The 529366-nt window shown below is 39.8% G+C and overlaps 2 protein-coding genes and 1 pseudogene across 3 annotated transcripts; 1 reads left to right on the top strand and 2 right to left on the bottom strand.

The window, feature by feature from the left end:
- Positions 1-153899: 153899 nt before the first annotated feature.
- Positions 153900-442268, bottom strand: PLD1 (phospholipase D1). 2 transcript variants are annotated; one of them, XM_055127575.1, is made up of 28 exons: positions 442122-442268; positions 402428-402545; positions 336002-336193; positions 335632-335759; positions 331376-331521; positions 331067-331172; positions 329492-329557; positions 321306-321364; positions 319921-320013; positions 307022-307174; positions 301952-302101; positions 301019-301102; positions 274797-274878; positions 266578-266688; positions 256339-256542; positions 253709-253922; positions 253033-253146; positions 242256-242384; positions 241172-241290; positions 239061-239174; positions 228604-228714; positions 225424-225512; positions 210679-210792; positions 207828-207877; positions 186174-186308; positions 171531-171684; positions 158867-158984; positions 153900-157218 (listed from the first exon to the last, which is right to left on the bottom strand). In XM_055127575.1, exons 3-28 carry the CDS (start codon positions 336159-336161, stop codon positions 156994-156996), a joined length of 3228 nt encoding a protein of 1075 aa, XP_054983550.1. In that variant the 5' UTR covers positions 336162-336193; positions 402428-402545; positions 442122-442268; the 3' UTR covers positions 153900-156993. The 2 variants fall into 2 exon arrangements, with proteins under 2 accessions (XP_054983550.1, XP_054983551.1); XM_055127576.1 differs by lacking the exons at positions 253033-253146; positions 402428-402545; positions 442122-442268 and adding an exon at positions 386906-386994 and having other exon boundaries at positions 153901-157218.
- LOC129401872 (60S ribosomal protein L17-like) lies at positions 413603-414143 on the bottom strand (annotated as a pseudogene).
- A 55634-nt stretch (positions 442269-497902) lies between the features above and the next one.
- On the top strand, positions 497903-519907 carry TMEM212 (transmembrane protein 212). The gene is made up of 4 exons (XM_055129684.1): positions 497903-498061; positions 506834-506893; positions 508800-509123; positions 519752-519907. Exons 1-4 carry the CDS (start codon positions 497903-497905, stop codon positions 519770-519772), a joined length of 564 nt encoding a protein of 187 aa, XP_054985659.1. The 3' UTR covers positions 519773-519907.
- The last annotated feature ends 9459 nt before the right edge of the window (positions 519908-529366 follow it).

Genomic DNA, 529366 nt, shown 5'->3' with positions numbered 1-529366 from the left:
TTATTGTTAACAAAGCAAAATGTGTTTAAAATAGATATTTTATCCTCAGAGAGATTATACAGACTCTTATCTTCATAACCAATCAGAATATTTTGAAAGAAAACCAGATAAATAACTAATTAAGAGCACATTGAAATTTAAAAATACATAAATTGAAGGACTGGAACTGTAGCACACATATGAAACCCTAGGTTTAATCCAAGGTGTTGCAAAATAAAGTGATTAATGAAGATAATATAATGCATCAATTCACGTGTATCACTTGTATCAATTCTTATCCCATTGTTCATCAGTTTGCTCGAGTGGGTGCCAGTAACATCTCCATTTATCCCTGTCGAGAGCTAGTGTAGCCCAATGGCATCTGCTCGCTCCAGGAACACAAAGAGCCGCAAACAGTTCATTCAGGGTCTTGACGAAGAAGTCTGACCATCTCGTAGGTGGATGGCCACATGTTCTTTTGACATCTTGTGGAATCCAGTCTGTAACGACTCTAGTCCAGTGGTCATCTCTAAATCGTAATTACGTATCCAGCATCAATTAAAAATATGTAATCCTAACTTTTAGTCTTATGATTGTATGTTGTAACACTGTAACACTGTCATCCCATTGTTCATCGATTAGCTTGAATGGGCACCAGTAAAGTCTCCATTGTGAGACTTGCTGTTACTGTTTTTGGCATATTGAATATTCCATGGGGAGCTTGCCAGGCTCTGCCTTGCAGGCAGGATACTCTCGGTAGCTTGCCGGGCTCTCTGAGAGGGATGGAGGAATTGAACACAGGTCAGTTGCGTGCAAGGCAAATGCTCTACCCACTGTGCTAGCACAGTTAATATTTATAATCCTATAAAGTAGGCAATATTAATTTTATAAATAGATAAATGAAAGAATTATTTATTATTCAATTTAACATAAAAAGTTTGAACAACACTTGAACTTATGTGATGTTCTAATCACTCTGCTATACTGTCACAGACTGAACCTAAAAGTCAATTTATACCTCGAGAATTGGCCCCAGTTACCTGCTACATTGTAAGAGAAATGACAAGAGAATTGATGACAATTTAACGAATACAGTTGATAAATCCGGACTTTTAAATAATTACCTAAGAGGAGTTCTAAAGAATGAATGAAGGGCAAGACTCAAATAAACACCAACAAGAGCAAAAAAGCATTTCCATTGTCCTGAGGCTAAAGGCTCTATTTATTGCACAAGTACAAAGTATCACCGTAAACACAGAAAAGAATTTCAGAAGCTCTAAAAAGAATTTTTTCTTTTTAATGTTAACAGGGAGCCTAATTCTAGTCAGCAACAATGGATGCTCCTGTATAAAGTAACAAAATCTCCAAAGGCAGTATGTATTTTTGGTTTTGTGGGGTGGGGGAGAAGAGTAACACCTAACACATTGCTCAGGGGGTCCCCAGGAACTCAAAGGTTAGACCCAGTTCTTCCCACATGTAAACATGTGCTCCCGTCCTTTGAGCCATCTCCTTTACCCTAAGGGAATATATTTTGATTTAGAATTTTTTTTTGTTTGCTTTTTGTCTTCGGGCCACCCCCCGCAGTGCTCAGGGCATACTCAAGGCTCTGCACTCAGGAATCACCCCTGGTTGGGCTGAGGGACCACAAAGGGGTACTGGGTAGCAAACCGAGATAAGTAATAATAGTGGGCTGCACTCCACCCACTTTAGTGTTTTTCCAGCCCTAATCCACAAAATAACATTTTGGGGATATTATTTTGGGGGTCACAACCAGCAGTGCTCAGGGATTATTCCTGGCTCTGTGCTCAGGGATCACTACTAGCAGGCTCAGGGGACCATATGGGGTGCTGTGGATCAAACCCAAGTTGGCTCTGTGCAAGGCAAGTGACCTACCTGCTCCAGCCCTAACAAAACTAACTTAAGAAAGCAAAAAAAAAAAAAAAAAGTGACAAATATTTTCAGACACATATAATTTAAGTGTTTCATCATCTCTTAAACTTAAATTATTAAAATATTTATTCTACTAAAGAGAAAACAAATCGAGTTTCTTAGTTTTCCCCATGTTCAAGTTTTGTGACTATTTGTGGTGGACGTATAGATTCCCGATTACTTGATAAAAGATCTGTTAGGTTGTTAGTACCAGTGGCTAATAATACTACATGAGCTGTTCAAATCATTTTCCTATTGTGCAATGTTGCTTAAGTATGTCCCCCGCCCCCAAATTGACAGCCAGTTCCCTGTTTAAGTTCCCTGCTTAAGTTAACTGACATGTGAGAGTAGAGTTTGTGAAGTAGGAATGCTCCTCCCTCTTACTCCCAATATAAGACATATATGAAACAAATTGTTCACACGAACACATGAGTATACAAGTAGTTTGGGGTTTAGAGGTTAGAGAGATGTGATGTGGGGTCAGCAGCTGGGACAGAGTTCACGCCCTTTGTGGGTTAAAGGGATGCGGTATGGAGCCAGCACCATGAAAACCCCATGAAATCAGGTCTGCAAAAGAAATAGGGATGCATGCTTCTGTTCTTGGTGCACAACTTATCCCCTTAATTTTATGGGGTCACCCATATCCCAACTTAAGATGTGTAATTCTTTTACCTGATGGAACTTTCTCCTCTATTGAGAAATGTACATAATCTCTCTAGAAAATATTTCCTTTGCCCTTCTCACTCCTAGCTCGTTTTCTAAAAAGCAAACTATTTTACTTCATTTTAAATAAAACTGCAGAGAGTCTCTTGCCCCCATGCCTGGCTGTCTTCCCAGTGCCCTTTGAAGGGGGTAGACCTCAGCTTCCCTCCCCACCCCAGCAGAGCTCCCTCGGCTGAAGACTTCCAGAGCCTAGTCATAGCCATGCTCAAGGCCCCTCTCCACATGTTCGGATGAGCCTCAGGCATGAAGGAACTGGCAGAGGAACCCAGGTGTGTAGGACCCAGGGCTGAGATCTCCAAGATCTGAGATCTCTGCTCAGATCGGGACCAGGCCTCTTCCGCCCAGATTCCCCATTTGCCAGTAGCTAGGTAGTCACACCCAGGGACTGCCCCCGGCGCTGAGTAATCCCACCAACAGCTAACATCCAGGGACTAAAACACCAAGCTTAGCGACACCTCTTTTAGTCTAGTTCTTTCTCTGGGAGAACCTAGCAAGCTACCAAGAGTTTCCTGCCCACATGGGAGAGCCTCACAAACTCCCTGTGGCATATTTATATGCCAAAACCAGTAACAATGATGGGTCTTATTGCACTATTGGAAAGGATGTGTAAAGAGAAGCTTCTAAAATCTCAGGGCTAGGACGAATGGAGATGTTACTGAGACTGCTCGAGGAATTTGATGACCAATGGGATGATAATGATGATGATGATGATGATGATGATTAAAGAAAACTATTTTACTTCATTGTCTACGTTCTCTGGAAGTACTTTTCCACAACTACAGACAACAACACTGGAAACCTGGTTACATACAGCACCATAAAGATGTTCACACCAGTTGTTATGAGTTCTGACCTCTCTAAGCACTTCCCCTGCAAGGTCCAGGTGGGTCAGGTGGGTCAGTATTATTATACTTTGAATTGTATCTTCCCACACACAATTGGCAACAGAACCATGAACCACACATCCCCAGAATTTCTGTTCCCTGGAAATCCCTAGAGTATACTTAAAGTTTTATAATCTTTGTTTATAATCTTTAAGTTTTATACTCTATGCTACTTAGTTTGTTAGAGAAAGGTATAACATGGAAGAAAGGCACAAAGAAATATCACACCAACAGCTTTGAAATGAATGAAGTGAATAACTGCATCCTCTACAAGGTAGAAGACAAGGAAACAGATTCTTTCCTAGGAAAGAAATGATGTCTTATGGATCCTTGGATTTTCACCCATTAAGATTATAGATTTCTGGCTTGCAGAACACTGAAATAATAAATTTCTGTGTTTTTAAGTCATAATAGTAACGATTTGTCACAGTAGCAGGAAGAAAGTAGTACCATTCTGTTGTACAAGAAGGGAGACATCCACGACAGCGGCAACTATCGCCCAATCTGCCTGCTGTCTGTCATCTACAAGGTATTCACTTGAGTCATCCTGAATAGGATTGGCAGAACACTAGACGAAGGACAACCATGTGAGCAAGCCGGGTTCTGAAAAGGATTCAGCATGATCAACCATATCCACACAGTGACCAAACTCATTGAAGTTTCTCAAGAGTTCAAGATGCCGCTCCTTGATTTAAAGGAGGCCTTTGATTCTGTTGAGACAGAAGGGATCATAGAAGCCCTAGACAAACAGAGCATTCAGACTCAGTAGATCAAGATCCTCTGCAAACTGTATTATGGATTCACCACCAGGATTTCACCATTCTAAAAAGTGATCTTCGACGTAGAGAAGGGTTCGGCACGGTGACACCATTTCACCGAAACTCTTCAGTACCACCCTTGAGAACATCATGTGATGATTGGAATGGGAAGGAATGGGAATGAAGATAGACAGCCGGCAACTATACTACCTCTGCTTTGCTGATGACATCGTTCTCATAACACAAAATATCAGCCAAGTGGCATGAATGCTGGCCAACTTTGACCATTAAGTGTGGAAAGGTCAGACTGCAGCTGAATCTCACCAAGATAATGTTCATGAAAACTGAACTTGAGCCTGACATGCCATTTGCTCTCAATGGAATGAACATCTCCAAATGCAGCAGTTATGTGTACCTAGGTCGAGAACTTAACATGACAAATGACCTGGCACCTGAACTGCGCAGGAGGAAGAGAGCAATGTGGAACGCCTTCAAGAGCGTTGAAGAAGTGGCTAAGAGGATGAAGAATCTCCGGCTCCGGGCACATCTTTTTGACTCCACCATTCTTCCTGTACTAACATAAGCCTCAGAGACCTGGGCCCTACAAAAACAGGTTGAGAATGCTATTAGGGTATCCCAAAGAGGAATCAAAAGAGCTATGCTTGGAGTATCATGTTTCACTCAAGTGAGAGAAGGAATCCGAAGGTCTGACCTCAAGAATCAGGGATGCTGTCTGATTTGCTAAGTCATCGAAAATCATAATGACCAGACATGTAATGCGATTTAGAGAGGACCGCTAGACTAAAGCTATTACGGAGTAGATTCCACAGGACGTCAAAAGACCACATGGCCACCCACCTACAAGATGGTCAGACTTCTTTGTCAAAACCCTGAATGAACGGTTTCAGGCTCTTTGTGTTCCTGGAACAAGCAGATGCCATTGGGCTACTCTAGCATGCAACAAGCATGAATGGAAATTTTACTGGCGCCCACTCAAACAAATCGAAGATCAACAAGATGACAAGTGATACAAGTGATGGCATGAGCATATACTTCTCAGTATAGTATGTATATTCAAATTTCTTTGTTTAAAAAACAGAAGCTCTCAAAGTGTATTAAAACAAAACAAAACAAACCCAATATACTAAATATATATATATATATATGCTTTTCACATCTGCTATAATAAATTGACAGAATTTGACTAGGCGATATGATAAAATTTGATCATTTCTAAGAGGCAGCCATATTCTAAGATTACATGACTAAGTGATATCAATATTGCTTGCACAGATTCATCTTTATATATAATTTGCTATTCCTTGACATTCTTTACTTGACCTCAGTCTGTCACTCTGATCAGACACTCTCAGATATCCAGTCAGAAATGTATCACCATCTAAACACATCTTTCTGTTTGTTTTACATAGGAAAAACATAATTCTCATTTTTCATAGTCTAGTTATGCCCACTGACCTTCTAGCTTTCTTGTAGCCTTCACTAATATCATCAATGTTCTCAATTTCACAGAAAATCCATTTTGGGCTCTTGATACTTTTTTTTTTAATTTTATTGAATCACTATGAGATAGTTACAAGCTTTCATGTTTATGTTACAATCACACAACGATCAAACACTCATTCCTCCACCACCTGAACAGACCTATCACCATCAAGGAAATTGAAATGGTAATAAAAAGTCTCCCCAAGCACAAAAGCCCTGGCCCAGATGGATTCACTAGTGAACTCTTCCAAATCTTTAAGGAGAACTTACTCCCAATTCTCTTTAAGCTTTTCCAGGAAATTGAAGTACCTTGATACATTCTTTACTCTTTTTCAGCTGACTTTTCCCTCCTACCCTTTTTTTATACTGGTCTTGTGTGTATTTAGAAATCTAAAATGCAATATATTGTATTGTAGATAGCCTCGAGAACAGTCTCCTAGTGGTTGAATTATCTGAAATCCAATTCTAGAATTGAAAGAGAATTCAAACAGCTTTTAAAAAAATTACTTTCACTGCTTATTTCAGAAGAATTGGTTGGTTGGTAGATAGATAGAAAGATAGATAGATAGATAGATAGATAGATAGATAGATAGATAGATGTAAAAAGAAAAATGTTTAATCTTGTTACTCTTAGAATAATAGTGCCATGTGATTACATCTCTTTTGTATTAAATAGGTTTATATCAGTTTTACTGATTAGCTTTAAACTTATTTTTAAATTTAAAAATCAAACAGAACAGTTAATCTCAAATACCAGTACTAAACTTCCTCCAAACATAAAAAACTGTTTTTACTAAAAATTTAGCTAGCCTTTTCAAAACAGTACTTTCTATTTAATAATTATTTGAGAAACACCTAACAATAAATATGTATAAAATTAAACATGCATCTGTAATCCTTCAATATTTATTATAAAAGTTGAATTGTTTATACAGTTTTAGGAAGTTGCTAATCTCTTTAAATCCTAAAGCAGATATAAGTTTAATTATATGCTGGTCAAATAATGTTGTTTAAGTTCACTTTTCCCTCAATATTTTGAGGATTTAACTAGTGTCTTGCAACAGTAAACATTCCATACATGTCTGTAATAGAAATGATGAAAGAACATTGATTCTGACCACCAGGCCTGTCAAAAGCCTGGGTGCTTTGTTCCCTGTTGGTTATCTCAGTTTTCCACATGACTTTTCTACAACACTGTTCCCTGCTTAATTTTAGATTTCATGCTCCTCTACCATGTACCAAATAAAATTTTTACTTTATTTCATGTCTCAATATTCAAGTGGCATCACCCCACAAATTAGTCAGACTTGGAAGAAGGGAGGAGTAGCCCAGATATAATGACATAAAGTCATTGAGTAAATAACAAGGTTTTATCTGACTTAAAAAGTTGAAAGGAAACTTAGTGATAACATAATGCAACCAACCTTCTCATTTTACAGAATAGGAAATCAAGGTCCAGAAACACTGTGACTCATTCAATGTCACAGAATTAACAGAAGAAAGGGTTTGGAGTACTGAAGGTTTTTTTTGCAATAACAAAGGGGGAAAAAAATGTTGCACTACCTTTAACGTGATTGTTGTTTCTACCCAGACTCCCAATCCACTGCTCCCTCTTCTAGAGCATATTGCATATCAAGCATTTTAAGTACTTATCCACTTGGGTTGTGCTTTTTGTCTTTAAGGAAACTGTAAAATATACAACGGATCTTATTTCCTTTAACGTGTGGGCTGCCTGCGAGCACAAGTTAAATGAGTGGGTTTTCCATGTCTGGTACTGGCTGGAGTGTGGGAGTAAGTGCCAGACCTGGAGCCAACATGCTCCTCTGAGTGGGGATTTTTAAGCCAGAGATCCCAAGCAATAAAATGTGGAATGGAAGTTTGGGTAAATCAATCAGCCAAAGAAAGTAAAGACCAAACCTCTCCACAGATTTAATACATTTTCTTCTTATAATTACATGACTAACTTGCAAACCCTACTCTGGAAGTGCTTAATCTTTTCTCTAGCACTGGACTATATTGTCACTGATGTTAGTTCTCTTTTCTACCAAAACCATAGTTTCTTGGTCAGCTCTTCTCTAATGCCTAACATAATGGCTGCCACATAATGGTGATCACTACAATCACTCAGTTAATGTAGAGATGAAGCTGATAAAGCTGGACAGCACTAGCCACATTGAAGACTGAATATTTTGGTAATTTTTAAAGCACTGTTGATACTTTTATATCTCTCATGGTTTTTCATGGCTAGTTGATTCTGACTAAGCAGACTCACACGCTAAGATTTCATCAAAGGTGGTAATAAAGATCATCTGTAGATTCATGTTTCTCATACAGTCAAAGTGTAAACTCATTCACTCGGTGTATTAATTCATCAAAAGCATATATTGAATGTAATGACCATCAAGATTGTTCCTGGGTTTGTAATATAGGCAGTATTTGCAAGTTTTTTATATTATAAAAATGACCTAACATGGGGTATTATATCAAGGTGGCGGCTTATATCAAGGTGGGGGTTGTCATATCAAGGAAGGGTGACTCATTATTGGAATAAAACATAGACTCCCAAAAAACTAATGTGGTGAAAATCTCAGGAGATCTTCCTCCTCTCGCAGATGAGGAACACTGCGATCAGCCCCCTGCCCCCTACTCTCTGCACAGTGAGCACTGGCCATCTATTCGAATTCTCTGCCAGTCTATGGGAAGACCTGCCTTAAGACTCTTGTCACTCAGAAGCACCACCACCTCCCACCTCCAGGTCCCCTAAGCAAAATTGTCTTTCTGGCTTTCCCAAAGCTCACCTATGTTAGCTGCTGCAAGATACTTCCCTCCCCCGTAGCTCACAGGGAACAAATACTGAACTCTTACACTGAACTCAGTCTGGAGTGATTTGGCTGGCCCCAACCACACCATACTAACATCTAATTTAATCTTAGCTCCAATCATTTATTCCCACAAAAACTCGCAAAGATAGCTATGGTAGTACAAATATCATAGAATCCATAAATTACTATTATTTAGTTGTAGTACCGATGATATTAGAGCCTTCCTGGACTCCATGTGAAATTCTAAATAATCAATAATAACAAATTTAGCTCAGATAGTTCAACAGGGAAAGAAGAGACACCCAACTGGTTCCCCAAGAAAGCTAACAGGCGGGGGTTGGGGGTGAGAGGATTGTGAGTAGTAAATTATAATTACTTGCCACCAGACTGCAATAGGTGCATGGGAAAGAGCATAGAATACCACCATGGTTATGAGTGGAAATAGTAGCCTATAAGTCTCAATCTGCATTAGCCATCTCTAAAACCTCTCAGATAAGTATATTAAAAAAACTTATTGAAGATGTTCAGTTAACTTAAGGAGCTTGATACATATAGTCAAGAAAGCATGAGATCAGAAATGATAAAAAAGTATGGTCAGAAGTGACATGACTAAAGGATTTGATAGGTGAAACAAAAAATTCAGTGAAAGGCCTGGGTAATGGAGTAACAGCAGCTGAAGATAAAATTAATGAACTCGAAGACGAGATTCTCCCAGAAACCTCTAAAAACAACAGAATATGGAAAACATGCTCTAAATAAATGGGTAGTTTGTGAGAGAATTATGGGATGAGTTCAAAAGGAATAACATAAGAATTAATGGAATCCCTGAGAAACAGGGAGGCAATTCTCATAAAGAATAATTAATCAAAGAAATCATTGCTGAGAAGTCCTTAGAACTGAGAAGCGTATGCACTTAGGCACCTAGACTCAAGATATCAAAATAAAATACTTCAAAACACATCATAATAGTAATGATAAAAGCTAAAGATAGAATATTGAAAGCAATAAGAACAAAGAAGGAAAAATCTGGACTTTCCAGATCTGTGAGCCTCATCCTTGGGGATCAATGTGCACAACTCCAGGGGCATAATTTGCATAGACTGTATGCTAAGAAGGGTGGACCTGCTGTCTGTTTCTCTCAGGAATGTAAAGGAGGCCACCAAGTTTCTTAGAAAATGATTTCAAGGTGATTCTATGTGCGGAGACTGCAAGACTGGGGAAGATAAGAGGGTATACACTGGGATAAACAAGAGAGCAAGCTGCAATACTCAGTGAAGTCTGGACGGGGAAGGATGGGGGAAAGTAGTTCAGGAGGAATTATTTTTGTTCTGAATAAGTTAAGGGGCAAAGTGCCTCTGAGAAGAGCAAGAAGAAAGCTGGGAATTCTATGAGGTGGCAGACTGCAGACTCCAGCAGAACAAAGCCACAAACCTCCTTGCATGCCTTGCAGTTTCACCAAGGACTGTGTCTGAAATGCTTTTCCTAAGGATGGTGGGGTAGGAAAGAAGATAGTTTTGTGATTGGTATTTTCTTTAAAAAAGAAATACTCAGGAAGTTCCAATGACAGCAATAAAAGTGATATTGTTTCTAAAGTATGAAACAGACATACAAAGGGAAATTTCTTTTTTAAATGATTTAGTTTTTAACTGCTTGATTTTTCAAAAAGAACATTTAAAAAGAGGGGCATTTTTTCATATTTGAAAAGAGATATATCAATTATGAAGGACATTATTTCGACCCCAAAGTCAGCAACAATAGATTTCTCATTGCTTTTTGATACCTATGCTGTGAATGTTTTAGCATATTGCTGTTCACTCTGCTACCCCCATGTCTTGTGATTCACAAGTATTCTTATTATGTGGTACTCAAATATCCTGGTTGCAGTGTTCATGCTTCCTTAGTTGCAGTCCTTGATGGAGAAGTCACACTCTGTTTTGTGTGGCAGGGCCCCATATAGCCAAGGAGCTGAGACAGAACTTGGCACATGTGAGTTATATCAGTGACTGAACTCAAGGAAAGGGATTTGCAGGACAGGGACGTATAGCCACTACATTTTCCCTAGAGGCTCTTAAAAGTTATTTCCAAACTGCATTATGATTAACAAATACCATTTTATTGGCTTCATTGTGTAACAAGGATTAAGTATTTGTATGTATCTCAAAATGATCACCAAATAAGCTTAGCTAAAATCTTCACCATAAATAATTACATACTTCAAATAATTTCTTTTGTGATGACAACTTTTAAGATTTACTGTTTTAGCAATGTTCAAATATGAGTATTAAAAACTATAGTCATCATGCTATGTATTAAAATCTCATGATATTTGTTTTATAACTAAAAATGTGTCACTTACTTTTTATTAATACAGTATTTATTGTCTTCCACCTGTCAAACCTTGAGTGAACCATTTTTCATAAGTTTCCTGGGAAGTACAAGAAGAGGAATATAGGACAGGAGGGCTAGTACAGTGGGTTGGACATTTGCCTTGCACACAGCTGATCCCCTGCATCCCACCAGTTTCCCCTGCACCACCAGAAGTAATTCCCGAGTGCAGAGCCAGGAGTATCCCCTGAGCATTGTCAGGTGTGACTCAAGAAGCCAAAAAGAAAAACAAAAAAGAAAAGGAGTATGCAGGGAAAACTAGGCATGGGAGAAATAACTACAGGAGATAGTAACTTCCTCCACAGGAGAATGAGAGAGACTATCAGAGTCCCAGGACCTCAGAGAGGTCAAAGGTCAGAGCAATTTAATAGAAAACTCATTGCTTAAAGGAACAGCTTCTAGCAAAACAATAATGAGACTCCCAACACAGACCCCCAAAATATGGAACCTTCATAAATGTGCCCGTTATCCTTGCACTAAGGCCATGCTAATTGCCATTGTATTAATGCATCTTTAGTATATGTGCTGCCAAAGTGAGCACAGGAATTCACAAATTTTGACCCAAGCGACTCATCCCCACACTCTGTCTGTTTTCTGTACTCTTGAGTTTGGCTTATTGTTTGTTTGAGATCTCATGGGAACATATGACATTTGTCTTTCTTTGTGTGACTTATTTCACTTAGTTTTTTTTTTTTAATTTTATTTATTTTTAATTAGAGAATCACCGTGAGGGTACAGTTACAGATTTATACACTTTTGTGCTTATACTTCCCTCATACAAAGTTCGGGAACCCATCCCTTCACCAGTGCCCATTCTCCACCACCCGTAAACCCAGCGTCCCTCCCACCCTCCCCAATCCCATCTCCCCCCCACCCCACCCTGCCACTGTGGCAAGGCATTCCCTTCTGTTCTCTCTCTCTAATTAGCTGTTGTGGTTTGCAATAAAGGTGTTCAGTGGCCGCTGTGCTCAGTCTCTAGCCCTCATTCAGCCCGCAACTCCCTTCCCCCACATGGCCTTCGACTACAATGTAGTTGGTGATCGCTTCTCTGAGTTGACCTTTCCCCGGAACGTGAGGCCAGCCTCGAAGCCATGGAGTCAACCTCCTGGTACTTATTTCTACAGTTCTTGGGTGATAGTCTCCCACTCTGTTATTCTATATACCATAGATGAGTGCAATCTTTCTATGTCTGTCTCTCTCTTTCTGACTCATTTCACTCAGCATGAAACTTTTCATGCCCATCCACTTAACTACAAAATTCTTGACCTCCTTTTTTCTAACAGCTGCATAGTATTCCATTGTATAGATGTTCCAAAGTTTCCTCAACCAGTCATCCGTTCTGGGGCATTCGGGTTTTTTCCAGATTCTGGCTATTGTAAACAGTGCTGCGATGAACATACATGTGCAGATGTTGTTTCGATTGTACTTTTTTGCCTCTCTGGGATATATTCCCAGCAGTGGTATTGCTGGGTCAAATGGGAATTCAATATCTAATTTTTTGAGAGTCGTCCAAATTGTTTTCCAGAAGGGCTGAACCAGTCGGCATTCCCACCAGCAGTGAAGAAGGGTCCCTTTCTCCCCACATCCTCTCCAACAGCGGTTGCTTTTGTTCTTTTGGATGTGTGCTAGTCTCTGTGGTGTGAGGTGGTATCTCATGGTTGTTTTGATCTGCATCTCTCTGATGATTAGTGATGCAGAGCACTTTTTTATGTGCCTTTTGGCCATTCGTATTTCTTCCTTGGTAAAGTTTCTGTTCATTTCTTCGCCCCATTTTTTGATGGGGTTGGATGTTTTCTTCTTGTAGAGTTCAACCAGTGCTTTATATACCATTGATATCAACCCCTTATCTGATGGGTATTGTGTAAATATCCTTTCCCATTCTGTGGATAGTCTTTGGATTCTGGTCAATGTATTTCTTGCGGTGCAGAAGCTTTTTAGTTTAATGTAGTCCCATTTGTTGATCTCTGTTTTTACTAGATTGCTTAGTTCCGTGCCACCTTTGAAGATACCTTTATCTTCAATATCGTGGAGGGTTTCGCCGACATTGTCTTCAATGTACCTTATGGTTTGTGGTCTAATGTTGAGGTCTTTAATCCATTTTGATCTGACTTTTGTGCATGGTGTCAGGTCAAGGTCTAAACCCATTTTTTTGCATGTGGTTGTCCAGTTGTGCCAGCACCATTTGTTAAAGAGGCTTTCCTTGCTCCACTTCACATCTCTTGCTCCCTTATCAAAGATTAGATGGTCATACATTTGGGGTTGTATTTCACTTAGTTTTAATACCTTCAAGGCAATGTTCATTTATGTCGTTGCAAAAGAAGCATTAAAGTTTTTCTTTTAGCTGAATGACACTATGATATACATGTGCATATACATATGTTTGTAGCATGTAGACACATACCCATTCCTCTATCAAGATATGCTTCTGTTCCTTAACTTCAGTACTGTAAATAATGCTGCAATAAACATGTGTGTGCAATTATCTCTCCAGCCCTTAGTTTTGCTTCTTTTAGATAAAAACTCAGATTTAGAATTGCAAAATTTTACCTTAGTTATATTTTTAATATTTTGAGGAACATCTTAATTTTTTTCCATAGTGGTTATACCAATTCATATTCCCACAAACAGTGCTCATGTGTTCCCTTTTCACTACATCAGCTCCAATATTTGCAACTTTTTAAAATGTTGGCTGTGGTCACAGTGATGGATGATTCCTCATTGCAGTTTTGATTTGCTTTCCTGATAACTTGTGATGTTGAGTATCTTTTTTTATGTTTTCACATTGGCCATCTGCATTTCTTTGAAAAAACATCTGTCCAAAACCTTAGCCCGTTTATTTATTTATTTGTTCATTTAATTTAATTCACATGCACGGTGTTCAGGGCTTATTTCTGACTGAACTCAGAGATACTCCTGACAGTCTCAGGGGACAACATATGGTGCCAGGATTGAATCCAGTGTTTCAACTTAACAGTAGGTTTAAGGTATGTAGCACTATTAGAAGTTGAGCAAGCTCTGTACTTCCCATGCCCAGTCTGGGATATTTGCTTTGCAGAAGCCTTGGACCTCAGGCCACATAAGTTTGTTTAGTCAGATTTTAGAGATTAGAAGTTATGGAAAAGAGAAAGTAGGAAGGTGGGTCTAAAACCACTCCTATGGAGACCTTTCAGTTAATGTGGCTAGAAGAAGGTGAATAAAGGCACTCGCCTCCCACACTTGCTTGGGACAGTTCTGGGCCCTAGGCTACTCTATTCTTAAGAAAATCCAGTGCAGGGATTGGAGTTTGGGATGGAAACATTCCAAATTTGGTGATGGGAAGATGTAATCGTGGTGGGATTGGTGTTTGAATATTGAAAGTAATCAAACATTGTGAACTAACTTATGCACTGTAGCACTGTCATCCATTGTTCATCGATTTGCTCAAGCGAGCACCAGTAACATCTTCATTGTGAGACTTGTTACTGTTTTTGGCATATTGAATATGCTACAGCTAGCTTGCCAGGATCTGCCGTGAACTAACTTATAAAATTAAAAAATCTTTTAAAAAAAGTAATGTGGAGTTCACGCCCAATTCAATCAGCTTAATCAATGGTTGAATAAATAGCAGTGCTCCTACATTGTATAAAAAAAGAAAAGAAAGAAAAAGAAAATCCAGTGGGAGTGAGGCACAATTGCTCATAACAGAGACCCATTTTTGAACAACTTTGTTTTCAATGGTAAAATTGTGTGTTCCATTAGATTTGTTCAAAACAGTTTTCTGAATCTTATCTTTTTTACTGAAATAATAACCAAATTATCATATGGAACACGAGTGGACACTAGAAATTGGGGTTTCCGTGTTGGCAAGTTCTTCACATGAAGAAATGTTTGGGGACCAGGAAGTGGAACCGTCTCTTGCTCTAAGTACCAGTTGCATTCACAAATTTTCAGGGCTTTATTATTATCCCTTCTTTGATTTGTGGTATTCTAGTTTGTTTTGCTGGCCATGAGCATTTCACAACTCCCTTGCCTATGTATTCACAAATCTGCATTCCTCCCACTTAAACCATTTTTGGCAGCTCTCTCTCTACCCTCTCTCCACTCAGTATTGTTATTCCCAATCTCCATTCTGCCCAAAATGCCACCTTTTGCTAAGCCGAGAAATGACATGATTTTTTATTTATTTATTTATTTTATGAATCATCGTGAGGTACAGTTACAGACTTACAAACTTTTGTGCTTACATTTCAATCATACAATGATCAAGTACCCATCCCGCCACCAGTGCCCATTCTCCACCACAAGTGATCCCAGTATCCCTCCCACCATCCTCACCCCGTCCCAACCCCATCCCCCACCCCAAGCCTCTGTGGCAGACACATTCCTTTTTGACAGAATTGTTTAAGGCAGAACAGAACAGTAGCACGAAAGTTATAAATCTTGACTTTCAGACCCATCACAGCTGATTCCTCATCTTGGTACATTGGCAACTCTTAAGTACTTTAACTCCATTTTTCACTTTTTATTTTTTGAGTGGGAGACAGGGGCTCCCAACCAGTGCTGAGGAGGTAACTTCCTGTAATACTTGGCCAGTCTAACCCAAGAATCCAATGTCTAGCCTGAGAATACAGACTCAGACCCTGCTCTGTGGAATCAGGGAAAACCAGAGTCATTCCCTCATGGTATAATACCAGGGATTGAATAAGCAACTCAAGCATACCAAGTTGTTCTAATGACTCTTTTGCTATTTCCCAGTTTTCATATTTCTCCCTTTATTATTATTAAGATATTAAGATTATTCAACATTTTAGAACATGGAAAATTTGAGAAGTACAGAAGTTTCCCATGAACTCCTTGACCCAGATATGCATAATCCTTCCCATTATCAGCATCTCCCACATGATTTTTTTGGTTGCAGTTGAGATCAAACATTGACACATTAGAATCAAGTTAGGTCTGTAGCTTGTATTTTAGCTCTTTCTTGGTGTTTTGCACTCTTTGGTACTGGGCAAATATACAATGATATGCACCCAATATTAAATATAATTTTCACTGCCCTAGTACATTCTCATCTTAAATATCAATTTGGAATTGCTAACATGATCAATTCCAAATCCTCATAGGGCTTGAGAAAGTAGAGTGCTTACTGAGAAATAAAGGTGGAAGAGAGCTCTGTGTGGTGCTTTGAGAGTGAAACAATACAATGGAATGCAACCTGCATAAACACCCAAATATAGTCAAATGAATTGAAATCATGAAATCAACATGAATCTTTGCAAAAAATAAAAATTATGTTGACAAGTCATTTGTTAGATATTTATGTTATGTAGTACATAATTATGTTAGATAATACAGAGGGTAAAGTGCTTGTGTTGCTGCAGGTGACCCGGATTTGATCCCCAGCACCACATATAGTTCCCTGGGTCTGACTGGGAATAATGCCTGAAAACAAAGCCAGGGATAAGCCCTAAACACAGATGGTCGTGAGCCCAACCTTCCCTCCTCCTGCCAAATTATGGTAGGTGGTCCAGAGATAACTCAGTGGCAATGACATCTCCCTTACAAGCATGAGGGGACAAGTTTAATACCCATTACTCCCTACATGCATGCTAGGAGCAATCGTGGCAGCATTGCCATTTGGAATTCCCAGTCTTACAGCAAAGTGCATAATCTCTAGTCCACCACAACCAAGTGTATTCGAGCAACCCAACAGGTGTGTATGACCCTTAGTGAGAATCAAAATTATGATGCATGAATACTGTAAACAAATCTTCAACCCCTGAGTACACATAGCCAAAATATTCATGAAGATCACAACTAAATAGTGTGATCTGGGCAAGAGTATATGGGAACACCATAGCTGAGTATTCAAACGCCATGAATAAGTGAGTGAGCTCCAACAAACACCATGTCCAGGTGTGGGTGAGACCTACAACAAGGAGAGGGAAAGAATACATAACTTTTTTAAAACAAATTTAAAAAATAAAAGTAATGTTAGCAAAGTAGTCCAAAGCATTTGACTTTTCATGAGAAAAAGTGCAGGACATTATGGACAGACAGGTGGATATTATGTGGAACCAGGGGAGATGGGAATGAGGTACTACTGTTTAACGGGTTTAGAGTTTCTATTTAAACTGTTTCAGGATGATGAGGGAAAAAATCTGGGAAAAAGTGATGGGGATAGCTGCCTCACACTGGGTTTGTACTAAATTGGACACTGAAATATGGTTTCAATGGTCAACTTTATGTCATGTTTATTCTTACTACAATAGCAATAATAACAAAAGAAAGGTAGCTTGAAGTTTGCAGACATTCTTAGTGAGGTCAAAAACAATTCCTTAGAGGAAACCCTCCAGCACCCGGTTTCCGCTACTAGGCTTCCCTGCTCGAAGCCTTAACTCCGCCCTTCCCCAATTAGGTGCCTGGGACCGCCCTCAGCCCTGCCCACCCGGTCCTGCGGAGCTGTCCCCCAGGTCCCACCCGCTGTCTCAAAGCACCCAGGTTTCTGGCCTGCTTTCCCAATTGATCGATGGGTGGGGGCATGTCCTCTACGTCAGGGGCTCATGAACTCGAAAGGGGCGTGGCCTCCTGTGGGGCAGTAGGCCACAGCTACTTTTTTCTTCTTTGCATGAGGACTTAGGTCACAATCTGTATAACCTATTTCTTTGAAGAACACCCTGGTCATCTTAATCACTATATGCCAATAGTCCATTAGCCTATCCTAATTTCACAAAAACTGTCAGTGAACACAAGAAGCTGCACAAAGACCTTCATAAAGAGATCATAATCTCAAGTCTTCACTAAAGGCCTTATATAAACTAGGAAGAGTGCCTGAGAGTAAAGGAAGTATTCTAGAAGGGGAAAAAGTCTACCGTCATCGACTAAGATCATCCAGAATCCCCTCTTGTAGCAAGAGGGAATAGGGATAGAGAACTGGAAGGTTCCACCTCTACGGTCCCATAACATGAAGAAACAGTGAAAATCCCCACCAGGAGGAGAGGATGAAGAAAAGATTTCAGAAGCCTCAACAGGGGCTACCCACAAATACGACCTCTCAGATAAAGAATTCAGGGAGGAAATCTTGAAGATGATCAACGAACTCAAAGCAACCATGGAACAGACATCCAATAAATTAAGGGAGGATATGGATGCAGCATTAAAAAGGTCCACCAAGAAAATACAGGAAGAAATGAGAGCAGAAATTTCAAAGCTATGAACAGAAGTGATACAAATAAAGGAATCGGTAGATGAAAATAAAAAAACTCAGTAGATGCCCTCAACATTACAGCCGAAGACAGAATCAGTGAGCTCAAAGATGTGCTGCAAAAAACTTACAGGACAAAAAATAATGGCAAAAGACCTCAAAATGGTCCTAAGGCAAATCAGAGTCCTAGGGGATGACCTGAAGAGGAACAACATAAGAATCACTGGAGTACCAGAAGCACAGGGACCTAATACCAATGAAAAAAACACAGTCAAAGAGACATCATTGCTAAGAAATCCCCAGAGCTGGAGAATGCAGGCATCCAGATCCAAGGAGCTTGAAGGGTGTCAGCTAAAAGAGACCCTAATTAAAAAAACTCCAAGGCACATCATAGTCAGAATGATGGATGCTGTGGGTAGAGACACAATACTGCAAGCAGCAAGGTCAAAGAAGGAAATCACATACAAAGGAGAACCCCTTAGATTTACAGCAGACCTATCAGATGAAGCCCTCCAAGCCCAAAGACAATGGTGGGACATGGTGAAAAAAGTCAACAAAATGAACGCCTCACCAAGAATACTTTATCAGGCTAAACTCTCACTTAAACTTGAAGGAACCATACACTGTTTCATGGATAAACAACAGCTCAGGAACTTCATAGACTCAAAACCAAACTTAAAAGAAGGACTAAAGAGGCTACTGTAAGACAAGGAAAAACCCTACAAGAACAACAAGCCCTACTGAAAGATGGCACAAAACCCCATGATAATAATCTCTCTCAATGTCAATAGTCTAAATGCACCAATCAAGAGACACAGCATGGCAAAATGGATTCAGAAGCTAAACCCAACTTTCTGCTGCCTACAAAAAACACACCTGAACAGTCAGACCAAACACAGGCTCCAAGTCAAAGAATGGAAAACAATCCTGCAAGCAAACAACTCCCTCAAAAAAACTGGGGTGGCCATACTAGTATCCAACAGAGATTTCAGCTTGAGAAAGATTAGAAGGGAAGGCGAAGGTCATTTTCTGTTTATCAAGAGATATGTACAACAGGAATAAATCACACTCCTAAATGTATACGCACCTAATGAGCGACCAGATAAGCACTTAAACATCTCCTAACAGACTTTAAGAAGGACATCCTAGCACCACAAAAGTAGTCTGAAACTTCAACAGCGCCTTATTGTTACTATAACTATTTAAATGGATTACTAGCTGAGAAAGGAAGAAAGGGACACACCCTGACACACCCTTGTTTGAACCCCACCCTTGAACGGATCTCCTAGTAATCTCCTTAGATGAGATTTTGTTAATATCCTTGAGAAATGGTCCTACCCTTCTTTGTTGATTTGTTAATGTTCAACCCACCTTTGTGTTACCACCCTATGTAATTGCTATATAAACTAAGACTGTAACAGACAGGGAGAAGACACACGAGAGGACATGGAAGAACAGAGAAGACACAGAAGCAGGGCAGAAGACACAGGGAGACAACACAACAGAAGACACAGAAGACACATGGGAAGACACAGAAGCGAAGGAGACAACACAGACAGAAGAAAACACAGAAGCAGAGACAGAGAGAGGTCGGAAGAGACCAGAGGAGAGACTACAGAGACAGAGACAGAGAGACAGACAAAAGAGAGCAAAGCGGCACACACAGAAGCAGAGCACAAGGAGGAGCCGTCCCGATCCGGTCCTTACTCAGCGGCTGGAGAACACCGAACGTGAGCGGCATGTGCGAGAGAGAACTGCCCTGAGTGCCCTCAGACAACAGAACAACACATCATTGCATCTCCCCCTCCCATGTGTGCCACCTCTGTACCTTTTTACAATCAGGGACAAGACAAGGATGCCCATTCTCACCACTTCTGTTCAATATAGTACTGGAAGTACTTGCAATAGAGGTTAGGCAAGAAATAGATATTTAGGGCATCCAGATAGGAAAGGAAGAAATCAAGCTCTCACTATTCATAGATGATATGATACTATATCTAAAGAATCCTAAAGCCTCTACCAAGAAACTCTTAGAAACAATAGTACAGTAAAGTCGCAGGCTATAAAGTCAATACCTAAAAGTCCATGGACTTTCTATACGCAAATAATGAGACAGAGAAAAGCGACATGAAAAAAGCAATCTCGTTCACAATTGTGCCCCAGAAAATCAAGTACCTCGGAATCAGCTTAACTAACGATGTAAAGGACCTCTACAAAGAAAACTATAAAACACTACTCCACGAAATAAAAGAGAACATGAGGAAATGGGAACATATCCCCTGCTCATGGATAGGGAGAATCAACACTGTCAAAATGGCAATACTCCCCAAAGCATTATACAGATTTAATGCAATCCCTATAAAGATACCCATGAAATTCTTCAAAGAAATGGATCAAGCAATCATGAAATTCATATGGAACAACAAACGACCACAAATACCTAAAGCAACTCTTGGAAAAAAGATGATGGGGGGTATCACCCTCCCCAACCTTAAACTCTACTATAAAGCAGTAACAATTAAAACAGCATGGTACTGGAACAAAGGCAGAGCTGCAGATCAATGGAACAGGTGGAATATCTCTACACACAACCCCAAATATATGATCATCTGATCTTTGATAAGGGAGCAAGAAATGTGAAGTGGAGCAAGGGAAGCCTCTTTAACAAATGGTGCTGGCACAACTGGACAACCACATGCAAAAGAATGGGCTTAGACCTCGACCTAACATCATGCACAGAAGTCAGATCAAAATGGATTAAAGACCTCAACATCAGACCACAACCCATAAGGTACATTGAAGACAAGGTCAGCAAAACCCACCACGATATTGAAGCTAATGGTATCTTCAAAAATGACACGCAACTGATCAACCAAGTTGAAACAGATAAACAAATGGGACTACATTAAACTAAGAAGCTTTTGCACACAAAAGATACAGTGACCAGAAAACAAAGACAATCTACAGAATGGGAAAGGATATTCACCCAATACTTATCTGATAAGGGGTTGATATCAAGAGCATATAAGGCACTGGTTGAACTCTAAAGAAAAAAACATCCAACTCCATCAGAAAATGGGGCGAAGGAATGCACAGAAACTTTTTCAAGGAAGAAATACAAATGGCCAAAAGGCACATGAAAAAATGATCTTCATCATTAATCATCAGAAAGATGCAGATCAAAATAACTATGAGATACCACCTCACACCACAGAGACAAGCCCACATCCAAAAGAACAAAAACAACCAGTGTTGGTGTGGATGTGGGGAGAAAGGGACCCTCCTACACTGCTGGTGGGAATGCCGACTGGTTCAGCCCTTTTGGAAAACAATATGGTTTCTTCTCAAAAAATTAGAAATTGAGGTTCCATTTGACCCAGCAATACCAATGCTGGGAATATATCCCAGAGAGGCAAAAAAGTATAGTCCAAATGATATCTGCACTTTTATGTTCATTGCAGCACTGTTTACAATAGCCAGAATTTGGAAAAAACCCGAGTGTCCAAGAACAGATGACTGGTTAAAGAAACATTGGTATATCTACATAATGGAGCTGTTAGAAAAGATGAAGTCATGACCTTTGCATATAAGTGGATCAACATGGAAAGTATTATGCTTAGTGAAATGAGTCAGAAACAAAGAGACAGACATAGAAGAATTGCACTCATCTGTGGAATATAAAACAACAGAATGGGAAACTAACACCCAAGAATAGTAGAAATAAGTACCAGGAGGTTGGCTCCATGGCTTGGAAGCAGGCCTCACATGCTGGGGAAAAAGGCAGCTCAGATAGAGAAGGGAACACCAAGTAAAGTGTGGTTGGAGGACCCACTCAGGATGGGAGAGGAGTGCTGAAAGTAGACGATAGATTGAACATGATGGCCACCCAATACCTCTATTGCAAACTACAACACCCAAAAGGAGAGAGAGAACAAAAGGGAATGCCCTGCCACAGAGGCGGGGTGGGGTGGGGGGAGATAGGATGGGTGGGTGGCAGAGACACTGGGTCCATCGGTGGTGGAGAATGGGCACTGGTGGAGGGATGGGTACTCGAGCATTGTATGACTGAAACACAAGCACGAAAATGTGTAAATCTGTAACTGTACCTGCACGGTGATTCATTAATAAAAAAAAATAATAAATTAAAGAAACCAATTCTCTAGATACATTCATGTGTCAACAAATTGCATGACTTCATCATTTTTATGACTTAGTAGTAATCCATTATGTATGTCTACCATAGCTTCTTTATCCAATAATCTGTTCTTTGGTACTTGGATTGTTTCCAGATTTTGGCTATAGTGGCTAGTGCTGCAATTAACATAGGAGTACAGAAGTCTTTCCTTTCTTACATTGGGCTTTTTGAGCCCTTGGGATATATTTTCAACAGTGGAGTTGCTGGATTGTATAGAATCTCAACTACTAATTTTTTGAGCACTACACATATTGTCTTCCAAAATGACTGGACCAGTCAACATTCCCACTTTCAGTGAATATGTGTCCCATTTCCCCCACATCCAGCCAAAACTGCTTGCTTTTCTTTTTGATGAATGACAGTCAGAGGGAGAGTGACAGACACAGGATTATCTCACCAATATGTGGAGTTTTAAGAAACATAGTAGGAAAATAACTAAAGCCCAAAGGCAATACAAAGAACAGGAGATCTGGTCCTTACTAGGAAGCATGCCACTGGAATTAGAGGGGAGGTTAGAAAGGTCAGGGAAGGGATCACTGCAACAATGATAGAAGGAAGACGTCACTCTGGACCAGGACTAAGTGCAGAAAGGAGGCAAAGTGACATGCCCACACATTTTTAGTTACAGTATTATGAATAAGTGCTTTAAAGGAGGTGAGAGGAAGGAAAAAAGGAAAACAAATGACTGCCATAGAAGCAGGCTGGTGGGCGGAAGGGGAACTAGGAACATTGGTGTAGGGAAGTGTACAATGGTGAAGGGATTAGTATCGGAACAGTGTATGCCTGAAATTCAATCGTGAATAACTTTGTAACTTCATAATTCAGTGATTCAATAAATATTATATAAATTCTCAAAGAGGCAGTTGTGGTAGCTGAGTTTGCTATTGCTATAATGGTCAGGAGCATGCATTTGAATATTCTATTAAAGTGAAATTCAACACATAAAGAAAAATATTTGATTTTAAAATACATAGTTTCAGAATTTTAAAAATCTATTTACACCTGTATCTATCCATACCTAACCCTGCATACCTGAATTTTCTACATCTTCTATGATGACTAGTTATTACCTCTTCTCCCCAAAGGTTATTAAACAACATGAAGCACTTCATAAATCATAAGGCATTTTAATTTTTATATAAGGGCTTTTCAAAACCCATCTCCGAAAGTGACACATACAGTGCTAAATTGATTTGCAAGCAGAAAAAAAGATTATATGTGCAAAGTTCAAAAGTGATGGACTACAAGGCTCATTTGAGACCTTGACATAGTTCACTGTGTTTAGAGCCATATGTCTATCATGTGTAAGACCGAGAGCAAAGGGCTTTGCTATGGAGGTAGGCAGGTAAGAAAGAGACAGTTGGCCAAATTAAAGTTGGACTTTATCCTAAGGACATCAGCAAATCACTAATGGGTTTTTGCCAGTAATATAATTATGTTTGCATATTAGAAAGATTATGGTGTTCTCATCATACAAATAGATTAAGAGAGGAGCAAGATTGGAGACAGAGAGGTTGATGGGAGGCTCTGCAATCAGCCAGGCCATCTGGACAATATGGTTATGTGAGAATAAAGTGTGTGGGTCTGAGAACTTCTTTGAGCCTGTGAAAAACACTAAGCTCTGCCTTGGCCCTTTGAGTGCCTTTGCAACTGAGCGTCCAAAAGAAAGAAAATTCAGAAGAGGCGTCCAGAGTCATCAGAACATGTCAGACAGCTAAAGCTTTGAGAGTAAATAATATATCTCAGGAAGAGGGTGTAGAGAAGATTCTAGTCCTAGGGATAAATAATGAAAATTTGATAGATGTGATAGATGTTTTCAGCAAAAAATATCTTCACAGAACCCAGACTTTCATTATTTTGTTATTTGTTTTGTTTGGTCACCCACTTGCTTGAAGTAACTTCTCGCTTGGTGTTAGGGAACTTTTGGGTGCTGAGGAGGGTACTCCCAATAGTGGGGGGGGCATGATGTAACAGGAATTAAGCCTGGGGCTGCCATATGCAAAGCATTCACAGCAGTCTTTTGAACCATGTCTCTGACATTAAATAAATCAGCGGGTGACCCAGGTTAGATTCCCAGAATAATACGTAGTCCCATGAGCATTGACAAGAGGGATAGCTGAGAGCAGAGTCAGGAGTAAGCCCTGAGCATCCCATGAGCCCTTCCTTTTTGTTTTATTCCTCCATCCAAAAGCAACCAAACAAAAACTTTGTTTTGTTTTGTTTGGATGAGTTGTGTTTATCTAGAATAACCTGTTGTGAGTCAATAATTTTACAGACGAATAATAATATGATAAGTTTGTGAAAAAAGAACAATGAGACATGCCCAATACATTACAAAAAGTATAGATCAAAGATAGAAGTGTGGGCAACTTTTCTTTGTTATTTCTTCACTTCCCTTTCCTTTGTTGTTATCAGTAGTGCTATGCACTGACAGAAGGGAGGTTGCTGGGCCTGCACACTTGGTTGTGGCACATCAGGTATTGTACACTTTTTTGTGATACTGGGGATCCTAACAGGTTGTGACACCAAAACTGTACACTTGGCATGTGGGGTTGTGCCAGGAATCAAACTCGGGAACCACATGTATGCAAGGCTGGTGCTCTGCCACTTAGATCACCAGGTGATACCCAGATCACCAGGGCAACTTATTATTTATAAAAGGGGAGAAGGATAAACGACTAGAAGAGAATGCATTGAGATGGAAAGATAGCACTTTGTTATCAAATGAGTTTCCGGACTCAATAAATAGGGACTGAGATCATCTGTAAGAATAGTGGTATGATTGTAACCCAAACATGATAGCTTGTAACTATCTCACAGTGGTTCAATAAAAATTTTTTAATTTTTTTTTAAAAATAACAGTGGACAGAGGCAAAGATGTGTGAAATAGCCACAGTGGAGATTTGATGTCAGAGCAGGGAGGGATCAGACATGTATTTTGGTATGGATTAAAAATTATCTTTTGATTTCAGAAATCCTCAGAATAACTGAGACAATTATTTCAGGACTTTGTATATTTGAGAAGAATCCTGATCAGAAAAGATAAGAATTGGCTGTTTAGTGATAGAAGTGGAATCAAAGCTATACAGAATAAAAAGGATAGATAAGAAATGCTATAAAGGAAGAATGAAAATATCTTGGGGGGATTAAAATTACCAAAGTATGTGTAACTTCAGCCAATCTCTGTGTTGATTCCATTTTTAAAGGATTTTTGTTTTTATTTTTGCTGTTACTAAAAATCATGGTAACACTGTGCTATAGTTTTATCATGAAAACTTTTCCACTATTAAAGTGAAAAGAACTCATTTAAAGGGACTTGGCACAGTTTAGTGGCAGAAGCTGTGAAATTGGGGCTGGAGATTGGGGCAAAAAGCTGCAAATTCAATCCCTGGCACTGTTGCACATGTCAGAGTGTGGTCCTGGCAGCACTATTGGTCCCTGGCACCACAATAAAGTTTGTGATCTCTAGTGGTCTGCAACTAAGTATATATGAGCACCATAACTAAGTGTTTGCAAATCCTGGTCATCACAACAAGGGAAAAAAAATGTAGGGTATAAACTCATTTGAAATCAAATTCCTTGCCTGCCATAGTAAAGGTAGCAGTACATTCATTTGTCTTTTGAATATAAGACCAGCATTATCCTGTAAAATATGCCTTTCTCTCCAAGTCTCAGCACCCATAACTCAAAACTTATATTGATTTACAAAGTCTTTGGACCAGGTGATCATCTTGGATAGTCTTAGACGCTTATCGGTGTTGTTATATGTAAAGCATTGCAGTTGTAGAGATAATTATCCTTACTCTTAGAAACTAGTTGCTGATATATATTGAAGTGAATTTTTGACTTATCTGCAGGTTATTTTCAAATAACTGAAAAAATTATTTGTGTGACAAGGCAAATAAAGTAAATTCTAGATGCTATATCTAAATGGTTCAATACGAGAATGAAACATAATTTTACTTCCTAAGATATATTGGTGAAATTCTGGATGCCACAGGTAAAGATGATAGCTGGAAAGACAATATTTTCTTATCAAATGAGTTTCTGGACTCAATGAATAGGAAATGTGATCATCTGTAAGAATGGTGGACAGAAGCAAGGATGTGTAAAATTACATGTTGTAAGAAGAAGCCATGAATGCTGCTAGACATCATATAATGATGGAGCTGTCAGAGAGGTAGTACAGGAGGAAAGATACTTACCTTGCTTACAGCCAATTCCAGTTCAATCCCTGGAACTGCACGTGATTTTCTGCTTACCACCAGGAGTAACCACTTAGCCCAAAGCCAGAAATAGCTCCTAAGCACTGACATTTATAGTCTTTAGTTAATTAAACATAATAGTGTGAACAATATAGATCCCCATGGCAAAAGTTTACTCAGACCCAAATGTCTTAGGACTGAGGTTATAAAACCCAGTATTGTGGCTCAAGTGGTAGAGCACATGCTTTGTATATGCACGCCCTTTGTTTCAATCCCTTGCACTACAGATGGTGTGCTCAGCAATGCCAGGCCATAGCACTTTTGGATGTGAAGATATAGTGTATTACATGCAATACACATTATCATTGTATCACTGTATCACCGTCGTCCCATTGTTCATCGGTTTGCTCGAGCGGGCGCCAGTAACGTCTCCATTTGTCCCTGTCATGTTCAGGGTCAGGGGAATAAGGCCCATTATTGTTAATATTATTGGCATATTGAATACGCCATGGGGAGCTTGCCAGGTTCTGCCATATGAGATTCTGTGTTGCTTTATTCTGGGAACTTTGTTTTATAGTCTCTGGATCTTGGCGGTTGATGATATTACATGGCACTGGGGGCAGTTTGTGGGTATGACTGTTAAGCTACTGGAAAACAGGGGATCTGGGTGGCGGAGGCCCAGTCTCAATCTGAGCAGGATTGGAGATCTCAGCCACGGGTCCTGCATACTGGGTTCCTTTGCTGTTTCCTTCATGGATGAGGTGCATCCGAGCATGTGGAGAGAGGCCCTGAGCATGACTGTGGCTGGGTTCTGGAGGTTTTTGGCTTCTGGGGCTCTGCTTGGGGCGGGGAGGGAGACTCAAGCCTCCCTCCGATACACATTATATAATATATTATAAATAATTATTGTTACAGGAATCTTATTCTGGATACTGATAGATATGTAGATAATCCTGGTTCTAGTGTTTTAAACTTCCAAAATATTTGAAAATTTTTATTGAACAAACTTTAAAATGAAAACTAAAATATAAGAAAATATAAGATGACTTATCTTTTCCAAGTAATCAATAATTTTTTAAAGTTGTAATTGAATGTAGGACACTGTTTCAAGTATGGCTTGGTGATGTTCTTGCAAAACATAACTTCTAGGCAAATGAATGGAAATGATTCTTCATTTTCCTTTAGTTATTTAAAACTTAAAAAATACTATCCTCATTCTATACTTGAATATCTGTTTAATATGTTTTCATAAAAATGAGGCAAAATGGAGTATGTGAACATTTGTAAATCATATTCTATGGTCAGGCAGAGCCCTGGACACTTTGTGTATATATTTTTTGAGTGCACAATCAGCTGAAAAGGCTCTGATCTTACTTGTATCATGCAAGCACTAATTAGATGTGCTGCTTTAATTATTCATTGTCCACTCGGCAAAGATTTTTTGGGTACCTTATATGTTCTAAGATACTCTGCTTGGCCTTGGGAATAAAGAACAAAGTACACACCTTGACTTCAGTAAGCATACCGACTTAGGGGAAACAGAAAGCATAAGAATGAGCAATGTGAATGACCATTCTTGGAGAGTTGCACAGAGGTTTCTCTTGAAGCACAGAGATGGACAACCAACCCAGAAAATACTTCTCAAACCTGCAATATTGAAGAGCCAGCCAGTTCAAAGATACTGGTCAAGAACAGAGTAGGAAGGTTGAGACAAGTCCAGCAGGCCTTCGAAAGAAAGGAAACTCTGTAGTAAATACCTATAAGTGAGAATGAGAGTGAAACGTCAGAGTGGTTCACCAACTTGAGTACACAGGGCAGTAGTCAAAAGAGTTGGCAAAACAACTTGCCAAATTCCACTCCCATGGGGTTTGGTTTATAGATTTGGGTGATGCCCAAGAATTTGTACAATTTTAACTGCTAATAAGTTCCCAGGGATCACACCTTGTGAGCCGAAGGGGGGGAAAATGTGAATAGTTGGAATAGGGTTGGAACTTGGAAAAGACAGAACAGTGACCAAAATTAAGAGTGTAAAGTAAATTCTGCATTCAATAAGAAGCTACTGAAGTGCTTTAACTCTTAGAGCTTTTGTGCTTAATTTCTCAACCCATTTTTCTTCATCTATAACACACAAGACCTAATAAATTGAATCAGGGATGTGGTTCAACAGGACAGCATGTGCCTCACATGTGTGAGGCCTCAGGTTTGACTTCTGGCACCACAAACAAAACTAAAACGAATAAATTAGCAAACTATCTTTTAATTTTTTTAATTAGTGAAACAAAATAGTTTTATGGAAGTACATTTACTTAGAGAAGGCAGAGAAGAAAGAGAGAGACAGATACATGTTCAAAAGAGAACATGGACTTTTTCAGAGATTCAGAACTCTTCAGAATTCTTCCAGAATTCTTTAGAGCAATTTCAAGAAGTATTATACGTGTGAAATTTAGCTTATTGCCTAAGTATTAGAGATAATTATTAAAATTAACTCATTAGGTTAAAATATATCTTTTCAGGTAAGAAAACTGCCATTTGTAGTGGACACAAATGGCACCTGATTGCTGATGAGCACTGCTGCATGACCCTGCTCTTCTCTGGCCCTAAAAAAGCCTTAGAAAGCCCTTTCCGGGATCCTAAATCTATTCCTCTCTTAGGGTCATTTTCACTTCCTCTTTTTTTTTTTTTAGATGATATGCTTGCATAGTTGCCGATGTCGTGGATGTCTCCCTTCTTGTACAACAGAATGGTCCTACTGGTTTTCCACTGAGATGGAACCTTGAATTCAGACAGGTAGTGTGTGACGAGTCTAGCCAGTGTATTGATGAGTACTGGCGGCAGATTCTTCAGGTGTTCCGGTCTGACCTTGTCTGGACCAGGTGCTGTACTCATCTTTACCAACAAAATGGCGTGTCAGATTTCAGAAGGGAGAACGTTGGGAAAGACATACCCAACCTGCGGAATTTGGTATGTGGGTAGATGGACATGGCTGTCAAAGAGATCTGAGTAGAAGTCGTGAATAATCCTCTCCATTGCCTTTCTCGAGGATGTGATAGATCCATCGGGACGTTGGAGGACAGTCATCTTGGTCTTGTCGTTGGCGAAGGACAGGTGAGCATTGCGAATACTTTTCCTGGCTTCTGCTGCACTGGCCAACACTGCTGCTCCTCTCTCTTTGAGGTCTTCCTTTATTGCATCTCTGCACAGCTTTGTGAGCTCGGATGTTAGATTGTGGTTGCCTGAGGCTTGTGCCAAACCACGCTGACGAATGAGCTCGAGAGGTTCTGAAGATAGGCATCTGTTTGTGGCTTCTCTCGGCATTCTTTGCACAGACTTGGAGGTGCTGAACCAGTCGATCATATTCCTCATCGATGTTGTCAAGGATGGCATCTTCCCATGTTGCTGCAATAGTGCCAAAGAGCTCCCAGTTGGTGGTCATTCTGGGAGTTGCCTTCTTAGACTTAAATTTTGCAGATTTTTCTCCCCACTCTGTGAAGTAGGATTTTTCACGAAGGAGACGGTGATTTGATCCCGTTTGGAATTTTGGGACAACAGCGACATCGGTCAGGCAAAACCTTCAGTTGAATATGATGTGGTCAATTTCATTGTGGAACTGTCCACCGGGAGACTCCCATGTTCAGCATTTAGATTTGGCCTTCTGGAACTGTGAGTTACCATGGATGGTCTTGGTCAACATGATAAATTCAGACAGTCTCTCACCCTAATCGTTCCATTCTAGGCCATGTGTCCCAATGTGGAGTTCTTCGGGCAACCTTCTTGGACCTATTTTGGCATTAAAATCACCAACAATGATCTTGTAGAAGGTGTGGTCTTTATAGAACTTCTCTAGTTCCATGTAGAACCTCTCAATTTCTTCTTCATCGTAGTTGGAAGTTGGTGCATAGACGATGAAGATAGAAACTGCAGGCAGTGAGCCACATCTATTCAAGCATAATCATCCAATTCGGATTGTTAGGCATGGAATGAATCGATGCTCATGGCCAAGTTCATGTTGACAAGGACACCAACACCACCAACACCTCTGTTGTTGCATGTTCCAAGGAACAATTCTTCTCCAGTGTTGAAAACGGCGTGATGTGATTGATGTCTCCTCTCGTTTCGGTCAGACCAATGATGCCCTACTTGATCTTCTGCATTTACACCATCAGGTCTTGATGGATGCTTCGAGAAGGGAGACATCCACGACATCGGCAACTATTGCTTGCCCAATCTTCCTGCTGTCTGTCATCTACAAGTTGTTCACTCATGTCATCCTAGATAGAATAGGCAGAACACTAGACGAAGGACAACCATGCAAGCAAGCCGGGTTCCGAAGGGGATTCAGCATGAAAGACTATATCCACACAGTGAACAAACTCATTGAAGTTTCGCAAGAGTTCAAGACGCTGCTCTGTCTAACATTCACTGACTTAAAGAAGGCCTTTAATTTGGTTGAGCTTGAGGCAGTCATCGAAGCCCTAGCCAAACAGGACGTTCAAACTCAGTACATCAGAATCCTCCACGAGCTGTACTGTGGATTCACCACCAAGATCTCACCATTCTACAAGGAAGTGATCATTGATGTAAAGAGAGGTGTTCAGCAGGGTGACAGCATTTCACCAAAACTCTTCAGTGCCGCCCTCCAGAACATCAGGCGATGACTGGAATGGGAAGGAATGGGAGTGAAGATAGACGGTCGGCAATTACACCACCTCTGCTTCGCTGATGACATCGTTCTCATAACACCAAACATTAGCCAAGCTGCATAAATGCTGGCCGACTTTGACCATGAGTGTGGAAAGGTCGGATTGCATCTAAATCTCAACAAGATGACGTTCATGAAAAACGACCTGGTCCTTGAAGCTCCATTTGCTCTCAATGGAACGAACATCTCCGAATGCAACAGCTATGTGTACCTGAGTCGAGAAATCAACATGAGGAACACTTGGTGCCAGAACTGCACAGGAGGAAGAGAGCAGCGTGGAATGCATTCAAGAGCACTGAAGAAGTGGTTAAGAGAATGAAGAACCTCCGACTCCAGGCACATCTTCTCGATTCCACCGTTCTTCCTGCACTAACATATGCCTCAGAGACCTGGGCCCTGTGCAAACAGGATGAGAATGCTATTAGGGTATCCCAAAGAGGAATCAAAAGAGCTATGCTAGGAATATTGTGTCTCACTCAAGTGAGAGAAGGAATCCGGTGTTCTGACCTCTGTCGACGGTCAAAAATCAGGGATGCTGTCTCGTTTGCCAAGCCATCAAAAATCAGATAGGCCGGTCATGTAATGTGATTCAGAGACAACCGCTGGACTAGAGCTGTCATGGACTGGATTCCACTGGACGTCAGAAGACCTCTTGGCCGCCCACCAATGAGATGGTCAGATTTCTTCATCAAATCCCTGAATGAACGATTTGAGGATCTTCCTGTTCCTGGAGCAAGCAGATATCATTGGGCTGCACTAGCTCGAGACAGGGACAAATGGAAACTTTACTGGCACCCGCTCTAGCAAATCAAAGATCAATGGGACTACAAGTGATACAAGTGATGCTTGCATATAAATTTATTGAAAACCATTGAATACTGGATTAAATTAATATAAACTTTAGTCCTTATATATGAAGAAGGTTAAGAGTTAAATGCTTATAACTTTCCACATGGTGAATTAATAAAAGAATTTTAAAAAAATGGAAAAAAAATAAAAGACAAATTCAGAAAAAAAGAGTTAAATGCTTAAAAATATTCTTGTAAAAGATAAACATGACACAAAACCCATTTAAGATAAAATCTCTAGTGTAAGATATCCCTGCATATGAAAACTCTATACCTATATACATAACTAATTTTAAAAAAATTTTTATTAGAGAATCACTGTGATGTACAGTTACAAACTTAAGAACTTTCGTGTTTGCATTTTTCTCATACAGTGATCGTTCACCCATCCCTCCACCAGTGCCCATTCATCTCCACCAATGATCCCAGTATCCCTCTAACCACCCCCACCCTATCCCCCACCACCCCACTCTGCCTCTGTGGCAGGGCATTCCCCTTTGTTCTCTCTCCTTTTGGGTGTTGTAGTTTGCAGTAGAGGTATTGAGTAGCCATCATGTTCGGTCTATAGTCTACTTTCAGCTTGCAGGCTCACTTCCTCTTGACCATAACCCACTGAATGAGGTAAACGGCAAGACTGATTGTTACAGTTTGGAGTCTTCTAGAATGACTCATTGAGAAATTTAATATCTAATCCAGTTGAGTTGAACTTGCTTTTTTATCCACTAGACCAAACTTGAGGTCCAAGAACAGGGTGGGGTGTTTTTTAGCCAAGGGCAAGCTAAGCCCCAGACCACTCAATAGTCTCAATAGGCAACTCAATTAGGTTCATGGTATGACCCAACCTCGATGATGATGATGTTAATTTGTTAATTACTCTCCATTAAGGAGAGTGAGAGAGAGAGAGAGAGAGAGAGAGAGAGAGAAAGGTTCCATTCAAAAGGTGAATAAAATGGCTTAGGAAGTTGCAATTTGGATTTGCTTTCACTTTCTCTTATTTAACACTGATGGACAGAATTACCTTTCTATTTTACCTATAAGAGATCCAATGATTTGGTAAGAAAGGCGCACCCACCAGGTCTTCACATTTCAAATCTTTTCCACTATACTCCATATAGAAAATCTACATGCATACGACAATTGTTTTCAGCAAACCAGATACTTGTGTGTGTGTACATACATGCACAGCTTTATATGTTGTTGTTTTCTCATTTTTTTAGCAATACTATGAAAAATTTAATCTACTTAAAAATTAGTTTTGTTCATTTTCCAGGGGATGGGCTCAGTAGCAAGGTTCAATTTCCAGGGTGACCTGGGTATTCTGACACCATAGGGTCAAAACAGTAACTTTTAATAAAGCATGGAGTAGCTCTCAAGCCCCCAATCCTCCTACCCCCACCTCGGACACAGCTTGGGAGCACCCCCATGTCGATATAAGTTAAAAAGAATTCTCAGTGAGTCACAGCATCTATAATAATTTTTTCTTTAATAAATGAATGATTCTGGAACCTCTAAAACATGTTCACAAAAAAAAAGTTCACTAGGACTTTGGCAAGGACACTCAGAAGGCTAGAGGAATATGATGGGGGAGAGTAATCTGGTTCAATAAATCTGGTTCACAAGAATAGTCTGGTTCAATAAACTGATAAGAGCCTTGGGATAGGGTGGAGATTGCAACTCAAATTCAGCACAGCACTAGAAGCAGTCTCTCCTAACAGTGGAGGTTGGAATGGGTGAAGGCCCATATGTTAGAATCATTTCCTTCTGAATCACATCTACAAACAGGTAGGACTCTTTCTGACCATTTGTTTTACACTTAAAAATAAGCCGGCCTCCCATGCCACCCCAGGAGGGGAAAGGTTTTTCTTTCTCCGCTTTTCCTGTGGGGAGGGGCGTGGAGACCTCCATCTTATAAGGACCACTAAAGAGAGGTACGAGCTTGCAATGATACGATTTCTTGCAGAAATTTCCCTGGACTTAGTTACTAAAATACTAAAATACAGAAATCCAAAACCAAAATCCAATCCAAATCCAAAACTTATATCTCTTCATTCTCAGCAATGGAAAACGAATTATCAAATGCTGCCTTTTCATCAGGTCTGATTTTGGGGGGGGAAACTCCAAACAATAATGGTGACTTTTTCGTTGAAATGTTGAATGTAATCAAAATAAAGAGAAAGTAAAGTGGAAATTATCAGGTACACAGGCGGGGGGTGCGGGTGGGGTGGGAGGTATACTGGGGTTCTTGGTGGTGGAACATGTGCACTGGTGAAGGGATGGGTGTTCGATCATTGTATAACTGAGACTTAAGCCAGAAAGCTTTGTAACTTTCCACATGGTGATTCATTTAAAAAGAAAAAGTAGGAGGCAAAAAAAAGAAAAAAAAAGCTGGTCTAACATGCTGGGGAAAAAGGCAGCTCAGATAGAGAAGGGAACACCAACTGAAGTGTGGTTGGAGGACCTGCTCGGGATGGGAGAGGCGTGCTGAAAGCAGACTATAGATTGAACACAATGGCCACGCAATACCTCCATTGCAAACCACAACACCCAAAGGAGAGAGAGAACAAAAGGGAATGCCCTGCCACAGAGGCGGAATGGGGTAGGGGGATGGGATGGGGGTGGGAGGGATGCTGGGGTCATCAGTGGAGGAGAATGGGCACTGGTGGAGGGATGGATACTCAAGCATTGTATGACTGAAACATAAGCACGAGAATATGTAAATCTGTAACTGTACCTGCATGGTGATTCACTAATAAAAAAAAATTGTACATGGGTAAGGTCTTTTAGTTTGTTGTTGTTGATCTTTGTGATCAACAAAAAAATCTATGCTGGATCTCATTTCAGGCTTTTATCTAATGTAATGAATGCGGTAATGTGGGAGAGTGGTAAAGATATATATCTAACAGACCCAACAATACTGAAAATATGAAATCTAAGCTGCTACCATCAAACTTTGAAATTTTCCTGTCAAGGTGACAGATGGGGGGTGGAGAGGGGAGAGAACTTGAGAACACTGGTAGAGAAAAGTTGACATTGGTGGTGGGATTGGTGTTAGAATATTATATGCTAAAACTAAACAATCAACAACGTTGTAAATCATCATTCTTTAAATAAAAAAAAACACTTCAAGATGGCTCAACAAAAAAGAAAAAATAAAATTATATATGGAGGAAGTTATGCAAAATACTTGGGCTTAACAGAGTGTCTGGCTTGCTCAAATTCAGGTGATCCATTTAATTTTGGATTTGAAAAGAAAATATTTTCAGGGCTAAAGAGGTTTGCCTTGCATGTAGCTGACTCTGGTTCTGTGTCGGACAGGAGTAGATCCCCTGAATACAGAGCCAGAAATAAGGCATGAGTACAGCCACGTGTGGTCTAACCAACATCCCTCCCTGAAACCCTTATCATTCCCAGTTCCCCCTGTCCCCTGACACATGCAACTTTTCAAACAAACAAACAAACAAACAAACAAACAAACAAGGATTAGAGCTCTTTCTGGGAGACAAAAACGGATTTTTGGACAGAATATGCTATCAAGTAGGTGAAGACTGAATGATTCATTCACTCAGTAAGCCAAGGGGAACCCTGGCTTTCTGGCTTCATGTTTCTGTGCTCTTGCCATGCTTCTCAAGAAATATAGGAGACTGACAAGAATCAAAAGAAAGACTGAATGGCATGTTGAAATATTTGCAATGCATCATTGTATAAAGAAAGCATTTGCCACTATAGGAATAATGTGAGACAATTTTTTGGAGCGTCGGGGACAAAGAGCATACGGATATCAGGTATGAAAAGACTGGAGATGCAACTTTGGATGGGGCTCATTGATGAAGGCCTTGCATGAGAGAGGTCTTGGATTTGATCCCTGACACCATCAACATTGAAAGTTCACCTACAGCAGTATCCCTCAGAGTCACCACCACCACCAGAACAAAAAGACTGGGAATTTTTTTTTTTTTTTGCTTTTTGGGTCACACCTGGCGATGCACAGGGGTTACTCCTGGCTCTGCACTCAGGAATTACCCCTGGCTGTGCTCAGGGGACCATATGGGATGCTGGGATTTGAAGCCGGGTCGGCCGCGTGCAAGGCAAATGCCCTACCAGCTGTGCTATCTCTCCAGCCCCAAGACTGGGAAATTTTAGCAGCACTTGTTAGGTGGAACAATGGGAAGAAAATTTTCTTTCCTCTGTCGAATTTATGTATTTGTCAGATTCATGTAATAAAAAAATAATGTTTCAATGTAGGATAACATAGCCTCAGGTAGTTTAGGTTTATTGGGTTTACTCCTGTTACAGTGCTCCTATTCCTCTTTGTTTATTTGTAGCTTCTTTCTTAGTGTTTTGTTGACTCGTAAATAATGTTTTTCTCTTCTCCTTGAGTCCTTTGCATAGTTTATTCAGAGCAAGTCCTTTTTGTATGGACACAGGAAGACTTAACAAATGTTATGCTTTTGTAACCTGGGAGTCATTTGACTCTATATGATATTTTCCTCCTGAGCATCTGTTATCTAGACCTAAGCCTCAGCTGCCCTTGCTTCCTAGCACCCCCAAAATCAGGGTCCCGACGAGGGACGAGACGGACCCAGGGCAAGTGGTGAGTTGTGTGCTACCCTGGCATCGAGATGGGCCTGGCCAAAGTGCCTAATGCTTAACTATAAGTTAAGAGCTTGATCATGGACAAATGTTGTCATGATCCAAACAGTGATAACTAGATTTGGACCCTGCCAGGGTGAGGAATGATTAATCTGGCCTGAGTGCTGTGGTCTGAGCTTGTGGCAAGATGTTTCCAGGAGAGCTGCCTTGCAAGCCTCAATGTGTCTCTTGCTATGTCCATGCAAAAATAACTAGTATTAAGATGTTAATGAGTGTTTGGAATGGGGAGAAGAGAAAAAATCCTTAAGAGGTATTTTGCCTACTGGCAGTCAGGAAGGGCTTTGGAATTCCCCTAGGTTGTGTTCCCTTTGAACATGATTGCCCTCAGGAAGGGCTTTATTATGTTGATTTTGCTACCTGGCTGGGTGTAACCTAGAGGCAAGGGTGAGAGAGCAAAAAGGGAGGAGAGAGATGGAAAGAGGCTGCAGTTGATCCAGAGAGAGGACAGAGCTGGGAGTGCGGGAGAGGAGAAAGATGGAAGATTGAATAAACGGTAACTAATCAGCAACCAGCTTGGTCCTCGTTCTTCCTTTGCCTTTCCTTGACCACCGGCCGTCCTGATCCAGTCCATACACAGTGGTTCCAGAGCACCGAACGCGGGCAGTGAGACAGCCGCCTGGAGAGCCCTCGAGTGCACTTGCCCCTCTGCGAGCTTTAGTTTTTTACAAAACAAATGATTGCTAGCACCCTGGTAAGGTCAGGCAGACGTATATTAGAAGTATAGAGCAATAAGCATTAGTTTGATTTTTTAATTTGTGTTAAAAAAGCTTCTCCTCGCAGTGCTCAGGGATGCAGACAGTGCTAGGGATCAAGCCCCAGTACCGGGGCTTCTTGTGTGCTCCAATTTTTGAAGTGATGGAACTTTATCTTTTAAAGTATCTTTAGAAGTAGATTATTTGTTCAGGGCAGAACTTCAAGAAAGGGTGAGTATTAGAGTCAATGTAGAGTATTTTAAGGATGAGTGTTAGAGTCAATGTGTGGGTCTCAAGACCAACACTGAAAATGAGACCCTCGTACAGTCATGGGAACCTCTCTGACTAGGGGAAAGCATTCACTTCCTTCTTCTCACTGCTCTTAGTGAGTGATTGAGAAATATGAATATATGAACCCCTGTCTTCACTTTCTTAGAGACATAAAATCTCTCTGGAACAGATACATTTTGAAGGAAGCTGATTCTTTTGCCGTGAGATCACTTTTAGGTTCTCCATTTCTTCTTATTTTGACTGAGTAGCTAATACTCTGTTTTATTAAAGAGCAGAAGGAAATAAAAATAAACAGAAGGCTAGCTGCATGAGTATGGATGGATGAATGGATGTGCAGATGGATGGATAAATGGGTGGATATATGGATGAATGGATGGATGATAAATAACTTTCATGTATAGAGTATCTTGATATTTAATTCCAAGAACCTAATTTATGTGCTTAGTGATTTCTAATCCCCGCCATTGCTGCTTATCTTTGAATTATCTCAAGCTTCAATAGAAATGCTATATTAATCCCATTTTATGATGAAAAAGCGTAGGCAGAAAGAGGTTGAGTTATCAAAAAGTGTCCAATTAGAACTTAGGCCTCCTGTGTGATTTTTTTTTTCCTTTTGTGTCACACCTGGCGATGCAACGGTGTTATTCCTGGCTCATGCACTCAGGAATTACTCCTGGCGGTGCTCAGGGGACCATATGAGATGCTGGGAATTGAACCCAATTGGTTTCATGCAACGCAAATGCCCTACCCACTGTGCTATCGCTCCAGTCCCAGACCTGTATGATTTTAAATCCAGTATTCCTTCAAAGACCTTGGTCTTCTTTTCAACCTGCCCTGAGCCTTTTCAGTGTAACCAAGAGACTAAACTCAAGGTAACAAGCAATGGATTAGGAGTCTAGGGTAAGATTCAGAGTCTATACCTGGATGAATCTCAGGAATGAACAGTTATCTCCATGATCTCCAACTGGCCCATATTTAACTTTCACCTTCATGCTGTTTGCCCATATAATACATTCATGCCATAGTTGTTTTGGTTTGTTCTTCATTGTGTTGACTCTATTCACCCCAGGGAGACAGAAAATCTCCTGTTTAAATGAGAAAAGTTGGAACTCAAAACAAAGTCTGTATTGTAAACAGGTTTTAATAGAGGAAATAAATGACCGGGTGGGTTTTCTGAAAAGTAAATCTAAAATGGCATTGCCCTTGCTCTTGAATTTTATTTCCTTTTTATTTAATTTTGCCATCTAATAAATATGCATCTGTCTTCTGTGAACCAATTATTGTAAATGACTCAGAGAACCTCAGACAACTTCCTTGGGACTTTTTACAAGAGGACCAGCCCTATTGTGGTTTCTGACTAGGTTAGCTGTGAGGCTCTTGTGAAAGTAAACAACTTGACCTTGATACAAGTCAAGGTTTGTGGAAAGTTTGTGATTGGGATGGGGGTTGAAGTTGGAGAAGAGGAGAAGCAGACTTAAGGAAAACTTTATGTAAAAGATTACTCTTAAAAAGAGAAAATAAAGGTGGTGGAGAGATAGTACAGCATTTAGAGCCCTTGCCTTGTATGCAGTCCATCTGGGTTTGATCCTTGGCATACCCTGTGCTTTTCTGAGCCCACTAGAAGTATGAGCACAGAACCAGGAGTAACCCATGAACATCACTGGGTGAGGCCCCTACACAAAAGCAAAATAAAAAGAGAGAAAATTAAGTCTTGGCTATAGTTGCTTTCTGATGCGTTAGTTTGACCAACTTTTAAGCGCCCTTCCTTAGCATCTAGCCTCAGCTTTGGCCTGTTACCTGGGAGGGTGATGTAAGACTGACTCATGTCTACTTCCTGTAGGAAGATCACTAAGAAGATGGTTCACTAAACCACATGCAAAATCCTCTTAGGGCCGTCCTTCTGCTGGGAACAGGCATATATTTTTTCTTATGAGTGTAAGGTATTTTGTAGCTAGCTTTATTTTTGTTTGCTAGGAGGAAGCTGATAGTCAAATTTGGGATCAACTTTTTGTAGCATGTTGGACTTCATGGCATAATTTGGAGAGTAAACCTTATGTTATCTGATTCTGCCTATGATTTCCTTCCGTTGTATTAGATCTTTTCATTCAAAATGTAAAAACCCATTTTTACATGGTTGTGTCTTTGTAAATTATCCTGAAATAAATAAATATAACTATTTCATCACACAGTGTTTTGGAGTGTCAGTCCAAACTACAATAGCAACCCTCACTTATAAGAACTGCTGAGAGGGCAGGCGATAGTGTGAGGTTTTGGACACATGTGTAGCATACTTACAACACCAGTCTGATTCTGTATTCCGCATTGTCCCCCAAGCACCAACAGGTGCACCCTGGAGGCTCCAGAACACCACTGGGCTCCCCCAGCAGGTAACTACCAGCATTGCAGAATCTGAGAATTGGGTTCTCAGACCACTGTATTAAATTGCCAGCTTCGCTGGCTGAACATCTCAGGCAGGGTTCCAAGACCTCCTGAACACTGCTTGGGAGTCACTGGTCTTAATAAATAAATAACTAATGATCCATCCTACTACTTGATCTATTATTTGCTCCAGGTGCTCCAGTCTGTCTGGGAAACTTGACTGAATTTGAGGTAGGTATCTGATTCAAGTAGACTATGAATAAGTCCTTTCCTTCAGAAGTTGAGAATTGGCTTTTGACAAAATGTGCTAGACCCGTCCATGACCCTAGACACTATACAGCATTGATTCTCAATATAGTATGCCCCATAGATAGTGCCAGGGGACTCTATTTAAAAGTTTTGAAAAATTCCAGCCTATCAAAACAGGTGAAGTCACATACATACCATAGCCCATAAATTCTGCTCTTGGAAATACTGATTGGACATACTAGTTAGATTTATACAGTGTCATTTATCTAAAGAGTTTGTTATTGGAAAATATGAGACCAAACCCACTAATGTGTCCACTTCTCATGAAATTGTTCCAAAGGAAGCATAAAAAACTGAAGCACTTTCTACTTATTTGTAAGTCTTTACCATCTGTGTGAACAGAAAGCATTTTTAATGAATTGAATCCATTATCATTGGATTTTATTTTCTGACTGCTCTACTAGATTTTACTTCCTCATACAAATTTATTTCACTTGCATTTGTTGAACACAACCTTTGTTTGAGGCACTCTGTTGGGTGCTGTGGGAAAGGTAATGGGGAAGGGAAAAGAAGCGGGTTCCACAGTGACAAATGACAAGGAATATGGCAAAGTAACAGTGCTCACCTCTCAGGATATAGCAATGTGAAGACACCAGAAACTTGCTCCAGGCATTACTAGTGGGTTCTGTTTATCTTGTTATTTATTGTAATCTATTATTCTTTCCATATTTGGAAAATAATCAAAGACCGGCTAAAGTGACATTCAGCTTATGCCCTGGAAGAGACTAGATGCAACCAGACTCCAAGAACAGTCTCATTTGAATTTAGATAAAACCTATCAGATATTCTGCATATTGCAATTCCCATTTGAATTCTTTGCTCACATCAATTTTCTCAGTTGGCCTTTGTTGCCTTTTATTTTTATTGTTTATCTACCTATGAAAATAACAAAGAAGTAGAGTGTGGAATGCAAAATATTCTGTTGGAAAAAAATCACCTTCCTAAATGTGATCTCAATGAATTCCATACTACAGAATTTCTAAAAGTGTTCTGATATCCCCACTAGCTAGGGTAACTAACAGTTTTAAGTTGGAAAAAAGTTCATACTTAATATCTTGAATACATGTATACCAGATTATTCTGCATTGATGCAATATCCTTTAATACTCAGAGAAACCTTTGAGTAATTCTGTCTTTTCCATGTTAAAGAAGAACAAATAGAGACTCATAGAGGTAAAGAATGTGACTAAGGTCATGAGGTCATTAGTGATGGAGAATTAATCAGTATTCAAGTCTGCAACTAGAACATGAGGATTTGTATTTTATTACTGACTCTATGTGTAGCCCTTTAAGCAATACCAGACACTTGGGAGACATTCAATAAATATTTGCTGAATGAGTGAATAAGCTAATGACTATCTGGCTACATAAGCAAATCTTTAGCAAGTGGACAGGAAGAAACACTCAGCTATTCAGTAAAGCTTCAACACTATGGATTTGGGTTCCATCTGGCACAGAGGTTCCCTCTTTCAGAAACGAGTTGTGAAACTGAAACAGTATTTTTTGATCCAGAAGATCTAGACACCAAATTGGCCCTTCTGTTATGTGATATTCAGGGCAGCATCTCCATAACTCTCAGTTTCATGTGACTTTTCTGCAAAGTGAGGCCCCTAAGAGTTCCTCTGAGTTCTATCAGCTAAATTCACAGGAATTTTACCCTAAAGAAATTGATCTTGGGGATTATTCACTCCAAGAATGACCCCAGTGGTTTCAAAAAATTTACGAAGAGAAAGTTGCCTACTTTCGGTTCTGTATTTAGTACCACCTACTCTGTACTCTTAGGTTCTCTGCTAGTATGCTGCACTTTTTGATTTTTCTTTTTCTTTCTTTTATGGATTTTTTTTGTTTTTCAACTAAAGGCTACAAAATAGCATCTAGAATTCCTGATATCCATCATCTAATTTCTCCAATTGTTTATACATTTTATGGCATCAGTAAAATGATAAAAATTATTTTAGTTAACATCAACAAAATTTAAAAATTAGCATTAGAAAAATACTGTTGTTTGATGTACATTTCCCAGGTGCACCATTGACTTCATGAATCTTTTTTTTCTAATCAGAATTACGTTCAGGTTCATATGTTGTATGTAATTTCTTTGGTTACTCTTCCTTAATGTGAAACAGATTCTCAATATGTCTTTGTCTTTTGTATTCTTGACATATTTGGAGAGTAATGCCTCAAGTAATCTTTGGGCCTCAACTTTGAACTCATCTGAATGAATTGAGTCTATGTGTTCATTTTTAGCAGAATATCTCAACAGTGATTCAGTTTCCATAAGAGTACTTCTTAGGAGCTTCATAGTGTCAATTTGTTGTTAGATTTATTATCCATGCACTAAATTTTATTACTTGCTGTACTTTTTAATATTCTAGGCATTTTATAATTGTAAAAAAGTAATTGAGTTTTCATATGACTCAGAAGTTCCACATCTTGACATCAAGCCAAAAAGAAAAACTATGTCAAAAAGACATTTAGATTTCTATGTTCATTGCAATGATATTTATAATAGCCTATATCTTGAAACAACAAGATTTCTAAGAAGAGATGTTTAAGTAAAGAAATTGTGTTATTCATGTACCATGGAATTCTACTCAACTACAGGAAAAGTGAAATTATGTAATTTTCCAATTACATGCATGAAACTAGAGAATCACATGTTGATTGATGTAAGTCAGATGAAGAAAGACAGAATGATCTCTCTCATTTTGGGGTAACAAATAAATGCGGTAAGATTATAGCAAAGGATGAAAGGGATCAAGCTCTGAGAATCTCCCTACAGATATGAGTCTAACATGGGTATGAAGGTAGGTGGCAAGGAACCTTAAGATATTGATGACATATTCTTGTAGTAAAATGTGTGCTGTTGTAACATTGATTGTATGAAACTTTGCTATTTACCACATTGCAAATCATGCTGCATAAACAAAATTTAAAAGTAGGGAGAGGCTAACAGTATAAGCCTCACCAGGTTGTTATAAGGAGTAAATGGGGAATTTTTAAAATAAAGCACCTAATCAATTCTAAGTACATAAAAGAAACTTATTATTATTACTTTTACTATTATTTTTTATTTTGTGATCAGCCTTGTTTGTAGAGTTCACTTCCTGACGCACCTGGTTGTCTGTGGGAAACAGGAATGACATATGTGTTATCAGGGACCAAACTCAGAGCCTTGCCCTTGCCGGGCACATGCTTCACCACTCTAACTATCTCCACGCCCCAACAGAATCAGTCTTCCTTTTGATTTGCTTTTTTTTCTTTTTGTTTCTCATTTCTTTTGGTCCAGTGATGTCTATCAAACAATTAAGGAATTGCTTAGATATAATTGGGTGTTGCTGATGGTGATGGACTTGGGACATCTGTAGCATACATTATGCTTTTGCTTCTGCTTCTGCTTCTACAGCTGTGCCCCAAGAAGTCAGGTGAATTCCAGCAGCCCAGAAGGATCGCACCCTCAATGTTCCTCAGTAAAGGCAGCAAATATAAGGAAAGTGTCATCTGACTGTCTGGTTATAGTAAACACAGTGGCAGGGGCCATGTCTATTTAGTCCTGTATCTGTACTACAAGATGTCAGTTAACCTTTTCAACACTATGAGATTTTAATAGCCTTCAAAATAAAGTTTCTAGGTGCTATGTTTTTGCCTGAGTGAAACATACAATTAAGGTATAAATCTGTGTTTTACAATAGAGGCCTGCATAAAGTATTCAACTAACTACAGACTGGTTGACATGTAGACATTCTGCAATATCCTGTTAGTCTGTGAATAGGTAGTTTAATGAATTATTTATTGAGCTAACACATGTTGGTCTTTTTAAGAAGAACATTTTCTATTGGAAATTTGTTCTAGCAAAGTCAATTAACCTTCCCCTGTCCAGATCTCTCTTGAAGAATAAATCATCAAACCCCAAAGCAGCATTTGCTTGCTTGTGCATGGGAATGGATCATGGATGTTTAAAATTTTCTTTTCCTCAGTTTTCCCCTAACGTGGGATTACGTTACCAAGTAAATGAAAAAGAATATGATGCACAACTACCCAGTTGTTCTACTTTTCTATAATTGAGCCAAAAATCTCTGAAGCAAAGAGAAAAGATGATGGGTCCCTTCTTTCTGAAAGATTCCAGCTTTATAACCTAAAGTTAAACCAGTGTTGGAAGGAATGGGGAGAAGAGGGATAGTAAGAGTTGTTGAACCAATATGCACTCTATTTTCTCTCTTCCATTGATTCATGACACACACTCTCTCTCTGGTACCCTTATCACCTCTCTTTTCCTCCCTGAAATGGTATGATGGTAGTTCAAATGAGACATGATGGTGGTCTGCACCGGCATTTGAGGAGAAGGTAATATATAGCAGGGGCAGACTTAGATATAAACTTGGAAGTTAGAGCTGGCAGGACTTCTATTAATAGACTGGCTGACGGAAGAGTAAAAGAGAGGTTAAAAATAACTGCAGGTTTTTGGACTGATCAACTGGATGGGTGCTAGTTATTTACTGAGGTAGAAAACCTAGAGAGAGGAGCAAAATATGCTTGAGGTGCCTATTGTTAAACTAAAGCTAGGTGACAAATAAGATGTTTGAATATACAACTTGGAAATGAAGGGAAAGTAGTGAAAGTAACATGGGACTTTACATGATACATTTAAATTGACATTCATGATGTTGTTAATATAATTAAACTCCCTGTATCTCAGTTACTTTCTTTTTTAATTGTAAATAAGCACTGCCCATATTTCATTTATATATTGCCTAATAACAATCAATCAAAAATACTGTAGCTTAAAATACCAATTATTTATTTTTTTATGATTCTGTGTACTGGGACTTAACAGTGATAATGCAGTGTTTACTAAAATATTTTGTTTCTATGTGTGTAATACTGTCGATGGAACCCAGGGTCTCATATAGGCAAAACATGTGCTTTACCACTGAACCAATTGACCACATCCTTGGATCACTTGTCTGTCTTATGTCACTTCAGTCAGCAGTGAGCTCTGTTGTGTCTATAATACTATTTGATGGCCCTTTATCCTCCACACCCCTTTACTACATGGTCTGTAATCATTTAGTAATTTAACCTGAGATTGCATAGATGTTAAAAGGGCAAATCTTGTGTTTAAGCAACTGTCCAGTCTCTTGTATCATACTTACTAAAAAAAAAAATAATGATCAAGGCAAGTTACCAAGTTTAGAGTAAATAGGGGAAGGAAATGCATAAAGGTGTAAATACTGAGAGGTGCCATTTATTAGAAATCATAAAACCAGACGAATCAGCTATATATACACTCCCATTGTGGTCCCTAATATAAACTAAAAGTTCACTTTCTATGGTTTCTGCAAAGCAATGTCATAGTAACAAATTTTAAACTGCAATAAGGAAAAACAACATATATTAAAAAATAATTTGTAATTTATATCACTGTCATTGTGATCCCATTGCTCATTGATTTGTTCAAGTGGGCACCAATAATTTATAAATTTTATAAAATAATCATGCAATACTATTAAGTGAGTTTTTTTTTTTTTAAATACAAAGCTTTCAGGTTTAAGTCACAGTCAAATTCTGATTAAACCACCATCCCTTCACCAGTGCACCCGTTCCACCACCAAGAACCCCAATACACTCCCCTCCCACCCCTCCCCCCATCTAAGTAGCTGATGATATTCCCATTATTCTCTCTATATATAGAGTACATTTCATATTTCCATACAGAACTCACTATTGTTGATTGGAAATTTTCCCCAACAATCAGGCCTGCTGAATAAGCATCATCTAATAATTTCTCTTCCTTGGTAAAGGTGAAGACTTTGAGTCCGCGCGGCCGCAATTGCGGCCGCGCGGTTTTGGGTTTCTAATATTTTAGCTCAGTTCACAGTCAAAATGGATGGCTGCAAGAATCTGCTCTGGTGCCAAAATGGGTTAGGAGACCTCAGGATCACAGTCAGTAGGCGGGAGGCTCTGCTTCTCGTGCCGCGGCTCTTGGTTCATCTCTGGGCGGAAGGCGCGCCGGGAACACCTCCCCTCCCAGGATCACCTACAGGCTACGTCACTAAAGAAAGTCCTACCTCCTGGTGTAGGGGTCTTAGAGGGTGGCTCTCACCGCGTGGCTGCTGCCGCTGCCGCCATTTTCGCTCAGAAAAATGGGGTGGAGAGGGAAAAAAATCCCTTCCCGGGCCGCACGAGGTTGTAGTTCAGTTCGCAGTCAAAATTAAGTGAGTTTTGAGCCGAGTTGAAATAAAATTCATTTGTCCATATTGTATCTCATTGAAAATAGCTTTAAAACAAAAATTAAAATCTGAAAATCACATTTTTCCAAGAATAAAAGTTCAATTTATTTTTTATTTTAATCTAAGTACATCCTTAATTCCTTATTTTTAACTATAAATCCATACTATTTCATTGATATTTAATATTTTCCTTATATCAGTCACATGGAAGGCTCTATAAATATTTCAACAGTAGAATGACAAAAATTCCTTGTGCTTTTCCCGTATCTCATCTCCACTAAAAATACAAAAAGCAATGTTTAGCAGAGACAAAGGTAGTATGGGGATAAAGATAGTATATATGTGTGTGACTTATCCCATTTGGATACCCAAATCTTTATTTTTTTTAAGTTTTTATTTTATTGAATCACCGTGAAAAAATACAAAGCTTTCAGGTTTAAGTGTCAGTCATATAATGATTGAACCCCCATCCCTTCACCAGTGCACATGCTACACCACCAAGAACCCCAAAATACCCCCCTCCCACCCAGCCCCCACCTAAGTAGCTAATGATCTTCACTTTATTCTCTCTATACTTTGAATACATTCAATATTTCAATAAAGAACTCACTATTATTGTTTGGAATTTTCCCCCAACAATCAGGCCTGCCAAAAAGGCATCATTTAATAATTTCTTTTCATTGATGAGAATGAAGACTCTATGAACTTTTCATATTTCTGATATTTTAGCTCTGTTCACAATCTAGATGCATTTCTGTAAGAAGCCGCTCTGGATGCCAAAATGGGTTAGAAGACCTCTGGGATCATAGTCTTTAGGAGCAGAGGATCCGTTTTGTGTTCTTTTGTGTTCGGCAGCTCCGGATCTTATCTGGGCCGAGAGCGTGCCAGTAATGCCCGCTTCCTATGATCGCCTGTGAGCCACAAAACTGCAAAATTCATACCTCTGGGTTGGGAGTCATAGAGGGTGGCTCTCGCCATGTGGGTGTTGCTGCCGCCGAACGCGAAACGGACCCTCTGCTCTTAAAGACTATGATCCCAGAGGTCTTCTAACCCATTTTGGCACCCAGAGTGGCTTCTTACAGAAATGCATCTAGACTGTGAGTGGTGCTACAACTCCGTGCCACCCAGGGATGGATTTTTCCTCCCCACCCTGTTTTTCTGCTCAGAAAATGGATACCCAAATCTTGAACTCTAATGGTCATGTAAAAAACCCACACATGGGGCTGGAGGAATAGCATAGCGGGTAGGGCATTTGCCTTGCACGCGGCTAACCCGGGTTTGATTCCCAGCATCCCATATGGTCCCCTGAGCACCAACAGGGGTGATTCCTGAGTGCAGAGCCAGGAGTAACCCCTGTGCATCACCAGATGTAACCCAAAAGAGAAAACAAAACATAACAAAAACACATGCTCAGAAATTTCTATGCAATACTACCCAGGGATTCTGAAATTTGACACTTTTAAAAGATGAAAAGTTATTTTTGAGAACGGTAGTATTTAGACTAGGAATACATATAAATGGAAATGTATACATACAGAGCACATATCATCTAAAGCATTTTAGGTACAATTAAAAAATATATCAGGTAGGAGACTTCCATTATGATATTGTGGGATGAAAATGCTTAGCCAGCATTTCTTATCTTCTTGCATTTCTGTGAATTTCCGTTTAATTCTGGCACCAAATCTCAGGCCTACTTGTTCTAAGAGGTCACATCTTGAGGTCTTGATATTTCCATAACACATTTCTGCTTTGCTCTCCAACATGATTTTCAAAATGTTATCTCTTTGTTGTGCTTGTGAATCTGTTTCCCTGCCACTGTAGTTCTAGCTGATCTTCTGCGTCCTGTGTGTATTTCTGCTTGTCTGGCCTTGGGAGATATTGCTTACTTTCTTTCCTTTCGCAAGAAAAGTAACTTTCTGTTTGGAATACAACACAATATACCCTATTCTTTGGGAGGTGGCAGTTTAATTGTCATAATATGTCCTTTATGATGCCTCTAACCCCTTTTCCTCATCAAAGCACCAAATGTCAATAAGGGGTGGTCCTGTCAAATCACAATGCATATGATACTGTCTGTGAGGCAGTAACAAACACAGAACTAATTAGATATAGATTAATTTAAATCACAGAATTGACTTCCCTTTCTTACTGAATTTTGATGTCACTTCCATGGCAAACTATTGTTTAAATTATTCACTTTTAAAATTTTATGTGAATTAAATAATTTTCCACCACACTTTATTTATATAGACACATTAGGAAATTATTTTCAAATGGACTTGTCATCGGTCATGAAGTCTATGCTTTTCTTTGCCCCAGGATCTTGCCTACTAATAATTTATGTATTTTCCCTAAATTTTTTATCAGTACACATAAATTGATCTCTATGAATCAAGATTATCTCAATTATATTGCAAGAAAACAAGCCCTAGATTTCAGTGATTAAAGCAGGATTATTTCTCACTTAGGTTACCTTCCTATATGGGATGGCTGCGAACCCCTGGTCTCTGAAGACCACTCAGAAGCCCAGGATGGCACAGTTTCATCTCAGCTCCCACATACATGACTGTCTAGGCCGGAAATATGAAATGTGGCAAATTGCGTACCGCATCTCTAAGCTGCTTGTCATAAGTGACATATTGCTTCACTGGCTCCAGCAAGCTATGTGATGAAATCTATATCCAGAGGGCAAGAACTCCAAGCCTACTCTACTCCCAGAGGGAGATAAACGGACTAAGTGTGAGGAGCTCCTGCAACTCTTATTGAATTAAAGGAAGAATCAACTTCAAAAACCAATGTAGTTTAAAACATCGGAGAAAATAACAAAATCAAACTTCAGTGCTGCCAAATAGTAAGAGATAGTTCAAATTATGTGATTTTAAAAGTATTTTTATTTGAGGCACTGCGATTTACTATACTGTCCATGATAGTGTTTCATGCATTTCTAAAAATAGTGATTTAAATATCTATCAAGAGTTTTAAACATGATCTTTTAGTTTTGCAGCTTACAGATATTGTCAGAGTCTAACTTTATTAGAATAAAAGTTTGAAACCTTTTTAAAATTTTTGAGTTTTATTGAATAATCATTGTGAGATAGTTACAAACTTTCATGTTTGGGTTACAATCTCACAATGATCAAACACCCATCCTTCCACCAGTGCACATTTCCCACCACCAATATCTCTGGTAACCCCCTTTCCCACCCTCCCCCTGCCTCTATGGTAGACAATATTCCCCATACTCTCTCTCAACTTTTGGGCATAATAGCTTGCAACACAGACACTGAGAGGTCATCATGATAAACCTCTAGCAAGACTCACAAAAAAAGGAGAGAGAAAACCCTAATAAACTGAATTAGAAATGAAAAGGGGGACATTACAACAGAAAATACAGAAATTCAAAGGATCTTCAGAGATTACTTTGAGAATATTTATGCCATGAAACATGAAAACCTCGAGGAAATGGATAAATTCCTAGACTCCTATAGCCTTCCAAGGCTGAACCAAGAAGACCTTGAATACCTGAAAAGTTTGAAACTTTTAAAAACATTTAAATGCCTACCAAAGGAAAGTAATATGTATATATACATACATGTGTGTATATATATGCATACTTAGGTACATTTTGTTTTAGGGACCACCCTTAGTCATGTTTGAGAGTTACTTCCAGTGCAGTGCTGGGGGACCATGCAGTTCCAGGGACTGATCCCAGACTCTTCCACCTGATCTCCAGTCCTCCGAGCCTTCTTACCAACCTTTAAACTATATTGTTTTAAACAATTTATGAAACCCTGAAATGCTCAATATTTAATGCTAAGTGAAAACTATTGGAGTGTGATATTGTGTTTTTAGTAATAACTCATAAAAAAGAAACCTTCGCTGTTGGGATTAAGGTTTTTGCCTTCAAAGTTTTATACTCAGTTTACTTTCTAAAATCAGTAAGTAAGGTCCCAGAGAGAGGGAAAGACAGTGATTTCAACTGGCTAAGCTTGTGCTTTGCCTACAGGAGACCCAGGTTTAATTTTTGGCACCTCATAATATTCTGAGCACGACTGGGCAAGAAAGAAGGAAGGAAGGTGAGAGAAAAAGAAAGGGAGAGAGGGAGAAAAAAAAAGGCAGGAAGGGAGGAAGGCAGGAAGGAAGGCAGGAAAAACGGAAGGAAGGAAGGAAGGAAGGAAGGAAGGAAGGAAGGAAGGAAGGAAGGAAGGAAGGAAGGAAGGAAGGAAGGAAGGGAGGGAGGGAGGGAGGGAGAACAAAAAAGAGAGAACAAGAAAGAAAGAAAGAAAGAAAGAAAGAAAGAAAGAAAGAAAGAAAGAAAGAAAGAAAGAAAGAAAGAAAGAAAGAAAGGAAGGAAGGAAGGAAGGAAGGAAGGAAGGAAGGAAGGAAGGAAGGAAGGAAGGAAGGAAGGGAGGGAGGGAGGGAGGGAGGAAAAAAGAAAGAGAAAGAAAGAGAGAAAAAGAAAGAAAGAAAGAAGAAAGAAAGAAAGAAAGAAAGAAAGAAAGAAAGAAAGAAAGAAAGAAAGAAAGAAAGAAAGAAAGAAAGAAAGAGAAAGGAAGGAAGGAAGGAAGGAAGGAAGGAAGGAAGGAAGGAAGGAAGGAAGGAAGGAAGGAAGGAAGGAAGGAAGGAAGGAAGGAAGGAAGAAAGGATATAACAACTTAGAAAAAGGATCAATATTTTTGTTCATAGCTTTCAGTGTTGTCATTTACACTCCTAAATATGCACCCACTTAAAGTGGGCAATTACAAGAGATTTAGAATATGAATATAATCAAAATTTAGAATACCTCCAATACTTTCAAAATTTTCTTCATGGGACATGGAGGGGTTCAGTGGTCAGAACACCTATTTTGCAAGCCTGAGATCAAGGCTCCATGCTGCCATCTGCATCTAGCATGATTTCAGGAGCTCTGCCCTTTGAGTCTGGCAGCTCTGCAGTCTGCAAGTGATTTCTGGCCCATGAGCAGTCGTCTGTGTGTGTGTGTATGTGTGTGTGTGTGTGTGTGTGTGTGTGTGTGTGTGTGTGTGGTTGCAAAAGACTAGGACCAAGGGGGAAATGCTACAAAGGAGTAGACTCCCACCCCTCCACAGTGAGTGGAATCCTTTCTGGGGTCACCGAGTTTCATTAAAAGATTCATGAACTAGTACGGGGGTAAAGTACTAGTCTTACAGGTGCTGATCCTGATTTTATTCCCAGCATCACATACAGTCCTCTTATGCACTGCCAGAACTGATTCCGGAGCACAAAGCTAGGAGCAGCCCTAAAGACAGCTGGGTGTGGCCTAATTCCCCCCAACCTCAATACAAACACACAAAAGAAAACAACAGGTGGGGATAGAAGAGAGTACAATGGATAAAGCACCTGCTGATCTGGGTTTGATCCCAGTCACCACCAGAGCCAAAACAAGAAATAAACCAGAGTACAGTCTGGTATTTCTTCACCAAATAAAAGCCTAAAAATATGTGAGCACCAATGGTCAAAAATCGTAACTCCAGGCAAGACATGTAGAAGCTTTACATTTAAAGGAGTGCAATCTTAATTGAGCACCAAGGTTAACTGTGCAAGTACTATAAGCTGTTGTGTACTGGTGAGCACCACTGTTAAAGTTTTGGAGCATCTCAGGTGTGCAAGACGCCAGTCATTACGACAATGGGGGTAACAAGGGTAAAAGGTACCCACATGTTCCACTGTGGTCTATCACTCTCACAGACCCGCTCAACTGCATCCTCTCAGTCTGTTTTCTGCTGCTGCATAGTTTTGCTTTGAGTAAAGATTTCAGATGATCATACTAGTGCATATTTAGACTCTATGTAATGACTGTCATATTGTTATATGCATCAACAGCTATTTCCATGTGTCCATCTATAATATGGATACAGCATAATTTGCTTATCCATTCACAAGTTGGTGAACATTTAAATTGTTTCAAGATTTACCCATTATTATTAATACTGCCATGAACATTTGCTTTCAAATCATTAGAAGCACATACACATTTAGTTTTCTTTGGTAAATAATAAAAGTGGAATTTCTTGGTTATGTGGATGTGTGAATTTATATTTCAAACGAACATCTACATGTTTTTCCAAGAGGCTGTAGCACTTTGCATGACCATTTGCAGTGAAAGTTCAAGTCTCCTCATATTCTTGCCACAGCTTGAAATTGTGAGTCTTTTAAATTTTTAGTTATTACTATAGGAGGATAAAAATGTACAGCACTTGTACAATTAAGTCATATGCATTCAGTTAGCAGTCAGTGTGATCTGAGTTCCACACACATAGTAGCTGACAATGGGTTTTGAGTTTCCATGATTACAGAACTCCAGTTAAGTAATCAAAGGTATGGTTTATTTTCATCATTTTCCATGTTTTGTTCCTTGTTACTATAGACTTAGGCTGACTAAATTTCTTACAGTAACATCGCATATGTTACTCAACCCACATGCAAAATTACTAGAATAGATATTTGTGTTTCTTGAAATGTGTGTGTTGGGGGAGTGTAGATGGAGTTTTGTTGTGAATTTTTCCCTTTAGCATTAAAATTAATCAGGGAACAGTTGTATCAATGAATTTTTCTTTCTCTCTTTTTCTTTTTGCTTTGACAAGACAAAATATGGCCTGTTTATAATTATTTTTTATGTTTTATTGAATCACCATAAGAAACACAGTTACAAAGTTTCTCATGATTGGGTTTTAGCCATACAATGTTGTAGCACTCATCCTTTCACCAGTGTACATTTCCCACCACCAATGTCTCCAATTTCCCTCCCGCAAACACCTGTCCTACCCAACTAAAGCCTGCCTGTATGGCAGGGGCCTTTTCTCTCTCTCTCTCTTTCTTTCTCTCTCTCTCTCTCTCACTCTCTTTCTCTCCCTTTATTTTCAGTCATTATGGTTTGCAATCCAGGCTCTGAAAGGTTATCATGTTTGTCTCTTTACCTACTTTCAATACTCAGTTCTTGATAACTAAGGACATATCCTTCAGCCACTTCGTGTAACTGGACAGCACATAGCTAGTGCTCCGGTGGTCCCACTTATAATTATTTCTTAACAACACAAAGAACAAAAAGCAACTGCTACATACAGTATTTACAGAATCTTTTACTCAAAAATGGGATAATTATGTTTAAGAAAGTAAAGAAAAATATGTGCATAAAATTTATTTTCAGTAAATGGGGAGATGTGTTATGATATTGTTGGTAAGCGGTGTTCCATTGTTCTAGTATAAAAATTTTCTAAGTTCAAATTTAGGTCTTCCACTTATCAGCTGCATGACCTTAAATGAGTCATTTAGTATCTCTCATTTCCTCATCTGCAAAGTTGTATAATAATATCTGACCTACCTACGGCACAGCAACTGGAATACAAGCAGCATTATAGAATATCAGCACTTTCCTTGGAACTATTTGTCTTTAGTGCATTTGTATTTTTTGTTTCATCTTTTATCATATACATTTACGAAATAACAGAAAAATAGAAAATGTTAGCTAAAACATCCATATATAGATAAATTACAAGAATAACTGGATAGAAATCAGGGATTTTATTGGCAAGAAAATGACTTCAGTGAAGAAGCAGGCTTATCAGTATTGACTATAGACGACATTCCAAAAAGAGGAAATGGGAAGAAGTGGTCTGTTTTTTCTTTTTAATTTTTATTGAATTACCGTGAGATAGAATCAGGAGTGTGGTTTTTAATGTGGGAATGAGGAGAAATTTAAATGTGGGAATGAGAAGAAAAGTAACTGCAGGTGGAGAAGGCTCCATGGTGCAGCCTTAGCTGGCCAGAATCAAGCAACTTGGGCTGGTGGGTCATTGTCAGTGCAAAGGCATTGTTAAGTCCCTCTAGGGGCCCAGGCAAAGGCCAACAGAATGCCACTATGTGGTTAATCCTAGAGAAAGTTTGTCACATTCTCCGATCATAAGCAGTCTGTGGACCAGCAGACTGTGGGCCAATCTGTCTGTGTTCTCTTAACTCCGAGTCCAAATTTTGGATGGGAAAGAGAAAGGTCACAATGTTGTCTACACTGCCACTCAGAGAGTGTGAAACACCACAATAAATTTACTTTAAAAGAAAGACTTTGAATCCCTGTCCATTTGATTGTTCCCTGGTGCTCTAATTCTTTTATGTTGTGTTATAATTTTTTAATTGTTTTTTATAGGGACAGGAGCTGAACTTAAAGATTTACACATATAAACCTTAACTCTACTGCCAAGCTACACCTCTAACTATGTCATAATTCTCAGTGGTTTTAACTGGAATATGGCTAGACTCAATTAATTATGTATTGTCTATGGCTGCTTTTGTGCTTCAAGGGCAGGGATGAGTCACTGCAAGAGACACCATATGGCCTACAGGGCATAAAACATTTACTATGTGGTCTTTAAGAAAATGTTTGTTAATCTCTACTTTAACTGCCTTTTGTACATATTAACTCATTCAATCTTCCTAACAACCCTATGAAGCATATTATATTAGAGTTTACACTTGTAGTTGAGGTCATAAAATGGTAGAGTAACTAGATCAAGGAAAGCAGCAACTTAATAAGGGACCTAAGGTTTGACCATGGCTAATCTTGGTCTTAATTTTATGCCAATGCTCTTAATTTTATCTTGTGCATTCTTTGAACGGTATTTCATTCCATCAATAATGTCAATTGAGCAACAATTAATTTTCAGACACCATTTAGGGAAAGGGGATAGTCAGGAATCTGTCTTCATACACTCACATTCCAACTGGGCAGAAAGACCAAACCCAATTAGCCAATTAAGTGAACAAGAATTGTTGCCGTGAGTGATGAAAGCTGTGAAAAAAAAATAGGTCAGACTGACAAGGACAAACCAGTGGGCAAAAGAGGAAGAAAGTTGCCAGAAGCTAGCCGCATATGTTGAACATATTTTGGCTGCAATTTTCCCCAGGACAAGGCCTTTTGTATTCTTTGTCTCCCCAGTCCATGGTGCAGTGTCAGCATTAAAAACCACATGACCATATATCCATCTTCCACTTTCCATTCCACTGTCCTTTGCCCCTTTGTTTAGCTTCAGAATGGAATACTTAGAGATTATAAGTGTCTGATGGTCTTAATCTCTGCATCTAAGCCCCACCTACTGACACCAGTCAAATGTAGAGGACAACCCTCAAGAATAACTTATAAGTAATGTTAAAAACTCAATCTAAGTAGGAATTTTTAAAAATAACCAAGTGCTGGGGCTGGAGCCATAGCACAGCGGGTAGGACATTTACAATGCACATGGCTGACCTGGGTTCAATTCCCAGCATTCCATATGGTCCCCAGAGCACCGCCAGGAGTAATTCCTGAGTGAAGAGCCAGGAGTAACCCCTGGGCAATGCCTGTGTGACCCAAAAGGCAAAAACAAACAAACCAACAAACCTATGTGGATGTTTTAGTGGCTCTACATGTGGGAATAGTTTTTGTTTGCTCTCTCTCTCTCTCTCTCTCTCTCTCTCTCTCTCTCTCTCTCTCTCTCTCTCTCTCTCTCTCTCTCTCTCTCTCTCTCTCTCTCTCTCCCCCTCTCTCTTGTCCTAGGTAAGAGGCATGGAGCCACACAGGCTCTCGCAATTGCACTTCAGGCCCTACTCCTCCATGCATCTGTGTGAAAGACCTGGGGACACTTCCGTGCTGCTGCTTCTCCGTTTTCCTGGCCCTGGGCCCCGGAGAGGTCAGACTACTCAAGGAGCTTCCCACTTTCATGGAGGGGAAGAGAGAATCCCGTAAAACATAAAGATGGAATGATACACTCAGTAATGGCTGATTAAAGGTTGATTCTGGATCAATTCAGTAAACACAGAAAACAGCTTTCCAGGAATTTGACGTACAAATTCCATCTACCTAGTGCCAAATTAGCTCTCTGCAAGCATAAGCAAAACCAGCGCGCCTGTGATGTAGAATGCAAGGATGATGAACTACCTGATGGGAACCTGACCTTGTCGATTCCAATCTTGGCCTCTGGCCTGACATTGTGTGACTTCGTAACTGTCCCAGGTAGGCTGGCTTTACAATACCTGTTCTCTGTAGCATCTGTCAATGCCAAAATCCACCAGGCTCCAGCTGGATGGAAGCCAGCTCTGCCAAACTCTGCCTGCATGCACCCTGCCATTGCCCACATCTGCTCTTTGGGTTTACCTTTTGCCTATTTTCTTTACTATGTCATCTTACTTGTCCCTTTTATGCCCTCTCCTTATTTCTGTAACCACTTATTTTCACATATTTGAGTCTGTTTTGTGGCCTAAAGACATTTGAAGAGGAATCTTTATTTTTTTTCTGCAAAAAAGGATGAGAACAAATCCTGGAGACTAGAATAAATGCTATTCAAATACATTTTGGTTTTCTAGGATTGCCATAAAAAATCACCACAACTGGGCTGGGGAGATAGGGCAGCGGGAAGATCACACAGCCAACCTGGGTTCAATCCCTGGCATCCCACATGATCCCCGAGCACCGAGTGCTGCCATCTGATTTGGAGATAGCATATTATAAATCTGTGGGTTGGGTGAAATGGCAAGAACCCCCAAAGTGAAACTTCTCCTGACACCTTCCTGACAGCTGCAAATAGTTGGTTTGCTCCATATGTCCTTTTCTGCACAGACTACATAGAATTCCACCTTCCCAGAAATTGGGCCTCTTTTTTGAAATGTGCCCATCTTCATCTTTCATTTATTGAACATCTGTTCTAAAGCAGACTTGATGAAGGTATTTTGTCCTTGAAAATGCTGAAAAGTCTTGTATTGCTACCTATCCGATGATAAATCTTTGGATGAGAAAGATTAAGTAACCTGCCCAAGACACAGAGGACAAACGTCATGACTGAGCACTGAACTCAATGGCCTTAGTCTCTTTACACCATTTTCTATGGTTCAAAAATTCATTTATGTATTCACTGGACTAACAACCACCTTTGTGTTAGACCTTGATGAGAAGGTAAGGAACCAGACAAACATGACCCTGAGTACACTTTCATGAGGGGGAAATCTGGGGGATACAAAGAAAACATGCCTAAAATTTATTGCCTAAAATACCAGGACAGAAGCATCCCACAACCTCTCCTAATAGGGAAAAGCTGAAATATTGCCATTTTTAGCATGAGTAATAGGGCCTACTTTGTCATTTTGGTACTCCTTAAAAGTCAGTGAAAGGAATTTATCCTAAGTGGGTAAAAACTTACTTTAAAAAGTTTGGTGTTTCAAGCCTCATCACATCCAGTGGCTTGGTATTAATCACCAGTTGCTAGCCTTTCTTTGGTTAAGTGCCTGAGACTGTACAACAAAGAGGGAATCCCCCAAGTAAATTCAATAGCTGTTCAGAGAATACATTGAGAGAATACTGAAAATTTTAAAATGGATATGATCAGGCCATGAATATAAGCACTTGGCTTGAATGTGAGGTTTAATATTTATAGTTCACAAATGTAAGAGATTGTTAGTGATGTTCATTTTCTTATCAAGATATTTCCAAAAGAGAGAAATAGTTAAAAATTAGCAGGGGTTTGCAAACATTATACTTCATTAAGAACGGTGTAAATTTTATTCGTGAGAGGTCTTAGTCTTGAGCTGGTTTCTGCTGGTTTGGCACTTGGAGTGGGTGTAGGTACCACACAAAAGAGCAGAGGACACAGAGAAATGAGGAAGGAGCCCTAGTGGGAAAGCTTGCCACTCTATATCATTTCCTTTTGCTGAATAAATAGGTTCCCCCTTACTGACAAGAACCCAGGGCCTAAACTGAATTTTCCCCAATCCTCTAAATGGGTTGCTGTTTTGTCTGGTGGTGTCATTTCCGACCTCACAAACTTTTGAGAGTGTCTTATGAAATAGAGACTCTTAGTCCAAGTATTCCCAGCTGCCTTCAAAATCCTTCCACAACCTGGTTCTATGTTCTACTCAGCTCAGTCTCCTATTCCATTCTCTCCTTCAGCTTCATTTGAATCATAGCTGTTAGTCTGTGCCCTTCTGATTAGGTCGATGCGGTCCTACCTCCCAACTCTGCTGAACTGCTTCCTTCTGCCCAGGTGTTGGATTGTAAAAATGGTTGCAGTGATTTTCCCCACTTTAGCCACACCCTTTGACACACTCTTTATCCAGAGTTTTTCCCTCCTAGAATCTGGGTTGGAACTGTGACTTGCTTTGGTCACAGTTCTACACTTCAGGTTACAACCAAAGTGATGTAACGCATTTTCTGAGGCCTTAAAACGCTTTGAATGCTTTTGCTCACTCATTTAAAACTATACTGTCATCATGGGAACAAGCCCTGACTGGCCCACTAGATGATAAGACGCATGTGAGACAGTCACCCTGTCCTTCAACCTGACAGCATTCAACTACAAACAAAACCACCGTGGAATTGCAGGTGCTTGAGTGAGTGATGGCTGTAGACTCTGGAATCAACCAGGCCTGACCTGAAGCAGTACAGCTACCTGTCTCAGAAGCCAACAGTGAAGAAAAAACAATTTTTCCAGTTTTACAATAATTAACAATTGACTTATAGCATTACATAAGTAGTAATAAAATTATTTGACTTCCATATATCTTGAAATGCTTACTATAATAAGTTAGCATCCATTGTCCCACAGTTAAACTGAAACTCAAACATGAAAGCTTTGTAACTGTATCTCACAGTGATTCAATGAAAAAATAGTAAAAAATTATTTCCTCTGATAGAAATTCATAGAAAAAACTTTTATCAGCTTTCTTATTTCTTAAAGCTCTCTTATCAGCTTTCATAAATACCAGACCTTGATATTAACTACGCTACACCAATCTTGTTGTCCCTTATATGCCTAATACTTAATAATTATATAAATAGAAGCTTGTATCTTTCATTTACATTTATTCAGTTTCTCATCCAATCTCCAGGCCCTGTTTCAAGCCTCTTTTCTTATGTTGTTTGCTGTTTGTCATTTTAAGTTTCTATGTATAAATAAATTCATATAGTATTTGTCTTGTTTCACTTACCATAACACCTGCACAATAACACAAATTTCATTTTATGTTAACAATATTCTATTGCATATGTGTATCTCATGTTTTAGGTCTTCATTACTTGAAGTATTGATGAACATTTATATTGCTTCTAAATCTTGGCTATTTGAGTTTGCTACCATGAGCATGGGGTTCCATATAACTCTTTAACACAGTGTTTTAATTTTTCTTGCATATATACCCAGAAGTAGAATTGCTGGATGCTATCATATGATAGTTTTATTTTTAACTTCTGAGAATCTTCATACTGTTTTCATAGTGATGGTAAAAATGGTTGCTTTATGTCACTATATTTGGAGGCAGATTAATATGCATCAAATTTAAACATTTTGCGGTTTTCTTTCCATTCACTTAACAAGCACTAAAAGCCTGCCATGTGACTTGATCTGTGGAGGTATCAGGGGATTAAATTAAACATAAAACATCTCAAAAGACTTTCCAGGTGGTGGCACCGGCCCCTCCTGCCACCGAGATGTGATCCCGGGGGCTGCACGTGTGTGCGGCCTCTCTGCCGCTGCACTAGCGTGAATCCAGACCCAGCTAAACTACTTTTGGCATGGGCAGCTCCTCGCAGAATGTCTCCAGCCTGAGAACTAAGCTTCGGCCCCATGCCCGCCCAGGAGGGGAAAGGTATTTCTCTCTCGCACCTCTTCCTTTCTGGGGATGAAGGGCATGGTGACCGCCATATTATGACGACCACAGATGAGGTTTATAAGCTTGCAATGATCCAATATCTGGAAGAAATCTCCCTGGACTTAGTTGTTAAAGTACAGAAATCCAAAACCGCGACCTTATGTCTCCTCACGGCAGGTCTAACTCTAGTGGGGTACTCCTAACAATAATAGTGAGGTTTGTGTTGAAATATTGGATGTAACCAAAGTAAACAGAAAGTAAAGTGAAACTTATCAGTTACAAGGCGGGGGGGGGGTGCGGGGGGGCGGGGGCCGGATGGGAGGTGTACTGTGTGGATTTTTTTTTTTTGGTGGTGGGATATGGGCACTGGTGAAGGGATGGTTGTTTCAGCATTGCATAACTGAGACTTAAGCCTGAAAGCATTGTAATTTTCCACATGGTGATTCAATAAAATAAAATTCTTATTAAAAAAAAAACTTTCCATCTCCATTTTCCTTTGACCTTTGAAATACAGTTCTTTCAGGGAAGGCAAGTCCTGCTTCTGAGGTATCTTCTCAGATCTCCCCAAGTCAGAATTTATCTCTTCCTTTCTCAATCCCAGTTGACCATTCCTATATATGTATTTTTTTAAGAAAAAAAAACCTTTTTTCAGGATCCTTTCTCACTGACTGGTGCAAAAACTGTCTAATGGGCTTTTGCATCTAGCCTGTATTTGAATCCAGCCTCCTGAACATAGATTAAGATTTCTGAACACAAACACGTTGCACGCCTCTCTTAGTCTCCTCAGGGTTTTCAGTCAGTCTTGTAATAAATCCCCTGTGATTAGTGGACAGGGTCATAAGTCCAAAATACACCTTTGTGCCTTGACTCCTATGCTCTTCTCCAGCATAATTTTCTAGACTTCTCAGCTCACACTTTTTGATCTCACTGAAAACAGGAAGCTTGCTTTCTCCAGTTCTCTCTTCCCAGAATATTCTCTGAATTTAGTCTTTCTGATATGTGACATATTACTTTTGCTTCTTTGTGTTTTTTTTTTGGGGGGGAATAACACCCTATAGTAACCAGGGCTTACTACTGGCTCTGCACTCAGGGATCATTTTTGGTGGGCTTGGGGAATAGTATGGGGTGTCAAGGACTGAGCCCAGCACATGCAAGACAAATGGACTCCTCGTTGTACTACCCCTCTGGCCTTAATATGTAGTTTTTAAATAGTCTTAAAATCAACTGTCAGAATTAACCCTCCTCCTAATCCACCTTCTGAAAGGTAGAATCATTGCTTCCCACCTCAGTGCCTAACAATAATATTAATGAGTTCTATTGTAATTTCTTTGATATTCATGTCTTGGATCAAGTATTTGTTAATTCTAGTTCTGGGCATTGCTTTTAGCTGTACATTTGCTATTATTAAAAAAACCCTTCCACTTAGAAGATAATCAATTTATATATATGTATGTGTGTGTGTGTGTGTGTGTGTGTGTGTGTGTGTTCCAGAGGTCAGAGAGAGAGTACAGTGGATAGGGTGTTTGCCTTGCATGTGGCTCACCCAGGTTCAATCTGCAGTGCTCATTATCTCTCGAGTCCTTAAAGTACTAATCCCTGAGAGCAGATCCAGGAGTGAACACTGCTGAGTATGACCCCAATTCCAAACACATATATAAATTTTAATGAAGGTACAAATGAAGACTGATAGTTTAGTTCCCCAAGCTTCACCATTAAAACAACATTTTTCAAGCACTTATATGCTCTCTTTGTACAGAGTTTTTTTCTATTTCATACATGCACATTATGGTGAGGAAAGAAAGGAGATGAATTAGGTGTCATGGAAAAAACTTGAAGAAATCTCAAATCTCAGTAGTAGTGGGAGATCAGTGGTCTGATAGTTCAACACCATCTATTGTACAGGTGTAATGGGGTTTTGTGAATCCTGGATTATGAGGTCCTGTTGTCTTCTATTCTCACTTGGTATGATCTGTCTTGTTTCCCCAGTCCAAGGGATATTAGACTAGGGAAATATCCAAGGATATTTTGCTGGGCTATGAAAAAATAAGAAAAGTATGCCGTTTCATTTTAAATGAAAAATGAAAGCTGTCTTTTGGTTGACTGTGAACTATTCTGGGACTTCCCTTTCTTTAATAAAATAATTGTGATAGAAAATTATTATTTAATATTCTTTTCCTTACCCACCTCCTTTTCTTCCCTTGCACCTGCCTGCATCTCTGGGCAGCACCTGGGGCATCTGCGGCCTCAGGTTGATCTCCTTGAGGTTGATGGAATGCGCCCGAAGGATATTTCGCACTACAGGACCCTCAGTCATGTAGTGACTTAAACTTGTCCACAGATGTTACAAGACTGAGAAGCACCACAATACACGTTCTGGGGGAGCCACACCCAAAGTATAGTTTGATCCTGAGAGTGACAGTGTCTGGCGAGCAAGAATCAACTGACTTCAGAAGTGTAGCTATAAATGATGAGGGGGCAAAGGAAACCAACGAAAGATGGGTGCTGGAATGTACCCATCTGCAGGTGGCTCCAGGGAGGGAGCAGAGAACTGTAGGTCTGAGCTCAAGCACTCACATCCACAGATTTCTGGAATACTCAGGGGAACAAATACACAGTGTGACCATTGGGTCTGGCACTAAAACAGACAAAGCATGAAGCTACCATGCCTTTCTTTTCTCCTGGAACTTCCTACTGTTTATCAGAGAAAAGTACTAAGTGTGTTATACAGGGAGACATGACCTTTGAACTAACAGAAGTGACACGAATGCCAACTGATATGTTTGGATATGTTAATTCAGCGTAGTGAACACTTGACTCCCAGTAGATAATTAGTCAATGTGTAGTGATGTTTTCATACAACCCATAAAGTAAACATTTTTTAAAGTGCCCGATGAGGAGTTTTTACTTTAGTCACAAAGTTACAAGCCTCACCATTATCTAATGCCATAGAATTAAGGTTCCTTAATTTCACAGGAATAATGCCTCCTGTGTCTGGAGACCTCTCCTGATGACATGTGTTTTGGCTGAAGAATTCAGTATTTGGGCCTGGCTATGGGTGCTGCCTGGATTAACAATGCTGGGGATCATCAGGGCCATGTCTGGGGATGCTCATGGGCCACCTAAGCACTAACAAGTGTAGTGCTGGGATCGAACTTATAGTCTCTGAATGTCAGGAAGAAACCCTAGTCCTTTGAGCCATCTCTACCACTCCCAATGCCATAATTTTTTTACATCAAAACAAGATCTATTGGCAGCCACACTCATTAGGGGGCTCCTTTCTTCTTATTCTCAGGAAACCACTAACCTTCCTTTATCTGTGAATTTGTCTATCCTGAACATTTCGTGTGAAAGGATGAAAACAATGTGTATTTCTACTTGACTTCTTTCACTCAGCATTGTGTTTTCAAGATCCATTCATATTGTAATCTGCATCAGTTATTTATTATGATGATGAATACTTTTTTTTACCAAGTCACATTCAACCCTATCAGTATTCTGCATTATGTTTATCCATTCATCAGTTGATGATCACTTGGATTGTTTGCATGGTCAGGCTATTATAAACATTTATATACAAATTATTGTTGGGTGTATATTTATAAGTCACTTGTATAGAAAAGAGAGGGGCATAGGAGCAGTAATTTTAGGTGGCATGGTAACTCTATATTTAACTTTTCAAGAAACTGCCAAAAGCTGTGTCAAATAAAACAGTTTAGTCAATAACTTTCCATTTTTTCTTATTCCATATGCCTTACTCTGTATATATTTCTGAGAAGCCTGAGATGACCCTTGCTGCTATACTGACTTATCTTTTTAGCCACAAACATAGAGATTTTATGTCTAGCCCTCGCAATCAAATTTTTGGCAAATAATAGGTCTTTGTAGTGTTTAAAACTCAATATAGGGGTTGGAATGATAGCACAGTGATTAGGGCATTTGCCTTGCATGCAGCTGACCCGGGTTCGAATCCCAGCATCCGGTATGGTCCCCTGAGCACCACCAGGAGTAATTCCTGAGTGCAGAGCCAGGAGTAACCCCTGTGCATCACCGGGTGTGACCCAAAAAGAAAAAAAAAACTCAATATAGCCTGAATAAACTTGTTAAAATAGCATTGAGGGGCCATAAAGTCTAGAACTGTAAATTATGAATGAAGTAAAATTAGTTTCTGAAATGTTCTTTAGTTGATTTAGGGGTAGGCATACCTGGCAGTGCTCAGGGGCGTTTCCTAGCTTAGTGCTCAGGGATCATTCTCAATGATTCTTAGGGAACATTATGCACTCCTTGGGGTCAAATCCGGGTCCTCCACAGATGAAACATGTGCTCTAGTTATTTTCTCTCTGTCTCTGTTTCTATATCTCTTTCTGTCTCTCTCTCTCTCTTTCCCCTAGAAATTTCTTTCTCCAATCATTGAAAAGAATGTGTTTTTAGATATTGGAGAGGTATTTTAAGTGCCAGGATTTAAGTGCCCTAAATTCAACCCTCATTGTCACGTGATCTCCCAGTACTGTTTGATAGCGTCTGGGTGACCCTCCTCAGAGCTGTGCCCGAACTGCACTGCATCTCCAGACATGCTTGTTGAATTGTCACACCTGGTTGTCTACATATGACTTTGAAGGCTTGAGGTTCCCGGTGAGATCTCTAGTACCACATCATATGCCAAAGGTGATCCAGTATCAATGCTGCTGTGACACCAAGACCACTACAAAATACTGATCTCTGAGCATCACAACCAAGTGTGTAGTAGCATGACAACCAAAAGTGCAGCCCCCAGCTAGCACTGCAATCAAAAGAGTGACCTCTGGCTATAGCAATAACCGTGCGTGTTTGTCAGTGTGCAGATCATTACAACATGGCAGTCTACCAAAAGCTGACATTCGGTAGACTGGGAACACCTGTAAAGGCAATTAGAGGCCACCCCAAAAGTCTTCGTCCCTCTTGGAGAGCCTGGCAAGCTACCGAGAGTATCCCACCTGCACAGCAGAGCCTGGTAAGCTACCCGTGTGGCGTACTCGATATGCCAAAAACAGTGACAACAATGATCCTCATTCCCCTGATCCTGAGAGAGCCACCAGGTTACACTAGCACGCGACAGGGGTGAATGGAGATGTTACTGGCACCTGCTTGAGCAAATGGATGAACAACGGGGTGACAGTGATACAGTATACAGTGATACATGATTGAGGGAAATATTTGGTGGACCACGAGGAAATTTTCTCAGACTGGCACTGGTCTACAGACCCCCTATAGAGAATCTGCTCATATTAAATATCTTAAAGTCAAAGTTGAGTGGGGTGAAATGAAATGGAGAAGTAGGATCCTCCAGGACCCTGACGGGATGTTTTCGAGTGTGTTAAGTATTTCTATGCAATAGTGGTTTCCCTTCATGGGAAAAAATGAGTGTTTCCTGAACTCAAAACTTGTTCAAAGTTCCAGAAAAACCTTTGAAAGTGAATGAACTTTCATAGATCTTCTGGTACAAACTCTCAGTGGCTGCCAGGCTCATATCTAGAATTTTCTGTGCTTATACCTATTAAATATTAATCTTTGTATATCTTCGCAAGAGGTTTTGTTCTTTTACATGTGCACAGCCTTTATTTTTAACCAACTTTTGGAGAGGTGCATGCATTTCTTCTCAAAGTCCACCATTTATTTAATACTTTATCATTAAAAAATATAATCACATATTCTGTTTTGTTTCTATACAAATACTAGGTGCAAGGCATTGTTACCTCTATTTTTCAGAAAGCTGAGTTGCAAGGACAGGGAAGGCCTCAACAATGCCACATTGCTGGGACCTAGCATTGAATCATCTGGCCAAGGTTGGAGTATCACAGGAAGTTGCCTTGTGCTCCCAAAGCAATACTTGGGTGGTTCACAAACTGAAGCAAACAAACAAAAAAGTCCAGAAAGGCATTAAAGGAATTCCCTAGGGTTCAGGACTAGGAGTCAAACTCCTAACTTCTAATTCCAAGTCCAATGTTGCTTTCACATGAAATTGCAGTACTCCAGATCTTTGAGAGGATGAGAGGATAAAGACCATGAATTTGTACCATTTTTAAAATAATGTCTGGATAAATACTATCTTAGCCAATTAATTTCTTTTTCTCAGACAATTTTCCTAAATAGAATGAGCAGAGTAAAATCCAGGAAGAGTTGGATTTGAACTAGACCTCAATTGCCTATCAGGTAATTGAACATGGGCAAATAACTTCACCTTACAAACTCTAATTCTTTCATTTATAACATGATCTGCTATAAGTTTCAATACTTGTGTTATATTTCCTAGTTTACAAGTATGGTCCTTTAATGAGTCCTACCTCTTCCTTTTTGGGAAGGGGGTGCACCCAGTAGTGCTCAGGGGTTTCTCCTCACTTTGTGATCAGGGAGCTACAGGGACCATATGGAATGCTGGAGATTGAACCTGGTTTAGCTACATGAAAGGCAAGCACCTTACCTGCTGTACTATTTCTCTGGCCTTAATGCTGCAGCTTCTTATCTTATCTATACCTTGAAGCTGGGGTGGTCCTATGACTCACTTTTGTCTAATAGAATTGGTGACTGTGAAAATATAACTGCTGAAGCTAGATCACCAGACACATTTCAGTTTCCAATTTGTTTCCTGGTAAATCTTCAATGAATGGAGAATAAGCTGCCATGGCAGAACTTTTTCTTGTCTGAGGTGGCCAAGAGTTGAGAACTACCAAAGATGGGAAAGACCTAGAAGAGCAGAGGGACTCTTTTGGGCCCTTTTGTTTCCTGGAATCCCAGCAATCCCTGCTAAGGAGGTTGACATGAATAAAACCATTGCAACTGCTCACACTTGAGTCTTCACACTGGATGTCTCCAGCAACAGACACTTCTTGGAGCCTCCACATAAAACCTAATTGAGTACAACACAGCAAAGCTGTGTTGTTTAACTCACAAAACCATGAGGGAAAATAATTTAAAAAAAATTTAAGTTACTATGTTTTATGTTGGTTGAATAGCAGTAGACTGGCACAAAGTATGAGGATGGTAATTATATTTACTATTCAGAAACGGGGTACATATTATCTGAGATTAAATATTTAAGTACCTAGCAAATAGCACCCTGAAAAAATGATTATTATTGTTGTTCATGTTAATTCTGAGCCTCACTGAAGTTTTGTTTAAGGTAGTTAATTTGCGCATTTGTTCCACTGATGTTCATTTGCAGCCAGAATGTGTTTGTTCTGTGGGAGGTGAATGTACTTTGTCCAAATACCCTAAGAGGTTTGATTATTCTAACCTTTGTTTTAAGTTTTTCTTATTTATATCGGGTTTGGTTAGGCAGGTCTCTACCCCTTCCCATTTCAAACTGTGACTAGGATCTTATCTGGTGTTTATAGTGCTCCTTTGACACACCAACATAAACTACTTAAAATTAATTGCCATACACATCCCTGCTTAGTTGTCTGTTGGCATAAATTCCTGCTTTTAGTCTTGCTCTTTTTCCAAAGTATAAAAAATTAAAAATAGATTGATGTTACCAAATACATTCATTAATCAAAGAACCAGAAGTCTTATTTTATAATATTTCAACTCTAATGTAATCTAAGCAAGTATATTCCAATACTTTTAAGCTCAAGCAAATATATAATCATAAATTTACCCTGGCATGATGTTCGACACATCCAATATAGATGAAGTATGAGAAGGTAACAAGACTCACAAATTTAAGAGAAAAAATTGGATCTAGATGAACTAATGGAGCATATAGCTACTAAATCCAAAACAATGTTGTAGAGGACACCAACTTAATGGTCATATGGGTTAATTTTGATACTCGTGCTGTAAACTTTTGTAGTCATTTCCATTTTCAGTTGGCTGTCCTATTTAAATCTCAAATTTGCCTTGGAAGAAAATTAGATTGAAATTTTAATCTCCATTTTCCAGATGAAGAACCAAGGTTTAGGGAGGTTAAGTGGTTTCTTTCAAGATTTCCTCCTCGAATTCTAAGATTGACTCGATGACAATAAAATGACTTTTCTGAAGTCATCATACAAGTTTCAAATGAGGGAGAAAGAAATAAAATTAATGAACATAGAAAAGGAACAGTTTTCACTGACTTATCAACAGACTTATGGCATTTACACTTCAAGTCTTTATATCTGAGGTTATATGGGCTTTGAGATTTAACATATATCAGATACACATGCACTCACAACACATACTCTAGTGTAATCTAAGAAAGTGTATTCCATTACTTTTGAGCTCAAGTATATTAAAATGTGTGTGTATAAACACACATACACATACATATACCACATACTCCAGGAAGGAATACCTGTAATTAAGCATATTAAATTTTTTGGCAGCACAATATCTATATGTATATGCTATTATTATATCACTGTATCACTGTCATCCTGTTGTTCATCGATGTATTCGAGCGGGTACCAGTAACGTCTCTATTCCTCTCAGCCCTGAGATTTTAGCAGCCTCTCCTTACTCATCTTTCCCAACGATTGGAGGCTCTTTCAGGGTCAGGGGAATGAAACCTATCGTTACTATTTTTGGCATATCGAATACACCATGGGTAGCTTGCCGGGCTCTCTGGAGAGGTATGTATATATTGTCATCCCATTGATCAACGATCTGCTCGTGTGGGCCCAGTAATGTCTCCATTCATCCTAGCTCTGAGATTTTAGCAGCCTCTCTTTACTCGTTCTTCCCAACAGTGCACATTAGAGACACTTCAGGGTCAGGGGAATGAGACCCATCATTGTTACTGTATTTGACATATGAATATGCCACAGGGAGCTTGCCAGAATCTCCCGTGTGGGCAGTAAACTCTCGGTGGCTTGCCAGGTTCTTCAAGAGGGAGAACTAGGCTATCAGATATTGAGTGGCCATATCGCAGCTGTCAGCTTCCAGGAGCTTGGTTTGATAGTTTCTGGATGTTGGCCGTTGATGGGATTACATGGCGTTGGGGGCAGTTTCTGGGTGTGACTGCCTAGCTACTGGAAAAATGGGGAATCTGGGTGAAAGAGGCCTAGTCCCGATCCGAGCAGCCTTGGAGATCTTGGCCCCAGGTCCTGCACACCTGGGTTCCTCTACCGGGTCATTCATGCTTGAGGTTAGTTCGAACGTGTGCATATATGCTAAAGAAGATAAAAATTATAAATAGTTTTTGCCACTCCATGACCAATTTTATCATTATACAAGCTTGCTACAGATTTATAAACAAGACAGAACTGTTGTTTTTTAAAGTAATTTTTACTCCCAAATGTGGAAGATGTATTGTTGAATTGTATTCAAACTATTAAAAGGATCATTTTCTTGGTGATTTCTGCTGCAGAGAATATCTCTAGTTGGCCTAATGGGGCTTGTTCTTTAGCTTTCTGCAGGAAAGCTGACTGGAACAAACAGTTTGCACCTGCTTACTTGTCTCCCATAGCTGGCATGCTCTCAAAGGAAGGGCCTCGGCTAACTATGAAGTATAGTTCCAGACTTTGGAGAGACAAGCCAGTGAACTCAGTTAATAAACTCATTTATCCAAAATCCCTAAGGGTGAGAGGAGAAAAGAAAAAGAAATTAAAATAGAATCTCAGCCTGCTTTCAATGCCATAAGAACTGATCGTCTGATGAAGCCAGAGGTACCTCATCAAGAGTGTTCAACTCTGATGAAGCAGTTTCTTTCTGCTAGTTTTAGCCTAGTCAGACCACCAAAGAGCCCATTATAAGGTCATCAAGATAAACTCATAGAAGTGGAATCCATACTTTAAAGGCAGTAATCATTTTTTGAAGCACTTTTTGTTTTGCTTTATATATTTATTTATTTTTTAGTTGGATTACTGTGAGGTATAAAGCTACAAAGTTGTTCGTGAGTGGGTTTCAGTGATACAATATTCGAACACACGTCCATTTACTAGCGTATGTTTCCCACCACCAATGTACCCAGTTTCCAGTTTCCCTCCCACCTCCCTCCCTCTCCTGCATGCCTGCCACAAAATCAGGCACTTTTCTTCTCTCTCTCTCTCTCTCTCTCTCTCTCTCTCTCTCTCTCTCTCTCTCTCTCTCTCTCTTCTTTTGGACATTACGGTTTGCAGTCTGTACTTTCTTATGGAAAGGTCATTGTGCCATTGTGCCTATCCCCTTACCAACTTTCAGGACTCATTTCTTTTCCAGATTAATCATTTCTAACTATTATTGTCATAGTGATCCCTTCTCTATCCTAACTGCCCTCCGCACCCCACATACTTGTGGTAAGCTTCCAACCATGGACCAGTCCTCCTTCCCCACATTTTTTCTGTCCTTGGATATTAGTCTCATACTATTTTTTTATATATATCACACAAATGAATGCAGTTATTCTATGCCTGTCCCCGTCCCTCTGACTCGTTTCACTCAGCAGGATACTTTCCATGTCCATCCCTTATAATCTCTTATAATAAGAAAATTTCATGACTTAATTTTTCCTTGTGGCTGCATAGTATTCCAATGTATAGATAAAAAAGTTTCTTTATCCAGTCATCTCTTCTCAGGATCTTGGTTAATTCCAGATTCAGGCTATTGTGAATAGTGCTGCAATTAACATAGAAGTGCAGATGGCATTTCTGCTGTGTGTTTTTAAACCCCCCAATATCACAATATACATTCCCAGAAGTGATTTTGTTGGATAATAAGGAAGCTCAATTTGTTTTTCTGATGTATGTTCATATTTTTACCAAAAATGCTGGAACATTGGCATTTCCACCAACAATGAATAAGAGTACCTTTCTGCCCACATCCGTGCCAGCATTGGTTATTTTTGTCCTTTTTGATGTGTGTCAATCTCTTTGGTGTGGGATGATATCTCATTGTTGTTTTGATTTGCATCTCCCTGAGTATTAGTAATGCAGAGCATTTTCTCATGTGCTTTTTGGCCATTTGAATTTCTTCTGGGACTTTCTGTTCATTTTCTTTCCCCATTTTTTGAAGGCATTGGATGATATTCTTACAAAGTTCTACCAGTTAATATCTTTGATGGGTATTGGGTAAATAATCTTTCTCACTCCGTGATCTGTCTGTATTTTGGTCACCATTATTTTTCTTGCTTATTTTTTTTTTTTGATCACACCCGGGGATGCACAGGGGTTACTCCTGGCTCTGCACTCAAGGATTACCCCTGGCAGTGCTCAGGGGACCATATGGGAAGCTGGGAATTGAACCCAGGTCGGCCGCGTGCAAGGCAAATGCCCTACCCGTTGTGCTATTGCTCCAGCCCCTGGTCACCATTATTTTTTGTGACCAAGGTACAGAATCTTCTTAGCTTAAGATAGTTCAAATTGCTTATCTTTGCTTTCACTTACTTGACCAGTTGTGTTTCATCTTTGAAGATAAGGCACTGATAATTTAATGCCACTTCCCATTTCAGTTTCTGACCATGAGAAGGTTAGGGCCAAGAAATGACAGAGAAAACTTTTATTTAATTTTTTAAATTATTGCTATGGCTAGGTAATATGATTATAAATAGTGTTCATGTTTTTGGTTTTGATGTACAGTTACTGAATTCTACTGTATTCCACCAAAGTGTCCAAGGCTGCCCACCATTGTCCTTATGATACTTCTGGTCTACCTCCTCCTTCCACATCCCATTCCTCCATTACTTCTTGGTAATCTTAGTTTTGTGATCCAAGATCAAGTATTGAGATTGAGAACATTTCTTAAGGACACAGGACATGCTGTGTTTTCATGAGTGAGCATCTTAACATCCTTCAAATTGAGTCAGTATCCATTTTACTTCTGTTCAACCCCAGTGATCACATATGTTGAACATCCTTTTATGTGTAAGGTGGCATGCTCACTGGGAGAGTAGAAATGTTTGGTAGGTAGGTAAATAAATGACATGGGATGGGGGATCATCCTGGTTCCCACTCAGGCCCCCTCCTCCAGGCTCTCCTCCTGGGCTAATGTGCAGGATGGTGACTGTGGGTGCTGACTCAATATTTTCTGGGGTGTGGGTGCTGACTCAATGTTTACTGGGGTTTTTGAGCAACTGCCTAGCAAGCAACAAGAGGGAAAGTGGTCATCTCTGATAATGGAGAAAGGAAGTATGTTCTGAACAAGGAGGTGTGGCTTTTTTTAACGCTTCTGACATTCATTTCTGTTTGACTTCATACACACTGATCTCTGAAATAGAATCAGCTATTTGATGTTTTCCTTGTTATGAAGAAAATATATCAGCTTTCAGTGTTCAATAAGTGCTAACTTTTTTTGCAAAGCGATTTTCTTATCTCTCAGTGCACCTGACTCAATTAAACCTTTGAAGACTGTTTTATTTATTTTTTTTTTAGTGCTTCCTGTGTGCACAAAACTCTGATCTTCTAGGTAACGGAGATTGAATTCTATATCTACTGCTCACTAAAGGTGAAAATCTGAAAATCTGGACGTTACCTTACCCTCAAGAGGTGCAATTTCCTCAGTAGTAACATGGTAATAACTCAGGAGAAGTTGCTTGTAAGAATCAAATGCATGTGTAAGGAGAGTGTGAGCTATATAACAGACATTCCAGAATATTCCAGTTTCATGGTTATTAGATGCTAAGGGAAATATAAAGGTGAATAAAACACAACATTACATTGTGCAGGAAAAACAGATAAAAATTTTAAAACATGGTTTGAGAGCTCAAAGAGGAATTCAATAAATTTTAATTCTGAAATGGAGGAATGTGCATTGGATATGAGTCTGGACATAGTTAGAGGGTATAACAGAAGAAGAAATGAGAGCAGTGATACCAAGACATAAAAATGCATCTCTGCAGACAGAAAAATGGAAAGACCTGTGAATTGGCAGTTAGAGCTTAAAACTCATTTGTTGTTGTTGTTATTATTCAGATGGAAAATGTTATCTCTCTATTTCATAGCAATTATTGTTTCATTTGTAAAAGCAAGTATTCTGATTTGGGTTTCAAGAATGAACCCTCTTATATTTGTTGTAGCACCATAATACAGACACCACATGTGAAATTAGGTGGGAGTAGAGTGGGAAGTTAGACTCTTGAGATAGGAAGGTGCCCCAAAAGATTGACAAGAGTCTCTGGCAGAGGGCACTCACAGGTTGCTCGATGGGATACATGAATCTGGACAGTTGATCCACATAAGTGCAGGAGAAGCAGAGAGGGAGACCAAGAACAAGGCAAGGAACACACTGTAGCTGAGGTGGGGGGAGTGCAGATCAGACCATTTTTCAGATACAAAACTTAAAAACATGACTTCATAGCCCAAGAGTTACTGGTCATATCTTTTATGAGACTCAGCTATTCATCTCTAGCAACAGTGCTCTGCCTTTGCAGTACCTGAACAGTGCCTGCTACACATGGCTTGCTCTAGATTCCCCTGCCAGACTACTCTCCACAAAAATAGAGTTTAGAGTCAGTACAGGTAGCACTGGTCTTTAATTCATTTCTGTATTTTCTGGCATTTTTCCTTTCCCGCAGGATGGAAGATCAAGTTTTGAGAGATAGCACAGAGGGTAAGGTGCTTACATTGCAATTCAAACAAAAAGATGAGACTAGCACACTCTTTAATTATATTATGGGTTTCAAGAAAATAAAGAAATATTGCTAACTAAAATTGGTTTGAAAGGAGCTACAATAAGACAGGAATTTATCTTTTTTAAAATTTTATTTATTGAATATTCACAAGATAGACCAATACAAAGCTGTTTATGATTTTGTTTCAGTCACACAATATGCCAATACCCATTCCTCCACCAGTGCACATTTCCCACCACCAATGTTCCCTGTTTCCCACACACCATCCCCCCTTCCATATACCGCAGTCTGCCTCTATGGTGGAAACTTTTCTTCTTTCTCTCTCTTCTTTTGTACATTACGGTTTGAAATACAGGTACTAAGAGGTTATTGTATTTGTTCAGGACATTCAGTATTTTTATCAGATAGGTAAGGTTGAAGTAGCTTTTTAACTAGATGGCAGCATTAGGGAGTGGACGTGTTTGCCAAGACTTCCAGAAGTATAGGGAGGTGGGGGAGGTAGCCCGTCCCGATCCTGAGAAAGCCTGGAGATTTCCTCCACAAAACCCGCATACCCGAATTTCTAGCAGACTATATCTCAGGGATATCCGTCCTGAGATGGTGGAGTCTGGCTGGGGGATGGCAGCAATATTGGTTTGTGGAAGCAAGCTGTGCCAGGGCTCTGCTTCGACAAGCACCAGGCTGATCTGCTCTCCTCTGATTTACTCTGGTCTCTTCAGCCTTATGCAGGCCCAAGAATAACTGCAGCCTTTGATCTATTTTGAGATTTATTGATGTGGGGATTTGTGGGCGGGGGGTCACTAGTGTTTCCATAAATGTAGGTAAGTGAGGGAAGTTGGCCCATCTCAACTCTGAAAAAGCCTGGTGAGTTCAGTCACAAACCCTGCATATCCAAATTTTTCAACAGGTTAATATCACAGTGAGGTCTGAACCAAGACGGTGGAGTGCAGCTGGGGAATACGGTGGAGATTTTGGATTGTGGGAGCAAGCAGCTTCCAGAACTCTGTAGTTGGGCAGACACCAGTCTGACCCAGCCCCCTTCGGTATAAAAATTTTTTCTCTCTCTCTCCCTTTTGTGCATTGCAGTCTATTTAACACTGGTCTGTTCAGCCTTGCAAGGGTCGGAGATTAACTGCAGCTTTTGATCCCCTTTAAGATTTATTTGTGGGTCTCTGAAGCAAAGCCAATAAATGAGCTTGTATAGCTGAGCCAGAGGTGGTTTGTGGGTGTGGCTCCCACATACCTAACTTTTGGTCATTTAATTTCTCGGGAAACTTGGTTCTGAGTTGTTGGGGTCAGCCAGAGGCACAGAGGCAATTTGAGGGATCAAGAAACCTGAAGCCATGATGAGGCCACTAATGCACTGGCCCCACAGGCATAGGTTGACCTGCTGGTGGCACTGCACTCTCAAAGACAGGCAATCAAAGGCCTTACTAATAGCTAATCATTTCAGGGAGAAGAATCTCCTCAGCCTTCTATTTCCCCCAGTTTGAACAAAAAGGGTTTTCTATGGAACTGATCAAGCAAAATGTTTCTAAATTCATACATGTGGGAACTCCTATATCTTTTTCTCTCCTAAGCTTATTTTTCTCTAGAGAAACAACTCTGCTTTTCTCCACTCTGAAGGTTAGTTTTGAGTGGGAAACTGAATTTGCCTACAGCTCTGCTACAACACCTTGAAGCATCTCCAGAAAGGTAATTACCTTCAGGGGGCTGGAGCGATAGCACAGCGTGTAGGGAATTTGCCTTGCATGCGGCTGACCCATGTTCGATTCCCAGCATCCCATATGGTCCCCCAAGTACCGCCAGGAGTAATTCCTGAGTGAAGAGCCTGGAATGACCCCTGTGCATTGCCAGGTGTGACCCAAATATCAAAAAAAAAAAAGTGAATACCTTTAGCTCAGGCTTTCTCTTCAGTGATATCATTAGAGACATGAGGCCCAATGGGGAAAGGAGCTCTGAGCATTTGACCACTAAGCAAACCTTACACTGAGATGATAACTCTCAAGCTAATAGCTTCTCCTACGGATAACCATTAAAGAAACTTTAGTACATCTACACAATGGAATACTATGCAGCTGTTAGGAGAGATTAAGTCATAAAGTTTGCTTAGAAGTGGATAGACATGGAGAGTATCAGGCTATGTGAAATGAGTCAAAAAAAGGGGGACAGATATAGAAGGACTGTACTCATTTGTGGAGTATAAAATAATATAACACAAGACTGACACCCAAATACAGTAGATAGAAGGGTCAGGAAGGTTGCTCCATAGTTGGAAGCCTGCCTCATGAGCAGGCAGGGAGAGGGCAGCTGGAATAGAGAAGGGGTCACTAAGAAAATGATGGTTGGAGGATGGGAGATGTGCGCCTAAAGTAGATAATGGACAAAACATGATGATCTCTCAGTATCTGCATTGCAAACCATAATGCCCCAAAGTAGAGAGAGTATGGGGAATATTGTCTGCCATGGAGGCAGGGGGAGGGTGGGAAAGGTAGGGGTATACTGGGGATATTGGTGATGGGGAATGTGCACTGGTGGAGGGATGGGTGTTTGATCATTGTGTGATTGTAATTGAGACATGAACGCTTGTAACTATATCTCACGGTATATCAAAAAATTAAAAAAGAAAAGGATAACCATACACATACCTGAGTCCATGTGATCACCCTCATCTCTATACTCTGGGCTTGGCAAGGGCTGGTGGCCCAACATATGTTTTCTGGGCTAGTTCTTGAGAGAATTCTATCAGGGAAGAATTTTACACAAGGTGCTGAGGTAAGTGGCTGAAATACGCGGCAATAGACAAAAGTCTTTTGTGCCTACAGCTGTTCCACACCCGCAGACATGCACACACGCAGGCTTCAATACCAGCCCATGCCTTACCCCAGCACATCTTCTTGCTTCCTGCTCCCAGCACTCTCACTCAACTTTCCAACTGCCTTTCTTTGCTTCAAAAGCCTCTTCAACCTACCATGTCCTCTTTGCTCCACATTTTATGACTTGAAAACTCAAGAGGCAAAAAAAGCAGAAAGAGAGATGAAGGGAAAAAGAAAGAAAAAGCAAAAAGAAAGGAAGAAGACATGAAGGAAGGAAGGAGCGAAGGAAGAAGGAAAGAAAGAAGCTTCAATTTGGCATTTAATGTGCGATTAATATACTCTTTCATATCTGCCTTTTATTTTCCTACTCAACATGTTTGTGATACACACACATGCACACACACTGTAAATATATAGGTATATATATGTACATATATATACATATATATCAGTATGATTTTTATTGCTAGCTAGTATTTCTCTTGATGGGCACATTCTATATTAACTCGAGCTACCGCAATGCTCTTCTGATAGAAAGTTACCAGTGTTACACACAGCCCCTATGGCTTAAAGGCAAAGTCCTCCACAAGACCATTCTCACTTCAGATGCCAACTGCACTTTGGGCATTCTCAGACCACTTGCACTCCTGATTAGCTATTAACTAGTTAAAAGTTAAGTCTTTCCGTGACCTCTCCTGGCTCAAATTCACCAAAGCAACTCAAAGAACTTACTGAAGTTCTCTGCTTATAATTATATTTTGATAGAAAGGATGCACATGCACATAGGAAAGTGTATGAAGAGAAAAACAGAGCTTCATTGCCCTTCTCATGGTGAGCAAATGTCACTCACATTGTACATCCATGTGTTCACTACCTATGAAGTTCCAATGGGCTTTGGTGTCCATAGGCACGGTTAATTTGGTCATTGACCACATGATGACCAATCTCTAGATTACACACTCCCCTTCCTTCCCCACAGGTTAAGTTGGGTCAGATTCCCCATGTTCTAATTATGTGACTGTCCTTTCCTGTCACCAGGCCCTTCCCACAGCTTTCCAGTGACACACACACCTCAGTGTCTCATTAAGATAACAAAGACACCCCTATTACTCATAGAATTCTGAGGGGTTTTGAAGCTCTGTGATAGAAATCATAGACAAACCCAGGTAGATCTTTTAACACATCATAAACATTTGGGTAATTTATAGTGTTTGGTTTTTATGACTAATGCTGTTACAACAGTCTCATACTGGACTGTCTGTGGATCTATATTTCATTTTTCTTGGGTAAATAGCTAGAAAAATAATTGCTAAGTTCAATGCTGTTTCTTGGAGAATCATTATCTACCTGTACCCTGCCCCCAAGAGATTTCAAAAGCCCTAGTTATGCCTCGTGTGTCAGAACATTTTTTTTAATTTTTATTTTTTAATTAGTGAGTCACCGTGAGGGTACAGTTACAGATTTACACATTTTAGTGTTTGTGTTTTCCTCATTCAGCATTCGGGAGCCCATCCCTCCATCAGTGTCCATTCTCCACCACCAATGAACCCAGTATCTTTCCCACCCCCCAATCCGATCCCCCCCACCCCACCCCGCCTCTGTGGCAGGGCATTCCATTTTGTTCTCTCTCTCCTTTGGGGTGTTGTGGTTTGCAATGGGTGAACAAAATGGGTGGCCGTGTTCAGTCGCTAGTCTATTTTCAGCATGTATCTCCCTTCCCGCCCGGGCTCTCCAATCACATTTTACTTTACCGTTCTATATCTGGGCTGCCTTTCCCACAGCATGTGAGGCCAGCTTCCAAGCCATGGAGCCAACTTCCTGGTATTATATACTACTATTCTTGGGTGTAAGTCTTTTACTCTGTTATTTTATATTCCACAGATGAGTGCAATATTTCTATGTCTATCCCTCTCTTTCTGACTTATTTCACTTAGCATGATAATTTCCATGTTGATCCACTTGCATGCAAAATTCATGAATTCATCTTTTCTAACAGCTGCATAGTATTCCATTGTATAGATGTACCAACGTTTCTTTAGCCAGCAATCCGAGAACAGACAACAGTGAGTACTTCTTAAAGAAATGGGTACAGGAAGGGTTTTTTTTGTTTTTTGTTTTGTTTTGCTTTTTGGGGTCACACTCAGCGATGCACAGGGGTTACTCCTGGCATATGCACTCAGGAGTTACTCCTTGCGGTGCTGGGGGGACCATATGGGATGCTGGGAATTGAACCCGGGTTAGCCGCATGCAAGGCAAACGCCCTACCTGCTGTGCTTTTGCTCCAGCCCTGGTACAGGAAGTTTCTGTTCATCTATTCTCCCCATTTTTAAGTAGGGTTAGTTTATTTTTTTAATTCTTATAGAGTTCTATCAGCGCTTTATATATTTTGGGTATTAACCCTTTATCAGATGAGTCGTGGGCAAAGTTTTTTCTAATCTGTGGGCTGTCTTGCTATCATTTCTTTTGAGGTTCAAATCTTCTTAATTTAATGTAGCCCCTTTTGTTTATCACTGCTTCTACTTGCTTGGATAGACATTTCATCCTGATTGGTGCCTCTTGGTTTTAAGTTGTAGAAAGTTCTGCCAATATTTTCCTCTGTGTAACTAATGGAGTATAGTCTGGTATTGAGGTCTTTAGTACTTTTGATTTGACTTTTGTGAGCAATATTAGAAACTTATCACATAAGATGACATTAGGTCGCAGCGGCCGCGTGAACTAATGTCATCTTAGCATCAGCAATATGTAATGGTTCCTTCTTAATGGGTCGGACTTTTGTGGGAGATCCTAACAAGAATAGTAAGTCTTTTGCTGAAATATTGAAGGCAATCAAAGTGGTAGCCATCTCTCTAGACTGAACTAAGCCATATCCCCACGCTGGCTGAGAAGAAATATCCTTCTTTCTCGGGAAGAAACGCGGCGTGGCGTCAACCATAGTGTGATGTCCATTAAGCAAACAGACCTGGTGGCGTGGGAATGGGATATAAGGGGAAAAATTATGTACATGGAACAGCGGGACGCTGGTGGAATCTCGAGCCGGAGCCAATACCAGCGCAAGACCTTTGGTTCCAGAAACTGCTTGCAGACACTCTACTAGACTATCAACTAAGCCGGAGCCCCACACGGGCTGATGACAGGAAATAACCATCCTCTTCGGTTTTTTTTTCCCTTTGTCAGACAGCGTGGCGATTACTAAACAGGCGTGAACTCGGTGGCACAGGGCAAGGGGGAAAAAGAAAAGTTATGTAACAAACAGCGGGACTTAATATCTCTATATTCTTAGCAATGGAGAACTATCAAATGCTTCCTTGGCAATAGGACTGTCTTTTTCTTTTTGGGGGGAAACCCCAGCAATGGTAGTGAGTTGTGTGTTGAAACATGGAATGTAATCGAGATAAAGCGTAAACGAAGTGAAACTTATCACGTACAAGGGTGGGGACTGGGGAGGTGGGAGGGGGCGGCAGATATATTGGGGGGGGTGGTGATGGAAGATGGGCACTGGTGAAGGGAAGGGTGTTTGAGTATTGTATAACTGACATAATCCTGAGAACTATGTAACCCTCCACTTGGTGATTCAATAAAAAATTTTAAAAAAATAAAAAATAAAAAATAAATAAAAATTTTTGTAGGGGGTTAGGAGTTCCAAGCAGGGCTATGGGAGAGCAGGGATCACTCATGGAAGATATTTAGCTGTGATGCCAGAAAGCCTAATGCTTAGGCCTAAGCTGCTGGGGTCCACCCACCAGGGCTACAGCCAGTGATACTCAGGGGAACACGTGGCACCCAAGATTAAACTCTGCATGTGACATCTATGTTAACCCATTGAACTACCTCCCCAGTCCTCTGCACACATTTTTAAAGTATTTTTATACCCATGCTTTATTTCAGAAATTTATGTTCTTAAGTCCTTATGTTCATTACTTTTTTTTATAAATTAAATTCCTTTATTTTTGAGATAATAAGGCATGCAGCTATAAGAAACAACATAGAAAGATTCCATATGCCATGTACCCAGTTCTCTGAAATCAAAACCAGTTTCCCCAAGAGTCAAATACAGTCAAATAACACAGTATTATACTATGGTACAACATCATCATCAGAATACAAACATCAATTCAGTCAGTCAAAAAATAGTTTCATCATACAATCAAATTGTCTACAGTTTTTTTTTGGACAAAGGAGATATAGCAAATACACAGATGATACTGTCCAATCACTAAAAGACCAAAGAGGATGGGAGGTAACTGAAAGAACTAGTGCATGGACTTTGCATGGGAAGGACCCTGGTTGGATCCATGACACCATAACATGGCCCAAACACTACCAGGCATGACTACCACAGTGACGAAGCCAGGAGTAACCCCTGAGTATCTGAAATGTGACTCAGAAACTCAAACCAAACAGAGACAATGAAATATTGCCACTGGTGACAAAATGCATGGACCTTAAAGGATTTGTATTAAGTGAAATAAATTAGAGAAAGAAAGATAAGTACCATTTGATTTGCCTTATATGTGTAATACAAAAAATAAATCAAAGGAAGCAAAACAAAATCAAGCTCAAAGATAAAGGGAAGACATTAGTGGCTGCCAAGGGGGTGTGTGTTGGGAGGGAACAATTGAGTAGAATTGTACGATAGGCATCAGAGATGAAGAGGAACAAAGTTCAATCTTTAAAATAAGTTATGAGTATATAAAAAGCATGGGGACTCTAACCAATAATAATGCAAAAAACACATTGTGATTTATTAGTTTGGTCACAATTGCAGAAAATAAGAATGTGTTTAATGTCATTAGCAGTAGTAGTAAAAATGATGCATTTTGTATTATACTTTCCACAGTATAATAAAATAATTTTTATTTGCTTTTGGGGGCCACACCTGGCGTTGCTCAGGGCTTACTCTTGGCTATGCACTCAGGGATAACTCCTGGCAGGACTCAGGGTACCATATGAGGTGCCAGACATCACACCAAGTCAGTCAGGTACAATGCAGGTGCTCTTTATGGCCCCCCTGTTCATTACTCTTTTTAAAAAATTTTTACAGTATCTTATCCATGGTTAATTCTACTCAATATGTTTTTATTTAAAATACTGCATTTTACATCATGTGCCATTCTCTTGGATCTTATATCTTCAGTTCCTCTTTGCATTCATGAGCACCTGGAGCATCATCACATCATCATCATCATCATCCCATTGATCATAGATTTTCTCAAATGGTCTCAGTAACATTTCCATTCGTCCTAGCTTGAGATTTTAGAAGCTTCTCTTTACTCATCCTTCCCAACAGTGCCACATTGGAGGCTCTTTCAGGGTCAGGAAAAAGAGACCCATCACTGTTATTGTTTTTGGCATATCGAATACAACACAGGGAGCTTGCCAGGCTCTCCCATGCGGGCAGGAAAATCTTGGTAGCTTGCCAGGTTCTCTAAGAGGGAGAACTAGGCTATAAGAGCTTGGTTTTATAGTCTCTGGATGTTGGCCATTGATGGGATTACATGGCGCTGGGGGCAGTTTCTGGATGTGACCACCTAGCTACTCAAAATGGGGGATCTAGGTAAAAGAGGCCCAGTCCCGATCTAGGCAGGTTTAGAGATCTCAGCCCCGGGTCCTGTACACCTGGGTTCCTCTGCTGGTTCCTCCATGTGTGAGGCTCATCCGAACTGGTCAGAGTCTCTTGCCTTCGCACCTGGCTGTCTTCACTGGGGCCCCTCAGAGGGGGTGGGTTGAGAGCCCCGGCAGCAGAAGAAATGGCAGCTAAAGCAATGTCAAATATAACAGCAAAAACATGCTAATACAAAAGTACTCAGGGCCACAGTACAGTTAAAAGGGCTGGACTGCAGCATGCTTTGCATTCAAAGGTCAAGTTTAATCCTCAGTACCACATGGGCTGGCCAGCACCTCTGGGAACCACCCCTGCAGGGTGTAACCCCTAAGTACAGCGAGGTATGGCCGAAAATCAAACAAATAAGATGAAAGCACTCCCGATATGCCAAAACCAATTTAAAAACTAAAAGAAACAACAGCTGGAAAGATAGGTTAGCATAAGGCACTTTCCTTACATGTGGTGGACCTGGGTTACACCAGCATCACATTTGGTCCCCCAATGCCAGCACTTCCAGGACTAATTCCTGAGTGCAGAGCCAGGAGCAACCATGGTATCACTGGATATGGCCCCCCAAAACAACAACAATAAAAAGAACAAGGCACTCAGGTAGGTTTTCTCCTCCTCAAAATATCATTTTTAAAAACACTTTAAAAACTGAAGTGCTGCAATTTACAATGTTTTAACTATGCTTCTACGTGTACATAATTCTAACACTATACCCACCTATCACCAGTGAACCCACCTCATGCATTTCATAAGACAAAAGCACAAGTCATTATTCAGTCAAGGATTAAAAGGGGCCCATCTGCAAATCGCCACTGCTGTTGACATTTTCCTCATTTCTGGTACTCTGTCCACTAATGTTATTGCTGTACCCTCCCTGCAAACTGATCTCTATCTTCTCATTTTAGTGGCACTGTTGCTTTCTGCTGGAGTTTCTTCTTGAGTCTGAGAACTGCCTCTAGGCAGTCACTGGGGTAATCACAGGGAGAGTGAATGCCATGTGTTCCCATTTTCTCAAAGATTATAGTTTTGCTTTGCCTTCTGTCCAAAGTCTGCAAACAGTTTTTAATATATTGTGTCTGGATTTCTAGTTGTTTATATCATGGTGAGCAATTCCAACTGTAGTTAATAATTTATGGACAGAATTCAAAACCTATTTAATGTTTTAAGGCATTAACTACAAATTTTCAAATTGACTTTTTAGTGTCTTTATCAAAATTTTCAAGATCATTATATGAGACAATTATGGTGTGTGTAAATGAGTTTAATATATAATTATCCCAACTTTGTGGAATTATATGTAATCTCTGAGGCCCTTATTTGAGGTATACAAATTTTTGACAGAGCACTTGAATATTAAGGGGATATGTTGTTGTCTGTATCAATTTGATTCTTTTAAGTAGTATTAGAGTTGAGAGAGAAGAAGGGAGATTAAAATTTTTAAAAAATGATCAGATAACACAAAAAGTTTAATATGAAGACATTATTGAGATGTTTTGGGGCCAAGATACAGGGGAACCAATAAAACTAACACTGATGGGAAGCAATTACTATCCTTATATCTAAAGGGATGAGGAGAAAGAACAGGCTACCTACCATAACAACTGAAATTGTAAAAGAGGAGCCACATAAATTTGGACATATCCAGCTCTGAGGTTATCAGGTTCTGGGGTAGCGGATGTTAGAGAAGATAGTGGGTCTCTAGAAGCAGACCCTGAGACAAGTATCCACAAACAAGTAAATTACTATGATGTACTCTCCTGAGATACATGTGAAGAATGGGGAAAACCAAGTTGGGAGTTAGAAAAAAGACTTACAAATGCAAGTGTCGTCCCCTCCCTAAACACCTAGACAAACCACACAAGTTTTGTATATGAATTCATAATCTAGAATTTTCCAACCTATAACTTAACATACCATAAGCCATGGGATCCAGGTTTTCAATTAGAAACTAGAGGGTATAGCCAACTTGAAACAAGATGGCAAGGCACATCAGGGCCTAACCATCAGTATATGGGACATTGGCAAGGCAACGGAGGCTAGGAAATGAATCTAGAGAACCAAGACTGGAGTGGTCAGCCTAGAGTTTTATATATCCATTTCTATCTGATCCTAATGTTATAAAATAGTAGTAGTTTGAAAAGAAAGAGTTACTAAGTGTGTGTACATAAGGGTAATTGATAATTACTATATTAATAACTGCTACCAATAGCATGATTATTTCTGTGACTGTGACCATCTCTTTGGGTCTAATTCCCATAAAACATAAACCTTCAAAATATTCTATTTTGTTTTTTCAGCAGGAAACAGTTATAACAAATAGCCTGCCAAATTACTTAAATGAAAAAAAGCTCTGAATTTTGCTCCACTATTGAAAATATCTCACTCCTTTTAATGTTGTCTTTCCAGGGACTAATTAGATCAAAATTAAAAGGTACCCAGATCGTTTCTTTAAGGAGTTTATAACCTATAAAAATCGTTGATGCTTGTGATCTTGAAAACATTGACAAAAAAAATCATCCTTGGCCTGCTTTTTGATCATTTCGCATACATTTTATTTTCTCTCTGATATCTGGCAGTAGGCTCTGCAGCAAAATAGAACTACTGGTATAAGCCAAGATTCCAAAGACCCATATGAGTAAGAAGTTTGAACTTGGAGGAACTGGGCCAGGCATCAAGATTTGTGTGATGTAATGTTCCTATAAATAATCATATCCATTGCTCTGAAATGGAAAGGTTATGTGCTATAAAGCATTAAACCTTTTTCTCAGTATTGCTCTTTCTCAAACCTCCTGATAAGCAATAATGATGTATATAAAATCTTCACCCTGTATTAATCATCTTCCTACATGTGTTTCATATTGGCTTATTGTAGGCAAGTTCAATGTCTTCTCTGAATTATTATTTTGGTATTTTATTTGTGGGGTTGGATGTGTGGATGTATGTGCTAGTAATAAAAAAATCTTAGCTCATAGTAGTTTGGGCATAAATGGGATATTTACTAGTTTCATAACCTGCATAAGAAAGTGATTGAGGAGCTGCTAGGGCTTCAGGGTGTCTAAACCTGGGACTTTTCTTCATTGAGTCTCTAGATTCAGTCTTTATCTTCACGTTATTCTCTCTGTCTTTCTCATCTCTAGAGAAGCAACACCTGGCTCCCATCTCTCTGCTTTACCATTACCCAGGGTCTAAAAGCTCTGGTGCTGGACAAAATAAAATCCCAAAGAGGGACTTGATTCATTTAATTTGAATCAGTCTTTAATTTAACCAAACAATATGGCCAAGAACAGAGGCTATTCTGAGTGGCTCTCATTGGGTCATATACTTATCTGATAGAATACTCTGTTTAGCCCTCTTTGGGTCAACCTTTAGCTAATCAATGGAATCAGGCAATTTGATGAAAGCAGCCTGCTTTGAATCTTGTGTTAGAGTCAGAGGGAAGAACAAAGAATAGGCCTATAATCACGATCATGATCACGATAGCCCGTTAATCACCGATTTCTCGGGCGGGCCCAGTAACATCTCATTTCATCCTTTCCCTTCGATCTTAGAAGTCCATCTGGACTTGTCCCTCCCAACGATGTTGCACTGGGGGCTCTTCAGGGTCATGGGAATGAGATCTAGCTTGTTACTGGATTTTGCATACTAATACACCATGGGAAGCTTACAAGGCTGTCCCATTGGAGCAGGAAACTCTCAGAAGACTGCCAGTTTCTCCCAAAGGGAGAAGCAGGCTAAAGATATTGCGAGGCTGCTTGCGGCCGCGTGCTTCTGAGAGCTTGCTTTTAAGTCTCTCTGGATGTTGGCCATTGATGAGATTACACATACCTGGGTTCCTCTGCCGGTACCTTCATGCATGAGGCCTGTCCAAACATGTGGAGAGGGGCCTCCAGCATGGCTGTAGCTAAGTTCCGGTGGTCCTCGGCCTCCAGGAGCTCTGTTCGGTGTGGGGAGGGAAGCTGGAGCCCATCCCCTCCGAGGGGCCCTGGGGAAGACAGCCAGCCATGCGGGCAAGAGACTCTCTGCGTCACTCTTCTGAGAGCTTGCTTTTAAGTTTCTCTGGATGTTGGCCATTGATGGGATTATACACGCGGCCTATAATACACCCTGCAAAATGGAAAATACCATCGTCATTTAAAGATGTGATAACCAAGTCTCAGATCAAAGATACACTTACAGCTACAGAGGCAATAAGTAGCAAGGTTGTGATTGATGAAAGGCAATGTGTTAGAGGGATTAAGAGCTCAAATCCTAGCACTGGAAAGTTTTGAGATCAGATCCCAACACTGCTACTTTAACAGTGCAGCCTGAGATGAATTACTGTACTTCTCTGACTTTGGTTTATCAGGCTCAATATTGGTATCATTATAGCACTTCCTTCATTAAGATAATTGTGAGCATTAAATGAGATAACACGTGAAATATGCTTAGCATAGGTCCAGGCATCCTACAACCATGGCTTATGTAGCACTATAGCACTGTCATCCCGTTGTTTATTGGTTTACTCGAGCGGGCATCAGTAATGTCTCCATTGTGAGGCATGTTGTTACTGGTTTTAGCATATCAAATATGCCATGGGTAGCTTGCCAGGCTCTCTGAGAGGAACAGGGGGAATTGAACTGGCCACTACCCTACCCGCTCTGATGGCTTAAGTACTTACTATTATTATGATGATTGTTACTGGTTTTTGCCAAACCCTGCAGTGTTCAACACATTGCTAGGAATTGTTTCCTTTGGTTCTCAGGAGACCATGAGGTGCAGGAGATTCTTACTATTAACATTGGCTGGGTTTGAACTAGGTATCCCAAAGAGGAATCGAAAGAGCTATACTTGGTGTATCACGTTTCACTCAAGTGAGAGAAGGAATCTGGAGTTCCGACCTCTATTGATGATCAAGAATCAGGGACACTGTCTCATTTGCCAAGGTGTCGAAAATCAGATGGGCTGGAAACATAATGCGATTTAGGGATGACCACTGGACTAGAGCTGTTACCGAGTGGATTCCACGGGACGACAAAAGACCTCGTGGCCACCCACCTATGAGATGGTCAGACTTCTTTGTCAAAACCCTGAATGAATGTTTCGAGGCTCTTTGTGTCCCTGGAGTGAGCAGATACCATTGGGCCACACTAGCACACGACAGGGACAAATGAAGACATTACTGGCGTCCACTTGAGCAAATCAAAGATCAATGGGATGACAAGTGATACAAGTGATACAAGGTTTGAACTTAATAATATCTATTTCACAGTAGTACTTAGATGGTTTCTAAGTCTCTAAGGACTCATTTCATTATTTTTTAAAAACTACTAAATTTGAAGTTTTTAACTATGATCCACAAGTAAATGAATTGATTAGGAACACACTGAGATGTGAGACCCACAAGTCACAGCTCAGAAATACACAATTCAGGTAGGTTCTATTCCCAGATATTTTTCTGTCTAAAGCCTAACAAGCCACTGTAGTCTTCCAACTCATGTGCCAACATTGGCCATGGCCCAAATTAGACTCAGGCAAGTGCAGCGTCCTTCCATCTATTGCCAAATGTTTGTTAAGCATTTCTACATGTGGACCCTCAACATTGAAGGTGTTTTGATGTACACATAAAAAGAGTTTTCTAGTTAGACAACCAGAAGGGCATTGTATCCTTGGATGGTGGATCATTATATGCTATATCTTACAAGATTCCCTATACAAACAAACTTGAGAAAATTTGAAAAAGTTATTAAGAGAAATAAAATGACAGCTGTGTGTCATTGATAGAAACCCATGATGTACAAAACAAATAATGATATATTGTTATGTTTGGGGTGGTGCTTGGGGGATACTATCAGCTTAATGGTAGGTACCATGCAATGCCAGAGATCTAACCTAAACTTTCTGATGCAAAACATGTGGTCAAGTCCTTTGGGGGATCTCCCTGTCCCTCAATAACAAATTCTTGAAAGCATGAAATGAACCTTTTCTTAGGACAAAACTCTTGAACAAATTAAGAAGAGACTACTTCTGATAAATGAGATGATGCTTAAAATACTCATGTGAAAGATGTTTCACCTTGATAACCTGTGACAAACGTCCATTATTCTTAATCACAGTTTATTGATGGGTATTCATTAATTATAATAATGTTTTATAGGGCTATGGATCCTTTCATCCCTAATTTTCAAAGTGCTTTACAACTAGTAATTAATTCCTCCAACATTCCAAGGACAAATTTAAAGGTAACTTCCAGCAAAATTTACACTGATGTTCAGAATACCTTACTCAGAAATTTATCACCCAGACCATGGTTTCATTGGCTGAATTCTTTAAATAAAGAAAACACAGTTTTCAAATTGTACCTCAAAACCCAATAGAAAGAAACTCTTTAGATGCTGTCAAGGGAAGATATTCAGGGTGTGGGAAAATTTATAAAAGGTAGCAACATTACAACTGGCATGACCTGTTGGGTGAACCCATGTAGAATTATAGAAGAAAGTTTGTGGGGCCCCACAATATACTCATCAACTTTCATCATAGGAGAGAAGTGTTCTTTACAGAGATCTAGCCCCAGCCAATGTTCATGCTAAGAGGAGCATGGTAAGGTGGGGAATATGGCTCAAAAGTATGGGGGCTAATCCTGGCTCAACCACTTTCAGCAAGTTACTCCACTTTCTAAGCTTCTCATATACAATTTAATTTAAATTAACTTGTAACACTACCTCATAAGTAGGTCATTTGTATTTTTATGACAATAATCACTAAAACCCAGAATGTTCTTCTTTTTCTTTATTTTTCCTTGTCTTCTATGAAGGGAGAGGGCAGAGCCAGTGGTGTTCTGGGCTTTCTCCTGGCTTTGCACTCAGGAATCAATCCTGGAGGGCTCAGGAGACAATATGTGATGCTGGGAACTTAACCTAGGTGGGCTGCAGCAAGACAAAGCCTACAGACTTTACTATCTATTTGGCCCCCAAAGCCATGATTTCTTTAGGCCTACAATGTTATTTAAAATGTGTGGGCTTCTGGTTTGTCTGAGTCCTTACCATTTTTATTATCTATACTCAATCTTCCTTCTTCTTTTATGTCATTTTCTTGGAGCAAATAGACACCTGAGTTTGGACATTTCTGAGCAAGATGATATTTTGGGTTTTTTTCAATATTTATATCAATAGATCTAGAAAACAAGTTTATGTGAACACTGTTATATCAGGTCATCCGATTTCAGGGTTCGTAAGTGTCTAAGGATTGGTTAAGTTTTTTGTTGCATTAAGAGTTGTCGAATTAAGAGTTGTCTCCGCTGTGTGGTTCAGACATTTCCAGATCAAATGGTCTCGGCCAAAGAGACAACAAGGTGGCAGACATGGGTGTTGGGTGGGGCTGCTGGGGTTTCTGGATGTATGGGGGCGTGGAGGAGAGGCTGCCCACCCTGACTCTAAAAATAACCCTAGAGTTCTCAGTCTGAGCACTGGTACCTGAAATTATTCAGAGATTGATGTCTCTGCAGAGAATACTCGTGAGCCCTTGGCATAGCTGTATGAGAGGATGAGTGCTGCTATAGGAGCCTTCATTTGGTGGGTACTCGGCCACCTGCCTCCCGTGGGCGCTCCGGGGATTTCAGTAGCGGATTCTGGCAATTCCAGGAGGTTTAGCTGCTCAGCGTGCATCTCCTGGGAGATTTAGTCCAGATCCGGTGGAGCAGGGTCTGTGAGTGAGTTCACATGGTGGCAGACAAGAATGGTGGGCACCAGCAAGATCTTTGATATAATTTCTAACCCTGAGCCCCAGACAAGCTAAGTTCCAGTCGTTTGCTAAGCATTAGAATTCAAGTTGGAAAGAAATCAAGGACTGTGATGCTTTGGAGATCTGTTTTGTTCTTTTTTAAAAAACTACTTTCAATGTCAGAACCTTCTAGGTTTCTTCCAAAAAAATCCCTAAAACTGAAACTCTCCATGACACTCGCAGTATGTGCCACTTGTAGTTCACAGAAATTGATAGCATCTAGCTTACATGAATTATTTTCTGAATCTCTCTTGGTTCTTGATGGCCAACTGAGTGACACAATCTTCAGAGCGAAGAAGCTCTTGTCAAAAGGAAGGCTGGAATCAATGACAGGAGGCAGAGGGGAGGGAAGGAAATGGAAAGTATTCTGGGGAGCTGCTCCGTGTGTGTGCCAGGTGGGGGGAGGGAGCACACACAGAGAGATTTAAGACATAAAGGCATCTTGAAGGCAGAGTAGCCATATTTAGGATTTCAGGATTATCTCCTATGGACTCCCGAAATCCTTGATTTATTTGGTAACTCTCACCCTTAATGTGTGTGTGGTTTGAGAAGGTTTCATTTCGCTCTCTGCAAGGCTTCCTCTCTGCAGGGAATTTGTTCTTGTTGACCTGGGGGCACACAGCTGCCGGGGACCTCCAGGACACAGGCTCTCTGTACAATACAAGCCTGTATTGTGGAAACTTCCCCACATATGTCTGCACACAGGCGTCCTGTCATTAACACGGTCTTGGTCACGGGATGGAATGCACAAGGGTGGGGGAATTACTCTTTCTCAAAAGCTGCCTTTTTATGAACTTGGCCTCTTGACAATTTGGGATTTTCTTTTGTAGCTGAAAAAATATATATTTCTTTTAAACACAGTTGTGTGTCTGCAAGTGTCAGCTGGCTAAACAGATAAGTGAGACAGGATCCAAGTGTACCTGACTATGAAATAAAAACGAGGAGCTGATTCCTTGGACCATAATTACAGTATGAGTCAACAATTAACTTCTCTTTCTTAAATGGAGAATTTTATTCTGGATGATAAAAGTCAATTATATACACTGAAAAATACTGGGTCTAAATAATAACCACCAATACCCTAATTAGCCCAAAATTTCTTCTTAATACATTTCTTTCTGGAAATGTTTTCCTATACATGGGAATATGGTTTCAAATATAATTGAGATCATACCAGTTTTATCTTTTAAAGTTACTTTCTTTTTCAAGAAACTATTAAGTCACTCCAAGGAAGATATAGGTCCTATGATATTTAATTAATTTGTAGCAGTACCTAAAATAGTATTTCTTTTTATTACATTTACTTGACTTTTTATTTGTGGGAGAAATGAAGACATTGATCTAGTCATTGAGAGTTTAAATTCTTTCTACAGAGAGAATGTCTCTTATGCAAGTTATTAACAAAAGTCCAATGGCAACATAAAGAATTAATTCTTAAAATTATGTTGTGGGTTGGAGCTTTGGAGGGGGGAGTCTTGGGGTTGTTGGGAGAGGGAGAGGTTAGTTACAATGAGGAGGAGTGTGGTGTTGAAATGAGGGTCATGAGAAACCATTATTAATAGCTTTGTAAACCACATAATCTCAATTAAAAATACATTTTAAAAAAGTGCCACAGATTATAGTCTTATTAGACATAAATTTTTAGACCAAAATCTCAAGTTATTTTCTACATAAATGTTAGATAATAAGTCCCATCTAGCTCTTCAGATTGCTCTAATAATAAAAGTACTTGGGAGCTGGAGAGAGATGTCAAGAATCTGAAGCACATGCCATGTACAGGGTGATGTGTTCAGTCTCCGGCACTCTATGGTCCTCTAAGTACTTCTGAATGTGTTCTTGGTGACTGGGTTATCCTGGTGGACTCCAGCACAACTGTATTTCAAGCAGCAATGAGTGGTGGGTTCCTAAGTTTTAATTATTAAGTCCAGATTACCAAGTATTGCAGGGAGTCTTGTCTAATTTCCCGGATCTAATTGTAAGGCTCTCCCCCCCCACACACACACACCAAACTAACTAAATTAGAGTACCTGGGAATATAACTGTATTTTTTTCTATTCCTGTTCTTATGGCCTAACAATACCTCTGAATCTGACTTGTAATCATGAGTTTTTAAAGAAGCCTTCTGAGAGTCTCTGATATGCCCCACATTTCAATAATTTATGTCTTAGAACTATAAACAAGGAGTGTTTATTAGTGGGAACGAGAAGTTTCACGAAGAGGTAAAAAGCCATCATGGATTTGATATTGAAAATCAATGAAAAAGAAGTTTGTGCCAAATGACCATAAATGTTCATCTTCAAGGTTTAAGCACAAGAATTTAGACAAATGAATTTTTCACAAAATAATCCGACAAATTTGCATAAGAAATCAACTATCCTATGTGCCCATTTCTCCATTACATCTACTTTCAGGATTAACAAAAAAAATGGAACCATAATAGAGGAATACAGAACAGTGACAATGGGAATAGTAGAAGTATAGAACACTGCCCCAGACAATCCCAGGTGCAGAATGTAGAAACGTGAGCTTCCTACCAGTCTAGCTCAATGGTATCTCTTAAAATTCTTGAACCTATTTTACCTCATGGGCTGGAGTGATAGCACAGTGGTAGGGCATTTGCCTTGCACACTGCTGACCCGGGTTAGATTCCTCTGCCCCTCTTGAAGAGCCCGGCAAGCTACCGAGAGTATCCCGTCCACACGACAGAGCCTGGCAAACTACCCCTGGTGTATTCAGTATGCCAAAAACAGTAACAAGTCTCAAAATGCTCACTCGAGCAAATTTATGAGCAACAGGATGACAGTGACAGTGACAGTGATTTTTTAGCTCATTCTTGGAAAACAGATTTGCCTGAAACTGGGCATTTACTAAGTGAACACAATTAAGTGCGGGAATTAGTTTTTAGAAGATTTGATAAAATGTGGACTTAACACATTTCCCATAGTAATGTGAACATAGAATGAAGACAGGAGGCTCTTAGTTGGCTCTTAGGAGGTTACTTTTTACCCAATTGTTCAGACTGGGACCATTTCTGCTATATAGTTTTGATAGCAAGATATGATTGAAGCAGAAAGTGCACTTGCCTGTCTGGGTCCTGGGTATCCTCACTTTGCTGCCATCTGTGGGAAAGAAGCAGGGCCTTCCCTGCCTCACAGATGGACAAGGGACACCGCCTTGCTTACCTGCTCACATTACTAGGAGCAGAGCATGACGCTGTCTCCTAAATCCCTGAGTATCCAAATCCAAGGATTCTTCTGGAAGCTTCCTTCCCCACCCCACTGAGGATGGGGAAATTTCTTATTGTTGCAAAAGTGTATTCAGATAGTTGAAAATACTTTTACTTGTCTTTTCTTATCACCAAAACAAAAATATGTGCATTGTATAACATTTGTAAAATAAAAATATCCACCAGGAATAAAAACAAAAGATACAAACACAATCTCTTATTATTGTTCACACTCAATGTCTAATCTTTTATATTTATTTGTGTGTGAGAACACATAATGTCCATTACTTTTTAAGTTATATGATATATGGGGCCATTTTTTATGACATTGAGTAGTTACTTCTTCATCTACGTTTGTTTTGGAAGTGCTAGAAAGCTAAATACCTTACTTTAACACAGATTGCCCATTTAAAATCTTACCTTGACATACAAAAAAATCTCTCAAACATTCTCCTAAGAAGAGATGTCTTAGCAGACTAGCACCCATAGAACACATATTTATCAATAGATAGAAAACAGACATAAGAAATTGACCTGCTTCTTAGAATTTTCATGCATCAGGAAGCAAAGAAAGGGAAAGCTCCCAGAAGCTCAAAATCACCACTTTTGATAAAGAAAAATAGTATGAAGGCTGAGACTGAGTGGGGCGCTTCCTTGCTGGGAGTCCTCATGGAAAGTGAAGCTTAGAAAGATTAGAGAAAAGTCATTTTTGGCTCTGGAAGATGCTAGGCAGGCTCCACCCAGAAATAGGAGCCTGAAAAAAACAAATCACATCTTCACTGGGATTCTCAGGAAAAGGCAAAAGTGTTAGAATCATGACTGTCCCTGAAGAATAACAGAAATTTCTCCTCTTGGGAGGTGGGGTGGATACTTTATGGCATATGGGGAGCACTCCAGACTCTGCTTGGGGATCACAGCCTGCAGGAGTGATGGGAAATATGCAGAACCAGAAATTGTACAGGGCCTTCTATGTGCAAATTGAGCTGTCTCTCTGGTTCCTAAGTTTCTGTGTTCTTGCCTTCCTCCTTTCCTTTATTCTTTATTCTTCCTTCCTTCCTTTCTTCCTTTCCTCCTTTCCTTCCCTCCTTCCTTCCTCCCTTCCTTCCTCCCTTCCTTCCTCCCTTCCTTCCTTCCTCCCTTCCTCCCTCCCTCCCTTCCTTCCTCCCTCCCTTCCTCCCTCCCTCCCTCCCTTCCTTTCTTCCTTCCTTCCTTCCTTCCTTCCTTCCTTCCTTCCTTCCTTCCTTCCTTCCTTCCTTCCTTCCTTCCTTCCTTCCTTCCTTCCTTCCTTCCTGTTTTTGGGCCACACCCAGTTCTTCATCTTATTCCTGACTTTGTGCTCAGGGATCACTCTTAGGGGTGTTTAGAGAACCATCTGCAGTGCTGGGAGTCCAACCACATTGTGCTGCATGCAAGTCAAGTGACTTAATTCTTATACTATCTCTTTGCCCTCAGATGTAGCCTTTTCATTGTTATTGATACTCCCATTGAAAAGTAAACCTAAGAGTGAGGATTGTTTTTTTTGCTCCAATTTCCAATCAATGCTTAACATAGAGTGGCTCGAGTGCTTATCCATGACCAAGGACCTGAAAAATGTCTGTTGGTCGGTCATCTTTTTAAAACACATGTGAGGGAATGTCATCAATTAATGGAAATGTCAAGATAGAACTGAATATTTTGCTATCTACATGGTAAATTTTGTCAGAGCATAAGGCCTATTTTCCAACTTGTGTATAAAGCCAGACCAGCAACTATAACTGGAGATTTCCAAGTTCCCATCAACTGTTTATTTGAGAATTATTTCTGCTTCATTCTTACTTTACTTAGCAAGAAAAACAGCTGTGTTTTACTGTCCATTATGCTATTCAAGGTGAAAGTTAGTAACAAAATTTGTAACTCTGTCATCTTATATTGTTGCCTAAGCCAGAGATATCGTGGGAACAATCTGGTTCTACTAACATTGTAATAATCCCTGATAACTTTGTTGTATAATTTGTACTTTCAAATTGGCCCAGTTTTGAGAGGAAATAAAATGGACAATACTTTGTTAGGAAAATGACCTAATAATAGCCCTGATTCTTGAAAGGTGTTTTTAGAAAATTAAAGATGAATCTAGAGGCTGGAGCAATAGCACAGTGGGTAGGGCGTTTGCCTTGCACGTGGCCGACCAGGGTTTGATTCCCAGCATACCATATGGTCCCTGAGCACAGCCAAGAGTAACCCCTGTGCAATTCTGGGTGTGACCAAAAAAAAAAATTAATCTAACACTCATTCATTTTATTCAGTGACCATATGTTAAGCTATTCCATGGTGCTGGGTACTTAGGAGATGCAAAGATAAAAAGAGTTTCAGTATGAAAAAGAAACATGTACACAAGCAAGCAGTGTCAGAAAAGAAGTGAACATCATTTCTACAAGAGATCATGAAATGGAAGGACGTAGTTAAAAAGGTGAAGAAGTCTTAATGGAATAAGTGACTTCAGCTGGTCCTTAGAAGATATATTGGACTGTGTGGGAGGTAATTCCAAGCATAGTAAAAGACATAAAAATTAAAGGTGTATTTTGGAGGACCTTGAATTTCAATTTAAAGAATTGAGATAGTATTCCAACTGTTACTTGATATCTTCCAAGTAGGGAGGCAATGTACTATCATCATAGTGTGATATGAACTTGAAGAAAGTGAGGCATGAGGGAGAGGAAATTATTAAATAATTGTAAGTTTACTGTCTTCATTCACATAGGAGCTAACAGGGCCCAAACTAAGGCAAAGACCAACTAGACAAAGGATTCACAGAGCTTAGCAACTTAGTGACAATGGGACTCAAGATTAGGAGATTTGCTAATAATGTCCTATAGATCACTAATTTCCAAGCTTCCACACATCAAAACTACAGGCGAAGTTTATTAAGAAATTTATTGTAGGCCCCTCATAATCTTATTATACACCTTGGATGGCACCCAAGATACTGCATTTCTAGCAAAATGTCAGAAGATACTAGTTTACTAGTCTAGGGACCATGCATGGAGGTTCCTTGTAAATTATTTGTGGGCTAATATGGAAGTATTTTTAAAGAAAAGGAAGGCAGTACTTAGAGACAGTACAAATGAATTGGATATTTTGTTTTGTTCATACAAACAGCATCGGTATCAGGAACAGAAATGCTGACTGTGTAGAAAGGCACCTGCAGTAACCTGTAAACTGAAACACAGAAGGACACTTATATAGGGCCAGAGAATTTTATTTTCTTTTTAAAATATACTTTCAGTTTATGGGAAATAATCTCCAAATGTAAAATTGTGATTGGTAAACCTGAGTTCAACTTCTGACCTTCCATTCTGCCAATAATTTCTCGGTTTGGTCTACATTATATTACAACTTGGAAAACATTGTCCAGTCATAATGCTATGAAAAATATCTATTGAACAATAAAAATCACTCATCTACGCCTGACACATGGTGGAAACTTGGGTCTCCACACAACTCTGACATTCCAGGTATGAATAAAATAAATTAAATATCACCCCATAGCATCCTTAAAAATCCAGAATGTGAAACTCTCAAGGATTATGGGAAAGTCCATTTGTCAAGTATTTTCAGTCTGCTGAGATATCTCTGGGAAGGACTGGCGATGTATCATGAATGTGATATGGAAAGAGAGAAGGTGGGGTGGAGAGATATCTACAGAGAGAGATGTCTAGTGAGAAAGATGTCTCAGGAATGAAAGGTTCTGTCTCCTGTCTCTCTCTCACCAGTTTTAGGACCTTATTATCCTTAGAATGACTCTCAAAGTGCTCAGATGAAGAAGTGTCTGTAAGCATTTTTCTGTTTAGGTCACTGCATCTGATGTCATAGCATCCTCTTACCAGAAAGCAGAACGCAGAGTTGGCCATTGGTCTCAGAGAAAGAGCTCACAGATTATGCCTTTGTTCTGGGAACTTGGTGGCAGGCAAAGCGCTGCCTCCACTGATCCTGGGACAAAGTGGTTTAGGAGTCAAGCATCCCCGTGATTTCAACTAGATGAAATGAGGATAAGTGAAAGAGACCAGGCTGGTGGGACGGGCAGTGACCTAGCAGTAGTTCTCCTGCTCTGGCCCAATACCTAGGGGCGAGGTTACAAGAAAGCTTAGGACCCTCTTTGGGGAAGAGCGGAGTAAGAATGGGACTGCACTAAATGCCTCCCACAGTTTCCACCCAACACATCTTTGAGTGTGTATCATCAGAACTGATACTCCTGTTACAGCGGGAGTGGATGGGTGGAGAAGCAGGTGAACTGGTTAATTTAGTTAGCTAGTCACTTTAAATCTTGTCCATCAAGAACTTATCCAAATCAAAATAGGTAATGAGATGGCTGGGGAGATGGCAGCAGATGAAAGAAAGTCCCCCAGCCACACCCAGCCCTTGCACTCTCTCTCTCTATCTCTCTCTCTCTTCTCTCTTTGTTTCTCTCTCTACCCACTCCCCTCCACCTTCCCCTCTTCACTCTCTCCTTTCCTCCCCTTTCCTCCCCTCTCCACATATCTCAAATATGCCCAGGCAAACTACAGGATCAGATATGCCACTCCACCTGGACAGGCGGTAGTTTCAGGCAGGAAAACTGCAAGGGTACAGTTCCAGAGAGGCCCAGTGCAGGTAGAGAGCACAGGACTCTCACCCATGAGCACATAGAAGTGGAAGACTTATGGAAAGGTCACGACAGGGTGACCGGGAACCTCCGGGGTACAGTCTGAAAAAGAGGTCCAGTGACAGAGTTTAGATTAGGAAAGCATTCACTAAGTAGAGAACAGCATATGGATTAGACCAGGCCATCATTTTCTGGAGATGTGCAGATAGAGAGGTACAGGACTCAGAAAGTCATATCGAGGACAGGGCAGTACAGGAAAGGATGAGTGATGTGTAGGTAAAAGAAAGACTTGGGTATTAGGGGAGGGACCCAGAACCATCTACTCGACTGATACAATAAACTAACTTCTTAACCTTCTGAGTTTGTATGTAAATCTTTCATACAATTCTTAAGAACCCACCAGCTCAGGAAAATCCACTTTTTTGGTAACGACTCCAAATATTGATCAAATCTCCCCTGAAGTAGTTTCCACTGATTTCAGATCCTCTAGGTCCTTATTTGTAAATTTATATCCTTCGGTGTAAGGTATTTGCCTTGCACACAGCCGACCCAGGTTCGATTTCTTCGAGCCCGGCAAGCTACCGAGAGTATCTCACCCCCACAGCAGAGCCTGGCAAGCTACCTGTGGCGTATTCGATATGCCAAAAACAGTAACAACAAGTCTCACAATGAAAACGTTACTGGTGCCCGCTCGAGCAAATCGATGAGCAACGGGATGACAGTAATACAGTAATATCCTCCGGTTATTTCCATAAATTAATTTGCTTCTTTTGATTAGACCCAGCTGTGTTTTGGGGTTACTCTTGGCTTTGTGCTCAGAAATTATTCGTGGCAGAATTTGGGGGGCCATATATAGTACTACTGATCAAATGCTAATCAGCAACACACAAGATAAGTTTCTTAAATGCTGTGTTATCTCTCTGGGTCCTTTTTTTTTAACTTATTTATCCACTTCCAAGTTAGATCTAGAATAGATATAAAAGAATATTATACAACTGAAATATGTGCCTTTGCATATTATTTAATGACAAGGAAGGGTCATAAAAACGTGACTAGCTTTAAAAATAGATGCCCTGGACAGAGAGAGAGTGAGAGAGTACAGGGCTTAAAATACTTGCCTTGCATAGTGCTAACTTTCAGGCACTGTATATAGTCCCTAGTACCGGAAGTGATCCCTGAGCACAGAGCCAGGAGTAACCCCTGAGCATAGCCAGGTGTGGTTCCCCCCAACATATATATATGTATATATGTGTGTGTATATTCCCCCTATATATACGTATATATGTAGCACTGTTGCACTGTCATCCCGTTGTTCATCGATTTGCTCAAGTGGGCACCAGTAACATCTCCATTGTGAGACTTGTTGTTACTATTTTTGGCATATTGAATACACCATGGGTAGCTTGTAGGCTCTTTTGTGAGCGCAGGATACTCTCAGTAGCTTGCCAGGCTCTCCAAGAGGGATGGAAGAATCAAACCTGGGTCATATATACATATGTATATGTATGTATACACACACACACACACACACACACACACTAACGTTTCACTATAGCCAAACTACAGGTGTTGTACTGGATCAATAGTACAGCAAATAGGGTGCTTGCTTTGCATGCAGCTGACCAGGGTTGAATCTCCAGCACCCCATATATTCCCACCAGGACTGATTCCTGGGTGCTAAACAAGGAGTAAGTCCTGAGCGCTGCCAGATGACCCCAAAACACAAATGAAACAAAACAAAAAGACAATGACAGGAAAAAACAATTTATAGAATTTTTTATATCTAGGTTTTTGAGCTGGAGCAATAGCACAGCAGTTGGGCGTTCATCTTTCACTCAGCGGACCCGAGTTTGATTCCTCCGCCCTTCTCAGAGAGCCCGGCAAGCTACCGAGAGTATCGAGCCCACTCGGCAGAGCCTGGCAAGCTACCCGTGCGTATTGGTTATTCCAAAAACAGTAACAATAAGTCTCCAATGAGAGATGTTACTGGTGCCCGCTTGAACAAATCAATGAGCAACAGAATGACAGTGACAGTGACAGGGTTTTGAGAATATTTACTTCTGAAGTAAAAAAAGATGAAACTTATTTTAAAATAGTTTTTAAATTATCAATTTTAAAACTGCTCCTAAGTAATTTTTAAGTTTTATATTTACCAATATTAGAATATTATCAATAAGCAATTACCTCTGAAATAAGAAAAGATAAAAATAATTAAAAATACATTATTTCTAGTTGCTTTTTTATTAGATATCAGTATAAATGATATACAATTTTGTTGCCTACATTTAATTTTCTCTAAAAACTCCCTAATTTTAAAAAAAGCACTACCTGTTGTTACATCATAGAAATATAATCTCCTCACCCCCTCTCTCACATACACCCTATGACCAGAGAACAAGAATTAAACACTTGTGTTGCATTCATCATCACTGGTTCAATATCCAACACCACATGTGGTTCCCCGAACACCACCAGTGTGACCCCTGAGCACAGACCTGGAAGCAGTCCCTGAGCATGCCAAGGTATGGCTCAAGCCCCTCCTCCTCCCTACCACGCATACAATAATCTCCAGTTGTACACTATTGTCTACAACATCTTATTATTAAAATAATTTTGTAATAGCTCATTCATTTTCCCATAGGATTCTTTGAGGAATAGTCACCTCAAACATTTAGAAAACTCCTAATTGCTTTGGAAGAATTGACTCTTTCTCCATAGTTATATAAACTGCATTTTCATTATTCCCCCTCATTCTGTGAAGGTCTTTTTCTTTTTTGGTTAAACAAGTTCTCATACAAAGATTTTCTTGCTAGATTGTTAGGCATTCAAATTGCCCCAATAACTGCTAATCAGAGATTAGAATCTTTAGCTGGGGGTGTGGCTCAGTGGTAGAGCACTTACCTAGCACACGTGAGGCCTTGGATAGTTCAATTCCTGGGACAAAGATAAATAAAAAATCAACTAAAATTCAGGCACTAGAATTTTAAAGCTCATTCTGTCCTGTCTCCCCTACAAGAAAGTCACTAAGGGTGCAGTGAAGTGAACCAAGCAAGACTGGTTGCTTGGCTAATAAACAAATGAGCTAGAGGAGCAAATTCATGAATCTTTTCCTGGACAGAAAACTTTGTAGGAGGATCATGAAGTGTTCAGTAATGATAGAATAAATGATAGAACATGGAATGAAAGAAGACTCCATGCTAAGGTGGCCTGAGAAAGGGGTGCTTGATTAAGTAGAAGGAGGGAGAGAGAGAACTGTGAGCTAGGACAACCATGTAAAAGTAAAAGTTAAGTGAGAACATTAGTATGTTGAATCTTTTATGACTAGGAACCAACGGGCACCTGGTGCCTGCACTGTAGGCTTTTTTACAGCAACCTTTCCTTCTCACCACTAGATTTCAGCAATAATAGCACCCCAGTTGAAACCATGAAAAGTGGGAAATATTTTAGGGTCCTTTGGGACCCTAAATGGCAAGTCGAATGCATGTTGCCATTGGGCATTGGCAAGAATGAGGCTGCAAGTCTAAGTAAAGTCCTCAACACTGCACCCCTCAGGCCCAGTGGGATCCCCAACTCAGAGCCACAGCCAAGAGATGACTACCCCAGTCACCCTCACCACAACATCCACATCAAAAAACCACAAAATGGCAAAGAAAGGGGAATTTTTCCTTTAAAGTTCAGACACTAACAAATATCCTTTTTAGGCTGAGTGAGAAGTTAAGAAAAAAGGTCCCAGCACTATAAACCTGTAGTACCCCTTTCCATCTTGCTGCTAAAAGGAAAATGTCTCCTGAAAGAACAATGGAAAGTATAACATTTGGTCAGTTTATGAAGTGTCCCAAAGGGCTATCCTGAAAGCAAAGCAGAGAAATAATTAAATAAAGCCCATTTTTCAGATAAAGAAAACAAGACAGGAAATATATCATTTGCTTTAGGTACTCAGCTGACTCAAAGAGAAACAAGCAAGAAAAACATGAACTTAGACTCTGACCTTTAAGAAAGAAGAAAAACAATTTTATCAGACACCCTGTGATGTTGTGATTTATAAAAAAAATGCATTTGGTTGTTTTGATGAAGGAAATAGAAATATATTTCTCAGATTAGTTTAGTTTTCCCCTGAAGTTTCTGGCTCATATTTCCCCAAATCTTCAGAATTTCCTGGGTGGAGAGTAATATAGGGGCCCCTTGTTATGTTAATGGAGTGGCTTTTGGGGAGGTGACTTTAAGGTGGAGAGAGAGTGGTTGCTATTGGTGTCAATTAAGTGTTTTGAGACCTCCAGAGAGGAGAGAGAGGCTGGAGATTGATTTCAACACCAAAGGCCAGTGAGTTTAGTCAATCATGGTTCTGCAACAAAGCATCACTGAAACTTTGAAAAAGAAGGGCTTTGGAGAGGCTTCCAGGTTGGAGGACCTCATGGAGATTTGGGAAAGGTATGGGGTCTAGCCTGTCCATTGTCCCTTGCCCTAAGCCCCACTTGATTTGACTGTTGATTCTGTTCTTTGGTGCCTATTATAATGTACTGTGATCTGTTGGTTAAGGGCTTCTTCTTTGTTCTGTAAACTAATCCTAAAAACTGACCCATAGCTTAGAATCTGGCCTCACATGCTGGGGGAAAAGGCAGCTCAGAGAGAGCAGGGACCACCAAGTAAAGGGTGCTAGGAGGACCCGCTCGGGATGGGAGATGCGTGCTGAAAGTAGACTTAGACCAAGTGTGATGGCCACTTAATACCTCTAATTGCAAACCACAACACCCAAAAGGAGAGAGAGAGCAAAATGGAATGCCCTGCCACAGAGGTGGGGTGTGGGGGGCAAGGTGGGGGTGGTGGGAGGGATACTCGGACCATTGGTGGTGGAAAATGGGCATTGGTGGAGGGATGGTTACTCTATCATCATATGACTGAAAGACAAGCACAAAGTTTGTAAGTCTGTAACTGTATCTCACAGTGATTCACTAATTTAAAAAAATTTTTAAAAAAAGAACTGATTTAAAGTGAGCAGGGGTGGTGGGAAACTGATTGGTGAATAGCCATTTGATCAGATGCACAGGGGCCCTGGGAACGGAGGAGTCTGAAGTAAAAGACACTGCTGGAAAACGGAGTTTCTAGCCTGTGGAAGCAGTTAAGCTCCAGGTGCAGTGTCAGAATTGAGCTGAATTCAGCAGACTCCTTGGACTACCCACTGCTCTCATAGAATTATTTATTGGTCTGGGGATGGTGTTGCATATACTCTTGCTGGAAATGAGGTGTCCAGAGATTTTTTCCACACCCCTCTCTTTTTTAATCCAGAACTCTAAAGCTCTCCATAAATAAAAGCTGGAAAACCCTGCTTGCCTGAGAAGTTAACCCTTCTCCAGATGAAAACTTGGGGTGAAGGGGAAGTGTTCAGTAGTGAGGTTATGTGCAACGTCTTACACTAGAGATGAAGTCAAGATTTCAAACCAGGTGACCTGACTCTCAAGGCAGGGCTGCAACCTCATGGTACCTGCTGCTAAACTGTCAACATAGCCTGCTTCTGCCAGCTGTCAGTATCAGATGGGAGTCTTCCCCCTGAAACTCCCCAATCACTCACCAGGACTGCGTGCCCAATGTTGTAACGGCGTACTCATGGAGTTTCATGTAACTGAGTTGGTCAGGACTCATCCACAGTCAAACAGTACAAGGAAAAATCTTCCAGATACCACCGAAGTTATGATTAAGAGTCCAGGCCGGGGTCCCCAGTGCCTTTTTCTGGCTCCCTCTCACAGAACCCCAAAGGCTAACTTTCCTTTCCAGTTTTCTGAATCATAGCTGTGATTGGTCTACTGCAATCCTGGCATACTGTTCTTTTGGTCCCTATCTTTCACAAATAACTCCCCAGGGTACCACACTCAGACTTATCTTTTGAAACTCTACTGTACAGCAGCTTTTATGTTCACAGACAAAATAAACAGAAAATATAGAGATTTTCTATGAACTACCGTGATCTCTCCCATACATAACCTCCTCCACCCCCTTGTCAACATCCTCAATGAGTCTGATGCCTTTGTTACCATGGACACTGACCCACTCTGATCACCAAAAGGGTATGACTTCCCATTAGAGGTCACTCTTGGCAATGACTTCTTTTTATTAAAAAAAAAACTCATTTTTAAAATGGGAACTCCTTTGAAAATGTACTTTGAAAAAAGGCTTCTACAGAATTTTATTTTTAATTATTTATTTTGTATTGAATCACCATGAGATACAGTTACAAAGCTTTTGTGATTGGATTTTAGTCATACAATGTTTCATCATCCATCCACCACTCCACCACTGTACATTTTCTACCACCAATATCCCCCATTTCCTCCTGCCACCCCCGCCCCCCAGTCTGACTCTACTGCAGACACTTTTTTTTTTGTCTCTCTCTCTCTACTTTTGGGCATTATGGTCTGCAGTACAGTTAGAGAAGCCATTGTGTTTGGTCTTTTACTCACTTTCAGCACACATCTCCTACCAAGAGCGACAATGACAATAACAAAGATGATAACGATGGTTGGAAGGGATCTTTCTGGACAGGATTATATCTTATTTATTTATTTTTTGCATCACACCAGTGATGCACAGGGGTTACTCCTGGCTATGCACTCAGGAATTACCCCTAGCGGTGCTCGGGGGACCACATGGGATACTGGGGATCGAACCCGGGTTGGCTGCATGCAAGGCAAATGCCCTACCCACTATGTTATCACTCTAGCCCCTGGACAGGATTATATTGTAAGAGCTAGTTTGTTTCTATCAAAGGGAGGGCTTCAGGATGAAAATGCTATTTCTTAAACCTTTACTGTCACATAAAATTTCCTGAGTTATTGGAATATGTACTGCCGATGCCAGACACCTCCCTTCTCCCAAATGATAGGCAGTTATAATAATAACTAACAGCATGATTTGCTGACTCGATCCGTGCACTTCTTTCCATGCACTCAGACTTTTATACAAGAAGATATTGGTGTAAAAAATCATTCAGTTACTTGTCTGAAGTCTCATGAGAAAGAAGTGTAAAATTTAAACCAAATAGCAGTGGAAATCTTAGTATTATTAAAAAAGATTTCTGCTTTCCTTACAAGCTGCATATAAACAGTTCTGAGAGTCAGCTTTGCTTCCTTCCACCAATATTTGTTGAAACCCAACCAGGAGCCATTCAACTGTCTGGAGCAAGATTAGAAATTCCAGTCTTTGATTTCAGCACTGGATAGAGGCATGCAATGCCCTAACACAGACCTGAGGCAGGGAGATTTCTCAAAGGGCTGGATCTAGGCTGGAGCGATAGAACAGCTATCAGGGCACTTGCTTAAAGGAGTAAGCCCTGAGCACTGCTATGCAGCTGTGTGTGACCAAAAGCACAACAGGTAGGGCATTTTGCCTTGTACATGGCCGAAAATTTGCCTTGCGAGCTGGGTTCGATTCCCAGCATCCCATATGGTCCCCCGAGCAATGCCAGGAGTAATTCCTGAGTACATGAGCCAGGAATAACCCCTGTGCAATGTCAGGTGTGACCCAAAATGCAAAAAAAAAAAAAACCCAAAAACAAAAACCAAAAATCCAGTGGTGGTTGGGGAGTGAGGTGGGGGAAGAGGCTGAGAGGCTGGGGATATGTAGGCCTGGCCCCAAGCATTGTGTGAGGGAGTCTCAAGTTTGATCCCTGGTAATTTGTGATCTCTTGAGCACAAATGTGGACCATAAGCCAACTAAAATACACAAATAAATAAATCTTTTCGTGTGAAGATCTCTCTCCTGTTTGTTTCATGATACCATGGGGGCAGCCATCCTCTCATTTTTCTCTCTTACGCGCAGACAGAGCGAGTTCCAACACCTGCTATGTGTCCGTCCACTTAACGAGGACTTCTCTCGCACTCTATAACATGCTTCCCAAGCTCAATGGTGTTTCTTCTGAAGATCAGGGCCATGAACATGCCTTGTCCTCATCCTACCCATCCTCTTCGCAGCACTGACATCCTGTAGCTTCCTCTCCTTTGGCATTCTCTTTTCTCCAAACCCTGCTGGCTTCCTGAGGCCACCTTTCTCCAGGTTCCGCCTACTCCTCTCCTGCCTTCCCAGAGTCTCTTTTGTTCTCATTAATTGCAAAACGTGGAAGTTGAATCTGCTTTTTATACAATGCACTTACATTGCTTTTGATTCCGGCATTGTCATGCTTTATATTATGGGGGGCTCAGGAGGGGTGGGATGGAAATCCAGGCATGAAGGCCCACAGCAGGCCCTGAGTGGGCTGGAAACGCAATAAGCAGCCGGCTCCTCAGCGCTATGGCAGCCGTGGATTCGACTGTGTATCTCCCTGGCATTCACCACCAACCTTCAAAGCAGGAACCTGCTCATTGTTTATCGTGAACTATATTTAGGAGAGACAAAGCTGCCGGGCGAGGACAGACTGCAGCTTTGGGCAGAGGCCCGGGCCCACAGGCCCAGACCTGCGAACAGCACATATTTCCCTGGGTGTGAATTTTAAATCTGCATTTTCTAACAATAGGGTCCCCGCTTCTGCTGGCCCTAAAGGGTTACAAATTTCCCTCCTGGTGACAGATTGCACAGCTACATCCCAGAAGACATAAAACTCCTTCCAGTCATCTCAGAATTAGGTCCATAGATTTCCAGTTATAGAAGAGAGCCATTCTGGGTAACTCAGCAGATGTAAATTGTGTGTCTGAATTGATTCTGCATTAATTTCTTGTAGGCTATTTCCATGCTGCTTAAATACCACTTTTTAAAGCTTTTATAGTATTGTTTCTACAAAGAAAGGGCTCCGGGAAGCAAAAACTATTTTTCAAGGCCTTCTTGTGGAAAAGTATTTTCACCAGTGAGGGATTATTGACAATGAAATGTCTCTGCACAATTCCTATGTACTTGTTCTCACACTACTTTTGTGTGATACCTTTTATTCAATACATCAAGGGGCACAAACTTTGACTTTCATGTTTCCTTGAAGTAACAGCCTTACAGTCTTGTTGGCCATTGAAACTGAGGAAAGAGCCAGTGGATGCCCACAGGAGTTCAGATGATGACTCTGGATCCTTGCCAAAGAGAATCTCTAGAATATTGATTCTCCTTTTTGAATTCAAACTTTTAGAAATTATCCAATGAAGAGCAAAGTCATCATCGCATCTATGGGCCCCGGTCATTCTTGAGTGAAAGAGGTTCTAGGTGTTGGATTCAGATTGGAGTCCTGAACGTGACCTAGAAGCTTGTATACAACTTTAAAAAAAATTGTATTAGTGAATCACTGTGAGATACAGTTACAAACTTATGAACTTTCATGGTTTGTATTTGGTTTACATCCCTCCACCAGTGCCCATTATCTTCCACCAATGTTCCCAGTATCCCTCTCACCACCCCCATCCCAACCTCCACCAACCCACCCTGCCTCTGCACAGGGCATTTCCTTTTTTTCTCTCTCCTGTTGGATGCTGTAGTTTGCAATAGAGGTATATTGAGTGACCATTATGTTCCGTCTATAGTCTACTTTTGGTACGCAGCTTTCAATCGAGTGGGTCTTTTGTTTTTGTGGCTTTTTGGGAGGGTCACACCTGGCAATGCACAGGGGTTACTCCTGGCTCTGCACTCAGGAATTACTGCTGGCTGTGCTCAGGGAACCATATGGCATGCTGGGAATCGAACCCGGGTCGACCGTGTGCAAGGCAAAAGCCCTACCCGCTGTGCTATTGCTCCAGCCCCTCGAGTGGGTCTTTTAAACCTTGAACTTTCTTCTGTCTGAAGCGCCACAGCATAGAGAAAAATGGCATTTCATCTTTTCCTTTTGCCAATACATGGACCCAATAAGTAGAGCCCTGTGATTCAATTTCTTTGTTGATGCGATGTATGGTTGACTGAGCTGGGCTTTATTTTTGAGGTATTTTGCAAATGGTTTGATGACCAACCCCTCCTTCATTCCTTACATGTGCAAAAGCACTGAACATATTGAAAATTAAGTCAAAAAGGTGTGCACAATTATGATGAAAACTAACGTTTTACTGAAAAAACAGATGAGTGTGGTTCAATCATGGAATAATTCCTCAGTGCAGGCCAGTAACCACAAAACCTGGAAAAGTGCAGCTGAGGATTTGTGAGTGGCTGGGGATTGGGCCTAAAGTCTAAGATTAATTCAGGAGAAACTTTTTGATTCCAAAAAAAAGTTGGGATGGGACTGGAGCCATAGCACAATGGGTAAGGCATTTGCCTTGCAGGCGGTCTACACAGGTTCGATTCCTCCGCCCCTCTCAGAGAGCCGGGCAAGCTACTGAGAGTATCTAGCCCACCTGCCAGAGCCTGGCAAGCTACCGGTGGCGTATTCGATATGCCAAAAACAGTAACAACAAGTCTCACAATGGAGACGTTACTGTGCCCGCTCGAGCAAATCGATGAACAACAGGATGACAGTGCTACATTGCAATTCTATTTTCAGTTTGTACTCAGAAAGGTTATTTTCTACAAAGCAGCAGTGTTTAGCAGAGGTGGGGTGTTCATTTTTGAATTCTAGCACCACCTAGAGGAGAGAATGAAATAACTTCCATCCACAGTTACAATTGCAGAAATCGTTTCATAAACTGTTTTTCAGTTTTCAAAACACTTTTCTTTTAATATCACATTTGGTATTCATGTAATTATCAATGGGGTACAAATTTCTTTTTGTTGTTGATATTTTTGTGCTACACAACTCGCTTTGCACTCAGGAATTAATCCTGGTGGTGTACCGGGGATACTGGGGATTGAATTGGATTGGCCGTGTACAAGGGAAGCACCCTTCCCACTGTATTATCTCTCCAGCCCCCAGAAAATTCTATCTTCATTACGTTGATGAAAATTTTTATGTTTCAGTAGTTTATTGTGCTAAGAATTAGACTAATTTTGAGTGTGATTGAAAATGTTATCCGTGAATCTATTCTTTTTGACGTCAATTTATGCAGGTTTAATTTACATAATGTAGAATTATATAATTCTCAATATCAATTGAGTAATTGTAGTAAATTTTCTGAATTATACAATCATCACCATGATGCAGTTCTAGAATGTTGCTTTGCAGTCAGTTCCAAAGTGAGGCTGTCACATTTTCTGTCTAATAGATTTGCCTTTTCCAGCATTCTACTTAAGAGGAATCGCCAAATATGTCCTTTCTTGCATCTGACTTCATTCACTGAATAGATGGTCTTAAGGTTTATGTTTTTGTAGGATCAGTTTTTAATTGATTATTATGATAGTAATGTTTCATTGAATTACTAGACCACATTTTATTTTGTTCACACAAAACATTGAGTGATTTCCAATTTCTCGTTATTAAAAATAATGTTACTAATATTTATGTAAAATGCATATTTCTAAGAAAGAAAATTTACTGAAAAGGGAATAAAATTCACATATATAATTTATGTGGTTACATAATTTGGGATAAAAATGAGTATAAACAAACTAGAGATGTCTAAAGGGAAGGTATTTGAGCCTCTATTCCTGGGAGTCAGGGACTCTTGGAACCATATTCTTCGTGAAACACAGAAATGTGAGGAAATAATCCAGAATTATCTTTAATATATTAGCAGGATTCATAAACAGTTCTTTGGGGCTGGAAAGTAGTTCAGCAGACTAAGGATACGTTTGCATGCAGGAGTCCTGGTTCGCTCGCGGATATTGTGTGGTTCCCTGAGCACCATTAGAGTGACAAGCACAGAGTCAGGAATTGCTCCAAATAGGAATCAAAGAGGCTTTTTTGTGGTAGTGGGAGGGCACCAGATGGTACTCAGAGACCACAACCCACAACCTGTGCAAAGCAAGTGCCATAACCCTGCCCTCTCTCTGGCCTCTTTTTTTTTTTTTTGGTTTTTGGGTCACACCCGGCGATGCACAGGGGTCACTCCTGGCTCTTCACTCAGGAATCACCCCTGGCGGTGCTCAGGGGACCATATGGGATGCTGGGATTTGAACCTGGGTCGGCCACGTGCAAGGCAAACGCCCTATCTGCTGTGCTATCGCTCCAGCCCCTCTCTCTGGCCTCTTGAGGAATGTATTCCTGTTAGTCAATGTTACCTGCAAAACTGGGTCTATCATCTTTGAACAGAAAACAAAGTACTGGAAACAAGAAACTGTTCATGGAGGAAGATTTTATTTCAGGCAAGGGAAGGGAAGGGAAGGGAAGGGGAGGGGAGGGGAGGGGAGGGGAGGGGAGGGGAGGGGAGAGGAAAGGGAATAGGATAAGGAAAGGAGAAAGGGAGAGGAAGGGGAGGTAAGGGAAGGGAAGGGAAGGGAAAGGGAAGGGAAGGGAAAGGGAAGGGAAGGGAAGGGAAGGGAAGGGAAGGGAAGGGAAGGGAAGGGAAGGGAAGGGAAGGGAAGGGAAGGGAAGGGAAGGGAAGGGGAGGGGAGGGAAGGGGAGGGGAGGAGAGGGGAGGGGAGGGGAGGGGAGGGGAGGGGAGGAGAGGGGAGGGGAGGGGAGGGGAGGGGAGAGGAAAGGGAATAGGATAAGGAAAGGAGAAAGGGAGAGGAAGGGGAGGTAAGGGGAGGGAGGAAGGAAAGAAAGAAAGGGAAGGAAAGGTGTGTGATCACCAGATGGCTAGGGAGACCTGGCAGCTCTCTCCCCGCCTCTATTCGGTGGTCTCGGGCCACTTCCCCACCTGGGACAGCCAATGTCATGGGCGGATGAAGGAGGAAACGGAGGCGCCAGGCTGGTTGCTGATAAGTTGCCATTTATTCCATTTTCCCCAAGTGCCTGTTCCAATCTGAGCTTCCCATTCTAGTCTGACACTGCCCCTCATTCCCGTCTCCTCCTGTCTCTCCTGCTTATCTCTCTGTGCTCCATCATGCAGCCTGGTCTCTCTCCTCTCTCACCAACTCTCACCCAGCTTGGGGGGGTAGCCATCACACCCCATCCTGTAGCACATTAAACATATCAAAAGCCCTTCCTGATCACAGATCAGGCTCAAAGGCAGAAATACCACCTAGGGGTGTTTCTCCTCTCCTTAGTCCAATAACATAATTAACATCTTAATTCTCCTTCTTAATATTAGTTATTTTGTATGGACTCAGTAAGAGATGCATTAAGCTTGTAGGGTGGCTCTCCTGGAGATATCTTGCTATAAATCTCAGACTAGTGCTCAGGCCAGATTAATATTTCCCACCCTGCAGGGTCCTAATCGAGCTATTACTTTTTGGATCATGAGAGAATTTGTCGATGACCATGCTCTTAACTTATAGTCAACTATTATGGCACTTTGGCCTGGCCCTTTTTGATGCCAGGGTAGCTCACAGCTTGCCCTGAGTCCATTCAGTCTCTAGTCGGGACCGTGCTTTTGGGGTGCTAGGAAGTAAGGGCATCTGAGGCTTAAGTCAAAAGAACAGGTGCCCAGGAGTGAATATCATTCGGAGTCAATTAACTCCCAATTTACAAAAGCCTAGCATTAACTGTCTTCTTGTGTCTATACAAAAAAGACATTGCTCTGAATTAACTATGCAAAGGACGTAAGGAGAAGAGAAAATCAATGTTTACAAGTTGATAGACTGATTAGGAAATAAAGGTAATTGACTGGCTGGAGAAGCAGAGCACAAAGAAAGAGGTTACAAATAAGCACAGAGGAATGGGAGCACTGTGATGGGAGTAACCCAATAAACCTAAACTCCCTGTGGCAAGGCAGAAAGGACAAACCAATGTTATCCTACAGAAAGGGAAAGAAAGTGGAGGGGAGGGACAGCAAGGGAAGGGAAGAGGGGTAGGGGAGGGGAAGGAAAGGAAGGAAAGGGAAGGGGGAGAAAAAATACACAGAACAAAACAAAAAATACAGCGTGATCCCTCAAGGGGACTTTAAGAGGTGTGAAGATTGTGGAGGTCCAGGTGTTTCTTTTCTTTCATGTTAGTTTGACTGATGGATTCACTCAGGTTTACTAGGGTCTCTTGAGTACAGCTGATCTCTGATGCTGTCAGCTCTATATTCCAGGAATAAAGTCTTGCATGTCAGACCACCTGGCGCCAGTAAATTGATACAGCTCAGAGTCTATACTCAGGAAAAGGTGAACCAGTTTAAAGAAGAAAGAGTGTGGCTTTCTCTAGATTCAGGCTAGGGGCAATAAAATGGACTTGCCATTTGGTGCTAGTTTGGGGATTTATTTAACATCAATGCAATAAGTAGCAGACATAAGTAGCAGTTGCAAACTTTGGTAAAACATCTGAAGTTGGAATCCTATTATTATCTAACCTCATCATAGAAATACAGGCCTAGGGACCTGTTCAAAGTTAAGAATAAACAACATTTATTCTTGAATGGTGACTGATGCATCTGAATTAGCATACAGATTCTCATTATATAAAGTCTTGGTTGATCAATTTCCTCATCTCTATCCTCGAAGGCAGTGGCACCTACCTCAAGGAATCTTAAGAGGGCTCATTAAGGTGGGATTACAAATTCCTTAGCTTATGCCCCCAAACACGGGAGAGGCATTTTTCTCTTTTTGTAGAATTGGAAACTGCCTTAGATATCCAGAAATAATGATATTGACCTCTGTTTATTCTTGAAAACACTTTACATTTTTTGTTGAATGCTTTTGACCTGGCATCTTAGCAATCACAGGTATAATTTCCATTGGAGGTGATTCTATGTTTGTGGAAGTAGAACCTCATAGAAAAAATATTGCTTATCATCCAGAATGCCTGAGGCTGGAAGGAAGATTTAGTGCAAATCTGAAGGGAGCTGTAAAGACTTAGGGGGATAAACAACAGAACAATTAGCATGATAAGCTAGCAACTCATTTTGCATATAAAAATGTTGCTAGGACTCTACATTGTTTTTTCTATTTATAGAAGCCAGTCAGAGGTCCTTGGGTTTAATCAAAATTTAATACCCTGTGAGAGGAAATATGAAGAATACAAATTCCCAGTAATAGGCAATATGTCAAGTGCAATAATTGCCAGTTTAAAATAGTCCTTGCTGCCATTCCCCTCCTTAACAGCCTTTGCACCTCTATGTAGTGAGGGAAACATGGCCAGCACCATATTCATTATCTGATGAGAACAAATGGGCAACTACATCCGAAGTTGCAGGAAAATACAGCAAAGACTCAAGCAAACCATGCTACTTAAAATAATATATTCAAAAATATTTAAACCAAGGAAAGGATATTTGAGTGTTTCACGAGTTGTTCAAGCCTTTGTATTTTAAGAGGCTGAGGTAGCCCTACATTCCACATATCTGTTGAGAAAAGTCAAAATAGGAGGAGGAAAAATATTTACTGAATATATATATATATTTGTCACCAGAAGAATGTGTTTTAGTCCAATGAAGGGAGAAGTGCTAATGTGTTTCAAGAGCTAGAAGTATTTATTTAAGAAGAAACATAGAGAATTGAGTTTATGATATATACTATACATATAGGGACTAGCAATTGTATTTCATATTTGTACTTTGACTTGTTGGCTTCAATTTTGATAAACTTGGGTCTACAGCCTGAATCATATAACTGGCTCTTCCTCCTACCAGAAATATGGATGTTGGTTGGGAACACGTGTCAGGGGAGTATGGGCAGAGTGACTACTTTCAGGTTAGTTTACAGTAGGCATTTGTACACTTGTGTGTTTCCAGTGACCCTCTGATGCTCTGGTCATTATCATGAAAAAAAAAGTGTTCTAGAACAGTGATCCAAAAAGGAACACAGATGTCTGAAGCAGATGTGGATACATGTGGAAGGGAAGGGTGAGGGGGAAACATCTACCTATCGGGGTCCTCTTCCAGACTAATTGAGCGCTAAAAATAACATCAAATTACTAGAAAAAAGGAGCACACCTAATTGCATATATACAAAGAATCTACATGTGCCTAGATTCTAAGTTCATGGGACACACACACACACACACACACACACACACCCCTCACAGAGGTATATCTATATATTTCAGTAATAGGATATGGGAAAGTGCTCTACTGCTGATATAATCCTTTCTGATTCAAAATTCATTTTCTTGTAACTAAAAAAAAATTCATGGTGATGACTTGCTTCTTTATAACAGCAATAGCAAGAGAATCTCTGACCTAAGAGAAAGCCTATCCTATCTTTAAAAGTTTCACTTGGTTATGCAAGGGTTATCTAGGATAAACTTCTTTTTACTAATTCAAAATTGACTTAATTGCTTCTGCAAAAAAAAATAACTTTGACTATCCTACTGACCTGAAGCAAGCCACAGGTCTCATCATATGCAAGATTGTAATGAGGAGATAATACAGTCAGTAAACACCTGAGATTGGGAATCATGGGATATTTTCTACAAAACCCCCTGCCATAAGAATCATCTCAAAATACAGTTGCTTGACAAAACCCATGATTCTGTGAGTCAGCAATGTGAGCCAGTTCAGCTGGGAAGTTCTTTTGTCGGTAGCCCCTGAAGTCACTCACATGACTGCAGGCAGCTGGCAGATTGGCTGGGAGCATATTATTATTCTCTGTGATCCTAACTAACCAGCTTTATCCTGTTTCGTGTGGTGTAATATTCACACGATCTCACGCGGTCTCACTCTCCATTGAAATGACCTGTGATGCCATAGTAGCACAAGCAGCCCCAATGAATATATTTATTTCAAGCTTTTATTTGCTGAAGTTCCATTGGCCAAAGTAAGTCAAACAACAAGATGTCAAAACAGACTTCAAGGAACTACCCAAAAGGCCAAAAGACTGGATATAAGGAAATGTTATCCACTGGGATAGATAAACTCATACAGGTTCAGATGAGGGCCCTATACATCTCCAGTGAAACAGAAATATTATGTAATGCACAAGGCCATACAACTGCTTCTCAAGACTAGGGGCCTATCTGTTCCCAGGTCCTCCGCACTGTCAAAATTTCTCTCTATAGTTGTCTAAATAGCCATAGATAGAGGGAGGATCCAGTATCATGAAAAAAGGATTCTCCACACATTAGCAAGTCAAGATTTAGAAATATTTCAGTCTGCTTTAGAAAAACAAAGTACAAAAAGACTGGGCAGTAACTTCCCACCAGCTAAGTATTTTTTATTGGGATTGTTTGGATCTGAACTCATAATATACTTTCCTTCACATCTCATATCATCCTCATCTCTGGAAACAACTTTTCACCTCTATTTTTTCAAATCACACCCAACAGTGCTCATGACTTACTCCTAGCTCTGCGCTCAGGAATCACTGTGAGTGGGAATCATATGTGGTGCCAAGGATCAAAACTGAGTCAGCTGCAAGCAAGGTTAAGTGCTTTATCTGCTGTACTATCTGTCCGGTCTTGGAAAAGCTTTCTTTAGCCTATTTTTACATTTTATCACTCCAACCGAATATATAATTCCATGGTAGACAAGGAACTTTATGCCAACACACAAACTCCTAATGGTATCAGCACCCTAGGCTAAAAAGAATGAAAGCTCATATTTAAAATAATAAATTATAAACAAAATAATGAAAACCTTCTAGGGAGATTCACTGTTTTCTGTATAAACCAGGGAGAAGAAGATATGAAAAGGAGGGAAAAAAATAAGATTAAAGCATGATACTCCGTCAATTATGACTTGGATTCAATTACAGGATAAAGGAAAAAAATTATCAAATAAGAATTACTTATATCAATCTGACCTTTCCTGACATGAGGTTTCATATAAATATATATTGGTAGTTTCACACCATTGAAGTTTCATGTCTTTTAAAACAAACAGCAAATACATCCTTAAATGTTTCACATGCAGTACTGAAAGATATTTGTATCATTTAACATAATTTTAAACCCTCTACTTTTGATTTTGAAACTTTGGAATGACAGAAAACTGAAAATGTGATCACCTCCCAGAGATTATCTTTATCATTTTAGTATTTTAAATTCTAACTTGTAATCTTTGGAACTATATATTGGTGGAAGCGAGGCGGTTTGTTGGGACACACTCAACGGTGCTCAGAGATCACTTCTGGGGGTGCCCAGGGACCACGGGTGGTGCTAGGATCAAACCAGTCAGATGTAAGCAAGAAAAGTATCTCTTCTCTGTGCAGTCTCTAGAGCCCGGAAAATACATATTTCTTAAACAAATTGGAAATTTAAGCAAAGAAAAGGCATTTCCTAAGGTTCATTTCCCAAATTGTATTTTATGAAATCTTAAAAGGGAAAGAGGTCAGTGACATAATGAGTTCAAAAGGCACCATGTATTACATCCCTCTCTTGAGATTAGTAATCTCATAATCATATTGAGGTTTATAAAAAGAAAAATTTTGAAACCAAAACTTTAGAATATGAATAATTTTTCCCCTGAGACTTTACTAAAATCTCATGGGCCTCTATAGAGTACTCAACTTGGAAACACTGGTTTAAGATTTCCTTTTCCAAATGTTTTTAAGATTTAGCTCTTCCTTTAACTTGACTAATGATTTACAAGTCCTTCTCATGTGTAAACTCAGCAATTTCTTTGAAATAGGGTAATTTCCTTCCGTCACTTCTTTTGTTTCTTCCCATTTCTCTTTTCTTACTCTTCCTCTTTTTCCTATTCCCACCCTGTTTCTTTTCTGTGACCTCTGCTCTGACATTTTCCAGAATTTCTGAAATAGCATTATTGAATTTCCTGAAAATATTCCATGCATCTCAACTTTATTTCTGCTACCTTTATTTAGTAGAATGTCTCACTAATTTTTTTCTACTTGACTAGTTTTTTCTACTTGACTACTTGACTAGTTCTACTTGACTAGTTATGTATAATTTTCAATTTTAGAAATACACATTTTATACTGTCTTAAATAGGTTGTTTAAGATGCAAACCACAATTTTACTTTCAAAATTTTGATTTAGAAATTAATATCTAAACATGTGTTATGTGTTATCAGGGATCAAATCCAGTTCTATGCAGACAAAAGAGTTTGCCTGTATCCCCACAACCCCCCCAAAAGACCTTTATATTAAAGCTTAATACTGTATTTAGAATTTTTCATTTCTGAATTAGAATAGGGATAAAAACCTAATTATCATAAAAATATTAAAACTCCACTACATGTTAGTGTCTTCGTAAATGAATAGAATAAATCTTGCTAAGGGGGCACTCCAAACAGTTCAGAATCTAATGGAAAAGAACAAACTCCTGTCTGGCATTTTCAAATATGGCTTCAAACAGTTATTACTATCATGTTCTTTTGCATATTATCCCCAATGTTAATTTAAATATATGTATAATAAATCCCACTGAGAAGCCTACCTAAGCATTAGTATTTTAAATATGAGATCCTGTAGGGACCCCACAATCAGCCTTCTCTACATATCTTGTAAGAATGTTTTGTAAGTGTGGCTTTGATAAGAGTGTCTCCTTTTTATTCCCTATTAGACAAGATTTTGCTTAGTTCTGCTGATTCATTTCTGTGAATCTCATGATCTCCTGGCCCAAGTTAATCTGCCTGTGTTGTTGTGTCTCTGTCTCGGGCCTGTATTAATCACAGGCTTTGTATCTCCAAGATACTTGAAGTTCAAGTGCTATTTTTATAATTTGATTTCAAGAGTAGCTTTTTTTAAAAAAAATGCAATCTACTCTATACAAGTTTCTGTTGTCAAGCCACTTATTACTCCAAAAATTCTATCTCTGTCTTATGAGAGATTTTTTGTATATCATCTTCCTCTAGTCTCTCATGATTGATCTTCACTGGTTGTGCTCTCTTCCACAACATGTTAATTCTGATAAGTGCTCAAGTCAAAACTTTGGTATAAGAAGTTTATTATTAATAAAGACCAAGCTAGAAAAGCAATTTCTTATGAATGGAACATTTCCAGCAAGTGTTAAAGGGATGATATTACCACATTTCAATGCCTCACAGGCATTGAAAATGCCATCTCATGGGAGAATGGACATGACTTTGCTGACAGGAAAAAAGACACAGCCTAATGTCATGCAAATTGATGCTAACACATTATTTCTCAAATATTGGAGTGTTGGCATTCATTTTCAAACTGCTTATGATCTTCAAAGAGTATAATATTTCAGAGTAAGGTTAAAAGTGTAGAGAGGAAAAATAGATTGCAATACTTAACTAATACAACCTCCAATGAGCTAAATATTTACTTCCATATTGATTTAATTATCTTTATTTATCTTCTGGTCTCTGTATACTCAGATGCCCTTCACAATTTTAGGCTTATGTGTTTTGTTTGGTTATAGGAAAGATGGTATGAAAAAATTACTATGTAAAACAAAAATACTGATCTCGTTGTGTATAAATAAATAACCCCCCCCCAAAAAAAAACCAAATCTGAGACTCTAACCCAGCCTTGTGATTAAAAATTTCCTGATAAAGAGAGAACTTTGGAAAACCAGTTTCTGTCAACAACTGGAGTAGGCTGAGTGGGTGGAAGCCTGACTCTAAGTCACTTTTTTTCCTCAGTAAACCCCAAATACATATAACTGAGTTGAGCTATGATACAGAGGCCAGGTTCAATCCCTGGCACCATATGACTCAAAAATCATGGCCGGGTGCAAGCCTGGAGGCCCCAAGCATTGCTGATGGGCTTAGTGGTAAATGGCATCGTGAGGTCAGGACAGCCTCCGCTCCGTAGGGCCTAGTATTGAATCTCAGGACCAGCTGACTAATGTTTCTGGGAGTAGCATCACGGGGACCCTGAGGACCCTGAGGAATCCCCAAGTGGAAACCTAGATAACTTACGTGACCCCTAGCTGAATAGATACTAGTGATACATGCAATGAATAAATAAGCATTTAAAAAGTGCCTGACATAGAGGCAGGCTGGCAGGGAGTGTAGGGGATTGAGGGGGAATGTGGGGGTAGGGGAAAACTTGGGACATTGGTGCTGGGTAACAGGCACTGGTGGAGGGATAGGTATTGGAATACTGTATGACTGAAACCTAATCATGAACAGCTTTATAAGGGACTATCACATAGTGATTCAATAAATCATTGAATCACTGTCATCTCATTGTTCATTGATTTACTTGAGCAGGCACCAGTAACATCTCCATTCGTCCCAACCCTGAGATTTTAGCAGCCTTTCCTTATTCATCTGTCCCAGTGTTTGGAGGCTCTTTCAGGGTAAGGGGAATGAGACCTGTTATTGTTACTGTTTTTGGCATATAGACTACGTCACAGGGAGCTTGCAAGGCTCTGCCTTGCAGGCAGTATACTCTCGGTAGCTTGCTGGGCTATCCGAGAGGCATATATATATTTCCCTCTATGATTTTATGGAAAATGGGCAGGGAGTGTCTTATGATGTGCCTCACGGTCCAGGAATATGTTCACTCATGAGTGTGTGGAAAGTGGCCTGGAGCATGGCGGCAGTTGGGTAGTGGAGGTCGGCTGCCAAGGCTGGGTCCCTTGGGGTGGGGAGGGCTCTCACTCCCCCCCTCTGGGGCGCCCCAAGTGGAAACAGGATCTGGTGCGGAGTCCAGTGGCATGGTTATGGGAGCCTAAATTTATGCTCCCTTCCAGGAGAAGCAGCCGTGAGTTCTGGAGGGTGGCTGATGAGGAGATTCTCTGGTGCCGGCAGGAGGTGGCTTATGGGTGTGACCCCTGGGTTGCTGGAGACTGGGGGAAGCAGGCAAAGGATCTCTGCTCCCGGGTTCTGTTGAGCCCAGAGTCCAAGACCACAAAGTTCCGCATTACCTGGGTTCCGTGGGACTTCACTCATGCTTGAGGCTCTGCCCGAGCGTGTGGAAAGTGGCCTGGAGCATGGCAGCGGTTGGGTAGTGGAGGTTGGCTACTGGGGCTGGGACCCTTATTGAATATTTATATTCAATAAATATATATATATATATTTTTTTAGGTTTTTGGGTCACACCTGGCGATGCACAGGGGTTATTCCTGGCTCTGCACTCAGGAATTACTCCCGGCGGTGCTCAGGGGACCATATGGGATGCTGGGATTTGAACTCGGGTTGGCCGCGTGCAAGGCAAACGCCCTACCCGCTGTGCTATCGCTCCAGCCCCTCAATAAATATATTTTTAAAAATAAAATAAATAATTTTACGTCCATATACACATAGGCAACATTAGCACAACCCCAGTTATGTGACTAATGCTCAACCCCTTATGCATATTCCTCCTGTTAGTTATATCAATCTTAAAATAACACTTACCTGTCAACATTCTCCCTTGAGATGGCTGCTCCAACTCCTCAAGTGATATGATCTCTTTAATTTATCTCTCTCCATCATCTATACTGCCTTGTTCTTGAATTCTTTCTCAAGTAGGCCCCACCTCTACATTTTTTAAAATTCCAGATTACAATTATTCTTTTGGTGGTATTTCTCAAATTGTCTTGGATTATGATTTAGTCTCCCAGATAAATTTATTTCTTTGGGCAGAAATTTCACCTTTTGGAATCAGCAGGGTAACTGTCCACACTGAGCAGCAACTCACCAAGATTTCCTTCAGGTTTAACCCCAGCCCCTTTATATATGGAGGTGAGCAGGTTTACACCTGGGTCCTCCCTTATCTGTGTGGTCTCTCTGAATAACAATGCTATTTGTTTTTAAGCTAAATTTGCCAGAGAAAGAACAAAATGACCAGCTGACTTTGAATTTCAAATACATAATGTTTAAGCTGGAGTGATAGCACAGAGGGTAGGGCATTTGCCTTCCATGCAGCTGGCCCGGGTTTGATTCTTCTGTCCCTCTAGGAGAGCCCAGCAAGCTACCAAGATTATCCCACCTGCACGGCAGAGCCTGGCAAGCTACCCATGGTGTATTTGATATGCCAAAAACAGTAACAACTCTCACAATGGATACGTTACTGGTGTCCGCTTGAGCAAATCGATGAGCAATGGGATGACAGTGAGAGTGACAATCTTTAATATAAGCAAGTCCTATAATGGAAGTATGCATGAGGAATACCAAATGTTGCCAGGATACTATCCACTGAGCAAGCTCCAGGAGCTGGTAGAATTGGTTTGTCAAAGACCTCTTCTTATAAGAAAGTTACTAAGTATTTTTCTTGGCTGGAGTCTAAAGGCCCCTTTGTTCTTCTTTAGATAGATGAGATAGACTTTATGGGGGGGTCTATTTTTGAATAAAACTTTTTTATAAGATAGTTTTGTTTCCAAACTGCCTCTCTTAATACACTTATACTAAAAATGTTACTAAGTTTGGCAAAATAAGTACAAAAATTAACAGATTAAAATGATCATAAAACTTAATATTATTAAGATGTAAATCCAGAAGAATAGTACAGGAGTTAAGGTTTTACCTTGCATAAATCCTACCCCAGTTACATACTAGACACAGTGTATGGTCCTCTAAGTGTCGCTGGGAGTGATGCTTAGGTACAAGGCCAAGAGCATTCACTGAGCACAGCTGGATTTGGTCTGAAAACAGAACAGCAATAACAAAACACACACAAATAAACCAACTCAGTGGAAATGCTCTCCAGAGTGCAATCCATATCAGATACTAAGACGGCTCTTTGTAGAAATTGACAAGGTGACTTTAAAACACATATGAACATACAAGGGACCCAGATTAGTAGAATAATATGAGGAAAGGAAAAATGGGGGCATATACATTTTCCCATTTCAAAATTTCTACAGCAGTAATAACAGAAATCTGGATTATGTAGTAACATTAATTTGGGTATGGAATAGGATAGATACATAGAATAATGATATATAATCAAAAGTCCAGAAATAAACATCTTTCGTGTCTTTGATAATGAATTTTGTACAAGGGTGTGAAGACCATTCAGTGGGGAAAGAATTATCTTTTTGATAATTGGCATTGAGACAATAAGATAACCACATGCAAAGAAGAAAGTTAGATTCTAGCCTAACCTAAAACCACATTTAAAAGTTAACTCTATAGGATAACACAATATAGGGCTGGAGCGATAGCACAGCGTGTAGGGTTTTTGCCTTGTATGCGGCTGACCTGGGTTCGATTCCTTCGCTCCTCTTAGAGAGCTTGGCAAGCTACCGAGAGTATCCTGCCTGCATGGCAGAACCTGGCAAGCTACCTATGGCATATTCAATATGTCAAAAACAGTAACAACAAGTCTCACAGTGGAGACATTACTGGTGCCCACTCGAGCAAATCGATGAGCAACGGGATGAGAGTGATACAGTGATGCAGTGATAGGATAACACTAACATTTCTTAAAGTTTGGGTGATGTGAGCTTTGAGATATATATATATATGAAAATATGTATCTATGCATGTGCATGTATATGTATATGTATATACATATATATGTGTGTGTATATATATATATATATATATATTTCCCTCTAAGATTTGTTGCCTAGTGCTCGAGCGATAGCAAAGCGGTAGGGCGTTCGCCTTTCACGTGGCCGACCCATGTTTGATTCCTCCGCCCCTCTAGGAGAGCCCGTCAAGCTACCGAGAGTATCGTGCCCACATGGCAGAGCCTGGTAAACTACCCGTGGCATACTGGATATGCCAAAAACAGTAACAATAAATCTCACAATGAGAGACGTTTCAGGTGCCCACTTGAATGAATCGATGACAACGGGATGACAGTGACAGTGACAGTGATGATTTGTTACCTACTGTCTGAATCCCATCAAATATGGTATGGCAATTATGGAGAATGGGTAGGGAGTGCCTTATGTTGTGTCACTTGGCCTCAAAAGTGGTCCAGGAATACATTTACTCATACGTGAGGCTCGGCCCGAGTCCTATAGGATGTCTTATTGGCTCCTGCCAAAATAGAATAATCTTCACACTATTTCCTATATAAACACTTTTCTGTAATCATGTTCAGAAATTCTCCATAGCAGACAATACAATATATATTCTTTTGGTTGTATTTTGGGGCAGAGATTGGGTTTGGGATGGAAATATCCTGAATTTGGTGGTGGGAAGGTGCAATGGTGGTGGGATTGGTGTTTGAATATTGAATGTAATCAAATATTGTGAACTAATTTATAAAATTTAAAAATTATTAAAAAATTTAAAAATAATTCAAAATGGATAAAAGACTTAAAGGTAAGAATTAAAACTAGAAAACTCTTAGAAAAATATATCAAAGTAAATCTTGTGACCTTGAATTTGGCAATAGATTCTCACAAAACCATAAAGAACACCAACCAAAAGGCAAATTGCATTTCATCAAATTTTACATCGGATACTATTAAGGAAAGTCAGATGACATATCATTAAGTGAAAGGTAATGTTTACAAATCATACATCTAGCAAAATTCCTATATGCTTATTGATATGTATATATACATATATTGATATGTATATAAACTCAATGATATAAATGAAACCAGTTTTAAAATATGCAAAATATTTGAATGTACAGCTCTTCAAACATGCAACATGAATAGATATGAACATATGAGCACATGGAAAGAAGCCTAATATCAATAGTGATAAGAATATGCAGATAGGGGGCCGAAGCGATAGCACAGCGGGTAGGGCGTTCGCCTTGCACGCGGCCGACCCGGGTTCGATCCTCGGCATCCCATATGGTCCCCCAAGCACCGCCAGGAGTAATTCCTGAGTGCAAAGCCAGGAGTAACCCCTGAGCATCGCTGGGTGTGACCCAAAAAGAAAAAAAAATTAAAAAAAAAAGAATATGCAGATAAATACTCCAACTTGATACTATTTCACACCCACTTGAATAACAATAATAAAACTAGTGGTAATAATAAGTGTTGGTAAGATCCAAAACCTTTGCTAACACTAATGGAAATGTACAACAGTACAGCCCCTTTGTAAAATGTTACAGCCCCTCAAAAAGTCTAGAACTCAGTTATTAGAATTTTATTTCTATGTACATACCTAAGTGGAAAAAAAACTGTGCACATAAAAACTTGTAAAAAAAAGTTTTTATAGTATTATTCATAATATCAAATATTATTGTCTCAATGTACTTCAAAAGTGAATGGGTAGAATATAATATACTAATAAAATGGAATCTTACTCCACCAAAAATACCAGGGTAGAACCCAAACCTTACTTATAGAGGACCTAGTTTTCATGCCTGGTATTACAAAAGTGAAAATCAGTGAAGTACTAAAACCTATGATTCAACATGGATGAACATGTGTTAAAAAAACTAGTCATCATTGAAGCCAAAGGTATCTTCAAAGCTGACACGCCACTGGCCAAGCAAGTGAAAACAGAGATAAATAAATGGGACTATCTCAAACTAAGAAGCTTCTGCACCTCAAGAGAAACAGTGACCAAAGTACAAAGACAATCTACAGAATGGGAAAGGATATTTACGCAGTACCCATCCGATAAAGGGTTGATAACAAGGGTATACAATGCACTGGTTGAACTCCACAAGAAGAAAACTGCCAACCCGATCAAAAAATGGGGTGATGAAATGAACAGAAACTTTCTTAAAGAAGAAATCGGAATGGCTCAGAGGCAAATGAGAAAATGTTCAACATCACTAATCATCAGGGAAATGCAGATCAAAACAACCATGAGATATCATCTCACACCACAGAGACTGGCCCACATCCCCAAAAACAAAAACAACTGGTGTTGGCGTGGATGCAGGGAGAAAGGGACTCTTCTTCACTGCTGGTGGGAATGCCGACTGGTTCAGCCCTTTTGGAAAACAATATGGACGATTCTCAAAAAATTAGAAATTGAGCTTCCATTTGACCCAGCAATACCACTCCTGGGATATATCCCGGAGAGGCAAAAAGGTATAGTAGAGATGGCATCTGTAGTTCTATGTTCATTGCAACACTGTTTACAATAGCCAGAATCTGGAAAAAACCAGAGTGCCCCCAAACAGATGACTCTTAAAGAAACCCTGGTACATCTACACAATGGAATACTATGTAGCTGTCAGAAAACATGAAGTCATGAAATTTGCATATAAATGGATCAACATGGAAAGTATCATGTTGAGTGAAATGAGTCAGAAAGAAAGAGACAGACATAGAAAGATTGCACTCATATGTGGAATACAATGTAACTGAGAAGTGGCAATGATGCAACTTCTGACAGATATCTCTCTGGACTTGGTTACTAAAATACTAAAATTCAGAAACCCGAAACGGAGAGGCCGCTAAGTGCGGTCACTGGACCTCATACCTCTTCATCCTCAGCAATGGAAAACAAATTATCTAATGATTCCTTTTCAGCAGGTCTGACTTTAGAGGGGAGACTCTCCAAACAATAATAGTGAGTTTTGTTGAAATATTGAATGCAATCAAAGTGAAAGTAAAGTGAAATTTATTAGTTACACAGGCGGGGGGGCTAAGGGTGGGGGGGCTAGGGGCGTTGGGGGGTAAGGGGTGTGGGGGTGCGGGGTGGAGCTATACTGGGATTCTTGGTGGTGGAATATGTGCACTGGTGAAGGGATGGGTATTCGAGCATTGTATAACTGAGATTTAAACCTGAAAACTTTGTAACTTTCCACATGGTGACTCAATAAAAAGTTTAAAATTTTAAAAAAAGAAATTAGTCATAAAAGATGATGTATAGTATGTGATTCCATGTATATGAAATATCCAGAACATTAGTAGAGCTAAAAATAAAATAATTATACCTAAGGTGAAGTTTGAGGAGTAACAGATGTTTTATTTGTTTTTGTTTTAGTTTCTTTTTTTTTTGGGGGGGGGGATTGAGGATCAAACTCAGTCATGCTCAGGACTTATTCCTGACTCGGTGCTCAGGGATCACTCCTGTTGAAGCACAGGTTACCAGATGCAGTGCTCGAAATCAAACCTGGGTCATCAGGCAGCATGCAAGGCAATTGATCCCTGTGCTATCTCTCCAGTCTCTAAGAGGCAGTTAAAAATGGGGTTTACTCTTTGATGTGATAAAGGTGTTCTGAGTTGGCTGTGGTGAATGCTATATATTCTGTGTGTACCAAATATCAGTTCAGTCAGTTCTAAAGTCTATGTGAATGAATTGTATGTACATGAGTTATATGTCAAGAAAACCTTTACAGAACATTGGTTGCTCTTGAAATTCAAATAGAACTGAGGTCCAGTCCTTTTAGGTGCCAAATCTGACTGTTATATTACTAAGAAAGAAATCCTAACTACCTCTTTAGGAGTAAAAATTCCCTTGTACTAAAAATGATTATTCTTTGGTCTTCACCACACACACACACACACACACACACACACACACACACACACACACACGCTCGCGCGCTTTGATCTCTGTCTTTCTGGTCAGAACAACTTTGCTAAACCATCCCTCTTTCAGGGTAGAGGACCGGTTTATATTCTGCTGCCAAAATAATGAAATTCTATTTACTCTATAACATTTTGGGGAGCTTCAGAACACACTGGCTGTGCTCAGGGATTACTCTTGGCTCTGCTCTCAGGAATCACTGCTGGCTGTGCTTGGGGGAGCATGTGGAATGCCAGGGATCAAACCCCGGTTATCATTGTACAAGGCAAACGCCAACCCATTGAACTATCTCTCCAGCACCTACTCTAGAACATTTCTAAATTTTTCAACTTGAGCAAAAAAAGTGTGAGCTTTGGGGAATATGAGTATATTTCTTTATTCAGACTCTTTAGAGAATGTCACATTAGCATTGTCCTGATCTGATCGAGAAATGTACATCCGCATTATAACACATTATAACATTGTAGCAGGAAATAAGTTAGAGATTCTTAGAGTTGGTACTCCAGGGTCCAGTGAAGAATCTTCACTCATCCAAGACAGGATATTTCCCTGGATTCTGGCATCTCTGCTGTGGCTTCCAGCCAATCCCGCTGGCTTGTCCAAACTCTCTCATTTCAGAATATGTTTATCCTTTGTATTCTTGCTACTTTGGATTCCTTTACGACCTTTAATACCTTGGTCAGTTGCCCCATGTCTCCCTCAGTGAGGTGCCCTTGGATTCTGAAGTGGTGTCTCTGATGTGCTGCTCTCCTGCCAGACCTCAGAGGCATGACTGGGAGTTGGGTAGTGGAGGAGGGATCATAGCATCACATTGCCAGAAGAAAAGAGGAGGGAGACAAAAGCAAATAAAATCTGAACCCATCCCAAATAACCTCACATAATTTGTGCTTCCTCCCAGAGAACACAGAGCCATGGAGAGCAAGGGAAATCCCTCAACTATCTAAACATCTATGGAAAGATTCTGTACCAGAGACTTAGAGGGCTCCATGGACCATCTCCTTCTGCCCTCAGTAGGAAGTTAGTGCCCAATGACAAGAGTCAGATCTCCCTCTTAGCTTTTCCCTGCTTTGGGTCACCACTTTGCTCCCAGTGTTCTGGGCATGTATTCCACTGCTCATTTTTGAAAAGGTGAGATAAGATGGCAGAGAAAGGACACAGACACGAAGGGAACACTCCAAAATGCAAAAATAAACAAATAAATTTGCACTGCAAACTTTTATAACCAAAAGTAGCTAGAAATGCTACCTCCTAGCACAGATATAATGCAGAAGGAGAAAGAGAGGAAGAGTGTACCCATCTCAGCCATACTGGCAGATACAGTCTAGATATAATTGACACACTTCTACTCTTGGTTCAGAAAACCATAGAGCTGCACCCTTTCTGGTGGCCACATTTTTTTCATTCCCAATAGAGAAGACTGTAAAAGTAATTTTACTTCACACATGAGCATATCCTCTCTCTTGTCTATAAGAAAGGAGGGCTATATTATATAAGAGGGCTATAATGTCTTTCCTGTCCTCTCTCATATAATCTAATATAAAGGAATGTTCCATTTTTGAGATTCCCAGAAAAAAAGTAGCACCCACTTATTAATCACATCAAGTTGACCAGATCTGGTGAGCAGAAAGTGATGTGTTCTCAGAATTGCTGATAGTAAGGGTATGAAAAAACTCTACCAAGATTGATAGAGTTTGTTATCCTTTAGAGATCCAGCAGTTTGGGCAAGGTCAACACATCCTCTTGGAAAAAATGAACACATGAGTACACGTACTTTGCAAAAAGAGAGTCTGGCTGTCAATGTGTTGCATAGAAAGTATTAGAAATGTGCTCTATTATTACAATGATTACTGTTAGAAATAAATGAGATCACAGACAAACTTTTGCCAAAATTCCTTAGTGTGTTCAATTCACATAGTGTGTTCAATAAACAGTACTGGGTGTAGATATAAATTATGTAATAAAATGTGAAATAATGGTTGTCAAAAACATACAGAAATTAATCATCACAAACTGACTTTTATTGATTTATATTCTAATAATCCCGTTTGCCATTCTTTAAAGGTATTTGGACCAAGTAATATGAAATAAATTTCCTACATACCTGTCAAGGAGTTGAGGGAATTCATTTATGACAGGGAAGATATAATGATTACCTGATTTGAGATTTGAATGCAAAATAAAATTTAATGCAATATGTTTTAGAAGCCAGAGTTGAAAACTTGGTTATATAAATGAGAATAGGCAGTATACTGTATTGTATGAAATGACTTAAATTTCCTATTTATAGAGACTAAAATCACATAAAATTAATCATTGCAAGTTAACTTTTGTTAATTTATCTTTTGACAGTTGCATTTGTCATTTCTTTAAGTTTTGTTGGAGCAAGCAAACAAAGTTACGAAAAAACAGCCTGCTAAGGGGGCAGGCTGGGAGGTGACAGTGACCCTGGGGAGGCTGGTGGTGGGACTGTTGCAACACTGCATGCCAGAAACTATTCAATTAAGGAAAAACTTGTAAATTACAATGTATTAATTAAAAACTAATTGATTAAAACACAAAATATTCCTGATTTGAGTAGGAGTGATGTAAGCATTGATAGATGAAAGACGGTGATGAAATATAAAAACAGACATTTTCCAAAGATTCCTAAAAATGCCCTCCAGAATAACATTTATTGTTTTGTTAATTCTAATGACCAATCAATCTTTTTTGTTTTTAGACTTTAGGACACACCTCTCAGTGCTCAGAGCTTACATTTATAGATCACTCTTGACTTTGCACTAAGATATCGCTCCTGGCCGGGTTTAGGGGACCATTTAGAGTGCCAGAGATCAATCCCTGGTCTGCCACATTCAAGTCAAGTTCCCTACCCAGTGGTCTATCACTCTGGCCCCTCAAATCAATAATCTTAATGCTTTATTTTTTTATAGATTTTCTTAACAGGTTTTTTATAGTAGTCTTTCTTTCAAATATAGAAAAGGGAATTAGAACCTCACACATAGTAGTGCTTAGTAAATATTTGTGTGATAAGTAAGGAAAACTGAGATTTAGGGTGATATTAGAGCTGGGATCTGACTCCAAGGATCTATGACATTGTTTGGGGCTAAAGAGATAGAACAGGCATTAAGGTGTTTGTCTTCATAGAGCTTGTTAAATTCCCATCATTACATATGGTTCCCCAAGCACCACACAAGCACCACACAAACAGAGAGCCAGGAGTGGCGCTAGAGCATGTACTGCCAACTGTAATCTCCAAAGCCAAATCTCCCATAAAATAAATGTTGCCCTTAGGTCAGGGATATAGCTCATGTTAGAGCACAAATCTATGTGAGGTCCTGAGTTGTTCCAACACCAAACTTATTATTTTTTTTTTTGCTGTACTAACTCTTAAACCCCTCTTTGTGAGATTTTATTTATTTATTAACTTTTTATTAAATCACCATGTGGAAAGTTACAAAGTTCTCAGGTTTATATGTCAGTTATACAATATTCAAACACCCATCCCTTCACCAGTGCCCATATTCCACCACCAGAAACCCCAGTATACCCCCCGCCCCCACCCCCTACCCCCTACTGTATAACTAATGAATTTCACTTCATTTTTTCTTTACCTTGATTACATTCCATAATTCAACACAAAACTCACTATAGTTGTTGGAGTTTCCACCCAAGAGAGACAGACCTACTACATTTGATAATTAGTTTTTCATTGCTGGAAATGAAGAGATATGTAGCCCCACTGCTACAAGTACATAACTCTCTCTCTTTTTTTTTCCTTTTTCCTTTCCCCCTTTTTTTTTCTCTTTTTCCCCCTCATCCCCCTTCCTGCGCCTCATAGTATGGTGTACGCCAGGCTGCGTCGGCCAGCGTGGGGCTTTTGCTTAGTTCACAGTCCAGAGAGGTGGCTGCTACATTAAAAACCTTCAATATTTCAACAAAAACTTACTGTTATTATTTGGAGTTTCCCCCCCAAGTCAGACCTGTTCAAAAGGAACCATTTCACATTGCTGACAATTATAAATGTTAAGTCGCGCGGATGCTGCCCTGCCGCGTCCGCGCGGTTTTGGATTTCTGTATTAAGTCCAGGGAAAATTCTGCCAGAAATTACATAGCCCAGCTCACAGTCCCAGTGCATTGCTGTAAGAAGTGTCTGAATTCAAAGTCTTTAGGCGCAGAGGGTCCGATTCGCGCTCAGCGGCTCCGGATTTATCTGGGCCGAGGGCGTGCCGGTTACGCCCCCTTCCCATGAGTTCCTGGGAGCCCCAAAAGTAAAAACCGAATACCTCTGGGTTTGGAGTCATAGAAGATGATGCCTGCCACGCCAACACCAAACTTATTTAACCAATTGATTTAATATCACTGTATCTCTGTGTCACTGTCATCCCGCTGTTCATTGATTTACTCTAGCGGGCACTAGTAATGTCTCTATTCCTCCCAGCCCTGAGATTTTAGCAGCCTCTCCTTACTCATCTTTCCCAAGTATTGGATGTGCTTTCAGGGTTAGGGGAATGAGACCTATCATTACTGTTTTTGGCATATCAAATACGCCACAAGTAGCTTGCCAGGCTCTGCCTGTGTGGGCGGGATACTCTCGGTAGCTTGCTGGACTCTCCGAGAGGTGTGTGTATATATACTCTATCATTACTGTCTATGATTTGTTGCCTACTATCTGAACTACATCAAATATGGTGTGGTAATTATGGAAAATGGGTAGGAAGTGTCATAATCTCTGCTTCCAGGCCCCATTGAGTCCAGAGTCCAAGATCACCAAGTTCCGCATTATCTGGGTTTCGTGGGACTTCATTCATGCGTGAGGCTCTGGCAGAGCATCCAGAAAGCAGCCTGGAGCATGGTGGAGATTGGGTAGTGGAGGTCTGCTGCTGGGGCTGGGCCCCTTGGGCGGGGACTTGGGGTGCCCCCAGTGAAAACAGCCTGGTGCGGGAGTCCAGGCTGTTAGTAATTACTAAATTAGTAAATTTAGTAATTTAGTAAATTAGTAAATTTAGTAATTTCCTGGGCTGGAGCGATAGCACAGTGGTTGGGCTTTCACCTTTCACACGGCTGACCCAAGTTTGATTCTTCCGGCCCTCTCGGAGAGCCCAGCAAGCTACTGAGAGTATCAATCCTGCGTGGCAGATCCTGGCAAGCTACCCGTGCGTATTGGGTATGCCAAAAACAGTAACAATAAGTCTCTCAAAATGAGAGACATTACTAATCCCTTGGAGAGCCTGCCTCAGCGCGGAGAAGTCCCCTCCCCGCCCCCTGCCCGCCACGGCTCGGGGCTTCTCCTGAAGCCCCTGCCTGGCACCTGTCCGCCGCCGCCGTCGGATCCTGACCAATCTCCATCCTGCAGGTAAACAGGCAATCCCTTGGAGAGCCTGCCTCAGCGCGGAGAAGTCCCCTCCCCGCCCCCTGCCCGCCACGGCTCGGGGCTTCTCCTGAAGCCCCTGCCTGGCACCTGTCCGCCGCCGCCGTCGGATCCTGACCAATCTCCATCCTGCAGGTAAACAGGCAATCCCTTGGAGAGCCTGCCTCAGCGCGGAGAAGTCCCCTCCCCGCCCCCTGCCCGCCACGGCTCGGGGCTTCTCCTGAAGCCCCTGCCTGGCACCTGTCCGCCGCCGCCGTCGGATCCTGACCAATCTCCATCCTGCAGGTAAACAGGCAATCCCTTGGAGAGCCTGCCTCAGCGCGGAGAAGTCCCCTCCCCGCCCCCTGCCCGCCGCGGCTCGGGGCTTCTCCTGAAGCCCCTGCCTGGCACCTGTCCGCCGCCGCCGTCGGATCCTGACCAATCTCCATCCTGCAGGTAAACAGGCAATCCCTTGGAGAGCCTGCCTCAGCGCGGAGAAGTCCCCTCCCCGCCCCCTGCCCGCCACGGCTCGGGGCTTCTCCTGAAGCCCCTGCCTGGCACCTGTCCGCCGCCGCCGTCGGATCCTGACCAATCTCCATCCTGCAGGTAAACAGGCAATCCCTTGGAGAGCCTGCCTCAGCGCGGAGAAGTCCCCTCCCCGCCCCCTGCCCGCCGCGGCTCGGGGCTTCTCCTGAAGCCCCTGCCTGGCACCTGTCCGCCGCCGCCGTCGGATCCTGACCAATCCCCACTCTGCTGCTTAGGGGCGTGTCCTCATCTCAGGGGGCGTGGCCTAAAAAGTGGGCGTGGCTTCTTTCCTGAGCACAGGCCGCTAACGCGGCCGCAGTTATTTTTTGCTACCTCAGCTCAATCCGTACTGTGTTTTCCTTTCAAAACTCACTTTTGCAATCTCAAACATTTACGCAAAATAGCCATTAGCTTAGGCTGACACTATAAAAGCTATCAGTGAATAAGGGAAGTTTAGCACAATCGGAGCCCCTTCTTCCCACAAAAAGGAAGAGGAATAAAGAACTACAAGGTTCCAACTCTGCACTTCCGTGACAATATGAAGAAACAGCGAAAATCCCCTCCACCAAGAGAGGGAGAACAAAAGATACTAGAAACCTCAAAAGAGTCTCCCAACATCTACGACCTCTCAGATAAACAATTCAGAGAGGAAATATGGAGGAGAGTCGACCTACTCCAAGCAAATATGGAACAGACATCCAATAAATTAAGGGAGGAGATGAATCAAGCGCTGGAACGGTCTACCAAGAAAATACAGGAAGAAATGAGAGCAGAAATGAGAGCAGAAATTTCAAACCTTCGAACCGAAGTCTCACAAATAAAGCAATCGGTAGATGAAATAAAAATCTCACTAGATGCCCTCAACAGCAGAATGACTACAGCCGAAGACAGAATCAGCGAGCTTGAGGATGAGCTGCAGAAAGCTTACAGACAGCAACAAATCATGGCCAAAGACCTCAAAATGGCTATAGAGCGAATCAGAGCCCTGGGGGATGACTTCAAGAGGAACAACATAAGAATCATTGGAGTACCAGAACCACAGGGAAGTAACCCCAATGAAAAAAACATAGTCAAAGACATCATCGCTAAGAAATTCCCAGAGCTGGAGAAGGCAGGCCTCCAGATACAAGAAGTCCGAAGAGTGCCAGCAAAAAGAGACCCAAATAAAAAGACTCCAAGGCATATCATAGTCAGAATGGCGGATGCTGTAGATAGAGACACAATTCTACAAGTAGCAAGGTCAAAGAGGGAAATCACATACAAAGGAGCACCCCTCAGATTTACGGCCGATCTGTCAGAAGAAACCCTCCGAGCCCGAAGACAATGGTGGGACATAGTGAAAAAACTCAACGAAATGAATGCCTCACCAAGAATACTTTATCCGGCTAAACTCTCACTCAAACTCGAAGGAACCATACACTACTTCTCGGATAAACAACAGCTCAGGTCCTTCATAGACTCAAAACCAATCTTGAAAGAAGGTCTAAAGGGGCTACTGTAAGGCAAGGAGGAGCCCCATAAGAACAACAAATCCCACAGAAAGATGACACAAAACCACATCACAATAATCTCTCTCAATGTCAATGGCCTAAATGCACCTATCAAGAGACACAGAGTAGCTAAATGGATCCGGAAATTAAACCCAACATTCTGTTGCCTGCAAGAAACACACCTGAACAAACAGAGTAAACATAGACTCAAAGTCAAAGGATGGAAAACAATCCTCCAAGCAAACAACCCCCTTAAAAAAGCTGGAGTGGCCATCCTGGTATCCGACAACATAGATTTCAGGATGAAAAAGATCAAAAGGGACAGCGAAGGTCATTTTCTGTTTATCAAGGGATATGTACAACAGGAAGAAATCACACTCTTAAACGTATATGCTCCTAACGAACGACCGGCTAAATATTTAAAACGACTCCTAACAGACTTCAAAGAGGACATCACTAACAGCACAATTGTAGTCGGAGACTTCAATACGGCCTTATCACCTCTAGATAGATCCACAAGAACAAAACTCAACAAGGAAACACTGACCCTGAATGAAGAAATTGAAGAGAGAGGCCTAATAGACCTATACAGGGCCTTACACCCCAAAAAGAAAGAATACACATTCTTTTCCAGTGCACATGGAACATTTTCAAAAATAGACCATGTACTGGGCCCCAGAACATACCTCAATAGAATCGGAAAAATAGAAATTGTATCAACCATCTTTTCAGACCACGATGCGCTGAAGATAGAAGCTAACCACCCACAAATACGGAAAATCAAATCAAACACCTGGAAATTAAACAATTCCATGTTGAACAATGAGTGGGTCAAGAAGGAAATCAAGGAAGAAATCAAAAGATACTTAGAAACAAATGAGAATGAAGACACGAGCTACCAAAACCTATGGGACGCAGCTAAAGCCGTGTTAAGGGGAAAATTTATAGCTCTCCAAGCATTCCTCAGGAAGGAAGAAAGGACCCACATAGATAGCTTGACTTTACGACTCAAGACCCTAGAAAAGGACCAGAAAAAGGACCCCAAACCAGACCGAAGGAAAGAAATAATAAAAATTAGAGCAGAAATTAATGACATCGAAACCAAAAAAACAATCCGAAAGATCAATGAAACAAAGAGTTGGTTCTTTGAGAAAATAAATAAGATTGATAAACCGCTAGCAAGTCTCACAAAGAAAGAAAGAGAGAAAACTCTAATAAATCGAATCAGAAATGAAAAGGGGGACATCATAACAGAAACCAGTGAGATTCAAAAGATCATTAGAGACTACTTTGAAAGTCTTTACGCCACAAAAAAGGAGAACCTAAAAGAAATGGATGGATTCCTTGATTCCTACAATCTCCCAAGACTGAAGAAAGAAGACCTGGAATACCTGAATAGACCCATCAATGTTAAGGAAATTGAAACGGTAATCAAAAACCTCCCCAAAAACAAAAGCCCAGGCCCAGATGGTTTCACTGGCGAATTCTTCCAAACATTTAAAGAAGACCTATTGCCTGTTTTCCTCAAACTTTTCCAGGAAATTGAAAAAACAGGAACTCTCCCAAACAGTTTCTATGAAGCACATATCTCCCTAATACCAAAGGCAAACAAAGACACCACTAAGAAAGAAAATTACAGACCAATTTCCCTGATGAACACCGATGCGAAGATCCTCAACAAAATACTAGCAAATAGGATCCAACAACTCATCAAAAAGATCATACACCACGACCAAGTGGGATTCATCCCAGGGATGCAAGGATGGTTTAACATTCGGAAATCAATCAACATAATCCAGCATATCAACAAAAGGAAAGATAAAAACCATATGATCATATCAATAGATGCAGAGAAAGCATTTGACAAGATCCAACATCCTTTCATGATGAAAACCCTCGCCAAAATGGGGTTTGGAGGAACTTTCCTCAAGATAGTCGAAGCCATCTATCACAAGCCTACGGCAAGCATTATCCTCAACGGGGAAAAACTAAGGGCCTTTCCTCTGAGATCAGGCACAAGACAAGGATGCCCACTCTCACCACTCCTCTTCAATATAGTACTGGAAGTACTTGCGATAGCTATTAGACAAGAAAAAGAGATTAAGGGCATCCAGATAGGAAGGGAAGAAATCAAACTCTCACTATTTGCAGACGACATGATACTATATCTAGAGAAGCCTAAAACCTCTACTAAGAAACTCTTAGAAACAATAGACTTATACAGTAAAGTTGCAGGCTACAAAATCAATACCCAAAAATCCATGGCCTTCATATATGCAAACAATGAGGCAGAGGAAAGGGACATGAAAAAAGCAATCCCATTCACAATCGTGCCCCAGAAAATCAGGTACCTCGGAATCAGCTTAACCAAGGAAGTAAAAGACCTTTACAAAGAAAACTACATAACGCTACTCCATGAAATCAAAGAGGACATGAGGAAATGGAAACATATACCCTGCTCGTGGATAGGGAGAATCAATGTTGTCAAAATGGCAATACTCCCTAAAGCATTATACAGATTCAATGCGATCCCTATAAATATACCCATGACATTCTTCAAAGAAATGGATCAAGCAATCCTAAAATTCATATGGAATAACAAACGTCCAAGGATAGCTAAAACAATTCTTGGGAAAAAGATGATGGGAGGCATCACCATCCCCAACCTCAAACTTTACTACAAAGCAGTAACAATTAAAACAGCATGGTACTGGAACAAAGGCAGAGCCGTAGACCAATGGAACAGGGTGGAATATCCCTACACACAACCCCAAATGTATGACCATCTAATCTTTGATAAGGGAGCAAAAGAAGTGAAGTGGAGCAAGGAAAGCCTCTTTAACAAATGGTGCTGGCACAACTGGACAACCACATGCAAAAAAATGGGTTTAGACCTTGACCTGACACCATGCACAAAAGTCAGATCAAAATGGATTAAAGACCTCAACATTAGACCACAAACCATAAGGTACATTGAAGACAAGGTCGGCGAAACCCTCCACGATATTGAAGATAAGGGTATCTTCAAAGGTGACACGGAACTAAGCAATCTAGTAAAAACAGAGATCAACAAATGGGACTACATTAAACTAAAAAGCTTCTGCACCGCAAGAGATACAGTGACCAGAGTACAAAGACTATCCACAGAATGGGAAAGGATATTTACACAATACCCATCAGATAAGGGGTTGATATCAATGGTATATAAAGCACTGGTTGAGCTCTACAAGAAGAAAACATCCAACCCCATCAAAAAATGGGGCAAAGAAATGAACAGAAACTTTACCAAGGAAGAAATACGAATGGCCAAAAGGCACATGAAAAAGTGCTCTACATCACTAATCATCAGAGAGATGCAGATCAAAACAACCATGAGATACCACCTCACACCACAGAGACTAGCACACATCCAAAAGAACAAAAGCAACCGCTGTTGGAGAGGATGTGGGGAGAAAGGGACCCTTCTTCACTGCTGGTGGGAATGCCGACTGGTTCAGCCCTTCTGGAAAACAATTTGGACGACTCTCAAAAAATTAGATATTGAATTCCCATTTGACCCAGCAATACCACTGCTGGGAATATATCCCAGAGAATCAAAAAAGTACAATCGAAACAACATCTGCACATGTATGTTCATCGCAGCACTGTTTACAATAGCCAGAATCTGGAAAAAACCCGAATGCCCCAGAACGGATGACTGGTTGAGGAAACTTTGGTACATCTATACAATGGAATACTATGCAGCTGTTAGAAAAAAGGAGGTCAAGAACTTTGTAGTTAAGTGGATGGGCATGAAAAGTTTCATGCTGAGTGAAATGAGTCAGAAAGAGAGAGACAGACATAGAAAGATTGCACTCATCTATGGTATATAGAATAACAGAGTGGGAGACTAACACCCAAGAACTGTAGAAATAAGTACCAGGAGGTTGACTCCATGGCTTCGAGGCTGGCCTCACGTTCCGGGGAAAGGTCAACTCAGAGAAGCGATCATCAACTACATTGCAGTCGAAGGCCATGTGGGGGAAGGGAGTTGCGGGCTGAATGAGGGCTAGAGACTGAGCACAGCGGCCACTCAACACCTTTGTTGCAAACCACAACAGCTAATTAGAGAGAGAAAGCAGAAGGGAATGCCTTGCCACAGTGGCAGGGTGGGGTGGGGGGGAGATGGGATTGGGGAGGGTGGGAGGGACACTGGGTTTACGGGTGGTGGAGAATGGGCACTGGTGAAGGGATGGGTTCCCAAACTTTGTATGAGGGAAGTGTGAGCACAGAAGTGTATAAATCTGTAACTGTACCCTCACGGTGATTCTCTAATTAAAAATAAATAAATTAAAAAAAAAAAAAAGAAACATAAAATAAAAAAAAAAAAAAATGAGAGACATTACTGGTGCCTACTCGAATAAATCGATGAGCAACAGGATAGGGCTTAGTAATTTACTAAATTACTCTAGTAAATATCAATTATTTTACTAAATTACTATATTTGCTGCTTTGATTCACTCTGCCAAAGGTCTGCGTCCAGACATTTCCCCCTTTGCCACCAGCCAGCACTTCATCTCATATATATGATCACAACCTGATGACTGGGTGTTGTGACCCCGACCCTTTAGCTCTCTTAGTCACTCTACTAAGTCCCAGCCTACCTTCCCTCCCCAGTTGTAAAAAATATACATGCGTGAGGAAGTGATGTTGGTGGGCCCCACTGGTGACTTACGTGAAGCGGGGAGGAGAAAGATGGTCACTTTCTCTCCAACTGCCTCTACCACGTAGGACCCAAGGTTAGTGGGTTCTTGTCTCACTCGCGGAAAAGAATTTCAGGAGTAGACAAGCAGTGAAGTAACAGATTTTATTTTAGAGGGTTTTTGAGGGAAGGAGGAAGGGATAAGAGGAAAAGAAAAAACAGCAGAAGTAACGTGCTCAGGAAAGAATGCGGGCTCCTGCGAGGATGGAGAGAGCCTTGAATGGACTATTGGTCTGGCTTTTATAGGTTCTTTGCAGCTCATCTCGATCCAGAATGTTCTGGAGTCTCCTTGGAGTTGGGTCACTGAAGTTAATCAGATTAAGGGAGAGGTCGAGGGAATTAAGGAACTTCATGGGGAGGGGTCCAACCTCCTCAGGGTTTGCTCTCTGAAGGTCTTATCAAGTCTGTTTTCTGTATCCACAGGGTGGGTCAGTCTCAGGATTCTCCTTCCCGAAGACTTTGATAATCTAAGTTTCATTGCCAAGGGTCTTTCCCTATCTACCTGCCTACATCAGAAGAGATGTGTGTTGTTCACCGGCTCTCCAAGGGTTTCACCCCCCCACCCTCTCTCTCTCTCTCTCTCTCTCTCTCTCTCTCTCTCTCTCTCTCTCTCTCTCTCTCTCTCTCTCTCTCTCTCTCTCTCTCTCTCTCTTCTCTCTCATCTCACCACCCACGTTTGGTGCTCTTAAGCTGCTGTGTATGGACTGGATTGGGATGGCTGTTGGCGATGGGCAGGCAAAGGAAGAACGAGGACCAAGCCAGTTGCTGATTAGTTGTTGTTTATTGAACCTCTCGTCTCTCCCGTCTCACACACACTTCCTTCCTATTCCCTCATTCCTAGATCCCAGATCCTAGGATTCTGACTCTGACTCTCTCTGACTTTCTGGATTCTGAGTCTTCTTTCCGTTCTCTGTTTCTTCTTTCCTGGATCCTGACTCTGACCCCCTGGATTCTGACTCTGACTGCTTCTCGCTCTGATGACTCCCTCTCTTTTTCTGCCTCCTCTGGCTGGATCTCCTTCTCTCCCTATCTCCTCCTTTGTGCTCTGCTTCTGTGTGCTGCTGTGCTCTCTTCTGTCTGTCTCTCTGTCTCTGATTTCTGTCTCTGTTGTTTCTCTCTGGTCCCTTCAATTTATTAATTGATTTAATAAATTAATATAATTGTCCTTGTCTTAGTCAATATATTTATGATTTACTCAATAATTATAATTGCATATTTTTTAATTTCCACAACTATTTTTTCCCCAAATACATTTACTCTAATGTGATTTGAGAACCTAATTGATCATTGGGATTTTTGAAAGTTGGATAGTAAAGGTTAGGGAAAGCTAGTGACACATTTATAATGGGGATGCACTTCATTATTTTTTAAAATCTTACCAGAAATAATAGAAATGGGAAGTAGAATAGAAACTACATACCCTTGTGGGATATGGGCTTAGCTCAGTCCTTCCAAACACCTGGTCCATGTGTTTCTTTCTCTGCCCTCTTTATTTAGATCTCGCCCATGTCATTCAATCTCTCAGTTCTCTGCTCCATCAAATGAAAATATAACAGCTGTTCTGAGCTGCCATGAGCAGCTATTTTGAGATCATATTTGGAATTGCTTGAAGTCCTTTGAAAAAGATGGATGCTTTGATGGTATGAAATCAGCTTTCTGTAGTCTGACCTGGTCAGTCTGATCTGTCATCTTCCTGGAACGCTCTCAGGAATGATTGTTCTAAAATGGTAAATGTAACAGCAACATAGACTCTGGAAAAATTATTCATACATATGTACTATATCATATAAGACCAAAACATTTTCTTGCCCTAATTCCTTGTTATCAAGTAGAACAGATATATTTTCTGGAAAAATCCAGGGTATTATTCGGGTCTAATGCACAGTCTCTGGAATTCCAAGACCCAGATGTTGGGGCTGGACTGAGCTATCAGGGCGAGCCCATATATACTGTACCATACTATGGACAGGAACATAGGGACCCATGAAAATGGGCGAGATTTCTCGTGTGTCCTGACTGGTTTGGATGAAGCTGAACATTTTCCCCCTTCAAGTTGCCTTCAGAAAAATCATTTTTTTTTTTTTTGCTTTTTGGGTCACACCCAGCGATGCTCAGGGGTTACTCCTGGCTTTGCACTCAGGAATTACTCCTGGCAGAGCTTGGGGGACCATATGGGATGCCGGGGATCGAACCTGGGTCGGGTGCGTGCAAGGCAAACACCCTACCCGCTGTGCTATTGCTCCGGCCCCCAGAAAAATAATTTCAGTATATTGAAAAGAGCAGTTTTTCTTCTCTCACAGAAGCCTGGCTGGTCTTTGACATGCAGATCTCCGGTGTTAGCCAGGCCTGACCTTTGATATTGTAAATTGTAGGCTCTGGCCCAGCCCAGTCTTTGGGATATAGATTTCAGGTGGGATGCAGTTTTGTCTTTGGGATGTAAATCCAAGTGCTTTTAGTCCAAGAAAGGTTTCAGTTTTGGTTTTATATCTTCTTTCCGGAGGCCAAGATTACTGGTCTGCAGATGCAAGGAACTAATGCATATTCCACTGTCTCAATGTTCTCCCTGTAACTTCTTTTGATGCCTTTGGTGACTTCACTGTATTGCGCCCTCTAAAGAGGTACCATGATCAATAAAAGGAGATCCACGAGGCCCTCTGCCTTTGCCAAGAGCCAGAGCGAGCCTTGGTCCTCCATGAGACATATTTCTTCTGTGTTCCTTATCTCAGCACCTCCGACCACACAAACATTCACACAACACCCAGAGAAGCAATACTAAAAGCTATTTCTGGTTTTAAGTGCATTTTTTATACTAACATGAATCTTACTAATCTTATGTGTACTTTATTTCTTGACTTATGTACAGATTACCATAAATCTTACCCTCAGTGATAAAGTCAGAAGCAAAATCAGAAAATCAGAATCTATAATAGATGTTTGATTACATTTATATGTTTTGAGTCTTCCTGATTTCTATGCCTCATTGCAAATCTCTATAGATAGCAAAGATTGATACAGAGACAGTGACATATATAAATGCATAAAACTGCTAGTATATATATATATATAAAAAGCCTATATATATATATATATATATATATATATATATACTATATACTAGCTTTACTGCCATCTTCAAAGGTGATAAATCAATGACCCCTTGGTTTGTTTCTGCCTCAAGTTAGGCATCAGTTGAGCAGCAGCAGATACCATTCTTACCCAAAGTTCAGTTTCCCAAAGTCTGTTAATAGTCTATTAACTGCTTACATTTAGGAGAGTAATTAGTAGTTCTTTGAAACCTTGAAATACTCTGAGCACTGAAAAATAAAGGGAATAATGGACTAAGATAAAAATTTCCCTGTAGGGCTGAAAAAATAGTAACATCGATAAGGCTTGCACACTGTCAACTTGGTTTGATCCCCAGTACCACATATGGTCCCTCAGCACTGCCAGGAATAATTCTTTAAGCAAAGAGGCAGGAGTAAGCCCTGAGCACTACTGGATGTGGCCCAACCGCCTCCCACATTCCCCCCCAAACCCATTTGGTTCTGTATTGGATTGTTATTATTCAGGATCTGTATTGTTTCATTTGATGTGTCCTTATCTACTCTTGTGAAAAACTCAAGGACACAGACTAGCAGAAATAAGAATTATTGTCATCTAAGCTTTCAATGCAGTTTTATTTCAGAGATACTATCATGGCTATTTTCTGTTTTATTAAAACATTCTTTTTTGCTTATTTCACTGTATCACTGACATCCATTGAATTACTCGAGCAGGCATCAGTAATGTCTTCATCCCAGCCCTGAGATTTTAGCAGCCTCTCCTTACTTGTTTTTCCCAATGATTGGAGGCTCTTTTCAGGGTCAAGGGAAAGAGACCTGCTATTGTTATTGTATTTGGTATATCGAATATGCCACGGGGAGCTTGCCAGGCTCTTCCGTGATCTTCCTTAGTACTACCAGGAGTAATCCCTGAGCACCACCCAAAATCCAAAACACACAGCAGGTAGGCCATCTGCCTTGCATATGGCTGACTGAGGTTCAATTCCTGGCATCCCGTGATTCCAGGTCTGGACCTGGCACATGATAAGGCTTTTCATCGCCTATACTGTGTGACCTGCAAATGTTATAAATATCCAAATGAGGGAGCTTGTGAGATAGCACAGCAGGCAACACCCTTGTCTTGTACGCAGTCAGTGCAAATTAAACCCCAGCACCCCATAGGGTCCCATAAGTCCCCAAGAGTGATCCCTAAGTGCAAAGCCAAGAGAAATCCCCAAGCACAGACAGGTGTGACCCAAAATTAAAACAGGGAATCGTAGAGAAAACATACACATTCTTGAGTCTTTACTTAAAATAATTTCTAGGGCATCAAAAGTTGCTAATTAATGTTATGTCTTATAGCTATAATTTCAAGAATTGAGCACTAGAAATAATTTTACCTGGGGACAGAGGGATAGTACAGCAGGTGGGGCACTTGCCTGGCACACAGCCAACCTGGGTTGGATCCCCAGCATCCCATGTGGTCTCCTGAGCACAACCAGCATTGATTCCTGAATGCAGAGCCAGGAGTAATCCCTAAGCATTGCTGGTGTGGCCAAAAAACCAAAATCAATCAATAAATAAAAGCAGCTTAAAAAAAGTTTTTCCTAATTATAATCTTGAGTTTCTGTAAGATAAAAAATGTCCATGCAATTTTGATATGTATGTTACATATTTTTATTTCAAAATTCTGTAATAAAAAGATTTCTGGAGCTGTCCAAAATTTAAAATACTGGGAAAATTAAATAGCTGCTTTAGGTCAGACGAAATAAATGGACATAATTTAATCTACAAAATTTGTCTAGACAAATTCTGACACATTGTAAGACTGACACATGGTAAGACTGTGACACATGGTGAGACTGACACAGTTTGGAGAAAATGGATTTTATGAGAGCAACTATAAATGCACAAATTCACACTGGTGACTTATTCCTCTCAAGATATTTGCTTATTTATTATTTTTAATTTTTTTCTAAAAGATCCATGATTTACAAAGTTACTGATAGTTGAGTTTTAGGCCTACATAATTCAACACCAACCCTATAATCAGTGTCAACTTCCTTTCACCAGTGTTCCCAGATTCCTACCCCATCCCAGCCCTGAGTCCACTCCCACCTATCACCTTGACAAGCACATTGCGAAGTTTCAGTGGCTGCTGCTTAGATATCATAAAATATATATTTTTGAAACTATGACTTCGTTGTATTTCCCTTCACCCTATCAAGTGCCAGAGAGAATATTTCTGCCTTCATTACTTCTTTTGGACTTTCACAAAAAGAATTATGTATCTCAATAATATGCATGTTGTATAAAACCCATTTAAAAAATTTAAAAGGATAGGGCCAAAGAGAGAGTATAGGGTCTAAGATCCATGCCTTGCATGCAGCTGACCTCAGTTTGATCCCTGGCACCAGCAAGCACTTCCGAGTGTGACTCTTGGAACTTCCAGTAATTCCAGGGTAGCTCTGGTAATCCAGAGCACCACAGGATCTGAACACCAATACATCCTCCGACCTCACATTGAACTGCCAGCCCAGTTGGTCAAGAATTTTGGGAAGGGGTCCCTGACCTTCTGAACACAACTTGGGAAGCCCACATCTAAAAGAAAAGGGAAGGTAAAACAAATCATACTATTTACAATTATAGAAAGAACAGTTGTTTTTTTTTTAATTAAGTTTTTATTTTATTGAATCACCATGAAAAAAATACAAGCTTTCAGGTTTAAGTCTCAGTCATATAATAATTAAACCCCCATCCCTTCACCAGTGCACATGTTCCACTACCAAGAACCCCAATATACCCCCTCCCACCCAGCCCCCACCTAAGTAGCTAATGATCTTCACTTTATTCTCTCTATACTATGAATACATTCAATATTTCAATAGAGAACTCACTATTATAGTTTGGAATTTTCCCCCAACAATCAGGCCTGCTGAAAAGGCATCATTTAATAATTTCTTTTCATTGCTAAGAATGAAGACTCTATGAGCTTGTGGCCACACGGTTTTGGATTTCTGATATGTTAGCTCAGTTCACAGATTAGATGCATTTCTGTAAGAAGCCGCTCTGGATGCCAAAATGGGTTAGAAGACATCTGGGATCATAGTCTTTAGGAGTAGAAGGTCCATTTCGTGTTTGGCAGCTCCGGAACTTATCTGCGCAGAGGGCGTGCTGGTAACGCCCCCTTCCCATGATCACCTACGAGCCACATCACTGCAAAATTCATACCTCTGAGTTGGGATTCTTAGGAGGTGGCTCTCGCCACGTGGATGTTGCTGCCGCCGCCATTTTCTGCGAAAGGAAAACAAGGTAGAGAGGGAAAATCCCTCCCCGGGCAGCACGGAGTTGTATCACAGCTCACAGTCTAGATGCATTTCTGTAAGAAGCCACTCTGGGTGCCAAAATGGGTTAGAAGACCTCTCGAATCATAGTCTTTCAGAACAGTTAGTTTTGACTTATAGGACAAACAATACAAATGGTTTTACCAAAATTCAGATTAATGAATACAAATGGCTTCTTCTTTTGTTATCAAAATATTCTTTTCCTATAAACATTTGATAATACTTAAAAATTTACATGATAGTACGAATATGAAGTATGCATATAAAAGTTAAAATTTCAAATTCTGCTGTTACATTTACCATATTAAAATGAGCATGAGTATACATAAGAAGGCCAAAAGCTTTGGAGTTTCAAAGAAATTTAATAATTCAAATTGTACTTTTTTCTTTCCCCTGTTTTTTTGTTTTGGGGACACACCCAGTCTGTTTATACGCAAGCCAAGTGCCCTACCTGCTGTACTATCTTTCAGACGCCAAAAGTATAGAGTTTTATATACCTTGGAATAAATTTAACCAAAGTGAAAAATCATACAAACACAGAAGATTATGTGATATTGTTAAAAGAAGTAGAAAAGTTAAAACATATATATATACAATGTGCCTGAGTTGAACAATTAATGTTATTAAAATGTCTGTTCTATCTGAATTAACATGCAGATTCAATGTAATCCTTAAATTCCAAGAACATTTTTAGCAGGAATAAAATAAAAGTAATAAGTTTATTTGAATCTACAAAAGACCTTAAATACTAATAAAGCAGCCTGCAAAAATTTGAAAAGAAAGGATGTTATGCTGGGTCAGAAAGATAATACAGCAGGGCCTTTTTCTTACATGTATCCCACCTGGTTTCAATCCCCATCACGTGATGTGGTCCCCTGAGTCCAGCCAGGACTGGTCCCTGAGCACAGAGAAAAGAGTAAGTCCTGAGCACCCCCAGATGTAACCCACAAAGAAATACATAAACACACAAAATAGAGAGGGTATTTGTGCTTTGTTTGTCTTGTAGAGTTCATTGATGAAGTCATCTTAGTAGTTTCTTTTTTGAAGTCACCTTGATTTTCAAATTTATTTGTAGTTGTGTCTCAGTCACACAACATTCCAACCCCAGTCCCATCACTAATGTTAATTTCCTTCGACCAGTGTCCCCAGTTTCCCCCCTACCACCAAGTCTGTCTTCTTGACAGGCACATTTTTCTGCTTGGGTGTTGATATTTGAATTTCATTCCTTAAGTTGTATTAGTTCTCTAGATCAACTATATAGATATACCACCAATGTGTCTGAAACCCCTGTCTGCCTTCTCTGTTATTTTCTAAACAACTGTTCTTACTCCCCACCTTGAATTCTTTCCTTATTTATCCTTGTCAGTTCTGTAATCTAGGAATCGGGATAATTTAGGAATACCCTTTGATACCTTCATACCCTTGTCCTGTATTCTATATATCACAGACAACTGAAATCATCCTGTATTTGTCTTTCTTCTTCTGACTTACTTTGCTTGACATGATATCCTCAAGCTTCATCCAAGTTAGAGGAAATTTCATTCTTTGAAGTTACATAGTATCCCACACCTTCATTATCCACTCATCTGTCACTGGACACCTAGGTTGATTCCATTACCTAGATACTGTGTTGAGTGCTGCAATAAATAATGGTTTGCATATGTCCTTTTGAATGAATGTTTCTGTGACCAGGGGTAGGTACACTGAGGTGGGGAATGCTGAGTTGTATGGGAGCACTATTCTTACTAATCTAAGAAATCTCCATATTCTAAGAAATTTTCCTTTTGGATTTAATTAGACAATATTCCCTTTAGCAGTGGATAAGAGTTCTTTTTTCATTGGTCTCTGTCAACACAGAATATTCTCAGAATTTTGGTACGTGCCATTCTCACTAGTATAAAATGATATCTCACTGTTGTCTTGATTTGGATTTCCCTGATAATCTTTTCATGTGCCTATTGGCTATCCATCTTCTTCAAAGAATGGTCTGTTCATTACTTTTTATCATCTTGATAGGGATTTCATATTTTCTGTTGCTTATGTTGTGAGTTATTTATATATCTTGGATATTAACCCTTCATCAGACATGTTTAGTGATAATATTTTTTCCCATTCAGTTGGGCATCTCTTAGTTTTAACCCATTTTTTTTTTTTGGCTATCAAGAAACTTTAATTTTATGTAGTCTCATTAGCCTATTTCTGACTTTTTACTTTGCCATTGAAATCATATCATTGAAAACACCTTTAGAAGTCCAAATATTGGAGCATTATACCTATATTTCTCTCAATGTATTTAATGGATTCTGGTCAGACCTCATTCTCTTTGAATTTACTTTTGTGTAATATGTGAGTTATGGAATCAGCTTATTTTTTTAGCATTTGGTTATCCAATTTACACAATACCATTTCTTGAAGAGGCTATTTTTACTCCAGTTCATGTACCCAACTTCTCTGTAGATAATTAGATTCCCATGGAGATGGGGACTTTTTTTGGGGGGTACTTGATTCTAACCCATTGATCAGAAAGCCTTTCCTAACCAAGATGGGGTATTTCCTGATATAGAAAACAACAAAGGAGTAGTTGAGTTAGGATCTGAAAATATTAATGAGGGTTAATGATGGTTAACAAAATCCCATTTTGGATGGGATTTACTGTTGCTTTTGAGGAGCCTAAGGAAAAAGCAAGTGGCTATACACAGTGCTTGGGTGTGCTTTTGGAGCTTTGTAGAAAGACATGAGCTACAAATGAGGACAAAGATGTTAGTGAAGTCAGTAGGATTACCTAAGTAGGAAGAATGAGAAAGTCAGTAAGAAAGCCAATAGAACTACCTAAATAGTCATGGAGTTCCAGCTAGAAACTACAGCGCTAAATGGAGAAGAGCAGCCCACAAAATTCTATAAAATGTGAAGACACTTAGAAGCTAAGGAAAGCATCCAATAGGTCATGAGAGATTTAAAAAACATTGTGTGTTTTTGTTGCGAAAGCCAGTGAGGTATACAAAAATAGGTAAACTATTATAGGCAGAGGTGACGAAAGAGGTGGTTTCTCTGGTGGTTTATAAAATGTTGAAGGTCAGCTGTCTCTTGCCTGGTATAAATAACTTAGGTAAAGTAAGAATAAGTTGTAGTAGAGGGAAAGTTCTACTACCTTCCTATTTGAGACACTTGTTTGACCCACATGGAGGGTGCTGGGGCTGGATTAATAATGTCTGCCATAAACACTGATCAATGTATTTGCAGCCCTCCAGTTCCATTGGGAAGCTGGCAAGCTATACCTAGAGTCCACTTGATCTTCACTCCTCAGTTTTCAGTGCTCTAATGTTGCAGGAGCACAATTGCATGTCTGTATAGGTACCCATTCCCAGGTTCTTTAGCAATTTCAAGAACAAAAGTATTAAGTAATAATATTTTATTATTATAATGAGCTCATACTCAGTTTAGAAAATATAAAAGTTTATTGGAAAGTTAAAGAGGTAGAAGCTCCATGACCTGGGGAATACTTAGTATAAGACTAAATATAAGACTAAGCTCATTTGTATGTGTGTGTGTGGGGGGGGTTATAGGAAAATTTGGTCTTTGTGTTACTTGTCAATTGATAAGAATGTTACAGAAAATGAGAGTATTTTATAGAGGTCTGGCTACTTTAAAACCTCTCAGGTTATCTACTTGACCACTTGCCTGGTGATTTCCTGTTATCTCTAAGTTTCCTGTGAGCCCAAGATCTGGTGCAGAATCTCTGATCTTGGGGAAGTGGGTGGGCCCGCATGGATGACTTATGTGAGGCAGAGGAGATGGAAATGGCCACCTTCTCCTGATCCACCTCTGTAACCCTGGGACCGGCTGGGAAGAATAGGATTGATAAAGTCTGTGATGAGCCCCTTCACGGCACGGACCTTGAGTCCTGCCAGCCCCACTAGGTAGCCATCAAGTCACACGGGACATCCACTTGTTCTGCTCAGCACAGGAGTTAATCCCCACCACCCAATTTCTTGGGGAGTCATGGACTCAGGCTGGAGCAAGGAATTGCTCTTTGCAGGGAAGGAAAACCATTCTTAGGCCTGACCCAGGCCTTCATGGTCCTTCTCTTTCTCTCATGGAAAAGAATTTCAGGGGTAAAAGTTTTTATCTAGAGGTTTTTTGAGGGAAAAGAACCATGTTCTTTATGAGATGTGATGTTTGGCCATTTCCTTGCCAGCAAGGTGATGCATGTCTAATTGTATCTCTTTTAACTGGTGCCCTTCTGACTCCCTGGGCGTGGCTGAAAGTATTCTCCAGCTCTGAAACTTCACAGCAATGATGTCTCTGACTATTGTTTCTTTTTTAAAAAAATTTTATTGAATTACTGTGAGATAGTTACACGCTTTCATGTTTGGATTACAATCTCACAATGATCAAACACCCATCCCTCCACCAGTGCTCATTCCCCACTACCAATATCCCCTGTATACCCCCCCTTTCCCACCCTCCCCCTGCCTCCATGGCAGACAATATGGCCCATACTCTCTCTCTCCTTTTGGGCATTATGGCTTGCAACACAGATACTGAGAGGTCATCATGTTTGGTCCATTATCTACATTCAGCACACATCTCACAACCTGACCGATTCCTTCAGCCATCGTTTTCTTAGTGATCCCTTCTCTATTCCATCTGCTTTCTCCCCTCAGCTCATGAAGCAGGCTTCCAACTATAGGGCAATCCTCCTGGCCCTTGTATCTACTTTCCTTGAGTGTCAGCCTCATGTGATACTGTTTCTTAATCAGAATTGTCTTCCTGGCCTTCTGGGACCCCCGTGATTCATAAGTTGTTCCTCTTGAATTTATCCCAAAGTTCTCTTGTCAGTAGTTCATTTATTTTGAGGCTTTCCCACCATGTGTCTGGAGGTTGCCTGCATCTCATCACTGGTTCTGTCCTCAGCAGCTGTTGTTACTCTACTAGTGAAGGTTTTCAGTGAGTTTTTCATTTTTGTCTACCAGGCTTTTCAATTCTGTCATTTCTGTTGTTTTCTCATTTCTGCTCTCTTGTATTTTATTGGCCATCGTGTCATTGTTTCTTTGAGCTTGTTAAGCATCCAAAGAATTTCCACTCTAAATTTCTTTTCAGAGAGATTAAATATGAGGTTGTTACTGATTGAGTCCTCAAGATTACAACCTTTGTCCGCTATCTGTGGTGGGGGTCTGCACTGCTTTACCATGGTCCATTTTGTAGTCAGGGAATGTCTTCTCCACTTCACTGTCAGTGTCCCTCCCACTGTCAGGGAGATTTCTGGGGGCGCTCCGTTTCTTGATGGAGTTCATGTTTGGGGAAAAAGCACTGCCTCCTGGCCTTTGGGTAGAGCCCGTTTCCTAAGAGCCTCTGCTCTGGTGACAGTGAACAGTGCGCCTCTCCCTGCACTTGGGGATCTGCTTCAGGGAAAGTCCTCATATTCTATAAGGCCTTATACATTGGTCATTGAAGTTTGGCTTTACTCATGCTAATCTCTCTGGGATCAATTTAACCAATTTCCAGACAACCTATAAGGGTGCCTAAAAGGTTGTTGATGGAGATTAGTTCCTTCCCCAGTAGCAGCATTTTACAAGTGCTTTATTCTTCTTGAGGCATAGGTTTGACAGTTAAATGTCATTGCTGCCACATTTTGTTAATTGAAGTATGTCGCAAACCCAGTTCTCATTTAACAACTGGAATGGTGGGGACTTAGGGATCAAACTGTCAGTGAAGGCATGTTACTAGATGGGACAATGTTGAGAAATTGATATAATGTGTGCATTACTACTAAGATGGAAAATTAAAATCCATGTAAAATTCCTCCATTTTTACATTAGGCAAATAGTTTTCAATGTTAAGTAATCTTATCTTAAATAATATTAGTGCAAAGTTATTTAACATTATTCAAAATGTTAAATAAAATAAACATACTTGTAGGCTAGATGTAGTCTGTAAGTTGTGAGCAGAAAATGAAATTTTGAATGAGAGAACCTCTTTTTCATCAGAAATTCACTCTCCTTGGCCTATGGGGCATCAGTGCTTGACCTTTGGTTTATTTCTTCTGGTGTAGGAGACCGACAATTTAAGCATAATAGAAATTTAAAGAGAGATACCTATTACTTTCCTTTGAGACTCCTCTGTCTCCCTCTTTATGCTCTTCCTGGAATCCAGTTATCACTGCCTAGTGTTCTGGAAGTATAAAAATAAGCACAGATCCTGGGTAACGAGGAATGTGTACCTTTCTGCCTAGGATGCTCTGGATCACTTTCAGAGTCAATGAAAGGCATCTGTTCGAGCCAACACTGGTTTGATGAAAAATGCTGAAGTGTGTGCACTGTTTTTACCCATGTTATGACCTTCATAACAAACATCTATATCATCTATTGGAAGAGTCCAGAGAGGTCCATTTATTCTTTATTCTCTATTTATTCCTTATTCTCTCTAGAGTAGAGGCTCTTAAATTTTCCTTTGTATTGAATTACCTAGAGCGCTTCTGAAATTCTTAATGCTTTTCGAGTAATATTTCTAATAACATGGTTGAGGGCTAGGCCACAACCATGACAATTACATCAGGACAGTTTCTGAGTGGGGCACCCAGGACTTCATATATTTCATCTGTTCAGGTGATTCCTATGTGCAATCAACTTTGAGATCCACTGCTCTTGCTGAGGGATTCTTAAATTTTTTTATGTGAACCCTTTATGCTTGACAATGAAATACAGATGAGCACTGCCAGAAATATCTTAGATTCATTACACAGTTGATTTTAAATTAAGTTTTGGTCATTGCACGCTCAGTAACTTTGCACTGTAGTCAGATCTTCTGTGAGTCTTTTGTGGGGTCATGAAACAGAGTTTTAGAAGATAGACTTTATTTATTTATTTATTTATTTTAAAGATTTGTTTATTTATTTGCTTTTTGGGTCACACCTGGCAATGCACAGGGGCTACTCCTGACTCTGCACTCAGGAATCACCCCTGGCTGTGCTCAGGGGACCATATGGGATGCTGGGATTTGAACCCGGGTCGGCCACGTGCAAGGCAAACGCCCTACCCACTGTGCTATCTCTCCAGCCCCAGAAGATAGACTTTAGAGGGTGAGCTAGCTTTTCTTACAGAAGCAAATATTTGGGGACTTAGGGATCAAACTGTCAGTGTAGGCAAGTAAATAAATGAACATGACTATATTAAAACAAAAACTTAGTGACTAAAACAGGAGGACCAGCCTTAGTTTATTAAATCTGCCCAAAAAGTGAAGTGAGGGATTTTGTTCAGATCAACTATTCTGAAAGGAGATTTATCACCAAGTAGTTGGCATATCAGGTACATATGAGCTTTAACTGCAGGACTTTAGTATGAACTTTTAGAGGTGTTTAACTGAGAAAAGATAAGGATGGAAGGTATACAAACAAACTGCTATGTATGAAACCTATTGGTAACAGTACTATAAACCACAGTGCCAAAAGTTATAAGAAAGTGCCTCTCATAAAGGCAGGTTGGTAGATGGGAGGGAAGTGCACCACATGGTCCCGTGAGCACCACTGGAAATAATTCCCAAGATTAGAGCCAGGAATAACCCCTGAGCATTGCTGAGTGTACACCTCTCTGAAAAAAGAGGATTTAGAAGCATACCAGTACCTTTGGTCCATGTTACACGATGGACCCAAGTGAATTATACAATAGGAGGACACGATTTTTTATTTCCTAACATCAAGCAGAATCAGATGATGTTCCCTAGGGAATTTATTCCTTAGGGAACTTATAGCTGCCTGGGAATAGAAAATAATTAATTAAAATAACAATTTGAAAATAGTTTAAAATGATATAAAGGAAAAATAAAATAATCTACAGAAAATTAAGCCCATTCTCTGGTTGAGGATATGATGTAGTATGACATTGTATCCCTAAAACATTAAGATATGGTAATAGTAGCACTGTATCACTGTTGTCCCGTTGTTCATAGATTTGCTTGAGCAGGCACCAGTAAAGTCTCCACTGTGAGACTTGTTGTTACTGTTTTTGGCATATCGAATATGCCAAGGGTAGCTTGCCAGGCTTTGCTGTGCGGGCAGGATACTCTTGGTAGCTTGCCGGGCTCTCCGAGAGGGACAGAGGAATCAAACCCGGGTTGGCCACATGCAATGCAAACGCCTTACCCACTATGCTATCGCTCCAGTCCATGGTAATAGTACCAAAATAAAAGTAAATTAAAAAACATAAGATGTCTGGTTCCATCAATGAATTCTTTGACTATAAGTCCAAGACAGTAAAATTTCTCGTGTTAATTAAACAGCATTAGGTTTCCTATTAGGGGCATGTCTCCATTAAAATACGTATCCATTCATTGTTAATCTGCAAGTCTTTGAAAGTTGCTAATACATTTTTTTCCAGTGAATTTCTAGATTCAATAATTTCTAAGCCCAGTGTCAGGGCAATACCTATTTCAAACTCTAACCAGTAATTGGCTTCAGAGGAACTTCGTAGGATCTAAAAATGTCTCTCTAAGCACACTTTAAATCCTTTAGAATTTACTCATTTTATATAAGAGAGAGTAGAGAGGGATGAGGAGACATCAAAGTTCCTCTTTCCGCTGATGGTGACAGGAATCTGAACATGCTCAAGTATCCAGAGATCAGGGACGTTAGCAAGAATGATTGTCTCGTTAAAAAAAGTATGCTGCCAGTCCCTTGGAACTGTAAATTAAACTAAAGAGTTGTTGTAGAGGTCTAATTTTGTTCTTTCATAAAGCATTTTTTCTTATTTTATAAAATGATTTGCATAATAAGGGGGTACTGTGGTTGGGGAAAGAAGTCGTAGGATTAAGGAATAAGAAGAATGGAAGGAAGGGCAAATTCTTCATGCTGCTTACAAAATCTGTTCTGCATGTGGTTTTACATCTTCAGTGAATTTTGGCTTGTTTTCATCCAGAAGACTGTTAACTCACAATATAGAGTTTCTAAATTATTAGATAAGAGGTTAAGAGGCCATGATTTTTTAACTGTGAACAATTTTCTCGAACTGCCGTTAAAATCAAATCAGGGGACAAAGGAGGTATTACAGCTCTAAGGTACTTGCTTTGCATGCTACTGACCTGTATTTGATTCTTGGCACTCCGTAAGTCCCCTGAGTCTACCAGGCATGATCCTTGAGCACAGAGCCAGGAGTAAGCCCTGAACAGCCAGGTGTGGTCCAAAAGATAAAAAACAAACAAACATAGATTGGAGGAGGGGAGACGGGTACAGGAGTACAGGGATTAGAGACTTTCCTTACTCCAAACTCAGTCTAATCACTGGCATCACATATGGTCCCCTGAGCACTTCCAGGAGTGATCTCTGAGCCAGGAATAAGGAATAAGGCCTGGGCACCACTGGGTATCCTGTATATAGTTTAGGAATAAAGACATCCGCCTTGCAATTGAGTTTGATGCTTGGTGCTACCAATCAGTGCTGAGCATTGACTCAGGCTCTACCATATGGAATTCCAAAGCTTCAAAAGATATGATCTCTCGAACACAGCAAGAAGTGTATGAATACCACAACCAAACACTTGCACTAAAGACGTGTGAGCACTGTGGACGTCTTTATTGTATATTACTCTTGGCGAGTACTATAATCAGAATATGAGTGAGCACCACAAACAAGCATGGGTGACCACTGGTCATATAAATAGGAGCAACAAAGGGAAGGGAAGGGGGAAAATATACTCAATAAAACCAATGTGTTTTTTTTTTTATAATTTGACACCCAATTATTTAATAATCGGCTTGCATCCCTCTCTGTAATGTATTACAGATCAGCATGAAGTACATCTCGCTGGTTCCCAGGATCCAGTTACCAGGATCCAAGAGAGCAAACGCTTGCACCAGGTCCATCAAGTCAATTAGCTGCCAGCCACTAAGCTTGACCATCTGCAAGTATGAGCACTCACTTTCTACCCTTCATTTCCTGTAATCACAGAACTTTTTCCATCTTGAAAACAAACATTATTATAGAGATTATTAGTGTGTCAGGTACAGCATTTATAGGCATTTCAAACAATTATAAGCAATTTGAATTTTGAACAGATTCATAATAGCTTTGATTCATTTGCATTTTAGAGTTTAAATCTGACATTATAATGTTAATTATAACTTATTTGAACATCTATTGGTATTAACAGTGTCAGAATGGCAAGTAATTAAAACAGACAGTACATCTTGTATCTTCCTGCCAGGTGGATTTTTCAGAATGCTGCACAATGTACACTGCTTTTGCAACAAGCATTTATTGCACCAAATTGTCCATTATATCCATACAGGCAATTCTTATAGCCTTTCATCTTTGTAAATGAGCATCGCCCCCTTAACAAGATGCAGTAGAAAAGAAAAATGCCCTAGAAATCGATGATTAGGTTTCCTATTTGGCTCCATGCTTTTACTATTTCTCAGATCTCTTTTAAATTTGCTTAAATTCATCCAGCAGGTAGGGAATGCCTCCTATGTGCCAAACACTGTTACAGGCTCTGAAAATACACTGTGAACAAAACACAGAACAGTCATAGCCCTCTGAGGCTGACATTCTGCAGGGGTAGAGGACTGGCACATGAATATGTAATATTTGAATGTATCAAACTAGCTTACAGATATCCTGCCTGAAGTCTATTCATTTAGAGCCTCCTTTCTGGCAAAGGAGAGGCAGTGGACAGCAGCAATTTTACTCATCCTCCTCCCATCATCTCTAAGTTTGGTGAGGTTATGTCATTCCTTTAACCAACCTGGGACTGAGTTTCCTCATTCATAACATGGGTGAGAGGTTGGATTAATAATTTTTTTTAAAGAAAAAGGATCTTTTCAGGCTTACGCTTTTCATGTTTTTATGGGAATATCTTGAACTAAATCAAGAGTCAGTTTGTTGACTGTTCTATGCCTTAAAACATCTCTATAAATAAGATAAAAAATATCCGTAGGTATTTCACATAAATGCAATACTTTAAATGCTAATCTAAGCCTTCATGTATACTAAACATCTTATTTGTAACTGTTATAGAATAGTCATTTTGTCATGAGAAATCATTTCACCTTTTATAAATAAGTGTGAACTCATTTCCATTGTCAGTGTTGTGGTCCCATGTCACTTGTGAAATGTTTCCTAGCTGTAACATACTCTAGTAGGTATGACATCATCTCTGTCTCCTGCTAGCCCAGATCATCAGCCTGGTGTCTTGTTTAACCTTTCCCTTTACCATAGCTCTGTGAAAAAAGGGTAGAGTCCTAGCTTGTTTGATGAACAACAAAAATTTAGATTCTGTACATACAATTTATAGATATGCAACCATTGTGTCTATACCATGTTTCATGGACACAGATATTCTGGGAACCCACATTAGCTCTTTAGGCTGTAAGAATACTTTATCTTAGAAAACTGGAGCTAATGTGTGTGAAGACGCAATATAGAAAGCACATTTCTAGAACAATTTACAGACAATAGGATAAAGTGAATTGATAAATATGCTCACCTTTTTAGAAGCTCTGGTGGAATGTTAATGTATACTAAATAATGCAAGTGAAGTAATGTGTATTCTGCAATCAGTTAAATTTTCTTGAAGATAATGTAGCTGGAGAGCTGAATGTCAAATAAGAGTAAGACTATTTATTAACTTGGTAGGAGTTACAAAGTCTGATTCTCTTGAAAGGCAAATTGCATTCACTGGTTTGATTTTGAAATGCAGAAACTCAAATTTCAATCAATCCAGCAAGTCAAAGAGACAGGAAATTTCACAAGACCATAGCAATCACCTTTTCTTATCTGCAACAGATCCCTAACAACACCATAGAGTTTTATCAGTTAATGCATAATAAAATATCACACATATTTTCAAATTTGATCAGCTGGGCCCTATCAAAAGGGCACATCTTGACAATGCCTTTGAAGGTAAAGTGAAATATCTGTCTCAATAACCGCATTTAATTTCTTCCTGTTGTGCCACGGTGTCATGATATACAGTGTTAATGTTATCCAAAGTGCCTATCATGTGTTTGTGTGGTGGGGGGTGGGGGGCATTCTGCTCACAAAACTCTAGCCCATTATTTCAGTCCCTGAAGAGCAATAATGCCCACACCTTCCTTGGGTAAACACTACTTCCTCAAGACAAGATGGGCAGAGGCATTCCATGTGACCTTGAAGAATCTTGAAACCACATCACAACATCGAAGTCAATAAACAGTACATAAAACAGTGCTTGTATAGACTATGACATGGGGGCAGGTTCAGCAGAAATCAGCTGTATGAATGAGGTCAGAGAAGAATGAGGAGGTTTAGATTTGGCAAATTATGTCTCAGTTACAGATCAATTCTTGTTAGCAGAGGAAATGCACTTTTATGTCCCTAAATCTCATACAAATTTGATATAGACATAACAATCAAAAATATGTTTAAGTTGTTGAATATATGCCCCAAATAAGAATGCAACTCCACCTTCACAAGGTTAGGAAGGAGGAATGATGAAGCCCTGCTGCTATGAAGTGACTTTTCTTCATCAAGGTCGCGACCCTTACTAATAAACCCAAAGGGTCAATGGTTCAGTTGCAAGAGTGCGCCAAGCTGGCTTGGGCTGTGAGGTCTCCAGAAAGTTACTGCACAGTGAACTCTCCACGATGGTAGGCCTGGCTTGCAAACAGATGTACTCTTAAGTCCAAACTTCAGTAGGCACCATGGCTTCTTTGGTTCCAACAGAAGGTAGTAGGTTTTCTTCAGACAAGAAATAAAAGGGAAATTGCACCAAAAACCCACGAATCTTTTTCAGTTCCTCCTCAGCTCTCATGGGATCTTCCTTTGCTAATATGGGCTTGTTTATAAAGTCTCTCAGCTGAATTAAATTGTGGACTTCATCATTGGGAAGGCACCGGAATACCTGATTAAAACATGAAGAGTAAATGGGTAAGTTTCAAAGAAAGCAGTTCCCCTTTTGGAAGCATATTTGTTCCGAGACAAAACTTAAGTTTTTTATGAAACATGTACTAGTTTCATGTCACTGAACAAACCTGATGGAAAAGTTATTTCTTTATTGCTACAAAGAGACTACTAGATTTAATTTGAAAAATCAAGTGTTTTTTTTTTATCTTATATACATAAGTCACTAACCCCCATTCCACCTCAGTTAATGTCAAAACTTTGGTAAGGAATTTTACTGATGTAACACCATATTAAATTAATTACTTGGATAATAATCATCTCTGACATGGGAGAATATAAGAGGAAATACATAATTTGTATTTTGTTTTAACTTTGAACAAATATACCTTTTCTATAGTTATCAACTATGTACTTATTTTGCTAATTAAGGTGCACTTGGACATCATCAAGCTTTATTTCTTAACACTTCAACATGTATTTCTTAAAATAATAGTGTGTGCCTATACAACTACAATGCCACTCTCATAGCCCAGATATGGTACATTAAAGATAAGGTACATGTTCAGACTTATATCATTGACCCTCAATGTTTCTTATATGTTACTCTCTAATCCAGGATGCAAAAAAGATTGTGTATTATATTTTTAAAATTGTATTTTAGAAGACATCATATAAATGATGTTTGATCATGGCTTTGAGTTCTCAATTTTAAATAATATATATATACATATATGTGTATATATGTATATGAAGTGACTTTTCTATGTATATGAATATATATGTAATAGTCATGATTCACTAGAAAGTAAGCATAATGTAAAGAACTCTGGAAACCAATATGAGATTACACCCAGTTTCTAAAAATGGTCAACATGTCTCAGTTGAGAATTTTCTTTTTTGTTTTTTTAAATTTTATTTTTTAAATATTTTTGAATCATCAGTTGAGAATTTTCTATGAGGAAAAGCTGCCTCCTTTATGACTTAAACTTTCTACTGTTAGACAATTCTTAATTCTTATATACTCTTTGTTATAACCAATGGATAGAACATAACAGATGGTGCATTTGGTAACCCTAATAAATACAGCTTGGTTTTAAGATGGCTTTCCAAAATTAGAGTTTCTCACCAAAAGGAGTGCTCATTATTAATAAGCTTCATTATAGGAACAGTCACTATTCACTGTTTTAACTATAGTTAGTGGATTATTCTTTATCCTTATAACTACCTAACAAAATTTACAGGAAAAGACAGCCAGGATCAGAAAACCAAGTCAACGAACACAAAATTATAGAGCCAGCAACTGGATGAGCCGTACTGAGCCCAGATTTCATTCACTTTTTTTATCATTTGCCTCTGTTCTCTTTGTCACAAAATATACAGGAAGGCTGAAGAATTACCTGCTTATTCTGGAACCCCATTCGGCACATCCTTAGCAAGAAAGATTGGAATCCACTAAAGCATCTTTTAATAAAGACCCATGATTTTTTTTTTACTTTCTGCTTTTTTAATTCAAGAAAGCTTTTCACTATAATGTGGAGCTTATTGACTTTTATATTCATTGAGAATATTCTGAACCAATAACTTGCAGAAGTAATGATGTGATTTTTGTGTTAGGGTTAAATTTAAAAGAAATACGTAAACCTTACCTTATCATAAATTGTAGCATTTCGAGCTGCTGTGGAAACCCACACTTCCTTGAAGAATTTTTCGCTTACTGGATCCTGAATATCCTCACTTGGGTCAGAAAGATAGCCAAGGACAAGCCTGAAATAAAATGCCCTCCAAACTGAGTGAGCAGTTTGCTACATGTATTGTTTTCAGTGCCTAACAAATCTAGACACTAAACAATACATCTTCCCTCACTCCTTTATTTATTTTTCTCTTTTTTTTTGGGGGGGGTCACACCCAGCGATGCTTAGGGATTACTCCTGGCTTTGCACTCAGGAATTACTTCTGGCAGTACTCAGGGGACCATATGGGATGTTGGGAATCAGACTCGGGTTGGCCACGTGCAAGGCAAATGCCCTACCCGCTGTACTATCGCTCCAGCCCCCCACTCCTTTATTTAAAAAAATCAAATTAAGTTACTGAAACTAAGTGTATGTGCATATATGAACATGGCACCCATGTGCACACCTAGGTCATATGTATGTAACTGAAGTTCCCAAACATACAAACACAAACCCCTATGTTTTTATGTGCTTGAAAACTACAGCCAACTATTGGACAGAGAAAGACACTCATTTTGTTCTAAGAGTGTCCTTGTAATATGGTCTTAGGTGGTGAAAATCTTGGCATGTAGGAATGAAAATGGACTGAATGTGACATAAGGACAGTGGTGGAGAGTTGTGGGGGGTGGGCATTTTGGTGGTGAGGGATGCAGTAATTTTGTATATCAATATCATAAATTTTAACACTTATGTAACCATGTTACCTAAAATATATTAAAACCACTTAAATAAATTTCACTGTTCAAGGTGCTAAAGCCCTTTCCAAGCACTTTCCCAGCAAGCCCTCAACAACCTTACAGAGACAGTTGTTACAGATAAGGGCACAAGAGCACAAGGAGATTGAGATCATACTCTGGGTAAAGCCTTAGTTCTGAAACTCTGCCTGGGGTCACCTGACTTCCAGACCAAGCTCTTAATTTTAACTTCTCCCTCCCTCCCTCCCTCCCTCCCTCCCTCCCTCCCTCCCTCCCTCCCTCCCTCCCTCCCTCCATTCTTTTCTCTCACTCTCCCTCCTGCCCTTCCCTACCATCTTTCCTTCTTTCCTCATTCTCCTCCCTTCCTCGCTTTCCTCCTAGCTTTTCTTTTCCCTCCCTCCTTTCAGCATGCTCAAGGGTCACTCTTGGCTCCACCGTCAGAAGTACTCCTGACCAGCTTGGGGGACCATATGGGTTGCCTGCTATTGAACCTGGGTTTGCTGCATGCAAAGCAAATGACCTACCATTATACTATCTCTCCAGCCCTGGAATTTAATTTTAAATCTGTTCAGCCATCTATTAAATATTCAAGTGGCAATGCTATGTAGGAAGTTGGATAAATGAATCTGGATTTTGAGAAAGTAGACTTAGCTGGAGGCAAAAATTTGCCAGTTACTTGTGTGTGTCTCTGTGTGTGTTCACAAAACCATTTCACTTAAACTGAGTAAGTATAAACAGAGACAGGACAAGGAGCACCTCAACATCAGTGGGGAGAGGAAGAGCCAGCAAGGCTGAAACTAAACTAGAGACTGTTCAGTCCTAGAATCATGAGAAGAAGTACACCAGAAACTGTGTCAAATTCAGAAGAGAATTGACCATTACTGAATTTAACAATGTGGAGGAGATTATATTGTTATCCTCATTATATTTAAATACATGTGTATTTGCACCATCATTTCTAATGGATGAATTCCCCATCATGCAAAAATTTAACCAATTATGTCCTTTCAGATGGTTCCTAGCTTTACATTAGTATGAACAATATTATATGACCAAACTATAATCATCTAATATGTATGAATTTTCTATGATTATCTCACTAAGGCAATTTAAAATTAAAATTTCTGTGTCAAAGTTCATGTAAAATTTACTTCAAGGAATATTATTTCAGCTTAGGTGTTATTAACTATGCCTCTCTCCCAGCATAGTTAATAAATACCTCCCAGCATTCTTAATAAACATCACTGATATTTATTATCCTGAAAAAATCTCCCAGCATCCTTAGTAAACATCACTGATATTTATTAAGTCCTGAAAAATCTCAGCCTGTTTTTTAGGGATAAAATGGTATTTCACATTCATGATTCTACATTGTTTCTACAAATTATTCTACATGTAAAAAAATGGCTCTGTACAAGGAGTTCATTATGATTGTTAGAGATTTTATATTTCAAAATCCTATTTCAACTTCAAATAGTGTCTCCTTCCAATGACATAGGAATAACTTTCAAAAGGATTTGAGGAATAATGTTTGCACACAAGTTTTATGCATAACATAGACACAAAGCAAAATTTTACAGCATCAAATTTGAAAGTTGGTGCAAATTATGACAATAAGTCAATTATAATATCTTTGATTTGGGTCAGGTCTAACAAACTGAATACCAAATAAAAAGAATATGTCTATGACATTGCTTTTAAATTAAAAGAGGAGGCAAGGAAAAGGATTTAAATAACTATACAAATAACATTTAGTAGTAAATTGTTTTCCATGAGGCTTTTTATACTAAGAAATTTATATTAAAATTCATAACAAAAATAATATGGAGGACTCTGAGTATTCTTTGGCAGACTAAGATGTAAGAGAAAACTACTTTGATTTCAGGTTGACCTGTAAAAACGGCAATTTATGTTTGTGTATTCCTGAGAGAGCAGGAAAGCTACAGATAATTATTTTTGTTCTTTCCATTCCTCATGTCTAGTGCCTTAAAGGATTCTAAGCTTGACTTGTGTAGATAATGGTCTCTGGTGAGTGATAGTTACATCTTTAAAGTTTGGATAATTTTCTAGGGTTTAATGAACTATTCAGCACATAGCTGTGGCAGTCAGTGCAGTACCCTGATGGCTGATTCCACTTAGAATTGACTTCACACTGAAATGTGTCTATTTCTATTCAGAAATAGCCCAGATGGAAAATGGATTGAAGCTGCATTTTTTAAGTGAGAAAATGGCTGTGCACTAAGCTGCAATATTTATCTTTGAGAACATTTCCAAATAAAAAGATCTAAAATCAACACAAGATTTTTGTGGTGCTTTTAGATATATTTTCTGCATTTGCATTGGGAGACAGAATGAAAATGATTGCTCAAAAACAATTGCTTTAAGGCAGTTTGAAAATTTCCAGGAAGCATAAGGGCACCTAGGAGTAAATTTAGCGTAAAATTCAGAGTCAGCACAAAAAATGAAACTAAAATTCTAGTGATAATTGAACAACCATCACAATTCCCAAATAATAAAAAAACAAATCTCTATTGAATGACAAATAAAATTTAAATAAATTGAAACTCACCCCTTGTTATTCAATAGAAAGTCTTCATACTACAAAGACAGTTTTTGAAAATATATTAATGACTCTAAGTCTGGTATAATTCCAATTTGAGAAAATGAAAACTATGAAGGGCCCAGAGAATGGCACAGTGCCTGTCTTGTGGGCATAGCAAGAGTTCAGTCCTTGGTGCCACCACATGCACTGGGTAGAATTTCAACACCTCTGCTGTTGTTTTTGGAAGTTTGCTGCCCAGGACCCCCATCAGTGCAGGTGTTTCAGTCACACTGCAGTCATGAGTGTGTGCCGCACAACTAAAGTAGCAGCCCCTGGCAAGCATTGCACCCCTGTGGGCGGCCCACAACCAAACATGCACACGAACTCTGCTCCACACAACAATGTCAGCAGGGAGAGGGAAAGAGGGGAAACAACAGAGCTTGAGTAAAGATTCTAAAGTTATAAGAATTACCTATGGAAAAACATTTACAAGCAGTCAAGAAGCCAGAGAGACGGGTTAATGTGCAGGGCTTGCACGTGGCTGACCCTGGCTCTATCCCTGGCACTGCACATGGTCCTCCCAGACAACACTGGGGGAGCATCACAAAGTATGTCCTGGGTTACCCAGGAAATCCCAGCACTTCAGGATAAGAGCAGCACTGTATCCTTAAGCCTTGAATTGCTGCCCAATTTGGTCAGTTTGGTCAAAAAAGTGATGACTTTTTCTTATTTTATACCATCATTGCTTCTTATTTCCTTTGCTTTCTACAGTTGAAAATTTTCTGGAGCGATAGCACAGTGGATAGGGCATTTGCCTTGCATGCAGCTGACCCAGGTTCGATTCCTTCGTCCCTCTCAGAGAGCCCAGCAAGCTACTGAGAGTATCCCGCCCTCATGGCAGAGCCTGACAAGCTACCCATGGCATATTCGATATGCCAGGAACAGTAACAACAAGTCCCACAATGGAGACGTTACTGGTGCCTGCTCGAGCAAATCGATGAACACTGGGACAACAGTGTTACAGTGCTGATAAAAGATTACCACTTAGAAAATCCTCAAGTTTCAAATATTAGAAAATTATTTACTTATTTCTAGCTTTTGTTTTATTATATATGTTGCAGTAAGCAAGTGATTCATTGATGAACAGGATACTAATTTTAAACTTGTCCCTGCTAAACTAAACAAATTGACAGTAGAAGCTAATTGAAATATCAATGGCTTGGTAAAAACTCTCACTGACAAAACAATTAGGAAAAAAGGAACTTAATAAAGGCATGAAAGCAGTGGGAAACCTGGGCAGACAGATTGGGGGATGGATTTGTGGAGCTCCTTCAGGAGAGAGAGCTGGAACAGCTCAAACACAGGACCTCAGTAACCATTGCACACTTTCAGCACCACCCGGACTCCCTCCTCCAGTGTGGACCTCACTGGCCAGTGACCCATTCCCCGAGCTCCCCCCAACCCAGAACCCAGATGGCAACACCTCCCACAGAACCTACAGTGTGCAGGGGGTGAGGCTTTCAGGGCAGCCACAGTTCTTTTCCCTTTTCCCAGCACTCTGGACTCACATCTCAATCTCCACTACCTAATTCTGTTGGTTTTTTTTTTTTTTCTTTTTGGGTCACACCCGGCAATGCACAGGGATCATTCCTGGCTCATGCACTCAGGAATTACCCCTGGCGGTGCTCAGGGGACCATATGGGATGCTGGGATTCGAACCCGGGTTGGCCGCGTGCAAGGCAAACGCCCTACCCACTGTGCTATCACTCCAGCCCCACCACTACCTAATTCTGTGGAGAACATCCTGGCTATCTCAAACACATTCGGCCAATACTCCACTAGCCTATTCCAATCTCACCCAAATAACAGTGAACACAAGAAGCTGTTCAAGTTCAATATAGAAGAACATATCCTCTGAAGCTTCACTAGAGACCTCACATAATTCACAGAGGAGCACCAAAGAGGAAGATAGTATTCTAGAAGGGGAAAAGGCGACCACCATTGACCGAGCTCATCTAGAATCCTTTCTCGAATAGAGAGGGGAATACTAGTAGTGAACTGGAGGGTTCCACCTCCATACTACCACAACAACATGAAGAAACAGTGCAAATCCCCACCATGAGGAGAGGATGAAGAAAAGAGTCCAGAAGTCTAAACAGGGAGTACCTATAAATACGATGTCTCCGATAAAGAATTCAGAGATGAGATGTTAAGGATATTCAATGAACTCAGAAACAGTGAAATAGACACCAAGTAAATTTAAGGAGAATATAAAAGAAACAGTGAAATGGACAGCCAAGAAAATATAGGAAGAAATGAGAGCAGAAGTAAGAAAGCTGTGAACAGAAGTGTCACTAATAAAGGATTCGGTAGATGAAATAAAAAACTCAGTGGGTTCCCTCAACAGTAGAATGACTACAGCTGAAGACAGAATCTGTGAGCTCGAAGATGAGTTGCAGGAAGCTTCCAGGCAACAACAAGGGAAAAGGACCTCAAAATAGCTATAAGGCAAGTCAGAGAGATAGGGGATGAACTCAAGAGGAACAACATAAGAATCATTAGAGTACCAGAAGGACAGGAAGGCAATTCCAATGAAATAGCAACATATAAAGATATCATTGCTTAGTAGTTCCCAGACCTAGAGGATGCAGGCATCCAGATCCAAAGAGCCCAAAGGGCACCAACTAAAAGAGACCCTAATAAAAAGACCCCAAGGCATCGTAATCAGAATGACAGATATCACAAATAGAGACACAATACTGCAAGAAGCAAGGTCAAAGAAGAAAATCACATACAAAGGAGCATCCCTTAGATTTACAGCAAACTCATCAGATAAAAACTCTCATTTAAACTCGAAAGAACAATACACTACTTCATGGATAAACAACAGCTCAGGAACTTCATAGACCAAAACCCAACCTTAAAAGGACTAAAGGGGCTACTATAAGACAAGAAAAATCCCTATAACCACAACAAACCTCAACAAACACAACAAACAGAAAGATGGCACAAAACCCCATGACAATAATCTCACTCAATGTCAATGGTCTAAATGTACCAATTAAAAGACACACAGTGGAAAAATGAATTTAAAAACTGAACCCAACATTCTGCTGCCTACAAGAAACACATATGAACAGTCAGAGCAAACACAGACTCAAGGTCAAAGGATGGAAAAAAATCCTGGAAGCAAAGAACGCCTTCAAAATAACTGTGGTGGCCATTCTAGTATCCAACAACATAGATTCCAGGCTGAAAAAGATTAGAAGGGACAGAGAGGCCATTTTTTAATAATCAAGGGATATGCACAGCAGAAAAAAATCACACTCCTAAACATACATACACCCAATGAGGGCCCATCTAAATATTGAAAACAACTGCTAATAGACTTTAAGGATGGCATTGGTAGCAATACGATAGTAGCTGGAGACTTCTAAAACCACCTGTACACCTCTGGATAGATCAACAAGATTAAAATTCAGCAAGGAAACACTGGATTTCAAGGAAGAAACAGAAGAGAGAGGGCTAATAGATGTATACAAGGATTTACATCCCCCCAAACCGAATATACATTCTGTTCCAGTGCACACAGAACATTTCTAAGATAGACCATGTGCTGGGTCACAAAACACATCTCAATAGATTCAGGAAGATAGAAATTGTATCAACTATCTTTTCAGACCATGATGCACTAACTATAGAAGTTAATCACACACAGACTCGGAGAACCAAATCAAACACCCAGAAATTAAACAACTCAATATTGAACAATAAATGGGTCATGGAAGAAATCAAGGAAGAAATCAAAAGATACCTGGAAACAAATGAGAATGAAGACACATGCTAACAGAACAAGTAGGATGCAGCTAAAGTCGTATTAAGGGGGAAATTTAAAGCTCTGCAAGCATTTCTCGGGAAGGAAGAAAGGGTCCACATAAATAACTTGACTGCACAGCTCAAGATCTTAGAAAGGACCAAGAAAAGGAGCCCAAACCTGGCAGAAGGAAAGAAATAATAAAACATAGAGCAGAAATTAATGACATGGAAACCCAAAAGACAATCCAAAAGATCAATGAAAGCAAGAGCTATTTCTTTGAGAAAATAAACAAGATTGATAAATAACTATCAAGACTCACAAAGAAAGAGAATTAGAACCCTAATAAACCAAATAAATGAAAAGTGAGACATCACAACAGAAACCAAAGAAATTCAAAAGATCGTCAGAGATTACTTTGAAAGTCTGTATGCCACAAAACAAGAGAACCTAGAAGAAATGGATAAATTCCTAGATTCCTATAATCTCCCAAGGCTGAATCAAGAAGATTTGGAATACCTGAATAGACCTATTATTATCAAGGAAATCAAAACTGTAATCAAAACTGTTCCCCAAAACAAAAGCCCAGATCCAGATGGATTCACTAGCAAATTCTTCCAAACATTTAAAGAGGGCCTATAGCCAGTTCTTCTCAAGCTTTTCCAGAAAATTGAAGAAACAGAAACCTCCCAAATCATTTCTATGAGGTACATATCTCCCTAATACCAAAAGGAGAGATTAAACACAAAAAGAAAATTACAGGCTGATATCCCTGATGAACATCGATGCAAAGATCTTTAACAAAATATTAGCAAGCAGAATTCAACAACTTATCAAAAAGATCATACACCATGACCAAGTGGGATTCATCACGGGGATGTAAGGATGGTTTAACATTTGCAAGTCAATCAACAAGTCAATAAAAGAAAGGACTAAAAACCATATGATCATACAAATAGATACAGTGGAAGAATTTGACAAGATCCAGCACCCATTTATGATGAAAACTCTCACCAAAATGGATTTTGAAGGAACATTCCTCAATATAGTCAAAGTCATCTATCACAAGTCTATGGCAAGCATTATTCTCAATGGGTAAAAACTAAGAGCTTTCTAAGATCAGGGACAAGACAAGTATGCCCACTCTAACCACTCCTATACAACATAGTACCTGAAGTACTTGCAACAGAAGGTAGGCAAAAAAAGATGTTAAAGCATCCAGATAGGAAAGGAAGAAATCAAGTTCTCCCTATTTGCAGATGATCTGATACTATAATTATAAAACCCTAAAGCCTCTACCAAGAAGGTCCTAGAAACAATAGACTTGTACAGTAAAGTTGCAGGCTATAAAATCAACATCCAAAAGTCCATGGCTTTCCTATACACAAATAATGAGAGAGAAGAAAGTGATATGAAAAAAGCAATCCCATTCACAATCATGCCTTAGAAAACCAAATACCTTGGAATCAGCTTAACTAATGAGATAAAGGACCTGTACAAAGAAAACTACAAAATGCTACTTCAAAAAATAGAAGAGTGCATGAAGAAATAGAAACACATACCCTGTTTATGGATTGGGAGAGTTAACATGATCAGAATGACAATACTACCCAAGGCATTATATAGATTCAATGCAATCCTTACAAGGATATCCATGACATTCTTCAAATAAACTGAAGAAAAACTCCTGAAATTCATATGGAACAAAAATCTCTCACGAGTAGCTAAAGCAGTTCTTGGGGGGGGGGGGAAAGCTGGGGGGCATCACTTCTCCCAACCTCAAACTCTACTACAAAGCAGTAATAATTAAAACAACATGGTATTAGAACAAAGGCAGATCCACAGACCAATGGAACAGTACTGAATATACTTACACACACCCTCAAATATATGATCATTGAATCATTGATAAGGGAGCAAGAAATGTGAAGTTGAGTAAGGAAAGCCTCTTTAACAAATGGTTCTGGCAAACTGGATATCTACATGCAAAAAAATGGGTTCAGACCTCTACCTAACACCATACACAAAAGTCAAATAAAAGTGGATTAAAGACCTCAACATCAGTCCAGATCCATGAGGTACATTGAAGAAAAGGTGGCAAAACCTTTTGCGACATCAAAGCTAAAGATATCTTCAAAGATGAAACGCCACTGACCGAGCAAGTGGAAACTGAGACAAACAAATGGGACTATCTTAAACTACGAAGCTTCTGCACTTTCAAAGAAACAGTAACCAGAATACAAGAGCAGTCTATAGAATGGGAAAGGATATTCACTTAGTACCCATCTGATAAGGGGTTGATATCAAGGATATACAAGGCACTGGTTGAACTTTACAGGAAGAAAACATCCAACCCCATCAGAAAATGGGGAGATGAGATGAACAGAAACTTTCTCAAAGAAGAAATCTGAATGGTCAAAAGGCACATGAAAAAAATGCTCTTCATCACTAATCATCAGGGAGATGCAGATCAAAACAACAATGAGATATCATCTCACACAATCGAGACTGGCACACATCCAAAAGAACATCAGTGAACTGGTGTTGGCACAAATGTGGGGTGAAAAGGACTCTTCTTCACTGCTGGTGGGAATGCTGACTGGTTCCGCCCTTTTGGAAAAAAATATGAACATTTCTCAAAAAATTAGAAGTTGAGCTCCCATTTGACCCAGCAATACCACTTCTGGGAATATATCCTGGAGAATCAAAAAAGTATAGTGAAAACGACATCTGCACTTGTATGTTTATTGCAGCACTGTTTATAATAGCCAGAACCTGGAAAAAAAAACGAGTGCCTGAGAACAGATGACTGGTTAAAGAAACTCTGGTACATCTACACAATGGAATACTACGCAGCTGTCAGAAAAGATGAAATTATGAAATGTGTATATAAATGGATCAACATGGAGAGTATAATGTAAGTGAAATGAGTCAGAGAGAGAGGAATAGACATAGAATGACTGCACTCATTTGTGGAATATAAAGTAAAACAATGGGAGACTAACACCCAAGGATATTAGAGATAAGAACCAGGAGGATTGATCCACGGCTTGGAAGCCGGCCTCACATGCTGGGGGAAAAGGCAGCTGAGATAGAGAAGGGACTACCAAGTAAAAGAAGTTTGGAGGATTCGCTCAGGATGGGAGATGCGCGCTGAAAGTAGACTATAGACTGAACATGATGGCCACGTAATACCTGTATTCCAACCCATAACACACAAAAAGAGAGAGAGAGAAAATAAAAAGGAATGTACTGGCTATAATGTACTGGCTACAGAGTCAAGGCGGGTGATGAGGGATAGTAGTGGGAGGGATACTGGGAACATTGGTGTTGGAGAATGGGCACTGGTGGAGTGATGAGTACTAGATCATTGTATGACTGAAACATAAGCACGAAAGTTTGTAAGTCTGTAACTGTACCTCATTGTGATTCATTAAAATTTTTTTTAAAAGAAACATGGCAATCACTGCACATTTCACCACCATTGCCATGCGAGCTCCTGCCCAGTTAAATATTCTGGATTTTCTGGACAACTTAAAACTCTTCAGTATACAAACATCCAAGTAGGAACACACCAGACTGGATGGGAATGCTACATAGAAGTCAACTAAACTTGGTTAAGAAAAACATTAACACTAAGAAAGCTCAACTAAACAACTAAACAAGATCTCAGTAAATCCTCAGACAAGGGGGTGGCTCCATGCAGGGAAATCCCACCCTACAAGCACAGTTATAGACTTAGAGCTGTGACCTTCTGTCAAAGCCCCGAGGTGCAAGATTTATGTGAGGATGGGGAGAGCGGGGAGGAATGGGGCTCAGCATATCTATTAGCACAGAGAAAAATGAAAAGTGAGGAAGAGAGGAGAGAGGAAAAACTGCAAAGTGAATGTAAGGAAGGATCTGAGTTAATTCTAGGAAGATCACATACTGCTGAGGAAGACTATAGGGGGTAGGAGCAAAGACAGTTATAATCCAGACCTAGAAAGTTCTCAGTCACAATGAACTGAATGAAGGGTGTGTTCAGGGACAGAGACTGCTTCTAGAGCAGTATTCTATCTGCTTGACCAAGGATTTATTTAAAATTCAGTTACTCTGCAGTGCTGGGAAGATACATGCAAGATCTGTTTGATCCCTGGCACCCCATGACCCTTCAATCACCATCTGATGTAGCCTTGGAGGTTCTCAAGTACCTATGGGCCACAGGCCCACTGGACATCACCAGAGTGGTCCCTGCTGGTTCTCAGCTTCACAGGGCCTGCAGAGCACAGGGTCCTTGGATCCTTACATAGAAATGCATAAGACTGGCCAAGAATCACCAGGATGGTCCCAAGCCCTATCAGCATTGCCAACAAATAAAAAGTAGAAACCCTTCACTGTAGATATCAGCAATCTTCTTTGTGCATCTCCTTTGACTATATAAAAGATGTACAGAATATGACTCTAATTAAACTATCCCTTCTGGAACAAAATGGATGGACCTTGAGGTGGTTATGTTAAATGAGATAACTATGGAAGAGAAAGAGAATTACTGGCTAATTTGATTCATATTGGATATCTATAACTAGGGTTAGTAAAAATGCAAAAAACCCCCAACAAGATAAAAACTTAGAATTAATGAATTATGGTGGATATTGGGATAAAACAGGGGAAAGCCAGGAAGAATACGTAGATAAGCTGTGTGTGTGTGTGTGTACACAACATGTGTGTGTGAGTTTGTGTGTAAGCATGCATGTGTGTGTGACTGTGTGTACAGATAGTGCTGGGGACAGAAGCCAGAGCTTCATACATGACTGGGGCTCAGTGGTATGTGGTTAACACTGTGTCACATTCCAGCCCGGAGAATCATTCTGATAGTAAGATGACACTAGAACTTTATAACTTTGTGATGGGTGTGGTGAGTCTATATACAAACAGATGTGTGAAATTATATCCTTAAAGTTTATAGTACCAAAAACAAATGATACACCTCTTGATTAAACTAATGATAAATAAGTTTTAGGATGAATTCACTGGGCGCATATGCTGCCCAAACCCATGTGCTGCTTGTGAGCATGTGGCTGAGCACATGTGGTGTGAGCACCTGTGTCGCTTGCATCTCCCTCTTGAGATGTGTCTTGGGTTCTGTTCATCCTTAGAGACACCTGTGCTCTTGCTTCTGAGTGTGTTACTCTTCCTCCCTTTCTCTCCCTTGTCCCCTTCCTCAAAGCCTCCAAATAAAATCTGTTTTTGCTTAAAAAAAAATCACTGTCGAAATCTTATAGACACTAGATGGTTTGACCTGGCCTGTTCCTAAACCAACAAATACATTTCAAATGCTAGTTTTTATTATTACATATGAAGATAATAGCATTTAAATAGAAAATGTATAGCTGCACCCCATTCAGCTCCCATCCTCCCCCCACCAAGGGCATGTTCCATGCTGCATTTTGGGAGACAGTTTGAGACCAAGGAGAGGCAGGACAAGACAGCATGTGCTAAGGGCTAGAAGCAGCTCTGGGACCCCAGCAGACACGGCTTCGCAAAGCCCACCTGAAGCACTGAAGCCGAAGACCCTGAGCGAAGCGGCCTGCTTGGTACTCTTCACCATCCATCACCGAGGGGACTGTCTCTGTGTCCTGCACAATGATGGCCATTTCGCTGTCACGCTTTCCCAACATGCTTCGATCATTGATGTTGGCAGAACCTAGAAAGATAAAAGTAAAAGAAAGTGATGATTTTCCCGAGTAGTTGATACTTATTTGCTCCCCCCATTCGATCTTTCTTGCTAACAAACCCTCACTTTGTTCATGCTGTCAAGAGAGTCTGTGCAAGGGCAGGCAGGGCCCCTCGTTCACCCAAGTGTAAAGTTTGATCTGTCTAAGTGAAGCATGATAATTTTATTATTTTTTGCCATTATTTTATTATTTTGGCTTAGGAATGGGAACGTGACATGATTCTAGCCAGGGAAACATAAAGGAAGAACTGCTCAAGATTTCTGAGAAAGTTTTTTTTTCCTTCTTATAAGTGAACACTAAAAGCAGTTTTTGCCTCAAAGGTTTTTGGGGTTTGAACCAAGAGCCGCGGCACGAGAAGCAGAGCCTCCCACCTACTGACTGTGATCCTGAGGTCTCCTAACCCATTTTGGCACCAGAGCAGATTCTTGCAGCCATCCATTTTGACTGTGAACTGAGCTAAAATATTAGAAACCCAAAACCGCGCGGCCGCTATCGCGGCCGTGCGGACTCAAAGTCTTCACTTTTACCAAGGAAGAGAAATTATTAGATGATGCTTATTCAGCAGGCCTGATTGTTGGGGAAAATTTCCAATCAACAATAGTGAGTTCTGTATGGAAATATGAAATGTACTCAATATATAGAGAGAATAATGGGAATATCATCAGCTACTTAGATGGGGGGTGGAGTGGGAGGGGGGTGTATTGGGGTTCTTGGTGGTGGAACGGGTGCACTGGTGAAGGGATGGTGGTTTAATCAGTATTTCACTGTGACTTAAACCTGAAAGCTTTGTATTTTTTTTGTTTTCACGGTGGTTCAATAAAATATTTCTTTAAAAAAAAAAAAGGTTTTTGGGGGTTTTTTTGTTGTTGTTTTTTTGTTTTTTTTGCTTTTTGGGTCACACCCAGTGATGCACAGGAGTTACTCCTGGCTTTGCATTCAGGAATTACTCCTGGCGGTGCTCAGAGGACCATATGGGATGCTGGGAATCGAACCTGGGTAGGCCTCGTGCAAAGCAAACACCCTACCTGCTATACTATAGTTCTAGCCCCTCAAAGTTTATTTTGGATATTTTGACTTGTAGGTTAGATGAGGATATGATTCCAGGAGCTTCTGTAGCCACTTTGTGACCACTGGGATCAGACAAGCTGAAGTTAGCAGAGCAGAAATGACTGTGAATTAGTCACTGAATTAGTAAAGTCTAGAATTTTCTTAACTTCTGCTTTTCATGTCTCTATTGGTTTAGACACCCTACTGCACAAATGATTTTGATTAAAGATCAATATACAAAAGAAAAAGATACACTGGTTCAACAACGAAGATGGATTTGTCTTTTTTTTTTTAAAGATTTAGAAAAAAAATAGACATGAACTCATAATAGAATTATAAGTGCCTAAAACCCAAGAGCCCCTTCATCCCAGCTCGGGCTATTCTCAAATACACATTATCAAACTGCTTTTGAGTGGTTGTCCATCCTCTGGCCTCACTTGTGTGGCCTGCCAAGAGCTTCTATATCAATTTACCTCCATTCTATTTTTAAATCCAAGTGAGCTAAGAATGTTGGAATGTGAAGGGCAAGTATTTTACTATTAGTCTAACCTGATCTTTCAATGCTCCTTGCCTTTGTAACCAGACACACATCGTGTTTTATGAATAGTCACTGGATTCCCATTTGTGAAGTTTTGAGGTGTCCAGTAGACTGCAGAAGGGGCTGGCTTGCTCCCCTATCCTGCTTGTTCCTCATGCCCTACGCACAATATTCCTCTGATAGGTGCATAGGAAGTAGAAGAGAGGGCTCAATGGGAGCGCTGGCTCCTCTCATGGGGATCGTCAGGGTAAAAGACAACAGGAGTCTGACTAGAGTCCACATGGTGAGTGTCTTGCAGAGAGAAAATTGCCTCCTTTGAAAAACTTTATGGCCACTTCCTGCAGTGATGCGGTGGACTTCGTTAACAAGACTCTGCTGTGGATGTGAGCACTGCCCCACAGGAGTTAGTCTGGGTAAGAGATAAAGGATGGAGAACTTGAAGAAATGCTGGGCTGCTCCTGAGGTGTGATGAGGTAGAGGCTATTCGGAAAACTTTGTTTTGTTGGCAAAAAATCACCCTTTATGCATGCACTCACATTATAATTATACTATAAAATTTATAGCCGCACCATGGGGTTTGACAGATGGTCTAGCACTAATGTAGACAAAGTCTTCTCATTTTTCTCAGCCTTAATTTGCTCTCTTATAAACGAAGATCATAATGTAGACCCTGAATTGTTGTGAGAGTTAAATAAGACCATATCACAGTACTTACTGATCTACAAACTGCTCTGCAAACATTAATTTTATGGACCTTATTGTCAGATATTTCCTGATCTTATAAAATCAGTACCAGAAAACACTGACACAAGAAGGGGCAATTTTCTGGCATACGGCATGTAGCACTTGTCTCAAAGAAGCCCCTGTTTGAGGGTAATCACTTCCTACCCAGGTACAGGAGCTAGCTCAAAGGATCAGAACAAATTTCTCCTATCTTCACTTTTGTGGTGTAGTACCTTAAGACCCCAGCAGAGGCCGCTCTTTGGAGAAGGCTACAGAATTGGGCAGATGACTAATTTTTTCACTCTCTCTCTCTCTCTCTCTGTGTGTGTGTGTGTGTTGTGTGTGTGTGTGTGTGTGTGTGTGTGTCTGTCTGTCTGTCTGTCTGTCTCTTTCTCCCGCCTCTCCCTCGATTCTCCTTCCCATGTTCCCATGAGTAGATCCCTCAAATCCAATGAAAGAAGAGCTGAAGTTCTTAGAGAGCTAAACTTGAGTAGCCTTGGTGTTTACTCTCAACTACATGGAGAGAGAGTAGGCAACTATTTATTAGGAATGTGAAGGAAAGAATGAGGCAATTTTAGAGGAATTTAATACCAAAAATTTGACATTGACTGTTATAAATGCTGCCACCATTCTTACCTGTTTCCATTTTCTGAAAATTTAAATTTATAATTTTATGACAAAGATACAGTGCTATTCTATTTCTCTATAATAGAGGAGGCAGAAGAGAGAAAGCGCAAAGTACCTACATAAATACACACTGAGCTATTAATAGTAGCAGGTGCTTTTTGATAAAGCAGTAGAGGACAATAGGAAATTTTTACTTGGACAACCTTACAGTTTGCTTGGTTTACAAATATGCCTTGGGTTTATAAAACTGTTTTTAGTTTAGTTTTGTTTGGGGGCCACACCCAATGATGGCCAGGGTTTACTCCTGGCTCTTTGCTCAGGAAATAACTCTGGGATGCAGGGATAGAACCTGGGCAAGCCCCCTACCCACTGTGCTATCTCTGCAGGCCCTATTTAACTGCTTTCCATAAAAGCTCAGTCCCTTATATTCCCCAATAATTTAAAACCACCAAAATTTTAGAAGATGACCTTTTCTAATACTGCCAATATTAGGAAATTTTTAACATGAAATAAAGTAAAATACAAAAATAGCATTTCAGAAGGCATATGGGTGATAACTCACAAACTGTTGAGACAGAGAGTCCTAAATTTATCACCCAGGACCAAAATCAGAAAACACTGATCTGGAAGCCCTGAGTGTCTGCATGCAAGCCCTAAGTTGGATCGCCAGGACTACATGGCCCCCAGAACTCTGCCAGTGGTGGTCCTGGTGAGCCCAAGCACTGACCCATGAGGACTACATTGCAGGCTGGGAATCACTGGGAATCGTTCCCAAATCACTGGAGCTTCACAGGGAGACCCTTATTAAAAATAAAAGGAACCAGAGAGATAGTAAAGGGGGTAAGGCGCTTGCTACTCAATGCAGCAGATCCCTTACACTATATATGGTCCCCTGAGTGACCACAAGGGTTCCTACCTAGGCAGGAACCAGGAATAGCTCTTGAGTATTTCTAGCTGTGAATCACACCAAATCACTGTATCACTATATCACTGTCATCTCGTTGCTCATTGATTTGCTTGAGCGGGCACCAGTAACATCTCCATTATGAGACTTGTTACTGTTTTTGGCATATCGAATATACCACAGGTAGCTTGCCAGGCTCTGCGCTGCCAGCGAGATACTCTCAGTAGCTTGTCAGGCTTTCTAAGAGGGGCAGAGGAATTGAATCCAGGTTGGCCGCATGCAAGGCAAATGCCCTACCTGCTGTGTTATCGCTCCAGCCCCACCAAATCCTTAAGTAAAAAAGAAAACAAGAGACCATTGGTGGGCATGGTGTTCAGTGTGGGCACTCTCTCCATGCAGATGACCCAGGAGGTAGAAACTTTCCTTGTGTGGGTGCTGTATAGAAGCTCTCCCTATTCGGATACACACAGGAAAGAACTTTTTTGTGAGCATGAGAGCAAGCCAGCGGGGTTCAAACACTCTGTGGCCCTAAATGCTGCTAATACTTGGCTCCTCCCACAGGTTACATCAGCTACAGGTGTGGTTTTTCTCCAAGCACCTTCCACTAATGTGGCTTCTTTATCTTCCCCTCCATATCTCATAAGATCCACATTTAAACTTTTCTACTGAACCTTCACCAGGGCAGCTGGCTATTCCAACCACAATAGGCTAATAGTCTATAAGGCCCTACTTCAATCAGTATCCCCCAAATTCAAAAAAGTAGTGGTGAGTGCAAGAAATAAGAGAAACTTAATCAAAGAGTAGCAGTAAATTCAGGCCAAAGAATGCATTCCCTGAATCATCACAAGAGGCTCCACACAATTACACAGGAGCACCAAATTGGAAGAAAATATCTTAGATGGCAAAACAAGAGACTACCACCCACTGAGTTCCCCCAGAGTACTCTTGGGCAGTACAGACAGTGTATTGGTAAGAATCACCTCCAGATTATCACAGGGATTATGGGGAAACAGTACAGAACCTTACCATGAAGAGTGGATGAAGTAGGATCCCTGAAGCCTCAACAAGGAATATCCACATACATAATCTCTTTGATAAAGAATTCAGAGAGAAAATGGTGATCAGGTTTAATGAGCTCAAATAAACACTGGAACAGATATCCAATAAAACACAAGAGGATATGGAATATGAGAGCACAAATAATAAAACTACAAGCAGAAATGTCAGAATTTAAAAAATTGGTAGTTGAAATAAAAAACTCAATGGAAACCCTCGACAGCGGAGTAACAGCAGCTAAAGAGAGAATCAGTGAGCTTGAAGATAAGGTGGAGAAGATAAGATCTAGGCAACAACAGAAGATTGAAAAAGACCTCAAAAAATCAACAGCAAACAAGAGAAATTTAGGGTGAATTCAAGAGGAACAACATAAGAATCACCAGAGTCCCAGAGGGACAGGAAGGCAACCCCAGTGAGGAAGTAACAGTCAAAGACATCATTGCTAAAAAGTTTCTAGAGCTGGAGAAAGCAGGCATCCAGATTGAGGAAGCCCAAAAGGTACAGCTAAAACAGACCCTAACAAAAAGACTCTAAGACATATCCCAATCAGAATGATGAGAACCATAGAAAGAGATACAATAATGAAAGCAGAAAGATCAAAGAAGGAAATTACATACAAAGGACTGCCCCTTTGTTTTACTGCAGATCTACTGAATGAGACCCTCCAAGCCAGATGGTGGTATAGTAAAAAACAAACAAAAAACAAACTAAAACTCAATGAAATAATGATGATGTCTCACCAAGAATATATTACCTAGTCAGACTGTCATTCAGATCTGAAGGAATGATATACAACTTCACTGATACACAACAGCTCAGCAACTCCATAGATTCAAAATCAATTTTGAAAGAACTTAAGGGCCACTTTAAGGCAAGACAAACCCCACAACATACCAAACTTATACAGAGAGATGGCACAAAAGCCCTCAAAGCCAATAGTATAAACACACCAAGTAAGAGACACAGTGGCAAAATGGATTTAAAAATTGAATTCAATATTCTGCTGCTCACAAGAAACACATCTGAATAGTAATAGCAAAAACAAACCCAAAGTCAAATTCTCTAAGCAAACAATTCTTCAAGCAAACAACTCCTTCAAGCTCCTTCTAGTAGCCATACTAGAATCTGACAACATACATTTCAGCTAAAAAAGGTTATAAGAGGCAGACATCTCCCATTATAAGTCATTGACTGATAATCAAAGTACATCAGTAAGAAATCAAACTCCTAAACACACATGCACCCAATGAGGGACCAGCAAAATACTTAAAACAACTGCTAATAGATTTCAAAGAGGACACTGATTGCAACAAAGTAGTAGCTGAAGAATTCATCACCACTTTGCCACCTCTTGATAGATCATCTAGACTAAACCTCAGCAAGGAAATATTGGCTTTGGACGAAGAAATGGAGGAGAGGGGACTTGTAGATATATACATGGTTTTTCATTCTCAAAAGGCAAATACATATTCTCGAGTGCATATGGGACATTCTCCAAGATAAACAACATACTGGGTTGCAAAACATACTTTAATAAAATCAAGAGGATAGAAATTGTATCAATGATATTCTCAGACTATGATACACTGAAAATAGCAGTTAATCACACACAGAAATGAAGAATCAAACCAAACATTTGGAAATTAGACGGCTCACTACTGAACAACCAGTGGGCCAGAGAAGAAATCAAAAGATTCCTGTAAACAAATGAGACATGGACTACCAGAATTTGTGGGACACAGCAAAAGCAGTGTTAAGAGGAAATTTTATAGCTCTGCAAGCATTCATCAGGAAGGAAGGAGTCCACATAAATAACTTGACTTCACAGCTTAAGATCTTGGAAAATGACTCCAAAAAAGCCAAAACCAGGCAGGAGGAAGGAAATAATAAAACTTAGAGCAGAAAATAATGAGCTGGGATCCTCCAAAAAAAATCCAAAAATTCAATAAAATCAAGAGCTGGTTCTTTAACAAAAATAAATAAACAAGATGGAGAAACAACTAACAAGATTCACAAAGAAAGAGAGAGAAAAAGAGAAAGAACCTTAATAAACCAAATCAGTAATGAAAGATAGGACGTCAAAATAGAAACCACAGAAATTCAAACGATCATTGGAGATTACTTTGATCATTCAAAGATTACTTTGGGAAACTTTATGCCACAAAATAGAAGAATTTAGAAGAAATGGGTAAAGTCTTAAATTGCTATAACCTCCTGAGACTAAACCAAGAAGTTTTCAATGATCTAAACAGACCTATTACTATCCAGCACATTGAAATGGTAATCAAAAGTCTTACCCAAAACAAAAGCTCAGGCCCCAAAGGATTCACTATTGAATTCTGTTGAACCTTTTTAAAAAAAATTATTGAAGCACTGTGAGATCCAGATACAAGGCTTTCACTATTGAGTTTCAGTCATACTAACACCCTTCCCTCCACCAATGCGCATTTTCCACTACCAATGTTCCTAGTATCTCTCCCACCACCCCTGCAGGCACCTTCTTTCTCTCTCTCCTTTTGGGTACTATGGTTTGCAATACAGATACCGAGAGGCCATCTTATTAGGTCCTTAGTCTACTTTCGGCAGACATCTCCCATCCTGGGCTATCCCTCCAATCATCATTGACTTAGTGGTCCCTTCTCCATCCCAACAGCCTTTTCCCCAAGCATGAGCCAGGCTTCCAAATCGCAAAGCCATCCTTTTGGCCCTTGTCTCTACTGTCTTTAGGTGTTAGTCTCATGTTACGTTCTTTTATATTCCAAAAATGAATGCAGTTATTTTATGTCTGTCCCTCTCTTTCTGACTCATTTCACTTAACATGATACTCTCCGTGTACATCAACTTATAAGCAAATTTCATAATTCTGTCAAACCTTTGAAGAGGACTTAATGCCAATCCTTTTCAAGCTTTTCCAGAAAACTCAAGAAACATAACCGCTCCCACAGTTTCTATGAAGTAAACATTACTGATACAAAAAGCAGACAGAGACACGACAAAAATAGAGAATTACAGGCCTATGTCCCTGTTGAACACAGACTCAAAGATCCACGGCAAAATACTAGCCAACAGAATCCAATAACTCGTGAAAAAATCATACACCATTTACCAAGTAAGATTCATGCTGGGGTTTCAAGGATGGTTTAACATTTGCAAGTCAATCAACATAACATACCACATCAATAAGAGAAAAAAATTAATGCCATATGATCATATGAGTAGATGCAGAGAAAGCATTTGACTAGATCCAAACCCTTTCATGATAAAATTTCTCAACAAAATAGGAACTGAAGGAGCCTTCCTAAATATTTTAAGGTCATTTACTACAACTTCACAGCAAGCATTAATTTCAATGGGAAAAGAAAAGTCTTTTTTCTAAAATCAGGCATAGGACAAGGTTGCTCACTTTCACTTAATAGAGTACTGGAAGTGCTGGCCATAGTAGTGAGACAAGATAAAAGATATCAAGGGCATCCAGATAAGAAAGGAATAAGTCAAGCTTTCATATTTGCAGATAACACGATATCCTATCTAGAAAATCCTAAGCACTCTACAAAAAGCTCCTACAAATAACAGATTTGTAAAGTGGCAAGTTACAGAATCAACATGCAAAAGTCCATGGCTTCCCTATATACAAATAATGAAAGAGATATCAATAAAACAATCCCAGCTACACATGTGCCTCAGAAAATCAAGTACCTTGGAATCACCTCAACTAAAGAGATTGAAAGACCTATGCAAAGAAAACTGCAGAACACTGCTTCAAGAAATAAAAGAGGACACAAGGAAATGTAGAAACATTTTCTGCTCATAGATTGGGAGAATTAGCATTACCAAAATAGCAATACTCCCCAAAGCATTGTACAAATTCAATGAAGTCCCCTTAAGTATCAGGGGATACTTATGACATTTTCAAATAAATAGATCAAATACTCCTGAAATTCATGTAAAAAAATAAACCCTCATGAATAGCTAAAGCAATCCTTGGGAAAAATAAGATGAGAAGCATAGTCTTCTTCAACTTCAAACTGTACTACAAAGAGGTTGTAATTAAAACAACACCGTAGTAGAATAAAGATAGATATTAAGATCAGAGGAATAGAATTTACTATCCTGACACAGACTCTCAAATATGTGATCATTTAATCCTCGATAAAAGAACAATAATATGAAGTGGAGAAAGGAAAGCCTCTTTAACAGTGGTGCTGGGAAACGTGGACAGTTACATGCAAGAAAATGAACTCAGACTTCTTTCTGATGCCATGCACAAAAGTCCAATAAAAACAGATTAAAGACCTCAATATCAGACATGATTTCATAAGTTATACAGAGGAACATGTAGGCAAAACTCTCCATGACATTGAAGCTACAGGCATTTTTAAAAAAATTTTATTGAATCACCGTGAGATAGTTACAAGCTTTCATGTTTGGGTTACAATCTCACAATGATAAAACACCCATCCCTCCACCAGTGCACATTGCCCACCACCAATATCCCGGGTGTACCCCCCTTCCCACCCTACCCCTGCCTCTAAGGCAGACAATATTCCCCATACTCTCTCTCTATCTTTGGGCATTATGGCTTGCAACACAGACACTGAGAAATCATCATGTTTGGTCCATTATCTACTTTCGGCATGCATGTCCCATCCCAACTGGTTCCTCCAGCCATCATTTTCTTAGTGATCCCTTCTCTATTCCATCTGCCTTCTCCCCTCCGCTCATGAAGCAGTCTTCCAGCTATGGGGCAATCCCCCTGGCCATTATTGTATCTATCGTCCTTGGGTGTCAGCCTCATATGATGCTACCCCACACTCCACAAATGAGTGCAGTCCCTCTATGTCTGTCCCTCTCTTTCTGACTCATTTCACTTAGCATGATACTCTCCATGTTTATCCATTTATAAGCAAATTTCATGATTTCATCTCTCCTAACAGCTGCATAGTATTCCATTGTGTAATATACTAAAGTTTCTTTAACCAGTCATCTGTTTTAGGGCACTCGGGTTGTTTCCAGATTTTGGCTATTTTGAACAGTGCTGCAATGAATATATAGGTACAGATGTCATTTCTACTGTGCTCTTTTGAATCCTCGGGATATATTCCCAGAAGTGGTATAGTGAGGTCATATGGAAGCTCAATTTCTAGTTTCTGAAGGACTGTCCATACTGTTTTCCAGAAAGGCTGGACCAGTCGGCAATCCCACCAACAGTGAAGGAGCGTCCCTTTTTCCCCACATCCATGCCAGCATTGGTTGCTTTTGTTCTTTTGAATGTGTGCCAGTCTCTGTGGTGTGAGATGATATCTCATTGTTGTTTTGATTTGCATCTCCCTGATGACTAGTGATGAAGAACATTTTTTTCATGTGCCTTTTGGCCATTTGTATTTCTTTTTTGAGGAAACTTCTGTTCATTTCTTCTCCCCATTTTTTGATGGGATTGGAGGTTTTTTTCTTATACAGTTCTACAAGTATCTTGTATATCCTGGATATTAGAAGCTACAGGCATTCTTAAAAGATGAAACACCATTGACCAAGCAAGTGGAAGCAAAGATAAACAAATGAAACTACATTATGCTAAAAAGCAACTGTAACTCAAAGGAAATAAATGATGACCAGGATGCAAATACGGTCCATGAAATGGGAAAAGTTATTTACCCAATACCCATGTATTAAGGAACTACTATCAAAGATATGTTAGTCACTGGTAGAACTTTACCAAAAAAAAAATCCAACCCCATCAAAAAAATAGGGAGAACTAATGAACAGAAACTTTCTCAAAGAAGAAATTCAAATAGACAAAGGCACATAAAAAGTACTCTACATCATTAGTCATCAGGGAAATGCAAATCAAAACAACAATGAGATACTATCTCAATCACAGAGAAAAGAACAAGAACAAAAAATGCTGGCACAGATGCAGGAAAAAAGGGACTCTCATTCATTGCAGGTGGAAATGCTGACTGGTACAAGCTTTTTTGAAAAAATGTTATGGGCATTCCTCACAAACTAGAAATTGAGCTTCTGTATAAACCAACAATACTGCCCTGGCGAATATACCTTAAGGACCCAAAACACAATGCAGAAAAGCCATTTGCACTTTGATTGCAACACTATTCAAAATAGCCAGAATCTGAATCTGCAAACAACCCAAGTGCCAAAGAACAGATGACTGGATAGAAAAACTATGGTACATCTACACAATAGGATACTACATAGCTGCTAGGGAAAAAAATGAAGTCTTTTTTTTTTTTTGTGGAATTTGGGATGTGGGAAGTATCATGCTGAGTGAAATAATCAGAGGGAGAGGAAAGTAGACATAAAATGATTGCAATCATTTGTGGAATATTAAAACATAGAAGAGACTAATACCCAAAACAGTAGCAATGAGGACCATGAGGGCTGATCCATGGGTGGAAACTTGCTGCAGTGGAAGTGGGGTGGGGACTTCAATTAGAACAGAGAAGGGACGACTATGATTATGACAGTTGGAAATGATAGCTGAAAATGTTCACTCTGGACAATAACTGAGTGCTGAAAGAAGGTAAAGGGATCGACATGTGATATCACCTTTCAATACCTGTATTGCAAATCACAATGAGGAGAGAGAGAGAGAGAGAGAGAGAGAGAGAGAGAGAGAGAGAGAGAGAGAGAGAGAGAGAGAGAGAGAAGAGAGAGAGAGGCAGGTGGTGGCAGGGGTGGCAGGAGGGAATCTGGGGACAAGGGTGGGTAAACTATGGCACGTGGTATAGGTTTGGGTGCTGGAATATTATATGAATGAAAGTCAATCACCAGCATCTTTGTAACTGTGGATCTCATGGTGATTCAATAAAAAGAGAATATAGAAAACAAGAAAGCTGTTTTACACGTTTAATCAGTTAATCAGTAGGCCTTAAATTCTACTCAAGAATATCTATGTTTCATTTAGAAAATCTAATAGATGTTCATTTTAAGTGCCAATATTAAAGTAGATCTGAAAGCTAGTTTACTCACAGATTCCATAATCATCAGGGTCATCTGGGGCAACAAACAAAGTTCTGCACAAAATGGGTCTTTAGTGTGAGAAACTGATCTTTTCTTGTGAGGAAAAAAGTCAAGATAAACAATTAGCAATTTTTAATGTCAATTATTAAATAATTTGACATGGATATATTTGCCATGTCAAGATATTCAATCACAGGCTAATTTATTTTTGTCCTCGAAATACTTGGATACCACTGGTATAATATTCTCAAACTAACTTCTCAAATTCCTCTCTGAGAATTTTAAACGCTTTTCTCTAGGTCATGAACTTAAGCAGAGCCAATACGAACGAGCAGCAGCAGCAAACCTGTTTCATTTTAGAGTGTTCACTGAGAAAGAAAAGTGCTTTTAGGTTTTTCTCCTGGGGTAATCTGTTTTGTCTCTGGGAAGAAGAAGAAGAAACCTAGCCTCTGAAGACCAAAGTAAACCTTCAAGGTCCCAAGGCCACACTTTGTTTCAAGAGAGTGGCTAAAGATCATGTGAAAATTTCACCAATTAATCCCAACTCAATACAGTTCACACTTGAGAGTTCAGAGACTTTTCTAGAAAATACATTAATTCAAAAATTTTACAAACCTATTTGACTGTTGGCTTGACATTTAAAACAATTTTGTATTTCTCAGTTGTAAAAAAAATGTTAGAAAGTCAAAAACACCTTTAAAAGGAGAATATTTACTTTTGCCCATTTCATTTCAAGAGTTCTGAAATCTTGCTGAAAATATCAAGTGAGTTTTATTTAGTTTTGTTTCCTTTTCCATTTCAGAAAACATCAATATTTCCCCTTCTTACTGTCATCACTAAATTTAATAAAATAATATTCTGAGTTTGGCTTAGGAAGATCAAGGCCAGGGAAGCCCTGGGGAAATAAGAGAAACCACGTTTAGTGGGAAATGTAAGAGAGGAAATAATCTTCTAAAGAGAGTTTAGAGAGTATGAGCTGAAGAAACAAAATATATTTCTTAAATGCATAGTAAATGGATGTGTGTGTCTGTGTGTGCGCGGTGTGTGTGCGCGCGCATGTGTGTTTGTTTGTGTGTCTTCATGTCTATGATGACATGGTTGTCTACACATTTTCTGTCTTCAGAATTGTTTTCATGTTTCTCAAATCATGCTCCAGTGCTCCAGATAAGGCAGTATCATTGCCCCTCTATATCAGATTTTTTAGTTCCTTTTTCAGCAAAGGATAAAAATGGAAAAAGCATATTTACTGCCAAAAAATATGTGAAAATATTCTGTGATTTTTATGTTCTTACAGACCAGAGAAGTACCTTATTATAGCTGAGAAGCTACACTTTACTTAAAAGGGACAAGTGAAATTCCCAGTAATGGACCAGCTCCCACCCTTGTAGATTCATTTATGTGGCTGATTATTAACCGTTTATTTCTCTCAGGACCTGGCATTCCAGGATATATAATAATATTAAAAGTCAATTTTTTTTTTTTGCTTTTTGGGTCACACCCAGCAATGCACAGGGGTTACTTCTGGATCTTCACTCAGGAATTACTCCTGGCAGGGCTCAGGGGACCATGTGGGTTGCTGGGAATTGAACCCAAGTTGGCTTCAATTGTGCAAGGCAAACGACCTAACCACTGTGCTATCACTCCAGCCCCATAAAAGACAAAACTTTTTAACAGTAGAAAAATGAAGCTTTCCATGTGTATTAAAACATTTTCCAAGTGCATAAACAACACCTCTTTGGTCAAATTAATTAATGTGGGCAGAATGTAAAATTAGCAATTCCATTAAATATATCAGTGGGTAGAGAACTGTGGATAATCTACTGTGTATCCTTGATTAAAAAAATGGCACATAGTAATCTAGGGCTATGTCATTATGTCATATGATGACTGTATAATTTCTATTTAACATCACACACATAGGGTCTGCTTTGCATCCTGATTAATACCATCCAAACTTCAAGGGAGTGAAGGATGGTAAATAAGCATTGAAACAGTAATACTACAGTATCTTTTCTATTTTTTTGTTTGTTTTGTTTTGGGGGCTACAGCTGGCAGTGCTCAGGGCTTACTCCTAGAGGTGTTCAGGAGACCACATGGGATGCTGAGGATCCAACCCGAGTTGGTCACATGCAAGGCGAGTGGCCTACCAGTGTATTATCACTCTGGCTGTACACGTCCCATTCTGACTCTTGCATAATTAAAGAGTTATAGATGGGATGCAAATTACCACAAGTTACTCATCACACCCTTCTCCCCTTTTCCAATTCCCCAAATCTAGGTGCTTGAATGAAAAATTAAAATGATAATATAACAAAGTAATTATGAGAACAATGCAGATTACTGTACAGCTAAGTAACTCGGCTACTGTAATTTGTATAGAATCCACTTAATAGCTTTACATCTCTATTTCTTTTATTTTTCATAGATGAAAATAGGAATTATAGGTTACATGCGAAAACAGATTGTCCCTGAAATGTTTAGATATTACGTTACTGTGCTTCTCAAAGCAAAGGAAGCTTTGGAGGAATAGAAGATTTTTTCACAAAGTAAACTAGCAAGAGCATAATTATAGATCATGTACTTACCAATAATAACTGTGTTGTCATCAGCAATTAGCAACTTGCTGTGGACATAGATAAGTTCAGTGACGAGGTTTCCTTCAAGCTCAGAATGTGTTCTAAGACCACAGAATGATATATAATTTATCCACTGATTGCCAACTGTAAATTTAAAAAGAAATTGCTGGAATCAATAAAACCAAGCCCAATATAGACACATTAAATTTTATTATAGTTTAAAATATTACTAAAACAGGTTCAGAATAGGTTGTATCTTTTGTGTACACATATGAATATCCCAAACTATGTCTGCTTATATGAAGACATATAAGCAGACATATATTTAATACTTTTAATATGGATTAGTATACATTAAAAACACTATCTAGGGGCTGGAGCGATAGCACAGCGGGTAGGGCGTTTGCCTTGCACGAGGCCGACCCGGGTTCTAATCCCAGCATCCCATATGGTCCCCTGAGCACCGCCAGGAGCAATTCCTGAGTGAAGAGCCAGGAATAACCCCTGTGCATCGCCAGGTGTGACCCAAAAACAAAAAATAAAATAAAATAAAATAAAAAAAAAATAAAAACACTATCTGATTCTATTCATGAATAAACTGAATACAACAAAATCAAACTTTTACACTATGAGACCAAATAATTGGTTGAGAAAGGTAAAAGAAAAGAAAATAGGTAAACTGGGTAAAAAGATTTCATTGTATAATGAAGAAAAGAAGTAGACTTTTAGTGATGAGCTTAATATAGTACAGAGAAGGGTTGATTCATAATGATAAACACCTGAAACATATAATGTTAAACGCAATGATACTTCAATAAAAATATTTAAAAAATAGAAAATCACAATGAAGTGCTTTTTATGTTTTCCTGTTTTTCTAGGCAAACAAAAGTATAGTCAAATGTCAGCATTTTATTTTAATATGACAAATAAGTATTGTTGTGATAAATAAATGAGACCCAGGGTAGACATCCCAGTCCTACACTGTGACATTTGTATTAATCTTGGTTGTCATCTGATGAAGTTTAAATCACAGGCATAATATGTGCCCAAGTACTTGATATATAGCTTATAATGCATTCAGGAGAAAGCACTAGTTCAGTTTTATGAAATAACCTGAGGTAAAGAAGAACACTTTCAATTAAATAACATTCCTGAGCTTGAGAAATAGTACAAGACCCTGCATGTGACCAACCCAGGTCCAATACTTGGCACTTCATAGGGTCGTCTGAGCACTGCCAGGAATGGTCCAAAGATGAGTCAACCAAATCAATCAATTTAAAAAATAAATATCACTCCTCCTCCAAAGTCATTAAAATTAGGTAATAAATGTATCTTGACAACACTTGACACTGGAGAATTTTCTTCAGAGAATTTTATTCTTCTGTTAACCAGGTTTACACTTTAAAATGTTGCCATCTCATCGTGTGAGGGCCACTTAAGTGACAAGAAGAAACAGATTTCATAAAGTCATTCCACTACCATTATCCTGGCATGTGTTAGTCACAAATATTATGGCCTCCCTCTCTCCCCCATAGCAGTTGTCCTAGATAAGCCAAGTCTGATACAAAGAATAAGTAGAGTGGAACAAAGCCATCACAAATTCTAATTGAATTTGTATTCATATAGATATTCATATAGTATTCATATAGATATTTTTTCTTTTTTAAGGGAATCTGTAGCATACTAATATAATGAATACTTAATTTAATCAAATTTCTATATGGTACTGATGTTTTCTATATTACTACTGATGCTAATCAGTGTTTGTATCAAATTTGTGCTTCTTGGAAAGAAGTTCATTCATAGGTTATATATAGATATAGATAAATATCCATTTATAGATAAAATTTCTCATATCTATAAGCAATATTATAGTCATACTAGACTAGAACTGATTCATCAGTGTAGTAGCAGATCAGTAAGAGATCAATTTGAAGAGCTTTGTGTAAGGATATTTCTCTTCAGACCAATGCCACTCTTAGCCATACTCAGCAATGTGGGTCAAAGTTAGGCTCCGAGGCAGTGTTACTCAGGCCTGGTGCTGTTTGTGACCACAAGGGTACATGCTGGAGTGCTGAGGCAATCCTGTGGTATGGGAGAATTAAACTCAGGCACTTGTACATGTTGGGCAGTTTTTTCCATTTGCTAGTAATGTCTTAGAAATATGCTACCTCTAAAGCATTATCACCACTTTATTGGTTTTTTATTTTGCGGGGGTGGGGGGTTGTGTCACACTTAGTGATGCACAGGGGTTACTCCTGGTTCATGCACTCAGGAATCACTCCTGGTGGTGCTCGGAGGACCATATGGTATGCTAGGAATCGAACCCGGGTTGGCTGCATGCAAGGCAAATGCCCTAGCCGCTGTACTATTGCTCCAGCCCTACATTATCACAACTTTAAAGTCTTCTCCGATCTAGAAAGAGGAGCATTAAACACTTCATCATCTCAATTAAACCTTGCATGCCCAAAATGATCCTGGAAAACATTTCTAATACAACCCCTAATTTATCATTTTTCAAAATATATATTTAATCCACCAGTTCTCTTACTGTTTTGTGTGTGTGGGGGGGGGGTTCTTAAAATATTTGCATCCTCTGATATCACTTTTAAGTGGTATTTAGAATAACTGGATCAGGGCAATGTTCTAAAGAGAGGTTACCCAGATCAACCTTGGCCCCAGTGTATAGAAAGGAAAAGGAAAGAAAGAGTAGAGGAGCAGGGGAGAAGAGACAGATGAGAAGCAACTGGAGGCCAGGTCAGGTGATTCAGGGACAAAGTTAGTGTTAAAGGATAATAGAGCCAAATACCCAAACCACAGAGGCAACAACACTGAAATCAAGAGACCCAAACTTTAACAACTGAACTCAGAAAGATGCCTGCCAAGAGAGTGGGCTGGAGGGCAGGTGGTTGTGTGAGATATGGGGGGGGGGGGAACATGGGGACATTGCTGGAGGGAGGATGACACTGGTGGTGGGATGGGTGCTGTAATATTGTGTGTTAAAAACTCAACTGAGTAACTTTATAAATCACAGTGCTTTAATAAATCTTTGCATCCTCAATCCTTGCATAGTTCCCTGCACACCCACCCTCGCCTCCCCCCACCAAATTAGAGAATGACTGAATGAATTAATGGGCAAAGACTCAGGTGGTAGGGGAGATTTTAGTTTTGGATTCTCTGTAATATCTACTTTCTTGCAACTGGCCACGATCTAAAATTTTAACACATAAAGAGGATTTTATTAAAAAACATTTTAATAAAATAAACTTTGGGGCAGTGACCTTCCTATTTAAAAAAGTCCACATTGAACAACACGATAAGATCAGTGGCTTCCAGCATTCATAAAGATCATCTCTGTGGGGACTTGTTAGAAGCAGAATCTGGGGATCCTACCTAGAGCTTCTGATTTAGTATAAATCTAAAACTTAGGTGCTTTAGGGGATATCATTCTTTGAACAACACTACATATACTCTTATTATTTATGATTTATTGTTGGCGGTACAACTTCAGAAAATATACACTATGAGCAGGGGAAATCTGTTCTCAGAGTACAAGTGTGCTTAATATGAGGAAATCCATTCATATAAAACGTGTTATTAATCAATATAGCTAGGTACATCTAATAACTTTCCCAACAGATGTAAAATATATACTTATGTCAGAGTATGTATACAGAGGATCTAAAGTAGTTATATCCCAGAACCAGTAATCATATCTAGTACCAAGATTCTGGTTTCTAAAAGTCAGTTTTCACTAAAAGAACCTATGTTCACGCAAGTTCTAGGAATGTATAGGATATGTCTGAAATACTCATGTCAATTAAAAGAAAGTTGATGGGAATATGACAAGCATATGTCAAATGCACAAGGGGCCCAGCTTAAAAAGGCCTGTGGGAGCCAAATCTGTGAGCCAAACCTGAACGTCAAAATTATAATCCATCGGGAAAATAAATAAATTATCAGGAGCTCATAAATCCACAGAAATATAAATAAATATCTGGGAAAGAAGGGAATATCTGGGAAATATCTGAAATTCTTACAGATTTCAAATCAAGAAATTGAGCACTATATAGAATCATTACATTAGAGAATAGTGTTTAATACCAAAAGAGAAAAATAAAAAAATAAAATTAAAAAAATAAAAATCCTGACATAATAATTAAGAGAAAATTTTATATAAAAAATTAAGATGAATGATAGCTAAATGTAACATATTGTGTGTGTTAGAATCTAAGTCAGGAAATAAAAATACTTTCCCCCTTTTATTATGAAGTACATTAATCACTGTCATCCCATTGCTCATCGATTTGCTCCAGTGGAAACCAGTAACGTCTCCATTGTGAGACTTGTTGTTACTGTTTGGTGCATATCGAATATGCCACGAATAGCTTGCCAGGCTCTGCCATTCGGGCAAGATACTCTTGGTAGCTTGCCAGGCTCTCCAAGAGGGGCGGAAGAATTGAACTCGGGTCAGCTGCGTGCAAGACAAACACCCTACCCACTGTGCTATTGCTCCAGCCCATTAATAAGATTTCCAGTACATTAATAAGATTTCCATAAGACCTATACAAATAAGATAAAAATATGTCAATGCTCAATTCACTTATTTTGGTAACTGAACTCTAGTGGGTTGAGTCGTATCTCTTTCCCCTGGAAACACAGAGCTATTTAATTAGAAACAAATGAACATTAGGTATGCAACTATTTCCCAAATTAGTTCAGAAGAGGAAAAACCAGTTAAATAATATCTATTAGAGAGAAGAATAAAGGGGAAAGGTTAACATTTAGAAATTATGATGAAAGTTATCATTTCTGAACTCTCTCCAAGAGTTAGAGATTGTTTCTCAGTAATGTTTAAGATGTGTGATCCTAGTTGTTAGCCACATGGTTTAAGACACATAACCATCTGCAGTTCTCTAAAAGCACAACTGGTGCCATTCCATAGCAGCACTGGAGAGTACCAGCTAGGGAGTTACCGGTTAATAACAGTTACAAGGCCTCAGGCCAGAAACAGAATGTTCTGGATGAATGAAAGAATTAAAGTGTGGCCCATCAAATAGATTAATGCTCCCACCTATGACAAGAAAGAACCGATCCAACACTCCATGTAAATAAAGAAAAAGTAAATTGAAAAAGGAAGAAAAGGATTTCAGTCACCACAAGGTGCTGTCAGGTTTCTCTATTCTAAAATTACTATTGTGTGGGAAAATATTTTAATCTGTGTAATTATCCACCTTCTTGCTCAAGATCCACCCCTGGATTTAACATGCAGGATGATTATTTGCTTTCCCTCACAGAAAACCCTGATCACAGGACAGTCAGGATTGTTTTCATGCTTGTATGGCACCAAGGAATAAGCTTAGGTGCTTTCTAAGCCATGGGGCCATCTCTGGGTCCAATTAATGATTGTTACCTGAACCCATTATTACTATATTACTATATTTGGCTAGCCTCCAAATGCTATCTCATTCTAATTCCACATTTTCTGTTCTATTTGCTTTATTTTGTAAAGAAAACTGGTTTAAGAAGCAAAGAAGACAAAGGACCAAACATCATGGCCTCTCAGTATCTGTATTGCAAATGATGATGACCAAAAGTAGGGAAAGTATAAGAAGGAAGGTGCCTGCCACAGAGGCTGGGGCTTGAGTGGGTGGGAATGGCAGGAAGTATAATGGGGACATTGGTGGTGGAAAATGTGCACCCGTAGAGGCATGGGTGTCCGATCATTGTATGACTGAAACTCAATCATAAAAGCTTCGTAACTGTATCTCATGGTGATTCAATCAAAAGAAGAAGAAGAAGCAAAGAGTACAAAGTGGATGATGTCAAGATGGGGGATCAAAATATAACTGAGAAGCAAGTGCCTTTTGAAGAAACTAGAAGAAAACCACATGTATTGTTATAAAACAATGTATGTTAGGATTATCAGGTATATCACCAAATTATCCAAGGTGAACAGGCACCTTGGAATAAAGAGATATTTTTTTAGAAGTACTTAAAGAGTTACCATAGACTTTTGTTACTTAACATTTTGTAGCATTTTGTACATGTACATTTCTAATCCTGATTTTGTTAAATTACACTAAATTGGTTGTTAAAATGCTATAATTTACAACAATTACAAAATGGTAAAGAAATGTTTTAAATTAAGCACCAAACCCCAAAGATTTGATTATCAGCTAATTATACACTAATGGCTAGTAGCTTTCTTTCCAGGAATTTTTAACATAGTCATAGGAACAGTTTTGTTATTTTTAAAGAATGGAAACCATAGAGAACTATAGTTCTCAATCCAATTACAGATTAGCTGGTTCATATATTTAAAACCCACTACAGTTGCAGAAACAAAACCAACAATACAACATTGTACCTCCAAGGGAGGCATTATATAATTAATTTGTTCTCCCAGGCTAAGAGTATCAACACTTCCCTCGTTGAGATGCCAACTTCTGACTTGTTCCCAGAGTACTTGAAAATATTTCAATAAATGACTTCTTGTATTAAAATCTATTTTTTTCTTTGAATAGGCAAGGGCAGAAAAAGGGTCGAAAACCAAAAAAATACTTTATTATAAACTCAGTGCATGGCAGGGGGATGGGTAGTAGTGAGAAACCAAATACTAGATTTGTTATGACTTTTCATCATATTTTAACCTCATATGGTATTTTTACCAGTCATTTTCAGTACAGAAAGGCTTTCCTGATATGTTCAATTCACATTTCATCTATAATCATTCACTGTATTTAAGTCATCAGAAAATAAAAATTTTTAAAAAATGTTCTAATTTTCCTTTGTCCTGGAGGCAATTAGATACAACTTTTGGAAGTATTGATTGAATAATGATTTTTGAAAATGTTTATTTATTGATGATGTGAATGTCATATGTTTAAAGTTGTATTTAATTTTTTTAGGGAGAGCAGACCATTAATGAAAAAGTACTGGAAATTAACACTTTCTCTCACACACAACTAAAGTGGTTTCTCACTATACTTTAAATATATGTATAAATATATCAGCATATATTTATATATACATTTATACATATATTTATACATATAGTTACATATACACTAATAACTCAATTGAAGCTTCCAAAACATAAAAAATATATACACTAAAATTTATATCTTAAAGAAAAACAATATGGTAAATTAATTTTCTTAGATTCAAACATGTTTGGCAATTCTTTTAATCAAACTGATACCACTATAATTTTATAGCTAATTGCAAGATCTCTCCTCTAAAATATTATCACTGATAATAAAATATTTAAAGAAGTCATTTCTACTTAACAATCTAATTGACTTTAGATTGGTTGTCCTCTTTTGCTAATGACCAAAGGTCTTTAACATAATGACCATATTATATCAAAAAGACATTTTAAGACTAGTGTTCTACCCCACTACCACAGCCATCGCAAGGACTCAACTCCACATCTTCAGGAATATTCTTTGCAGAGAAGCCAAACTGTGAATAATTCCAGGTATCTGGTGCTCAGGCTGAGAATACTGGTGTTTTCTTTGGAGTTGGGGTGGGCAGCCTCTCCCAAACACCCATTCCTCCTGAAGGCCCGGCAGCCACGCCCACCTCCCACAGACACTATCATATCCACTCACTGGCCCCTACCCTAGGTCCTGAAGTCTCTGGATTTGCAATACCTCCTAATTCCTCAATACTAAAATTCCAGTCTGAACATACCAAATTAGATGGAAAAGTAACATAGAAGCCAACTAAATTCAACAAACAAAAACAATAACACAGGTGGCTCTACTAGCAACATACAGCTTAATAAATTCTTAGACAAGGTCTTAACCCCACAATTAGATAGGACAATTTTCACACAAACTGATATTTAATATTTATTGATTTTAATGTTGGAACGTTGTTATCTAATAAATTTTACTCCTAGAATTGTATCAACAGTTATGGCTGTTCTCTATATTAAAATAAATAATTTTTTAAAAAAGACTAGTGTTCTACTCTTTTCTGTGTGAGGCAGGGGAGATCATGGCCAGTCAGGGACATCAGCTTTTCAACCTTTTCTTAAAGACACCAATAAAATGCTTTGATTATCCCCCCCAAACTAGTGCTCTTATTGATTAGAATATTCAAGTAAATGATCATATTTATACACTGCAGGAGGTAAACTTCATGTATCATGCTCTAAAAAGTGTATAAACCTCACCATGCACACCACCAAAATTCTAGTGCATTCCACACCCCACACCCCCTCTCTGCACATTCCCTCCACACTGTTTTGCTCACAGTCCCCCATAGTGGTTGCACTGAGGCTGGGTATTTCTTGCCATGTCTGAGTTGTGTATTTCATTGTTTTTAAAAAATTAAACACCACCATATACCAAGTTGTTTATGAAATAGTTGTTGCTGGGGCCGGAGTGATAGTACAGCAGGGAGAGCATTTGCCTTGCACAGGCCTGACCCGGGTTTGATCCTGGCATCCCACAGGGTTCCCCGAGCACCACCACCGCCAAGAGTGATCCCAGAGTGCAGAGCAAGGAGTAAGCCCTGAACATCACTGGATGTGACCCAAAAATCAAAAAAAAAAAAAAGGAAATAGTTGTTTCTCATCAATTCCACCTTCCATCCACCAGTACCCTCCACCTGTCCCCCCCCCCAGCCTTCCCCCTTAGCAGGCACAAAATAATTTACTTTATGTTGTGTGACTCTGCGCCAGGCTGTCTTCACTCAGGGTGCCCCAGAAGGGGGTGGGTGAGAATCCTTCCTGCCCCAAGGGACCCTGCCCGGGCATCCAACCTCTACTACCCAACCACCACCACACTCCAGGCCGCTTTCCAGACACTCCAGCTGATCCTCACACACGAATGAAGTCCCATAGAACCCAGAAAATGCGGAACTTTGTGACCTTGGACTCTGGACTCAATGGGACCCAGAAGCAGAGATCCTCTGTCTGCTATCCCCCAATCTCTGGTGACCCAGGGATCACACCCATAAACCACACCCTGCCACACCCTGCCGGCACCAGATAATCTCCTCATCAGCCACCCTCCAGATCTCAACGGCTGCTCCTCCTAGATGGGAGTATAAAATGAGGCCCCCATAGCCATGCCACCAGACTCCGAGGCTTTGCGGCCGCATGACACATTATAAGATAATTCCTACCCATTTTCCATAATTACCACACCATATTTGATGGAGTTCAGACAGTAGACAACAAATCATAGAGTGAGATACACACACACACACACACACACACACACACACACACACACACACACACCTCTCAGAGAGCCCGGCAAGCTACTGAGAGTATCCTGCCTGCATGGGCAGAGCCTGGCAAGCTACCCATGGTGTATTCGATATGCCAAAAACAGTAACGATAGGTCTCATTCCCCTGACCCTGAATGAGCCTCCAATCATTGAGAATGACAAGTAAGGAGAGGCTGCTAACAATCTCAGTGCTGGGAGGAATAGAAACATTACTGGTGCCCGTTCGAATAAATCCACGAACAACGAGATGACAGTGATACAGTGATTATATTTATATAAATGTATGGAATGTACCAGACATTAAAAAATATTTCACATCTGCAAAAATTTACTATTTTATTTATTTCTGAGTGAAATTATACAGTAATTATAAAATAGTCCAGCCAATGGCAGGATTTCATTTTTTATTAGCTAAGCAGGTTGTACATATGTACCTACATGCCACATCTTCTTTAGTAGTCTGTCAACAGGCACTTGGTTATATCCACTTCCAATAAATAAACAAAGGCATATACCTCTTTGAATTCATGTTTCTGTATCTTTTATAGAAAAATTCTTTTGTAGGACTGGACCTATAGTACAGAGAGTAAGGTGCTTGCCTTGCATACAGCTGATGTAATTTCAGTCTCTGACATCACACATGGTCTCCAGAGTGGTCAGGAAGGACCCCTGAGCACAGAGCCAGGAATAAGTACCAAGCACCACAAGGTATAATATAAACCAAAACAAAACAAACCTCTCAACATCCAAAAGTGGGTTATCTAGATACTATGGAATTTCTATTTTTATATTTTTAAGGAATCTCTACACTGCTTTCCATAATGACTGCACCAATTTACATTCCTACCTATGGTCACTGTCACTATCACTATCACTATCATTACAAGAGTCACTATCATCCCGTTGCTCATCCCATTGCTCATCATCACTATCATCTCGATTTGCTCGAGCGGGCACCAGTATTGTCTCCATTGTGAGACTTGTTGTTACTGTTTTTGGCATATCAAATACTCCAGGGGTAGTTTGCCAGGCTTTGCTGTGCGATCGGGATACTCTCGGTAGCTTGCCAGGCTCTTTGAGAGGGCCAGAGGAATCTAACCTGGGTTGGCCATGTGCAAGGCAAACATCTTACCCACTGTACTATTGCTCCAGCCCTTCCTATCTCACCTATGGTGTGCTACAAAAAGGTTCTCTTCTCTTCACATCCTAGTTCTGGTTCGTTTCCTCTTGGAGAATAGCAGTTCTCACAGGTGTGAAATAATACCAAGTTTCTTTGTTTGCATATCCCTAAAATAAAAGATGACTGACATATTTTCATATGCTATCCATAGGGATTTCTTCGAAGAAGTATTGGATTTCTTCTTTAGTATATCCACAAGCTGTAAATCATCACCAGTATCTATTTAAAACATTTTTATCATCCCTGAAGGAAATATCGTGGCTACTAGGATTCATTCCATATTCTACTATCTCCCAGACTATGGCAAAAATTAATTTACTTTCTGTTGTTATGATTTTCCTATTAGTAATAGTTCAGAAAACAATGGGATAATTAGGTATTTTTTTGTGCCTAATTTCTTCTAATTGAACATAGTATTTTCAAGATCCATCCATGTTTCAGCACAAATCAGTATATTCCTTATTAATTTATTCTATTTATTTTTGTGATGCCAGAGAATCAAACCCAGAATCTCACATATGTATTGAAAGTATTCTGTGGCTGAATCTAGGCAAGTACAATCCTTCTTACTTCTAAAGTATATTCTTTGTATGGGTCTACAATATACCCCAACCCATATTCAACAGTGACTGGAAATTTTGGTTGTTTCTTCTTATGTTGGATATTATAAGTAATGATACAACTAAAATACATGCAAAATTTTGTGAATATGTTTAAAATTCTCTTGTATTATGAGGTTTATATTTATAAGTTTAACTTCTGAGGGATTGCCGAGCTTCTTTCTGTGGAGCCAAGACCACTTTAAATTTAAAAGGCGGTATGTACCTCTTACTAGTTTACTGTCCAAGAGTCAACCATGTTTTAATCTTTTAATGTTACTGCAAATGGAATTACTTTCTAAATTTAATTTTGAGTTTATTCATTGCCAAACTTTAGAAGTTCCATTGACTTCTGTGTATCGATCTGCAGGATATTACAACATTGCTGGATTCACTTCTTAGTTCTGTCAATGGGGTGTGTGTGTGTGTGTGTGTGTGTGTGTGTGTGTGTGCATGCACATGTGTGCACTCATATATACATATATATACATATATACTTGCTTGGTTGGACTGGAGCGATAGCACAGCGGGTAGGGCATTTGTCTTGCACGCAGCCGACCTGGGTTCTATTCCTCTGTCCCTTTTGGAGAGTCCGGCAAGCTACTGAGAGTATCCCACCCGCATGGCAGAGCCTGCAAGCTACCTTTGGTGTATTCAATATGCCAAAAACAGTAACAAGTCTCACAATGAAGATGTTACTGGTGCCCGCTTGAGCAAATCGAAGAACAATGGGAATACAGTGTTGCAGTGCTACTTGCTTGATTAGTAGAGTTTTATCCGTGAAGAAGTTTTCAGTTTTGATATCATGGAAAGTTCTGCCTAAGATTTCTTCTATGTACCTATGGATTCAGGGATTGGAGCAATAGCACAGCAGGTAGGGCGTTTGCCTTGCATGCAGCCGACCCGGGTTCGATTCCTTCATCCCTCACGGAAAGCCCGGCAAGCTACCGAGAGTATCTCGCCCGCATGGCAGAGCCTAGTAAGCTACCCGTAACGTATTTGAGATGCCAAAAAACAGTAACAATTCTCACAATGAAGATGTTACTGGTGCCCGCTGGAGCAAACTGGTGAACAACGGGACAACAGTGCTAGATACATATGTGTATATATATTCACACATATGTGCACATATCCATATACAAGTGAAATTCTTAAGATTTTTTATTAAACAAGATCATGTCATTTATTAAAAAGAAAAAGTTTTAATCCTCCCTTCCCTATCTTTAATTTTTCTTGTTGAAATTTCCTACTAAAATCTCCAGTACAATTTTGACAAGAATGCATATCCTCACCCTGTTAGTAATGGTGGAGGCTTTCAAGTGATGCCTGCTATTTGTATTGATTGTTACCTTTTACAAGCTTGAGAAAGTTTTCTTCTCTTCCTAATTTGTTTAGTGTGTGTTATTAGGAAAGGGTTTGAGATTTTTATCAGGTCCTTTTTCTATGTCCAGCAAGATGATTGTGTGGCCTCTGCCCTTCATTCTATAAATTGGGTGCATTATGTTGATTGATTTCAGATATTAAACCAATCTTGTGTTCTTGGAATAAAACCCATTTGGTGATAATGCACAGTTATTTTTATATTGCTGAATTCAAGTTAAGAGTATTTCACTGAAGAATATGGTGTCTATATGCATAAGGGGTATTGGTCTAAAGTTTTCCTATCATCAACACACATTTAAAATTATTGCTTTATACAGCTGTCTCTTTAAAAAGTTTTATTGATTCACCATGAAATATAGTTACAAGCTTTCATGTCTGATTTACAATCACACAGTGATCAAACACCCATCCCTCCACCAGTGTACATTCCCCAACACCAATATCCCCCGTATCCACCCCCCCTTTCCCACCCTCCCACTGCCTCCATGGTAGACAGTATTCCCCATACTCTCTCTACTTTTGGGCATTATGGTTTGTAATGCAGACACTGAGAGATTATCATGTTTGGTCCGTTATCTACTTTCAGCACACATCTCCCATCACGACCGATTCCTCCAAACATCATTTTCTTAGTGATCCCTTCTCTATTCCAGCTGTCCTCTTCACCTGCTCATGAGGCAGGCTTCTAACTATGGAGCAATCTTCCTGACCCTTCTATCTACTGCCCTTGAATGTTGGTCTCCTGTTATGTTATTTTGTACTCCACAAATGAGTACAGTCCTTCTATATCTGTCCCTCTCTTTCTGACTCATTTCAAATAGCATGATACTTTCCATGTCTATCCACTTATAAGGAAATTTCATGACTTTATCTCTTCTAACAACTTACGCAGTTGTCTTTTAAGAAACATTGAAGAAAATAGGATCAGAAACAAAATATATGTATCATTCCTCTTTAAATTTACCTATGTAGTTAACACTATTGCTGTTCTTTATCTCTTTATAAAGACTCAAATTACTGTCCCTTACCTGCTCATTACTGCTAGAAGGATGCCCTTGGGTGCTAGCAATAAATTCTGTATCATAGAATGCCTTAATGTCTCCTTGACTTTGGGGGGAAAGTTATGCTAGAAGTGTAATTCTTGGTTAATAATCTTTCCTTTCCATCTTTTTCATTTATCATCATGCTGAAGTCTGAATTCCATGATTCTAAAAAAAAGTTGAATCTTAATCTTACTGAGGATCATTGGATCATTGCCATGTATTGGTTTGTTTCCTGCTCAATTTCAGATTCTTTGCTTTTGTCTTTTGATTACTCAATTATAATGAAAGTTGGTGTGGAACTCTCAGTTTATTTTATTTGAACTTCATCAAGCATTTTGAATGTAAAATTTTCCCATTAAATGTGGGAAGTTTTTAGTTATTAAATACGCTAACTGCATTTTCCTCTGTATGCCCTCTCTTGGGATTCCCATTCCGTGTGTATAAAACATATGCCAGGGTTAGTGCCCGGGTTAGGGGTTGGTCCTTGGCCGCTCGCCCAGCTGGGGCGGCCCAAGCCATGGGGCAGACGGAAAAGGAGACTAGGGCCAAGCTGGTTGATTGATCAGTTGCCGTTCATTCCATTCTCTCCACATGCCTGTTCCAATCTCTCTGAGCCCCCATTCTTGTCTCACACTGCCCCTCATTCCCGTCTCCTCCTGTCTCTCTGCACTTCATCTCGCACCCTGGCTCTCTCTCTCCTCTCAGGATTCTGGCTCTGACTGCTTTTCTTCCAAAGACTCCCTCACTCTCTCTTCCAACTCTCTCATCTCTCTCCCCCAGCACTCTTTCTTCCTGGTCCCTCATTCCTCAATCCCAGCTCTCCGGATTCTGCTTCTTTCCCACTTTGTTTCTCTCCACCTTGCCCTCTGGACCCACGCTACACACAGTCTGGTAGCAAAATCCACATAAGAAAGTCCTTCCAGAGGGCCCACCTGGTTCACAGGAAACACCACCTAGAGGTATTCCAAAGCCCTTCCTGACTGTCCACAGACAAAATACCTCTTAAGGTGTTTTACTCCTTTCCTCAGTACAAAAACTCACTCAACATCTAATACTAGCTATTTTTGTATGGACACAATAATAGATACATTGAGGCTTGTAGTGAAGCTCTCCTGGGAACATCTTGCTACAGACTCAGACTACAGCACTCAAGCCAGATTAATCATTCCTAACCCTAGCAGGGTCTAAATATAGTTATTACTTTTTGGTTCATGACAGCATTTGTCCATGACCAAACTTTTAACTTACTGTTAAGCATTAGGCACTTTGGCCAGGCCCATCTTGATGCCAGGGTAGCACATAGCTCACCGCTTGCCCTGGGTTCATCCTGTCTCTCATCGGGACCCTGCCTTTAGGAGTGCTAGGAAGTAAAAGCAGCTGAGGTCTAGAGACAGATGCCCAGGAGGAAAATATCATGTAGAGTCAAATGACTCCCAGGTTACAAAAGAATAGCATTTGCTACTGTCTTTCTGTGCCCATACAAAAGGACATGGCTCCAAATAAACTATGCAAAGGACTCAAAGAGAAAAGAAAAACAATATTTACAAGTCAACAGAGCACAAAGAAAGAAGTTACAAATAAACACAGAAAAAAGGGAGCACTGTAATGGGAACAACCCAGTAAAATGAAACTTTCTCTGGCAATGTTATCCTACACATGTGTATGGGTATGACATTTGATTTGACAATTTGTTGGTATGAAAAAAATATTGACATATTTCTGAGACATATTTCTTTTACTTCCCCATTGTTTTCTCTAACTGTTCCTTAGATTGGATAATCAACCCATATTGAAGATGTTTCTTGGGACTGGAGCAATAGTACAGCGGTAGGGCATTTGCCTTGCACCCAGTGGACCTGGGTCCGATTCACAGCATCCCATATGCTCCCTGAGCAGTGCCAGGAATAATTCCTGAGTGTATGAGCCAGGAGTAACCCCTGTGCAACACCAGGTGTGACTCAAAAAGCAAAAAAAAAAAAAAGTTTCTTCTTTCTGCAACAATCTGCTACTAAACCTTTCCAGTGAAAAGCATTTCATGTCAACTCCTATACTTCCCAGTTCTAGAATTTGTATTTTATCCATTTCTCAGGGAGCCATATTGGCAGTTCTCAAGGCATATTCCTAATTCCTAACACTTCTAGCAGGCTCAGAGGACCATATAAGGAATTCAGGATAGAACTGGGGACGATGGTATGCAAATTAAGCACCCTACCCCCTGTGCTATCACTCACTCTGGCACCATAATTCTTTTCATTTTAGATAGACAAATGATCTGTTATGGTCTGAGAACATCACTTAAGAGATAAAGCATATGACTTGGCTTACCGAAGTATGACCCCCAACCCCATGCTCTTCCCTCATGAACATGACTGGGTATAGATTTAGTGGCCCCTGAACATGCCTTTCCAAAAAAACAACTTTTTAGTTAAAAATTCTGTTTGGAAATATTTTCTGCTTGGATAGACATTGTAATTCTCCAGATATGGTTTCCATTAGCTCTCTAAACATAGCTAAATTGTTGTAAATTGCAAATTAGTTCATATTATGATCACTTGTACTTGTAGTCCCGTTGATCTTTGATTTGCTCAAGCGGGCGCCAGTAATGTCTCCATTTGTCCCTGTCGAGAGCTAGTGCAGCCCAATAATATCTGCTCGCTCCAGGAACAGGAAGAGCCTCAAATCGTTCATTCAGAGATTTGACGAAGAAATCTGACCATCTAGTTGGAGGATCTTCTGATGTCCCGTGGAATCTTGTCTTCTGACAAAGTCTTCTGACGTCCCGTGGAATCCAGTCTGTAACAGCTCTAGTCCAACAGTCGTCTCTGAATCGCATTACATGACAGGCCCATCTGATTTTTGATGACTTGGCAAACGAGACAGCATCCCTGATTTTTGACCGTTGACGGAGGTCAGAATTCCGGATTCCTTCTCTCACTTGAGTGGGACACAATATTCCTAGCATAGTTCTTTCGATTCCTCTATGGGATACCCTAATAGCGTTCTCATCCTGTTTGCGTAGGGCCCAGGTCTCTAAGGCATATGTTAGTGCAGGAAGAACAGTTGAATCGAAAAGATGTGCCCGGAGTCAGAGGTTCTTCATTCTCTTAACCACTTCTTTGACGCTCTTGAATGCATTCCACGCTGCTCTCTTCCTCCTGCACAGTTCTGGCACCAAGTCATTCCTCATGTTGATTTCTTAACCCAGGTACACATAGCTGCTGCATTCAGAGATGTTCATTCCATTGAGAGCAAATGGAGCTTCAGGGACCAGTTTTTCATGAACATCGTCTTGTTGAGATTCAGCTGCAATCCGACCTTTCCACACTCGTGGTTGAAGTCGGTCAGCATTTGTGCCACTTGGCTAATGTTTGGTGTTATGAGAACGATGTCATCAGCGAAGTGGAAGTGGTGTAATTGCCGACTGTCTATCTTCACTCCCATTCCTTCCCATTCCAGTTGTCGCATGATGGTCTGGAGGGTGGAACTGAAGAGTTTTGGTAAAATGGTATCACCCTGTCACACCCCTCTCTTTACATCAATGATCACTTCCTTGTAGAATGGTGAGATCCTGGTGGTGAATCCACAATACAGCTCGAGGAAGATTTTGATATATTGAGTTTGGACGCCCTGTTTGGCCAGGGCTTCGATGACTGCCTCAGTCTCAACAGAATCGAAGGCCTTCTTTAAGTCAATGAATGTCAGACAGAGCGGCATCTTGAACTCTTGTGAAACTTCAATGAGTTTGGTCACTGTGTGGATATGGTCTATCGTGCTGAATCCCCTTCGAAACCCGGCTTGCTCACATGGTTGTCCTTTGTCTAGTGTTCTGCCTATTCTATTTAGGATGACACAAGTGAACAACTTGTAGATGACAGACAGCAGGCAGATTGGGCTACAGTTGCCGATTTCGTGGATGTCTCCCTTCTTGTACAACAGAACGGTCCTACTGGTTTTCCATTGGAACATCCACTACCCAGCCACCGCCACCCTCCAGGTTGCTCTCTGGACACTTGGGCCAAACCTCATGCACGAGTGAAGCCCTGAAAAGTCAGGTAAGCAGAACTTTGCAACCTTAGCTCTAGGTTCAATGAGACCTGGAAACAAGATCCTCTGTCTGCCTCCTCCAATCTCCGGCATCTGAGGGAGGGGTCCAACCCAGACACCCCACCCTACCCAAGATAAATACCTCACTGGCCGACCCCCACTACATCCACTACCCCGCCACCATCACCCTCCAGGTTGCTCTCCGGCCGCACAACACACCATAAAACACTTAATACCTATTATTCCCACACCATATTTGATAAGGTTCAAATTTGGTGTGAACCATGGTAACACCTCTAAGGGCGATTGGAGGCCACCCTAAAAGCCTCTGTCCCTCTCGAAGAGCCAGGCAAGCTACCAAGAGTGTCTTGCCTGCACGGCAGAGCCTAGCAAGCTATCCATCTCGAATGCAATATGCCAACAACAATAACAATTGGCCTCATTCATCTGTCACCGAAAGAGCCCCCAATACAGCAGCTTTAAGAAAGATGAGCAAAGAGAGGCTGAAAAAAATTGGGAACGAACTAGACTGCCAAAACGAAGAAAGACTAAAATGGTCTGACCGAAACGAGGAGGCATCAATCACATCACGCCTTTTTCCACACTGGAGAAGAATTGTTCCTCGGAACATGCGACAACAAAGCCGTTGGTGGCATTGGTGTCCTTGTCAACAAAAACTTGGCCATGAGCATCAATTAATTCGAATGCCTAACAACCTGAGTTGGACGATTATGCTTGAATAGATGTGGCTCACTGCCTGCAGTTTCTATCTTCATCGTCTACGCACCAACTTCCAACTACGATGAAGAAGAAATTGAGAGGTTCTACATGGAACTGGAGAAGTTCTATAAAGAAGACCATACCTTCTATAAGATCATTGTTGGTGATTTTAATGCCAAGATAGGTTCGAGAATGTTGCCCGAAGAACTCCACATTGGGACACGTGGCCTAGAATGTAACGATCACGGTGAGAGACTGTCTGAATTCATCATGTCGACCAAGACTATCCATGCTAACTCACAGCTCCAGAAGGCCGAATCTAAACGCTGGACATGGGAGTCTCCCGGTGGACAGTTCCACAATGAAATTGACCACATCATATTCAACTGAAGGTTTTGCCTGACCAATGTCACTGTTGTCCCAAAATTCCAAACGGGATCAAATCACCGTCTCCTTCGTGTGAAATTCTACTTCACAGAGCAGGGAGAAAAGTCTGAAAAACTTAAGTCTAAGAAGACAACTCCCAGAATGACCACCAACTAGGAGCTCTTTGGCACTACTGCAGCAATATGGGAAGATGCCGTCCTTGACAACATTGACGAGGAATACGATGGACTGGTTCAGCACCTCCATGTCTGTGCTAAGAATGCCGAGAGTGAGAAAGCCACAAACAGACGCCTGTCTTCGAAAACTCTCGAGCTCATTCATCAACGTGGCTTGGCATGAGCCTCAGGCAACCACAAGCTAACGTCTGAACTCACAAAGCTGTGCAGAGATGCAATAAAGAAAGACCTCAAAGAGAGAAGAGCAGCAGTGTTGGCCAGGCAGCAGAAGCTGGGAAAAATACTCGCAATGCTCGTCTGTCCTTCACCAACTACAAGACTGCCCTCCAACATCCCAATGGCATCCTCCAGAAAGGCAATGGAGAAAATTATTCAGGACTTCTACTCGGATCTCTTTGACAGCCATGTCCACCTGCCCACATACCAAATTCCACAGGATGGATATGTCGTTCCCAACATTCTCCCTTCTGAAATCCAACACGTCATTTCGCTGGTAAAGACGCGAACAGCACCTGGTCTGGACAAGGTCAGACCCGAACACTTGAAGAATCTGCCGCCAGTACTCATCAATACACTGGCCCGACTCTTCACACGCTACCTGTCTGAATCATATTATGATACATTTCTAAAATTTGTTAGGGGACCAGACTATAAAACTAAGCCTGTCCCTTTCAGTCCCTGTTGGCTGCTAATTTTTCTATTTCTGGTTTTGCGGTGGTACTCAGGGACTCTGTGCCTCACCTGGCAGTGCTCAGGATACCAGTTTCAAACATGGGTCAGCAGGATACAAGGCAAGTGCCTTAACCCTTGTACTATCTCTACTTTTCACAGTTATTTAAAAATTATTGGTTTTTAAGGTAACTATGGAGTTGAGGAAGAGGATGGACATGTGCAAGTTAAAATACCACAAAACTCACTATGTTTTTTAAAGCCAAGATTACTTTGTTATAATATTGTTACTCCTTCCATTATTTAATCTCTAAAATTTTGAAAGTTGATTTAAATCATTTTTGTCAATGTTTTCTGTTTTGATAGAGAGGTAGGTTTTTGGAGGTAAGAACTTCCAAAAATGAAGTATTTTGGTATTCCCACAGATGCCTCATATTCCGTATTTTTAAGTCATACTTGGAAGATAGAATGTTTTCTCCCCACATTCTTAGACATCATCCAGTATATCTTCAGAAAACCACTAGTATAAAACCATATTTCATTCATAAATATCAATTTAGTTTTATGGAAGAACTGTAGAACATGTCACAGGACACTATGTGATTATGATGACTTTTTCGGCATTTCTAAACTCACTGGGGTAGCACCATTCTCCTGGTAGGTGTGTTAAAACTCTAAGAGTTATCTGACATTTTCCTTGCTCTTTTCCTCTTATATCCCCTAAAGCCTTTTTTCAGTCTTGTTCATATATAACCCTCCCTCCCTTTCATTCCCAATGCACCATTTTCTCTCCTCTGGCACCATTCTTATTTTCCATTACTACCCAGCTGCAAGTCAATATTCCTGTAAATATTACGTTGATGAGTTTGCTCCAGAGATCAGAAATTCCTAACAACCTGGTTTTATCTTAAACCTCATGTTTCAAATGTGGCCTTCCAATCTAGACCCAACCTAGAGAACAACTTGAGTACCTATTTACAATTAGTTTGGTTGCTTTTTATTTATTTATTTATTTGTTCTTTTATTGTTTGGGGCCATAACGGTAATACTCGGGCTGACTCCTGACTCTGCTTTCAGGGATAACTCTTGGTGGTGCTCAGGGCACCATATGGGTGCCAGGGATTCACCCTGGGGTGGTCTTGTGCAAAATAAGAGCACTTTCTACTGTACTCTTGCTTCTGTCCCATTTAGTTAATTCTTGTAGAATTTCCAATACCTAATGCACAGGCATGGGACATTTCTGAGCACTTACTATGTGCCAAACTTAGGGTTAGCTTCTCATTGACTTTAGAGCATCTATGACCTCAGCTTTGAGGTAAACACCTTTCCTGACTTTTCCCCAGGATAATAGAGAAAAATCACAGGAGAAAATACAAATACCACCCTTTGAAATACTTTAGAAATCCAAGCAATGACTATAAATAAATTAAAATTAATTATAAAGTCTCATTTTTATTTTTATTATTTTTTTTGCATTAGAAGGAAATAGATGTAATCTTTTAAATTATTGAATCACCGAGATATAATTGAAAAGCTTTCTTGATTGAGTTTCAGTCATACAATGATTGAACACCCATCCCTCCACCAGTTTTATTTTCCACCACCAATGTCCCCAGTATTCCGCCTACCACCCGCACCCCATCCCACCTCCTGTCTCTATGGCAGACAATTTCCTTCTTTCTCTCTACTTTTGGAAATATGGCTTACAATAAAGATACTGAGAGGCCATCATGTTTGGTCCTTTATCTACTTTCAGCACATATCTCCCATCCCAAGTGATCCCTCCATCCATCATTGACTTAGTGATCCCTTAAATATCCCAGTTGCATTCTGCCTCAGCTTTTATATTCCACAAATGAGTGCTGTCATTCTGTCTGTCCCTGTTTTCTTTTTTTTTTTTTTGGCTTTTTGGGTCACACCTTGCGATGCACAGAGGTTATTCCTGGCTCTGCACTCAGGAATTACCCCTGGCGGTGCTCAGGGGACCATTGTCCCTGTCTTCTTGTAAAGTCTCATTTTTAAAATGAGCTCTGCATCTCAAATTTGGTGGCTGCATTTGAACATTATTAGATTAGACAATTTAATGAGAATAAGAAACTTATATCTGTTCAATATATTTGGGCGATCATTGTGGAAACAAGCCTATAATCACACTTTAGTGATTATTTATTACCAATAACTACCATGGAGGAAGAGAAAAAGCAGTTACTTACGTTCTGCTTTTAACTGCCCAAGGATAGAATTTTCTCCTCTGCACATGGTTCTGAAAATAGGAAAAATTATTATAATCATAGAAGTTTCAAAAGAAGCAATCCCAACTGCAATATCCATGGAGTGCAATTGTTATCTAAGTGAAAATAGAGCAAGTGCTTTTATGAAAAGATGCTATATAGACTCTTAAGTGAAAAAAAACCACATCACTATCATTTTTGTAATATTACTGATGGGGAAAGGTAGTTGTTTTGAGATGCACAAATGGAAAAGTTAAAAAAAATGTCATATTTCAAAAGGAGATGTTATTTTTAGTCGATGGTTCTGAATGAATTTTTCTCCTTAGAAAACCTGGTGGCAGCAATATAAACTTAGAATGCCTCAACCAATCCACGTACTTGCAGAGTCACATTGCTTTAGATGTGAAAGGGCAAACACTTAGCAAAGTAATTTTGAATTAAATAAACTATTATACCTAGTCTGTCTCTGTAAAGTCAGCAAACCTCTTAAAAGTGAAAAATATGGTCTTGAATAGCTGACTCTGCTAATGACTTTGTTTCCCAAGACTCTTAAAATAGCCAATGAATTAGAAACACTGACAAAATAAAAAATTCTATGCTCCATCTGCTTGCTCTATGAAAGTAATTAAAAATACAGTTATGCCTGGGAACTGCTGATATTATTAAAGATGATGCGAACAAATAGAGATGTTTTTGCATAATAAAAGGTTATAGTTTTGGTTGCTGCACAAAAGCAGAACATGTTTTTTCATTCAGCTGGTTCAAACCCAAAAAAATAGTCATAGAAATAATTACAATTGACAATATTCCAAAAATAATATTAGAATGGAAAATGAAGCAGATAAAATCTAATTAAACATTATGTCAGTGCCTTAAATACTTGAAAAGCTTTGTTTGTCATGTTATAAATCATATAATATTAGAAATGGGAAAATCTTCAGTACAAATGTACGGACCAAAGCACAGTTAGAGCTCTGTTTAAGTGTAACCAGGCAAATCTGCCGGAAAAAGAAAGGGAAAAATAATTGCTTCCCTTGAAACTATGGCAGAAAGACAGCTTGAAAAGCCAGAAACAAGAAGGTGGAAAAACAAATAAACTTCCCACCATCAAGATGTGCTGTCATGTGCAGAGAGGACCACAGAGCTGGAGGAGGGGTGCCTCTGGGGGGGTGTGGGGGCAGCAGGAGGACATCCAACCACCTCCTCTTATTTAACCAAGGCACTGAGCGCTCCAGTCCTGCTCACCTACTTTAAACATGGGGTTGAGGGGGCTTGTGTAAGATCGAGACTCCACAGAGAGGTTGACTGCAAAGGTGAAAAATACACGTGGCTCTGCAAAGCAGTCAGTGAGAAAAGAAGCTATGCAGGGGGCTGGCCCCGTCCTGATTAGAGTGTGATTTAGAGTAAAGTACTTTTGGATCTCAGGTTACTGAGTTCCTAACTGACAGCTCTGATAGTCCTAGATTTGCCCACTTCCCTCCTACTCACTTTCCCAGCTACGTGACCAGGATAACCCTAAGGCTGCTGCCTTCCCAGCACTTTCTATACCACCTTTCTTTGCAGACTCACTACGCGATGACCCCTCAACTACTCATAATGCTTCACTTGCAAAAGACAGAAGTCTCTGTGCTTGATTTATTTATTTTAGGTGAATAAGGTAAGCATGTCATTTAGAGTATCAAGAACAAGAACACTTTACCTAAAATTTTAAATAGGTAAGACTAAAAAAACAATGAAAATTCTAGGAGATTAAAAAAAGAGAACCCTCACATATCATTTACAATAATTAGTACGAATCGTACAATTTTAAGCATTTTATTTGGGGTGAGGACACACTCTGTGGTCTTGGTGAAACAGGCAGTGCCAGGAACTGAACCAGGAACTTGTTCCTGCAAGGAATGTTTCCTCCCACTCAAAGCACATTACTAGTCCAGAGCAATATATATATATATATATATATGTATATATATGTATATATACATGTATATGCACACATATTTAAACATATATACTTTCAAATATATAAACACATGGATATAATCTCAAATATATAGTATATGAATATATATCAACTGATATGAATATATAAAGCAAAAAAACATATTTTCCTTTTCTCAACTTACAGGAAAAAATATGGAACAGTTAATAGCTATCTGGTGAGTTAAAGATACTTTAATACCTGGCAAGCTACCTGCGGCGTATTTGAAATGCAAAAAATACAAAAAACAGTAACAAGTCTCACAATGGAGGTACCTGATTGAGCAAATCAGTGAACAACGGAATGACAGTGCTACTATATAGAGAGAATTATTTTATAGTAATAATCTACATATACTATGTAGTAAAGATATGTATCTTAAAAAATGAGACAAGACACACACAAAGATGAGCAATGGAATAAGAGACTAATACTTTAGTTTCATATTCTTGTCAGGTAGTTATGGCCCACAATTAATGATTTTAGGTCCCATTTGAAATTTACCAGTCAGTAAACAAAGCCAAGATACAAAAGTACAATAAAGTATTCATTGATTCATCCATTCAATGTTTACTAGATCTATCTGGAGAAATATGTCCATTCCTTTCACCAGTTTGCCTGAATAGCTGATTAAAGCTGAGAGAAAAAAGACCCTTTTATTTTTTTTTGCTTTTTGGGTCACACCTGGCGATGCACAGGGGTTACTCCTGGTTCTGCACTCAGGAATTACTCCTGGCGGTGCTCTGGGGACCATATGGGATGCTGGGAATCGAACCCTGGTCGGCTGCATGCAAGACAAATGCCCTACCCGCTGTGTTATCGCTCCAGCCCCCCAAAGACCATTTTAGAACCTACCTGTAGTTGAAGTGCATTATTGCCTGTAGAGCATTTCCTCCACCAGTTGAAATGTCTCCTTCAAAACCTGGCAGGAGTGGTATCACAACATATACCCGGTATCTCTTGTTTTCCCTGCAAAAGTCAGATGCATAGCTATTCACTAAAATAAAAGATATATGGCAGTTTAAAGTGACAGCCAAGCAGTTCAACATGGACTTTGAGACTGAAGGAATTGTCTGCTTCAAGCATTCTATCACATTTCTTGGTTTGTGGGTGCCATGGGTTGGAGGACCAAAGCTATTATTTGGGTAACAGTTCATGAAAACTTAAAATACAAATTAAACTTGCCAGTAGAATGACAATTGTACCCCTGTCTCTAGAGCACATTCCTTCATTTTCTTTGCAAGAAAGAACTGCTTAGATCCCAGGAAGACTGGGCATTGAAGGTTTAACAAATTTTTGAAAAAAAAAACAGCATTTTCTTCAGGGATTGGAGTATGGGGGGAGTGGTCTCCTAAAAATGCTAAGGAGGCCCAAGGGCTCCTCCCATAGATTCTTGGCCAGCCAGGTTGATGGTTCACTGTGAGAGCCCAAAGATGCAGTGCTGAAATTACCTTGGCCACCCCAGCAATGTACTGGCAGTGCTCAGGGACCTTGTGGCGCTAAAGATCTAGCTGGGGTTAGCCACCTACACTATCTCTCTAGTCCACAAATACAGTATCTTAAGAGTTTATGTATAACAGGTTGTATCCACTAGTGCTTAGCTTAGATAGCTAACCATTGTTTAATTCTGCATCCCTGCAGTCTAGACTTCGGGGGCAAAAAGACACACTGGGCCCAGTATATTTCCAATGCAGAAATAACCTCTGTTAATATTTTTAATTTAGGTCTGAAAATTGTCATTCAGGTGAAACATCCTGGCTTCTATGAGGACTCTTAATGAGTCAGGCTGAGTTTTCAATTCTCTGCAAATAACACTGTATTTCTCATCTCAATCTTCCAGCTGATTGAGTCTCAAAATGAAAAGCCTTTGCATTGCCTTTGGTAGTCAGTGATGCAACAAAGAAGTGCAGATTCTTACCTTGATCTGCATTCAGAAGTTAAGAAATTATGAGAATATGCTCGACTATTAGGAAGTACATCTAATTGCTCTTCTCCATTTATAAGAAATATGGGGAGAAGGGAAAGGTTGGAAATGACTGCCTGTGGGCAAGGAATTGCATCCTTTTTTTGAGGGTCTATATTCATACAACGGTACTGCATTGGTTAATTTTTAAATATATCCTATTATAATTTTAATATATATTTTAATATATCCTAATATATTAAATATATTTAATATATTTAAATATATTAAATCTTCTATGGGCTGGAGTGATAGCACAGCGGGTAGGGCATTTGCCTTGCGCATGGCTGACCCAGGTTCAATTCCTCCATCCCTCTCGGAGAGCCCGGCAAGATACTGAGAATATCCCACCCGCACAGCAGAGCCTGGCAAGCTACCCGTGGCATATTCGATATGCCAAAAACAGTAACAAGTCTCACAATGGAGATGTTACTAGTGCCTGCTCAAGCAAATCGATGCACAATGGGAGGACAGTGCTACAACAATCTCTATAAAGTTCATTCTCTTCCTAATACCCCCCACTATGTAAATATTATCACTACTCTCTGAAAAGTTTATTTCTGATATTTCTGAATTCCAATGAAGGCAGCATGTTATATAGAACATGAGTTTGGGGACAGAGATGCCTGAGTGCGTGCATGCATGCAAGCCAACGGAATTAAGTGTGGCTGTCTATGTGCTTAACAGCAGAACTCAGACACAGGAATTTGGAGAAGACTGCTGTAATGACATGGATTAATCACTAGATGGCGAACACAGTTTGAGTTGGGGGGGAAAAATCACATAAGAAGTGAAAAGTATTTTCTCTGCTCGATAAGGGTAAAAGGCCCACATTAATATATGGTAAAGGAAACTGTGGAAAAGAAGAATGATTATGAAAGACATTTTTCTACAGTAAATGCTGTATTTTGTCTTTCAATAGTTTTTTTAGGGGGTTACCACTGGCAGTACTGGGACCTGGGTTTGCTAGATCAGAGATCAAACTCAGGTTTCCACGTATACGAGGCATGTGTTCTAATCCTCTCCACCTTCATATTCAATATTTTAAATGGACACTGATATATTGACACCTGGCCTCAATGGCTTTCCTAGAAGCAGCTTCAGTGTGATGCCCCCAGTGCCACTCTCAAGGGTAAGGGAGGAGTGCCCCATGCTCAGGCTCAACTCCCTACTAAGGAACGCTGGCTTCTCTGTCCTCCGAGCCTGACTGTCTTCTCCAGTTCCACTGGGCTAGAGTTCTACCTCTTTCTCCAGAGTAATTAACTGGCTCCTGCCAGGGTCATCCTGGACTTTCCCATCCAAACCAGCTGAACTTCTACTCCTGAGGTCTAATGCACATGGCTGGGGCGGGGGTTGGGGGCGTCTACTCAACACTCTTCTTCACATAATTATGTCTGCTTCACATAATAGTAACGCACACACTGGTTGCCTAGGCAATGTGGGAAGCTCTTCAGAAACACAAAACAGAACCTTGCATGCTTGTACTCAGTGCCATTTGCTCAGGAGGATGGGATTAAGTTGGAAGAATGTTTCTGGAAAGCTGTTGGTAGAAAAGAGGCTAAGGTTCATGGGGTATTGTATGCTAAATTAAATTATACCTTATTTGAATTGTACCTTATTTGAACATACTTACCATATTTTTATGGTAAAATATATCAACGCCAAAATGTTCATTTTAGCCACTTTTTTTTTTCATTTTAAACACTTTCAAATGTACCATTCATGGTATTAATTACACTAACATGATGTAAAAGTATCCTAAGATGTAATTTCAAAACATTTCTTCACCACAAACAAAAATCAATAATTAAATAACTCCTGACATTTCACTTAGGAAATATCATCAAGATTCATTCATATCAGGGGTGGGACTGATAGTTCAGTGGAGAGGTGCTCGCCTTACATTCACTGGTCCGAGTTCAGTCCCAAGCAGCACATAGAGTCCCTCAAGCTGCCAGAAATGATCCCTGAGTGCAGTCAGAAGTGATAACTGCGTACCATTCATTATCAAAATAAAGTAAAAGATTTATCCATGTCATAGCCTGTGTCAGAATTTTCTTCCTTCTTAGGAAGAATAATATTTCCTATATGCATACTATGTATTTTATTTATCCAATTATCTGCCAAAGGGCATGTTGGGTGTTTATTTCAGCTAGAGTGAATAATGAATATTGGTATACAGTATCTGTTTGGGATGCATACATAGAAAAACAACTCCAAGATCACATAGTGATTTTTATCTTAAACTTTTTGGCAAAACTGCAAATAAATAAGTTTTAATGGCTATAGTATGACATTTAAAAAGTAGATTATATGATAAAAAGTTTTACTTTTACTCTCTTGTCCTTCATCTCATTTTTCTTCTCTATTACTTGTCTCTTCAAAGCTCCTATAGAAATAGACTGTGACATGTATAAGCTTAGGTATATTCTTTTCTTCTATAAAAAATGTTTAAAATACTTTTATTATTTTATCATATACCAGGGTATCTTGCAATTCCTTAAACACAATGATAGTTGCTGTGACATTATTTAAAAATAGATTTAACACATTTTATTATATTTAATAAATAAAATATTAAATTTTAATATCTTTGTTCTCCTTCTTGTAGAACCTGACAAGCTACCAAGAGTCTATTGCCCACACAGGAAAGCCTTGCAAGCTCCCCATGGCGTATTCATACCCCAAATACAGTAAAAGATATACACATACCTCTCAGAGATATACACATATTCTTGGCAAGCTACCGAGAGTATTCTGCCCGCACGGCAGAGCCTGGGAAACTACCGGTTACATAATAGATATGCCAGAAACAGTAACAATGAGTCTCAGTCCCTTGGCCTTGAAAGAACCTCCAGTCGTTGGGAAAGATGAGTAAGGAGAGGCTGCTAAAATCTTGGGGCTGAGTGTTATAGTGATGTTACTGGTGCCCGCTCAAGTAAATCAATAAACAATGGGATGACAGTGACACAGTGATTATATTTAATATTTCACATGGAAACACATATAATAATATTTAAGCATGTTCTTGTTTTAAATCTAGGAGTACTGCCACTTATTCGACATTGATTAAGCTTATTGAATTGGGCATGAACTCCACATTACTTAAAAAATTTTTTTTAATGTTTTAATTGAATATCCATGAGATAGACCATTACAAAACTGTTCATAATTGGGTTTCAGTCATACAATCACTCAATCCTCCCACACCTGAGCCTCCCTTTATGGGAGGCACTTTCTTTCTTGCTCTCTCTCTCTCTCTCTCTCTCTCTCTCGCTCGCTCTCTCTCCTTTTCCTTCTGTGTATTATGGTTTGTAATGCAGGTGATAAGAGGTCATGGTGTTTGTTCAGGGCATTTGTATTTTTATCGGGACAGGAAGGCTGAAGTAGCTTTTCAATTGGGGGGCCACTTTGGGGTGTGGATGTGACTGCCGAGGCTTCTGGAAGTACAGAGAGGTGGGGGGAGGTAGCCCATCCTGACCCAGAGTAAACCTGGAGATTTCAGTCACAAAACCCACATACCCAAATTTTCAGCAGAGTATATCTTGGTGAGGCCCGTCCTGAGACGGTGGAGTTGGGCCAGAGATATGGCAGCGATTTCAGATTGTGAAAGCAGCTTCTGGGGTCTCTGCTTGGTTGGGCACCAGGTCTTCCCGCCCCCCTCCAATTTACCCCAATCTGTTCAGCCATTAGTAGGTCCAAGATTAACTGTGGCTTTTGATCTCTTTTGAAATTTACTTATGGGTCTCTCAAATAAGGCCAATAAATGGAATTGTATAGCTGAGCTGGAGGTGGTTTGTGGGCATGGCTCCCACACACCTAACTTTTGGCCATTTAATTTCTTGGTAAACTTGGCCCCAAGTTGTTGGGGTCTGACCAAAGGCACAGTGGCAATTTTGGGATATCAGGAAACCTGAAGACACCATCAGGCTGCTGATGCACTCGCCCCACAGGTACAGGTTGAACTGCTGGTGGCAACATACCCTCAAGCATGTTCTTTAAAGATATATATTCAAGCTATTTCTAATTTTTATATTTCATAATAAGTATGTGCTATGTATGCTGATCCAAACAAGTCATTGGTTTGTCACTTTTGTTAGAAAAATTGTAGAGGTGTTGCTGGTGTTGATCAAGTGTTCAAATATTTGTTCATAGAAGATGTACCTTACTTGGGGCTGGAGAGATAGTACCATAGGTGGGGCTCTTGCCTTGCATGCTTTGCAAGACACATACATAGTGCATATGGCAGACTTGGGTTCAATCCCCAGCATACCATATTGTCCCCTGATTCCTGCAAGGAGTGATTCCCAAGTGCAGAGGCATGAGTAAGCCCTGAGCACAGATAGATGTGGTCCAAAAGCAAAGAGAGAGGGAGAGGGAGTGAGAGAGAGGAAGGGAGGGAGAGAGAAAGAGAGAGAGAGAAAGAAAGAGAAACGGAAGGGAAAACTTTAGAATATATTATCCTTATGTATTGCAGAAGCAATACTTCAAAATGGAGAAGTGACACATAGGATACTGAAATCTTATCTAGTCAGAAAAACATTCCTGCAAATTTAATTTTCAGGAACCTGAACATTTACATAAAGTTTTGCATTCCTGGGACACCATAAATCCATAAATTACATATCAGGTATTTGATTTTTTTTTATTTTTTTTTTGCTTTTTGGGTCACACCCAGCGATGCTCAGGGGTTACTCCTGGCTTTGCACTCAGGAACTACTCCTGGCGGTGCTTGGGGGACCATATGGGATGCCGGGGATCGAACCCGGGTCGGCCGCGTGCAAGGCAAACGCCCTACCCGCTGTGCTATCGCTCCGGCCCCAGGTATTTGATTTTTGATGCGCAAACACGACTTGGGTTTTCACTGCTACAGAAAAAGAGGTTGGGGGTTTCAAACCACTACACTGTGAGTAAGTTTAAGTCAATGATGAAAATACTATACACCAGTCTGGCCAGTGTCCATTCTTGATCCAAAACACAAAAGACAAGCAGGCAGCTGCTGAGGATTCTATTCTGAAGTACTGCATCCTTTTAACATGGGTGTTGCATGTGAGAGCAATCATTTAGGGCAAGGATTTGAGCAGAATTACTGATGATCTTAAAAGCAAGATAAGAGCAAGCAGGCACTGAGCCATTACACAGGCAATCGCTCCATCCACTTAAGTTCAGAACGATTTGATCAAATCGCAATCTCAGGCTTTCTGTTAAAAATAAGTTTTTCCTTTAAAACTCACAAACTTGTCTTAGCAGTACTATGTATGGCAGCTAAAAATTGGAAATAAATGTTCAGTAATGGGGAAATGCTTAACTAAATTATCCTACTGCCACTCAATAGATAGATCACTTTTTTTCAATACAAAAAAATGACTAGCAAAATCCTTCTGGTACAATGTGAAAATGGCTCAAGTAAAGTTACTACTGCAATTACAGATATGGCCGATTGACACTGAATTGTTAAATCTTCCCCCCCCCCCCCACTCCCTGCCGCCCTCCAGCTTCCCACATCATCAATGTGGGAGTCCCACTCTTATCTGGGACAGGAGACACATATTGCTCCTGGGGGTGCATCCTCACACAGGAACCAATATACAAAGTGTCAGCATTTGAAATTTGGGAAGCTAGAGATTCCTTAAGCTGAAGGAGGAGTATAGAGGAGTAAGCAGGCTTTGGTGGAAGGACCTTATCCTTGGTCCTCAATCACAATTCCAGGGAGAATAGGACAGACCTCCTCCATCAACTTTAGGCATGGATAGGGGAACACAAGGAGACAGATTTATTTCCAGGGGAATCACAGGACAAAGCTGCATCAGGACAGCATAAGACGAGGTGAATATATCCCAAACAGAGATTCGACAACATGAGATAACATGAGATCTAAGCTGAGCCCACAGGAACTTTATAATGTGCCTGTGAGGGTGACAAGTTGGGGGTGGAAGGGACTATGGGTACACTGGTGTAGAGAAATTGACATGGTGGTGGAATCGGTATTAAAATATTGTATGCCTAAAACTCAACTATCAATAACCTTGTAAATCACAGTATTTAAATAAAGGAAAAAAGCACAATGATCTAAAAGAAGTTGAAGTCATAAGTTCCAGTAAATGGATCCCTGAGCAGACCCAAGACCAAGCAGTGCTATGGGGATTTTAGCATTCTCACAAAGATGTCATGGCAGCCAGAGAAATACAGAATATTGAATACAGACTAGCAATTAGGAGAAATTACTGAATTTGGCCGCCTGTATCAGAAAGTGAAAAAGTGAATTTTCCTTGTATTGTGTGGAAATGGGACTTGAGAGATTTGGGTGGAAGGAAATAAGTCACCATTGCAGAGAAAGTATACACAACATATTAATATGGACTAAGAGAAAATTGTAAAATAAAAGGTGACATTTTCAGGGGCAGGGAGTGTGTGGATCCTTTTAACCCCACATTTCAGTTGAATATTTCATTTTTATAATTGCCACACTGCCGCTGTGCTGAACTGCCATGGGTATAGCTCATGTCCCAGTCTTCTCTCTTGGCCCCTCCACTGCCACCCTCATCTTGGAGTGTAGGCAGAGGGGCGTAGTCTGCTCTCTCCAGAGTCTCAGGATATGCAGACAGCTTTAAAGGGGTTCCCCATACTTTTCTGGTTATTAAATGTCTTTTCTTTTTAAGAATCTGAGATTTATAGATCATATTTCATTGCCATAAACTTCAAGAGGGAGGATAAATCATTTCGTTGTAGATTTTGCAGCAGTAAATGCTGCCAGAAATGAGAGCAATGTTTGGGCCCTGTGCTTTGTACAGGTATATACCCCATTTGGGACATTTGGGATATATTTATTTGGCTGGAAATGGGCATGGACCCGTCCAGTCATTTGCAACACTCCATTTTTGTTTTGTTATTGATGAAACTTTCTAAATGCTGTATGTAAACTTTTCTCTAGTTTGCTCAACTGAAAACGGGAGTTGGTTATAATCCTTGTGAGCTCACTAGAAATTATAGATTTATCTAGGTATGATTGTATTATATGTGTGACTTTATAGGTAAGGAAAGTCTATTTTTTCATGCACGGATGCACATACTCACATAAATGTTTCTTTGGTAATCTTCTGAAAAGGGCTTCTTTTACAAGTGTGAATGTTAGCCCAGTGTGTCTGAGTCCAGCTTTCCTTTGGGATGATAGTCTTTGGCAGACAAGAACCCCAATGGCCCACAAAAAAAGATTTTACCAAACCTTTCATTAAACTGTTCACTTTATGACCCAGCTGTTTCCATTCTCATTTTTCAAAGTCTCTCTCTTCTTCTGTCTGCCAGGGCACATGCTCACACTCAAAATGATTACTGGCCTCTGCCCTGTGCTAATCTTTACATCTCACTCTTTGTGGGGATTACCATTTAAGCAATTTTTGGAACCAAATGAAAGCAATTAAGTGGTGTACATCAAAACTTCTCTTGCTATGATCTATTGGCCCAGTATAACCTCTTCTCTAGGAATTTAGAGATCTTGGAGGTTGTCCCACAAGGAAGAACTATGAAACCAACAATTGACATTATTTAATTGGAGTTTTCTCATTATCTTTATGATAACTGCAGCTAAGAGTTCTTTATGACAATGCTTCTGGAATGTACTAAATGCCTCCTTTTCAGCTCAGTACAGTTCAGGGATGTGGTAATTATAGGAAGCAGAACTTTCATTAAGCTATAGACATTTTAATCTCTTAGGCAATTACTAAAAAATAAAGTAAAACATAGATGACTTTTAAATTAAAAATGAAGGATTTCTCATAGGTTTCTGGGAGGCTTAACATCAGACCCTTTTTACTTCCCTTAAACTAAGTGAAGTTTTGTAGCTTGATATTTAAAAGCACAATTGGAAGACCCAAAGGCTGGTTTGAGCCCCATTTTCATCCATTACTAGCTGTCTGACTCAGACAAGTGACCTCATCTTTTGGATTCAGCTGCATCTGCTGTAGAATGAGGGTAATTTCGCATCCACTTAATATGGCTGATGTGAGGATTGAGAGAAACAATAAACTGTTGAAGCCCCTCAGAAGTGGAAAGATTCAAAAAACTACTTGGCAACATTATTATTCTATTACCAACCAGTGATTTCAATTAGAATGCATCAAAGGAAAATGCAGTAAACAGTATCTAAACTGAAAACAAAATGAAAACTGATCTTACAGCATGCTTCACAATACTGTTTGGTTTTTCATGTTAAAGGAGAGTGTTACCAACTCTATAAGGAGTAGTCCAAACACTGAGGAGCCCGCGGCAGGTCGCTGGCAGACCACATCTAGGCTTTAATAATGTGCCTATGGGTCCAAGGACATTATTGGACTCAGTAGTAAATCACTTGCCTTGTATGTGTGAGGCCCTGGGTTTAATTCCTGGCCTCACCACAATCTCCCCACCAAAAAATGTGTCTCACAGGACGAATAAGTGCCAGTGGTAGGAAAACATCTCTAATAAAAACACTTTGGTTGCTAACGTAAATATTAGTTCCGCAACATCTGGTTGAATGTTGTGTTTTAACCTTGCTCAAATGCACAGAGTTGGAAAGAACCTAGGTCTCTGAATCTCTGGCCCCCAGCTAATTGCAGAACCCCCACCCACCAACTGTATTTCCCATGAAGCTCTCATATGAGCAAACTTGAAGCATCATCTGGCTTGTTTTTCAGTTATGGAGAGCACCAAGAGTTTCTGCAGGTTTCAAAATTGTTAATTTTCCAATATACTGTAATATTAAAATCCAGGGGCATTAAATTAACTGCTTATTTTTATTATATTTGTAAAAATTTTTGGTGATATCTTTAAAATGCAGTCTCTTTCTGACTTTAAAAAATTAAGCAAGGCAGCAAAATCATACATAACAAGTTTCCATGAGCAAAACTGGCTTGCTCGGCATAAACCATCTATCCAGATCATCTGTTTTAATATATTTTCTGGGAGCCCGTGAATGTAGCTCGGTGGTAAAGCACAAATTGCTTATACATGGGGGGATTGATTCAAACCCCACTATCGCAAAAAAATCTTTAAAAGAAAGAAAATAAGATATACTATGTTTTCTATTTCAATCAATCTATCTGGTCTTCAACTATTTAATCAAAGCAGTTGATTTTTATACACAAATTGGGATTTCTTCTTGATTTTTGATCAGATTTTGAGCTGTGCTGGTTTCCATTTCATTGAGAGCTCGTCTCTACTCAGCACAGTGTTACTTATTAGAACAGACCTGGTGTTTCCTTCAGAGACAGCTACTCACGTTCGGCATGGGATGAATACTATCCTACGACTCTAGATCATGGATCCGGACACAGAGATTCTGCAACAGCCTGTTCCTGTAAAGAACTATGGCTGTTGATAAGGAACCAGGAGGAAAGGAGGCAAGTAGAGAAATTACTTCAGGGATTGAATGTGATGCAGGATTCCAGCACTGGCAGGATAATAAAGGCTCAACCCAATTAAGGGTGCTGGCAAATTAAAACTTCCCTTTCTCCATGGAAGAAGGACCTTCAAGGGAGCCCGTATTCTTTGCTCAGGCTGAACACTGACTGACATTTCCCTCCATCTACTTTGTGCTATAATTATTATTTTTCCATCAGCCAAAATTGTATTTGTTGCTAAACATGTAACTTCAGGAAAGTCTGTTTCAGTGGAGTGGAGAGCTAAGAAGCCAATGAAGGAAGGGAGAGGGGCAATCTTGAGTATGGCTTTTCCTGTTGCTCAATGGAAAGGAGTTCCCTGAAGGCAGCTTACAACAGGAGTTTCTTAATTTTTGCCTTTCCAAAGAATACCAGCTAGCAGATCTGAGATTACGACGTGAAACTATTTTACCATAGCACTAAACATAGATCATAATGTAAAGATGCAGAGGAGGGAAGCACAGAAAATATGTTTCTTGGATATATATGTATTATCTAAAAGTTTGAAGGCGAGATGTACCACTTTGAAAGATGTGGCTGTCAAAGAAAGTGAGACTGTTGAGAGATCAGAGCTGAATGGCACACAGTTCATTTGTAATTCTATGCTCTCCTTTCCCAATTTCAACATAAACAAGCTTGAAATTGCCAGTGTTAAATATGCTCTGTGAAGCTCCAAGGGTGAGATCATCTACAGCAGTTGCTACCTTATCATGCTCTCTGAACACGGCCCCGTCTGCTCTCAGGCACTTCATTGGATCACTTGGAAACGTTCAAACAAAAGACATTTTAAAGTTCCTTCCAGTCTTAAACTACTTTAATTTTTAAAGAAAATCAACGTACAAAAGAAAAATATTCTTTCAGACTTTGAAATATTTTAATTAATCTTACAGATACATATTAAACCTGGACTAAAGATAAATGAATAACTGGTATAGGTGCTGGGGTGAAGATTCAGACTATTCTGCTTACTAGCTAATCACAGTTCAAAGTACATGATTAGTGCCATCCCAATGAGCTCATTTGTCAAGTTACTGTATTTCTGCCACTTGTATCAATTACATTTAAAAACTTATTTTTCTTTGATCACATGTGCTGTATAGATAAATCAGACACCCCTCCATCAATGAAATATGAGTTGATAGAAAAACAATACAATTTTATAAATTCAACATAAATTGGTCCGTATAACTGGGAAATTGGCAAAGAAACAAGAAATTTGTGCTATATCTGTTTAACTTATAAATAAACTGCTCTTAGGTCATCTCAGAAATAGTTCCTCAGAAGACTTCAAAAAAATATATAAAAATGCAAAGGATAAAGGTTACCTATGGCATAGATAACGATATGACATGGGTATATATATTGCATGTGATGCAATCTTGGCTAAGTTCTGCAGTGAGCAGTGGAATATTATAAAATAAAGGTTCATGAGCCCTACGTCTAGATATTCTGACTAGGAGAGCTTCACTAAATCTAGCTCATATATTTTTGTAAAAGTCCAATGGTGATTTCTGTATGTTATAAAGGGTGAGAGCCCACATACCCCTCCTGGCTGTGTAGCTGCTGTGTAGCTCAGTGACCTCACGATGGGATGAAGACAATTTTTTGAATACTGAGTAAGCTGTCCAGTAACTTAACTAAGAGATGAGTCCATCTTAAAGAACTGATTTCCAGTGGTAATAAAGGAATCTTCCTCATCTAAGATCATGTCCATTCCCTGGAGTAAATCGGCAACCAATGACAAGTCACTGGGAGAAGGGCACAACAAAGGTTTAATCTATCTGCGCTTTTTGGGGATGACCTTGAGGGATCTTTCTTTCTTATAGGACAGGGTTTGTGTCACACCAGCTGTTCTCAGGGCTTACTCCTGATTCTGTGCTCAGGATTACTCCTAGCAGTGCAGCCACATGGAAGGCAAGTGCCTTAGCCCTGGATTCTTTCTGGCCCCAACCCTGAGGGATCTATAAGCCTAAACCTCAGTGAACTGGAGTTATATAGTATGGGTAAAGTATTGCATGGGAAATCCAAAGATTTTGGCTCAAAGCTATTTTTCTCAAATTTTTATTAGTGGTAACAACAAACTGTGCATCCTCTTAAAGATCAATTTATACCTCTAAAGATGGGAACAGCAACGGCAATCATAACAAAACCTAAATAATCTTCTTTTGAGAGTGTGAAGATTCAGTTAGTCTGTGGATATAAACTGAGTTGCAAAAATTCATAGTTTGTGTTATAAAATATTCTTACATCTAAAATTCCCCACATCTCATATAAAAATTAAGGTATCAAAGTAGCACATGGCAATGAAAGTTAAAAATATATTATAATCCCCAGATGTACTTAACTTCTATCTATATTTAATAAATTCAAAGAGAAAAATGTAAGTTTTGTGTATTTGTTTCTGTGCACAGAATTAAAATTAGCTATAAAAAGAATTAGTCCCTGATACCAAGACAATTTAGAAAGGGAAGAATAAATAGTGCTAGAAAAACTCTATATGTACATGTAAAAGTGCTGGATTCTACTTCATAACATAAAAATAATACAAGATAAATAAAAGACCAAAATTTCAGACATAAAATAATCAAATTCTTAGAATTCTTCAAACGCTAAATAGCAAATAATCCTGCCATTCCACTCTAAAATTAATGAAGACATGTCTGCATACAAACTAGCACAGCACTGAATGTATATAGCAGCATAATTCAAATAGTCAAAAGTGGAAGCAACCTAAGTATCTAACAACTGAAGAATGAATAAATAAAATGTGATATATTCAGATAATGGACTTGGTCATAAAAATGAATACATTTTATAGCATAGATGAACCTATAGCATAGATGAACCAGATTGGGACCGGGCCTCTTCCGCCCAGATTTCCCAATTTCCAGTGGCTAGGCGGTCACATCCAGAGACTGCCCCTCCCCAGCCCTCCCCCCCCCCCCAGTAATCCCATCAACGGCCAACATCCAAAGACTTAAAAGTAAGCTCCCAGAACCGAGTGGCCACTTGTTGGCTTTATAGCTTACTTCTCCCTCTGGGAGAACTAGCAGGCTACTGAGAGTTTCTTGCCCACATGGGAGAGCCTCACAAATTCCCCATGGTGTATTCATATGCCAAAACCAGTAACAATGATGGGTCTCATTCCCCTGACCCTGAAAGAGCCTCCAATGCGGCATTATTGGGATGGACAAGGAAGGAGAGGCTTCTAAAATCTCAGGGCTAGGATGAATGAAGACGTTACTGAGACCGCTCAAGAAATCTGATGATCAACGGGAAGATGATGATGATGATGATGATGATGATGATGATGATGATGATGAGATGAACCTATGTTACAGGTTCACATGCAACATGAAAGAAGTCTCCCAAAAGACCACTTAGTTTTGGATTACCTTTTTATAAACTGCCCAGACAAGGCAGATCCACAGAGAAAGAATCCAGAATCATGGTTTCCAGGCACTAAGGGGTGTGACTGAATAGTGACTGGCAACTTTTTACTTTCAGAGTAACAAAAATAGTCTCATATCAGCTAGTTCATGGTCAAACAAATCCGCATTTATATTAGAAATCACTGAATGTAGATTTTAAGTGATATGGAAATTATACCTTAATAAAATGTTATTAAAGAGGTAATCTCATGAGCTAAAGAAATAAAAGAGGGTAAAAAGAATTTAAATATAACCCATAAATATGATAACTATTTTGCTTTTATTTTTCCATGACCACAGCTCAGTATTGTCCAAAAATAAATCAAACCATAAATCTAGTGCATGGGAAAGGGGAAAAAATTACAGTGTCATGGAGGAATTCGAATTCCCTACAGAATGGACTAAAACATTCTTTACCAACAGACCCAGATTTAAAAAAATAATAACTGATGCTAACTCAACTAAAATCACACCTGCTAAGAAAAGAGAGTATTTTATATTTTTTTATTTTTATTTATTTATTTATTTTTTTGCTTTTTGGGTCACACCTGGCAATGCACAGGGGCCACTCCTGGCTCTGCACTCAGGAATCACCCCTGGCCGTACTCAGGGGACCATATGGGATGCTGGGATTTGAACCTGGGTCGGCCGAGTGCAAGGCAAACGCCCTACCCGCTGTGCTATCTCTCCAGCCCCAAGAGAGTATTTTAAAATGGGCTTTCAAAACCCTTTTTTCTGCATAATGCAAGGAACATCTGCAGTAGGAACTCCTACCAAAAGGCCAAAAGGTTACCTGTAAGCTTTCAGTATCCGTTGAGCAATGGCATCACCAACCTTGTTGAACACAACTTTGTCATCTGCGCAGCTTATGAAAAACTGGTTCTATGAGGAATAAATAAAATGATCATGTAAGTTGTTCTTATCTTAGCAGCTCTGTGTGTGTGTGTGTGTGTGTGTGTGTGTGTGTGTGTGTGTTGGAGAAAAAACACTATGTAGTTTTAAAACCATTATACAAAGCAGATATTCTTATTGCTAAAATCATTTCAGGAAAGTAAATGACACAGAATAAAAGCAGCTTCATCCCTCTAAATAATGCATTTCAGCTATTATCACATAATATCTCAGTCAAGTAAAATGTCAAACTACTATTTACCATATGGAATTTTTGAAAGTTTCTCTCTCCTAACTGTCAGAACACTTTAAACTTAATCAGTTAGGGAAATTATATTTTTTATCATATTCACATATTGTGGAAATACATATGATTAAAAGTACTACATTGGCAAGTACCTGTTACATGCTAGATTTACTCTTTTACCAAGGCAGGTGGCAGGATCCTGGTCTTATTTTATTCAATCTTTCTCCATTATCTCTTAGTATGTACTTTTGTCTTGTCTCATTTGTTTTGTTGTTATTATTTCTGAAATTCTACTTTTGTAGATTCACTCTTTTGTAAATATATAACACATATTAAAATATCTTTAACCTGTAATAAAATATTTTAGTTCTTTTTACATTGACTTCCACTATTCATATATTCATTAAAACTGTTACTAAAATGGTATAATTTTTATAATGTATATTAAGTTGTTTAATTTAATTGTTTAATTTAATTTCTGTATTGAGTGTTAAAATTATGTAGAAAATTGTAAGCTTAATATGTTCTATTTTCACAGATTATTATACTGTACCTTATATAAATTTATACCTTATGTACCTTATGTAAATTATAAGGTACTAGTCACTAATAAAGTAATATTTATTAGTCAATTTCAAGCTGACAGGTAAGAGCAATGATTCAAAATGTTTATCACTCATTTACAACATTGTTATGTTTACTGCTATATACACTTATATTTATATGTAAATATTTATTTATATATACATGTGAATATATAAATAAATATAAACATATTTATTTTTATATATGTACATATATACATACATACATACATATATACATATATATATGTACATTGCATACATTTGTAAACTGCATCCAGAAGAGAGTTACAGGAAGACATTACACAGAAGTTAGTTTGAGAATCTATTCCCTCTTTGGACACAGAACAATTAAAGTCTTAGTGGTAATTAAACCATGTTTGTTTCCCTGAATTCATATTACGGAGAAGCTTAACATTCCTCAGGAGTTATAAACACAGTCTGGCCACATGTTCTACAGTCTGGCCACACGTTCTGTCCTTCTGCCCTTGACTTCTTTGCAGAGGAGATCAGGGTGAAGGCTGGTGATTTAACTCAAGTTAAGCAGTCAAGAGGAATGCCAGACAGGCTTGTCCCTCAGCCATGTGACTCTACAAGGCAGTAATGATATCAAATAGTACTAGATAGCATCCAAAACATAAACAAATAAACAAAAAAATCAACTGAGTTAATACTACCAAAAACGGGCAAAGAATTCTGGATAATGGATGAACTAGCTATTAACATATTATATTATGGTATAATTGTTAACAATCACTGTATCACTGCCTTCCCATTGTTCATCAATTTGCTTGAGCAGGCACCAGTAATGTCTCTATTACACTCAGCCTTGAGATTTTAGCAGCATCTCTTTACTCGTCTTTCCCAACGATTGGAGGCTCTTTCAGGGTCAAGAAAATGAGACCTATCGTTACTGCTTTTGGCAGATAGAATACACCACGGGTAGCTTGCCAGGCTCTGCCGTTAATTGTTAACAATAGTAATATTAATAAATACATATGTTACGGCCTCACCCAGTGGTGCTCATGGTTTACTTCAGGCCCTTTGCTCAGGGGATCAAACTCAAGTCACTCACATGCAGCTTAAACTCCCTAACTACTGTATTATCTCTCTAATCTAGCCCACTAATAGCACTGTAGCACTGTTGCACTGTCTTCCCGTTGTTCATCGATTTGCTTGAGCGGGCATTGTGAGACTTGTTGTTACTGTTTTTAGCATATTGAATATGCCACGGGTAGCTTTCCAGGCTCTGCAGTGTAGGCAGGATACTCTCATTAGCTTGCCAGGCTCTCCGAGATGGACGGAGGAATCGAACCTGGGTCAGCCGAGTTCAAGGCAAACGCCCTACATGCTATGCTATTGCTCCAATCCTTAGCCCAAAAAGGAAAACAGGACAAGATGGGTTTCTTCCAGCTAACCCATCTCCTTGCATACAGTAAAGAAAATTCAATGGGGGAGGGGGAGAGGGAAAGATTAAGAATGGGAGATACGTTCTGATTTATTTTTATTACATTACAAATATTATGATTTTCTAAGTGTGCTCAACTAGATTTACCTACTTTTTTGGAGGGGGGGAGTGCATATAGAGGGCATGGCTTGAGCCTCACCCAGTACTGCTCAAGGTTATTCTTGATGGTCTGCGGGGGACTGATTCAGTACTGGAAATAGATCAAATACTTTCAAGTGCAATTAAGATTTTCAAACTAAACCCGGCCTCTTCAGATTTTCTCTCTTCTCGACACACCAACTCTGGGACCTGAAAAAAAGCTGTATAGTGGTGGTTTCCACAGGACTAAAGAAGGTGATACTTGCTCCCAGTAGTCCTGCATATTCCTTTGTATGTTTCCCTCCCTTCCATCTCTCTTCCACATCTCCCAACCCTCCCAGGCAGCAATGGCATCCAGCAGTCTCAATTTTAGCAACTTGCTCCTGGATATGGTCTCCTAAAACAGCAACTGTCTCACACTTATATCTTGCAACTCAAGCCAAATCAGGCTGCTCCTGACTATTAAAATCACAGTCAGTTGGTGCATTTTAACAAGAATTTGGGAGGCTCCTTTTAAGAGTTACGAGTTAATGAAAATGCAAAGGATTGTCAGGCATGTTGGAGAGGTCAGAATTCAGGAAATTTGAGATCTCATCACAAAACAAACTATGAATGTAGCAGATGCTGAATTGAAGGACTCTGCAGTCACTGTGTGATATTTATAGAAAGGCTCCATGTCTGCTATTTCTCACGAGCAGGACTTACTTCTATGTAGATGTAGTGTTTGCTGTTTTCTATCACATGCACATAAGCAGCATGGATGGATTCCTCATGATACTTTATGCCAGCAGACCAATCAGCAGCGGAGCGGAGCAACTACAAGGAAGAAATGAGAAAAGAAAAAAGGATGGAGACAATACCAGATACAATGAAGTCAATTCTTCCCCCCCCACCACCAATAACTTAACATTAGAGTGACCTTTAGGATCCTGTGTGGACCAAGAGAGTGTAGATGAACAGGCAACTGCTTCTTGGACATAATCTGTTACAAAACAACCCAGCTGGAAATTTAGTCTTAAGTATACTTAATCTTAAATCATCTTCCAAATATTATTCTCATTCAAGTTTGAACACCGCAAGGTATGAGGTCTACAAAGAGTATTTCAGAAGTATCTTAGATGACTATGAGTAGTGTGGAGCACTTTAGTTTTTCCATGATGAGACTGGTATATTTACAAATAGCATCACTCCATGTTTGATTTGAACCAGGAAACATGGTCACCTAGCTCAGATCTGATCATGTGATTGTTCCTTTCCAACCAAATAAATATTTTCAAATTGATAAGTCCCCAGAGAAACATTTATATATCTAACTAATCTTGATTCCACCTTGAATTAACTACTGATCCTTAGAGATTTCAATTCTCAACATTCTAAGTCTTTTCAAATTACCTCTAATTCAGCCTGAATTACATTATGAACTTCTAGCTCCAACACCTGAGTATGTGTTAATTACACTGATACAGAACAGTACCACCTAGATGCAAAGTGGAGCTTATCCATTTGCTACCTTTGAGGATGATCAGGTTTCTTATCATTGTACCTCATATTTTTGTTCTATGGAACTAAATCTCAACTTCATAGAGTTGTAAAGAGGATTACATGAATTACTGTGAAGTATGAAGAAGGAGACCTTCTGGAAGATGAGTGGCATATAAGTATTTGCTTTTATTAATGGAAACCTTAGAGGATACAATTGATGGATCATGTAAGAGGTGCTTCAGAGCAGATTACTACTTCAGAGTAGTGGTGCATGGGTGAAAAATAACATGGAATGAATGCTTTTTTCAACATTGGAAACCAATGGTTGTAACTTTTTTAGAAATCTGATTGTGTTACATCATTGCAATGCTGGGTATTTATTCGGTACTCAATAAAGGCCCCTTTACTGACTTTCCTTACACAATAGTACAATGTCACAGAAAATAACCATTAAAAAAGATTTGTTATTTCTGATTTAAAATAAATATTGAAATGATCCCTCATAAGGTCAACTGAAATTAAAAAGGAAAGAATGGCCATACTTACTAGGACTAAAGTGATCTAATACATAATTAATTTTGCATGTATAAAAAGTCTGTAAAGTGTCTAGCCCTAATCAATATCTTCAGTAATTGTATATATATACAGCTAGTGAAATTCAAATCAAGTACTTATTAAAATTGTTGACGAAATCATCTCTAAATGTTATTTTTTTAGAGATGTGCAATACAAAATAGCCCTCCTCAAAGCATTCAAATTTTATCAGATCATTATGTGAAATAAAATGGTGCAATTTTAATTTTAAAAATGAATATTAAAGTGTCTTCAAACAGAACCTACAAGAAAAATTAAAATGTGATTTCCACTGGAAAAAAATCCTGATTTCATATCACCTCTAAGGAGATGAATCATTCCTCAGTAGAAATAACAAAGGCTGATCAAGTAGAAGTTTCTGTTCCTGGCCCAATCAAATTTGTGCTGAATTTTATTGCTAAGTTCAAAGATTTTAAATGCAGGCTAGCATGAAAAGATTCCACTGAAGTTGAGTATGACCTAACCACGGAGGGCTGTGTTTCATGCTTGCCCTTTTTAGTCACCATAGCCCTAAGTCACTTCCCAACTCTCTTATTGCTTCTGATTCCGTAGAGCCTCCAACTATATTTTTCTCCCCTAAGACTTTTCTCCCCTAAAGTCTTATTCACACCAGGTCTACTAACCAATTTTGGCACCCAGTGACTTCTTATAGAAATGCATCTAGCCTGTGAATTGAGCTACAACCCCATGTCACCCAGGGAGGGGAAAGGATTTTCTCTCTCAACCCTCTTTCTACGGGGGAAATGGCAGCAGCGGCAGCAGTGGCGCCCACGTGGCGTCCGCTATCTTCTAGAACTCACAACCCAGAGGTATGAGTTTTCAGTGACGTGGTTCACAGGAGATCATGGGATAGGGGTGTTACCGGCACGCTCTCTGCCCAGATGAGATCCGGAGCAGCGGCTCGAGAAAACAGCCCCTCTGCTCCTTAAAGACTATGATCCGGGAGGTCTACCAACTTATTTTGGCACCCAGCAGCTTCTTATAGAAATGCATCTAGACTGTGAACTGAGCTAAGATATCATAAATCCAAAACCTCGCAGCTGTGTGAGTTCATATAATCTTCATTCTCAGCAATGGAAAACAAATTATCAAATGATGCCTTTTCAGCAGGTTTGATTGTTGGGGGAAAATTCCAAATAATAATAGTGAGTTCTCTGTTGAAATATTGAAAGTATTCAAAGTATAGAGAGAATAAAGTGAAGATCATTAGCCACTCAGGTGGAGGTGTGGATGTGGGAGGAGGGTTCTTGGTGGTGGAACATGTGCACTGGTGAAGGGATGGGGGTTTGATCATTATATAACTGAGACTTAAACCTGAAAGCTTTGTAGCTTTTTTCACGGTGATTCAATAAAATAAAAATAAAAATAAATAAGTAAAAATAAAGTCTTATTCACACCTACTGATATAATCTATATAAGTATGGAAACTATATAAAATTGCAGAGCATTCTGGAAAGACAAGAATTCTTGAGATCCATATTAGAGGATGGATCTAATTTTTGAGCTCTTTTACTATGAATGTCATGCTTACGTCATGGAATCTCCTTTTCCTCCACTTTATACTTAAGATCACTCTTTGTCTCTGTTTCTAGCTTTGTCTCTGTCTCTGCCTCTCTCCCTTGCCCTCTCTCTCTCTCTCTCTGTTTGTGTTGATGCCAATGTGTCTTATAGACTCAGAGCTTCTGGGAAGGAAAAATGTCACAATGAGTAAAAAGATTATGAAATAGAGTAGAAATAAAGATATAGTATGGCTACCTCTGGGAAAAGTTCTAGGAAGTTTAGGCACCACTTTTTTTTAGGCAGCACTCAGAGGCCAGAATTTATTGTTTTTTTTTTAAATTTTATTTTATTAGTGAATCACCGTGAGACAAAGCTACAGACTTACAGGTTTTCATGCTTACATTTCAGTCATACAATGATTGAGTGCCCATCCCTCCACCAGTGCCCATTTTCCACCACCAATGATCCCAACATCCCTCCCACCACCCCACCACCGCCACCCTGTCCCCTTCACCCCACCCTGCCTCTGTAGCTCTGTAGCAGGGCATTCCCATTTGCTCACTCTCTCTTTTTGGGTGTTGTGGTTTGCTACAGAGGTATTAAGTAGGCATCTTCTTTGGTCTATACTCTATTTTCAGCCTGTATCTCCCATTCCTAGTGGGCCTGCCTAGCACCCTTTGCTTGGTGATCCTTTCTCTATCAGAGCTGCTTCTTCACCTAGAATGTGATGTCAGTTTCCAAGCTGTGGAGTGCTCCTCTTGATATTTATCTCTACTATTCTTGGGTGTTAGTCTCCCATTCTGTTACTTTATATTCCACAAATGAGTGTAATCTTTCTATGTCTGTCCCTCTCTTTCTGACTCATTTTACTTAACATGATACTTTCCATGTTGATCCACTTATATGCAAATTTCATGACTTAATCTTTCCTAACAGCTGCATAGTATTCCATTGTGTAGATGTACCAAAGTTTCTTTAGCCAGTCATCTGTTCTCGGCACTCGGGTTTTTTCCAGATTCTGGCTATTGTGAACAGTGCTACAATGAACATATAGCTAGACACCACTTTTGATGACTTCTTACGTCTTCCTCTCAAATTCAGAAAATTGCATGATCTGTCTTTCCTTTAGCATTTTCAAATTTTTTTAATTCAAAGCCATAAAAATTCATTTGCAGAAGACATAAATTAAGAGTGTCAAGCTGGTCTCAGCTTGGAGGTAGAGTCTAATTGTTTTGAAGTAGAATACTGGACATCTTATGAAGGTGGGATTCTCAGAACTGGACAGGCTGGGCAAGAGATCTTGGGCGGATGACCACTGGCTGCCACCCTATGTCACCTAATTGCCCTTTTTCATGTAAAGGACATGGGACATGCTTCCCTTTCTAAAGATTTAAAATAAGTAAATTTGTAAGCCAAAAGAAGGACATTTTATTACCAGCTTGTGAGAAAACAGAAGAATAAGATCATAGAGTATGGAGTCACATACTATTATCTATTCCATAGACCAAATCAATATTGTTTTCTCAAAATAAAAATTATCTTAATTTAAAAAGTTACCATTTTTTATTAAATCTAAAGTTATTCTTAAGTATTTTTAAGTACTACTAGGGAGTATTATTCTAATTCTTTAAAACCTGTCGATTTCTACAAGGTAAGTTAAAATATGAATCTGCCTTTTGTCCTGACTCCTAAATCCCTGAAGTTATGAACAAATCAACTGAAAGGCCTTAAATACTCAACAAACTAGAAAGTTTGTGAACAGTAAAATAAATAGTACATATTAATTACTTCAGTTGGTTTTAAATTTAATATTTATTCTTAACTTCCCTGGCTAGCTTGTCTAACATTCCTGTTTTAACCTGATGAAACAGAGAGAAGCCTCAAGCTCCTCTTATACATGCAGGGATATTGCTTATCTTACTGCTCAAGAATACTGAGAATGAAATCTAACCCCGCACTTTCCAACCTCAAGTTTGAATGTATAATTCTAAAACACATAAAATGGCATATTTCTGATTTTATGTGTTAGCCTCAAAATTGTAACTGGAACCATTCATTTTCCCAACTAGTACATTCATTTCTAGTACTATGCCCTATTTTTTAAAACTTAAAAGAGAACATTCTCTTTATCCATAACCTAATCCTTTTACACAGAGTGGGCCAACTTAAATATATGAGCTGAAATACAGAGATCTCTTCTTGGGGAATATCTTTGAAAACATTCTTAGAATTTATCCAGATTATTTTCTTAAATTTCCTTGTAATATCAAGTTCTTTCTTATAATAGTTTTCTTTTATACTTAAGCATCCTCCATTCATTTCACATTGTGTGATTATTTGAACAAGACAATCCTTTTGCCTGAACAATAGGATAAAAAGAAAGTTAAGGCTGAAAAAAAAAAGGGAAAAAATGAGACTTTTCAAAGAATTGTGGAGAAAAGTCCAAGAGACAAAAGTTTAATTGGACGCTCTAAAGAACCAGAAAGAAACAATAGGAGAGTTGGGAAGGAATTTAGGGCTGTGGTGACTGAAAATGATACCAAAGCACAAGCATAAAATACAGCTTCCTTGATTAGGTCATACTCAGATTCACTGGAAACAGTCTAACAGTTTCAACCTCAAGTGCTGAAACAACACAGTTAACATTCCAACTATATTCCCACCACTTAAGTCTTGGTTTCCTCATCTACAGAGTACAATTGACAGATGAATGTTAAATAAGAATCACAAGAAGTTTAGTACAGTGTTGTGTATAGAACAGCCTCCCCTATTCATCGTGGTTTTGACTAGGTAACAGCTACAGTGGCATGCAGTGTTACTGCATGAAGAACTGGACTACTGATGAAAAGCACTCCAAGACAGAAACATCATTAGAAAGAAGTAAAGTGATGTTCTTCTCACACGCTCTCTTTTTTCTACTACAACACAAAACATTTAGTTGTCCATTGAAATCTACACTGAGTTTTACACTGGCTACCTTTAGAGTAATTTACACATTTTTCTTCAATTGTAAGAAAATCTTTTTGAGTTAGTATAATTTGAATATTGTTTGAAATTCCCCATGATATTCCCTCCGCCCCTCTCTCCCTCCCCCCTTCCTTCCTTCCATCCTTCCTCCTTCCCTCTCTCACTCCTTCCTGCCCTTCCCTTTTATTTCTGTTTTAGGCCCACACCAACTCTACTCAGAACTTACTCCTAGTCATGCTCAGGAATCATTCCTGTTGATAATCGGGGGTGGGGGTGGGGAGGCACATTTGAGCTGGGGATCAAAACAGGGTCAGCTGGTTTGAATAGTGCAAGTGCCTTCACTTCTGTCCAGCCCTTAATTTTCTCCTTTTTACTTTTCTTCTTCCCCTTCTTCCTTTTTCCCCCCACTAGACAAATATATCAAAGATATAGCTCTGGTAGAACTCCACAGCAATTATCATCTAAGGAATGGCTTTCTCCCAAGAGTTACACAATTTTTTCCTTTTTTTTTTTCTTTTTGGGTCACTCCTGGCAATGTTCAAAGGTTACTCCTGGCTCTGCACTCAGGAATTACTTCTGGTGGTGCTCAGGGGACCATATGGGATGCTGGGAATCAAACCCAGTTCGGCTGTGTGCAAGTCTTACCTGCTGTGCTATTACTCCAGCCCCTAAGAATTACACAATTTAATTTTAAAAAATAATTGTTCTACATATTGTGTCCTTATTATACTAATTTGGCATCCAACACTTTCTTTTACCTTAAGAGACCTGTCAAATGTCCTGCATCATGCTCACATGTCTTAAGTAATAATAATAGCATTTGAAACCTAGTTGGTTACTTTGAGGGAAAAATCAAGTTCTTACATTTACTCTTCATAAAGCAGTTTCAGAACCACCTCTGCTACAAGTCATGTTCTCACACCTCCTCCTGCTTCCACACTGAGCCTTCCTGGCAGGCTTCTGAGAATGCCCAGCAATGAAGGAAAACACCCAAGACAAGACTATTTTAAAAGTGATTACTGGAAGCTGTTGAAGTTGGCTTTCAAGTCCGAAGACTGTTTTAGAACCAGTGCTGGGGCCAGACACTGATTTATCAGCCACAGTTCCTATCTCCTGGGAGAGTTGTGTCCCCCTTCTCAACAGCTGAACATCGTGGCTGGTGTAAAATTACCAACACTACACGCCCAGGGATGACTAAACTTAACATATTTACATTAAAAAACTAGTAGCTGGGCTCCTTCCTACAGATGGCAGAACATTTATTTTAGCTATTAGTTGCTTTAAAATTTTAAAATGCTCCTTATCTCTATTTCAATAATTGTATAGTTTAAAGATTTTGCACCAAGAACTGGCCTGGGGACCCAGATAAAAGTCAACTACCTGGTGCAAATTTCCAAAAGACTAGAGAAAGTTTGGAGGTTGTGATTAATTTGAAACCAAACTATAGCATTTCTGTAAGTACTCTGCATAATATTAGCTTACGTGTACCATCACTGCAAACTTATGAGACAAATACTATGATTTCTGTTTTATAAAAGAAAGAAATACATACAAATAGGTGAAGAAATTTCCCCAAGCTTATGCAACTAGTGTGTGATTAAAATTAAGAATTAAACACAGTTTTGTTCTAGAATCTATGTCTTCCTTTTATATTATATATCTCTTCTACAACTCATTAAAATGTGATCTCAAAATTACATTATAAACAATACAAACATGTAGGAAACAATAAACCTAAAGAAAAAAATTTATTCATCAACCAAGAGCATGTAGCATTCATTTGACTATCACTATATGACATCACTATATGACTATCACTATATGACATGTAGCATTCATTTGACTATCACTATATGACAATCAGGAGTGAAAGATTTGAAAATAAGACAAGATGACAATAAGTTGTTAAAAATTAAGTAGCCTACCACAGAATTGAGTTCTATGTCTGAAAAACTAGGGACTGGACTACATTATTGCTTTTACCCTCCAAGAACTTGATGATTTGAAAATAACAATGTCTTAGAAAATACTAAGATTCAGTAGCCAATATACAATAAAGCAATACTCTGACCAGAATATTATAGAAAAGGAGAAATAAAAAAGGGTAATTTATTCTCTTTTTATCAGTTTCTGGTCATCTTAGACTTTCCTGTCTTCAGAATAATACAAGGCCAATTTGTGCTTCCTGTTTTTGTAACTGGTAGCTCTGAAAAATATCTACTGACAATTGGTAGGTTTCCAGATTTTGTGATGTCTAACACTTATAAAATGGGGGGCTCCTCTTTTAGAATAAGGTTTTACAAATAGAAAATTAGTGTATGTTAAAAGTTAGGATTAAAAGCCTAATGTCTTCTTATTTTTATTCTCTTACTTGGCTTAATTCTTCCTTTCTATAAAATTTCAGTCTCAAAGTGCATTGGCTCACAGAAACAGAAACAGATGTGCTTACAAAATGAAAGCACCTTCATTACTTGAGCTTGGGAAATGCTCATTGTATACTTACTATGAGAGAGATCATGGCATTCACTGGCAAAATAATTTAAAACTATGGGATCACTGTGAAAACTTAACTGTTCGCAAAAACCTTTCTGTTTGAAATAGTTAACAGCAATTGACAGTAAAATATAATTAGAAAATATAAAACAATTTGGGAAAGTATCATCTAGATTAATCTTCACAAAACATTCATGTACCATCTCAGATGTACAACAAAGTTCCAAATCCTATTAGGATCTTCAGCATCAGGTCAAAACTAATCAGGCCAGGACCACTGAAATAGTACAGTGACAGGCCAACCCAGGTTCAATCCTCAGTTTCAAAGGGTCCCCCAAGTCCTGACAGGAATAATCTCTAAGCAGAGTGAAGACTAAACCCTGAGAAGTGCCAGGTATGACCAAACGAAACTAAAAATACCCCCATCTACCCTTCTATCAACTTATCTTCATTGAACACCTCCTCAAAGCACGTGGCTTGCTAAAGCAATTGGCTCCATTATCTCTGAGCCATCATTGTTGCCATCATTTCCACTCCTTAGAAGGCACACTTCACCCCATCCCTCTTATTGGCTATTCCCACAGTATGTGGTCCCCATTTTCATATAGTCCTAGATCACACCTTGCACTTTGAATTGAATTATTTAACATTATAGTTTTTCTCTAGCGTAGTTAAGATTCCATTGACAGAGAACCCCTGTTCAGCTGTGTGTTCAGCAGTCAAATGTATGACGATATATCCTGTGTAAAGAGAAACTACTTCAGAAACGCACGTTAACTGAATAAATGAATTAGTGAGTGAGTGAGTCCTGGTAAAAGTTATTTCAAAAACACTAACTCTCCAGGCTCATGAGTCAAGACTGCTTGCATATACCAGGGGTAAATATATCAGAAGGAATTATTGGTGTAGCCCCCAACTCTAAGACAACCTCTAGTGAAGCAGAGGTAAATCAAAGGAAGCACTTAGTAGAGTGGAAATGCACAGTATCTGTCTCCTTACCAGGGCATGAGTATGGGAATCTAAAGCAGAGCTTTACTAACAGGTATCAAAAGATGATAAATACAACACCAGGATAAATTATTCTCTGCTGATGATAAAAATATGCTATTCCCAGCAATACATTTCCAACAGATGCTTAATTAGCATATTCTAACTTTGATAAGTTGATCAAAAAGTCAATTTAAATGCCATCTCAAATCTTAAATTCCCTTGTTTTCCTTATATTAGGCCTTCTATTTTACCTGACAGCATGGGCAATTTTTCCCTTCAAGTAGAATATAATTAAACAGGATCTTAAAATATTCATTAACTTACATATGAATGTATATCTATCTGTGCCTCTACACTTAAATTAGTTGTCTCTTGTAGCCTAGGATGATTGAGCATTTGCCATAGGCATTTCTCTCAAGTGGTATATCTTCTTAATTATTATCTGATCTAGGGTCTAAATTGTCTTTTTATTAGCAAACACCTTTGTTTGCACATAGTACCAAGAAACTAATTTAGGCATTTATCTTTCATACTCATATTCACAGGACATATACCATGTTTAAATTATGCAAATCTAAATTAGTGATTATTGGTAGCAGATGATTGCTTGTTTTCTTAAACAACACTTTAGTTGCTGATAGTAATCATTTTTGAACAAAGACAATGCTGCTAGTAGTCCTTCTGGTTCTACATGTGTATGGCAGCAAATAATTGAACTGGAGCTGTTAGAGGGACACAATGGGTAACGCTGGACTACACTAAAATTTCAAACTCTACTTCAGATAATGACCAATGAGGTGACCTTGGTATAGACTTATAGCCTCAATGGGTCCAAATTTTCTTGTTTTTAATTTGAGAACACTAGACTATTAGTGATAAAATTCTCTGATCCTATTAAACAAATTACTTGTACTATTGAAAGTGGCTCTAAAGGGCAGTTGGTTAATTAGCAACTAGCAATAGATTGAACTATAACTAGCTCATGAGATGGTACATTTCAACTCTACATTTTACAGGGTACATCAAGTTTATTTTGGAGTTTGGATTGAAATATTAGCACCCAGTGCAACAGGGGGTTGGTTCAATAAGAATAATTTAGCCAATAGGACTTTGAAACAAAGGTAATTTAGACTTACCTGCACTTTAGCATGGACAGATCCAGGCACTTGATATTTCAATTCATGGGCTGTTGTTTGAGACTTTGGAAGTAGAAAAGGATAAGAAAGGGATCGATATTTTGATTTCATAATCTAAAATAAATAAAATTAAAAAATCAATTAGAATGAAATCAGCTTTATTCCTTTCCTTTCTACTTTGTGATTATAAAAAGGAAAAAGAAAAGTAATAACCGTTGGTATTTAGGAGAAAACGGTATACATTTTATTTGTTTTTAGTTCTCTCTTACTTTTTTTGTGGTAAACGGTATTCCTTTGTTTTATTGTAGATATCTCATAAAAACAGTATAGCACTATACTTACTAAAGCTCTTACTAAAGTAAGTTCTGACTAAAGGACACTTTAGTTCTCAGTTTATTTTAGTTATTAGAGGAAACATCAAATGCATCAATTTATTAAATCACATTTTTACATACCTGAAATATATTTTCTAAGCTAACAGTTGAATACTTTTTAAAAGAAGTTTCTTGATATTTTATTAATTTATATTTCCAGGAACAGAGTACATGAGCACCCAAAATTCCAAAACCAATTGCAGGTATCAGTAATTTTTTTAATGTCTATCATAAATTATGCCTTTACTTGATAGCACGTTTGAAGTAAAATTCTTTTGTTTATTTACCAATGCCCCCTTCTGTTTAGCTAAAACATTTCTATTAATATGCAGTACACTCCAGGTGTGTGGGACCTGGGGCAGAGACCTCCAAGCCTGCTTGGATTGGGACTGGGCCTCTTCTACCCAGATTTCCCATTTTCCAGTAGCTAGGCAGTCACACCCAGGGACTGCCCCCGGCACCATGTAATCACACCAATGGCCAACATCCAGAGACTTAAAACCAAGCTTCCAGAAGCGTGCAGCTGCAAAGCGGCCACTCGATATCTTATTGCCTACTTCTCCCTCTGGGAGAGCCTGGCAAGCTACTGGGAGTTTCCTGCCCACATGGGAGAGCCTTGCAAACTCCCCATGACATATTCATATGCCAAAACCAGTAACAATGCTGGGTCTCATTCCCTTGACCCTGAAAGAGCCTTCCTCCTTGGGAAGAACAAGTAAAGGGAGGCTTCTAAAATCTCAGGGCTAGGACGAATGGAGACATTACTGAGACTGCTTGAGAAATTCGACAATCAACGGGATGATGATGATGGTGATGATGATGATGATGATGGTGATGATGATGATGCAGTACACTTGTGATAATTTTCTTTCTTTTTCACTCTTTTTTTTTCTTTTTGGGTCACACTCGCAATGCTCAGGGGTTACTTGAGCAAAGATTCCTTTTCCTGTCTAAAAACTCACTTGATAAAATGTGGTTGGAGGTCATGTGGGGGAAGGGTGATGCGGGCCGAATACAGACTAGAGACTGAACACAATGGCCACTCAACACCTTTATTGCAAACCACAACACCTAATCAGAAAGAGAGAACAAAAGGGAATTCCCTGCCATAGTGGCAGGGTGGGGTGGGGGGAGATGGGACTGGGGAGGGGGGGAGAGATATTGGGTTTACTGGTGGTGGAGAATGGGCACTGGTGAAGGGATGGGCTATCGAACTTTGTATGGGGGAAACATGAGCACAAAGATGTATGGATCTGTAACTGTACCCTCATGATGACTCTCTAATTAAAAATAAACTAATAAAAAAATACAAGAAAAAAAATAAATAAAAAAAAAAACTCACTTGAATCAACCATCTAGTAGAGCCAGAGCCCTGTACCCTAGAGTGTGTGGGGCTGGGCAGGACTCTGAAGCTTGTATGCTGTCCTCTAAACAAAGTTCCAACCTGCAGGGAACAGTCCTATATGACAGTCCAGGTCAGATGCATAATCAACACTTAGTTTCCCAGATGTGGAAAGGGTTAAACAAGTAGGCCCTGACAGCTGCACCTGACCTTTAGGACTCTCAATGGTTTGTGGTATAAGTTCAGGAAAGTTCACTTTTCTTCTGCCAGAGGACCAGGACACCCTGGATACCCCAGAGTTTATGGGTGAGGCCAATCAGAGCAGCCCTTTCCTGCCATCCAGAAGGATTCCCTTTCTCTCCATGAAATGGATCATGGTTAAACCATGCAGGTACCTTTGTGAAGTTCCAGCGCTGGATGAAGTGTCGAGCCACGTCCCGAGCAGCCTTCCCGTGCACTACGGAGCCAATGTCATGCCAGGGCATCCGGGGGGTGGAGTGTCTGTCAATAAAATCTGTCCGGGAGTGCCGGACAAGGATAGTCACCAACCTGTGTACCAGGGACAGAAACCACCTCCCAACACTGGCTCAAGCTTGACAGATAAAAGGAAATATGGTCATGTCTACCACATGCATATTTTTTGGATAGAGCAATACATTTATAACCAAAGTAAGCATAGTTCTCACACTAGGAAACACACTCCACCATGTAATGGCTCCAAATCTATTTCCATTCACTTAGTAATCAGTAGACAAAGCAAGAGTTGGTACAAATGATCCACAGTTGCTTACTTCATATTCCATTTTTTCCTTTTTATCTTGTTGAAATAACTGCAGACTATACACACTGAGACATTTGAATCTCCTCTCAGACAAATAAATACAGTGATCCTCCAAAATGTGCCTCCCAAAATTGGGAGATGCAAATGGAAAGCAGCAAAGGAGATGATCAAAGGGAAGGTATCATAGTTAGAGAATTACAGATTACTGCCCCCCAAATATGCCTCTGGGCTGGAGCGATAGCGCAGCGGATAGGGCATTTGCCTTGAACACAGCCGACCCGGGTTTGATTCCTCTGCCCCTCTCGGAGAGCCCAGCAAGCTACCGAGAGTATCTCGCCTGAATGGCAGAGCCTGGCAAGCTACCCAAGGCGTATTCAATATGCTAAACATAGTAACAACAAGTCTCACGATGGAGACATTACTGGTGCCCGCTCGAGCAAATCAATGAGCAATGGGATGACAATGACAGTGAAATATGCCTCCAGGGAGCATGGGCATTTCGAAGAAGTAAGGTCTAGTTCATGTTCTTCTCTTACCTTTACTACAAGAAAAAGTCTGAGAATGGGATTTAATCTTACTCTCCAATCTTTTCCTGATATTTAAATAAAACAATGCAGGAGTTATTAAACCATGCTTGTACCTAGTTGTTGAGATTATGGCACAAAATACAAGCAACTCCCCATTACCATGATACTCACCAGCAAAAGGTTTATCAAGTTGAACCCAGTCCTTGAAGACAAAATTGCAGTAGTCCTTCCCATGCCAGAATCTGGTTTCGCCATGCAGCTCTCCCACACCAGTCTGTAAGCTGCGAATAGAGCTGGTGTCTGCAAAACAGTAAAACCTACTCACACAGACGGTGGTGTTGGCGGACCGGGAGAAGGAGACCCAGATTTATGAAACAACTAAAAGCATATCGATGACTCGCTTCTATCAACCATTTTTATTTATTATTCCCAGACAGATGGGGCTACAGCTAGGTCACCAACAGACAATAAAATCTAACATCCTCGGGCTCTGAGCAGAGTATCCTCACTACACACCTTATCTGGAAGAAATAGATGCTAGGGTAACATGAATGTAGAACTCACGAGGAGGAACTGGGAGAGAGTGGTACAGCCCGTCAGGTGGAGAAGCATGAATGCAGAAGGAACAAAGATGTCAGGCAGTCTCCTCAGTAATGTACACCTAATACTGAATTCTTGTCTTTCAATTCTAAAAAAAACATAAAGCCCATGTTTCAGCCCTGGGGCTGACAAGACCAGCTAAGTGATATGGAACTTCACCTGCTTTAGGGTCAAAAATCTTTATTGTGTAAAGGGAAGAACTTGTCTAAAACCTTGGTCTAAGATCTTTTGGTTCTAATTACTTAGTTTCCTAAGAACATAAATAGCATTCATAAAAATGTCGTAACACAAAAGCTTATGACTATATAGGCGCAAAAGCAGCTAATGCAACATTTCCCAGAGCTTTGCCAGGAACATTTTAATCAAGGGTAAGTCCTTTGACTTAAATACATTGTACCTTCATAGGATATGCTGACAATAAACAACAAAGCAAGAAGACAAGCGGACCCACAAATCACAGATACAGGGCATGGCACAAAAAGATACTTTGTAAGTTGAAACTGGGCTGGAGCGATAGCGCAGCGGATAGGGCATTCACCTTGCACACAGCCGGCCCGGGTTTGATTCCTCTGCCCCTCTCAGAGAGCCCAGCAAGCTACCGAGAGTATCTCGCCTGAATGGCAGAGCCTGGCAAGCTACCCAAGGCGTATTCAAAAATACGCGTTGAAAGAAAGAACAGTATCACTTTCAGTGGGCAGTGAATGCATTGAACTGGTGGTTCAACCACCTCCCTCCCTTAGAACTGACATTTGGAAATGTAAATGCCTATAGAAAAGCATTGGAGATCATCTACTGCCAACTGGAGGTCAACCGTAGTATGAGGAAGGTTCTTCCCAAGTGAGTGCTCATCTTTCTGCCCTTATTTTTTAGGCTCCACACAATCCTAGGCCCTACAGGTGTCACATTTCATACCATATTTTGACAGGCTGGTCTATTGTGTATTTGGCACATAATTCCTTTTCCTGGCATATTGGTCCCATCCTCTAGGCATGATTTTCTCATCGACCATCATTGTCACACTAGTTGTTATCTACCTGCGCTAGAGCAACTCTCAACTCCCAAGAGTCTGCGGCCTCTAGCATACATTTAGGCTGCGAATGGCTGCTTCCCCGACACTTCTACCTCTGCGCCATGATTGTGGAAGAAAGCTCCACTCCCCAGCTCCTCGCTAGGCTAGAAAACCCCTAATGTGGACATTATATCCCTGAACTTCCTGGTGTTGTTCCTGGCATTCAGTTGTGACCATTGGTGGGGCAAAAGTTGTTTTTCATTTGGGGGAAGGCCTTATCAACAGTGTGTCTGAGGTTCTGGGGACCACTACCAAGAGTTCTGCTTGCACGCCTGCTAGTTCAGTGACCAGGTCCAGTGATGTTGGTGCCACCAGGGAAACAAATGAAAGCATCATGGAAGCCATGCAAAGCTTGGGCATCATGCAAGCAAGGCAGTGCGATACATCTAAGAGTTATCTCCTCAACCCAAAACATTTTAAATAATGTTAAAAATTACATTCTATTGGCTTCTCCTACTGACTTATTTTCTTGCTGTATTAGACTGTGAGATCAACCAGGTTTTTTTGTTTGTTAGTTTGAGAGCCATGCTTAGTGGTACACAGGACTCACTCCCTGCACTGCACTCAGGGTTCATTCCTGGAGGCTCTCGGGGAACCATATTGGATTCCAGGGATTGAATCTGGGCTGGTCACATGCAAGGCAAGAACCATCCTGCTGTACCATCTCTCCCGCCCTACAGAGGCCAACCTTTGCTCTGTCTGGTGGCTTACCAATTGGCTCTTTAGAGTAAGCACTGCATTTTGTTTAAGAGAAAAGGACAGGAAAAAAGGACAGAGAACAAGCTAGAAGGTCAATTTTTGTTAAAATGCATATAATTTGTTTTCATTACCTGTGAAACTCTATCCCACATACACTGGTTTACAATTAATGCTCATCTATCCACTGGTTATAGGAAAAACAAAACTAATTTCTTTGCCTCAGAAAATTATCTTGATTCTAATTGAATTCAACCTGCCCATAAATCAAACGTATTTTTATTCTCAGTCAATTATTTCAAATAAATCAGGATCCTTCTCAGAACAAGTGAAGCATTCAGGCTAAAGAACAAAACACTCCTGGTTACTGTGATGATGCTCAGAACTGTGTGAGCACCTGAGGCGGGGACTATGGACTCATCCTCAGGAACTGAATCTCAGCTGTTTCCTCATTGAGCCTGCCCTGCCTCTCAGCCCAGGTGTTTCATGGCAGTTTCCTCTAGTCCTCATTCATCAGTGGCCCATATTCTGGCAGCTGCATTTCTTGGAAGAGGTACCATTCAGAGCTTACCCAGTGTCTCTGGGCTTGCCACTTTCTCCTTTTCCCTCATCTCCTGGTTTCCAAGGTTCCATTCTTTCATTGATCCGACTTTCCCTTTGAATCTTGTACAATTCCTCCTTCTTTCCCCCAGCTTTCTCCTTGCACTCTGCCTTCTTTTAGGGGCTCCAGTTTTACAAACAGTTTCAATGTCTCACTTGACCTAGATTATCTGGTTGTCCCATCTGAATTTTAAAATCATTAGTAATAGATTAATAATTCCAAAAAAACTGGTCTCCCTTTGATATGTTTGTTCTCTATTCCTAGTTACTTAAGCTCAAATCTGGATATCACTTTCGACCCCTGTCCTGTCTTCATTATTTCCTCCTCTCACTTCTGCACACTGCTTCCCAAATCCTATTGAAATGTTGCTGATTTTCCTCCTTTGGAAAAATTCTCCATGCTCTCAATTATTGGGTCAGTACATACAGGCTAGTGATACTCCATTTATCTCTAATATAGCCTCCTAGAACAATATCCTTATTCCAGTCCACCATTGGCCAATTCCTCAAAATCCTTCTCCTATTCCCTCTTCCACTAGAGAACTCCATGAATGAGTGAGGTTAAATGGAGCCTGAATTCAAATTCCTCTGTATATTAGTATACATATACGTCACCAACCCAAGATATACTATTTAACTAACCCTTAACTATAACTCTAAAACATCAAAGCTCTAAAACTAAAGGTTTTTTTGCAGCTCATTTGTAAGCAAAACTGAACCTGAATTGAGAGACTATTATTTTGAGAGTTATTATTTTTATTTTTCCACCTAATATTGTCCAAATGTAAAGGACTTACTTATGAGATGATACTGAACCCTACTAGCTCTGTAATATAATTTAGGGTATAGGTCCATTATTACCTTTTAAAATCCTGCATCTTCAAATTTCTCAAGGACATCTGACTAAGATTCTGCATGAAAGCTAACCAATACCTATGTATGCACCACATTCCATACTCAGATCTGAGATGGAAAGTAGTATTTTCCATATTTGTGCCTTGTAACACATCTCCCTGGAATGCAAGTATCTCTCTCTCATATTAAAAACTAGTTACTGAACAGATCCTCAATGAATTATATTTTAAAAAATCTTTTAGCTTTCAAAACATTTTGAATTTTGTGACTGTGGATCAGTGTTTACACATATGGAGAAGACTTAGTACTCAGTACTCTTGCCAGTAGGAATATCTCTCTGATGAATTACCAAGATACTAGGTTAGTAAAATATTTAAAACTGATGCATACCCAATAGAGAACATGCTCCCCTGACATCAGAAAATAAGTCTGATCTAGCTAATTACTATCACATATCTGAGAATAGTTTAGATATGACTTAACATACTCTTTATTATTCCCTATGATGAAATATCTCAATATGAGAAAACTCTTTTCACTAAATTGCAAAACTATTCCTGCCCTCAGTCATCTATTTATGCTTGCTTAAAAAGAAAATATTAGCAGTTACCTGAATATAAAAGGAATAAAGTTCAACCTTAAAAAATAATACTAATCAGGGCTGGAGTGTTAGCACAGAGGGTAGGGCGTTTGCCTTGCATGTGGCTAACCCGGGTTTGATTCCCAGCATCCCATATGGTCCCCTGAGCACCACCAGGGGTAATTCCTGAATTCGGAGCCAGGAGTAACTCCTGTGTATCGCCAGGTGTGACCCAAAAAGCAAAAATAACAATAATAATAATAATAATAATAATAATAATAATAATAATCTAGTACCAATCCAAAAAAATGGCATTTGAAATTCACCCAAAGGCAACATAATTCTAAAAGGAAAAAAAGATACCTTGAAGATGGCTGAATGATTCTGAATCAGAATACAGGCTGCCTAAAATATGATTTATCACCTGTAAGATCAAGGGATTTTATTGGTATTTTTCTAAATGGAAACTTCTGGTGACTTTGTAAGCGTACTCTGTAATGACTTCCTCCCCTTACAGTAGGTTAACTAGCAGTTTGCCTCAACATTGAAGCTGCAGAGAGGTTTACCTCTTTCATATCCATAGGAAAGGGAGTTACTAACTCAAGCCAACATTTCAAACTCTAACAAAGAGTCACTCCATGCTAAATTGGGGTTTCAAGGCCTATAAGAGAATGGAAGTTTAAGTCACTAACTTTTAAGGATTCAAAGATAAGGCTGATGTCAGTAATCATCCTCTGTTAGTGGTGGTAGAACCAACACAGAGTCACAAGAAACATCAGCATATGAAAGAATATAAGGGGGTGGGTGTTGCCCAGTTGAAGCAGGTACCAACAGAGGTGGGATCCTCAAAGTCTGCGAAACCCCTGGATTCAGGAAGAATTTGCAAAGCACAACTCCAGAAAGCTCTAAACTACACAACTACCCAACTATTCTGTGACTTCTCTTTTCAAAGAATTTATTTTTGATATTGTTTCTTTATAATTTGACATAATTAATAGAGAATCATGTCTCTCATAGTCCATAGCAAGTGCATCAGCAACTGTTCTCTGCTCCATCCTTAAATATAATTGGCACCTGCTGGCTCACTCCATGCCACCCTGATAAACTCAAAAGAATGAGTCTGCAAAAACATACATCCCCCCTTGCCCATCCTGTGCCGAGGACCATCTGATGACTTTCAGTCTCACTCTATGTGAGAGCCAAATCCTTTGACGAGATAGAAGGGAAGTTAAGGTGCTTGTCATGCAGGCAGCCAACCAAGTATTAATTCTTGGCACCAGATATAGTGTTTCAAACACCACCTGAGCAGAGTCAGGGGTCACTCCAGAGCATAGTGCTTAGAAAACTCTCTAAGTATTCCTGAAGCTGAAGGAAAGAGCAGGGGGGATTAGGAGAGGGGAGAGGAGAGCAGGAGGAGGAAGAGCAGGAAGAGTAAGGGGCTGAGAGAAGAGCCAAATCCCTCAGAGCACTCCAGGGTCTTACCAAATCTTCCCGTACCTTCTGCTTTGCTCTGGCAGCCCACTCTGCGTCAGTCCTGTCCTCTTCCTGGCCTCTGCACTAGGAATCCTCCTAGCTGCAATTCCAGACCAACTTTCTCAGAGCAACTCTTACCCTCATTCCTTTCTTTCTTTTTCCCTTTGATCTCTATTAAAAACTCACCTAAGTAGTAGGAAAACACTGAAAGAGGAAGGAGCCTCAGTTTCCCCTTGCCAGATGCTTTGAGATTTCCCCCTTTTCACTCCCCCAATCCTCCATTTTTAACTTCTTGAGAATTCCTGGGCTCTTTCTGATAAACAGGAAGGTAACAATTGTCCAACATAAAATTTTGTCCCAGAGCTTAGGTTCACGGGGAAGCTGAGGTAATGGGCAGTGTCTAAGGCAAATGGCCAGACAAGGATGTGATTTACCCTTACATTCTCTGTAATATTCCTGTCAATTCATAAGAAATGCATTTTTGGAAAATGTCTAGTTTTCATTTAAAGGGGACTACACATAAAACTTACCTTTAAATTTCTGCATTCTATAACACAGAGAACCAGTGTTAAACTTTAATTCCTATTAGATTGGAGCAATACCACAGTGGGTAAGGCATTTGCCTTGCACACGGCTGACCCGGGTTCAATTCTTTCGTCCCTCTAAGAGAGCCCTGCAAGCTACCAAGAGTATCCCGCCCGCACGGCAAAGCCTGGCAAGCTACCTGTGGAGTATTCGATATGCCAAAATCAGTAACAACAAGTCTCACAATGGAGACCTTACTGGTGCCCACTCGAGCAAATCGATGAAAAACAGGATGACAGTGCTACAGTGCTACTACATTAAAATTTAAAAAAAACGCCAAAAAATGAGCTATAGTTAACTTAGTCCTATACAAAGTACCTCCCCACATGGGGAGTTTCTTTTCCTTTCTCTTCCACTTTCCAATAAAATGATCTAGCACTTAACTCTGAGTAAGAGCATCTATAATACTCAATATTTTCACCATTGAAAATGTTGAAGAACTAGGAATCCTGGAATCAGACTCGTTGTCACCACTCCTGCATCAGTATTCTCTAATCATCTGAAATAAAGGAATGATCCCTCCACCTTTCTCCCCTTCCTCTGCTTTGTTTTTCCCCATGATAATCTTTACCATTTAATATATTTTTAAGAATCTATACATACAATTTACAACCTTACCCTCTAACAAGTTAAATAACTTCATTAGTTGTTTTGTTTACTATATCCCTGATATCTAGAAGTGATTGGCATTTATGAAGCTCAGAAAATACTTATTTAATAAATATTTACTTTTAGCTCACTAAATAAATATATTTTTCAAAATTGGGGGGAGGTGGTTTGTTTGTTCTGTGTTTGGGGAACACATCCAGCATTGCTCTAGGGCTTCTTCTCACTCTTGGCTCTGTATTCAGACATCATTCCTGGGATTGCTTGTGGGAACAATGATTACCAGAATTAAACTGGGGTCAGCTGGCATGCAAAGCAAGCACCTTAATCCCTGTGCTCTATATCACAAATCATCCACCACCACCCCCCCCGCCACACACACACACCACACTAAGAATTTCTAATAAGACATGGAGAGATTGGTATAGGAATTAAGTAATTATGTTGCTGGTGACTCAAAAAGTCAGCAGGACTGATAAAGTTGGCCTTGAGCACCTATGTAGCATAGATCTTATATCTCATAAGCATCATGCAGCAGTTGTCAAATTAAATCTGGCCTTCGTGGGGTGCTGGAATTTAACTCCACCACCAATTTCTTGAGGAGTTAGTTGTGGCCACAGGCTAGAGTGAGGAATCTGCTCTTTGCAGGAAAAGAAAACCTATCCTACCTCTGCCCAGGTAGGATTTCTTCCTCATTTTGTTGCTCACCCTCACAAAAAAGAATCTCAGGAGTGAGATAGTGAAGCAAGATGTTTATTTAGCAAATAAAAAGGGAGAGAAAGTTAAGTACTCAAGAGAAAATGTGAGTATCTCCAGAGTGGAGAGAACAGAATGCAACGTCACTAGTAGAGCCCCGGGTGAATTCCCTGGATGGAAACTGTATTCCGTAAAGTAAAAACTGATTTATACATCTCAGGATGAGATGTGGGCAGCCACAGATTGGGGAAATGCATGCTTCTGCATCTAGAAAGCAAGCATGCATAGCATTTTCCAAACTGCCTCCATCCCAAAGTCTCTTGCTAAGGGCATCAAGGGGAAGGGCTTGGATTGGTTAATGGTTTTCTCTGATATTCTTAGCATGGCCTTTATTTGTAAAACTGCTCTTAGAGGCACACTCTGGGCCTAGAATTCTGCATCTCAAACATTTTCTGGGCTCCTCTGAAGGGGTCAGTATTTCTATGGCCTTCACATCTCTGGGCTGGCTTGGGTTCCAGATTGTGTCTTTCCCAATGTCGTTTCACCAGGGACAGATTAATCCCTGATACCTCAGGACCTTCGCAGCATCGCATCCTCAGACCCTTGCACTGAACAGCAGCCCCATAACAGTCCGTGATCCCCCTAAGCACTGCTTTGGAGGCCCAAACTACAAAGAATTTCAAATAGCTGCACAGTTACATAAAGGAAATGAACCACTCATATTATTCATCATTTGCTTTTTCTTAGATATTTAGATTATTTTCTAGTTCTTCTCAATAAACAGCATATGCACCCATCCAGTGTACAGAAAGAGATTATCCACATTCTCATCAATACCTCAAGAGCATTACTGATTATTGAATACTGCCAAGATTCAGTATTTCCTCTCTCAGACTGATGCTAACTTGAGTTACTTAATGTATTCAGCACCTGGCTTGCTTCTTCTTATCCATTTGCCACCAATCCTGTTGCCTGTAACACTTAACACTGTGATAACTCCGACCCCTCAACCCCATGGTTTGAAAACTTCTTTCTCCATCTTACTTTAAACTTTACTCTTTTTTAAAAAAAAAATTATTAGTGAATCACCATGAGGTATGGTTACAGACTTACAAATTGTTGTGCTTGCGTTTCAGTCATACAAGGGTCAAGTGTCCATCCCTCCACCAGTGCCCATTCTCCACCACCAATGGTCCCAGCATCTCTCCCACCACCCCAACCCCATCCCCTCTACCCCATCCTGCCTCTGTGGCAGGGTATTCCCTTTTGCTCTCTCTTTTTTTGGGTGTTGTGGTTTGCAATAGAGGTATTGAGTGGCCATCAAGTTTGGTCTACTTTCAGCCCGCATCAAGTCTACTTTCAGCCCGCATCTCCTATCCCGAGCTCATATAGAGAAGGTACCATCAAGTAAACTTTACTCTTAAAGCAGCAAAGGCACCCACTGAAATTACAATGCAACACCTGTATCCAACATTTTGTTTTTAATATCTGTGCCTGCAAGCTACCTGTGACATACTTGATATACCAAAAACAATAACAACGATGCTCCTCATTAACCTGACCCTGCAAGAACACTCAATACACCATTGGGCTACACTAGCACACAATAGGGACAAGTGGAGATATTACTGGCGCCCGCTTGAGCAAATCAATGAACAACGGATGACAGTGACAGTGACAGTGATTTGTATCTGCACTGATCCTTGTTCTGGCTCACTGAACTTCCCTGAAACCTTCAGCTTTTCTGTCTCAGGAATTTGCAACTGTACCAGGTGTAGGAATTACTATGAGTTGCCCCTGAATTGATAATATGCAGCAAATACTTGTTATGAGTCAATTATATATAAAATGACTCCCTATAACATAGTCTCTCTCTCTAAGTGAAATAAATGGAATCATGACTACAAGACAAACACTTGCTTTGACATTTTGTTGGAATTTTATTTTATTGTATATAGTTAATACGTACATTTTAAAGAACATAAAGTCCTCGTACTGAATATTGCTGGAAACTATGACTCAAGGTCCATCTTGAGTTACCAGTTTCCTTAGCTCCTGCCAGTCACAAGTGACTTGCCTCCAGCCCCATTAACAGTATTTTAACTCAGTTATTTCCTAAATAGTACACTAGAACCAAGGCCTTGGGAGTGTAGCCAAAACACTAGGATATATTAGTCTACATATCTGCTAGAACATAAATCTGAATCACAGACTTTACCAGGCTGAGATGCTGCTACTTCGCTGGGCATAGTCTGCATACGGAAACTGCTACCTGATAAATTTTTATTATGGTATTATTCATGATGATGATGATTTGTCTCTGTATCTAATCTGTTGTCAAGTTCCCCTTTATTCCCACCATTATAATTTAGGGATTAATTCACTTGTTCCTCATATATCTGCCTTTTCTTACAAAACCCTCTCAGATTTCAATTTCTAAAAGTCCACATTTAGAGCATGATTCTCTATTCAGAGATTCCTAACTACATAAAGTTCCAACTCATTTGAGTCCAATGTGACTGTTTATAACTTTCTGGTATTTTGCCAAACAGAAGGACTCAAAGAGCATTCCACAGCTGAATGAGGTATTTTCTAATATGGAGAAGTTCTTGGTATTTCCCAATCCAGTATCTTTTCTCATCTCACTTCCTCCACCTGCAATGTCTTACTATTGACCAATTCCAAACAAAAGATTATCAAACCTGGGGCTAGAGCAATAGCACAGAGGGTAGGGTGCTTGCCTTGCATGTGGCCAAGCCGGGTTTGATTCCCAGCATCCCATATAATCCCCCAAGCACCACCAGGAGTAATTTCTGAGTGCAGAGCCAAGAGTAACCTCTGAACATGGCTGGGTGTGACCCAAAAAGCAAAAAAAAAAATATATTATCAAACCTAACTCAGATATTGTCTTCTCAAGGAAGCTTTAATTGATTACGGTGTCCCACCGTCTCCAGCATTGTTTAGCACTGCAGCTGACTTGCATGCATCATTGAATAGCTGGCTATGCTGTACCTTTGTTGTTGCAAAGAATATTTTGGGGGAGTAGGAATCTTAAATACTAGCCAAAACTTTACTCCTAATACTACATGTGGCACAGAACATAGACAGCAACCCAGACATGCATTCACTAGGCTCATGCAGCAGAAGCTGAAGCCTAAGGCGAACCCCTTGCTTCACACATCACTTACCAGTATGAGCTCTAGTGAGCCTCTGCTCAGAGTTGCTAGAAGAGTGAAAGAGTTTCAAGTGGGGTTTGAAACCATGGATTAAATTCTGATGACTCCTACAGTGATTACAATAGTCTAGAGAAAGTTGAGAATTCTTTTTTTTAACAAAAAATATATTTATATCAAGTTTTCTAAGCTGAAAAGTAGGTTCAATCATTTTAAAAACTAGGCAAGGCTAAAGAATCAGTCACAAATTCTACACTACAGAAAATTGCAGGGCTTTAAGACAGATTTGAAAAGAAGAGCAAATTGACAATATATAGAAAATCTGCTGTTGAGGATAAAATTTGATGTATTTCTGGTTGAGAGGAGAAATGAAATTTCTTCTATGCCAAGTAGATAAAGTATATGTAATGCTTTTACCTTTATAATGTGGCATTATTTTAGAAATATGTAGTCACATTGCCACCATCAAAAGCCTAAATTATGGTCATTATGTTGACTTTGTATGAATAAAACAGTAAATCTTTTCTAAAATGAGGCAAAACCACTGAAATGCCATGACATTGAACAGGATGCTCAGGCAACCTTTGGGCAATGCTCTTTCATTCCATTGGAGAAAAACTGCTTTGTGAAGTAGGTACATGGTGCCCAGCTCTGGAGAAACAGACACATCCTCAGAAGGAGAGAGACTTACTGGAGGTGCTGTCGATGCTGCTGATGCTGTCGGCGTGGTGCAGCTGGTGTCTGTGCAGTTGCTTGTAGAGGCTGAATTTGGAGAACTTACTGGGCTTTCCTATTCCTTTCAGCTTTGAATCCGTATTATCAACACTCTTCAGCACAGGCGGACTCTTACTGGATTCTTTTTTGTCTTTGAGGCTTAGAGATTCCATGGACCCTATTGTTTCCATCTGAAAAAGTTATATTTTTTTAAAAGAAAGACTTTGTAAGATAAACAGCTGTGTAACCTGGAGAATAGGGATATCCCCCACAAATTTTGCAGGGATGTGACTCAGATCAAGTAGAGTCATGGCTGTGAAATTATTTTGTAGGTTACAAAGTGAGAGCCTGGCAAGCTACCCATGGCGTACTCGATATGCCAAAAATAGTAACAATGATGGTCCTCATTTCCCTGACCCTGAAAGAGCCCCCAGTGCACCATCAGCCTACACTGGCACGAGACAGGGACGAATGGAGACGTTACTGGTGCCCGCTCAAGCAAAGTGATGAACAACGGGATGACAGTGATACAGTGACAGTGATGCAAGATACACTGTATTATAATTCTTTGAGGGCAGGCTAAGATGTACCGATTACAGACACAGTGTGCTAGGTCAGCCCCACAGCAGTGGGACGTTGATGAGCTGTGAAAATAGCACCAAATGAATCCCAGGCATTCAACTGGATTTCCTCTCTCAGTGGGCCAAATTTATGAAATTTCATACCAATTAACCTTTTTCTCAAATTTAGTTACATGAGTTATATACACTGTTGAGCTGCTGAACATTTTCCTCTTGTAAACACTAAGCAATCTCTTTATGCCCATTGCTTTCACTGATATATATTCAATAAAAAAACAGTCTTTACTTACTAAATTTGGCTTTGAGGCTCTATGTGCCAGTGCTGATGGCTACCACCTTGCACTGTGCTCAGGGTTCACTCCTGGTGGTGCTCAGAGGACTAGGTGAACTACCAGGGATCAAACTCAAGTCAGCTGCATGAAAGGCAAGTGCCCTGTTCCTTGTACTATCATTTTAGCCACTATATAGCTGGTTTTTTTTTTTTTTTTCAAAAAAGTCACCACCAGATCCATGAGGCCAGACAGAGAGTACAGAGCCTTGATAGCACTTGCCTTGTATGCAGCCAAGGTCACTTTGATTCCCAGCACCACATAAGACCCGTGAGACTGACCTGGAGTAATCCCTGAACACTGCCAGGTGTCGCTAAGCAAAAAAGAAAGGAGGAAGACAGAGGAGGAGGAGGAGGAAGAGGAGAAGGAGGAGGAGGAAGAGAGGACAACGATGAGAAGGAGGAAGGTAGGAAGAAAGAGGAGGAAGAGGAGAAGAAGAAGAAGAAGAAGAAGAAGAAGAAGAAGAAGAAGAAGAAGAAGAAGAAGAAGAAGAAGAAGAAGAAGAAGAAGAAGAAGAAGAAGAAGAAGAAAGAAGAAGAAGAAGAAGAAGGAAGAAGAAGAAGAAGAAGAAGAAGAAGAAGAAGAAGAAGAAGAAGAAGAAGAAGAAGAAGAAGAAGAAGAAGAAGAAGAGGAAGAAGAAGGAGAGGAGGAGGAGGAGGAGGGGAGGAGGAGGAGAAGGAGGAGGAGGAGGAGGAGAAGGAGAAGGAGAAGGAGAAGGAGAAGGAGAAGGAGAAGGAGAAGGAGAAGAAGAAGAAGAAGAAGAAGAAGAAGAAGAAGAAGAAGAAGAAGAAGAAGAAGAAGAAGAAGAAGAAGAAGAAGAAGAAGAAGAAGAAGGAGAGGAGGAGGAGGAGGAGAAGGAGGAAAATAAATGTCTCCATCAGACACAGCAATATGGCCAGATGAAGTCCATCAAAATTTTAATAAGTGTATTGATATTTGGCAGCTATTTGAGTGGAAATAATCAGTACATGGATATAGGCATCCGGATAATTTCACAATTTATGACTTGAAAGCTCTTTTGAGAGAAGTTATTAACCTACTTTTTTCAAGCAAAATTCCATAAATAATCACAGATTGGCCTACCCTATTTCTGAATAATTTTAAGTAGAAAGATTCACAAGACTTTGATAGTTGTTCGTAATGACACTGCTTATTGTTTTTAATTTAAATTCCAATTGCCACAAATTTTTATTTTATGAACTTTTTTTCAAATGGGAAATAAATTCTGAATTTAAATACAAATCAATGTAGTTAATGATGAGATAGCAAATGCTTTATTGAATCTGTTTTCTGTTTTGCTTTTATTAATTATATTATAAAATTTATTTCTGTTTTTTTAAGGGTCACATGGGTTGTACTCAGGAATTACTCCTGACAGGGTTCTGGGGACCATATGGGGTGCCTGGGATCAAATCCAGGTCAAGTGCATGTGTCCAGAGCAAGCACCTTACTGGATACTATCGCTTGGGCTCAAGTTTCCTATTTTTCAAAGAAAAGAAAGGGAGATTAAGAAGCAAAGTCATAGCCTCGCCAGTGGTGAAGTAATATTTGAAAGCAGGTGTCTTTGATGCTTGAGTCAGAGTTACTTACCCCTCAGCCAGATGCTGGCTCTCATTCAATCCAGGAGCCATGCTGCTGAGACATTTCTACGTAAATTATGTCCATATTATGTAGTTTGTAGAGTGAGAGTTACTTACTGTTAGTAACTGGTTGGATCCCATGGAGGCATTGACACGTTTCACGCTACCCACATCCGTGAGTCTGTGCTCATTGTCATCCCACCTTCCATAGGCCAGGTCAATCCCACCAACAAAAGCCACTGACTGGTCAATAATAACGAGTTTCTCGTGATGAGCCCACAGATAGACAGTGGATGAAACATGGTCTGGGTGTCTCATCACCTTGAGGAGGAAAAAAAAGAAACAATGGTGGATTTTTTAGATAAACTATCATTTATTAGATGAAGGATAAAGAAGCCTGATTATTCCATTCATATGTAGATACAGAGAAGAAAAGTATGGTAATAGCAAAACCAATAAAATACAAACCTAGCAGAGTGATAGCACAGTGGGTAGGGCATTTGCCTTGTCACAGCCGACCTCGGTTTGATTCCTCCATCCTTCTTGGAGAGCCCTGCAAGCTACTGAGAGTATTCTGCCTGCACAGCAGAGCCTGGCAAGCTACCCATGGTGTATTCGATATGCCAAAAACAGTAACAACAAGTCTCACAATGGAGACATTACTGGCGCCAGCTCAAGCAAATTGATGAGCAATGGGATGGCAGTGACAGTGACACTGATATGAACTCTGAGCACAGAACTCTGGTTGCCAAAGAAGAAGGGGAAGAAGAGATAGAATGGAGAAGAGCTTCTAATGCACTACGGTGGAAGGATATTGATACTGTGGTGGTGGTGATTATGGCTTAGTAACATACTTTGAAGAGCTATAAAGTTTAATTAGTGTATACACACTCACTAATAATGTTATCTTAACAAAAAGAAAAGAGAGGCTGAAGAAATAGTACAGAGGGTAGGGTACTTGCCTTGCATCTGCAGCTGACCCAGATTTGATCTCCAGCAACACACATGGCCCCCCCAAGTCCTACTCAGGAGTGATCTCTGAGCGCAGAACCAGAGTAAGCTCTGGGCACACTCTGAGTGTGGCCCCCCATTCTCAATAAAAAGAAGAAGGAATGTGTCATGCAGATGGTGATGGGTCTGTTTTTTCCTCCTGAATAGCATTTTCCTATCAAATACTCACCCCAAACGTGTTCTGTATACACCCAAGAAAATATTCAAATTTGTTATTTTCTACTCAGTATTTAGCAGAAATAATTCTTAGCCATTTAGCATGCCTCACCTGTCCTCTACAGGAATGATCCCCTGACCACAGACCCAGGAGTAAGCCTGAGCACCAAATGATAAAATGCCAACATATGTTTGAACTACATTTTACTATGTATAGATTTCTTCTGCTGATGGAGGGTATGTTTTGTCATGTTTAAGTTCCTGCACATAATACTGCTGTAGGTATATTTGTCATGATTACAAATATATCTCTGAGATCCTACTTTTAATTCTCTGGCTATAAAACTAGAACTGGGTGATAATGTATTTCTGTTTTTAAATTTTCAGGAATTGATATAGGGCTCTTCACAGATGCCACACCATTTTATACTCCTTCTAAGGGTACACCAAGTTTCTAATTTTACAACACAACCAATATTTGTCACTTTCTTTTTCTTGTTTTATCATAGCTATCCTAATGGATCTGAGGAATCATTTTAATTGCACTGTACAATTCATTTCTTTTTTTCCCTTTTATTATCTATTGTTAGATAACATTGGGTTGTCATTGATCTTCCCGCTGAAAGCTTAGGTTTATTGAGTTACCCTCACAGCAATGCCCCTGAGGTACACCCAATTCCATCAGGCACTAATAATCCTATATTTCTTTTCTCTTTCCTTTCTGTCATTTGCATGGTTTAGCAATGTCCCTTTTGTATAGACACAGGAAGACAGTTGATGTTATGCTTTTGTAACATGGGAGTTAATTGATTCCGAAATAATATTTACTCCTGGGCTTCCATCAGATTTACCTGACTTAAGCCTCAATTGCCCTTTCTTCTTAACACCACCAAAAGGAGGGTCCCGACAACGGGACTGGATGGACCTAGGGAAAGCTGGGAGCTACCCTGGCATTGAAAGTGGACAGGTTAAGCATCATAAGTATAAGTTAAGAGAATGATCATGGAACAAACTCTGTCATGACACAAAAAGAAGTAACTGAATAAGGACACTGCTGGGGTTTGAAAAGACCAACCTGGCCTGAGAAATGTGGTCTGAGATATCCCCAGGAAGAGCCACCCTTTAAGCTTAATATATCTCTTACTTGGGGCCAGAGCAATAGCACAGCGGGTAGGGCGTTTGCCTTGCACGTGGCCGACCCGGGTTCAATCCCCGGCATCCCATATGGTCCCCCAAGCACTGCCAGGAGTAATTCCTGAGTGCAAAGTCAGGAGTAACCCCTGAGCATCGCTGGGTGTGACCCAAAAAGATATACATATATATATATATATATATCTTATTGCATTCATATAAAATGACTAGAAATATTGTAAGAAGTAAATTTACTATGCTTGGTTAAATGGATTACTAGTTGAGGAAAGGAGAAAATAATATACCCTGAATGGAGTCCTACGCTTGAGGGAATCTCCTAGTAAACTAGAGTGCTGAACCCTCAGATGAGATTTTGTTCTTCAGTTAATTCCCTAGAAATTCCCCTAAAGGAGTGGCTTTACCTCTGTTTGCTGTAATGACAATGTTCAACCCCACCTATGTGTCCCCCACCCTTCATGATTTCTATATAACTATGCTGTAAGGGGTGAGGGCTAGAGGACCTTGAGGTCTATGAGGAGACTAGGATGATGGAACTATGATGACTGGGACTACAACCAATTCTACGACCCTGATTGTGCTGTAAGAGATTGAACTACCTTGGGGAGGAGAGAGAGAAATAAACTGACAACAGACCAGCTTGGGACCCTGTTTCTCCGTTTCCCTGGTCCTTTGTCCATATGTCGCTGTGGGCCAGCCAATTGAGATGGCTCTCAGCCACGGGACGTTCAAGTCCCCCATGCACACCTCTGCAATTTTCCTTGAAACTTACAGCCTATATTTCTTTTGTGTGTGTCATGGACCAGAAAGTACTGCTATACCTACTGACACTATCCTTTTTATCTTTTTTCTTTTATAATGTTAGCACTCAGTAGTGTTAGATTTTGATCGATCTCTAGCTAATTTTTGTATATGGTACCAGGTAATGGCTCAACTCAATTCTTTTGTTTTGGATTTTGGTCTTCCCTATTTACTTCCTTTATAAGACTTCTTTCCCCAGTGAAATTTTGGCCTTGTCAAAAAATCAGGTGACTGGTGGGGGGGGCGTAGGGAAACTGGGGACATTGGGGGTGGTAAATATACACTGGTGGAGGGATGGGTCTTGGAACACTGTATTACTTAAGCCTGATTATGAACAGCTCTGTAATGTATCTCACAGTGGTTCAATAAACTTTAAAAAATTTATTAGAAAATAATTATCTTACAAAAGGAAAAAAATCAGGTGACCATTTATGATGATTTCTCTGTTCTTTTCTATTAGTCTATATGTCTATTATTATGTTATCACCACAATGTCTTGTTAAGTGCGTCTTTGTAGGAAGACATGAAACCAGAAAGTCAGTCTTTCAACTTTATTCTTTTTTAAAAATGATTCTTTATTGAATCACAGTAAGATACACAGTTACAATGTTGTTCTTTGATCATGAACAATGCTGTAACTGTGTATCTCACTGTGATTAAATAAAAATATTAATTAATTAGTTAATTAATTAAGGGGTGACACTGAATGACAAGTAAAAAAATTTGTCAAATGATTTTTCATCAATTGGATAATTATGTAACATTAACACTTTGTCCTGTTAATGTTACATTGACTGAATTTCATGTATTAAAGTATGTCTGCATTCCAATAATTCCACTTAAGAATGGTATGTTTTTTTATTAGTATACTGCTGAATTTGGTTGACTAGTACTTTGTTAAGATTTTTTTCATCAAGGCCAGGGAGCTAGCTCAAAGGCTGGAGACCCTGAGTGGCTTTCAGAGGCACTGGGTTTAATTTTCAGCATTGTATGGCCCCTGAGCACTGCAGGGATGACCAACACAGCTGGATCCAAGAAGCAACCAACCATTGCCAGGAATAGCCCCCAGACCCCTGAATACCCCATTCAAAACAGAATTTTCGCAACATTGTTCGTAGGGATAATATTGTTCTGTAGTTTTCTTTTTACTTTCTAAAAAAAAATTATTATCATTTAGAGCAGCTTCTCTAGTGTGTTCAGGGTATAGTCAGCTCAGCAATAGTGACCTGAAGGGTCAGGTACTGGAGTCCTGAAATTTTTAGCACTAGTACTGGGGTGGTGCTAAGCTGTTATTAGACCCACACTCAAAGTGCTCAGGGGGCCATGGTAGTGCTGGAGATCAAGGTCGGGGGGCCTCAAGCATGCTAGGCTGTGCTAACACTCCAGTGATTGATCTTCTTAACCCCTTTGGTTTCTTTCTTAATAGCGTCTTTGTCTGGGTTGGGGTCAGTCTGGCCTAACTTATATAAGGGGTGAGACTTTCCCTCCCGTAAAACTTTTTGGACAAGTTTGAGAAAGATAGTCTAGCAGAATTCAGTAATGAAATGGCCAGATTGATTCTCAGGGGATTTTTTTTTTATATTGTTGGTTTAATCTCTGCACTAGTTACAGATCTACTCAGAATTGATTCTTGTTTATGATTCAAACAGATTTGGTAGGCTTTGTTTCTAGGAATTTGTCCCTATCTTCCATCTAGGTTATCCAGTTGTCTGGCTTTCCATTGCTCACAGTGCTCAATAATCCTTTTTTTCAGTCCTATAGTGTTAGTAGTATAGTGGCCAGTCTGCTATCTAGTATGTAGCTTGAATTTTTATTAAGTGTAATTTGTCCGCACAGCGGGTAGGGTATTTGATTTGCATGTGACCAACCCAGGTTCGATTCCTCTGTTCCTCTCGGAGAGCCCGGCGAGCTACCGAGAGTATCCTGCCTGCACGCACAGCAGAGCCTGGCAAGCTATCTGTGGCGTATTCGATACGCCAAAAACAGTAATAACAAGTCTCACAAAGGAGAAGTTACTGGTGCCCGCTCAAACAAATCAATGAACAATGGGACAACAGTGCTACAGTGTTAGTAGTAATGTCCTCCATTTTATTCCTGTTTCAGAAATGTGAAAGCTTCTCTCTTTTTAAATTAGTCTAGTTAAGCATAAACCAATACTGTTGTTCTTTCGAGAGATTTGACTTATTTTTGATGGTTTTCTCTGTTGTTTTTTTTTATATCTGTTTTAATCCTTACTATTTCCTTCCTTTTGTTAGATGTTTGGATTCATATTTTCTCCCTTTCTCTAGTCCCTTAAGTTCAGAATTAAGATTTTAACCTAAGACTTTTTTAATATAGAATTTATAGATATATATTTCCCCCGTAAGCAACACTTTTTCTCAGTTTCATGTATTTTGTTGTGTTATATTTCATTTTCATTTGTCTTAAAGTATTTGTACAAATTCTTCTCATAATTTCTTCTCTGATCTACTAGTTGTTTGATGATAGGCTATTTAATTTTCACAAATTTATAAACTTTTTTACTTTATGTGTTACTGATTTTTAATTTCAGTCTGCTATGGCCAGAGAAGCACTTTGTGTGATATCCACCATTTCAAATGTGCAAATGTATTTGTGGGATAACATATCTTCTAATCTGAAGCATGTCCTGTATAACTTGAGAACAATGTATTCTGGTTATTCAGTACAGTGTTTTATATGTCATATCTAGATGGTGTGTTTATTGTGTTTGCCTTATAAGTTGTTGTTGGTATTATTGGGAACAGGGTATTTTAATTTAATAACAGGAAATCAGATTTTCCTTCTTCATTGTGAAGTATAAATTTAAGATCTTCTCAACTGTTTTATAAACTGTATTTTTACCTAGGCAAGTAGAGGTTCTACGTCCCCCAGTATATGTGCTTTATTTTAAATGTTCCAGTATTTTCGTGTCTAGTCTCCAAAGTGGAACAGAAAAATAAAAAGGCTGATAAATTTTTAAATGCCTAGCAAGTTCTTTTGCCCAGGGGGGCAGAGAGTTAACAGCCTCGGGGTTCTTGCTATCTATCCAGTTGTAAATGTAGTAAAACTGATCAAAAGCAAGGGCAGTTTATTTCTCACGCCTTCCAAGTTGCCAGCCTTCAAAGCCCTGGGACTTCCTGAATGGTTACATAAGACTGAGTCTTCTAGTGCAAACTGTCGCCTAAGAGGGAAGACAGTTCATGTGCTTCTTACTGCACCAGTCTTCCTGGAATCGTCCATGAAAGCCAAGAACTAGTTTGTTTGGGGGCCACATGCAGCAATATTGCGGTGATTGATACGGGCAGTCTGGAATACTCAGGGGATTGAACCTGAACCTTCTTTTTTTAAAAAAAAGTATGTGCACTAGCCTTTTGAGTTATATCCCTGGTCCTCAGTGACAGTGACTTTTAATAAGACTTTTAATAAGTCACTGAACCCAAAGTTTAACACCTTTGTTCATGAAATTCTGTTATAAAAATAATATATCTAAATGATTATAGCTAAGATTTGAAATGAACCTAGATGTCCAACAACAGATCAGTGGACCATGAAGACGTGGCACAGAAAATGGAATACTCCGTAAGGAGTGATGAAAGCATGCACTTTGCTGCAATAGGAATGGCACTGGAAGATATCATGTTAAATGAAATAAACTAGAATAAGAAAGACAAACACAGGATGATATCATTTACATATGTTATTTAAAGTAACTGATAAGAAAATGCAGTTGTTTAAAGCAGGGGGGCAGGGGGAGTCTAGACTAACCTTGACCGCAGAGTTTAGGAAAGAGAAGGAACAAAATAGAATTAAGGGGAGGGGAGAGAGATAGATAAGAAGCAATGGGGTCAGGGGCCAAAGGGGCTCAGACGAATGGCTGTGTCAAGGAATGATACAGCTAAATATCCAAACCACAGAGTCAACGATACTGAAACCGTGAGACTCAAATTTTAATAACCCGATTTAAAAGGTGACTGTCAAGATGGAAGACAAGGGCTAGTGGAGGGGATGCGTGTAGGAGAGGGAATTTGGATACACTGGTGGAGGGAAGTTGACACTGGTGGTGGGCTTGGTGATGGAACAATGTGTGTCAAAAACTCAGCTATGAAAAACTTTGTAATTCATGGTTCTTTATCAAAATAAACTTTTGGACAAATTAAAGAAAATGTTGATAAAACAAAAAAGGAGAAAAGAAAACCTCACTACTCTAAATACATTTTTTGCATGTGTTTTCTTTTTCTTTTAAATTTTCTTTTATTTTCATAAAGTTGTTCACAATAATTTAATACATTTAATATTCCAACACCAATCCAACCACCATTACACCTCCCCTATTCAAAATTTCAAAATTTTTAACTATTTCAAAATTTCCCAGCCATCACCCAAGCCTGCCCCAATTGCAAGCTCTTAATAATTTATTTTATATTTCTTGTTATGATTAATTCACTAAAAATGATCAATAAAAGTTTCCTTAGAAGGAAGTGTATGAAGATACCTGTATCTCACCCTGGAGCCATTAAGCCCTTGTATAAGAGCTGCCTTCTATTTTAAACCCCAGCCAATGTAGTGTTTTTCTCCTGGTACATCAGTGGTGAAATGTCTAAAATTCTAAAATTGAATTCTAAAATGACTTGAAATTTTAAATGGGGTGATATTGGTGGAGTTTAATTTTTAACTGGATGGTGACTTTGAGCTTATATGACACTGGAGGCAGTTCATGGGTGTGACTGCCAGGTTCCTGGAAGAACAGGGAGATATGGGGAGGTCACCCATTCCCGACTCTGAGAGAGCATGGAGATTTCAGGGGTTTTTTGTATTTTCATTCTTTATTTTATGGTCATTGTTTTGTTGTTTAATTTGCTTTTAAAAGAGCATATTTATAATTTAGTCTGGCTTATCTTTTTTTTTCCTTTTTAATGATCTTTAAGGATTTTTAATCCTTTTTTTAAAAAAATTTAGGCCACACATACTAGTTTGCAGAGCTTACTCTTGGATCTGTTCTCAGGGATTACTCTGGCAGGGTTTGAAGAACCATATATGGTAGCACTGCACTGTAGCACTGTCGTCCCATTGTTCATCGATTTGCTCGAGTGCGAACCAGTAACATCTCCATTGTGAGACTTGTTGTTACTGTTTTTGGCATATATAATATGCCACGGGTAGCTTGCTAGGCTCTGCTGTGCGTGCAGGCGGGATACTCTTGGTAGTTTGCTGGGCTCTCAGAGAGGGATGGAGGAATCAAACCCAGGTTGGCCGGGTGCGTCAAACGCCCTACTGGTTGTGCTATTGCTCCAGCCCCACCATATATGGTATCAGTGTCAAATAATTTTTATTATGCTACGTTTTTCATATTTATTTAGGTCATAAAAAGGCATATAAAAGCTAATTATCATTTTAAAATACTCTTCTATTTGAGAAAGTCCTTAGATTGCATACAAGACGATTGTTCTTTCAAGTCCATGCTCTCCCTGAATACTTCTCTCTCTCTCTGTCTCTCTCTCTCTCTCTCTGCATTGTCACACTCCGGAGAAGCTCATGCTCGTTCTTCAATATGTATTCCTCCTTTTCTTTCCCCTCGAGTCTTTCTAAGCAAATTCCATTCAGTACAGCTATTTTGCTTCACACACACACACACACACACACACACACACACACACACACACACACACTGCCTATAAGACTCCTATTTTCTAGGTTAAAAGAAAAAAAGTTTCGCTTATTTGTCCCCAAAGATATAAAAATAGTTAATATTTTAATCTTTTGCTGTCTGAACTCATTTGTTGCCAAATAATATACATTCAAGTATTCGTCCAAATCTTATTTGATGCGGTATCAAATATCAAAAGTGAGTTTCTTGCCCGAACGCCTGGCTGTCTTCCCCAGGGCCCCTCTGAGGGGATGGGCTCCCGCTTCCCTCCCCACCCGAGCAGAGCTCCCGGGGGCCGAAGACCACCAGAACCTAGCTACAGCCATGCTGGAGGCTCCTCTGTACACGTTCGGACAGGCCTCATGCATGAAGGTACTGGCAGAGGAACCCAGGTGTGTGTAATCCCATCAATGGCCAACATCCAGAGAGAGACTTAAAAGCAAGCTCTCAGAAGCGATATCTTTAGCCTACTTCTCCCTCTGGGAGAAACTGGCAATCTTCTGAGAGTTTCCTGCCCACATGGGACAGCCTTGCAAGTTTCCCATGGTGTATTCATATGCAAAATCCAGCAACAAGCTGGATCTCATTCCCCTGACCCTGAAGAGCCCCCAGTGCAACATCGTTAAGAGGGCCTTGTCGAGATAGACTTCTAAGATCTCAGGGAATGGACGAAATGAGATGTTACTGAGCCTGCCTGAGAAAACAGTGATTCACGGGATATTGTGATTGATTGTGATTGATCAAATAAAAATCACAAAGATTACTAAATAAACCTAAAAACTTAATCACTGTTATTTATTATATATTTTTACAGTTATTTATCTGATCAATTTTGTATTTCAATTATTTGTGAACACTTATTTGTTCTATGTTGATTAAAGACAAAATCTTTTCCTCAGGACAGTTCCTTGCACATAGTCTATTCTTGATAGAAACTTAGTGCATGAATAAATAATTTTTAGGAGTAATGTCATTCAACAACTCAACCTCTGGGGGAAAATTTTTCTCCCCCTGTCCTTTGTACAATGGTTACATCCTTTAGCCTGCTGGGGATTTATTAATTCATTAAGTCTTCAACTAGCACAATAACTGGGAAATAGTTATTGATAAGATTTAGGTCTTTAGTAAAATATCCAAGAGTGTTTCCAAATTGTTCATCATGTTTATTGCTTTATTAGTAATTCAAATGAGGTGCTATTAAGAACACTTTTAAATCTGGAGCAATTTTCTTTGTTGTTATCAGAGTTCAAGGGCTGTCACAGGAAGATCATATCTAAGAGGTTCCAGAATAATTTTAATGAGGAGTATAGACCTGACCATGAATATTAAAACTGTTGAATATTAAAACTATTAAAAGCATGTTTTTTAAAAAAAATTACCAGTGTAAGAGGAAAAGAAATGCAAGCTCTTCGACTCCATCAACATTACAATATGGGTGTATATATTTTTTGTTTTATTTCTGAGGACAACATGCCATTTATTAAAAAATATAATTGGGAATTCTATAAATTGCCAATGCTCAGAGCAAAATATATGTAAAGAGCTACTACAGAATAATAAAAAAATATATTGTTCAGTAAGATGAGTCTGGATACCTTTATGTTAGGGTGTAGTCGCATCAAAGTCCTCTTGCTGTATTCACTGTTGATTCCAAGAGCAAGTTCCACCTCCTTGTAGAGCATTACAAAGATTCTCACACCCTGTTGCTGTGACAAGAGAAAACACAGAAAGGGATAAAAATCTCTGGAGGCAGCCTATGGTTTTACTTTTTTGCTTTTCTTTTTGTGCACTTCCCTTTCTGAATGTTCTCCTGTAAGCAAGTACTTTAAAGTGCTTCCTAAAAAGATAATGCATGGGAGTGAAATGCAAGTGAATATTAAGATAGAAGTATCAGGAAAAATTACTTCCCTTCTCTTTTTATGACATGTCATATCAAGAGAAAATGTCAATGTTTAACCAATAATAGAAAGTTGAAACTACAACTTCAACTGCTAAAACTATTCAATTATCACATTGCTTTGAATATTTCCAAACAATTGTCTTTGGGTAAAGTTTTGATATGATTCCTATTATAGATGATGGTTTTACAGTTGCTTATTGTTATTAAATCTAAATTAGTTAAAGTAATAGTGATTTAAAAACTAATGCAACAAATTGTTAAATATACCTAGACAATTCTGGGAATATTTTTACACAGAATTTTCCTTTGTTAAAAATTATTTAAGTGGATAAAACATTCCTTAGTTTTAAAAGATTGAAGATCTCTGAATATTCAAGTGTGTTACTTCATATTCTTAATCTATAATCCAATCATGTTTGTCTATTCCATAAGTAAATTTTTTTCTTTGGAAGTTATCTTCTTTAATACTTAAAAATCTTAGAGTTTAGCAACATAATTTAACACTAAAGCATCTTTAGACTCTAAACCTAAAAGAAAATAGATAGAACTACTGGAAAGGTCAAATTAAAGTAAAAGTGCCTTGTAAACTTTAATATACAATACAAATAATCTTTATTATTAATATCAGTCATCAAAACAGTAGTACAGAAAAGTGTTAGTATTTTTCTTTCTAGTCCAGGAGGTGGCAAGACTTTTATGCTAAACTTTCCCCTCTTTGAGGTCACTCTTCTCTTCCTGTCTCCTTGTCCACTCAGACATATGCTCCCCCTCCAACATACAATTCAGAATACACTCCATCTCGAGCTCTATTCTCCATTCTTGTATTACTTATTATTATTATTATTACTTTTCAGTTTTGCATCCTTTGTATTACTCTGTGGTTTGCAGCATTTAAATCTTCATCTCCTACTTCTAAAAGTTGTAAAGCATTCTGAAACATATTTCACACATACCGAATCTTTATAACCTAAGAATTTAATAGTTAAGAAACCAAATGCAAAATTTTTTCATAATATTTGCTGCTTCAGGGGGAGACTCCCAGCAATGCTTTAAGATGTGGGCGCTACTGCTTGAGCAGTGGTGCTCAGAGACCACGAGTGCCACATCTGATGGAGTTCACACTGAAACTCAGGATTCCAGCATCCAAGATATGCACTCTATCTCTTCCATATTACTTTGTAGTTATTAGAAAAGAAGGTATATCTAATAAACTAGTAACAAAAAGTAATTTACAGTTTAAACGAATAATCCATAGCAATTTCATAAAGAAAATTTTTGCATCTTAACTTTATGGAACCTGGCTGAATAGAACATATCTAATTTATACAAACTTGATATATTTGAAATAATATGAACACATGAAATGACAGCAGTTAATATTTTTAGATCACATAAAATCCATGAATCTTGACTAAAATAAACACATCTGGAGTTCCTTATCTACTAAGACTAAGAAGCATGTTTGGTCACTAATCCTCTAATCCTTCATCATCCTTCATTTCAACATAACAGTCTCTCTTGATGTTACTAATATCTGAAAATATTTTAAAGATATTATAAAGCTAGAGCCCAGAAAAATATACAGAGATTGATGCATTTGCTTTTTATCTTGCTGACCCTGGTTCTAATCTATGGCACCACATATGGTCCTAAGAGCATTGCTAGGAGTGATCCTTTAGCATCACTGGATGTGGCCCAAACTCCACCCCCAATAAAAAGATATAATGTAGCACTATAGCATCTTCATTCTGTTTGATTTACTCGAGCAGGCCCCAGTAACGTCTCCATCATGAGACTTGTTGTTACTGTTTTTGGCATATCTAATATGCAATCGTATTAGATGTGCCAAAATAGCTTGTCAGGCTCTGCCATGCGGGCAAGATACTCTCGGTAGCTTGCCAGGCTCTTTGAGAGGGATGGAGGAATGGAACCCAGGTTAGCCGCATGCAAGGCAAATGCCCTACCTGCTGTGTTATCACTCCAGTCCATAAATAAAATGATAAATACATATTTATAACATAAAATTATTTTGAGGAATAAACTAGATTTGCATTCTGGCCTACTTTAAGGAGAAAAAGTACTCTGTGCTAAATATAAGGGAGAACACTCTGCTCTAAAAAAAAAAGGAAACAGGATAAGAAATACGTCATTCTGTTTTTCTGTTTAACAGCAGATCTTTGGAACTTGTTTATTTATCAGATGCAACTATTACTGAGATCATGCACAGCTCTATAAGTGAGTAAGGAATACCACCGCAAGGATACGGGCAGAGGGAGCGGATTCCTGTCTGGCACAAAGTGTATGGAAAGAAAATCATATGAGTCTACTTTTTTCTCTACTGTTGTGATTTATTTCACTCTTTGAACATTTTAAAATTTAGCACTAAGTATAAGTTACAAACAAAGAGTTTCTCATGCAAATGTATGAAACAAAGTTTAAACTACCCATTCCTGCTTCAAGTTTAGGACATTTCAATACCTGATGCCTTTCAACGTGGTTCATTTATTTTTAAATGAGTGTGATTGCAAGTCTTAGAGTTCTTACTCATGAAGAACAGTTGCTGCAAATTAAAATCTTGCCTGAAGTTGCGATTTCACATCTGCCTGCCTAACTAATAAATTCTATTTATTATTAGCCTCTATCCATTAAGACTTGGCATTATCTTCCCTACTGTAATTTCTCTCATTGAAATAAATTAAAACAATAAAATAGGATAGAAATTCTAGAATTCTTTCTAGTTTAAACACAAGGACTAACAAGAATTTAAATATAAGAAAGTCTATTTTTTTTATTTAGTTTAGCTTACTACTATTTTCTTACCCATGGCCACAAATAATAGGTTGGCAAGATTTTTGTGATAATTATATAATATAATGTCCATCATTTTGTGAAGTATTATAACATCATCATATACTATAAAAGGGAAAAAATGTACCATGGGAATAAAACACTTGCTGGGTAAAACAGTTCAAATCTTCCCAAAATGTGGAAAATAATATATGTAAAATTAAAAGGAAATTGGGAAAAAATGTTATTAATCCTGTCTTTTAAAAAATGCATTTTTGAAGCACCTAACATTTTGCCAATGCATTTGGGTTTCAGTGACCCAAGGGGAAATGACTTTTTGCTCAGAAAGAGGAAAAGTAAATATTTAAAGAGGAAGCTGAAGTTGGCTATACAAAAAGCTGCTTCTTATCTCTGCTGGACTCAACTAGCATGAAAGTTACACAAAATAAACTTCATGAAGACTGAGTTTCCAAAGACATAGTTCTGTCCCTTTTTCTAATTAATGTTTGAGAAGAGCAGGCATAACACTCTAAACAGTAAGAATTGTTAGGAGCTTTATATTTAAACATATGTTTAGGCAATGAAATAATTAATATATGTATATATATGCACATGTATATTTCAAACCAAAGAGATTTTATTTTCTGTTAGTTCATTCTCTGGTTGTTCAAAGTTCTATGGTTAAATATCTTCTAAGTGGAATAGAATTTGCCTATTCCCTGAAGATAGATTTCCTTATCCATCCATCCATCACTAGAATAATCAACAATTTAAGTTACTTAGTCACTTGCCAAGAATTTCCTCAAGAAGGGAAATGTGAAATAAAGAATGTGACTGAAAGGCAGAAAGCACTGGAACTTTTACTACTACTACTAGTACTTCTGCTACTACTATTGTTTGGGGCCTTAATATTGGCTCTGGAATAATTCCTGGAAGTGCTTGGGGAAAATATAGGGCATTGGGGATCAAAGCTGGGTCAGTGGTGTGCACCCTACCCACTGTACTCTCACTCAAGGGCAAAACATCCAGGAATATAGGAGCAAAAATATCCAAGTCACAGTCAGCACAGAAGATAATCTGACACAGTCAGCAGTGCTCAAGGTGTCGTGGGGTAGAGGCGGCATGCATTCCAACTCTTTCACCCAGCTTCTCAGCCCTGAAGGTATTTTCTCCTTTTCTATAATCTTCTAGCTCACTATTTTGATTCAACATACTGCTTAAGTTTTCTGTGAAAAGATGTGATTATTGTTCTTTGTTGACTAGCCTGAACCTCTTTTCCTACTGATTTGTAGTTAGATTTCTAGCATGAGAACTAAAACTTTTATGTAACTTTCCATGAAGTTACACTTGAAGATTCCTTTAGTGCCAGTTTAATTACATAGATCACACATTTCTAAGATTAAAATATACAAATTAACTACAGGGATATGGTTATGATAATCATATTTTCTTACATATTCCTCATATAATATGTAATAATTGTATTTTTCTCTCATATTCCTCATAGAATATTTTCTCACAATATTCACATAGTGTCTACAATGATGCTATTTGCACACATTTCTGCATATATGATATTTCATAACAGGTCAACAAGAAACTATCAATTTGGTGATTCTCAGAGGGACCATTCTCCTATATGAGGCTATGTGACAGCACCAATAAATCCCTAAAAAAAATACACAAAAACTAATTTAAAAAATCACATAATTTAATCAACCTGTGGACCTCTGAGACTCATTAGTGCAAGAATAAATATATCTTCTAAGTGTGTTCTTGGTGAAGCCAGTGGCTTTCTGGAACTAAATTATTTATATGCAGTAGTGTTTATGAGCATTTGAAATGTCAATTTGGAATGATCTGAGGTTAAAAATTCATGACAAAATAATAATGTTGTACAGCTAGATTATATGAAATGTACCACTGAGAAATTAATATTTAATAGGACTACCAATTCCTTAGGAAAAAATTTAAATCACTATAAGCAATTTAAAAATTACTAGTTTCGGGAAGTGAATGAAATTGAAATGAAGCACAATTATCAGGCAGTAAGATTTATTTGGCCTTGCTGTTTCCCTGGAATCTCACCAGGGTTTGTGGGCTATTAAAGAAAAAAAAAAGTCAAGCTATTATAGAAAAAGAAAGTAGATGGGTACATTAAGAGGAATGCATAAGCACATGCCAGATCTGCTGCCTGCGCCCTCTGAAGGCATTTTCCAGCTGTCTAGAGTTTACTCACATATCCTGTAGGCACCTCATACCCAAGTCATGTACTCCCTTTACCAGATACACTCTCCCACACATCATTTAGATCAGATTTCCATTTACCCACCACACCTCTCGACAGTCCTATTGTTTTCCATCCAGTCCCAACCTCAGACTTGGTTCACAAAGCCACAAGATGCAGCTGAACCCTTTTCAGCTTTCTTCCCCCAACCCAGATAGGCTATAACTTGGGCATAATCTGCCCATCACCTCATTGCAACTGATAGACATCTGAATTCCTGCCTCCAGAAAGATTCTTTGGGCAGCTGGAGAGACAGGACAGGAATTAGGCCTCTTGCCTTATACAAGATTTGCTTTTGGTTCGGTCCGTGACGTAGTCTATAGTCCCCTGAGCACCACCAAAGGCTATCCCTGAGCACAGATCCAGAAGTTAATCCCTAAGCACTTCTGGATGTGGCCGCTAAACAGATAAAAATAGTAACCAAACAAAGACAACAACAGAACAGTTCCTCACCACATTTTTTAAACCTAGAGACTACCTCCTGACATTTAAAAATTGTTTATCTATCTGAAATGTGTGGCAGAGTCTCTTGCCCCTATGCCTGGCTGTCTTCACCGGGGCCCCCTGGCAGGGGGTGAGTTTCCCTCCCCACCCTGAGCAGAGCCCCTGCAGCTGAAGACCTCTGGAACCCAGCCACAGCCATGTTCAAGGCCACTCTCCACATGTTCGGATGAGCCTTGTGCATGAAGGAACTGGCAAAGGAACCCAGGTGTGCAGGACCTGGGGTTGAAATCTCTAAGCCTGCTCAGATTGGGACTGGGCCTCTTCCGCCCAGATCCCCCATTTTCCAGTAGCTAGGCATTCACACCCAGAAACTGCCCCTGATGCCATGTAATCCCATCAACAGCCAACATCCAGAGACTATAAACCCAAAAACCGACATCTTATAGTCTAGTTGTCCCTCTTGAGAACCTGGCAAGCTACCGAGAGTTTCCTGCCCACAAGGGAGAGCCTGGTAAGCTCCCTGTGACGTATTCATATGCCAAAACCAGTAACAATGATGGGTCTCTTTCCTCTGACCCTAAAAGAGCCTCCAATGTGGCACTGTTGGGAAGGATGAGTAAAGAGAGGCTGCTAAAATCTCAGGGCTAGGACGAATGGAGCTGTTACTGAGACAGCTCAAGAAAACCAACGATCAATAAGATAATAATGATGATGATCATCTGAAGTGCCCTAAATTCTTTTTGCTTTGAGAGGCTGCCCCCACTGATATACCATATGCTTTTCTCCTGGTCAAGACATTGTTTCAAAACTCAGTAGACTCCTGTGCAGATATTTAACTTGCTTCTATAAGACTGTGCCTCTTATTACATATAAGCTGTATTATTAGCCAATTGCTCTGCCAATAGAATTCAAAAAATGCATGCTGATTGAAAAATAAAATAGTAAAGTATTAATTAAGGACTGAAAATAGGATTTACTAGTATGACTGTAGACTGATTGGCAAGACTAGAAAAACTTACTAAAATAGAATCTTGAGGAGAACGAGAAAGTTATCATTTCACAGAGAGAAACCTGGAAGGCATAGAGCCAATCTAATTCATAAAGTGAAGTTTAGTAAAGATTCAAGAAGAAATTGTGCTATAGAACTCCTAGGACTGAGCCAAACATAATGCTACACCAAAAACTGCATGGACAGGGCTGGACAGGTCTCAATGCAGAGGACACCCCTAACCAATATAGCACAAGTGGTTCCTAGGGAATCCTCACTGACTACCTGCTGACCTATTTAGTGAATATGCAAATAATGTCATTTGGAACTAGAATATCCAATTTGTGAATGGAATTTCTAATGAGACAATGAATTGACTAGGCAGTACAATGACACTATGTGCAAAACATGACGGAATAAAGAGCGATCAAATTATTTTACTCCACTACATGGAGTGAGATCTGACATAGAAATCCTAAAGCCGTGGGGGGAAATACATTGAAAGAAGGGTTGGGTAAATGTAAAAAGAGATCAGAAAAGATGAATGGAGGACAGGGAAGAAGAAATGAGTAAAGTTCATGAGAAACAGAAAAGCACTACTTCTAATTACTTATGATCTATAAATTTTGAAGAAGTTTTATCTATCAGATAAAAAATGACTTAAATAGTAGTAAGGAAGCTATTCTCTAATATGTACATAATAGTACACAGAATATCCCCTAATTTGGACGTGTTTAATAATAAAGATTCAAATTGGATTTCATTTTAATTGCATTGTATTCAATATAATTTAATTAAAACTTGGTTGTAGGCCAACTAAATAAAAAATTTGAAGAAAAATGGGTTAAATCAGTTGTTGATAGGCTATGGTGATTAATTTCTTTAATTTTATAATGAAGAGCATACCTGATATACAAAATCGATATTACACAAGGAAAAATGTTTACAATATTACTGTGAACTCTTCCTATAATTATATAATAAAAATATTTAATACTTTTTTATATTCTCTAATATCAGCTTGGGCTCATTTGGGGATATTATTCTCAGGATCACAGTGTCCTCTGCTCAAATCACAAAACAATAAATAAAATGAAGTGCTAGATTTATTTCAATATTTATCAGTTAATAATGAAATTTTATTTCAATTGTTTTGCTTATAAAATTAACTGCCCATAACTGGGTAAAAACATAAAAATTAGAGCCACTAATAGAATCCATGTTGCAAATTAGCTTAAAATATTTATGCACTCAATATGGATAGAAAAAAGAAATCAGAACCAAATGATTTGAATTAGTAGTTATTATGGCTCTTTTGCCAAATTCTAAGGAAAAGATTTTAAGTAGTATGTGAGGTAACATGAAAAATTAGAGAAATTATTTTAATAATTGTTCAGAAATTACTTACTGCTTTTCGTTTAAGAATACAGTCCAATCGCCAGCGATTTCCCTCAACCACTGGGCGCTTCAGAAAGATTTCTGGACTCAACCTGAAATCACACAAAAAAAAAGATTTCAAGAAATCACACAGAGTATAAAGTTCTGACTGTGTCATTAGAACAATTTTAGCACAAGGCTATCATCATCCTTAACTGTGGTGTGTGGTTCAAAGTTCTTCTAGAAGACTATGGACAACTTTTCATGGAAAAGAGTTTTTATTACAGTGAAAAAATCTATCTCTGACTCTCTGTTTCTCTCTTTCTCTCTCTCAATCCCTCCCCCACTCATTCTTTTTTATTCTCTTCTCACTACCCCTCACCCTCCATTCCTCCTTTTCTCCCTCTTTTCTCTTTTATTCCTCCCAGAGGTGCAGGGTCCATAGACATTCTTTTCCATCTCCTTCATACTGTCAAAATATTCAGTGTCTTGACTTTTATCTACCTGCTTTTCCAGACTCACTATTCAACTACAACACAAAAAACATGATACCAAATAAGAAAACACATGACAAGTTATGTGTGGGGCTAATGAGAATATTACATTTCTTTTTGATAAGAACGAGACATACATATACACATACACAACAGGAAAAGTAGCTTTTAAATGCATATTATATAGAATATGATGCTTAGAGAGGTATAGCCATTCTCTAATATTAAAGGATGAATCAAAACACAAAAATCACTACGCCATTAGTGTTCGAGTTTAATTTTCTTAGTATTCTTCATTAGGGGTGCAGGTTCTCAGCAGTAGAGCACATGCCTTGAGTGTGTGAGGTCCCAGTTTCATTCTGGCACCAACGAAAAAGAGGGGTGGAGGAAGCAAAATAAACAAATTTCTTATTATATGAGACTTAATTGCTTAGATCACATTTTCTGGAGCATTCCAATAACTTAAGCTGAAGATCCAGTGGTTACTACTGGCTTAGCACCCATGAATTACTTCAGGCAGTGCTCAGGGAAACTTAATTGCTTAGATCACATTTTCTGGAGCATTCCAATAACTTAAGCTGAAGATCCAGTGGTTACTACTGGCTTAGCACCCATGAATTACTTCTGGCAGTGCTTAGGGGACCATGTGGGGTGCTGGGAATAAAACCTGTGTTGGGAAACAAAGTGATGGTACAGCAGGCAGGGCATTTACCTTGCATATGGTCCCTGAGCCTACCAAGAGTGATTCCTGAGCACAGAGCCACAAGGAAGCCCTGAGCAAAGCCAGGCATGACCCCCAAAACAAAAACAAAACTCCAAACAGAAGTGGGGCTCTTGAGAGACAAGTACTCCTTGTACTATCTTTCCAGCCCCAGATTCGGGAGCTTTCTAAGCAATAAAGAAACGTTTACTGGCAGATGAAAACAATTTGCAGTGTGAGAAGCGGCCTTCAATATTTAGCAGTGGCACAGACAGTGGAGTACAGTTGGGATCTCTTTTCCCTGCGGGGGGGGAGGGTGAATTCTAATGTTAGTGCCTAAACTAAATCTGTTTATATTGCAACATCACTGTAATAAAAAAAAAAAGGAAACAGGCAAAAAAAAGCACCAAACACAAACAAAACTTTAACCTGCTAAAATCTTTATCTGATTTGCAAGAGCAGGAATAAACTGTAAATATTAAAGTATTACAGAATTTTAGCATGGCAGAGCCTGGCAAGCTACCCATGCATACTTGATATGCCAAAAATAGTTACAATGATGGTCTTTATTCCCCTGACCCTGAAAGACACCCCAGTACGCCCTTGGGCTACACTAGCACTCGACAGGGACAAATGGAGACGTTACTGGCACCCACTCAAGCAAATCGATGAACAACGGGATGACAGTGATATAGTGACAGTGATACAAAATTCTAGACTAAAATATTATCTTGCCAGACTGTCTGCTAAGTATGTAAAACAATAATAGGGTTTTAAGGCAAAAATCAAGAAAGACTGAAATAATGTTTTTAAGTTCCATTTAATTCAGTTAAGGAAATAAAAGTCAAGAGATAATATACCTCAAGGAAAGATAAATAAGAAAGCAGACAAATGGAAGGACATGCATGGTATAGATACCACACATTTAATTTGGAGTAAAAGCTCAAAGGTAATCTATGACTGAATAAACAAAAATTAGCAAATGACAAAAAGTTTAGATTAACCACTTCTAGAGTAAGTCTAGATTAAGTCTAGATTAAGTCTAGACTTACTCTAGAAGTGGTCATTTTAAAATATAACACTGCATCTCTGAGTCTGATAGAAGGCAAAACTATCCACAGAAGGCAAAAGATATCTAATGTATATATGCTTAAATTTTTTATACACACATTAATTATGGGCACAACAGCTTTTGGTTTGGATCATATTTCAAGCTATGTGTTGAAATAGTCTTTAAAAATAAATAAAAAATAAAAAATAAAAAAAAGAAATAGTCTTTAATATCCTTTAATATTTAATTTATAAAACTTGCATTTAGAATACAGTCTTGTATTCTGAACAATCTACCAGGTGCTCTGACTGATTTTAAGATAGCTCTCAAGGGATTCTTAATTTTAGAAATAATGCACAAAAAAGATTAAAGACCATTATTCATTCTATCAAGTATAGAGGTGGGTTTATGGCAAGGGGAGAGCAGCTATAACTCACAGCATTATTAGATCAGCATTTTTGCTAAGTAACTATTAGTTAAGCAACCTTCAAAAGAATTTTATACTAGAGTATTTTGCATAATCAAGGACAGCAGTAGAATAAATCATTATGGTATGTATAGCTAAAGAAAACAAGAGATGACAGTAATAACCATAAGATGCTTTTGAGTTTAAGAGGCAGACTGATTTCGGAAGTACTAAAATATTCTAAAATAAATGTTCTTCTTAGAAGATTTTTTAGCTTTAAATGCTTATCTGAGGAAGATACATTTTAAAACCAATGAGCAGTTTCTGTATGAAGAAAAATAGAAAGATCAAATTAAATCAAAATAAAGGGATATGGAAGAATAGAACTCAATAGAATTTTAAAAAGTAAACAAATAGAAAAATTATATAGAAAATTCAGTGAAACCAAAAGTTGATTCTTTTTTTTTTTTTGCTTTTTGGGTCACACCCAGCGATTCTCAGGGGTTACTCCTGGCTTTGCACTCAGGAATTACTCCTGGCAGTGCTTGGGGGACCATATGGGATGCCGGGGATCGAACCCGGGTTGGCCGCGTGCAAGGCAAACGCCCTACCCGCTGTGCTATCGCTCCGGCCCCCAAAAGTTGATTCTTTAAAAAAAGATTAATATTATTGATTAACTAGGGGCCGGAGCGATAGCACAGTGGGTAGGGCGTTTGCCTTGCACGCGGCCGACCCGGGTTCGATCCCCGGCATCCCATATGGTCCCCCAAGCACCGCCAGGAGTAATTCCTGAGTGCAAAGCCAGGAGTAACCCCTGAGCATCGCTGGGTGTGACCCAAAAAGCAAAAAAAAAAAAAAATATTATTGATTAACTAGCAAAAATAAAAGGTGGAATTATTCTAGATTAAATGAAGTGCAGATAGCTCTTGACAGTCTTGATTTAAATCCATTTGACAATGTATCCAGAAGTGGCAAATTTCAATTCTCTAACTTTATTAAAGAATGGACATCCTGTTTTCCAGAGGGGCTGATGGTTTACATCCTACCGAAGACCCTTGAACAGTGGTTTTCAGGGACTACGGGAGATCGGATGGAAAGTTAGTTAAAGGGATTGGAGTTTTGCTTATGCAATATGGGTGAGGCCTAGAGATATGCTGTACAGCAATAGTTCTAGTTAATAAAACTATTTTGCATACATTTTCTAAGAAAAATATTTGCCTAAATATTAGCTAAATAATATTTACATAAAGAGTATCTTACGTACTCTTTTATCCAAAAGATAGAAACAAATGAAGGTAGAAACCCCTGGTGGTGATAGATAGCTGCAGTATATATCTTACAATCCTGGAGGTAAAGATGGTGATGATTCACAAGTTCACGCTGATCCAAATTCAACAAGTTTTATTTATTATATTTTTATAGCTTTATCAATGTCAATAGAGCTCAGGATAGTATTCAAAAAATAATTTATAAAACATAGTCATCTTGAAAAAGAAATAATATAATCTTAAAAAAATGCTATATACTATTATGCTATTATGTAACCTTTGTATGAGTGTATCCTTATATTCAAAAATTTTTAAATGAAAGAAATCAAATAAACTTAATTAGAAAAATATATTAATATGAAAAAATAATTAAAAACAAAACCCAAAAATCCTGTAGACAATAAAATAACATTAAGTGAATAATGAAATAAATGTTGCAAATAACTTTATATTATACATTGGACAATTCCTTAAAAGAAATAAGCTACCATGGTGAAAACAAAATGGGTAATGGATGATGATAAAGTGGGTTTATCTTAAGAATGCAAGGTTCATTTAAAAATTGGTAACTAGGACAGAAGTGATAGTTGGGAAGGATGTGGCCTTGCATTGGTGGACCTGTATTCAATCCTCAGTACCACCCCTGATCACCTAAACTCCATCAGAAGTAATCCCTGAGTACAGAGCCAAGAACCAGCCCTGAGCAGAGCTGGCTGTGGTCCAAAAAAGAAACTACCCCAACAATAATAATAAATAAAAGTTGGCAATTGAGCAGCGCTGTTCACCATATTACAGAAAATATAATTTTAATACAAAATACTTCACAAAATTCAATACCCATTCACAGTAAAACTTCTCAATTAATTACAAATAGAAAAGAACTTCATCAATGTGAAAAATACCTATAAAAAGCCTACCTAAAGTATAGTAACAAAAAGTGAAATGCCTTTCTCTAATGACTAGGAACAAGGCAAAGATGTTTATTCTCATCACTGCTACTAAAAATCTTACTCGTGATCTTAACCAATGGTAAAGCAAAAGAATCATAAGAACAACAATGTAACAAAAACAAAGGAACAAAATTAGAAATAAAAAAGTGAAACTGTCATGATACACACATCACATAATCATCCACAAAGAAAATCTTTATTGAGCAACATAAAAGGGGCACTCCTAACTGAATTTACAAGGTTGCTGTATAGCAGACCAGTATGAAACATCAATTGTATTTCTTTATGCCTGCAGTGCACAATTGGAACGTGGAATTTTTTGAGATATTATTTGCAATTAAAGATAATGAATTTCTTAATGATAAATTTATACAATGTGATCTATAAACGAAAAAAAAATGTAGCTGAGAACAATTAAATAAGATCTAAGTTTGGAAGGCTCAAACTGAGGATAAACAGTTTGCTATTCCATCTAATCAAAAGGGGGGAATCTAACCTCTCCCCACCCCAAACACACACACCATGCACACCTTTTTTCTGCCAGTGGGAAAACTTGAAAATGGGGATTGGCTCAAGTAATGAGAACTTCAGAAATCTCTACTTCAGGCCTAGGAGAAAGAACAGGACCTGCTGCGATGACAGGAGTGTCAGTAGGGGCCTCCAGGTAACTTTCCACTCCTACTAAAAGAGCTATAGTTCCAAGATGCAAATGCCGTAAATGTTACTTAGCTCTGGACAAAAGTGTCCTTGCATACATTATGTGGCTGGCCAGGATAAATTAAGTCTAAGTTTCACCTTTCTGGCTACAGAGCTAAAGAGAGAAACCAGGTGGAACAAAAAAGAGAGAAAGGATCTAGAAAAAGCAACCCTGCGGAGCTGTTTATGACTTTTTAGCTTACTTCCAAACTGACCTTGCATAAATAAATTTGAACTAGTACAGATGCATAGAAATAAAGCATTGTCCAGATTAGCCATTAGGGGGAGCACAAGTGTGGAGGGGAGGTCGGTGGTGGGGGTGAGGGGTGGCGGGGGGAGAGTCATATTTGAACATCAAGCTGATTTTGGTAAAAAAAATCAGAAAGCTAGTTGGAATTTTCTAACTGAAAATCAGAAGGGAGCCAACTGCTAGCTAGAACACAATATAATTACCCATGATATTAAAAAGAGACTCAAAGTCATTTGATATCCAAAACTTCTTGAACATAAGAAAAAGATAGGCTTGTTCTACAAAAAAAAAATCAGAAAAATCTCAGCTCACAAGAAAATAATGATCAATGACTGTCAGTGCCAAATTTATATCTTACATATTATTAAAATGTTCTGACAATTAAGAGGGAGCTATCTTGAAATTGATGGAAAAAATAGTCTCGAGGATATATAGCTGGTTAGGGCATTTGCCTTGCACACAGCTGACCTGGGTTCAATCCCCAGCATCCCATATGGTCCCCCGAGCACCACCAGGAGTAATTTCTGAGTGCAGAACCAGGAATATCCCGTATGCATCACCTGGTATGACCCAAAAAAAAAAGCAAAAAAATTAAAAGGTTTTCTGCGCTGGAGCGATAGCACAGCAGGTAGGGCATTTGCCTTGCATGTGGCCAACCCAGGTTTGATTCCTCCACCCCTCTCAGAGAGCCCAGCAAGCTACCGATAGTATCCCACCCACACAACAGAGCCTGACAAGGTACCCGTGGTGTATTTGATATGCCAAAAACAGTAACAACAAGTCTCACAATGAAAAATTACTGGTGCCCACTCGAGCAAATTGATGAGGATGACAGTGATATATGTAGATACATACATATGCAGTATGTATCCAAAGATAAAACTTCACATTGATAAAACAATTATAGAGATCCTCTGCTTGTAAAGACTATGATCCAAGGGGTCTTCTAACCCATTTTGGCACCCAGAGCGGCTTCTTACAGACATGCAACTAGACTGTGAGCTGTACTACGACTATGTGCCGCCCGGGGAGGGATTTTCCCTCTCCACCCTATTTTTCTGCGCAGAAAATGGTGGCAGCGGCACCATCCATGTGGCGAGAACCACCCCCTAAGATTTCCACCCAGAGGTAGGAACTTTGCAATGTGGTGGCTCATAGGCGATCATGGGAAGAGGGTGGTACCGGCACGCCCTCGGCCCAGATAAGATCCGGAGCTGCTGCTCTCGAAACAGACCCTCTGCTCCTAAAGACTATGATCCAAGAGGTCTTCTAACCCACTTTGGCACCCAGAGTGGCTTCTTACAGACAAGCATCTAGACTGTGAACTGAACTAAAATATCGTAAATCCAAAACCGTGTGGCTGCCGCTGCGGCCGAGCGAGCTCATAGAACTTCATCCTCAGCAATGAAAAGAAAGTATTAAATGATGCCTTTTCAGCCGGCCTGATTGTTGGGAGGAAATTCCAAACAATAATAGTGAGTTCTCTATTGAAATAGTGAATGTATTCATAGTATAGAGAATAAAATGAAGATCATTAGCTACTTAGGTGGGGTCTGGGTGGGAGGGGGGTATATTGGAACATGTGCACTGGTGAAGGGATGAGGGTTCAATCATTGTATGACTGAGGCTTAAACCTGAAAGCTTTGTATTTTTTTTTTCTCACGGTGATTCAATATAATAAAATAAAATTTAAAAAAAGAAAAAACAATTATAAAGATCCATTTTTCACTCGATAGGCTAAGTACTGTAATTTTTATGAGAATGGAAAGACAGTAAAACTTAATCATTTATAAACATAAATGATCCAATCCAAAGAACAAGGAAAAGGAAAAACAATAAAGAAAAAAAAAAGATAACATTGTTCGAGACTTGTGAGGCAACACAGTAAGATAATATTTGTCTCCTAGGGAACATATGGGAGGGCAAAGAGGGAAGTTAAACAGAAAGTATGAAGAAACAATGGCTGAAAATTTCTCAAATTTGGTAACAAACTTGCAGATTCAAGAAATTCAAGGAATCTTAAAAAAGATACACCCATACAACAAAATGCTAGAAACTAAAGGCAGAATACTGAAAAGAAAAAAGTTCATTACTTAGAGGGAAACAATCGTTCAAAAGGCTGAACTTCTCTATAGAAACTATGGACGTCAGAATTTAGTGGAATAACTTGTAAAGGAAATGTTCACAACTCAATAAGAAGAGGAACATTCAATCTTTAAAAATTGGGAGCAAAGATTTGAGCATGTTTCTTAAAAAGTTGAGAAAAAGACAAAGAAATATGATTAGTATGAAAGGATGTTACAAATATAAATAAAAACTTCAATAAGATACCACAGAATACAGTTTAGAATGGATGACCAAGAAGAATGATGACACCAAGTGAGGAGGGACAAGTGCTCATCTGTTCCTGGTGTCATCTCACACCTGCTCTTATATAAAACTGAGAAACAAGGGCTGAAGAGAACCCTATGGCTCAAGAGACAGAGCACATGCCTACCTGATACAAAACTCTGAGTTCAATCCCTGACACCAAATCACTCAGATAAAGCCCTGATGTCACCTGAGTCTCACATGATATGATCCTTGTACCCTCAAAGAATCAGTGGATCTCAATATTGCCAGATATGGTCCCTACTTACAGATATTAAAGGATAAGGTTCAAGTGATGGTGAGAAAGTGGAGAAAAGGGAGTACTCATCCACTACTTGTGGTGTTATAAATTAGTGTGACCACTGTGAAAAATGTGTTGAGATACTTTAAAATTTTTAAATAGAATTACCAGGGCTGGAGAGACAGTTCAGGGGTTAAGGTGTTTGCTTTGCCTGAAGCTGACCCTGATGCCATCTCCAGCACCACATACCATTCCAAAACACTGCCAAAAGTGATCTGCGAGCACAGAGTCATTGCCAGGTGTGGCTCCCAACCCCTCACAAGAACAGAAACAACAACAACTACTACTACTACTACTTTAGGGTTTGGAGAGATAATACAGGGGGAAAGGTGGTTGCCTTGCACTCCACCAATTCTATTTTGAGCCCTGGCACTGCATATGGTCCTCCAGGCATCACCAGGAGTGATCCCTGTGTAGAGACAGTCAAAAACCCTGAGCAATTTTTTTACATATTATTAAAATGTTCTGACAATTAAGTGGGAGCTATCTTGAAATTAATGGAAAAGTAGTCTAAAGGATACATATGTACACATATGTAGATACATATATGTATATATACATATATATATATAATATATATATTATACCAAGTGTGGCCCCAAATCACAAACAAAACAAAACAAGTAAAAATCTTATTTTAAAAATACGATCACCATTTATGATTGCTATTCTACTTCTGAGCTACAAAAACAAACAAATCAGCAAACACTATCCCCCCCCCCAAAAAAAAAAGATCCATTTACTGTATGCTCATTGCAGAATTATTAACAATAGCTGAGACAGGGAGACAACTTAAGTGCTAATTGAACAATGAATGGCTAGAAGATTTTGTTCATAGACACACAAAAAAAATACTAAACTGAAAATAAAAGAAAAGTAAAGCTGAAAATTTGCTGGCTAAGAGTACCATGGATGGACCTTGAGGTGATTATACTATGTAAACTACACCAGACAGAGAAAAACAAATACCACATTATTTCACTCATGTGGAAGATTGAAAAAAAAAAGCATACAAAGCAAAACCAAAATCTTAGAGTGGAAAGAGGCACAAGAATGGGGGAAGCAAGCCAAGAGGGCCTAATTATATGGTAACGGATCAAAACTAGACTTAAATTTATTTTTACTGAGTTAACATTGGCTTACATCATCTGAATTATTTTTTTTACTCTTCTTCAAAGGGAGCTATGCTTTTTCCCTACAATAGTTCAAACATTACATCACCTTGCTGCACAAGGCCAACCACTGGAATGTCAAGATCTCTTCACCTTTATCCAAGATCCCTTCCCCAACACTCTTAGCTCATTCAGATCACAGATCAGTGTTTGAGAAACTAGATTCATTATTATTTTTTGAGAAACTAAACTTTGATGTGATCATGATGTGGTATACACACCATGATGTGAAGGTATAAAGCAATGTAACTAAAACTTAGCAGTGTTGTAAACCAATGCTACCTTAATTAAAAATAAAGTAAATGCTCTCCAAATAGACTGACAACACAAAGTAAAATAAGCTTCAGGGACTAAGCTCCATCTGTAAAGATTAAAGTACTTATTCTCTGGTTCTTCACAGAAAAAGTTTGCTAACTCACTGAAAGATAGTTGCTCTCACATTTTGGAACATAATACACAGAAGTGACTTACACACCCATTTCCAAGCCTTTATTATATATTTATGATTAAAATGAAAATTTCATAAAATAATAACCTTTACTACTACCTAACTTTATCCTACCCCATTCTCTTAAAATTTTCTAACTCATATAATTATTTCAATAAATAATTAATAAAGACTTGAATTTACCATTTAAAATCAGTATGAATTAGCCACATTAAAATCAAGTTATGGATATTCCCCTACCTAGAATAGTCTGTGCTTGTGAGCCAGACAATAATAAGTGCTGAATAAAAAAAAAACATCTGCACAACTTTATAGCCTTTGTCTCCACCTTAGTTTTATATCGCTCCTCTGTTTCTCTTCCTATAAACCTCCCTCTTAAATACATGTTTATTGAAAGGTCCCGAGAGATACTACAGCATATAGGGTGCTTGCCTTGCACATGACCAGGTTCAGTCTCTGGCACCATATATGGTCCCCCGAGCCCTGCCAGGAGTGATCCTTTAGCATAAAGGCAAGAGTAAGTCCTGATCACCACTGGCATAACCCCAAACCCAAAAATGTTAAAATTAAATTAATAAAACTGTCACTGTCACTGTCATTGTCATCCCGTTGCTCATTGATTTGTTCGAGTAGGCACCAGTAACGTCTCTCATTGAGAGACTTATTGTTATTGTTTTTGGCATATCCAATACGCACAGGTAGCTTGCCAAGCTCTGCCGTGCGGGCTCGATACTCTCGGTAGCTTGCCGGGCTCTCTGAGAGGGGCGGCGGAATCGAACTCGGGTCGGCTGCGTGAAAAGTGAACGCCCAACCGCTCTGCTATTGCTCCAGCCCAAATTAATAAAACTATGATTATTTTTATAATAATAAAAACATGCTCCACAACAGCATCCCCAGATGCCTCTGTACACTGCTGGGTTGTTTTATTTTATTTATTTATTTATTTTGCTTTTTTGGGGGTCACACCTGGCTCAGGAATTACTCCTGGCAGTGCTCAGGGGACCACATGGGATGCTGGGAATCAAACCCGGGTGGCTGCATGCAAGGCAAATGCCCTACTCGCTGTGCTATTGCTCCAGCCCCACTGCTGGGTTGTTTTGGAAGCACTGTAATACTGTTACCTTATAATCCCCAGCACCCCAGGGCCTAAGCAGCACTGCCCTCTCAGGCCCTCGCATTGAACTTCAAGGGCCTAAAAATCACCACAGTGGATCCCAAGTTTGCTGAGTACCACTTGGGAGGCCCCTGAAATAAAATTCATATTTTAAAATAATTAAAAACATGTTTAGTTGCTGGAGAGACAGTATAGGAAGGACATTTGCCTCGCCTCACACACCTTTGACACAGGTCCAATCCCCAGTACTCCGTATAGTCTCCTAGATCCCACCAGGGGTTATCCCTCAATTCAAAGCCTGAAGTAAGCCCTGAGCACTGCTGGGTGTAGTCCCTCCACCCACAAAACACAAAGCAGGTTTATTAGTTTTAATTTTATTCTCCCATGATATAAATCTTCTCTCTGGTCCATTAACACAGGATTTCAGGCTGGTCAGAAAACTAACCTGGGAAAAGACGTAACATGCTCATCTATCATATCCCTATTGACCAGTACCAGGGTCATCCCAGAGGAAAGATGGGCAAACCTATTCTCTAGACTTGTCCTAGCTCACAACCATTTAATAATGGATCTGGCAGCCATAGTGCGGTGTTAAACTAATGTTAGGACTTACTTCCAGGAACTTACTGTAGTTAATTCATAGGAGACTTGAAATAGGATCAAAAAGAAAAGGGCATGAAACAAATGTCCCGGTGACTAGCAAGTGAGGAATGCCCACTAACCCTTTGAAAAACTCTTTTGACACATCTAGATGCATAGACTCTGGAGCTAAATTTCCAGATAGTCTAGGCTATTGAAGGGTTCATTACCTCTTTTAACTTGAAGGCCTCCTTTAGAATTTACCTCTTTATATAATTTCTCCTGACATAATCTATCAAACTACGAAGACTCCTCTCTTTGACACCATAAAATATTTCAATCAGCACTTAAGAATCTCAGAGCTAAAAGGAGTTCAGATAATCAAGTTGGCAGTGTTCCCAGCTCCTCTGAGAGACAGCTCCATGATATATGGGCACTTGAGCAGACACCCCTGGGTTTCAGCTAGCACTGGCACATACTGACTGCATGATTTTCACATCTGCCTAATATTCCTCATTGAGTTTTACTCTTCTTTTCTGTAGCAGTCTCTAGCTTCTAGGAAGACTTCAACAAATAGTAGTAACTTGTGGTTAATGCTAATGGGGTTAACATTAATTTTGACTATGTCTTAGAATTTATTTTTCAGTAAAGAAATCTATCATCTTTCTCCTGGATAGAATCGGTCTATAAATAATCACTGCAACTGCCATTTATCTGATCTACACTATTAGCAAGATAGTCCCTTTTAAAAAACAAATTTGGTTGAAAGTTCCATAGTATGACAAACGGAACAGAACAGATAACCAAGAAATAAATCCACATATACATGGACACAAAATTTATGACAGAAGAGCCAATATCAAGAGTATGAAAGAGAGCCTCTTTATGAAATGGTGTCAGGCCAAACAGATAGATCCAAGTGCTGAGAATTTTTTTTACATGCATAAGGTCTGAGTTTGATCCTGGCACAACATGATCCCTGAATACCACAAGGAGTAACAGTGGAGAACAGTGCTAGGAGCCAGGTGTGCCCCCCAAATAACAGCAAACAAAATAATAAAACATGTTAAAATACTGTACTGCTACTTTCAAAGAAATAAAAACAGATCACTATCTAACATAATACAAAACTCAATACAAAATAAAGATTTAGATATTAAACCTAAAGTCATAAAATACTTAGAAAAAACACAGATGAACTTCCTGCACCATTGCTCCTGTGCCATCTGTGATGTTACAGAGTAGCCCAGACCTGAGGTAACTCCATGTCACCCTTTCCCCAAACTCAGGACCATCCCCTATAGATCCACAATGCTGATGGGGGCCGATTTCATCAGTTAGGTTTATCAAGGGCTCTTCCCATCCCATTACCCCATTACCACCTGGACTGAAAAACCACCACTCAACTCTCAACCCCAAAAGGCCCTAGACACCAACATATCTGCCTACAGAAACAAACAGACTCTTGCAAAGACCATCATGATTCCACATACAAACACACAAAAATGGCAACACAACCATTTCTATCATTAATCTCTTCATTGTCGACGGACTAAACTCCCCTATAAAAAGAGTGCTGGATGGATCAGAAAATTCATCAACTGTTGTCTACGAGAAACACAATTAAACTCAAAAGATAAATACAGATCAAGAGTGAAAGGATGGAAAACAATCACACCGGCTAATAAAAAATTATAAAACAGAGCTGGCACAGCCAACTTGTATCAGACCAAATGGCATTTAATATAGCACTGTTGTAGCACTGTTGTTCCACTGTTCACCAATTTGCTCAAGTGGGCACCAGTAACATCTCCATTGTGAGACTTGTTGTTACTGTTTTTGGCATATCAAATATTCGAGCATTTAATATAAAGAAAGTAATTAGAGACAGTGATGGACAATACTTATTGGCTAAGGAAAGAGTAGATCAAGAAATACTGTTATTAAAATTTAAGGGTGATCAAAGGATATAAAGCTTCTGCTCACAAGCCATAAGAGACACATTGATGGAAACACAATAGTAGTAGGAGACTTCAGAGCTCCACTTTCACCACTGGGCAGATCAACCAGACCGAATATCAGTAAAGAGACAAAAACCCTATATGATGAGCAAAAAAAAAAACACCAAGAACAAAAACACTGTAATTGTTGGACACATACAAGGCTCTCTATCCTCCAAAGCAAAAATATACATTCTCCAGGATAGATCACATATTAGGAAATAACTCAAACATACATAAACTTACTAATATAGAAACTGTACAAAATATCGTCTTATACTATAATGGCATAAAAGAAATTAACCACAGAAAAAAGATAGAAAAAACTTCCAACTCTTGGAACCTGAGCAAAACACAGCTAAACAACAACTAGATCAAGAGGATATCAAGGAAGAAGGAAACATTTATTGAATCTAATAATAATGAAGATATAAGTTATCAGAACCTATGTATGACATGTGAAATTTATAGCAATGAAGTCCCATATCAAGAAAGAAGAAAAAGCCCAAATTTAAGACATAAATGCACATCTCAAAATCATAGAGAAGGAACAGGGAAAAAAGCAGTAGAAAAGGAAAATAAAAATGAGAGTATAAATCAACAACATAGAAACCAAGAAAGCAATTCAAAAAATCAAGGAAACCAGGAGTTGGTTCTTACAAAATATAAAAATAAATACGATAGATAAACCTTTAGTTAGACTCACAAGGGGGAAAAAGAAAAAACATTAAAATAGATCAAAGGTGAAAGGAGAGAAAGCAAAACAGATACTTCAGAAATTTAGAACATAATGAGAAGTTACTATGAACAACTTTATGATCTTTATGGGTTATACTCTAATAGCCAAAGCAGACAGAGAAACTTCCAGAAAAAAAAGTTCAGACAAATAACACTGATGAATATCAATGAAAAATTCCTTAAGAAAATCTTAACTAATGGATCCATCCAACAATATATCAAAAAGTCATACAAGTGGGATTTGTACAGGAATGCAAGGATGGTTCAACAAACACAAAATAAATATAATATACCACAATAATGAAAGGAAAGACAAAAATCATATGATCATATCAATCAATGCAGACAAAACTTTGACAAGATCTAACATCCATTCCCATAAAATGAAAAGAAAAGAAGAAAAGAAAAGAAAAGAAAAGAAAAGAAAGGAAAGGAAAGGAAAGGAAAGGAAAGGAAAGGAAAGGAAAGGAAAGGAAAGGAAAGGAAAGGAAAGGAAAGGAAAGGAAAGGAAAGGAAAGGAAAGGAAAGGAAAGGAAAGGGAAAAAAAAAGCCTCAACCACACATTCAAAAGAACAAAAGCGACCAGTGCTGGCGTGGATATGGATGTGGGGAAAAAGGGATGACTTTTCACTGTTGGTGGGAATGCTGACTGGTCCAGCTTTTTTGGAAAACAATACATACAGTCCTTTAAAAACTAGAAACAGGGCTTCCATATGACCCTGCAATACCACTTCTGGGAATATATCCTGAGGATGCATAAAAGCACAGTAGAAATGACACCTGTACCTAGATGTTCATTGCAGCACTGTTCACAATAGCCAAATTCTGGAAACAACCTAAGTACCCTAGAACAGATGGCTGGTTAAAGAAACTTTGGTGCATCTACACAATGGAATACTATGCAGCTGTTAGGAGAGATGAAGTCATGAAATTTGCTTCTAAATGGATAGACATGGAGAGTATCCTGCTAAGTGAAATGAGTCAGAAAAAGAGGGACAGACATAGAAGGACTACACTCATTTGTGGAGTATAGAATAACATCACATGAGGCTGACACCCACGGACAGTAGATACAAGGGCCAGGAGGATTGTCCCATAGCTGGGAGCCTACTTCATGAGCGGAGGGGAGAAGGCAGATGGAATAGAGAAGGGAACACTAAGAAAATGATGGCTGGAGGAATCAGTAGGGATGGGAGAAGTGTGCCGAAAGTAGATTACGGACCAAATATGATGACCTCTCAGTGTCTGTGTTGCAATTCATAATGCCCAAAAGTAGAGAGAGAGTATGGGAAATATTGTCTGACATGAAGGCAGGGGGAGGGTGGGAAAGAGGGGGATTTACCGGAGATATTGGTGGTGGGGAATGTGCCTGGTGGAGGGATGGGTGTTTGGTCATTGTATGATTGTAACCCAAACATGAAAGCTTATAACTATTTCACGGTGACTCAATAAAATAAAAAAAAATCCCTCAACAAACTAGGGGTGGAAGGAAACTTCCTCAAGATAGTAATAGCCATCTATAACAAACACACAGCCAGTATCATTCTTAATGGCGAAAAAATGAAACCATTTCCTCTGAGACCAGGAATAAGATAGTGATGTTCACTGTCTACACTTTTATTCAATGGGGCTGGAGCAATAGCACAGCGGTAGGGCATTTGCCTTGCACGCGGCCAACTGGGGTTCGATTCCTCTGCCTCTCTCAGAGAGCCCAGCAAGCTACCGAGAGTATCTCGCCCGCACAGCAGAGCCTGGCAAGCTATCCAATGGCATATCAATATGCCAAAAACAGTAACAAGAAGTCTCACAATGGAGATGTTACTGGTGCCCGCTCGAGCAAATTGATGTGCAACGGGATGTCAGTGACAGTGACAGAACATTATAAGTTCAGGCTACAGCAATCAGGCATGCAAAACAAAACAAAGGGATGGAAATTGGAAAAGAAGAACTCAAATTATCACTATTTACAGATGACATGATACTATACATAGAAAACCTTAAAGTTTCCATGAAAAACCTCCTAGAAAAAGGATAAATCAAAACAGAAAAGAAGTTGGCTACGAAGTCAATACAAAAAAGTCAGTCACATTCTTACACACAAAGACTAAATCAGAGGAGAAGGTTACCAAGGAATATTACATTTAGAATCACATCTAACGACATCAAGTATCTAGAAAACAACAACATCTAACAAATATGTTAAGTGCTCTATACCATGATAAGTTTAAATCATTAAGAGTTAGAAGACTTTAGGAAATGGAAAAAAATCCTATTATGTTCATGGTTTGGAGCAATAAATATTGTTAAAATGACTATCCTACTTAAGCTATTATATAGATTCAATGCAACCCCCACCCAAATTTAGAATTTATTCTTTAAGGACTTAAAAAAGACAACAATAAAGTTTGTATGGAATCAGAAAAAAACACACATTATCCAAAGCCATAATGAAAAATAAGAAATTGGGAGGTATCTGACTACCAAACTTTGGACTGTATTATGAAGCTATAGTAATCAAAACCACATGGTACTGGAATAAAGATATTCTCTCCAAACAATAGGTCAGAATCAAATATCCAAGGACAAAACTCAATGTTTATGGATAGTTAATTTTATTTTTGTTTTGGGGCCATAGCTGGTGATGCTCAAGAGTTATTCCTGACTCTGTACTCAGGAATTATACCTGGCAGAGCTAGGGAACCACACAGAATGCTGGGGATTGAACCTTTGTTGGCCATGTGCTAGTCAAGTGCACTACTCACTGTACTATCATTCTGACCACCAGGCAGTTAATTTTTGATAAAGGAGATTAGAACATGAAATAGAATTTAAAAAGATATAAATGTTGCTTACATAAAAATAAATTCAAAATGGATCAAAGACCTTGAGATCTGACCATAAACTATAGAGTACATTAATTAAAATATAGGAAGAATGCTCCAAGATTTGAACCTCAAAGTTGTCTTCAATAATCTGATACCACTGGAAAAGGCAACAAAATCAAAAGTAAACAAATGGTACTATATCAAATTATAGATTAGATTTATCCATGGCAAAACACATAGGCTTTTGTTTTAGTTAAAACTAAAAGACATGGGGTTGGAGCTATAGCACAGTGGATAGAGCATTTGCCTTGCACGCAGCCAACCAGGGTTCGATTCCCAGCATCCCATCCCGTATGGTCCCCTGAGCACCACCAGGTGCAATTCCTGAGTGAAGAGCCAGGAGTAACCCCTGTGCATTGCCAGATGTGACCCAAAAGGCAATATATATATATATATACATATATATATATGTGTGTGTGTATAAAGACAGATAACTATTTTATCTGTAGAGAAACAGAATGGAAGAAACTATTTACATTCAACACATCATATAAAGGGTTGATATTCAGAATAAAGTATGTTCAAAGATCAATAAAATGATTCAAAACCTCTGGGGCTGGAGCGATAGCACAGCCGGTAGGGCATTTGCCTTGCACACAGCCGACCCGGGTTCTATTCCCAGCATCCCATATGGCCCCCTGAGCACCGCCAGGAGTGATTCCTGAGTGCAAAGCCAGGAGTAACCCCTGTGCATCGCCAGATATGACTCTAAAAGAAAAAAAATTCAAAACCCCTATCAAAAAGTGGGGGAGAGAAAATGAACAGACACTTCTCAGAAGAGGAGAAGCAGATAGCCATTATGTATGTTAAAAAGTTCTCAACATCAGTTATCATTAGGGAAACACAAATCAAGATGAAATGAGATATCCTATCTCACCAGTGAGAAAAGCATATATTAAAAATAGTAGGAACAATCTGTGCCAAGAGAGGTGTGTTGATAGAGAAACTCTGATCCACTGCTGGTTGGAATGTTGTATGGTTCAATCCCTCTGAAAAATATTATGGAAAGTCCTGAGTAAACTTAGAATTGAGCTTCCATATGATCCAGCAATTCCACTTTAGGCACCCACCATCCAGGCTTAGAAACATTCTTTTAAAAAGATGTATGCACACCATTATATTCATTGCTGCACTTAGTACAATAACTAAGATATAGAATCAACCTAGGTGTCCAACAACAGATAAATGGAAAGTGAAGATGTGGTACATATACACACTGGAATATTTTGCAGCCTCGAGGAACAATGAAATCATGCAATTTGCTACAACTTGTTTGGAAGTGGACAACTGAGTGAAGTAAACCAGAAGAAGGAAGACAAACAGAATGATCTCACTTATACAGAATAACTGATAAATGTAATGTAGTAGAGCGAGAACACCCTTGATTCCAGAGATTAGGGAGGAGAGGAAAAGAAAGAAATCAAGGTGGGAAGAAAGAAGTTGAGAAGTGGAAGGAATAGGAACAGGGGTTGGGACTGTTGTTATACTGATGATGTGGGAGAGCGGTATAATTATATATCCAAAGCTCAGGCAATAACACTGAAAACATGAGATCTAAGTTGCAACCACTAAACATCATAATGTGCCTGTCAAGGTGGCTGGCAGGGAGTGGAGATGGGGGAACGGAGTACGGAAACACCAGTGGAAGGAAGCTGCACTAGTGGTGGGATGGGAGTTTTGTTTTGATGCCTAAATCTCAACTACTAATAACTTTGAAAATCACAGTTCTTAATTACCATTTTTCAAAATTAAAAATCTTTTTTAAAAAGGAAAACACAGATAATATATCAAGACCTCAACATCAAAGATGTACTTGTAGACTCAACTTCACTGGAAAATGAAATAAAAGAACAAAGTAATAGAAATTGAAAAACTTTTACACAGCAAAAGAAACTTAATATGAAATAATAAAGGTGACCTAGCAATTGGGAAAAATGTATTTTCATAGCATAAACTTAAAAGGAGTTTAATGTACAAATAAAGAATTCAACAACATAACTCAACAACAACAAAAAAACAAATAACCTAATCAAAAATCAAGCAGAAGAGGAGGTATGGTGCCACCAGCAGGTCAACCTGTACCAGACCCCAACAACTTGGGACCAAGTTTACCAAGAAATAAAACAGCTAAAAAGTTAGATACGTGGGAGCCACACCCACAAACCACCACCAGATCAACTATACAAGTTCATTTATTGACCTTATTTCAGAGACTCATAGGTAAATCTAAAAAGAAATCAAAAGCCACAGTTAAACTTGGACTTGAACATGGCTGAACAGACTTGGGTAAATCATACGGGGGGTGGGTTGGCTTGGTGCCCGCCCAAGCAGAGCCCCCAGCAGCCACTTGCTTCCACAATCAAAATCACCACCATATCCCTGGCCTGATTCCACTGTCTCAGGATGGACATGACCAAGATATAATATGCTGAAAATTCTTTTATGTGGGTTCTGTGACTGAAATCTCCAGGCTTCCTCAGAGTTGGGGTGGGCTACCTCCCCCCACTTCCCAATGTACATGGAAGCACTGGCAGTCACCCCTACGAACCTGTTCCAACACCACCCTGTAAGCACTACTACTGGCCTTGCTTCAGAGACCCCTGAGTAAATCTTGAAAGAGATCAAAAGTCGCAAGAATGCTCAGACCCATGTATGGCTGAACAGACCAGGGTAAATTGGAGGAAGGTGGCTTGGACTGCACTCGCCTAAGCAGAGCCCCTAGTAGCCACTTGCTTCCACAATCCAAAATCACTGCCATACCTCCAGCCTGACTCCACCGTCTCAGGATAGACCTCACCTAGATATAATCTGTTGAAAATTTTGTAATGTGGATCTTACTGCACCAACAGCTGTGACTCAGAGACACAGCAGCAAGTCCTGGAAGACACCACAGCATCAGAGATCTCTCCGGACCCCATTCCAAGCCAATTTCACTGGGCACCCCAGATGGAGCAGGTATGCTTTCCCCGCCTACTCCAGATGGAATCCAGTGACCAAGAACTTCCACAAGCAAGACCCAGGTATTCGGCTTCCAGGACTGAATGTCCAGGCCACATGGCAGCAGAGGACCCGGGCTGTCCCTCCCCAGGTCCCAGCCCGCCCAGCAGACTGGCAGTCACACCTACTATTTGCCTACGGGCACCATCTTAGCGCCCCAACAGGCCTGGTCCAGAGACACAGCAGCGAGTCCCAGAAGACACCACAGTGCCAGAGATCTCTCTGGGCCCCATACAGGGCCAATTTCACCAGGGGACCCCAGATGGAGCAGGTGCAGTCTGATTGCCTACTCCAGATGGAATCCCGGTGACCAAGAGCAAGCCCTCTCCGCCCCCCTACCCCACATCCAGGTTACAGGACTAAATCTCCAGGTCACATGGTGGCAGAGGACCCGGGCTGCCCCTCCCCAGGTCCCCGCCTGACCAGCAGACTGGCTGTCCCACCCACAATCTGCCTCCAGGTGCCATCTTAGAGCACCAATAGTCCTGGCCCAGAGACTCCTAATTGAATCCCAAAATGGGTTAGTGCCATACAGAGATGTCTCTGGAACCCAACCATATACAATCTAGAAATTTATATTTACAATCACAGCTATGCGAGCTCTTATGATATTCAAAATGAGCAATGGAAAATAAATTTTCTAGTGTCTGCCCCTGGCATGTAGGCTTGAATGGTGGTGGAAAATTTTGAGCAAAACATAATGCCCAAAATGAGAAAGAGAATTGAAGAAATTGTCTGCCATAGAGACAGAATGAGGACTGGGATGTGGGTGGTGGAAAATGTGCACTGGTGGAGGGATGGATGTTTCATCATTGTATGGCTGAATCTCAAATATGAAAGCTTTGTAACTCTATCTCACAACGATACAATTAAAAAGAAAAGTAATGTGAAGTTCATGCCCAATTCAATCAGCTTAATCAATGGCTGAACAAACAGCAGTACTCCTACATTATTTTAAAAAAATCAAGCAGAAGAAATGAATACACATTTCTCCAAATAAGACAAACAGATGACCCAGAGACACAAAAATGTATTATCACTCATTATTAGGGAACTACAAATCAAACCACAGTGAGGTACTACCTCACATCAATGAGAATCACATATCCAAGTTATTGGATACAAGTGTTGACTAGAGTGTGCAGAAAAAGGAACTCCGCAACATTGCTGGTGGGAATGTGAATTGGTGCACTCCTTGTACCAATGGAAATTTCTTTAAGAAACTAAAAATAGAAATTCCCATATGATTCAGTAGTACCACTCCCCGACATTTATCCAAAGGATCTGATAACTCTAATTTAAAAGGATATTTGTGACCTTATGTTCACAGAAGAATTATTCACAATAGCCAAATCTAAGTGCTCATCAACCTAAGTGTCTATTAATAGCACTGTCTGCACTGTCCTCTGGTTGTTCATCCATTTGCTCAAGCAGGCACCAGTAATGTCTCCATTGTGAGACTTGTTGTTACTGTTTTTGGCATATCGAATATGCCATGTGTAGCTTGCCAGGCTCTGCTGTGCAGGCAGGATACTCTCGGTAGCTTGCCAGGCTTTCTGAGAGGGACAGAGGAATCAAACCCAGGTCGGCTGCATGCAAGGCAAATGCCCTACCCACTGTGCTATCGCTCCAGTTCACCTATTAATAGGTGACTGAATGTGGAATTTGTATCATATATAATCAATTAAATACTACTGTCATTTAAAATGATAAAATTGTGCTTTTGGGGAAAAATTGAGGCTCGAGGTAGTTTTGCTAAATAAGAACATTAAAGATAATTATTAATGGTTTCATTCACATATGGAATTGTTTATGGCAAACAAATTACAAGATTCTGTAAAATCTATGGTTTTAACAGAGAGAAAGCAGGGCAGAATGAGCAGAATGAGAGCTCTTTTTAGTAGGAAGACAATATGAGAGATGACGGTTCACATGTACTGGTTGGAAGGTGATTCCTGCAATTCTCTAATACTGTAAACTAATGATAAGTCAATAATCATTATTATATGAGTAAAACTTTCATGGTTAAATTTTTTTCAGTGGTTCCCAGTATTCAAATGCTCAAGTCTATACTTCTTAGAACCCTTCACAATTTGACCCTAACTCATCTTTTAAGTGTTGTCTCCAACACGATCCCAAGGAAGTAAATTTGTACCCCACACTCCTGCCAAAAGTACCATGCTATCTTACACTTTTATGCATCTGTTTGGGCTATTTCTTTGCTTATAGCTTTCATCAGTCTTTATGTGGCCAACTCCATCATCCCACCCAAAGCATTCTCCTTTATAAAGTTTCCAGATGCCCCGCAAGCTCCCTTAACCACCCCGTTCGTTCTCTGTTCTCCCACTATGCTATGCTAATCTTCATCACTGACTTTTACCCAGTTGATTGTTTTACATCTGACTTCCTGAATCACTATTCCAGGGCAACTTCTGCTTCGCATTCTTCTTTATATGCATATGTCCTGGCTCAGTCCTGTCACAACATGGAGCTCACTAAACAGCTCTGTGACTGAACTGACATTGAATGAATGGATGGTTGGTGGAATTAATGAGCAAAGAAGTGAAGCACTTCTTGGTCCCAGGTTGTTTCTCATTTGGCTATATTTGCCTTCTTCATACTGAAAGAGCAGGAATGGAAGGGCAGAGTGTCATGCGAACTAGTTAAGTTAAAGAGGCTAGTTGACCACTGCACATATCACACACCCAAAAGGTGTTCAATTAAAGTAGATAATGGGATGGCAGGTGGTGGGAGATAGAAGAAAGGAAAGCCCCAGTTCTCAATCTTCCCACCCCTCTTCATCCACACTGTCACCTACTCCCAGGAAGACTGCAAATCAGGTAGACTTTTTAGCACAGACAGACAGGAAGAATTTTTCCCACAGCCAGACACACACAGCCATGACAGGGGACTAAGGAAAGCTGAGATGGCAGGGACGAGCTGGGGTATAGGCCTAGAGAAACCCAGTAGCAAGGTTTTAGCCTGTGCTAGAAGTATGTGCAACAAGCACATACTAGAGAATGCCACAGGGATAAGACCAGGCCATCTCACATGGGAGGCCAGCAGATGGCCAAAGACAGGACCTAGGACGTAATACACTGGACTGAGCATCAAGGGACAGGGCAAGGGACATCACTCTTGAGTAAAAAGAGAGGTCCGGACACTGGAAAGGCACCCAGGCCCATCTACTTGAACTGTACAATAAATTCTATCTTCTTAAGTTTCTAAGGTTTATATGCAAATCTTTCATACAATTTTCAAAAACCCTGTCGCCTAGCATGGGAAAAATCTATTTTTGTGCTAACAATACTATGTAAGAAACATTAAGAGTTTTCACATAAGTATCTGGTGTTTCTTGAACATCAGATTAGAAAGTTTTTAAAAAATTTTTTTTATTGAATCACCATGTGAAAAGTTACAAAGATTTCAGGCTTAAGTCTCAGTGATACAATGCTCAAACATCCATCCCTTCACCAGTGCTCATGTTCCACCACCAAGAACCCCAGTATACCTCCCACCTCACCCCCCACCCCCTGCCTGTGTAGCTGATGATTTTACTTTATTTCTCTTTACTTTGATTACATTCAATATTTCAACATAAAACTCGCTATTATTATTTGGAGTTTCCCCCCCCAAAATCTAACTACTCTCTGTACCAGCAGCTTCTTGCAGAAATGCCTCCAGACTGTGAACTAAGCCACGGCCCCATGCCACCCCAGGAGGGGAAAGGTTTTTCTCTCTCGGCTTTTCCTTTTGACCTGGGCGGAGGGGTTGCGGTGCGGCGTGGCGACCGCCATCTTATAAGGACCACTAAACAGAGGTACCAGCTTGCAATGATGCAATTTTTGGCAGAAGTTTCCCTGGACTTAGCTACTAAAAAGCAGAAATCCAAAACCTCAGATTAGAAACTTCTTATGAGCATGTTCACCCTCTAAATGTGCTTTTCACTCTTGAAGATCCAAGGATATCAGAACTTTGTTATTATGTGAATGTTTTCTTTTGTGATATAATTCTACAAGAATTTCTTCATTTGTGAAGAGGAAAATCACACTGAAGATTTCATTTCAAAATGGGTGTTGTAATAAGATGTTAGCATCATCATGAAGAAGAGATAACATCCTGACTCATTTTCATGCTAATAGTAAAAGAGGAAACAAGATTCATTTCTTGACATGTTTAAAGTCTATGTTTTAGTATTCAGAAACCTAAAAAGAGATGTCATTTTGCTGCATAAAACACAAAAACAGGGAATTAACAGAAATATTTTTCTATCTCTTATGTCATTGGCAAATTTTTATAATTTTTAAAAAAGTAAATAGAACTATCTTAGATTTGAATTTACTCTCACAAATGGTTAGATAAAATAGCTGCTAAATCTGAAAGTTTTTTTCTTTGTAACAACTGAATAAATAAAATTTGCTAAGAATATCAAGACTGAGGTTAGACCTCTACATAAACACAAGAATAAAACGTTATAGAAACATTCAATATATTTTCTATTGATTCTAGATCTTTGGTTCTCATCCACGGGAGACTTTGCCCCTCCCGGCCATACCTGGTAATGCCTACAGATTTCTTGGTTATCAAAACAAAGAACTTGCTATTGGCAACTAGTGGATAAAAGCCAGGGATGCTGCTACTAGTCATCGTGCAGCCTTCATAACAAAGAATTTTCTGGGCCACGACATTAACAGAGCTACAATTGGGAAAGCAGGCCCTGTAACAAAGATCCCCACATTACTGAGACAAAAACATTTAAAAAAAATGAGCTCACATTCCTAACCACTTTTTTCAACCTCCAAAATCTAGACTTTGGATATAATAAAGGTGTTTTTTTTTTCATAGTTCATGCTTAATGAAACTCTTGGAGGAGACACGTTAGGGAAAAATAAGAAGCATTTTAAGCAACTAAGTTTAGAATGAAAAAACCTTTTAGACTTTTTAATATCCAATGATGGCATATACAATGTGTTTTAACTGTCCAGCAGATGGATTATTTGAACTTAAATCAGACTACAAAAACTACATCAACACCAGGAGAAAAAATTCTTGAAACCTATATTTTTAAGATCTAAAAAAATTCAAATTATGAAGTTTTCAGTAGGTCTCAGAAGCATCATAATACAGGTACTTTTTTCCCCCTTTTTGAGTCACACCTGGCAATGCACAAGGGTTAGTCCTGACTCTGCACTCAGGAATTACTCCTGACAGTGCTCAGGGGACCATATGGGATGCTGGGAATCGAACCCGGGTCGGCTGTGTGCAAGGCAATCACCCTACCCGCTGTGCTATCATCACTCCAGCCCCCATAATACAGACACTTTAGTAGGGGAACAGGAAGTTGAACCCTAATGTATCCCAAAACACAAAAAAAATCCTGCCCAATCATAGACTTATTTAGAGCATTTTAATAATAATGGTAAAACAGATCTATTCCAACTTCAAAGGTAAAAGAAAGAGGTACAATCACAGGACCCAGTGACAAACACACCAAATATAAAGAAGAATATTCAAGGAATAATCTGTTCCATTACTCCAGCAACTATATTTCCACTGTGAAATAATCATTATGCAAATGAATATAGAGGGGGTCTCCTTCAAATGAAAGGCAAAGGCAAAACTATTGAAGCTAAAATTTTTTAAGGATATTTTGGATGCCAAGTTTTTTAAAAGTCCTTTAACTGGAGGCTATTACAGTTATTTGGTTGAGACTTTGGCCAAGCCATCTGTGGGTAGTCCTGGTTTTCATATTATATGCCTCTAGAACAGCAAAACACTTGCACATTTCTAAACACGGAGATCTCCAAACAAAATCCCCATGGACAAATACTAACCACCAATCCGTGATAAAAATCTCTTCTCTTGCCTCTTCCATTGCATTTGCTATATCTTCAAAATATCCTTTTGCATTAACATACCTAAAAGACAAGATTTTTATTTCATTTATAATGAAAGGATACAAGAACTGCAAAGAATCATATTATATGACAAAGCAAAATGTAGAACCAGCTGCCTTTACCCATCACCAGCAAGTTTACTTTATGTGTCTTGTAGAGAACAAGAGTGGAAAATAATACCTTTGGTCTACTCTGTAAGGAAGCAGAATAGGTCGGGAGAAATGAGAAACTTACTCTAATCTGCTGAGAAATAGTTTATTTGGTGTGTCTGTCACCAAATTAATTCAACGGGGCCAGATGATCCCATTGAACTCATGCACAGTTCATTACAGTTCAATGCATCATTCCGATTCGTGAGTACAGCACAGTACTCATGATTTTATTTAAGATGAGTATCTAGTAAGTAAATTCCCTTTCTAAACTAATGACTCCTAACAAAAAAAACCCTTCTGTTCACATCGTTAAAGATATATGTGGGCCCAAAGATATGGCTCAGTAGTAACACTCATGTGTAACCCTATGTCAGCAAGTATGATCCCAGCACTACACATGAACTGCACCCCAGCCCTACAACCAACAGAAAAAACAATTAAACTCTAAAATACAAATAAATAGATCCTCCAGAATACATGGAGTTTTAAAAATCAAATTTTAAAATTAAAAACTATTCTGAAGATGACTGAAAAATATTAAAAACAAAACAAAGTTTAGTAAACTAGTTTCCTCTAGCAGGCCTATAAATAGAGAATCTTGTTAAGTAACATGTTATTTTTTTTTAACAGATTTGAGAATCAATTTTGGGTGAATTTGGTCCATTATCATATTAGATGCTATTATGACCTTGACAATATTAGAGCAAAAATGTCTTACCATTTAACTAATGTGTTCTCTTGGATAGCAGCATACGACCCAAATCGGTGATCCTTGAGAAAGTTGGTGCCGTGTTTCTGGATGAATTCTTCAATTGCCCCTCCCCACAAGCGAGCATGTCTATAACTGTTACATTTTAAAATCAGTGTCCTTCAAAAAAAAGCAAAAGAAATAATTGCCATCTGTTGTCCTGTTGTTTCCTTAAACCAATTTAAGAATTAAATTTTTGTTTTGGTAATACAGCAAACATAAGCTGATATTTTTAAAATTCTAATAATTTTTGGAAGAATTAAAAAGTGTATCCAATATAGCTAAAACAAATGTTCAGGTGATTTAGTCAGTCACACAGGTAAATGCACACAAAGATAATTCCTATCAGCAGGACTGTGCTGGATGTTGAGGAGCAGAAAGAAAGTGATATTAAGACTAGTAGAGAGTTGCTGGCTCCAGCACAAAGTATTTCTCTTGCGAATACCTAGTTTTTGTTCCCTCACCTTCTGAACTACATCTGGATTGTGATTTAGGAGAGTAACCTGTTCTACCTTTAGTCTACAAGTAAAATAGCATATGCTAGTGCCCCAATTCTGGGAAGTAAGACATGAGCCAGCTCCACCCAAAAACTTAGAAAAAAATCCATGGACTTGCTGAGGAATGCCAGAAAAACAAGTTTCTTTGTTACTGAATTTGTTTCACTGTGCGACGTAGCCATATTGTTATCATGAAGGATGGAGCTGTAAGAGATAGTACCTAGGAAGGCCAGGAAAATGTAGCTCCGGGGACATAAACAGCCTCAAAATCAGCCATGCCTAACACAGCAGATTCTATGTGAAGTACACTGCTTTTCATTAAATTTTTCTATGATGAATTATTAAATTATCTTCAGTAATTACAGATCTATAAGTGCTGAAGAAAAATCAGAGTGGGATATTTTTAAAACTTTATACATGCCAACAATACAAAGAGGTGTCTTGTTGTATTGTTGTATTTTCACCTCAACAAAGAGGTGAAAAAAGTTATCCAGATCTGAAGTTCAGAGGAAAACATGAGGCTGGAATCAACTGTCTGAAAGTCTAGCCTAAAGACACTATGAACAAGGGGACATAATTTCTCTCAGTGGAGGAAATGAAAAAAGTCTCTGATCCTGATCAGAATCAGAGAAAGGACTATATTCACACACCTCCTCAATCTACCAGAGATCAATGATCAGCTTTTGTAAGATCCACTGTACCATAAGAATGGCGAATGCTCCTCTGGTGTAAAAACAGGAGAGGCACCACATGGGTTGCTTTGAGGAGGAAAAGATTGCCCATCTAAGGCAGCAGAGGAGACTGGAGTTTCTGGGGGTGAGGACAAGAGAATATGGAGGGTTTGTGGCTTGTGACATCATGCATCAACAAAACTGAAATGCCGGAGAAAACTAATTGCAAGAAAAAGATTTTGTGGAAGAGTTAAATGGCAAGCAAAGATCTTGTCACAAAAAGTGAATGAGAGCTAAGAAAGAACTATTCTGAACATTGAAATAGAGAAAGGATAGGTGAGGGGACTAGAAAAAAAAATGTATGAGAAGAGATGGTGAAAAGAATGGACTTCACGGAAGTTGCTTTAGAGAGGAGTAGCAAAGAAAGATGGAGACATCAAAAGGCTCAGACTACAAATGGAGGATTTGTAGCTGAGTATTTACAGAGGTCTCCCCTCTAGGAGACCCTAGGTTTGATTCTGGCACCAAAAGCAAAATAAAGGTGGGAAATTTAGACTTTTATTTTGTTTTCCATGTGGGGGGCACATGGTAGTACTCAGGGCTTATTCCTGGCCCTGTGCTCAGGGATCACCTCAGACAGGGCTCAGGGGACCGTATCGGGTGCCAGAGATTGAACTCAGTTCAGCTGCATGCAAGGCAAGCACAGTGCCTGTGATACCCTCTCTTCAGCCCCGATATAGGCATTTTTATAAAATGAGAAAGAGCGCTTGAACCAGAAAGCTGTTGAAACCTGACTTTGGAAGCTTTCATTTGACAAGGGTGTCCCCCAAACTGAATGAGGACATCAAATGAACATAAGACAATCAATCAAGTGGCTATTCTATGACAAATGAGAATTGTAGCCTAATTTCTTTTTTTTAATTCAGAATGTTAATTTTATTTTATTCATCATCATCATAATCATCATCATCCCGTTGATCGTCGAATTTCTCGAGCAGTCTCAGTAACATCTCCATTCGTCCTAGCCCTGAGAATTTTATTTTATTATTTCCCCCTACCCCTTTTTTGATTCACTGTGAGAAAGAGTTACACAGCTTTTATGTTTGAGTTTTGGTCATATGATGATCAAACACCCATCCCCTCACCAGTGCATACCCTCCACCACCAAGAACCCCAGTATACCCCCCATCCCAACCCTCCCTCCGCCTAAGTGGCAGATGATTTTCATCTTACTCTCTCTCTGCTTTGATCACATTCAATATTTTGATAAAAGATCCACCATTATCATTTGAAATATTCCCCAACATTCAGACCTGCCGAAAAGGCTTCATTAGGTAATTTGTTTTCTATTGCTGATATGAAGAGCATTTTGGATTTCTGATATTTTAGTAATACGTCTGGAGGGATTTCAGCCAAAAGCCACTAGGTTCCGAGACTGTCTTGTGTGCCTCTGGAATCATGGTCGTTCAGGAGCCAGAGCCATTCACGGGTGGCAATTGGGGGCCTTGTTGGGGCAGGGAGAGGGAGAGGTTCCACACCCCCCCCCCCCCCCGCATCCTATGAGGCCCCGAATGTCACGTCACTGCAATCTCATACCTGGCTGTCCAATAGGCTCTGAAAAGGTGGCAGCCACTGCACTGCTGGGGGAGAAAAGGAGGAAGGGACAAACACCTTTCCTCCCCAGGGTGGCATGGCGCTGTAGTTTAATGCTCAGTCCAAATGCATTTCTGCCAAAAGCCACTGGATTCCGAGATTGGTTTGTGTGCTATTGGGATCATAGCTGTTCAGGAGTCAGGAGCCGTTCGTGGGCGGCAAGTCGGGGCCTCATTGGGAAGGAGAGAGGGACGGGCCCACCCCCTATCCCATGAGGCCCCCTGCGTGTTGCCATTCTCTCTAGTTTTGGGCAAGGGCAGACGCTAGATCATTTATTTTCCATTGCTCACTTTGTATATCAGGAAAGGTCATGTGGCCGCATAAGCGACTGCGTGCTTTGGAGGAATAGTCCTGTGGCCACACGCTGGAGTCATGCTTGTAGAAGCTCATGGTCGCCAGGATTCCACCTGGAGAAGGTGGGGAGACTGCACCTGCTCCATCTGGGGGTCCCGGAGATATCAGTTTGGTATGGAGCCCGGAGAATTCTTTGGTGCCCGCCGGGTTTCTTCACTGCTGAGTGCGGCAAGATGGCCGAGGTTTCTCCTGTTTTGAGTGTTTCTCATCCCTTTTGGGAGAGGTCGTCTGAGTGTTTGGAGAGTGGTCTTGAACCACTCTTGGTTGGGTTCTGGAAGTTTTCGGCTGCCAGGGCTCTGCTTAGGGAGGGGAGGGACACTCAACCTGCCCCCTTTGAGGTGCCCGATTGGGACAGCCTAGCACAGTGTCAGGACATTCTGTGGCACTCTCTTCCAGGAGCTTTAGTTTATAGTCTCTGGGCCTTGGCTGTTGAGATTATATGGCGCAGGGGCATTCTGTGGGTGTGACTGTCAAGCTACTAGAAAACTGGGGACCTGAGGGGAGGAGGCCCAATCCCTATCCCGCTTGGAGATCTCAGCCACGGGTTCTCACCTACCTCTGTGCTACAGACCCTAACTGTGTCTTTTGATCTCTTTCGAGATGGGTTTCTGAAATAAGGACAATAAGTGAACTTATATGGCTGAGCCAGAGGTGGTTTGTGGGTATGGCTCCCACATACCTAAATTTTTGCCGTTTAATTTCTTGGTAAGCTTTGCCCCAAGTTGTTGGGGTCTGGCCAAAGGCACAGCATCAATTTGGGAGTATCTGGAAGCCTGAAGGCACCATCAGGCTGCTGACGCACTCGCCCTGCAGGTATAGGTTGACCTGCTGGCGGCACCATACCCCATTGTAGCTTGGTTTCTATGGCCCTCTAGACGACAAGAATACAGGACCATTACACATCCAATAACTAATCCTAACTTGAACCTTTTATTGTCAAAGAAGAGCAGAAAGTTCAGAATCTCTTAAAAGTATTAGTCAGGGAATAAGCATGCATGTGTGTGTGTTTATATGCATGAAGCTGAACTTTATAGAAACAACTACTATAAAATTTATCTTTAAACAACATAAATGCGAACTGCATGCAATCACTTATACGTGGATTTTGTTTTTCCTCTCTACAGAGTTTGTGTTCATGGATTAGACCAAAAGGGACTTCTAACCCGGTCGGTTGTTAGAAGGTCAGCTGTATATAAGGACACACATATATTGCATAAATTTGATTTTCCACAAATGCTTAACAAGTACACCTGCTGATAAAATCTATTGTAACATACACTTACGTATTCTTTCAAAATATTTTCCTTGAAATCCGTGTGTAACAGTATTGTGTAAATCACCTTTTATCTGTTATATTCAAGGATATCAGTTTATAAAGTAAAACAATGTTTAAAGGTGAATTATTAATTATTCTAGTCGCTCTATATAAGATACTCCATTCTTTAAATATTGGGGCCCAGGTGATATTTGAGGAATGGAGCATAAATTTTGCATGTGCGAGACTTGGATTTAATCCCAAGCATTACTCTCAAGCAATGAGCTCCAAGTAAAACCCGAGTACTTCAGGTTATGACCCCAAATCTGCTAATAACAAACAAAATAAAAAAATGATGCAAAGAAAAGTTGCATCATTGCTTTTGATTGAGGATAAGTTCTAAGTGACATTGTTTTTAAATTAGGTGATTAGTAAATATGACTATACATGTTCAGGAGTATAATTCCATACATATTCAAGGTGCATGTTATCACAGCATAACAAATAATTATTTTTTAACATTAAAGTTATTTTTTATCCTTTTTAAGATTGAGAGGAAAACTGTCTTTAAGAGACTTTAATAGTAATCTTTTTAAAATGTAAAAGCTACCTTGAAAGATTATCAATTCGGAGTCCATATTTTGTCTCTGTCTCCTTCTTCCCCACTTTAATCCTGAATTCTTTATCCACCAGCAGAACAAAGGCAATAGCACCACTGTCTGGGTTCATATAGAGTAAAAAGGAATCTTTCACTATCAACCACCTGCAAAAAAGAAAATATTTTAAAAATTGTACTGATTTTCTGAAATGAACAAATTATTATGGCTGGACTGAAGCAAGCATTCTAGCAGACTATAAGCATAATTCTACTTTTTATATAGAAGATTTTATCTTTTAAAACTATAAAAATTATGAAAAAATATTTCCACTATATTTTCTTGGAAGTACTAGCCACAAACCAAACAATTTTAAATAATTTGTTATCTTTATAAAAAGCATAGGAAATGTCTAAAAGAATACCTCCTGAGATCACTTGAATCACTTGCAAGATGCCTACTATTGAAATAATGGAATCATGTGAGATGTTTGCTAAAATAAATTAATGTGAAAGAAGCAACAGAAGCGTCTCTGTAAGTAAAATCCCCCTTTTATAAAACTCTGGAATGTATTTAATACTCCACATATTCTATTATTCATTTCCATTTCTTTTGTGGATTTAAGGAACACTAATAACAGATGCTCAATGGAACATGATCTCTCAAATGTATTGCCACTGATTCAATGTGATAGATCTAAAAGTATCTGTCATAACGGAAAAGGACTGCAATGAGGAGAGAGTAAAGGTAGAGATAGCACAAAGATAAATCAGAAATGTTCTCAAAGAAACTTAGACAACTACCAGGGCACATGTTTGAACTCTGGCCAAATGCAACGGGTGCTACAAGAGCAAAGTACAATGTGGCAAGAGGAAGTGTTTTTTGTTTTGTTTTGTTTTATTTTAACTTTTTTAGTTAAATATTTTTATTTAACTAATTTTTATTAGTTAAAAATCAGTTATTTATTTTATTAGTAATTTATTTTATTAGAATCACTGTGAGGTACAGTTACAGTCTTACAAACTTTCTTGCTTGCATTTCAGTTATACACTGGTGTATAACTGAAATGTGCCCATTTCTCTACCAGTGCCCATCCCTCCACCACTGCCCATTTTCCACCACCAATAGTCCCAGCATGCCTCCCACCACCTCCACCCCATCCTCCTCCCACCCCATCTCGCCTCTGTGGCAGAGGAAGATTTTAACTGTGATGAAGGGAGCGAGTGAATGGTATTTTCTGGCAAAGGTGGTGCCTGAATGAGGCAATGATGGAGTCTGAAGTTGGAACTGAAGTGGGTGGCCCTGGTGTATCTCCCACTTGGAGGGAGGGGTTGGCAAAGTTGTTGAGGTGTGGAAATGAGGTTTGTGCTGGGGAGAAGGTTAGTGAGGCCAAATCTCAGGTGGTATGATATGGGAAAATGGGCAAGTGAGTGGAAGGTGGGGAACATATCCAGATCCCTGTCTAAGTCTGAAGTCCACGCTAAGGAAGCTGTTTTTTCAGAGCACCTGTCCCATTTGACCAGAGTTTTATTGTGTGTTCCCTGCTAGATGAGTCGGTTTCTTTCAGAACATGTCTAATCTATCTCATAGGTATTGTATGTCATTTTAAATCAGCAGCAATACATTATTATTTGGGGGGGGGGCATTAGGGCCACACCTGCCAGTGCTCAGGAATCACTCATAGTGGGGCTCAGGGGACTATATTAAGCTTTGGGAATCGAACCCAGGCTGCCTACATGTAAGTGCCTAGCCTGCTGTAATAACTCTCCAGCCCCTAATCTGGGTTTTTAACCAAAAACAAAACAAAATATCACCTTGAGGTGCTAAATAAAACAATTCTAATACCCTAATAAAGCAATTGAATACTAACATTGATTGGAAAACAATATGGACGATTCTCAAAAAATTAGAAATCGAGCTTCCATTTGACCCAGCAATACCACTCCTGGGAATATATCCTGGAGAGGCAAGAAGGTATAGTAGAAATGACACCTGCATTTTTATGTTCATTGCAGCACTGTTTACAATAGCCAAAATCTGGAAAAAAACAGAGTGACAGAGTGCCCAAAAAACAGATGACTGGTTAAAGAAATTTTGGAACACCTACACAATGGAATACTATGCACCTGTTAGAAAAGATGAAGTCATGAAATTTGTATATTAGTGGATCTACATGGAAAGTATCATGTTAAGTGAAATGAGTCAGAAAGAGAGGGACAGACATAGAAAGATTGCACTCATCTGTGGAATATAAAATAACATAGTGGGAAACTAACACCCAAGAGTTGTAGAAATAAATATTAGGAGGTCTGCCCCACAGCTTGGAAACTGGCATCATATGCTAGGGGGAAAGGCAGCTGAGATAGAGAAGGGAACACCAAATAGAAGATGTCGGGAGGACCCATTTTGGTGGGAAGATGTGAGCTGAAAGTAGACTATAGACCGAAGATGATGGCCACTCAATACCTCTATGGCAAACTACAACACCCAAAAGGAGAGAGAACAAAGGGGAATGCCCTGCCACAGAGACAGGGTAGGGTGGTGGGGGATGGGGTGGGGGTGGTGAGAGAGATACTGGGATCATTGGTGGAGGTGAATGGGCACTGGTGGAGGGATGGGTAAACGATCACTGTATGACTGAAATGCAAACACGAAAGTTAATAAGTCTGTAACTGTACATCACAGTGATTCTCTAATAAAAAAATTTTAAAAATAAAGTTATGATGGGGCTGGAGCGATAGTACAGCGGGTAGGGCGTTTGCCTTGCACGCGGCTGACTGGGGTTCAATTCCCCGCATACCATATGGTTCCCTGAGAACTGCCAGGAGTAATTCCTGAGTGTAGAGCCAGGAGTAACCCCTGTGCATTACTAGGTGTGACCCAAAAAGCAAAATACAAAACAAAAACAAACAAAAAAATAAAGTTTTGAAGGAGAAGAGGGACACAGAATGAAAGGCCATGCTAGGATTGCACTGTGCAGTAAATATGCCAGTGGGATGCATGGCAGTGACAGTGTACGAGAGCAAGAGAGACACGTGGGATTGGTTTAAACTGATAGCAAAGGGGAGCTTTGTCATGCTACAGTGAACACCCAGTAGTTCACATCTACTTGCAATTGTGCACTGATCAAATGAACTAGTCCATACATGAATAAAATCACAAAAGCATATGATCATGCTTAGTAGATAAAGGAAAGTCCATTAAGGAAGAGATGAAGCCATAATACATGAACACAAATCAAATAGCACTATAAATGCAACATGGGAATTGCATTTTAGAGAAATCTATAGCTTTGCTGAAATTGCTAACCACATTATGTTTTAGTAGTTTTACAATCTTTAGACGAACTTACATTGAAAGCCACCTGGTTTTATTTCACTCCTTTAAAAATAAAAACAGGTATCATGTAGGCTGTTACCTTTCCAAACAAGTGGTGGGTTGGATTTAGGACAACTCGCAGTCAAAGACATATATGTGAGATAGATAGCAAGAGGAAGCAAACAGCTGACCACAGTGCCAATACTAGGCTGCTGGTGGGGTACACACCAGTGTGGGTTTGAGCTTCTTGGTTTTTCTTGCAAAGAAAGTAGATTAATGAAATAAGGCTAATTCCAAAGGAAATTGCTTAACTGGCACTGAACATCAGGCAACCTAACAATATATTGGCTGCATTTTCAGTCAATTTTAGAAAAATGTATTTTCCAAAATTCTCGTAACAATACTCAATATGTACACCACGACACTGTGCTATCCAAAGGTCACTTAGACACTCTGACTAGGACTGAGCTCTGAGTCTGGGCCTGTAGGTGCCTGTTGGCAAAAGTCAGGAGAGGACCGATAGATGAGATGGATCTGGTATCTGTGGGAGAGCCATCGTGGGTAGCCATCCTAGTCCCAGCCTAACATTTGGTGTGGGCTAGAGAACAATCTGCCCTGGCAGGCCTTGAGCAGTGCTGTGTAGGCCTAGAGAGGAAGCACAGGCTTGGAAACCACAGCAGGGGGCACACCAATCCCCAAAGCCAAACATGCCAGACAGAAGAACTTGCCTGCCTGGAAGTCAAAGATGCCTACATGACATCATATCAGCAAAAAAAAAAAAAAAACAAAAAACAAACAACAGACCTCTATGTGAGACCCAACAGTGTGGGACGGCAATGGGACAACTCTGATCTATCCGGGTGGACCAGCTCCCAATATGGGCATTAAAAACAAATCTTAGGAAGCTCCTGAGGGCACATGTGCATGGCATAACCTCCTGAGCATCAAATGTGTCCTTAGGAAGAGGCCACCAGCTACCACCACATGCAGTTGTTCCCTGCACAGGACAGCAAGAAGATTTCTCTAGTGGAAGCAGCAGCATCCAGCAAAAAGACATTTTCCTGTAATTGGTACAGAGGTTCCCAAAGGGCTACAGGCAGCCTTGTTTGGCTGGGGGAGTGTGGTGTTTCCGAGTACATCAGGGCCTTCGTATTACTCATCACTAGCAGTGCTGTTCCTACTGGATCTGTTTTGTCTGGGGGCCACACCTGTGTTCACACAAATCACTTCTGGCAGGGGCCAAGGGTATGTGATGCCAAGACTGAACCCAGCTGGGTCACAAAGAGGGCAAGGGTTGTATCCACTATACTCTCCAGCCTCCATGCTGCATCTAGTAAGTCAATGTTCCTCCACAGCTCCAAATTGTGGCAGCCTAGAAACTAAGAATTGTGTGGTAGTAATGGCTGCAGTGTGCAAGCTGAATGCAAAAGACAATGATTTATCTTTTGACAATGATTTTTATTTTTCTCTTAAGAACTGGAGGCATGTGGTTAATTTTTTGTTTTAATGCATCACTGTGAGATACAGTTACAGACTTACAAAGTTTCATGACTACGTTTTACTCATACAATGATTGAGTATCCATCATTGTGCCCATTCTCTACCACCAATGTTCCCAGTATCCCTCCCACCACCCCTCTGCTGCCCTTGTGGCAGGCACATTCCCTCTTACTCTCTCTCTCTCCTTTTGGGTGTTATGGCTTGCAATACAGGTACTAAGTGGCCATTATATTTGGTCCATATGGACTATTCTTTTTAACAGGGGTAAATTGACACCCGGCCAGTTATTGAAAACTCTTCTTAATTATGTAATTCATTCATTAAAGCTCTTCTGATTCCTCCCTCCCTCACTCTCAATACTTAAAAAAAAGAAGTACATGCATTGCTTTTTTAAAAAAAGAAGAAAGAATAAAGGAAACCATAAACCAATCTTCTGAGAAGAGTCCTACAGACGGAGTTTGCAACCTTCAGATCCACTGCCCTGGACTCCAGTTCTGGCTCTCCCACTCGCCTGCTTGTATGAATGTGAACACTTAGGCTTGAGTTCTGCACCCGTTAAAACAGGAAAAGTAATGCCCAGTTCATATGTCTTTGGGTAGACGAACTGAAATGATTTACACACATGCTAAAGACAGTGCCATACAAAAAGAGCTTTTATGAGAAATTTTGCTCTAAACAGGTGAAATTCTGTTCTGTTCTAATAAGAAGCTTCCTTTGGTGTGACTTTAAAATGCAAGCAGGCTCACACAAGCAGATCTTGACCTCTCAGCCCCATTAACTCTTTATTCCCACCACACTGGTATGTCTATAATTTGGACTTTACGTTCTTGTTTTGGAGGCCTCTCTATAACTACTCCTCTGCTGAGGAATTGCTTTTCTCAGATATTGCTATGGCTCTTCTATGAATGCTCTGCTTAAATGCCTGTCTACCCTAGAGGGAAGGCTTTTCTGGCCACCTGATCTAAGAAAGTCATTCCCAAGTGCCCTTGTATTCGTTTGTTGTCTGCCTCCCCCACTAGATAGTAAGCTCCACGAGAGCAGGGAACATGTCCATCATGTCCACATGTGTCTTCCCAACACCTGAATTAATCTTCCCACAATCCATAGAAGTCTTCAGGAAAGCAACATGCATCAATGGATCTCAGAAATAAAGCTATTCGTACACTTTTACTGACTAAAGGCTAAAGTTATTTCTTAAAATCCATGTATTCTTTTCTCTTTAGATGCAACTGGATATTAAAAACTATAGCAAATACAGCAGCAAAGAAATTTAGAAGTTTCTCAGTGATGAGCTTAAAGATGGGCTGTTTAAGCAAATGTTAGATTTTTTATTTCAATAGTGGAAAGAAATGTTTGCTATATTCAGCAAACATTTTTTTTGTCCATTTCCTTGTTCTTATAACAAGGTCACTAGGAGACTTAATTGAACATTTAAATCCTTGTTCGCCTTATCTTAGCCTGTCATTAAAGAATAAAAAGTGGCCAGAACATTCTTTTATGGGTACAAAGATAAAACAAAGAAGCTATGAATAAATGTTGCCTTTAAAACTTACTCCCAATGGCCTGTCATTGCAAGAAACTTCATAACTAAATTTTATCAGCTATATTTTACCTTCTTTATTTGGTACTGATAGCATATCTCCACAAATGTGATTCAGGAATTACTTGTTAGTAAAGAACCAAGGCTTCAGTCCTCATGGAAATATTTACACAATTTAAAATGATGACATGTTTCATTTCAAGAAGGCTGATATCTTTTAAGATTGTCCTGGTTGAAGTCCAATTTAATGCAAGGTTTAAAAAGTGGGAAAACAAAAAGACATTATTTCTTTGATTTAAAAAAAAATCCCTCTGACTTCCAAACATTTTTGGCTTCACCTTCTCAGGGACTTCCTAATTCAAATATCAGTTTCCCGACTGTGGGCGATAGAGCCACTTCTCCAATCTCTATGTCTATCTTTCCACCTTTCCTTTCTTTTTTCCCCCCAATGCCCTGCTAGCAGCACCCTGCATGGATCCTGCTGCTTCTCCGTGGCCAGCATTCTTCCAATAATCTAGGTCCATGGGGCAACAATCTGGTTTTTTTTTGGTTTTTTTTTTTGCTTTTTGGGTCACACCCGACGATGCACAGGGGTTACTTCTGGCTCTGCACTCAGGAATTACTCCTGGCAGTGCTCAGGGGACCATATGGGATGCTGGGAATCGAACCCGGATTTGCCACGTGCAAGGCAAATGCTCTTCCCGCTGTGCTATCGCTCCAGCCCACATGGGGCAACAATTTGTCTCCTACACTGCTCTCACAGAAATTAAATGAAACCTAGTCAAAAAAAAAAAAAAACAGCAGGAAAGCCATCTGCATTTTCATGTTCGTTGCAGCACTGTTCACAATAGCCAGAACCTGGAAACAATTCGAGTGTCTGAGAACAGACGAGTGGCTAAAGAGACTTTGATACATCTACACAATAGAATACTATGCAGCTGCCAGGAAAAAATAAGTCATGAAATTTGCTTATAAATGGATGGACATTGGGCATATAATGCCAAGTGAAATGAGTAATTGGGAGAGAGACAGATATAGAATGACCGCACTAATTTAAGGGATATATATTTAAAAAAAAACAGTATAAGACTAATACTCAGGAAGTAGTATGAGGCTAATACCCAAAGAAACAAGAGCCAGTTTGATTGGCTCATTGTTGGGAGCATGCCACAAGTGCTGGGGAGCAGGCAGTTAGGACGGAGAAGGGACCACTAGGACATCAATAGTTGGAAATGATCACATTGGACAAGAACTGAGTGCTGAAAGGCGGTAAAGGGGTATAGATGATAACCTTTCAATATCTATATTGAAAACTATAATACCCAAAAGGAGAGAGGGAGAGAGAAAGAAAGAGAGAGAGAAAGAAAGAGAGAGAGAGAGAGGATAGAGAGGCAGAAGCAAAGTGCCTGCTATAGAGATAAGCTGGGGGAGTGATGGAAGGGAAACTGGGGACACTGGTGGTGGGAAATGTACACTGATGAAGGGATAGGTATAAAACATTGTGGTAAAAAAGGAGAAAATTGATTAGGATCTCAGTAAAGAGCAAAGCAGGCCCTTTAATGTTTCCTCTTCTCTGAGGGGTGCCTCAGATAAGTTCCAACTGCAGTATTGGGGATCAAACCTGTGCCTCCTGCAGGCAAAGCAAGTGTTCAGCCCATTTAACTCCCTCTCTGGTCCTTCACATTTCCACCACTGAGTAGGTGTGTAAGGCAAATGCTCTTCCCGCTGTGCTATCGCTCCAGCCCACATGGGGCAACAATTTGTCTCCTACACTGCTCTCACAGAAATTAAATGAAACCTACAATCAACTCTGAAACAAATATGCAGGTAAAAGTACAGCTGACACTTGAATAACATAGGTTTGAATTAAGAAAGTCTGTTTGATGTGGATTTTTTAAATTCTCTCTTCCTCTTCTTCCTGCTTAGTGTATTTTTGTGGTGATGATAATAAGCCTTTCATCATAATTCAACTGTGATTTTCTTATTTTTCTCTATAGGGGAGGTATTTGTATGTGGGGTGATGGTGGTGGTGATGTATCCTTCACAAAACCAATAGATTTTCTAAATAGCATTTTTTTCTCTAGCATATTTTATTATAAGACTATTGTATTAATATAGTATTAATATAGTATAAATGTTTCGCTGTATCACTGTATCACTGTCATCCTGTTGTTCACCGATTTGCTAGAGCGGGCACCAGTAATGTCTCCATTCATCCCAGCCCTGAGATTTTAGCAGCCTCTCCTTACTCGTCTTCCCCAACTACTGGAAGCTCTTTCAGAGTTAAGGGAATGAGACTGTTATTGTTACTGTATTTGGCATATCGAATACACCACGGGGAGCTTACCAGGCTTTTCCGTAATATAAATGCTTAAACAAAAATATTTTAATTCATCATTTATGTCATTGGTAAGGCTTCTGCTCAACAGAAAACTCTCAATGGTTATGTTTTTTAGGAGTCAGAAGATATGTGTGATAATACCCAAGGAAAGTAAAAACAAGGACCAGGAGGACTGGTCCATGGTTGTAAGCTTACCACAAGAGGTGGGGGCTAGGAGATCAGTTGGAACAGAGAAGGGATCACTATGACAATGATAGTTGGAAACAATCACCCTGGACAAGAACTGAGTGCTAAAAGGAGGTAAAAGGACAAACAAAATAATCATTGAGTGCCTGTATTGCAACCATAAAGTCTAGAATGAGAGAGAGAGAAAAAGAGAGAGAGAGACAGAGAGAGAGAGAGAGAGAAGAGAGAGAGAGAAGAAAAGTGCCAGCTATAAATACTGGCAGGAGCAGAGGGGAGATGGGAGGGAAAATTGGAAAACTGGTCAGGAGATGCATACTGGTGAAGGGCTGGATGATGGAACATGGTATAACTGAAACCCAATCATGAACAGCTATGTAACTGTGTATCTCATGGTAATTCAATTTAAAAAATGGAAAAAAAAGATATATGTGAATATTCAACTCTTTGGGAGCAGGTTCCTCCAAGTTACTTAAGAATCACCTAGTCCTTAGAGACTGAACACAATGGCCACTCAACACCTTTATTGCAAACCACAACACCTAATCAGAGAGAGAGAACAAAAGGGAATACCCTGCCATAGTGGCAGTGTGGGGTTGGGGGGGAGACGGGACTGGGGAGGGTGGGAGAGATGCTGGGTTTACTGGTGGTAGAGGAAGGGCACTGGTGAAGGGATGGGTTCTCGAACTTTGTATGGGAGAAACATGAGCACAATAATGTATAATTCATTTCAATTCTTAATGTAATTTTATTAGATCAATAAAGTCCAGATTTTAAAAAAAATCACCTAGTCTTGAAAGGAGTGTAGTTGGACTTTTATTAGGGAGCATTGGTAAGTAGGTGAGATGGAAAAAAAAGAGCAGAAAGCAAGTAACTCCAGGATGCATTCTTATACACTTTATTTGGACAAGTGAGCTGTGAACCTGACAGCAAACTCCAGGGCCTGTCAGAGCCTGCTCTGCAAAGTGGCAGAAGGTAGAGCTGGATTTTTGCCAGCTCTTACTAAGGGCTGTTCTAGAAGCTGGAGCAGTTTCACCTCTCTGCACACAGGTAGACAACTGCATCAGCACAGTGTAAACCCTCAGGTGCTGGTAGTCTTAAACTGGGTGTGAGGCCTGCAGTGGCTAACAACTGAGAAATAATGTTTAGAACACCCTGCCCTGGACCTCACCGCCGCCAAGGGAAGCACCAGCCTCCCAGGCAGGCACAGAGTGGAGCCAGAGGAAGCCACCAGCGACGGGCAGCCCGGTTCCCATGCAATTCCTCACCAGGCTTCCGTCTATTTGCTCTCTTCTCCAAGAGTCAGCACAATCTGATCTGTGTGTGTGTGTGTGTGTGTGTGTGTGTCTGTGTGTTTGTGTGTCTGTGTCATGGTGGAAGTGGGGAGGTTGGGAAAGATCGTATCTCAAGTAGGACTCTCTAAATTTATGTGATTCTCATACCTACATTTCTGGGATACATTTATGTTACAGAGGTGGGCTTTGTAAACAAATATATTTTTAGTATACTATTTCCCATTTGACTTATTCTGGTAATATAATTCTTCAATGTTCTCTGGCCTAACCTCTTGATTTTTTTCCATATAATTCTTCTACCCTACATAAGAGCCCAGCTGAATTATATTAGTTGGTGGTTATATAATTATAATATATGTAAAATTAATTTATGTATTTTATATTTATGTATAGCAAAGGCATAATTTTAAAAACACACACCTCAACTTTATATTTATACCTAAATTTGTGTACTTTTTCAAGGTTAGGAAAATTACATACCTGTTAATCTTAAAAGAGTACAATGGGCTAGGAACTTGCGCTGCATCTGCATGCAGCATTGTCCCTTGAGCCCATCAGAAGTAAAACCTCAGCACCGAGCTGGGAGTAAGTCCTGAGCACAACCAGCTCAGGCTCCAAAACAAAACAAAAATAAAATTGCTACTCCTTGCTATGTTTAAAGTACATGATAAATTATTTAAGGACACACACACAAAAGAAATATAGTGAGTAAGGTGCTTGACTTACACTCAGCTACCTGGATTTGATCCCCAGCACCCCGTATGGTCCCCTTGAGCCCTTCCCAGAGAGACCCCTGAATGCAGAGCCACGAGTAAGTCCTGTGCACCTTTGGGTGTGGCCCCAAATCAAACAAGAGAAAAAGAGACAGAGAATTCAATGAGAACATTACTTCAGGGAGTTGTGTAGGGCACTGGGTAAACTTCCAAATTCTCTGATTATATCATACTTACCCTATATACATCCTCACACATATAAATCTAAAATTATCATCCCTGAAGTCTGATGAATTTTTCTTTTAAATCTGAGTATTCAGTTCTGTGGATTTTAGTATAGTCACAAAACCATGCCATCACTACTGACATCTTATTCCATAATATTTTATCATCCCAAAAAGAAACCTCTACAAATCACTTATTCACTCTTTCCTTACAAAGATTTTTTTCCTTTTTTGGGTCACACCCACTGTTGCTCAGGGGTTACTCCTGGCTCTACACTCATGAATTACTCCTTGCAGTGCTTGGGGGACCTTATGGGATGCCAAGGATTGAACCCAGGTCAGCCACATCCAAGGCAAATGCCCTACCCGCTGTACTATGGCTCCAGCCCCTTCTTACAAAGATTTTATTCTGAACATATCAAGTAAAAGGAATCTTCCACTAGGTGGTTGTTTAGTTTGGCACTTTGTCACTTAGCATTATGTTTTAAAGCATTGATATTCAAATTCATAATATAGCACGCATCAGTACTTTTTCATTAAAATTAAAATGTTTTTCAGATATAACTCATATAGCATAAAACTCACTTTTTTAAAGTAGACAATTCGGTTCTAATACATTTACAAACCTGTGCCATTATTATGGCCATCAAATTCCAGCTACCATCTAATTCGATCAACCCAGAAAGAACTCCTATACCTATCATTCATCTTCATACTTATGTCGGGAGGGTGGACTACAACTGGCAGTGATCAAGACTGACTCCTGATTCTGTACAAGGATCACTTCTGGTGGTGCTCAAGGGTACCAGGTATCGAAACTGGAGTGACTAATGCAAGGCAAGCATCGTACTGCTATAGTTTATCCCTGGAACTTTACTAAGTTTTGTAGCCAAATAATTTTTCACTCACAAATTTATTTTGCTAAACTCTTCCTAAATTGATAATCATTTTCATTGTTTTCATTTTAGCTATTCTGGGGGGAAAAGTGCTATTATGAACACTAGGTATAAGTTTTGATGCAGCTACATTTTTTCTATTCTCTTGGGTAAATACCTATGAGGGAATTCTGGGACATATGGTGATTCTGTATTTAACATGTTGAGGCACCGTCTGTCACAGTTTTTCAAAAATTCTTGAATCATTTTACACAACCATTGGCAATGTCTGAGGACGCCAGTTTCTCTATCCTTGCCAACTCTTGTTACTGGTCATCTTGAACAGATTCATCCTGGTGGGTGTGAAACTGAATCTTACTGTGGTTTTGATTTACATTTTCCTTTTAACTAGTGATGTTGAGAATATTCACTTGCAGTTTTTAGCTGTATGTATATATTCTTCGACCAATTTCTGAATCTTGTGGCCCACTGGATTTCATTTCAGTTCTGCATGACTTTGAATTCCAAAGGATATGCAATTAATTCATAATTTGAAACTAGTGTGTAAAAGCTTCTCCCAAGTATTCAGTTAATTAAAACAAATACACAGGTTCATTCCACTCTGGAATCACCCACATTCCATGATGGGTACATAAATGATTTTGCTTGTTTGTTTGTGGGCTACACTCTTAGCACTCAGAAATTACTCCTGGCAGGGTTCAGGGGACCATATGGGATGCTAGTGATCGAACCTGGGTTGAGCCCGTTCAAGGTGAGCAGCCAACCCACTGTACTCCTGTTCGAGCCTCTAAATAATTCTTTCACTCCATGAGGCCACCTCTTCTCTCTCTCTTATCTCATATACTCTAAGTGGAACTATTTTACTTCAAACATACAAACACAAATACACAAACAGATCCCTACCTTTTGGACCAGCGGTAGCAGGCTCTTCCATGCCCACAGCAATTCAAGCCTGGTATTCGGTGTCCGCCAGATCTTTTCATTATCATACCTTCTCTGAAAGAAATGGTGACCCATCATTTTCTAATTTCCAATGCACATGTTCTAATTTCCAATGCAAAGCTGGTGCAACATTACAACCGAGGACTTAATAAATGTGGGATTCATTTTCATGTAACTTTACCTGAAGCTTTTCCTCCTCTACCCTTATACAGCCCAAAGCCTTATTTTCTCTGGCCGCTTTTCAGCTAATCTTGAAAGCACTCAGGTCAGACACAGTCCTGCTGCTGGTAGGGGCAATATAATTCTCTTGCCCACACTGCAGGATTTTAGGCATCCTGGCTTCTGCCTCCCAGTGCTGAATTCAGGGCACCACCGTGTCAGCATGAAAAAGACCCCACACACCGCCAAATGCAGGCATAGGAAAGGTCCAGTGGCTATGAGATGCCTGGTACTGTCCACCCACAGAGTTCAAGGCCTTTCTTAATCTGTCACCTACAGTTCCTGGATCAAGCCATGCCAAAGGAAGTAATACAAAGCTTACAGCTTTGCAAAGAAAAATAGTTTGATTTTGAATAAAGTGAAAAGAAATTAAAATTGTAACATCAAAACAAGTAAAATTTATAACTACTAAAATGTTCCTTACAGATACATGTGTATGCATAAATTTAGCACAACAGGTAGGGAGTTTGCCTTACACGCGGCCAACCAGGTTCAATTCCTCCGTCCCTCTTGGAGAGCCTGGCAAGCTACCGAGAGTATCCCTTCCGCACAGCAGAGCCTGGCAAACTACCTGTGGCATAATTTGATATACCAGAAACAGTAACAACAAGTCTCACAATGGAGACGTTACTGGTGCCCACTCGAGCAAATCAATGAACAACGGGATGACAGTGACAGTGCTACAATGCTATATATAAATTTATAATACATATATCATCAAGTCTTTTGATTGTGGAAGAAAGTAATTTTTATCTTGTAACATACATATATAATACATATAATGTCAAGCTTTTTGATCATGGAAGAACGTAGTTTTAGTCTTGTATCTTGTAAATACCATATTTTTCACAGTATTATTTTTAGTTATGAAAATGTGAGATAAACAGATAATTTTCACACTAATTAGAAGGGACCTTGTAATTGGTTTTTAGTGCATTCTCACATATCCTTTGTGCTACTTGCGTGAAACATCTCCCCACCGTGTTAGAGGAAGTTTGTGCTGGAGAGGATAAAGTGGTCAATACAGCAGCGAGCCTGGCTCTCACCCATGGCTGGCTGACATATCAAACGTTCCTGCACATCAACTTTCCATGCTTTGCTTGAAAGGATCCAACACTGAAACTTACATGCCCTTTGGTCCCAGATCATGGATGAATGATAGCTGGCTTATATCGAGAAATTCTGTCTGGAAAAAAAATAAAAGCCCAAAATCTATATTTTAGAAACTTAAAAAGAAAAGGAAATTGATACATTGTAAACATGTGTCAGACATTGCTCTGTATGAATACCTTTGAGATACACTACCATCTACATAAATCAATGATACTATTGCCCCCAAAGAGTAAGGTTCAGAAATATATACATAATTAGAATACAGTCAGTAAAATAATGTGTGCTCTAAAAAAGCAACAGAAAAAAAGTGCTCAAGAAGGTAATGGAGAGACACCTCATCCCTGGTATTATTTTGTGTTTACTCAAAATAAAGGCTGGAGCAAGCGGAAGGCAGCTAAGTAGAGGTATGTAGAAATAGGAGACAAAGCAGGAAACAGAAGAGAGAGAAGGTAGAGGAGATTTTAAGTTGGAGGTGGGGGCTGGAGAGATAATATAGCAGGTAACATGCTCGCCTTGCTCAATCCCTAGCACCCAGTATGGTCCCCCACCCTCCTCTAGGAGAGATCCCTGAGTACAGGGTCAGGACTAAGTCCTGAACTCAGCTGGGTGTCTCCACACACCCCTGGAAAAAAATAAATAAAAGATGCACAGTTGGGCTGGAAGGAATAAGATAAAGGAGAATAATGAAAAACTCAAGAGCAATGTAGGCTTAAGAGAAACCGAAAACTTAAAAAATCTTAGATTACACTAATAAAATGCAACGTAAATAATGATATAATTACACGAAACAATTTTCTTTTAGTAAGTAGGAAAGAAAGCAAGCCTGAGATCTACTGCACTATGTAGAGGTTTTAAAAGCAGAACAATAAAATAACACCAATGACTAACATTTATTAAATGCTTAGTACCTACTGAACTAAGCATGTAGTAGGCTTTTTTCTCCCATGTTTTACCTCAAACTTCCCTGAACTAGGTTTAATTTTTCCTATTTTACAGAGGAAACAGTGAGGTTTAGAGCAAGGATAGGCTTACTTTCTAAGCAATATCAAACAGTAAGTATTTTAGAGATTGTCAACTATATAGTTGAACCACTGCAGTGATAGAACAGTCAAGGTAATACATAAATGGTACTCTTGGCTATGATCTTGTCTTCATTTACACATATAAAAATGTAAATTTAATGGTATTTCTATAACAAAATATTCATTTAGTATTTTTCAATCATTTAAAAAAGCAAAACTATTCTTAGCCCATATACCATAAAGTCCACGAACTGGATTTTGATCCTGAGTCACAGTTTGCCAACTTCTGGTTTAAAGAAGATAAGTAAATTGCCTGAGATCACATAACCAGTCAGCAAGGAGCAGGCTCAGAACCAGTCAAACCTGCCAGTATCCTCAAAATTAAGCTGTATTAAGCAAAAGGTCACTCAACATTTATCTTCTTCAAATTCGGCAACCTTGCTCAAGCAATATGAAGACTAGATGAAAACACAGACACAGAGAGGGAAAAACAAGCCAATGTGTTGTGATTCTTAGAATATGCAGCAGTCTTGCCACATATAACCCTTAGAAAAATTATAGTTCAACATAACTTTGGTTCCAGTTTACAGAAAACACTTAAAAAGCAGTCACAATTAAGCCCAGATCTGCCAATGGCCATAGATTAACAATAATGATATCAACCACCTAGAAAGTCAGAGACAAATAAAAAATGCTTTAGGCCACAGGAAGCAGAGGGGGGTACTAGATATAGCAACCACTTCCTAACACCAAAGTTCTGAGGGAGGAACCACGGTTACCTGTGAATGTAGCAACAACATTGGCTCTAGAGTTAGAAAGGGAGGGACCCCTTTCTAGCCTATGTGACACACAGAAGACATGATCTTAGACTTTGGGCTTGGAAATGGGATTATTGAAATGAAACATGACATACTTTCCTTTGAAGTTTTATGCTCATGGCCCAAAATGCTTAACATTTACATTGTAAAAATTTTTTCAACTATCTCTGAGTTGTCAGTCCCAATGAAGTCTAATTAAATCTGTGTGTTCTTTCTTAGTAGTACTTGAGGAAATATTTAAAATTCAAAATGGTTTTAAAAAACCAATTAAACATTCTGACACAGGATATGTGAAAATATTTTTAAAGTCCATATTTTCACATTTACTATCATTTCTTATATAAAATGTATTAATTAAGGTGTAAACAGTGGCTCAGTGACTAAGCACATGTTTTGCATGCAGATGACCTTGGTTTGATCTCCAATACCACATGGTCCCTGAGCATCACCAGAAGGGACACCCTAACATCATCACTTCTTTTGTGCCACCAACCAGGAGACAGATATATAGAGATGTAGATATGCACAGATATGTATATACTTACAGATATCCTGGATATGACTGCTATAAAAAGTGGAGGGTTGGGGCCAGAGTGATAGCACAGCACGTATGGCCTTGCTTTGCACGCGGCTGGCCTGGGTTTGATCCCCAGCATCCCATATGGTCCCCCCAAGCACCGTCAGGAGTAATTCCTGAGTGCAGAGCCAGGAGTTACCCCTGAGCATCGCCAGGTATGACCCAAAAAGCGAAAAAAAAATGGAAGGTACCAGTGACTTAGTACCACTTTTGATAATGCCCACACATAAGATGGCTGGGGGCTTGAGAGATGGGGGCCGGATTCTTGAGGTGCTGCTCCTCGCAATGATCAGACCAAACTGATGTGACATGGCCACAAGGACTACACCTGGCAGTGCTGCAGTTGGAGCCTGTAAGCTCCACTGTGAACCCTGATGCCACATGTGATTTCTGTTATACCACAGCCAGGAACTGTTAAGCACCATAAAAAGAGGTGCAGCCCTGAGCAAACACCATAACTTAAGAGTCCTGCAAGTGCCATGGCCAGTAAATAAGGCCTCTGGTGGACACAGGTGTGAGTCACTGCAACCACCTCAAGGAAGCACCAGAATCATGGTTTGTGTGTCTCAACCAAGGATGTGAGCAATGGTGAGGATAATCAAGCTGTAAATATACAGGAGTGCAAATTTTGGTGAGCACAATGGTATAGTATGTACACACACAATCTGACATATGATTCTCATTAAACAGCACATCCTGGTCTGTAGGAAACACCTGCTCACTGCAAGAAGAACAACATTGATAGCACAGCAATAAGTGAAAAGGAGGATTTGGAGAGAGTGGAATTTGTGTAAGCACAATAACCAAAGAAAAGGCAGCAGAGGCCAGTACAGTGATAGTACAGTGACATCAGGCAGAGTGCTTGCTTTACAGGTGTAGCTGACTCCAATTCAATCCCTGCTACCCCATACATTCCCTCTGGGCACCACCAGGAGTTATCCCTGAGTGCAGTCAGGAGTAAGACCTGAGAATCACTGGGTCTGGCCCAATCCCCCCCACCACCAAAAAAAAAATGGGGTGTCAGCACCTTTCCCAGAAATGCAACCCTAGCAAGCATGTGTGTGAGCTCTGAGACGACCCAGAATGAGCACTACAACCAGTATACGAGAGCGCCAGAATGAAAGGAGTGGAGTGTGATTCCTGGCAAGCAAGGGTGCAGAAGCTGCAACTAAAGAAGTGCAACCCTCCAATGAGCACCAGCCAAAGACATGTGTGATCTCTGTTGCTGCAGTCACATCAACAGAAAAAAAGAGTGAAAGAGGTACACTGATGATGGCTGTGGTGTTGGAATTACATGCATGGGAAACCATTAACACTGTTGTAAACCACAGAATCTTAATTTAAAAAATGAATTAAAAAATAGAGAAAGAGGGGGGATGAAAGGATGGATTAAGAAAAGAGAAGTAGTTTAGAAATCACAGAAAGAGTGCAATGACAAAATTGCTAACCTAGGTCCAGGAAGATAGCTCAAGTGGCTGAAGCACATGTTTTGAAATGCAAGCATGCGGGACGTCCAGGTATGATCCACATCACCACTTGGTACAGTGGGTAGGGCGCTTGCCCTGCAAGCGGTCCACTTGGGTTCAATCCTTGGCATCCCATATGGTCCTCCAAGTCTGCCAGGAGTGATTGCTGAGTGCAGAGCCCAAGGGTAACCCTGAGCACTACTGGGTGCCAACACCCCCCACCCCCTCAATAAACTGAAAACCGCATCACCTCTAGGCTCCCATGAATATTTCCAGGAACAACCCCAAGCACTGAGTCAGGAGAAAACCTTGACCTCCAGTTGTAGCACCACCATGCCCCAAAAACCACCTAAATGACTGTTCTATCAGAAAAGGAAAAAAAAAATCATTGGGAATAAATACCTAACAGATTTACCAGATTCTATTGTCCAAACTTCTTAGTGTTATCTTTAGTGATAAGAATGTCTTCCTTTATTTGGACAGGTGGCACTTGGGAGTAAGGGTTTAATGATCAATTTAGCCTGACAATATTCCAGAGGGCTTATTGATTTTTTGAGCAATGTATTAATCAATATCTATTTTTCCTCCCATGTGAACTTGTGAAAAGTAAGAGAAAGTGTTGGGAAATTAGAGAGCAAAGGGTTTCCAGGCCCCGGGCCAAGGAAGAAACCTTGATTGTGTGTGCTAGAGGTGGGTCGTGGTGGAGCCCATCCTGGCATGGTACACAGGGCTTCTCTACCCCACATGACTAGAAGGAAAGGAACTCAAAGACCCCTTTTCACTCTGAGCTGACAAAAGTTCAGGCGAGAGCCTAGAAGTAAATGCTCCAAATTTAAGAAAGATAAGAGCAATAGACAGTGCCTTCTAATGATGGAGAAGATGGACCTAGGTCTAGGGACCACCCTCCCCCCATACACACACACACACACACACTCAGACTCAACGAAGACAACACAGCCCTTAAATTGCAGATGCAGCTGTTCCAATCAGTCCGGCTTTTCTCTGTTGGCATGGCAACACTGTGTGTCCTGATTAATCTTTAGCCTCTTCCCCTTAAGCTGCAGTTATTCATCTTACAAGACAAGGAAGAGGAGAATTCAGCATTATTGATCTGTGGGATGTTTACCCTTCCATTTCTTATCTCCAGCATGGAGATTAGCTAGAAATCACCACCTTGGAGCTAAGGAATCTGAGTTACAAAAGTCAGACAGTGTCTTTAATATTAACTTGGGCCTTTCCCTGGAAATTAAGCATTTTTTTCCATTTCTATATTTGAATCTTTAACGGAAAAAAAATAGTTACTCTTTGTAATGACTCTGCCTTTCAATTCTCCAAAGAGAAGCATTTTTTTACTACTAATTAGAATACTCACAGCTAGCTAGTGGATTTGGTACTATAGCAAAGACTAAGATAATTCGGAATACAAAAGAGAATCTTGTTTGAGATTTGTGTTATTGTACAATTGGGCTGAGAGTTTAAAAAAATTGTCAAATACATTTATCTGACTTTATAAATAAAGAAAAGGGAATAAATCACTAGTCATCTTTGAGAGAAATGTCTGATGGTGAATCCACTAAGACACTAGGTTACATTGACCTTTCAAAACCTGGGAAATTTTTCAGATTTTTCAAACATTTTCAGAAGGAAAGGGGGATAAAAACAAGGAAACTTGGGAGCAGAGATATAGTACAGCAGATAATGTGCTAATCTTACACACAGCAGACTAAGGTTCCAACCTTGACAACCACTGAACCTGCCAGGAGTGATCCCTGAGCACAGAGGCAGATGTAAGCCCTAAGCACCACCAGTGCACCCCCTAAAACAAAAACAAACAAAAAACAAAGAAACTCTTCGAAATCCTAGAAGAAAAAGTAATAGTCTAAAAACTAACTCAACCAAAAAAAGAGCTTCCTATGCCTGATGTTACTGAAATCTGGGACATCTGATCCCTAACCTACAAGTCTCCTGGTTTATAGATCCAAATTAATTTACAATAGTTCAGTTTTATGACATAAAATATAAATTATGTGATCACACAAAATAATTTTTAGCTCATACTTGCAGATAGCTTTAATATTTCTCACGATTATAAAAGGAAATAGATTCCAACCTATCTTCACAAATATGAGGCCAAGGTCTGAATCTAATCTCTAGGCAAAATTTCATTGAACATAAAAGTAAGATAATATTAGGGAATTAAGATGGATCAAACTGTGCCCTATGATTCAATCATTTTAGAGACTGTGTGCTGTTGGCAGGAATAAGTATCATAAAGAAATTGGAGTAAGCTCTCTTTAGTCTGTTGTAAACCAGGCTTTGCCTTACAAAGGAAACGTAAAGAAGACATTCTGGAATTTCTGCAAGCAATATAGCTCAACTTTGAAAAGATTTTTATGATAGGAAAGATTAAAATGAACATGTCAAAAAAAGTAAACATTCTTTACTTAACTGAGAATCTAGAATGTGGTAACAAAAAAAGATGAACTCAGAAAGCACTGTTTTAATATTCCCAGCCCCCCCAAAAAATAGTAAAAATACTCATGCAGAGAGAAAAGTAAAGGAAATGGGAGACTATTGTATATTATTATAAGTGTATATTAAAAATATAATTCCCTTGGGTTGAAGAGATAGCACAGGGGGTATGACCTTGCATGAGGTCTGCCCAGGCTTGATCCCTGGCATCCCATATGGTCTCCTGAGCACCCCCAAGTAATTCCTGAGTGCAGAGGAGCAACACCTGAGTATCACCAGGTGTGGTCACAAAACAAACATAAAATCTCCTATTAAAAATTCTGATATTTGAGAATACAGTGGAAGGCAGCATTTTTAGTAATAATGGCAGAAATATCTTTATTTTTCATATTCTTTCAAAAAGTACATTCCTGAACCCTACACAGGAAGAAATCCTTCCATCCACCTTCTCTTGAGATTCCTGGTTGGATCCAAACGGATGGAAAACTGCTCCAGGATCAGAAAGTAATAGCATCTCCTTCAAGTTCAATGTCCGCCACAGTGTCACCAGCTGCTCCAGAAGTGAGTTGGGCTAGCTGTATGTGATGAGGACGGGTGCATGTCCCAGCCTTCATCAGTCAGAGAAAGCAGAGTTCCCAGGGTCAAAGTGCTCTGTCTTGTTCTCTTAAACACACGATAGGTGTTTTCCACTTATATTTTCATATGATACTATTCTCCATAGGAGACACCAAATCCTAAGTGTACATACTCCTTGGTATTTTGGTTCGTTTTTTTGGCTACACCTGGCGATGCTCAGGGGCTACTCATGGCTCTGTATTCAGGAATCATTTCTGACAGTTCTCGAAGGATCATATGGGATGCCGAGAATTGAACTGAAGTTCAGCCTTGTGCAAGAAAAACAACCTACCCACTGTACTGTTGCTCTGGCCCCTCAATGCACCTACTTTTAAGTGTTTTACACACGTACACACACAGATACGCACATACACGTGTGCACACACACATAAATGGTCCAACCACCATAACAAATAATATATATATGTGTATATATATATACATATGTAAATATATATATATATACAAAGAATATAATTAGTGCATTCTCCATTGCTGGACTTTCAGATAATTAAAGGCTCACTTATTAAAAGCATCCCACACTAAGGGCCTTTACGTGGCAGAGCTCCTAATGTTCTGACACCTTCTGGAAAGTCCATTTCCTCCAGTTTGCCAGCCGCTTCTAAGCCTCCACCACTTCTCTTTTCTCTGATTTCTCAAGAGATTTTTTTTCTCTCCAAAGCTTTTCCCATGCTTCTCACTTTCCCATGAAAATACAAGCCTTTCATAGGCATACCAAGCCAATCAGATGCAATCTCAGTGGGCTTACTATAATCTTTGAGTATACAACTCTGCTCAAATGTTTTCATCACTTACTACTCAGTGGTTTTCTTCAGGGTGAATAATTTTTACATTAATTTTGAAGCTTGAGGAAAGAAGGATGTTGATTTTTGAATAATCTAGTCTGCCATAATACCACTTTATTTAACATTCATTTAAATGTATTATTATACACACCTTAAGTTACACTTTAGGTCTTTAAATTCAACCCTAATGTCATATCAACTTTATACTCTCAATACACACATATACACACAAATACATATATGCTAAACTCCAACAACAACATAGTTTATGTATAAGATAAATACAAAACATTTATTTTTAACCAAGATATCAAGCAGAAATGTATGCCAGTACTTGCTTATACAAGTAAAATAATCTAAAATGGAGCTGTCACTTTACAGTTTTAAATTAATTAAAAAATATAAATCACTGAATAGTACTTACTGTTGCATAATAATTTTTATACATGGGCATTTTTAGCAACTTTGTCAAGTAATCTTCTAGCTGTTTCTGTAATACAAATATTTTAAAGAATAAATAACATTACCATACTTACAAGAATTCTCAACAGTTAGTGACAATGATGTGATCATTATTACCTATTAATATCTGTTCATTATTATTATTACCTATTAACCCCTGTATATTATGCAATTATGCATATACTGTATAGCAATGCTAAATAGCATTAAGGCATTGTTTTCAAGGTACATTTGGTGTAAGTAACATTATTTAGTGTTACTTAATTTTTCACATACTTAAGTAGTTAAACAATTGCTGACGAGACTTTTAGTATGTATTCTTTAGATCTTCCGTAGTCATAAACAGAAGTCCTGATCATAGTAAGTAGTTGAAGTCATTAATCAGTCTTCTCAAAAACCTAAGTTTACCTGTTTCTATCACTAAATTTACTGGAATATATACTATAATTATTGATCACCTTTTAGAGCAAAAAAAAGATTTAAAAATTTTATACAAGGTGCACTCTAATTTCAAATATATTTCATATGGAAGTAGTTGTAATTGGTAAAGCACCAATTTTAAACTCACAGAATCATCACTTTCAACTGGTCTTATGAATTTTTGCACAGTGATCCCAAACTGTAGGAATGTTATGTATAGGTAGTTTAGAAGACACTTATATATTCCACATCCCTGAAAAAGACTTTAACCAAGATGACAACTACAAAAAAATAGATCAAACTTCTCTTCCAAAACATGAAAGTCTCTGATCGTAAAAAAAGAACAAAAGTTCATTTGTTCATTTTCAAATTTAAAAACTATCCAACCCAGCTTTCTCTACAACAGGCTCTCAGAGAAACATAGCCCCCAGATGCCAGTCTCCTCATCCAGGTTTCTGCACCCTTGCACTCTCTGTGCTCTGTCCATCTTCTCAGACCCTCACCGCCCCACTGAGAGTTGGGGATAAGTTTCTTATGTTTGAGAGAAGCTACAAGTACAAAGCAAACATCTGGAAAAATATAACTTCAAAAGATTACATATAGCACAGCGGTAGGGCATTTGCCTTGCATGAGGTCAACCCAGGTTTGATTCTTCTCCCGCTCTCAGAGAGCCTGTCAAGCTACCCAGAGTATCCTGCCTGCACAGCAGAGCCTGGCAAGCTACCCATGGCGTACTCGATATGCCAAAAACAGTAACAACAAGTCTCACAATGGGGACATTACTGGTGCCCACTTGAGCAAATCAATGAGCAACTGGACGATAGTGAGAGTGACATATCCAAACCCTGAAAAATGTGCCCAGCTCAGGGTGCCCCAGGTTTCTGTGGACAAGGCAACTTCTCCACACCCAACAAAATCCATATATACTTCTAAGAATTAGAGATCTTCTGCAATCTCGGGGTCAGAGAAGCCTGGGCAAGAAGGGACTGACAACTAGCCATGAGAAGCCTGGTTTAGAGAGAAGTTGCAGCCAAAACACCCGCCCATCCATATACTCTGGAGCTCTAAAATGTTGCAAAATTCATGTGCTAAGCCACAATAGCATGAAAAGACTTACCCTCTTACTAAAGTACTGTTCTCTATTCGTGTTTTCAGATGAGCTTGGAAAACTGGGCATGTCTCGAGGTTCCTCCCTTTTGACATTTTGTCTTCTGAATGTGTGTCTAAAACACACACAAACAAGAACAACAAAATTTGTTTGATTATCTGAACCATGACTCTCATATTTCATGAGAGGATCTACTATCAAAGAATCTGTTTAATTGAAAATATCTACCAACACCTAACCAATGAGATAAATGAAATGCTCTTTCTGTCCAGCTTGCCTATATTGGCATAACTCTATAACAAATTCTTCAACAGTTACCTTTTGGTGGGAAGGGGGATTCGGATGAAGGCTTTGTACTTGAGCAGTTCTCTGTGAAATTCTTGAAAGTGCTTGTATTTCCTCTTAACTTGCCACTTAAATTCCCCATGTGTTAATTCAATAGTGTAAAGATTGATACTTGCTACCTACAATGATAAATAAAAATTATTGATATTTTAAAAGCAATAAAAATTCCAGATAGTATTCATTGTTACCAATGAATACTATCAAAGTTAAATGTTAAACAACTGAAAAATGATTTTCAATCTGGTCAATATATTTTGTGTAAGTACTTAAGTAAAATTAATTAAAAGCAACTGGTTACAGTAAAAATATATTTATCCTATAATATATATAAAGCAAGCTAAATCATACTAAAAACGAACTCCCACAAATAACATTGATCCAAATACACAAATACACACACATACACAAACACACTATACCAGGTAAAGGCGACAAGGGGAGATGGCTTTAAATTAGCCATTAGGGGTTTTTACAAAATTATAAACAGAGAATATACACTAAGAACGATGGGGGGAAGCTGGAGAAAAAATACTGCATAAAACCCACTCCTTGCTGTTCATAATGATGTTAATTTTTCTCTAACATTTTTAAGGTCCATCCCAGTCTACAACATCTCTTGGTCTGAAGTACTTCCAGTGACCAGGAAGGAACAAGATCACCAGAGAGAAATAAGCAAAAGAGCTTGCAATATACAAATTATTCCTCAAAACTTTATCAAAATGGATCTTCATTAATACTTTTAAAACACATTAAAATGCAAATGGATGTTGTTGTCAGTGAATTATTACAATCAGAAATGCCAATAAAACTTGGGGACTGGAGAAATGGTATAATGAGTTTCAACTTGCCTTGCATGCAGCCAACCTGGATTCAATCCCCTGCACCTCATATGGCCCCCTGAGCACAGAGCCAGGAGAAAGCCTTGAGCACCACTGCATGCAGCCCCAAGCCAAACAAAGAAAAAACTTGGGGGATTAGGAGTTTTTATACAGTAGGTGATGTCAGGAACTAGAGGAATATTTATAAATAAACTTAAAAGAAGTTCCTAGTATGTATGTAAGAGGGAAGGAGAAAAAGATATGGTGGGAACTGTGTACTTCCTCGAGAACAGTGATTCTCGGGGAAGATGTAAGCACCCTAAGAGCTGGAAGCTGGACACAGGGAGAATTCAGTGTCTCCTACTGAGTTAGTTCATCCAGACTCTAATGTCAGCAACCCCAAGATGAATGTCAGGCATTAATGATATGTCATATTTTGGTAACTTCTAAAGCATGATCACTCCCCATAGGTGTAGAACATAAAACAAGAGCAGGCAAGTCAATGAAACTTGACCTGTAAGTTCATTGACAAATATACAAATAAACAAATACCACCATAAATCACTGAAAAATATACAAATATACAAATATCATCCTAAATTACTGACAAATCTGGGACTAATCTCATCTCTAGTCTGGATCCATGAAAGTTACTACAACCCAAAGTTGAAGAAGCCCCATTTTGGGGTTCAATGTTATATGCTACCTACCACCTTGGCCAACATTAAAGTGTTCTCCTGTTTCATACATCAGAAAAGTATAAAAAAAACTCGCAGAGGCTGGATACCTTGCATTCAAGTGAGATACTCAATTTAAGGTGAGAAACTCAATTTAAGATGAGAAACTCATTTTAAGACCAGAAAGATGATGCAACTTAAGAATGCCGCCACATTTTCCTGGGGTTTATTTTTCTCTTCGTAAGAAAATTGAACACTTACAAAACATTGCAAATGCCAAGTTTTATCCCTCATAACATAAACCTGTAACTTCTTAGCAACTAAGGCAGTGTGGTACAATAGAAATGTCCTGTCACACGTTCTTGAACGGTTAGAAAACCTATGATATAGCCGGCCAGCTATGAAGCTGCAACCAGCATTACATTTTTCAGACAAAATCCCAGCAGAATTACTAGAATTCTTTGGAACAGGAATCATTGGAAGAGTTTTACTAAAGGACAATCTTAGGAAGGTGTGACAGAGGCTAGGAAACCAGACAGGATGGTGACCTGCAGCTAGTAAGGGCAATCTCATCCTGAAGAGGAAAAACCAAGGACTGGAATTGGAAGGAAAGAGCCACAGGAGAAGGTTTGGGTCCAGGTAGAAAGGGGACAGGTTGCCTTTGGTCAAGGGATACAGGCAGGCCAGAGAGACCCCAATCAATCTGGGCCCTACTGGATGGCAAAGGCAAGGAAGCATGAAGGGCAGAGAACAGACTGGAGACAGGTAGAGAGAGGCCTGGAGGAGCAGGTGACAGCATCACTTAGAAAAGGGCATGGCAACCTCTGTCTCACTAGAATCTCAGGAGGGTAAGAACAAAGGTGCAACTTAAGTCATAAATTGGCACACAGTTGAGCTTAGAAATGAGAAAAAAAAGTGTCATTTTCATTTACGTGCAATCAGGCTTATCTTCCTCATACCAAATGTGCTTTAACTCAAAGGAACAAACAAAGGAAAGTTGCTGGTTTACTAGCATCCATATTAATCATTTTATCATTAATCATTATGAGTAATTTCATGCAGCCAACCTGGGTTCAATTCCTCCGTCCCTCTCAGAGAGCCCAGCAAGCTACCGAGAATATCTTGCGCACACGGCACAGCCTGGCAAGCTACCTGTGGCATATTCAATATGCCAAAAACAGTAACAAGAAGTCTCACAATGGAGACGTTACTGGTGCCCGTTTGAGCAAAGCGATGAACAATGGGACAACAATGCTACAATGCTACAGAGCTACAGTACCTCCTAGTAATATCTGCTATTATACAGTGTATGCTTGTATAGTATAGTATCTACTGATGTAATACAAGTATAGCACTAGCCATTATCATTGTTAAATTCTCATAACCAGGGGCCAGGAGATGCTTCAGAGGTTTGAGTGCCTTCTTTGTGAGCATGAGAACCTGAGTTCCACTCCTGGGTCCACCTCCCCTGGCAATTACGTTGTCTGAGCTTCCCTGGAGCTGCAAGGGAGGTCCAACCACACCACAGCAGTGAGCACTGCAACTTAACATGTGAAGCAAGCATGTGCACATCCCCCACCCAACATTGTTAGAGTGAATAGGGGAATATGTGCAAAACAAATCTGTACGGGGCAGACTCTGTCGGACCCGTTATACAGACAGGGGAATTAAGAGACAGCCAGGTTAAGTGATGTGCAGGAGATTCCAAGACACCAAGTGGAATTTACCATGCAGTCACACTCTGCAACCGCTGCATGAAATCCTGCATGCTGTTGCTTCTCGGTGAAAAGCAGGTGGGCAAAATAATGAGGCAAAGGCCACCTCAGAGCTGGATTGTGTTCAGTGGTGTGTCAGGAACACTGGCTCCCACTCATGGGGACTACCAATGGAGAAGGTCTGAGTACCAGGAGAGATCGGATGGAACTATAGGCAAAACCCTTGGGACTAAGAGAGAACTCTCCAGAAGTCACGGAGACAGGATAGCAAAGGCCATCTGGGCAGAGATTATCTGCCCTTCTGCTAATGCTGTGGCTGGAGATTAACGGGAAGGAACCCTGGGAAGGTGTGTTTCGCCAGCATGCCCTTCAGACTTCGTGAGTGTGGAGTCCAGGCAGCAACAGTGCCAGCACAGCTACACTCAGCTTCTCATATTCCAGTCATCCCAAAGGCTTCAGCTGTACCTGATAAACACCTGGGGATGAGGTGGAACAGTGGGGTGCCGGGAAGAAATAAGAAAGCAGAACAGACCATCAGAATACTCTCAGCAATTCAGCAATGGCATGGACCAGCCAGCAACCTTTGTGTTCATTTTTGTTGGTTTGTGTTGTGTGTGTGTGTGTGTGTGTTTTCAATTCAGGCATCACATTGTTTCCTTGGTGAACAAATTTTTGAAAAAAATTAACCTTCCCTTAGCCTTTGTCTGGCATTTTGGGTGGAATGACTGCTCCAAGAATCCAAACTAAACAGAAAACTAGAGGAAAGAAAGTGAATTATGAGAAGTACTTTGTAATATGTTAAACTTTGAATTTGTAAACTGACTTAAATGTGGAAATAAAGAAAGGGAGAGAATGAGGGGGCGGGTAGAGCAAGCATTTAGCATATAACAAGAATATGGAAGTGGGAAAACAAACAGAAGCCCCACCTAAAAGCATTCCTAACAGGAAGGGAAGGGGGCAGGCATCAATGTGTCCATTCATATGTATAGACACACCCATGGTGAGTCTACAGGGCTCACCCTGGTAGCAGATGTGAAGCGCTCCACTTCCAGAACTTGGGCTTTTATTGGACAGCCAGAGAGATAGGTCTGTATGTTCGGCTCCTTAAATCCTTGAGTCTCATAAATGGCAGAGAATGGGATGTACTCTATAAAACAAAGAAGCAAATAAAGTTACTGCAAGAAGGTATGGTATTCTCTTCGCTTGTCTTTTACAGACATCTCTTTACATAATAAGACTGTGTGAAAGCACGAAAACACAGCAAAGGAACCGACTCAAGCCCATGTGATGACACTTGCAAGAAAAATCGATCCTTGGCAGGTTGGAGCAAATGTGTGCTCTGCCCAGCAATCCCAATAAACTCGCCTCACTCAGCTTATCAGTCCTTACCTTCCTGTATCTTTGGATCATCAGGAGACAAATCATATTCCACCTCCTGTCCTTCAAAGTGGAGCTCTCGTGTGTCCAAATTTTCTATCAAATTACTCATGTCAGCAGCAATTTTCTGCAGCGCAGCAGTATTTACTCGTGGCTCATTTTTCAGTGACATGTTGGCTTCAAATGGAGGGACAAGCAAAGGGGCTGGAGAAGAAGAAAGAGGTTACAAAAACATTATTATGGACAAATAAAACCCTCTTCCATAGGCTAAATCCACTTTTGCATTACTCATTGGAGAGGCAAGTCAGCTAGTTCTATGTGAACCCCAGTTATCTCAACTGGTTCTCTTCCTAGCTTGTAAATTAATTTGGAGTGAGGTAATTAATCACAAACAAGAAAAAAGTGCCACATTGAATAAATGCCAACATTTCTCTCATCCAACTGTATGATCTAGTATCAGTGAGAAGGGACTCAAGGAGGATAGGTTTTAGAATAGATATTGCAAGAAAGAAGTTGATTCTTAACTAATAAATACAGAGGAGAGCCTGAAAGAGCACAACAGATAGGATGTTTGCCTTGCATACAGCCAACCTGGGTCCCTGAGCCTCACCAGGAGTAATCCTTGAGTGCAGATCCAGGAGTAAGCCCTGAACACAACTGGGCATGACGCCCAAACAAAAAGGTAGAGGGGGAAATATATAACAACACAAATTTTAATAATTTCTAATTTAAAAGTAGAGCATTTTGTAATAATTTTATTAAGGAGATTTCACAGATGTTTTTATGATATTACACTCTTTATACATTTTCTCTGTAGGTGACAAGCATTATTTATCTTTGTGAGATAGGATATTTGGGCCAAGACTGTACCTAAGCTACCATGATGCATGGTTTTTGAGAGGCAATTGATTGGTGTACCTACTTTGAAAGACACCAAAGTGTGAGAATTATACTTATCTCCTTTTTAAAGGAAACTGGTTCTATTTCATTTCGACATTTAATAACACAAGTCGTTGCACATCAGTACCCAGGGAAGAAGAGTTCATATAGATTTTATTTCTCACTTAAAATATTGAACTTTAAGCCTTGGGCCTTGACATCAGAGTTGGATAAAAAAATCTGTATTGCTTGACATAATCTCTATGATATAACCAGGCCATAAAACAAATGTGTATTCATACCTGCTACTCTTCCATATGTGTTCACTTATGACAACAAATGATAATCACTGAGAATCCACCACCCACCCACTGCTGTGGGAGCAAATAAGATTATTTATAAAGATAAATAAAGCTCCCTGTATTTAAGGAGCACTCGATGTGGGTGAAGGAAATCAGTTACACAACATCAAATTCATCCCTACCCTCCTCCAAAACATACACTTCCCCCAAATGGTACAGACTGTAAGGGAGACTTAGTTGGGCTCTTTCAAAAGTGTATATGACATGAAGAACAGGGGTTCAGAGGAAAATGATTGGAGACAGCTCAAAGTTAGAAACTCAACAAGTAACTTAACAAGTCTTAAAACCTGTACTATTATGCCTGGTAGAAGAAAATCTTGTTTGTAAATTCAAAAAAAGAGAGTAGAAGAAGTTAATTCTTGTTTGGAGGGAGATAAAATTAATATAATTAAGTTTTCAGTGAACAGTGTTAATCACTGATATTTCTACATTTGGGAGGTAAGGAAGCTTGGAGCCAAATATGTGGCTTGTTATTGTAGGAATAGATTAGTCGCCCATATATCACTTCCCTTCAACTTTCCCCTGTTTCTAATTTTTATTATGATAGTCGATGTGTACTGATTGAATAGTCTGCATCTGGCTTTGAGAGTCCTCCATATAAATTGTCATATTATAACATCAATAATGAATAATGAATATTTAAGGATGAGCTTGTTATACATCTTTCAAATCCCAGAAATTTTAGAAGTCTGAGACCTGGAGAGATTAGTTACCTAGGCCAATATTTTGGACAATTTGTCAAAGTTTATTCAGCTAAGCAATTAAAAGAAGAGATTAAATGCAATTGTCTCTTATCCAAAGGCTTTCCTTTATATTTTTTGTAGGTGTGCAAGTGCCTTTGTAATAGATGGAAGTGTTAGTAAAATATGAACCTGAGAGCAAGTTTCTTTAGATCCAAACTCAAATGGAAAGAAAATAAAATAAATTTCTTTTGCAGCTAAGCACCACAGGAAGGAGATATTTAAACTCTTAGTATGGGGATGTGGGTGGGGGAATTGATTTCCTTTTCTACAAGTTAAGGAAGCTGGACATCTCAGCATCGCCTTAACTAAAACCCTCATTATAGATAAAAGACACGAAAATATAAATTGTGCAGCTTCCCCAAATGTGGTTAACTTAAAATTTCTCCTAGCCCAAGAAATTAATCCAAGTAGATTTTCATAGGAATAAGAGAAGCTGGTAGTACAATGTCTTTTAACCTACACAATTTAACCAATGAATATTTAAGTTTCATAGATAACTCATTGCCCCTGGACACAATTAAAGTATTTCTTTCTTTCCCTATTAATTCAACAGATATTTACCAGATGTCAAAAATGGCCCAGGCATGTCATTACTTAAAGTAAAAGGTAATAAAAAACTTAGAAGAAATTAGACAAAGAAAAACTACAAATTTACATCATTTCATTGATGGTTATTAATCTGTAAGACCAGTGGGTATTTCCTATTGATTAGACATATTTGTTGACTTTGCCAACTTTTCTTAGTGTAGCAAAGAAAGAGTGACTTTTCTTTTGGAAAAACTGTTAATATTTAAAAAATAGGATAATGTCAAGATGTGCAGACACCAGATAAATCTACACACAGTAAGATAACTCAGATAAATAGTGTAGAACCACTGAATCGGGTAAAAGCAAAGATCTTATTTCAGATAGAAAGAGATGAAGCATATTAACTTCTGAAAAAAAAAGTGTGAGAAAATAAAAATAAAACTTCTTATCATTTATCTTCAAGTTTTTACAGTTACATTATTCAAAACTCACAACCATACTACCTGGTATTTATGATTATTCTGAAAGATACAGTTAAGTAACTTGTTCAAGGTCATGCAACTTGTGTCAGTGTTGTCTTTTACAAAGCAGATTTTACTGGCTCCAAAATCATGAACTTGGAGTCCTAAAGTGATTAAAGTGTCCTAAAGCTTCATTGAATATCTGTCCATGTGATTGACCGTCTATAAAGTGTAAGTTCCATAACAAGTACAAGTGTTCCCTACTGTAATCACTATATATTGGAAGGAACCACACTAGCTAGATAATAATTACAGATATAAAGACAACATATCCCAAAAAACTTCCCCAACTTTTTTTTTCAGTGTCAATGCCCCAGGCTTCACCAAAAAAAGTAGGCACTCTGACACTGAGTCATATCCTTAGCCCCTGAACATTTTCCTAGCATTTAAGGTTTAGTGCAAAAATGATAGTAGGTAGGAAAAGTAGACCCTTTTTCTGCATGCAGTTGACCAAGTTTGATCCAGGAGTAAGCCCTAAGTACCACTGGTTGTAGCCCCAAAAACAAGGAACAAAAGGTTTTTTTTTTCAAAAGGTAAAGCCCACTTTATTAACTGTTTTCACTAAATCAGAGGTGTTCAAAGATTTTTTCTACTTTAGGACACTTTTTTTTTTCTTTTTGGGTCACACCCGGTGATGCACAGGGGTTACTCCTGGCTTTGCACTCAGGAATTACTGCTTGGGAGACTATATGGTATTCTGGGAATCGAACCCGGGTTGGCTGTGTGCAAGGCAAATGCCCTACCCGCTGTACTATTGCTCCAGCCCCAAGAAAGAAAAAGTTTTAGGATTCAAGGTACTTTATTTATTTTTTAGTTTGGGGCCACACCGACTGTGCTCAGGACATATTCCTGGCTCTGTCAGAAATAGCGGGGCTTAAGGTACCATATGGGGTGTCATGTACAAGGTAAGTACTATACCTGCTGTACTATCTCTCCGACCCACAAATTCTTTTGTAAAATTGTGTGGAGCTCCATGGGGCCTTAAGGTTTGTACATGTGCTCATAATTTTGTGATTCTACCATCTATAAATGGAAAATGAACCAAACTGCTTGTTCAGCAAGGTCTTCACTAATGTATATGGTTGCTTTTTGTTGACTTTTCATTAACAATTTTATTACTGATTTCACTCTTGAAACTGTAAGGCCATCTATGTGCCTATGTTGTCAACTCTTAACTGATTCACCAATGTTTTCTTTCATCTAAAATAATGGTGGGCAAGCAGCTGCCAGTTACACCCTATCTTAACCAGCAAAGGGACAAGTCATCCAGTGTTCACATTTACATAATGAAGTTGATTTTTGTTAGCTCCTTATAAAATTATACTGCAAGATCATTATCTCTTTTGGTACCAAGAAGAGCTGGTGCTTATAGAGACAACAGCAGCTGTGTTTTATTTCTCTTGCTTCTGTATTCGGGAAATGAATGTTTGTTTGTTCATTTTAAATTCTGGTATTGAATATTAAAATTAAAAATCTTTGCAGAGAATGTTTAATTACCCCATTATTCAATGGTTAAATCAGAGCAATCTAGAATTTCCTTCCAATCTCAATTTTCAATAAGATTAAGAAATATAACAAAGGGAGCAGATATTTTCCTATCTATGTGGTATGCAATAATTACTACCTTAGACAAAATAATATTGGTTATAACTATCATATTAAAATTATAGTAAGTTCATAAATATTTGCCGCATTATATGTGTATTATATGCCAGCACAGTTTAAAGAGATTAGTCACATATCTCACTGAATCTTTACAATATAAACTTGGCCCATTGTTGCTTCCTGTTTTAATGAGAAGTTTAGAGTGTGTGGGAAACTCTAGAACATAAGCAATGGAATTGGACCACCCAGCTTGAGCTGACTCAGAAGTCCAACTACTTTCACCAGTCAAAGGCAAAACCGGGGGTGGTGAGAGGGATGGATACCGAAAGACATTTACTCCTGCCTTTAAACATTCGTAGCAAAATAATTCAAAAAAGCAGTAACAACAAAAAAAATAAACAATCATTAACTGTGACTTCTTGTGTTTTCCTTTTCAACTATAATATGCAAGATTCCCTATATTTTTGACATTATTGTGTTTACCAAGAAAAATAAACTCAATAAATGCTTAATACCCACCCATACAATATAATATATAAATGTGAAGTAAATAAAACTTAAATCATTTAAAAAAAACTCAGCCACAATTATTTTTTACTTTCCCACTTTATTATGTTGAAACTAATTGGCAGAGTCTTATCATATAACCTTCCTAAATACATTATATGACAGATGTGCTCAAAACTGACTTGATGCTCCCTGAAATGCCAAAATCATAAATATGATTCAGTACTAAATATGTAAATTGCCAAATAAACAATTTTGGAGTTTAGATGATTTTGAATAAATGTTTTGAGAAATTAATACATATAAAAATGATGACCCTTGATGTTAACTTGGGACATTTATCTGAAAAAAAGTATCAGTTCCACAAATACCAATGGTGGGCTTATTATGCACTATGGACAGTGCTATAGGAGACAGGCCAAGTGACAGAGATTCTTTCCATCCCAATTATCAGCTTCTAGGATTTCAGGGTCTGCCCTGTGATATGGAACTAGTGCTGCTTATATTTCCTACCTGTGGAAGTTAAATGGAGTCAGTATGATTATGCTCACTTTGCTATGAAAAGTTAGCCCAGGTGAGTAATATTCATTTAATAATAGAATTCAAAGGACTGAGCACAAGCTTTACATGTGGGAGACTCAGGATATAACTATTCCTCAGGTACTACAGAGAATGATGCTCAAACAGAGCTGGGAGTAGTCACTGACCATTGGTGGATAGATGCCCTGCACCCCCTCCACTCCAGGTAAATAAATCAAAGGGAAACCCTGACAAAAACTCTTTTAGATGAGTTTCTTCACTTCAGTAGTTTTCAAGGCTGACAGGCTAAGAACAAATTCTACCTTTTATTTCTTGCTTTAGACTCACCCAAACAAACATGCCATATAGCAACTAACTTTCTGGCCGGGTTACTCTGAGAATAAGGCCTGAGTGATGAACTGGTCCCATGAAATCTGTAAACCTCCCCCAGTAAAATCAGTCACTGAAGGCACTAACCAGTAGTAGGCTTCAGTTAACGCTCCTCTTCTCCCTGGTCTTGGTCTCAGTCCTGCTCTTCCGGTAAGACGCATATCACTACTAAAGCATTTCTATCCACTCAGGAACCCCTGTCCCCTTCGGAATCCTGTCCCCTTCATAACTTTGTTATAGCCGCTGGACCTCCAGTCCCATAAAACAAAGGACCATACCGCACACGTAATAAGTTGCATGTATTTTCACAGGTTCATGGTATCCCTTCAAAATCCTGTCTACAGAGCTGCAATCAGGTATTCATGTGCCAACATGTCATCTTCCCACTACTTTGGGGCACTGCTGGATGGGAGTGGCAGGGGAGTAAGAGCCTGTCTGCCTCCAACACCTCGCTGAGTACTACTGTATGAATATTTGGTGGGCTAAATGACAATCAGCCAGCAGTCCACAGTGAAACCACTGGTCTGCAGGTGAATGAGTGGATGCCACAGAGAGTATTCCCTTCACACACTAGCAACTCTCAGATGCTGAAGGAATACCTAGCAACCATGTGCAAGGCTTTTACGAGGGCTTCTCATACTTCATCCCAAGGTGTTCATCACAACTATGCTGTGAAAATAACTGTCCCAGTGTGGCAAAATCCAAACATCAGCAAACCAACATCAGCAGACTCCTGCTGACTGTAAAGCACACGCCTGTTCTGCTGCTCTCTTCTAGATGCATCCAGGAGACAAAAAAAATATGTGCTCTGGCCGTGGAACCAAGGTCCTTTGACCTGCGCTCTCACATACAACCTTTGAACCCAGGCTTGTTATTCTGTTGATTCCAAGAAAAAGGACTTTGAGTTCCCAGCACTAACCTCCTCTAAGTTTCCTATCTAATCTAATCCTCAAGTTCCCAGAGCCCAGCAATCTTCCAGTTTCTTAGGCGCTTTGCTGGCTTCAAATCAAAGTTTTTTCTTGGCCCATCACTAACACTGTTTTTATCCCCTGTGGAGTCAAGAAACATTGGTGTTTAATCATCTGCATTCACTGTATCTTTACAGCAGGAGTTGGGAAACCTCCTTGTCTCTGTTCTCTAGCTAAAAAAGTAAGTAAATAAATAAATGAATAAATTGCATGAAGCAATTTTTTATCACAAATGTCTTTTTTCCCCAATTCTCATGATTTTCCCCTAAAGCCTTTGACCTCCTTGGATGGCCTGTTTTCTACCATGAGCTTTCTTACTCATTTCCTCTGACATGACCCAGGGGTTAAGTATTCTCTGTCATAAAACTGGCTTCTTCTAGTTTATCTCAATCATAATTCTGAATTCAAACAGATGTTTTATTTCCAGGAGAAAATAAGAGTTAAGGGAAATTGATATCTATTTCAAGTGTGGGTAGATAGAAAAACCAGTCTTTCACCTAATGATATTTGGGCCAAATACTAAAGGCATATTATCAATATAGCTTCTAATCCTCACCACAGTATCATGCAGAATGAAGAATGTAGCACCACAGGAGTTTAGTGAGGCTGCACAATTTGACATGGCAGAGCTGGATGCTAAAGGGCAGTTACACTACCTCTCATCTAATGGGTGAATTATACATAAACAGAATAAATACTTTTCCAGGTTAGCATTAATTTCCATTAAAATTACCGTAGCACTGTCACACTGTCACATTATTCCATTGTTCATCGATTTGCTGGCGTGGGCACCAGTTACGTCTCCATTGTGAGACTTGCTGTTACTGTTTTTGGCGTATCAATACACCTTGGGTAGCTTGCCAGGCTCTGCCATGCAGGCATAATACTCTCAGTAGCTTGCCAGGCTCTCTGAGAGGGGAGGAGGAATCGAACCAGGGTGGGCCACGTGCAAGGCAAATGCCCTACCCGCTGTGCCATCACTCCATACCTGCTATCACTCCAGTCCAAAATTACCATAAGAAAAAAGAAATCACTGGTTCAGAATAGATCACTTTAAGCATATCCAGCTTTTGATAAGAACACATGCTGATAAATCATGTTTTTTATTTTATCGTTTCCATTAGAATGGCTTCTTTGTCCTAAAAATGATCATCACACCATATGTTGGCAATCATTTGACTAGAAGAAACTCAACCCTTCTCATAGATGTTATTATTTAATTCTTTGTAACTGTCTAAAATTCCACGATTCATTTTACTTTCACTTCTCTCCCAGGGAGTGGGAAAACAACCTTCTTCAGTGTGTGTGCAAGGCGCAGAGAGCGTTTCCAATGATAACCCGTGAATTTTACCTATGAGAAGAATGAAACTGCAAGCCACAAGGGAAAGTCCTCCAGACCCTCTCCAGGGCTGGTGAGTTTCCTAGTTTTATCAGAACTGCTGATACACATATCAGAAATTTGGTGCTTTTATTTTTTTCTTTTTGGGTCACACCTGGCAATGCACAGGGATTACTCCTGCCTCTGCACTCAGGAATCACCCCTGGCAGTGCTCAGAGGACCATATGGGATGCTGGGAATTGAACCCGAGTCAGTAGCATGCAATGCAAACGCCCTACCTGCTGTACTATTGCTCCAGTCCCTGGTTTTTTTTTTTTACCACCTATGTTATTACCCCCCAAATTAAAAGTTTGTTGAAGCAGCAGGAGACCATGGAAGATATTTGGTTTTGAGCCAAATAATATGGAATCTGAATTTCCTTATGCTGAAATAATTTATGTCTCAGCTAAGTGAATGGTTATAGTAGATCCATTGTAGGATAACATTGCCACAGGTAGCTTAGGTTTATTTGGGTTACTCCCATCACAGTGCTCCCATTCCTCTGTGTTTATTTGTAACTTCTTTCTTTGTGCTCTGTTGATTTGACACTTTGCTTTCCTCTTCTCCTTAAGTCCTTTGCATAGTTTGTTCAGAGAAAAGTTCTTTTTATATGGGCACAGGAAGACAGTAGTAAATGATATGCTTTGTTATGTGGGAGTCATTTGACTCTAAATGATACTTTCCTCCTGGGCATCTGTTCTCTCCACCTAATCCTCAGCTGCCCTTACTTCCTAGCACCCCCAAAAGCGGGTCCCAAGGAGGGACTTGGATGAACCCAGGGCAAGCAGTGAGCTATGTGCTACTGTGCCATCGAGAAGGGCCTGGCGAAAGTGCCTAACGCTTGACTATAAGTGGACAAATGCTGTCAATGATCCAAAAAGTAATAACTAGATTCAGACTCTGTTAGGGTTAGGAATGTTTAATCTGGCCTGAGAGCTTTAGTCTGAGTCTGTGGCAAGATGTTCCCAGGAGAGCTGCCCTACAAGCCTCAATGTATCTCTTACTGTGTCCATACAAAAATAGCTAGCAATAGCACAGCGGGTAAGGGCATTTGCCTTGCATGCGGCTGACCCGAGTTCGATCCCCAGCATCCCATATGGTCCCCTGAGCACCGCCAGGAGTCATTCCTGAGTGCAGAGCCAGAAGTAATGCCTGAGCATCGCCAGGTGTGACCCAGAAAGAAAAAAAAAAAGAAAAAAAAAAGATGTTGAGTGAGTTTTTTGTACCAGAAAGGAGAAAAACACCTTAAGAGGTATTTTGCCTGAGGGTAGTCAGGAAGGGCTTTGGAATACCTAAATGGTGTTTCCTTTAAGTCCCTGGGCTCTCAGGAAGGGCTTTCTTATGTTGATTTTGCTGGGTATAGCTGGGGCCCAGAGAGACAAGTAAGGGTGGAGAGACTAGTGAAGAAGGAGGAGAATCCAGAGAGTTGGGAGAGGAATGCTTCTTTCTAGGTTGGAAGAGAAGAGGTCAGAGTCAGAATCCAGAAAGGAGAGAGAGCCCACACTGAGAGATGGAGCATGGAGAGGTGAGCGGGAGAGACGGGGGAGACGGGAATGAGGGGCAGTGTGAGACTAGAATGGGGAGCTCAGAGAGACTGGAAGAGGCTCGTGGAGAGAATGGAATAAACAGCAACTGACCAACCAACCAGCTTGCACCTCATTTCCTCTTCAGTCTGCCCCATGGGCTGGGCTGCCCCGCTGGGTGAGTAGCCCAGGACCACCCCTGAACCCAGGCACCAATAGGGAGAGCCGCCGGGGCTCTCCCCCGATGCGATGCCCTGGCAGAGTTCATTTACCATGCATAAATAATGTTAGTTTTTCAGTTTTTCTTTTGACCTCAGTAATTGTTAGCTATAGGACCTTTGGCCCAAATCTACATCATCACTGTCATCACTGTCATCCCATTGCTCATCAATTTGCTCGAGCGGGCACCAGTAACATCTCCATTATGAGACTTCTTGTCACTGTTTTTGGCATATCGAATACGCCGCAGGTAGCTTGCCAGGCTCTGCCGTGTGGGTGAGATACTCTCCGTAGCTTGCGGGGCTCTCTGAGACGGGCGGAAATCAAACCCGGGTCAGCTGCGTGCAAGGCAAACAGCCTGCCCACTGTGCTATCGCTCCAGCCACAAATCTACATATCCACACAAAAATTAAGTTCCCTCCTGAGCATAGGAATTAACAGCCATAGTTGTATTCTATGGTGGTCTGGTATTTCCCACCAAACTTCTATGAAAGTCTAGAAACAAAATCTAAGCAAAAGCCCCTTTCCTCTACAGAGCATTACTGAATAAAATGGTAATCATTTTTTTGAAAAATCTTTAAAAATAAACTCAGGGGCCAAAGAGATAGTGCAGCAGACAAGGAACTTGCCTTGCAAGTGGCCAAACCGATGGTCCCCTAAGAACTGTCAGGTGTGGCCTTAAGACTCTCCAAAATTATAAAAATTTTAAAAGCAATCAAAGCAGAGGCAGCAGCAATAAAAACAGTAATAAAAAAGGCCTCCATTTCCCCAAAGAACGAAGATATAAATAAGGTCTGAGGAGATAGAACAAGGGTCAAGAGTACAAGTGATAGGTGCACAAAGACCTGAGTTCAACTCCCAGCACCACATAGACTCCTGAGCACTGCCAGGAGTTCCCTGATGACCCTGGCACTGCTGGCCATGGACAGCATCTCACCTAACAAAACCCAACATTGAATTACCTGGCCTGGTCCCAGGTCCTCCAGCTGCTTAGAAGGTCCCTGCCACGCCCCCAGAATAAAAACAAATTTAAGTGAAATGGATCTATTGGTGTGATGGCTAGGGGCCCAGAGGACTTTAATCTTGAATACAAAATAAGGGATTAGTTTTATCCCCAAGTGACAATTAGGACACATGATCACAGGACAGTGGGTACAGGGACCTGGAAGGGGAACCAGCAAAAAAAATAAAAGGGAAAAAGAAAGAAAAAAAAAAACCTTGAACCTCAAAGCATCACATTCTCTTTTTAAAAGAGACAAGAAAAAAAAAAAAAACTATGCCTAGCAGGCCTAGGGGAAACCGGAATAAAACTGCAGTGTCTATAAAATTGGAAATAGCTATCTAGAAGGATCAAAACATCCAGTTGTTAGTAATGGAAGTACAGTTTCTGTTAGATCAGCCATCCCATAGAAAACAACTATAAATTCAAAATAAAAATAATAACTTCCTGTGGACGGAAATAGTAGACCAGTGACGAAGGCACACTTGAACCAGTTTGATCCCTGGCACCACATGGCCCATAAAGCATCACCATGTATGACCTGGAGGGCCCAAGAAATGCCAGTGTGACCCTGGTCACCCCAGACACTGCAGGCCGAAACTGTGCCTCATCCTCATTCCTATAAATTAACCTCTGGCTCGGACAGGGCTTTATTGGCTGTGTTTTACCAGCAGTGGGTCCTGGTGTTTACCCCAGGCCTTCCTTAGCACACTTAGGTGGCCCCTAAGTGGTTTGTTTGCACAAACAAGCACAAATAAAACAAAAACAAATAAAACCCAGCTGAACCCAAGCCCTGGGAGAGAAAACAAACTGAGTCCTGGTGTTTGAGTCTCAGAGTAATTGGCCTGGCTGAATCTTCTCCCTCTTCTATGAGAGACCGGCAGAGCGTTCAGTTGTGTCCCAGAGGCAAAGTTGGTAGCAGGGATGGACAGAGGGCATGAATAGTAGGAGAGAGTGACCCTGATGAAGAGTGGCATTGTGAATCACTCCTTGGAGACTGTCTCCACCTACCCCCACTGTTGACATTAAGTGGTAATCAATGGAGTTTTCAATCTCCTATAAAATATTCCCTTTTAGATACACACGTCACAGAAACAAAGAATTTCAACACAAAAACCACAGTGCCAAGTGCAAAAAAAGGCAAAGTAGTTAACTCAGATGGATAAGCAGGAAATTTTTTCAGGCATTCTCTGTAAAAATAAGATGAAATTCCTCAAAGGAAGCAAGTCTCCAGAGGGCAGATATAAAGGTACATCCTTGGAGGAAGTAACCAAGAATGGAGATCCATCACAACAAATTGTACTAAAAGCAATCTACAGTGTCAATGCAATCAATTCCTGTCAAACACCAATGGTATCTTTCAAGAAACATAACACAAAGTCCAAAATATTTAACCACAAAGGACCCCAACTAGACAAAGCAAGTCTGAGAGCAATATTAAAAAAAAAAAAGTAAGTAAAAGCACCATGCTGTATAACTTCAAATTAGTACAAAGCAATAGTAATTTAAAGCACGGTGTTGGAGCAAAAAACAGACACACAGACCAATGAAGTACAACAGAAAGTCCAAAATTGATGAAGATTTAAATATTTAATTAGTAATAAAGACAAGCCCATAAAATTAAGGGGGAAAAAAAGACTCTTCAACAAATGATACTAAAAAAAACTTAATGAAGAAAGAGACAGAGAGAGAGAAGAAGGAAGGAAGGAAGGAAGGAAGGAAGGAAGGAAGGAAGGAAGGAAGGAAGGAAGGAAGGAAGGAAGGAAGGAAGGAAGGAAGGAAGGAAGGAAGGAAGGAAGGGATGGAGGGAGGAAGGGAGGAAGGGAGGAAGGGAGGAAGGAAGGAAATTTGATCACTATTAAACTCCAAACAGAAACTCAAAGGCCAGAGAGATAGTATAGGTGTTAAGGCTCTTACTTAGCATGCAACTGATCGGATTTAAAACTGCAGCAACATTAAGTGATCCCTGAGCACAGAGTCAAGACTAAGCCAAGAAGATCACCAAGTGGACCCCCAAACCAAAAAGAACAAACAAAAATTAAATCAAAATTGTTTAAAGACATATTAGTTAAGACTGTAAGATCCATGTATATCTAAACTATAAAATACATAATAGGTATATTCCCCAGTCCCACCAGGAATGTTAACTGAGCACTGCTGGATATGACCAAAAACAAATAAAAATATATAGAAGAAAAGACAAGAATACTCTAAGGACCTTGAGATCAGAGACATAAATATAAACTTAACTCCCAAAGTAAGAGCAACAAAAGTAAGAATAAACAAATGGGACTACATAAGATTTTAAAGCTTCACACAACAAAAGAAACTGCTACATAAAACAAATACAAAATGTAACCTAGCAAATAAGAGAAGATACCTGACAAAGGGCTGGAGCGATAGCACAGTGGTTGGGCTTTCGCCTTTCACGTGGCCAACCCGTGTTCGATTCCTCCGCCCCTCTTGGAGAGCCCGGCAAGCTACTGAGAGTATGGAGCCCGCTCGGCAGAGCCTGGCAAGCTACCCGTGCATATTGGATATGCCAAAAACAGTAACAATAAGTCTCTCAATGAGAGACGTTACTGATGCCCGCTTGAACAAATCGATGAGCAACGAGATGACCTGACAAGAGTTTAATTCACCCACCTAAACAACCAAAATGCAAAGCAATTTTTAAAAACAGGCAAAAGCCATAAATACATACTTTGCTTAAAAAGGTATATAGATGGACCATGGATGCAAAATGCTCAATATCACTTATTAAGGAAATGCAAACAAAAACAATAGATATCTCACCAATGAGAATGGCCTATATCCAAAATATTGGGAACAAGTGTTGGCAAGAATGTGGAAAAAAAAATTCTGTTTTACTGTTAGTGGAAATGTAGGTTGATTGGTACAGTCACAGGGGAAGATGATAATGGAGATTTCTTTCAAAAATTTCAATGCAGGACTAGAGCAATAGCACAGCGGATAGGGCGTTTGCCTTGCACGCGGCCAACCTGGGTTCGATTCCCAGAACCCCATATGGCAGGCACAGCACTTTTTACTCTCTCTCTCCTTTTGGGTGTTATGGTTTGCAATACAGGTAGTAAATGGCCATCTTGTATGGTCTATCATGTTTGGTCTATCATCATGTTTGGTACTTTCAGCACACATCTCCCATCCCGAGCAAACCCTCTAAGCATCATTCACTTAGCATTCCCTTCTCCATCCCAGCTGGTTTTCTCCCAACATATAAGGCCAACTTCCAAACCATGGAATGATCCTCCTAGCCCTTATCTCTATTGTCCTTGGATGTTAGTCTCCCATACTGTAACTTTATATTCCACAAACAAATGCAGTCATTCTATGTCTGTCCCTCTCTTTCTGACTCATTTCACTTAGCATGATACTCTCCATGTTGATTCACTTATATGCAAATTTTATGATTTCATCTTTTCTAACAGCTGCATAGTATTCCATTGTATGGATGTACCAAAGTTTCTTTAACCAGTCATCTGTTCTCGGGCACTCAAGTTTTTTTCCAGATTCTGGCTATTGTAAATAGTGCTACAATAACATACAAGTGCAGATGTCATTTCTACTGCATTTTTTTGCATCTCCAGGATATATTCTCAGAAGGGTATTGCTGGGTCAAATGGGAGCTCAATTTCTAGATTTTTGAGAAATGTCTATATTGTTTTCCAAAAAGGCGGAACCAGTCAGCATTCCCACCAGCAGTAAAGGAGAGTCCCCTCTTTCCCAGATTCACATCCATGTCAACACCAGTTGCTTTTGTTTTTTTGGATGTGTGCCAGTATCTGTGGTGTGAGATGATATCTCATTGTTGTTTTGATCTGCATCTCCCTGATGATTAGTGATGACAAGTATTTTTTTTCATGTACCTTTTGGTTATTTGAATTTCTTCTTTGAGAAAGTTTCTGTTCATTTCATTACCCCATTTTCTGATGGGATTGGATGTTTTCTTCTTGTAGAGTTCAACTAGTGCCTTGTATATCCTTGATATTAACCCCTTATCAGATGGGTATTGGGTGAATATCCTTTTCCATTCTATAGACTGTCTTTGTATTCTGGTCACTGTTTCTTTGAAAGTGCAGAAGCTTCTTAGTTTAAGATACTCCCATTTGTTTATCTGTTTCTACTTGCTTGGTCAATGGCCTTTTGTCTTTGACGATACCTTTAGCTTCAATGTCATGAAAGGTTTTGCCAATCTTTTCTTCAATGTGCCTTATGGATTCTACACAGAAAGCATTTGAAAAGATCCAGTACCCATTTATGATGAAAACACTCAGCAAAATGGGAATTTAAGGAACTTTCCTCAATATAGTCAAAGCCATTTACCAAAAGCCCATGGCAAATGTTATCCTCAATGGGAAAACTAAAAGCCTTTCACCTATGATTCAGGGACAAGACAAGGATGCCCACTCTCATCACTTCTATTCAATATAGTACTGGAAGTACTTGTCATAGCAGTTAGGCAAGAAAAAGATTTTAAGGGCATCCAGATAGGAAGGGAAGAAATCAAGCTCTCACTTTTTGCAGATGACATGATACTATATTTAGAAAACCTGAAAGCCTCTACCAAGAAAGTCCTAGAAACAAAGACATATAGTAAAGTCATGGGCTATAAAGTCAATACCCAAAATATGCAAATAATGAGAGCAAAGAAAGTAATATGAAAATAACAATCCCGTTCACAGTCATGCCTTAGAAAACTAAATACCTCAGGATCAGCTTAAGGATCTGTAAAGGACCTCTACAAAGAAAACTATGAAACATTATTTCGAGAAATAGAAGAGGACACGAGGAAATGTAAACACATGCTCTGCTCATGGATTCAGAGAATTAGCATTGTCAAAATTGCAATACTCCCCAAAGCATTATAAAGATTCAAACGTGATCCCTATAAAAGTACCCATGACATTATGCAAAGAAAATTGATCAAACACTCCTGAAATTCATATGGAACAACAAAGCACCCATGAATAGCTAAAGCATTCTTGGGGAAAAAAAGATGGGAGGTATCACTTTGCCCAAAATCAATCTGTACTACAAAATGGTAGTAATTAAAACAGCAGCATGATATTGGAACAAAGACAGATCCACAGTGGAATTGGGTTGAATATCCTTATGCACACCCTCAAATATATGATCATCTAATCTAATTCCTAACAAGGAATATAAAGTGAAGCAGAGGAAAGCTTAGGAAAAATGGGCTCAGACCTCTACCTAACACCGTCAAAAGTCAGATCAAAATGGATTAAAGACCTCAAAGTCTCTTCTTAAAGGAACATTACTGAACCCAAACTTCCTATAAGATACCAATCACAAAGAAATTCTGAGATGAGCACATTAGCAGAATAATATTTTAAAGCAAGTTATAGCATCTTCTAGAACAAATGAAAAATGTGTATTTTATGAACAAACACATGGAAAATTATATGCAGAAAAGAAATTAAGAAAATTTACTGATGGGCTTAATAGCAAATTAAGCAAATAGCAAATTGTCATGTAAGAATACAGTGAACAGATCAATAGACATCATCATCTGAAGAATAGTAGGGCATTTACAAGACCTATCAATGATAACAAAAGATCTAACCTACAAGCAGTTTCAATCCAAGAAGCACAGGCTAGAGAAATAAAGCAGATAAAAAAGCACTTTTAAAGAAGCAATGACTAATTTACCAAATTTGGTAAAATAAATACATTTAAAGATTGATGATATTCAAATAATCACAGGAATATATACAGAGAAAATGACACAGGATAGCTACTATAGTACAAAAAATGATAACTATCTTAAACATAGTCCAAGAGCTTGAAATAAAAATTACTACACCCAGGAAGATCAAGTTAATGAGCTTTTTAAAATCCTCATAAGAAACAAAAAGTCAGTTCACGAAATAGTGAAAAAACATCATAAATTTTTTTTAAAAAAAGAAAAAAATCTCAGAATAAGTGAGTATTGCTTTTCCCTAAACTAATTCAAATTCTGAATCAATTCAGGACATAAAAATATAATTCTAAAATTCTTAGCAGAAAAGAGCCAAGAATTCATAATAAGCATATGGAATCATACAACCAGATATCAAAAATCATTATAAGTTTGGATAAGTTAAAATAGTGCATATTATCACAGAAGTAAACAGAACCAAATGCAGGCTCCCAAATAAGTCTATACATACCTGTTTTTTGGAAATTGAATGAAAAATAATTAGCAAAGATAGAATGAACTTTCCAATAAAAAATACTGGGCTTAGTGGTAGTTAGCAATGAAATGTAAAATAACATTAATTTTCTTTTTTTTTTTTTTTTTTTTTTTGCTTTTTGGGTCACACCCAGCAATGCTCAGGGGTTACTCCTGGCTTTGCACTCAGGAATTACTCCTGGCGGTGCTTGGGGGACCATATGGGATGCCGGGGATCGAACCCGGGTCGGCCGCGTGCAAGGCAAACGCCCTACCCGCTGTGCTATCGCTCCGGCCCCAACATTAATTTTCTTGATCAAATTTCTCACCTGGGCCCATATGCTTCCTGTGTGCCCCCAGAATATTCTATGGAGAAGACAGGTAACAGTCATGTAAGTGGGGGGTCCACAGCATAACACTAGAGAGCTAGCCAATAAAACAGGGGGCACAAAAAGAAAATAAGGTCATAACAGTGTCATGGTCAGAAAAAGATTGAGAAACGTGTTCTAGCTCACAATGCTCGTAAGTATAATTCAATGGGGATTGTCCCAATTGTAAGTAACACAAGTTTAAACCTCTGTATAGAAGCATGACTTTATGACCTCAGGAAGAAATCTTAATAAGACATGAATAGCACAAACCATTAAAAACAAAGCTAATTCAACTACACTAAAGATTAAAAATCTGTCAACAGATGGCAACAATACACAATTATCTCTGAGTGGGAGAAGATACACATAGAACAAGCTAAACATCCCTTTAAGAAGTGATGAATAAGGAACCCTCATTCACTCTTCGTGGGAACGTTATCTAGTTCACACTCTATGGAAAATAGTATGAAGATTTCTCAAAAATTAAGTCAAGAACTTCCATTTGACCCAGTCATTATGTTCTTGGCACCTATCCCTAAACATAAAATATTATTTTGAAAATATATATGCACCCTTCTAGCCCCCACTTTTCCTCTCATTCATCATTTCCCCCTACCATCATTATCTGCTTTTATATAAGTTGAACTGTTTTGAATGTTATTCAAATGTTCATAAATAATATTATGAAGCTTTGGAAAAATAAGCATATGAAAAATTAAGTATACAGAACTTTACTTCCTTTATTTTTAATTTAATTTATTTTTATAAAGTTTGTTATAATAATTCATTACATTTAGTATCAAACACCAATGCCACTACCATTGCACCTTCCCACCACATTTCAAATGTTTCCACTCCAAATCCCAAACCATGCCCCCCAAAGTGGAACCAAATCAATTAATTTTATATTGATTGTTATGAATACTCTGATAAAAATGGTTCAATAATGTTTCCTTAGAGGAAAGTCTGTGAATATTGTTGTATTTTATCCTGGAGCCATCAAGCCCTTGTATGAGAGTACAAACATGTTTGTTAATCCCAATCAAATGTCATGTGCTTCTCTTGTTACATCAGTGGTATAGCGTATGAGAGGTCGAGCAGCCGTGAATGCGGCCACACACTTCAGGAATTCTAAAATTTAAAATACAATTATACAGCAGATTCACTCATGGGTGAGGCCTATGTCACTCTCTCCAGGAGCTTTATTTCTGAGTCTTGGATCATGGCCGTTGATGAAATTATATGGCACTAGGTACAGTTTGTGGATGTGACTGTCAAGCTACTGGTAAACTTGGGAGATGGCGGGAGGAGGCCCATTCCTGCTCTGAGAGAGCTTGGAGAGTTCAATCATGGGTCCCCTATACTTGGGTGTTTCTGCAGATTCCCTCATGGGTGAGGCTCATACGAGCCTGTGGAAAGGGGCCGTGAGCATGGTGGCGATGGGGTTCTGGAGGTTTTCAGCTGCCAGGGCTCTGCTGGGGCAGGGAGAGAAGCTCAACCTGCCCCTTTCCAAGTTGCCCCAGTGAAGACAGCCTGGCGTGGGGTCTGGACAGTTTATGTCACTCCCAAATTTTACTTCTTTTAATACATTCTCTCTGGCTTAATTTCATTTGCTACTCAGATGCCTCTGGAGAAGAGATGACTGTCATCTCTGCAGCAGCTCAAAAACAGCACTCTGCTGCCTATCTTACAATGGAGTACTGAGGAACCAAGGCTTAAATCTGAGTCCTAATTAAAGGAAGAATAGATGTTTCAGACTGGAAACAGACACATAGTTTCCCTGTTACAAAAACCTAAACCACTGGCCTCCGCTACCTCTGAGTTCTAGTTAAGAGACAGAGTTGTGTAGTTGTATCATGTCATGAGTCTGAATCTCTATTTTGCCACTGGCTAGCTACAAAGGCCTGAACAAATAAATTGGCCTCTCTATCTCTATCTGTATCTCTTAATTTTCCAATCTAAAACATTGTCTGATTGGATATGTGTGAGGATTGTTAATTAATTAATTAATTATAAAACATTTAAAATATTTGATTCACAGGAAGTGGCTCATCAGATTAGCTGTTATTACTATAAACTAGCCTTTTTTATGTAAGTAAATCAAGGTAAATAATGAAACCAAGAAGTTCCACAAGACTGTTGGAAATAATGTTTGGGTACACAAACATTTCCCCATTAAAATTCTACTTGTATTAGCAATTATCAATAGGCCATTTTGGAAAATAGTAAACAGTTAAAATTTTTTCTTAATTACAAAACAAATGTAAACTTCCCTCTCTTTAAACATCGGATTAAATTTTTTTCTTTTTATACTTCATTTGATGTATTTATTTCCCCTAAGTCTGTTCTTAGAGGTCAAGGGCCTCAGGTACATCAGGAATGAGTGGGTGTGGTACAGTTACATATCCAGACCACAGAGACAAGAACATTGAAAACACGAAATCCAAACTGCAACAACCAAACTATAAAATGTGCCTGTCAGAGTGGCACGTTGGTGGGACAGGAGAACTTGGGAACTCTGGTGGAGGGAATTTGACACCGGTGGTGCAATTTATGCTAGAACATTTCATGTCAACACTCAACTATCAATGACTGTTCTTTAATAAAATTTTTAAATTAATTTTCAGAATTCACCCATTCCCTATCTGAAACTATTAGAGTTTCACTTATAAAGCATTTATAGGTATTTTTTAGAAACCTTATAAAAGATAATAGAAATGACAATTTTCTATTGTCATTTTATCAATTTCCATTGTCATTGCTAAAAAATGAGCAATCGGAATATATTTCGAGATTCAAGATTATTTTAATCTCTTTAATATCTTGAGCAATAAAGCTACTTCTACATAGACAGGTACCGAAAAGGATGCCTGTAAGACGAAATTCCTAACAAACTACAATGTTACCCCCTCAAGTCTTTCTGCCTTCTCTCATCTCTATGCTCACATAGATGCACACAAACCACAGCCTAAATTCATTAGTGCATATAAGACACATTCTGATCTAATCTCAAAATGCTTTTATATTTCAACACCTGAGTTCTGTTTATTCATCACTGTCTAGTCAAAGTAATCTCAAGATTCCAGTCTGAGTCTAATAAGACCCAGGGAACCACATGTCAAATCATGGGAGTACAGAGAACTGAGGGCCACATTCAACTACACTGTGTGGAAATAATCAGCAAAAACCCAGACCAGCATGACTGTACAGGTCAAATGGCCTGGGTTCTTCAGCAGAAAAATTCTAAATACCTACAGGCAGAACATGATCACAATATGTCTCAAACGAGAACACACACCTAGATGACATCCCTTGGCTAGCAACACTGTTATCACAGCCCTCTCTCCTCTCTGAGCCTGCTTTTGACCTTCTGATTCTTCTCACTCCTAAATTTAGGGCTTTAAAGTTTTGTTCCATCTTGGGAACCTCATGGGTGGCATGACTGGATGACTTCTCTGACCTCTTGTAACATTCTTCAGTGCTTTCTGAGAAGAAGTTAATTGAAAGAAGAAACTGCATCATTCCATCAGTGTGTGAAAGTATGTGCAACTGAGGAGGAAGAGGAACACCGTCCAGCTAAGTAAATCTGTATGGTCTTGTAGTTGTTGGCAGGCACCAGGAGAGAACTGAGGACACAATCTCAGGACTGATGAATCCAATGGACATAAATTCTCACATGGGAAGCATATGACATTCTCAGTATTCTCTTGGCCACACCCACTTCTGAGCTCTAAGAAGCGAGACCTAGGGTCACACAAGGAAGCAGAGGCGAGACCAGAGCTCTGGCCCCTTTTGCATGCTGGCACAAGTCTGTTTCAGGAGCAGATTCTTTCCAAATAATGCAGCTTTGAACCAAGTCCAGGATATTTTATTAAAAGAAAATAAAAAAAAAACTAGACAGGCAGGATAAACTGCTTTTGTCTCCACTGCAACCAGACTCTGTTGGTGGGTGTGGACAGACAGCCGCCAGTCTCATTGAGAAAGAGTGACTTGGTCCTGACACAGAACCACACCTCCCATGAATGTTGTCACCAGGGAACAGAACAAGCCAGGGACACCTGATGCTGCAACATCCCTGAGAACCAGCAGAGCATGTGAATCGCATCACTGCTAAGGAGTAACAGCATTCTAAAAGGAGGTCAGCTGCTGCAGGGGACCGATAAGGCAGTGGGGGCGGGGGCGGGGGGCGTGGGGGGAACAGCCCGGCAAGCCATTCTGCCTTCCAGTGATGCAGCTCTGTGGGTGTTTCTCAGGCAGCGGCTCAGGGTGAGAATCACGGCAGAAGTGTCTATTTCGAGTCCCATGTGCTGAGCTCTAGGTTAGGCGCTGGATCCCAATGACCTTGTGTGTTTTCTTCACTGGACAAAGAGATGCTTTCAGAAAGAGCACTTTCATTCCACCTCACCTTCCCTGACAGTGTGGCCGCCGCCTTCCCACTGAAAGGACCCCCTCTTCCCTCCCCTCCAGTCTCCCACATATGTCTTTTCCAATCTACCTTTCATGGCTCCATCCCTCATTCACCCCTCTGCACTGCAGGGGTTTCTAGGCCCCCCTCCATGACCACTTAAAACAATCTCAAGCATCTCAACAACTCTGGTGAGGGGTTGTTCCCTCTTCTGCTTTGCCTTCTCACAGTTTTCTCTCTTTGTCTTATTAACTCCAACCATTCAGCGAGACCCAGCTGCCCCTTCTCTGCATCCCTCCCCAGTCTACAATGCTTCTGCCTCTCCTTTTGGTTGATAGGTTGTTACAGTATCTGAATGAGTCCACTAAGGACATTCCTTTCCATTTGGCCGCTGGGTCCCCTAGAAGATTCCAACTTCCCTGATGGGATAGGCCATCTTGAGATCCTCGGTCCCTGGTGTCTGCTGGGCTCTCAGTAACTGTTTAAGGATCAAATGAGAAATAAGTGAACACAGACGGGCCTTAAAACTATTCACAGTACAGACGAAGCAATGCATACTGCTCTCCAAATTACAAAAAATTCTCACATCGATTTTATCTAATTTTTCTAATAATTCTTTAGCACAAATAGTATTGTTATTATTATTTTTAGAGCCACACCTATCTATGCTTACATCTTGCTCCTGGCTCTGTGCTCAGGGACCACTCTTAGTTGGCTCAGAAGACCATCTGGGCTGCCGGGAATTGATTCCAAGTTGAGCACATACAAGACAAGTTGCCTTACCCACTATATATCTCTCCAATCCCCTAAACAGAATTGCTTTTTATCCACTTTTCAGTTGAAGAAGAAATATCTCTATAGAATTAAGAGATCTGACCAGGATCAAGTAATGTAACCCATGTCTTGCGTGTGTAAATCCCTGAGTTCAATCTCCAGCATTGTGCAGCCATGAAATATATACAACTGAACATCCTAGCTGTGGCACCACTAGATGTGGTTGCTGAGCATTACCACCACTGTGTTGTGTTGATCTCACAACAACAACAGCTAATTAAGAAAAAACTTGAGTGTAGAGCTCAGTACAATAATCAATACATGAAATGATCTAAATGTTCAATGATGGATGAATGTGCAAAAAATTGTGGTGTGTACATATATATGTATATATAATGCATATATACACAACACGCATGTATATGTAGACATATATACATATTCCATATGTGAAAATCTATGCAGCTGCAATAAAAGTTGTAATCATGGAAAGTGAATGGAACTGGAGGGTGTCATGTTAAGCAAAACAAGTTAAGAGAAAATAAACACAAGATGATCTCACCCATCTGTGGAATAAGGGAACAAGGGAATAGAAAGTACAAAAAACGTTTGCCTCGGAGTACAAAACTGTTTACTAAGAAGTGGAGGGAAGCATGGTGGAAATAAGACCAGACTAGAGGTGACATAGGGACAGTAGTGGAGGGTCCTGGTGACGTTCAGTAATTTTGTGCATTGATACCATAAACTTTAACACTATTGTAACTTCCTAAACTATAATTAATACCAATTCATTTAAAATATGATTAAGAGATAACCAAGGTCTCATAGGACACAAATGGTAGGCCTGAAACTAAATTCTGACCCCTGCATTTCACTTTCCTCTTCTCTCCATTCCTTAGAAGTGACTCCACATTTAAATGTATACATTCCTCTTTCTTCAAACTTCATATGTGGAAACTAGTCTACTTTTCATGTGCTCAAGTCATCTATTTACTAGAAGGAATACAACTGAACTCTGTTTTGAGAAACAATAAAAATCTATAAAACAAAAGGAATATAGTGGAAAATTACATCATTTCTACCTTCCTTTGGAATGAAAGCTCAAAAGTGATTCATTATAACACATCCTCCCACCAAGCCTGCAAAACATCTCAAATTCAAGGCTCAGCTGAAGTGGCTATAGATCTGTCCTGTGACTCACTCATTACGAAAATCAGTAAATCACAATGCTATATAATAGATCCAGTGAAGACAACTTTAGCCAAGAATACCTCTGACACACATTAATTAATTACTCATCTTTGCAGTCCCTTCCAAAACTCAGGGACCTGTTCTTTACTCTAACTTCCTTCTTGTAGAAACCTGTAGTAATTTGACCCGTTTTTCTTCTATTTCACTCATGTAAGGGAAAAATATAATCCTAATACTTCTTGGTTCCTATTCTAAGTCTTTTCAACATGGCTACTAAAAAAGATATTAAACTGCAAGAACTAGTATTTATGGACTCACTCCACTCTCAGCTGAATTCACCCAACTATCTCCAACACCCCCTTTCCTTTGTTTGTTACAGTCTTTATTTTATTCACCATAACTTACAATCTTGTTTTAAAAAAAATAAGGTTGCAGGTATGCAGCATTTCAACCCCACACCTGAGTGTCCGCTTCCTCCACCACTGTCTTAGGGTGTCCCCCTGCCAACCCCGTTTTCCCAGAATGGTAAGTTCAGTTCTGTAGGCCAATTCTCAGGTTTTGTTGCCTTTGGCCATTTGTTATTCCACTCCCTTTTCAAAGTCAACTTCTTAAATGCAATGTCTACTTTCTCTTTATATGTCACTTCTTGCTTCTTCAGCCCATCACAAGTGGCTTCCACCCGCATACTTTATCAGCTTTCATTTAGGTGACTCACTGCCTGTTGTGCAGTACAAGGATATCTCCGTGTTCTTATCATACTCAGTCTCTCTGTTGCATAATTCTTGACTCCATTCTTCTAAAGATCCTCTTCTCTTTGTTTGTTCTCACACTCCTCCCTAGTTTCATTCCTGCCTTTCTGGCCACAGAATGGAAAAATTCTTTGAGGATTACATTCTTCTTCTGAATCTTTACATGATAGTATTCTTTGGGGCTCAAGGTCATTTCCCCCCATCTCAGCACCTCTCAGGGTGAACTTGTTCGCTCTAGCAGTTACAGTGCATGCTGTTTCCTTCTCTTCATGCTTCTTTGGCTCCCAAGAGATGCCACCATTCAGCACACTTCTTTTCACTGGGTTACACTCTCTTGAAAAGACTGAGACAGACAGCTACTCTATATTGCCTGTCGTCAATTGAGTCCTTAGTAATTCTTGAGGTTCTTAGTAACTCTTGAAGAAGCCTTGCTCTTCTCCATAATCCTCAGACATATATTTCCCACTACCTATAAACTTCCTATTGTGTGTACTTCAAATGTTCAGAAAGAATTTGTCATCTTCCAACCCCCTTCACATGTGTCCTTTCTTACTTTCTTTTTTTAATTGAATCACTGTGAGATACAGTTACAAGCTTTCATGTTTGAGTTTCAATCATACAATAATCAAACACCCATCCCTCCACCAGTGCACATTCTCCATCACTAATGTTCCCAGTATACCCCCCCTTTCCAGCCCTCTCCCTCTCTTCCTGAATTGAAAACCATTCCCTAGCTACATAAACCAAATTCTGGAACTCATTCGTAGCAATTTTTTTTCCCTAACTAACTATATTTGACTAACTAAATTTCAACACTGTAAAAAGGTATTCAATGTGACCACCATATTTTATTTTCATAACCATAACAGTCTCTCTCTCTCTCTCTCTCTCTCTCTTTCTCTCTCTCTCTCTCTCTCTGTCCCTCTCTTGGTAGGTGTAGGGGCAGACCCAGTGGTGCTCAGGGATTACTCCTAGTTCTGCACTCAGAGATCACTCCTGGCAGTGCTTAGAGGACCTTATGGGATGCTGAGGATCAAACCCAGGTCAGCCACAAACAAAGCAAGTGCCCTCCCCACTCTACTATTACTCTGGCCGAATCCATGACAATCTTGAGGAAATGGAAAAAAGGAACAGTGTAGCTGGGAATAGGGTACTGGGCTAGTGGTGTTTATATACACTTAATCTCAACATCATCCCATAGCTGTCTCTATCTGATCTTAATGATTGAGCATGGAACTAAAAAACATTTAGCGACAAGAAAATTTGGACTGCCTTAAACTTGATTTTGTGGATAGGTAACATTACTTTTTAATAAGTTGCATTTTTGAGACTCAACAAAAAATGGTGCAGTTTTATAAAAAAAATAATAAGTGTACTAAAGAAAAAGCTGGCATTTTTTTGCCTTGTAAAGGTAATACTGTATTCAATGATTTCAAGATATGTAAGATAATATATCAGTGACACCATCAGAGTTCAGTTCTTTTACATTTAAGAAACAATGATACATTTTAGGCAAATAAGCTATAGTGCAAATACATTGAGAGTGAGGTTTAGGAAGAAAGATAGAAGTAATAAGAAACATGGCAGCTTAATAACACACAACAGAACTGACCCATTATTGATATATCATTAAAATATCACTACTATAAAGTTAATAAAAAGCCACAATGTAATCAGGGACATACTTTAAGTTATTAACTTTCCCTCGCTGCATTAGTAAGATATCTATATTTGTCCAAAAGTCTAAGTAGTAACAAAACTTTATTAAAGCAATGTAATATGAAAACAGAAGGAAAATATGCACAGCAAAGCCAGATCCATAAATGCATTAAAAAAATCTTTGAGTGGTACATTTTAAATGAGTGAATTTTACAGTTTGTGAATTACAGCCCCATGAAGTTACTTTTTGTCTGCAGAGACAAAGAATTAGCAGAACTGTATGAATCAACCAGCATTTATCAGTACTTAAAGGAAGCAGATAAATTTTTTGATCCAATAGAAAAATGGTCAGTGGTGAAGAACAATTTCACATTCTCACAACAAAAAGAGACAAATTGCTTTTTTATAACCAAAAGAACAAGTGAAAAAGACAGTCAAATGCTTAAAGAAAGCAATCTTTCAAAGCTTGAACTGAATATTGCTTTCATTCCATTGTTTTCACTATCTAGAAAAGATAGCTCAGTAGGATTATTATATTTTCATAAACATAACAGTCACAATGGAGAGTTTCCACGAAACGAATATCCTTTTAAAAGAATACATGTGCATATCACAAAAAGAACTATTGTAAACTCTGAAAAAGATTGCAAATCTGAAAATAACTTCAGAAACAATTCAATAAAGGAAAAATAAATTTTTGGTCAACAATCATTTCCTTTTAAAGAAAAAAACTCAAAAAAGGAAACAAAAGAAGGAAGAGAAATAGGAATACCCAATTCCTCAAGCATTTATGGTAGGTGCTTATTTACAAAGAGAGGGATGCAAAATTTTAGTCTGTTTAGAAAAACAAGTCAATTCATTTAAAGACAGAGTGTTTTTGAAATCATTTTAAAAGATAGTTACCAAAATGGAAAACAGGTGTATACTGTGAATTTGATTCACCAGAATAGAAAGCAATTATGCCTGTTCTTTTATATCACTCACTTCTGATTGTTCAAGCAAAAACAATTCAACCAATAATAGACAAAAAAAGAGAAAAAAACCTTAATTTTCTATCTTCAGATATTATTTTCTTAAATCCAAGAAAACAAATGTAATTCACTTAGTTTTAAAAAATTAGAACATAGGGCCAGAAGGATAGGACAGGTAAGGAAAACCCTGAATTTTACTGCTGCTATCACACCTGGGCCCTGCTGGGAGTGATCTTTAGAACACAGAGCAAGGAGAACGCTGGTCCAACACCCCATCCACTCCAAATAATTTCAAACCTATTGACTTTACTAAGATTTAGCACATGGGTTTTATTTCATTGAAGTCATCTGAAACCAGAAATACTTTTTTACAGCTACGAAGATAAGAAACAGTTAAGCAAAGAGAAAGATTAGAGAGGATGCATACTGGCCTTATAGTTAGAGGTTTGGGGACTGATCTCAACTCCAGGAACTCCCAAATAAACATTCAATAGGACTCAACAAATACACCAATTCTATCTTTACTGAAATTAAAGATGGGCTTAAATCTTTACACTCCTCGTACCTAACTAGATGTGGCCGGCATGCTGAAGGTGCTCATTAAATGCTTTCTAAACTATAACTAACAATAGATGGCATTTAGCAAGGATTTATTAAGTATTTTGATACATAATGCCATTTAATCATCATAATAACACTCTAAGGTCAGTTTTTGTATTACCTGCATATCACAAATTCAGAAACCGATTAGTAGCATGCTAAGTGTCACACAGAAGACTGCACACCCCAATGTCCTTAATCGGTATAAACTATTACTTTTCATCTGTGAACAGACCAAAGGAATCATAGGATCAACGAACAGAAGATGCTCCTCCGCTCAAAGTTCATTTTATATCTCACCCTTCCAAAGTACCTGCATCTCTGGGACAATTCACAGTAAGGAACTTAATGGCTTTGTTACCCAAAACATGGTCCATTGACAGGACCTTGTGGTCCAGGACCAGTTGAAGGAATCACGCTGGAGATTGTTGGAAATGCAGAGTCTTGGAAATGGAAACATCCCCCAAAGCACTGTAGCACTGTAGTACTGTCGTCCCATCCCGTTGTTCATCAATTTGCTCAAGCAGGCACAAGTAATGTCTCCATTGTTAGACTTGTTGTTTTTTGGCATGTGAAAGACCATGGGTAGCTTGCCAGGCTCTGCCATGCGGGCGGGATACTCTCGGTAACTCGCCGGGCTCTCGAACCCAGGTCAGACGCGTGCAAGGCAAACACCCTACCCGCAGTGCTATTGCTCCAGTCCATCCCAAAAGAGGATTTATATTTTAACAAGATATGCAGATTATTCACACGGACATAATTTGAATTCATACAGTTTCACTCCAAAATTACATCCTACTTCAAATGGAAGGAAAGAAGATCTGAGAAAGGAAGTGTGTCAAAGGTATACTCAATTAGAACACAGTCTGCTGTGGGGCCAGGGTTATGGTATAGCAAGTAGGTGGTGCTTGCCTTGTATGCATAGGACCTGGGTTCAATCCCTGGCACCACATTTGCTTCCCCAGTTTCACTAGGAATGATCCCTGAGCACAGAGCCAGAAGTAAGACCTAAGCATTGCTAGGTGTGGCTCAAAAAACGAACAAAAAGAAAAGCAAAAAGTCTGCTATGACGTATCAGGACCTTAATTCACCTAGATAAATTCATGCATAGTTATAAAGGGAAGAGTCCTTAGAAACAATAGCTAATTCTTTTCAGAGTATGACTACATTGCACTTCCTTTTAAAATTTTTGAAACTGTGTCTAAATAAGAATCTTCAAATAAAAACATTGTCTTTGGCAAATACTGTATCACTCATACGTTAGAAGCAGAGCTGCCCTGTGGATTAATAAACTCAAAATCTGTATGGCAGAAACTAGTTTTTTAGTAAGAACATGCTATAGTGTATCAAGATGTTGGATCATACTACCATAAAACTAATATGTACATAATGTGAAAAACCAATGTCACATCAAGGGGGAAAAAGCTTAACATTTGTATAACATTACGATCTTTTGCAATCCTGGTGTCACCTCTTATAAAAGTTTCTATTCAGAGCACAGTACAATATTAAAGTAAACTAAATTTTCTATTTAAATGTGCTTTATGTTCTTCTTTTTAAATGTCCTATCTTATTCAGGCAGAAAGCGCCAACATTTAAGCATCCTCTCACAAGTCATATGAGTTACACTGGGCTGAGTCTGAAGCAAACAACACATTTGATAGTTAATTTTTTACTCAATCCTGTTTAGATAGTCATAAAAACCCCAAGTATTTGACATCGGAAAGTCAAGCCTATAATTAAAAGTAGGTTAAGTGGGTGAAATGTATGTTTCAATTTTTACTTTCATTTTGGAAATAAAAAATAAATTAAGTTATTTCCCCTACTCACAAATCTATCACTGAGCTAAGAGAATGCATAGTTCACTAGCATGCACTGTTCAATGGAAACTTTTTCTTTTCTTCTGTTCTCCCCTTAATCCACTTACTCAGTTTCTGTTATGAATCATCCTCTAGATTCAGAGATTATCCATAAAATTATATCAGACTTGGGGCTGGAGCAATAGTACAGCGGGTAGGGCATTTACCTTGCACACAGCCAACCCGGGTTTGAATCCCAGCATCCCATATGATCCCCTGAGCAGGGGTAATCAGGAGTAATTCCTGAGTGCAGAGCCAGGAGTAACCCCTGTGCATCGCTGGGTGTGACCCAAAAAGAAAAAAAATCAAAAACAAACAAAAAAAAACTATATCAGACAAACTTGGGTTTTACAAAAAAGGAAAAGGAAGGACCTGAACAGGCTCGTCATAAAGTCACCCGGAAGTAAAGCAGACTTTATGCGGCTGTGACTGAAGACTAATTTAGGTTGAGTCCAGAGACTATAAGAAACAGGAAGGCACATATTAACTAAGGAAAGAGTGCTGACTGAGTAACCCAAGGCCTGAGTCAACTAGGAGGAGAGAGTCAAGAGTTCAGCATAACTTCAGAGCGGGTAAAAATACATGTCTCCCATGTAGACAACATTTCTCAGCTTGAATGAGACCAACATGGGTTGTATTAAAAATTCATCATAATTGGGGCCAGAAAATACAATGGGTAGGGCACTTGCCTTGCACATGGTCACCCCTGGTTTCCATCCCCAGTAGCACAAACAATCCCGAGCCCTGAGCCCTGCCAGGAGTGATCCCTGAGTGCAGAGCCAGGAGTAAGCCCTGAGCACCATCGGATGTGATTCCAACACACACACACACACACGCAAAAAAATCATAATTGTATGGACCTAACCTTTATTCTGGTGGCATTGTTAGTGAATGAATCACTTTCAAGAATAATTGAGTAATAATTTTGTAGACAAGCATAAACATTTACACTCTAAATCTCACTCTGAGAATAGAGAGACAGGGGCTGGAAAGGTAGTACATTAAATATGCTTGCTTGCACACAGCTGATCCAGGTTCAATTTCTGACACCACATAGGTCCCCTGAGCCCCACCAGGATTGGACCCTGAGAAAAGAAGAAGGAATAATCAATCCCTGCTCACTGCCAGATACAGTCCCAAAACAAACAAAGAAAAAAAATAAAAATAAGAAGTGTGATATATATAGAAAGGTGATCACTGTCAAAGAAATATAGACACTTGCTTTAGGTAACACACACTAACAATTAGTCTGGAAGTTGCCTTGATAGGAAACCCCAGCCTGTAATTGTGCTTCGTTTGTTTTTGTTTTGAGGTCTCTTTCCCAAAGTAAAAAAAAATCAGTGTTCAGGATTATTTCTGGCTAATAACCCTCCCAGAAATTCTTAGTCAGCCAGGACCAGCTTGTCCTAACCCCCACAGCTGTATATTTTTAGGATCTGGGAATCAGAGAAAAGAGAATGTGATGTCTGGAATCCCTGGGAAGGAACAAGTGAGTGTGGGAACACATGCTCAGAGGCGGATCTAAATCCCATTCACCCTTTGACAGAGAGCAAATCATGCAATTTCTCAAGCTTGGTGTTTCTCATCTCATCATAATCACCATCATCCCATTCATTGTTGATTTTCTTGAGCGGTCTCAGTAACTTCTCCATTCGTCCTAGCCCTGAGATTTTAGCAGCCTCTCTTTACTCATCCTTCCCAACGGTGCCACATTGGAGGCTCTTTCAGGGTCAGGGGAATGAGACCTATCATTGTTACTGGTTTTGGCATATGAATACGCCACGGGGAGCTTGCCAGGCTCTCCCATGCAGGCAGGAAACTCTCAGTAGCTTGCCAGGTTCTCTGAGAGGGAGAACTAGGCTATAAGATGTCAGGGAGCTTGGCTTTATAGTCTCTGGATATTCGCCATTGATGGGATCCCACGGCATCAGGGCAGTTTCTGGGTGTGACCACCTGGCTACTGAAAAATGGGGGATCTGGGCAGAAGAGGCCCAGTCCCAATCCAAGCAGGCTTGGAGATCTCAGCCCCAGGTCCCACACACCAGGGTTCCTCTGTCAGTTCAATATGTACTTGATTTATTTGAATCTTTGATCATAAGATATATTAACTGGCTCCCTTCCCCAAATATATATTTTTTCCCTGAAACTGGGATGACTGTTGTATTTTTAACCTCCACATCTAACGTATGATATTTTCCTTCTTCTATGTTTCCATGAAAAGATAATGGAATATCTGTATCTTAACGCTGTCTTGGAATCAAAGAAATATAATCAAAATGACAGTCTCAGTATTGTTGTAAAGATAAAGTCAGGTAATATGTATCAGGCTTTATGGTACACTGCAATGAAAACTATAATTTTTCCACCAAATGTTACATGTCAATGTCACTATTTTTAAAGATTCAAGGAACTTAGGAAACATTATCAGAAAAGCAGCATCCCAACAAAGTGGAAATTACCCCAATCTGCTATCAGAGCACATTTGGAGTACTCTGTTCCCTCATAAGATACAGAATTGGGAAAAACCAGGAATAGTCAAAGAACAGAGGCCAGACTGCAGAAGGGTCTGAAAAACAAGATACTATAATAAATGGTTGAAAGAACTTCAGTGTTGAAGTAGATGATTCTTCTGTGGTTCCAAGAGATAAGGCTGGAACTCAGAGATGGATATTCTAGAGAGGTTCTTTTGACTTTAAGAAATAAGAGCAGTGCTGGAGTGATAGCACAGCGGGTAGGGTGTTTGCCTTGCACACGGTCAACCTGGGTTTGATTCCCAGTATCCCATATGGTTCCCTGAGCACCTCCAGGAGTAATTCCTGAGTGCAGAGCTAGGAGTAACTCCTGTGCATTGGTGGGTGTGACCAAACAGCTAAAAAGAAAGAAAGAAAGAAAGAAAGAAAGAAAGAAAGAAAGAAAGAAAGAAAGAAAGAAAGAAAGAAAGAAAGAAAGAAAGAAAGAAAGAAAGAAAGAAAGAAAGAAAAAATAATAAGAAAAGAAATAACAAAAAATGAGAACTTTCTGATACTTGAGTTCTTTAGGAAGTGAGAGAATGCTCAGAAATGGACTGCTTTCCAAAGAAAGAAGTGTTATCAGTGCCTAGATGCTGCTGTGTCTACTCTCAAAACAGTCCTCCTTCTGTGTCTCAGAGACGGCATCTGAGTCCAACTATACTCCAAACTCTAAGCCTGATTCTTTCTGCTTTAGATTGAGGCAGGCCTGAGGGAAGCGGGCCATAAGCAAGGCTCAGCTCTAAGTGGAAAGCTAGTGCAAAGCCACAGATTGTGACAGGACAGAAGGTCTGATTCATTAGACAAAAATTGGAGTATCGAGCATTAGAGCCACTCACATTGGAGGCAAAGACTCCGTTTGTCTGGAGAAGACTGGCAAATCTAATCTCTATTGAGGTGATAGCAAACAGCATCTCCCAAGGGCCCCCGTATCCTGGAGAAGTATATCTTGCCTTCAGGATAGGCAGTCCTGAGACTCTCGGCTAACACCACCAGATGCTAACCTACTTTAAGTAGAAGCAGTGGGACATTCATGAATCCATGAAAGACGTTGGCATGTCTTTAAAAATGACAGCAACCCTTAATGAGATCCACATTCCTTCCTTAGATGTAGGCAAGATCCCCTGGTTGCTCCACTTAACACATTTTCCCCTGAAATAATGCTCTTGCAATGCTTTAAGGAAGTGTCTCTACCCAAACTGAATAGCTCCCAAGATCTCATAATAATATAGACTCGTATATTTGGACTGTATTTTCTTATCGCTTTCACATAACTTCTAGAGTTCTCTTTAGTATGTACTTTGTGATTCACCACATTGTGAAAGTTGCATCTTATCTAAATCTCTCTGAGCAAAGGTGGTGGATATCACTCTTGTCCAAAAAACCAGTATCCTGTAATTTTAGGCACCTAGTGGAAAGTTTTAAGTGAAACTGAATGGCAGAGTAAGACTAAAAGGCTTTCACAGACTTATTTCCCAAAGGATGTAAGTGTTGGGTCCAAGAGAAGTCAAACTATGGCATTTTGCTTAGCTGCCACAGCCCAGCAGTTCAGGTTAACCTAGATATATTTTGCTCAAAGACATCTCTTACAATCGATGCCTCTGTAAAACCAGAAATAGTTGGAAATCCATATGAAGCTGTTACAAAATTCTTCCACTGCACTGAACAGATGCCACCTGTCAGGTGCTAAAATAGGTTATAAGTTCAAAGTTCAACAGCTCTCCATTAGAGGCTCAGAAACCAGGAGAGGAGACACGTTTTTAACTTAATTGTGTATGAAGAGTTTGCGGAGTTCAATCTGAGGACTAGGGGACACAGTTTAAATGCATCTTGGAAAGGATTCTTAAAGACCACATGGAAATTTAGTTGAGCACACATAAAAGGAAGCATGTTCCAGGAAAATGGTGAACAAGCACAGTGTTCTGGACTATGCAATCTAAAAGACAATTTTAAAAAATTGCAGATATGAACAAGAGAGCAAGGCAGAATAAAGGCCATAACTATTTGCAGATATCCTAAGGACTGATAAAACATTTGCTTCACCATGCAGAAAATACTATGAGAATCAAGGGCTGAGGAGGCCTACAAGTGCCTATAAATGAATACAATAAATAAACACAAAATAAACACAGCCACTAACAAGGAAATTGTCTACCTTAACTAGGTAAGTTTACAGCACATTAGATTTGGAACTGAGTCTAATACTAGCTTTGCTGAAGATCAAAGAAGGTACACATATTGTGATTTGGTGAATTCTGCTCCACATTATGAATTCCAATATCACAAGTTGTCATTAGTGACAAAGTCTATGAATCTATCATGCCTCTTCTGCATATGTGAAGCATGAAAATGAACTAGAGACCTCCAAAGATCTCTTGGCCTGAGGCTCTCATTTGATTGTTTCTCTCCACTTTTGATTTGGCATCATTTCCTTAGAACAGTTAGGAAAGATGTGTGTATTAAACTTGTTGTTATATAAATGTCAGCATTCATTGCCAACTGGTTCAGCCCTTTTGGAAAACAATATAGATGACTCTCAAAAAAGTAGAAATTGAGCTTCCATTTGACCCAGCAATACCACTCCTGGGAATATATCCCAGAAAGGCAAAAAGGTATAGTAGAGATGACATCTGCATTTCTATGTTCATTGCAGCACTGTTTACAATAGCCACAATCTGGAAAAAAACAGAGTGCCCAAAAACAGATGACTGGTTAAAGAAACTCTGGTACATCTACACAATGGAATACTATGTAGCTGTCAGAAAACATGAAGTCATGAAATTTGCATATATGTGGATCAACATGGAAAGTATCATGCTGAGTGAAATGAGTCAGAAAGAAAGAGACAGACATAGAAAGATTGCACTCATATGTGGAATATAAAGTAGCTGAGAGGTGCAAGCTTGCAATGATGCAATTTCTGGCAGATATTTCTCTGGACTTAGTTACTAAAATACTAAAATACAGAAATACAAAACCATGCGGCTGCTAGTGCAGCCACTCGACCTCATATCTCTTCATTCTCAGCAATAGAAAACAAACTATCAAATGCTTCCTATTCAGCAGGTCTGACTTTTGGGGGGAGAAACTCCAAACAATAATAGTGAGTTTTTTGTTGAAATATTGAATGTAATCAACGTAAAGTGAAAGTAAAGTGAAATTTATCAGTTACACAGGCGGGGTGGGGGCTGAGGAGGTGGGGGGGTTGGGGGAAGGGAGAGGTATACTGTGATTCTTGGTGGTGGAATATGTGCACTGGTGAAGGGATGGGTGTTCGAGCATTGTATAACTGAGACTTAAACCTGAAAGCTTTATAACTTTCCACATGGTGATTCAATAAAAGAATAAATTAGTTAAAAAAAATACAAAATGCCAGTAAAAATATAAAGACTGGAACATAAATTTTTTTTTAAAATGTCAGCATTCATTACCATTACCACTGTTATTATTTATACCTTTCTCAGTTAGTCACTCTCCTAAATTTAGCCCTGGATTTATTATATGAGCATGAAGGTGTACAAGTGTGTTTATGTGTTTTTAATAGTATACAAAGATTCTTGCAAAAGAATCTCACCTCAACTCAAATTTATTGTAGGGCACACAGTAATTAAAAATGAAATAAATGACACAAATAACAACAATAATAATAATCACTAGTATGTAATTAAAACTATGTGTGTGGCACTATGGTAGGTTTTCTATATAAATATAAAATGTACAAAATATATTTTTATTTAGTCATCACAAGAAATCTTTTAGATAAATTCTATTATACAGGGCTGGAGCAATACTACAGTGGGACATTTACATTGCATGAGGCAAAACTAGATTCAATCCCCAGAACTTTATATGGTCCCCTGAGCCTGCCAGGAGTAAGCATTGTGCATTGCTGGGTGCGGCCCCAAAACAAAAAATAATCTAATATTATAAATTCTCATTTTATAGATAAGTAAATTGAGTTTTAAAATGACTTATTGATGGCCCCAACCTGTGAGCAGTGTTATAATCTAAACAATTTTTAGCATGCCTACAACAATTTTACACATATTTCTAAGAGTTAGGGTCCCTGTCTAGCATTCATCTGCCCCTGTTCAGTCTCCAGCACCTCATGCTTGGCGTGGCACTGGAGTCTCCAAAGCACCACTCGAGTGGCCTCGGTATCCTCAGAACTACAGGGCTTGAGAAGTATTGTTTCCTCAAGCACTTGCATTGAACTTTGAGCCCGTCTTGCCAAGGGGAAAGAGTACTGCTTGGGAAATAAAAAGATTTTCTGTGTTGGGGGGAAATTCCAAATAATAATAGTGGGTTTTCTATTGAAAATTGAATGTAATCAAAGTAAAGAGAGAGTAAAGATTATCTGCCACACAGGCAGATTAGTGGGTGGGATGGGGGGTGTACTTGGTGGTGGAACATGTGCAATGGTGAAGGGACGGGTGTTTGATCATTGTATGACTGAGACCTAAACCTGAAAGCTTTGTAACTGTTCTCACAGTGATTCAATTTAAAAAAGAAGTTTTTCTGAATATTTTTATTTGTGGAAGAATCTCCTGCCCCCACACCAGGCGGTCTTCACTGGGGCCTCCTTGAAGAGGGATCAGGTTGAGTTTCCCTCCCCACCACGAGCAGAGCCCTGGCAGTCGAAGACCTTCAGAACCCAGCCATAGCCATGTTCAAGGTCACTCTCCACACGCTCAAACGAGCCTCATGCATGAAGGAATCGGCAGAGGAACCGAGGTGTGCGGGACTCGGGGCTGAGATCTCCAAGTCTGCACAGATTGGTCCTGAGCCTCCTCTGCCCAGATCCCCAGTTTTCCAGTAGATTGGCAGTCACACCCACAAACTGCCCCCAGCGCCATGTAATCTCATCAATGGCCAAGATCCAAAGACTATTAAACAAAGCTTCTGGAAGAGAGCGATGCAGAATCTTGCACAGCAGATCCTGGCAAACTACCTGTGGCATATTCGATATGCCCAAAACAGTAACATTAATGGGCCTCATTCCCCTCACCCTGAACACGACAGGGACCAATGGAGACATTACTGGTACTCACTCGAGCAAATAGATGAGCAAATGGATGACAGTGATAGAGTGATACAGTGATTTTTATTTGAATTCTCAATACAGTGACTCCAGAAAACAAAAATAAGTCACTTTAATAAATAAGTGACAAAAGTGACTCCACTGTGTCTTAGTTCCACAATCAGATGCTAGCAAGAAGAACAAGCACAGACAGTAATGATGTTCATAGAAATTATCTTTGAGCATCAAATTAAAATCAGCAACTTTCTCACCTATCATATAGTTTATTTCATGTGAACTGCTGTGAATGGGTGAATCTAGAGGCAAAAAAGTGGAGCAGTTCAAAGGTAATGAAGCAAAGAGCATAAAAACTAGTGCTCAAGAAAAAACTTGTCACTCTATGGGAGTTGGGTAAATGTGATACATGGGGTGGGTGGTATTGACCAGGGAAGGGGATACTGGGATAGGGGTGGAGGGGAGAAGTGCCTATAATAGAGGCAGCTGGAGAAAGGGAGGGAAACTGGGAAGGGAGGTGCACACTGGTAAAAGGATTGATGTTGAAATATTTTTTGCCTGAAACTCAATCATGAATAAATTTATAACTTGGTAATTCACATAATATGATAAAATTAAAAGAAAAAGAGTGGAGCAGTTAGATATCTAAAGTTGGAGAAGAAAAAAGATGGAAAAGCCATTCCATGTGTTACTGTCCTTCCAGAACAAACACGGAAGCCAGATAAGCAATAAGAAAGCGTGTACTCAAGAACAAAATGAGCAATAATAATGAGACCATAGCACTGTAGCACTGTCATCTTGTTGATTATCGATTTGCTTGAATGGACATCAGTAACATTTGGCATATCGAATTTGTCACGGGTATCTTGCCAGGCTCTGCCGTGCGGGCGGGATACTCTCGGTAGCTTGCTGGGATCTCTGAGAGGGATGGAGGAATCGAACTCGGGTAAGCCGCGTGCAAGGCAAATGCCTTATCCACTGTCCTATCACTCCAGTCCAATGAGGCCATACCTTTAGTAAACTTACTCATCTTTTTTTCCCCACATTTTTAATTAAAGCACTGTGATTTACAACGTTGTTCATAGTAAAGTTTTAGACAATATTGCAGCACCGATCCCACCACCAGTGTCAACTTCCTTCCACCAATGTTCCCAGGTTCCCTCCTATATCCCCACCCCCGAGCCTGCCCTCTTGAGAGGCATCTTTCTAAGTTGGTTATTAAAGTTTGGGTCTCTTGACTCAGTGTTGTAGACTCTGGTTTGGATATTTGGCTCTATAATTCCTTAACGCCACCCTTGTACCTGACTCCCCTGATCTAGCAGGTTGCTTCTTAGTCTCTTCTCCCCTTCTCCTCCACTCTTTCTTTCCTTCTCCTTCCTATACTCTGGGGCCAAGGTTAATCAGGGCATTCCCCACCCTATAAATCATTGCATTCCCTCATACAGTTATGACACATATCAATAATACTGAGAATAATTTCTATTGGCGGGATGTGGTGACAAAGGAACCCTCATTCACTGCTGGCGGGAATGTTGTCTGGCCCAACCCCTAGAAAATAGTATGGAGGGTACTCAGAAAACTCTGAATTGAGCTTCCATATGACCCAGCAATCCCACTTTTGAGTATCTTTCCCCAGGACAAAAAAACCTTTATTCAAAAGAGTGTATGTACACCATTATTCATTGTAGCACTCAGTACAATAGCTAAAATTTGGAAATCAACCTAGATGTCCAATGACAGGGAAGTTGATCATAAAGATGTGGCATGCACATACAATGGTATGTACCTACACCGATGTAAGGAATGATGACATCATGCAATTTGTGGCAACATGGAACTGGAAGACATCATGTTAAATGGACTAAGCTAGAAGAAGGAAAAACACACGGTGATATCACTCATATGTGGTGATTTTTTTTAAGTATCAGTTGTCTGTTTCTTAGTTAAATGCCATGAGTTAAGTGCCACATTCTTAATAAACTTTACTTGATAATTCATCAACTATAACATCTGACTGAAAGCTAAAACGTGATGCAAAAAAGTCAAGAGTTTCCAAAATTGATGCATGGGTATATTAGACATGGAGGTAGATACATCTTAGACATGCATGGCCAAGTGGGTAATATATAAATATTTGATAGTTAGCATTTAAAGTTTAAAATTTATCATTACTATTTACTACTATTTACTACTATTACTAAAATTTCAAAAATTAAATTGTAATAGTTACAATATTACAATTATCGCTGGAACGATAGCACAGCAGTAGGGCGTTCGTCTTTCATGTGGCCAATCAGTGTTCAATTCCTCCGCCCCTCTCAGAGAGCCCACAGAGCCTGGCAAGCTACCCATGCGTATTGGATATGCCAAAAACAGTAACAATAAGTCTCTCAATGAGAAGACGTTACTGGTGCCCGCTCGAACAAATCGATGAGCAACAGGATGACAGTGACATTTTATCTATATAGAAATATATGTGTATATATCTATCTATACATAGATAAATATAGAATTAGGTTTTATATCCATATAAATATCTTTATCTATATAGATATATCTATTTACTTAATATATCTATTATCTATTACTTCTTTCTTTAAAATGTTATTTATTTTTATTTCTTTCAGACTTATAGGGTTTTCATTTTTTCCTTCCTTCTTCCCTTCTACTCTTCCTTCCATCTTTCCCAGGGATGAAATCCAGGGTCTCACATATGTGAGGAAAATGCCCCGATGCTGAACTGCATCTCTGCCCTATGTCTTGGCTTGTAGATCAGTTTTTAGCATAACTGTTTTAATGTCTCTAGCCTATATTTTAATATATCATTAAAGACTCACAACTTAATTTCTACCTGTTCAAATTCTAGTCAAGGCTAGTTTGAGTTATTTGCCCAACAATTTTCAAATGCACATTTTTTAAAAGGGCACTTTTATTGTATTCTTGATTTTCCACTAGCCTCGGAAATCTTTCAGGTTAGACAAATTAGCTAGAGTTTTGATTATGAGTAGTAAGTCACACTGAGCACGAGTGGAGAGGGCACGATTCAGGTCAAACTTAAGATAAATAACCAGAAAGTCCAAGTTCCCTGCCTTCGTGGTTTTATTATTTTAGCTGTTTAGAGTCTCAAAATTTCCAAGATTAGTTTAAATATTCAGAAGTCAATATTCAATTCTGTTGGCTTGAATATGGAATGATCATCATTGGTTTTGTTTGCTAGCCAGGGCAAGTACTACATCCTGCCACTGACCACCAGATCCTGCCATGGCCACCAGCAGAACAGGTCAGGAAGCAGAGTACAGGCTCACCCCCACCCAGTAGAAAAAAGAATGGACAGCCATACTAGCTGACAGTAGGCCATCCATCATATTTGAATATGAAAAGCAGCACAGATATCATTATTTACATGGTTGCTCCTAGTCCTCATAAACATAGAATTGTATTGCCCAATAACATCAACCTCTTTGCATCAGTTTTTCCCAATAAAATATCCCATAAGGCACTATGGTGTTACTGCTGTTCGGCAGTGCCCAAGACTTAGAGCAGAATTTATAACCTTCCTCTGAGGTTTTCCCAACTGTAAGTTAGGGATAATAAAAACAAGGGATCCAAGGTTGTTGTGAGGATTAAAGAGGAGATTCAGAGAAGTGGCTGTGCCTGGAAATGCTTTTTTGAGTATCATTTCCTAACTGTTTGTTTGTTTGGGGGTTACACCCATTCCGGGCTAAATTCCTAGCTCTGTTCTCAGGAATCACTCCTGGCCAGGCTCAGGAGACCATACAGGTGCTCTTGCCCAGTTTTGCGCAAGGCAAGTGCCCTACCTAATGCCCTATTGCTCTGGCCCCTTGAATATTATTTGCATTACTACTACCACTACCCCTCCTACATCTGTAGCAGCCATGACCACTCTGACTATCACCCCCAAAGGCAGGAATGGTCTGGCTTAAACTGGGCTCTTCAGAATGATGGAGGGAATGGTGACTGTGATAAGATGAGTTCCAAGAGTAAAATCTGTCCTCAGTCACTGCAACCCCATAAGGAAGTTAGGATTTATTGTCACGACTCTAATTGAGAATTTCTGAGATGAATGGCATCACTGTCTCTGGCTTTTCATCCCCATTTTAGTATATAAACGTTAAGACCCTTGCACATCAGCACCTTCACTGAGAAGAGTCAAGGACACAACCTTGACCTTCTGGGTGTGCAAAGGCCAGAAAAGGGAAATTGTGATGCTGCCATGTAGCCATTATAGAACTCTCATAAGGCCAGAGTACTTTCAATGTCAAATAAAGAGAATATCCAATGCAAATGGATCACCTCAAAGCTTAACTTAAAATTAAAGGGGAGCCTAAAGATACTACAGGGCTTTAGGCAATTTTTTCCTTTTTCTTTTCCCAAAACTTTATCCTATTAAAGCACTGTGAATTACAAAGCCATTCATAGTTGATATTTTGACATACATTGTTCAAACATTGATCCTGCCACCAGTGTCAACTTCCATCCGCCAGTGTCCCCAGATTCCCTCTTCTACCCTCTTCTCTACCCCAGCCTTTGCCTCACACAGCCAGGCTCCAGTTCAATCCTCAAGCACCAGGGGGAACAACACTTAAGTGGAGTCAGGAATTACTCCTCGGCATCACAATGCCCCCCAATAAATAAATAAAAATCGATTATATAAGTGCCAGGGATATAGTTCAAAGGCAGGCGCCCATGCTTTCAAGGTAGGAAACTGGAGTTAGTTCCCAGGCACTACATGACCCTGAACACTGCTTGAGTTTGGACCAAAATGTACCAAAATTAATTAATTAATTACATGGTATGAATATACTTGTTTTCAGCTAAAAGAAATAAATCTAAACTTAACCAGGATAAAGACATAAATTGCAATACATATTCTAAACCTAGAATCGGTAATAAGATTTACTTAGATACTATATAACCAAATGACAGATTTTACTGACTTTCTGAACATACTCCTGTAAAGCTTTTCCTTTCTTACCACATTTGGAGAAAATTTATTTTACAGAATATTCTTTTGGGAAAACCCTATACCTTTGTATTTAGGGAGTTTCCTCTTTTATTCTATACTCAGACACAATGTCTGCTTCTGTTTCATCAGTAATATTTTGTTTTGCTATTATCTCTAGGTGCAAAGGTGGTGACGCATATGGGAACACAGATATGTGATTTACCTGTCATAAATGAGCTTTTATAAGACTTTTATCCATAACCCGTAAGCTAGACAGTCAGTGAGTAATTCACTTAATATTTCTCTTTAAACTTATCAACAGCTATTATCAGGTTAACAAAAGTGTTCCTGTAAAAATTAAACTAGGGGCTGGAGCGATGGCACAGCGGGTAGGGCGTTTGCCTTGCACGAGGCCCACCCAGGTTTGATTCCCAGCATCTTATATGGTTCCCTGAGCGCCACCAGGAGTAATTCCTGAGTGCAGAGTCAGGAGTAACCGCTGTGCACCGCCAGGTGTGACCCCCCCAAAAAATATTAAATTAATAGCATATAACAATAGCATCTTAACAAAAAGTCAGAGGAACCTTTGCATTTTTTTGAGAAAGCTAAAAGAGCATAGTATAATGACAGAGGTAACAGCATAACATCTATAAATGTGACATGGAGTATAAAGTTCAGTCAACAATATAATCCTGAAACAACAGAGATCTGTAACTTCACAGCTTGCATCTCTGCAAAGCCGAGAAGTTGAAAGTTTAGCATGTCACTTCAAATATTTTCATTTTAAGTACCCGCTTCTTTCTCCTTTCTCTCTCAATTTTATTTTTTTAAATGGAGACCATAAAAGAATACAACATTTTAAAATGCCAGTACATTATCTTGAGCACTACTGTTCTTCAAATAACAAAAAACACAAACATCTCACAAGCACTGCAGGCATACAAACACACAAAACTCAACTACTCTCACAGAAGAACAATTTCATGCCCAGAATACTTCAGTAACAAAGTAATAAAAATAAAATTACTCTTTTGATCTTTAAATTAATGAAATTAGGGAAGATGCTCTCTTGATATTTTATTTGATTGGCTTCATTTCATTTTTATCGCTACTAGCAGTACTTTAATGTTTCAGAAGGCACAGTCCATTTTTACAGTCATGTTTACACCTTGGGTAACCATGGAGTCTGAGAAGTTAATTCCTAAGAATAAAAATCAGTGACAACTAAGGAAGGGGTTCAGCCCAATTTAATCCACCTGTCAGCCCACTGCGATGGGTAGGCAGGCAAGGGATTCTCAAAAATTTCCAGAGGTGATTAAAATGGTATTGTGGTTCAGTACAAGGAGCAGTATAAGGAGCAGGCCTGCAGGCTGCATCCAGAAAGAATATACAAATGTGTGAGAGGCGTCACGGCAAAGTTGGACACAGTCCCTGCTACTGGCTTCCTAATGTTCAAAAAGAAAACAAAATCAACTGCATGTAAGATCACAGACATGCCTAAATGATTCCAATTTAATGGGAGAGACAATGAAAATTATCCTGGAAAAAAAAAAAGAAAATTATCCTGGAAAAGGAACTGAAAATGCTTACTGTTAAACAAGTACAAAAGTCCAGGATAGAAACCCAACACTCACATGCTATTTCTTCTTGGCTTTCACTTGCATTTAATATTGTCAAATGCTGCAGCTTATAGTTTCAGAACAATCATAGGCCCTGAATCTCCGAAGTAACAACAAACTCCCATCATTCTCTGAAAGAACTTGAGAGCCACGGAAATGCGACCCCGACTGTCATATATTGCCCTGCACAGACAAAAAATAAAAAATCTGACGTAAGCAAAAATCTGAGAGTCAATACCTTATTTACTAACCTGAGGCCCCAGTGAAAGTCGCTGCATGGTGCTTTAAAAAGAGTCCTTAGTCTGAAGCTAATCTCCAAAGCAGCTGACAGCCAGAGGGGAAATGGACTACCCTGAGAATCCACATCAACAGGGAAAACAGTGTGTTCCCAGACCGGGTGTAGGCCGACTCCCTACAGGCAACTTCAGTCAGAGCCAAGCCCACAAAGAACTTTAGCCTATAAGCTCTGGTAATGAACTTGAAACCACACCCCATATGTTAAATAGACACTGGGCTGCACAGTGGGAATAGAAAACCCACAGGCGGCGTGAGAGAAGGCTTCAAGCTTTATTTTCATACTTGCTGCCCAAGAATCTGTACACACACAAATAGAAAGAGCACTCTCGCTCCCCCCGCAGACACTGCATTACATTTAACTGCATGTTAAACAAGAGGAATACAGTCTGCTCTCAAGAGAGGCCGTAAAGTGAGTTTTATCCTGCTGAGTTGGGTGGTGGTGGCAGTGCACTAGGACGGCGCAATTTCTCCTTGCCAAAGAAACACCTGGTGTTTGTTTCTGAGGTTCAGAGTTGCATGCTAGCATTACTTTCAGATTTTTTTTTATTACCATGAAATAAGTCTAAAATAGCCCATTGAAATCTCAAAGTGAACATAAGTTCAAGGTTTTTACTAATGAAATTTTAGTAAAATTTAAATGACTTCAAATGAACTTCTAATGATTTTAAATTGGTAGCTGTAGGTCTGAAAAATCACTCATCATTTATTTGACACTTTGCATTTCTTCATAAGGCAAAAAAAGATTCAGTTGCTTTTAAAATGAAACAATGTCATTGATCAGGCTAAACATTCTAAGAAAAACCTAATTCATATGGTGAAGTGTAATTTTACAAGTATACTTCTCATAAAAAAATCTTACATGAAAAGCAGACTTCCAGGGGGTTGGAGCGATAGCACCAGCGGGTAGGGTGTTTGCCTTGCACGAGGCCGACCCGGGCCGAATCCCAGCATCCCATATGGTCCCCTGAGCACCTCCAGGAGTAATTCCTGAGTGTAGAACCAGGAGTAACCCCTGTGCATTGCCGGGTGTGACCCAAAAAGCAAAAAAAAAAAAAAAAAAGAAAAAGAAAAGAAAAGCAGACTTCCAGAGATCTAAAACTGCCTCATCCCTGTCAACAACCTCTCCTCCCCCACCCTCTCCCACCCTACACACACACACACACACACACACACACACCCCATTCTCAGATCTACGTGTCAAAATTTCTCCTGGGGTCTCTGAAAAGATTGGGCAGGTGCAAGAAGGCCAACTTCCCGGGAGGAAAGAAAATTAGCTGCCAGGCTGCAGCTTCCATCTTTAAAGGAGCCAGTGCCCCACCTGGTGGTAAACTCAAGGTAAAGACTGAAACTGTTAACCCCAGCGACACTAGAAGGGAAGGTACAAAAGCATATCCATGTCACAGGCAACGTATGTAGAGGTCATTCAAAGCTTTCCCCTTTCTACAAGTGGAATATTTCTAGGATACAGAAAAATGCTGATGCCCCCAAAAGTAACTATATTCAAAACCATCTGTTTTCTGTGGCTTTGGCTTGCAAACACATATAATGATTTGCGTTCCCAAAGAAATCCTCAGCTAAATCATACTGATCTCATGCTTCCCCAAAGAGCTGCAAAAAAAAATTCCTAGGAAGTCAATATAATCTCTGAAACTGAATAAATATGGATAAATCCCCTTCAACCAACCAATGACAGATGGAGCATTGAATTTTGGAATTTAAATGAACTCCCAGGAATTTTCTTGTCTTTCTTGCCTAAAGGTATTTCTTCCTGTCTCAAAAATTATTTCTGCTAAAACCAATGTCTTATTTCAAACTCAGTGGAGATCAAAGAACGTTAAAATATCAGGTCCCAATTATACTACAGTCCTTAATAAAACTTCAGCAAAAATAATAGTGCAGTAGGATTTGACTTTTCAATGAACCCAAGCCACACTACTGAAACAGAAGAAAATGATTCTTATATTGTTCTGAGTACTGATTATATTATATCATGATCAGCATAATAATTAATCTACTTAAATCCATTCTACAAGTGAGGCCTGGTTTCAAAGCACTTTTCAAATAGAAAGTCAGCTCAACCTCACTATTCCATTTTCCATCATTCCAGTCCTGGAAGACTAGTGACTTCTGGAAGTGGTGGATATGACCACTAGTTGAGCCAAAAGTAGGACTTGCATCACCAGAGGCTCCTTATTCCCTGGAATGAAGTGTTCTATATACCTTTCCCAAGCTAGACACTGTCCCAAGACCCAGCCTTGAGACAGTATGTGCTTTTGAGGCGATGGGGACAAAACACATCACTACAGCCAGATAACGCTTCCATCACTGTATCACTGTGATCTCATTGCTCATCAATTTGCTCGAGTGGGCACCAGTAACTTCTCCATTGTGAGACTTGTTACTGTTTTTGGCATACCGAATACGCTACAGGTAGCTTGCCAGCCTGTGCCATGTGGGCGAGATACTCTTGGTAGCTTGCAGGGCTCTCTGAGAGGGATGGAAAAATCGAACCCAGGTCAGCCGCGTGCAAGGCCAATGCCCTACCTGCTGTGCTGTTGCTCCAGCCCAATGCTTCCATATAAACTTACAATTAGATGGATGTGGGCAAAGATCTATTTTGTTGGCTGCCTCATATATAAATTATCTTGCTTATTAAAACTGTGCCCTCGGGCCTGAGAGACAAGTCAAGGGGCTGGAAACATGCTTTGCTCCTCTACCACTTGTTAGCTAAAGAACTGCTAGCAGCAATCCTGAAAGCAGAGACAGGTGTGGCTCCAAAATAAAACAGAACAAAATGAGACTTACTAATTGCCTCTTTCTTCAGCCTAGCCCTGCTCTGCTGGTAGAGGGCACTGTTTTGAATTACACCCAGGAAGCTTCCAAGGCAGTTAATGAGCAGCCAGCTTTACAGATGAGAAAACAGAGGCACTTAAAGTGTAAGAACTTGCCAAGATTGAACAGTGAGAGGCAGACCTGGGCTAGCACCTGTTCCAGTGCAAGTGCAAACTGCTCAAAAGCCTGCAAACCTTGGAGGAAGATGAGGGAGAGAAGGTGGTTGGACAGGAACTGCCGTGTGGACTGCTGTGTGGACAGGCTCCACGTGGGCCAGGCTGGAAAGAGCTTCCAGAGAAGCAGCCCCAGACCCAAAGGTACTCTGGCAAGTAAGGGGTCTGCAGGCAGAAGACTGTGGTGCAGCTGTCACAGCTGGGGATATGCACAGCAACCACTGGGGCAGCTGTGTGCGGAGGCTGGATGCAAGAATTCCCTGAGGTCCCAACACACAGGCGAAGGGCATCCCCGAGGGAGTTCACGCCAGTGACCAGATGTTAACATTGGAAAGAGGAGGAGTTAGGTCTTAGAGTAGAGACTTAGAAGCCATTCGAGGCAAAAGGTCAAGCAAGTCAGTGGCTTAAAATGTACAAGTTGTTTTCTTGTAAAGTTTTCCTAGTGCTTTATATATCTTGGGTATCAACCCTTTATCAGATAACACGTGGGAAAATATTCTTTCCCTACCCATCCCCCATCTCTCCTCTGCAAGCTTGTTTTTTTGTTTTTGTTTTTTTTTTTTTAATCATCGTGAGATACTGAGTTCCAAAGCTTGGTCAGATTTCCATCATAGGTGTTCCAACTCATCCTTCCACCAGTGTACATTTCCCACAACCAATGGCCCCAGTTTTTCTTCCTCCCCTCCCCCCAGCCTGTCTCAATGGTAGGCATTTTCCTTTTCCTTCTCTCTCTATCTCTCTCTCTCTCTCTTTCTCTCTCTCTCTGTGTCTCTCTCTGTCTCTCTGTCTCTCTCTGTCTCTCTCTCTGTGTCTCTCTGTCTCTCTTTCTCTCTGTCTCTCTCTCTCCCTCCCCTTTTGGGCACTATGATTTGCAATACAGATAATGATGACCGGACTTAAAAAAAATAGAGGAGGGAAGTGGCCATGCTGGTGGACAGTGGGGTGCTGGAATGTATTATGCACAAAATCTTACTAAAGTGCCTAAAATAAAATTAAGGAATAATTTGGGAGGTAGTTGGGCTATACCAGGGGATGTTCAGTCGTACTTCTGGCTATGCAATCAGGGGTCACACCTGGCAGGACTCAAGGGACCATATGGAGTACCTGGCATCCAGCCCAGATCATTGCAAGCAAGGCAGTGCCCTACCCATTGGGCCATCTAGCCCCTAATTTTATTTTTTAATGTACAAGTTTGGATGCTGGGGAAAAAGCACAAAGGGCTTGAGCATGTGGAACCCCCAGATTCAGTCTTTGCTAGTATTGTCACCACACCAAGAGCAGCAACTAAACATCACTGAGCATGGCCCCCAAACCAAAAAGAACTGATGGAGAAATAAAGATTTTTTTTCAAGTGCAAGTTTTTACTTTTACCCCTTTATCAAGACTTTGAGCAGCAGTCCCGGAAGCGGTGGTGCTCATGAGCTTGTGGGGAGGGTTGGGGTTGGACCAGGCAGATAGCAGCACTCACAGAGCCGGAACACAAAGAACGGCAGGCTAGTGTGAGGTGGGTAGGGCCCTGCAGGGAAGATGACTTCTAGAGGCTGGGCCAGACGTCCCAGGGCCATGCAGGGTGGCAGTGCTGGATCTGGAGGTCTGTGCCAATCCCCTCTCTGGAGGAGCCATGCCATGTAAGAGCCCTGGCACACTGCAGCAGGGGGCACAGGCAGTGGGACATGGTGAGTTTCCCCTGCAGAGGACACAGCCCAGAATGAACTGGGAATGTTTTTAGGCAAGGGGTTTCCAAAGATTTCAGAATTTAGTAGAGGCAATTTTTCATTTTTATTTTCCCTATCCTCTAACTGGGATGTAATTACAATATTCTTTCAATTACACGTGTAAGTAACATTCACAGTAAAATTGTCATAGCTGTGACTTGTCACCAGGAGAAATCAAAAACAATTTCATGCTCTATGATAATTACTACAAGTAATTCAAAATCTCATTTCCATTCATGTCAACACCACTGGAAAATCACAGTAGGTGTTTGCCCCACCACCCAGCGCTTATCTTGTAAGGCATTACTAAAATACATATTCCAATATTACATATTTAATTTTTGCATACAGGAAGCTATATATCAGCATAAATTGGTGTATGGTGTATTGTTATCCTTTGCATCCTAGTATTTTGCCTTTATTTGGGGTGGGAATTAGGTCACACCTGGTAATGGTCATGGACTACTCCTGGCTCTTTGCTCAGGAATTGTTCCCAGTGGTGCTCAGGGGATCTTATCTGGTGCCAGGGGTCAAGCTCAGGTCCACTACATGGAAGGAAATGCCTTGCCTGCTGAACAATCTATCTGGCTCCATGCATTTAATTTTATACTTTAAATATTAATCCCACCAGGGCCCCCTTGGAGCGGGGGTGGATTGAGTTTCCCTCTTCACCCCAAGCAGAGTCCCAGCAGCTGAAAACCTCCAGAACCCAGCCACAGCCATGCTGCAGGCCCCTCTCCACATGCTCAGACGAGCCTCAAGCATGAAGGAATCGGCAGAGGAACCCAGGTATGCAGAACCTGGGGCTGAAATCTCCAAGCCTGCTCGGATTGGTGACTGTGGCTCCTCCACCCAGATCCCTAGTTTTCCAGTAGCTTGGCAGCCACACCCACAGACTGCCCCCAGTGCCAGGTAATCTCATCAATGGCCAAGATCCAGAGACTATAAAACAAAGCTCCTGGAAGAGAGCGATGCAGAATCTTGCATGGCAGAGCCTAGCAAGCTCCCTGTGGCATATTCAATATGCCAAAAACAGTAACAATAATGGGCCTCATTATTGACCCTGAATGCGACAGGAACAAATGGAGACGTTACTGGAGCCTGCTCAAGCAAATCGATGAACAATGGGATGACAGTGATGCAGCGATACAGTGAAATATTAATCCACAAAAAAGATTCTCTTCACCAGGATGCCAAAAAGATCCCCCAACGCACATTACATACAAGGAAACACACAAAAGAGATTACTTAAGAGGAGAAAGCAAAAACTGCAGAAGGCATTCTGAAAGGACACCCGGAAGGGCGACCAGTGGAAGACAGCCAACGACTCACCCGGGACTTCTCACGTCGGCTCTTCCCTCCACCAACAGCACGACCCAAATTATATTTAAACCAGTCATCCCTTCAATTTTGCCAACAATGTGCTTTCACATGCCTCGGCTCGTGAGCATATCACCAAGACAGGCCAGTAAATGCCAGAGGCTCTGAAAACTTACAGAAGCTAAAGCCTAAGACAGTCTGCTGCCCAGAGCAGCACCATGCATGAGATCCCAAAACAGGGGTACCTGCCACCCCACTCTAAGAGACCACAGCCAGACACACAGAAGGGTGCAGTGAGGAAGGAATCCCTTCTTGCATATGTGTGTGGTAGGGAGCAGAGCATACCCATCAATGCTCAGAGGTCACTCTGGCCATAGTGCCTGGGCATGCTCCCAGCCATGCGGGGGGCCACACAGTGGCGGGGCTTGAACCCCAGCCTCCCCCATGCCAAGCATACATGCCAGACCTTTGACCAATGTCTCTCCCGGCAAGTAGGGACCCCTCCCAGCATCCGCACTGGCTGAGCCGTGTAACCTACCCAGAGAGGACACAGTGCGTGCAGATCCCAGATCCTGCTTCTCCTCACACAGCCGTCTGCAAGCAGCTTAACAGTTTCTTTGGCTTACTTAGTCAATACTCCTGTTATTTAGTTCTGATTGGCTATCCAGGATGAATGACAAGATTTACAATATTTCATCTGTTTAGTTTTCCTTTGGCTATAACCGGAACGAAAGCCTGAACTTAAGCAATTAGCCTGAAATGAGAGAGACCGGCTGAAACAATGCGCACTCTGTTCTCTCGCCTGTGCCGGCCACTGGCCTTCATTACTGAATCCGTGACGCTAGTTGCCAGGGCTGCGTGGAGGACAAAGTTGCTTATTGTCTTGCATGCATTCCCTTCGCTGAAACATCTGCCATAGCTCCTATCTATATTTTCATTTGTTTCACTGATGCTTACAGAGTTGTTTTCTTAATTGCTGCAAACTGCTTTGAAATCTATTCCAACCTTACAAAAATGTAACATTTCGTAACTTGGTAATGACAAAAATTTCAAGGTGTGTTCTAGATAGCATTTTATATTACTGCCAATTTACAGGAAATTACACAATTAGAGTATGTTTTATCTCATGGCTAACTAGATTGAGGGGCAGTGAGTAAGTTGTGTGTGTGTGTGTGTGAGTGTGTTGTGAGAGAGAAAAAGAGAATAAGAGAAAAAGAATTCACAGATAACTCAAGCTTCTTCTACTATGTTTTCCTTTCATACAATGATGAAAACGTGATATTATATGCTTGCATTAATATACTCTCTTGGAAAGTAAGCTGAATGTGTTAATACACATGAAAAGTCTGAGTTATCCTATTTGCTGATTGATCTTTAATTCCTGAATGTCTCTGTTTTTCTCTTTGTATAAAAAGTCATAATGCAAATAATCATGTGCTTTCTAATAACAGTCACCTGAAAACTACAGTGAGAATTTTGTGTTACAAAAGACAAAAAATGGGGGGGAAGGGGGTAATCACAATTGGTTTCCAGTCCTGAGAACAGAAGTGCATTTGTGTGAGTAACTAAAGTCTCTCCGGCTCCCACCCTCTTCACCTTCCACCTCAAACCCCACAGCTCAGCCAAGCACCATAAAAGGGGAAGTGGGAACACTGTGCCATCTAAGTTACAGATCGCAGAGATAAGCCTGCTGCCACATCTGTGGGATATGCTCTCTTCTTTTCACTGACACCCAGAAGCATTTTCTTGCTTGTCCAGTTTAAAAGAAGGAAGGGTTTCCTGCTAGCCTGGCCATCCCGGCAGGAAGCTCTTCTGACTCTCAAACTTGCCTCTTCCTTGCATGTGACCTCTCCTTCCAGACAGATTGATTTACTCACTTTTCCCGGCCGCCTCTTTCTTCCTCAGCTTCGGTTTATGCCATTGGCCAGCTACAGCATGCTTTCCTCAAGTTGCCAGTGGAAGATGCAGAACCTCCCCAACATTTTAAGGAAACCCCATTCCCACACCTTCCATCAAGCCTCTCATAACGCTTTGCTAAAAAGTAAATCAATAACAAAGCAGCTTGGAGATTTTCTCTTCTTTTCCTTCCTCCCTTCCACTGATAAGATTAAGCTGGGGGGTGGGGATGGGGTCACACACACACACTTGGTTGTGATGCTCTCATGCATTCTGCTTGTCATGCTGGCCAGGGGTCAACTGTGATGTCACTCCTGGCCACAATGTTAGCACATATATTTAGCTGCGGTGCTCACCGGAAGTTTCACACTCAAGTCCTGGTGCTTCTTCTCCCTCTCCCATGTGTGTGGGCTAGAGATGGCATAGTGTTGAGCGACCATGGGTTACAAACAGCACATTCATGGGCACTATATTTAGCATATGTGAGTAGCACCAGGGGTCAAATTCCCAGCCTACAGCTTATAAAGCAAATCCTTATATACTACAAGCCTCCCTTAAGCCCACATTGATGTTAGTAAAGTCATTTTCATGCCTGAAAGACAGTACAGAGGGTAAGGCACTTTCCTTGTGAGTAGCCAAACCAGGTTCAATTCTTCACACCATGCATGGCCCCCTGAGCAGTGCTAGGAGTGAGCCCTGAGCACAGAGGCAGGAGTCAACCCTAAAGATAGCCCAGTATGGTCCAATAAACCATCTTAATCACTTACACATCGAGCAAACAGCAGCAGCAAATTTCATTTGATAACAAAATATGCCTTATGATATTTGTATTGTTGTTTAACAGGACTGCTGTCGGTCTCTGCTTCAAACTCTTCCCCATCCTCTTTCTCCCAACCTCAGCTGGGGCTTCTGCTGGTCCGGGTCAGAGAATCTATCTCATTGTTCCCCAGCAGCAGCTGTCAACATGTGTCAGGGCAGGAACCCTGCCTATAACTGCCCTGCCACTGTCCCCCAAATCATGTGGCAACTGGTGCAACTGTACTACAGCTCTATTCCTCACAGCTCACAACACACACACTTAGACCACCTAGTATGGGCCCACAGACTGGAGAGTGACCCTCACTGCCCGCTAGGAACATTGTGAAATTAATACCTCATTCCTAGTTTCATACACCTATGCTGCAGGGGAAAAAAAAAACTCACGTAGGCAATGTAGTGGTAATGAACCATAGCACAGTAGCACTGTCGTCCCATTGTTCATTGATTTGCTCAAGCGGGCACGAGTAATGTCTCCATAGTGAGACTTGTGACTGTTTTTGGCATATCGAATACGCCAAGGGTAGCTTGCCAGGCTCTGCCGTGTGGGCGGGATACTCTCGGTAGCTTGCTGGGCTCTCTGAGAGGGACGGAGGAATCGAACCCAGGTTGGCTGCATGCAAGGCCAACGCCCTACCCACTATGTTATTCTATAGTATGTAAAATGAACCACAGGGCCTCAAATTATAGCCAAAGGATAGGTGGGACCAAGATGGCTCATAAGTACCCTTGCAATATATTCTTGACTACAAAATGACAAACTAGGGATAGCAAAGATTCACTGAGGTAGGCCTAGCTGGACACATCAGACAGCAACATTCAGTTGAATCCCTCAGAGAGCTGCCATGAGGCAAACACAAAAAAATCACCATTAGAATACAAAAGACACACTGGGGGGCTGAATAGAAGCCTGCCAAGGTAAATGAGTGGAGATAATAGCTTGAAAGGCTCTACCAGTACCAACCAGCTCTATTAGCTTTTAAATAGTGACTTCAGAGACATCGTTTGACAATATTTAATCAGCTTAAAGAAACATGGCATTAATAGTCAATAAAGCACAAGAAAGTATGAAAGCATAAATGAGAAACACACAACCAAAAATGACAGAACTGAAGAATATGGTAGGTGAAGTAATAAAGCGGTGGGCAAAAATAGCAAGCTTCAAGAGGCAATGCAGGAAAGTGCTAGAAAACAACAGAAAATGAAAACAAATGTCAGCACACGCAGAATGAGTTCAAGAGGAAGACTATAAGAATTATTACAATCTCTGAGGAATAAGAAGCCAAGTTTAAAACACAACTAGTCAATAAAATCGTGACTTAGAATTTTTCAGAGTTGTGAGGTACATATACCCGGGTTGAAGAAATGCAAAATGTCACAGTCAAATACACCCAAATACAAAAACTCCAAGGTATATTGTTATCAGAATGACAAAAGACAAAGACAGAATACTGAACATAACAAGATCAAAAAAAGAACTTAGGTACAAACAATAATCATAAGATTCACAGCAGATCTATTAAACAAAATATAGTAACAGAAAAAAAATTCAGTGAAATAAATACCTCCTCGAGAATACTCTATTCAGCTAAAGTATCATTCAGATTTGAAAAAAAATAACCAAAGCAAAACTCCATGGACAAGAAGTTCACAATCTTGAAACAAATATCTCAAGAAGCATTAAAGGATCTTCTTAAAAGACAAGACAAAATTCACAATTGTATATAATTTCTATAAAATGAGTGCACTAGCCCTTTTGGAAAACAGTATGGACGATTCTCAAAAAACTAGAGGTTGAGCTCCCATTTGACCCAGCAATACCACTGCTGGGAATATATCCCAGAAAAGCCAAAAAGTATAGTCGAAGTGACATATGCACTTATATGTTCACCGCAGCACTGTTTACAATAGCCAGAATCTGGAAAAATCCCGAGTGCCCTAGAACAGATGACTGGTTGAAGAAACTCTGGTACATCTATACAATGGAATACTATGCAGCTGTTAGAAAAAATGAGGTCATGACGTTTGCATATAAGTGGATCAACATGGAAAGTATCATGCTAAGTGAAATGAGTCAGAAAGAGAGTGACAGACATAGAAAGATTGCACTCATCTGTGGAATATAGAATAATAGACTATAAGACTAATGCCCAAGAATAGTAGAAATAAGTACCAGGAGATTGTTTCCATGGCTTGGAGGCTGTTCTCTCATTCTGGGTAACTCAGGGAAGGGACCACCAAGTAAAATGTGGTTGGAGGTCATGTGGGGGAAGGGTGATGCCGGCCGAATACAGACTAGAGACTGAACACAATGGCCACTCAACACCTTTATTGCAAACCACAACACCTAATCAGAGAGAGAGAACAAAAGGGAATTCCCTGCCATAGTGGCAGTGTGGGGTGGGGGGAGACGGGACTGGGGAGGGGGGCAAGGATGTTGGGTTTACTGGTGGTGGAGTATGGGCACTGGTGAAGGGATGGGTTATCGAACTTTGTATGGGGGAAACATGAGCACAAAGATGTATGGATCTGTAACTGTACCCTCACGATGACTCTCTAATTAAAAATAAACTAAAAAAAAATAAATTCTTCTGAATAACAAAAAATAAATAAATAAAAAAAATAAAATGAGTGCACTATATTTTTTCATCTCAATAACATTACTTAATGGTGTGAATTCACCAATCAAGATAAAAAGAGGCAGAATGGATTAGAAAACTGAACTCAATTTTCTGCTGCCTATAATAGACATATCTGAACAGTCATGGTAATGCATGATCAAAGTCAAAGACTGTAAAACAATCTTTAATGCAAACAATTGCCTTACAAAGTCTAGAGTCACCATACTTCTATTTGACAACATAAACTTCAAAGTAAAAATGGGTATAAGGATCATCATTATTTAACAATCAAGGGATCTATACATTAAGAAGAACTTGCTCTCTTAAACATATATGCACCTAAGAAGGGACCACAGAATCATAACAATTGCTAATAGACCTAAAGGAAGACAATGAGAGCAACACAAATGTAGTAAGTCAGTTTACACTCCTCTCTCACTCCTGGCTAGATTGATGAGGGAAAATTACAACAAACAAACACTGGAAGAATTGGAAGAGATTGGACTAACAGACATTTCCAAAAATTACAGGTACACATTACTTGCCAGTGCACACAGGTTATTCTCCAAGATATACTATGAGCTGGGTCATAAAATAGGCCTCCCTAAAATGAGGAATATAGATGGTGCCAGAGAGACAGTACAGTGGATAAGGCACTTACCTCACACCTGGACAACCCAAGTTTGATGTGGTCCCTCAAGCCCCATCAGGAGCAATCTCTAGGCACGGAGCCAAAAATATAACCTGTGCACAGCTGATGTGCCTCAAACTTCCCATCCTCCCAAAATTAAAATTAATAATCTAAAAATGATATCAATGATCGTCTCAGAGCATATGCTTCAAAAGTAGAAATGAATCACAAACAGAAAGTAGGTTAAAAACTCAAAACACTTGAAAATTAAACATTTCATGACTGTATAACCAGTGGGACAAATTGGAAATTAAAGATGCAGTCAAAATGTTCCTGGGAACAAACGTAATGAATACAAGAGTTACCAGACATATGGGACACAGAAAAAGTCGTATTAACAGGAAAGTCAGAGCAATTCATGAGCAAATGCATTTATCAGGAAAAAAAGCAATTGCCCAACTAGTAACCTAATAGCTCAGCTTAAGACAAACAAAAGGAATAATCCAAAGTAAGCAGAAGATAGAAAATAATAAAACTTGTAGCATTTTTCAACAAAATGGAAACTAAAAATAATAATAATTCAAAAGATCAACAAAGAACCAGAGAGATATTACAGTTGGTGGGCACTTACCTCATATGCAACTGACACAGGTTTGATCCCAGAACCCATATGGTCCCCTGAACACTATCAGGAGTGATATCTAAGCACTTCTGTGTGTGTCCCAAAAACAAAAAGCAAAGAAACCAAGATCGAGGTTTTCAAAATAATGAACAAGATTAACAAATTATTTTTGACTCAAAGAGAAAGAGAGAGAACTCTAATAACCAGAATCAGAAATGAAAGAGGAGGAACTACAATAGTCGCCACAGAAATTCAAAGGATCTTCAAGGATTATTATGAGAACTTTATGCTACAAAATTAGGAAACCTAGAAGAAATGGATCATTTTTTAATTCTTACAACCTTCCAATGCTGAACATATGCTAGCACAGCACCAAAAAGACCAATTACCATCAAGGAAATTGAAATAATGATCAAAAGTTTTCCCCAAAATAAAAACCCCAAATCCAAATAGGTTTGTTATAGAGTTCTTCTGAAATTTAAAGACCTACTCCCAATTTTCAGGCTTTTCCAGAAAGTTGAAGAAACAGGAATCCTTCCAAACAGTTCCTATGAGGCAAACACTACTCTGATACCAAAAGTAGTCAGACATTACTGAAAAAAGAAAGACTTATATCCCTGATAAATATAGACACAAAGATGCACTGTAGCACTGTAGCACTGTGAGACTTGTTATTACTGTTTTTGGCATATCAAATATGCCATGGGTAGCTTTCCAGGCTCTGAGATTAGACACACAGATACTCAACAAAATATTAGGAAACAAAATGAAATAATATATGGAAAATATAATATACAAAGACCAAGTAGAATTTATCCCAGGGATACAAGGATGGTTGAAAATATGCAAGTCAACAGATAACACCATATCAATACAAGAAAAGATAAAAATCATATGATCATATCAATAGATGCAGAGAAAGAAACTGACGAGACACAACACCTACTGATGATAAAAATTCTTATAAGAGACTGGAGCGGTAGTATAGCAGGTAGGGCACTTGCCTTGCAAGTTTCTGATCCTGGTTTGATTCCCAGCACCCTGAACACTGCCACAAAATATCCCTAAAGCCCTGAGTACTTCTGGGTATGTATAACCCCAAGCCCCAAACAAAGAAACAAATACCTCTTAATAAAATGGAAATAAATGATAATAGAAGAAACTATGTTCACTATAATAAAAGCCATATACCACAAACCCACATCAAACCCAATGGTTAAAAACTGAAAGTTTTGCCTCTAAGATCAGACACAAGGCAAGGTTGTCTACTCTCACCACCTTTTCAACATAGTATATCCTTGTCATAATAATCTGACAAAAAAAGAGATATTAAGGGGATCCATATTGGGAAAGGAGTCAAACTACACTACCTTCAGATGACACAATAGTATTCTTGGAAAACTTTATTGACTCTCAAAAAGTACTCGTAGAAACAACTACTTTTACAATAAAGTGACAGGCTACAAAATCAACATGGAGAAATGCCTGGCCTTTTAATATACAAACAATGAAGTAGAAGAGAGAGAAAAAGACTTAATCCCATTTATAATTGTGCCTTAAAAGTTGTAAATCAATATAACAAAAGATATGACTTCTACAAAGAAAAATATAAACCACTACTAAAAATAAAACACATGGGGAAATGAATGGAAATATTCACATTGCAAAAGTTACTATGCTACCTAGAGCACTCTGCAGATTCAATGCAGTCCCTATAAAAATGCCTATGATCTTTTTCTGTGGCATAAATCAACAGCTTCCCTCCCCACCCCGAGCAGAGCTCCCAGCAACCGAAGACCTCCGGAGTCTAGCCACAGCCATGCTCAAGGCCCCTCTCCACATGTTCGGACGAGCCTCACCCATGAAGAAACCGGCAGAGGAACCCAGGTGTGTGGGACCCGGGGCTGAGACCTCCAAGGCTGCTCGGATCGGAACTGGGCCTCCTCCGACCAGATTTCCCATTTCCCAGTAGCTAGGAGGTCACACCCAGGGACTGCCCCTGGCGTCGAGTAATCCTGTCAATGGCCAGCATCCAGAGACTTAGAAGCCAGCTCCCCAAAGCACATGGTTAGTTCGCGGCTGCACAATATCTTAAAGCCTACTTCTCCCTCTGGGTGAGCCTGGCAAACTACTAGGAGTTTTCCTGCCCACATGGGAGAGCCTGGCAAGGTCCCCATAGTGTACTAATATGTCAAAACCAGTAACAAGCTTGGTCTCATTCCTCTGACCCTGAAAGAGCCTCCAGTACAGCATCATTGGAAGGACGAGTAGAGAGAGGCTTCTAAAATCTCAGGGCTTGGACGAATGGAGATGTTACTGAGACAGCTCGAGAAATTCAACGATCAACGGGATGATGATGATGATGATGATGATGATGATGATGATGAGATCAAATGTAGTAAAAATTCACAATGAGTAATAACTTTCTCCCCCTCCCCTTGAATTGTCAAGGCAATGTCAGAAGAAAAAAATAATAAGATAGCAATCTTCTCCTTCTCTGACTTTAAATTATAATCAATCTATAATAATCAAGACAGTGGTACCTAAATAAAAACAGACCCTCAGACCAGTGGAATAGAATTGAGAGCCAAGATCTAGAAATAACCCAAGTGTACAAAAGCAGATGAATCACTAAAGAAACTGTGGTATATATATAGAATGGAATACTACTTAGCTATAAGGAAAAAGGAATTAACTTTTACATGGGCTGAAGTGATAGCACAATGAGTAGGGCATTTGCCTTGCATGCGGCCGACCCAGGTTCAATTCCTCCATCCCTCTCAGAGAGCCCAGCAAGCTACCTAGAGTATCCCGTCCATACGCAGAGCCTGACAAGCTCCCCATGGCATATTAGATATGCCAAAAACAGTAACAACAAGTCTCACAATGGAGATGTTACTGGTGCCCGCACCAGCAAATTGATGAACAATGTGACAACAGTGCTACAGTGATATATATATAAAATATAATATATATTTTATATATTTCTTTTATATATTATAAAGTAGAAAATATATTTTATATTTTTAAGTTTTAAAATAAATATTCTTGACATTTATTAAATATTATTTAACATAATGTGTTTTAAGTTATCAATGCTCATGAGTTGCACCTTTAAAATTAACCTTTGCAAAAAAATATATAGCAGGCATCTTCCCCTTCACAGAATATTCATATCTATTAATTGATAGAAAAAATTTAAATCACTTAGTAATATGATAATAATTACAATAACAACAAAAAAACTATGCCCATATTATCTATTTCTGTCAAGACGCCTGTGAATATCCTACTTGATATTCACATCTGTCCTGTCCTTATTTTCTCTGTTTCTTACATAAAAACAAAACAAACTTGGGATACAGAACAAATAGTTTGCCCATGGTCATTCAATCAACATATATTTATTGAGTGTTTATGCATTGTTAACATCCAAGAAATTTCTATGCTCAGAGAACTTCTGTTCTTTTGGAGGAGACCGATCACAAATAAAACAAATAAATATAAATAAAATAATGCTAAGTAGTAAGAAGAAAATTAAAGCAGAGTAAGGTACTGGATATGATGGTGCTGGGGAATCAGTGCGGAGATAGGTGGACTGTAAAACCTTTTTAGGGGACATGAGAGGTGCAGTCACTCAGAGGCCACAATGAAGTAAAATATAATTATCTGGACGAAAGGCTCCAGACAAAAGAAACAGAAACGTGAAGGCCCGGAGGCCAAAACAAGTGTGGTGTGTTCAAGGACAACAAAAGTTCAGTAAACTGAGTGTGGTAAAAGAAAATAAATATATCAGCAGAAAAGGAGGAAGTAAGAGAGTAAACAGGGAGATCTGATCATGCAAGACTTTTTAAATCATCACACAGGTATTTTATGTACTAAATATAATGATCTCAGATTGGCATATGGGCATCAAGGAGAAAAATCCAATTACTAAGCTGGACAGTATGATAATTTAAAAGAGCCAAAGTTAAGTTTTAGGGGCAAGAATCTCAATTTGCATTGGCTTAAAGTTTGGAATACCCATTTGGATATGCCACTTGAAAATCAATGGATAGGACCCTCTGCGCCTAAAGACTTTGATTCCAAAGATGTAACACATTCGGGCATCCAGCGCAGCATCCGATAGCGATGCACTGGGACACCGAACTGTGCTACAACTCTGTGCTGCCGGGGGTGGATTTTCTTTCCTCCCCACCGTCTTCCTGCACGGAAAGCGGCAGGCTGGCGGCACCCATGTGGCAGGCGCCATCTTCTGTGACTCCAAACCCACAGGTATTCGGATTTTACTTTTGGGGCTCCCAGGAACTCAGGGGAAGGGGGCATAACCGGCATGCCCTTGGCCCAGATAAATCCGGAGCCGCTGAGCGCAAATCGGACCCTCTGCGCCTAAAGACTTTGAATTCAGAGACTTCTTACAGCAATGCACTGGGACTGTGAGCTGGGCTATGTAATTTCTGGCAGAATTTTCCCTGGACTTTATACAGAAATCCAAAACCGCGCGGACGCAGTAGCGTCCGCGCAACTTAACATTTATAATTGTCAGCAATGTGAAACGGTTCCATTTGAACAGGTCTGACTTGGGGGGGAAACTCCAAATAATAACAGTAAGTTTTTGTTGAAATATTGAAGGTTTTTAATGTAGCAGCCACCTCTGGACTGTGAACTAAGCAAAAGCCCCACGCTGGCCGACGCGGCGTGGAGTACACCATACTATGAGGCGCAGGAAGGGGGATGAGGGGGAAAAAGAAAAAAAAAAAAGGGAAAAGGAAAAAGAAAAAAAAAGAGAGAGAGAGAGAGTTATGTCAACTATAGTGAGTTTTGTGTTGAATTATGGAATGTAATCAAGGTAAAGAAAAAATGAAGTGAAATTCATTAGTTATACAGTAGGGGGTAGGGGGTGGGGGCGGGGGGTATACTGGGGTTTCTGGTGGTGGAATATGGGCACTGGTGAAGGGATGGGTGTTTGAATATTGTATAAGTGACATATAAACCTGAGAACATTGTAACTTTCCACATGGTGATTTAATAAAAATTTAAAATAAAAATAATAATAATAATAATAAAAAAATAAATAAAATAAAATAAAAGAAAAAGAAAATCAATGGATAACTGAATGTACAGGTCTGGGGCTTGAGTGGATAAGTCTTAGGCTCAAGACTGAGATACAAAATTGGGAGCTGGGTGGTTTTACATGTTGCATTTTACTTTATATAAGATTTATACCGGGAGATTGATGGAGAATGTACAAAGGAGTGTCAGAACTGAGGCTCAGGATTCCCTAACATTAAAATGTCAGAAAGAATAAGACTTAAGAGGAGGGGTCAGATAAGAGCTGTCACTGAGGTGAGATGAAAACCAGGTGAGTGAGGTGACACATACATCAGGTGAAAAAAGTGATTCCAGGGTTGATTGACCAGTTATGTCAAAGCAACTGAGGAAAAGTGAGCTGACAAAAATAGCAACAGAGTTACTGGTGACCACATGAGAGTGGTTTCAGATGATTCTGGGGGACAAAAAGCTAAATGGAGTGGGCTCAAATGAGAAATAATATGTCACTGTGAGAAATCAAAGCCGTAAATAATTGCATCTACCATGTTCATGGATTAAAAGATTGGTATGACATCACAGATTGATCTAGAAATTCAACAATCAGTTCACTGCACTTTTTTTAGTAGAAGTGACAAGTTGATTCTACAATGTGCATGGAAATGCAAGAAACATAGGCTACGCAAAGCAATTATGAAAAGTAGGACTGGGTCAGAAAGGTAGCTCAATAGTCTGGAGAGTGTGTTTTACAAGCAGAAGATCCTATTCAATCCCCAGCTCTAAAAGGTCCCCCAAGCAAAGCTGGGAATCAGCCAGGAGTACTAATAGCAAAATACTACATGAACACCACCAGTTGTGTCCCTCCCTCCCCACCAATAAAACACCAGCCTGGGATAAAATGTGTGTGTTTATGTGTGTGTGTTCCTAGCACTATGTATGGCTCCCTGAGCACTGCCAGGAGAGATTCTTGTGCAGAGAGAGAGGAATAAGTCCTCTCAGTGGGTACTGCTGGATGTGACTCAACCCTGCTCTCCAAGCCCGATAAAATTTAAAATGCTGATTAAAAACCAAAGCTGACATGGATATAGAGCAAGCAGGTCACATACTGTTGGTCTAAGTGTTTTACTATACAGCCATTACAGAAAAAGTTGCAGCAATTTCTCTGTGTGTTGGCAGGCAGGGGATGGGGCACACATGGTGTGCTCAGGGTCTGCACTTTGGAATCCTAGGAGGGCTTGGGGGGCATATGGGATTCCAGGGATCAAATGATGGTTGACTACGTGCAAGGCAAGCACCTTACTCACTCTATTCTTTCTCCAGCCTCCTGCTCTAACTTCTTATGAAACTAATACAACTACCTACAAACCAGATTCTATTCCCCCCGCCAAAATTTTATTTTATTATAGCATTGTGAATTACAAATTTATTTATACTTGGGGTTTTGACATACCAATATTCCATCACCAATCTTGCTACCAACGTTAATTTCCTCTGACTAGTGTTCCCACGTTCCCTCTCCTACATACCCCTGTCTGCCAAACCCCCAGCCCCAGCCTGCGTCTTGACATGCACCTTTTAAATTTGGCTATTGAAATTTGGGCCTTGTGATTTCAGTGTTGTTGACTCTATGGTTTGGATATATATGTTTTCTTTTCATATTCTCTTTTTTTTAAAAGAAGTTTTATTGGATTACTGTGAGATACAGTTACAAAGTTGCATGATTACATTCCAGTCACACAATGGTAGAGCTCCCATACCTCCACCAGTGCACATTTTCCACAACCATTGTTCCCAGTGTCCCACCTGCCACCCGCCCCCCCCACACACACACACTCCCTGCCTCTGTGGCAGGTACCATCCTTCTTACTCTCTCTCTGATTTGGAGCATTATGGTTTGCAATACAGATACTCAGAGGCCATCGTGTTTGGTCCTTGGCCTCTCAGCATGCATCTCCCATCCCGGGGGTTCCCTCATTTACTTAGTGGTTCCTTAGTGGTTCCTTCTTCATCCCAACTGCCTTTTCCCCCAGCAAGTGGACTGACTCTCAAATATGGTTTGGATATTTAGCTCTATCATTCACTCTTAAATGTTTAGCCAAGAGGGAAAAATACATATAAAAAGGTATTTGTGTTAGTTCACAGCAAGATTTTTCAAAACCTCCAACCTGAAAATGCAAAGTCTATCAATACCAAAATGAATAAACAATTTTATAGTCAGAGAGTATAATATACTCAGCAATAATAAGGCATGAACTAATATACCACATGGTACTATAAATCCAAAATATTAACTGTACGACATTTTGAATCTCAAAAAAGAAGTTACATAAAAGAGTACACACTGCATGGTTCCATCTTGGTAAAAATAATACACAGATGGTAAAAAATAAAAACCAAAGTTAATTCTAGCTGGCGACCACTATTAACAGGCACTGAGGGCTGACTGGAGGGGGGCATGAGAGAACTTTCTGTGCTAATAGTCATGTTCCAACCTGATTGGGATTTAAGGAGAAAATCAGAGGTGGTATAGTTGTATTTGTCATAACTCTGAAATCTAATACTATGCATACTAGAGTGTTGGGGAGGAAATACACTGATGGTTGCAAACTTAATTTGAAATGTATCCAGAATAAGATGAGTTGATGGGAAATGGGTGATAGAAGGGTAGACTAAATGATATGTCAGCACAAATAAAATTGTAACTATATAGTCTAGGTGATTGTTATATGAGTGTTTACTTTCAAATTCAATTTTTTATACGTTTGAAATATTCATAATAAAAAGTATGGGCAGGAAGGGTATGAGGTATGGAACTGAATTCAGGGATAAATTGAATTTGCTCTAAAGTCCAGAGTGGTGAAGCAGAGTTGGCAAAAGACAAAGGTTTAAGGGCATAAACGAATGAGCTTTATGGAATGGGCTATTATATAATATTGTATATTAAGTCAGATCCAGTCAAAACAGGAGCCTTGAATCCCATAGACAGATACTGTGAATACCCGGTTCTGAGGACAGAAGATCTGATCATTGGAGTACCTGGTCTCCAGCCCAAACGCCACACAGCCTCACCCATGGGAAATAGAAGGAATTAGGAGAGAGCAGGATGCAGGAGAATTGCATGGTGGGAGATGCGGTGCTCCACTTCTGACTGCTTTGTGTTTTCTAGGGAAATTAGCTGAGAGAGACACAGGGCTGTGAGAGGTATGAGCAGACGCAAAGCTCTGAAATAGTCATTACAGAGAGTGGGAGGATAAATTTGCTTGGATAGGTAGTGGGATTGACAGCACTAAGTGTCATTGTCAGTAGAGTGACATGTGTCGTGTCATTAGAGGAGTATCTGTGTTGGGGTAATTGTGTGTGTGTGTGTGTGTGCCTGTGTGTATATGTTTTCTAGGTAAGTGACTCACCTTGTTATGGATATTTGCTTGAGACAATGCCTGTCACAATGGCTAATCAGTAGACAGTTGTTGATAGTTCAAATATATTTTTTAAGAGCAGTCATTTGGAAAAGTTCAACACAGTGTTACGAGTGTCCACTGTAAACTCAGTGTTTGTCTGAGTAAAGTATAACTCATTCAGAGACTTTATTGTTATGGGATATTATCACATTATCCCAAATTAAATGTCATATGAGATTCTGTCAATTCATGTCCAGTCCACGTTCCACAGGACATAACAACAATGTCCTAAAGAATTAGAAAGTGAGTCATAAGGACCAGAAAGACAGTATAGCAGGTAAGGTGCTGACCTGGGCTCAACCCCTGGCAGAGCCCAACCATGAGTGGTCCCTGAGCACAGTCAGGAGCAAACCCTGTGTATAGGTGAGTGTGGTCCCAAAACACAACCCATACCCCCAAGACAAAGGGTGAGTCATAAATGTAAGCTATATATGCATTTAAAAGCTTAGAAGCCATAGTGCAATGTAAAAAAATAATAATTTTAATGGCATTTTATTTAACCCAATTTAATCAAAATATAATTTCAGCATGGTATTCACATAAAAGCTATGCAGTTATCACATTAATGCAGTACCTTGCATTTCTTTTGTACTAGGTCTTAGAAATCTAATGCATGCATGTCAGACTTTAAAAGAAATTTCAGCTTGGACTAGTTAGGTTTCAAGAGCTGGTCAACGTGTGCATGCCTCCATAACAAACTGGCCAACACAACTCTAAAATGAACTTAAGGACAAAAGCTGCTTCTTTCAGTCCATCAGATTCCAAAGAGAGTTGCCCATTCAGTGAGATTAAAAGGCACAAGTTAGTCTGAAGAGATAGTACAAGGATTAAGATGCTTGCCTTGCAATGCAGCCAATGATGGTTCGATTTCAAACATTGCCAGCAGGCAATGCTGAGCACAGAGCTCAGAACAGCCCCAGAGCATCCTCATATTTTCTTTTACATGTTACAAGCACTCAATAAATACCTCTAGAATAAATGTCCAAGGTGGAAGTGACGCTTTAGGAATAAGACCAACAGGCTTCCTTTATTCTGCTGTACTCAAGGAGCTTGGAGATCTTGATGTAGTTTCTTCATAGAATTTCCTAGTAAGAGAACATTAGACACATTAATAATGTTCAGAGTGTAATAAATAATACTTTCAAAGAAAAAAATTAAATTCTCCCTAGTGAGTTGATTCCTAGGATAGAGCCTGAATTAATGTAAATGAATTTCTGGCAGTATAAAGCTTAATTTCAGGTACAAAGCTAAAGGAAAGAACCAAGTAACCACTGAGAACCAAGTAACCATTGAGCCCACATTAGATCCCTGGAAATTCAGATTCTCTACCCAAAGATCCACTCACCATGACCTTCATCTCAGAATCTGGATAAATCAAGCAACTGAGTTACATAAGGTCATAGGGGTCTCCTTTCCTCAAGGAACAAATTCAGGATAAGGAATACTCTAAAAATATTTCTCATTTTTTGAGGAATGCCCATATTTTTTTCCAAAAAGGCTGGACCAGTCGGTATTCCCAAAAACAATGAATGAGAGTGCCTTTCTCCCCACATCTGCACCGGTACTGGTTAGTCTTGTTGTTTTGGATGTGTGCCAGTCTCCATGGTGTGAGATGATATCTCATTGTTGTTTTGATTTGCACATCCCTAAGGATTAGCTATGTAGATCAATTTTTCATGTGCCCTTTTTGGCATTTGTATTTCTTTGAGGAAGTTTCTGTTCATTTCTTCTCCCCATTATTTGATGGGTTGAATGTTCACTGTCACTGTATCACTGTCATCCCGTTGCTCATTGATTTGCTCGAGTGGGCCCCAGTAACATCTCCATTGCAAGATTTGTAACTGTTTATGGCATATTAAATATGCCACAGGTAGCTTGGCAGGCTCTTCTGTGAGGGCCGGATACTCTCAGTAGCTTGCCAGGCTCTCCGAGATGGACAGAGGAATCAAACCCGGGTTGGCCATGTGCAAGGCAAATGCCTTACCCACTGTGCTATTGTTCCAGCACCAGAATGAAACTAATACCCAAATAAAATAGAAACAAGTGCCAGGAGGATTGGCCCATGGTTGGAAGCTTTCCTCAAGTGGTGTGGGGAGGAGGCAAATGGAATGGAGAAGGGACCACTATGACAATAACATTTGGAAATGATCACTCTGGATAAGAACTGCATTCTGAAAGTAAGTAAAGGAACAAACATGATAACTTCTCAGTACTTGTATTGTAAAATATAATGCCCAAAAGAGAGAGACAGAGACAAAAAGAGAAGAAAAGTTCCTGTCACAGAGGCAAGCTGTGGGGGAAGGGGTGATAGGAGGTAAACTGGAGACAATAGTTGTGGGAAATGTTCACTGGTGGAGAGATGACTGTTGGAACATTGCATGACTAAGCCCAATCATATGTTGCTTTGTAACTGCATATCTTATGGTGATTCAATTAAAAACTCTCTTTTTTTTAGTGTTCAGGGCTTAGTCCTGGTTTTTTGCTCAGGGATCACACTTGGCAGTGCTCAATGGACCACATGTGATGCCAGTTATTAAATCCAGGTTGGCCTTATGCAAAGCAAGCACGCTACTTCCTATAAAATCTCTCTGGATCCTATTACACAGTATCTTGACCTGATAAACTTTCAGCTCTGATAGATAGTGTGGAAATTTTTCTATCAATTCTTATTTCTCATTAAAGAAATGTTCTTGCTAAGCATGTATATGTTACAACACATCCAAATGTTCTTCAGATATGTCTGAAACCAATTCACTCCCATCATTTATAGGTTATCATAACTTGGCCTTCCAGCCTCTGTCCCACTTCCCTTGTTAGACTATGAGCATTCAATGAATTTATCCATCAATCCATCCATCCATCCATCCATCCATCCATCCATCCATCCATCCATCCATCCATCCATCCAACAAATACTGAAGTTTTTATTGTGGTAGCACAGTTTAAGTTTATGATAGCGTTGTTTATATTTTAGACATGCAATGTTATGGCACCACACCCACCCTCAGAGTGTCAATAGGCACCCAAGACTTTCTTGGACCCTTCTCATCTGACCTGTCCATCCTCCACACACATGGTAAACTCAGCTCTGTTGGCAGAACCTTGGGGTTTGATTTTCCTGGTCATGATCTACTCCCTTACTCTGTGTCTTTATATTCCTCATATGAGTGAAATCATCTGGTATTTGTCTATCTCCTCACTTACTTCACTTAACAGGACCATATGTAGTTACATTGAAATTGTAATGAAATATAAGATTTTATCTTCTAGTTGAATAGCAATCCACAGTGTACACATATCATAATTTCTTTATGTAACATAACATAATTTCTTCATGTTATGTAAGTAACATGATTATTAATAATAATCTAATTAGTGAGTGCATGTTCTTAGACTAGATAGTAAAAGGTGGAATTACCAGATTTTATTACAGTTTAGATTTTCTGAAACATCGCCCTATTGTTTTCACAGAGGTTGAACCAATTTACATTCCGTTGAACAGTGAATAATGTTCCTTTGTATCAACTCCCCACCAGCTCTGCTTACTTTTAGTCTTCTTTGAGAAAAGCCATATCACCGGTTTGCTATATTGCTGGTTTTATTTGCATCTCTCTAATAATAAGTGATAATGAAAAAGTTTTTTACTTCCCTGTTTACCACCCATATGTTTCTTTGGAAAAGTGTTTGTTCAACTACTTTCCTTTGTTTGACTAAATTGTATGTGTTTTTGTTGCTAAGCCCTATGAATGTGCTCTCTATGTTAGATATTAGCCCCTCAACTGATGTGTACTGTGTGAATATGTCACCAAATTCATCTAATTTTAGCTATCATTTCACTCATAGTGCAAAAGATGTTTAGCTTGAAGTAGTCCCCCTTGTTTATTTTTGCATTTACTTTCTTTGTCAACAGAGTAGAATCATTGAAGACCCTTTTGACACCAACATTATAAAAAATTCTTTTTATGTTTTCCTCAATTCAGTTTTCCCAACACCATTTAAACAAATATTGTTTATATGAACCTCTGCATCAGAGAGATTCCACAGCATGAAACTGTGATCTTGGCATTCTGGAAGCTGATAGCTGAACTCTCTTGCCAATCAGACTTTATTAGTCTTTCCACAGAAGGCCTCTCTGAGGAATTCTGTAAGTGTAAAAGTAGTACTAACAATCTGGGATGGACTAAGGGTTACTGATTATGATGATTTATAGTAAATTAGTCTGGCGAATTTTCTTCTTTAGGATAGAGTCATTTATGTAAAACATAAACCTACTTTCTAGATCAGTTCTGCTGAAATGGTTTGTTAGCACTGAGGATTTTTCTTCTTTTCTCCTTGACATTAAATTACTCCTTTTAGCAATTCCTTCCATTTCCCCCCCATTAAATAGATACCTGGGTGCCCCCAAGTGGCTAATGCCTTCCCTGCACTGAAACTTCTAGCTGTACAAAATGCATCATCTCAAAAATCAGAAAAATCTTACAACCATTTTTGCACTTAAAATGTTATGGGTTTATGTAGCCAAAAAGAAATCTAAATTATATCTGAATGTACTGTTACTGATTTATATGTTAACATGCTCAGAAAATACAATTAAGACAGCTTTTCCACATTGAATGTTCATGTAGTGGCAGTGTGGTAAGCAAGGTATTTTTTTTTTCTTGGTGATGTAAGTTTGTGAAGGGAGAAGGTGTAAATTAAGGCAAACTGATGCAAGTGAAGACCGAATGCCTCCTAGTATCAAGTAGATTGTATCTGGACTCTCATCTGGAAAAAGATTCTTGATGCTCTAATAAAATTTACTTGTGTTTTGAAACAAGGGAAAATATTTTTAAAACACCATGATCATCATCAGCATCAAAACAAAATGAACCACTGTGCTTATGAGTGTACCTGCATCTCTTCTTTGTGAGCACTGAAACTGGACCCATCACCATCAACTGATGAGATGTGTGATAAGGAGATAGAATTATCAGTTTTACCAAATGCTGAGAGGACCAGGTGATGTTCAAGCGATCCACACTAGGGAGTTAGAAGAAAGTAATTTTTCCTTAATGCAGAGAATTCTTGGAGCTCTCCTACAAAATACCTTCATTCTGTTAGTACCTCACCAAGTAATGAGCATGCTCCTGGTTTTGTATCCATTTTTCTCTCATCAGTCTCCAAAGCACAACCCAAATCAGCAAATAAATAAATAAAATAAATAATACAATCAAAGCAATTCAGCTTTATTTTGGAGAAAGGGAAGAGATTGTTGGGCCACACCCAGGGTGGGGGCTTACTCCTGACCCTGCACTCAGGGATCACTCCTGGAAGAGCTTGGGGAACTATGAGTGGTGCTGGTGCTCAGGGGAGGATCCATAAAGGCCCATGTGTTATCGTAGCTGTAAGTGGAAAGAGGAGGAAGGACTTTCTGTTTAGAAGCTCCAAAGCAGGAGAAGATATAGCCTAGCACTGGAGCAATAGGTTGAAGTAAGGGAGATAAGGAGAGAGAGAGAGGGAGAGAGAGAGAGAGAGAGGAAGAGGAAGAGGGAGAGGGAGAGGGAGAGAGAGGATATGTTATTGAGAAGACCAGATATTCTCGCCCTCTAGCTCCCACAAGGAAAAGTTGACCTCCAATTTGAAGCCCATGTTTTCCAAGGGTCAATCACAGCTAAAATTCTGTGGACTAAAGCCCTCCCTAAATTCAAGAGTCTAAGAATCCTGTTCTTGGGATTCCAGTTTGCTCGTGGTATTTTCTACTTTGCAAACTGAAACTCAAAACTTTTGGATGCCATTTTTTTACAATAAATTGCTTAATCTATATAACTGATTAAACCAACCTCTATTGTAGAACCTGACTGATTCATGACAATGCCATTATTACTTCTCAGAAAGCACAGAGAAAGATCTCTTGGCATGAAATCATCTAGAAATACATTAAATAAGAGTGCAGTCTATTAAAATAATAACAGTCCCATCTCTTGCAATAATGATCAAAAGGAGAACACTGGGTCTTAATTTATTTTCTAAAAGAACTGTAAGACTTTAAATCACTTAAAGATATGGAATAAATTGAACACAATACCTGCAAGTAGCCATGGCTATGTGCATAAACTCTGGCTGAAGAGTTCAAAGTAGAAATGTTAGAACACTGAGACAGTCCTTGGTAGATGCTGTGCCTTTCATTCCTCTGCATTCTCTACCCGAAGAATTCTCTACCTGGGGTATAAATACACTTGGTGCTCAAGCAGTTGAACTGGATAAGAACAACATCCTGGAGATGCCAAAATGAGGAGCTGGAGAGTTCTACAATCCTTATGCCATCTCTTACTAACTACATCCAGCCCACTTTCACATGAGAAATAGAGCCTTTATTTGATTCTTGTAGCAAAGGACAATACCTAAATGACATAAGCACTGCTTTCTCTAGTGCACTAGTCCTCCATATTGAAATGGCTACATCATGAGAAATTGCCATGTTCAATTTCACTGCTATGTGCATGAGGACATTTGATAATTTAACAGTCACCTTTAAAGAGTCTTTATTTCTCTATGCTTCTGTGTTTTGATAAAAGAATATGAGAAAAGTTTTCACAGCATACAATAAATGCTTTCCCATTACCACTAACTTTAATTCCCACACAAGGGAATTTTATATGGCAAGACTGTTATGACATCTAAGTCAACAGAACTGCATAGCAGAAAATCCAGATTTATTATCTCCTTAATTAGGCACTAATTTTTTATGTTGAACTCATCTAATTTTCCCTAAAGCAACAACCCTTAAGATATATATCTATATATATTTATGTGTGTGCGTGCAATGACATTGCTCAATGTCATTGATCACTTCAAATCCTATAATTCAATAGGACTAGGCTTTCTGGATGCCCCTGAATATAACCCACAAGAGTGGCACACATATTTGGAAGGTAGACTTGCCAGCCTGAATCTGCTGTATCGTGACATCATAATGATACACTGTTTAACACACAAGACAGCTAGCAATCATGAGGGAGGAAAATATATTGCCTGTGACCAAGGGGAGAGTGATTAACAGAAAACACAATAAATAACATCAAACAGGAAAGAGTTGACATTTCCCATACCATTATCTTAAAGTCAATTTACTTTCTCCTCACACTGTCTATAGAAGCCTAGATCAAAGCTTTAACAAAGTACAGAAGTCTCAGATGACCCCAGGTCATTTGTGAAACTTCCGTCATTGACTTCTTTTTTTAGAGAAAGAGGAAGGGAAGCAAGGTTAACATAATCATAATTCTAAATAGATAAACTTGGGAAACTCAGTACAAACACAATGAGTCAAACTGTTCCCATAAATACCACGAGTGCTAGGCCTCTGCTCTCTCAATTTCCTTGTTTCCAGAGTTTCCTAGACATTCACCTTTGAGGCCAGTTCTTGGGACCCCCACTCCATCCCTTAAGTATGATATTCCTCGGAGTTCTAACCTAGTCTTCCTGTTGACTTCTTCATTCTCGGTCCTCGAGGAAAAGAGGGATTATAATGACCTTTCTGGTTTGTCACTCTTCATAGTCTTGATACTAACATTCACTTTTTTGCTTTTTTGCTTTCTCTGAAAATCCACAGCCCGTAGGCACCTAATTAATCCAATTGAAACAACATGATTCAGCATCCCTATCTCAAACCCATCCTCTCCTCTGCCCACAGATCATGACGTTATGTGCCACTCTATTTCAAACCTCAGTTATGGGCTTGCTGTCAATCAGGGGCAATTTATACCTTTTATCTACTCCACCTTCATTTTTCTACTGAAAGTAGTAGGTGTTGGATGATTTCCAAATGAAATTTATAGACACAAGAAGTGCGGAGAGGGGCCGGAGCAATAGCAGAGCGGGTAGGGTGTTTGCCTTGCACGCGGCCGACCCGGGTTCGATCCCCGGCATCCCATATGGTCCCCCAAGCACTGCCAGGAGTAATTCCTGAGTGCAAAGCCAGGAGTAACCCCTGAACATCACTGGGTATGACCCAAAAAGCAAAAAAAAAAAAAAAAGAAGTGCGGAGAACTGGTGGCTTTCTGGCCTCTGGGATTCTTGACAGAGGAAAGAAGGAAGCTTCAGGCAGACAGTCTATAATGTCCAGGGGTCAAATGAAAAGAGGAACGAGAGCTACCCCCCTAACCAGTCCAGACTGGCAGTAGCTCCTGCAGTCCGCAGCTGCAGGAAGAAATGGAAATGGATGCTTTCCCCTGTGTCTCTGAGTTACCTTCAGTCTAACACTCTCCCAACTGAGCTATTTCAGCGACTCTGAGTTACCTTAAAAAACCCAGTAGCGTTACTGTACTGCACACAAATTTCTATGGGATACACACCAACTCCAAGCATACTTCTAGAATACCCTTCCCCCCTGTTTTCAAAGCTGGGATAGCAAGTCTGGAACATGGCATCCTGGGCAGGTTGGCAGTCTCTAGGAGGGTACTTTATGGTGACGGTGGGGCATCACCCCCAAATCCCTTTGCAAAATTATCACACATGATAGATCAGAAACTCCAAGGGTCCCTGAAGGAAATAAGAGCCCATAAATTCTCATCTGACTACAAACAAGTAACATTTGAATTCTCTAGTATCCTAATTCCATCTGAATTCTTGTGTTAGGTCTCATGACCTTTCCCAAAACTGTTGCCTACTTTTCACTTCCAACATAGCTCAGGGATGCTTTCCTTGGACTTTCCTTCAGATTACTGCTAACATGATTTATAAAACTAAAATTCTAGTAGTGTGCTTGTCTAGCTCATCCTAGTTTGTAGTAGCTGATGTGTAATTTTATGAAATTAATAGCAATTATTTATAATTATATCATAAAAACTTATAGAGAAGTAAGTTGTGTAAACCTATAACTAATGCTTAAAACTTATCACTTCCAAATTAATTCAGTTTATTTTATATATATATTCATATATCTTCTTGGGGCTGGAGCAATAGCACAGCTGGTAAAGCATTTGTCTTGCACACAGTCAACCCAGGCTCCATTCCTCCATCCCTCCTGGAGAGCATGGCAAGCTACCAAGAGCATCCCTCCAGCACAGCAGAGTCTGGCAAGCTACCCATGGTGTATTCGATATGCCAAAAACAGTAATAACAAGTCTCACAATGGAGACGTTACTGGTATCCATTTGAGAAAATCGATGAACAACAGGATTATAGTGCTACAGTGCTATATCTTCTTAAGTTATCCCACACTTTTACCTAAATGTGGAACTCTATAAAGCAGTACTAAGGTAAATCCTTTCCCAAGTCTTTGTCACAGGAAACTGTTCATAATGCAAATCTCTTTGTGTGGAAATAAGCAGACCATGCAAATCATAGCTCAGTTTTTATTTTATTAATTATCTAGGATTAGGCAAGTGTTGGAAAAATGTTAATGAAAAGCATGGTGCTTGTATTAGATATAATGTGAAAAGCACAAAAAATCAGGTGTTTTCCAATTTATAAAAAAGTTCATGCTTTTGCTATATTCCTTCATATTTTTCAATTTCATTGTACTTTCTACTATAATAAGAAAACATTTCATCAATTTAAACTATAGTTAGCTATAAATACAAAAGTTCAGTGAAAACCAATTAAATTTGTCAAAATTAATATAAATTTTACAATAGAAAGCACTGTGTACTATTATTTTTAAAAATTATTACACATTCCTTGTAGCAATACTTCAGATACTTTAAGATTAATATATAAAATTATATAATGAATACTTGTATGCTTTATACACACAAACACTTTAATTTCCTGGAGACTTAGTTGTTAAACATCTACTTCACATGAATTTAGTTAGGTGATTCCTTTGTTAAAAATCCCTCCATTTTTAGCTTTGCTGAAAAGCCCTTTCCATGGCCTTTTTTACACTTTTCTCTCAGACTTACTTCTTGCCATTGCAATGGCAGCCAGATCCATAAGTAATTCATTTAGCTTCAAACAATTAGGGCTCAACAGAGTCTTCTAAACTCAAGGTCCTCTGATGATGCTTCTGGAGCCACTCAAGAGAAACTGTCTGGCACTCAGACATGCCCAATCTGAATGTAGGTCCACCTTTAGTCAACAGGAGATGAGAAACATTGATAAAAGTACACCCTCTCCCCCCCACTTTTCCTTGCAGGTGAACTGTGCTGAGATACCTTCAAAGAACTTTTGAGATTACCCCTTACAGTCCAGAAACTAGTTGCCTAGGATAGTGGCCAACTCAATAATGTCTCTTCCCATGTGACTTTCTCTGGAAGGCTTTGCCAATCAACCCACTGTTAGACTACCCAGGAACTCTCTCTCCCATCAAACAATCTGAGCTCCTCATCTCAACAGATATGATCCTTTCAAACCTGCTCACTCCTATTTCATACCACACACAATTTAGCATAAAGAGAACACATCCTCTATCCTATCTGATTTTTTTTGTTGATTCTGTTCCATTGCTTGATGCCGTCCCTAAAAATCTGTGATTTATTACAACCACAATCTTTAAAGTGAGAAAAATATATGAGTGCCTATTGCACAGAAAGCATTTAAGTTTTGTACAAGCACAGCGGGTAGGGCGTTTGCCTTGCACATGGCCAACCCGGGTTATATTCCTCGGTCCCCCTCGGAGAGCCTGGCAAGCTACTGAGAGTATCTTGTGACGTATTCAATATGCCAAAAACAGTCACAAGTCTCACAATCACAATGGAGACGTTACTGATGCCCGCTCCAGCAAATCGATGAACAATGGGATGACAGTGCTACAGTGCTACAGTGCTACAAATATACCGTATAGCATCACAGTCAACTAGCAATCCTCAAAGCATTGACAATAGTCAATCAAAAACTAAACAAGAACAACAACAAAAAGATGTTTCAAAGCATCTGGCTAAATTCCTAATAAAAATAACCAGGGCTTCAAGAAATTCCTATTTATAGCCAATCAATTTTCCCAGAGGAATCCATCACCATCACACTTCCCATAAACCTCAGAGTTGTGTCTTCAATATCCCTTGATCTGTTCCTCACCCTCATTCCCAGGAAATAAATAACTGCTGAATCTGTATCTCCTATGAAGGTACACAACAAATCTTTATCCTTCCCACCTTCATGTCATTCTGTAGCTATCTGAGCTTGCACACTGGGTTGCCCTAATAATTTTCCATATTTTGTCTTCCTAAACAAGCCATCACAACATCAGGGTTGCCCTTCTTAAGGTTCAATCAAACTGTTCCCTGGTTGCCCAAATCCCAAAACCAGTAATTAAGTTTTTGTACTCTCCTTCTCAATTCCATCCATTTCTATCTGTTTCTATCTCCACACCAATTCTTCACTTCATGTGTGAGCTACTCCCATATACTTTGGCTGTCTTCCTCTCATTCTGGACTTGTGTGGTACTGTACCAAATGTACAACCTGTCAAGACTTCATCCATTTGTCAAAGTCCTCAATGGTCACTTCCAGTGGGGCATCTCACATTGTCAATTGTTCATTAATCTTTTGACCCACTAACCCATACTCTGCTACCCATGGCACATCACTTGAATAATTCGACAAACTCTGGACAGTTTGGTTTCATGTACATTCTAAAAATATTCCAAGAGAAACAAGTGGAAAACCACAAAAATGGGAAGCTATGACATGAGACAAAAGTGTCAACTAGTAGAAAGAGAGAGAAAAGAGATCAGAAGAGGTCTCGGCAGGGGAAGAAAGGCTGAGGAACATTACTGGAGATGGAAGTGCAACATTCTCTTCCGCTGACCCTTCTGGGAATTCTGATGCCTAGTGGTGTGTGAGAACCATGACACTAGAGATTAAGAATTCCAGGGAAGGAATGAAGGGACCAGGAATGGGGGTCATTCATCCCAGCCTCAGAGGCCAGTTGATAAACAGACTCAAATGCTAGTAAAACTTCTGAAACTAAACAGTCCAGAATCATAATCATACTAAGTTAGCTGTAGAGAGAAAAATCTACTTTATCTTAAATACTAGATCAGAGTTCTTTCTAGCATGCCCCGCTTTTTAAGAGTGAATTCTAACCATCTACATTCATATAAACATGGGGAAACAAAGGGCATCTGACAAAAGGAAAATGTACAATTAGCAAATTAAATAATGCATCTTCTTTTTTCTTTTTTGTAACTTGAATTTACATTTGTTTTATGCCTAGTTTATTTCTAGACTATAGGTTTTTGCCTTTTCAGCTTTTTCTGTGGTATCTTTTGCTTCTGTGCTACTACCTCTTCAGATTCAGGAACAATCTACTCTTTCTTCTCTAAGGATCATCTCAATATGGCAGGGACAACTCATGGAGCGGTTAATCCACCTGTGAGCCTTATAAGTTTTGTGGCACATCTGTGTGCTTTGTTCGGCTAATTATGCTCAATGACCAGAGCATCTACATCTAAATCCTTAAGTTCAGCATTACTCTATGAATTTTTATTCATATTCAGTAAAAATCCAGCACTCTTTTTGGATGACTGTCCCTGTGCCTAGCCCTAATCTTTGGCCTGTGGGCACCTATCAACACCACCACTGTAATGACAGAATGCACACATTGTTTCTGCAGCGTAACACCCTTCAATTGCTTAGTGACTTTTTGAATATATTCTGAATGACTTGCACAGTTTCTCGAGTGTTCTTAAAGTGAACACAAAGGTTAAAACCTTTTGATTTGCATGATTTCATATGGCATTCAAGGTCAAGAGAATAGCACATCCCCTTGGGATCACACAACACTGTTTACCAAAGAAGAAGAAATATTCATTTTCAACCTGTGACTTCAAAAGGATGAAGTACTGTAATGAACAAACAAGTGCAGATGGTATTTCTGCTGTGTGTTTTTGCAGCCAGAAGCGCTGGTACTGGGTCATATGGAAGCTCAATTTCTAGTTTTTTGAGAAATACCCATGTTGTTTTCAAAAAAAGCTGGATCAATGGGCATTCCCACCAACAATGAATGGGAGTCCTTTTCTCTCTGCATCCACACCAGCACTGATTGTCCTCATTCTTTTTGACGTGTGCCAGTCTCTGTGGTATAAGGTGATATTTCATTATTGTTTTGATTTGCATGCCCCTTACGATTAGCTACATAGAGCAATTTTTTCATGTGCCTTCTTGGCATTTGTATTTCTTCTTTGAGGAAGTTTCTGTTCATTTCTTCTCCCCATTTTTTGATGGGGTTGGAGGTTTTTTTCTTACAAAGTTCTACCAGTGCCTTATATATCTTGGATATTAACCCTTATCTGATGAGTATTGAGTAAATATTTTTTTTTCTCATTCCTCGGGTTATCTCTGTATCTTGATCACTGTTTCTTTTGAGGGGCAGAAGCTTCCTAGCTTAATGTAGTCCCATTTGTTTATTGTTGCTTCCACTTGCTTGGTCAATGAAATTTCATCTTTATCTGGAAATAATCCGAGGGCCCCCAAAGAGAAAACTGGTTAAAGAAGCTATAATATACCTACACAATGGAATACTATACAGTTACTAGGAAAAAAAAATCAAGTCACAAAATTTGCATATAAATGGTTGGACCTGGAGAGTATCATGTTGAGTGAAGTAAATCAGAAAGAGAAGGACAAACATAGAATGACTGCACTCATTTGTGGGATATATTAAACAAACACATAGTAGAAGAAGAACTTCCAAGGACAGTAGAAATAAGGGCCAGAACAAATGGTCTATGGTTGGGAACCTACCTTGAGGGCTAGGGAAGAGGGCAGTTGGGATAGAGAAGAGACCATTAGGACAATGACAATAATGGTTGGTAGGGATCACTCTGGATGGGAGATACGTGCTGAAAGTGGGTAAATGACCAAACCTAGTGGCCTCTCAGTATCTGTACTGCAAACCGAGAGAAAGAGATAGAGAAGAAAAGAAGCACAGAAGCAGTCTGGGGGGTGGGGGGCAGGCAGAAGGGATATGGGGGATATTGGTGGTGGGAAATGTACACTGGTGGAAGGATGGGTGTTGGAACACTGTATGTCTGGAACAGAAATCACAAAAGCTTTGTAACTGTCTCACACGGTGATTCAATAAAAAAATAAATTTAAAAGAAAAAGACAAAGCAGTTACTTAGGAGAAAAGGAGAGATCAGACCCTGCAGGAACTGAAGAATAATCAGCTCCTGAATACTCTGTTCTTCAAACTTTTCACTGACCTCATTATTAAAAGTGTAAGGGAGGGGGCCAGATGCAGAATGATCTCTCTCATATAGTTTTCTCTTAATTTTTAGAAGTTTTAGAGACATTGCTCAAGTGGTCATTCTTCCTTATAGGTGCTCTATTGACTCTGATGGGAGAGTAACTTTCAAACTAGTTTCCATTGTCCAGACTTATTTATAAAACAATGGCTAAGCTATAGATAAATGTAAGTATCACAATTTTTAAATGATGGAATAAAGAAATTTTGAACAAATAGTAAAAAAAAAACTGAGTGGAATCAGGGAATAGTGTCATTATGGGCACTGGTTTGAAGAGAAAGAATGAGAATTGAATATTTCCACTAAGAAACTTTGGTACATCTACACAATGGAATAATATGCAGCTGTTAGAAAGGATGAAGTCATGAAATTTTCATATAAGTGGATAAACATAGAGAGAATCATGCTAAGTGAAATCAGTCAGAAAGAGAGGGACAGACATAGAGAGATTGCACTCACTTGTGGAATATAAAGTAAGAGAATTTGAGTCTTACACCCAAGAACAGTACAGATGTGTACCAGGAGGATTGCTCCATGGTTTGAAAATGACCTCAAATGCTGGGGGAAAAGGCAGCTCAGATAGAGAAGGGAACACCAAATAAAGGGTGCTTGGAGGGCCCGCTTGAGATAGGAGATTCGAGCTGAAAGTAGACTATAAACTGAACATGATGGCCATCAATACTTATAATGCAAACCACAACACCCCAAAGGAGAGAGAGAGCAAAAGGGAATACCCTGCCACAGAGGCGGGGTGGGATGGGGGGGATAGAATGGGGGTGGTGGGAAGGATACTGGGATTATTGGTGGTGGAGAATGGGCACTGGTGGAGGGATGGGTACTCGATCATTGTATGACTGAAATGTAATCACGAAAGTTTGTAAGTCTGTAACTGTACTTCATGGTGATGCACTTAAAAATAAATTTTAAAAAAAAATTTAAGTTAAATTAAAAAAACTAAAAAAAAATTTTTTAATTTTAAAAAATAAAATAATTCTATGGTACAGCAGGTAGGGCATTTGCCTTGTACACTGCTGATCCAGGTTAGATTCCCAGAATCCTCTATGGCCCCCCAAGCACTGCCAGGAGTAATTCCTGAGTGCAAAGCCAAGAGAAACCCCTGTGCATCACTGGGTGTGATCCAAAAAGCAATAATAATAATAATAATAATAATAATAACAACAACAACTAATAAAGTTACTATTAATTAAGTATCACTTGTATCACTTGTAGTCCCATTGATCTTTGATTTGCTTGAGCAGGTGCCAGTAACGTCTCCATTTGTCCCTGTCGCGAGCTAGTGCAGCCCAATGGTACCTGCTCGCTCCAGGAACAGGACGAGCCTCAAATCGTTCATTCAGAGATTTGACGAAGAAATCTGACCATCTAGTTGGTGGGCGACCACGAGGTCTTCTGACATCCCATGGAATCCAGTCCGTAACAGCTCTAGTTCAGCGGTTGTCTCTGAATCGCATTACATGACTGGCCCATCTGATTTTTGATGCCTTGGCAAACGAGACAGCATCCCTGATTTTTTGACCGTCGACGGAGGTCAGAACTTCGGATTCCTTCTCTCACTTGAGTGAGACACGATATTCCCAGCATAGCTCTTTCGATTCCTCTTTGGGATACCCTAATAGCATTCTCATCCTGTTTGCGTAGGGCCCAGGTCTCTGAGCCATATGTTAGTGCAGGAAGAACCGTGGAATCGAAAAGATGTGCCCAGAGTCGGAGGTTCTTCATTCTCTTAACCACCTCTTTGACGCTCTTGAAGGCATTCCACGCTGCTCTCTTCCTCCCGCGCAGTTCTGGCACCAAGTCATTCCTCATGTTGATTTCTCGACCCAGGTACACATAGCTGCTGCATTCAGAGATATTCATTCTATTGAGAGCAAATGGAGCTTCAGGGACCAGTTCGTTTTTCATGAACATCGTCTTGTTGAGATTCAGCTGCAAACCAACCTTTCCACACTCGTCAAATTAATTAATAATATTTTTAATATTGTTGTATTAAAATAATATTTAACATATCAATATTTGCCTGACTTAATTAATTACTAACAATTAAGTCAGGCATATATTGTTTTCTTTTTAATTTGGGGGTCATATGCGGCTGTGCTCAGGGCTTATTCCTGATTATGCTCAGGAATCACTCCTGGCTAAGCTGAGGACCATATATGGTGCTGAGGATTGAACCCAGGTCAGCCACGTGCAAGACATTGCCCTACATGCTATACCATCGCTCTAGCAAACATACATATTCTTTATGCTTAATTACCATGCAATATGATAATGGCATCTCAATGAGCTGAAATTAACGGTTAACCTTTATGTAATTGCAATAGTAATCACTTCAGGCCTGTCCAGCCAGTTTCCAGAGCCCAGTGTGGGCATGTTATCTGATCTCGTGGGCACTCACCTAGAGATTCAGTCTGACTTGGCTACTTAAGAAGTGAGCATGCTCTTCATTCTCAGCAACGGAAAACTATTATCAAATGATGCCTTTTCGGCAGGTCTGATTGTTGGGGGAAAATTCCAAATAATAATAGTGAATTTTCTGTTGAAATACTGAATATAATCAAAGTAAAGAGAGATTAAAGTGAAAATCATCAGCCACACAGGCGGGGTGGGGGTGGGGGTGGGATTGAAGGTATATTGGGGTTCTTGGTGGTGGAACATGTGCACTGGTGAAAGCGATGGGTGTTTGATCATTGTATGACTGAGACTTAAACCTGAAAGCTGTGTAACTTTCCTTATGGTGATTCAATAAATAAATAAATAAATATATATATATATAATTTTAAAAATGTTTTAAAATTTAAAAATTAAAAAGTGAGCATGCTGGGAGTAGCTTCACACTCCTCACTGGAAGACTGAGTCCACACCAGGCAGCAAAGCACTTGGACTCCAGGGGTGAGCTCTCACACACTTAGCCATGAGCCAGCATGGAGCATCTTTCTGGCCCCAACAACCAGAGCAATCTCAACCATTCAGAGAGACTTGTCTGAATTAACAGCACTTGGCATGAACTGGTACAGACACAAGAACCACTACAGTCACTGGCTTACAACATGAAAAAATAATTAAAGGAAAATATGTAACGTGTTATAAAACAAAATTCATTTGAATAAATTTAGAGATATAACTGATACTCCAAGGAGAGTCTGTACCAAGCAACCACATTGCCACGGAGCAGGGGCGTGCCCCAAGGATTTGTACAAAAATGCAAGGTTTCTGCAGTCAGAGACTGGCAGGTTACTCATTAGCAAAGGACAAGTTCTTTCAGGCAAAATCAACTGCCCTTAGAAGATGGGGGAGTATCTCACTATGAGATTACCTCACTAGTAATACCCGAAAATCTCCAGGTTAATTGATTCAAATTTCTACTTTGGGGACAGGTTAAAACTGCAGTTAAAATAATGATTAAGTCTTGATGGAGCTTAGCATAATGATTTCATTGCAGGCCTACTTTTTGGTGTTGTTTTATTTTTTACAAGCATAAGTTAAGGGAATTAAGGGGTATTTAAATATTTTCCTGTCAGGTAATTAAGCATATTAAAATCGCTACATGGTAAGCTTCTAGACGCTTTAAAAAGAGGTGACATATGTTTACATACAGTTTAGTTATATTTTTTAGTAAAAAAAAATGTCCACAATGGAGAATTGTTTTAGCAGACAGAGAATAAAAGACTGACAGAAGAGCTTGTGTAACAAGCACCCATTCTTCAGCAGGAAAAAGCCGAAGAGTACTGAGAGCAGAATTTTCAGTTTCCAGTTAAGAAAAACCTAAAGGGGAAATAAAAGCCTAAAATTTACTTCTAAATTTCCATGTTATTAAACTCCTTAAGGAATTATAGGATGACATATGATTATAAATCTTTCTATAGGCGAGGTCAGCAATAATTTAAGTACTAAGAGCAACTCTAGCAATGGGATTGGGAGAGTGAAGGGGGTTTTCTATACCTCTTACTCCAAAACCACTTAGATGGTTGCTCATTATCTCTAATGATATAGAATATAATCTTTCTTATATTTTAACTTGAGCACTCAAAAAGGGGAAAATAAACTGCAATCCTAAGTGATAATTTGCTTTTTATTGCCACGATTAAATGCATAAAATAATTTTTACATTAAAGTCAAAAAACATTTTTAAAACTATGTTAAAGGATTTTTTTAATGTTAGAAAAAAATACTCCCTAACATTTTTAAACAATTTTGTTCAGACAAAATCTTTTAAAAGACAAAGGTAAATAACACGGATTCTATTATAGATCAAATATAAGATAAAAGAAAATCCATTAGTGGGACCAAGGAGACAGCTCAAAAAGCTGTAGAACATGCGTTAGATGTACAAGGTCATGATTAAGTTCAATCCCTAATACCTCATGGCCTCTAAAAGCCTTCCTGGGTGGTTCTGGTGCCCCACTCATGCCCTACTCCACACCTCTGGCCTAAGTAAACTGGACCCAGCATCTAAACATCAGGCCCCAGAATTGTCAGGCAGAATTTGACCAAGAGTGGATCCCAGGTTTCTACATACTACTAGACTAGGAACTCCCCCCACCCCCCAAAAAAATTATGAGTTCTTATTGACATAAGTAAATAGCAGACTTTTAAAATACAGATGAGAAAGTACAGTGTCACCCAGCAGGTCAATCTGTACCCATGAGACAAGAGTATCAGCAGCCTGAGGTCCCTTCAGGCTTCCTAGAGCCCTCAAATTGCTGCTCTGCCTCTGGCCAGCCCCCAACAACTTGGTACCAAGTTTCCTCAGAAATCAAAAGGTAGGTATGTGGGAGTCACACCCACAAACTACCTCCAGCTCAACTATACAAGATCAATGGTCAGCCTTGCTTCGGAGACCCATAAATAAACCTCAAAAGAGATCAAAATTAGAGACTCATAAGTCAATCTCAGAAGAGACCTGCACCCCGAAGAGATGTCTCCCCACCCTGAACCAGGCTGATTTCACCAGGGTACCTCAGAGGGGAAGAGGGGTGTCCCTCCAACTGCCTCAAATCTCCAGAACTCAATTGCCACACTCACAGCCAACTTTGACAGGCTTGTCCTCAGCCCTGACGCGTGAGAATGAATCTGCTGAAAAACCCAGGTATGCGGGACTAGTGACTGAAAACTCCAGGTTTCATGGAGTTGGGGTTGAGCAACCTCCCTCATCTCCCCACCCTCCTAGTTTCCTGGTAGTCCATGCCCACCAACTGCCTCTGGGTGCCATTTAAGCGCATTAAAGGCCATGAATCAGAGACTCACAAATGAATCTTGGAAGAGAGCAACATTCCGCAGAGATGCCTGTGGACCCCAAATATTTAAAAATTTTAGAATTTCAGGAGCTTTTGTGGCCACACAATATCTCATATCATTCATAACAAGCAATACAAAATAAAGTATTTAGCATCGGCGTATGGAGCAGGCTTGAATGGTGGTGGGAAAATTCAATGTAATGGTGGTAAGAAGGTGTAATGGTGGTGGGATTGGTGTTGAAATATTGAATGTAAACAATTATTGTGAAAAACTTTCTGAAAATGATATTTAAATTTAAATAAATAAAATGGGGATGAATAAACCTTACATGCAGAAGAATTTCACATAATTCAAGTTGCTACTCCCTTCCTCCAAGGTGAGGAATACCTTATCACCTGAAGAGAGTGGGATAAGCCAAGTTCCTTCCTTCCAAGGAGGACAAGATTCACAGGCAAGGACAGTGCCTTAACCTTCATACTATCTCACCAACACATGCAATTAATTTTTTATTTACACTTTGTCTTTTGAATACCCTCTATCCATACATTTTAAGATAACCTTTGACTATACTCCAATGTCTTCTCATATAGTTTTTTAATATATAACATTCACTTGCATCACTTGTCATCCTGTTGATCCTCAATTTGCTCGAGTGGGCACCAGTGATGTCTCCATTTGTCCCTGTCACGTGCTAGTGTACCCTAATGATATCTGCTTGCTCCAGGAACAGGAAGAGCCTCAAATCATTCATTCAGGGTTTTGATGAAGACTGACCATCTTGTTGGTGGGTGGCCACACAGTCTTTTGATGTTCCATGGAATACAATCAGTAACAGCTCTAGTCCAGCGGTCATCTCTGAATAGCATTTCGTGTCCAACCTATCTGATTTTCAACACCTTGGCAAACGAGACAGAGTCCCTGATTCTTTTTTTTTAAAATTTTATTGAATCACCATGTGGAGGGTTACATAGTTCTCAGGATTATGTCAGTTATACAATACTCAAACACCCTTCCCTTCACCAGTGCCCCTATTCCATCACCAACCACCCCAGTATATCTCCCGCCCCCTCCCACCCCCCCAGTCCCCACCCTTGTAAGTGATAAGTTTCACTTCGTTTACGCTTTATCTTGGTTACATTCTATGTTTCAACATATAACTCGCTATTGTTGCTGGGGTTTCCCCCAAAAAGAAAGAGACAGTCCTACTGTCAAGGAAGCATTTGGTAGTTCTCCACTGCTGAGAATGTAGAGATATTAAGTCCCGCTGTTTGTTACATAACTTTTCTATTTTTTTTCCCCCCTTGTCCCGCGCCACCAAGTTCACACCTGGTAGTAATCACCACGCTGCCTGACAAAGGGGAAAAAAAAACGAAAAAGATGGTTATTTCCCGTCATCAGCCGGCGTGGGGCTCTGGCTTAGTTGATAGTCTGGTAGGAAGTCTGCAAGCAGCTTCTGGAACCAAAAGTAGTGTGCTGGTATCGGCCCCAGCTCGAGATTCCACCAGTGTCCTGCTGTTCCATGTACATAATACTTTATTCCCTTGTATCCCATTCCCATGCCACCAGGTCCGTGTCAACTTAATGGACATCATACTATGGTTAATGCCATGCCGCGTTTCTTCCCGAGAAAGAAGGATATTTCTTCTCAGCCGGCGTGGGGATATGGCTTAGTTCAATCTAGAGAGATGGCTACCACTTTGATTGCCTTCAATATTTCAATAAAAGACTTATTATTCTTGTTAGGATTTCCCACCAAAGTCCGACCCGTCAAAAAGGAACCATTTCATATTGCTGATGATTAGATGATATTAGGTCATGCGGCCATGGCAGCAGCCACGCGATTTTGGGTTTCTGTATAAAGTCCAGGAAAATTCTGCCTGAAATTCTATCGCTACAATCTTTTACCCTTTTATGGTGCTCATAAGATGGGAAAACCTAGATAGATACCGGGCCCCCGCAGGGGCAGCCTGGCGGAAACGCTCAGTTCACATACTGCAAGTTTTTCAGTGGGCTGCTGGTGTCCAAAGCAGCTCTTTTGGCCTCCTCGGTCATACTGGAGCGGCGGGCGCGGTGAGTGGGAAGCCCACGTGGCTGCACTGTCCTTAAGTGTCCGCGGTGGGCGGAGACCAGTACTTCCCCACCCCTCGATCTCCCGCAAGCTCTTTTGGCCTCCTCGGTCATACTGGAGCAGCGGGCGCGGCGAGTCCAGAGTCCCTGATTCTTGACCGTTGATGGAGGTCAGAACTCTGGATTCCCTCTCTAACTTGAGTGAAACATGATACTCCAAGCATAGCTTTCAATTCCTCTTTGGGATACCCAAATAGCATTCTCATCCTGTTTGCGTAGGGCCCAGGTCTCTGAAGCATATGTTAGTGCAGGAAGAACGGTAGAGTCGAAAAGATGTGCCCGGAGCCAGAGGTTCTTTGTCCTCTTAAGCACTTCTTCGACGCTCTTGAAGGTGTTCCATGCTGCTCTCTTCCTCCTGCAAAGTTCTGGTGCCAAGTCGTTCCTCATGTTGAGTTCTTGACCCAGGTACACATAGCTGCTGCATTCGGAGATGTTCGGAGAAGCAACTCCCCTAAGATGGAACCAGGTGTGTTATGTTCCCCAAAAGGAAGCTACTGAATGATCCTGATCCCCAAACTTGGGCAACTGTGAGTCAGAGAGGTGAAAAGTGATGGTACAGGGCCTCAGGCACTTGTCTAGTACATGGCGGTCGCCAGTTCAATCTTGGTACAAGGTGGTTCCTCAAGCGCCAGCAGGAGTGATCCCTGAGCACAGAGCCAGAAGTGAGCCCTGAGGGTTGACTCCGTGGCTTGGAGGCTGATCTCTCATTCTGGGCAACTCAGAGAAGGGAACACCAAGTAAAATGTGGTTGGAGGTCATGCGGAGGAAGGGTGATGTGTGCCGAATGTAGACTAGAGACTGAACACAATGGCCACGCAACACCTTTATTGCAAAACACAACACCTAATCAGAGAGAGAGAACAAAAGGGAATACCTTGCCATAGTGGCAGTGTGTGGGGGGGGTGGGGAGATGGGACTGGGGAGGGTGGGAGGGATGCTGGGTTTACTGGTGGTAGAGAATGGGCACTGGTGAAGGGATGGGTTCTTGAACTTTGTATGGGGAAAACATGAACACAAAAATGTATAAATCTGTAACTGTACCCTTAAAAAAATAAAAATAATAAAAAATAAAAAAAATTTTAAAAAAAAGAAGTGAGCCCCTAGCACCGCTGGGCAAGGCCCAAAATCACTAGGAGCTTGCACTATTATATGTTCCCCTTCCTCCTTGATCACTATGGACACTGAAAGAAAAGAATGGCCAAATCGAGTTCACTTTGAGAAAACAGAAGGAGATGGAGTAGTACTGATATCCCCTGAGTGTGTTCACAAGTGCTTACTCAGGGCAATGAGAAGCCCTAACTCTCCCTTTTGTCAATCTCTATGGTACACACACTCCCATCATGACTGAGTTCAAGCTGCCCACACAAAGTCACTGAGCATGCAGCTTGAGAAATGGTATGCAGTGGTTATAGCATTTTTACCTTAAGAAACAACAGATGTAAAGCACATCAAGAGCACAGATAGCAAAATAATTAGTAAGTGACAGTATTTATTACCTTTATTTTTGATATAATTTTAGGTAATTCAAAACAAAAACAAAATTTTTGAGGGTCCCCTAGCAATAGCACAAGAACTTAGAGTGCCTGTCTTGCAAACACAGCCTTGAATCCAAATCCCTGGTGTCTTGTATGTTCTGAGCACTGCCCTGGCAGCTCTGTATTTGAGCATGGTAGCCCTGCTGCCTCTGATCCCCGGGGCAACCAGAGACTTCCAGCTGCACTGCAGTCAGGTATGTGTAAGCACCACAAAAGGTTGCAACTCGTGGTGAGTACTGCAATCAAAAGATGTTTAAGCATCCCGGAAGTGTGACTTCTAGTGAGCATATATGTATCACCACAGTGACCCTGGAAAGCACCTCAACCTTGAAATGTGTGTCTGGGAAATGAAAATAAGCCCTGACAAGCATGTCTGCAAGCAATAGAACTGAACATGAGTCTTCCAACACTAAAAATGTGAGACCACCACAGCTAGATGTGCAAACCGCCCACCCCTATTGATGCAACAGCAACATCAACAACACCAATGAGAGGAAGAGAGAGGGGGATTAAAAAAGAATTTCCCTTTTAATATTGGTATGTTTAAAAATTAGCTCACAAATATTCTCAATAAAATCTTAGAGAACTGAATATTAATCCAACTATAAATCAAAAGCATCATACATTATGATCAAGTGGGATTCAATCCAGGGATACAAGGATGTTCTATATAGGCAAATCAATAAATATAATACACCAATAAAGACAAAATCCATTAAGTCACATTAATAGATGCAGAGAAAACCTTTTACCATTCAACATCAATTCTTAATTTAATTATAAGAAACCTCAACAAAATATGAATAGAAACAACTCACCTCAAGATTGTAACAACCACCTAGTATAAACCCACAGTTAACACCATACACAATGAGCAAGGATGTCAATTTTCTCTACTTTTATTCAATATAATTTTGGAAATTATTCACCAAAACAACCAGGCAAGAAAAAGAAATCAAAGATTTCCAAATTGGAAGAGAAGTTAAACATTACTAGTTACAGATGGCATGATAATATCAAAAACCCTAAAGACTCCACACACAAAAATATTGAAACAAACAAATGTAAAAAAGTCAGAGCCAAAAAGTCAGCAATCAAAAATCTATTGAATTTCTATATGCAAATAATTAATTAGAAGATAAATTAAAAAGGCAATCTCATTCAAAATTACTTCCAAAATATACAACATATAGAAATCAACTAAAAAAGGATGCAAGTCACACAGTAGAAATTACATAACTACTGAAAAAAAGAAGACACCAAAAACTGGAAAAATATCCCATGTTCATGGATTGAACTAACATTGTCAAAATCACCACCCTACCCAAAGCACTATACAGATTCAACACAATCCCCAGTCCTGAAGGACTTAGGAAAGGCTCTACTAAAAGTTGTATGGAACCATAAAACTTCCCAAATATTCAAAGCAATCCTGAGAGAAAATATGGGAGATATTCCATTTCATAACTTTAAATCATAGAACAAAGTTATTTTAGTAAAAATATCAAAATAGACTCAGACCAATTAAACATATATGAGAGTCCAGAGATAAATCCTCAGATTTATGGCATTTAATTTATGATAAACAACCTGTGTACATGAAGTAAAGAAACAAGGAAAATCTCTTCCAAAATAGCATTTGGAAAAGTGGATACTTCAAAATAAAGATACTGGAATGATATCCCACATCACTCATGAAAATTAACTTAAGTGAACTAAATAATTCAAGGTTAAGTCAGAACCCATAAAATACATTGAGAAAAACATAGGCAAACTTTCCAGATATCGACCTTAGAGGTGTATTTAATGATTTGGCTCCAAAGGCAAAGAGCAGGAACAAATATAAACTGGGTTCTAGAGGCAAAGATAACAAAAACAGTGACTAAATCAAATTTTTTTAAGTTTTGCATAACAAAAGAAACTTGGCCTAAAATAAAAAGGACAAAATGGAAAAAATGCACACAATAGATCAGAGGACTGATATCTCAGATATATAAAGCACTCAGAAATCTCAAAAACCTCCAGTAACACTATAAAAAATGAGGTAAGGAGATGAACAGATACTTCCTCAAAAAAGACATACAGATGACAAGTAGGTATATGAAAACGTGTTCAGTAGTACTGTAGCACTGTCGTCCAGTTGTTCATTGATTTGCTGGAGTGGGCACCGGTAACGTCTCAATTGTGAGACTTCTTGTTACTGTTTTTGGCATATCAAATACACCACAGGTAGCTTGCCAGGCTCTGCTGTGCAGGCAGAATACTCTCGGTAGCTTGCCAGCTCTCCAAGAGGGGTGGAGAAATCGAACCTGGATTGGCTGTGTGCAAGGCAAATGCCCTACCCACTGTGCTATCACTCTAGCCATTATCACTTATTATTAGAGAAATATAAATTAAAATAAGGATAAATTAAATCAATGAGAATGGCTTATATCATAAAGACTGGAAACAACCAATGTTGATGGGGATATGATTAACAACAACAAAAAAGGAACACCGATCCACCACTGTTGGGAATGTCATCTGGTTTAGCTTCTATGGAGGGAAGAATGGAGCTCTCTCAAGAAAGTAAGACTAGAATTCTTATATAACCCATAAATTCTACTCCTTGACCTCTAACCCCAAAACACAAAAACATTACATTGGAAAGATATATGTATTCCTGTGTTCACTTTTAGCACTTAGCATAATAGCCAGGAAATAGAAATACCCAAATGTCTAACAACAGATGAATGGATGAAGAAATCATGGAGCACTTTGGCTGTAGAGATAACACAGACACTAGGGTTCTTGCCTTGCATGCAGCTGACGTAAGTTTAATCCCCAGCACCACATATGGTCCTACAAGCCGCACCAGGAGTGATCCCTGAGCACAATTCCTGGATGATGCTCCAAGGAAGGAAGGAAAAAATAAGGAAGGAAGGAAGGAAGGAAGGAAGGAAGGAAGGAAGGAAGGAAGGAAGGAAGGAAGGAAGGAAGGAAGGAAGGAAGGGAGGGAGGGAGGGAGGGAGGGAAGAAGAGAGAAAGGGAGGGAAGGAGGAAGGGAAGAAGAGAGAAAGGGAGGGAAGCAATGGGGAGAAGTGGGGAAGGGAGTGATGGGGAAAAGAGGAGGGAGGGAGGAGAAAAGAAGGAGGGAGGGATGGGGGGAAGATGGAAAGAGGGAAGTAGGGAAGGGAGGAAGGGAAGGAGGAATTCATGGAGCATATACACAGTGGAATACTATGCAGCTATAAGAAATGACAAAATCATGAAATTCACAGCAACCTGAACAGAAATGGAGTGTATCAGGCTAAGCAGAATATGTTAGAAGGAGAAGAACGAATACAGAGATAGAAAACAAGTGACTAGGCAGTATTGAACAATAACAAATCCTTGGCCTTAGATTACAAAACCTATTCACAAGCAGTGGGAGGGTGGAGGAGGGAAGAAGATCACATTAGGGGTGACACATGGTCACTAGTGCAGAGTCATACTCACATGGATGGTGGTGGCTTCGGGATTTTGTACCATAAACTTTAACACTATTGTAACAACCTAACATGATTTTTAGAATAAATAAAAAATGTCTCAGGTTTAAACAAATAAAAATTTGCTAAATAATAAGGGTAAACATAAATTTGGTTAAGTATTTATTCATAAATATATAGGGGTCAGAGAGATAATACCAAGGATAGAACACTTGCCTTGCACACAGCCTATCCTGGTTCAATTTCTAGCTCTCCGAAGCCCAAACCCTGCCAGGAGTGATCCTTTAGTGCAGAGCCAGAAGTAAATCCTGAGCACTGCTGGATGTGGCCTCAAAAGCAAGCAAAAACAACCACAAAAACAATCAGATAAATACAAATTACATTTAATAATGCAAAATATAAAACTCAACAACCAGCATCAACTAATTTTTTTGTTTGTTTGTTTTAGGCCACACCTGGCGATAATGAGAGATTATACTCAGGAATCACTCCTGGCAGTGCTCAGGGGACCATACAGAGATTAAACCAAGGTTAAACCAGCATATGCAAGGAAAGCACCTACAACTAAATCTAGCACAGCCCAAGGGAAATCTTTCCTTAAAATTCTCACCACCTCACTTGCCTTTTCCTGTTCTGGGTCTTGGTTCTCACTTCTCTGTGAGAATCAGATGGTGCCTTCTCAGCTGTTCTCAGAGTAATACAGTTCCAGCAGCAACTGATGTCAGGCTGTGTGGAGCGACGTAAGGAGGGGCAAAGCAACTTGTAGAGTCCCCATCTAGGATTTAGGAAGAAGGGCATCTCTGCTTTTAGGTGCTTTAATCATGCTGGAATTTCCCAGATTTCTTTCACAATAGTGGTTTCTGGGGCTATAGACTGCAGTGATATAACTATAACATATAGATACATATACATATATATGTACACATATATATCTATATACATGTATGTGTATAAATACACATATTTGCAAATGTATATGCAAACACGTGTTTATATATATATCTATATGTGTGTATATGGATATATATCACTTCTTTAACACATAAATATAACTTTTTACATATAACTGTTTATAAGTACAAAAACTGCTGGCCCAAGTACTGAGTCTACACTTGCCAGCCCTGAGGCACCTCTATAAAGTACCTGCGCAGGTGAGGCTCTGCTCCCCTTCCATATGAAACTGAAGAATGTAAAGAGCAGGGAAGCTTTCCCATCACTGCCTGACTTAGTTTATCTTTCATTTTTTTCTGCAATGCTCAGGGGGTACTCCTGACTCTACACACAGGGATCACTCCTGGCTGTGCTTGGATGAGATGCCAGGGATGGTACCCTGGTCAGCCACATGCAAGTTAAACACCACAACCACTGCACTATTACTCTGGCCTTATTAGTTCACTCTTCTGACCTGAGCACACACCCTGTTTTTACTCTGAAGTGCTTTTAAAAAGCAAACACCAGGAGTTTACAAAACAGCAGAGCCAGGGAGATGACTGAAAGGGCCAGATCACGTGGGCACCTGCAGGTGACCGGGCTTCAAACCCCAGCATCACACCCCCAGCTTCACCCAGGGATCCTCCAAGACCTACGGGATGTGCTCCTCCCACCAAAAGAAGGTAAATGCTTCTCTTATTAACTGCTAATTTAATAAGAGAAGCAGCTACATTTATGGATTAAGAAAATCAAAATTTCTAGCAAAGGTCAAAACCAAAGCCCTAATTGCACAATTACAAGACATATCATCACCCTCTGCCCTAACCCATTGCATGGCCAAAAATCTTCCTATCACTTCCATCACTGACCGACTCAGGGAACCCCAGTCTCACCAGGGATTCCTCAGGGACACATCATTTCTTCCTCGTCTATATTCTCAGAGGCATATTTTCATGTCATTCAACCAACAATTTCTGTTCACTGGTTTATTTACATATGTAATTCCTGCTGGATTTGAGGTTGACATATGGAACAGGTGACCATATGTCAGGAACAGGCTGAGTGGCTTCTATGCCCCAGGTTCTGTGTTTAACAATGCCCAGGCACTGTTCCTGACAGTGCTCATAGAAGTCTGGTCACTAGATACTCTACTCATTCTCAGATTGCAGGTGGGGAAACCAAGGCACAGAAGGACTTTTTTTCAAGTTACTAGACTTTGGTGTTAGCACTGAACTATGGGCCCAGTTTGTAGGGAGCCATTTTACCTTACTGATCTTATCCTGTCACTATTTGTTTAATCACTAGCTAACCCCATGCCACACCTAGTAAAGGTTGCCACTCCTAATCTTGCTGATCTTATCCTATCAGCATTTGTTTATTACTAGCTAAATCCCGTGCCACACCCTGCATTTCTGTTGGGGGTCCTGGCACCACCTCCTCCCAACAGGGAGGTATAGAATAAATGCCTTTTCTCCCTAAAAAAAAAAAAAAAAAAAAAAAAAATTATTGGGCGAGGCAATATGCTTCCTCAGGGCGTGCAAGTACTCCCCGGGATTATAGATGCTGATTTTCAAGGGCAGATTGGAGTAGTAGTTGAATCACTCTCCCCATTTTCAGTCTTGGACGCTGGCGCGCGGCTAGCACAGCTAATACTCATTCCAATAACAACAGTACAAAAACCACCCCCAATGTCAGAGACTTTTGCATTTTTTGCCCAACGCATTCTTAATCACAAGGGCCTGATGACTTTAGAGATCAACGGGAAGGAGTTTTTAGGTCTGATTGACACTGGTGCGGATGTAACAGTCATTGCTGAAAAAGACTGGCCAAAAAGGTGGCCCCTCACCCCCTCATTGACTCACCTTCAGGGTATAGGTCAATCCCAAAACCCTATGTTAAGCTCATTTACGCTTGATTGGCGCACCAAGGAGGGAAAATCCGGGATGGTACGCCCCTATGTTCTGCCCGGGCTCCCACTCAATCTCTGGGGCAGGGATATTCTTTCACAGATGGACCTTATACTAATTGATGCCAAGGGCCTAGACATGCTCCTTTCAGCAGGTTATTCTCCCGGAAAGGTTCTAGGAAAATACCTCCAGGGCACGCCTGCGCCGCTAGCCCTCGACCCAGTGAAAAATGACCGCGCAGGCTTAGGTTTATTCTCAGTAACTGCCACGGCTCCTCCTGCACCCCATACGGATAAGATCATATGGAAGTCCAATGAGCCTGTATGGGTGGACCAGTGGCCGCTTCCCACTGAAAAATTACAGGCCGCCATGTTGTTAGTGCAGGAACAACTCGCGGCGGGACACATAGAACCCACCTCTTCCCCCTGGAACACACCCATTTTTGTTATAAAAAAGAAAAACGGCAGTTGACGACTGCTGCAGGATCTACGAGCAGTAAATAAAACCATGGTCATTTTCAGGGCGCTTTAACTTGGACTGCCGTCCCCAGCAGCCATCCCTTCAGAAATGTATAAGATAGTACTCGATTTAAAAGACTGCTTCTTCTCAATTCCCTTGCATCCTGATGATCGCCCCCGTTTTGTCTTTAGTTTGCCAGCTATTAATTATAAAGAGCCCATGCAACGTTTTCAATGGAAGGTTTTACCCCAGGGAATGGCAAATAGCACCACACTGTGTCAAAAATTTGTGGCTCAAATTCTTGCTCCCATTAGGGCACAATGGCCCGACATCTATATGATCCATTATATGGATGATATACTGCTTGCTGGATCTGACCCACAGGCCACTATGCTCTGTTGCAATCAGCTGATCCGTGCGTTTACTCAGTCTGGCTTTCAAATTGCCCCCGAAAAAATTCAGATCGCTGACCCTTATACCTTTCTTGGATTTCGTCTTCAGGGGTCCCGTGTACTTTTGCAAAAAACGCAGCTGAAGCTTACTTCATTAAAGACACTACATGATTTTCAACAACTGCTTGGGCATATTACATGGCTCAGTCCCTATCTGAAACTTACCAAAGGAGACCTTATGCCCCTTTATGACCTTTTGCGCGGTGATGCTGACCCTTCTTCCCCTCGGAGTCTGACACCAGCAGCCCAAGAATCCCTAGTTCTCATAGAAAAAGCGATTGAAGGTCACTTTGTTTGCTCTCTAGATTATCAGCGCCTTTTTCACCTCCTTATCTTCGCTACTCCTCATTCTCCCACGGGCTTAATTTGGCAGGAAAACCCTGTTTCTTGGATTCACCTTCCTGCCACACCAAAGAAAGTTCTTGTACCCTACTATCTCTTAGTGGCATCCTTAATTATTGAAGGAAGGAGTTTCTCTTGTAGACACTTTGGTCTTGAACCGGCTTCTGTTATTCAACCCTACAATAAGGAACAGATAGATTGGCTTCTTCAAAATACTGATGATTGGCCCATCACCTGTGCTTCCTTTTCAGGAATTTTAGATAATCATTATCCCCCCAATAAGTTGATACAATTTATGGCTTTACATCAATGGGTTTTTCCTGTTGTCACTAAGACCAGCCCTATCCCTGGGGCTAAAGTGATTTTCACTGATGGATCCTCTAATGGCCAGGCCGCCTATGCCTGTGAGGGTGAGACTGTTTCTTTTTCCACAAAGGAGTCCTCTGCTCAGCTGGTTGAACTCACAGCTGTTCTAATGGTTTTTAAAAATTTTTCCCTTCTTCCTTTCAATTTATACACGGATAGTGCCTATGTGGCCTTCTCTATACCATTACTGGAGACTATTAGTTACATAAAACCCTCCTCCCCCGCAACGTCATTGTTTTTGCAAATCCAACAGTATATTCGCTCCCGGCGAGCTCCATTTTTCATAGGTCATCTTCGTGCCCACACTAACCTCCCTGGGCCACTGGCAGCAGGTAATCACTTGGCAGATTTGGCCACCCGATCTTTCACAGCGCTAACTCTACAAGCAGATCCGCTGCAGGAGGCCACAACTGCACATGCCCTTCACCATCTGAATGCTCAAACTCTCCGCCTTATGTTTAAAATCACGCGTGAGCAGGCACGGCAGATTGTGCACCAGTGCCCTTCCTGTGTATCCCTTCTACCCGTGCCTCACTTAGGGGTCAATCCCCGAGGACTAGTCCCTAATGCCATCTGGCAAATGGATGTCACTCATATTCATTCCTTTGGGCAGCTTAAATATGTGCATGTGACTATTGATACCTTTAGTGGGTTTATTTGCGCCTCAGCCCAGACTGGAGAGGCCTCAAAAAATGTCATTGCTCATGTCTTGCACTGCTTTTCTGTACTGGGCAAACCACAGCTAATAAAAACAGACAATGGTCCAGGATACACTGGAAAAAAGTTTGAGCATTTTTGTAAGAAGCTGCAGATTTCCCATCATACAGGGATCCCCTATAATCCTCAAGGGCAGGGGATAGTGGAGCGAGCCCATCTCACTCTTAAAACATATATTCAAAAGCTCCGGACAGAAAAGGAACTGTACCCAGCCTCACTTTCCCCTAAGACGTTACTATCTCACGCTTTGTTTGTCATGAACTTTCTTATACTGGACAAAGAAGGTCGCAGTGCAGCGGACCGTTTTTGGCATACTTCCACCAGCCACACTTATGCAAAAGTAAGGTGGAAAGACCCTCTGAGTGGTCTATGGAAGGGCCCTGATCCAGTCCTTATATGGGGCCGAGGATCAGCCTGCATATTTGATGCTGCTGATAGTGTAGCCCGCTGGCTCCCCGAACGACTGATAAGGCAGGTCGACACACCTGCTCTGGCTGAACCGACTTCCACCCCGAGAATAAATGAATCCTCTGAGGACAGTGTCCCTTCTGCCACTGCCCAGGAACTTGCTTCTGCTCAGTCAGCCGCGTCGGGAGTGACCAACTAGTGGTCTCGCTCACAGAACAGTTATTCAGACTTGGCCTGGCTGGAGCAGGAACCAGCGTTACTTCAAGACCGAAGATGATGCCCGTAGGGCAGGATGGGGAGTCTCAGTGTGAATGTGGTGAGTGGGGTGCGCACCCGCGTGAAAGAAGGACCGGTCCGAGTGTGTGCAGGAGTAAGATTTGTGCGTGTGCTCCTAGTGTGTGTGCAATTGTCTCATTATCTTTCTTAGTTCTGCTTAGTTTTCAACAACTTTGAGAAGGTTTTGCCAGCTTATATCAACAAAAGTGCTTTCTTGACCCGTTTTTTCAACAAGCAGGAAACTGGCTGCTCAGGCAGAGAAACGGGGAGCAATGTTCCCAATCGGCCGACAGGGCTCACTTTGCCCTGGGGACTGCTCTTTCCTTTCTCAGTCTATCAGTTTTTTCCTGCCATTCTTGAAGGGTCAGATTGATCGATCAAGTATATATTTGTGCACATGTGTGATGTTTATTGTCTGACTGTCTGTCTCTCTGTCTGTGGAACACTCGAGTATTAGAGCTAGTTTAAAGTCAGTAATTCTTAGATCTGGGCAAACAAAATCAAGGGAGGTCAGAGTGATATGGAGCCCAGCAATTTAAAAGACCTAAGTATCTTTGGAGCTTGCTAGGTCAGGTCTAAACAAAGATTTCTAATCAGAATGTGGCGCCTACAAAGAAATTGAAATTTTTAATCCAGATTTCATATTGGGAAAACATTAATAGTTATTAACAGTTGAAATCCTCTTGAATTCTAGTAAGCTAACATATCTATTGGACTTACATTCCTCACCCTCCACTTTTACAGGTTGTAGATTGGACCATGCCAGGACCCAGTATCTGGGCTAACAATTCCTTTCTTTTACCCCTTCCATGGGATTCACAGATGCCTCAGCTGCTGAATAAAGAAGAAACACCTTTTAATTTTTTCTCTAGGATACTCACTTGATCCTGTCTGCATTGGAGTGCCTCCCTGTCTCCCTCTTCACTTTCAGACTTGGATTCATACCAAGTCCCAAATTTATACTACCTCTGATCACTCACAAAAAGATTTTTCTTTTCTGGTGATTGTGCATTATTTACCTGTCTCAATTCTTCCCTCTCAATCCAAGATTCTCCCCACAGTATAATTTTATTAAGGGCTGGATCGCATATGGTTACCAGTGAACCTGACCAGAGAATGGCAACGCTCCCCCGATAAAGGGCTCCTGACTGAAGACCTGACACAACTGCTCCGGCACTCCTGACAATTCCTTGGGCCCCTGATCGCCGCTATCCTGGACTCATTGCTGTAACCACCACTGATGCTGTTGCAGGAATAGTTCTTCAAGCCTCGGTCCAGACACACAACTTCGTCTAAACATGACAAAATGACTCTTACCACCTTGGGACAATGCAGGCTACTGTCAACCATGATGTTGAGCAACAATTGGACACTCTACAGCAAGTGCTACTTTGGGTCCAGGGCTGGGTTAATATCTTAGAGTAACAAATGAGATTTTTGAGTGTTTAAGGATCTTTGGCTTGATTTGTAGGACCTCATCTTCCCCCAGTTCTTTACCTTGAGGATGCCGGGCTCCCAAGGATTTATTCTTGTGGATCAGGTTGCCAGGCAAAGCACTGCAAGGGAGGGCTGATACCCCGGCCCGGCTCCCTGCGAGGTATTCTGGTATAGCTTAGAGGTTACTCCAAAACCAAGGATTGATGGGGCCTATGAGGAGCCCCCTGCATAGACCCGATCATCCTTTCCTTCCTCTCCCTGCAAAAATGGAGTCTTTATGTCACAAGGGATACCGGACAATGCCTCCCCTGACCACATTTAATTTAAAACAAAACAGGGGGAGATGTAGGGAGCCATTTTACCTTACTGATCTTATCCTGTCACTATTTGTTTAATCACTAGCTAACCCCATGCCACACCTAGTAAAGGTTGCCACTCCTAATCTTGCTGATCTTATCCTATCAGCATTTGTTTATTACTAGCTAAATCCCGTGCCACACCCTGCATTTCTGTTGGGGGTCCTGGCACCACCTCCTCCCAACAGGGAGGTATAAAATACTGTAACTGCCATAGAATAAATGCCTTTTCTCCCTCCTCCGGGCTCTGCGTCTGTTCTTTCGGCTGCGCCCTACGAAGGGTTCTCCCTGCTGAACAGAACGAGACCTCCACATCGACTTCCATACCAGTTGGCTTAGTATTGTCAGGAGTGGTCCCCAGGGCCTCTGAGCACTGCCTGGAAAAAAACCCAAAAGAAATAAATATATAAAACACTAGCCACCCAAACCTTCATTTCTGAAAATGCCTATGTAGTGTGAATAAAATGAATGGCTAATCCCTTTCTCATCCACTAAACACACCCTTTTCATTCAGCTCATATCAAACAATCCAGAGGACACTGGAGACACAAAAATGACAAAAGCATAGTCTGTGATCCTCAGGACCTTATCCTCTGGCAAGGCAGAAATGATAAAGTAACCACAGTGATCCCAGCCAGCATCAAGATATAAAATCTATTTACATAAAATTGATGTTAACAAACAGAGACCCAATGGTTGTGAGTAGCTCAAGCCCGCCCAGCCCTGCTTTGCAGATGGACCGTGACTTTTCAGCAAGCATTAAAATCACTTCAAGATAGACCAAAGATCACTCTCAATAGCAATGGTCATTCCAAAGAGCACAGTCAAGAAGGGACCATGATCAGAAACTCAGGATAAAGAACTGACAATGGTGTTGGTGGCCCACGCTCTATAGCTGTGTCCCTCTTCCACTTCTCTTTCCCCTAGAGTTGTTGCCCTTTCTCCTCCACTGCTGTCCCTTCCCCATGTTTGCTGCTGACTTTGGTAACTGAACACGTCGAGTTCCTCTGCCGCTTGATGACCAATCTATTGAGAGACACAGTGACAGTGTTTTGAGGGATTTCAACAAGTTAGCGGGTCAGAAGCTAAACTACTCTGGTTCTCCAAGTCACTCTCTTGTCGGCAAAGCCACAGGACTCTGTTTTGTAGAAAAGGGAAAGCTCATCTTTAGAAAGGGCAGGATAAGCCTGGTGGGCACTGGAGTTGTTAGTAAATTCTTTTCTGTGTTGATCTCCTGAGGGAACTGCATGGAAGCTTTGAATCTAAACAGATCTCTGAATAAAAGTTCAGTCTATTCTTATCTTATGCTTTTGGAGGAAGGATAAGAATAGGCAACAGTTTCAGCCCAGAAGAGCTTTCTGGTTTTTGAATTTTTTTTTTGCTTATTGCTTTTTGTGTCACACCCGGCGATGCACAGTGGTTACTCCTGGCTCATGCACTCAGGAATTACTCCTGGTGGTGCTTGGGGGACCATAAGGGATGCTAGAAATCGAACCCGGGTCAGCCACATGTAAGGCAAACTCCCTACTAGCTGTGCTATTGCTCCAGTGCCGGTTTTTTAATTTTAAATTAAAGCTTTTACATTCTTTGGGGTTATTTTCATTCTCCTTCAAACACACTGTTGGTAAATACGTACTTTGAGAAATGAGCACCATGGAGAATGGAGCTTTTATTTTCCTGTTCTTACTATAAAATACAAAATTTGTCTATTTTGTCCTTAGAAGTCTCTCTCTGAAGAAAAGAATTAACTAAAAAGTTATATCTACTTTCATGTTGTTCTTGGATGATCATCTATTGGGGTCAGACACTTTCAAAAGGTTCCCAACTCAAAATCAAAAGTACTTCAAACACTAAGGACAGAATCAAATATTCCCCTCATCCAAAGGGGAGTCTCAGGTCACAGGCAATTGGGGAAGGAATCTGAGATTGCGAAGCCCAAAGCAGCAAGACCTCCCACAGCTAACAGTTAGCCACAAACTTCTGCTCTTTCTACCACTACATAACCTGGGCCCTTATTTAGCAAATTAAATCCAGTATGGTTTAAATCACTATTAAAATAATGAGCATTTTCCCCTTTATTGGTAAATACCACCCACTTCTCCACTCCAAATATATGCCCTGGACACTCAGATGCTCCTAGGATCGTTATCTCAACACTCACACAGTCAAGGGCTAAAACCAGGCTCAGTGGAGGTTCTCCGGGAACCTGCCCTAGCACTCCCAGCCCAGATATATCACCTTAATTTCCTCTTCTGGAAAATAAGACAATTAGATGGTCTGTCTGGAGGACTGGAGAGATAGCAGAGCAGGTAGGGTGTTTGCCTTGCACGCGGCCGACCCGGGTTTGATTCCTCCATCCCTCTCAGAGAGCCTGGCAAGCTACCCAGAGTATCCAGCCCGCACAGCAGAGCCTGGCAAGCTAGCCATTGCATATTCGATATAGCAAAAACAGTGACAAGTCTCACAATGGAGAAGTTACTGGTGCCCACTCCAGCAAATCGATGAACAACGGGGTGACAGTGCAGTGCTACAGTCTGGGTTGTACTCCAGTTGCAATCTTGCCAAATTATTTTTCCCTATGGATGAGGGCAAGGTTAGGACTATACCCACACCTGACACAAAATTGATTCGTTAGAAAAGTGAGAGCACAGGTACATGGTGCAAGTGAGGTCCAAAGCCAAAGCTTGGATTCAGGATGCCCAAAAGAGAGCCGCAGCTCTGTGGGTGCTTGATGTATGATCTCACTGTGTCTCAAATAACCTCATTATGTACATAACAATGGTGGTTCCTGTTTTCTACTTTCAAGGGTAAAGTATGCTCAGGTTTGTAAAATGCTGAGAATAGGACCTGGCACACAGTAAGGCCCATATATTGTTAATCAAGCAAATCCTGATATAGTCATGTGTGTTCAAGGAATTCAAATAATTAAGGAAGTTTCACAGCAGACAGAAAAAGAGCTATGACACTATGAAACAACTAACACATCACTACTGAGCTGAGCACTGAAACATCTGGGATGCAGATGTTATACTTCACTGTAAATTTAGGACTGAGTTCCCACACTTACCTAAAACACAATTTCGAAACTGTCCAGATTAGGAGTTTTCTTCTGCAACAGTCTGAAACCACACCCCAGCAGGAGTATATACCTTGTTTTATGATGCAAAACTACTTTAAGACTTGTGAACATAAACAGAGCTTCCTAGAATACAAATACTCAGAATAACTGCACATTTAATGGCCATGCGGCCCTGCCCTGTAGCAATGATCTCCAGGAAATACCTGGTTTGGGGAGGAAATTGCTTCATCCAGCAGCTGGCTTTGTCAAAACTGCTTCTAGTTTCTAAAAAGCTACAACTATCTGAACTCAAACAAGACTTAGGTGTTAGTAAGCTGCTGATGGGGACACAAGGATTCCTGGGCCTGGTCAATTCTAAACTGGAGCAATAGCACAGTAGGTAGGGCATTTGCCTTGCACAGGGCCGACCCGGGTTCGATTCTTCCATATCTCGGAGAGCCCAGCAAGCTACCGAGAGTATCCCGCCTGTACAGCAGAGCCTGGCAAGCTACCCATGGCATATTCGATATGCCAAAAGCAGTAACAAGTCTCACAATGGAGATGTTACTAGTGCCCATTGAAGGAAATCGATCTACAACGGAAAGACAGTGCTACAGTGCTACAATCCCTTTTCGGTTTCTCCCTTTTGATAGCTATATCATATACATATATATATATATATCCATATACATATATATATTACATTCAGTGCACCTTGACATTCAAATTAAAGTCACTCCCATGCTTCTGCTTACAGTCATGCATTAGAATTTCCACATGGAACACCTACATAATGGAATACTATGCAGCTGTTAGAAAAGATGAAGTCATGAACTTTGCATATAAGTGGATCAGCATGGAAAGTATCATGCTAAGTGAAATGAGTCAGCAAGAGAGAGACAGACATAGAAAGATTGCACTCATCTGTGTAACATAAAATAACAGACTAGGAGACTAACACCCAAGAATAGCAGAAATAAGGACCAGGAGGTTTGCTCCATGGCTTGGAAGCCAGCCTCACATGCTGGGGGAAAAGGCAGCTCATAGAGAAGGGAACACCAACTAAAGTGTGGTTGGAGGACCCGCTTGGGATGAGAGATGCTTGCTGAAAGTAGACTATAGATTGAACACGATGACCACTCAATACCTCTATTGCAAACCACAACACCGAAAAAGAGAGAGAGAACAAAAGGGAATGCCCTGCCATAGAGGCGGGGTGGGGTGGGGGTGACGGGAGTGGCAGGGATGCTGGGGTCATTGGTGGTGGAGAATGGGCACTGGTGGAGGGATGGGTCCTCTAGCATTGTATGACTGAAACGCAAGCACGAAAATATGCAAATCTGTAACGGTAAATAAACAAACAAACAAACAAACAAATAAATAAATAAATAAAAAGAATTTCCACATGGAGAACAGATTTACTAAATACAGACTGACTATGGCTTTTCACCTTTTCTTTTTGAAAAATGCATTTCTCTAAAGTTAATGAGCAGAAGCTCAAACCATGCTTAGAGGGGGGTGAAGGGAGGGAGCCTGCAACTCCATCATCACCATTAAGATGTTGCTAAACATGACGCCCACCATAGCCATGTCATCGGACTGTGCCATGCTATTTCAATGGGGTGCTTCCGAGGGGGGCGGGTGAGAGCCCCACCCCAAGGGACCCAGCCTCCGCAGCTGAAAACCTCCAGAACTCAACTGCGCCATGCTCAAGGCCGCTCTGCACATGCTCAGCCGAGCCTCATGCACAAGTGAACATACGGCCACGCAACACATAATAAGACACGCCCTACCCATTCTCCACATTTGCTGGACTTCAAATAGTAGCAACCAATCACAGAGGAAAATATATATATACATATATATATGCACATATACATATTTTCAGACATATACGAAAGCTCACATCACTCAACCTTTAACAACATGTTAGTGATATTCTAAAGAATGTCTTAATGGTCCCTGCCCAAATAGAACAATCTTCACAGTTTCCTCAATGGATACTTTTGGGTAGCATTTTCAGCGGTTTTTCATAACAAACAATACAAAATATATTATTTCAGTTGTGCTTTCGGACAGGGATTGGGGTTTGGGATGGAAACATCCCAAATATGATGGTGGGGAGGTATGATGGTGGTGGGATTGATGTTTGAATATTGAATGTGACCGAATATTGTGAATTACCTTATAAAATAAAAAAAATTAAATATGTTGCTAAAACCCTTAATGAAAGTTTTAAAATGATGGTCCCAGCAAATTTGTTATGTGTATTTCAACACAATACAAATAACTATGGCAAGACCTCTAGGAGTTAAAGATAAATTGTTTTTATAACAAATCTCTTTTAACTAATAATCATAGTATATTTAACACATCCTGAGAAGACAGACCGGAATTAATACACTGAATTAAAAGGTCGCCAAACAGCATTTTAAGACTATGTACAAATGCCAACTAAAACGCTGTGTACAAACCCCTTGAATGCTCTGAAACATTTAATACTGAAAAGCGATTCTTATTCAAATAGGATGTAAATGTAGCATCAGCTAACAGTGTAATTGTGGACACCTTTCCTTCTGTAAACTCTCATTGCACCACTCTTAATAGTCTAGTTAAGTATATCTCAAGATTCTGCTTGTGTGCTTCCCATGGGCCTGGAGAAGCTCACAAAGGATTATATGACTGAAATGGGCAGGCCTAACCTGAAAAGTTAAGGGAACTTCCCATTCTGGGTAAGAGCTGAAGTGACCTGCAGCACCGACCCTGGAAATTCATTCGTCTGCATTTCCAGGCTCGCGGGAGTTAAAGGAGGAAACAGCTGGACTTCGTACAGGGTAGTCCTGCAGGGCATCGCACAGGAGCCGTCCGACCCCGTCGAACCCCGGGTATGGGGGAGGGGAAAGAGCAGCTCCTGGCTCTCCAGGCCCTCGCCACACCCGGCGTCCTCCTCTCCGGGGCCCCCAGCGAGCAGCTGTGACCCCAGGCCCGGTAGCGGCTGACAGGCGGGGTCGAGCGCCCGGGCACGCAGTGCTTCCTATTGGCGGGGATGCTGTACCCCTCGCCCGGGGGGCCCGCTCGGCCCGCAGCGTACGGGACCCCGGGGGCACAAGGGCTGGGGACACCAGACACCTGCGCGGGGTCCGCGGCGGGCGCCTCCGACGTGTCCATCCTCCCGGGCCGGCGGCAGCACCGTACGTGCCAACTTGTTGCGATTGAAGGCGCCAGCCCTGAGCCCCCGGGCGTTCCCGCGAACCCCCCCGGGGCCAGTGGAGGGCGGCGCTGGCGCCCGCCGCCCGCAGCGTGCCAAGGTCCCGGCCCCGTGGGGCGGGAGCGGGGCCGGCGGGCGCCAGCGCCCACCCCGGGCCCCGCGACAGCCCCGCGCGGCCTCCGAGCGCTCCTACCTGCAGGGCGAGGGCGGCCGCGGGCACCGGCGCGGCCCGGCTGGGCTCCGCGGGGCGGGCTGCGGGCAGGGCCGACGTGGAGGGAGCGGCGCGGCGCCCAGGCGCGGGCGGAACTCGGCGGCCGGACTCGGCCCGGCCGGGCAGGGGAGGGGCGAGGCGGCGGCGGGCCACTGGCCGCCCCCGCGGGCACCGAGGACTCCGGCCGCGCGCCCCTGCCTCGGCCCCACTCTTCCCGCTCCTGAAGTTTCCTAACTCCGCCGCGCCAGCCTGGGGGACGTCCACTCGGGTCACTGTCACTATGGTCAGGGAGCCTGGGGCCTCCGAGGGTCGGTCCAGGCGCTGTTCTGGACGCTCTGCTTCATTCGTTCATCCTCCAGGCTTGCAAACTGGCAGTCGAGGCTGGTCCATTTTACAAGCTGGCGATCTTGCTTGTAAAAAGCTGATCCGAACTTGCCCGAGGTGACACGATTAAGAAGCAATTGTAGCCTTCATTTATCAGAGTAGCTCCCTAGAGTAGATGTTATCTAACCGACAGGTGCAAAGATTGATGCTCAGATAAGTGAAACGACCCATCAAAGTTGACTGGATTAAACTGCAGTCACTACAATCCAACTGTTGACATGTTTAAACTGCAAGCTGGGTGGAATTCAGAAATCTTGGCATCTTAGTCAATTGAGGGTAAAACACGGAAAATCCCCATTCCGAGCACCGGCACTCTCCAAATACAGCAAGGCCGGTATTTCTAGTCCATTTAGAATCACGACTTGAACGAAAAAGGGAACCAGTCATCATGTGGCTTGACTAGCGGCCCCTTTGGAATAGATTTGAGTGCAGGCCAGCTCCAACCTCCTTACACAATAGTGCATTCTGCCAAAGCTGAAGGGAGCCGTGGGCTCCACATACTCCAAACTGCGAATAACGATGGCCACTTTAAAGCACTTAGTGGGCATGGCAGAGGCGAGACGGGCCGCGTTACCTCACGTCTTCCTGCACACATGGAAGTACGTGAAATAAAAAAATTATAATACTCCCATCCAGCCAAGGGAGGGGGCAGGGGGGAAGCCTAGTCTGGAATTCTGTTTTCCTGTAGCCTATAGTTGCTTAGCACTCCCCAGCCTACATATTTCTCTCTTGAGCACATCTTTTCCTAATGATAGAAGAGTCACACGGCCATCACTGTTTTCTTGCTGACAGAAATGACTGATGTCTCTGGAGTCCTGTGATACTGACAGACTTTTACAATTAAACACATGGCCCTCTGAGCAAACAGAGTATTGCCTAAGAGAAGTTTGGCACGTGTAGGACAAGCTTGTTACTGAAAAGACTGAACACTCTCTCCTCCCTGTCTGTCTTTCTCAAGTTTTATTAGTCACAGATGATTCGATAGGTATCACACACACACACACACGCACACACACACACACACACACCAGTCACTGTGTTCTTGCAAGCTTGCCTTTAGAAATTATAAGCAGCTATAAACTGTACTCCTGATCCTTAGTTGTTATTATTAAAACATTTGTCACCAATCTATAATACATCTTTCTATGAACTATAATTAGAAATAAAATAATTTAATTACCTCACAATAATTGAACTTCTGCTTTACCGAGCTAGAAAAGTAATACAGAAAAGTTAGGTGTAGTTTAGAGATATTTTTGAACTATCAAAGATAGAATCTAGAAATAGTATGATTCTGTAGGTAAATATCTTTATTTTCTAAAAAAAACCTGTCGATTGTTGGTTACTGGGATTTTTTGTTTGTTTACAAATTCAGTCACAACACAGAGGTATCAAGAAAATATCTTGATTTTTTTTATAAGAAATCCTGTTGTTTCTCCATCTGCATACATATTTCACATTTTTGTCAGAGAAACATTTAAAAATCCTGTTTAGTTTTATCTTGTCTGAGTACAAATGTAACATATCATATTTACTCTTGTATTTTCCAAAAATGCAAAGCTTTAGAAATCACAAAAAATAAATTATGTTAAATTTACCTGTGATTCCCTCATCCAAACACACCATGACTAATGTTTTGGTTTCTTTCCTATTTTTTTTAACCTGTAAATAACACTTTGTTATAAAATTAATACCATGCTGTAAAAAAGACTCAAAACCATCCTTATTTCACTGAAAAATTATAACTTGAGTACTTGTACTGCCACTAAATTTCATTTAAAATATAATTTATGAATAAAGAATATTTCAGTTATTTATTTCTCTATTTTTCCAAGAAGCTTTCAGAATGTTTCCAGACTTTGGGGCAGGTTATAAGTCACATTGAGATGAGTACTATTGTACTAATCTGCTGAGAGCACTACTTTCTTAAGCCAAAGTCCTTGAAATAATCAAACTGTATCCTGGGGCTAGAGAGACAGTAGAGCAAGTATGGCCCTTTCCTTGCATGTATCTGACCCAAGTTTGATCCCCGGCACTCCACATGTTCTGCCAAAAGCCCTGCTAGGAGTGATCTCTGAGCACAGAGCCAGGAGTAAACCCTGAGCACTGCTAGGTGTACTCCCAAAACAAAAAAACAAAAGGAAAAAATTGATCCATGTATTAAACATTGTCTTTCTTTTTTTGTGTTTGTTTTGTTTTGTTTTGTTTGAAGGTCACACCTGGCAATGTTCAGGGCTTATTCCTGGCTTTGTACTCTGGGATCATTCCTGGAGGTCTCTGGAGACCATACAGGGTTCCAGGAATCAAACTGGGGTCACCCTCCTGCTATGCAAGTGCCCTATCCACTGTCTATCTGTACTGTCCTCCCACACGCATTATAAACACTTTTAAAGCTCTGTATGATACTGAATAAATACCTTCAAATACTGTTTTACCAATTGAACTCATACCTGTATTTCTTCAATAATCAGTACTGAGAATTATATTTTTCATGGGCGAATTCGATATGCCAAAAACAGTAAGAACAAGTGTCACAATGGAGACTTTACTGGTGTCCACTCAGCAAATCGATGAACAACAGATGATAGTGCACTACAGGGTTATTGGTAATTTGTACAGTTTACTGAAAATGATCTAATCCTATCCACTCCGTGTTTTTTCCTATGTGATATTGTTGTTCTTTTTTTTATTTTTAAATTGAATTTCTGTGAGATATACAGTTACAAAGTTGTTCATGATTCAGTTTCAGTCATAATGTTCCAACATCCATCCCTTCAGAACACATTTCCTGCCACCAATGTTCCCAGTTTCCACTTAACCACACCCACACCCACCCCATCCCCACACAGGCCTTTCTCTCTCTCTCTCTCTCTCTCTCTCTCTCTCTCTCTCTCTCTCTCTCTCTCTCTCTCTCTCTCTCTCTCTCTCTCTCTCATCACTTTGCCTCCTTTCCTCCTTTCAGCACTCGCCTATGTTCATTGCAGCCCTATTCATAATAGCCAGAATCTGGAAACAACCCAGGAGTTCTTGCTAATTTAGATTAATATTTTTAATTGCAATAGGAATGCTCTATAAAATCTGCAATATATTGCCCCAGATTTTCCCTAATGATATTTATGTAAGCACACAGTCATGCAAATTTGCTCTGTCATTTGGAGGTGCCCAGCTAGTATCTATTATCCTCTTGGATACTCCAATTTATCTAGAAAATTCACCTACCCTAGAGGACAGAGAGACAGGAAAGCAGAAAAAGGCACTTGCCTTGCACACAGCTGTTCAGGGTTTGATTCCTGGTACCCCATGTGGTCCCTGAATCCACCAAAAGTAATTCCTGAACCTAGAGTCAGGAATAAGCTCTGAGCACTACCAAGTGTGGCCATAAAACAAAAAGAAAAGAAAAATCACCTTTCCTGCAATGTGCAGTCTCAGCAAGGGGACAATTTAGGGCAATAGTCTATAAAACAAAAGGCAGTTTTGTGACCCAGCACTTGGTCTATTTTGGAAAATGTTTCATGTGCACTGGAAAAAAAACTGTATGTTCTTTCTTTTGGGGATCAAAGCCCTGTACAGATCTATTAGCCCTCTCTCTTCAATCTTTTCCTTCAGCACCAGTGTTGCCTTGCTGAGTTTTAGTCTTGTTGATCTGCCTAGCGGTGAAAAGGCAGTGTTGAAGTCCCCAGCTACTATTGTGTTGCTAGTAATGTCCTTGTTAAAATCTGTTAGCAGTTGTTTTAAGTATTTATCTGGTCCCTTATTTGGTGCACATTTACAAGTGTGATTTCTTCCTGCTGTACATATCCCTTGATTAGTAAAAAATGGCCTTTGCTGTCCCTTCTAATCAAAAAGATGAAAAACAACCTGAAATCTATATTGTTGGATACTAGTGTGGCCATCCTGGCTTTTTTGAGGGAGTTGTTTGCTTGCAGGATTGTTTTCTATCCTTTAATTTTGAGTCTATGCTTGCTCTGACTTTTCAGATGTGTTTCTTGTAGGCAGCAGAATGTTGGGTTCAGTTTTTTAATTCATTTTGCCACTCTGTGTCTCTTAACTGGTGCATTTAGACCATTGATATTGATGGAGATTATTGTCATGGGGTTTTGTGCCATCTTTCTGTAGGGGTTTGTTGTGCTTGTAGGGGGTTTTCTTGTCTTACAGTAGCCCCTTTAGTCCTTCTTTTAAGTTTGGTTTTGAGTCTATGAAGTTCCTGAGCTGGTGTTTATCCATGAAATAGTGTATCGTTCCTTCGGGTTTGAGTGAGAATTTAGCTGGATAACGTATTCTTGGTGAGGCATTCATTTCACTGAGTTTTCCCACTATATCCCACCATTGTCTTCGGGCTTGGAGGGTTTCCTCTGATAGGTCTGCTATAAATCTAAGGGGTGCTCCTTTGTATGTGATTTCCTTCTTTGACCTTGCTGCTTGCAGTACTGTGTCTCTATCCATGAAATCCATCATTCTGACTATTATATGTCTTGGAGTCTTTTTATTAGGGTCTATTTTAGCTGGCATTCTTCAGGCTCCTTGGTTCTGGATGCCTGCCTTCTCCAGCTCTGGGAACTTTTCAGCAATGATATTTTTAACTGTGGCTTTTTCACTGGGGGTTGTCTCCTTGTCCTCTGGTACCCCAATGATTCTAATGTTCAAACAGTACAGATGATTCTCAAAAAATTAGAAACTGAGCTCCCATTTGACCGAGCAATACCACTCCTGGGAATATACCCCGGAGAGGCAAAATATTATGGTTGAGTGTAATAAACTAATGCTCGCCGAGGGGCGAGTGCACTCTCGGGCTCTCCGGGCAGCTCTGTCTCACCGCCCGCGTTCGGTGCTCTGGAACCGCAGTGTGTGGACTGGATCGGGACGGCCAGTGGTCAAGGAAAGGCGAAGGAAGAACGAGGACCAAGCTGGTTGCTGATTAGTTACCATTTATTCAATCTTCCACCTTTCTCATCTCCCGCACTCCCAGCTCCGGCCTCTCTCTGGATCAACTGCCGCTTCTCTCTGGCTTCTCTGTCTCCTCCTCCTTCTCTCTCCCACCTTGCCCTCTAGGCTACAACCAGCCAGGTAGCAAAATCAACATAAGAAAGCCCTTCCTGAGGACAGGGCATTCCAAAGCCCTTCCTCACTCTTAAGGTTTTTTTCTTTTCCTTAGTCCAGGAACTTATTAACATCTTAATACTAGTTATTTTTGTATGGACATAGCAAGGGATACATTGAGGCTTGCAAGGCAGCTCTCCTGGCAACATCTTGCCACAGGCTCAGACCACAACACTCAGGCCAGATTAATCATTCCTCATCCTAGCAGGGTCCAATCTAGTATCACTGTTTGGATCATGACAGCATTTGTCCATGATCAAGCTCTTAACTTATAGTTAAGCATTAGGCACTTTGGCCAGGCCCATCTCGATGCCAGGGTAGCACACAACTCACCGCTTGCCCTGGGTCCTTCTTGTCCCACGTCGGGACCATGCTTTGGGGGTGCTAGGAAGTAAGGGCAGCTGAGGCTTAGGTCAAGAGAACAGATGCCCTGGAGGAAAATATCATGTAAAGTCAAATGACTCCCAGGTTACAAAAGCATAACATTTGTTAAGTCTTCCTGTGTCCATACAAAAAGGACTTGCTCTGAATAAACTATGCAAAGGACTCAAGGAAAAGAGAAAAACATTATTTACAAGTCAACAGAACACTAAGAAAGAAGCTATAAATAAACAAAGAGGAATAGGAGCACTGTAATGGGAGTAACCCAATAAACCTAAACTACCTGAATCTATGTTATCCTACAGTTGAGATGACATCTGCACTTCTGTATTAATTGAAGCACTGTTTACAATAGCTAAAATCTGGAAAAAACCCGAGTGCCAAAAACAGATGATTGGTTGAAGAAACTTTGGTACATCTACATTATGGAATACTATGCAGCTGTTAGAAAAGATGAAGTCATGATATTTTCATATAAGTGGATCAACATGGGAAGTATGTTAAGTGAATGAGTCAGAAATAGAGGGACAGGCATAGAAAGATTGCACTCATCTGTGGAATATAAAGTAACAGAATGGGAGACTAACTCCCAAGAGTAGCAGAGATAAGGACCAGGATGTCTGCTCCACGGCTTGGAAACCGGCCTCACATGCTCGAGGAAAAGACAGCTCAAATAGAGAAGGGGACACCAAGTAAAGGATGTTGGGAGGACCCATTTGGGTTGAAAGATGCGTGCCAAAAGTAGACTATAGCCCAAACATGATGGCTGCTCAATACCTCTATTGCAAACCACAACGCCAAAAAAGGAGAGAGGGAGCAAAAGGGAATACCCCACCATAGGGGGGGGCAGTATGGAGGGGATGTAAGAGGGGTGGTGGGAAGGATGCTTGGACCATTGGTGATAGAAAATGAGCACTGGTGGAGGGATGGATACTTGATCATTGTGTGACTCAAACGCAAACATGAAAGTCTGTATGCCTATAGCTGTACTTCATGGCGATTCACAAATAAAAAGTTTTTAAAAAGAAAAAAAGAAAATGTTGATGAAGTACAGTTGAACTTTTTAAAAACTTGCTTGTATAATAAGTGTTAAAACTACAATAATCAAAGTTTATAAGAATTTACATCAGCTTGCTCCTAAGAAGTATTGTTTCAGTTCTTAAATTTAGGTTTTTGGTTTTTTTAAATACAATTTTATATGATTTGGGGGGTATATGTACATGGTCTATTGGGTATATATGTAAAAGTAGAATGGTTGATGCATAGAGGTTTTGTATGTTCAGCTATAATCTTGCAAAATTGTTTTTCAAAGTTGTACTAGTTTGTCCTATCACACATTGTGTGGGTTTCAGTTGCTCTACATCCTTGGCTACACTTGTTACTGTCAGTTTTAAAACTTTTAGACTTTGGGGCCAGAGAGATAGAATGGAAGTTTAAGCGCTGACCTTGAATACGGCTGACTCCAGTTTAATCTGTGGCACAACGTATTATTCCCCCAGCCCTGCCAGGAGTGATCCCTGAACACAGAGCCAGGAGCAGGGCTCAAGAATTGCTGGGTGTGGCCCCAAATGAAACCCAAACAAAAAATCCTAAGCCTCTCTAAGGATGTTTACTGATGCCATGTTGTATTCTTAAAATGCATTTTCAAATGCATTCTTAAAATTGATAATTATTGAAATTTAAAAGATTTTTTATTGCTTAAAAAAAAAGGCAGATCCTTCTTCCTAAGGGCCAGAGAAATAGTACAGGGATCAAGGCACTGACCATGCATGGGTCTGACCTTGGTTCAATCCCAAACACTCCCATGGTCCCTGGAGCACTACCAGGAGGACTCTTCAAAGCAGACCCAGGAGTCAGCATAGCCAGATGTGGCCCAAAAACCAAACAACAAAAATCCTTCTTCTCTACTCCCACCTCCACTCCATAGAGTCCATAGGCTCCAGCTTCTACCCAGAACTCAAGGAACGAGAAGCTACCTTGTAGGACTGAGCCACCAAACAGGGCAGTAGCAGCCCCGACAGAAGCAATGACAGAAGTGACTCTCAGAAATCCTCTTCCACTTCCTGGTTTGTTTGTTTTTAACTGTTTGGCACTTCCTTGGTGACTGCTATTCTCATCCTTATCCCCCAATTTTGCTTTAAATCTGAGAATTTCTGGTCCCTGTCTGTTTAGATGACAAGTGCCTGCATCGATTGCTTACCCCACTAACCCACACTGACATAGCCTATGTGGTTTGTATTTTCTCTCTGCCTGACAGTCCAGTCATTCATTCGTTCAAGGATGTACATGTTAACTGACCACAGCACACATGCTCTGAAAGCACAGACTGCAGAAATTGATATTTTATCATTAGTCACCTGCTGACGTAAATCACCTCACCCATCACTACAGAGACAGAATGAAATACGAGAACAGTCTGGTAAATGAGGCTTAATAGTAATAATAATAGCAGGGACTGGGATCAAAAGTCTAAAGAAAAAATAACAAACAAGGGGTTTTAGTGCCAAAAAGTACAGAAGTGTTTTTGTTTTGTCTCTAAATCTTCATTTTAGCTTTCCATGGATCACTTATTCACTCATGTTGCATAATTTCATCCAACAGCAGACAGCTTGTAGACTGTCTACCAATTGATTCATTAAAAAGGAAACTCAGTGACAGCCATAGTCCTAACTGAAACACTAGAGAGGAGACTTCTCAGTCCCTTTGTTTGTTTTTACTTTGCTTCTGGGACACACCCAGTGGAGCTCAGGGCTTACTCCTAGATCTTTGCTCCGGGATCACTCCTAGGGGTTAGGGGGACTGTATTGGGTGCTGGGGAGAAACCCAGGTCATCCCCCCAAATAAAACCCAATTCCCCCAATTTCACATCAAAAATGGAACTAGGACTATAGGAACCACTAGAACTTAGGAATAATAAGAAAGAAAAATACATATCTTTAGAACTAATAAATTTTATCCAAGCATATCTATGTACTATCAGTTGTGAATATCAAGTACAAGTATTCATTTATTCTTATACTGTGAAGGTCAGCAATGATGCAGGACTGTTATAGATGCTAAGACTACTGTAGGAACAAGACATATAAACTCTGATTTTCTGTAGGAAGACAGATCTGAAACATGTAAACTGATTTAAACTGTTGGGGTGCACCGATTGACAGAGATAGCTCCTCATATAAGCTACCACAAGAGCAGAAGAAAAGCTGTAGCAGCTTTCTAAGAAGGAGCATGGAGGCAGGGAAGAAGATGGACAAAGGTAAGGAGGGAAAAAGGTACTTGGTGCATTTAAGAAAGAGTAACAAGGAAAATATGAAGCAAATAGTGTAAGCCAGGAGAAAGGGAATAAAAATGCAGCCAGAGGAGTGGGAGAAAGCTAGTTCCTTAGAGGATTGAGTTTGGATGCAATGGTAATGAATATAAAAAGTCAGACTTTTGCTAGGGAAAGACACTATTGGCCGCAAAATGGAGACAAAACTGCATGTGGGTGATAGTGGAATCCTGAGGAGCAAGCAAGGATATCCGTGTAAGGATGGGCTCGAGTGGCAATCTTGGAGGTGTTGAAAATATTCATAGATACAGCAGGAACTAATATTTAGGACAACCAAGAAAGGAAAAGGAAATAATCAACATGTCCTTCATTTAACAAAGATGTTAGATAATTCCCAACGTAAAAATTTTAGGCACAAACAAATTAGGAAAGGTGTAGCAGAACCCAATTGATTGCATTATTGTCTCTTTGTGTTTAATTTATTTATTTTTTAAAATTTATTTTATTGAATCACCAAGTGGAAAGTTACAAAGTTCTCAGGCTTATATCTCAGTTATACAATGCTCAAACACCCATCTATTCACCCATGCCCATATTCCACCACCAATAAAAACAAAAACAAAACAAAAACAAAAACAAGAAAACCAGTATACATCCCACCCCTCACCCCCCAATCCTCCCTATGCGTAAGTAATAATTTCACTTCCTTTTCTCTTTACCTTGATTACATTCCAAATTTCAACACACAACTCACTATTGTTGTTGGAGTTTCAAAACCGACTCACTATTTTTGTTGGAATTTATCCCCCAAGAATACAGCTCTATTAACAAGGAAATATTTGATAATAAGTTTTCCACTAATGAGAATGAAGAGATAATATGTTGCGCGGCCACAGTAGCGGCCGCGTGGTTTACAATTTCTGCATTATAGTAATTAAGTCCGCGGAGATTTAAGTTGGAAAATGAATCATTTCCCTTCCTGGAACAGCATGTAGCAAAAGCTTAGTTCACAGTCTCCATACATGGTTGCAAGCACTTGCTGGAACCCCAAATCCTAAAGCTGTCTCTGGTTCCTGCTTGTTCCACATCCACTGGCTAAGCAGAGGCATGGGCACTCGGGTCGAAACTCGGCCGGAGCCGAGCACTGGCCCCGGCTGGGACTGCTCCGGTATCCCGTGGCTGTTTCAAGTTCAAAGCACTTTTTTTTTTTCCACGCCAAAAGTTCAAACCTGCTCAAAGGACCCACAAAATGTCGGACACCATGCCTTCTCCCAGAGGGGAGAGAGACCAAGAAGGAAGGATATTTCCTCCGTTAGCCGGCGTCTCTTTGGAGGGTGGGTGGAGAGGGGGTTCACTCTTAGCTTTGCTGCACGATCAGGTGGCACCAGGATGGAATTTGGGGTTCCTGCAAAGCATTTGCTCCAGCTCTTTGAACTATTTTCTCAGTCCTACTGTTTCATCTTTTTTATCTCAGTTAGACAAATGTCATTTTATGAATGTATATTAGAATTATTACAGTTTTACCCTATAGAACTGATTTCTACTACTTTAAACCAGTTCCTCTATATTTTATGTATTCTTTTTTCAAAATTAAAAACAAACTTCTTTTCTATTTTTTTAAATTTATTTTTACTGAATCATCTTGAGATACAGTTACAAAGCTTTCATGTTTGAGTTTCAGTCATACAATGATCAAACCAGTGTACATTTTCTACTGCCAATGTCCCTAGTATGCGCCCCCCTCAACCCACTTCTCCCCCTCCCTCTATGGCAGACAATTTCCCCCATACTTTCTCTATACTTGTGGGCATTATGGACAAACTTCCTTTCAAAAAAGTTTAAACTCAGCCTTCACATACATAAATACAAAACTAATTTATCATTTTTAATTCATAACATCAGCACTGTTTCAAACCATATATTATAGCTTTTGTCTAGTTACAGACTTTATTGACCTTTATCACTCTGTGTTTCTCAAATAAAAGTTTCTTCAAATTTTTGTCTGGTTTTACACTTTCCTAGTTCAGTATAGAGCAAGAAAGATGTTTGTTATACTAGATGTTTTTCATTTTAATTGAATTACAATTAAATACATAGTTACAAAGTTGTCCATGATTGAATTTCAGCCACATGATGTTTCAACACCTGTCCCTTCACCAGTGTACATTTCCCACCACCAATGTTTTCTTCCCACTCCCTGCCCCCATCTCTATGGCAGGCACTTCTTTCTCTGTCCCTTCTTCCTTTCCTCTCCATCCCCCTAACACACACTCTTTCATTTTGGATATTATGGTTTGCAATACAGATACTGAAAGGCTATCATGTGTATCCCTTTTATCTACTTTCAACACTCAGTTCTTGTCCAGAGTGATCATTTCCAACTATTATTGTCATGTTGGTCCCTTCTCTATTCTAACTGCCCTTCACCTCATACTTGTGGCAAGCTTCCAACAATTGACTAACCCTCCTGTTTTTTTATGTACAACAAAAGCATAGAAATGTAGTATTAGTTCATGTTATGCATGAACAGGAACCAGGGCTCCATTACTGGCAGCACGTTATCCCCTGAGCCCTGCCAGAAGCAACCTCAAAGCAGTCAAAAGTGACCCCAGAGCCAAGACAAGGAACCCAAAAGCCCAAATAATAAAAGAAATAATAGGAATGGGACGTCTGTAAAAGGTTTTTTTTTTAATGATAGTAAGAATGGCAAAACTTCTCAGGGAGAGAGTCCCTTGGATCCCTGCCCAAATACCTTCTAATCTTTTAGAACCTCCAGAGAATTAGGGAAGTGTTTTCTTGGCAAACATTTATTAACAGCTAAGGGATTTGGAAAACATTTTTATCTCACTGATTCATTTTTCATTTTCCTGAAGAAATGTCATCTGGAGGACACTCACACTAAACCGTTGCTGGCACCATTGCATTTGTACAATCAGCTGAAGTCAAGATACACTTGCAAACTCATGTCTTAAGCAAGTTTGTAAAGCTTGTCAAGAAGGCCCCACCCTCACACCCACAAATAGCAAAAGTATCTCTCAGACACCTCAGTTAGCAGCTCCAACTGAGCCCTGAGCATTCCCAGAACCCACCTTGGACAAAGTGGAGAAATATATATGTAATGATATATTATGTATTTTTATAACATATATGTTTGTGTAATTTCTCTACTGGGAACACTATTTGACTTATGATAGTAACTTTAAATAACCCTCTGCTCAAAGATAAGACTCCACTGTCTATATAACAGCAAAATCTCAGGAAACACATTTCAGAATTATAAATCTCTAGTATTCACACTTAATGAAGATGATCGTTCATACTACCAAGCAAATCGTGCAATTCATTTCTCCTGAACTTCCTTCCCCTTTGTTGTTATTGTCAGTGATATCATGACAGACAGAGCGTTGCATGCTATACTTTTGTGGCACCAAGTATCACAAAGGCAGTGCCACTGTGGTGTTTACACCCAGCAATGTGAGTGCCAAGGATCAAGTGCTTTATTTCACATACTAGTCAGGTGCTCCCCACTGGCCACATGGCCTGACCTTCTTTCCAGTTCTTTCCTCATCTAGTTCTCATCTGAAATTCATTCTCTGCTTGGAATCTATAAGCCCCCAAACCTTACAATTGGGTGAGTTTAAGATTAAATTATGTGAATTGTAAAATTTTTCATATAATTAATTCACAAAGTATAAATTATGTAGCACTCACAGGAAAGCCTAAGGCAGCACCTACCCCATAATTAAACACCCTCATATATCTGTCACAAACCCTGTGAATATGCTGACTGCATAGAAAATGGAAGACTGTAGGGAGCCACAAAGCAACGTCATTTTTTTTGCTACATTGCAGACAACTTTCATTGTTATTATTATCATGTAATTGTGGATAGGATATCAGTTAACTATTTTTTTAACTATTAAGGAGAGCTTCAGACAAGCAAAAGTAAAAAAACTTTAAAAGCCTTTTTGTTCCACCATTCATTCAAATATTCTAGAATATGAAGTACTACTTTGTGAGTTAGAGCAATAACATTTAGCATATAGGCAACCCCCTGCCAGCTGCTTCCCCAAAATCACTGAACTTAAGTTTTCCATCAGTTCTCTATGAGGTGTGTGAATCGCCTTGACTGGTCACCCATCCCCCAGGCCTGCACCCCTGCCCTCTACCTGAAGGCAAGCTTCTCCCATTATCTCAAAGGGACCCGCACCCCCCTGTCAGCGGCTACCCCCTAAGTGCCAAACTAAGGTTCTCCTCCCCCTCTCCCTCTCCCCGCACCTCCTCCCTGCCCTGCCCCCCCCCCATCTACCCATCAGGCATACATTTTAAAGTAACTCCATGCCAAGAAGTTACTTTGTCTGCATCTCACATTGAGGTACTTGTTAACCCAGGCCTCACATAAACCTAAACCTATCAATAAGCCATGGCAACACACAAAAACAGCCCAAGTGCAGGGGCAAAAACATACAACAACACGAGAAAGAACTCCAAAATGCAAAGGTCACTATGGTAATACAATGCAGAAACTCACCAATACTAATGATTGAAGTTGTTAATCCAGATGAATCAAGCAGCAATAATGAACTAATTATTACTAATTATAATAATTGTAATTACTAATTATAATTAACATCTCAGATAAGGAATTTTAAATGGAGTTTAAAAGATGTATAAAAAGCTTAAAGAAGCAATGGAACACACTGATGAAACACAAGAAAATATGAAATCAGAGGTGAGGAAAATGCAAACAAAAATACAAGCACAAATGATAGAATGAAAAACCTTGGTAGGTGAAATGAAAAACTCAGTAAAAGGCCGAGAAAATGAACAGAGTTACAGCTACTGAGGATAGAATCAGTGAGCTCCAAGAAGAGGTACAGAGAATCTCCAGAAAACAGCAAAAAATGGAAAGGAGCCTCAAAATAAACCAATAGTTGTCAACAGAAAGTTGAATTGAAGTCATAGAGGAATAATGTAAGAATCACTGGAGTCCCAGAGGGACAGGAAGAAAACCCTGATAAAGAAGAAACTGTCAAACACATCATTGCTGACACATTCCCAGAGTGAAGACCACATGGGAACAGATTTAGGAGGCTTGAAGGGTACCAGCTAAAAGAAATCCAATTAAAAGTATTTCAAGACATCCTTATCAAAATGATGAAAACCATAGACAGATATAAAATTCTGAAAGCAGCAAGATCAAGGTAAGAAATTGCCTATCAAGAAGCATCCTTAAGATGCACAGCAGACTTATCTGATGAAATCTTAAGGGTCCAAAGATAGTGGTGGGATATAGTGATAAAACAATTAAATAAATGCCTCACCAAGAGTACTTTACCCAGCTAAGACTCTCATTCATATCGGAAGGAAAAACACACAGACAAACAACTCAGAAACTTTATAGCCTCAAAACCATGGCTACAAGAGCAACTAAACAGGCTAACTCAAGACATGACAAACCCCTCAAATACACCAAGCTTTGGCAGAAACATGGAACAAAACCCATAACAATAATCTCTCTCAGTATCAATAGGCTAAATGCACCAATTAAAAGACAAAGATTGATAGGATGGATCCGAAAATTGAACCCAACATTCTGCTTCCCACAATAAACATATCTGAACAGTCAGAGCAAACACAGGTTCAAAGTGAAAGGATGGAAAACAATTCTACAAGCAAACAACTCCCTCATAAAAGCTAAAGTGGCCATACTAATATCAGATCTCATTTGATAAGACTTCAGACTCAAAAGGTTTCCAAGAAACAGTGAGTGTCATGTTTTAATTATCAAATGATCTCTACACCAGGAAGAACTCTAACTCCTAAATGTATATGCACCTAATGAGGAACCAGAAAAATAGTTAAAATGACTGCTCATAGACTTGAAGGAAGACATTAATAGCAACACAGTAGTTGGAGATTTCAACACTGCTTTATCACCTCTCAATAGATCAACCAGACTCAAGCTCGGTAAGGACATACTTTATCTGAGGGAAGAAATAGAAGACAGAGTTTTTATGACATTTCATCCCCCAAAAGTTTAATACACATTTTTCTCAAGTGCACATGGGACAATTCTCCAAGATAGAACACACACTGGGACACAAAACATACTTCCATAAAATTAAGAGGATAGAAATTGTATCACTGATCTCGTCAGACCATGATGTACTGAAAATTGAAGTGAATCACACTCAGAAACAGAAAATCAGGGACCCTCTGCACCTAAAGACCTTGATTCCAGAGATGTAACACATTCGGGCATCCAGCGCAGCATCCGATAGCAATGCACTGGGACTGCGAACTGGGCTACAACTCTGTGCTGCCAGGGGTGGATTTTTTTCCTCCCCACCCTGTCTTCCTGCACGGAAAGTGGCAGGCTGGCGGCACGCACGTGGCAGGCGCCATCTTCTATGACTCCAAACGCAGAGATATTCGGTTTTTACTTTTGGGGCTCCCAGGAACTCATGGGAAGAGGGCGTAACCGGCACGCCCTCGGCCCAGATAAATCCGGAGCCGCTGAGCGCGAATCGGACCCTCTGCGCCTAAAGACTTTGAATTCAGAGACTTCTTACAGCAATGCACTGGGACTGTGAGCTGGGCTATGTAATTTCTGGCAGAATTTTCCCTGGACTTTATACAGAAATCCAAAACGATGCGGACGCAGCAGCATCAGCGTGACTTAACATTTATAATTGTCAGCAATGTGAAACGGTTCCTTTTGAACAGGTCTGACTTGGGGGGGAAACTCCAAATAATAACAGTAAGTTTTTGTTGAAATATTGAAGGTTTTTAATGTAGCAGCCACCTCTCCGGACTGTGAACTAAACAAAAGCCCCACGCTGGCCCACGCGGCATGGCGTACACCATACTATGAGGCGCAGGAAGGGGGATGAGGGGGAAAAAGAAAAAAAAAAAGGGGAAAGGAAAAAGGAAAAAATAACAAAGAGAGAGAGTTATGTACTTGTAGCAGTGGGGCTACATATCTCTTCATTTCCAGCAATTAAAAACTAATTATCAAATGTAGTAGGTCTGTCTATCTTGGGTGGAAACTCCAACAACTATAGTGAGTTTTGTGTTGAATTATGGAATGTAATCAAGGTAAAGAAAAAATGAAGTGAAATTCATTAGTTATACAGTAGGTGGTAGGGGGTGGGGGCGGGGGGTATACTGGGGTTTCTGGTGGTGGAATATGGGCACTGGTGAAGGGATGGGTGTTTGAATATTGTATAACTGACATATAAACCTGAGAACTTTGTAACTTTCCACATGGTGATTTAATAAAAAGTTAAAAAAAAAAAAGAAACAGAAAATCAAACCAAACACCTGGAAACTAAATAGCTCACTACTGAACAATGAATGGCTTAGAAAGGAAATCAAAGAGGAAATTAAAAGATTCCTGGAAACGAATGAGAATGAAGACCTGAGTTACCTGAGTTTTGCTATGGGACACAGCAAAAGCAGTGTTAAGAGGAAAGTTTATAATTCTACAAGCATTCCTCATGAAGGAAGAGCAAGGCCACATGAGTAACTTAACTTCACAGCTTAAGATCTTGGAGAATGGAAGCAGTGAAGAATCCTGGCCAGCAGGGACCGCAAGCTGGAGAATGCTCCAGCCCCCAGACAAGGCCACCAACACCGGGGTGCCCCAGATGGAGAAGATGCAGAGTCCCTTCTCCAGATTGACTCTCGGCGATACTGAGCTTCTACTAACACGGCTTTGGTATGTGGGACCCGGGCTATTTCTTTAAACCTGCTTATGTGGCCACGCAATCTTTCCTGATATACAAAAAACCTCTCAGGAACAGCTCCTCTGCCCCTAAGCGGCCATAATCCCAGGGGCACACAAACCAATCTCAGAACTCAGCGACTGCTGGCAGAAATTCCTCTGGACTTAATTACTAAAATACCAGAATTCCAAATCTGTGTGGCCGCTTTCATGGCAGTGCAACATCATATGTTCTTCATTATCAGCAATAGAAAACAAATGATCAAATGATGCCTTTTCAGCATATCTGATTATTGGGGTGGGGGGAAATTCCAAATAATAATAGTGGGTTTTCTGTTGAAAATTGAATGTAATAAAAGTAAAGAGAGAGTAAAATGAAAATCATCTGCCACACAGGCAGGGTGGGGAGTGGGAGGTGGGGTATACTGGGGTTCCTTGGTGGTGGAAGATGTGCACTGTGAAGGGATGGGTGTTGAATCATTATATGACTGAGACTTAATCCTGAAAGCTTTGTAACTGTTCTCACGATGATTCAATAAAAATAAATAAATAAATAAATCTTGGAGAATTGCCAACAAAAGGAGCACAAACCTGACAGGAGGAAAGAATAATAAAACTTAGAGCAGAAATTAATGACATGGAAACCCAAAAAGCAATCCAAAAGATGAGTGAAACTAAGAGCTGATTCTTTGAGAAAATAAACAAATCAATAAACCACTAGCAAGACTCACAAGGAAATATAGAGAGACCCCTAATAAACAGAATCAGAAAGGAAAAGGGAGACATCAAAACAGAATGCAGAGAAATTCAAAGGATAATTAGAGTTTACTTTGCAAAGCTTTATGCCAAAAAAACTAGACAATGTCGAAGAAATGGATAAATTCCTGGACTCCAATAATCTCGCAAAGCTGACCCAAGAAGACTTTGAATACCTGAACAGATCTGTCACCATCAAGTAAATTGAAATAGTAATCAAAAGCCTCCCAAAAAACAAAAGCCCTGGCCCAGATGCATTCACTAGTGAATTCTTCCAAACCTTCCAATAGGACCTACTCCCAATCCTACTCAAGCTTTCCCAAGAAATTGAAAAAACAGAAACACTTCCAAACAGTTTCTATGAGGCAAATATCACACTTATACTAAAAGCATAAAGAGACACTACAAAATAGATAGAGGATTACAAGCCAATATCCCTGATTAATACAGACTCAAAGATCCTCAACAAAATACTAGCAAATAGAGTCCAATGACTCATCAAAAAGATCATACACCACGACCAAGTCAGATTCATCCCAGGGATGCAAGGATGATATAACATTTGCAAATCAATTAACATAATACACCATATAAAAATATACCATATCAATAAAAGGACAGATAAAAGCCATATGATCACATCAATAGATGCAGATAAGGCATTTGACAAGATCCAGCACCCATTTATGATAAAAACTCTCAGCAAAATGGGAGTCAAAGGAACTTTCCTCAATATAGTCAAAGCCATCTACCACAAGCCCACAACAAGCATTATTCTCAATGGGAATAAACTAAGAGCCTTCCTTCTAAGATCGAGAGCAAGAAAAGGTTGCCCACTCTCACCACTTCTATTCAATATAGTGCTAGAAGTACTTGCCATAACACTTAGGCAAGAAAAGGATATCAAAGGTATCCAGATAGGTAAGGACAAAGTCAAGCTATCACTATTCATAGATGACATGATCCTGTACTTAGGGAATGCTAAAGGCCCTATAGAAAATCTCCTAGAAACAATAGATTTGTATACTAGAGCAGCAGGTTACAAAATCAATACCCAAAATGCCATGGCTTTCCTATATACAAATAATGAAAAAGAAGAAAGAGATATTAAAAACAAATCCCGTTCACAATAGTGCTTTGGTATTTTAAGTACCTTGGAATCAGCTTAACTAAAGAGGTGAAAGAAAACTACAAAACACTACTTCAAGAAATTAAAGAAGACACTAGGAAATGGAGACACATCCCCTGCTCATGGATCGGGAAGATTAACATCATCACAATGGCAATACTCCCCAAAGCATTGTACAGATTCAAAGCAGTCCCTTTAAGAATCACCATGATATTTCTCAAAGAAATAGACAAAACACTCCTGAAATTCATGTGGAGTAATAAATCCCTACTAATAGCCAAAGCTATCTTTAAGAAAAAAAGATGGGTGGCATCACCTTCTCCAATCTCAAACTGTACTGCAAAGCAGCAGTAATTAAAACAGCAGGGTTTTGGACTAGAAACAGACCTGCAGACCAATAGAACAGAGTTGAATATTCTGACGTAACCTCTCAAGTATACGATCACTTAATCTTTGATAAAGGAGCAAGAAATGTGAAGTGGAGCAAGGAAATCCTCTTCAACAAGTGGCACTGGGTGAACTGGACAACTACATGCAAAACAATGAACTCAGACCTCTGTCTAACACCAAGCACAAAAGTCAGATCAAAATGGATTAAAAATGGACTGAAGACCTCAGTATCAGACATGAATCCATAAGGTACATGGAGGAAAATGTAGGCAGAACTTTCCATGCTAAAGGCATCTTTAAGGATGAAACACCACTGACCAAGCAAGTGTAAACAAATATAAACAAATGTTGACTATATTAAACTAAGAAGTGCCTGTACCTCAAAAGAAACAGTTACGAAAATACAGAAAGAGCCCACGGAATGATAAAAAAAAAAATTACTCAATACCTATTAGATAGGGGGATTAGAATCAGGAATATACAAGACACTGGTACAACTTTACAAGAAAAAAATCTCCCACTCCATCAAAAAACGGGGAGAAGAAATGAACAGAAACTCCCTCAAAAAAGAAATTCAATGACCAAAAGGCATAAAAAATGCTTTGCATTGTTAATCACCAGGGAGATGTAAATCAAGACAACAATGAGATATCATCTCACACCATAGAGACGGCATGCATCAAAAAGAACAAAAAGAACCAGCGCTGCCACAAATGTGGAAAGAAAGGGACTCTCATTCATTGTTGATGGGAATGCTGACTGGTCCAGTCTTTTTGGTAAACAATAGGGGCATTCCTTAAAAAAAACTATAAATTGAGCTCCCATGTGACCCTGCAATGCCACTTCTGGGAATATATCTCGATGGTGCAAAAAAGCACAGTAGAAAATACAGTAGAAACCTGTATTTTCATTGCAGCACTGTTCACAGTAGCCAGAACCTGGAAACAACCTGAGTGCCAGAAAACAGAAGACTGGTTAAAGAAACTAGGTACATCTACGCAATGGAATATTATGCAGCTGTTAGGAAAGATGCTTATAAGTGGATGATCATGGAGAGTATCATGGTAAGTGAAATGAGTCAAAAGAGAGGGACAGACATAGAATGACTGCATTCATTTGTGGAATATAAAAATAACATAACATGAGACTGAGACCCAAGGACAGTAGACACAAGGGCCAGGAATATTGCTCCAGAGTTGGAATCCCACCTCATGAACTGGGGGAGAAGGCAGCTGTGATAGAGAAGGGATCACTAAATCAATGATGGTTGGAGGGATCTTTGGATGGGAGATGTGTACTGAAAGTAGATAAAGGACCAAACATGATAGCCTCTCAGTATATATATTTCAAACCATAATGCCCAGAATAGAAAAAGTAAGGGGGAAATTGTCATAGAGGCAGGGGAAAGGTTGGGAAGGAGGTGTATACTGGGGACGTTGGTGGTGGAAAATATGCACTGGTGGAGGGATGGGTGCTCGATCATTGTATGACTGAAATGTAATCATGAAAGTTTGTAACTTTATCACACAGTGATTCAATCAAAAAATATTTAGCATATAGATTTGAGATTCAGTTATTTGGGGAAAGTATATGTTTCAAAGGCAGAATTAAATGTGTCTGTTTCCAAGCTTTTTAAGCGGGGTTGCTATAAGAATTTTTACAGGTAACTTTGATTTCCAAAGTCAAGCAGACCTTGGGTACTAGTTTAGGGGTCAAGAACCCATGTCCTGCATTAGCAAAGACCTCAGTTTGGTTCCCACAACTGTGTAAGCCCGCTCACTATGCCCTCACCCCCCACTTCTAGGTGTCACCTAGGTGATCCCTTGAACCCCTACCAATCAAAGCAATAACACATCATCAAACCCTGGTAGTGGTCTCTGGGCATCCTCAGCACTGCTTGGGAAATATCTTGGGTCCCCGCCCCACCTCCAAAAATCTCACAAATCAATATGATCAATCAGATCAGAAGAAATGTGTTCAAAATCTGCTTTCGGGACTGGTTAGAACCCACGTTCAAGAGCAGTAACTTCTATTTTCTTTGTTAAAGTTAAATTAAAAATTTAGAATAAAATAATAGTTATAATAATAAAATTAAAAGGGATACTTATTTTAAGATAATAATCCTTTTCAAAGTAAGCGTTACTATTTAATATCCCTAAGTAATTGTTATCGTAGAAGAGACAGAATGTGCAATATCAAGTGTTTTTTAGAAAATAAGAATGTACAAGTGGACTGGAGAGATTGTACAGAAATTAAGGTACTTGATCTTGCATGCAACCTACCTGAGTTCTATTCCCCATACCACATATGAGCCCCATCAGGGGTGATTCCTGAGCACCGAGTTTGTAGTAAACCCTGCACATCACTAGATGTGGCTCAAAAACAAAAGGAAACAAACAAAAATATCTTTACACTTGACAACTCAAATGTTCAGCCACAATGAAGCTAGTGATCTACCAGTATTACAAATGTTTCAACATCTCATCTCTAGGAAGAATAGTGAGTGATTTACCACCACTTAAAGGTATACACTGTTTCCATCATTATAGCCATTCTTTCAGTTCTAGTTTCAACCTCTTTGCACAAGAGCTTCTTACCTCTGAAGGATGAATACATTTAACTTTGAAGCTCTCTCTATAGATATTTTATCACAGATCTCAAATTTTAAGGCAAAGTTACCACCAGTTGTTAGATTGCAATCATTTTTTCCCATAAAACATTGTTCTTATTATGGAATTTGCTGTGCTATGAATAGCTTTTTCTCTTTCATTACAATTTTCCCTTACCCAGTAGTTTGCAACACTTTCAGATCAAAGGTGGCTTTTACAAACCCCTATTCTCAATGTCATAAATCCCTTTTATTATCTTGAAAAAATTAATTCATAATTTAAAAATGTATATACTATATGGACAATAGATAAAAATAAGAGTAATTTAACTATAATAAAAATAGATTATCATACTATGTAAGATTTTCTAAGCACATTGCAGACATAATTAACAGGTTAAATGTTTGTGCTCCCTTTAACAATTACTTTTTTTAAAGTTTCTCTTTAATTATTGCTTCTCAAACCTCAATGTGTGTGTATATATATGTATATATATCACTTGTATCACTTGTCATCCTGTTGATCCTCGATTTGCTCGAGCGAAGTAACGTCTCCATCTGTCCCTGTCATGTGCTAGTGTACCCCAATGATATCTGCTCGCTCCAGGAACAGGAAGAGCCTTAAATCGTTCATTCAGGGTTTTGACAAAGAAGTCTGACGATCTCGTTTGTGGGCGGCCACACAGTCTTTTGATGTCCCATGGAATACAATCAGTAACAGGTCTAGTCCAGCAGTCATCTCTGAATCGCATTACGTGTCCGTATCTGATTTTTGATGCCTTGGCAAAGGAGACAGTGTCTCTGATTCTTGACCGTCGATGGAGGTCCGGAACTCTGGATTCCTTCTCTCACTTGAGTGAAATGTGATACTCCTAGAATAGCACTTTCGATTCCTCTTTGGGATACCTGAATAGCGCTCTCATCCTGATATGTATATATATATATATATATATATATATATGTATGTGTATATATAGTATATATACTATATATAAACTGTGTGGCTCATGTTAAATGTTAGTTTTAATTTCACAGGGCTGGAGCAATAGCACAGTGGCTAGGGTGTTTGCCTTGCACGCAGCCAACCCGGGTTCAATTCCTCCATCCCTCTTGGAGAGCCTGGCAAGCTACCAAGAGTAACCTGCCCACATGGCAGAGCCTGGCAAGCTCTCTGTGGCATATTCGATATGCCAAAAACAGTAACAAGTCTCACAATGGAGATGTTACTGGTGCCCACTCAAGCAAATCTATGAACAATGGGACGACAGTGGTTTCTTAATTTCAAGGGTCTGGGTGGGACATTAATGAGTGCTGGCAGCTCACTCAAAGCTGTAGACCTTGAGTGAAGAGAGTTAATATCATTCCTTTGTACTAGCATTTGATTGTGACAGTTCTCACTGTGACAGGACCTGTGAAAGTGTTGAGTGTGACATGATTTTAAAGTAGCCTCAAATCAACTTTGATCAGTGAGCTTCCCAGTTATTGTCAATAATTCACTCAGGACTTTCAAATGAACTCTCAGCAGAACCCCAAACAAAGTACAATTTCCCTTCCACTTATGTATTAATTACCTTATCTAAAAGTGCAGTGTATATTTAAAATTACATGTAAATTTTTCAAGTTTACATGTATAATTTCTCAAGTTTATATATAAGACAGAGTTAGACTCTAGCTTAGGTAAATAGCATGTTTTTGTTTTGTTTTGTTTTTACTTTCAAGAGTATCCTGTCAGACCTTAGGAAGCTGTGTGAGATGAGGGACAAGTCTTCATTGTACACTATCACTTCACACACAGCACACTTGCAGCATCCCTGGCCTCGGCTTACTAAATACTGAGAAGTGTCCCTTACTTACTGAATTGTTTTTTGTTAAAAATAGAACCATTTTTAAATTGTCCCAATGGGTCAATATAACTTCTGTCCATTGCCACTACTTAAGTGGAACAAAAATTACTCCTGGCATTTAACTAAAGTAGAATCTATCAGAGCGCAAACGTTAAAGAAACATTCACTCTTTTCTCCAACTGTGTAAGGAGTCTTTCACACTGCATAATTTGCTCTAACATTTGTTTCTTAAATTCATCCACATTATGGTTTATTCATTTTTGACAAATTCTTGCTAGTATTATTTTGGTTGACATATTGTTTTTCTCAAAATATTTCATTGATGTGTCATGATTTAAATAGTATTAATATTAAGATTTTAGACACACAATGTTTCTGCTCTACACTCACTGCCAGAGAATCATTATCCTTCCTGCCTTGCATCCAGCACTTTTCTGGGCCACAACTCTCTCCCCTAATTCTGGTTGGTCCCCTCTGTTAGCAGATAAACAAATCTCAGGGTTTGTTTATATTGGCCAATGTCTATTTCCTTGCTTTGTTTCTTTATACTTCATATATGAGTGATATATGCCAGTATTTGTCTTTCTCCTTCTTACTCATTCATTGGCATGAATATATGTAGCAATGTAAAGTGTAGCAAACTGTAAGATTTCATCTTTTCTTATAACTGAGTAGTACTCCGTTGTGTATATATACCACAATTTTTAAATCCATTTATCTGTTTGGGGAACTTTATTTACAAACCCAGAAAGTTTAAAAGCAGATAAGCCTCACACTTGAGAAAATGGTGTCTGACATGAGTGTTCAAACACTTTAGATTCATAGTTTTAAGGAAGAAGTGCCACTTTCCTTTTTCAGATGTCATTTTTATACAAGTTCTCTAGCTGTACACTACTCACCGTGTGTGGATAGTTAGCAGTGGCAGAGTAAACACATAGTTTTATATAATGAAAAAATTTGCATAAAAAACAAAGACAACAATAAGTTAGTTAAAATCTGCTTAAAGAAATAAAGGGAATTAGAAAACTATATCTTGAACTCTCTAAATTTAAGAAATCCTGCACTGGTAGGAGGAACATAGCCAAAGGGAGGGGATGAGGGTAAAATGAAAGAAAGATAAAGAAGTGACAACTGTTCACCAAATAAATTATACATTTCCTGGCTAGCTAGAGACTCTAGATAATGTCTTCCTGTCACACATGAGAGAACTGTGGCCACAAGCAAGACAGAAGGCAGAATTCCCTGCAAGTCTCTCTCTGGTAAAAGAATGCCTCCTTTCTGGCCTCTGAGTTGCTGTTATGTCATCTATGACAGGAAAACAAATTCTTGATTTGCGTTCCTCACAAATATTTTTACATTGAAAAGTTCTGCTGTTTGGGATTTAATTCTGACCCATGAGAAAGAAGTGGTGCAGTAATATAAGAATGAGGGATATCTTGGCAGAAAATGCTTGTTTTCTTCTTTTTTATTGTGCTGAAATACAGATGGTAAAATTTGCCTTTATAACTATTTTCATGTGGACAATTCAGAGGCACTAAATGCACTCAGATTGCTGGCCCACAGTTACTACCATCTAACTCCATAACTCTTTTCTTCTCTTAAAACTAAAACTGTATAACTATTTTTAAAAATTCCCTTTCTTACCTCATCTCAACCTTGGGAAACCCATCAAGACACTCACTATTATTTTAACAACTCTATGTGCTATTCTAAGTACCTCATGTAAGTGGAATAATCCATCATTTGTTTTTCACATCTGACTTAGTTCACTTACTAAGTCCCCAAAGTTCATGCATATTGCTACTTTTCCTCCCCTTTTAAGAGCAAACAACACTCCATTATACATATACAACACTTTGTTTATTTACTCATCTGTTAATGTGCACAAGTTGCTTTTTGTTTCAGCAACTGAGAATAATGCTGCTATAAATATGGGTGCATATATGTCTCTTTGCCACCCTGCTTTCAAGTATTCCGGATATGTGCTCTGAAACAAGATTGCTATAATCATCATCATCATCATCATCATCATCATCATCATCATCATCATCATCATCATCATCATCATCATCCCGTTGATCGTAGAATTTCTCGGGCGGTCTCAGTGACCCAATATTTGGAAAGGAGAAATGAGACTGTCTGAACATTCAGGAAATAATATAAACTATGGTATCTGTTCTAGTCATGACTGATTTTATATAACTGTATAATATTACTGTATTACTGTATTCATCATCATCATCATCCCGTTGATTGTCGAATTTCTCGAGCGGTCTCAGTAACGTATCCATTCGTCCTGAGATTTTAAAAGCCTCTCTTTACTCGTCCTTTCCAATGGTGCTGCATTGAAGGCCATTTCAGGGTCAGGGGAATGGGACCCAGCATTGTTACTGGTTTTGGCATATGAATATGCCATGGGGAGTTTGTCAGGCTCTCCCATGCGGGCAGGAAACTCTCAGTAGCTTGCCAGGTTCTCCCAGAGGGAGAACTAGGCTTTAAGATGTAGTGTGGCTGCTTTGCTGCCGCACACACTTCCGGGAGCTTGTTTTTATAGTCTCTGAATGTTGGCTGTTTGTGGGATTACATGGCGCCAGGGGCAGTCCCTGGATGTGACCACCTACCTACTGGAAAATGGGGCATCTGTGAGGAAGAGGCCCAGTCCCGATCTGAGCAGGCTTGGAGATCTCAGCCCTGGGCCCCACACACCTGGGTTCCTCTGCCGGTTCCTTCATGCATGAGGCTCATCTGAACATGTGGAGGGGGGCTCCTTCTTTCTTGTTCAAGATTGCTCTATCAAATGATAATTTTATTTTCAATTTTATGAGAAGTCATATACTGTTTTCCATGGTGGTCTACCACTTTACATTCCCACCAACAGGACACCAGGGTTCAATTTTCTCTAATTCCACATCAAAAATTATTTTCTGATAGTAGTCATTCTAATGTGCTTATTGATTATTCACATGCCTTCTGTTGGAGAAATGTCTATTCAAGTTCAAACAATGTCTGATCAATCAAGTTGCTTGGTTTATTTAAGTTCTAGAATTTCTCTATATAGTCTGAATATTAGTCCTTTAATAAATATACATGTTTTGATCAATTTCTTCCCTTCATAGAGTTGACTTTTTGCCTGTATATATTGTCCTGAAATATAAAACTTAAACATTTTCAATTTGTACATTTTAAAAATAATTTGTCCTGTTGGTAACACTTTTAATCATCAGCAAATTTAATGTCATATAATATTTTGTCCTAATTTTTCTAAGATTTATATATTTTTAGGTCTTATATTTATGTCTTTGGTATGTTTTGAGTTTTTTTTTATATAGTATTAAGGGCCCAATTCCATTCATTTGCCTGCAGGAATTTGTTCTGGCACTATTTGGTGAAAAGATTAGTTCCACCCTTTGAATAATTTCAGTAACTTTATTAAAAATATTTCACCATATGTACGTGAGGTTTTATTTCTGGGCACTATTATACACTTTGGTTGAAGTGTCTGTTTTTATTTCAATGTCCTACTCTTTGCTGTAGGTTTGTTGAGTTCTCACACAGTTATTATTTTTATTTTTATTAAATTAGGAAGTGTGAATTCTCCAGTTATTATTTTTTAGGATTATTTTGGCTGTTCTGATCCACTACCCAGACACCGCCACCCTCCAGGTTGCTCTCCGGACACTTGGGCTGAACCTCACGCACGAGTGAAGCCTCTCAAAGCCAGGTAAGCAGAACTTTGCGATCTTAGCTCTAGGTTCAACGAGACCTGGAAACAAGATCCTCTGTCTGCCTCCTCCAATCCCCGGCACCAATCCCTTGGTGCCAGAACTGCGCAGGAGGAAGAGAGCAGTGTGGAATGCATTCAAGAGCATCAAAGAGGTGGTTAAGAGAATGAAGAACCTCCGACTCTGGGCACATCTTTTTAATTCCACTATTCTTCCTGCACTAACATATGCCTCAGAGACCTGGGCCCTACGCAAGCAGGATGAGAATGCTATTAGGGTATCCCAAAGAGGAATCGAAAGAGCTATGCTGGGAATATCATGTCTCACTCAAGTGAGAGAAGGAATCAGGAGTTCTGACCTCCGTCAACGGTCAAAAATCAGGGATGCTGTCTCATTTGCCAAGGCATCAAAAATCAGATGGGCTGGTCATGTAATGCGATTCAGAGACAACCGCTGAACTAGAGCTGTTACGGACTGGATTCCACGGGATGTCAGAAGACCTCATGGTCGCCCTCCAACTAGATGGTCAGATTTCTTCATCAAATCTCTGAATGAACGATTTGGGGCTCTTTCTGTTCCTGGAGCGAGCAGGTATCATTGGGCTACACTAGTTCGAGACAGGGACAAATGGAGATGTTACTGGTGCCCGCTGGAGCAAATTGAAGATCAACGGGACTACAAGTGATACAAGTGAAGTGATTTTGGCTGTTCTATGTTCCTAAATATTCCACATGAATTCCAGAATATTTTCTATTTCTGCAAAATAATGTCATTGGAATTTTGATAAGAATTACCTTGCATGTATGTTGCTTTAAGTAGTCTTCAATCCAAAAATATAGGCTGTCCTACCACTTTTTTGTCTAATTTAAATTCTTTCAGCAATATTTTATGATTTACTGTTTATGCTTTCCAACTAAGTTAATTTTTAAATTTTAAAAAAGTTTACTGCAAATAAAATTCTTCTTACATTTATTTTTCAAGTGTTCATGGATAAAATGTTCAGTGCTTTTTTTTTTTTGTCTTGACTATGTAGTCTACTGTTGGTGCTAAGTCTGGACTTTAGGACAAGCCTCTGAACAGTGTCCTGTAAGCAGGAAGCAGAAGCGAGGCCCCACTTTTACATTAAGTGGGCAAGATAGAACTTGTGAGTCCGATGATCTGGAGAAGTAAAGCATACTCTCACGTGCCCGCCTGGTCATACATTATCTTGACAGTATAAGGCAGCCGTTTCCCCCTCTTACACATCCTTAATCTGGATTGACCTTCGAGTATAAGTATGAGTCTTCTCTTTGCCCTATGTGTAACCAACCACAGGAACGTGGAGGACTGATCTGTAGGGCCTACAGGTCCAGCTCTGTATCTTCCTTGACATTTTGATCATGACAACATAGCTTTGACAAGACTATGTATAGCCTGATATTCTTTTGATGAATGCTTATCCTATAACTGTTTGTACTCTCGTTAGTGATTCTTTCTCTGTGATGAAGTCATTAGGATGTAACCGATAAAAAGCAGAATTAAAGGAGGCCTCTGGCAGTCGCTCTTCGCCTTGAGCCAGATCGAGCCTTGGCCCTCCGTGCTCTCCACATTCCTCTCGAGTGGCTTATCTCCATGCCTCCGACGGATTGATCGATCACTTTATGCAGAAGTCTACAAATTTATTGAAGCCATTTATTTATTGAACACCTAATAGTTTTGGGGTCATAATCATCTGAGATTAAAGGGAGATCATTTGATGTTCTCTTTACCAGTTTGATTATTTTTCTATTTCCTTAATTCCTTTGATTAAAACTTCCAGAGGTATGTTGAATAGAATGGTTAAAAAATAACATCCTTCATCTTATAGAAATTACTTTTAGTGTTCTTTTAGTGTTTTATATATGAAACATACATAGCTTTTTATATATAGCCTATATTATATGGAGGTAGTAATTTCTATTCCTACTTGTGTATTTTTCATTAAGAGATATTGGAGCCTACAATATATGGGTATTAGATTTTAGCAAATGTCTTTTGTATTAAATGGAGATAATATTTTTATTAAATTGAAAAGACTAATTTTTCCTTGAATTTTGTGGATGCTGTGAAATTTTAAATTTGCATGATGAATTATTGTTCCATTTAGGAATAAACTCCACTTGGTTGGTGTGGGCTTTATATAATCTAATAATTTTTATATATTCAAAATTTGTGTTAATATTTTGTTGATAATTTTTTTATCAGGGTTCCATAAGGGATAATGCTATGTAGGGCTTTTTAATATCTTGGTTGTAGTTTTCTTTTGCATCAGAGTTATTTATGCCATTACATAGAGTGAATTCAAAAATATTCTCTTAGTATTTTCTTCTTCCTTCTCCTTCTTCTTTTTCTTATTCTCCTCTTTGAGAGGAGGAAGGAGGGGACTATAGTAGCATTGCGGAGGATTTGCTCCTGACTATATGCTCAAGGATCACTTCTGGAGATGCTGAGGGAACATAAATGGTGATGAGTATTGCACCAGGATTGACAACATGCAAGGCAGGCACTTTAGCCACTGTACTATTTTTCAAGCCCTCGTTCTTTTAAACATTCTTTCAAATGTTTGGTAGAATTCACTAATGAAGGCCAAGACATTTTCTGTGGAGAAATTTTTGGTTACTGAATCAATCTCCTTACCTTTCATAGTCATTCAAAAATTTCTATTCATGATTAGTCTTGATAAATATTGTGTTTTGAGAAATATGCTGTTTCAACTAGGTTATTAAGTATTTCGTTCATAGCAAAAAATTGTGGCTTTTGAATATACTAATGAAACTTATTTAGCTATTTAATGAATAACTAACCCATGCAAATTTTGAGCATGATTTATGATATACAATCACTGTATTACTGTATCACTGTCATCCCATTGTTCATCGATTTATTCAAGTGGGCACCAGTAACGTCTCCATTTGTCCCAGCCCCCGAGATTTTAGCAGCTTCTCCTTACTCATTTTCCTCAAGGGTTGGAGATTCTTTTCAAATACAGTAACAATAACAGGTCTCATGATATACAATGATAAGAAAAAAATGATCCCAACCTATTTTCAATATAAGATCTCTTAGTGGTAACAGAAAATGAGAATATAAAGAGTAGTTACATTGCAGAAGAGATTATTGCTACAATTGTGACCAGAGACAGGTAGCATGGAGGTGCAAAAAAGGAAAGCCTCCATCCATTTGGAAATAGGTAAGAAACATTTGGGTCTAGATAAAGAGACCCAACGGCTTGAGAAGAGGGAATAATGAGAAAAAAGAATGAGGAAGAGGTAAAGAAGAAAAGATTGAGAAATATTGTGGTGCATTCAGAACATTCATGACAAACATGATCCTCTCAAATGTGAAGCTAATGTACTTTTAAAATTTCTAGTTTGCAAGTAAAGTTATGAAAAATTTTCCTGGTTAGTATTGGCCATATATTATTTGGTCAATCAGATTATTATCATAGAGTGAAAGCCTATATAAATTATTATATAATGATAAGACAAGGAATATGCAAAAGATATTTGATTACAATTTCTTTCTTTTTCCTACCTGTAAATGAGAATTTCTAGGATTCAATCACTGTATAACTCAATGGAAGTAATAGATACACAATTCTATTAAAATATAGAGAAAATATGGGGATAGAATTCAAAGGGCTGGAGTGCATACTTTGCATCTTTTGACAATAAAATAATAATAATCACAAATACAAACTATACTGCTAGCCATATTTAATAATATTGAGGGATAATCCCTAGTTTCCATCCCTATCATAAATAGTATCTATCACTACATGATGCTGTCCATTCTTCTCATTCCCAAGTATAATGAAATAGTAAACTTTTCTTTTCAAAAGTGATAAGTAAACTAAGTTTTAGTAAAATATTTTGTTACAAATAAGCTTCACCCATAATGTTTCTCCTAAAGTAAAAATGATTAAAATACTGAGTATCCTTAACATCTTTCTCAAGATCAAGATCACAAAATTTATTTAAATGTTGTACACACAACTATGTTCATTTTTGCATTAGTTACAACAACCAAGATCTGAAAACAACCCAGATGCCCCCAAACAGATGTATGGATATGGTGTTTGTGTATCTATCTATCTATAGTATTATTTATTTATATTTATATATATAATGTAATACTATTCAGTTATAAGAAAAGATAAAATCTTGCAGTATATAGTATATATATGCATATACATGTACAAACAATAGAATTATACACAGTTATAAGAAAAGATAATATCTACATTTGCTATAATTTGCATGGCACTGGTGTTCTCATACTGTCAAGTGAGTCAGATAAAGAAAGACAAATTCTGGAATATCTCACTTACATGTGACATATATAAGAAACAAAGAAAGGAAATAGACAATGGCCAATGAAAACAAACCCTGATATACTTTGAACAGAACTAAGAGGACCGACCACAGAGGGGTGGAGAGGAGAGTTGTGGCCAAGAAAAGATTTGGGGACAGGGCAGAAGGGATAAAGACTCTCTGACAGTGGGTGTAGAACAGACCAGAAGCAACCTCTAGTGTTGGATGTTAGAAAGAGTAGTCTTGTTGGGTCGACAGTTTCAAATCCTACTAAATTAATTTTTTTTCTTGAATCACTATGACATACAGTTACAAAGCTTTCATGATTGAGTTTCAGTCATACAATGATGGAACACCCATCCCTGCACCAGTGCGCATTTTCCACCACCAATGTTCTCAGTATCCCTCCCACCACCCCCACTACATCCTAGCCCCTGCCTCTGTGACAGGGACATTCCTTCTTACTCTCTTTCTCTTTAGGTTTGGGCATTATGATTTACAGTACATATACTGAGGGGCCATCATGTTTGGTCCTTTGTCTACTTTCAGCAAAAATCTCCCATCCTAAGCAATCCCTTCAACCATCATTGACTAAGTGGTCCCTCCTTATCCCAACTGCTATTTCTCCCAGCACATTAGGCAGGCTTCCAAACCACAGAGCAATTCTCCTGGCCATTGTCGCTATTCCCCATAGGTATATATTATGTTATTTTGTTATAATGTTATATTTTTTATTCCACAAATGAGTACAGACAGTCTATCTTCATGTATGTATGTCCCTCTCTTTCTGGATCATTTCACTTAACATGATACTCTCCATGTACATCCACTTATAAGCAAATTTCATGATTTCATCTTTTCTAAAAGCTGCATAGTATTCCATTGTGTAGATGTACCAAACTTTCTTTAACCAGTCATCTGTTCTCAAACACTTGGGTTTTTTCCAGATTCTGGCTATTGTGAGTAGTGCTGAAATAAACAAGGGAAGATGTTATTTCTACTGTGCTATTTTGCATTCACGGAAGTGGTATTGCTGGGTCACATGGGAACTCAATTTCTAGTTTTTGGAGGAATGTCCACATTGATCATTGACATTGAGAGAAATTATTGTGATGGAGTTTTGTGCCATCTTTCTATAGAAGTTTGTTGTACTTTGGTAGTTTGTCTTGTCTTATAAGTAGTCCCTTCAGTCCTTCTTTTATGGTTGGTTTTGAGTCTATGAAGTTCCTGAGCTGTTGTTTATCTATGAAATAGTGTATCATTCCTTCTAGTCTGAGCGAGAATCTAGCTAATAAAGTATTCTTGGTGAGGCATTCATTTCATTGAGTTTTTTCACTGTATCCCACCACTGTCTTTGGGCTCAGACAGTTTCCTCTGATAAGTCTGCTGCAAATCTATGGGATGCTCCTTTGTAGAACTGGCTTCCTCCCTATAGTCTTGGTGATATGTAAATATCAGAAATCTTACTATTTGTGGAAATTGGACTACATGTAATTCTTCAGACAGCATAAAGGCCTGATATGTATAAAAGTTCATAATTTTAGTGCAAGAATGACTAAAGACAGTGTTACATTTGCTAGACCAGGGAATACATGAGTTAGTCACTCACCTTTTTTATTCCATGCATATATTACTAAGATCCTTCAATGAATCTAAAACTTATGACTGCTAGTGAGATGATTGACCAACAATCTATTAGCTTGTTAAGAGGTGGTTCACTTTAATTTGGAGACACATGAAAGGAAGTAAACAGAAAAAATGAATGCTATCAACGATTGGTTGGCAAAAAGAAAATTCTAAAATGGCAAATAAATAAACAAAAACCTTACTTAACCTCAGGAAGAGTTAGAACAAATTAAAAAATAAAGCACCATAGGGTGTGTGTACCAAGTGAAGCTATCTGGAATACAAAGACCATTTAATTTCAGTAAGCAAATTTTGAAATAACAGGTACAAGAAAGTACCATTAACTCAGAACAGAGAGAAGTGGATCTTGGGTGGTGTGTGGGATGGAGGACTAGAGACTCAGCAGAAAGACTGAAGAAATTTAGTCGATTTCCAGTTCTGTAAGTACCCGCGTTCATGTGTGCATGCTCACATGTGCAAGTGGGGTGTGTGTGTATGTGTGTGTGTGTGTGTGTGTGCATGTGTGTGTGTGTCTGTGTGTGTACATTTGTTATTATATTGGCAGATGTTTGACAGGGACACTCTCCAATACACATATGTTGGGGGTCAGATGGCAACGGTTTTTCTTGGGTCTCAAATTTACTCAATGCTGATAGGGCTTTAATCTAGCAAAACGCTTATTTGTCCTCTGATGTTATTTGGTGCCAGTGAAGAAAGGGTTGTGTTAAGCGAGGCAAAACTTTCACTACAGAAAGGGAAAACTTGCAAGACAATTTAATGGCCACTTTCTGGCAGGTGACTTCTTTTGCACATCATGAGAACACTTGGGCATGCTTTGACACCCGGGTGGTCTCTGGTTGCAGGTGATTGACTGAACTCCTGGTTCTATTGGCCTTAGGCAGCTTCTAGCTTTAAAGTCTGCAAGTCTACACCTAAGACTGCCTTGGCTTCCTTTGGCTTCTTTCAAGAATAATCACTCTACAGGTATGCATGTAGCATTTCTATTTTATGGTTGTCTTTTGCAGCTTCTTATTGTAAAGATCAAAATTCTCAAATCACATTTTTTTCTCTGACTTTATTATACTTGTATCTCATAAAGTTCCTATGCTTATGATACAACTGTATGTCTGAGCCAGGAGAAGGAAAGACACAGAGTAACACTTGCGGGGTTTAAATAAGTGTGTGCAAGGGAAAGAGGTGGACAGAGCTGTGAAAGGCAATGTGAAAGCGACCTCATCTGAGGAACGTTAGAGGACCTGAATAGGAACACAAACGTGCTGGGCATCAAAGAAACCCATGTCCTTCCCACTATAGATTGTTCTAGGCTGCCAAACAAACAAATAATTACCAGAGTAATAAAAGTGAAAAGGTGAAAGGAGGTATAATAATCACATGTATATGTTCTACATAACTGGGAGAGACCCAGTAATTTACCCACTTGGTTTCCACATACCATCAAAAATAACTTCAGCTGAGACAAATATGTGGGTAGTGAGAAAAGAGGGTCAGTTTCTGGCAGTTACCATGAAATTTTTTTTTTTTTTGCTTTTTGGGTCACACCCGGCAATGCACAGGAGTCACTCTTGGCTCTGTACTCAGGAATTACCCCTGGTGGTGCTCAGGGGACCATATGGGATGTTGGGAATCGAACCCGGGTCGGCGTGTGCAAGGCAAACACCCTACCCTGCTCCAGCCCATAATTTCCTTTTTTTTTTTTTTTTGCTTTTTGGGTCACACCCGGCAATGCACAGGGGTCATTCCTGGCTCATGCACTCAGGAATTATCCCTGGTGGTGCTCAGGGGACAATATGGGATGCTGGGATTCGAACTCGGGTTGGCCGTGTGCAAGGCAAACACCCTACCCGCTGTGCTATCACTCCAGCCCCCATAATTTCCATTTTTAATGTGAAAGATAAATAACAGCAAATGTGAACAAAATGTTTCTACTTTGATACACATTTTCCTATATGTCCATGCTGAAAATCCAACCAGTTTACAAAATCACAATAATGTTGCTTTTTGATGAATGTGACTAAAAGAAGTATCCGTGCAGCATTTACTAAATATCAGCTTTGGCTGGATTATTAGAATCAGTGTGGAATTATAAACCTGAAAGGAAAACTATCTTTTTCTCCTTTGGTAGATTATTAGGTTTATGGTTCAACTCTTTATTCTACCCCAAGAGGAAAGGATCTTTTCCAATTCAATTTTAAAATCCGAGTAAAGTCATGCATTGACTGAAGAGCCTTTAAACAGAGACACGGCTTCATTTTCACTTTCTTCTTTTCCTTGAAATAAAAGAAAGGTGCTAAAAATCATGTCACCTCAAATATATACTGTACATGAAGAAATTGAGGCCCAGAACATATTACTTCCCCAAAGGTACAGAGTCTTTATGGTCCTTTATGGAAAGATTTTTTCTCCTCTGTTACCTGAGAAGTGGGAAGCAGAAAGATACAAATTCAAAGCATCTCCTAGTTACCTCTTACAAACGAGAACCTTCTAGAGTGCTGCTGAAGTTGTCATAGCTGGATGTGAGGGGCACGGGCTATTGCATATTTATGTCAAATTTGATCTGTCCATTTACCTCAGACTTGTCTACTTTCCGGTGTGTGAAGCATGTCTCAATTTTAAACTAAGAAATCACCCCATAGTCTGGGGGAAAGACCCTTGCCAAGAAGGGGGAAAGACTCTTGCCAAAGCTGTGATTGCTGTGAGGATTAGGTTCTGTCTTCTCCACTGAAAAGAATCAGTGATGTTGGGCCAAATAATAAGGTGAGAAAGGCACAGGCAATTTTCCTTTAGCTGGTATATATATGTTTTCCAAAAATACTAAAACAAGAACACTTCCACTCAATCCCTCCTATGAAATAAAATTTTTGCCAAAAAGCCATATTTTGGGCTGATAGACTTTTGTTCCCTTTCTCACAACAAAAAGAAATCACAAATCTGGGTTTGTTAAATTTCCATATGGAAATTTATGTTAATATCTGAATCATGACTCACATTGATTTCCATGGAACAAGAGAATGTGTTAAAATTATCAAAAACTTTACATAGGGAAATTAACTCTATTGCTGCAAGTCACATTAGTGTCGGGAGGTTCCATTCATCTCTATTTATAGAAGGCTTCAGGGGCCCCTGGAGGAGACACTTTCTAAAGAAGAGTCAAGCTCAAAGTCTTGGTCCAGAGATTTCTATGCTAAGACAATGGCTTTCAAACACCTGTCCCTGCACCAATGCCAGTCAATGAAAGGCTATTGCCCCTTATGTACCTTTATTTTTATTTTTTTGGTATCCGTACCTTTTTGTTATTATTTTTTCAATCACCAAGAATCACACGCAGTAACTTGTGGTGTTCACACAGTTGACTATGTTACTCACTGCAGCCACATACTCTTGAATGTACTATTTGTACACATGCTAAGGAGTGAGAGAGGGAGTCATGTTCTTAAGCTATGTCTCCCCAAAGTTGTAGCAATCCAGAGATCAATTCAGAGATCACACACTCTGTTATGGTATCAAGGTTCCACAACAACAGAATAGGGACCTTGTAGGGACCGTATAAGAGTCATGCTTGGTGCATTGGGTGGCACCAGGGATCAAATATGTGGCTACACTCCTATTCAATATAGTACTGGAAGTCCTGGCCATAGCAGTTAGACAAGAAAAAAATATCAAGGGCATACAGATAGGAAAGGAAGAGGTCAAGTTATCACTATTTGCAGACAATAGATATGATACTATACTTAGACCACCCTAAAGACTCTACAGTAAGGCTCCTAGAAACAATAGGTTGATATAGTAAAGTAGCAAGCTATAATATCAACACCCAAAAGTCCACGGCTTTCTTATATGCAAATAATGAAAGAGAAGAAAGAGATATTTTAAAAAATCCCATTCACAATAGTACCTCAGAAAATCAAGTACCTTGAATCAGTTTAACCAAAGAGGTAAAGGACCTATACAAGGAAAATTACAAAACACTACTTCAAGAAATAAAAGAGGACACTAGGAAATGGGGACACATCCCATGCTCATGGATAGGGAGAATTAACATTATCAAAATGGCAATAGTTCCCAGAGCACTATACAAATTTAATGTGGTCCAGTTTTCAAAGAAAGAGACAAAGCACTCCTGAAATTCATATGGAACAAAAAACCCCACGAATAGCTAAAGCAATCCTTGGGAAAAAGAATATGGGTGGCATCAACTTCCCCAACTTCAAACTCTACTACAAAGCAGTAGTAATTAAAACAGCATGGAATTGGGATAAAAACAGACTTGCAGACCAATAGAACAGAGTTGAATATCCTGTCACAGATGCCCAAATATATGGCCACTTAATCTTTGACAAAGGAGCAAGAAATGTGAAGTAGAACAAGGAAAGCCTATTCAACAAGTGGTGCTGGGAAAACTGGATAGCTACCTGCAAAAAAATGAACGCTGACCTCTGTCTAGTGCCAGGAACAAAAGTCAGATCAAAGTGGATTAAAGACCTCAATATCAGACATGAATCTATAAGGCATATAGAGGAAAATGTAAGCAGAGCTCTCCATGACATTGAAGCTAAAAGCATCTTTAAGGATGAAACAGCACTGACCATGAAAGCAGAAGCAAATATAAACAAATGGGACTACATCAAACTAAGAAGCTTCTGCACTTCAAAAGAAACAGTGACCAAAATACAGAAAGAGCCCATAGAATGGGAAAGAATATTTACCCAATACACATCTGAAAAGGGATAATATCAAGGATATACAAGACACTAGTAGAATTGTATAAGAAAAAAACCTCCAACCCCATCAAAAAATAGGGAACAGAAATGAACAGAAATTTCCTCAAAAAAGAAATACAAATGGCCAAAACGCACATGAAAAAATGCTCCACATCGCTAGTCATCAGGAGATGCAAATCAAAACAACAATGAGATATCTCAACTACAAAGACTGGCACACATTCAAAAGAACAAAAGCAACCACTGCTGGCATGGATGTGGGGAAAAAGGGACATTCTTTCACTGTTGGGGGGAATGCCAACTGGCCCAGCCTTTCTGGAAAACAATATGGACAGTCCTTCAAAAACTAGAAATTGAGCTTCCAAATGACCCCACAATACCACTTCTGTGAACATATCCTGAGGATGCAAAAAAGCACAGTAGAAATGACATCTGTACCTATATGTTCATTGCAGCACTGTTCACAATAGCCAAAATCTGGAAACAATCCAAGAGCCCTAGAACAGATGACTGGTTATAGAAACTTTAGTACATCTACACAATGAAATACTATGCAGCTGTTAGAGAGATGAAGTCATGAGATTTGTTTCTAAATGGATAAACATGGAGAGTATCATGCTAAGTGGAATGAGTCAGAAAGAGAGGGACAGACATAGAAGGACTGCACTCATTTGTGGAGTATAGAATAACATCACATGAGGCTGACACCCAAGTACAGTAGATACAAGGGCTGACCAGGAGGATTGCCCCATAGATGGAAGCCTGCTTCATGAGTGGAGGGAAGAAGGCAGATGGAATAGAGAAGGAATCACTAAGAAAATGATGGTTGTAGGAATCAGTTGGGATGGTAGATGTGTACTGAAAGTAGATAACGGACCAAACATGATGACCTCTCAGGGTCTGTGTTGCAAGCCATAATGCCCCAAAGTAGAGAGAGAGTATGGGGAATATTGTCTGCCATGGAGGCAGGGGGAGGGTGGGAAAGGGGGGTATACCGGCTATATTAGTGGTGGGGAATGTGCATTGATGATTGGTGGAGGGATGGGTGTTTGATCTTTGTGTGATTGTAACCCAAATATCAAAGTTTGTAACTAACTGACAGTGATTCAATAACATTAAAATAAATTAATTAATTTTTAAAAAATGAAAAAATATACTTGCAAGGGGCCATATTTCATGATTTTGCAAGCACTGGGGCACTTGACTTGTTCAGCTGCCAGTGAGTGGGTGTAGAAATGTCAGCAACCAACGGGCCAGATCGTTCTGTCACCATCTAGTAAAGACATCAGCAACAGGAGAAACTCCTGAGCTGATGAATGAGGGCACAGGCCCCCTAGAGGCAGATGGGAGAAAGAAGTTTGGAATCTGCACTGCAGCAGCTGCAGCAACACGCTGAGAAAAATATGAATCTGTCCCAGAGAATTGGGATACAGTCCTGGGACAGAGAAAAGTCAGAAAAATGGTGAAGACAAAGGGTCCTAGCTGTGTGCATAAACTGAGTCACAACCCTATATGGAGCACTGAAAATATATTTTATTTTAAATAGTCTTCTTTAGGATTTATTATTAGTAAATGCTTAACCTGCATACTGATTTTGTATACCTTTATACCTGAGGTCATGTAACATTTTCTATGGTGCAAGGGTGGCGACAGGTGGAGGAGGTGGGGGTGAGGGGGCTGTGGGCACTGGCTGCCGGTGTATAGCAAGTGGGGAAACTTCCAGAAGTCCTGGCTTAGGGACTCAGAGTTTTCATGTGTCTTGAACTTTCCTGGAAAAAGAGAGATCCTGGTTCAAAGAGATTAGCTCCTTATCATTCATCCTGAGGAAATACTGATAAAGGAAAGTGACTCACCTCTGTATAGGCATGTCTTCTGTTATACAAATACTTTTTAATTAGAGACTGTCTGACTTCTTATGCAGCTAGTTTTTAATTAGAGAGAACTCCTGGGCCACAGAGAGAGACAGCACAGAGGTTAAGGCACTTGTCCTGCTTGCAGCTGGTCCCTGTTTGATCACCTATGCCCTCCCCAGCACCACATATGGCCCTTGAGCACCACCAGGAGTGATTTATGAGCAAAGGGCCAGGAATCACTGTGGAATTGGAATGTCACTGGATGTGGCAAAAAAACTAAAATATGGCTTTTAGAAGCAATTGTAAAGGTTATTCATGGGGATATCAAAGAAGAATTTTTTGCTCACTGGATATGTGTTAATGTGAATACACATGCATACACACAGGCATATTTTAAAAATTGTTTATTAAAGCATCATGTTTTCACAAAGTTTCTACAAAGTTATTCATAGTTGAGCTTTAGACGTACAATTTCCCAGCACTAACCAGTGTCAACTGCCCTCCACCAGAGGTCCCAGGTTCCAGGTTCCTCCCCTTTATCCCACTCTACTCCTCTACTTCTCCACTCTTAATACTACAGGTACATTTTTAAGTTCGGTTGTTAAGTTTGGATCTCTTGTTTTCAGTGTTTTTGGCTTTGTGGTTTGGGTATTTCGCTATGCCACTCCTTTACATCATCAATGTACCTAAATCCCCTTGCCCCTGCCCCCTGGTGCTTCCTCTCTCTCTCTCTCTTCTTCCCTTCTCTCTTTTTCTCCTCTCTATATTCTGGGGCCCAAGGTAATCTAGACATCCTTCTTTAAAAACAGCATTCTTGGGCTGGAGCGATAGTCTAGCAGTGAGGGTGTTTGCCTTGCACTCGGCCAACCTGGGTTCAATTCCCCAGCATCCCATATGGTCCCCTGAGAACCGCCAGGAGTGATTCCTGAGTGCAGAGCCAGAAGTAACCCCTGAGCATCGCTGGGTGTGACCCAAAAAGCAAAAAACAAAAAATAAAAAATAATAAAAAATAAAATAAATAGTATTCTTTTACCTAGTTATTATATACATAACATATAAGTAAGATCATCTTACACACATATATTATAAATCTCTCCTCCAAGGAAACAGAGCCCAGTTTTGGCCAACTGAAATAATTGATCTCCAAGCATATGTTAAATTTTACTGTAAATACCTCTTTTATTTAAAAAATTATTTTTGCTCTTTGAAATGTCTTTCTAATGATTGCTATCTTCTTTAACCCAAATTAACAAGGAAGAATTAAGTGAATTTGGGGGAAATATGTTTTTTGCTATTACTATTATTAGCACTTACAATGAATTCTTCACAGTGTCTTACCATCAGCAAATATTTCTGATTCAATACTAATACTGAATACTAAGGATTCAGACAACCTTTCCAATAGCAGCTGTTAGATTTGCCTTCATGTCCCTTTTTTTCTGTTTGTGGAGATGATATCTGTATGACAGCCAGCTTTAGTTCAGGTTAGCTCTGACCCGAAAACTGGCAACCAAAATTACAGTTTATGAGTGTCATTGAGATCCATTATGTTTTCCACAGTTCTCTCCAATCTCACTAATCCCACCGCCCAGATCAGAAAGGAAAAACAAAAATGTAAATTGCATGTAACCTGCAATACATGTCTTCTGGGGATGGTGATTTGCTTTAAAAGACTCATCTCTGGTACACAGAACATGTGCCCACTTCAATATTTTTAGAATGTATTATTAGGAAACAGAATAATAAAACATGAAATGAGTTAAAAGGGTAGGAATTTGGCTTTCATTTTTCTTTCAGCAGAGAGATTTTTGTCTCACTCTTGGAATGAATTTGGAAAGGAGGTTGGTAAGCTAGGCTAGAAACAGCTTTTAAGCAAGAGTGCAACTCATATTCACCTATTTGGGATTATGTAAATAAAATCAGTCTGGGAGATTAAAGGAATGGAAGAGCCTAGTAGATAGCATTAGAAGAACCCATGCAGCAACGAATTTTATGTTTTTAAACGTTGGTCGATTTAGCTTAGCACTGTAGCCCCATTGTTTATCGATTTGTTTGAGCAGGCACCAGTAACGTCTCCATTGTGAGACTTGTTGTTACTGTTTTTGGCATATCAAATACACCATGGGTAGTTTGCCAGGCTCTGCCATGGGGGCAGGATGCTCTTGGTAGCTGACTGAGCTCTCTGAGAGGGACAGAGGAATCGAACCCAGGTTGGCCGCGTGCAAGGCAAACACCCTACCCGCTGTGCTATCGCTCCAGTGCAACTTAGCTTAAGAAAAACAAAAAGCAAGCTATTAGTGGTTTGTGTGTGTGTGTGTGTGTGTGTGTGTGTTGCCATAACACTTCCAAAAAGTTGCCCATCTTCAACATGGAGCATAGCAAAGGAAATGCAAAAAAGAGAATGGATACTACTTTACATCATTGAGATTATAAGGGTAGTGAAGGGACAACTGGGAAGAGCAGAAGTAAAACTTACTCTGTTTATATTCCGGTAGGGTATAAAATTCTGAAGTCTGAGTACGTAGACATAGAAGCTTCAGAAAAGCAGGTATGTATTTGTATTAGGGAGAATGTCAAAAAGGATATTCTGTAAGAAAAATTTCAGACAAGTTCTTAGTTCTTTCTAGCCCAAGGCCAAAACTATTACAAATTAGAAGCAAGTTTTGAGCAATCTTTGGAGGCTTGATGGAAAGATTTCTATTATGAATCCTAGCAGTTCATTTGCCTGCACTCCTCTCTTTACCCTAAGCATCTTGATGTGATTGAATTTCTTTTCTGGCACCCAGGTATTACTCTTCTACCTAATAAAAACATCGGCTTGTTATTAGCCCCTGATGACATGGTTAAAAAATAAAACTGAAAAAAAAAGTAGTGTGCTAAGGATCAATATGTCAGATATTGTTTGCTATTATGGATCCAGACTTACAAAATCAGTAGAGGATGATTATAATATGTGACTTATTCAACGGGAAGCTGAACTTCAATCAAACTTACCCAAGTAGTATCCATTCTCTTTTTTGCATTTCCTTTGCTATGCTCCATGTTGAAGATGGGCAACTTTTTGGAAGTGTTATGGCAACACACACACACACACACACACCACTAATGGCTTGCTTTTTGTTTTCCTTAAACTAAATTGGACTGGAGTGATAACACAGCAGGTAGGGCGTTTGCCTTGCACACAGCCAACCCGGGTTCGATTCCTCTGTCCCTCTCGGAGAGTTCGGTAAGCTACCGAGAGTATCCTGCCCCCACAGCAGAGCCTGGCAAGCTACCTGTGGTGTATTTGATATGCCAAACACAGTAACAACAAGTCTCACAATGGAAACGTTACTGGTGCCTGCTCAAGCAAATCGATGAACAATGGGACAACAGTGCTACAGTGCTAAGCTAAATAATGTTGAGAAATCACTAAATAACTGAATTTTATACCCTTAAAAATGTAAAAATGCTGGGGCTGGAGCGGTAGCCACTGACCCAGGTTTGATCCTCAGCATCCTATACGATCTCCTGAGCGCTTCCAGGAGTAATTCTTTTTTTTTTAATTAGTGAATTGCCGTGAGATACAGTTACAGACTTACAAAGTTTCGTACTTACATTTCAGTGGTTGAGTGCCCATAGCTCCACCAGTGCCCATTTTTCACCACCAATAGTTCAAGCATCGTCCCAAAACCCCCACCTTGCCTCCCCCCAACCCACCCTGCCTCTGTGGCAGGGCATTCTCTTTTGCTCTCTCTCTCTCCTTTTGGGTGTTGTGGTTTGCAGTAGAGGTATCAAGTTCGGTCTAAAATCTACTTTCAGCCCCCATCTCCCATCCAGAACAAATGACCCTCCTAGCACCCTTTACTTGGTGGTCCCTTCTCTGTCGGAGCTTCCTTTCCCCCCAGCATGCAAGGCTGGCTTCTAAGCTGTGGAGTAATCCCTTCCAGGAGTAATTCTTGAATGCAGAGCTAGTGATAACCCCTGACCACTGCCAGTATGGCACCAAACTTAAAACAAGTTTGTTTTTCATTAAATTATAAACAATAAAATGTTAAGGAGAGTTAGAATTTTGCCTTCTCTGTAAAGGATAAACTCCTCAAAGTCTAATCCTTTTCTCCCTTTAGTGCTGTCACTCGACCTTTGAACAACTGATCTAAGCAGCAACTCAATTGTCACTAGAGGGGGTTAAAGCATTCTAATTCACTGCACCATGGGGAAAGAAAAGTTCTAGAAAGTTGTCTTTTCTCTCACTGGGTAAATGTGGTAGTAGTAAATCCCAGATAAAATAGTGCTAATTTTTTTTCCATATTTTGTTTTTCTGTAAACACACTTTATCTGTGGCCTGGCAGCAGCCTGTCAGTTCCAGGAAACAATGTCATTCCCCTTGTATTGCACATAATAGAAAAACAGGGTTTAAGTAAATATTTGAATTAGGACAATTTGAAAAATTTAACTTGGGAGAAGCCTTTTTCTGGCCTTTATTGATCACTTCTTTTCAAAGTGGCATGTGAGTGGATTAAGTCTGCTCCACCTGAACTATTGAAATGAAACAAATTCCATGTAACATTTAATTGACTATGCATTCAAAGCTCAGCAATTGCTGAATGGAACTGCAAATTAGGAAGCCCAACTCCAGTTGCCTATCAAAGAAAAATGGATCTATAATAGCAGTAGGGCAGCACCTAGTGCTAAAGACAGATATAGCAGAAAGATCATTGGTCAACATGGCTCTTTTAATGTTAGGGTACTTGGCTGACTATTGCAGCTGGCTGACTCTTTCTTGTGGCATTTGAACCAAAGAATTATTCTGCAAGATTACAGATATGGACTATCTGATTTCTAAGGCTCTTTCCACTCTATGATTAGCTCGTTGCATTCTTGCTCCTTGCATTCATATTGCCCCAAGTTCCTTTTGTGGATGGTGAGCATTAGCTAACAGGCCTTTCTCAGGCTAAGCTTATATCTTTTGTGTCAACTTGCTTGGTGTAGATTGGGAGAGAAAAGGAAGTTAAAGGGCTTACCTATGTACTGGGAAAATGTGCAAAAAAGTATCAAGAAATGCTGTTTTGTTGTTTTCGTTTTTGTTTGGGGGCATACCTAGTGATGCTTGGGGGATTAAGTGGTGCTAGGATCAGACCCAGGAATTTTCAAGCAATGTATGTACTCCAGTCCTTTGAATCACCTCCTGACCCCTCACATGTGTCTTGAAATCAATATAAGTAAATAAAAACCAGGACAGGACATCTGTGTTGTTAAAAAGGAAAAGGAAAGTGTGAGTTTTTTTTAATATATATATACAAAGAATGATACCATCAAAGTGCTAACAGTAGGTGATGTTTATGCCACCCACCTCCTTATGTCACTTTAAGGGCAGATAGTTTATCAGTGGTCCTAACTCAGAAAGGATAACATATGTCTCTGTAGAAATAAATAAGAGCACAAGTTACACACACAGACAAATTCTCTCATCAAAAATGTTTTTATATTTATTACTTTGTTTCTTAAAAACTAGGGACAAATCATTATTAACTATAGAAATCAGTAAGATCAAGACGTAGGCAAGACCCTTAATTATGCAGATGCAATAAAAACCACAGGTCTGGGACCAGAGAGATAGTCCAAGGGTTAAGGTGCTTGCCTTGCATGAGGCCAATCTACGTTGGATTGTGTGAAGTGTGGCCCCCAAGCACCACTTCCAAGGAAGAACCCCCGAGTACAAAAAGCCCTGACCTGGTCCCCAAACAAACTAAACAGAACAGATAGGTCAATGGAGCATATGTGCTTTGCTCCTGGAGCCCTGGGTTCTATCTCTAGTGCCACCTGTCCAAGCACCATGCCTGATGGTGTGACCAAAAACAAAAGCAAAAGGTAAAACCAAAAATATAATTTTCTGGAGGTATGGCTCACTGGTAGAACACATGTCTTACACGTGTAAGACCCTGGGTTTGATCTTGAACACTACAAAAACAAAGAAAAAAGGCAAACACAGACCAAGTGAAAGACTCATTGAAGTAGGTAGGCACCATGGACATGGACATGAATCACTTTAAAAGTTGGCGTCATCATTGAATGTAAGAGATATATCTTAGGGCCAGGAAAATAGCTCAAATGGCTAGAGCACACGCTTTTTTTTTTAATGTACAAAAAAGCTTTAGCTGTTGATGCAATTCTATTATTATTATTATTATTTTTGCTTTTTGCTTTTTGGGTCACACCTGGCGATGCACAGGGGTTACTCCTGGCTCTGCACTCAGGAATTATCCCTGGCCGTGCTCAGGGGACCATATGGGATGCTGGGATTTGAACCCGGGTCAGCCGCGTGCAAGGGAAACGCCCTACCCGCTGTGCTATCTCTCCAGCCCCTGTTGATGCAATTCTAGAATTAACATTAGATAACAAAGGTGCTCTGACCAGGTAAGAGTTCAGCCTGCTAGCCTCCTGTGGGTTCACTGCAGCTTTCAGCTACAAGCACTGGTGACTGCATAAAATTCAGCTGGCTGAAGTGCATCTCCTGGAAGATTTAGTCTAGATTTGGTGGAGCAGGACCTTTGTGTGGGTTGACATGACGGTGGATGTGATACTTGCTTTGAATGCAGGAGCCCTAGGTTTGATCACCGTCACTGCATAGTCCCCCAAGCTTCATCAGGGGCAATCCCAGAGCAGTATTCAAGGAGTCACCCTTGAGTATCACAAGATGTAGCTAAAAATCAGAACAACAACCAAAAAAAAAAAAGTGCACATCACAGATTAGGTCTCTCCCTGAGAAGCTCTTCCCACAGGTAGAAGTTAGTTCTGATATCTCACTGGACTAGCAACAAACTGTGTATCTTTATCTAATTTGCACAGAGTCAGGCAGCAGTTGTGTCATGTGCTGAATTTTTTACCATCAGAGCCTTGAATGATTTCAGCAACCTCTTTCCTATAGCTGCCAACAGTGTGCAGATATTTACAGTATCACCTGACAGATGAGTGAGCTAAACTAAAAGAATTTCTCCTTGTGTATTTGAATTTTCTCAGAGAAAGGAAGGAGAATTAAGGCACCAAGATATTGTTTTAAGCTAACACCAGAGTAACTAGTATTCATCGAAAAAGAACCTAAACAAATGATTATGATAACTAGTAACCTCCATAAGTAGATGTCATAAACTTAGCCATACTTTCTATGGATAATGTGGAAGTAGGACTAAGCATTGTTCCTTATTCTGGACATAGAAGTAAACAAAAAGGTTTTGCCTTCACGAAGCTTTCATTCTAGCTCAGGAGACATCAAGCAAATACCTAAGCTAAGAGTTAAGAAGACTGAGGTTAAATTAAAGTGATATAAGGGGAGGTCAGAACGTGGAATCCTTTGAGTGCATAGTTGGATGAAGTGAGGAACTGATTATATTGCAACATCTTCACTCACCTGGCTTTCCTATATGAGACGCAGAAAATGGAGACTCCTGGTACTTTAACATTTCTCAGAAAACAAAGCAACATATATCAGCAGCATTAATAGGATGTTGCTTTTCTGGTCAATCTGAAGCTAATGTTAAACTAATGTTAAACATTCACTCTTCCTGGTCCCTCTTGGTCAGTGCGTGAGGATCACCCTTTCCCTGCCACACCCACATCCTTGCTGAACTCTCTCTCCAGTCCTCCTACCCTGGACCCCCTGCCAACAGATGCTACCTGTTCCCTTGCAGCTTTCCATTCCTCTTCTAGACATGAGAAAAAGAGTGGTTCCATTTTATGTTCCTTAAACCTTGGCCTGCTGACAACATTTATTTATTTATTTATTTATTTGTTGACACAGCCACCAGAGCAAGACTGAGATCACCGTTTTGTCTCTCAGAAGTTGTTAACTCAGCTGGTGAATGCTGGCTCTTGGTTTCTGCCTGTGTGTGCCATGAAGGAAAACGCCTCCCTAGAGAAACTCCATGTGACATAGCTGCAGTAAAAATCCAACTGGCCTACGTACCGTGTGCAGAGTTTATTATGTGCCCAGGGCCTGTAACAGATGAGGAGGGGCAAGCCGCTGGCTGTGGCCCTTGAGAGGAAAACATCGTAACAGATAAAGACTTCTTAGGGACAGATTTGGGCTATTTAGGCACTTTTGCTCCTCTGCAATTTATTTCAATTCATGGAGTCATTGATATGGAAAGAGCCTTAGAAATTTTCCAATCTAACTTCTGCATTTTGCTGAGAAGGACACCGAGATTATGAGAGGTTCTGAAGGTCACACAGCCCTGGTCTTGATAGCATCCCGCCGCTCTGCAGCCTACCCCCCCACCCCCACCCCACACACACACTCTATGGGCAAGAGCCAGTTAACACGGAAAATGGAAAACTGGTCCCAGAAGGGTGACAGGAATTCTTGGATTTTTACAGTAATACACAGCACCAAAACTGGTTAGCTCTCCTTTTAGGTATAATTTGTACAAAGAGATTACAGGGGATTACTTTTTTCTGTTATTTTTATTTATTCGTTTTTAACTGACTGGGTGGTAGAACCAGTAATTCCTATGTATCTTTGGTCTGGCATCATCTTTATTCCCAAGATGCTCTTGATTTCATGTCTGGTATGTGTGTGTGTGAGCGTGTGTGTGTGTGTGTGTGTGTGCATGTGTGTGTGCGTGTGTGTGCGTGTGCGTGTGTGTGTGCGTGTGTGTGCGCGTGTGTGTGCGTGTGTGTGTGCGTGTGTGCGCGCGCGTGTGTGTGCATATGTGTGCGTGTGCGTGTGCATGTGCGTGTGCATGCGTGTGCGTGTGTGTGCGCGTGTATGTGTGTGTGCGTGTGTGTGCGTGTGTGCGTGTGTGTGTGTGTGTGTGTGTGTGTGTGTGGTGGGGGAGAGGGGAGTTAGGTCACATCCAGCAGTTCTCAGGACTAACTCCTGACTCTGGACCCAGGAATCACTCCTGGCAGTGCTCAGTGAACCATATAAGATACTGGGGATCCAATCCAGGTTGGCCATGTGCAAGGCAAGTGCCCCATCTACTGTATTATCACTCTAGCCCTTGTGTCTGATATGATTTGCTGAGCTTCTCATAATTCAATGTTCAGATGTTCAGATGCATTGGACATAGATGTGTAAAAAATAGTACAACTGGGTACTGTTATAATTGATACAAAGAAAAATTACAAACTTTTGTCAAACATTCTGAATACTCAAAACCATGGTTTGATACTTGTGAGTTCAAAAAAAAAAGTGGGCACTCGCCATGTGCATTCGGTGGCCAAGAAACGTTCCTCTGGCTGTCCCATGGTGACAGACAGATGAAAGGCAGGGGAACTCGGAGACAAGGGGATACAGTCTGGTTGGTAACCAGGGACCATTTATTTTATTCTCAGGCTTATCCTTACAGCTTCATTCTCCTACAATGTAGTGATTTTTTTCCCTTCCTCTTCTTCCTCCTTACAGCATAGTTATATAGAAACAGTAAAGGGTTGGGGCACACAAAAATAAGGTTGAACATTATCATAACAACCACAAACATGTAAAGCCACTCCTTTAGGGGACGTTCTAGATTAACCCAAGGACAAACTCTCATCTGGGGATTCAGCACGTTAGATTAGTAGGAGATCCACTCAAGGGTGGGATACCATTTAGGGCATGCTGCTTTCTCCTTTCCTTCGCTAGTAATCTATTTATTCAGTCACATTGAATACTAATATTTTTAGTCATTTTGCATGAATACAGTAATAGATATATTAAGCTGAAAGAGTTGCTCTTCCTGGGGATATCTCGCTATTTATCCCAGACTAGAGTCCTCAAGCCAGGTTAGTCTTTTCTGACCCCAGCCGGGTCCTTATTCAGTTACTTCTTTGGGGTCATGACAGAGTTTGTTCCATGACCATACTCTTTAACTGATTATACTTCTTATGGCACTTATCTTGTCCCTTTTTGATGCTAGCATAGCTTACAGCTTGCCCTGGCTCCATCTTTGTCCTTTCTGGAACCCTCTTTTGGGGCATGTTAGGAAGTAAGGGCAACTTAAGTCAAGTAAATATGATGGATACCCAGGAATAAATATTATTTGGAGTCAATTAGCCCCCATGTTACAAAAGTATAGCATCAATTGCCTTCCTGTGTCTATATAAAAAGGACATTGCTAAGCCATGCAAAGGACATAAAGGAAAGAGAAAAGTAATATAGGATTAGGAATGGCGATGGAATTGGATATGCCTCGGGAGCATTGCAGTGGGAGTAACTCAATAAACCTAAACTCCCTGAGGGAGGAGTAAGGACAAACCAATGCCATTTATCAGATACTAATTTAATTTTCAGTATCATTCTGCGTCATCTTTGAGCCTCCATTTCAACATCTGTAAAGCGGGCATCACTATGACATGAGCAGAAGGCTTGGGTAAAATCCCTTCCCATTTCTTCTTCTTTTGGGCCTTTTACATGGGTAAAATTGGATCAAATGTGTGTTTAGTCTCTCTGGACAATTTGGTTCTTTTTCTGTTCAAAATTCCAAGAGTAGAAACTAAATGAACACATATTTCCTGTGTAAGAGGACTTCAAGTTTTGTCCCTAAAAACAACTTTAAAACCAAACAAGCTGAGAGCATTTCAAAAGAGGCAAAGTTACTTCTTTCTCATTCTACCTATTAGCCTTTTCCCTCTCTTGAGTTCCCTTTTGTCCTCCCTAGAAACCTCTTTTTTAAATGGACACGAATGGTCCTGGCCTCCATTGCTCTTCTGTCCCTGATTCAACTTTGTCCAGGCTTGGGCTTTCGGTCTGTGAGTGACGCAAGAAGCTGTTTTTGGCCTCAGGAATGTTTTCCTCTGTGTTCCGACTCCTCTCTTGTTGTTCTTCTTTCCTCACCATCTTTTCTCCACTTCTCTCCCTCAAACACTCCCAGTGTTTCTCTCTTCCTGTTTTCTTCAGTTCTTCCTCTCTCCGCCGTGGCCGGACTCCCAATCAATCAGAGTCACTGTCACAGTCATAATCCCATCCATGGCTCCTCCGTCTCTATGATATAACAAGATAGGCGTGGCTTTCCCCCGAAGACAGATCATCTCCACGGTAGCCTGTGGGAGGCTGCTGGCCAAAATCAAGCCCGCCAATAGGAGCGTTTACTTGCAGCTGCAAAGCTTGAGAGAGTGAACAGCTAGCTGCGCTAGCTTGCCGGTGACACACTTAAGTTGTTTGGCTTTGTGAAAACATGGGGAAATTCTGATAAATTCCAGATGATTACAAAACACAGTGGAGGGTCAGATATACAAGAGGCAGATAAAAATCTGAATTAGGTATGTACGAGTTGATGCACAAATCTCTACTTAGGTCCAAACATCTTGCATATTGGAAGGCTTTAAGTTTGACAATTCCCAGTTAGGGACTAGAAAAATTATACTCTGCTAGCCTTAAACCTCGGGCCATTAGGAGAAGGTTCACTCAAAGTTGAAGTGGGGGAGTTAATAAGAAGCAGAGGGAAGGAGCTAGAGCGATAGTTTGGGGAATAAAGTGCTTGCCTTGCACGAGGCCAACCTCTATTAGATTCCTGGTACCAGATGTGGCCCCTGATCTCCACCAGGAGTGATCTCTGAGTGCAGAACCAGGAGTAAACACTGTTGGATGTTACCCAATACTCCTTCCCCCAAAACACAGAGGGAAATGTGTGTTATAAATGAGCAATAGAAAGGTTTTCAATCCACTTAAGGAAATTGAGTGTTCTAAAAGCAAAAATGTCTATCAAGAATATGCATCTTTGTGCCTGCATGAGTAAGATATATTCACAGTGAAACTTAACACACCTCTTCCATCAATCCTATCTGAAAAGAGAATAGTTTTTGTCTTGATAAGGAAGAGGGTCAGAATAAATTTGGCCTTCTAGTCCTTAAAATGTGACCTGTGTCTGTTGGTATTCTCAAGAATTCTTTTTGAGAGATGAAGAGTTTCAGCCACGCCCAGCTATGGTCAGGGCTGACTCCTGGCTCTGCACTCAGGAGTCACTCCTGGAGATGCTCAGAGGACCATATATGGTGCTGGAGATCTTATCAGGGCAGGCTGTGTGCAGAGTAAGAACCTTAAGACCTGTACTATCTCTCCAGCTCTCTCGAGAAGTCTTAAGTCAGTGTAGCTGTATGCCTGGTAAAAGGTAGGACTTTCAGAGGCCTGAGATATGACTCAGTGCTAGAGCATGCGCTCCATACGTGTAAGGCCCTAGATCCTATCCTTAGCAAGGGGGTGGGGGATGGGGAGTGGGATATAAAAGGAAGTTGTTCCTTTTGTTTTATGCAGTTAAAAAAGATAATTCTTTTTTTATAATTTGTTCTACAACTTTAATTTGGAGTTTTAAAAATCTACAGGAAAGTGGAAAAAGGACATAAAGAACACTAACTTAACTATAGTCACCAGCAGAATATATTCTAACACAGCTATTGTGCCATACATATCACTAAGGTACTTAACACTTATACATGAGTATTATTTCTTAAAAACCCCAGATTTCTCCAATAGTCTCACTAAACTTTCAGTATCTTTTATGTTTCAGAAAAATTTGAAAAGTCTGGTTCAGAGCTTTATAAAATATCCCCTAAATCTGAATTTATCTGATTATTTCTTTATGGTTAGGTCCAGGGTAAACTTTTTGAGCACACAAGTTTTATAGTCAAAACTTTTTACACACAGCTTCTGATGCATCCTTACATGGTGACATATTAGGGTGCAATGATGTCAGATTTTCCAAGTGCCAGTGACATTTTGAACATGTCAGTGACAGTCTGAACATTTGGTTAAGGTGGTGGCTTCGGTGTTCCCCATTATAAAGGTATCTTATGCCGTTGTCCTTCTATCACTTGCTGCACCGGCATTAGCACTGCTCTTGTTTCTGAGATTTTTTATTCCTTTCTATATGACAGATGAAGTCACCAGTATGAACCACAGGTCCTTCAGATGCCAAAGTTCCCCCTCATTTTACTACATAATCTACCTCTCTAATACCTTCTACCTCATCTTCTACCTCACCTGAAGCTGCTCGGAAAAGAAATTATTTTGACTTCATCTCTTGCTTAGAGCTCCATTTACTTTTATCTTGGGAAAATTAGAACCCTTCTACACTATTGAAGTCTACCTTAAAAACAAGGCCCAAGTCCTTGGCACAGACAGAGCTGTCTTTTTCCAGGGCTTACTTATAAAAGAATGTATCTATAGTGGTAGAGAAAGTCCAAATGAATTTTTTTCACTTAGCAACACCAGCAGCCCTCCTTGGGGAGATCCTAGTTACATTTGCTTTTGCAGGAAGTGGATCCAAGAGTGTTGATTTTAAAATGTCTGTTGAGAAAAGAGGGTTTCATTTTTTTTAAAAATGAGTGGTAAAGCTACAAGGGAAAGTCTGATGACCCTCTTACTAATCATTCCTGAGCCAAGATCAGGGGATCCCCTAAAACATAAAAAATTGTAAGGCAGGATGAGCCACAAAGCCGCCTGCGAAAACCTTAACTCCACTACCTGCGTCAGGACTTACATATATTCCTTCCAGTGACTTAATGGATTGTAGGGGCAGCACTAGTGAGCATGACTAGCTGCCCTCGAAGGAATCCAGAGGCTTGGCTAATCTTCAAGGAAACCCAGGCCAGGATGGGTTTGACATTCCCAAAGTCTCTGTGCTTCCAGGAAGCCAGCGTGGAAACACTGCTACGAGAATGTACTACTGGAAAAAACATAGGCTCCCTCTGTCCTTTTCCTTCCTTACCATCAGTGGCATCACTTTTAATCACAAATATTAAGTTTTTCAAGTCACATTGTCAGGGTTAGCCACACTGTCACCCACACTGAAAAATCATACCCCCTCCCCAATTAAAACAAAAAGTATTTTCTTTGTTTGCCAACTTTGTACTGTTTAACATGAGTATTTCAACAGTCTTTTATTTTCCAAACATGCAAACAGGAGAGAGTGATCTGACCTGCAGTATATTTACATATCATGTAGCTCTAACCTTGAGATAAAAACTGAAGGAAAAAGTCAAAACAGTTCAAACTCAATACTAACACAAACACATCTCTGTAGTCCAGACCCTCTCCCTTCCCATGGTAGCAAGGGAGTACACTGGACACATGCCTACAATGGTGGATCCTGTGGATTTACACGTGAACAGACCCAGGGGGCCCTTATGCATATTTGGTATTACTAATATGTTCAGTAATTAGCTCAGCAAGTATGTATTTAGTATCTCCTCAGGGCCTGATGCAATTCTAGGTCTTGGGACATCTTACACACTTAGGGAATGTATTATATTTGCAAGATTTTTACTCTTGTAGAGCTTAGCAATGGTGGTAGAAAGAAAACTCATAATTTACTCACACTATATTATGAAGAAGGGGGGAATAGCAGCTCTAATATAAAGCCTGCACAGGTTTTCTGGTTTCTGTATATCCAGAAATGCAGCTGCTTCAAAATTTGCATCACAATCTGTAATGATGATTATATACTTATTTTTCAGTAACGAGTGATGTTGGAAAGATAGAAAAAAATCAGCAAGCAAAAAGAAATTCTTTTCCCTATACATGGGAGGCCATGGGGGTGTTTATCAAACTGCCCAGAAAGAGTTCAGCCTGTTGTCTGTAAGATGATTGACATGTGAAACAAAGATCCAGTCTTTGTCCCATGCCGAAGGAACACAGCCATAGACAGTCCCAACATAATAAGAAGTAACAAACTCCCTGAGCATTTATGCTGTGAAATTCAGTGTCAGCATTTCACATGTGTGGGCTCATTTAGTCCTCTAAATCACTACTTGGAGAGGCAGACACTAATTTACTTCCCATTTCACATATGAAGAAATACAGATATGAAAGTTCAGTAACTTGTACCTAAGAAAAAATAATCTACCTAGAAAGAAAGAGTAGAATGACAGCAGGATTTTAGTTTCATCTGACTCCAAAAGCTATGTTCTAAACCACTCATGTCATCCATTAAACTAGTTTTCATTTTAGTTAAGAGAATAACGAATTGAAGGATAGCTTCATAAAATAACCTTTGTTGTAAAGGTACCATCTCAGAATAGGGAGCCAAATATGTCACCAGCAAATGCAATATAGTCACAAGCAAATGCATCCCACTCTCTCAAATGCATGAAAAACAAAGGGATGAACATTTGCAGCTGCTTATAATAGCCCAACATATAAAACTTGAAATACAATGTAAGGAAGATTGAAATCTTGTATTCAATTAAAAAAACAACTTCTCCAAGTTGATTTCACAACTGTATGCATTTTTATCTCTGTACTTTATTTGATCTCTGGGTAAGTTATAAAATAACCAAGGTGAAGCTGATTTACTAACAACTACTCAGTGCTCCTTATTGTGCTTCCTAGACTGTGTTGATAAACAAGAAATTAAAAAATAATCACAGTAGAATTAAATATTGAAAGGTATAGACAAGTCTTGTTTCCACTTTCCATCATTTAAGTTTAATTTCAAAAAAAAGTTAACAGAGGGCTCATTTTTGCTTTGTTCGGTGGGAAATTGTGCTGGGAATGTGGATTTATTGTGCACAAAGGATGTTGGCTTTCTGCTGAAACTAACAGACAGGTTGAGTTCAGAAACAATTAGCTCAGTCAGCAAGCCTTTGAATCTGATTAAGCCAGGAAGTGGTCACTCCCCACAACAGAGTAGAATGAAGGGAATGAAGGCGGTAACCAGAAATGGAAAGTGGTGTGTGTGTGTGTGTGTGTGTGTGTGTGTGTGTGTGTGTGTGTGTGTATGTGTGTTTGTAAGTGGTATTAGAATTTATGGTGCCAAATTTATGCCAAGAATTGTTTAATTACATTTTACTATCTTTGGGGAAACAAATCGAATCTTGTTTCCAAGTAGATCAACAGTATATGTGTGTCATGGCTACTGTCTCCAAGAAACTTCTGTTTATTATGGCCTGTCAAAGCTTCATGTTTTGGTAACAAAACATTTTTGAGACTAAGAACCCAAGACAGCAAGGAAAATGCAGGACCTGTACCAGGCTGCTGGCCGGATTCTCCTTACTCTTGGGATCCTCAGTGTGTTTTCAGGAGTGATTGCTTTCTTCCCTGTTTTTTCCAACAAATTTTGGTTCATAGGATGGAGTGTCCGGATTGCTTGTCCCGTCTGGAATGGAGCTTTGGTAGGAAAATATTTTATTACCTATATTGAGAGAATAAAGGATGCAGGGAAAGGGAAGACAGAACATGTTCTTAGTAAGTTTTCCAATAATATGAGCAAGTCAAAATTCAACAGAAAATCATAATATATCACAGAACATTGGCTCCATTCTTTAACTTTACATGTAGTAGTTTACTTAATATTATTTTATCATGTAATCCTATATATTATGAATGCTAGCTATAATAGTATCACTGTATCACTGTCATCCCGTTGCTCATCGATTTTCTGGAGCGGGCACCAGTAACATCTCCATTGTGAGACTTGTTGTTACTGTTTTGGCATATAAAATATGCCACGAGTACCTTGTCAGGCTCTGCCGTGCGGGTGAGATACTCTTGAGAGCTTGCCAGGCTTTCCGAGAGGGGCAGAGGAATTGAACCAGGGTTGGCCACGTGCAAGACAAACACCCTACCCACTGTGCTATTGCTCCAGCCCAGCTATAATAATAGGCTTAAGAAATTCTTTTAAAATTAATTTAATTTTCTTATCTTGATATTCTGAGAAATAGAATCTATTTTTCACAATTTGGTTTCCTTAGAAATCCCAAGATGTTTTTATGCTGAGATGTAAGCAACCCAGAGAGTCTCAACTCCCAACTCTTAGGTTTTACACTTCTTTCTCACCACACCTCTGAAGCAATTCAAGAAGTCAGTGATGGTCCTCACAAACTTCACACTCTCTAGGAATGTAAGGCCACATGCAAATTGGCAAAGAGAATATGCTTATTGCTCATTTGCATTTCACCTGAGAACAAGACCCTAAGGGATGTAATTTTGACCTATTTGTTAAAGGAATATGTGTAGATAATTTATACATGCTTGAATTATAGTGGAGAATGAAATAAGGTCTTCAGTTTACTCTTTTTTAGGATCTTGACTTTTAGGAACTCTGTTGTTGTATAAGGCAGGGAAGCAGGATGGTGAAACAGAGAAACTGATCAAGGACATCAGTGGTGTTAGTTTACTTAATTAATAAATTCTTTATATCTTTATATGAGTGACGTCAAGAAACTGTGGAATGAGTCTGAGACTTTTCAGAAGTGGACTCTGGGGCTGGAGCAACTATATAGTGGATAGGGCCTTTGCCTTGCATGTGGGTCAAACTGGGTTTGATCCCTGGTATTCATATTATTCCCAGAGCTCTTCCAAGAGTAATTCCTGAGTACAGAGCCAGGAATAACTTCTGAGCATTGCCAGGTGTGGCCCCCAAACAAACAAACAAACAAACAAACAAAAAGTAGCCCCTGAACAATGTTGTGATTCACAGGAAATCTAATAGGAAAAAAGCAATGTGGTTCCAAATTTAGATACTATTGAAAGATTGAGCATAAGGATTTTTTTCCTGCCTTAGTGTAAATACCAGCCTGACCCTTAGTCTTTGCAACCTAATCATGACTCAATTATGTAAAGAATTATAGAAAAGTCTCTTCTCCCACATGGCTCACTTCAGAACTAATCTTGATCCTCTGCCCCTTGGGGTGTTTCGTTTATTGGAGGGTCCTCCCAAGCTGTGCTGTGGAAGCCTGGGGCCAATTCTGGACAATTCTCTGCCAGAAGGTACCAAAGGACAGATGCTGCTTGGGCCTGGCAGTGCTCTGGGGCCTCCTGAGCTGCGACTGTCCATGCTTGGGAGACCATACAGTGCCAGGAACTGAACAAGGGTCGGCAGCATGCACGCACACTCCTCAACCACTGTAGTCTCTCTCTGGCCACTTGAGTCCTCTGTTCTTATGCACAACACCTACCACAAACCAAAAAAAGTTGTTAAACATCTATTAGAATATAGAGATGGGGTTTCATGTATTCAAGCAACTGTTGGCCCAGAGTAAGGAAAATATTTCACATCAGAACATGTATCATACCATACATAAATAGCATTTAAATATTTCTCATTAGGCAAAAACATACTGACATATAGTTATAACTGAATCTCTAGAACAAACGTTTCACAAAACAATATTTAACTTTCTGTATAAAGTCAACTTTTACGTTTTATATTCTGGTTAGCTTTTAAATATTCTAACTTCAGAACTGAACTTACTGGTCACTATTTTAGTCTGTGTCCCTTTTTTTCTATGCCTGAAGAGACTATTATCACTGTCACTGTCATCCCGTTGCTCATCGATTTGTTTGAGTGGGCACCAGTAATCTTTCTCATTGAGAGACTTATTGCTACTGTTTTTGGCATATCCAATATGCATGGGTAGCTTGCCAGGCTCTGCCGTGCGGGCTCCATACTCTCAGTAGCTTGCTGGGCTCTCCGAGAGGGGTGGAGGAATCAAACTCAGGTTGGCCGCATGAAAGGTGAACGCCCAACCGCTGTGCTATTGCTCCAGCCCAAAGAGACTATTATGTGATCTATAAATATTGATTTCACTGGGATCACAAAATATTGTGTGTAGCTTGTTCTCATGAAAAATCTGGGGTTTTCTTCCAATTAAGAACAGAGGAATTATATGACATCTTTCTACTATGTAACTAGTTGGTGGGTGTTTAACTTGGAGAATGAAAGGAATGGGAAGAAAGGACCAGGGTAGGATTTGAAGGTGGTACTGGGGTGACTTTTATGTTCTCTGGATGTGATCAAAAGAAAAGTCCTCCCTCAGCTGGTCCCCATACCTTGATGAATAAAATGGAAATTTTTATAGGGAACCAGAGTAATCTATTTAACTCTCCAAAGCTGAGTGAAAATAAATGCAACATAGACAAAGAAAGCATTACAGAATTTATTAATTTGAAGGTCCTGAAGAAATGCGAGTTAACATCGCACCTCTCACTGTCAAACTCTATGTTCCTAAGTCACCTACCTCTCTCTTCCATTCCTTTCCGATGACCTGCAGCACTTCCAATCGTTTTGAGCCTCATCTCCTACCATGATTCTGCAGCTCATTTTCCCCCCATCACTGACTCTGCTGTTTCCAAACTGCTAAAGTATATATGTGCTTCAGGGCCTTTATACTGCTTATTATCTACCTTAGGTCTCTCCTTCCACATGGCTCACTTCCCACACGTCAGTCTTTCTACAAGGGTCACATTCTTACTGGTGCCTTCCCCCCATATCTCTATTTTTAATATTTAAATTTTCAAATCTCCCCACCGACTGATTTTCTTAATACCCTGCTGTTTCCCATGAACCCTTATCAGCATCCAACAAACTATATATTTATTGCTTATTACCCCCTCCGAAGTCAATGAGCATATATTGTACAAAGGCAGAGGATTTTTTTCTAGTTTGTTTATTGCTTCACCTTCAACATTCACATACTAATGCTGAAAGAAAGAACAAATCCTGTGTTCTTCATTTGATGGTGCAGAATTCTTTAAATAATTGAGTCATGATTAGGTTTCAAAGACCTTAGTCAGGCTGGTATATATACTAAGGCAGGAAAAAAATCCTTATGCTCAATCTTTCAATAATATCTAAATTTGGAACCACATTGCTTTTTTCCTATTCGATTTCCTGTGAATCACAACATTGTTCAGGGGCTACTTTTTGTTTGTTTGTTTGTTTGTTTGGGGGCCACACCTGGCAATGCTCAGAAGTTATTCCTGGCTCTGTACTCAGGAATTACTCTTGGAAGAGCTCTGGGAATAATATGAATATCAGGGATCAAACCCAGTTTAACCCACATGCAAGGCAAAGGCCCTATCCACTATATAGTTGCTCCAGCCCCAGGGTCCACTTCTAAAAAGTCTCAGACTCATTCCACAGTTTCCTGACAGTCATTTACTTGCCTACAACGTGTATCCTCCTCTGGTGGAAACATAATTTGTACATTTCAATCATATTGACATTTCCTTTTGCAAATGATTTTATAACCCTTTTGAGACCTGTAAGAGGGCTAGTTTAAAAGTAATACATTACTCCGTGTTTGCTGCATGCCTTTCATTCAAGGCTTTCTAAATTTTTCATGAGTAATTGGTCTGCAGACTCCATTCTGACAGCCACATGCTAAGCAGTTTTACTGAACCAGGTTATTTAAAGACATCAGCTGCTAGAAAGTATGCAGCAAAAGATGATTGTATCTTCAGAACTGAGCAGCACCTTAATCCTGAAAACCTGGCTTGTGGCACAAGCTATGATGACAAGAATGAAGAGAGGATTTAAGCTGGATTGGTGCGTCAGTGCTACACCTGGAACACTGCTTGGAGACAGGCACGGGAGGGAAAGGCAGGGTGAGACTGATCCGCACAAGCCCCGTTTCCTATTTCTTTCAGGATTTGATCACATTACCCAAGTCTTTATAGCTTGAACAGTTCCGTGATTTCCAGTCATTCAGTGTCAATTTCCCTTTAGGAAGACTAAATTTCTCTGTTTATTTTTGTCTGGGGGCCATACCCATCACTGCACCAGCTTACTCCTGGCTCATCACTCAGGAATTACTCCGAGCCAGGCTCGGAGGACTATACAAGGGTGCTGGGGCCCTACTGGCTGTACTGTTGCTCCAACCCCAAGGCTAACTTTCTCAAAGTCCTGCTTGTCAGAGAATCTAATCATCTTACCACCAAAAGCAATGAATTCTCATACTGACTTCTGTGACTAAACCAAATTTCAAATCCTGGAGTTACTTTTCACGCAAACCTTTCCTCTAGTGTTTCTCAGAAAGTTGTGTGTGTGTGAATGTTACAAAGCAGACTCTGATTCATCAAAGCTATGAGGTCTGAGCTTTTGTATGTCTGACAAGGGATGCTGATGCAGATTGTTCAAGAACTATGCTCTTCCTGGCAGCATTGGCCCAAGCCAGCCCATCCTCAGCCCCTCTTCACCCTGCTAAGTCCTGACATTGGCCAAGTAAATTTGATCTTCCCTACAAGGAATTCCTTATTTTCATTCCCCTCCCAATCACTTATCACTTTTCACTCACAGTTTTATGCCTAGATAAAGTTGTGAATCAAACTGTAAGAATGTATTTCTTAGGGAGCTATAAAGTTATTCTATCAGGCAGCTAGAATTTACAAAACATGAGTAGAATTATTTTAGAATAGAATGAGATAGAGAATATTGGAACAAAAGACACATGAGGGTAAGCATTGTAATTTTAATTAGCACTGTAGCACTGTAGTCCTGTTGTTCATCAATTTGCTCGAGTGGGCACAAGTACCAAGTAACGTCTCCATTGTAAGATTTGTTGTTACTGTTTTTGGCATATGGAATATGCCACAGGTAGCTTGCCAGGCTCTGTCATGTAGGCAGGATACTCTCGGTAGCTTGCCGGGCTCTCTGAGAAGGATGGAGGAATAGAACCCAGGTCGGCTGTGTTATCACTCCAGTCCATAATTTTAATTAGATATAATTTTTATAATTGGCCACAATGCAAAAATGCATTTATGACAATGGGTATAGGGGCTTTTTCTGCTTTTGTTTGTTTTTTATGTTTGAAGACCTGAGTACTACAGAGACTGCTAGGTCTCACTCCAGCCCGGTCCATCATGCATGAAATAGCTGGCTTACCTATCTTGACTGCTGCTCTGTCAGTCTGGCTCCTTCAGAAACCTTGAGTGCTACAACATGTTCCAAATGAAGCCATCTGCACTAACCTAAACTTTGAGGCCATCCTCAATCTGGCCTTACAAGAGCAATTCCCTACCCTTTTTTTCCCCAGGAGCCAGCTCCCCCTGCTTTTAGTCCAGGCTCCTGACTCTGGTCCCCGGATCTGACCCCCTCCTTCTGGCCTTTGCACAATAGCTCCAGCTCTCTCCATGGCCTTCCACGCTGCCTTCCCTCACTGGAGACACATTCAGCTTTCAAATTTCCTTTGAATCTTCTTTCCCCACACACCTTTGTGACTGATGGGACCTGGGATGTGGCATCTGGTCACTGAGCTCTTCTTACTAGGAAAGATGTTGCATGGCGGTTGCCAAATTTTATGGACACTTTCCTATGTGTACTACTTTCACAGTCACACTGAAAATTCTGGTTAATGTACATGGAGAGCCTAGAATAGTCTCTGTTTCTGTTCTCTGTGTTTCTGTCTTCTTCCATCTTCCCTTTCCTTTTCACTTTCTCACTCTCTCTCTCTCCCTCTCCACACACACATTATATTGTAGGTTTCCAATAATTATTATAATCCATATACTATTTGCACAGTGCCTATCCCAAGCCTACCCCAAACCCTTTTTTCACAGGAGACAGCCATAGAAATTTGTAAGTGAATAAATTAGCCTGTATTAACACAAGTTCTTGGAAATTTTCTGTTTATGTTGTGACTACTCCCAGTTTCCTTCAATTCATCTACTTCTGGGAACTGGGTCCTCTACTCGGGTGATCTGAAAGATTTTGTGGAAAGGTCCACAATGACCCTGCAATTGGAGTGTAAGTAGCAACTGTTACAAAACCCGAGTGATATGGTTAGAAGCATCCATAGAGTCAATGGCCTAGAGAAGACGTGAAAGAGGACTCACAGAGCTGGGCATTGGCCTTCCACTTTCCACACAGTAACACCTCATCACCACCCTTTGTCACAGCTCAACTGCCTTGCTTTGTCAACATTTTACCTCTAACACTCCTGTTCTCACATTTCTTTGCCTGTTTGACTTTCCTTCCTTTCCCTCAAATATCTTCCCTTTTTAGTTCTTTTTCTCTTTATAAATAAAATTTTTAAAAGGAAATAAAATGAAAAAAGAGAAAGATTGTGATTCTTGGGGGATATGCCTTGGGGAATATGCCTTGGAGGCTATACCACATTTCTCCCATTTACTCTATAAAAGATCTAATTTATTTTATGGTTTGTAGGCCGCACCCAGCAATGCTCGGGAATTGCCCTTGGCTCTGTACTCAGAAATTACTCCTGTTGGTGCTCGGGGGACCATATAGGATGCTGGGGATCTAACTCAGGCCAGCCGCAAGCAAGGCAAGCACCCTACCCACTGTACTATCTCTCTGGCACTATGAAAGATTCTTTTCCAAGGCTTTATGTAAACAAAACAAAATTCAAGTTAGCAGCTACAGCAGAAATAACAGGCAACTGTAATTCCACAGCATTTCTCAACTTTTGAAAGGAAAGAATCGATGCGTGCCAAAATGGTTAAGGCAACCTGAAATCTTAGCATCTGCTAGTGTCAGCTATCTGCTTGGATTAAAGCCGGCAGAGGGCTCCTCCTTGGCTTTTACAGGGTTGGCTTGCGATTCCCACAGAGAAATGAGTGGTGTGTCTCCTAGAAGGCTTTGCCACTGTTGCAGAGACTGCCCCTGGGCTTAGATGGATGGAAGGTCCCTCTTTCTCATTGTTCTGCTCTATGGTGAGAATCCTGCTGACTCAGCCTGCCTAAAGTCCCCAGGAAACTTTCCTCTTGTAGATTCATGTAGACCTCTCCCAATTACACATGGTCAGATGGTTCTGCTCTGATCTGTGAGAGTCTTGTGATACGGCACTCTCTAGTTTGTAATTTCACGAGAATTGTGTGTGTGTGTGTATGAGTAAGTATATACATGTGTGAATTTTCCCCTCTCTCAAATCTCTTAAATCCAACTTTTAAAATAAGTCATTTTAGAAAACTGAGAAGTTGGGGCTCAAAACTATAAATATGCCAGACCCAGTGCTACACAAACCTCAGAATATAAAACAATTTGGGTAAAATTTACTCCCCCGGCCCCTTAAATTTGTGAATACTATACATACATGCTCATTATGTTTATTTCTCCATAAAAAATCTAGACTTTTTAAAAAATTTTATTGAATCACCTTGAAATAGTTACAAGCTTTCATGTTTGGATTACAATCTCACAATGATCAAACACCCATTCCTCCACCAGTGCACATTCCCCACCACCAAAATCCCTGGTATACCCTCCCTTACCCGCCTTCCCCCTGCCTCCATGCAGACAATATTCCCCATACTCTCTCTCTACTCTTGGGCATCTAGACTATTTTTTAATGCTAACCTCATTCCATGTATTATTTCAGGCCCATCTCTTTTGGGTTTATCTCTCAACCTTAAAACTCAGATAAATAAATCGTTTGTGAGATGGGGAAAAGTGATTTCTAGGCTCAGTGCTCATAAAGATCTCCTTCATCAGACTGGTGCCAAATCAAAGATAAGGCCAGAATTTCTTTTTTCCTTTTTCCTTTTCTGTTGCTCAATTCTGTGAACCCAGTCTTGCTTTTGTTTCACCATTTTCATTCTACACTTAGGGCCCTTTATCAGAGCCTATAAAGAACGCCCCTTAGAAACTCGGACACCAATGCCCCAGCACAATCAAAGCCCCATCACACATTCATTTGGATGATCATCTTGGTTGCTCGAGAAACAGGGAGCATGTGTTTGTATTCCACTATTGGGCAAGGCCAGAGAATCTCAAAACACAGCAAGTAGTGCAAGATAATGCTGCTGTTAGGAGGCCTTTGGTTCAGATTCTCCATTCTGGAGCCTCCAACTTGCCATTTCAGCAACAAGGAGGGGGAGGATTGGGAGGGGTAGATACACTATAGGCAATTGATGCAAGAGAAGTAGATAGCAAGGGTTAGAGAGTCAGGCATTCTTGCCAGCCGTGATGTGATGGCAATGGTGACACAGAAAATAAAACATTGAGCCAACAAGAATTATGCCTCTATGACACTGATGTCATCTTCTCTTGATTGTCATCACAGTTGAGAAGATCCAAATCATAAATCCATGTAGACATTTCTGTTTCCTTGTAGTTCTTGATAAAGTTGTCAAACTGTGAGGCAGTTTGAATTCTTCCCAAAGGCACACTCCTTCATGGATATTATTTTTCCATTTTCTTTTTACAGGCCATCACAGCTGGCATACTGCTAATATTGGCTCACAAAAAATGGACACAGAGATACCTGGTAAATATTCAGACTTTGTGCCAGATGCTAGTGTGGATTTGAATGTCAACTCTAAACTGATTCATCATGTAACATACATAATGTGATTTCTGCTTACTAATGAACTCTGTCTTGCACCTTAAAAGAATAGGTGTCCATAATAAAATATTTTAGATGGATGTTTAGGGATAGGTGAGCCACACCCATTCTGTACTTGGAAGTCACTTCCAGTGATATTCAAGGGACCAGAAAGTGCCAGATATAAAAATTGAATCAGCCACACAAAAGACTTTAACTTCTGTACTGTCTTTCCAGCCAGTATATGAATATTTTTCATCTCAGCTTTGCTGCAAAAATGTACTACAAGTTTTTGTGATTATTTGAAGCATTTAAGTACTGCAGTTTGGGGAGGAAAGAGGCCAGTGTGGGTGCCGATTAATTTTATTTTTAAAAAAATGATTCTGCTTTCAAGAGTACCAACATTAGTCCTGACCGACAAGGGACTTAGAGACACTAACTCTCATCTCACTTCCATGCAGTTAAAATTTTAAGTATTACTTTTATTTTCCCTTTTGGGACACACCTGGCGATGCACAGGGGTTACTCCTGGCTCTGTACTCAGGTATTTCTCCTGGCGGTGCTCGGGGGACCATATGGGATGCTTGCAATTGAACACGGGCTGACCAAGTGCAAGGCAAATGCCCTACTCACTGTGCTATCATTCCAGCCCCTAAGTATCACTTTTGATGCTGCAAAAACGTAACTAATTTTCTGCTACAACATGATAAAATTTGCTTACACCAAGAATATTTATTTACATTTCTCTCAACTGTGAAACCTTCATGGTTTAATAAATATTATGTGCAGAGATTTTTATCATTTTTAACTTTAAAACTTGAAAGTATTTGATGGTAGTAAAGCATAAACTAGGAGTGGTTAGGAAGTTTGCTTTTTATGTGGAAGATGCAGGATCAATCCCCAGCACCCAAGAAGTAACCCCTGAACACAGAGCCAGAAGTAAACCCTGAGCACTGCCAGGTATGGGAAAAAAAACTCCCCCCAAAAGGAATAAAGCATATATTTACATTTATTTTATATAATGATGTGTACATACTATATTATTTATATATACTATCTACATAGATTTTATATCTGAGTAACATAATCGACTTTTTGAGTTTTAAAAATGCTTCCAAACAATATGGTTCATTGAAAGTCTTTTTCAAATTATCACAAATTACCTATTGCATATTCCAATAAGTTTATTGAAAAAAATCCTCATGTCAATGAACCAGCACAGCTCTAAAACTTGACTAGTTCTGGAGTAATCTCTATTTTCAAGTCTTCCTGTCTCAGTTTGGGGTCTCCTTCCACTTCCCCCATTATCTCTCACCCTAAAACAGAAAAAAAGTCAATGCTCCAACTAGAGCGAGTAATACAATAATACAGAAAACTTTGATCTGATTTGATATTTTCTTCCCAAAGCTGTTGTATTTATTCTCAGACATTAGTGTAGGTATGACTCACATGAAGATCTGTTTAGAATGCAAACACTGATTCAGGAAGATAAGATTCTAACAGCTCTCAGGTGATCTCGGTGCTGCTTGACTATACACCAGCTCCAGCTTAGAGCTTCCAAGGGTGAGGCTTAGATTTTGTGTAGCCATCTTATTTTGTCCCACTCAAGACTGGTCCTCTACACACAATAGGTTATAAGTGGAAAAATGTGTGTTGCCTGGAATTGGTTTCATCCCTTTCACTAATAGGCTAGTCCCCATGGTACAGATTCAAAAGAACCTAAAGAGAAAAATTTAACCCATTTCCCCTGAGAAAGATTAAGACATAGCATCTGCTTCTCCATTTTTATTAAGAATCTTTTGAAAAATTCAATTCTTGAAGTAAAAATGTTTCTGCTTTTTTTTTCCAGTGGGAAGCTAGCTTCACCTTTCTGATTTTGAGCATTCTTGGATGTCCACTTCATTTTGCAGTCGCCTTAGAATCTGCACTCCTTGGACCATATTGCTTCTACTCATTTGCAGGGATTACAGGAACTAATTACCTTGGTTATGCGGTTGCCTTTCCTTTCCCATACACAAAATTTCCATCACTTTGTTTGGACCCACCACACTATGAAGAATACCACCTGACACTTCAGACCTTTGATCTGGTTCTGAGTTTTGTCATGTTCTGTGCATCCCTGATGGTGTTTATCAAGATTTCTGCAGGACTGATCTGGAATGGACAAATAAATGTAAGTTACATGCAATGGGTCCTTCTTCTTGTTCCAGTCTGAATGCTAAATTGGAAAGAAAGTCTAGAGAGATAGAGATGTGGGTGATATATTCACATATATACAGCCAACCCCAGTTTGATACCAGCACCACATATGGTCCTCCAAGCACAGCCAGGAATGGTTCCTGAGCACCATGGAGTGTGAGCCAATCTATGTTCTCCCTCCCCCCTCAAAAAAGTGCAAACCCTGGTCAATCTATCTCTTATTTATGACTGCATCTTATTAGACAGCGCTGAATGGCACCTGGTCCATAATAGTTGCTCAATTGTTTTTGATGAATGAATGGAAATACAGTGAAATAATAACTGATGGTGAGGAAGAAGGTATCACCCATCAATTTTAATATTAAGCCACAATCAATAATATTACCCCAAATACTAATTACCATGTATTTTTTTCCTGGATATTGGACACAGAATACTTATGTTTTTTCATGTTCATCAAATACAGATATGTCAATTTAGCTTCTATCCCATGAATCTGGAAAAGTATACATGCTCTTTGGCTAGAAAAGATATGAAAGAAACTCTTTTTCTCTGTCTACTCCAATGTCATCTGAATCTGATGAAAATCAACATCAAATTTAGCTTTTGTTCCAGAATCACTACTAACAATAGGAGTCATCATTTGACAATAAAAATATGAACTTTTTTTGACATGTGTCAGTTTAGTTCCTATTTTGCAGGCAGAAAACTGAGGCAAAAGAATTTACATCCATTGCTCAAAGTAACATAAGTAATTAGTAGTGGGGCCAGATGTAGAGCCCCTAGTCCTTTTACTTAATTAGGCAAGAATCATCCTGGGCCTCCTTGTCGCCCACCTGTGTCTTTCTCCTTGGCTAAGGTGTTGAGATGCATGATTCTGCTTTCAGGAAAACTCGCACAGGGTTACTGGGAGAATGATTGATTTCTCATGAGTGATTTCTAGTGGCGAATTCTTACTGTTGATACTGGGTCTCTGCTCTTGAAATATCTCAAACCAAGGCATTTCCTGCTGCAAATTCTTGTACTGGCTTCACAATTTGGTCAGTATTTTATTAAGTTAAGTGAATATGGATAATGTTAATCATTAATTTTTCAGTTTGATATTATTAAGAGCAATCAGCAAATTTGGAAGACAAGAATTTGTAATTCTCGGTGCCTTTTGAGGTCAATCTGGTCCTCTTCAACTTCTGCATAAGTCTGCAAAGGAAATCCTGTACCTTCCTAGGAGCAGAGTTTATTTTATAAGGAGGTTCACTGAGAGCTAAAGTGAGCAAGTGAGCAGCATCGAGATTACCTCCCACGCACTGCATAACCAGGATATCTAGAAGTCTAGTATTTGATGTTTCTCCCGTGCTGAATACCCCAATTTCATGGAGTCCTTTGTTTGAAGAAATATATGCTTATAAAAAACCATCATTAAGTTCTTGGTAACTATAACTTGTCAGCATCAACATTTAATCAGATATTTGTCTATCATCATAGGCTTGAAATTAGAAATGTCTGGGCTTAACATAAAATGAGAGACCAGGAGAGGAAAACAGACATGCAGAAGTTGTAAACCAGTCCTATAAAGACCTGCTTAATGTGTCTAGAAAGAGAGAAAACTAGTTAAAGACAGAAAAACTTTCTCCAAGTTCAGGGTGGCGTCTTGCCCATCTTGCTCAGAACAGTTTTCTGGGGGTGTGACTCTTAAGCTAGGTATTGGACCCACCTACAACATGCTTCTTAAAGTGGACCAAATCACATAGGGGTTTACTAAACAAGATTTCTGGATCCCATGCAAAATTTTTCCCATTACTTTAGAAACTTGGAGGTTGGCTGCAGGGAATATGCACCTGTAACACTCTCCCCCCAAAGTTTCTGATGATTGTCTTTCTAGAACAAGATTTCTCAGTGCCACCTATACAGAATGTGTTTTCCCATTTACATAAAATGCAGCACTAATTTAGATGAGCATTCTAGCTAACTTAATAAACATCAAGTCTGTGGTAACTAGTTTTTGGATGACTTGACACCACTTAACTCATTGTAGTAGATCATGTTTCATTAGAGAAGAGGAATGGCTGACATAATGGAGTATGGTGATCCATATTCATAACTATGTTTCTGCCCCAAACCTGTAAGGAGTGCATGTAGCCTAAAAATATGTTTGATGTCATGTAAAAAATAATTTATAGAGGGTACTTTTTCTATCAGTGATACAAATGTACTATTTATCAAAATTTTAGAAAATACAAAACAGATTTCTTAGGAGGAAAGAAAGAATATGAAAATCTGTGTTTAGACCTCCATATAATTATGTTTCAAAATTGCTTTTATGGGGGCTGGAGCAATAGCACAGCGGTAGGGCGTTTGCCTTGCACTCGGTCGACCCGGGTTCGATTCCCAGCATCCCATATGGTCCCCTGAGCACCGCCAGGAGTAATTCCTGAGTGCAGAGCCAGGAGTAACCCCGTGCATCGCCGGGTGTGACCCAAAAAGCAAAAAAAAATTGCTTTTATGGCCTGACATATAGTATAAAGGTTAAGTTGTTTGCCTTGCATGCAGCTGACCTCTGTTCTGTCCCTGACACCTCACAAAGTCCTCTGAGTACCTCCAGGGGTGATCTCTAAACACAGAGCCAGGAGTAAGTTCTAAGCAGTCAGGTGTGGCCAAACTCCTCCAGCCTCCCAAACAAAACAAACACTAATCTATATAAAACAATTATTCTGACAAATATCCTACATGCCTAAAGGCAAAAGTAACATTTAAAATACTTTTTTAAAAACACTAATAAAAATTGGGGCTAGAAATAAAGTACAGTGAGCAAGGCACTTCCATGCAGGTGACCGAGGTTTGATTCCTGAGCCCAAATGGTCCCCTGAGCTCACCAGGAGTGATCCCTAAGCACACAACCAGGAGTAATTCCTGAGCATAGCCACGTGTGTTCCTCTCTCAAGAAAAATAAAATAAAATATACATTAATTCCTATTTCTTTTAAAGAAAACACCAAAAAAGTCCTTTAAAGCTATCTATTTAATTGTCTTAAAAATGAAATTCTCTTCTGTAAATCTAGTACAAATAAAGAAAGTCAAGAACTATGAAACTTTGGAAGAAAAAAATTGAAGGTTTAGAGTAAGATCCTAGGGAAATTATTATATCATCTTCTGTATTACTGTATCACTGTCATCCGTTGCTCATCGATTTGCTTGAGCGGGCACCAGTAACGACTCCATTGTGAGACTTGTTACTGTTTTTGGCATATCGAATATGTCACGGGTAGCTTGCCAGGCTTTGCCGTGCAGGCAGAATACTCTCGGTAGCTTGCCAGGCTCTCCAGAGGGGCAGAGGAATCGAATCCAGATTGGTCAAGTAGTGCAAGGCAAACACCCTACCCGCTGTGCTATCGCTCCAGCATATAAAACAAAAATGATTTTTCCAGATCCATATATAATTCTCATAGTGAAAAATACATACATAAAAGAAAACTTCAAAAGTTTTTCAGAAATGAACTCAGCATCCTTTAAGATATTACCACATTTATAATTTCTTTCCTCCTGTGCCTTTTTTTTTGGTTTAGTAAAACTGAAGACGTCCTGAGTTTTACTTGCTCGGGCAACTGTAGCACACAGCACAAACCTTATCTTTCACAGTTCTGGAGGCTGGAAGATCAAAGCCAGGATACCAGCAAGGGATGGTCTCTCCTCCTGGTTCTCAAATGATGCTTCCTCACTGGGCACTCACAGACCTTTCTGTGCCTGCCTTGGAGGGAGGATGAGTTCTTTGCCTCCTTATACAGGCACTATTTGCCTCCTAAGACCCCACCCTCAGAACCTCACTCAATCAAATTTCCTCTCAATTGGTTAGCCCTAGATGCCTGTAAGAGGGGTATAAGACTTTAGCAAAATGAATAAAATTCAAAGAAAGACTCCTTTTTTTCTTTCATTGTCAGGCATCTAACTCAGGTCCTCACATACAAGCAGGTGTTCTGACAGAGATACATCCCTGGCATAACTTTTTTGGCTTTACTTTTATTTGAGGGTCATATTGGCAACATTTAGGGGCTACTCTGATTTGTTGTTCTGGGGATCAAACCTGGGGCTCAGCATGACAATCATGTGCTACATCCCTTTGAACTATCTCCCCAGGCCCTCAATATTTTTTCTAGTGCCGGGGATTGAACCCAGGATTCATACATGCATGGTCTACACTTCCTTGCTGGGCACATTCCCATCCAAGAAGTTTTATTTTTCTTTTTGGGGTCACACCCAGCAATGCACAGGGGTCACTCCTGGCTCATGCACTCAGGAATCACCCCTGGTGGTGCTCAGGGGACCATATGGGATGCTGGGATTTGAACCTGGGTCGGCCGCGTGCAAGGCAAACGCCCTACTTGCTGTGCTATCACTCCAGCCCCCTCCCATCCAAGAAGTTATAATTTCTTGTTGAAGTGACACAGGAGAAGGTATTTAAGCAGGCAATGGATTAATGAGAGAAATGCTTGAGAGATTCGAAGGAGGTTGATAATTATAATAGAGTTCTACAGACCCTAGTTTAAACTATGAGTCATGCTTCCCATTTAACATCTTAAAATTTGCCTTAAAATTAAGCTCTTAATGATTTACTATCGTTAATGTTTGATTTGTATACTGCATTATATACTCATATATCCTTGGTCATGTTACAAAGTTCTTTGTGAGGACTGAAAGAAAACATAGGGGTTAAGGTGCTTGCCTTGCACTCTGCTGAGCTGGTTCAATCCCAGCACTACATATGGTCCCCTGAGCACTGTAAGGAGGATCCCTGAACACTGCCAGGTATGGCCCCAAACCAAAATAAATAAGTATTAACACAATTTCTTGAGCGAAAAGGGATCTTTAATGGAAAAAGTTTCAGAAACTCTGTTAGACACTGAATGTTAATCTCAACCCCAGGATTCTTATTGGAGCCCTAATCCTCCCTGTGATGGTATGAAAAGTTGGACTTTAAGGGCACTAACTAGGCTCAGATAAGTTCATGAAGATAGAATCCCCAAGACGGAGGTTCTACACTTCTCAGCAGTGGAAGAGGCTGGCATTACTTCTCTTTCCCATTTGTGGATGCACTAAGGAAGTCTCCCTGTGCAACCTAAGAAGAAGGCTCTTACCTGATTCCACTAGCGTCCTGGTCTTGGATTTCCAGCCTCCAGAGCCGCGGGAATAAATCTTTGATGTCATGCTACTCATTCTATGACACTATTACAGCAGTCCAGGCTACGACAGTGAGCCCTGTCAGATGTCCAAAGCTCCTTGGAACTGGGAGTGGAAGTAGAGCACGGGACTAGCGACAGGAGCTGAAGGGACCCTTGTGGGTGTAGACTGGTGCCAGGTGAAAACATGCCCAACACAGGATTTAAGTTGAGAAGTTAAAATGCAAAATGACCATAGCTCAAATTGTCCACATTCTTGATTCAGTAAGTAATAAAGTGATGGGAAAGAGAAGAATGGGGCCCCAGACGGCCTGCAGCTGTCCCAGAGCCACTGCCCCCTCCTTCAGGGAATGGAATGGCTTTGTTTGTTTTCCTTTCATTATTCATTGTTGTGTTTGGTGGGTTTCATTTTAGGGGTGGACTTTTTTATTTTTTAAATGAAAGAGGGAAAGAAATATCCCCTACTCCCATCATGTGATACCGTGGGGGGTTGTGGGGGGGTCGGTTGTTTGTTTTTTAAAGAATGTAAAACACTTTTTTTTCTCATAAAAATACAGGCAAATTCCTTAAATGTAACTCAAAACCATGCAGGGACAGCATATAATCAATGCGGAATGCTGACCCCCACCAACAGAAAACAGACTAGCAATAACCACCTAATATCTCCCACCCTACCACCACCACCAACAACAACAAAAAAACCTAATTGACCATAAACATCTATCTAAATCTTGAAATTGATGCAGACAGCAACCTAACTCATCTGCTGGTCCTAAAGGTCTAACACTTTATACTGGGTTATAGTATAATTTTCTCAGTGCTTCTAAGAATTAGATTCCCCTCAGGCTAAATTCAAGCAGGACCACAAAACAAGAACTCACTTTATATCTTCCTTACAAAGTCCACAAGGTGAGCACCTCGAACTGATCCACACAAAAATTAGAGTTTTGAAAATTCATCGTCACAGTTGAGATTGTTACCATTCTGTTGATCTTTTGAATTTCTCTGGAATATGAAGAGTCTGGACATAACACAGGACCGTGGAAGAACCATTATAGGTGCTGTTTATTGGGCAACTTCCATTTGTCTGTCACTCAAGACACACCAATGCTCACCAACTACACTCTCACAGTCTGGTCCTCTCATACCTTGTCCTCTCACCAGACCTCATTTCCCAGTTTATTACTATGCAATCTTGCACAGTCATAGGTTATCATGAACAATATGTCTTCAGATTCTCATAGACAAAACTTAGTCTTCATATTTTATAAACCATAACTAAATTCCAGGATGTTTTCATTTAAAAAAAATCAGTATGCTCACACCAAGGATGATAGCCACTTATATAGAGGGAAGTAAGAGGATAGACTGTGTCCTACTTTATTAAATTTTCACATTTTAATGGACTATATTAAGGTATTTATTGCATTTTATTAAAATCATAGAAGTTTTCTATTTTATCACAAGTAGCCATGGGCAGGGCAGATTTAGTATCCTGAGAAGCACCTTTTGACAGTTTTTATTTTGCAAATTGCTATGAGTCTCAACACATTTTCCTCTTGACATGCACCCAATTTAGTATGTTTTTCTGTAATAACATTTTAACGTGAAATATGCTAATATTTCCCCCTTATTTTCACTCCTTTTTGTTTGATGGGGTCACACCTAACAGTGCTGGAAGCTACTCCAGATGGTGCTTCAGAGATCGTGGGTGCTAGAAACTAAACCCAGGGTTCCCTCATACAAAGTAAATCTCCAACCTTTTGAGCTATGCCCCAGCCCTGCTTTCATCTTTTACTTTGAATATAAAAAGTTATTTTTACAATTATATGAAATTTAAACATGTTACATTTAAAATGACTAATATTTTTAACATAAATACTGTACATTTATGTTAGATTTTTGTTTCATAGCAGGGCCAAAACAAGTAGAAATCAGAACCCCTCATTTTCTATAATCATGAAAAATGCAAACAAACCTGAATTTGGTGAATATTTCAGAATGATTATAACAGAGATTATATATGAGAACAAAATCATTTAGGAATGTAACTATGTAGGCTTCATGTTTTAAATGTTATTAGTTGAAGTGAGACTACTTGATTTCCCCAGTGAAAAGTACGGAGAGAAACAGAGGAAATCAAGCAAAAACAATGACACAGTGACACTTCCCCTGCAGACAGCCCGTAGGAGCTGGAGGGGATATGGGCATCCTGGCAATTCACCCCTGCATTCATAACTAGTTGTAGCCTTGAGCTTCCTCATCTCAAGCTCCATAGGGTGTGGCCAGACAGTTTCCAAAGACCTTTCCAGATCTGTCTTGGTCTGTGTTTTGAAAGAAAACTTTATTCCATTAGAAAAGACTGCCACTGGGAAGGGATAACAGACGTCAGATGGCTGGTTCTTTACCTTTCTGAGACCTAGTGATGAATCATATATCCTAGCTTAGGAAAACATCTTCCTTTGCTCTCTATTTGGTGTGTAATATATCATATTAAGATATTCAATTTTATTATAATGTTAATTATATAATTTGTTGTATGATTATAGAACTTTATCATTACATTATATTACCTATGTTTTTATATTAAGATAAGTATTTTAGTGTTAAGATAGGTTAATATTGAAACAGTATGAACTAATCAGAATTATTTGACTTACTGCCTTGCCATTATAATAGCTTACCTTTATATTAGTGGCTACATAAGAAAATGCTGACTATAGTTTATTTGCAAGGAGATTGTTTTATAATATTTCTTTCTTTTCATATACTGCTAACCTTAGGAGTGGGTTAAAAGGAAGATTTTTGTCATGGATCAAGAATTTTAAGTTTACAGGTGTGCATACAAATCTTGTTATTTATACTAGTCTTTAACATTTATTGAGCACATACTATGTGCCAGATGTGCTTACAGCTAGAGCTTAGAGACAGGAAAATGAGTAAGACACATTCCAATCCTCCCTTAACTTCTAGGGATTAGGGGAAAAATTTGAACCAGAAGTACCAACAGCCTAGTTGAAGAATGACATCATCCAGTTTGGTTGTGATAGTGAGTTTGGAGAAGAAGGGATGCATTTGACATATATTTAGGCAGTAGAATCAACAAAACTTAGTAACAATTAATATATATTAATATATGGTATAAGGAAGGTGTCAAGGAAGATCAATGTGGTTTTTGCACTATGAGAAAAGACCGTTGATTGCATTTAATAGTGAGTTCTGCTCTTATTACTTAGGGTAAGTAATTTGTTCCTAATCTCATAACTAATGCAAAGCCATGGTAAAAACTTAATCAAAAACAGTTAAGAGGACTTCAGCCTGGGATAACAGCAAATGAAACACCCATGGCTACAGCTGGTCACACTATCACACTACACCAAACAATGTTTATTGCTGAAGGACTTGGTCTATAAGAGACTTTTGGTCTAGGCCATATTTCTTTATAATGTAACTCTTTTGGGAAGAGGGAGATGTCCAGTATGATTCTCGGGGACACTCTTGGAGATGGATCTTGTGATGCTGGTGATCAAACTCTGGCTTCCCTGGGCCAGAGCAATAGCACAGCTAGTACGGCACTTGCTTTACATGCAGCCAACCCAGGTTTGCTCCCAGGCCCCCCACATGGTCCCTGAGCCCGCCTGGAGTGATGCTGAGCTCAGAGGTCAGAGTAAGTCCTGAGAAATGCTGGATGTGGCCCAAAAACAAAACTAAAAATAAAGGAAAAAACAAACAAACAAAAAAAACCCTCTGGCTTACCAAATGCAAAACATAAGCTTCAACCTTTCTGAAAATATTTTACATTTATGGCCAACGATGATGGCTTAGCCCGAAGGAATTTTTTTTCTATCTGTATCTTCCCTGGATTTTCATAACCTGTGGAACCAAAAAGAAAGTCACTTTCTCTTTGAAATACTTCTCTTGGACTCTCATGAACCATTCACTATAGTTCTCTTCTTTCTCTATGGCTTCTCCTCTTGGTCTTTTCTGGAGCTCTTTTGCTTTGCTCATACCAAGGAACAGTGTCTTGTTGAAGAAGCAATTTCACTCTTACTTATAACACATAGAGAATCTGACATACCATAGCCTGTAACTCCCCCCCCCACCCCACTTAGTTCTTTGAAATTTTTATAAACAAAACCAGGGAGAGGGGAAGCAAGGGACCCAACTCTACAGTCCCACCCAGGCGCAGAGAATGAAAAAAGAGAGGGCTAGACACGGGCAGGAGGAAGTTCCTACACCTTCTGTGAAAGGCAGATAAGCAGCTGCCAAGTACCCTTGACATCATATTTTGAGGTTGAGCTGGAGCAATAGCACAGTGGGTAGGGCGTCTGCCTTGCACATGGCAGACCCGGGTTCGATTCCTCCGTCCTTCTCGGAGGGCCCGGCAAGCTGCCGAGAGTATCCCGCCTGCATGGCAGAGCCTGGCATATTCAGTATGCCAAAAACGGTAACAAGTCTCACAATGGAGACGTTACTGATGCTCGCTTGAGCAAATCAATGACAATGGGACGACAGTGCTATGACAGTGTTACAGTGCTATTTTGAGGTTATCATCTAAGTAGACACAAGCAAAGAGAAATTGAAACTTTCTGATGTAAAGTGTAATTATTTCTGAACTAGAGATGATGCCTTCCTCATATGTTATAAAATAAAGTGATATAATTACTATCAAGAGGGGCTGGAGCTCTAGAACAGCGTTTGGACTTTCGCCTTTCACGAGGCCAACCCGTGTTCGATTCTTCTGCCCCTCTTGGAGAGCCCGGCAAGCTACTGAGAGTATGGAACCCGCACCACAGAGCCTGGAAAGCTACCCGTGCGTATTGGATATGCCAAAAACAGTAACAATGTCTCTCAATGAGAGACATTACTGGTGCCCGCTCGAACAAATAAATGAGCAACGGGATGACAGTGACAGTGACAGTGACAGTGACTACCAAGAGCTTTAAGGCAATAGCACTTAGTAGATGCTCAAGAAATTCTGCCTGACCTCTAATCTAACTTAAAATCTTGACTCTTAAGAATCTTAGAGAGTACTTTTTAACATCATGTTATTTTTTTTCTAAAATGACAAACCATTCCAAACCAGACAAACAAATTAGAAAATGACCCAAAGAGATATTTAACAGAGATTCACCATTCCCTTAGCTCCTGGTCACAGAAGTAATGGTTCTTTCTTTGTGGTTTATGTCTATTCTGGATATTTTCATTACAAACCTATTTCTTTTATGTTTCTTTCTGCCATCTCCTTCCACCAGCATCACCAGTTTTGTTATCCTTGCTGATTTCTCATAAGTCCTTAAGTTATGCCATGATGCTGTTGTCATCCTTAATTGGGGTTCTAAGGTATAAGCAAGGCTTATTAGATCTCAGAAATAATATTATATGTTCTTTAATAAGTTGTAAAAATAAGTATTCTATTCTTTTTTTCTTTCTAGGGTCAAAATAATGGACAATAAACTTGGAGCAATATTCCTCTTGAATTTTTTATATTTGTGGCCATTATTTTTAAATGTTTGCAAAATAGCTTCAATTTCTTATTCTTATCTCCTCTATCTTCTTACAAAATAAATAGCAAAATAATTTTACAACTGTTTTATTGTGAGACTTATGTTCTTATTTGCATTAATTACATAAAAATGAAAGTACATCATTATTATCATAGAATTGTAAATTCAAAACATAAATTGACAAAAGTGAATTAATGTTTCACTTAAATTTCTTTTGCTGCTTGTATTGTGTTTCATTAAAATGTTATTTCATAGCACTTAAATTAAGGTGGTGTTTTCTCAGTCTTTTTTTTTTTTTGCCATTACCAAAATGACTCTAAATTTACAAAGCACAATTTAAGTGTTAAATTTTGGCCATGACAGTTTCCTTCAGTCTGTGGATCTTTATCTATCCTCCTGGCAGCTTGTTGTTGATAGTTTAATAGTTTCAAGGGATCTTAGAGACACTTAGATCAATGTCTCAAGGTCTGGGTGCCCCTGACATCTCAGCCAATCCAAGAAATAATCCTATTCAGATGTTGAGTGGCTCTAAATATGAGAAGTCTTTCTTGTTCTGACTGAAATTTACATTGATCTTCTATGTCCTTCTTGGCCTTGTACCTGTAGCTATTAAGAGTACAATGCAGTGATTTTCAAACATGGTCCCAAGGCCATTCGCGTCTGCAAACCAGGGGCCTTGTAAGAATTGGGAACTCTGGGTGATTGCAAAGCACACTGATTTGAGAATCACTGTTGTTATGTAGGAGAAAGTAGATGAAATTTTATTTTATTTTATTTTATTGAGTAGATGAAATTTTAGAAATGGAAACAGCTAGGTTCAAATTCTGACTTTCTAACATTGTAAGTAATAGCCTTAGTTTCCTCCCTAGTTCAATGATAGGATAAAAGTAGGGTTGCTAATTTCTAGACTTGCTGGTAAAGCACCTAACAAAAAGTCTAACACAGAATAAAAAACTCAAAAATAACACCATATAAGAAACTCAAAAATAGCAGCTAACACGGTATAAGAAACTCAAAAGTGCCATCTTGTGCTATTGATATAATCAACAACAATGAATGTCTTTGGATGTTGGTCTATACAGAGTTCATTCAGTTGAGGAGATATAAAATATACATTTAAGAAATGATACTGTAAACATATCATAAAATAATATATTCATGTTTTTTAAGTGACATGTTTGAGAGGATATTCTTAATTATTGATATTTGGAAATCTTGTGAGTATCTCTTCCTCAGTTCTTTTATAAATACATATCCATCTATCCCTTAATACAGTAATAAGATATATAGTCTTGGGTCTCCAAATTTGTCAGTACACTGTCTGAACTAATTTTAATATCACTTGAGCATTCCCACTCAATATTGGGCACTACATCTCTTTATTCATTAGTTATATTTTTGCCTTCTTATTTATGTCTTAGTCTGTTCTGAAAGAATTTAGGGTGTCTGGTTGACATCTTGTCTTACGTTGAACTTCCAGCTCTTGGGCACCAATTATATGACCAGAAGAAAACACTAGTTACTTTTTTGAACTGTAGCAAAACACTCTCAAAAAGATATGTATGATTCTGAGCATCCCTAACAAATACATAAATGAAATAGTTCAATAACAATTACTTTGGGTTAGCTGGAATTCCTGTATGTAAACTAAAATCATATCCGGATAGAAAGATATACATGGGACTAATTCTTGCCTTTGTAGTCACAAAGAAATCAGTCGTTTTTACTATGGCATTGCTTGGGAGACCTAAAGAGTTAATGTTCTCCTCATGGGTAAAAAAAAAAAATGTCAACTTAATTGAGCAGAAGAAATAAGGCACCTTTACTTTAAATGGCCATTTTGAAATTCTGTGTGACTGTTGGTATTACCATATTTGTGACAGGATAAGGCAGGAATATAAACTGGGTTACTTGTAACTCTTTTGAATGTGTACACATCAGCTTGTGGGAAGGAAACTATTTAAAATGCAGTTTAGGGAAGGGGGGGTGGTGGGAGAATCCCATTTCCCCATTGGAGATTTTTCCATGGTGTTGTCATGCAATCTTGAAAACCTCCTTAGAACAGAGGAGCACTCTCATTGGGCATATGCAAATGATCTGAGACCAGTGGTTTCCTGCCAGGGAAAAACTTATAATAACAGACTGAGGATGCAATCTGAGCCCTTGCTCTCAGAAATCCCTGAAAGAACTGAGTCGTTCTTGACAGGGCAATTTCAGCCCTTGACAGTCCAGGAAATAGCTTAATAATGTCATTTAAGCTGGGGTTGTAACGAGTCCAAAGCCATGGAGACACAAATGCAGTACCTAAGATTTAAAATCTCAGTTCAGGACCATTATTTATTTTCACACACAATTCAACAGAGAAAAACCACCACCACAGCAAAAACTAATCAAGGCATCCTAATTAAATTTAACATTGTTCCTCACTAATTAAATCAAATATAAGAAAAGAGCAGGTTTCTGCCAAGAAGTTACAGACACATCCTGAAGACTATTTCCTTTCCATTTGCTTTCCAAGGCACTGGACTTGTGCCATCTCCAGCATGTGATACCCAAACAAAACTGCATTTGACCACTAGTCTATATGCAGATGTTAACCCCACCCCAGGACCTCAAAGGCCTTCAGGAGATGTGTTGGCCTTTACTTTTCAATGTATTTCATTTTCTCTGTGAACAGTACAACTAAAAAGAGTTACAAGACTCAGGTTAAAAGTCAGGAAATGGATTGGGGCCCTACACCATGACATCATTTTCTTGCAATGCAATGAAGCAATGACATTTCCTGCAAGAAAATGATTAGAATTGACAGGCGGTCTCTGTGAGGTTCAGAATTTGCAGCAGAAAGTGCCAGGCCTGGGTTCTCCAGCTCCTCTTTCTCTTCCTCCTTCTGTCTCTTGCCTGCAGCTTTTCGGAGGAGAGAGAGAGAGAGAGAGAGAGAGAGAGAGAGAGAGAGAGAGAGAGAGAGAGAGAGAGAGAGAGAGAGAGAGAGAGAACTGAGAAAAAGAGACACACAGAGAGAGAGAAAGAGAGAAACTGAGAAAAAGAGACACAGAGAGAGAGAGAGAGAGAGAGAGAGAGAAGGAAAGAGAGGAGATGCAGACCCAGGCTATTTCCAATATTTTTGTGGTTCTGATATATATATATATATATATATATATAATTAAGTGTGCTAAAATATAGTCACAAAAATGATAGCATGGTTTTAATTGTTAAAATTACAAACACATCTTTTCTTTTCTTTATTTCTATTTCCTTCCCTTTCCTCCCCTCCCCTCTCCTTCCCTTCCTTTCCTCCCCTCCCCTCTCCTTCCCTTCCTTTCCTCCCCTCCCCTCTCCTTCCCTTCCCTTCTTCCCCTCCCCTTCCCTTCTTCCCCTCCCCTTTTCTTTTTCCCCTCCCCTTTCTTTCCTTCCCCTTCCCTTTCCTTCCCTTTCCTTCCCTTCCCATCCCTTCTCTTCTCTCCCCTCTTCTTCCTTTCCTTCCCCTCTCCTTTCCCTTCCCCTCCCCCCTTCTCTCTCTCCCCACCTCTCCCCTTCCATTCCCTTTTCTTTTCTTTCCTTCTACTTTCCTTTTTTGCCTCTCAAGCTGTGCTCAGAAAGTCTGGGCCTCACTGGTGATTCTTGGCCAACTGAAATGTGGGTTCAGTACACGGGTTCAAACATGTGATAGTGTTCAGGTCCTGTGAAGCCCAAGATACCCAGGTCACCATGATGCTGCTGGGGGCCTCCCGGCCTGCACCCAGGGATGCTTAAAGACACCTTGTAGAAGCAAAAAGGGGTCAAAGCATGTTAGGACATGCATCCTAACTGCTGTACTTCCTGCCTCCTGGTTCCAAACATCATTTAAAATTTTTTAATTAAGATAACATTAGTTTACATCACTGTCACTGTCATCCCATTGCTCATCAATTTGTTCGAATGGGCACCAGTAACGTCTCTCATCGAGAGACTTGTTGTTACTGTTTTTGGCATATCCAATACGCACGGGTAGCTTGCCAGGCTCTGCCGTGCGGGCTCGATCTTCTTGGTAGCTTGCCGGGCTCTCCGAGAGGGGTGGAGGAATCGAACTCGGGTCGACCACATGAAAGGTGAAAGCCCAACTCCTGTGCCATCACTCCACCCATTAGCTTACATACTCAACATATTTTAAAGTTATAATTTTATTCCTCTTCAGACTAAATGAAAGACCACCATAGACCAATACAGATCACTGGACTCCATTTACCACCTTGATCTGTCACTTTTCTCCCCATCTGGTAATGTCAGATCTATATTTTTTGTCCTCAGAACAGCAGCTCATGGATTAGGTTTCATTTCTTTTCTTCCGTTGCCTTGCTCTGCTTCTCAGTATCCCATGTATAAGTAAGATCACCTGGTTATTGTCTTTCTCCTGATGACTTAGGGAGTCTCCTCTAGTTTTAACCCATTATATTTCAAGCGGCAATATTTCTTTCTTTTTTCTCTTTACTTTTTTTGGGATAAAGTAGTGTTCTGCTGTGTATATTGTCATGGAAGCAACTGAATAGAAAAGAGCAATTTATCAGAAAGAAGGAAACTTATCCAGCAAAGGCTCTAGGGAGAACTTCAAGGAGAGAAAGTGGCAGTCTAGGTTTTTGCTAGATTGAGTTGGGTGATATAACAACCTTTCCATTTTAATAGTTTTTCAGGAAAACTAATGCATACTTAATGAGGTGAAATGATGAGCACACAATGGACACACATCAATGTACAGAAGATGGCAGAGAAACATCACTTATTATATAAGGAGGAGAAAAATAACTAGGTTGAAGAGGGCTCCTTTTTGTAGTTTCCACGGACTGATTTCATCTGGCAAGGGTCTGGGATTCTTATCAGTACAAAGGTATCTCTCTTATCAGGAGACTCTATTTTGATCCAACAAAGCCTAAAGAATGTGGCAAGATGGCTTCTGGTAAAGGGGTAGAAGGGTTGTCATATTCTCCAAATTATAAGCTTTAGTTAGGCCAGCCTAGTTTTTGCTTTCTCATTCAGGAACTTCTCCTGACTTTAAGGACCATGCAATGCTTGGGATTGAATTAGGGCTCCCGAATGCACAGAATGTGTTCCAGCCCTTTGAGATATCTCCAGCCTCCAGTTTTTGCTTTCTTAGCTCCAGCAAGTTCAAGTTTTCCAGGAAAGCAAAGAGGAACAAAATTGCAGTAAATTGTTTGGTCTCCATATGTTGTAGGTCTTTCCAATTTTATGGTTGCTAGTTTTATAGAACTGTGATATGAAAGATAGTTGATATGATTTCAGACTTGTTTTTTATTGATACTTGTTCTGTGTTCCAACATGTAGTCAATCACCATGTGCACTGGACAAGAATGTGTAGTTGACTTTTGTGGGGATGAGAGCCCTGCACACAGCTATTAAGTCCATCTGCTACAATTCCTCTGTCAAACTATTGTTTTCTTGTTGATCTTCTGCCTGGCAAGTCATGGGTGAAATAGGGTGTTAATGAGCCAAACAACTACCGTGTTGCTGTTTATATCTTTCTTCAAGTCTGTTAATTGTTGCTCTATAGCTATTGATGCTTTTTCATCTATAGCTATTGATGTTTTTTTCCAAAAATTTTAATGAGTGTTAGTTTTTCTTGCATAATGATCCCCTACTTATTATATAACTTTCCTATGTTTATCTTCATAACTCAAGAGCTATCTTCACTGTATCACTGTCATCCCATTTTTCATCAATTTACTTGAGCAGGCACCAGTAATTTCTCCATTTGTCCCAGCCCTGAGATTTTAGCAGCCTCTCCTTACTCATCTTTCCCAATGACTAGAGGCTCTTCCAGGATCATGGGAATTAGACCTGTTATTGTTACTGCTTTTGTGTTTTTGGCATATTGAATATGCCACAGGGAGCTTGCCATGTGGGCGGGATACTCTCGGTAGCTTGCCGGAATCTCTAAGAGGCGCATATATATATTTCCCTCTATGATTTTATGGAAAATGGGTAGGGAGTGTCTTATGATGTGTCCAAGAATATGTTCACTCATGCATGAGGCTCTGCCCGAGCATGTGCAAAGCGGCCTAGAGCATGGTGGCAGTTGGGTAGTAAAGGTCGGCTGCCAGGGTTGGGTCCCTTGGAGCTAGGAGGGCTCTCACCCGCCTCACTATGGGGCACTCTGGGTGAAAACAGCCTGGCGCAGAGTCTGGTGGCATGGTTATGGGGGCCTAGTTTTATACTCCCTTCTGGGAGAAGCATACAAGAGTTCTGGAGGGTGGCCAATGAAGAGATTATCTGGCTCCAGCAGGAGGTGGCTTATGGATGTGACCCCTGGGTCACCGGTGGCTGGGGGAGGCAGGCAGAGGATATCTACTCCGGGGTCCGTTGAGCCCAAAGTCCAAGATCACAAAGTTCTGTATTACCTGGATTCCGTTGGTTCCTGGGTTAAGTATTATCTTAAAGAAGCAAAAGTTTGACTTTTGTCTTATTACCTGTTTACCATTCTTTACCTTTTGATAGATTAATTCATATCATTAATATTTAGTAAAATGATTGGTATAAAAATTATTGTTATTTTTCTATGTGGAGTCAGGGAATTAATTGTTTTGCACTTCTCTTACTCTCTTCTCTTATATTGTGATACCTATCTCTTTTATTGATCAGGTTTCATACGCTTAGATTTACATCTGAGGTTTAGGCTTGTATCGGATTTACGACTGAGGTTTAAGGGTTTTACTTTTTCACTTATTTTTTTACATCCTTATTTTCATCTTTTCTTTTCCCTCTAATTGATATTGTTGTTATGGCCAGGGGTCCCATGTATGTTTGGTTATTGTATTCACACATTTTGTTGTGATGCTCACTGGGAGTTGCAATTCAGATTGCAATTCTCTTACATTTAGCTGTGGTGCTTGTTGAGGTAGCTATTTTTTTTTTTCAGTTGGGCTGGAGCAATAGCACAGTGGTTGGAAGTTCACCTTTCACGTGGCTGACCCGAGTTCGATTCCTCCACCCCTCTCGGAGAGCCCGGCAAGCTACTGAGAGTATTGAGCCTGCGTGGCAGAGCCTGGCAAGCTAACTGTGGCATATTGGATATGCCAAAAACAATAACAAAAAGTCTCTCAATGAGAGACGTTACTGGTGCCCACTTGAACAAATCTATGAGCAACGGGATGACAGTGACAATGACAGCTGTGCTAATAAATGTGATTGTTGGATGTCATACTCTTTACTTGGGGTGAAGGTGGGGTTGAACACGTTTTCATTGTACTGCCTGCTGGAAGTTGCCATAATACTCATACATGTTATTGCAGTGGTTGCTTTTCTGGCCCTGGATATTCCACATCTGCTAGTTAAATGTTGTTCAGGGGTCATATCCTTTAGTTGTGATTATTCTACATATTTACTGCCGTGTGATGGAGCTGCTTGGGATCTTAGACAAGCTGCCAAACACAAACAGCAGGGAAGTTATTATTTTGCTCAGTGTGAAGTCACCAGTGTTATTGGGAACTGAATTCATGGCCTTATGCTTGCAAGGCAGGCCTTTAAGTCACAGAGTCACCTCCAAGTCTGCACTTTATGTAAACACTGTGGTTTACAAAGTTGTTTATGATGCATTTGTTACAGGCATTCATTCAATGAATTCATTCATTCATTCAACATCAATCCCACCATCACTGTCACCTTCCATCCACCATTGTCTTCATTTTCTCAACCACCCTTCAAGCCTGCCCCCATAGCACACCCACAATAATTTATGTTATACTGCTTGTTACCACTAAATGTCTAACAGAATGATCAAATATTTTCATAGAAGAAAATTTGTGAAAATTGTTGTATCTCACCATGGGAACATTAAATCTTTGCCTGAGTGTTTACTAATCTGTTGTTGCCAGTTAAGCCTTCCATGTCAATGTTTTTGTTAGTCAAAATTGGTTGTTTCTATGTTTTAAATAAATCTTGTATGCTACTACAGAGATGTCAGTGTTGTAGAGTTTAGAGATATCAAACAAGAAAATCCAGAATATTTAACTGGTTAATGAGGCCAGAAGCATGGCAGCAGCTTTGGGGTGGGGAAACAGCTACTGGGCCTTTGGTAGGGCAGGAACTGACTCCCCCAACTCCTGAGAATGCCCTGGAGGTCTCATCTTGGAATAGCTATGGAAGAAATTTTTCGGCTAGTTGATCTCTTTAGAGATTTATTTCCAAGTCTCTGTAACAAGCCCAGTAGATAACCTTACATGGTGGTGGTGGTGGCAGGTTGTGGGCATTGGATCATGTATTTTCAAATAAAATCCAATCAAATTTTTGAGGTTGTGGGGGCCAGAACAATAGTACAACTGGAAGGGCATTTGTCTTGCATGCAGTTGACTCAAGTTTGTCTCCTGACATCCCACATGATCCCCTGAGTATTGCCAGGTGTGGCCTCATGTGCATTCCACCACCACCGTACTCACCAATCTTTGAGTTTGTTCACAAGTATCTCATTAGTGTTCTCATTATCTCCCATCTGTTTAGGCTTTTTCAAGTGTGTTGTTAGTTCCAAGTATAGTTTTTCTTCCTTTTATAAAGTCCCTTAAATATTTCTTAGAGGGAAGTTTAGCAGTGATGAAATCCTCCAGTGCTGGTGTTATTGAAAATCTCTTTATTCCTCTTTTAATTCTGACTAATAACCTAGTTCGGTAGAATATTATTGGTCTTTTCCTTCTCAGCACTTACCTATCTCATGCCACTCTCTTCTGGTCAATAGAAATTTTTTTCTTTCCATGCTTATTTTTTATTATTATTTTTAAATTTTTTATTAATGAATCACCGTGGGGTACAGTTACAGATTTACAAATTTTCGTGCTTGTGTTTCAGTCATACAATGATCAAGTACCCATCCCTCCACAGTGCCCATTCTCCACCACCAATGGTCCCAGTATCCCTCCCAGAATTCCACCCCACCCACCCCACCCCGCCTCTGTGGCAGGACATTCCCTTTTGTTTAATCTTTCCTTTTGGGTGTTGTAGTTTGCACTAGAGGCATTGAGTGGCCATTGTGTTTGATCTATAGTCTACATTCAGTTTGCATCTCCCAACGAGAGCTGGTCCTCCAAATATCCCTTACTTGGTATTCCCTTCTCTATCTGAGCTGCCTTTTCCCTCAGCATTGAGGCCAGCTTCCAAGTCATGGAGTAAACCTCTTGGTCCTTATCTCTACTATTCTTAGGTGTTAGTCTCCTATTCTGTTACTTTATATTCCACAGATGAGTGCAATCTTTCTATGTCTCTCCCTCTCTTTCTGACTCATTTCACTTAACATGATACTTTCTATGTTGATCCATTTATATGCAAATTTCATCACTTCATCTTTTCTAACAGCTGCATGGCTTCCCTATATGCAAATGACGAGAGAGAAGAAAGTGACATGAAAAAAGCAATCGCGTTCACAATCATGTCTTAGAAAATCAAGTACCTCAGAATCAGCTTAACTAAGGAGGTAAAGGACCTCTACAGAGAAAACTACAAAATTCTATTTCACAAAATAAAAGAAGACACAAGGAAATGGAATGATATCCCCTGCTCATGGATTGGGAG

Source organism: Sorex araneus, chromosome 2, assembly GCF_027595985.1.
Source record: "Sorex araneus isolate mSorAra2 chromosome 2, mSorAra2.pri, whole genome shotgun sequence".
NCBI lineage: Eukaryota > Metazoa > Chordata > Mammalia > Eulipotyphla > Soricidae > Sorex > Sorex araneus.
The sequence above is the reverse complement of the archived record's forward strand: the minus strand, read 5'-3'. Positions and strand labels throughout refer to the sequence as shown.

Coding starts and splice junctions, on each gene's coding strand:
- PLD1 (XM_055127575.1), bottom strand. CDS start 336,161: ATGTCACTGAAAAATGAGCCACGAGTAAATACTGCTGCGCTGCAGAAA. Junction 241,291..242,255: donor ACTTGATAAACCTTTTGCTG/GTGAGTATCATG, acceptor ACTCCCGGACAG/ATTTTATTGACAGACACTCC. Junction 157,219..158,866: donor ATGCTACAATTTATGATAAG/GTAAGGTTTACG, acceptor TGTTTTAATCAG/GTATTCCGGTGCCTTCCCAA.
- TMEM212 (XM_055129684.1), top strand. CDS start 497,903: ATGCAGGACCTGTACCAGGCTGCTGGCCGGATTCTCCTTACTCTTGGG. Junction 506,894..508,799: donor AATGGACACAGAGATACCTG/GTAAATATTCAG, acceptor TTTTTTTTCCAG/TGGGAAGCTAGCTTCACCTT. Junction 509,124..519,751: donor TCTGGAATGGACAAATAAAT/GTAAGTTACATG, acceptor TTTTCTTTCTAG/GGTCAAAATAATGGACAATA.